General features: G+C 40.9%; 3 protein-coding genes and 1 pseudogene across 4 annotated transcripts; 2 read left to right on the forward strand and 2 right to left on the reverse strand.

Moving 5' to 3' along the window:
- Positions 1–163,629: 163,629 nt before the first annotated feature.
- On the reverse strand, positions 163,630–196,186 carry LOC124594415 (cilia- and flagella-associated protein 20-like). The gene is made up of 3 exons (XM_047132786.1): positions 196,106–196,186; positions 179,805–179,996; positions 163,630–163,920 (listed from the first exon to the last, which is right to left on the reverse strand). Exons 1-3 carry the CDS (start codon positions 196,184–196,186, stop codon positions 163,630–163,632), a joined length of 564 nt encoding a protein of 187 aa, XP_046988742.1.
- A 22,046-nt stretch (positions 196,187–218,232) lies between these two features.
- LOC124596373 (activator of basal transcription 1-like) lies at positions 218,233–233,180 on the forward strand. The gene is made up of 4 exons (XM_047135485.1): positions 218,233–218,513; positions 218,590–218,767; positions 219,474–219,854; positions 232,551–233,180. The coding sequence occupies exons 1-3, from the start codon at positions 218,300–218,302 to the stop codon at positions 219,829–219,831; spliced, it is 750 nt and encodes a 249-aa protein (XP_046991441.1). The 5' UTR covers positions 218,233–218,299; the 3' UTR covers positions 219,832–219,854; positions 232,551–233,180.
- Positions 230,465–230,582, reverse strand: LOC124597194 (annotated as a pseudogene).
- A 4,426-nt stretch (positions 233,181–237,606) lies between the features above and the next one.
- Positions 237,607–474,603, forward strand: LOC124595168. 2 transcript variants are annotated; one of them, XM_047133780.1, is made up of 17 exons: positions 237,607–237,749; positions 238,086–238,216; positions 283,279–283,479; positions 314,354–314,491; positions 335,168–335,388; positions 371,960–372,238; positions 380,181–380,427; positions 392,694–392,840; positions 392,923–393,879; positions 402,274–402,410; positions 427,668–427,841; positions 429,844–429,968; positions 430,084–430,283; positions 432,843–433,167; positions 447,186–447,445; positions 452,720–455,595; positions 471,708–474,603. In XM_047133780.1, exons 2-17 carry the CDS (start codon positions 238,096–238,098, stop codon positions 473,196–473,198), a joined length of 7,899 nt encoding a protein of 2,632 aa, XP_046989736.1. In that variant the 5' UTR covers positions 237,607–237,749; positions 238,086–238,095; the 3' UTR covers positions 473,199–474,603. The 2 variants fall into 2 exon arrangements, with proteins under 2 accessions (XP_046989736.1, XP_046989737.1); XM_047133781.1 differs by lacking the exon at positions 237,607–237,749 and adding an exon at positions 237,786–237,989.
- Positions 474,604–576,716: the final 102,113 nt, after the last annotated feature.

Consider the following 576,716-nt stretch of genomic DNA (forward strand, 5'->3'; position numbering starts at 1 on the left):
GTGTTTGTACAATACTATTTCTTGCATGCAATACAACACACTTGTGTTTAAAACTTACGCCAGTGCGTATATCTGCAAACCGTCAACATTTTCTTCGTTTTTTCACATACAGAACAGCCCGCAAACTTTTCTCTTCAGCTATTTTTTTTTTACAGGGGAAAGTGGACTCACACCCCCCCCCCCCCCTCTCCATGGAAAAAGCATTAAATTAACTTTTGTTTAGGCTCTCGCGCCTCATCGGCTATGGTGTCAGGTAGGAAGTTGTGAGAGGATTCAGGAACCATCTCGCTTTTACCTGTAATTATTCAGAGTACTCAAAGAACACCTTTACGACTTGCTAAACTGGACTTCAATACTTCACCACTGTAGTAGCCAACACTTATGAAAATGTATCGTGATAATTCATCGTAATCTTTAACTTAATTAGGTATACCTTCCGTACATAGGTGCCCCTCCCTCGCGTAGAGAGAGAGAGAGAGAGAGAGAGAGAGAGAGAGAGAGAGAGAGAGAGAGAGAGAGAGAGAGAGAGGGGGGGGGGGGGGAGTGGAGGAGAGGGAGTGGTCTGGTTTCTGGTTTCCAAGACTATAACGAATATGCCAGCCATAAAAAGTGAAGCTTTAAGAGTTACTCTTCTGTTCTGCGTAGCTTCATTAATTGGCATGCTCACTGAATTTCATGAATGCATTTTATACATAACGAATAGCTGTGGACTGATATGCTACACATCAATCGTGGTTTACGTCTGTAATCGTGCAATGGGCAGCTTGCGACACACCGCAGTTAGTGGCCACTCAAAAGCGGTGACAGACAGCGCAGAACGAGCGCTATCGATCTTCCGGCTATAGGTCACGCGTTACATATGTACTTATGCTGCGATGTTTCGCGTAGCCAGGACAGCCTCTACTGTAGATACCGAAAACATTACTTTGTCGGAGCGCTGCTAGTCAGAATAGAAACGAGGTAAATGTATTGCAGCGACAGCACAAAACCAGTAAAAAGACGAGACTGGCTACATCATAAATTCTTCAGTATATACGTTACTGCGTTTCTTTTAAGATTTTCTTTGTTGTTGACAGTTAAGTCTCTACAAACTGAAGAGACGCACAGGTCTGCCAAGCAGCTGATAGACGTTGCTACACTGACATGTAATGAACTATCACTAACTGCCTAGTTAATTTAGGAAAACCGCCAAAAAATTTGTGAAAGCTGAAAGTGTCAAACTTTAAACTGAATCGGGAATCGAATCTGGACCTCAAACTGTAGAGTTTGGAAAGTACGAGAGTAGTAGTATCAGAATTAAAACTTGGGGCAGGTAATGATTACAACTGTATAATTAAGTTGTTACGCGGATGCTCGCGAAAGACATGAGTCTGGGTTCGCGTCCTGGCCGAATATTTCGTTCAATCCGTCATCAGTTTCACAATTGCGAACACTCCTCTACGGAGTCAATGGTCCATACTGGCACCTAATGTTTGACAAGGAATTAACAAGTGTCCCCAAAATGCCAAGTAACGATTTGCAAAGGTATTTTCCTTGCTATTTTAGTTGACGGGGTTCAAATGGTTCAAATGGCTCTGAGCACTATGGGACTTAACATCTATGGTCATCAGTCCCCTAGAACTTAGGTTAGTTAGGTTTAAGTAGTTCTAAGGACATCACACAACACCCAGTCATCACGAGGCAGAGAAAATCCCTGGCCCCGCCGGGAATCGAACCCGGGAACCCGGGCGCGGGAAGCGAGAACGCTACCACACGACCACGAGCTGCGGATAGTTGACGGGGGATCTTTTCGTTGTCAAGGTATTAAGCAAGCCTTTTTTAAAAAATTTACAATCACTCAGACGAAGAAATGTCTAATAAATTGTTTTGAATAATTTCTATAGTCCGCTGAATGTTACCGTTGTTCGTCGATACTTTTTAATTTCACTTTGCCTTGTAAAATAACTTATAAGGTGTTTCATAAACTACCAGCTGAAGTACAAATTAGTTTTAACACTCCGCATACTGTTCCCTGCTGAAATGATCTGAAGCGACTTAGCATGCACACAAGCTCTTGGGTTCCTAAAATCAGAATGTGTTAGGATTCTGTTTTTCAATCTATCATTTTCTCCTTACATCTAACAACTCCACTGACCTTAGATCTCATGAATTTATTCTTCGTAAGAAATAAGAATTCCTCAACGTGTGTATACGGATGGTGCTATGTGTTTTCCGCCTAAATTTGATTAATGTGGTCCGAAATAACAGATGAAGATTTCAACATTACTGGAACCATGTTAACGTAATTTCTGATTTATAGAATACTATTTCGGCGAAAACAGATCGCGGAATTAATATTTTCTGACAAGATTCTCTTCCATCTGACGATTGCATCCTTTACAAATACGGAACATTCTTCTTACCTCATCCTGTTTCAACACTGAACCGGTCGAAGGTCCTAAGAAAGGTATTTTCAATAAACTATAGTGAAATTTTTATACACTTAATATTCTTAATATCAGCAAATTATTCAATTTGGCAAGCAGTTTAAAATAAACCGAAGTCATGTTTCAAGGCAATTAATTATGAGAGTGATTTCAGATCTTAGGTTAATGTGCTATGCTTGCCAAACATGGATCACAAGACATGTAGCCTACAATCAGGTGCGCAACACCGAGTACTTATTAAAGACCATGGGACTTACGTTCACTGTTCTAAGAAATTAATCACCGTCTTTCATAGAGAACATGAGAACGTTAAAACTCGTCACGTGAAGCTAGCTACTGCCGAACAGCGTGTGTCCGCATTGCGAGCAGATATTGCTTGCTGGCTGAGGCGCATTTCGAAACAGGAAATCCCAGTCATCACATAATTTTTATGGCCTTCCATCGACGTCAATGCGAAGGTCGATTGGTAATGGGCAATTTTCGGTTGTGACGCAACATTCTAAAAACACAATAGTCTTCTTTGGTTTAGTAATTCAAGCGTTGCAGAACAACATTTGTATATAAGTATTAGAGTTTACAGAATCACTATTGATAACATTTCTTCAACATTTTTAAATTTACAAAAACATCAAGGACAACAAAGTTAGAGATGCACAACTGATATATTTCAAAAGAATTACTGGCAGTTTACAATTGGTTTTGGGAGATGTTCGGCAAATTTAATATAGGAAAATTACTAATGTTAACTTCGAAGACCCCACTCACTGACAGTTGTCGAGCACAGCAAATCTTGCCAATATGTTATAAAAATGTGAGGACATAGCTCCTCCACTTGAGTCTTACGCGAATGCCGTCAAATGACAGCCATCTCACTGCTTAAGGTGACATGTTAATTCGCACCAGTAGTGTTGAAAAGCAGCAGAAATCGCTAGAAGTTATTAACGCTTCAGAACCCGGCTGAGTATCTGTCAAGCTCTGCACAGAATTTGCCAGTGATTTAGCTCCATTCTTTACCATAGTTTTGCGTAGGTCCCTTGAGCAGAAATAAGTTCCCCTGGTCGGAAAAGCGCACAGGTAACATACATATCATACAACTACAAAAAAGCACTGATCCACAGAACTTACATCCTGCATCACATTTATTAAGTAGCAGAACCCAACAAAATATTTTAAGTTTGAACATTATGATCTACCAAGAACAAAACACACTTCTCGGTGGAAATCGGCGAAATACACCTAGTTTTCTTCACACGCAGTACATTCAGCACCGCGGATGGAAGAAACCATGTTGAGTTAGTATTTCTACGCTGTTTAAAATCTCTTGGTTCATTATTACATCTTGAAGCCTTCAGTTCATGAAATGTGAAGTGCGATGTGCTTTGAATCCAAAAATTGATGAATCACAACTAGGATCAGTCATGTCCTACAAATATCCGTAAATAATAATGTTTAGAAAAATGAAGTAAAACGACCACAATAGTCCAGTCGTAACGCAAATGGCAGGATACGACACTTTCATAAGATACTAGGAAACTGCGATCTGACTACGAGATAAACTTCATACAAAGCACTTAAGGCGCATAGTGCGAATGGGCGCAAGTTTGCTTGGCTAGCGAGAGGGTTACAAAAAATACTAATATATCTTAACTGAGAGACAGTCGAAGCAACAACATTACATTTCGCGGGAGCCTGCTGAGGAACTTTGAGAACCTTCTTCCAGGGCAGCAACTGCGAATGGTCTTCAAGGCACCTACGTACCTATGCCGTAGGCATGTTGCAGATAAAATTTTAAGCAAATGAATGAGTCCTTAATATGTGGTATGATAAAGTACCTTCTGCAATGCACTTCAGCGTTTGGCTTGGTCTATACAGAAATCATTTTTTTCTCTTTTAGTACTGATATGATTCCGGTCGCAAACGAAAAAAAACAACGAACTTCAATTTTGTTTTCCAGTATAATAGCCAGTGTGATATTCAGTATGGGGTATATGTCCACTCATTGCAGTCATCTTCCAGCTTAAGCTGAGTGGCAGGAGAGCAACTGCAGAAATTTTCTACTGCTTGTCATCCGCAGCAGTAATCTCTTCTTAACGCCAGAATGAACCACGTTAAACTGCTACTGTCAGTCGGGGTAAATTCGTACCACTTTAACATTTTTTGAAAATACTGGGCACAAATTACACATCGGAACAGGCATTGTAACATTTTGCCTCTATAGTTACTGAGTGTCTGGAAAAGTGAAAATGTATAGTATGGCCTATTAGAATAAAATTTCAATTTTAATGCTGGTAAAAAGTTGCACTGTCATTCGAGACAACTTTAGACCAGTCTTGAAAAACAAGGAATTTTCCTATACCTAATGTTCTGGGTAAATTTACATCGTGCGAGAAGTAAAAACAGTGTTAATTCAGTAGTGCAGGTTTATTTTGAAATATCAAGATATTAGTAAGAACTTGGCATTGCTCGACTTCAATCTTTGTCGCCAGAAGCTCTCTCTTCACAGCCAACGCAATTAAGGGATAATCGCAAGCCCAAGAGATTGTGGGGAGTTAGAAAGACAACTTAAATACTAATTACAAATCACAGAGATAGTAAAACTTACTTTTAGTACAAAATAACCCAAGTGGGCCGAGCAGTAGTCATTTGAAACAAACGTGGTAAGTGGTACAAAGATACACCGAGTGGTAAAAAGTTACCATGATTGACTAACAAAGAGATGAACTTGCAATTACACGCACTTTCGTTTGTTAGGTCGTTGCGCTGCACACAAAAATGAGCAGGCCTAAGCTTCATGCTGAGCAGCAGATAAGCCGAAACAAGTACGCATCGGCTCGTTCGGGATTATCTCAAGACGATTTTTTACTTCTCGCCCTTGTCTAGGCAATGCCGCATCACACAAATCAAACGGAGTAAATCAACACGTGTGAATCGAATATTCGCTATATTTACTGTTGTATGTACATAAAATAGGAGGGTCAGCTGAAATTTAATATATCAATTTTTTACGCGAAAACTCTAAAGTTTTCAAAATAAAACTAACGCTACTAACATTCTACATCTTCACCCTTCATGTCTAAACATTGATTTCTCAATACAGTCTCCTCGGCGACGAACAGATTTCTCCCAACCAGAAACCATTTTGTTGATACCGTGACTGTAGAATGTCTGACTTTGTTGACGGAGCGACAAGCCCACCACTGCTTGCACCGCTTCATACCTCTCAAAGGGAAGTCCTCGGAGGTGTTATTTAAGTTTTGGAAACAGATGAAATTCGAATGGAGACAAGTCGGGGCTGTATGAAAGATGATCGATGACATTGAACCCAAGGCTTCGGATTTTTGGAGACGTCGCAGGGCTCGCGTTTAGTCTGGCACCGTCATGCTGAAGGAGACGGTGCTAAATGTGTGGAAGAACACTCTGAATGCCGAACAATAATACAGCACGCTGTTTCTCACGCGTCACATAGCTACGTTACACACTGCCATGTCAAATGCTACCATTCGGAGCCCTCTAGCGGCGGAGACATAAGCGTCAGTGTGGAATGTTGATACTTAAGGTAGAGTAAAACTATGTGCCGGACCGAGACTAACTCAGAACCGTTGCCTTTCGAGGGCAAGTGCTCTCCCGACTGACGTGCCCGTCATCACAGTTTCACTTCCACCACTACTCCGTCTGCTGTGAGGACGGGTCGTGAGTCATGTTTGGGTATGTCATTCAGTAGGGCACTTGCCCGCGAAAGGCAGAGGTTCCGACTGGAGAGTCTCAGCCCGTCACACAGTTTTTGTCTTCCAGGTAATCTCATATCAACACACACAGTGCTGCAGAGTGAAAATTTCTATGTGGAATGTTACTAACACTTTTTTATTTAAAAAGCTTTAACAGTTTTCACATAAAAAATTCGGAGGCATTACTTTTCACCACGCCCTCGTATGTGCATTACCATCTGCTAAAAAATAAACAAGTAATTCCTTTTGAATAACACAGCGCTGAAACTGGACTGATTTCCATATTTGACTCCACTTACGCCCACCGAGTGTTCAAAATTTCACGGCGAAATATACTGCACCACGAACACCTAAGCATGGTCTTTCTATTTTTTCATGATACAAACACCATTCTAGAAGAGTGATATCTGAATCTATAATAGCATGAACAATTTAGAACAAAATCGTTCATCTGAGCGTATGTCTAATTTTCAGTGGCTGTAAAGTTGTAGGTGCTCGAAGCAGTTCCACACGGTTACTTCAGTAAAGGTAAGCAACGAAACGGATGAATTGTATTCGTTGATTTCATCTAAATTAATAACCTTTAGTTATGTTGCTACTTCCACTGGTGACGACGTAAAGACGCATAACTGACATGCAATGTCTGACGAAAAGTCCACATACGCTAGTTGAAAACTTCAACAATGTCTGCCTATGAATGTGCACGACCATACAGATTTGCTGGTTGCAAGTTTTATGTATTACTGCAAAGGACGCGTTTATTACTGTGCTTGGGGCAGGTCTTTAAGGGTATTTTGCCCATGAAGCGACACATAAGAAGGCCAACATTTCCCCTGATGCAGCGTTGCCTATAGCGATCACGTCTTGATAACCAACGATTTCCGGTGTTACCCTAGTTACTTTTTGTGTGAAAACTGACGCGTTACGTTTACGTAGGAGTGGCAATGCAGACTAGATTGTGATCACCGATACACGGAATGGAATACAGTAATTCAACGAATCCACAGTGGCTTCATTTGTCACATACTGGAAGTATTGCTACTAATAAGTAGTCGGAATAATGTTTACTCTCTAGGTCGGAAGAGGAGTTGGCGCAAATGACCAAAGCACTAAAGGAGGCTGCTAGCAAATTTGGGCTAAACATAAACGAAGCCAAGACAGTACCTCGTTATGAAGCGTGGTCATTGTCAGACTGCTGATCATCTACAATCACTGCAGGTTGGGACCATTCCTACATGAGAGTGCAAGGATTCAAATACCTAGGGGCACGTTTCACTGAGAACTCGTCATGTGAAGCAGAGATTAATGCCAGAATACAAGCAAGAAACCGATCTTACCACAGCCTAGCACAACTGCTTCGGTCCAAATATCTCTCCAGACAGTTCAAGATTTGACTGTACAAAACCCTGATCCAGCCTGTTGCTCTATATGGCTGAGAGACATGGAATATCCGGAAACAGGACTTCCATAAACTCCTTGTTTTTGAGAGAAAAGTGCTTCGGAAGATCTTCGGTCCGGTTCTGGATGCAGATACAGGGGAATGGAGGATCAGATACAACCATGAGCTTGAAATATACCAGTAGCCCAACATAGCAGGAACTGTCAAAGCCAAACGAATGCAGTGGGCCGGCCATGTGGCCCGGATGGAGGATCACAGATGGCCTCGGAAGCTCCTGGATTTCACACCTACAGGTAAGAGACCGCCAGGGAGACCCAAGAAGCGTTGGAGGGATGGACTCCATGAAGATTTAAACCAAGTGTCAATAGATGTGAACGGATGGCGGATAGCAGCAATGGACAGAATTCAGTGGAGGACGAAACTTGTAGATGTGTCCGTTCCACTGGGCCTGATCACGTAGTAGTAGTAGTAGTAGTATAATGTTTATTAGAGGTAGTACATATTGCAGTGTGAAAGCCTCGCCATAGCCTGGTGAAACAGTAGCGCCTGTTGCGTGATCACGATTTTCCCTTTTGTGTTTGTAGGAATGTGTACTGACACACTTGATTAAGAACATTTGAAGTTGGTGGATGTTTTTAATTCATAAATGTATTAATAAAACATTTGTGTGCTATGATTCATTTTTAGCTGTACCCCGGAGCACTGGACACATTTCCGTAAATTTCCTGGCGTATTTCCCACTCCTCGTCTCCTGATACTCCCCCCGCTACCCATCAGACAATACAGCAGCGGAATCTGGCACAGCGCAAGCAGCGCCACTGTCATAATTACTGGCACAAAAAGGAGCCGACGGACAGTCGCTTTGGCTGCTCGCCGAAACATCTTACAACTAGTACTGCCTAGTAGCTTTCAGTACACTTGTTCATGCCGTACATTATACATGTGTCCAATTATATACACGTTCCTCAAAGTAACACGTTTCAAACTAAGCAACGAAATAACTGTTTCATGCTAAAGGCGACATTTTGCAGATATTTACGAAGTCATCTGATCTTGCCCGGCCTGTGTGGCCGAGCGGTTCTAGGCGCTTCAGTCTGGAACCGAGCGACCGCTACGATCGCAGGTTCGATTCCTGCCTCGGGCATGGATGTGTGTGATGTCTTTAGGTTAGTTAGGTTTAAGTAGTTCTAAGTTCTAGGAGACTGCTGACAGATGTTAAGTCCCATAGTGCTCAGAGCCATTTGAACCATTTTTTCATATAATCTCGTAATGACGTGTCGTGATGAAACGATTCTCTTGTGCCCTGAAAGTGCTGAATTTACATAACGTAGTGTTGCTGAAGCAGTAATTTAAACCCGAGTACGGCTTCGTTACGTATTTCCTAGTTATAGCGCACTTCCTAAACGTACTGTGGAAGACGCCACAGTTGTCTGCCGATTTTAAGTGCTTCGAAGATGTTACCTCTTGCTCTGAACAATAAACTCTTGAAGAGGAAATAAACCAAAAACTACATACACGTACCGCTTGATTTGTCGGTATCGCAGTACTTCAATGGCCGATTCAGGGGTCCAACTTTACGTTTGTGACGACTTTATCAGAGTTTTACTTTACAGTTTACAACGAATGCACACTAAAGAGCAGTCATCCTTAGATTGGTATAAACATCGTGGCATTTTCCTAGGTATGGGCACACGATGGTTGTGAAGCACACTTCCATCTTTCCAGTTTTGAAACTCTTCATTCCGCGAACGGTCGGGGCCTACAGACAAATGTGCGATCTCAAACACGGTCCCACGAGCCTTTCTCACATGTGTTTAGCATTTCCGTAAGTTAAAGTTTCGTTACGCGTAATAAGAAGGAAGTTCAGCTGTAATCGACCATTGACTAGAACACGTTCAGTTACTTAACCTGGTGAAAAGGTATGTAATCAACTATGACGTACATAAATATTGAGAAATGCTCTCATGTTTACATTACATCTCCGAAGTCAATTAGAAACTTCTCAGTGCATTACATATTGGGCGGGGGTGTAGTTTATTTATTTATTCGTGTTATGAAAAAAACTACAGCTTATTTTTTTGAAGCAACCGTGCCCAACATGGATATTCATTCCTAACAAAAATGAAATAACAAAGGCAACACGAACATCCCAAATGATTAGATATATGAAATACATATTAGGTTTATTCCATTTTATACATTCAAGTATTTATTCATGTATTTATTATCGCGGGTACTGTCTAACGCTGGTACAGCAATCTACAGAACTTCAGACACATGCTCGACATAGTCTGCGCATGTTATCCATTGAACTATAATTACTACAATGCTGAACTGCGTTAATGACAACGCAAAGCATACTTAGTATCTAGAGGAGAGATACGAAATTCTCTTGTGATGCTAAGTGAAACTATTCCATCATACGTTGACTACGGCATACGACTCAAATATCAATGATGGCTCAAGCTTGTGTTTTCAACACGCTGCAGAATTGTGATTCATCTCGCCAATAAATACGCCACGTTAATGGACACGGTCTGCCAACGCAATAACTGATCTCAATAAATGGAAACAAGCATTCACTCCAACTTCACAAAAAATTCAAAGAACATTACAAATTCTCAGTGCAAGTACAATAGTCGAGCACAGCTAACTACTTTGCCTTTCATGTCACAAACGATGCGATAAAAGGCGTTGTCTATATACGTTGCAGCAACGTACCGAGAACGAAATGATTCGATAACGCAGAGAAAAGCACAACGTTCATTAATTTTGAAACTGCGCAAGTTTGTCTTCTTACGTTACTTCGTCATAAAAATTATCACAGAAACGTACTGTAAAACGTAAATCTTTTATCAACAGAATTTTGATGGTATTTCGTCGAAACGCATGTAGCGAGAGATGAAGAAACATACATGTGCACCTTGACTTTTCTGACTGGAAATTTACGATGTACTTTTGACAATGCTAACATAAGGTACACCACTTTAAATATTCGCAGAATTGTCTTAAATGTAGGTATGTCCCCTTAAACTACTATTTAAACATCAAAATTATCCCGATAGGTTTTATCTTTTTTAAGAAATACATATGCGAATCTAGGCGATGATGAGAGGTTTAGATTAGGGAATACGACGCTGAAAGTATTACATCGGTTTTGCTATTTGGGCAACAAAATAAGTTATGAAGGCTGGTGTACGGAACGTGTAAAATGCAGACTGGCGATAGCGAGAACAAAATTTCTGAAAAAGAACAGTTTATTAACATGTAATATCAATGTAAGTGTCAGGAAGTCCTTTCTTGACTGTCGCCTTGCATTGAAGTGAAACCTGGACGATAAGCAGTTCAGCCAAGAAACCAGAAACTTTTGAAATGTGGTGCTACAGATGATTGCTAAAGGTTAGAGGGGTATACTGAATAGCAAATGTGGTACTGAATCTCACTGGAGAAAAAATAATTTCGGCGTAACTTGACTAAAAAAAGGGACAGGTTGATAAGACACAGCCTGACGCACCAAGGAATATATATATATATATATATATATATATATATATATATATATATATATATATATATATATATATATATAGAGAGAGAGAGAGAGAGACAGACAGACAGAGAGAGAGAGAGAGAGAGAGAGAGAGAGAGAGGGGGGGGGGTTAAAATTGTAGAGGGAAACCTAGGCATGAATACAATAAGGTGGTCAAATTCCCGTAGGTTGCCATAGTAGCGCCGAGATAAAGATACTTAGGACAGAATGGCATGGAGAGCTGCATCATACCAATTCGAACTGAAGACCCCAACAACATGCAACGATGAATGAAGCTATAGTCAAAGAGTGAAGAGTATACTTCCTATTCTGTGCTATAATTCCGCACGTGGAATTTCACTGTCTCCCACGTAACTTCCATATCCAACGTTCATACAATAGTGAAAATGGAATTTCCGTCAGAATTGATTATTTAGATATTCTTTATTTGCCTTTTGACGGAACGGTACGCTGTGTATAGGGGTATTCTGTTTGTCTTGGAAGAGAAGAAAATGCCGAGATAATGTCTAATTGCAGTAAAACGTTGCCTTCCAATAGTTGAGAAACATACTAAATTTGAGGCCGAGCTCTGTCGGGACAACGTAGTTTCACCGGAATAGTCGAGTAAACAAGGATTACATAATGAAACGGTAGTCGACAGATTTCGGCCATACATTTAGCCCATTTGCGGGCTAATCTGCGATACGCTTAACTGGAATTGTCTTCAGTCGTCATATATTCTCGAATTTCGTTTAAAACTGTACCTTGCGTTGCGAGTATTTACCACGCAGCAAAACTCTTGCGCTTTTATCTACCATTTCCGTAAAAGCTATTGACACGTAAAACCGCTTATGAAATATTTGGGAGCAACCTTTAACGAACGACTCATAGCAAATTTAACTACATCACATAATTAAAAAAGTATGCATTACCTTGTCTCGTATATTCTGTATACTGATATAACAACTGCTGCAGTCCATGGCCTTTGATAAAAATATTTGCAGAGTATTATTCTTATAACATTATGCGTCCGTCGGTCTTTAAGAAACTGATGAAACACACAGGAACAATAGGAGTAGATACAGAATGGAGGAACTATACAAAGTAAGCCACGGTCCATTCACGTAAAACTAGTAGATGGATCCAAATGCACAGTAGCACGTGTGTAGTCACTGCTATATCCAGTACTGTTTGATCATATTATCCCCAAACATGTTTAGTATAAAGTGCGTAACGAGAGAACTGAAGTCCATGTGATCTGAAATGGTTGGAGAACGTCCACTGAATAAAACGGGTTGGAAATGTAAGCGGTCACAATTTATTTTATTCGTACTGCACGTTTCGTTTCGAAGTCTAAGGTACTCTCACCTTTGCTAGTTAACTCTTCAATTTAGTTTGAGAATAAATGCATGTTAAGGCTCTGCAAAAACTTATTTGTACAAAATTTCTTATGAAGTGTTACTGTAGCCACAGTGATGGTTCCCCCTTGCATTTAGCAACTTCAGTGCATCTCGCCGAAACGCCGTTTCATCTTTCAGAGGTGTACTAACCCACTAACGTGATGTAGACCGTATGTATGCCTCGAAACGCGTCGTGTTATATGCATAGTCACGATATACTAAAACCGCAGTGTTTTCTACGTTACACAACCAAGGTGACATTACGAACGGGCCGGGCGCTCTTCGAGTTTCTCCACACTTATTAGATCTGAAGGTCACTTCCTAGAAGTAAATTTCCTACAGCGGTACGATGCATTTCTCAAAATCGCTAGAAAAATGACATTTTGATGATAGGTTTTTTAATTTACTGTTAATGCTCTTGTTTCCATGCGATTGGTAATTAAAAGCAAATTTTTTTAAGATTAGGTTAGTGTTGTTTAACGTCCCGTCGACAAAGAGGTCATTAGAGACGGAGAGCAAGCTCGGGTTAGGGAAGGATGGGGAATGAAATCGGCCGTGCTCTTTCAAAGGAATCATCCCGGCATTTGCCTGAAACGATTTAGGGAAATCACGGAAAACCTAAATCAGGATGGCTGGAGACGGGATTGGACTGTCGTCCTCCCGAATGAGAGTCCAGTGTGCTAACCACTGCGCCACCTTGCTCGTTTTTTTTTTTTTTTTTTTTGACGTATCAAGTTGAAGTTTATGTCTCATATTGAGGTGTATTGTACCTTGGTGGTGTTAAACGTTGAAGCTTCTAAGTCAACGCAACGAAAAGATACGGCCGTTTATGTCACATGTTTCGTTACTCACAAACTCACTAACTCATATGACCTACAGGGTCCTTCCCGTTGGCCTTGAATCATAAAATTTGGCAAGAAGGAATGTTAAGTGAAAGCACAACCAAAGGGAAAAATCGAAAACTGCAAATTTGTAATTATATCACAAGAACCATTTTTTGTCATTTCTTATCTGACTAGTCTGCGAATATCTGCTTCACATATAATTTGAAACGCCATATCTACACGCAGCCATCGCTCCTGAATAACTGATGATGCATAAATTCCGAAAAGTGTCATATGAGTAATGAAGTCATTCCCTGCCTGATGTATGATTTGCCATTGCGACCAAGGGAGCCTGAATGGAAAACTACTGAATGGTCGCCTGCCTCCTGCATGACTGTCACGTTTATATTATTGAAATGAAACCATTCTCGAAAATCTTGGAATCCCTGGGACCGATACCTTCCCAGAATAAATGTCGATAACAGGCGTAAATGATCGAGATTCTCGGTTCCCGTAATGTATGAACTGTCCATATACGTTATTAAGTTTGTACGGAATGCTTATTGTGCGAGTCCTCCTCGCAACGGACCAATTTTTTTATTTAAAAAACTGATTCCAAATTTGTTAATTAACAAATTTTATAATAAATTACGCAGTCAGCTGCAAGAACCGTGTTAAAAAGCTTGAAATGTCACACTTAGCACTACACACAAATCTTCAAAGCCAGTTCTGTTTTCCTGAGCAGTGCATCGCACTGCTTTAGGGACTTGATATCCGAGCACTGACCATAAAATCCGGAAAGTATGCGGAATCCAAGTAGACCAAATGGTTCAAATGGCTCTGAGCACTATGGGACTCAACATCTGAGGTCATCAGTCCCCTAGAACTTACAACTACTTACACCTAACTAACCTAAGGACGTCACACACATCCATGCCCGAGGCAGGATTCGAACCTGCGACCGTAGCAGTCGCACGGTTCCGGACTGAGGCGCCTAGAACCGCTCGGCCACCGCGACCGAGCAAGTAGGCCCTATTAAGGTTTATGATCGCGCGCTTTGGAACAACAGATGAAGGCCTACTTTACATCATCACCTAATGAAGTAACAGTTTGCTCATATTACTAAACGCAAGTAATACCAACAAGCACGGAACGTTACAGCAGTCTTGTTTAACTTGCAGTGGCAATCTCACTGATATGAGACTGGAGAGCAACCGCTTCGAGACGACCAACTGGATCCGTGACGCAACACGCACGGGTAAGACTCCTGTAACCTAAGCTGAACTGTCCGCCATGTTTTCCCAAAGTACAGGATATTCGTGGTCGCTTACCTATGAGTCGCCAGTGGAGATTTCTGATTAAATGTATTTAATTCGTCGTAATTGTCGGTGGCTGATAATTTGTGAACTGCACTAACCACTACAAAAATGGTTTCTGCATGTTTAGATTTCCAAGTAACCCCAACAACGAAAAAGGTGCCATATACTGCTGCATGAGGCAACTGGGAACCAGGACCTGACGCTCAACTTTGTACTGTAGGTATATGTTAATGAAAGTAGTTATGAACATGAAACCAACTGCATACAATTGCGTTTTTTCCCCCAGTCGGAAACAATACTGAAGTAGTTCGCTCGAAAATTTTTCTATTCCCGAGATATTTTCGCAACTGGCAAAGGCGAGAGGAATTTGGTTGGTTTTGGGGTTTGATGGGGGCTAAACATCGAGGTCATCAGCCCTCAGTTAAAAATAGACATACTTGTAAAAGGCCTATACAGTAAAAGCGTAACCTCTGCAGCCAGAGGGAGAGAGGAATTTATTGTGATGTATTTATACGTCGTTATCATGACCACACATACACAAAATGAATAATACTTGACCACCTCATTTCTTATGCAGGTACTGTTAGATGAATGATACATGTTTAATAGCGGAGTGATCGTTGTGAGGGAATCTCAACACGTAACATAACCTTCCATGAAGTACGCAAAATGAATTTTGGTAAAATAGATGAGTCAGTAATAAAAATTCGTTTCACTTTAACATGGAACTATACTTTTTCCACTTTTGTATACAAAATAATCATAATGCGGGGACCTATTTATGATGAAAAATAAACACTTTTGCAAGAGCCATATACGGGCAAAACTGGTAAATAGGCACAAGTTTTTACTGCATAACACTCATATTTGAAGACAATGGAACCAAGTTCTTACCTTATTATATTTACTAATTACATACTACCTCGCAAGTTCCGCGCCTACATTTCTATAGCTGTGTAATACATTTCAGTTTTTCTGTTACATAAAAAAAGGCATGCGAAATCTCTCTACACAGATTAATTAACGTTCGAAACCACTTTATACATGCAGTGTCAAATATTTTTTAATTGCAAAAACTAGCGTGAATAGGTTAAGCATCCAAACTTCTGCCGAATCCTCACATTTGGAGGAAGCATGGCGGACGATTCAGTCTATTATATAGGAGATCTGCGCACGGGCAGAAGGAGCACCCGCAGCATATCGGCAGTCCTGATAGCTGGTGAGTGTGAAGAAGCAAAGAGCGCGTCGTAATACGTACGCATGTAGGCCCCGTCTTCCGGACAGCGTGCGCTCATGACGACTGCGTGGGCTTCCTGCGACTGCAGCTACGGTGGGTTCGCGAGGGCACAAGGGCGCGACTCGTCCTGCACTGAGGACTGCGCGCCGGCTGCCTGGGCAGAAGAGGTCTTCTAATTAGCGCCCCGGGAGGCGCTCCGCCGAGGAGAGGCACAGCCCGGTCTGGGTACCGCACCGAAAGAGAGCGCCCTGCCCTCCACTTGCAAATAAACCCACTGCGGGTTATGGAGCACCGACACAGGATATTACCAACTGTTCTGCGAGTTTTGCGCTATCCTCGTCACTTGACCGTTTTAAGCGTTCCGTACCTCAAACCGTAAAAACTGAATCCTACGATCACTTTGTTGTCCGCCTGTCCGACTTTATGAATCCCTTTTTTTTTTTCAGGAACTGGTAGAAAATAAGTTGAAATTTAAGTCTACGATCCCTTTGGGTTTAAAACATAAACGCTACATCAAAGATATGGAAAGATACGGCCATTGATACTCGCAAACTCACTTATCGAAAGCTACAGGGTGCTTCCCGTTGACTTAGAATCATGAAACTCGCCAAGAGGCAAGGTTTCACACTACAAGTGAAGGGAACAAAAATCCGAAAACTTACTTTTTGTCGTGTTATCAGACTGACCGTGTGTTAAGACCACACTTTCTCAAGACCCGTTGATGTATAAAGTTTAAATTTATGTCACACACTCAATTCTGAAGTTCCCCTGGCGTTGTAAAAAAACTTTAGTTACTATGTCAGTGCAATCAAGAGATACAGGTATGTCACATACTTTGATATCTTGCCAAAAAATCGTTGAAACTATGTGCTTACATGTTATTGTTGTGGTCTTCAGTCCTGAGACTGGTTTGATGCAGCTCTCCATGCTACTCTATCCTGTGCAAGCTTCTTCATCTCCCAGTACCTACTGCAACCTACACCCTTTCTGAATCTGCTTAGTGTATTCATCTCTGTCTCCCTCTACGATTTTTACCCTCCACGCTGCCCTCCAATACTAAACCGGTGATCTCTTGATGCCTCAGAATATGCCCTACCAACCGATCCCTACTTCTAGTCAAGTTGTGCCACAAACTCCTCTCCTCCCCAATTCTATTCAATACATCCTCATTAGTTATGTGATCTACCCATCTAATCTTCAGCATTCTTCTGTAGCACCACATTTCGAAAGTTTCTATTCTCTTCTTGTCCAAACTATTTATTGTCCATGTTTCACTTCCATACATGGCTACACTCCATACAAATACTTTCAGAAATGACTTCCTGACAAATCTATAGTCGATGTTAACAAATTTCTGTTCTTCAGAAACGCTTTCCTTGCCATTGCCAGTCTACATTTTATATCCTCTCTACTTCGACCATCACCAGTTATTTTGCTCCCCAAATAGCAAAACTCCTTTACTACTTCAAGTGTCTCATTCCCTAATCTAAATCCCTCAGCATCACCCGACTTAATTCGACTACATTCCATTACCCTCGTTTTGCTTTTGTTGATGATCATCTTATACCCTCTTTTCAAGACACTGTACATTCCATTCAACTGCTCTTCGAAGTCCTTTCCCGTCTCTGACAGAATTACAATGTCATCGGCGAACCTCAACGTTTTTATTTCTTCTCCATGGATTTTAATACCTACTCCGAATTTTTCCTTTTGTTTCCTCTACTGCTTGCTTAATACACAGATTGAACAACATCGGGGAGAGGCTACAACCCTGTCTCACTCCCTTCCCAACCACTGCTTCCCTTTCATGCCCCTCGACTCTTAACTGCCATCTAGTTTCTGTACAAATTGTAAATAGCCTTTCGCTCCCTGTATTTTACCCCTGTCACCTATAGGATGGTGCAGACAATTAATCCTAGTCAGCTAGTAGACGTTTTCAAGTTAGTCCGCTCGACAATGAGTCGCTTAATTTGTTTCGCGCACCGCACTTTCTCGCAGTTAACCGTTTTTAATAACGGACGTTTTCTCAATACTTCTTGATTACATTAAGTCGCTATGTACTGCACCTACGTAGAGCGCGCTTTGTCTCAATCGTGAACGAGGCAAAGCGGCTTGCGTACATTGCTCAGTATGTCAACGAGTTGCAACGTTCCTTTCAACCGTGCTTCGGAGCTTCCGATGCGTGGTGCAAACATCACACTCGCACCCGTGGTCAAATCCACGGACACACTGACATGCGGTGCGCGAAACAAATTAAGTGACGTACTGCCGAGCGGACTAACTTGAAAACGTCTACTAGCGGACTCGGATTCATTGTCTGCAACTCCAATACTTTCACCGCTAGCAGTTCAATACAACACCTCAACCTGGTTATTTGCAATTGCCGCTAATAATTAAAAAAACAAAACAGGAACACAGTTCAACGTCAATACGGAAGTGGTCACTCAAAAATACAACGTTTAAATTTCCACGGAAACAAAATTTACTGCTGCCAATTAAAGCTAGCTAAGTCCGTCCCTGTTATTCAACACCAACTCCATCTAACTTACCTCTCCAAGCCCTACTCTGAGGCTATCTTCTACCGAACAAATTCACACATATTAACCTTCAACAGTAGCAGCCAAAACACTAAAGTGGCTAAGAATATTTCAACACCTGGCAAGTGAAACCAATTTCAAACGAATACTTTGTACGCTTTCCAACCGGGAAAACCAACTTTGCTGATCACTGAGGATCATTAACTGCATACTTCCAAAATAAGCACTCAGAACAAATTTAACCCACTGAGGGCCCACGATTTGCCACTTCAACGCCCCGAGGGGTCCTGGCCCGTCTCCCCACTTTTGAGAGCTCCACACCTCTCCACGAAGTTATTTAATATAGAGGCTTTTCAACAAATCACAATCAGGAACAGAATGTAGACACTCTCATTGCCCATTAACTGCTCCTACTTACAGTGCTTCTGTTAAGGTGCTGCCTCTTGACAGTATTTAGAACTTTTGGTCCAAGGATTGTTGGAAACAACGCCAGTCATGGAGAAATTACTCTACTTGTAAGCCAGACACGTAGGACCCAGACCACAACTCATTTAAGATAATTTAGAGAAAACCGGATACCACCCCATGTGAACACTAGACAGCAGGACTAGCACACAGAAGTCCGTTTATGACATGGTTACAATGGCTCTAGCGGCAATTTAATTTTTATGACCGTGAATGCATAGTCACTTTTTAACTACATAAAAGTAATCTTAGGAAACGTAGATTCCAGACAGATTTACTGTCAAACGCCTTAAGAAGCCAGTCCACCCACGAAGGACGTAACTCGCAAAACCCTCGTTCGACTGATATTATAATTCGACTCATCAGTCTGGGACGGTAACAGAAATGATTGACAAAGCCAACAGAGGACATACGAAGGAGATAGCTCATTTCGTCACAGGGTAGTTTAGCAAGTGCGTCACAGAGAATCTTGTAACTCGGGTGGCAGAGGTTGCTAGAAAGACACAGGGTCGTTTAGCAACTACGTCACAGAGAATCTTGTAACTCGGGTGGCAGAGGTTGCTAGAAAGACACAGGGTATCACAGAATGGTTTCTTGTTGAAATTCTCAGAGCGTACGTTCCTGGAACAATCTGCCATCATATTGCTACCTTCTAGGTATATCTCTTGATAACACCGTGAAGGTAAGATTAGAGAGATGCGAGCACTCACGCAGGCTTACCAACGAGCGTTCCACCATTCGCGACTTTCAACAGTCTAGGGGCGTTGAGGGGGGGGGGGGGAGGGGGGTTGAAGGGCCCTTGATTGGTGCAGTAGGTACCTTCCGCGATATACCGTAAGTCGGATTGCGGAGTATGGATGTTGTGTTGTCCGTCGAAATGGCGTACACTGCAGTGACGTCATATGAACGTTCAATTGCTATAAGACGCAAAACATTAAAGATTTGTATAGTTGTCTTCTGAAATCAACACAACCAGTCGATGAGTGCTAATCACAAATTATGGCTCCTATTATCCGAGCATGTGCACAGGATACTTTCCTCTTACCATGGTCTCTGTGACAATGGACATCTCTCAGCGTGACCACAGTAGGTACCTCGAACTGAACGCTACATAATTAAGACCTACCGTTTTGACGTAATTGGAAAGACTGTGTCGCCCCAAACATGACACCATCAGTTTGCCCTCTAGGCCTCCACTGCGAAGAAAGCACAAATTCCTCCGGCGCTCTTGGGCACAGACAAAGTGGGCATTCTATTCTCTTCAGCACTGACGGCACCATTTTGATTGACGTCTGGTAATTGTCGTCCAAGTGTGTGGATACGACCAGACACCAATGCAGCACCACAGGTTTAGCAGGCAGCCGAGTCAAGCCCTGTTTTGGGCCGGTGTTGTGTGAGGATGTATGATACCCGTCACGACTATCTACATCTATTTCACGGCTGTTCTGTATCTAGACAAAATCCTCCAACCTACTACCCAGTACTAAAGATTCCGGCGATGGCTTCGACTCTGAAGACCAAAAATCACGAACATACGGCACTCACCTGAATAACACCTTTCTCCGAGAGGTAATATTTACGATGGTGCAGCACGGTACTGAGTACAGCAGCGGATTTTGATTTTACACACGTCCAAAGATGTGCACCTTCTAATAGACTTTTTGTGTTGCTTACTGATTTATTTTTACTTCAGAGCAAAATTTTTACATTTCTAAATGTTTATTCTTTTGTTCCCCACTCCCCTTGCACCTAAGCCGATACATTTTCAAAGGTAAGTAGGTGGTGCAAAACTGTGCAATTCTGCAGCAACTAATAACTGGAAACTATTTGCATTCGTAACTGAGGTATTTCGGAGTCGTTAGCAGACAAAGTGTACAGTGTGCAGAGTCCTGGAGGTAGCTGAACTGGCAAAAATTTACAATGCGTTCAATATGTCATTTATCTTGTTAATTATCTAAATTTATTTATTTACTGAAGCAGTGCAGGTAACACTGGTCACAACATCGCATTAACAAGTGCCATTAGTGTTGTCTTTCAGTCACTAGCCATTATCAGTTAATAATGGTTTCAATATAATATAAATCGCAGCTGTAAGGCAACTACCAACGTCCAAAATGTGCTGTTCCCAAAGTGTGGTCCATTTCTGATAAGGTAACATTTTTGGCTTTTCTTCCTACTCTTCATTTCCTTTTATAAGCTGTTTTCTGTGTTATAGTTCCCATCACTTCCTCGATTCTCTAGGGTCGCGTTTTTCCTTTGTATTTATTTTGAGTAGTACATTTGGAACACGTGAGGCAATACTAACCTTACGACTTATCTTAGAAGAAAGATTAAGAAAAGACAAACCTACGTTTATAGCATTTGTAGACTTAGAGAAAGCTTTTGACAATGTTGACTGGAATACTCTCTTTCACATTCTAAAGGTGGCAGGGGTAAAATACAGGGAGCGAAAGGCTATTTACAATTTGTACAGAAACCAGATGGCAGTTAGAAGAGTCGAGGGGCATGAAAGGGAAGCAGTGGTTGGGAAAGGAGTGAGACAGGGTTGTAGCCTCTCCCCGATGTTATTCAATCTGTATATTGAGCAAGCAGTAAAGGAAACAAAAGAAAAATTCGGAGTAGGTATTAAAATTCATGGAGAAGAACTAAAAACTTTGAGGTTTGCCGATGACATTGTAATTCTGTCAGAGGCAGCAAAGGACTTGGAAGAGCAGTTTAACGGAATGGACAGTGTCTTGCAAGGAGGATATAAGACGAACATCAACAAAAGCAAAACGAGGATAATGGAATGTAGTCGAATTAAGTCGGGTGATGCTGAGGGTATTAGATTAGGAAATGAGACACTTAAAGTAGTAAAGGAGTTTTGCTATTTAGGGAGTAAAATAACTGATGATGGTCGAAGTAGAATGAATGGCTCTGAGCACTATGGGACTTAACATCTATGGTCATCAGTCCCCTAGAACTTAGAACTACTTAAACCTAACTAACCTAAGGACAGCACACAACACCCAGCCATCACGAGGCAGAGAAAATCCCTGACCCCGCCGGGACTCGAACCCGGTAACCCGGGCGTGGGAAGCGAGAACGCTACCGCACCACGAGATGCGGGCAGGTCGAAGTAGAGAGGACATAAAATGTAGACTGGCAATGGCAAGGAAATCGTTTCAGAAGAAGAGAAATTTGTTAACATCGTGTATAGATTTAAGTGTCAGGAAGTCGTTTCTGAAAGTATTCGTATGGAGTGTAGCCATGTATGGAAGTGAAACATGAATGATAACTAGTATGGACAAGAAGAGAATAGAAGCTTTCAAAATGTGGTGCTACAGAAGAAAGCTGAAGATAAGGTGGGTAGATCACATAACTAATTAGGAGGTATTGAATAGGATTGGGGAGAAGAGAAGTTTGTGGCACAACTTGACTAGAAGAAGGGATCGGTTGGTAGGACATGTTTTGAGGCATCAAGGGATCACAAATTTAGCACTTGAGGGCAGCGTGGAGGGTAAAAATCGTAGAGGGAGACCAAGAGATGAATACACTAAGCAGATTCAGAAGGATGTAGGTTGCAGTAGGTACTGGGAGATGAAGAAGCTTGCACAGGTTAGAGTAGCATGGAGAGCTGCATCAAACCAGTCTCAGGACTGAAGACCACAACAACAACAACAACAGCACATTTGCAGGAACCGTTCACTGTATATTTTCAGTCCACTTTCTCTGAACTTCCTACTAACTTTCTTTTATACTACAATTCTTTAGTTCATTTCTGACAACATTTCTGCTTGTTAGTTTTACATTCTTCGATACTTCGTAGAGGACTTAACCTCTGTATTATGGGTATATCTTTCTTGCTTTTTCTTTACGACTATAACAGACTTCCATGTGAGTGTTGGCAGAGTAACTCCTTAACACTTGAGTCTTGTATGTTTCGGTGTTTTAATTTTCATAGATCTGCTGAATGATCCACAAATATTACTAAAATATTCCGTTTATTTTGTACATCATAATTGTACATTGTATCACTGCCACTATATTTGAAGAATTTGACTTTTTTTATAATTTTTGTTGTTGACTAGGAACAGCTATGCGCAGATCACGCACAGGACATCTCTGAATAGTGCCACCCATCCCGGTACCAGCCAACCGCTGTGGCATAAAGAAGCAATCCCTTTGCACGGGTACAGAAGACGCACCAATCTTTACTGCAGCCTGCATCTTATTAAGCCTCTTCCTTTGAATGCTTCCAACGTAACGTGTGCAGGGAATTGGATCAAGTTCCTCTTAATCATAACTTTCTCACGAATACAAATGACGAGAGATGTAAACATCGACGCGATGAAATCTCGTGTTGCATCCTTTTACCGATGTTGCTATAAATCGTGCAGAAACTCAAACATCTGTGGTTTACACATTTTTTGCAACACTTCATTTAGAAAACTATTACACGATCTCTTTACAATGAAAGCACTATTAGTTCGCTCTTTTTCACTGTGCGTCCTATGTATGAAATTTTATCAAACTAAAGATAGTGTGAACCTCTCTCAAACTATTGTTTCAGACGTAAGGTCAATCGCTAATACATTCCAATACACAAAACCAGAAGACGAAACAATCTGAATGTTCTTCAATATATGTATACGGCGAGGTGTCGAATGGAAACTGCTCTAAAGATACTGGGAACTTATCCCTGTTCATTACCTTCATCGTATTTCGGCATATGTAGCTCAGTAACAATTTTCTGTCTATGTAGTTAAATCTCAGCACTCCGCATTATTTCATGTGTATAAAAACTTATCAGCTGATTTTTTTATTTCTAGGGAATTCCGGTGCATACACAACAGGTTACCGCAAAACGAAATACAAACTTTCGCAACTAATAATTCCGTCGATGCGACAGTCGAAATTTTGATGAATTAGAAATACCTGGTACAACTTTGGCGGAAAGTTTCGATTTCCGCCTCCTAAGCAGTGGAAACATTGGGATGTGAGATGAAACAGCAGCGTTAAACTGTTCAGTCTTGGTCTTAGTTCAGTACAGAAGTCTCGTCGTCGTCGCACCAGGTCCAGTGACAGACTGAGCCCAACTAGCGTGAGACTACAGCAGCGTCGCTGTCACACGCCCAACAGTGTTTCTCGATCTGCAGATACGCCGTGGCGGATGTCCGCGTGTGCAGCTGACTGCTCAATGCAGCTTATTTACGAACATTACAGAACAGCTAAGTGTCAATAGCTTGAGTCAATGCAGAGTATTCAGGAAGATCAGCAATCTAATCGTAGCAAATGAGACGTCAGATGTTCCAAACACGGCTAATCATGCCACAGCACGTAGTCAAAACGCACAGATATCCCTACATGTGAACAATGTGTCAAGAGATAATGTCGCATCTTCACATGGACAAGGTATACATTGAAGTTTCCTTAAAGTAGGACCAAGCACTAGAGCAACGGTTGAGGTTTGATCTCAGGTTCAATTACCAAACCACAGAATGCTTCTAAAGACCATACTCTAATGTTATATCTTCGAAGTGGATAGTGTCGGTGAGTATAATGATTATTAGGCAATATATCTGAACTTACTGGGTACATCGTTTGAAAAAATAAGATTAATATCAATCTAATAGGGTGCAGAGTCGCGTTTGGTATCCAGAACACATCGATTTCTTCTGTGGATGGGTGGATCTAAAAGCTGTATGATAGTGAACAGAAATTTATATCAGTCCTCACAAACATTTTTAAAGCTATTTGTGGCTAACAGGCCCTTCACTGGGAGTGTATTGGCAATATATACAATAGCTCGATAAAATTGAAATACAACTGTGGATAGAACCCAATATATGTATTTATCATGTTCCTACAATTTGACTTGTGAGTGGCGGCGTTGTCTTGGAAAACGTAGTATTCTACAGCAGTGTTACTCAAAGTGGGGTTAGTCGATGTCTTGGGTCCGCGGGACCAGCCACGGGGTGCGTGAAGCCTAAACATTGAAATGTATTGTGATAAAATGGAACTCACAGCTGTTATGCAAGAAGCATTTTTCAGTTACTAAAAAGAAAGCAATTAGAAATTATACATATACTGTTACGTAGGGCAACTTCAAGTCAGATAAATTCCTTCTTTGTTAGGGCTGTCCTTCAAAAGGAGTTGTACAGTATCTACACAACGCCTCGGAAGTATACTCAGAGAAGCTTCAGCAGTGAGGAAAATGCCTGGGGATTTGAAATGTGTTCCGGATGAAGTTGCAAAACTTGTTAATTTCATTAAATCACGTTCTCTAAATTCCCGTTTTTTTAACAGTTTTATGAGAAGAGAGTGACAGTGTACTCAACTTTTCTTAGATACTGAAGTGTGCTGTTTGTCAAGACGGAAAGTTCTATGCCGTTTCTTCGAGCTGTGTGATGAAGTGCACTTGTTTCTTTTAGACAAGTAACATTCTTTTTCAAGTGGGGAATTGTGTGATTTTGACTGGTTGTGTAAACTGACCTATTTTGTGGATATTTTCTTCTTTCTAAAGAAACTGAACTCAGGCCTGCGTGGAAGAAATGTTACTATCTTCCAGGTTGAGATTAAAGTTGAAGATATAATTAAGAAACTGCAGCCGTGCGGGATTAGCCGAGCGGTCTATGGCGCTGCAGTCATGGACTGTGTGGTTGGTTCCGGCGGAGGTTCGAGTCCTCCCTCGGGCATGGGGTTTAGGTTAAGTAGTGTGTAAGCTTAGAGACTGATGACCTCAGCAGTTAGGTCCCATAAGATTTCACACACATTTGAACATTTTTGAAGAAACTGCAGCTATGGGCAGTATGAGTACAAAACAATTACTATTCATTTCTACTGCTCAACGACTTCACTGAGTCTTCAGGTGGAAAAAAAAGGAAAGAAAAAACCTGTGCTGAAGTTCAGAACACACTTTTAAGACACTTGAAAGCATATTTCGAGAATAGTTCCCTGTCCTACAACCTGGTAATTGTTGGACCTAAAAGCCTTTCACTGATGTTGAAATCCATGACATACATGGTATGAATCTCTCAGTCACAGGAGGACAGTTATTGGAACTGTACTGCGATACTTCATGGAAACACGTTTTCAAAGAAAACTGTGTAGCTTTTCGTTGCGTTTGCACTATGAGCATGAAGAGTTGTCTAAAAAGGCAGTACAATATTTGATGCCTTTTTCAACACTTAAGTGAGCAGACATTTTCTGCTCTTTGCAGTATCAAAAGCTTGAAGTGAAATCGTCTTAATATAGAAGAATTGTGGGTGACAAAACTTATTCCAGATTTCAATGGAATTATGTGAAAAAGTCCTCACATCAGAGACCCCACATCTGAGAACAGTGTTAATCAAGTGGATTTCCTTAAAAAAATCATTGATTTTCAGTTGCTGTACTTACTGTACTATATTACTGTACTGTTAATGTATTCTCATTTGAAATTTCACTAGGCAACAATCATGTACCTTTAGAATAAATTACTTACTACATTGTTTTTCTCGGTCTTTTTCTAGTCAGTAATAATTTTAATTAGCACATTTTTAATAACATGTGAAATTTTACTTTCCAAACAAACAGTGGGAGCGCATTATGGATAAGTTTGAGAACCACTGCTCTACAGTGTGCGTCATATACCATGAACCACATGAAACCTAACTTACTCTCAACATTCCTCTTAAATTATTTTTCTTCTTAATTCCCTAAACACTTTACTGCTCAATGGTTTAGTCAGCACATCGGTAAGTTGATTTGAAATTTCAACGTGTTTTAATTTAATAGTCTTTCCAATACGTCGTTGAATGAACTTACGTGGAATTTCTGTGTTTGACTATGTGTGTCAGTGTGCAGTTCTGCCGGTAGATTGAAACCTGGTAATACAGTTTCTTGTCCTAAGCGTCGTGTACCCACAATAACGCCGATTGGACAGATGGCGACACGGTATTCTACTTCAACTGTTGACGTTGCCGCAATACGCGGTTTTCGATCGAGCTAGACAGTGGGCCCTCCTCATATGATAAGAACTTCTGTGGTGGAGAGTCTTGTTGAGAAACAGTCTCCGTAACCAGAGTCAGCACAGGTAAGCAATGTTGGGCCTTCATCAACTATTATACCGCACTTCGTAGTTCATTTTAAGCACTGAAAAATACGGTTTGTCATTTTCTACTGACTAACCATTGGTTTATTGTACAAGTAATTTTAGCAGAACTAATACCATGACAAGATACAGTTGCAAGGTACAGTAGCTTTTCGACACGGCTCAGTTCTTTACGAACGCTCAATACTGGCAAGGTTTTCTTCATCTGTCACCATTCAGCGCCCCACAGGTGCAGCTAATGGATTTGAATAATTGAACTTGAAATGTCTTCAGATTATCTTTATGCATATTGTTTGATTCACAAATAATTCCTTGCGAATTTATTTTAATTTCCATTGTAGGGTATGGCAATTTATTTCGAAAAATCCTGTCAAGCGTTGTTTCAAACTTTTTATTCAGCTTGCTCGAAACTTCAATAATGCTGTCTGACCTTCCAATAATTAGTCCATCGTTGCCAACCAAGCCTATGATAATGCTTTTGTCTTCATTGTAATAGATACGATGATCAGAGTATTTACAAATCACAATGTCATCAGGTAGTTACGAGTTTTTCCATTCCAATTCATGTAGATCTCATCCTGGAGACCACTGCATACATACGCTGTCTCTACGTCAAAAGTTATTTTCATTTTATCTATAGCTAAGACTGCTTCTTGACTAATTCATTCAGACTGTGCTGCGGGGCTAGAGGTTTCTGACTGGTCTAGTCCTTCCTCTTCTTGAAAAGCTCTTGCAACTATATAACAAGAAGTCAATCAGTCCAGATAGCAACTATTATTGATTCATTCTGGTAACCAGTTTTAGTCAAAAGTGACTATCCTCAGATCAATAGCTCCTTGACGGCACATGGAGCCGATTCACGGAACTGCTGTACGTAGCAAAAAGCACCAGTTGACAACTGTGGTATATGCAAAGCTCCTTGAACCAGCTCCATGCGTCAACAAGAAGCTATTGGTCTGACGATCAGTTACCAGCATTAACAAATAAATAGTAGTTCCGATCTGGACCTGACTTAATATTGTTAACAACGATCGTTGCTGTTTCATTACGACTTCAAAAATTATTACTCTTGTAACCAGGCAGGTTTTATGGCTCTGAACACTATGGGACTAAACTGCTGAGTTCATCAGTCCCCTAGAACTTAGAACTACTAAAACCTAACTAACCTAAGGACATCACACACATCCATGCCCGAGGCAGAATTTGAACCTGCGACCGTAACGGTCGCGCGGTTCCACACTGTAGCGGCTAGAACCGCTCGGCCACATCGGCCAGCGCAGGTTTTATAACGTCAGTCTTGCTTTTTAACAACATCCAGCCACTGGTCTATGCTGTATTACCTTTTACGCTCACTGACATTTTTTCTGCAGTGCTCTAAACTTACAATTTTTGGATTGAGTGAAGGTATTTCGGAATTGAGTGATGAATTCATGTTTTATTATCTCTGAACTTAGTTGAGCATCTGATCGAGCATAACATGAATTTTGTATCTGTGGATTACAACGCTTATTTTATGACCATCAGAGATACGTTTCCATACAATCGAAGGTGTAAATAATATTGGTTGCTGTGCTCATAATTAAGCACTCATTCACCAGTCGCGGGTATAGTCTTGTTTTGTAGAAATAAATTATCTGAAGATTAATTCGCCGTGTCCCGCAGAAAGCCGGTGGAGTAACTATCCGCAATTTCTACAAATTTAATTACAGCTTCGGTAGCTGCTCATAAATTTCGGGAATATATTACGACGATGTATAATAAACTCTTTAAGGTTAGTGAATCGGATCGGATCCGGTATATCTTCCTACGACGACGCCTTAATTCACTCGTTATTTTAAAATAATTGACACCCGTAAGAAACGACTACGTTAGTGTACAACAACATTAGCGAAATCCATTTCCAGCAAATACTAAGGCTTTAGATGAGCAGTTCGAAAGTTAGCGCCTGATGGAGAATGGCGGCTTATAATCCTGAGCACAAAGACTTGTAACGCGGTTAGTACATTGATAGTCGAACCGGCAGCATAAAGGTTTCGATATGTTTTTAACAACCAAACACACTGCCCCGAAAGTCCTAGATGCAGCAGTACTACTAGGTTTTCATTGAAAATTAGGCATCAAATCCCTTGGTTCTTCATAATTTAAAGTGCTGTTCTCAATTTAGTAAAGTTAAAAGCTGAATTCGAAGAGTTAAAACGGGCACGCATTTCTAAGAAGAAACTTTAAACCACCTTTGTAGGCCAGTTCTTTCAGCCGCCTTAAATGGCGTCTCCCTGTGTCACGCTTGCTGCAAGGCAAAAAATAAGGAAAAGGCGACAACAGGTGGAGAGCATAAGTAGGGCTTCTGCGTTTAAAAGCAAACGTCATCATAGTATAAGAACCACCCCGTTATCGTTTTTCAAATAGATGAGACAAACGTGAAAACGGAAGAAAAACATGAAACCTAAAGCGTATAGCAGCACAAGGAGAAACTAACTAAAATTAGCATTGATGAGACGAAGTAGCATTAGCTTTGTTGAAGGAACTATTTAGATATATGCGTCAGGCAGTTAACATATTCAGGGCCATTGGGGTTTTGAAACTTGCTCCTGCCATATACGATTGCAGAGTGTGTGTGCGTGCGCGCGTGCGCGCATCCGCCTCGTTTGTCTGCAATTAGGATTTTAACGTATATGTATTTGCCTTTAAAACGCCAACAACAGAAGGGATAGCAAATGACTAATTTTTACTTCTTGTGGCTATATATTGATGGGGAAAAAGTCATGGGATACGGATATTCACACACACTGACGGCGGTAGTATCGCATACGCATGGTATAAAAGGGCAGTGCATTGGCGGAGCTGTCATTCGTACTCGTGTGACTCATGAAAAACCGAGCGAGGTGGCACAGTGTTTAGCTCACTGGGCCCGCATTTGGAAGGAGGATCAAACCCGCGTTTGGTCATCTTGAATTAGTTTTTCCGTGATTTCCCTAAATCCCTTCAGGCAAATGTCGGGATGGTTACTTTGAAAGGGCACGGCCGAGTTCCTTCATCGTCCTTCCCTATGTCCAATGGGATCGTTGACCTCGCCGTCTATTCCCCTCCCACAAATGAACCAACCAACCAACCACACGAAAAGGCGTCCGACGTGATTATTGCCGCACGACGGGAATTAACGGACTTTGAACCTGAAATAGTGTTTGGAGCTGGACGCATTTCACATTCCACTTCGGAAATCGTTGGGGAACTCAATATTCCGTAAGAGTGTGCCGAAAATGCCAAATTTCAGGCATTACCTCTCACCACGAACAACGCAGTGGCCGAAGGCCTTCACTTAACGACCGAGAGAAGCGGCGTTTGCACTGAGTTGTCAGCGTTAACAGACAAGCAACACTGCGTGAATTATCCGTAGAAATCAATGTGGGGCGTACGACGAACGTATCCATTAGGACCATGCAGAGAAATCTGGCGTTAATCTGGCAGCAGACGACCAACTGGAGTGCCTTTGCCAACAGCAAACCTCTCGTGGACTCTTGACGATATCGGTTGGATCCAAGACGACAGGAAAAGTTTGGTCTGGTCAGAAGAGGGCCTATTTCAATTATTGGCAAGAGCTGACAGTAGGGTTCGAGTGTGGCACAGACCCATCGAAACCATAAACACAAATTGTCAACAAGGCACTGTGTAAGCTTGTGGTGGCTCCATAATGCCGTAGGCGGTGTTTATAGGGAACGGACTGGGTTCTCTGGTCCAACAGAACTGATTATTGAACGGAAATGGTTACGGGACGTGCGACACGATTGGACAAGGGACACTGTCGAGAAGTCAGTTCGTTCACAAAATCCTGCATCGGCACGACTACAGAGGCAGTATGTCTCGATATTTCTGCAGGGGATTTCCAACGAATTGTTGAGCCCATGCCACGTCGAGTTGCTGCACTACGCCGGAATAAAAAGGAGGTCCGACACTTTATTATGAAGTATCCAATGACTTGTCACATCAGTGTACAGCACAGTAGGAAAAACAGACGATAAAATTTGGGGGTGTACAGGGCGAGAAATTTAGTACACAAATCTGTGTACTGTGTGAACCTGGGGTCATTGTTTTGTGAACCCAATAACCGCCCCATATCATCACAAGGGCTGCTGGGCCTGTATTAATGATGCGCAATGTGGCAATGTTTGTGCTCCTCTGAGCCTCCACACACGAACGCCTCGACACACGAACATCTCCACTGCGGTGCTGTACGCAGAAGTGGACTCGTTTGGAAGGACGACGCGGTGCCACCGCTGTGTCCAGTGTTGTTGGTCGCATGTTGCCGGTGCCCGTCTCCACGTCCCCGTCAAAGGAAGCCGCAAGAATGGTCGCAATGCTGAGAGTCCTTGGTGCTTAAAACTCTGTCCCACAATCCGAGTCGAGACTTTCCTCGCTTCAGACAAGCCTATTTGCTGAATCAGTGTACGCGACGTCGCTTTAAGATCCTCTACAGCTGAGCGAAAAATGTGTCCCCTCAGGCGCTAGTCGAAAGGGGCGGTTAATATACTGAATGGCGTTGAATGCAAAACGTCAACTCCACATTCAGTCATGGGATCTCGACCATCGCGAGTCCTCCCGCTTCTATGCTAAGAGATTTGGTATCTTCCTTTCACGAAGCCATAACCGACTCTTCTCACAAATACGACGAACTTTCGAATGCAGTTTCTGAACGAAAAGGACGGTGCCTAATCTTTAATATATAAAGGACGCACACGACGTTACTCCAAACAACTTTGTGCGATTGTGCTGAAATGGTTCTTTGCATGCCAATTTGACATTTGTTGCACGCCGCCTTCATGGAATTTCGGTTCTAATGGCCACCCGTGTGTCTACGGGTGCGTTTGTGGAAAATAACCGTCAGATTGTAGCGATTCTTAGGTGTGAGTGACGACATAGGTGACTAGCTGCTACGACAACGGAGGAAGTAGCAGGTGTTAGAAACTGTCAGAGGAAGACAAAGACTATACGAAGTGGTGTCCTGAAGTTCCCAGAATTCGAATTTTGCCACCAAATGGTTACGAGTGCATGAAAAATCCACACATCCTTGTTTAATTAGTGTAACAAGCGACTGCGATACTGTTTCTTTGGTAGTTAGTGACCGTATTTCCGCTGAGGTTACGGTTTTGTGATGGCTGACCTTAAACAGCGTTATTTCAGTGTAAAGTATGGTTCTAAACCTGCGAATACCGAATGTTGAAGCAAGATGTTCAGGTAAAGCTTTAGGTCACACACAGACTTACAACTGGAATAGGCGTTTCAAAAACGGGCAAATACAGACTGATATTTCCAGTTGGCCGCCAACTGGCATCACAACAGAAAATGTTCAGACAGTGAGCGATCTGATTTTCCAAGATTGTAGACACACCATCCAAGACCTCTGCAACACCTTGAGAATAAGTTATGGTACGTGTGAACATACTGTCACGAGAATTGAAAAATGGTTCAAATGGTTCTGAGCACTATGGGACTTAACAGCTGAGGTCATCAGTCCCCTAGAACTTAGAACTACTTAAACCTAACTAACCTAAGGACATCACACACACATCCATGCCCCAGGCAGCATTCGAACCTGCGACCTGCGACCCTCCTCCGGCCTCAGATGACTACTTTGAAGGTGATGTTACAGCATAACACTTAGGTAAGACGTAGTAGCTTTCAAGTAACATGTTCCTGGAGCTATTGGACACCACCTCGTAGTTACAGTAAAGGAGATCGTGATAACACCGTGCGCAACCGATGCTCGCAAAGGTAGTCTCAGAGTTCTACGTTAAATTAACGAATTTGGCCAGAAGTAGTAATTTAATTAAATCTCCGCGGAACAGAAATTGTACTGACGTAAACTGCAGGATACCAAACTTTACAGAAAACAGCGACTGTCCTAACATCTTTATGACACAATTTGCCGCAAGGTGAGTAACTTTGGGTGGAGCACCCGCCCCACTGCCATGCCGAGAAAACGGGCCTAGACAGCGACTACGCTCACAGTGCTGCCAGTGTGGGCGAAAGCAGCGCTAATCGAATTATCGGCGGGGGTTTAAGTTGGCAGCACGTGCTCTGACACGCGGGGTGCCGGCCGTCAGTCAACGCCACCTGTGCTGCGGTGCGTTATCAGCAGCTGCCGTCCTGACTCACACTGGTTTCAATGGACTGGGCTGGGCGCCCTTGTTACTGCAAGCCGCAAGCGCGCAACACGACGCATTTGCGTCACCAGCTGCTTGTCGGTAAACATTGATCTAGCAACTGGCTTCCCTGTAAGCCAGGCACGAATTGAGCGGTTGTGAATGGAGTGGCCGTATCAGCCAATACAATATTCTTCTATACAATTGTGATAACGTTTCTTTAGAGTGATTCAGACAAAAATATACGAGACGTAAAGTAAGTCAACTTTTTTTGGATCTCCAGTCTGACTAGTCTGATATGACCCGTCACGAATTCCTCTCCTGTGTCAATCACTTCAGGGTAGCACTTGCAACATGACAAAAGTTAGTAAACATGCGTAACCTCAATCTTTAAAAGTAACTGACTTACACCCACAGGTAGTACGGGGTTACCACTATCTTCAAATGATTTCACTGATGTACTGTAGCTATAAAGGTTTTAAAAAACCTTTCTGATTCACAATATCAGATACTCGCCATATTCAATGCTATTTGAATTGTTCTCTCTCGTCACGGCTACACAAAGACCCCCCACAAAGCTACAGACAATCACGAATAACAGTATACCATCTGACGATTCACTAGGTGACTTTAATTCGGCATAGGTAAAATAAAGAATCTACCATCATAAAAGGCTACTTGGCTGCAGCCGTTTCCGAAAACCTTTGCTCATCATCATAGGTGTATATCTCCATGAAGGATAAAATTTTGTAATGTAGCTATACTTTTAGATAACTTTGCGGAAATCTCCACGTTCTCAATTGAACGCAAAATAATGTAATGTCTCCAATTTATACTTCCAACACGCGCTTCGGAGCAATATACCTCCGTCTGAGCACTGTTGTGTTTCAGTGGTGGAAAGATTAGTCAGCCAGAGTGACTAAGGCTGATGGGGGTAGATCGTGGAAGACCTGGAGATATTCACCCGAATCAGTTCGGGAGTAGCGACAAGGTCATCTTAAAATGATTCTTTCGAAATGATAGTAGCAATGTATGTGAATGTGGCAAAATCCAAACTACGTGTTTTATACTATGTTATAAATTATCTACATACATACATACACATTTCGGAAGCTAATGTCCTTTCGATGCAACCACTCTTCTGTCTTTGGCTGTTCGTTTCAGTTCCATGTAATTATCTCACCCTATCTTCTTTTCGATGCCTTCCACATGCTGCTTCCTCGGCAGTCCTCTTCTTATCCAGCACTTCTCCTTAAAGAATATTAATAATGAAGATTGTGTGTCTGATCATATTCCCAATGAATTTTATTTTTCTGATCCATTTCATTTAATAATCACTTTTCGTTTACTTCCTTTAATAATGCCCGATTGATTTTTCTAGCCATTCAGCTCGTTCATGTCTTGTTCCGCCATATTGACATTTTACCAGCTTCAAGTTAATTCCTTTCCAATTTACCCATAGTCCAACTATCACTTCCATACAAAAGATTTTCTTACATTGTATTCATATGCTATTTGGTTAAAATGGTTTTTTTTAGTGATAGAAGTATATTTTGCCAATGCAATCATGAAATGCAATCGTCTATTGTTCTCTGTGATTATACTACCGAGCTAACAAAACTGTTTATCTGATCGAGACAATTTTTATATTGGTATTAGTTTCTCCCATGTTTGTCCGTATAACAATTACTTTCGTTTTCTATTTGTTCACGTTTCAATCCCATAGTTTAAGAGTGCCCGATGGGACTTACAGTATTCTATTTACGAGGTGTGGCTAGAAAAAAACCGGACTAGTACTGGTGAAACAATAAAACGAATGCAATAAGGCTGAAAGTCGCGTGGCCTGTCACGTGACTCTCGCTCCGCCTACTGCTCGAGTTTCATCTGCCTCCTGCACTCAGTCTGCCCGTGGCGTCTGTTTTAAGTAGTTGACGTTTTGTCTGTGCGTCGGAAAATGTTGAGTGTACAGAAAGAACAGCGTGTTAACATCAAATTTTGTTTCAAACTAGGAAAATCTGCAAGTGAAACGTTTGTAATGTTACAACAAGTGTACGGCGATGATTGTTTATCGCGAACACAAGTGTTTGAGTGGTTTAAACGATTTAAAGATGGCCGCGAAGACGCCAGTGATGACACTCGCACTGGCAGACCATTGTCAGCAAACACTGATGCAAACATTGAAAAAATCGGTAAACTTGTTCGACAAGATCGCCGTTTAACAATCAGAGCAGTGTCTGAGTTAACAGGAGTTGACAAGGAAAGTGTTAGGCAGATTCTTCATGAAAGTTTCAAATGAACAAAGTGTGTTCAAAAATGGTTCCAAAGTGTCTCACAATTGAACAGAAGGAACGCCGAAGAATGATTTGTTCTGACATCCTGGAAAACATTGAAAGTGATCCCACCTTCTTACAAAATGTTATTACTTGCGATGAATCGTGGTTTTTTACTTACGATCCCGAAACTAAACGCCAATCGATGCATCGGAAAACTCCTGGTTCACCACGACAAAAAAAGCACGAATGTCAAAATTGAAATTCAAGGCAATGATGATTGTTTTTTTGACATCAAAGGGATTGTCCACATTGATTGGGTACCAGAGGGACAAACAGTGAATCAGCATTACTACATTAGCGTCCTGGCTACCCTACGTGAGCGAGTACGGAGAAAACGGAACGATTTGTGGAGAAAAAAGTCATGGATCCTTCACCAAGACAATGCCCCAGCTCACAGTGCGTTGTCAGTGAAGACGTTTTTGGCAAAACAACATTCCCATCTTAGATCATCCACCCTACTCACCTGATTTGGCCCCCTGTGACTTTTTTCTTTTCCCTAAAGTCAAGTCAGCTTTGAAAGGAACTAGATTTGAGACTGTTGAAGCAGTAAAAGAAAAAGCGACGGAAGTAATCTATGGACTTACCGAAAATGATCTGCAGCATTGCTATGAACAGTGGAAAATTCGTATGGAGCGGTGTAGAGACCGAGGAGGAGAGTACATTGAAGGAGATAACATGAAAGTGTAAATAATTGTAAATAAATGGTTTTCCAGCATCAGTCCGGTTTTTTTGTAGCCGCACCTCGTATTTATTTATTTCTCCGAGTCTGCAACTAACGTGGTATCACGAGCAAATTTGATACTGTGTATGCTCACACGAGTGGTTTTTATTCCCTTTATCTTCTTTTTCCTCACTGAACACATTAATGAAATATGGAGAAGAGGGACATAGTAGTTGAATACACTAATCCTGGCCTCTTTCTCTACATTTTAATGTTTATTTTTATGCCTTCTGACCTAACGGCAGAAGATAAACACGCCGGGATAAGACCACGAGACATATTGCTGACACTCGCCTACTTCGATAGAGCGACAAGTCAAATAATCTGATGGTGTGTGTACCGAAGGTCTTACAGTACGCACACCACACAGATGAACATAAATAGCCCGCAAACCACCGTATGATGCATCGCGGAGGGTATCTTGTACCGCTATTAGCGATTCCCTTTCCTGCTCCAGTCGCAAATAGAGCGAGGAAAAAAACGACTGCCCTTATGAGCCCTAATTTCTCTTATCTCCGTGGTTCCTACACGAAACGTACGGAGGCGGTAGTAAAACCGTTCTGCAGTCAGCTTCAAATGCCGGTTCTCTAAATTTTCTGCCAGTTCTCTAAATTTTCTCAACAGTGTTATGCGAAAAGAAAGTCGTCTTCTCTCTAGGTGTTCCCATTGAGAGCGTCAACCACCTCCGTAATAATTGCGTGACGATCGAATCTACCGGTAATAAACCTAGCAACACGCTTCCGAATTGATTCGATTTCTTCCTTTAATCCGACCCAGTAGGGATCGTTAACACCACCATTACTGAAGAACGGGTCGGTTTTTTTTTTTTTTTGGTGGTTTTAGGGCGCACAACTTCAACGGTCCTTAGCGCCCAGACTACGTTAGCAATGAACCGCGAGGCACAAGTTTAAAACAGCAACTAAAAGGGAAAGCACGATAAAAGATTGACAGGCATAGGATTAAAAAAACAGCATAATCAAATGTCCTTAGACAGGTTTGTCAACTTGATAAAACGAAGAACGCGAGCAGCTGCTTCTGGGTCATCCGCTAAAATGGCATCGAGAGTACATGGCAGGCCAAGATCAAGACGCAGTGTAGTAAAATCCGGACAGGACGTTAAAATGTGGCGGACCGTCAGCAATTGCCCACATGGGCAGAACGGCGCCGGCGCAGCCGTCAGCAGATGGCGATGGCTGAACCGGCAGTGTCCAATTCGTAACCGGGCCAAAACTACCTCCTCCCGCCGAGAAGGGCGTGAGGAGGACGTCCAAGCCGCGGGAAGAGGTTTCAAGGCCCGAAGCTTGTTGTCCGTAGGTGCAGCCCAATCGGCATGCCACAGCGATAAAATGCGCCGACAAATGACCCTGCTACAATCTGATGAAGGGACACAACAAGAAGCTGGCCGAGGCTGGAGGACCGCAGCCTTGGCCGCGGCATCTGCAGCTTCGTTCCCAGGGATACCGACATGGCCAGGAACCCACATAAAGCTGACCTGAGAACCGTCGTCCACCAGCTGCTGAAGAGAGCGTTGGATCCGGTGCACGAAAGGGTGAACCGGATACGGACCACTGAGGCTCTGGATGGCGCTCAGGGAATCGGAGCAGATGACATAAGCAGAATGTCGGTGGCGGCAGATATAAAGAACAGCCTGGTAGAGGGCAAAGAGCTCAGCTGTGAAGACCGAACAATGGCCATGGAGCCGGTATTTGAAACTTTGTGCCCCGACAATAAAAGAACAACCGACCCCGTCACTGGTCTTAGAGCCATCTGTATAAATGAAGGTCATTTTAATGAACTTCGAACGAAGTTCGACAAAACGGGTGTGGTATACCGAACCGGGGGTAACCTCATTTGGGAGCGAGCTGAGGTCAAGGTGAACGCGAACCTGAGCCTGGAGCCAAGGTGGCGTGTGGCTCTCGCCCACTCTAAAGGTTGCTGGGAGTGAAAAATCAAGGTGTTGAAGGAGGGCAGAGACATACAACCCGTATTGACGATCGAGAGAGTCGTCAAAAAAGGAACGATAAGACGGGTGGTCGGGCATTGACAGTAGCCGACAGGCATACCGACAAAGCAGTATATCGCGCCGGTAGGTCAGTGGCAATTCAACGGCTTCAGCATGAAGACTCTCGACGGGACTAGTATAAAACGCTCCGATCGCAAGACGTAAACCCCGATGTTGTATGGAGTTGAGGCGGCGTAAGATGGACGGCCGTGCAGAGGAGTATACGAAGCTCCCATAATCGAGCTTTGAGCGGACGATCGACCGATATAGGCGAAGTAGGACGGTTCGATCCGCTCCCCACGACATACCACTGAGAACACGGAGGACATTTAGAGAACGGGTAAAACGGGCAGCCAAATATGACATGTGGAGACCACTAAGTTTCCTGTCAAATGTAAGACCTAAAAATTTTGTTGTCTCGACGAATGGGAGAGCAACGGGACCGACTCGTAAGGACGGTGGGAGAAACTCTTTGTAGCGCCAGAAGTTAATACAGACCGTCTTCTCGGCAGAAAAACGGAAGCCACTGGCGACACTCCAGGAGTAAAGATGGTCAAGAGAACGCTGAAGACAGCGCTCCAGTAAACACGTACGCTGCGCGCTGCAATAGATGGTAAAATCGTCCACGAAAAGGTAGCCTGATACATCAGCTGGGAGACAATCCATTATTGGATTGATCGCTATGGCGAAGAGAGCGACGCTCAAAACTGAGCCCTGTGGCACCCCATTCTCCTGGCGAAAGGTGTCTGACAGGACAGAACCCACACGTACCCTGAACTGTCGATCCATTAAAAAGGAACGAATAAAAAGAGGGAGGCGACCGCGAAGGCCCCATGTATGCATGGTGCGGAGAATGCCCGCCCTCCAACAGGTGTCGTAAGCCTTCTCCAAATCAAAGAACACAGACGCGGTAGGGCGCTTCCGCAAGAAGTTATTCATAATGAAGGTCGACAAGGTAACCAGATGGTCAACAGCAGAGCGGCGCCTACGAAATCCACATTGTACATTGGTAAGTAGGCGTCGAGATTCGAGCAGCCAAACCAAACGAGACTTAAACATTCGCTCCATCACCTTACAGACACAGCTAGTAAGCGAGATGGGTCGATAACTGGAAGGCAAGTGCTTGTCCTTCCCCGGCTTAGGAATCGGTACAACAATAGACTCGCGCCAGCATGCGGGAACGTGTCCCTCAATCCAGATGCGATTGTAAGTACGAAGAAGGAAACCTTTACCAGCAGGAGAAAGATTCTTCGGCATCTGAATATGAATAGAATCAGGCCCTGGAGCGGAGGACCGTGACCCGGCAAGTGCATTTTCGAGTTCCCGCATGGTGAAAGGGGCATTATAACTTTCACGATTCAAGGAGCAGAAGTTAGGTGGCCTAGCCGCCTCTGCCTGTTTTCGGGGGAGGAAGGCAGGGTGGTAATGAGCGGAGCTCGAAACCTCTGCGAAAAAGCGGCCGAAGGCATTGGAGACATCCTCAGGGGCCACAAGGACGTCATTCGCGACCGTCAAGGCAGAAACTGGTGAGTGGACCTTAGTGCCAGATAGCCGGCGCAGGCTACCCCAGACAACAGAAGAAGGAGTAAAGCTGTTGAAGGTGCTTGTGAAAGCAGCCCAGCTGACTTTCTTGCTTTCTTTAATAATACGACGGCACTGCGCACGTAATCGTTTATAAGTGATACAATTCGCCACTGTAGGGTGGCGTTTAAACGTGCGTAAATCACGTCGACGAGCACGTAAAGCGTCTCTAAATGCTGCGGTCCACCAGGGGACCGGTACGCGACGTGGAGAAGAAGTAGTGTGAGGGATGGAATATTCAGCAGCAGTGAGAATGACTTCCGTGAGGTGTGCGACCTGACTATCGCAGCTTGTGAAGGTTTGATCCGGAAAGGTCGCCCTGGAAGAGAAGAGCCCCCAGTCTGCTTTGGAGATGTTCCAACTAGTTGAGCACGGAGAGGGGGTATGATGCAGGAGATGGATGACACACGGAAAGTGGTCGCTCGAATACCTATCAGAAAGGGCATACCACTCAAACCGGCGTGCAAGTTGGGTAGTACATATAGAGAGGTCTAAATGGGAATAGGTGTGAGATGTGTCCGAAACAAAAGTAGGGGCGCCAGTATTGAGGCAGACAAGATTGAGCTGGTTGAAAAGGTCTGCTAACAGGGAGCCCCTCGGGCAACATGCTGGAGAGCCCCAAAGGGGATGGTGGGCATTGAAGTCTCCAGTTAACAAAAATGGTGCAGGTAGCTGAGCAATAATTTGCATCATGTCTGCCCTGGTAACGGCAGACGACGATGGAGTGTAAACGGTACAAATGGAAAATGTAAAAGTGGGGAGAGTAATTCGGACGGCAACTGCCTGCAGGCTGGTGTGCAATGTGATGGGATCGTAGTAAATATCATCCCGGACCAGCAACATAACCCCTCCATGAGCCGGAATACCTACCACAGGGGGTAGGTCAAAACGCACAGAGGTGTAGTGTGCCAAGGCAATGTGATCGCATGGGCGTAGCTTCGTTTCCTGGAGGGCTACGACGAGCGGACGGTGCAAGCGGAGCAGCAACTTCAAGTCCTCTCGGTTGGAGCGAATGCTGTGAATATTCCAGTGAATAAGTGCCATCGTGAGAAGAAAAGGAAGATGAAAGAAGGGGTCACCTCGAAGGCCGCTGAGGGCCTGGCTTCGAGCGAGCACTGCCGCCGCCATCAGTAGGCGGACAGTCATCGTCCATTGGTTCTATAGGTTCATCGGCCATCTCGTTAAGATGGCCGGGAGGAGGAGCTTCCTTCGCCGGTGGACGGCCAGATGTTCGGCTACCAGCGGTGCGGCCAGGCGAAACGGATGACGGCCTGGGGCGGCAACCGCTGGGTGGCGCAGGAGAAGAAATGCGCCGTGGCGGAGAAGGAGAACTGTGCTTCCTATGAGCCTTCTTGGAAGGTCGTTTAGTGGAAGTACTGGTCGACGGCTGGGAGTTCGAGGTACGTAGGAAGTCTGCACGAGACGGTTCCTTCTTGAAGGCCCGTGCATCTGACTTCTGGGTCTTCGCCTTGGCAGAAGCTGATGAAGGTGCTTGTGTCTGAGGGGTGACGGGAGGAAGAGGAGACGTCGACCGTGCGATCTTAGCACTGGCCGAACGGACGACCGTGGTGCTGAAGGTCAGATCGCATGTCTGCGTCGCCACCTCCCTGGTAGTCCGAGGAGAGGCGAGGACAGTACTGTATTTTCCCGCTGGGAGCAGCGTGGGCTTCCTGCTAGCAAATAGCTTGCGAGCAGCCGAGGTGGATACTTTCTCTTTGACCAGAATTTCTTGGATACAGCGTTCTTCCTTGTAGATGGGACAGTCGCGGGAGGACGCTGCATGGTCACGCTGACAGTTCACACAACGAGGCGACGGAGGTGGACAGTCACCCTCATGGGCATCCCTGCCACAAGTGACACATTTAGCCGCATTGGAACAACACTGGCGAGTGTGATTAAAGCGCTGACACTGGTAGCAGCGCGTAGGTGTCGGGACATAGGGGCGAACAGAAATAACCTCGTAGCCCGCTTTGATACACGACGGCAGCTGAACACTATCAAAGGTCAATAAAAGTGTCCGGGTCGGTACAAGGTCATTGTTGACCTTTTTCATGACCCTATGGACAGCCGTCACGCCCTGCTCAGCGAGGAAAGACTGAATCTCCTCGTCAGTCAATCCGTCGAGTGATCGAGTATATACCACACCATGAGACGAATTCAAAGTGCGGTGAGCCTCCACCCGGACAGGGAACGTGTACAGGAGTGTGGCCCCGAAGCAGTTTTTGTGCCTGAAAGGCGCTCTCAGTTTCTAGTAACAAGGTACCATTACGCAACCTGGTACACGACTTGACAGATCCAGCTATGGCATCTACGCCCTTCTGGATAACGAAAGGGTTGACAGAGGAAAAATCCTTGCCGTCCTCAGATCGAGAAACTACGAGGAACTGTGGGGCAGGCGGTAGTACTTTTGTCACTGGTGGCTGGTCAAGTTTCCGTTCATGTGCAGAAGTCGAGAGAGAAGAAGAAGAGAAATCCATTGCGGAGGAATCCCCCATGATTGCCAGTGTCTCCAATGGTGCGCTCCTTCCTTGTGGGGACCCTCTCAGAGGGCACTCCCGCCTTAGGTGAATGTTTACACCTCAGGTCACACCTCCCGAGAAACAGACGGAGGGACCAATCGGCATGGTCAGAAGGTATCAGCTCAGGCAATCACCCCTTCCTGGGCCTGGCCTTTACCAGGGGGTTACTCCAGTGCACAGCCGGTTTAATGACCTCCAAGTTGAGTAACTGGGTGCAAATCAAACCTATTTAAATGGGGTTACAGTGATAGCGATAGGTGTGAATGCGGAGCAATACAGGACTTTGACCACCTACTGATCTGCCCAGATATGTCTATAACATGCACTAAAGATGATATTTTGAAAGTCAATGGCAAAGCAATCTACGTTGCTAATTACTGGGAAGGGAAGATATAATTGGTGCATCCGGACACGGAAGAAGAAAAAAAAAAAAAAAAAAAGAAAAAAAATAGACCAGGGGGTACTTGCATGCCTTACTTGTCTACCCAGGGCGGGGAATTACGCGTTACCCCGTCACCGGTTATGCGTGCGAACGCGTGGGTCGGCCTTCAGGCGCGCACAGGGAGGAAGGAAGAAGAGGAAAAAAGAGAGAAAGGGAGAGAGAGGACAGACTGTCTCAAACGCCGAGGCGGAGCCCAGAGAAGGCAAGGAGAAGAAGGCAAGGAGAAGAAGGCAAGGAGAAGAAGGCAAGGAGAAGAAGGCAAGGAGAAGAAGGCAAGGAGAAGAAGGCAAGGAGAAGAAGGCAAGGAGAAGAAGGCAAGGAGAAGAAGGCAAGGAGAAGAAGGCAAGGGAAAGAGTAAGGAAGACAGTGAGATGGAGAAGAACAAAGTAAGGAACCAACCAAAGGAAGGAAGAAACGAGAAGTGAAAAACCAAAATGACCGCAAATATAGGTCGTGGAACCGTCCGTCTCCGGACGCAGGCGCTAACTACCCCCTTGAGGGGGAGGGACTCCTTTTAGTCGCCTCTTCCGACAGGCAGGAATACCTCGGGCCTATTCTAATCCCCGGACCCGCAGGGGGAACTCCTGGCCGTTACCAGGGGGTACGGACGTGTCCTACATGTGTCCCCGGGGCGGGGAATTACGCGTTACCCCGTCACCGGCTACGCATGGAAATGCGTGGGTCGGCCTTCGGACACGCACAGGGAGGAAAAAAGAGAAATGGAAAGGAAAGAAGAGGGGTATCAAATGCCGCAGCGGAGAAAAGGGCAAAGAGAAGAGGTAAGGAAAAGAGAAGGACAGAGGAAGGACTAAGACTTGCAAGCGGAGAAAGCAAAGAATTTGTTACAGTTTCGAGCATCAGTCTCCGGACGTAGGCACAAACCATACTCCCAGAGGGGGAGAAAGGGAAGGAAAGAGCCAGAGGTGAGGGGGGGGGGGCGAAGATGGGGGATGGGGAAGGATGCGGAAAGGAAAGGTATGCAGCCCGGAAAGGAAGGAGGGCCACATTAGCTCGGGGTCCCGTGCTTGCTACGCACGTATCCACAAAAGAGTTGTGGACCCCCTGGGGGGAGAACAGGTCGCGTTACTGTTCTATACGCGATTTCCTTTATGTACGGGCCACGTATTCCACAAATTCGCCCAGTAAACCGAGGTTGAGGCAAGTCCTAATTCATGTCTCATGATAGGAGGACCTTGCATTTCTCTTTCACATTGGTATCTTCAATTACATTACTGTCATTCTTCAAGTCCTTATACAGTTTCATATTCTTTCCAACGAGCACGTATCTTTTTGTCTACCAGTCATATTACCTCTATTTTGAACAACTACTATTACACAGGGTTGACATTAATAAACCCTACAAACTGCAGGGCCGGATTCCAGACTGGAAACTGAAGAAAAAAGGTCCTATGAACATGTGTCCGGAAATGCATCGTTGCCACAGTAGATGCGCTGTCAAATGAAAGTTCCTCTGACCAATTACCGTTTGGTCCTTGTGTGTTGCAAGCTTTGTGATTGACGCAGCGTAGAAGTAGCCTCACAGGCACCAACCACATCACACTACATTTCAAGCCCTTTTTCGGCGCTTGTCCTTCAGACAGACGAACATGCAGGGAGGCGGTGGGCTGCGTACACCAGATTTGACCGGGTTCTGCCGCTGGACCCTTTCCATCTGCTTGGTCGTATACAAACACCTTCTCGCCTTGTTCCCGAAATGAATACCAGACCCTTCCGTTGCTTACAGTTCGCTTTGTCAATCACACTACCTGCAAAAGAAACACACAGCTCAAGGTCGGAGGAATTTTCATTCGTCAGCGCCACCTACCACAGCAACGATGCATTTCTGGACACATGTTCATAGGACCTTTCATCTCACACTTCAAGTCAGGAATCTCACACTTCAAGTCAGGAATCTCACACTTCAAGTCAGGAATCTCACACTTCAAGTCAGGAATCTCACACTTCAAGTCAGGAATCTCACACTTCAAGTCAGGAATCTCACACTTCAAGTCAGGAATCTCACACTTCAAGTCAGGAATCTCACACTTCAAGTCAGGAATCTCACACTTCAAGTCAGGAATCTCACACTTCAAGTCAGGAATCTCACACATCCTGACATGAAATAAATAACCATCAGATAGTCATCTAAATTACTATAAACACTAATGGTTTGTAGACCATAGGACATTGTGGCAAATCAGTGGCATTCCTGCTCGCTGCTACTGCTGCCGCCGCCGCCGCCAGACTACACAGGTTGTCGATGTACCCGCATGTAAAAACTACCTAACCTCTGATAATTCATGTGAATCGACCCAATGACCGAGATATAATTCTGGCAAGCACGGTTATTTGTGTACCCCTGATTATATGGTCGTAAGTCAAGTTTAAGGTTAAACCTAAATATTCGCATTCCAAGTCTATCCGTTGTGGTATGTTGCAGCAGTTTCTGCTTCCTTCCACCGAAGGGTACCAGTTAGCTACTAGTACAGATGGCGACATGAACTGAGGAAACTTAACCGCGATGGTACGCGTAGCTTTTAGCGACAGTATACCCCTGTAGGCGCACACTGTCGTCGCAAACTGAGAAATGGCTATGTGGCGCAAAGATGTCAGACCACAGAGAACAGTCAGGTGAACATCGTACAATGAACTGTGTGGATGGTAACACACAAACACTCGGAAACATAGTAAAACGTCACAGCTTTCGATAGCATATGGAATGGGATGATTTTCGAATAACTTTACATTCACGATGAAACGACATTTGATCTCGTCCAGATGACAGGACAAATTTGGAGCATAGAAATTCCCTTCGAAATCGCATAACTATTTCTCTACTCACCAAACGTTAACCTGTTGTGTGCAGCCTCTGTTTTATAAAAATAGTTCCTTTTCTTCCTGGAGGATATATCTCAGGACATGCTCTAGAACTGGCTCATAAAGTAGCTCGAGACTGACAATGTTCACTCTACCCACCAACAGGTTGATGCAACACCACACTTTCATATCCAAGTTCGTGAATTTAAACACTACACTGGGAAACCAAAGGTAAGTTCGTGGTGGGGGTGGGGGACAATAAGAAATTAGCTTGTTTATGCGATGGGGTGGGGGGGGCGGGGGGTTGGACAAGCGTGATGTAAGGTTGGAGCGAAACAGCTCTGCTCAAGAACCGCAGATACTACCGTAGTTCGAGCAACAGCACAGTGTCTACTGCCAGTACGAAACATATCTAAGTTTTCTTCATTATGGGCATCGCCTAAGAATATCACGCAGTGTACAAGACAAATTCTCAGCCAGGTATTTAACAGACACATTACAGGTCAACGACTAAGCAAATTGCTGACACCAGTTGCTACAGTCGCTTAAGCTCTGCCTCGACTTGTTAATGACTAAAGCAAATTTACTGCACAATATGTAATATGGTAAAGCGTCCGATAAGAAAACAATAGCTAATCAAGTATCTTATTTCCTGAAAGTGTGTCGCGGAAATTTCTCCAATGGGATTGATTCACACTGGGATGTAACTCATATAGCAAGACTACGGAAGCAATGACATCAGTTTAAAAATAGAATCGAGATATTCATGGAAATGTGACTCAGTAATTCCGCTCTTATCTTTATGACTCACCGGAAGCAAGGAGACGACTGAATCCGCTCTTCCAGACGTGTGTTTACGAGCATTGTCGGGGCATTCTGAATAATACTTTTACTGGTACATTACTTTGAGCCTTAAAATTCTCGACATAAGGTAAAGTTTATGATATGAGGGCAGACACCCATCAACATCCAGACACGCCGCCCCCACACCAACGGTGTGAGGAAGTGGATAATTGCCAGATAAAAAGCAATGCACGGACGAAACTTATTAATGAATATTTTTAAATACAACTGAGCCGGAACAAACTGCAAGCTCAGTCGCAGAGCGGCCATTCTCTCCTTCGAGCTGAAGGTTTCAATGAACCGACTTTACCAGTTCATACACACAACGGAAAAACAGTCAATAACAGTCCAATGTCGGTGTTGACGGGCTCAAGCGCGGCGTAAAGCTTTGTCGTGCAGTCATCAAGGGTACTGGGGAAAGTGGGCCTTCAGCTTCGAGGGCCCATATCAATGAAGCTTCGTTGAATGGTTCGCATGCTGACGCTTGATGTCTCAGCACTGAAATCTGCATCAATTTGCGGAAAGGTTGCACTTCCATCACGATGAACGATTCTCTTCATTCGTCGTTGGTCCCGTTCCTCCAGGATCTTTTTCCGGCCGCAGCGATGTCTGAGGTTTGATGTTCGGCCTTACGGGAAAATCCCCACTTCATCGCTACCTCGGAGATGTTGTGCCCCATCGCTAGTGCGCCGACTATTACACCACGTTCAAACTCACTTGAATCCACTTGTTGTCTTATACAGACGTTGCCGACGGCAGCGCCGTATTCTGCCTGTTTAGATATCTCTGTACTTGAATATGCATGCCCATACCAGTTTCTTTGGCGCCTCAATGTAGAAGCTTCAGAAGAACATTAAAGCAACGAAAGACTTCACGGTGTGGTTGTACTACACTGCTCTGCAAAATTCAAGTACGTGCTAGATGAAGTAACTTAACATTAACCACTCTGTGTAAATGAAAGTGCGGTAGCGTGTTGCCAGAGGTCTCCCAGTCGTGCACAGAAAGCTAGACGTGACAGAACGAGGTCAGCGTGAGTATAGCGTCAAATGGGTCTGGCCACCAACACCAGGCAGTTGAAAGAACGGGGCGTACTGACCTCCAAATCCCTTAACACGATACACTCACCGGTCAACGTCATTTCGTCACTTTACTCCTTCCCTATGTGCGTCTTTTCAGAGGTGCATTCGGACCTGACTTCATTGTTATGGATGAGTGCGCGACAGCATCGTACAGTGGAAGCGGAGGAGCTGTATAAACGAGAGGATCTTCGCCGAATGGACTGGCCTTCCCGTTCCCACGACTTAAATCTAGCACGAATCGGATGCGAGAGGAGACGGCGGTGGCTACTGGAGCGTGTCCACATGCACCAACAACCATCCCTAAGTTGTCAACCGCGCTGATGGAGCAATGCAACGCCCTACCATATGAATTCCTTACCAACCTTGAGGTCTATATAAGACAAGTGTCTGGCCAATTGTTAGATCGGTTACGGCTTCTACAATGACAGTTTATCAAGATTCAAGTGGGTCTGAACGTGGTGTAATAGTCAGCGCACGAGCGATGGGACACAACATGCATGATTGTTGTCCGTGGTGATCACACACACTATTAAGAATCAGAGCCCGCCTTTTTTTTACTTTCCAGGGGACCATTATGAATCGCGGTGACCTCAATGCAATTGTCTCAATAGAAGTGTCATTTCTGTTCGTCTCATTGAGCATTTCTTTCAGTTACCTTCTGTATTATACTGTAAAATTTCTTTCTTCATCTGGTCCGAGTTTAATACAGCTATGTTACTTGGCAATGACACTATGTGGATGTTACTTTCGTCAGTAGCTCCTGCAAACCAGTGAATTTGAAATAGTGGTAACACTCTAGAAGCAACAGGCGGTCATTCGGAACCGCTGTCCTCTTACACTGAACTCTGGCACACTGTTCTGAGAAGTCGCAGCAGGAATGACGCGACCACGGCAAACAGCCAACCAAGAACCACTATGATGGTCTCTCGGCCTGAAAAAGGTTGTTAATCGCGCAGCAAGTATTCAGCCGTTTATTCGATCCATCTTGACAACGATGGAAAAGTGACATAAACACAAACATGCGGACGAGTTCTTGCATAAAATCTACTGTACGTCAGTGATTAATACTGGTAGCTGCTTAATAAACTTACACCATCATTTGAACTATTAACTTTCTTCTATGCTCTTACATTCTCGATCCCGTACAAATGTATGCACTCACGCGTCGACAATGAGTAATTTAGCACTGCAGAATTATGCAGCTTGTCACCTACTGGAACTTACAGTTTCGATAAGTTGTCAGTACCGGAATTGGAAGGCCCCTGACTAGGCGAAGTGATAAGGGCGGAAACATAAGAAGTAATCATCATCGTTCTGTGCCTTCTGCGTGCAGTAAAAATCTTACCGAGTTCGTCTGGGTTGTATAAAGATGGTGAGCAGCAGCACGGGGCACTGCCAATCGACTGCGAGGTCAAACTCGCCTCTATAAGTCGAGGAAAACGTGACCGGCCGCTGAAGTTCAGCTCCAGACCACAGAAGAACGAGGCTCCCGTTGTTGGAATGTGTCCTTTGAGACTGCTGCGCAGCTCGCACAATATCCCAGCCGATTTGTCGTCTATCACAATCTTCTTGTGGTAACTAAACGTGATAGTTACAATGTAAGTGTTTCCACAAATCTTTGCATTAGTAACAAATAAGACCAGGAGACTACAGTTTGACATGGTGCACGTGGGTTACTAGGACGAAGTTAAACTGACAGTAGAAGTTTCTTACGAAGTTAGAATTTTCACTGTGACGAGGGACGCGTACTAGCTACAGCAACGCATGAACGTTCAAAATAATATGGAGATGAATGCTAACCCAGTTTGTACGATATCAATACGATTCTGACGGGCTTCAGGTGCAACCACAGTGACGTCCGAACACACATACAGGTATTTTCCCGACTTGATAGACCACAAGTGTGTCGTATCAAACGGTTCGTCTCAACTTGCTACCTCAAATTGGCCTACAAAAACTGCGTAAGCTACAGCGTATGCGTGTCGAGCGAGTTTTTCAACATTCTCACGCTCTCTTTGCACAAACCATTAGTATAAGACCTTTTTGTAGGAAATTTAATATAGTTTCATTTTGTACTGCGACACGTTTCGCTGGAGGGTGCGGTATTCGAGTTACTCAAGAAAACCGTACAAAAGTGATATTAAATGTGTTTATCTCGGAAACCATTCGGAATAAGGCATATGTCCATATGAAGTTTTTTATTCAAAATCACTATCACCCCTCAAAGCACGTACCTTTCCTCCAGACTCACCCTGTATGTTGCCTGTGGAGAAGATTGACGTATATTCACCATTTATTTTAGACAATTTTCACAATATCATATTCGGTGTTCATTTTTTATATTTTTTACGACACGGTCACAGGAGACTTTCAGTCATCGCCCCACCACCCCTACCTCCTCTGATTATGAGACCTACCACTCCTCTCGTTATAAAAGCTGAAGGAATAGTGCCTTTAAAAATTGCATTGTGAAATGCTCATGTGATTGTGTCACAAAAGAAATGAACAAACAACATAAATCAGTTAATCTCAATTCGTCATTTTTCCAAATAATAATCTGTTTCGGTCATACATTGCCTATCTTCAGATTCTAGACATCATAGGCGACATTTGGTGTATAAAGCAATCCCAGTACACGTTGCCGTGCTAAATCCAGTGTACATGATACTTTGTTGTAAAGCCATTGTATAGCTCTCTCATGAAACAGCACTGAGAATATTATGCAACAGTTGTCAGACGTGTGATACTTGCCGCAACATGTTTAGGGTTATCCCATTTTCAAATGCTTGAACCTTCTATGCCGTTAGGCACCGTCAAAAGGAAAAAGCCAGCAGCAAACAACCACTACGAAACACGTAACTTTTCCTTTATCATCCCATGTTGCCGCATCAAACTCTCGCTTGTGTTTGACAATGAATGTTTGTGTTGTCTTTTTACTTCTGACAATGCCTAGTGGCATAGAAGCTTTTGTGCACTTTAAAATGGGGTAACGCAGTCCCGAAACGGTGTGGTAAATAAATCACGTTTGACAACTGGTGCGTAACATTCTCAGTACTGGTACATAATCCTATTCTCAGATTTAGTACAACACACGACGTAAACGCTTTGTTCTCCAAATGCTGCCCGTGAAGTTTAAAACGCGAAGATGGTCATTGTACAACAAATCCGACTATGATTGCGTCTAATATTAAATGTTAACAATACGTTCTTATAACGGCTGACTTGTTAAATACTGTCCCCGGCCCCTCCCCACATGAGTTCCACAATACTCACAAAAAGAGACGCTTTATTACTGACAAGTGTCAACTGTCTACTTGACAATCCCACCCATAGATAATTGGGCCTATGTAAGGTGAATGTGGAAACCACGGCGCCGGCGGACCACTACCAATCCTCTGACGCATTCGTATACACCTGCAGTATGAAATGTGCATGAAAAGCGGTAGGTAAGTACATCCCCGACGAACTGGTAGTGGTACGCCATACAAGTTATCTAGCAGTGTGTTGCCTGTAACAACAGTTCACGATCTTCCACGAAGTAACAGAAGAAGAAACGGAAGCGAGACAAAAATTGAAAGACTGCTTTATCTCAATTCCAAACCATTTCCACACCCATTTTGATATAGACTTTTCTGTTTGTTGCATTATGAATTCTATCTTTAAGCATCGCTTGCTGTTTTTGATACATGCTGTACACAGAACCAGCAAGTAGCATGTTACTTCCTCACCACCACCACCACCACCACCACCACCACCACCCGCCTTCCAGCGTTCAGTCTGGAGCATAGTCCCCCTTTAAAAAATTCCTCCATGATCCCCTATTCAGTGCTAACATTGGTGCCTCTTCTGATGTTAGGCCTATTACTTCAAAATCATTCTTAACCGAATCCAGGTACCTTCTCCTTGGTCTACCCCGACTCCTCCTACCCTCTACTGCTGAAACCATGAGTCTCTTGGGTAACCTTGCTTCTCCCATGCGTGCAACATGACCCCACCATCTACGCCTGTTCGCCCTGACTGCTACATCTATAGAGTTCATTCCCAGTTTTTCTTTGATTTCCTCATGGTGGACACCCTCCTGCCATTGTTCCCATCTACTAGTACCTGCAATCATACTAGCTACTTTCATATCCGTAACCTCAACCTTATTGATAAGGTAACCTGAATCCACCCAGCTTTCGCTCCCATACAACAGCTTTCGCTCCCATACAACAAAGTTGGTCTTGGTACTGACTTCCTTCTTGCAGAAGAGAGTATATCGTAGCTGAGCGCTCACTGCATTAGCTTTGCTACACCTCGCCTCCAGTTCTTTCACTATATTGCCATCCTATGAGAATATGCATCCTAAGTACTTGAAACCGTCCACCTGTTCTAACTTAGTTCCTCCTATTGGCACTCAATCCGTTTATATCTCTTTCCCACTGACATTACTTTCGTTTTGGAGATGCTAATCTTCATACCATACTCCTTACATTTCTGATCTAGCTCTGAAATGTTACTTTGCAAACTTTCAATCAAATCCACCATCACAACCAAGTCATCCGCATATGCGAGACTGCTTATTGTGTGTTCACATATTATTTATACCCTTATTTATTTTTTCTATCTTCTTCTTGACTGCGATCACTTAGATTACACTATTACCGATACAGCGATACCTTCTTGCTCTCAACACCCAGTAACATGCACCTTTCCACTCAGTGGTGTACTATCTCCTGTCTCCTATCTGTTTCCGATTCCGAAGATAATTTCAGAGCAGAGTTACACACAATAAAATTGATTGCTTCCACCAATGGCTACAGTCCTGCCCTAACCGAACAAATCTTGCACACAGGAAACAACAATTGAAAATTATACCTCTCCTCTATGCTGCTGCTCCTTCCACTGTAAGCACGAAGTGGTGTACAATACCATACACAGGCCAAATATCATAGTGCAACAGAAACACTGAAATCCAGCAACTATAAAACTACCTACTATGTGAAGAACACCACAGCCAGATGTGTTTTCAGTAGTGAAGGTAAGACCCAATTAACAGCCAAAGCAGGGTATACAAGATTGCTTCTCTTGATTGTGATAATTCATACATGAGTCAATCCGGCATACATACAGTAACTTGACTGGCTGAACACGAACGCAGATGGAGGCTGCAGAAGTCTGACCCCAAATATGCTGAACATGTACGGAGTGATGGCCACAGGTATCAACCTGTACCATGTCCATCATCAAAGTAAATGAAGGCTAAAAATACTCAACTCGTTCGAAGCCCTGAAAAATCGACGAACATCTAATCCTCACTGCCTCTTTCAATGTATTCCTTTATTTCTATTTTGCGGTTACTGCCTATGTACAGCATATATTCTGTTGTTGCAATTGTCAGTTCTATCTTCTATTTCTGCATCACCTTGCATACGTAACACCTCTTCATGCTATTCTTTAGCCGTCTCATTGAGTACCAAATTATCAAAATAAAGTAAATTGACTTAAATTGTTATATAGCCATTGTTTCTCGAGTTCGTTAATATTTTCCTGGTTTGCCACCTTAAAATTTCTTTATTGTTCAACTTCTTACCTTTTTAATTGCAATACCGCCGCACTGTCAATGAAAACATTTACTGCGTGTTCGTGTCTCAAACAGTCTAGATGAGTAACATCTTTTTCCAATGTTGTTTAAAAATATTGTAACTTCTTTAACGACGCTAGTCAGTTAAAATGTGATGATTGTCATGTAAGCCGACAACTGGATGACCAAATATATGAATGCTGTAGAGTATAGAACATACACAATTATTATATTGCTCTACCAATAAGCGAAGGAAGAACCAGTTAAAATCCTCATTCTCAGTTATTTTTTTCCAGTACCCTATTTCCTTCTCAAGTTGTCTTTTCCTTGCTTCTGTTCATTTGGTTCTGGTTTCTTATTTACAATGCCCTGAAAACCTAAATTTGCTACTCCATTCCTGAAAAGCTTTGTTATTTACGATTCTTTGATATTTCTAATTCTTGTTTCTTAATCCATGCTACTGCTAACTTTTTCAAAAAATAGAAAATATATTTGTTTAGCCTCTTCTCGTTCATTAGGTAGCGCTGTCCAAGAGATTATTAACCTTCAGTTTGCCATTACTTCAGATATCTTCTGTATTTTGGAAACTCATAACTTATTTTTAAACTATCTGTAGTCTGTATTGCATTCATTATTTTTTTAATGCTTCTTTCATATATGTCTGTTATATCCGACTTTTAGTTCATCGTTAACCATTCACAGTGGCCTTACCACTGTGGTGTAGTGTTTTAGATTTGCATTCTATAGAGTTTCAGATAATCTGTGATAAAGAGCCAGACGACAGATCCAAAGATCTGATTCCTTCCTTGGTCAGCCCTATAATTTTTTATCTGTCGCTTTTCCCTTCTCTCATCTCTCGCAATTTTTGTTGACACATTGCGGGCGGATGCCTAGTTTAGTCTTGTTTTTCCGCTATCGGTTATGGGCGGATCTCTAAGTACGTCTTCTTTCCTATACGCTGTCTGCAGATACCATTGCTGTGACATTTTAACTAGTTCGTCTGTTTAGGTTTTTACACCAGTAGTTAATGTATCAAACCTTATTGCCTTCAAGCAGTTTTTGATTACTAAGCACTTTGTATTTTGATATTTCAAATATTACTATTTATGTCTTCAAGTTCCTCCTGCCTTTGGAGATGGTCATATTAAAAAAACGAATGAAAATGAACGAATTTAACTTCGTTAGAGGTTTCTGACAACGATTATTCAGGTGTTCCTACTGAGACTGAAGACTGTGCAAATTAATGTTTTTATGGTCCTGAGGATGAAACCAGTGACAGTGACATTATTATACCGGTTGGTTGGTTGGTTGGTTGGTTGTTTGAGGTTAAAGGGACCAAACAGCAAGGTCATCAGTCCCTTGTTTCAAATAGACTCCATTCTGCTAACGGGACATCTCAGTATAGTCAGAAAAATAAAACGGATAAAGGGGAAACGTAAAAGGGCAGTCACGTTGTCATTAGTAAAAACAAATGAGGGAAGTTGGCAAGAGAACGAACCCAACACTATGCTGAAACAGCATAGGCAAGACCACCTGTGACTTAAAAGGTACAACTGCTATAATGCAGAAAGTACGTATGGGAATAGAAAAACTAACCAAGCCTTAAAAAGAAGGGGTGAAAACAGAGTAAAAGGGAAAGAAAAGAGGATTCCGGTCAGGGAGGTGAATCGGGAATCTCTGAACACTGCCTACAGTGGGAGACACCCAAACACTCACCGCCCTGCCCCAACACCAGAGGGAGATTAAAAACTTTAAAACTGAGAATGAAAACCACTCTCCCGGAGGAAACCTAGAACCAGAGAGACCATCCGGGAATCGTCAGCCAACATCAAAGGTAAAGTGTGGGGGAGTCTGTACTTAGCACGCAGAGCCAAAAGAAGGGGGCATTCAACCAAAATGTGGGCCACTGACTGGAAGGCTCCACAACCACATAGCGGGGGTGGCTCATCACGCAAAAGGAAACCATGGGTCAGCCTGGTATGGCCAATGCGGAGAAGACACAGTGTGGTCGAGTCCTTGCGGGAGAGGCTAAAGGAAGAACGCCATGGGCCTGTATTCACCTTAATGGCACGAAGTTTATTAGACAGTGGAGTAGCCTCCCAAGAATTGGCCCATGACTGTGCAAAGTGGGATTTGATGTGAAGCCGTAAATCCGCTGCAGGAGGGGTTACAGAAAACGGGGGTAAGTGACTGCTCCCCCAGCCAAACGATCAGTGAGCTCATTACCCGGGATACCCACATGGCCCGGGACCCATAGGAAGTCAATGGAACAAGCAGCACGGTGAAGATCAGCGAGATGGTCATGGATGGCAGAGACCAAGGGATGGCGCGAAAAACACCGGTCAATAGCAAGAAGGCCACTCATCGAGTCCGTACATAACAAAACGCGGTTGTGTTGGGATTGTTTAATAAAGGTAAGGGCCCGGGAAATTGCCATCAATTCCGCAGTAAACACCCCACATGAGGGTGGCAGTAGATGATTTTCCGTTCCAACAAAGGACGTGAAGGCATACCCAACATGATCAGCAGATTTAGAACCATCAGTGTAAAAAACAACAGCATCCCGAAACTCCCATAAAATTTGGCGGAAAAAGGAACGGAACACCACCGGGGGGATGGAATCTTTCGGACCGCGGCGGAGATCCATCCGAATTCGAGGCCGAGGAACTAACCAAGGAGGGGTGGAGGGGAGGGAGCGAGGAAGACAGGACAAAGAAGGAAGCCGAAAATCACGGGTAAGAGACGCAAGGCGCAGCCCAACCGGTAAACCCGCCCGAGGGCGGGAGTCAGGCGGGCGACGCCCATGGTCTGGGAATAGGATAGAATAGGAAGGATGAGTGGGAGAAGAACGGATAGTAAGGGCATAAGACACCAGAAGCTGGGACCGCCGAACAGAAAGGGGGGGGGGATCCCAGCTTCAACCAGGAGACTATCAACAGGGCTAGTAGCGAAGGCACCGGTGGCCAAACGGATACCACGATGGTGGACTGGATCCAGCACGTGCAGCGTGGAAGGAGCAGCTGAACCATAAACTTGACAACCATAGTCCAAACGTGACAGAACTAGAGCACGATAAAGACGGAGGAGGAGGGAACGGTCCGCACCCCAGGAGGAGTGGGCAAGGAAGCGAAGGACATTGAGTTTACGGAAACATCCTACCTTCAGGAGTCTGATATGGGGCAGCCAAGTGAGCTTGTTGTCGAAAAGAAGACCTAGGAAACGAAACTGTGGAACCACAGGCAATCTTTGTGCAGCGAGATAGAGCTCTGGATCAGGGTGGACCGTAGTACGGCGACAGAAGTGGACCACCCGCGATTTTAAAGGAGAGAATTGAAACCCGTGGGAGAGGGTCCATGCAGAGGCACGCCGTATAGCCACCTGGAGCTGCCGTTCTGCAGATGGCATCGAGGAGGAACTAACCCAAATGCAGAAATCATCCACATACAGGGCAGGGGCGACCAAGGGACCGACAGAGGCCACAAGTCCATCGATAGCAATGAGGAAAAGAAGGACACTCAAGACAGAACCCTGTGGGATGCCCGTCTCCTGGGTCCGTGGAGAACTAAAAGCAGTACCAACTCGAACTCTGAATGACCGATGGATCAGGAACTGGCGGATAAAAATCGGGTGTGGGCCCCGAAGACCCCACTGATGAAGGGTTAGTAAGATGTGATGACGCCAGGCCGTGTCATAGGCCTTGCGAAGGTCAAAAAACACTGCAACCAAATGGCGGCGCTGGGAAAAAGCCTGCCGAACTGCGGATTCCAAGCGAAGCAAATGATCGATTGGAGATCGTCCCTCTCGAAAGCCACACTGGTAAGGGGACAATAGATCCCGAGATTCGAGGACCCAAGTGCGCCGACGGGCTACCAGCCGTTCAAGTAACTTACAACCAACATTGGTCAAACTAATTGGCCGATAGCTGTCAACAGATAGGGGGTTCTGACCAGGCTTCAGGACAGGAACCACAATGCTATCCCTCCACTGAGAAGGGAAGTCACCCTGGAGCCAGATACGGTTAAACACCCGAAGAAGATGGTGCCGTTGTGGAGCACTGAGATGTTGAAGCAGCTGGTTATGAATGGAATCTGGGCCAGGAGCCGTATCATGAGAAGCAGATAGAGCAGAAAGAAATTCCCATTCAGTGAAAGGTTCGTTGTAAGATTCTGACTCACAAGTGGTGAAACATAAGGTGACAGCTTCAGCCTGCTGTTTTTGATGAAGGAAAGCAGCTGGATAGGAGGCCGACGCTGATGCCACTGCAAAATGGGTCGCAAGATGTTCTGCGAGAACTAATGGGTCCGTACAAATGCCATCTGGGAGGTGAAGGTCTGGGAGGGTGGACTGCCGATGGCAACCTTGGAGAGAGCGAAGTGTAGCCCATACCCGTGACAGAGGGACAGTGGAACCAAGGGAAGAAACGAATCGTTCCCAACATATCCGCTTGCTCTGTTTGATTAAATAACGGGCTTTAGCGCGAAGGCGCTTAAAGGTAGAAAGGCTGGCTACAAATGGGTGCCTCTTAAAGTGTTGCAAAGCTCGACGGCGATCACGGATGGCAATGGCAATGGCCGTACTCCACCACGGGACTTGCCGACGACGAAATTGTCCAGATGAGCGCGGGACAGCAAGGTTAGCAGCGCGAACAATCGCGTCAGACACGTCACGTAGGACGTCATCAATACAACCCGACAAAGAGGGAGAAAACTCGACCTGTGCAGTATATAGAGGCCAATCGGCGCGGTGGAAAGACCAACGAGGTAACCTCTCCATCGGGGAGCGGGAAGGGAGCGTGATAATCAACGGGAAATGGTCACTATCACAAAGGTCGTCGTGTGGCGACCAGTGTAATGAAGGGAGGAGAGAGGGAGAAGAAAGAGAAAGATCAATGGCAGAAAAGGTACCATGACCAGCACTGAAATGAGTAGGGGAGCCATCATTAAGAAAGCACAGGTCGTGGTCTGCAATAAATTGGTCGATAAGAAGACCTCGTCTAGATGGAAAGGCACTGCCCCACAAAGGATGATGAGCATTAAAATCCCCAAGGAGGAGGAAGGGAGGAGGAAGTTGCTGAAGAAGGGTGGTTAAGGCAGCAGGTGTAAGAGTCCTGTCAGGAGGGAGATAAAGATTGCATACTGTGACTGCAGAGTCTAAGTGGACCCTAACAGCAACTGCTTCCAATGTAGTTTGGAGAGGAATCCACGTGCTAGCAATGTCTGTACGGACCAACGTACAAACGCCACCAGAAGCCCGCAAGGGTCCGACCCGATTTCGACAGAAAACACGGAACCCACGGAGGGTCGGTGAGTGAGCATCAGTAAAATGAGATTCCTGGAGAACCACACAAGCTGCTGAGTAGGACGAAAGAAGGGATTTCAATTCCGGAAGGTGACGATAGTAGCCATTACAATTCCATTGGAGAACCACAGAACGATGGTTTAAATGAGGGCTGAACACGCTAAATCCAGTCATACCGCCGGGTCCCCACCTGTCACCGACAAGGAGGGGGCGACATCCATAAACGACAGGTCAGAATCCGGTTGTGAAGCCGGGGAAGGGACCTCCGGTGACACCAGAGGCTCTTTGTCCCGGGACTTATGTTTCTTCTTCTTTTCAGGCTGAGATCGAGGAGGGCTGTGTGGCATAATGGAGCCAGCTGCAGCAAGATCAGGAACAGAAAGAGACCGGGCGACCTGGGGGCCGATAGACCGCGGCTCTCGCGGTCGCCGCGCTGCAGCAGACCTTTGACCTGGAAGGTGCCGGGAAGGGGCATCCCGGGAGAGGCGCCCTTGACCGGCAGACGCCGAAGGAGTGGGACACTTCTCCGGCTGGGGAGGGGGAGCGGCGCCCAGAGGAGAAGGTGTGGGAGCCGCAGGGGAGGGGGGAAGGAGAGGGGTCCGGGACGGGGGTAAGGAATGGGGAGGAAGGGATGAAGATGTAACCAAGGCGTAACTAGATGTCATGGACACAGGGTGCAATCGTGCATATTTCTTACGGGCCTCTGTGTAGCTTAAACGATCAAGAGACTTATACTCCTGTATCTTTTTTTCTTTCTTATAGACTGGGCAATCTGCTGAACGTGGAGAATGACTACCATGACAATTTACACATACAGGAGGGGGAACACAGGGACTCCCCTCATGGAGTGGACGTCCACAGTCACCACAGAGAGGGTCCTGGGTACAGCGAGAAGACATGTGGCCAGAACGCAAGCACTTAAAACACCGCATAGGAGGTGGGATGTACGGCTTCACATCACAGCAATAGACCATAATCTTAACTTTCTCAGGAAGGGTATCCCCTTCAAAGGCCAGGATAAAGGCACCAGTATCAATACGATTATCTTTAGGACCCTTCTGAACACGCCGAACAAAGTGAACACCCCGCCGTCCGAGATTGTCCCGAAGTTCATCAGTTTGAAGGATGAGGTCTCTGTGAAAAATCACACCTTGTACCATATTTAGAGACTGGTGAGGGGTAATGGACACGGGAATTGTGCCAAGATGGGTACAGGCACGAAGGGCCGCAGATTGGGCAGCCGAAGCAGTTTTTATCAGTAATGAACCCGACCGCATCTTGCTCAGGGAGTCCACTTCGCCGAACTTGTCTTCAATGTGTTCCACAAAGAATAAAGGTTTGACACCGGTGAAAGTATCTCCATCAGTCCTGGTGCAAACTAGATAACGGGGGAAAGGTTTTGCCCCTAGACGACGGGCCTGACCCTCCTCCCAGGGGGTAGACACGGAAGGGAAGGCCGAAGGGGCAAGAGAAGCAGCACTTGAGGAATCAGTACCACGCAGAGAGACGGCCGCAGAAGAGCGGCCAGAGGTTTGGACCCTTATGCGTTTCATCTGCATAGCGTCCGCCCTGATACCACCCACTCCGATCAGGGGCTCTCCTCACGGGCGCCACCCAGCCACAGCAAGGGCCGTCTGGCACGGCGGCCATTGCCGGGAGTTCCGATGCTCCAGGATGACGAGCAACCACTCCAAGGCATGCATGAGGAGGTCACAGCTCAGGTATCAGAAGTGTGATCCCTGTGTGTTCAGGGGGCTCGACCAAAAGGGTACATAGCGACCCCACCACACGGGCTGGCTACCGTGCTGGCTATGCACCCTAGCATCAGACAACGACGTAGAAGAAAAGGTGGAATATACTAGGAGGGCACACGTCGGAGACACTAGGTAAGGTGCTCTTCCCCAAATGGCTCACACTACAGAAAGAGAAATTTTGGAATGGAGGTCAAACCCCAGAGGGGGACCAAGGAATGCCAAAAGGAGGAGATGATTACGCAACAAAGCCAGAGTGTAAAACCAACAGAACCAGGAGGATAGCGGGGGCCAACATAAGCAAGGATACCAATAGAGGGACAGGAGAGGGCGAGGGGAAAGGGGAAAGGAGGGGAAGGGAAAGGAAATGCAGCCCGGGAGAGAAAGAAGGCTGCAATGGCTCGGGGCCCCGTGCTCGCCACGCACGTATCCACGAAAGAGTTGTGGACCCCCTGGGGGGTTATTATACCGGAAAAGAAATTTAAGGTGGTTGTATTTTCAACTGATTCCCATAATAACAATGAAGGGGAGGCTATTCTTGTGAATGATTCGTTTTATCATAATGTTCACCCTTTCGACACTGCGTCTGAGTCTGAATCGGACACCTCTATGCCAGTGAATAAGGGAGACTCGGGCTCAGTCTCTCGAATGCGTTAATGTTTTAAAAAGCAGAGCTGAACTGTGACTCGAAATGTCACTCTATAACGGGTCCGGCACGTCAGTCTAAAAGGCAACGGCATAGCAACTGTAATAAGGGTCATACCTAGTAACGCACGTTTATAAAGCAACCTTCGGATTGAATAAAGCTTTACCTTACACTGAGGTGACAAAAGTCATGGAATAGAGGTACTCAAGGTACCCTCCGCCACACACAGTAAGGTGGCTTGCGGAGTATGGATGTAGATATGGATGTAGATCAATGACTTCTAACATCGTGTCGCATTCCCTTTTGCCCAACGCACTGAAACAACTCGACATGGCATGGACCAACAACTGTTTGGAATTCCCTCTGCAGAAATATTGAGCCATGCTGCATCTATTGCCACCCATAAATGCGAAAGTGTTGCCGGTGCAGGATTTCGTGCACGAACTGACCTCTCGATTATGTCCCATACCGGGCGATGTGTGTGGCCAAATCATTCGCTCGAATTGTCCAGACTGTTCTTCAAAGCAATCGTGAATAACTGTCGCCCGGTGACGTGACGCATTGTCATCCATAAAACTTCCATCACTGCTTGGGAACATTAAGTCCATGAATCGCTGCAAATGATCGTTAAGTACTGGATCATAACCATTTCCAATCAATGATCGGTTTAGTTGGACCGGAAGACCCATGCCATTCCATGTAAACACGGCCCACAACGTTCTGGAGCCACCACCGGTTTGCGCAGTGTCTTCTTGACGACTTAGATCCATGGCTTCGTGGGGTCTGCGCTACGAGCGAAACCTACCATCAGCTCTTACCAACTAAAATCGCGGCTCATCTGACCAGGCCACCGTTTTCCAGTCGCCTGACGTCTAACCAATATGGTCACGAGCCCGAGAGACGCGCTGCAGGTGATGTCATGCTGTTAGCAAACACACTCGCGTCGGTCGTCTGCTGCCATAACCTAACGCTGAACTTTACCGTACCGTTTTAACGGAGACGTTCGTCGTGTGCCCCACATTGATTTCTGTGGTTATTTCACGCAGTGGTGCTCGTCTGTTAGCACTGACAACTCTATGCAAACGCCACTGCTCTCGGTCGTTAAGTGAAGGCCGTCGGCCACTGCGTTGTGCCTAGTGAGAGCTAATGTCTGAAAATTTGGTGTTCTCGACGCACTTTTGACACTGTGGATCTCGGGACATTTAATTCCCTAACGATTTCTGAAATTACATGTCTCATGGTCAAACTCTAACTTTCTGCGTTCAAAAGGCTTAGACTAATACCTGTCATGCGGCCATTAGCATGTCGGAAGCCTTTTCACATGAATCACCTGACTACAAATGACAGCTTTGCCAATGCATTTCTTTTTATGCTGAGTGTACAGTATGCGCATCTCTCTATTCCATGACTTGTCACCTCAGTGTAGGTTCTCCTATAACGGACTGGACAAGTCGGTTCAAGAAGGCAACGGCATAGCAGCACGAGTTCAATCCAACCTTCATGTTGTATACAGCTTCGATTTATTGCCAGAGAAGCATTTAATGTTGTAAATTCATTTCTAGTTACACCAGATCTTATCTATCCAGTTACTGAACTTCCTCTTGTAGTTGTACCAATACGTCCACGAAGAGGGTTGTCTGGGGATTTTTAAACGTTGCTTTGTTAGATCTCATTGGAGTTTTTTGCGCACCTCTTGCTCTACAAGTTTCTGACAGTCGATACAGGATAATGTAATCTGTCACTTCTGTCAACGTTTCGAGCTTTGTCGTCGATGATTGGTTGGTTGGTTGTTTGAGGTTTAAGGGACCAAACAGCAAGCTCATCAGTCCCTTGTTTCAAATGTGGTCCATTCCGCTAATGTGACATCTCAGGAAAGTCAGGACAATAAAAGGGAAAAGGCTAAAAACGTAAAGGGGCAGTCATGTTGTCAATGGTAAAAACAAAACGCGGGAAGTCAGCAAGAGAACGAACCAAACGCTATGCTGAAGCAGCATAGGCAAGACCACCTGTGACTTAAAAGGTACAACCGCTAGAATGTAGAAGTACGTATGGGAAAAGGAGACTAACCAATCCTAAAAAAAGGGTAAAAACAGAGTAAAAGGGGAAGAAAAGAGGATTTCGGTCAGGGAGGTGAATCGGAAATCTCCGAACACTGCTTACAGTGGGAGACACCCAAACACTCACCGCCCTGCCCCAATACCAGAGAGAGATTAAAAACTTTAAAACTGAAAATAAAAACCACTTTCCCGGAGGAAACCGAGAACCAGAGAGACCATCCGGGAATCGTCAGCCAACGTCAAAGGTAAAGTGTGGGGGAGTCTGTACTTAGCATGCAGAGCCAAAAGAAGGGGGCATTCAACCAAAATGTGGGCTACTGACTGTAAGGCTCCACAACCACAAAGTGGGGGTGGCTCATCACGCAAAAGAAAACCATGGGTCAGCCTGGTATGGCCAATGCAGGAACGACACAGTGTGGTCGAGTCCTTTCGGGAGAGGCGAAAGGAAGAACGCCACAGGCCTGGTGTCATCTTAATCGCACGAAGTTTATTAGACAGGGGAATAGCCTCCCAAGAATTGGCTCATGACTGTGCGAAGTGGGATTTGATGTGAAGCCGTAAATCCGCTGCAGGAGGGGTTACAGAAAATGGGGGTAAGTGACTGCTCCCCCAGCCAAACGATCAGTGAGCTCATTACCCGGGATACCCACATGGCCAGGGACCCGAAGGAAGTCAATGGAACAAGCAGCACGGTGAATATCAGCGAGATGGTCATGGGTGGCAGAGACCAAGGGATGGCGCGAAAAATAGCGGTCAATAGCAAGAAGGCCACTCATCGAGTCCGTACATAACAAAACGCGGTTGTGTTGGGACTGTTTAATAAAGGTAAGGGCCTGGGAAATTGCCATCAATTCCGCAGTAAACACCCCACATGTAGGTGGCAGCAGATGATTTTCCGTTCCGACAGAGGACGTGAAGGCATACCCCACATGATCAGCAAATTTAGAGCCATCAGTGTAAAAAACAACAGCATCCCGAAACTCCCATAAAATTTGGCGGAAAAAGGAACGGAACACCACTGGGGGGATGGAATCTTTTGGACCTCACCAGAGATCCATCCGAATTCGAGGCCGAGGAACTAACCAAGGGGGGGGGGGGGGGTGGAGGGGAGGGAGCGAGGACGGCAGGACAAAGAAGGAAGCTGAAAATCACGGCAAAGAGACGCAAGGCGGAGCCCAACCGGTAAACCCGCCCGAGGGCGGGAGTCGGGTGGGCGACGTCCATGGTCTGGGAACAGGATAGAATAGGAAGGATGAGTGGGAGAGGAACGGATAGCGAGTGCATAAGACACCAGAAACTGGGACCGCCGAACAGAAGGGGGGGGGGGGGGGGGGAGATCCCAGCTTCAACCAGGAGACTATCAACAGGGCTAGTAGGGAAGGCACCGGTGGCCAAACAGATACCACGATGGTGGACTGGATCCAGCACGTGCAGTGTGGAAGGAGCAGCTGAACCATAAACTTGACAACCATAGTCCAAGCGAGACAGAACTAGAGCACGATAAAGACGGAGAAGGAGGGAACGGTCTGCACCCCAAGAGGAGTGGGCAAGGAAGCGAAGGACATTGAGTTTACGAAAACATAGTACCTTCAGAAGTCTTATATGGGGCAGCCAAGTGAGCTTCTTGTCAAAAAGAAGAGCCAGGAAACGAAACTGTGGGACCACAGGCAATTGTTGGGCATCGAGATAGAGCTCTGGATCAGGGTGGATCGTAGTACGGCGACAGAAGTGGACCACCCGCGATTTTAGAGAGAATTTAAACCCATGTGAGAGGGTCCATGCAGAGGCACGCCGTATAGCTCCCTGGAGCTGCCGCTCTGCAGATGCCATCGAAGAGGAACTAACCCAAATGCAGAAATCATCCACATACAGTGCAGGGGCGACCAAAGGACCGACAGAGGCCACAAGTCCATCGATAGCAATGAGGAAAAGAAGGACACTCAAGACAGAACCCTGTGGGATGCCCGTCTCCTGGGTCCGTGGAGAACTAAAAACAGTACCAACTCGAACTCTGAATGACCGATGGAACAGGAACTGGCGGATAAAAATCGGGAGTGGGCCCCGAAGACCCCACCGATGAAGGGTAAGTAAGATGTGATGGCGCCAGGCCGTGTCATAGGCCTTGCGAAGGTCAAAAAACACTGCAACCAAATGGCGGCGCTGGTAAAAGGCCTGCCGAACTGCGGATTCCAAGCGAAGTAAATGATCGATTGGAGACCGTCCCTCTTGAAAGCCACACTGGTAAGGGGACAATAGATCCCAAGATTCGAGGAACCAATTGAGCCGATGGGCTACCATCCGTTCAAGTAACTTACAAACAACATTGGTCAAACTAATTGGCCGATAGCTGTCAACAGATAGGGGGTTCTTACCAGGCTTCAGGACAGGAACCGTGATGCTATCCCTCCACTGAGAAGCGAAGTCACATTGGAGCCAGATACGGTTAAACGCCCGAAGAAGATGTTGCTGTTGTGGAGCACTGAGACGTTGAAGCAGTTGGTTATGAATGGAATCTGGGCCAGGGGCCGTATCATGAGAAGAAGATAGAGCAGAAAGAAATTCCCATTCAGTAAAAGGTTCGTTGTAAGATTCTGACTCACAAGGGGTAAAACATAAGGTGGAAGCTTCAGCCCGCTGTTTCTGGTGAAGGAAAGCAGCTAGATAGGAGGCTGATGCTTATGCCACTGCAAAATGGGTCGCAAGATGTTCTGCAAGAACTAATGGGTCCGTACAAAGGCCATCTGGGAGGTGAAGGCCTGGGAGGGTGGGCTGCCGATGGCAACCTTGGAGAGAGTGAAGTTTAGCCCATACCCATGACAGAGGGACAGTAGAACCAAGGGAAGAAACGAATCGTTCCGAACATATCCGCTTGCTCTGTTTGATTAAATAACGGGCTTTAGCGCAGAGGCGTTTAAAGGTAGTAAGGCTGGCTACGGATTGGTGCCTCTTAAAGTGTTGCAAAGCTCGACGGTGATCACGGATGGCAATGGCAATGGCCGTACTCCACCATGGGACTTGCCGGCGACGAAATGGTCCAGATGAGCGCGGGACAGCAAGATTAGCAGCGCGAACAATCGCGTCAGACACGTCACGTAGGACGTCATCAATACAACCCGACAAAGAGGGAGAAAACACGACCTGTGCAGTGTACAGAGGCCAATCGGCGCGTTGGAAAGACCAACGAGGTAACCTGTCCATCAGGGAGTGGGAAGGGAGCGAGATAATCAACGGGAAATGGTCGCTATCACAAAGGTCGTCGTGTGGCGACCAGTGTAATGAAGGGAGGAGAGAGGGAGAAGAAAGAGAAAGATCAATGGCAGAAAAGGTACCATGACCGGCACTGAAATGAGTAGGGGAGCCATCACTAAGAAGGCACAAGTCGTGGTCTGCAATAAACTGATCTATAAGAAGACCTCGTCTAGATGGAAAGGCACTGCCCCATAAGGGATGATCAGCATTAAAATCCCCAAGGAGGAGGAAGGGAGGAGGAAGTTGCTGAAGAAGGGCAGTTAAGGCAGCAGGTGTAAGAGTCCTGTCAGGAGGGAGATAAAGATTGCAAACTGTGACCGCAGAGTCTAGGTGGACCCTAACAGCAGCGGCTTCCAATGTAGTCTGAAGAGGAATCCACGAGCTAGCAATGTCTCTACGGACCAACGTACAAACGCCACCAGAAGCCCGCAGGGGTCCGACCCGATTTCGACAGAAAACACGGAACCCACGGAGGGTCGGTGAGTGAGAATCAGTAAAATGAGATTCCTGGAGAACCACACAAGCTGTAGAGTAAGACGAAAGAAGGGATTTCAATTCCGGAAGGTGAATTCCATTCGAGAGCGATGATTTAAATAGGGGCTGAACACGCTAAAGCCAGTCATACCGCCGGGTCCCCACCCGTCACCGACAAGTACCCGCCACCGACAAGGAGGGGGCGACATCCATGAACGACAGGTCAGAATCCGGTCGTGAAGTCGGGGAAGGGACCTCTGGTGACACCAGAGGCTCTTTGTCCCGGGACTTATGTTTCTTCTTTTCAGGCTGACATCGAGGAGGGCTGTGTGGCATAAAGGAGCCAGCTGCAGCAAGATCAGGAACAGAAAGAGACCGGGCGACCTGGGGGCCGACAGACCGCGGCTCTCGCGGTCGTTGCGCGGCACCAGACCTTTGGCCTGGAAGGTGCCGGGAAGGGGCTTCCCGGGAGAGGCGCCCTTGACCGGCAGACGCCGAAGGAGTGGGACACTTCTCCAGCTGGGTACGGGGAGCAGCGCCCAGAGGAGAAGGTGTGGGAGCCACAGGGGACGGGGGGAGGAGAGGGGTCCGGGATGCGGGTAAGGAAGGGGGAGGAAAGGGTGAAGATGTAACCAAGGCGTAACTAGATGTCATGGACACAGGGTGAAGACATCTATATTTCTTACGGGCCTCTGTAGGTTAAACGATCAAGGGACTTATACTCCTGTATCTTCTTTTCCTTCTTATATACTGGGCAATCTGGTGAACGTGGAGAATGACTACCATGACAATTTACACACACAGGAGGGGGAACACAGGGACTCCCCTCATGGAGTGGACGTCCACAGTCACCACAGAGAGGGGCCTGTGAACAGTGGGAACACGTGTCCAAAACACAAGCACTTAAAACACCTCATAGGAGGTGGGATGTACGGCTTCACATCACATCATTAACCATAATCTTAACTTTCTCAGGGAGGGTATCCCCTTCAAAGGCCAGGATAAAGGCACCAGTATCAATGCGATTGTCCTTAGGACCCTTCTGAACACGCCGAACAAAGTGAACACCCCGCCGTCGGAGATTGTCCCGAAGTTCATCAGTTTGAAGGATGAGGTCCCTTTGAAAAATCACACCTTGTACCATATTTAGAGACTGGTGGAGGGTAATGGACACAGGAATTGTGCCAAGATGGGCACAGGCACGAAGGGCCGCAGATTGGGCAGCTGAAGCAGTTTTGATCAGCAACGAATCCGACCGCATCTTGCTCAGGGAGTCCACTTCGCCAAACTTGTCTTCAATGTGTTCCACAAAGAATAAAGGTTTGGTATTGGTGAAAGTATCTCCGTCAGTCCTGGTGCAAACTAGATAATGGGGGGAAGGTTTCGCCCCTAGCCGACGGGCCTGACCCTCTTCCCAGGGGGTAGCCATGGAAGGGAAGGCCGAAGGGACAAGAGAAGCAGCACTTTAAGAATCAGTTCCATGCAGAGAGACAGCCGCAGAAGAACGGCCAGAGTTCTGGACCCGTATGCGTTTCATTTGCTTAGTGTCTGCCCTGATACCACCCACTCCGATCAGGGGCTCTCCTCACGGGTGCCACCCGCCACAGCAAGGGCCGTCTGGCACGGCGACCATTGCCGGGAGTTCCGATGCTCCAGGATGACGAGCAACCACTCCAAGGCATGCATGAGGTGGTGACAGCTCAGGTATCAGAAGTGTGATCCCTGTGTGTTCAGGGGGCTCAACCAAAAGGGTACATAGCGACCCCACCACACGGGCTGGCTACCGTGCTGGCTATGCACCCTAGCATCAGACAACGACGTGAAAGAAAAGGTGGAATGTACTAGGAGGGCGCACGTCGGAGACACTAGGTAAGGTGCTCTTCCCCAAATGGCTCACACTACGGAAGAGAAATTTTGGAATGGAGGTCAAACCCCAGAGGGGGACCAAGGAATGCCAAAAGGAGGAGATGATTATGCAACAAAGCCGAATTGTACAACCAACAGAACCAGGAGGATAGCGGGGGCCAACATAAGCAAGGACACCAAGAGAGGGAGAGGAGAGGGCGACGGGAAAGGAGCAAGGAGGGGAAAGGGGGGGAAGGGGAAGGAAATGCAGCCCTGGAGAGAAAGAAGGCTGCAATAGCTCGGGGCCCGTGCTCGCCACGCACGTATCCACAAAAGAGTTGTGGACCGCCTGGGGGGCTTTGTCGTCGAGCAGCAGGGACCGCGTTCGCACACCATATGCCGTGCACCCGAGGGAGTGATGCGTACCAGTGCTGGCTGCCAATGACCGTGTCTCAGCCAGGCTACTCAGAGGGGCCAAGAGGAAGCACCCAGCACAGCAGTCCAACGTGAAAGTGCATTCCGCCAGCTGCGCTGTTACGTCAGTCCGTTAACGGATGACTGCGCCATTCTACGGCGCTTTCGTCGTTCACCGTGCCACGGCGCCGTCTCCTAAAGGCAGTCCACTGGCAAGGTGATTACAACCATTTCTTTTCACTAGGTGTCATGAGAGTAGTACTTGGCCTACCCACGCCTGCAGTGGGAGGTGACTACGCTGAAATAGTTCTACAATGTGCGACAGTAAATGTGTAGTCCACTTTAAGCGTTAGAGTGTTTGAAGTACATCATCATTTGCGATGGTTACAAACGATTGGTAAACTGCGTAAATCATGTAATGCGCGACTTTATGGGCGTTGTGTGTTACCACCTGCCACCGAAGCAAGAAACTGGTCCATTTTGAGGAGAACTAATTCACTACTGTCGACAAGCACGAACATTCTAGAACACAGTAGTTTAGTACTTAATGACGTGATTTATGCCTTGCGAATATTTGTGCAATAGCACTCACTGTAATGTAAGAAACTGCGACAAATCGTTCTCTAACCTATTCTTGGAAGCGTTAGAGTGTTTGAAGTACATCATCATTTGCGATGGTTACAAACGATTGGTAAACTGCGTAAATCATGTAATGCGCGACTTTATGGGCGTTGTGTGTTACCACCTGCCACCGAAGCAAGAAACTGGTCCATTTTGAGGAGAACTAATTCACTACTGTCGACAAGCACGAACATTCTAGAACACAGTAGTTTAGTACTTAATGACGTGATTTATGCCTTGCGAATATTTGTGCAATAGCACTCACTGTAATGTAAGAAACTGCGACAAATCGTTCTCTAACCTATTCTTGGAAACCAACTCACTCACTCACTCTCTCTCTCTCTCTCTCTCTCTCTCTCTCTCTCTCTCTCTCTCTCTCTCTCTCTCTCACACACACACACACACACACACACTCACCGAACTGAGCAAATTCGTCAAAACTACACTGTTATGGTGCAGTGACTCCCTACATAATACAGCTCCGTTTTCCACTTCGAGATAGAACCACAACGCTGTCCAAAAAATCTAGTACATAACCACCACCGTGTACAACCACTAATTAAATTTTCCAATTGCTAGGGATTGGAAATTCGAAAAATGTCGGGGAAATGATGTAATTACAGCAATTACACCTAGGTGGCAGAAGTCGTAAGACAGCCTTTATGTACATAGACAGATGGCAGCAGTATCGCAAAGATGCAAAAGGGCAGAGCATAGACAAAGCTGTCATTTGTAATCAGGTGATTCACGTGAAAAGGTTTCCGACGTGATTGTGGCCGCACGACGGGAATTAACAGACTTTGGAGCTAGACGCTTGCGACATTCCATTTCAGAAATCTTTAGGGAATACAATACTCCGAACTCCAGTGTCAAGAGTGTGCCGTGAATACCAAATTTCAGACATTATCTCTCACCACCTACAACCCAGTGGCCGACGGCCTTTGCTTGACAACACAGCAGCAGCATTTCCGTAGAGTTCTCAGTGTTAACAGACAAGCAACATTGCGTGAAATAAAGAAGGAAATCAATGTGGCGCGTACGATGAGCGTATTCTTTAGGCGTTAATAAGGCTATGGCAACAGACGACCGATGTGACCATATTGGTTTGACCCAAGACGACTGGCAAACCGTGGCCTGGTTAAATGAGTCAGTTTCTAAGAGCTGATGGTAGGGTTCGCGTGTTGTGCAGACCTCACGAAGCCATGGATACAAGTTGTCAACAGGGCACTATGCAAGCTGGTGGTGGCTCCATTATGATGTGGGCTGTGTTTACATGGAATGGACTGGGTCCTCTGGCCCAACTGAACCGATCACTGACTGGAAATGGTCATGTTCGATTACATGGAGACCATGGCAGCCATTCGTGGACTTTATGATCCCAAACAATGGTGGAATTTTTATGCATGACAAAGCGCCATGTCACCAGGCCACAGATGTTCACAATTCTGGACAATTCGAGCGAAAGATTTGGCCGCTCAGATCGCCGACATGAATCCGCTCAAAGATTTATAGTACATAATCGAGAGATCGGTTCGTGCACAAAATCCTGCACAGGCAACACTTCCGCATTTATGGCTGGCTATATAGGCAGCATGGCTCAATATTTCTGCAAGGGCTTCCAAAGTCTTGAGTCCATGCCACGTCGATCTGCTGCATTATGCTGTGAAAAAATAGGTTTGACACGATATTAGCAGGAACTCCAAGACTTGTCGCCTCTGTGTTCTGCTGTAGCTGTAATTATGACTCATTACTGTATGTCTGAAAAGATGTACTGTCTGGATATTTGGGAACATCTTAAAAAGATATTTACAATATAGAGGAGATGCTGGGTCACAGATAGGCACAACAAAAAAATTTTCACACTTAAAGCTTTGTTACATTTCATCCTGGATTTTCCATTGCTTGATTTTAGACAAAATAGTTAATATGACAAAACTGTATGACAGGCCCCGACACGAATCCACACCTTTGTAGCTTTGAACTGGTCCTCGAAGCCTCTTCACGTTGTTCGGCTGTAGGCTGTTGCTCTCTTAACGCAAAGGACCGGTTTTTAGGCTCGGTCTGTAACTGTTAACTCGCAAAAAATGCACAATCCAGCGCACACTCAACTGCAGCGTTAAACGTTTTGTTGTAAAGTGACACACACACACACACACACACACACACACACACACACACACACACACACACACACACACACACAGAGAGAGAGAGAGAGAGAGAGAGAGAGAGAGAGAGAGAGAGAGAGAGAGAACGTTCACAAACGAACGTCTGTTTTTGGATTTAATTCACTTAAATCCACAGAGAAAGCGTAATTCCCATTTTAAAAAGAAGTTCGTTTGCGTTATACTTTTGGTAATGACCATTTACCCGTAGAAAAGGAACCTCCGAGCGTCCGTGCTGTAAGAACAACGACCAAGAAACATAACGCATGGAAGGCGTATCAGTGAGTGCAAATGCGTAAGCACAAAAGAAACTGTGACATCTGACAGCATTTCAAAATGGCTGCATCGGCTGAAAGATGCTAGTCTGTCGTTTCTAAGAATTGCCGCCATTTGTAGGGCTGTGAGTAGCACGTACGTGACGAATAACATCCTCAACAGACCGGCACACTACCAGGCGGTAGGAACGTATCTTCCCCCATCCAGCAAATACAAACGCCCATTCGTTGCTATTCACTACCCAGAGGCATGCTATGCCGCAGAAGGGCAAGGTTTTGCCGATTATTCAAACCTCTCCGGATCTTATGGAACGTAATCCGCCATTTCGGTGCATCTCCAGAAAATCAGAATTATGACCAAAGGAAGGGTCTAATTCCACAGCGTACTGAAGGTAGAATTCAATAGGAATTATATCAATACTGGGTGTCTTGGTCTTTCAAGGGGTGAAACTGGTCGAAAGTATTGAATTTTTTTTGCTACCAGATAGTTCAGTAGCATGTCAGAAATATTGTCTCCAATCTTCAGCGTTTAATGACGTAAAAGCCAAACTCTTTCAACCAATACGCAGTGCCATGCCCCCTTTACTACAGCACTCTGGCCTTATTTGCGACATTTTATTATTTCTGTCATCAAGTAAGACATCTATACGTGTACAGAAGGCTGTGCATCTGTGCATACAGTTACGATGCGATCAATTACGATTTATTAAAGAAATGCACACTTGGTGCACAAAACCCGCACGGAAGCTTTAACAGCCACGACCAAAGGCAACATTCTGCTCATCTACCATCGTTGAAATTTCTTCATATGAGAGGGGGGGAGGGGGGGGAAGGGACCAAAATGCGTGGTCATCGGTCCCTTTTTCCCGGTAAAATAATTACACAAGGGAAAGAAGAAAAGTACAGCAAAATAACAGGACAAAGGCAGAACCAGAAGAATGACAGAAGGGCAACCAACACTACCATGGACAAAACAGGAAAATAAAACCAGAGAGAGAAGCAAGAAGCAGGTAGGGCTAGAAACAAGAGAGCATGCGCGAAAACTTATATAGAATGATAAAATCCACTGTCACGCATAAAACTTAAAACTACATTAGCTAAAATTAATGACAACGAGTCCGGTAACTGAAGATTCCGTCGCTGGGCAGCCAAAGGAGGACAAATCAAGATATGGGTCACTGTCAGCCGGGCGCCGCACCGACACAGGTGGGTCATCACGGAGCAGGAGGTAGCTATGTGTCAGAGCCGGCAGAGAACTACAGAGTCCCTGCGAGAGGCCCGCATGGAGGACTGCCACACATTCGTAGTCTCCTTAATGGCACGCAGTTTGTTGTGCGTGCTGAGGTTATGCCATTTCGTCTCCCAAAGCCGCAAAACCTTGTGGCGTAGTGCTGAATGCAGGTCAGTTGCAGAGAAGCCTATTTCCATAAGCGGTTTCCGTGTAGCCTGTTTGGCCAGCCTGCCGCCAAGTTCGTTGTCTGGGATTCCGACGTGACCTGGGATCCAGACAAACACCACTGAACGACCGGACCGTTCCAGGGCATAGATGGACTCCTGGATTGTCGCTACCAAAGGATGACGAGGGTAGCACTGGTCGATAGTTTGTAGGCTGCTCAAGGAGCAAGCACACAGAAGAAACGGCTCCCCAGGGAATGAACGTATGTACTCAAGAGCACGAGATATAGCCACCAGTTCAGCAATGAGAACACTGCAGCCATCAGGCAAGGAATGCTGTTCAATATGTCCTCCACGGACCTACGCGAAGCCAACGTGATCATCAACCATTGAACCGTCGGTGTAAACCACTTCGTGGCCTCGGCACATGTCAAGAATCGAGAGGAAGTGGCAGCGGAGAGCCGCCAGGTTAATGGAGTCCTTAGGGCCATGTGAAAGGTCCAGGCAAAGCCGCGGCCTAGGCGTACACCAAGGAGATGTACGTGAATGGACCTCAAGTATAGGTGGTAAAGGCAAGGACTACAGTTCGGAAAGAAGGGAACGGACACAAACTGCAATTGGAAGCCCTGACCTGGGCCGCCGATGCGGGAGATGAACTGCCGTGGGTGGGAAAAGGAGGCGGTGATTCGGATGCAGAGGAGAACTCCGAACGTGTGCAACGTAACTGGCCAGAAGTAGTGCACGCCTGACCTGCATTGGAGGGACTCCAGCCTCCGCCAGGACGCTGGACACCGGACTCATCCTAAAGGCTACCGTCGGTAGTTGTTCGTCACATTGGTGCACTGGGTCGAGTAAACGCAACGTTGAGAGCGCTGCCAAACCATAAACCAGACTCCCATAGTCAAAGCGAGATTGAACAAGGGCTCTGTAGATCTGCAGCAGCGTAGAGCTATCTGCAACCCAGTTGGTGTAGCTCAGACAGCAAAGGCCACTGAGGTGCTGCCAGCACTTCCACTTACGCTGATGAAGGTGGGGAAGCCAAGTCAATTGGGCGTCGAAAACCAGTCCTAAGGATCTATATGTCTCCACTTCAGTGAGTGGATCGTCATTACAGTTATGGTTCCAAATGACAGTACGACGCCGACATAAGTGCATAACACCCGACTTTGTGGCTGAAAACTGGAAACCGTGGGCTACAGCCCATGACTGAGCCTTGTGGATGGCTCCCTGTAGGCGCCGCTCAGCAACACCAGTACTGGTGGAGCAGTACGAAATGCAGAAGTCGTCTGCACACAGATAAGGTGAGACGGACGGCCCTATAGCTGCTGCTAGGCCATTAATGGCCACTAAAAATGGAGACACACTCAATATAGAGCCCTGTGGGACCCCATTCACCTGGATATGGGGGGAGGGGGGGGGGGAGACTATGGGAGGTACCGAGTTTAACACGGAAAGTACGGACCGACAGGAAATTTTGGATAAAAATCAGGAGCGGGCCTCGGAGACCCCACACATATAATGTGACAAGGATATGATGTCGCCAGGTGGTGTCATACGCTTTTCGTAAATCGTAAAAGGAACCCAGGTGTTGGCGTCTGGAAAACACTGTTCAGATGGCAGATTCGAGGGACACAAGATTATCAGTGGTAGAGCGACCCTGGCGAAAGCCACCCTGACATGGAGCCAGTACGCTGCCAACACAAAATACGTTCCAGCAGCTTACAAAGAATGTTGGTGAGGCTGATGGACCGATAGGCTATCCACATCAAGCGGGTTTTTACAGGATTTGAGCACTTGAATGATGGTGCTCTCCCGCCACTGCGATGGAAAGGCGCCATCGCAACACATCCAGTTGAAGATGACGAGGAGATTTCACTTTTAGTCAGATGAGAGATGTTTAATCATCTGACTGGATCCGATATGGCCCAGGGGCAATGTGCAAGGGCACTGAGGAGCTCCCACTATGTAAATGGGTCGTTACAAGATTTGCTGTGGTGTGTTGTGAACGAGAGGAGTTTCCCTTCCAGCCGCCGTTTGAGAGTGCGAAAGGCTGGGGTATAATTCTCCGACGTAGAGGCTCGAGCACAGTGCTCAGCAATCGCGTTGCGTCGGTAGATAACACGCCATTTACGTTAACACCAGGAACACGTGTTGGGGTCTGGTACCCGAAAACACGTTTGATCTTTGCCCAGACTTGGGAATGTGACATACGGCACACAATGGCCGAGACGTATCTCTTCAAACACTCCTCCTAACGTGGTTTGATGTGAAAGTTCCACAGTCTGCCTTGTTTAAAGCCCATATGGGCGGGCGTCCTTAGGCCTGACGTTGGGGGAGTGACAGGAAGATGGACAAGTGGTCACTACCACATAGGTCGTCATGTGCTCTACAGTGGATAGATGGGAGAAGTCCTGGGCTGCAAATTGATAAATCAATGACCGAGTAACTACCATGAGCCACACTGAAATGTGTGGCGGCCCCAGTATTTACAAGGCAGAGGTGGAACTGAGACATTAAAGTTTCGACATCTTTGCCTCAGCCAGTAAGCACGGTGCCACCCCACAAGCAGCCATGAGCGTTAAAATCTCCCAAAAGTAGGAAAGGTTTAGGGAGTTGATCAATCAGTGTAGTTAATACATTCAGGGGTACTGCACCTTCTGGAGGAAGATACACATTACTGACGGTTATTTCCTGCGTCGTCATTCTGACAGCCACAACTTGAAGAGGGGTTTGAAGGGGCACAGTTTTACTACAGACTGAGTTTAGGACATGAATGCAAACTCCACCTGACAATTATATTCACTACGGTTGCTTTAGTATCCCATATAGCCGTGGAGGTCACGGGTGCACATTGCTGGGAACCAGGTTTCCTGGAGGGCATTGTAAAGCTTAACAGTTGCCGTAGTTCAGCCAGGCGGTGGAGAAAACCGCCGCAATTCCACTGGAGAATGATGTCACTGTGAGTCTGGGAAGGCATGGAGCATTCAATGAGGCAGTTTACACCTCAGGGTCACCTGCTGGCACCGACTTTTTGCCTGAGCAGTGTATATCCATTATGTCTGCTGAGGACCTAGATCACGTCGAACCCTCAGACACCAGAATCTCCACCTCATCCACAGACGCAGAGCCTGTAGGCAGTGGTGGTGTGGGTGCCACCGCAATTCCCTTGATCTTAGGACCATCTTTTTGGATTTTTCTCGCTTTTCCTTGGGTTTCCCTGGCTAGGAGGACTTCACTGATCCAGTCTCCGGGACTCAGGATGAGCGTGAAGCCCTACGACCAGCTGCTTTTGAGCTCTTCAGCCACTGGTGGGTGTCATATTCCCACTAGCAGAAACCTGGGAAGCGAGCGACCCAAAGGACCCCTTCCTAGCGAGAGGAGCCGAAGAAGACTTGTATTTCTCCGGCTCAGAAGTGTGCACTGATCTCACCAATGGTTGGGGGGATGTTGCTCCCAAAGTAGTTGGTGCATGAGCAACAGGGAGAGAAGTGCCCCCCACCATCAAGGGGGCAGGTGCAGTCTTCTGGTTCTGAGAGGCGACAGGAATGCGAGGAACTGACGGGGCAGCAACTGATCTCGTAGCGGCAGCGTAAGGGGACGTAGGTGTTCAAATTTCCTCTGAGCCACAGTGTAGGTCAGTCGGTCCAGGGTCTTACATTCCATCATTTCTCTTTCTGTAAAATCCTGCAGTCTGGCGAGCAAGGTGAATGATGCTCTCTGCAATTGAAACAGTTGGGAGGTGGGGCACATTGAGTATTGGGATGTGATGAATGTCTACAATCTTGATATATGACGCTGGAAGTACAGCGGGAAGACATATGGCCAAACTTACAGCATTTAAAGCACCGCATCAGGTGAGGTAGATATGGCTTGACATCACAGCGGTAGATGATCACCTTGACCGTTTCGGGCAACGTCACCCTCCAAGGCAAGGATGAAGGCACCGGTCGCAACCTGAATATCCCTCAGATCATGATGAACACGCCGGACTAAATCAACATCTCGCCGCTCTAAATTGAGGCACAGCTCGTCGTCAGACTGCAAAAGAAGGTCCCTGTGGAATATAATACACTGGACTACATTTAAGCTCTTATGGGGTGTGATTGTAACAGAAACATCCCCCAACTTGTCAGAAGCGAGTAATGCCCATGACTGGGCAGAGGATGCTATTTTTATCAAGAGTGACCCAGAGCGCATTTTGGACAAGCCCTCCACCTCCCCAAACTTGTCCTCCAAACACTCCACAAAAAACTGAGGCTTCATGGACATAAGATTCCCCATCAACTCTCGTACATATGAAGAACTGGGCGAATGAGCTTCATTGCCATCCTTAGCCTGGCGTTCCTCCCATGGTGTGGCCAGGGAGGGGAACAATTTGGGGTCATATTTCTTAGCATTGATTTAGACTTTTCCCACTTAGAGACGGCTGGCAGCGGACCACCAGCAGGAGACGACGTACTATGCTTCATGGCATGTCATCCGCCCTGATGAAACCCTCCCCATGGGCGCCACCCAGCCTCAGCAAGGACCACCTGGCAGGATGGCCATTGCTGGAGTCCCAATGCTTCAGGGAGATGGGCATCTACTGCATGGCATACGTGAGGCGTTAACGGCGCAAGCATCAGCAGAGCGATCCCTGTGTTGTCAGGGGCTACAAGCAACAGGGTACAATGCGGCCCCACCACAACAGACCGGCTACCGTGCTGGATATGAGGAGCTACGAAGTCCATGGTTACTGTCGGCGCAGAAAGTGACACTGCATAGTGGATGGTGGAAAACGCACCCAGGAAGGTATCCTCCCCCAAGAGATGGAGAATGAGCGGGACTGCAATGCGTTGACGAGAAAGTGGGCAAAAGATCTCAATGCACGATGGACACGATGCACCACGTAAGGCGCCCTTTGTCAATTGGCTCGCTCTTCGGGAAAATTTATAAAGATGGAGGTCAAACCCGACAGGGGATCATCACAAAGGTCGAAACGTGAGAGACTTCTTTTAGTCGTCTCTTATGACAGGCAGGAATACCTCGGGTCTATTCTAATCCCCGGACCCGCAGGGGATCTTCATATGCTATTCAATGAGGTTAATACTGGAAGAATAACGACCCTACTGAGACTAGGATTTGATGCAGGCTGCTTCACTGAAAACCTACTGAAGAATGATGATGATATTGCTAGTTACGAAATCTCATAAGGATATTGCCAAAGGGTCACGCCAGAAGGTCGAGGCTAGAAGGAAAGAGCTACATGAAGACTAAAAAATGAAACGTGTGGTTATGGCGAACAGTAAGACACTTTTTTTGATCTGAATATTAAATCTTTCTCCATTTCTCGCAACTTACTGTTTTCAACACACAAGAAACGATTTCTGCAGAGCCACTGCAAATAAAATGGTGAAATTTGCTACAGACTTCGTACATACCATAACAACTGACTTTTTCAAAGTACATTACTGTCAAATTTATTCAAAATTATCTTAAATAAAAGCTGCTATGTATCACACAAATTTGATAAACGTTACGAGAGCAAGAAGACATAATAATAAACTGATACTCAGATTTGTTTATGTAATTACTAAAAATAACCTATCACATTCCGAAAGTGATACGTAAAGTAACCTTTAAAAAAATGTGCTCCCCAAATTATAGAACGTGTCCTCAAGACATCCAGCAACGACCAGATCAAATTATTTGACAAAATTTGAAAAAATCCACGTTATAACCATTAAAGGCACCGGGTGTGCAAACTGGCTGAATTACCTCTCCAACATTAAAAGTTGCATTAGCTCATATGTACCAGCGTATCTGCTCGTTAGTAGTAGTCTTAACTGAGTTTAAATGGCTCACTGACCAAGCTATCCAGCCACGATTCGCGAACAGTCTTTACAGCTACGATTCTGCCAGTACCGCTCTCTCCATTCTTCCAGGAGTGCCAGTCCAACGAGGTACACAGGCAAGCTTCTGTGAAGGTTGGGAAGTATGAGAATTGTCGGGGGAGTTTGCTGATTCTGAGACGAAGACTATGGAGGTAAAAGTCTAAAGTTAGAGTTGTTACTCTAAAACCGAAAACAAGAATGGCCTAAATCACATTTGTCAGGCGACGAGTTGTCCTACCTTCTCGAGGAACACTAATCACAGTCCTAACGACTTCATCCTGCTCGGCGGAAAAAATCACCCAACATCATTGGTATTGAATCACTAATAGCCCACGTCGCAGTTAGCCACACTGAACATTTCCCACTGGAGACTGAAAACAGGTTACGAATCGTACTTCTTCCTATACGTACGTTGCAAGATCTACGCCAGCGCAGCAGATTTATTTGACAAATGGCACCCAACGTTCCTTTTGTTGTCTCGACGTTTGCGCCCCCTGCACCTTTAAGATTAGGCAACTTTACTATTGTCTTTGTAGGACATCTTCAATTTGAATTTATTGGCCTTTAGCTTACCCCATACAGCCAAGCTCATGCTTACGTAACTCACACTCACACTCTCTCTCTCTCTCTCTCTCTCTCTCTCTCTCTCTCTAGACGGACAGTATCTGAGTCCAAACACTTGTTTCCAAGAGGACCGAAAGTAGTGGAGAACGCACTTCCTGCAACCTCTGCATTTTCTTTGATCGTGTTTCGTGCCTCCTGCCTCGCTGTCCTCGAAATGTGCCTTATTACTTCTGAACAAATCACTCTGTTTTCCACTCTGTGTGCTTTCGTAATCATGGCGGACACGAGTCTTCGCTTGGTTCCTATGCATCCTCATCAGTTTCAGCTACGACTTCTCGCTCCTGTTTCTTAACCGCATATTTACAACTCAGCTATTTTCTTCCGGGAACTATCCACTTCCTCTGAATTTCAAACGACAGTGATTGTACAGTGGAAATTACTGTAATTTTAGCTCGTGATCTGTAAGTTCTCTAAAATCTTTCATTCGTAATCAGAAATAAGAATAGAGCTCTTCTGATTGCTTCCAAATTTTGTAGAGACCGATAAGGACCAATTGTGTTCGTAAATATACGCAAATTACTTTTGTAAGTAATATTTTTCTTGACCACCGTATGAGTGTAAGCATCTGTCTTAGGGTGACGCTCTTGAAAAACTAAAGCAAAACTTTTCACAAATATCTGAATAAATTTGAGCAAAAGTGAAAACTTAATTCATTGATAAATGTGGATGCATAAGGGACAGAGTTAGTGCATCGTCTCCCTTATGTCGTTACAGGCGCAGAATTTCCACTTTGACAAGAGAATAATAAAGAGCCCGCAGTGTACTCGAGGAATCAGCACGCCATCATAAAATATAAAATACGATGTCTGGGACTGATCCCACTCCAATACAAATACTTCCAACTCTGTCAGCATCTGAGACTGACTATATAGTCACCGATTTCGTGCCACAAAAACAAAAATTTTAGGGGTCGTTTGGTACGGTGCTATGAAATAACGAGGATGCACATGAAAATGTATAATTGTTAATCACAGGCAGTCAACTGTTAACCTTGTCAAGGCAGTCATGACTGTAACTGCTGCGGAACTTGTTTAAAAGTTTGTTATTTACTTTTACTCCTTTCTTATACTTATTATGCGAGTCGTTGTCGTCGTCGTCGTCCCGTTCGATCATTTGGTGATGTGTCTCCTATGAGCCTGTGTACAACACAGGATCCCAGCAGGTTCTTCCATTTCAGCCGGTCTTGAGCTCCCTGTTGCCAAGTCAATCCGGATGTTTTAAGTCTCTGTCCTATCTGGTCGGTGTCTTTCCCTTAGACTTTTTGATAAATTGGACTCCAATCTAGTACGTGTTCTGATCACCAGCCACCCTTTCTTCCAGCGAAATGGCCAGTACGCGAGTATTCATAATGAATTAATGTTTAGTACAAACATGCAAATTGCCATTGTTAAATGAAAAATTATATAACCAACAGTATATTTTTAATATTTTGTTGGTATTTACTCTTAAAATCGACAGACGAAAGAGTATCTTATTTTCAAATTGATGTTTCACGTTTTTGTACTTAATTTTAATTTATTGTGATTGTTCATAACGTTCAATTAAAAAATCAAGATATTTTATTAAACCAATATGCCTGAATATCTATTTTAATCTTATAATAAACATTATTCAAATAAAGAAAGTCTGAAAATCGATCATAATAACCTCATGATTAGAAGACCAGAGTACTACGCACTCAGCTACGGACAGTCCTGTTAGAAAAGGCTCTAAATGTTTTGCACTTCATACGTCAATCTGGGATAAACTCCTCGTTTGTGATTAAAGACACGTTTGGCAGTTTAGGTTACGTATACTATTTGGTGGTGTTTCCTTTCCTCAGATTTTTCCGACGACTGTTTCGCCATAAGGTGCCCTGAAAGGGGCAGTCTTAATGATCTTCACGTTCAGCGATTCTGTCGCCTCGTATATACACTACTTCAATAGTAAATGGGCTACAGCACTGGGTAAATTACCAGAAGAGTTTCATTCTGTTCTGATTCGTCCACCACGCCTGTGGACGTGGCAGTTTCGAATACGGCGCCGGCCCCTCGCCCCTGCTGACGTCCTCACAGCTGTGGCAGGATGGTGCTGTGAGGGCCTACTTATTTTATTCAATCCTCAGATTACATTGGAAAGAGCAGAACCATTAAGTATAGCTCATTATTACCTTGGTTCTATCGAAGCACTAGTTAAATGAAAAGCGATAAATACTATCACTAAAAAAAACGTGCTCTTTCGGCAAAACAATGCATCGCCCAACATTGCAGAAGTCAACGGCAAAAGTGGACGAATTCCGCTTCCTCTTTGTATTCTTTCCTTATCTACGTTTCTCCTGATTTAGCTCCATGTGACTTCCTACTTCCCGATTTGAAACTGGGCTTAGCTGGAAGAGCGTAGCATCAAATACGAAAGTGATCGTAGGCAATACGTATTTTGCAGTTTGATAAAACCGTCTTTCCGAGGGAATGACAGGCATTCGAAACCGGCTGGACTAAATTTATATCTACGGGTGAAAACTGAACAGTTGAATAAGGCGAGTGCTGTTTTAAAAAATGTTTTTGCAATATATTTAAACGGCCCCAATATCACTATCAAAGTCTGTCAAATATTGGTATATACTTAAGAGAGTGAAGCAGATGACATTTTCCATAACAACTGTTCCATTTTTCAAGATTCGCAATCGTCAGAAAGATGTTGAACCGTGAGTGATGGTTACAGTATCTCCTAGAGTGCTCAGACAATGTTTAATAGTTACAGTTCCTGCCAGGCTTAACTAAAATTTAGAAATAAGATACTGTAGGGGTATTTATTCGAAAAGTAAGCGGACGTATTAAATGCACACTGAACTGGATATATATACGGAATCGCAGGACGGTATACATGAAATATTTCTACCGACTACTGTATCAACTACAGCATGTGAGATTACAAAAGTTCATTATAATGTTTTTAATATCTTACGTAAAATGCCTCCTGGGCAGAACAAGTAGCCTCACTTGTTGATCACACAACAAACAAATCCTCCACGAAATAAGCCGTGGCAGTTGCTAGTCTTCAAAATCAGTACTACTGTAGGGGAGAAAATATTTGAGCAAATGACAATATTGTCACAATAATCGACTAATGTCTATCTATGAAACATTTTTACTGTAAGTATCTAAATGCCTAAATTAAAACTGCTGTGAAAGCTGATCGTGCTCACTAACTTTCACAGTGCCACAGGGAAGGCGTACAAGGTTGTCGCGAACGCTCTGATGTTTTTCCTTCACTGCATCCACACAGAAAAAGTCAAGTATACGGAATATTTGTCTTAAAAATAGATTTTGTCGTACTTTTTAGCCACTATCAGAAATGCGCCAACTTATCACAAATGTGTCAACGTTATGTTCAAGATTATGTAAAAAGCCGAACAACTGACTTGTGGGTAGATTGCAGTCGTGAATTAGCAAATAGTAGTGCAAAAAATGGTACGATTAAAAACAATACAACCATAAGGAAATAAAGGATTATTGGGGTTTAACGCCATGTCGACGACAAAATCATTAGAGACTGAACGTAGTACTGAACTGGAGAACGAAACCAAGTGTGTCCTTTGAAAAGAAACCATCCAGTCGTTTTTTGCTATTTACGAAAAGCACAGAAACCTTACAGAAGTCTAGCCAAACAGGAATTTGAACCGTCATCCCCGTTGACTACGAGTGCAATGTCTTACCAATGCGTTATGTGACTTGATAATGCAGGGCCCAATAGACTATTGTAGGATACGAAAAGGACAGAACCTCTAAACAAACTGACAAATTTATAGAAACACGCATTGAGAACACAGAAAAATGTCAATGTATACGTATATACGCCCTTTATTTGGTTTTGGATGTAACACCATAAAGATGGTCTCCATCACTTTCCACGCAAGCTTCCATGAACTGATAGAGCATGTGCAATGGGATCTTCTCCACAACTCTTCAAGTATCCCCACAAGTAGAAATTAGGTAGTCAGGAAACGCAAGTGAAAAGTTCTTCGCCCGACTTTTTCCTGTTCGTTTAGTTTCTGTACGACCTGTAGTTTGTGTGAGTGGAAGTGCAGGTTATTACGGATGATGCGGCTCGGGGAACGACCTGCCACCGTTAGCGCAAAGGCATGTCTGGCAGCAGAACACTGAGGACTTTCACATTGCTCCTCTGCGCCCTCCTTCGCTCTGGACTTCTCTCCTTTGCACAAGATGCAACAGTCAAAATAAAGGATGTCATTCTGCACTGACAGAAGTCTTCAGACACGTAAGTAAATTCGGTAACGCTTTTACATATAGAGAAGTCGTGATGCTAGAAACTTGTAGGGAAATGCTTGAAAACTCTCAGAGGATTGATGCTAGGTGCAGGAAAGGGCAACTGACCCTCAAGGTACACAAATGTAGCGTATTGCTAATACAGAGACAAAGCCCCGTTACTATAACTACACAACTGCAGAACAATCACTGAAAACAGTTGCTTGTATAAAATATCTAGGAGTACGCATACGGAGTGATTTGAACCGGAACGCTCGCATAAAATCAACTGGGCGTAAGGCAGATGCCAGGAATATTCAATGGAACAATCCTCGGAAATTTAAACCATTAACAAAGGAAGTACCTTACAGAAAACTCGTTCGACCAATAATATTGCTCGTCGATATGGGATCCGTATCAGGTAGGATTGATAAGCTAAAGAGACGATCGAATCAAAGAAGAGCAGTACGTTTCGTTGCGAATTCATTTAATACGCATGAAAGCGTCACATGATCAGCGAACTCCAGTGGCAGACGCTAAAAGATAAAGAGTTCTACATCACGGCATGGTTTATTGTTGAGCATACGCTCCAAGTAGATTCAACAAATCATTGCTTCCTCCTACGTATATCTCACCGAGAGACTATGAATACAGTATAAAAGCAGATAGATTCGAGCCCACACGGAGGCTTACGGGCAAGTATTCGCGACTGGAACAGGGAAGGGGGAGAAGTGACTGGTACACAAAGTACCCCCCCCCCCCCACACACACACACACACACACACACACACTGCGCAAAGTGGCTTGAAGGGTATAGATAGAGATGCAGATACTCTGCAAAACACTGAAATGCATAGCAGTGGATGCTTAGCACCGTACCCTACGTGAAGTGCAATAAGAGTGACTGCTTAAATTCTTCTCTGCGAACTTTAATCAGTATAATATTGTCTTCGCAGTCCTGTTTTCCCTACATTGTCGTGTCGGGGGAGAGGGTAGACGGTTGCAGCAGCAGTACTCTCGCGCCCCTCCTCAGATACATCCGTGAGGAGATACAAGAGCGCTGAAGCGTAGCAGCTGTTACGAGAAATACGGAAAACGAAGATTCCAACTATGCAAAAGCAACTTCTCTCAGTGGGCGCTAGTAACACACGTTGCAAAATTCGTCTCCGGCGCATTTCGAGTTCCCAAAGAGACTTATAGCGCCATTCCTAGCTGACAGAAGACATCAGTCGACTTTTAACTACAGCTGGCTTGTGCCAGAGGATTCTGGCGCACCGCCTCAAGGCGCTTCCAGTAAGTATAGGCTGAAGAAAAGAAGTAAATGAGCTAGCACTGAACTCCTCAGGGTGCACGCTTCGGGCGAGGGCAGCGCGGTGAAAAATAGCGGCCGGGCATCGATCGAGGAAGCAAGCTAGCAGGTCGGCCGGCACGGCGTGCCACGGCGACAAGACACGAAAAGCAAAGCGCGGCACAGCTGGCCGCTCCTGCAAGCCGCCTCTTCCTAGTCCAGTTTCCCAGCGTGGGTGGGATGCTGTCACCGTGCGCAAGTGAAGGAGCGGCAACGTGCGGCCCAATAACAGCCAAACCAAAATACTTGCACAACCCCAGTGGATAACCCCATTTCAATCGGAGACCGTGTCACGATCTTAAGGCGCAGGTGGCTGAATTCCGGTGCTTATACATACCGCTTCCTTCCGAACTTCACAGAGCAGCTCTAAATCCACCAGTTGGAACCAAACGCTAGTATTTTCTTATGAAGAATACAAAGAATGAGCCCCAGCTGAGACAGAGTAAGAAGAACACCAAATCACAACCCATTGCGATATCTAATGTGTAACAGCTTGACATCGGAAGTCCACAGCTTATGGGCATCTGTGCATAGAAAGTCACTGGTCATGTGGTGACCTTCTGATGGTAGATCACAGTGTCCACAAGTTGTAGCAGCGATGGCCAAAAGAGAGTGAACTACATGTCCAGTATAGGACCATTACGACATGCCTCTAGGAGGAAAGAAACAGCTGGTCTTCGCGTCTTCGATACGAAATTAGAAACAGAGTTAAACTATAGTAGCGAAACAGATCCCAAAAATGGTTTTCAGTTTTGAAGTAGATTATGAAACAAAGGTGGGATGGGTACCTCGTGTGTAGGGCCGTTGATGGTGTCGATCTGCGGTGACAAATGTGGAAAAGAAATGTTACCGAACTGGCGACTTTCCTTCAGATCCACAGGGATTGTGAAGCTAGTACGAAATAGTGACAATGTAGATAATTACCTTTATCAACAAGTAACTAGTTAAGAACTGGAACACGTTGCTGACAACCTGGTTCTCAATACAGTTAAAGATATTTATTTTGACGAACACTTTATTACCACGAGAAAATATGCTTTATTGGATTTTTCATAGTATTTCTTTCTATCCCGTTCTCTCCCACGCTTTTTTTTAACACTAGTTGGTAAACATCTTAAAAGCAAGCAGTAACTGAAAATACGTAATTTTAAGTATCTTTAGTGATAAAGAGTGCAGAGTACCAAGTACAGTCGCAACGGTCGTCCATCTTCAAGGAACGGGAAGGTAATGGCTACGAACCATTCAAAAAGGAACAAGCTATACACAAACGTCCCGCCGTTTTAGAGCAGAAGTAGTGTCTATGCATACCTTTCAATACGTGCATACGGAAAAAAAGGGGATACACCCCCAAAACGCCTCATAAATAAAATTGATAATTTTATCTAGATATTATTTTATAAGGCCAATAACTTATAACTAGGACTGGCTCCAAATACAAGCGTTATTATTCAGTATTAGTGTCATATTCGGGCACTTTTACCTTAATTGAAATCAATACTCGAACAAGCAAGCTAACAGAATATACGTTAGTTTTAATGGATAAACAGACAATTTTAGTTTTAATACGTAGCTGAAGACGAGCTTTAAAGGTAAATGTTGATAATTCCGCCACCACTCACGCGTCAACATTCACAGCAAAACCATGCGGTAATTCTAGAACAGATACAATGCCACTTGCCGATATTAAAAAGGTAACAAACGCTAACGCAGGCACCAATGTTGGGCATGAAACATAGCGAAAGGTTATGAAAGCTGCCCGCTCTGGAATGTAACCCATATTTTTGCCACCCAAGTTCAAAAAGCTCTTATTTTTAAAACAATTCGGAAGGAACTGCGGTCATCTTCACTGTCCAGGTGCCATCGAACTTCAGCTTCTCAGAGGCTTTTCTAAATCATTTAGGCAAATGCTGGGATTGATCATCTGATGAACATCAGCGATTTCTTTTCCCATTGTTCGAATTAGCACTAACGAGGAGACTATCAGACGCGTTAAATCATGGATTTTGATGAATCTTAGATATGTTGTAGAGGGACTTCTGATTAGGTGCCTAGCGGCTTTTTATGCGACGGCCCATGATTTCCGAGAAAACTGATGTTGAATTTATCCAAGAGTATCTCCCGTGCCTGTAACGTTAGTCACGCTTCGGCCAATCGAGCAGCGAAGCTGCTAAGGTTCCATGCACGTGTTCTATATCTTATTTTTTTCCAATTTCATCATAAATAACACCATTAACTAGAATATGCCAAGCAAAATTATTTAAAAAAATAGTCATTTTTGCCATAGTAGTTTCGTTAATAAATCAATTATTACAGCATACTGTCTTGAAATTTGTGTTCCATTTGTGGTTCCAGCTACGAGAGGAGTCCAGATACAAACTACTCGTCCCTAATTTTGACCGCGTTTATGCAATTAACATCGATCAAACCGGCTGCGAGTACCAATCAGCGTAGGATAGATCACTTGCGGAACAAGGAGCGAAAACCGCCCCTGGACACAAATTGGTTCAAATGGCTCTGAGCACTATGGGACTTAACATCTGTGGTCATCAGTCCCCTAGAACTTAGAACTACTTAAACCTAACTAACCTAAAGACATCACACATATCCATGCCCGAGGCAGGATTCGAACCTGCGACAGTAGCAGTCGAGCGGTTCCGGACTGAGCGCCTAGAGCCGCTCGGCCACCAAGGCCGGCCCCTGGACACAAAAACGATTTGAACACAATTAGTCATTCCTTCAGAGCACAGTGTACTATAACTGCCACAGTAAAGATACTCCATTACCTTTTCTTATGAATGCAAGAACCATCCGGGAAAATTGGTCGGATTAAAGAGAGACAGGGGGAGGGGGAGAGAGAGGGAGAGAGAGGGGGAGGGAGAGGGAGAGGGAGAGGGGGAGAGAGAGAGAGAGAGGGGGGGGGGGGGGGGGGCTTTACGACTTTACTCCAATCACAAAGTGTAATCGTCACCTGCACGAAATAAGTTCACAGAAGGGCTGTACGAACATTTTTTTTTTAATCTGCCATTCTTCCGTATGTGGTACAATAAAAATTTCTTTGCTTTATTGATTCGTTGGAGGGCAGGCCAATTAGATACTTTACGATCATATCTCTGTAGATGCCAGAAAGGCATGCACCTGGGCTGTACAAATTATTCCTCCCAAATGTACCCTAGTTTGCCAACCCTGTGTTAACTTGTACGGGCAAGTTAAAGTCTTGCCAAAGGCATACAAAGTGCTCCCTACTTGCTGCTAAAGACTGACAATGAAATCGCGTAGTGGTAAGACTCCATAAAAATATATTCTTTAATTCTGCATCAATTTAGTGCTCATATTTTCAAAGAAATGATCAAATACGCGCGGTTAGCATCGAAGCTGATCGAAGAAAGAACAATCTTTTTTAATCTAAACGGACTGTTTTCCGGTATCGCTTCTGAAAAATCTGTGAGCTTGTTAGACAAGCTTTTATTAAATGTGCTTGGTGATCCACTTATTTGTGTTTCGGTTGCTGCTTCTACAAATACCATCCCGAATTCTGTTCTATCACAGAAAGCGATAAAAGCGATAGCGACTAAGATGATTCTGTAACAAACGGAATACACACTTGAACGTTTGTAGTAATGGTTGATTTATTAATGACGTTAATATTATTCAATAATTTTGCCTTAGATAGTTTAATATTCTGAGCTATGAAACTGAAAAAGTCACGGCACAGTTTGAACCCGTACTGTCAGCTTGACAGACGGCAACTTTAGGGCTCAGCTGACCCACACACGAATAATGTTACAGGTAGAGGTGGTATTATACCCACTAATCTTCAACGTTTATTTTCTCGAGAGCTACGGTCCGCCGCATGAAAAGCCACTCGTCAGGCACACAGGACAAGTCCCTCTACAACATACCTCAAGACTCCGCAAAATAGGTGAATAACAGGTCTGATGATCCCCTTGGCCGACTGCTGACTTCGACGTCGATGGGCCGCACTTTGGACGGAGAAGCTTTGCAAGGTCTAACTCATTGAAACAACTTGACAGCTGAAGCTTCTAAGTCAAGTCGCAGTTGACCAGGCCAAGGCTCGAATTGTCGTCGGCGTAAAATCGTAAAAATACTCGTCGTATTCGACAATTCATATTTCGTTAGGGCATGTTTCTATGATTAAGAAAGTGTTACAGCCCGTTTGGCTTCAGTCTTTGATCACAATCTATCACATTCTGCCACAACTCAATTGAAGCAGCTGCACTCAACAAACGGAAAGCACGTCAGGTGATATCACAGTCGAATATACAAACGCGGCAAGACAAAAAAATTGCGCTGGTAACACAAACACACAGGCCCTTTGCCTGTCGCGGACAAGTGCTCCACGGACTGAGTTACCCATGCACGACTCATCATGACCCGTCCTCACAGCTGTACTTCTGCCAGGACCTATCTCCTACCTTCCAAATTTCACAGAAGTTCTCCTGCGAAAGTTGCAATATTACCGCTCCTGCAAGAAAGGACATTGTGGAGACATAGGGTGGAAGCACCGCTTTCCAGGTTCTATGACTAAGCCTGGGGGATGTTTCCAGAATGAAATTTTCACTTTGTAGCGGAGTGTGCGATGACATGAAACTTTCTGGCAGATTAAAACTGTGCGCTGGGCCGATAGACTAACTCGGGACTTTTGCCTTTAGCAAGCAAGTCCTCTAGCGACTACAGTCTCAAGTTTCGCAAGAGAATTTTTGTGAAGTTTCGATGGTGAGAGACAGTCTGTAGAGCACCTGCCCACGATAGGCAAAGGTCCCCGAGTTTGAGTCTCGATCCTGCACACAGTTTTAATCCGCTAGGAAGTTTAATATCAGCTCGATCTCCGCTATGGTGAAGATTTCATTCTGGAAACCGGCTGGCATGTTTGCATGGAGTTGTTAGTTGTTTACAAGAAACGGTGAAATATTTATCATGTTAAGTATTCTCACTCGTAGTATATGTTTCTGTATGATGAAAGAACTATTACAATTTCTATCTCCACTTAATTTTCTCCCAAAATAAAAATTTTGATAACTTCTGTAATAACGAAGTAATGAATACAACAACCAAACTGACTTTCCATAAAACATCTAACGCAACCACATGTTAAATTCATTTAAATTTACCAACACTGAATCCTTCCTGTTTGATGATCTGAGTTCTACCACCACCTCAACTAATTTCTGTTAAGAAGATCAATTTATGAGGTCCCAGCCAGAGACGTGATTCCATTTCTTTTGCATAATATTTCAGCATCTGATGTGGTTGTTTTATTTAGATGCTGCAAGTAATTGCCTTAGATGTGTCCATTAGCTGGGCTCCATCGTGCAGATAAAAATCCTTTAATCACGATGGAAACATAATTTGGTAAAGAGCAGTACACAACCAAGGAAACTAAAAACATACATACGAATTTTCTTTCGAAATTTTCAAATCAGACCAAAGTATAGTGTGCAGTAGAGTGAATTCAGGTGCACAAGAAATGTGGCAACTAGTGAGAATAAATTTCCCCAAAAGTGTTTTCTTTTAGTAAGCAGAAAAAAGCTCTATGGAATTCATGCAGCCAATTCAAGATCAGTCTTATTTACTCACTTGAAATGAAGCTTCGTATCTGTGACTGGTAACAAATTAATGATACCTTTTTAAGAGTAATACATATGATTGCCAATGCAGAAAAACATAGATTGCTACTTACCATAAGGAAGACATGTTAAGTTGCAGATGGGCACATTTAAAGGCTGGAGTTGGTCAAGTATGTGTGAGGTGTGCTTCCTTGTTAGTATGAATGGTGTGTGTTTCTCCATTTCTCTTTTGCTGATGAAAGCTGTGGCCACAAGCTTTGTGAAAGTGTCTTAAATGTGCATGCCTGCAAGTTAACATGTCTTCTTTATGGTAAGTAGCAATCCATCTTTTCCTACTTTCTTGATATTCCTACATGAGGATACTATTATTTGGAACATATGTCTACCTTATTTCTCAGCTCAGAATATCAAACAAATCACCTATGCAACAGATCTTCATAACTTCATGGTCACAAAGCAGGATAGCTGTGCATCACCAACGTCATGGACATGTGAAGCGTGTATTTAAATGCAAAGAAATTCTGCTGTTTGCAATATCATGTTCACTACTGACAATGTTGAACAGTTACACCATATATCCATGACCTTTAAGAGCATTGTACATTACACGCATAGAAGAGGAAAAGAAAAATAATGTAATTACGTTCAAATGTGTGTGAAATCTTATGGGACTTATCTGCTAAGGTCATCAGTCCCCTTAGCTTACACACTACTTAAACTAAATTGTCCTAAGGACAAACACACACACTCATGCCCGAGGGAGGACTTGAACCTCCGCCGGGACCATGTAATTAGGTATCATTTTTAATCACTTAATGAGTATATGATGATGAACACGCATGTACGCTTATTGATAAAGCATGTGAAACATTTCCAACAGCAGTGCTCCTCTTGAATCTAATACTATTACAACCACATTAAAATACAGCATTTCAAATTCATAATTTAGATTATAAACTAAAACCGAAATTTTGAATTCTTGTCAACTTCTTCCAAACTTATTACACTCCGTACTCTATTCTACTACTAATGTGGAAGTTATCTGATTACAGGTGATGGCACTTTGTAACTTCCTGGCAGATTAAAACTGTGTGCCCGACCGAGACTCGAACTCGGGACCTTTGCCTTTCGCGGGCAAGTGCTCTACCAACTGAGCTACCGAAGCACGACTCACGCCCGGTACTCACAGCCTTACTTCTGCCAGTATCTTGTCTCCTACCTTCCAAACTCTCCAGCGAGAGCTTCTGTAAAAGTTTGGAAGGTAGGAGACGAGATACTGGCAGAAGTAAGGCTGTGAGTACCGGGCGTGAGTCGTGCTTCGGTAGCTCAGTTGGTAGAGCACTCGCCCGCGAAAGGCAAAGGTCCCGAGTTCGAGTCTCGGTCGGGCACACAGTTTTAATCTGCCAGGAAGTTTCATATCAGCACACACTCCGCTGCAGAGTGAAAATCTCATTCTGGATGGCACTTTGTGTTTCAGTTTTTGGTGAAAGTTCAATAAACCATATAACTACACAACAAAAATGCAATGAACTACGCAAAATGAAAACTTTTCCCAAACAGGCTCACTTTTTGAGTCAGCCAATGGCAACTTGGCTACAAACTTAGAAACTAGTACAACCAATTTTGTTGAGAAAGCCTGAAGATCAAGTAGTACAGGATGAGCACAAAGTCTCGCCCTGATTGTAACAATTTATTACGAAATAGTTTAAATGGCTCTGAGCACTATGTGACAACTTCTGAGGTCATCAGTCGCCTAGTACTTAGAACTAATGAAACCTAACTAATCTAAGGACATCACACACATCCACGCTCGAGGCAGGATTCGAACCTGCGACCGCAGCAGTCGCTCGGCTCCAGACTGTAGCGCCTAGAACCGCACGGCCACTCCAGCTGGCCAATTTATTACAGAATAATCGTTTGACATAGTTACATTTAATGCCAGCACATAGGTTAGTGTTACTAGTTTTTGTAAGACCATTTACGTTAGTAAACCTCAAAATGAGCTCCCTTGGTAGCTCGGAGAATATCAAGGCGGTATTTGAGTTCCCGCCAGGTGTTTTGTAACATGTTCTGTCACAATACCCACAGCAGCTTGTATCCTTCAGTTCGTCAACATCAGCAACTGGTGTGTCGAAGACTCTGCCCCTGATATATTCCTAGAAAAAAAGTCAAGGGGCATAATGTATGGAGAGGGGAGTAATGTCTGGATCGGTGGACTGGAAGGAATGGTCCAATACCCTGGCCACCCTGCTCTCCACATATTACGCCCATTAATTTTTTTTCTGGGGCTATATCAAGAACCGAGTCTTAGTCACACCACTTGATGTCGATGAACTGACGGTTAGGATACAAGCTGCTGTGGGTACTGTGACAGAACACATGTTACGAAACACCTGGTGGGAACTTCAATACTGCCTCAACATTCTCTGAGCTACCAAGGGAGCACATGTTGAGGTTTACTAATGTAAGTGGTCTTAAAAAATAACTAGTAACACTAACCTATGCAGTGGCACAAAATGTAACTTAATATGTCAAACAGTTATTCTGTTATAAATGTTTACAATCAGGGTAGGATCTTGTGCTCACCCTGTATATTAAGTGGAAAACAAAAGTTTATGAAAGTTACCTCACTACTACTTATTATACCAATCAGCAACTTTACTGAACTTAGTAGTTCCATAAATTTTTCTGTCTGTTCATCTATAGTTGGCTCAATAGTAAAAAAAACTTACTCCACAATTGGGTCCAGAGGACCACATGTCATCTGACATTCAGTCCCATCTTGATGTGCTATGGAGGGGCATGGGGGCCTACACACCACTCTCCTGGTTTTAGTTTTCCTGACATTGGAGCTGCTGCTTTCAAATCAAGTCACGCCTCAGTAGGTCTCACAATACAATTGACCTGCCAGCCCTTCCATTGTGAAAATCCTTGGCAGCACCAGGACCTGAACGGGAGTTTCAGAACTATTCCTCATTTCCCCCAAATCCAGTATTTTCGCTATTTTTGTCATATCCTGTGTCCCATATTTCAAATTTATCCGGTACTTTTCTAACTTTTGCAATGATAGTTAAAAAAATTTATTTCACCTGACATGCCACAACTTTCCCTTAAGTTCACTGGTCTTGTGTTTAACAAATACAGTTTTCTCATGTTAACGTAACTGATTCAGATCGATTTAAGTTTTACTGACACATTGTGTTAATATAATGGCAACTTTTGAGGCAGCCAATTTTCTTATTTGTAAAACTGAGCAAAAAATGAATGTTAGATATTTTGGTAGTGACACAAATAAAGCTTTTAATAAGGTAACTTTTTCAGTACGGTACCAGAAAACTCAACAAAGATAATGTCATGCAATACGTTTTATTGAAAACATTTAGTGAAGGATTTCAAATTCAAAGCTCAATTCCCAATGCCAATACAGTCCCAGAAGCCTCTTTGTCTAAGTTCAGTTAAAATTTAAGTATATTTAAGAAATAATTGACTCAGTTGAAATAGGCAGTGTAAATGAAAAGATAGACTGTACAATGGATTTTGTTATGCAAAGTATATTTTGAAGCAAAAGCATATCCACTGTAGGCAATGCAAACATTTTCTGTTCCTTGAGAGCCAATGATGTTCAGGTAGCCAATTTGCTGAAAGTGGTTGGGTTTGCATTAAACATTCCTGGTTGAAATGCTAAGGCTGAAAGAATTTATTCCCTAATGAACCATAAATGGACAGAGGCGCGCGACAGATGTACCACCGAGCTATAAAATCAGAACTGCAAGTAGCAGTGTATCTCAATTTTAATTTTAGAGAATTATTTACACATGTAAAAGTAAATCTCTGCAAAGGAAGATAAGCCTGTATATACATAAGGTAAAATAAAACATACTTGCAAATTTTAAATGTATTACTACCAGTACTTTGTGGAAAAACAGTGCTTGAAATTTTTATTTTCTAGGCTTCCTACTCGATCCCTTATTTTCTCAGTGAGAAACTTAAGTCCACCAGATGGTAGACATATCAATCCCTCAGCTATGGGGGCGGGTTCAATTAGATAACACTGTCACATATTTATTGTTAGTATGAAAATGCACAACAGCAAAGTGATTTAGACAACATGCATGGAGTTCAACCACCATTATTGTGGATAAAATTATTTTAACATTGTTCACCGGATCATTTAGTTTCACGAAAACATGTTGCCCGTTTTAGTTCACTGGCATAACTGACCGACACATCAGGAGTGGCATAGATTTATACTGACAACCATCATTCCTCCCCTTTGTCACCACCACAGATTTTTTTTTTTACGGAAGATCTTTATTGGAGTGTAATTAGCCACATGACAAAAAATGAGAAGTTGTCAGAATTAATAAATAATTCACTTACAAGCCACTGAAGTGGCAACAATGTGCTGACAAAGGTCTGTGGGACTCTCAATATTTGAGCGAACACATGTAATTGTAAAACTGCCATAATGAAAGGAAAAAAAGGAAATACAAACATTAGATGGCAGCCTATGTCAGTGTACTAAAATATATTTTTTGAGATGTATGTAGAAAGGTAGTTAAGTACTGGTATGTGCTTCTTCATGCACTATTATGCAAAACATGTCATCTACAAATCAACAGTTGCCTTTGTTTATTTTTATCAATTAAAACTAAACGCAAAATTATATGACTGATGACAGTAAATTCTTTACTTCTGTTGACAATATATGGGACGGTATTGCACTGAAAGCATGTTTCTTTTGAAGTCAAATGCCTTGGCAACTCCTGTATGACAACCTCAAGTGATCCTGTCAGTTGTCAAGTAAACAGTATCCTTTATTACTGTGCAAGTGGGCTTCACTTCACCATATGACAGCCCACTATCTCCAAACAATATACATTCCATACTACAAGAAAATAACATGAAATGTCTAAGAAAAGAACACCACGGAATGATAAAATATAAACACTGAAAAAAATTGGCATGATTTAAGTAAGGCAAAGAACAGTCTCATTTCAGTACTAGCAAAGGGCAGGCTGACCAATTTTGCTAACTCAGGAAACCACAATTATAGCTAATGACATGCTGGATCCACCAACAAGGTAAACTTACAAAAATGTTTTTGGTACATTGTACAATAGTTGCCTCCACCATAACAAGGTGTTCTGAACATTTGTTGCAGTGATAGTAGTTATCACAGTGCTGAAAGATGAGCAATCTAAAAATGATGTTTTCTCAAACACATCTGACAGCCCAAAACTCTACATAATGAACCTAAAATATGGAGCTTGTGTTCAATACTTGACATACCGAAGGTTTGTCTTACACCACAGCTCTTCCACCTCAATGTAAATTGGCACTGTGCATTAATTCCTCCCCAAGGAAACAATCATTCTGCATAGACTTAACTGGAAATAATCAACTCTCTGTAGCACCACAGTAAAATTAGTATAATTTTGTATCTATGAACACACTGCTGTTATCTTTTATACACTATCACCATATGATAGTGCCAACAGCTTTTGTATCTCAATCACTAATCTGCTTACACATAACCTGACATACTTAAAATGTGTTACCAGACACTACGTTTTTATGTGTTTAAGTCAACTGCACCAATTTTCTGAATCTTTCTGAAAATCTGTCAGGTAATTAACTTAGAAAAACAAATCAGGAATATCATATAAAGGGTGTCTATGACATTTAATTTGAAGAAATTACTTGCATGGTTAAGGGAAACTAAGCCACAAAAAAACTTCAAGTTCCTCAGCAGACCCCTATATTTTGACTTATATACCATTTTACCTTATACATGAATAATGTAAATTCCAACAAAAGACATCAGTTTAACATAATACCTTTATGGCATTCATGTAACACTGCTTTGTTCCATGCTAATGAGTCATGTAAACCACATTACCTCAAGGTTCAGCACAACATAAAAGAAGGAGTCTTACACAATCTACCAGCTTCCCAAGTTGCTACACTTTCTCCCACACTAAATTCTACACTCAACATAGGATAAAATACAGAGAAATATAACAAAGTGCTGCATGGTGATGCTATGGCATAATACAATAGTTGCAGGGTACCACAATCTTAACACGAATCTGGGACTACGAGAGGAAAAAACTAATGTTGTGCATCATCTGTTATTTTTATGGTTGAAATAAACTGAAAACAGTTGGACAAATAGACTATAAGCTTTCAAGTAGCAATACTCTTACAGATACATGAAAAGTAAAGACAGTCAGTGACATATGTTGTTTCAGTGTAATTAATCTATGCCTTGTAAATGGGTCCTACATACAGGAAATGTCTAAACTATTCATCCACTGTTTTGTCTGTTACTCTTGCATTACTTCAAAGTGCCAAGTACCAAGATAAATAAAGAGTGTGCAGAACCTACAAACATTTTCAGTTAACTTCCGATTACAAAAATGAAATAAGCAAAATAATTTGTGAAATTAAGATACAAGAAATACACGAAGCCTTTGGGCTTAACGCCTAAAAAGGAACAAAATGATAAAGGTTCTCAAACTGAACATGCACACTGAGAATCTGAAGTTCTAGTGAGCACTTATATTTACGAGCTGCACTTGCATGGAAAATGAACTAAATAATGACATTCCAGATTACTTCACAGCCGAACATGCAAACTATGTTCTAAAAAAGCTTGTGCTGTGAGGATCTAGACTGGTTAACAAACAGAACAAAATCATGGTTTCAACCTATACCTGGAATCTGTCCACAGTGCCACAAAACGGGCTTCATTGGTTCAGTTGGCTGCGCCATCGAAGACGGGTGGAAATGATATCACAGGACTCTTACTGAGGACTAAATTTAACTGTCAGATTCCACAAACAGCGCCACAATCTCAATGCTGTGCGTCAAAATATTCTGACAAGTTTAGAAACAGTAGTTTTCACGTATCATGCAGCCTGAAAAGAAAACTAATTCATGGATGTTGCGACAAACAGTGGTAAAATAGACAAGATTTAAAGTCTGCGGAACGATAACTGCGACGAAAGTCAGTAAAACACCAAAGAACGTTTAAATGTGTGCATTACGATGGATCAGGTGGCAAATCTTGCTGTAATTCGTGTGTGATCTTGCAAAAATAACATAGGAGACAGAACATACAACTGATAACATGTCTTTTGCTACAAAAAATTGCAACTTTCTATCGGCGATGTGTAGTACACTGTCAACTAAAGATTATACATACCAGGAAAATTATATACTGTATTCGTAGCGCCATTTACAATTACTTGTACGCAAGAGTACGAAACGAGATGTATATAATAAATCTGAATTTTACCTGTAGCGACGCCGCTCATGTTTGAATGACTCATACACCAACTCCTTGTATCACAGTCTACACTACCGTCTAAGAATTGACGTGTCTGAAGGAACACAACAACGCCAAAGATATCATCACTCGCAGTTTATTTATTACCACGAAGTTTTGCAAACAAACTCAGAGATAGTGAAAATGCAATTGTTACTGACTGAAATTTACATTTTCTAACTTTAAACGGCATAATACTTTCCAGCTGAATAAGTATCAAAAGCTGTTCTCTTATAAACCTAATACAACGCAGTGCAGAGGAAAAAAAAAAATTACAAAATGAATACCGAAACAACTGTCGACGCGAGATTTGAAATTTTTTCAATAACTCTACTGGCTATAGTACACGAGCTAACGGATTATTGTTAATAATCTAGGCTGGAATACACAGCTACATCTATTTCAGTAAATGCCTTCGTTTAGGCTCGTTTCTCGACTTGCGTTCACACATACAGAACTAGGTTTAACGAAAACCTGGAGCTAAACATGCAATCTGGCTTTATGACGCTGTACAAAAATTAGTTCATTCAAAAATTGAAACAAAGACGCTGAATAAGACAGACCCGGGGAGTCAAATTTCGTTGAGACACATTTTGAAGTAGGTAATACGCTATTTGATGCAATGCGATGTATTTTTGACAATGGAAATGTCTATACATGTGGAAAATTGTTCAATAAGTAAGAAGATCTAAATAAATTGCTTCAGAAAAAGCCTTCAGAACTATAAAAACTCATTAATCTTGATGAGATGGATTCGTTTATGTTACGTGGTAAGTGAGTCATTGAGAGCAGTGAGACATTAGATTTAATTCTAAATCTTTGGTTTCGACTGATGACACCTATTGTGACTGACGTAACCACTATCATTTACTCTCTGGATTTCTGTGTTTCAGTTGGTTTCAACCTAAGTATTGTTTTTGTTATTCCATTGTAAGTATATTAGTGCTGAGGGATAAGAAAAGTAAATTTTTGGTGTGTATATTTAAGGTATTTTTGCTGTCTAAACCATCAAATATTTTCAGAAATTTTGAGCGATCACTTGAAAGGACTGTCTTCCCAAAAGACAGAAACTGCCTTTGCTAACGTAATCAGCAATCAGGTGTCCCCTTCTTCGTTTTTTCTCTGGAGCACTCACTGTTTTTGTAGCTCAGTCCCAATTTTCTTCAACAGCAGTTCCAGACGCCTATTTGTCGTGGATTTAACAATTATGAACCGATTTTCCCCAAATTACACATTTATTTCACCTGTATTAGTACATTTTATCATTGTTTTTACTTATTTGAAACTGTTTGACAAAAGAGATTCAACTTTACCATGGAGTACCCATAAGACACAAAACTGGTTTCTACCACCTTGTGTCATGTGCTCCAGAGAAATTATTACAGACTGAATTGTGTGGTACCAGTACTTAGTCTTATGCTATTTGCATCTCTGAACTCGCATTCGGGAGGACGACGGTTCAATCCCGCGTCCGGCCATCCTGATTTAGGTTTTCCGTGATTTCCCTAAATCACTCCAGGCAAATGCTGGGATGGTTCCTCTGAAAGGGCACGGCCGACTTCCTTCCCCATCCTTCCCTAATCCGATGAGACCGATGACCACGCTGTCTGGTCTCCTTCCCCAAAACCAACCAACCAACCATCTCTGAAGTTTGGTTTTATTTTTCTTCACCAGTAACCATATCTCCAAGAAAAAATCAGTTCAAAGAAATGCAAGTGCATTATCAGTGACTTGGTCCCATAGGAACCACTTACCACCATTATTAGTGACACTGGTGATCATGTCAGGTTTAGCTTAATCTTGGCTGGCCAACTTTTGCCTTTATGTGTTCTATTACCAAAACAGTAATATTTCGGAGGAAACAATTAATTGAATGCAGAAACAGTCCATTGTCTTGAAACTCACAATACAACAGATTCGCAATACAACCGATTCAATTACCATGGCAATTCTGAACAAAATACTTGAAAAATATTTGGTAGAAAAATAAGTATGTGGGCAAGTGCGATGATCTAATAAGGAAGCAATAGATGGAGTGTCTATAATATAACAAAACAAAAACTAAAGACTATCACAGCTGCATCAAGGCAGAATACAGCACTCCTAATGGCTGTACACCACACTAAATAACTTCTGCGTTGCACTTGCTATGCACAAGATAAAGAACATGACATTGCCCTTGTGTGCCACAAAGCCCCAGGCTGTGGTCAAAGCAGACATCACTAAATCAGCTCCCTCCGCGAAAGCGGAGCATCAATGTCAAAGAATGATGTAGGAAAGTGTGCTCAGCATCAAGAGCAATTTGTCTGTGCTGGTGGCTAAGGTTGTGCTTGCAGGCGATGAACTGGTTGTAGGTGCTGAAGGTAATGGCTCTCCCTGATTGGCTGTGGAACGTGGTACCTTGTGGAGCATGTATGCTCACTTCACCTAATTCCTGGGATCATAAACCCTTTGCCATTCCATAAAATATCCAAGCTGTATGGACCTCACATGCAATGTAGAGGTGGCTGTAACAATGACTTACTCTTTCCACTCACAGCATGAAGTACATATGCTTTTCCAACTCATGGGTATGTAAAAACAAGGCATGCCATGTTGAGAAGCTTGCAACAGAAGAACGTTTGTGATTAGTTTGTGAAGCTGATGCAAGAATTCCAGTTCCTCCTGACTGATACTGAGCATATTTCTATCAACTAATTTGATGGGGAGGGGAAATGTTTCTCCAAGTACCATCTCAGTAGCCAAGAAATCAATGTCTAATTTGTACATTGTACTAAGAACCAACAGAACTAATGGCAAGGCAGTTGTCCAAGATATGTCATTACACATTATATCTGCTTTCAATAAATGGTGCCAGAACTTCAGCATCTCATTCCTCGACAGGTGGTAGCTCACGGTCTTGTGATGCTTATAGCCACAGAACTTACAAATAGATTGAACAGTTCAGCCTTGAATTGTCATTTCTGATCAGTGGTGATACGTGGGGTCAACTGAACTTTGCTAGCCACGTAGAGGCGAGTGTGGAGGCAAAGTCTAGATCATAATATCATCTAGTGGAGTTGCATCTGGCCAGCTTGCATATCGATCGAACATCGTGAACAGATACCCGTTTCGTTTGAGTGCGTCAATGATCCTACAGTGTATAAATATACACGTATGAAACGTGCTACCGTGTCTGGGAAGCTACAGAAGGGACATAGTATTCCTTCTCTGACACTGAAGAAAAGCTTGTGTCCATTGCCGACAGTCTTTCTCAAATCCTAGCCACATATACCATTTAGATGAGAGATGGAAAGTAGGCCATACTCCTGGGTGACATAAATTGTGAGTATTATCAAACGTTTGCTTGCAGAATGTCATAGAAGGAATGGATGCGGTATTCCCTTGGAGATGTCACGGAATGTCAACCATCTGTGTGTGGAGTGATGAATACGAATTTTCTATGAAAACAGGAGGGTCATCATCAGTTTGTTGCATCTGCGTCAATGCTGTAAAATCTATATGGCTTGTCACGCTGCTGACTCAGAAGGCACTCTGCTGTGATGTTGTCCATGCCAGATATGTGTCGGTATCTGTTCAGAACTGTACCACGGCCACGAGCTTGTTGAATTACCATGGGGGGCAATTTGTGCTGTTGCGTCTGATTGCGTAATAAACTGACACTTCCATGATGATCGGCTGCCAGCTACTTCTAGGAGTGCCTGTTGTGGGCATTTAGCATAGCTCCATGGTGAGGTACATTTCCTTGCTTGCTCTCATGACGAGATGACTTGGTACTGCTGGCAGACCGACTCCTAGAACGTCTGTGATAGTGTCTGCAGTCGTCCTCTGGACTGTTCTGTGACAACAACCTGCTGAGCAACGTGCGTAGTAGCTCGACCTTGATCGCGAGGGCATCGTAATCAGCTCGCACTACAGACGTTTCTGGTGCCGTGGCACTGTTGCACTGCGCTGTGGTTACAGTAACCTGTGCTGGAATGGTGGCTTCTTCTATGCTTTCAGTCAGTTCTGCTACTGTGTCCAACGGCACGTACATCTTTCTGGGTTGCTATAATCGCATTAACTTTGAGTGGTAACCCACTGCGCAACAGCGTGTGCACTAGATTGTCTACAACCGTGTTGGTATTCACCTTACTGCAGATATGCCGCAAATATTGTGAGGGTTTCCGATCTCCTGTGTCCTCTTGTATGAGCACCTAGAGTATCCGGTCCTCTTGGGAGGCGGCAACTCGCCGTGTCAGCTCGCACTTCAGCTTAGCATAGGATTCTTCCTGTGGTGGCGCCTTGATAACGTTCTGCACTTCAGTTGCACAGCGATGGTCTAATTGGCTCACAACGAGCGCAAATTTCGTCGTGTCTGCAGTGACATCCGGAACACCACTTGTCGGTTTTACGCTCAACTTAGCCTGCGGACTTTTGCCTTTATGTGTTCTATTAACATAACAGGTAATGCTCTGGAGGAAACAAATTATTGGATGCAGATATTATTTACTGTCTTGAAGCTCATGATACAACCGATTCCATTACCACAGCAATTCTGAACAAAAAGCTTGGAACCGAGCGAGGTGGTGCAGTGGTTAGCACACTGGACTCGCATTCGGGAGGACGACGGTTCAGTCCCGTCTCCAGCCATCCTGATTTAGGTTTTCCGTGATTTCCCTAAATCGTTTCAGGCAAATGCCGAGATGGTTCCTTTGAAAGGGCACAGCCGATTTCCTTCCCAATCCTTCCCTAACCCGAGCTTGCGCTCCGTCTCTAATGACCTCGTTGTCGACGGGACGTTAAACACAAACCACCACCACCAAAAAGCTTGAAATTCTTTGACAGAACAGTAAGTATGTAAGTGTAAATGTTTCGTAAGTAATCTGTAAATGGAGTGTGTATAATATAACAAAAGGAAACCAAAGAACAGCACAGCTGAACCGAAACACAACAAAGTGCTCATACCGGATGAACACCACACTAATTAACTTCCACACTGCACTTGATATGCACAAGACACAAAACATAATATTGCCTGAGTGTACTACAAAACCGCAGGCCGTAGTGATAGCAGACATCGCCGAAGTGGTCGTTAAAATCAACATTTTTAAATCACCAAAATTATTTTTTCAAACTGAAAATAAACCTCCATTGTTCTTCAAAACACCCTTCAGAATCCCTATTCTGAATTATGATTGTATGTTGTTCATAGCCAGACTTTTATCATTTCATGAAGCAGTGAAAAAAGTTGAAGGATAGTCATTCAATTTGACGTGACAGACTGAGTCAGTAATTTGGAAACTACCTTGGACTCCAAAATTAAACACCAGCTCTTTTCCTCAAATGTTGAAACAATTCTGGAAAGCTTGAAATAGAGAAAGATTTGTGTCCAGCTGAGGGAAAAGAGTTTCGTAGTGCTGTGCTATTTTTCTATGAAACTGCTCTATCCTGCTTAAAAAAGCAAACCAAACAAATTTTACAGAACTTGTGTTACCTAAAGTCAAATACTTTAGGGGATGACACTGAAGTAACTTCTAGTGTTATGCTATGTGTTCAGTTTGCAAAACGAAATGTATGATGAGTATGTCTGTGTCAAACAGCTTGAAACCTCTGAGAAACTGGTTCTGGTAACAACATATTGCTAACTCAAAGGTGGGTTTAAAAGATTTCTCATTTCAGCCAGTATCATATGCCATTCTCTAATTTACTCATGATAGTGGAGTTTCTCTTTTGCCTTCCTGGCACTAATGCTGGTACTGAAAAGGTATTTTACCACATGAATAATATATGAACCAATGGCAAAACACAACTTGCTATAGAAACTATGAAAGCAATGTTAATGAAAAGAGTGAGCTATAGTGAAGCTTACATCGATTTTTTTCATATACTGTTGAATAATTAAAAGATGCTGAAGAAAATCCACAACACTGATAAGAAAAGTTGGTCTGTTTGCACCCCTTCATCCTGGATGGTATTAATCAAGTATAAATTAATGCACTTTTTATAACAAATTTAAGTGCTATTTTACATTTATTACATTTAATTAAGACCTTTCTATTTTTCATTTTTTTGCTATATCGGAATTTTTATTGTATCCTGAATTTGAGTCTAGAAAACATGATCACCTTAGCTTTGTTAAAATGCCGGTGTATCCTGTGGTTATTTTGAGCAATTTTCAAAAAGTGTCTGCAAATGTGAGCAGAAAGACACGAATGATGAAGAGACATGCCTCACTATTCCTAATGCTTGTTCTTAGTTTCTGGCGATGTTTGTTTGCTTTACAAAATAGTGAAATTTGTGTTTTTGATTATTCAGTGCAAAGGAGGAAAAAAACTAATAGGAAAATAGCAAGATGTTCGGAATCTTCAATGAAGGAAGCCGTCATGCTGGAGATCGAAAATAAAATGACCATCTACAATGCATGTAAACAGGTTGGCTTATCTTTTCAAACTGTCACCTGATATGTTAAGAAATATGATGAGGACAACGTTTCAAAAATGTGCCTTAGTGTTCACTGAATAGCATTCTCCCAACAGAACTGGAACTTAACCTGGGTATATATTTAATTGTGTGCTATAAAATGTTTTAGGGATTTAATCTGGAAAACAGCTATCGATTAATCTATGAATTAGGTATTAAAAGTAACACTGTTGTGCCCAAAAGTTAGACTGAAAAAAAGAAAACATCCATTGACTCAATGAAAGGTTTTCGACAGAGATTTTCATAACTGTCACTTTGAACACACTTGAGCTACAGATTTTAATAAATTCAATGTGTCAGACATCTTAAAATAAAATAATGCTTTTAGAGATGAACAGAGCAAGTATGCAATTAATCACATCAACAAATACAAATACAACAGTCATTACAGCCAGAAAGATATGCTAGACAGGGGTTACACTGGACACAAACACTCAATTAGAAGTGTTTATGATGACTACGACAATAATTTTTGCAAAGAAAATGCACTAAAGCCAGTTTCCTTCGGCAAGTATAGGAAAATCTTCAGAAAACTGAATATATATTTCAAGCATCCATTACTTGAAAATTAAAGACTGTAAATTAAAAAATGATACCAAGTAACTCTATGAGTTACAAGTTTAGCAAGAAGTGCACCATACAAGAGCACAAGCTGGATTTACAAAAATAAAACTATAGATTTATCCAAAGCTAAAGAAGATACATGTTCACATTCAACCTTCAACAAGCGCTGCCTGTTCCTAAACTGAGTGCTGGCCCAGCATTTAAGTCCAGGAAATTGTGGTGCTAAAATTTTAGTGCACATGACTGCAAGTGTGGGTTAGGTTACTTCTACATGTGGCTGAACCAACTGCTGACTGGATCAGAGGAGATCGCAACTGAAGATGCAGAAATACAGTAAATCGCTATGTGCTTCAGCAACAATGTCCATTATATTTTTCCTCCCTCTCAGTGTAAAAGGATGTGATAATAATTTCAGAATGTGTTCTGGAATGCAAATTTATGAAACATTAAATAGAGTAAATATGTTTATTATAATTAATTAAGGTTCATATCTGGTATCAGTAAGTTCTTAGAAGAGACAAATAGATACATTCTTAAATATTCAGTATATGTTTTATACTGGTATTAAGATATTATCATAAGTATATTGTTATGTCATGGTATACTGTTTACAACTGACATTACTTAATACTTATTCCTAAAGAGTTATGTGATGTTATACAAACAATCATCTGACATTTAATAATAATATTTTCACATGTGTCTCTCTTTGTGTGAGGTAAATTTGTATCCTGTTGATCTTTACTGAACAATGAAGAAATGGATCTATGTCATTAGAAATAACTTTTCGTGTTGAGAAGATTATTTCTGTAAGTCTATTTGAATAAGACTGTTTGTGTTATACAGTGCAATAGAGTACTGTTTTCCCAGGGATTACTTAAAAAATATAAATGTACCTTTATATTGGAAAAACATACTTATTATGTGGGTGACCATGTTTTGCCCCCAGCCCTACAATTGTTAGGGTTATAATTCATCCTTTAGTGCAAGAATAGAGTAAATTGCTTAGGTAAACTTATGCTCTTAATAGAAAAAAATATGATACTTTTAGCTACACCAAAAGATAAAAATTTTGGACTTTAATTTAAATTATAAGAATGAAATAAAATAATTTATTCATGTTATAATGATAAAATATGTACTTTCACTTATTCTAATATTTAAAGCATTCACTAGCTTATGTAAGTAAACTGATGTAACATTATATGCAACTAATATTGTTCTTCTTGTGCCTTCTGGTATTAAATCTTCTCATTAGTTTTCCAGTTGCGCTGTGGTAGTTGCATCTCCTATTTACTAAGAATTGGTATTCCTTTGAGAGTTATGGCCATGTTACGAACATTCCCTGGTTGTAGGACATCTGATGGTATGTCGTTTTTACTGAGATAACAATTTGGGACAAATTTAAATGAGTGTGGGTTACTGACAATATTAACTGGTGCTAGCTCTGATGTCAGGCAATGTCTGTAGCAGTTAGTGAGTATGGTCTCTTTACTATTACACGCTTAGTTCTGTTGATGAGTAATGCCATGTATTTTGCATGCAAGTCCATTACTCCCAGTCCACCCTAATTTAAGCTGAGGGTGCAAATCTGTAGAGAAGCATCAAAGATCTCACCCCTCCATATAAATCAGTACAGCGCTTATGTGTAGCCCCCCCCCCCCCCCTCCGATTGTTTTGGGCATCAGGAGGACCTGAACTAAGTTCCATGCTTTTGTGATTATTTGTGTTACACAGCTTGACTTTTTCTGTCATACCTAAGTTTCTATCTGCATAGATTTTTATTATCACTCTTATTTTATAAACCATTTGCAAATTGAGAGCCTCCTCTCCTTGTGGGTTATTTGCCATAATGATGCCTAACACTTGGTGTTGATTTTTTGCAGTAAACCAATTTCTCTGTATACTAGACTTATTATTTGTAATTGGCAACATCAGAGTCTTTTTGCAGTTAACTATAGCACCTGTAGCTTTTTTGTACCATTGGAGGAGGTTACATAAGATGTCAATGTCTTCTGAACTTTCCATGAAAACACCCAAGACATCAGTTTAATCCTGCATGTGAGCCTTACGTTTACATTTGAAATTCCTTGACACTCAAAACATATGGTAATGAGGAGAGGATCTAAAGCTATAACATACGAGGTCGGTTCAGAAAGTAACCTCCGATTGGTCACAGTGCGGGTTGTGGGGGGAGTAGCGACGCCATCTGTGCGTTCACGCACTCAACAGGTCAGTCGGCATCAAGCCGTGGTCGAGTGAACGTCGTACCTGCGCTAGTTTAGTTTTTGTGGCAGTTTGAAATGTGTGCTGCAATAGAAAACCCCGCCAAATATGAAGTGCGTGCTGTCATAAGGGTTTTTACAGCCAAAGGATATTCTGCAGCAGCTATTCATCGTGCGCTTTGTGCCGTGTACGGACTAAGAGTTATGAGTGAAGGAGTTGTCCCTGAATGGGTACGTTTATTTAAAAGTGGACGAGAAAACATTCATGATGGAGAGAGGAGTGGTAGACCATCATTGGTGACTGACGAACTCGTTCAGACAGTTGATGCAAAAGTTCGTGAAAATCGACGTTTCTCAATGTCGGAGTTGTCTACTGGTTTTCCACAGATTTCTAAGACTCTCTTGTACGAGATAGTGACAGCAAGATTGGGTTACCGTAAGTTCTGTGCACGATGGGTGCCCAAAATTCTTACCGACCACCACAAAACTCAAAGAATGGCCTCTGCATTAGACTTTCTGTCACGTTATGAGGACGAAGGAGAACCATTGTTAAACAGAATCGTGACCGGTGACGAAACCTGGATTAAGTACGTGAACCCTGAGACAAAAGAACAATCAAAGATGTGGGCACATTCAAATTCGCCTACCAAACCAAGAAAAGCCTCGCAAGATTTTTCTGCCAGAAAACTGATGGCAACGGTGTTTTGGGATGCCAAAGGAGTGTTGTTGGTTGAATTCATGGAACGTGGTACGACCATTAATCAAGACGTGTACTGTGAAACAATAAAAAAGTTACGACGGGCTATACAGAACAAACGCCGTGGTATGCTGACTTCCGGTATCGTTTTTTTGCACGATAACGCCCGTCCTCACTCTGCTCGCAGAACAACGGCCCTTCTTGAGTCCTTCAAGTGGGACGTTATCAACCATCCACCTTACAGCCCAGACCTGGCGCCAAGTGATTATCACCTCTTCACGCATTTGAAGAAATGGCTCGGGTCACAGCGGTTTGATGACGACGAAGAGCTCAAAGATGCGGTCACAGGCTGGCTCCAGGCACAAGCGGGTGATTTTTATGCAGAAGGAATTTCAAAGCTTGTGAAGAGATACGATAAGTGCCTCAATCGCTATGGAGACTACGTAGAAAAATAGTGCAAAGATGTAGTTGTAAGATGTATATATTAAAATATTTTTATTTAACTTGGTGTATTTTTTTAAATCAACCGGAGGTTACTTTCTGAACGGCCCTCGTATAATGCCGAAGGTAATGGACAACCTTGTCTGATTGATCTTTCGATAGGAGTTTTCTTACTTTATCTATCATTAACAATGACTTGCGGCATAGCGTTGCCCAAAATATTCTGAATTACATTCATTAAATTGGTGCCAGAGCCCATTTTAACCATCAGTTTTTCCAGATATTTATGACTAACCTTATGGAAAGCATTTATAAAGTCTGTTAATAAAATCACTGCTTTCTTTGATATATCAGTTTTTGTGTACAAAATAAATCTCTATATGCTGCTAAGACATCAGAATGGCACAGATTTGATGTGGAATAATCACTTTTTCCATTGTTTGGTTTAATCTCACAGAAAAGCACCGAGTGGTTAGATTAGAGTCAATATGAGTAATGTGATTGGATTTAGATTCTGTAGATTTGGTGTTTTTTAGTCTTTTATATCAATGTGATGCATGTTCTTATAAATTCTTACAGATTTCATTAGCACTCTCTAGCTATAGAAGCAGTATGGTTCAGTATTGCTGCGTTGGTTATCCAACGACTTATTGAGTCCATACAACATCAAGTAGCTGCACTACACTGGGCAAAGGAAAGTCTGACACAATATTTGGCGCTATCCCATGAATTTTGTCACCTCAGTGCACTGTAAACGAAAACAAGGAATATTCAATTTGAATATTTTATTTGTAAAGAATAAAATAATTAAAAAATTATTTGTGGAAATTAACCTGGTAAGAATTGTTTAGAAAGATGACAGATCCGGAACGAGATTTTCACTCTGCAGCGGAGTGTGCGCTGATATGAAACTTCCTGGCAGATTAAAACTGTGTGCCGAACCAAGACTCGAACTCGGGACCTTTGCCTTTTGTGGGCAAGTGCTCTACCAACTGAGCTACCCAGGTACGACTCACGCCCCGTCCTCACAGCTTTGCTTCTGCCAGTACCTCGTCTCCTACCTTCCAAACTTTACAGAAGCTGTCCTGCGAACCTTGCAGAACTAGCACTCCTGAAAGAAAGGATATTGCGGAGACATGGCTTAGCCACAGCCTGGGGGATGTTTCCAGAATGGGATTTTCACTCTGCAGTGGAGTGTGCGCTGATATGAAACTTTCTGGCAGATTAAAACTGCTTGCCAGACCGAGACTCGAACTCGGGACCTTTGCCTTTCCTGGGCAAGTGCTATACCATCTGAGCTACCCAAGCACGACTCACGCCCCATCCTCACAGCTTTACTTCTGTCAGTACCTTGTCTCCTACCTTCCAAACTTCTTTCAGGAGTGCTAGTTCTGCAAGGTTCACAGGAGAGCTTCTGTAAAGTACTTTTTATTACAATTTACTTGACTTAAATTTCGATCTTAGGTGAGATGTGACAGTTATATCTTTTTCTTTCTTAGCTCACATAAGTTTTCTTGAATAGACAGTGATGCATTATTGAACAGGAAGCAATACTTCTAATGACAAGAAAAGAATTTACGTAGTGTTTAGACTGAATCATAATAATGTTAATTTAGTTTCTATATCCATGAGTAAAAGGGAGAATCTCTGTTGCAATCGGTTCAGCTGCCATTGTGGCCATCTCATTGAGATAATTACTATTTATGTTTATCATATAGAACTACTTATTTTATCTAGACAATGTCTGTTTTGTCAGTGTGAGCTCTCTTGTAGTCACACTATTTACTCGAAGTCCAAGAATGGCTGACGGACTCTGGTTGGAGAAAATTATAAAACATATAAGAAAAGATGAAAATGTGCAAAGTATATTTTAAAAAGTTTAAAAATTGTAGAAAAATCACCAAAAATGTTAAAAAACTGTAAATAGAGAAAAATATAGTTTTACAGTACTTATCTCTTTTGTGACTATGTGAGTGCATGTTTAAACAGAATAGTTTGATGTTTGACCTATCGCTAGGTGTTCAAGTCATACTAGTTTTAAGTGTGAGTTCCACCTTTTTCATTTTAGTGCAGCTCTTCGTGATGAACATTTTAGAACCACTCACTTCATAGCATTGTTAAATTATTTCAACTATATATATATATATATATATATATATATATATATATATATATATATTAGGTCTCCTGTTTGGATGGAATTTCGGTGGTAATGTTAATAGTAATAGTGCAAGGGAAACTGCACTTCTGGAATAGCTGTAATCAGTACTGAAATGTAATATGGAGATTTTCACCCAGTATTGTTAGTGAAGTAGGAATATTCAGTCAGTCCTGTAATGTAAAGCAAATATTTTTTTTTCAAGCACTACTGTTATTTGTAAGACCAAGAGCTCTGAATGTGTGTAAAACAGTAACAAGAACTGCAAATTTAAAAGCAGTATTACTATGTGTATTGTAAAAACAAGATTTGTGAATGTAAAGCAGTATTACTACATTTACATCTGAGTAAAAAAAAAGTTGTTCGTTACCATACATCTTTTTTGTTATTTCAAAAATCCATACCATCACAAATGCGTGTAAAGGCTGTACAAGACACACAATGTATTGGTTTGAAGCATGGGGGAGATGCTGTTTAAGATGGAGGAAAAAAATATGTGCAATAATTGCATGGGATTTTTCCAATCGTGCTGCATGTATAGGTTTTTGGGAACAAGGAGTGCGTGATCATGTCTGCTTCCAAAGACATACAGCAAACTTGTCTGTAATTGTATCACTTGTGTTTGAACAAACAGACGTAGGATTGGGGCATAGTATCTAAGTGTAAGGTAGGCAGAGAGAAAGAAAATACAGAATGTGAGGTAAAAAATTCATTTACATTCATTAATCCAACTTAAAAGTAATTTTACTTTTTCGTAACCAGACACAACATTACTTTCAAACATCTTTTTCTTGAGCTGATGGATAGCAGCGCACCTGTAGAATTCCAGGTCTTGAATAGACGCAAACTTGAAGATACAATGCATCTATGTGATCGTCTTCTCTCCCTGACAAAAATGATAGTAGCAGGATGATCGAATATTCGAAGTGACTTCGTCATATCTTTATGAGGTATACCAGGATCGTTCCAGTGGAGTCCATGGAAGAAATGTATTAGCCACTTTGCACTCTTCTGTGTTTTAGCATAATGCACATCCTTGAGAGGCGTTGGTGATGCAACCTTGCTATGAATGTCTGTATTATACCACCATCTTCTGTGTGTGCTATGAATGGAACATCTTTAAATGTGAATTGTCTGCACTTGTCATTGTAGAAACCTTGAACGTCAGCAACGATGTTCATATTCTAAGCTGCCATTGTAAAATGCTCTGAGCATGGCACAGCAGTTGGTCATTTATACAGCACGCTGCACAACGCCAGGAAGTGGGCAGTAGTTAATCACACAGTCATGTATAACTAGAGCACACGGCACAGAGTGTTCTGGGAAATTTGATGATGATTCAAGATCGTTTCAAACATCTATTGATTGTGATTTAATCATCTCATTCTGCTTAGAACAGTCTGTTACGATGACTAGTGCCAGCTCCTTGAATTTCTGTTGACTGAATAGGCATCCTTCCTCTTTAACACCTTCATAGTAAGAAGCGTAGAATCTTGCATGTATATCAAATACTAGACTGGATTCATTCTGGTCACACTGTAGCAGAACATCTTTAAATGTGAATTGTCTGCATTTGTCATTGTAGAAACCTTGAACGTCAGCAATGATGTTCATATTCTAAGCTGCCATTGTAAAATGCTCTGAGCATGGCACAGCAGTTGGTCATTTATACAGCACGCTGCACAACGCCAGGAAGTGGGCAGTAGCAGAAAACTGTCTTGTGAACAGAATTCAGAATTCAAATATACTCTCGAATTAGTTAAATTACAGTTGTCAAACACGGTGGAATCATTTGCTAAATTCCCCCTTCTGTTCGTCTGAAATGCAAGTATAGTAAATCTTGGTATCTCTAGCTGCATGGAGGTTTTAATGTCCCATGGTTGTCTGCTTGCTGTTGGTACCAATCAGTACTCAAAAACCTCCCACAAGTGGAAAGTTAATGGCAGAATTGTACCAGTATTCCGAATTTTAACAGTTTCAACTACTCCTCGTCTGGCACAGGGGTGTGTGGCATTTTCCATACAATTTTATTGATGATCTGAATCTCATCTTGAGCTTCTCTAATGTTCGAGTTGCTACTCATTGCTCTCCATACCAGAGTAAGTTCCTGTTTAGCACTGCATTCATAAGAACTCGCTGCATGTCCTCAAAGTATCCCATAAGCATTTTTAGAGGTACTTATGCAGTAAATCGGCGGTGCTCTTCCTCAGCTTTGCCCATAGTCTCGTCTATGAACCATCCTGCATTTCCTAAATCATTCAGATCCGAGGGTGGTGATGAGATACATGTTTTAAGTGTTAATGCTACATCTATATTAAGTGTATGATCAATCTCTGCCCCATTCAGTTCATATTGTATTTCCTGGAACAGGAATACCAAAGCATTATGTGTAAGCTTTGATTCCAACTGTGTGACTACCATCATTTTTCTTAAATGATCCATCCAAATATATGAATCTCTTGCATGAAAGAGTTAAAGCGTCTTGGTGCTGGGTGACAATTCCAATTTCATCATTCCTGTTATTTGTCGCTGAAGTGTAAGATTTATGCGAAAAGTATTCCTGGAATATGACTTGCTCATCATATTCCACTGTGTGAGATGTATTGAGCGACGACGTCATTGCGAGGTTTCAGGCCTACTGATTTAATAAATGCGTAGTTCACACATACTATCACCTTGCAGTTCTGTTGCAAAGTGTTGTGCTGTGCACTGTGTGAAATAGTTTTATACCTAATGCCCATCCTGTCTTAGACGTAATCGTAAAATGATTTCCTTATCACAAAAGCCAGCAAGCTGGTTATACTGGTCCACAATATGCAGTCCCAGGTAGTCCAGTGTCTGAACTGTCAGTGGAAGATATACGATTTAGTAGGAGTCTCATCAATTTCATACCCAGTTCCAACCGATGGGAAGAATCCATAAAGTGAATGAATAAATCTATCGTTGAGATATGAGATTTTTGTAATGTTGCACTCAACATGGATTGCACTGACAGGGAGAATATCCACTGTCTGATCAGATTTGTAAAATCTTCAAAACCTGTCCCTTTGTGGGTACCTTCTTGGAACTGACTCCAGACAGTGGAATAACTAGCATGGTAGATTTACGTGACATGTTTCACACTCCATCTGTCTGGAGCTCCATCAAGCATAAACCACATGTTTCCACTTAACCATCGGTTATATCACCACAACAATCTCATGTCTGCTATACATCGATAAGGGGTGCTACCCTACTTGACATGCACGCATCTGGAGAGACCTTGTACACTTAGATTTGTGTCATAATACTGGTTCAGAACAGCCTCCACTGAGCAGTAGTTCTGGACACAGCTTGCTCTGTTCCTTCACAAGATGTGGAAAGTAGCAGGTACAGTTCCCTCCTTCTTCTGGTCAGTTGCAGATTAAATCGGCGACTGTGTTGCAGGGAGGGCTGGCCAAGGACAATGTGGGCAGATCTTTCAATCTCTGATGTGTCCTATGAATGCGAGAATGCTCTGTGAGTCCCATCCACATAGGGCATTATGGTTAGCTGTAATCGTAAATTCCGCACAATGATCGATGTGCCAGATAACCTAACTGCATCGCTATAGGACGATTTCTGGTATACTTTGGTGTTTATGACCAAATGGAGGTACTGCACAGTCATCTATCTGTATTTGCAGTCTAGTATAAGACATTCACAAAGTAATGGAACGGTGGGTTAATGATGATACAGAAACTGGGAAGCATTCTACTGGGTCATTGGATGGCATCGAAATTACGGAACAAGTTGTAAAATTGCAATAATTGATCGCAGTATCAACTGTGGTGTTTATTACTGTACATCATCCCATATCGACAGTGTATTTCCCATCCTATTCGTTCAGTGGTACACTGTTGATCACCACATAACAAAATGACTGACTGACACTACTTGTTTCAGATGCAGAGAGCCTTGGTGCTACAATGGACATACGTAACTTGTCACTGTGGAACATGAGATTAAACGTAGAGGCCGTCACCTTTCGACTGCTATTTGGAGACATTCCTCAGTGCTGCATACATGTCCTTTTTCCAAATGCTGCAATGCCCGCCCCATATTTTTTCACTAATAAGATAGCAGTACATCTTTTTATTTCTAATACCCCACACCATTGCGAACAGCACCTTCTGGGGATGATCAACCCTGAAACAGTGATTGTGAACATAGCTGTAATATAAGGAAACGATGCTCTTTGAAATGGAACATCGAGAGACCTGTTGTCTTGTCATTGTGGAAGATGAGATTAACAGTATAGCTCATCACCTTCGAACAGCTGTTTGGAAACACTCCACAACGTCGCAAACTCTTCCAGTTTCCATATCTTGCGATGTCTTCCACATTTTCTCAAATAAGAAACATAACCCCTGTGTTTTATTTCTAGCATCCTGTGTGTTGTAGGAGCAGCATAGTTTGCACCATCCGATGGTCAGCTTTCTGTAAGAGCCAATGGATCACAATCTGTAAATGTTGGATTAGCACCTGACATATACCATGAAGTCATGGTAGAAAAACAAAATGTATGGTGGTGTACAAAGCTGTAGTCATACACTTCTTGGATGTGTTACAGCAGAAAAACAATGTATCAAACTGATTATGAAAGTACAACACAGGAACACTCTCTTGTTACTCATAGATTGTGTGATATGGTCTTCCTCCAGTAAAGGTGACAAAACTCTACACAGGTCTGTAGGCGACTTCGATCACTGGCTACCAGTAATGGACCAGTACATGTATGTGTAGATAGCTGATGTCAACATGCAGACTGTATTTATTTTTTTGATGTATTAGAAGCGAAAGATACAGTAAAATGTCAAAGGAGGTTCTGTTACAAGGAGTGGTATGACTGGTTAAAGTTTGGATCCAGATGTTTCATAGTTTCTTTTTACCTACTCTGAATGTTACAAAATAATGACGAGGAGTGCTCTCGGACGTAATAAATGATGGTACAGATGCTCATCTGTATCGGTATTTCATGCATATGAAATGAGTGCAATGCTACTGTGCATAACAATTTGTAATATGAACACATGTAACACTCTTAAACTACACCGATTTTGCTCATAAGACTAATAAAAATCGACTGTATCTATTCTCGTGCAATCATGACTGTTTTTATTATTGTCATCACAATTGTGTGTGTAAAAATGTGGATTACCACAAGTCCAGTGATATTTCATACTTCATAATCTCTAATTATAAAGTAACCACCACTTGAATTACAGCTCGTTGTGGAATCTGGAAATAATAGAGTTTTTCCCTACATGTGATTAGATTGTATGAAACAGGCCGTTCTGTGACGATCAAATTCATTACGAAACAACAACACAGAATATGCTGCTAATGCGAATGATGGTCTGCTGTGTGACAGAAAGCTTACACACTGGTCAGTAGAGCCGAGTCGTGGAGCAGAAACGTCGTATGTCTGCACACAGACGGTATTTGTTTTCTATGTATGAGGAGAATCTTAAAGGGCTCTCTACTGGATAGCGTTAGGAGGTTCTGTTACAAGATATGCTCTCACGATTTGTTTTTTCGTTTCTTAAACATCAGAGAGATATACCACTGCACTGGTAACACAGGACCTGCCATAGTGTACAAAGCAACAACATCCTTTTGAATTATAGCTTCTTGTTGCCGAATGTAAAAAGATTGTGTTTTTTTCTGATACGTGAGCAGATAGCACGAAACGTTGTATTCTGTGATGTTATTCCAGTTGTCTGAAATTTTTGTAATACCCACATCCATTTATTTATAGACACTGACTTGATTGCAGGGGATACTCTCAAACGATGTAATTTTGGCCATCAAACTGAAAAAAATCGCTCAACATAGACGTTTCGTTAGACTGTACGGTTTTACGGTTTTTTTCCTTCGGAATTTACATTCTCGCTTTTTCTTCACACCAGTAAAAGTTTCGAAATAACGACGACATGCTGCAGTGATCGGTAGTTTTTGCAGCAAAATAGTGGAAGTTCTTTCGATTATATGGAGGGTAGACATGTATAGGAGACATGAGATAAGTTAATACAGCTGGCAGATGTATCACTATCGAACTTCGGCCTCTGCGGTTTGATCATCTGTTATCAGCTGCAGTGCTGTAGTTTTCTTTTTCACTTTATTGGATGTCACAAAGTAATGGGTGGCGGGAGGGTGGGGGAGAGTGTGATGTGAATTGTATCCTGCAGTCGAACGTAAAAGAATGACTGCACAGATGCCGTTCTATATTGATAATTCAAACAATGTAACGCCCTCTTGTATGATAATTTATAATTTGAATATGATGAATGCTCTCAAACTATACCGCTTTTGCTCATAAAATTAAAAGAAAACGGACTGCACCTATTTTCGTGGAAAAAGGATTGTTTTTTTATTGACGTCGCTATTATGTTTTTTTTAATAGATGCTCGCTTATGAGGGGCATGGTGACGTTAAATACACTTGTTACAGTGAAATTTCCTCCCTCTTATAACGGCGTGCGAGTGCGAGCGGTGCTACTTGATGTGTGGGGGCAGTTGCAGCAGCACTTTTAGACAAACAACAAGCAGTCAGGAAGCCATCATTTATCTCACTTTGTTCTGCGGCCTGCCAGCGTCGCAGCCTATTGTATATGTCTAGCTTTTGCACTGACTGCCTGGACTGCCTGCTCAGCTGTAGAGGTAAGGCCTCAGGCTATGACTGGCCGAAGCCTCTGCTCCCAGATATGACAGGGGTCGCAGGCAGCAGAAGCAGAGGCAACTGCCTTTTTCCCAAGCAGGGAACGTTAGAAATAGCGACCTGGAGAATTTTCTGGAATATCATTGTTGTTCTGGGGGGAGGGCGGGCGGGAGTAGTCTTTCTGAGAAATGCGTTCAACAGATAACAGGAAGTGTTCTGTTCTTTTTGTCTATCTGTAACTGATTTCTGCAGACCGGAGACAGTATCCGACTGTCACCGGATGGATCTCATCGTGTACCATCCGCAACATGATACAACAGTCCTGCATCCCTATATTACAGTGAGGAGAGGGAAGGATGAGGGGTGATGGGGGGGGGGGGGGGGGGGGGGCGGAGGTAAGACTGGTTCTAAGTTGGTTAGTTCATGGTTTGAGATAGATCCCAGTAAATTTTACAAATCTGAGCAGAACAGTGGATAGTCTCCCTGCCAGTCAATCCTTGTTCAGTGCAACATTGCAACAAACTCATATCTCAACAATAGATTGATTCATTCAATTTACGTATCTTTTCCATCGGTTGGAAGAGGATATGATTGCTGAGATACCTACTAACTCTATGTGCCTTCCAATGACAGTTCAGATATCGAGGAGAAACACATGCTACTGCCATGTCTCTCTCCTGGTGTAATCGTCTAGGATCGGTTTTTGCAGTAGATGTGTTATTACAATGATTTTCTTGATCCTTAGTACATGTGTGGATTATGACCCATTGTTTACGAGTGCTGGTATTTCCATGACAATTTCGATATGTAATTAGAACTGTGGAGCATTTTCCATCACTTGCTTTAGTGTGTATTGTCCTTCCTGAATTTCGAACACCAGTGCTGCAGGGTGTTTGCAGAGCAATGCAGTGGGAAGCATCTACAGCGAACTTCGACGTCAAACAGCAACAGTCGCAGTCCTCAACTGTAGATTGACAGATAATACACTTATCAAACTCCTCTCTGTCCAACATCAACATCTTGTCAGTTGAACATATTTCCTACCAAAAGTATAGTACCTTCCACTCTAGCCTTTTTCTTGCCAGCTTTTAGGTGAAGGGATCATCGTAGGTAGTGTCTGAGAAGCTGTGCCATTAGTTTTGAGTGGTGTTGTGAACTTTTTCCCCGTAGGATAACACTAGTTGTATGACATCGTCAATTTTTGAGCTTCATTGCGATTTTAGGCGCTCTTTGTGTAGCGCTATGCACACAGTTGTGTAATTAGGCCCAATCTTTTGAGTAATAACGTTATTAGGAGCGATATTTACTTCAGTTTCCCACCCAAAATAAATAAAATACGCTAACCTAACCTTCCTCTCCTGCATCTGGACAGTTTCCTGTGTAAGGGGATGCAGTTAGACTTTCTGCCCAGAAGGACCAGGGTTCGAGTCCCAGAAAGGGCATCACCGTTTTGAATTTCACGTAAGTTCCGAGGTTGGGGGTGGGGCGGGACATCAGCAAAGCCTTGGGACAAAGAGATTCCCATCATTTTTGAAATTCCCTCTATTTTTTTAATTTCCCACCAAAATTCGAAATTCCCAACAAAATTCGAAATTCACACCAAAATTCGAAATTCGCGTCAATAGGGCCGGTGGAGGTGGGGGAAGAGGGAGGGAGGGAGTGGGGACCCACATGCCAGCTGGGGAAAACCCATGACTTCATCCAAGGGTATGAGTAGGGGTGGGGTAGGAGTATTTAACTGATAAATTTAATTAATTTGCATATAAATTTGTTAGCAAAAGTGCACAAGTACTGTAAGCATCCCACTACTTACGTATCCTGGGTTTTCTTAGCTGTCTCACTGTTTATGGGAAATTGCGCCGATTCTTTGGCGAGACTACGGTTTCGGCACTGATATGTAGTCAAGATGGATATGAAATGTTATAGAACTATACTATAATAATACTTTCAGTCTGTTACAGTCGCTTCCTCGTTCAGCCCTTTCCTAACTACAGAAAGGAACCAATCTGACACCTTGGCACATGGATTCACTCGTCAATTGCCAATAAATAAATATGGGAGCAGTACATCCGCTCTCATCCGTCTCCAGTTGCCCTCTTGTTGCACAATGGATTCGCTGCAGAAGTTTTGAGTAGCAGTGTGGGAAAAGAAACTCAGAATGGCTTGCTAATTCTGCATCCAGTTTTATATGACAGAGCGTATATATTCTAGTGCCTGACTCCACTCGTCAGCTTTGAGCAATGACGACATACCTCAGGCAGAGACGCTACACATAGGTAATCTATGAATGCAACGGATCCTACTCGTAAACAAACGAAGGTAGCGTACGATAAAATAACAATCACATTCACACAGTTATTTACTTAGTTACGAATTAAATCGAAACGAACTGCAGATAGGAAAATAATTAAGAATAGGAATTAAAAACAAATTTTCATGTCAGGTAAGAAGTATTCACACAATTTATGCGACTAAAGACAAGCACAGAGAACCTTTAAATTGCGTTACAGTAAAGCACATTATGAAGTCATACTGTCGTAAAACAGCGTTAATATTATATCAAGTATCGAAACCAGCGCGAGAAGCGCAGAAAAACGGAAAAATTAAACTAATTACAACAAATACGAAACAGTAGCATAAAATGTGGAGAAAATGACACACTAAATTCTAAAAGAAAAGCCAGTACATGACAAACGAATATCTGCAAAAAATGAAGAATTTTGTAATAGATAACTAGAATTAACCTGTGTAGGTAAATTCCAGTTACAGATTCCAATCGCTCGATGATTCATATGTAAATTATTCTTGGAACTGTATGCACTGAAACGTAATACCATTTCTACATTTATAATTGCCTTCTAAAACTACTGCAGTGTATAACACTGTATAGGTCAATTCTAGTTACCCATTCCAACTTTTCGATGGTTCATAGTTTTGGACATTTATGAGGTAAGTCTGTGGACTATGCTTTTGTAGAGTTTCTTGTTTTCTTATTGATCTCAGAACTACTACGAAAAGCTAATAAATATTGTACGCACAGCTTCCAAATTTATCTCTTTTTCATAGTAATGAAGATAGTAATACCATATGTAGAAAACCTTTAATACTTCAGTTCACACTCTTGTTGTTAGAAGGATCTAAATAACGACCCGTGGAATGGTTGGCATCAGTAACTAGAATTAACCTATATAGGTCACCTTCAGTTACCGATTCCAGTATTTGTTAGACTCTCCCTTTTTTGTCAGTTTTCGTTACTTGTATAGTCGTCCCATTAGATTTAACAATTAGTACTAAAAGTTAATATTAGATCAGTTTCTTTCAAAGACTGCCTCTACGTAAAGCCTGTGCCTTAGGTACAACGTCATTGCTCATAGCCGACGAGTGGAATCGGACACTAGAATTGACCTGACAGAGCTACTGTAGTATGACTGGAAGGACGCATTGATGGTGTGTATACCTATACATCCTATTAACCATATCAGTCAACAAAAGAAAATGTCATTTTCTGCATTATAAGAGATGGGTAAAATTTCTAGGTTGAAAAGAAATTTACTTTCTGTGGTTGGGACCTTCTCAAAGTTTGTGGGTGCAACACAGCGCTACATATTATCACAGTTCTATGAATTCTGCATTCCAGTCGACATGCTGCACAGAAATGTGCCGAACTGGAAAAACGAAGATTACCCTGGCACAGTCCTAAGCTCTAAAAGTTGATTCATCTGGACAGTTCGAGGATAATTTTGGGAGGTTTCCCACATTCATCTGATCGTATATTGGATCTGGGATACACCTCTCCTAGCCAACCCAACAATAAAGGAGCTTGCAAAACACATTTCGTTCAATTTCAGTTTCACCAGTCGACACTATAAAATAGAAAACATGACTAATGCAATAAACCTATAGTGTGAAAAAATGGGAAGTCGATTCCAAGTTCCTCCACTTTGAGGGGCATCAATATGACATTTTTGTTGACATCTAGCAGAATTTTTTAGTTCTTTTTTTATTTTCGACTTTTAGTTTCCAGTATTGACTTAACAATATGCGACCATGAACAGATGATCTCTGGGATCATTTTATAGTTTTATTTCGTAACTCATTGAATACACTGAATTTAATCATAGAAGGGTGTAGTTTCAGATCGTTGAATCAAAAAGGTGGGATCCACAGGATATATGTTGCATGTTGTTGTGGTCTTCAGTCCAGAGATCGGTTTGATTCAGCTCTCAAGGTTACTCTACTCTGTGCAAGCTTCTTCATCTACCCTTACCTACTGCAACCTACATCCTTCTGAAACTGTTTAGTGTATTCATCTCTGGATCTCCCACTACGATTTTTACCCTCTACGCTGCCCTCCAATTCTAAATTGGTGCTCCCTTGATGCCTCAGAATATGTCCTACCAACCGATTCCTTCTTCTAGTCAAGTTGTGCCACAAATTTCTCTTCTCCCCAATTCTATTCAATACCTCCTCATCTGTTATGTGATCTACCTATCTAATCTTTAGCATTCTTCTGTAGCACCACATCTCGAAAGCTTCTATTCTCTTCTTGCCTAAACTATTTATTGTCGACATTCCACTTTGATACATGGCCACACTCCATATAAATACTTTCAGAAATGACTTCCTGACACTTAAATCTATACTCGATGTTAACAAATTTCTCATCTTTGGAAACGCTTTCCTTGCATTGCCAGTCTACATTTTATATCCTCTCTACTTTGACCATCATCAGTTATTTTGCTGCCCAAATAGCAAAACTCATTTACTAATTTAAGCGTCTCACTTCCTAATCTAATACCGTCAGCATCACCCGATTTAATTCGACTACATTCCATTATCCCCATCTTATATCTTCCTTTCAAGACACTGTCCATTTAGCTCAGCTGCTCTTCCAGGTCCTTTGCTGTCTCTGACAGAATTACAATGTCATTGGCGAACCTTAAAGTTTTTATTTCTTCTCTATGGATTTTAATTCCTACTCCAGACTTTCCTTTTGTCTCCTTTACTACTTGCTCAATATACAGATTGAATAACATCCCGGATAGGCTACAACCCTGTCTCATTGCCTTCCCAACCACTGCTTCCCTTTCGTGTCCCTCGACTCTTACAACTGCCATCTGGTTTCTGTACAAATTGTAAATAGCCTTTCACTCCCTGTATTTTACCCCTGCCACCTTCAGAATTTGAAAGAGAGTATTCCAGTCAACATTGTCAAAAGCTTTCTCTAAGTCTACAAATGCTAGAAATGTAGGTTTGCCTTTCCTTAATCTATTTTCTAAGGTAAGTCGTAGGGTCATTATTGCCACACATGTTCCCACATTTCTACGGAATCCAAACTGATGTTCCCTGAGGTCGGCTTCTACCAGTTTTTCCATTCATCTGTAAAGAATTCGTTTTAATGTTTTGCAGCCGTTGCTTATGAAATTGATAGTTCGGTAATTTTCACATCTGTCAACACCTGTTTTCTTTGGGATTGGAATTATTATATTCTTCTTGAAGTCTGAGGGTATTTCGCCTGTCTCATACATCTTGCTCACCAGATGGTAGAGTTTTGTCAGGGCAGGCTCTCCCAAGGCTATCAGTAGTTCTAATGGAATGTTGTCTACTCCTGGGGCCTTGTTTCGACTTAGGTCTTTCAGTGCCCTGTCAAACTCTTCACGTAATCATATCTGCCATTTCATCTTCATCTACATCCTCTTCCATTTCCATAATATTGTCCTCCAGTGCATCGCCCATGTATAGACCCTCTATATATTCCTTCCACCTTTCTGCTTTCCCTTCTTTGCTTAGAACTGGGTTTCCATCTGAGCTCTTGACATTCATGCAAGTGGTTCTCTTTTCTCCAAAGGTCTCTTTAATTTTCCTGTAGGCAGTATCTATCTGACCCCTAGTGATATGTGAGTCTACATCCTGACATTTGTCCTCTAGCCACCCTTGCTTAGCCATTTTGCACTTCCTGTCGATCTCATTTTTCAGACATTTGTATTCCTTTTTGCCTGCTTCATTTGCTGCATTTTTGTATTTTTTCCTTTCATCAATTTAATTCAGTATCTCTTCTGTTACCCAAGGATTTCTATTAGCCCTCGTCTTTTTACCTACTTGATCCTCTGCTGCCTTCACTATTTCATCTCTCAAAGCTACCAATTCTTCTTCTACTGTATTTCTTTCAATTCTTTCCCCCATTCTTGTCAATCGTTCCCTAATGCTCTCCCTGAAGCTCTCTATGACCTCTGGTTCTTTCAGTTTATCCATGTCCCATCTCCTTAAATTCTTACCTTTTTGCAATTTCTTCAGTTTTAATCTACAGTTCATAACCAATAGATTGTGGTCAGAGTCCACATCTGCCCCTGGAAATGTCTTACAATTTAAAACTTGGTTCCTAAATCTCTGTCTTACCATTATATAATGTATCTGAAACCTGTCAGTATCTCCAGGCTTCTTCCATGTATACAACGTTCTTTTATGATTCTTGAACCAAGTGTTAGCTATGATTAAGTTATGCTCTGTGCAAAATTCTACCAGGTGGCTTCCTCTATCGTTCCTTACCACCAATCCATATTCACCTACTACGTTTCTTTCTCTTCCTTTTCCTACTATCGAATTCCAGTCACCCAGCACTATTAAATTTTCGTCTCTCTTCAGTATCTGAATAATTTCTTTTATCTCATCATACATTTCATCAATTTCTTCATCATCTGTGGAGCTAGTCGGCATATAAACTTGTACTACTGTGGCAGGCATGGGCTTTGTATCTATCTTGGCCAAATAATGCGTTCACTATGCTGTTTGTAGTAGCTTACCCACATTCCTATTTTTTTATTCATTATTAAACCTACTCCTCCATTACCCCTATTTGATTTTGTATTTATAGCCCTGTATTCACCTGACCAGAAGTCTTGTTCCTCCTGCCACCGAACTTTGCTAATTCCCACTATATCTGACTTTAACCTATCTACTTCCATTTTTAAATTTTCTAACCTACCTGCCCGATTAAGCGATCTGGCATTCCACGCTCCAACCCATAGAACGCCAGTTTTCTCTCTCCTGATAACAAGGTCCTCCTGAGTAGCCCACGCCCGGAGATCCGAGTGGGGGACTATTTTACCTCCAGAATATTTTACCCAATAGGACACCATCATCATTTAACCATACAATAAAGCTGCATGCCCTCGGGAAAAGTTACGGCTGTAGTTTCCCCTTGCATTCAGCCATTCGCAGTACCAGCACAGCAAGGCCATTTAGGTTAGTGTTACAAGGCCAGATCAGTCAATCATCCAGACTGTTGTCCCTGCAACTACTGAAAACGCAGATGCCGCTCTTCAGGAATCACAAGTTTGTCTGGCCTCTCAACAGATACCCCTCCGTTGTGGTTGCACCAACGTTACGGCTATCTGTATCGCTGAGGCACACACAAGACTCCCCACCAAAGGCAAGGTCCATGGTTCATGGGGGAGGATATGTTGCATACACTGTTGAAATACACTTACCACTTTGCACCAAAGCAATCTACCTTAAAGTACAGCGTAGTTAACTGTCAATTTTCGAGAAACAACAAGTTTTATGTACTGAGTGCCAAAAATTTAATTCTTAGGGGAGCTCACATTGTCAAACAAACCCAGTCACTTATATCCAAACTGTCAAATTTTGAAATTATCCCCTCATGGAAAAATTTCTGTAGATGTCCATGTCTCTATTTACTTTGATCGTTCATAAAATCCTGATTCCTTAATGATTTGGATAATACTTTTTATGTATTTGCAAAATGAAAACTAAGGACTCATCTGCAGATCAACAGCTGCAATTTCTTTCAGAAATTGGTGTAACCATACTAAGCAATGTGTGTTGGCTCCATTGAAGAAAGGGCTATACATTGCTTTACTTTCCTACATTTGCTGCTTGTCCACAGCAATGTTTTGGTCTTCTTAAACATAATGCCTCTGTAAGTGTTGATTTAAGATTGCTAAACTATTTGTTTCAGCAATGCAAAGTATGTCGTGTTAGTGAGCCTTCAACTCTCACTGTAACATTAACATCATACAATAAATCTGGTCTTGTACCTTGTGTTAAATTCAGCAAACTTACAACTATTACGCAGCATCTACATCTACACTTCGCAAACCACAGTGAAATACATGAGTGTAAGTAGTGGGGTTTGGTCAATTCACCATTCCTAAAGGCCACATCCTAATTATTCTGACATATTTTCAATCTGAAACAATTGTTCTCCACTGTCAAAACATGTGTTATACAATCTTATAGTGTAAGTGTCCAAAGGTATATAATATCACAAGCTACTTCACAACAACATCTCAGCTCTTTAGTCAAAAGCTTCTCGGTTCGACCTCCAGTATGTGCAAATGTTTTAATTTTTAGCTGGCCGGAGTGGTCGAGCGGTTCTAGGCGCTACAGTCTGGAACCGCGCGACTGCGACGGTCGCAGGTTCGAATCCTACTTCGGCCATGGATGTGTGTGATGTCCTTAGGTTAGTTAGGTTTAAGTAGTTCTAAGTTCTAGGGGACTGATGACCACAGCAGTTAAGTCCCATAGTGCTCAGAGCCATTTTTAATTTTTATCTAATTCAATCGAACTTTCACATCAATGTTTAATGTTAGAAACTTTGCACAGCTTCGCAGCTGCCCAGGTCGTACACCCCTAGCTCCCATCCGCTCTGCCCTCCAAACTCTAGGTTCAACTGTAAATATCGTAACATAACAGCTTCATTGTCACAATTTACTCAGTGTAAGAAGTTTAAATTGCACATAATTCTAAAAATAGTGTAATTATGTCAATTTCATGCAACTGTGGTAAGCTTCAGTCCTTTGAGGTCTCAGACGTGCGTGCACGCATGTGTGTGTGTGTATGTGTGTGTGTGTGTGTGTGTGTGTGTGTGTGTGTGTATTGCATTAAGCTCTAGGGCTTTCAGGTCATTGGGAAGGTATATAAATCCTACATTATGCCCATATTGCCAGTTCATTTCAAAATGCTGCTGTTTAACAGTACATGCCTGCTAACAGCATGTGGTTCTACACTCCTGGAAATGGAAAAAAGAACACATTGACACCGGTGTGTCAGACCCACCATACTTGCTCCGGACACTGCGAGAGGGCTGTACAAGCAATGATCACACGCACGGCACAGCGGACACACCAGGAACCGCGGTGTTGGCCGTCGAATGGCGCTAGCTGCGCAGCATTTGTGCACCGCCGCCGTCAGTGTCAGCCAGTTTGCCGTGGCATACGGAGCTCCATCGCAGTCTTTAACACTGGCAGCATGCCGCGACAGCGTGGACGTGAACCGTATGTGCAGTTGACGGACTTTGAGCGAGGGCGTATAGTGGGCATGCGGGAGGCCGGGTGGACGTACCGCCGAATTGCTCAACACGTGGGGCGTGAGGTCTCCACAGTACATCGATGTTGTCGCCAGTGGTCGGCGGAAGGTGCACGTGCCCGTCGACCTGGGACCGGACCGCAGCGACGCACGGATGCACGCCAAGACCGTAGGATCCTACACAGTGCCGTAGGGGACCGCACCGCCACTTCCCAGCAAATTAGGGACACTGTTGCTCCTGGGGTATCGGCGAGGACCATTCGCAACCGTCTCCATGAAGCTGGGCTACGGTCCCGCACACCGTTAGGCCGTCTTCCGCTCACGCCCCAACATCGTGCAGCCCGCCTCCAGTGGTGTCGTGACAGGCGTGAATGGAGGGACGAATGGAGACGTGTCGTCTTCAGCGATGAGAGTCGCTTCTGCCTTGGTGCCAATGATGGTCGTATGCGTGTTTGGCGCCGTGCAGGTGAGCGCCACAATCAGGACTGCATACGACCAAGGCACACAGGGCCAACACCCGGCATCATGGTGTGGGGAGCGATCTCCTACACTGGCCGTACACCACTGGTGATCGTCGAGGGGACACTGAATAGTGCATGGTACATCCAAACCGTCATCGAACCCATCGTTCTACCATTCCTAGACCGGCAAGGGAACTTGCTGTTCCAACAGGACAATGCACGTCCGCATGTATCCCGTGCCACCCAACGTGCTCTAGAAGGTGTAAGTCAACTACCCTGGCCAGCAATATCTCCGGATCTGTCCCCCATTGAGCATGTTTGGGAATGGATGAAGCGTCGTCTCACGCGGTCTGCACGTCCAGCACGAACGCTGGTCCAACTGAGGCGCCAGGTGGAAATGGCATGGCAAGCCGTTCCACAGGACTACATCCAGCATCTCTACGATCGTCTCCATGGGAGAATAGCAGCCTGCATTGCTGCAAAAGGTGGATATACACTGTACTAGTGCCGACATTGTGCATGCTCTGTTGCCTGTGTCTATGTGCCTGTGGTTCTGTCAGTGTGATCATGTGATGTATCTGACCCCAGGAATGTGTCAATAAAGTTTCCCCTTCCTGGGACAATGAATTCACGGTGTTCTTATTTCAATTTCCAGGAGTGTAAATGTGTAAATGTCGGTTTAGTGTCACATAATGACTGTGAGGTAACAAGGGAAATTGGAAATGTTCATCATAATGAGGAAGTGCAACTTGTGCGATGGAAGGCAGCAAAGTACGCAAGAAAATGTTGTACATTTGATGACAACAGAGTACTATCCATCTCATCTTCCTCCAGACATCAACACTTATAGCAAGAAAGTCAGCGTAATCGACATATATGGAGCTCCTACACTGAAGTTATAATTGCCAGAAGATCCTTCAAAGTTTGTGTATTTTCGCCATTCAAATGTAAATAATCTGTATTGATTATATAGTGTATTATGCATTGCAGCAGACAGACTAACCAGGTGGGAACCATATGTAAAATACTATTCGATTATGTTGTGAACTATGTACTTGAATACAACATTCAGAATGATTTAGAATGGTGTATAAATGTATGTATACAGCACCAACGTATGCTACAACAGCTCCTATAAACATTAAATTAGTAGAACTTGGATTTACAGATGGAATACGCAATATGTCGTTTCTCCTACTGGTTTGAATGCTATACAGCCAGAGCTTATAGTGTGCAAAAATCAGCTATTTAGAAAATATTCTGGGGAAGCTATGTTGAATGAATAATATGACAATGTGATAACACTGCATATTTTATTTCTGTATGAAAAAATGTTAATAAAACAAAGATTATTTACAATATGTCTTTTTATTGAGGCAGTGATAGCATTATAATAAAAAATATAACCTGCAGCAGCATAAAATTTGTAGCTATGATGAATAGTCATACTATTCCACACATGCATGCACATACACAAACACACAATAAATGCGTTCAGTCATTCAGTGAAAAGTCTGAGTATGGTGTGGTTCCAGTACCATTCTCAAAAATGACCAGGATTTCATCATAATACAACAATCCGATCCTCAGTCGTGATAAAGTGTGCATCACATGTTTTTATGACTGAAATGCGCTTGGTGTTCTATATGCAGTGAAGTGTCATCATCAGCATTGTCATACAGAGATTTCAAGTAATCATCGACCATTAGATTTTTTGTGACTATGACTCACACCCTCAGCGTGTTTAAGGGTTGAGTCAGCTAGGCAGGCAGCAACAGCCGACTGAGACACGAGCAGCAACAGTGAAGTAACCGATGTTGTGACATTTTACGAGTCCCTAACCAGGAGCGAATTGTGTAGTTTCATATGTGTGTTACAGTAGTTTAGTTTCTTGAGTTTCTTCATATTACTTTAATATTTAATAGACCCACTTCTCGCGTCTTCGTTTGCGTCGGTAAATAAATCGATTTTGTGACACATCACAAGTTCCTTATCAGGAGCAAATTATTTAGCCTCACCTGAGTATTTTGGTACAGTGGTGGAAATATTACGTTCATCACCATGAATTACTTCATCTTTTTGTCGTTTACAGCAGTCTGCTTCAGGTTATACCTGTCCCATAGTTGCTAAACTTTGTTGACATATTCTTGCCTTAATAATCAGACGTCACACATATTTTCCAACAGTACACAACACTTTGTTGTTGTCGTTTGGTTTTACAATGAAACCAGTGTTGATACTGCCATTTTGAGTTGAGAGTTTGCAATGAGAAGATGGGCACGCCATTTGAAGAAAAGAAAGCTGCTATACTTGCTTATTCGTCTGTTGGTCTCAGCACCAGAGAAATAGCCTCTAAGACAGGAATTAATCAGTCTACGATTTCGAGGTTACTGAAAAAATACAGGGAAAAAAGGAATGTTGATCGTGAGAAAGGAAGAGGTCGGAAAAGGGCATCTGCTGCCAAACAAGACAGGGTATTGGAAAGGCTTTCGTTCGACGATCGTCGCCTGTCATCAACTGAACTAAAGCGAGACTGGGAAGAAATGTGCGACATCTCAGTAACCATTAGAAGTATAAGAAATAGACTACTGGATGTTGGACTCTCAGCTCGTCGGTCCTAGAAGGAAGCCTTTATTGACCAAGATAATGCGACAACAGCGACTACAATGAGCAAAGGCAAATGCGACATGGACAGCAGAGTGTGGAGCAAAGTAATCTTTTCAGACGCATCCAAATTTAATCTCCATGACTCAGATGGAGAAGTGTTCATGCATGGAAGAAAAGGTGAAGAATTTTTGCCATCATGCATAACACATACAGTCAAACACCCACAAGGACAGATTGTCTGGGGGTGCATTTCCAGTCACGGAGTAGATCGTCTGGACTTCGTCAATGGCACTATCAATGCAGATACTCACATAAGCATCCTTGAAAGGAAGCTTATGCCAACCATTAGAAATCAGTTTGGAGATGTTTCCAATTGCATTTTTCAGGATGACTCAGCTCCTTTCCATAGAGCTTTGAAGGTGAGTCCAATGACTAGTACAGGGTTATTACAAAAGATTGAAGCGATTTCACAGCACTACAATAACTTTATTATTTGAGATATTTTCACAATGCTTTGCACACACATACAAAAACTCAAAAAGTTTTTTTAAGCATTCACAAATGTTCGATATGTGCCCCTTTAGTGATTCGGCAGACATCAAGCCGATAATCAAGTTCCTCCCACACTCGGCGCAGCATGTCCCCATCAATGAGTTCGAAAGCATCGTTGATGCGAGCTCGCAGTTCTGGTACGTTTCTTGGTAGAGCAGGTTTAAACACTGAATCTTTCACATAACCCCACAGAAAGAAATCGCATGGGGTTAAGTCGGGAGAGCGTGGAGGCCGTGACATGAATTGCTGATCATGATCTCCACCACGACCGATCCATCGGTTTTCCAATCTCCTGTTTAAGAAATGCCGAACATCATGATGGAAGTGCGGTGGAGCACCATCCTGTTGAAAGATGAAGTCGGCGCTGTCGGTCTCCAGTTGTGGCATGATCCAATTTTCCAGCATGTCCAGATACACGTGTCCTGTAACGTTTTTTTCGCAGAAGAAAAAGGGGCCGTAAACTTTAAACCGTGAGATCGCACAAAACACGTTAACTTTTGGTGAATTGCGAATTTGCTGCACGAATGCGTGGCTATTCTCTACCGCCCAGATTCGCACACTGTGTCTGTTCATTTCACCATTAAGAAAAAATGTTGCTTCATCACTGAAAACAAGTTTCGCACTGAACGCATCCTCTTCCATGAGCTGTTGCAACCGCGCCGAAAATTCAAAGCGATTGACTTTGTCATCGGGTGTCAGGGCTTGTAGCAGTTATAAACGGTAAGGCTTCTACTTTAGCCTTTTCCGTAAGATTTTCCAAACCGTCGGCTGTGGTACGTTTAGCTCCCTGCTTGCTTTATTCGTCGACTTCCGCGGGCTACGCGTGAAATTTGCCCGCACGCGTTCAACCGTTTCTTCGCTCACTGCAGGCCCGACCCGTTGATTTCCCCTTACAGAATCATCCAGAAACTTTAAACTGCGCATACCATCGCCGAATGGAGTTATCAGTTGGTGGATCTTTGTTGAAATTCGTCCTGAAGTGTCGTTGCACTGTTATGACTGACTGATGTGAGTGCATTTCAAGCACGACATACGCTTTCTCGGCTCCTGTCGCCATTTTGTCTCACTGCGCTCTCGAGCGCTCTGGCGGCAGAAACCTGAAGTGCGGCTTCAGCTGAACAAAACTTTATGAGTTTTTCTACGTATCTGTAGTGTGTTGTGACCATATGTCAATGAATGGAGCTACAGTGAATTTATGAAATCGCTTCAATCATTTGTAATAGCCCTGTATTTGTACCAAACATGAAGCAGATTACTTTCTTGGTTACATATCACGTACTTTTACTTTTCAGATAAAATATTTCCTTCGAAAAAATGGAGTTCGAGTATTAGAGTGGCCTGGAAACAGCCCTGATATCAATCCTACTGAGAACTGTTGGAAGGTTATGGGAAATACTAACACCAAAAAGAAGCCACGGAATAAACGGGAGCTGTTAGAGAGCCTTGTGCATGTCTGGTTTCATGAACTGAGTGAGGAGTACATTAAAAAGTTAATTCTTTACATCTACATCTACATCTACATTGATACTCTGCAAGCCACCCAACGGTGTGTGGCGGAGGGCCAAGTGGTGATTAATGGATGTGGTGGAGTAACAAAGTATTAAATGCAACAGTGTGTTCATAAGAGGCAATACAAACACTAAAATCCGTCAGTGTTATCTTACAACATTGATATGCAGTGTTTCTTTCAACATTAGTACTCATATTTCACAATAGCTGAAATATCCACTTACATTCATTTTTCAAGAAAGTGTTAAATTATAAAAAACAAACATTTTTATAGGAACAAAAATTAAGAATAAAACAAATTGACAAAAATTGTTGTGTATATTCATTTCTGATGGAAATCGAGAGAAATCACGCAAACTTAGCTCAGTTATTCAGTGATTGTAACAAAAATTGTTAATTGTAAGAGGTGATGCAATAAATATTTCCACCACTGTAGTTCAGTTTATGAATCTCTGAGTGTTAATCTAATTTATTAGACACAGTTCTTGCATTTAATCCGTGTCTGCAGCAGAGTTTCATGGCGCACGTCGATAGTCGTTTGTCCATTTGTTTTGAAAGGTAGTGATCGCTTGTTGGTGTTAATCAGCAAGTCAAGCAGCAACAGCCGGCCGAAACACAAGCAGCAACAGGAAGTAACCAATTTTGTTATATTTTATCAGTTCCTAGCCAGGAGCGAATTGTATAGTTCCATGTATGTGCTTTGGTAGTTTAGTTTCTTGAATTCCTGCGTGTTAATTTAATATTTAAAACACGCCATTAAAACAAAGGCATTTTTCGTTGTAGAGGAATCTTCTCAAGAAATTTCAATCACTAACTTTCTCCTCCGAATGCGAAAGTACTTTGTTTTAGCATTGATAGGGACTGTGACTGCTGTGTTTGGATGCGGGCTGAGTTGGCATCCCTTCGCTTCCAGCTTCAGGCAGTGTTGGCCTCGGTCACACAGCTTGAGGCTGTTGCCAATGGGCATCACTGTGGGTGTCCGGATAGGGGTTTGTCGGGGACGGCCATCTCGTCCCATGCATCCCCCGATCGGACTACGGCTGTGGCTGCCCGGGATACTGCCCACATAGAGGCTGTCCCCTCACCTGTGGTAGAGTGGGAGGTCGTCTTGAGGTGTGGCAGGGGGCGAAAGACGTTCCGCAGGGCTGAACGGAAGGCCTCCCCAGTTTGTCTGACGAACCCGTTTTAGGGTCTGTCTCCGGCTGATACTGATCTTCAGCTGTACATGGCTGCTTGTCCTGTTCCTGAGATTGCCCCTCAGTCTGCAAGATCCGGGCGGTCGCAGAGGATGGGCTAACTGGTAATTGGGAGCTCCAACGTCAGGCATGTAATGGGGCCCCTTAGGGATATGGCATCAAGAGAAGGGAAGAAAACCAATTTGCCCTCCATGTGCATAGCAGGGGGAGTCATTCCAGATGTGGAAATGGTCCTTCCGGATGCCATGAAGGGTACAGGGTGCACCCATCTGCAGGTGGTCGCTCATGTTGGCACCAATGATGTGTGTCGCTATGGATCGGAGGAAATCCTCTCTGGCTTCCGGCGGCTATCTGATTTGGTGAAGACTGCTAGTCTCGCAAGTGGGATGAAAGCAGAGCTCACCATCTGCAGCATCGTCGACAGGACTGACTGTGGTCCTTTGGTACAGAGCCGAGTGGAGGGTCTGAATCAGAGGCTGAGACGGTTCTGCGACCGTGTGGGCTGCAGTCCTGGACTTGCGCCATAGGGTGATGGGGTTTTGGGTTCCGCTGGATAGGTCAGGAGTCCACTACACACAGCAGGCGGCTATACGGGTAGCAGGGGTTGTGTGGCGTGCTGAGAGTATTCGTGCGGAACGATTTGAAGTGGAATGATCATATAAAATTAATTGTTGGTAAGGCGGGTACAAGGTTGGGATTGATTGAAAATGTAATCGATCAACAAAGGAGGTGGCTTACAAAACAGTCGTTCGACCTATACTTGAGTATTGCTCATCAGTGTGGGATCCGTACCAGGTCGGGTTGGTGGAGGAGATAGAGAAGATCCAAAGAAGAGCTGCGCGTTTTGTCACAGGGTTATTTGGTAAGCGTGACAGCGTTATGGAGATGTTTAGAAAACTCAAGTGGCAGACTCTGCAAGAGAGGCGCTCTGCATCGCGGTGTAGCTTGCTCGCCAGGTTTCGAGAGGGTGCGCTTCTGGATGAGGTATCGAATATATTGCTTCCCCCTACTTATACCTCCCGAGAGATCACGAATGTAAAATTAGAGAGATTCGAGCGCGCACAGAGGCTTTCCCGCAGTCGTTCTTCCCGCGAACCATACGCGACTGGAACAGGAAAGGGAGGTAATGACAGCAGCACGTAAAGTGCCCTCCCCCACACAGTGTTGACTGGCTTGCGGAGTATAAATGTAGATGTAATTGTATACCTACATAGGGAGAAATGATCATCATAATAAATTAAGAGAAATAAGAGCTCGAAGGGAAAGGTATAGGTGCTCGTTTCTTCTTTGCGCTTTTCGAGACTGGAATAATAGGGAATTATTGTGAAGGTGGTTCGATGAGCTCTTTCCCTGGCAATTAAGTGTGATTTACAGAGCATTCTTGTAGATGTACATGTAGATCTTGTGTCTGTTTGGTATGTACACATTTTGGAACGAAGAACAGCAAACTCTTCAATCTGCATGCTGTTCATCTCGTCTCTCATAAAATCTTATTGTTTGCTGGTGTTATGCCATAAGGATTATCAGCCTCTTATCCAGATGTGTCGAATTCGTTAGGATTGCACCTTATCACTTCATATGGACCACTTCCCATCCAATAAATGAAGCTGTCAGTATCCATATAAAGTAAATTAGGTTGTTTAAAATGAGGTTTGGCAAACATATAATGAAACCCTTACATGAAAGCTAACAGGTCTAATATACACATACTGACATAAATAGGGTTCTTGACCTGGCAGAAATCAAAGTCTTTATTGAAAATAGTAGCCCATTTAAAATTTCATTTGTTAGTTAATTGTCTTCCCCATGACACCCATCCCATTTACTGAACAAATAAATGTTGTGATTCTTCTAAGACTTCCCATCGTATTCTCAAAAACAGAATTATTCATAAGTTTCTCTCCTTTTGGTATTTAAATCGATATATTTCTTCAGTCAAGCAGACTAACCAAATTTAATAGTACAATGGACTTTTTCTAGCTGCATCTCTATCTTTAAGCACTGCTGAGGGCTTCCATAATGTATGACTTTTCCATCCAACTTTGCCATCAACTTGGAGCGGGAACCTTTCCACATAACTCTATGCTCTGGACTGGTAGATCATTGTGTGCATTATGTAAGCTAGTAGGATATGTCATGTCTCCCACCAGGACATATCCTACCTTACAATCATCACAGCTGAGATGTCTTTTTTTTAATTTGCAGATTTCTTTATCAGATACCCACTAAAACCCACCAATGGGTAGAAACCGTTGTATGCCATAGCCATATTAACAACTAGGTAAACATGTAATTTGGATCGACGGATGTGTTTTCACGACTAATTCATGCATTATTTGCCTTTGCATGACTATTCACACATTGAAATAACCCACCGCAAATCCTGTGTCTGAAAAACAATAGCATATCCACGTTTGTTAGTAACTAACATGATAACAGTTTTTTTAACATCGCATCCCACGAAAGCCATGGTGCCGTTTAGTAGAATACCGAATCCAACTTGTATGTTTCCATGCACGCGTTTCAGAATTGTTCAAAGGTGTCTGCAAGTAAACATAAATTTGTATCCATGTAAAGAGTTGCATGCTCCTCTAAATTAGAAATATTAAACTCATTCCAAATATGGAGTGCAGTTCATATTCCTCATTCTTTATGCTGTTTCCAACAAGTTCACTGTAGAATGTGGTTTTGTCAGGCAACATGGTTTCACATAGGCTTTCCTCTGAATCTAAATATTCCTAGGGGAAAACGCCTTGCCTCGTTAGCAGCTGAAATTTAGCATAATTGGAGTGTGCTGCCTGAGTGAGATGAAAATCTTCGTTGCACATCGTTTCAGCAAGTTTCTGCATTTGTGCTTGCATTAACCTTAGTGAGTCGAGGAAATGCAACATAATATTCTCTGTCATTCTCTTTGAAAACCAGATATTCTTTTCAGTACTCTCATATAATACGCTAATCTTATAATGAGGTAAGCTAAATTCATTCAAAGATTCAATGAACAAGTGGGCATCATACCCGCAAATAGTGGGAAACAACAATTAAGTGCCAGGGAAGCTTATAATACAAACAGTATGAATTATGTGCAGCATCACGAAATTTATTGGTGATATGACAACGATCCATGCAAGGTGTTTCAACTGCTCTGCCTAAAGGTTCCCTGCAGATATAACATTTAATTGCATTCACGTGCAATGTTGTAATTTCAGACGTTTTAGTTACAGGACCAGTGCTATTACAGAGCCCATCAAATCTCTTTGCAAGATCTTCAAGCTCAGAGCGCAGCAATCTCACTGGGTCTTCACCAGTATATGAACCAAAATTGTTAAGAGATGAATCGTATGAGCACACAACTTGATATGCGACTGCAAACTGTACATGTTGCTCTATAATAGTAATATGAGATTTACCCTCACAATACGCAACAATTCTGAGTATATACTCAAAGCCAGCATAACTGACAAGTGGCACTCTCTCATTGTGCAGGAAATTCTTGAATTTTAGGAATTTACTATACTCTGTAGGCATTTCTCTATGTACAGGAGCTTTAGAAGAGCACTCACGTTGATGCTCTGTTAATTTTCCGCTTGTGTAAAATGAGTTCAGGTGTCTGCGACAAATATGTCGTGCACCGCGATGTTTACTTGATTGGGACGAAATAAGGCGAGATATATTCTTTAATGAACAGTAAAGCTGTTTTTCGCCATCAGCTATCAGTAATAAATCTGGGTGTTCCTTTCTTAGACCAGAGCATTTGGAGAAGTGAACAGGAAATAGAATTTTATGTGCAGTCTTGTTATCACTATAGTGCGTTTAAAACTACTTGCGACTTTTGACATTTCGCTCTCCAGAGGAGACAGGAAGCTGTTGTACAGGTAACACCAATGACGAGCCGGCTTTCCCTATCACGCAACCAGCAGTTGGGGTGGTAAAGTGCCTCTTTTGCCACGCCGTGGATAAACAGTACAACGTGGTGTCGTGCATTGGAGGCACCTACGTTAATTAGCTCTAGTTGTAATTTGTTATTTTCTGGCGTTGAAGTGGTCTACAGTCGTCAGGTATTGTGAACGAGTGTTTCGTGTTGGTGCTGCATTAATAATAACAGTGCAGCACAGTACAGATTCGCAAAAAAAAAAAGTGGTCGTCCTCAAAAGAGCACGTTCTCTGGCTGTGAAGATAACCAGGACGACGAACTGGCTAACGCTAAAGAGCATGATCAGGCTTCCTCCATACCATGCTCACTTAGATCCGACTGAGAATACATGGGCCTAGGTGAAAAGTAATGTTGAAAGAAACGACGAGAAATTTACGCTCATAGAGGTTGAAATACTGACAAAAGAAATCAGTGCAAATGTTACATCACAGGACTGGTCTCAGGTAGTCAGTCATACCAAGAATGTAGATGAGGAGACATGGATTCATGAAGGACTGACTCGAATTTTGACTAATACACTACTGGCCATTAAAATTGCTACACCACGAAGATGACGTGCTGCAGACGCGAAATTTAACCGACAGGAAGAAGATGCTTTGATATGCAAATGATTAGCTTTTCAGAGTATTCACACAAGGTTGGCGCCGGTGGCGACACCTACAACGTGCTGACATGAGGAAAGTTTCCAACTCATTTCTCATACACAAATAACAGTTGACCAGCATTGCCTGGTGAAACGTTGTTGTGATGCCTCGTGTAAGGAGGAGAAATGCGTACCATCACGTTTCCGACTTTGATAAAGGTCGGATTGTAGGTAATCCCGATTGCGGTTTACCGTATCGCGACATTGCTGCTCGCGTTGGTCGAGATCCAATGACTGTTAGCAGGATATGGAATCGGTGGGTTCAGGAGAGTAATCCGGAACGCCGTGCTGGATCCCAACGGCCTCATATCACTAGCAGTCGAGATGACAGGCATCTTATCTGCATGGCTGTAACGGATTGTGCAGCCACATCTCGATCCCTGAGTCAACAGACGGGGACGTTTGTAAGACAACAACCATCTGCGCGAACAGTTCGACGACGTTTGCAGCAGCATGGACTATCAGCTCGGAGTCCATGGCTGCGGTTACCCTTGACGCTGCATCACAGACAGGAGCGCCTGCGATGGTGTACTCGACGACGAACCTGGGTGCACGAATGGCTAAACGTCATTTTTTCGGATGAATCCGCTTTCTGTTTACAGCATCATAATGGTCGCAACGGTGTTTGGCGACATCGCGGTGAACGCACATTGGACGTGTGTATTCGTCATCGCCATACTGGCATATCACCCGGAGTGATGGTATGCGGTGCCACTGGTTACACGTCTCGGTCGCCTCTTGTTCGCGTTGACGGCACTTTGAACAGTGGACGTTACATTTCAGATGTGTTACGACCCGTGGCTCTACCCTTCACTCGATCCTTGCGAAACCCTACACTTCAGCAGGATAATGCACGACCGCATGTTGCAGGTCCTGTACAGGCCTTTCTGGATACAGAAAATGTTCGACTGCTGCCCTGGCCAGCACATTCTCCAGATCTCTCACCAATTGAAAACGTCTGGTCTACATCTACATCTACATCTACATGGATACTCCGCAAGCCACCCAACGGTGTGTGGCGGAGGGCACTTTACGTGCCACTGTCATTACCTCCCTTTCCTGTTCCAGTCGCGTATGGTTCGCGGGAAGAACGACTGTCTGAAAGCCTCCGTGCGCGCTCTAATCTCTCTAATTTTACATTCGTGATCTCCTCGGGAGGTATAAGTAGGGGGAAGCAATATATTCGATACCTCATCCAGAAACGCACCCTCTCGAAACCTGGCGAGCAAGCTACACCGCGATGCAGAGCGCCTCTCTTGCAGAGTCTGCCACTTGAGTTTATTAAACATCTCCGTAACGCTATCACGGTTACCAATTAACCCTGTGACGAAACGCGCCGCTCTTCTTTGGATCTTCTCTATCTCCTCCGTCAAACCGATCTTGTACGGATCCCACACTGATGAGCAATACTCAAGTATAGGTCGAACGAGTGTTTTGTAAGCCACCTCCTTTGTTGATGGACTACATTTTCTAAGCACTCTCCCAATGAATCTCAACCTGGTACCCGCCTTACCAACAATTAATTTTATATGATCATTCCACTTCAAATCGTTCCGCACGCATACTACCAGATATTTTACAGAAGTAACTGCTACCAGTGTTTGTTCCGCTATCATATAATCATGCAATAAAGGATCCTTCTTTCTATGTATTCGAAATACATTACATTTGTCTATGTTAAGGGTCAGTTGCCACTCCCTGCACCAAGTGCCTATCCGCTGCAGATATTCCTGCATTTCGCTACAATTTTCTAATGCTGCAACTTCTCTGTATACTACAGCATCATCCGCGAAAAGCCGCATGGAACTTCCGACACTATCTACTAGGTCATTTATATACATTGTGAAAAGCAATGGTCCCATAACACTCCCCTGTGGCACGCCAGAGGTTACTTCAACGTCTGTAGACGTCTCTCCATTGATAACAACATGCTGTGTTCTGTTTGCTAAAAACTCTTCAATCCAGCCACACAGCTGGTCTGATATTCCGTAGGCTCTTACTTTGTTTACAGGCGACAGTGCGGAACTGTATCGAACGCCTTCCGGAAGTCAAGAAAAATAGCATCTACCTGGGGGCCTGTATCTAATATTTTCTGGGTCTCATGAACAAATAAAGCGAGTTGGGTCTCACACGATCGCTGTTTCCGGAATCCATGTTGATTCCTACATAGTAGATTCTGGGTTTCCAAAAACGACATGATACTCGAGCAAAAAACATGTTCTAAAATTCTACAACAGATCGACGTCAGAGATATAGGTCTATAGTTTTGCGCATCTGCTCGACGACCCTTCTTGAAGACTGGGACTATCTGTGCTCTTTTCCAATCATTTGGAACCCTCCGTTCCTCTAGAGACTTGCGGTACAAGGCTGTTAGAAGGGGGGCAAGTTCTTTCGCGTACTCTGTGTAGAATCGAATTGGTATCCCGTCAGGTCGAGTGGACTTTCCTCTATTGAGTGATTCCAGTTGCTTTTCTATTCCTTGGACACTTATTTCGATGTCAGCCATTTTTTCGTTTGTGCGAGGATTTAGAGAAGGAACTGCAGTGCGGTCTTCCTCTGTGAAACAGCTTTGGAAAAAGGTGTTTAGTATTTCAGCTTTACGCGTGTCATCCTCTGTTTCAATGCCATCATCATCCCGGAGTGTCTGGATATGCTGTTTTGAGCCACTTACTGATTTAACATAAGACCAGAACTTCCTAGGATTTTCTGTCAAGTCGGTACATAGAATTTTACTTTCGAATTCACTGAACGCATCACGCATAGCCCTCCTTACGCTAACTTTGACATCGTTTAGCTTCTGTTTGTCTGAGAGGTTTTGGCTGCGTTTAAACTTGGAGTGGAGCTCTCTTTGCTTTCACAGTAGTTTCCTAACTTTGTTGTTGTACCACAGTGGGTTTTTCCCGTCCCTCACAGTTTTACTCGGCGCGTACCTGTCTAAAACGCATTTTACGATTGCCTTGAACTTTTTCCATAAACACTCAACATTGTCAGTGTCGGAACAGAAATTTTCGTTTTGGTCTGTTAGGTAGTCTGAAATCTGCCTTCTATTACTCTTGCTAAACAGATAAACCTTCCTCCCTTTTTTTATATTCCTATTAACTTCCATACTGAGGGATGCTGCAGCGGCCTTATGATCACTGATTCCCTGTTCTGTACACACAGAGTCGAAAAGTTCGGGTCTGTTTGTTATCAGTAGGTCCAAGATGTTATCTCCACGAGTCGGTTCTCTGTTTAATTGCTCGAGGTAATTTTCGGATAGTGCACTCAGTATAATGTCACTCGATGCTCTGTCCCTACCACCCGTCCTAAACATCTGAGTGTCCCAGTCTATATCTGGTAAATTGAAATCTCCACCTAAGACTATAACATGCTGAGAAAATTTATGTGAAATGTATTCCAAATTTTCTCTCAGTTGTTCTGCCACTAATGCTGCTGAGTCGGGAGGTCGGTAAAAGGAGCCAATTATTAACCTAGTTCGGTTGTTGAGTGTAACCTCCACCCATAATAATTCACAGGAACTATCCACTTCTACTTCACTACAGGATAAACTACTACTAACAGCGACGAACGCTCCACCACCGGTTGCATGCAATCTATCCTTTCTAAACACCGTCTGTTCCTTTGTAAAAATTTCGGCAGAATTTATCTCTGGCTTAAGCCAGCTTTCTGTACCTATAACAATTTCAGCTTCGGTGCTTTCTATCAGCGCTTGAAGTTCTGGTACTTTACCAACGCAGCTTCGACAGTTGACAATTACAATACCGATTGCTGCTTGGTCCCCGCATGTGCTGACTTTGCCCCGCACCCATTGAGGCTGTTGCCCTTTCTGTACTTTCCCAAGGCCATCTAACCTAAAAAACCGCCCAGCCCACGCCACACAACCCTGCTACCCGTGTAGCCGCTTGTTGCGTGTAGTGGACTCCTGACCTATCCAGCGGAACCCGAAACCCCACCACCCTACGGCGCAAGTCGAGGAATCTGCAGCCCACACGGTCGCAGAACCGTCTCAGCCTCTGATTCAGACCCTCCACTCGGCTCTGTACCAAAGGTCCGCAGTCAGTCCTGTCGACGATGCTGCAGATGGTGAGCTCTGCTTTCATCCCGCTAGCGAGACTGGCAGTCTTCACCAAATTAGATAGCCGCCAGAAGCCAGAGAGGATTTCCTCCGATCCATAGTGACACACATCATTGGTGCCGACATGAGCGACCACCTGCAGATGGGTGCACTCTGTACCCTTCATGGCATCCGGAAGGACCCTTTCCACATCTGGAAGGACTCCCCCCGGTATGCACACGGAGTGCACATTGGTTTTCTTCCCCTCTCTTGCTGCCATTTCCCTAAGGGGCCTCATTACGCGCCTGACGTTGGAGCTCCCAATTACCAGTAAGCCCACCCTCTGCGACTGCCCGGATCTTGGAGACTGAGGGGCAACCTCTGGAACAGGACAAGCAGCCATGTCAGGCCGAAGATCAGTATCAACCTGAGACAGAGCCTGAAACCGGTTCGTCAGACAAACTCCGGAATGTCTTTCGCCCCCTGCCACACCTTGAGACGACCTCCCACTCTACCACAGGTGAGGGATCAGCCTCAATGCGGGCAGTATCCTGGGCAACCACAGACGTAGTCCGATCAGGGGATGCGTGGGACGAGCTGGCCGTCCCCGACAAACCCCCATCCGGACCCCCACAGTGATGCCCATTGGCAACAGCCTCAAGCTGTGTGACGGAAGCCAACACTGCCTGAAGCTGGGAGCGAAGGGATGCCAACTCAGCCTGCATCCGAACACAGTAGTTGCAGTCCCTATCCATGCTAAAAACTGTTTTGCAAAGAACGTCTGAACTAATCTACAGAGAGCGCAAACAAATTGACAAAATTTAAACGGTTATTAAAATACAAGATTGCCTAGTAAATGCAGTAATGCTGCTACTTGCGCACTGCTGACACTGCTCGGTGGCGGAAGGAGACTACGCGAATTTACACAATTCAGGTACTAAAACGCGATGCTACACTCTCAAATACTATAATACGCCCGAAATTTATGAATTAAACAATGCAAGTACCAAAAACACGCAAAGAAATTAAGAATTAAACTATGTAACAAATGAATGAGCTAGAAGTATACGACTTGCTGCTGCAGCTGCTTATCCAACGGCGGCAGGGAGCACACTGACTGTGACCAACCGACACTGGCCGTTCAAAACAAAAACAGAAGACAAACGACTACGCGAATTTACACTATTCAGGTACTAAAACGCGATGCTACAACTCTCAAATACTATAATACGCCCGAAATTTATGAATTAAACAATGCAAGTACCAAAAACACGCAAAGAAATTAAGAATTAAACTATGTAACAAATGAGTGAGCTAGGAGTATACGACTTGCTGCTGCAGCTGCTTATCCAATGGCGGCAGGGAGCACACTGACTGTGACCAACCGACACTGGCCGTTCAAAACAAAAACAGAAGACAAACGACTACGCGAATTTACACTATTCAGGTACTAAAACGCGATGCTACAACTCTCAAATACTATAATACGCCCTAAATTTATGAATTAAACAATACAAGTACCAAAAACACGCAAAGAAATTAAGAATTAAACTATGTAACAAATGAGTGAGCTAGAAGTATACGACTTGCTGCTGCAGCTGCTTATCCAACGGCGGCCTAAACACAGCAGAATTTACAAATATACATCTCACTAACATTCTAACGCATTTGAAAAGGATGACGAAATCGTAAAATAGCATATTACTGAACTAGGAACTGAAGGCGAGACATATCATTAGTCATGAGGAAGCCCATCCTCGGTACAAAAAGAAATGTGTAATTTCTTCACTTATACTGTTTCAAAACCCACAGCAATTCCCATTTCACAGGCTATGTATGGTCCTTAAAAACTACATTATTTCATTTTAAAACGATCTGTAGTTGCTTGAATAATGCGGTAGATATTGAGGCTTTGCATATTAATCTTAAGGAAAAATACTCATCTCTTTGCGTGCTATCATTTGCCAAATCTTGTTTCTATATCTCAGACCGTTTATGAGACACGAGGGATTTATGAATATTTCATTCTGACTTTTTCACTGGCGTGTGTGTTCGTGTGCATACTTTCCAGTTTCTCGATATTGCAGATACACAGCGATATCCTTAGACGTTTAAAGAATAATTCAATATGTTATCTAAATATCATATGTAGCAACATATGACCTAACACACACCAAACGCAAATTCGTAGCGACCCCTGTTTTTCACTGCAAACTTTAAGAATTTCTTGAGTAATGTAGCTAATACCGGAACGCCAGGGTAGCTGAGAGTGCTAACGCGCTGCTTCCTGGACTCGGGTAGGCGCGCCGGCCCCGGATCGAATCCGCCGGCGGACTAGCGGAGAGGGCCAGTGTGCCAGCCAGCCTGGATGTGGTTTTTAGGCAGTTTTCCACATCCTACTAGGTGAATATCGGGCTGGTTCCCACGTTCTGCCTCAGTTACACAACTCGTAGACATCTGAAACACACTCGACGACACAGACAGTTAGGATACACACATTCTGTCATGAGGGTGGGGGGGGGGGGGGGGGGTGGCGGCAGGAAGGGCATCCGGCCACCCCTTGAAATTAACATGCCACATCATCTGGTTAACCATATCAGCAGACCCCGCAGGTCTGCATTAATGCTTGGAAAGAGAGCATGTAGCTAATACCGAAATATCACAATAACTATGATTTTTAACGAAATGATACATAATTCATCATGAAGCTATAAGATGTATGAGACTCAGAGTTTATTACCGTATAGTTTCTTTAAAACTTTAAAATCGTCTGAGAAGTATTGCAGGTCGGCCAGCTTGTGTGGCTGACAGGATACGCACCGAGCAGGCCTGGCATTACCCTCACGCCGTACTGAACCGTCAAAAAGTCGCAGCTAATTTGAGACGCACTACAGTCTGTATGCAACCAGGCTGTATACATGAATAGATACATGCGGATTCTGTTTCCTGAACTTTTATGAGGTACTCTATACCTTCACGTTTATAATGTGTCGAAACATCACACTACTATTAACTACCAGGACGTTCTGGATTATACCTCAAATTATTCTCGCAGGTCAATGGACACCATGCAAAGCAAAACTGATCTTTATTTTGAATATCAATAACAGTGTTTTCTAACGCTATATGTTTCGGGAGTTTAATCTGTGAAGACCCTTCATTACATTCGTCGTAGGTGTACATGAGTACGTCTAAATACAACACTTTTCTTAGCGCCTTACCGGATTCCCTTTTTGTAAACGGTGAGAAATGTATATCTCGTACCAATCAGTGAGCAAAGTGCTTTAAATAACGGCTAGCTCTACACTCAAATTAGATTTTTTAAACCGTAAGTACCCGTACTCAGATAACTGTATACTTCATTTCTTTCACAGACCTGCTTTTCGAAAGCTTACCTCCTCCTAGCACAGCTGAAGTTTTCTTTTTTTTTTTTTAACTTCAGTAGTAAGTATATTATAAAGGCCGTCAGAGGCAGTGAGTAACGGTGAGTAACGGTACCTTTTGCCGTCTTGAAGCGATGCAGTGAAGATGAGTCCCAGGACTCTTAATAGCTCTAAACGTCCTCATGCTGGTAAGTATTATTCATTTATTCACAATCTTGCTTCATAGACTCATCAAACTGTGAAGTGTAATCTACAGTAACGGAATATAAATCGCAACACCAAAAAATAATTAATATAGGGTAATGAACTTTCGGGAATAGATTTGTCTAGTTAACATTACGAGATAATAGTTTAATGTAAGTGTGAGATAAGCCATTGCAAATGTGAAATGCTGGTACGTTAATAACCGCTGTAGCCGCCAGAATGTTCATTACAAGCTTTCAAATGTGCATCCATTGTGTCGTGGAGGTGCTGGATGTCAGTTTGTGAGATGGAGTTCCATTCCTCTTGCACTTGGTCTGTCAATACAGGAATGGTTAATATAGTTTGCGGATGATGCTTGAAATGGCTCTGAGCACTATGGGACTTAACATCTATGGTCATCAGTCCCCTAGAACTTAGAACTACTTAAACCTAACTAACCTAAGGACAGCACACAACACCCAGCCATCACGAGGCAGAGAAAATCCCTGACCCCGCCGGGAATCGAACCCGGGAACCCGGGCGTGGGAAGCGCGAATGCTACCGCACGACCACGAGATGCGGGCGATGATGCTTGAGTGTTACCTGATGATGTCCCGTATGTGCTCGACTGGAGACGGATCTGGTGATCGATAGGCCAAGGGAACATTTAGACACCCTGTAGAACATGCTGGGTTACAGTAGCGGTATGTAAGTGTGCGTTATCTTGTTGGAAAACATCCCCCAGAATGCTGTTCACCAATAGCAGCACAACATCACGAATCACCGAACTATCAAATTTGCAGTCGGTGTGCGTGTGGTAACTACGAGACCGCTCCTGCTGTCATACGAAATCGCACCGCACACCGTAACTCCAGGTGTAGGTCCAGTGTGTCCAGCACACAGACAGGTTCGTTGCAGGGCCTCAAGTGACCTCTTCTAATCAACACTCGGCCATCACTGGCACCGAGGCAGAACCAACTTTCATCAGAAAACACAACAGACCTCCATGTTGACCTCCACTGAGCTTTCGCTTGACTCCACTGAAGTTGCAAATGCTGGTGGTTTGAGGTACAGTGGAATGCATCTGGCTCGGAGCTATCCTTGAAGTAACAAATTTTAAACAGACCGTTGTGTCACTGTGGTGCCAACTGCTGCTGAAATTGCGGCTGTAGATGCATTACGATGCGCCATAATCGTGTGCCGAATGCGATGTTTTTCCCTCGTGTTAGTGCCATGTGGCCATCTGAAGCCTGGTCTTCTACAAGTTGTAAATTCTCGTAACTTTCGCTGGCAGCAGTCACGTACAGTGGCAATATTCCTGCCAAGTTTTTATGTAATATTACAGAAGGAAAATCCAGCTTCTCTTTCCTATTAAACGATCTCATTTAAACTCAGTGAGGTGGTGATAATTGCGTATTTAGCGCTCAAACTCATTCCTCATTTACATCAAATCACTATGTTCCCTCTCAAAGACAACTAAAGCTCAAGACCGTTGCTGTGTATATTTAAAGCAAACCTGATTTGCATCCTCATAGTGGCGCTACTAGCGCCACTCTTGTGCGACTGGCGCGAAATTTATATAGAATTTATCTTTCAGAAACACGCCTACCAACTTTCGTTTATTTTCGCAGCTCCTTCTTGGAGTTGCGATTTTTTTCCATCAGTGTATATTACAGGTGATGACACATATAAACTCGACTGGGTATATTCCGTTCTCGATGAAGTACTTGAAATAACTAACAATGATCGTTTCTACATGTAAATTCACCAACAGCAGCAACAGCGTATGTTAACGACCTGTTTCAGTCTTTATTCCGTAAGTAGTACATTTACTCTACATGTGTGTTAAAATAGTATTTAACTGCATATTCTGATACATACAGAGTCATGTGCAAGCCTTCTATGGACCTGAGATAATTCTCAAAAGTCTTAGTTGTCAGGTGCTTCATTTATGAGTAAGTGCTACTCTTGTACTGTCATATTGTTTTTGTATAATATATATATAACTTACATCTGTCCTCCTCCAACTGGTGGTAAGTACCACATTATTCTACAGGAGTAACTTTTTTCCCGTTACTTACTTCATTAATCGTTTCCAGATTTGTAGTGTCGCGGAATAGCAAAGAGTTGAAAACGTGGAATATTGTCAAAGTTTCATTTCCTATGCCGAGAGCCAGAGGCAGTAGGTTAGCCAAGAGGTAAGAGGATTGCACATGTATCGGAATGTGTCATCACGCAGGGGCAGCGGCCGGGTTACACACAACAGGCGAGAGAGAATTGCTTAGCACGCAGGTTTGTGTTAGACGGAGACTTTCGTAGAGTGTAAGACAGAGGTATAGCGTCAGCTGTACTGCATTTCATAACTTCCCATAAGTCTGCCGTAACAACATGTAACTCTGTCACAAGAACACCTAAGGGGCGAGTACGACAGATAAATCAGCAGTATAAGTGGAACGAATGCGTTCATTACAAACGAGCATGACGTCAGGACGTCGCTCGTGCTTCCTTTAAATACGCCAGCTTTGATAGCAACAAGGCACTCACAGTCAGACTTGCAGTTACATGTGTACTGGGTCGCTGCGTAGCGTTCAGCTCGGTGATCGACATGTTACGCCCTGTGCATCCGCCATCACAACCGGGTGAGCCGACGACGCTGGGGGACTGCAGCCCGTTCCGCCCGTCCACCGCGGACGGGCCACCAGGAGGAGCAGGGAAGAAGACGGGATAGGATAAAGTACACTCCGCACTAGGAGAACAGCTCTCGTGCCGACAGCGCCAGGACTCCAAACCGGAGCCTACTATGCAGCGGTCTGCCGTCCACCGCCGAGCCAGCTGGCCAGCCGGTCGCCGCCAGCCATGCGCGGCCGAAGTAATAAGGGCATTCCATCGCTACGTCACAGCACGCGGCTCTGCGCTAGCAAGACTGGTGCGGCCCGGAGCTGGTGTCATCGCTCCGAGTCAGCGAGGACTCGGGGAAGGTCGTTGATATCATCAAGCTCAGCCACCCTGTGTTACGCGGGCCACATTGTACTCGGCAGGAATACAGGTGTCATGAATTAATAATGTTTCTTTGCCGTTTCTGAGGCGTCCACAGTCATTTCTTAGCATCCTGACAACTGGAGAGGTCTCCGCTCGGCTTCCAGTCCACCGTAGGCGACCGGGGCCACCGGGGCGCCCACAGATTCAACAAGACTGGAAAAATATATGCAGCCACATCAAAGGGACGCTGATACTGATGTGTAATGGCTACATGGGCATAAATCTGATGAAGTTATTGGTTCCCTGTTCAGTGTAAATCACGATTCAGAGCAGATGAATACACACGATGATTTCCTGCGTGTTTTGGAAAGAGAGATCCCAAACCTTCAGTGGGTACAAAAAATGGTTCAAATGGCTCTGAGCACTGTGGGACTTAACATCTGAGGTCATCAGTCCCCTAGAACTAAGAACTACTCAAACCTAACTAACCTAAGGACATCACACACATCCATACCCGAAGCAGGATTTGAACCTGCGTTCGTAGCGGTCACGCGGTTCCAGACTGTAGCGCCTAGAACCGCTCGGCCACGCCGGCCGGCTCAGTGGGTACAGAGAGAGTACGAACACCCCACCTGTACAACCATTCTCCTGCTTCTTTGAGCCAGTTAATGCAATTCCAGGCCTCTCTAATGCAGCCGCAATTCCAAAGTAAGTAATCATTTATACACTTTTAAATATAATACTTATGAATACTGTTTTGCTTTTGTTTGTTCTAGGGCTCGCACAGCCCTCACCTGTTCTGCAACAGATACAGTCTTACCAGAAGCACGTCTAACACACTCCCAGCAACACGATGTTTCAAGATGGATTACACTGCCTCCGCAACCCAGATGTTCGAACTGGTCTGCACCTCAATCGCCTTTAAGCAGTTCTATAGTTCTATTGACAGAACATGCAACAAAAATATCCATTCTAATAAAGAATCATCTGCCACAGAATTACAACATTCAGCGACCAGATGTACACACAGACATAGAATGACGCAAGCCTGAGTTGAGAATACTGCTGGCTATCACCACCCTCCCCTGTTTGTAAATGGATGTAAACCTGTTTAGAAACAAACGGTTTCTAAGATTTTAATGAACCCTCAATCCCTCTCCATTAAATGTAAAGCTATATACCTCGTGGCACTAGTGAAATAGCTGCCATATTTTATGGAGTAGAATTAATTTGATATTTCAAAACATTTTGTTCACTGATTCGTATGAGAAATAGGAACTTCTTATACAGTATTTCATTATGAGGATATTTACTAATATTAACAATTTCTGTAGTATATGCTGAATTTATATATGCATACAGGACAGCATTTGTCAGAAAATATTTAGATTTTAAATGGTGATATTATAAGGATAAAATCAGTCTCCATGTAATCTTACTATTATTAATAATAATGCAAATATCATCCACACTGCACAGTAAAGACTTGGAGACTCATTGTTGCATGAACTTTCTAATCTTCACCAAACATTTATGCTTCTTTCCTGTCTGAGTGTGTTGAAAGTATTGAAAATTTACTTGTGTTTCTAATTCTATTGTTATTAATTTTTGTGTACATACACCTGTTATAGATAAAACATGTGAGCTGGAATGCTCAACTGACAAACACTGAGACTGACATTGTTTGCTAGATCCAACTGACTCCCTCTGCATACCACATCATGTAATGCAACACGTTACTACAAAAGAATATCTTCCATATCTCTATACCCTAATGATGATGTTATTGGTACCACTCCCACTGTCAATGTGAATTCATGTTTTTGGAGTGTATCATAAAATGTAGTCCTTTCCCCTCTCTGCAGGTTGCTGTGTCACTCTCACTAACAGAATGGGAGACCTCTGAAGAAGCTGGCAACTGTGTCTGATGATTCATTTGAACTCTTAAATTCTACAACAGAGTGGAATTACAGACCTTGACTGTGGTTGGGCAATGGGGAAACTGAAAATTTCTGCCAGATTTGGATTCGATCTCGGGCCTCCTGCTTACTTGGCAGCTGTGCTGACCACAGTCGTAATCGAAACTGCACAAACTACCTTAGCATGCTTCCCGTCAAACCCAAATTCTCAACTTAGCCACACACTACTGATGTAATGCCCCTTCCTTATTATCCTCTCATTACTCACGGTATTTTGCCAATTCCCATAAGACTTCGAGCCCGGTGTGCATCTGTACTGAAATCATTGGCTGCCTCGCCTTAATTTATATATGTATGTATATATTTCTGAGGTCTATCAGTTTTATAAGTAAGTCGATGGACTACTTAGTATTTCTATTTTGTGATGACATAGATAATTCCTGTCAAATCTCTTTGACAGAACATCTGAACTTGTAGGCCCTTACAATCATGTCCCATTCAGATTCATTCAACTCTTTTCATTGAATCTGTGAGTCAAGAAACGTATCAATGAAGTTGACACAGTGTTGTAATACTTATATACACTCAGTTTGTCACACAAAGTATCCCAGCAATGGAGTATAGAGACTTAAAAAACACTGATTATTTAAGCATAAAACCTGATAGAATAATTATATGAGGATATATATAAGTATATTTATATAAATATACGAATATTTGAGCTTTGGTGCTGACAAAGGATACTGCACAAAAAATGGGCTGAATGAAGAACAAATTTGTCCATTATTGAGCAACTCAGTATCTCCATACGCCATTCTTCTTGCGTCAACCAAAAAATTCTACAGTTCTTTGACCATATTGTGAGAAGAGGCGGAGAAAACCTATAGAAAACAGTCATGGAAGGGAAGATCAGGGCAAGAGAACAAGGGGAAGAGCAGAGTGCAGGTGGACTGATCAAATCAAGAAAATCTCTGATTTTTCTCTTCAGCAGAAGCTTGTAACTGTCCAGGATGGAGACACTTGGTTCATGGGGTTATGATGCTCGGCAACGAGCACAAAGACTTATGATGGTGATAAAAATTACGCTTTAAAAGGCATGTAACGTGGGAATGACCTGTTTCAACTTTACCATGTCTTGCAAGAAGAGGACCTGGCAGTTCCAGTTCAACAGATAGTATGGGAGATAGTTGTTCTGCCAATAATTTTATATCTTCCTCTTCTGCTTCTTCCATACAGGGCTGAATAAAAGAATCCTGTTTTGAAGCTAAAGCTATTTAATATGATCAGTAAATCCGGCATACTGATGTATATATTTAAGGAGAGTGCAAAAAAGTCATGACGGTGTCCTCCCTTAATCGTTAACATTTTTTTGCTTCTGCCCAATGCAAATAAACGTGAAGACTCAGATGTTCTCCATAATATGTGTCATCAAATAAAAGAAACCTAATCCTTCCATGATAGAACTTTGCTTGAATGCCTCTCAGCTCAGAAAGAAGCAGTTTCTGAAATCAACAAATCGTTGAAAGATTCATGACTTTCAACAAGGTGTCATAACTGTTCATACATGGTATAAATGACAGTTATTTGCAGTGCATTCAGTTTCAAATAAAATTTTGTATGCTGAGATCACCACAAATATATTATCTGGATAACACATATTTGTTTCAACACACTGTATCTCAAGTCACTCAATGAAATAAAGAAAAGAACTCAAGAAAACTCACGTGGTGACGGAATTATATGAGATTTGTAAAACATATGAATTTCACTAATAGTCATTCGTGTCAAATTACTCCCGCGCAGAATGCAAGATGAGACGAAAATGGTTGAAAATCAATAAAAAAGGATTGACAAGAAGAACAAAGGAGAAGAAGAAAAAGAAGGAAGATGGGATGTACACAAGAGAGGAGAAAAAACGTGATAAGACAGATGGAAGAGGTAAGATTGGAGTTCAATGTCGCATCAATGATGCGGTCCTTAGAGAACAGTTCACAAGCTCGGATTGTGGTAGCGTAGAGAAGCAAATCGACTGGTTTCTTTTCAAAGGAATCAATCCAGCGTTTTCCGTAAGTGGTTAGTGAAACAACGGAGAAACATAACACGGAATGGTCGAATGGGAATTTGAACAACTGCCCTCCTGAATCTTGAGTCCAATGTCTTACCACTGTCTTCGCAGTCAGTGACGAGGAGGAGGGAAGGAGAGGAAATAATATGTGTCACATGCTGGATCTTTATTTCCCTCAGTGACCGAACAGACACTGATAACTACCAGAGGTAACAGACACTGCTAACGACCAATGTGGAACTAGTACTGCCACTTACATGTGAGCATACTTACGCCACTGTGGAGTTCACCTAGTCAACAAATGGTATGGGCACTGCAGGAGGAGGGCACATATCTGTCTGTGTGATGCACGAGTTGTCAGAAGATGAGCATTAGAATAGGCATCTGCAAGGCACTCGCTTCCTCCCGGAGTCTGGGATACAGACTTCTTGACGAGCACAGAGCTCTCAGCCATATCGGGAAATGATTGTCTAGGCTTCTAAGGCTTTTAGTAAACTTCAGACCTAGCGTTGAAGAGAATGAGAGACTGTGACTTCAGCAAGCGTGCTACCCAGTGTTCGTTTGGCTACGACTCTGTACACAGCATATTCATGACATTATACAGTGTCCATCGTGCAGCGGCGATTTGGTTGTCTGTTTTGCTGCCACAGCGGTTGTGAACCTTTAAGAAAATTGAGCTGATCTTTTGTCTGTTGCTGTTTAATACATATCTTATCTATTTGAGAAAAAGGACGACTCAACAACTTATTATGTGGAAGCTACTGCCAATTGCCCTAGACATTTTTCTCCACTCTTTCCAGTACAACATGAACGTGACTCTGTTGTACCTGACTGATATGTATCCCAGATCACATGAGCAGAAAACCTCTCCACTGCTGGATATCTTAATCGCAACTGTCAAAGTGTCCACATCAGATATGAATGAGTAATCTGGAAAAAAAAGGAATTGTGGGTACAGCACTGAATAAACACCAATAACACACGCCAGCAACTCACAGTCCAAAGCACGGTCGGTTTCCTAATACTAGCTCGGCGAGAATCGAAAGAACTCATATGGAATACTATATAATACTGGCCCACGGCTGCGCACTTAGATCTGAGCTGCTGTTGGCTTCACTCATGTCACCCTGTGATAGTACCTCTGGTGGCGCCTGAAAGACAACTGCAGTGGCTCTAATTCACTATCGACTGTGTCTGCTCATGGGTACTTTAAATTCCTGCCCCCTGAATTCGACACACAGGGCCGAAAATGTCATGGCTGATATTGCCACCAATGTTGGGCAGGTGGAGAGGCAGTATTCTCCATTAGAGGATCTAGGACGACAGGCTTGGGCCTGAATCTGTCATGGAGCCCAGTCACTGGTGGGGGAGGAGGGGAGGTAGTAGAGGTGGCACACCACCCACACCACTTGGGTGACAGAAGTTTGGGATGGAGAGAGCTGTTCTGTCTTTGTAGGCTCTCAAACTGTGATCCCTCTACCCACCTGGTGACTAACAACGGTGTGGGGCTGCAGTTCATACTGAGGTGCAGGAGGCATTAGGAGAGGGCTAGAGACCACTATGACTGCTATCCTGGTGTCTGGTCTGTGGGTCAGAGGTACAGGATACGGCGGGGGCAATGATTGTGAGTGCACTCCTGGCTGGAGCTCGTTGCAGTGAGACAACTTCAGCAGATGTGCCTAGCCTTGATGTCAAACAGCTGCACCCACTAAGGCCTATGACGATCTCCTCATTCCACCTCAAACACCAGCCAAACATGTATGCTCAGACACAGGCACCTCACCTGTAGGGAGACCTTTATGCAGGCTGATCATGAGACACTGGACACAGGAGGTCTGACGGGGTGTCATACTGGCCCCATGCAGGATTTCACCCACATTTACCCCACTGACACAGGTGGACCTACGTGGGCTATCCTCAAAGTACTTTACGTTTTAGAATTAAAAATAAATAAAGTATGGGAAATTTTTTTAATTATATTCAGATGAAAGCCACACTTAAATACTACTTTTCTACATAGTTGCCATTTAAATTAAGGCACTTATCGTAGCGATGGACGAGCTTGGAAATTTCTTTGTCGTAAAATTCGGCCGCCTGCGTCTTCAACCACGTGGTTACCTCTTTTGGGACAGAAAAGGTGTGATTTTTGTGGATTTCCTGGAAAGAGGCACTACAATAAACTCTCAAAGGTATTGCCAAACTCTGCACAACCTCAGAAGAGCAATACAAAACAAGCGCAGGGGAAAGTTGGGCTCAAAGATCTTGCTGATTCGCGACAACGCCCGGGCCCACACGGCAAATGCCACTCGTGAAGTTCTCGAATCTTTTAAGTGGGAGTTGTTTCCTCACCCGCCGTACAGTCCCGACCTGGCACGAGCGACTTCCACTTACTCCCAGCAATGATGGAGAGGTTGGCTATGCAGCGTTTTGATGACGGCGCACAGCTTCAAGAAGAGGTAACCACGTGGTTGAAGGCGCAGGCGACCAAATTTTACGACGAAGGAATTTCCAAGCTCGTCCATCGCTACGATAAGTGCCTTCATTTAAATGGCAACTGTGTAGAAAAGTAGTATTTAAGTGTGGCTTTCATCTGTATATAACTAAAAAAAAATTCCAATACTTTATTTATTTTTAATTCCAAAACGAAATGTACTTTGTGGATAGCCCTCGTATATATCGTAAACAAGCAGTGTAGGTAACATCTACAAGGTTTTCAATATCTAAGATTTGATGGTGTGGTCCACCGACCAGGCTCCTTGTTGGCGGTGGGGGAAAGTGGGTTGTGTTCAGATGGTCGGAGCCGTTATGGCAACATAGGGTCTCGAACTGGGTCGACATAACTTGGGTCTCGTTTTTCAACACCAGGGTGCAGGGTGACTCCTCAATGGCGAAAGTCCTCTCAAGATCATGGATGATAGTAGGGATGGTGGTGGGCAGAATGCACACCACATACAGAGAAAATTGGTGAAGACATCCACCATGAGAAGTCACTCTGGCCCATGAAATGGCCTGACAAAATTGATGTGTCACCATTCACATGGATCATCTGGGTGGGGTCAAGCGGGATAAGCGTTGTGCCATGGACACCTGATTGAGAGAGTGCAGGTAAAGCAGGAGCAGTACGCGTATTCAGTGTAAACATCGATGTCGGGCCAGTAAATGTGCTGTTGGACTAACAACTTATTGTAGGTCGTCCCCAGTGCAATGTATGAAGTAGCTGGAGGATACGGGAACAAAGTGGGGGCAGGATGACGACCCAGCATTCAGAGCCCTTTTTGGCAAATGCCAATACGCCTTTTGTGGCACTGAACCGATAGTTCAGTGCAGAATAATTTCGAAAAACCTGGTCGGCTTGTCTGGGAACATAGTTGGGCTACCCTTTTTGGACCGCCATCAGTGTACTGTACGAGGAAAGTCGTCCATGGTTTGTTGTAACTGCTGGTCCAGAGCAAAGCAAATTGTCTCCAGGTAATCAAATTCTGCATCAGGGCTGAGATGGAGGTGGGTAGGGCATTGGCATTATCGTGTTGGTTGATGACTTGAAAACGGATTTTGTAATGGTACCCACTTAAAAACAATGGTATAAGGCAGGATGCGGCGCAGGGCCCATTGCAGCAGAGTTGGACCAAGCCAGTGATATTTGTCCTCGTTGATTGAAGACACTGCAGAACCAGTGTTTGACTAGTATTCCACGGGCAGGTCGCACAGCGTCAAGCCCAGTGTAAGCATTGGCGGCGGTAGGGAAACAGGTTTTTTGCTGATGCGACGAAAAGGACTGCCGTGTTATTTTCACGCTGAAAAGTCGTGGCAGAACCACAGTCTGGTTCTGGGAGACGTTTTGAAAACTTCAAAGAACACGGGGTAACCTTGAACATTGAGAAATCGTGTTTTGGGACCATCACTATGACATTCTTGGGACACGTAATTACAACGGGTGGAATTGCACCCCACCCAGGCAAGATTGAGGGCGTAGAGAAGTTTCCTCGGCCAACAACCAAGAGACATCTCCGTGGTTTTTTGGCATAATAATTTTTTGCAGAGGTTCAATGAGTAACCTACGTCTCATAGAACTCATCGAGAAAAAACCCAAAAGCTGCGAATACGGATCAACGTTGGAAAGTGGTAATGAAATGCAGAAAGACTCGCAGTGGATCGGTGCTTGGTATAAAGACTGACAATTTGCGATAAACACAAATAAATGTTAACGTAAAATGCATAAATTGTTGAAAACGCCAAACATTGCTTGACTACACAAGTCGCAATCAGTCACAGCTGCCAAAAGGCTGCAAGTATCAATCGAGAGCAATTTAAGGTATAGGACAGTCACATGTCAGAATGAGATTTATCAGAAACGGTCCTAAGAGAAATCCAGTCCACCAAGGTAGGAAGTAGCTTACATAATTCACATTCAGGAACTCGCTCATGTTGACATGCATTTCCGTTATGAGTGCTGCAGACGAGATGTTCAGTTCGAAAGGCAGTTTTCGAAATTGATAGCACCTTCAAAACGCGAGAAATGCGGTATATATTCGAGAAGCGGGGTGGAGTTCGATTTGCCAAAAACTACTTAGGTCGTTAAGTCTTGGCCAGTGCCAAGCTGGGGCAATGCGGTAGCTACTTAAAAGGCGGACTGTGGTTATAACGCCCTTCGCTGCTTTCTCATACTGTCGCCGCTTCCTTTCAGGGAGGTTCCCAACTCGCCACATTCACGCGGCCGCTGGCCATCCTGCCCTGGTCGAGTGCAGCAGCCACTTACAGCGAGCGGAACGCAGCGCCGAGAAAGGAAATCCATCCCCTCACCGATGAAATTCCTCAGACATGCAGGTACTGTGAGCTCGATCACCGATTCGTGCCTCATATTTCATGACAGAAATAACACGACAACATGTGAATAATGACATATTGAACATTTTAATTACGAAAAGAAAAAAAATGAGTGGGAAAGGAACTGAAAGACCTTCCAACAAGAGTAGATGGCCTGCAAAGGCCCTTCACCTGTCACATAACAGGTACTGTCGCGAGAGGTTAAGCATAGTATCATCACTTTGAGCTGGGGAGCAAGCGTCAGAGCTAAGGATGGAAGTTCGTGGAGTCACTTTCACCGAAAAATTCCAAAGACTTGCACTCCAGCTCCAGGAAAGCGCTGCTCATTGACTTTCTGGAACACGGTGTCACAATTAACGCACTGCGGCACGTGGGCATTCTGCAAAAACTGAAGCTTGCCATCAACTCCAAACGCCCAGGAATGCTGACCAACGGCATCGTTGTGTTACAGGATAATGCCCAAGCACACGTCACCAAGGTTCTTTCGACAGCGCTACAGAATTTTCGCTGGGAAGCTCTTGAATATTCTTCATACAGTCCCGACATAACCCCACGCGATTTTCACATTTCTAGAACCGTGAAGAGAAAAGACGTGGCCGTCAACTTGCTTCGGAAGAAGAGGTGCATGTCTGGTGTATAGGTACACAAGGAAAAGCCCCCACAAGCTACGACAACAATTTAAAACCAATTATAATAATCACTAGCGCGAACACTGTAAGCGTCGGAAAAGATGTATTTTGCTACGCCCGAAGGCGAATGACAAATGATGGAAACTCCAATTTTTTTTTTTTTTTTGTCAATTATTTAGAGCACTCTGTCTTTAGTTCTCGTGGGGAGAAGACATATTCTTGTGAGAAGTGTGTAGCAGACCTTGTGTTACGTGAAAAATAATTTTTATGAATGTATGAAGTGTGAGAGTTCTTTTTAGTGCAAGACCACGAAAGTTTTCTTTTCTTCCGCACACTATGCTAAAGTCATGTCACTGTAGCTGCCTGCATCTGAAGAGGAAGTCCGATAAAAATCGGTATTGTATTCACGGTCAAAAATGAGTAGTAGTCATGGCGGAAGAAGAAGCATACAACCAAATTCCGTAAATCTCAACGGCGTAAAGCAAGCAAAATCGACGTAAATTTACGCCACCCTGACTTACACTTTACGAGATCGGTAAATTAAAAGTGAAAGAGAATTCATTCGCTGCAAAATTCATGAAATTCAAACATGACAAAATTGTAATTAATTCGATTAATAATTTTTTTGTACACTCCTGGAAATGGAAAAAAGAACATATTGACACCGGTGTGTCAGACCCACCATACTTGCTCCGGACACTGCGAGAGGGCTGTACAAGCAATGATCACACGCACGGCACAGCGGACACACCAGGAACCGCGGTGTTGGCCGTCGAATGGCGCTAGCTGCGCAGCATTTGTGCACCGCCGCCGTCAGTGTCAGCCAGTTTGCCGTGGCATACGGAGCTCCATCGCAGTCTTTAACACTGGTAGCATGCCGCGACAGCGTGGACGTGAACCGTATGTGCAGTTGACGGACTTTGAGCGAGGGCGTATAGTGGGCATGCGGGAGGCCGGGTGGACGTACCGCCGAATTGCTCAACACGTGGGGCGTGAGGTCTCCACAGTACATCGATGTTGTCGCCAGTGGTCGGCGGAAGGTGCACGTGCCTGTCAACCCGGGACCGGACCGCAGCAACGCACGGATGCACGCCAAGACCGTAGGATCCTACGCAGTGCCGTAGGGGACCGCACCGCCACTTCCCAGCAAATTAGGGACACTGTTGCTCCTGGGGTATCGGCGAGGACCATTCGCAACCGTCTCCATGAAGCTGGGCTACGGTCCCGCACACCGTTAGGCCGTCTTCCGCTCACGCCCCAACATCGTGCAGCCCGCCTCCAGTGGTGTCGCGACAGGCGTGAATGGAGGGACGAATGGAGACGTGTCGTCTTCAGCGATGAGAGTCGCTTCTGCCTTGGTGCCAATGATGGTCGTATGCGTGTTTGTCGCCGTGCAGGTGAGCGCCACAATCAGGACTGCATACGACCGAGGACACCCGGCATCATGGTGTGGGGAGCGATCTCCTACACTGGCCGTACACCACTGGTGATCGTCGAGGGGACATTGAATAGTGCACGGTACATCCAAACCGTCATCGAACCCATCGTTCTACCATTCCTAGACCGGCAAGGGAACTTGCTGTTCCAACAGGACAATGCACGTCCGCATGTATCCCGTGCCACCCAACGTGCTCTAGAAGGTGTAAGTCAAGTACCCAGCCAGCAATATCTCCGGATCTGTCCCCCATTGAGCATGTTTGGGAATGGATGAAGCGTCGTCTCACGCGGTCTGCACGTCCAGCACGAACGCTGGTCCAACTGAGGCGCCAGGTGGAAATGGCATGGCAAGCCGTTCCACAGGACTACATCCAGCATCTCTACGATCGTCTCCATGGGAGAATAGCAGCCTGCATTGCTGCGAAAGGTGACTATACACTGTACTAGTGCCGACATTGTGCATGCTCTGTTGCCTGTGTCTATGTGCCTGTGGTTCTGTCAGTGTGATCATGTGATGTATCTGACCCCAGGAATGTGTCAATAAAGTTTCCCCTTCCTGGGACAATGAATTCACGGTGTTCTTATTTCAATTTCCAGGAGTGTATATGTACATTTGCACACTGGGTAGAATCGCGAGTCTGTAAGGAACTGCAAACATTTTTCCATGAACGCATGGACCGTCATGTCTCGCAGTGGGATAAACCTATTAAATGATATAGCAATTACTTCTGAAATAATAAATGGTTTACTTACTTTTTCCATCTGGCTCGTGTTTATTTGACTGGCCCTTGTAAGTAGTTGAAACCGACTGGAGCAACATTTATGTGAGATGAAGCACGAAAACTTGATAAAATAATTTCGTTTACAAGATGATCCCTTTACTCCTCTTAGGCAACAAGGTCTACTACGTGTTAACTTTAAATAATATTTCATTAAAGTAGTTTGTTAAACTGGCACCTAGACATTGGAATCTTTCTGTACTGTACTTTGATGCCGCTTTCCTATTCTCACAGTTTCACTGCTACCCCACTTCCAAGCACGTGTTTACTATGCTAGATATTAGATTTGTTTTGGGAACGGAACTGTGTCTACTCGTGAGGGTTTGGTCACTGCTAGAACCAGATGTTGCTCTACCCACGATCTCTATTAAAAGTCATATGAATCATTTTCATGCAATAGAAACTCAGGCCAAGTATCATAACCTAGGCCTATGTGCATTTGTCATGCTGAACACTATTCTGTGTCACTTCTCACTAATCGACCCACCCACCACTCACCCACCTATCCAAGCAACTACCAACACACACACAGTCCTCTCTTTCTAGATCTTCTTAATGAAAGAACTACACACACTGATAGTTGAAATATGAGCGTCGTTTCCCATGTTTAATGTCTGCTTTCTGTCAAATATTGTCTAAATCTCCCAGTTGATGTGTAATTTGTAACTACTTATATTGTTCTTTAATACCATACTGTGAACGAATTTTGTGCTGAATCATTTATCTTGTATAGTTCACTATACTAATTTACAGCTCAATTAAGAGACAAACGTTTGAAATAACATATTTTGCGCTCACTCTTTGGTCACTATATAGCACCACTGTAGGTATCAACATGGCTCCACATGTACTGATAGTGTGAAACCTCACATCGTTAGTTCACAAGATCCAGAGGGCTGTAGAGACTGGAGTTTAGATTGATGCCACGGTTCTTTATTTCTAGCAAGCCTTTGATACAGTTTTGCTTCACAAGTGAAATACGTACGTTTTTAAAGAATATCGGAAGTGGTATGTGGCTCGGAAAACGTCCGAGTAAACAAAACTAATTAGTTGTTATGTTGTTCATAATGGAGAGATACTATTAGAAGAGAGATAGTTTTAGACGTAGCCTAACGTAGTGTGGAAGCATCACTGCTATTTTCCATCCATTTAAATAACCTAAAAATATTTTTTTATCTCGCTAAGGCTTATCACAACCCCACAGCTGTGAATCCTGAGCAACGTCATCGGAAAATGGTAATGAAATACAGAAAGACTCGCAGATGATCAGTGCTTGATGTAAAGACCGACAATTTTCGATGAACACAAATAAATGTAATGTAAAGCGTGAAAATTGTTGAAAACACCAGACATTGCTTGACTACATAAGCCGCAATCAGCCACAGCTGCCAATAGGCCACAAATATCAATCAAGAGCGTTTTGAGGTATAGGGCAGTCACACGTCAGACTTAGATTTTTCAGGGAGGATCCTAAGGGAAATACAATCTACCTAGGTATGAGGTAGCTTACGTAATTCTCGCTAGACCAAAACTCGAACACTGTTCGTGATTGAGAGACCCTTACCAAACTGCATTAACGGAATTTAGAGAACGTTCAGAAAAAGAACAGTGTAAGTCGTCACAAGCTTGTTTAGTCAAGATGAGAACATAAACTCCAGTAGGGACACTCTAAGAAAAGTGTCTTGTATCGCAAAGGGTTCCAAACAACTATTTGATATGATAACAACACCAAGATACCAACACCATCACCAAGCGGAAACTGGAAATAGGATGGCGGATTTCTGTTGAATTACCGCTGACGACGAAGCCGTCAGAGACAGAGAACAAGCTCGTATCGAGAAGGATGTGGAGGAATTTGACAGTATCCTTTCAAAGGAATCATCCCAGAATTTTCCTTAAGCCATTTAGGGAAGTCAAGCAAATCTAAATCGAGATGGTTCGACGAGGATTTGAATGAATGCCTCCCAAATATGAGACCGGTGTCTTATCGCTGCGCCATCTTGCTGGGTGCGGAGACTAGAGACACAACCGAAATTCTTACGCTTCACCAAAGCGCAGAAATAATTGGGAAGATCAAGGTCACTGGCTGAAAGCTTCATTCGCAATATTTCGAGAGCCCAAATTCCTACAAGAGTTGCAAAATATATTACTTCCTACAGTTACCATGGCGTTTTATGGTGACGACGGAAAAATTAGAGAAATTCTGGCTTATTAGGAGAGTACTGAAAAGTGATCTCTGACTGAAATAAACATGAGACTGGATATCTTGGTATGGTACGTGTAACGTGCCAGGCTGAATCCTTGTATTAGTGCCACTTAAAGTTCACGTCACAACCGGATGTAGTGAAACATTTCCTCACCCAGTAGATAAGTGCACCGTGTTCCTGACCTACCTTGCTTTGCTTATTCAATATTATCTTCTCGGTAGCTGTGTCCGTCTAATCTAAATAACACTGCAGCTAAGAAGCCAGGATCCCAGATTATGTTTTCCAAAATCAAAAGTCAAGACCGTATTCATTGTTGAACGCTTTTGACAACCACAGTGCGATTTATTTGTTATCACTCACACACACAATATTCATGCGGCCAGGCCTCTTACACTTAATAACCGTCACATTAGGTAGGTCAAAAACTTCCAGTCTTTAACAATGTTCACAATACGCGTTAAATGCTCAAAGCCGATTACAATTACACTTTTTTGGTACCGACCGGAAAAGTTAGGCTTCTGTTTCAAGTATTATCACATCACATTCCGGCACCGACTTGCCGCACTTTTGCTCCATGAGAATCTGACCGAGAACTAACTGAGAACTGCACCAGATCGGATCTTATATAGACGAGTGCCTGAATATTTGACTATTTCTGTTATTACATTATAGTTTATAATCTCCCAGGGTTAAAATGATCCTTTCTAATTGGTTTTGAAGTTAACTATTGGGTTTTATTACTTAAATAACATGAGTGAGCTGTATCAATTTAAATACGCAGAACTAACTGCATCCGCAGTGGGTATTCCCGACTTATAAGCCCTCTTGAACAATCATTTTTACTTATTCAAATTTACTTAATTCTTAATTAATGCACTTACAAAGTTGAGACTGGAGTCATTTTACGTAGAAAAATATGTGTAGCGAAAGTATCAAAACAGTTCTCGGAATTATTCAGTAGTTTGGTCACAATTGGCACTGAAAGTCATACAGGCTACAGATTTCAAGTCGTAATATCTATTTAACTAATAGACTTTAGGTTAATTTAAACACTTTGCTGACATCAGTAAAATTTAGGCTTTCTTTTGGATGCAGTCTTATAGTTGAATGGGTTCTATTAGCTCACTCGAATTTTACTTAATATGTATTGCGCAATGTACGTCATTGTTCATAACTTTTAATAGGATGCATTTCCAATAAAACTAATTAGCTCATTACTTTCAGAATAGACATTATAATGTACTGAAATAATAGATTTTACTAGGGGAATTTTATTTAAACTATTTCTGAATTCTGTTCTATGAGGCTGAAGGCCACAGAATCTGTAGTCGGAATCTGAGTAGTGAAAATGAAAAAAAATAAAAGTTAATTGCTTAATTAAGTTACTGAAGAAGTGTAAAACCAAAACAGGATAGCAGTGGGAAACCCTGCTTCGTTACATACGTGCCTACTGTGCCACATTGAGTGAGGTGCAAGCATAGTTGAGATGTAAGAAATGTGAACCAGTAGACGCCTTTGTTGCAAGTGCATCATTTATATTTTATTAAGTATTAATTGACTCGGGGAAAGAACTTGTAATCTTTAGGCAGCTCGTCATTTGCATAGAGCCTATCGGAAAAGTAGATTCTCCGAAGTCGGCAGTTGGCGTGCACTTGAACGCGCACTGTCTCGACGTAGGCGGTGCCGTAGGCCCGCCTCGTGATGTCGGCCAGATTGAAGCGGACCTCGTTCCAGTTGGGGTTGAGGCTCATGGGCATTGTGGCCGAAAATGGCTGCACACGGGTTGCCGACTGGTAGTTGCTCACACGGAATCGCCGCCGCATATTACTGTCATCAAGCACCTGCCAACAAATCGTCAGTGACCATCTGGATGCAATGACTGTCAGTCGAAATAAGTGTTTTATAAACACAGAGAGAGTTACTGTAACGTGGATACAAGAAGGTAAGTGAGCAATGTACTTCCTGAAAATGAAGTCACAGAATAAATGGAGACGTCATCAGTTTGTTCTCTGCCAGTCTTGCCCTCTTTGTTCCACACCATATGCTTTGGAAGCTCTCTTCTCGTATCTGGCAACGTAAGAGGACGATGTACATGGGGGCCCACATTTGCTCCTGATGCTCTCGCGATAATAATAACAATAACAAAGCAATCACTCATATAAATACATCGGCTACACCATTGCAATTTCATAACCACTTCTACAACCCTTTAGATCACATAACATCAAAAGATACAAAGAAAGTACATTGGAAAAAGAAAACACTACATGGCAAGTACTCGTATCATCTAACACAGCCACACATCGATCAAGACACATGCAACACATGGCTAAGAAAAGGCAATATATACAGTGAGACGGAAGTATTCATGATTGCAATACAGGATCAAACAATAAACACCAGATATTACAGCAAGCATATTATTAAAGATCCCAATGCCACAACAGATAAATGCAGACTTTGCAAACAACAAATAGAAAAAGTAGATCACATCACAAGCGGATGTATAATACTAGCAAATACAGAATACACCAGAAGACATGACAATGTAGCAAAAATAACACATCAACAACTTGCCATACAACATAAACTAATAAAACAACACGTTCTCACATACAAGTATGCACCAAAAATGTACTGGAGAACGATGAATACAAATTATAATGGAACAGAACCATTATAACAGATAAAACAACACCACATAAGAAACCTGACATCATACTCACCAATAAAAAGAAGAAATTAATACAACTAATCGAAATATCCACACCCAATACAACAAATGTGTTGTTGTTGTGGTCTTCAGTCCTGAGACTGGTTTGATGCAGCTCTCCATGCTACTCTATCCTGTGCAAGCTTCTTCATCTCCCAGTACCTACTGCAACCGACATCCTTCTGAATCTGCTTAGTGTATTCATCTCTTGGTCTCCCTCTACGATTTTTACCCTCCACGCTGCCCTCCAATACTAAATTGGTGATCCCTTGATGCCTCAGAACATGTCCTACCAACCGATCCCTTCTTCCAGTCAAGTTATGCCACAAACTTCTCTGCTCCCCAATCCTATTCAATACTTCCTCATTAGTTATGTGATCTGCCCATCTAATCTTCAGCATTCTTCTGCAGCATCACATTTCGAAAGCTTCTATTCTCTTCTTGACCAAACTATTTACCGTCCATGTTTCACTTCCATACATGGCTACACTCCATACAAATACTTTCAGAAAGGACTTCCTGACACTTAAATCTATACTCGATGTTAACAAATTTCTCTTCTTCAGAAACGCTTTCCTTGCCATTGCCAGTCTACATTTTATATCCTCTCTACTTCGACCATCATCAGTTATTTTGCTCCCCAAATAGCAAAACTTCTTTACTAATTTAAGTGTCTCATTTCCCAATCTAATTCTCTCAGCATCACCCGACTTAATCCGACTACATTTCATTATCCTCGTTTTGCTTTTGATACAACAAATATACAGAAGAAAACAAAAGAAAAAATTGAAAAATACATCCAACTGACTGAGGCAGTCAAGGACATGTGACATCAGGATAAAGTTGACATTATACCAATTGTACTGTCAACTACAGGATTCATAGCACACAATATCCACCAGTACATCAACGCAATACAGCTACATCAAAACGTATATATACAACTACAGATATCTGTAATTATTGATACGTGTTCAATTACCCGAAAGTTCCTAAATGCAATGTAACATATACTGTACAGTTAAAAGGAAGTCACGCTTAATCAACGTCTGCGTCACTTTCCATTTTTAACCAGACATAACGTCTGAGAAAGGAAAGAAATAACAATAATGATTAGCAATCCACGGTGACGTTTCTTTTTGTATAACAGCACATCTATCTCTTTCCGTGAATATCATGAATCCGATAAAACATCAAATCCCCGACATCGCTGCGGCCGGAAGAGAGCCTGCAAGAATGGGACCAACTACGACTGAAGACAATCGTTCAATGTGAGAGAAGTGCAACCCTTTCGCAAATTGGTGCAGATTTCAATTTTGTGTCGTGTCAGTGAGCAAACCATTCAACGAAACATCATCAATAAGGGCTTTTGGAGCTGAAGGCCCACTCCTGTACCCTTGATGACTGCACGACACAAAGCTTTACGCCTCGCCTGGGCCCGTCAATACCAACTTTGGACTGTTGTTGACTAGAAACATGTAGCCTAGTCGGACGAGTCTCGTTTCAAATTGTATCGAGCAGATGGACGTGTACGTGAATGGAGACAATCTCATGAATACATGGACCTAGCGTGTCAGCAGGGGACTGATCAAGCCGGTGGAGGCTCTGTAATGCTGTGAGGTGTGTACAGTTGGAGTGATATGAAACCCGTGATACATCTATATACGACTCTGACAGATGACACGTACATAAGCATCCTGCCTGATCACCTGCATCCATTCATGTCCATTGTGCATTCAGACGGACTTGGACAATTCCAGCAGGACAATGCGAGACCACACAAGTCCAGAATTGCTACAGAGTGGCTCCATGGAACACTCTTCTAAATTTAAACACTTCCGCAGGCCATCAAACTCTCCAGACATGATCATTATTGAGTGTATTTGGGATGCCTTGCAACGTGCTGTTCAGAAGAGATTTCTATCTCCTCGTACTCTTACGGATTTATGGACAGCCGTGCAGGATTCATGGCATCAATTTCCTCTAGCACTACTTCAGACATTGGTCGAATCTATGCCACGTCGTGTTGCGGCACTTCTGCGTGCTCACGGGGGCTCTGCACAATATTAGGCAGGTGTACCAGTTTCTTTGGCTCTTCGGCGTAAAACTAAACGCGAAAAAATCCCAAGTAATTTTAGTGTCTCATTATTGGTTAATTAGTCCTGAAATTCTCAAACTTTATCAGCTGTTTTTCTCAACGACGCCGCTACAAAATATCAGAGATCGTTGAAGAATCTGTATTATCTTTGCATGAGCATTTCAACTGTGCAGAATAACTGTTGCCATATGCAGGAAACCCTTCGTTTCTCTCTGTTCACTTGAAAGATACTCGAAACATATTCCTACTTGATGTGAAATGGAAACTGTATCGTAAGTTCCCTCTCCACTACAATAATGTAATACAACACGGTGCAGTATAGTACTGAAAACTGGAGACCAGTGGTTTCAAAATTTTATTCGTTCTCGTCTCTCTTAAAGTATCAAATGCTTCTGGGGCGCCGTATGTCAGAATATCTTAACTGGACACTAGCTTTGTAGGTGTACGTTTCAAGTACAGTACATACATTAATATGTCGAACATAACAACATCGTATGTACTTCTACAACAGATCGCGTGCATAAGCCCACGAATTTTTACGAGGGTGAGTCAAATGAAAACCTTAAATTTGTAATAACAAACCGAAAATTAGCGCCGTTATCCTGTAAGTTGGTAAGCGTGGTGTATAGGTGGCAGCATAGTGCAGATGCACACACACCGTCGCAGTTTCAGTATAAAGATGGCCGCCAACTTCGGGCTTGCACCATGGAAGAACAGCGTTCTGTTTTTCGGTTTTTGCATAGTGAAGGTGTGAAACCTATTGAAATTCATCGACGAATGAAGGTTCAGTACGGCGATACATGTTTGTCACAACAGCAAGTCTACGAATGGAGTAGGAAGTTCGCAAAGGTGTGACTTCAGTGGAAGATGCTCCTCATCCAGGTCAGGCACAACGACTTGTGACTCCACAGAACATTGCAGCAGTTGGAGCCATAGTGAAGGAAAACCGCTGAGTGACACTGAATGACGTTGCAGCATGTTTACAGATTACTCATGGATCAGCACACCACATAGTGCATGATGTGCTGCAGTTTCACAAAGTGTCTACAAGATGGGTGCCACGGTAACTGACTCCTGAAATGAGAGAACGACGTGTTGATGCTTGCGAAGAACTTCTTCGGCGCTTTGAACGAGAAGGTGATTGCTTCTTTGCAAGAATCGTTACTGGGGACGAAACCTGGGTTCACTTCCACCAACCGGAAACGAAGAGAGCGAACGAGGAATGGCGCCATTCCTCATCACAAAAGCCAAAGAAGTTTTGAACAGAACCATCAGCAGGGAAGGTTATGCTGACTCTCTTTTGGGACGAAAAAGGCGTCATTTTGGAGCATTACATGCCTAGAGCGACCACTGTGACCAGTGCATCACACACAGATCTCCTAAAAAATCATTTGCGGCCTGCAATCAAATCAAAGCGACGTGGATTGCCATCAGCAGGTGTCCTTTTGCAACATGACAATGCAAGGTCCCACACTGCCCGTACAACAGTTGCAACAATCACAGACCTGCATTTTGAGTGTCTTCCTCATCCACCATACTCACCAGACCTTGCCCCAAGTGATGTCCATATGATTGGACCACTCAAAGACGCAGTGGGAGGAAAGAAGTTCCGTTCTGATGAAGAGGTTCACCATGCGGTGCATGAGTGGTGGTGCAGACTACCAAAAGAATTTTTTTCTAAAGGAATTTATGCACTTTGTAAGCGCTGGAGGACTTGCATTGAGCGTGGGGGAGATTATGTTGAAAAGTGATACAGCTTAGTACCGCTTCTGCACAATAAACAATATTTAAAAAATATTTAAGACTTTCATTTGACTCACCCTCATATTCATTGTGCCTGTATAGATTACTGTTGCAGAACATGCCTAATAGTGGTATCCTTTACAGGATCGCTTTTGTGCACTGGGGCACTGTGGAGGCCTGAGTGGGGACCACTGCTGCTGATTGTTAGAACTACAGCAGAAAACTCAGTAAAGTGCTTGCCAGGGGTGTGCCGGATTAGGGAGAAATATACCTTTCTCTCTGTTCCTTCTTCCCCATTGCTGCCAAAGGTAAATGGTATTGGCCATCTGAAATAAATATTGGACAGCTGTAAGAAGATAACATGTGGTGTTATACACAAAGCAACATTGTGTCGATTGCAGTTTTATCTATTTTTAACAAGAGCATCAGGAACAAAAGTGAGTCCCCGTGAGCAGCATTCTCCTGCCGTGCCAGAAGCGACAGACTTTTCTAACGAGGAAAGACAAATACTAAAGAATACAATCTGTGGTGGTGAAATGTCTTTTTATACTCCTAGTAAAAACATAAAGAATTAAAAAAGTATATGATAACAGAGACTATAAGATATTTCTATTAAGTGGAGAAGAAAATCTCTTGTGCCAAAGCTCCTCACAGCAAGCAGGAGAGGAATCTAATTTTCTTAATCTGTTGTCACATTAAGGAGATTACTGCATATAATGGGAATCGGATGGAAGAGGTGTTCTTGCAATTTTGATAGGGCCGCAGAATATAGTCGCCTGACGACTGAAATACTTGAGCAGCATCAGAATTTTTATTTCTCTGAACTAACATATTGTTCATTTAGATAAATCTTGCCAGGGAAATAATATTACATTTAGTATACACTGGCAGAACAAAAGTATTGTGGATGTCACTACAAGTAGCAGTTCATACAACAGACACAATTGTTCATGCAAGTCCCAGCTACAGAGAACACAGAGACAAAGAATTTGACGGTTGTCACTGAAGTATCACTACACTGAAGAGGTGTAATGGTTTAATGTACACAGCCTGATAAAAAAAAATGAAGCACCAAGTAGACAAGGAGAAAACGAAATGAAACTTCACTGATTCACAGGGTATGTGATGTTATTTCATTGATTACAAATTAGAGTCAAATTCATAATGAACTTGGCATTAAGAGCGCACTTATCAGTAAGACGTTACCTCCCCTTCTGGCCTGGACGCATGCACTCTTTCCGTTGGGAAGGGTGTCATAACATTATGCAGACAGTTCATAGAGACACAAGCCATGTGTGGACAATGATTATCCTGTTGAAAACTGGCACCACGGTATTGTCACACGAGAGGTAACAAATGAGAATGCAAGATCTATGTGGCATACCGTTGTGTTGTCAGAATTCCCTCAATCACTAACAGTTATGTTCTTCTCCATGATGGCAGGAGAAATACCGTCGTGCTTCTCGAAACCAGTGTAAGAATATGACCTCTCCCTTGGTCACTGCCATGGTCGCCAAAGATGGTCACCTGGAGTGGTGCAGAACTGTGATTAATTGCTGAGCACAATGCAAGGCCATTCATCAGCAGCCCATGCTTCCCACTCACAACGCACCTCAACAGTTTTTGTGTTGTCAGTCTACTCATGGGATGGTAATTCCCTATTCTGGCTGCTACTATTAGTCTCCAAACAGTGGTGTGGCATGACACAAAATGTTTTAGGTAATCTGTTACCTGTTCTACAATAGAAGGCACTCTTATGGGAATCGTCACCTTAGTGTGCACGAGTAATGAGTGCATGAGCAAATATCTGTCAGGTACATTATGTATGTAGATTATGGACAGTTGGGAATGTAGGTCTCACGTGAACAGTGCAAGCGATAAGTCCCTGCAGTCGCACTATTCATGTGTGTCCTCTGTGGCTCAGATGGATAGAGCGTCTGTCATGTAAGCAGGAGATCCCAGGTTCGAGTCCCAGTCAGGGCACACATTTTCAGCTGTCCCCATCGAGGTATATCAACAACACTTGTCGGCAGCTGAGGGTTTCAATTAATTATCATTTATTCTAGAGAAGCTGCACAGTCATCAATGGTATCTGTTCTTTCGAGAGCAGTTACTATCTTCATATATACACTCCTGGAAATGGAAAAAAGAACACAATGACACCGGTGTGTCAGACCCACCATACTTGCTCCGGACACTGCGAGAGGGCTGTACAAGCAATGATCACACGCACGGCACAGCGGACACACCAGGAACCGCGGTGTTGGCCGTCGAATGGCGCTAGCTGCGCAGCATTTGTGCACCGTCGCCGTCAGTGTCAGCCAGTTTGCCGTGGCATACGGAGCTCCATCGCAGTCTTTAACACTGGTAGCATGCCGCGACAGCGTGGGCGTGAACCGTATGTGCAGTTCACGGACTTTGAGCGAGGGTGTATAGTGGGCATGCGGGAGGCCGGGTGGACGTACCGCCAAATTGCTCAACACGTGGGGCGTGAGGTCTCCACAGTACGTCGATGTTGTCGCCAGTGGTCGGCGGAAGGTGCACGAGCCCGTCGACCTGGGACCGGACCGCAGCGACGCACGGATGCACGCCAAGACCGTAGGATCCTACGCAGTGCCGTAGGGGACCACACCGCCACTTCTCAGCAAATTAGGGACACTGTTGCTCCTGGGGTATCGGCGAGGACCATTCGCAACCGTCTCCATGAAGCTGGGCTACGGTCCCGCACACCGTTAGGCCGTCTTCCGCTCACGCCCCAACATCGTGCAGCCCGCCTCCAGTGGTGTCGCGACAGGCGTGAATGGAGGGACGAATGGAGACGTGTCGTCTTCAGCGATGAGAGTCGCTTCTGCCTTGGTGCCAATGATGGTCGTATGCGTGTTTGCCGCCGTGCAGGTGAGCGCCACAATCAGGACTGCATACGACCGAGGCACACAGGGCCAACACCGGGCATCATGGTGTGGGGAGCGATCTCCTACACTGGCCGTACACCACTGGTGATCGTCGAGCGGACACTGAATAGTGCACGGTACATCCAAACCGTCATCGAACCCATCGTTCTACCATTTATAGACCGGCAAGGGAACTTGCTGTTCCAACAGGACAATGCACGTCCGCATGTATCCCGTGCCACCCAACGTGCTCTAGAAGGTGTAAGTCAACTACCCGGGCCAGCAAGATCTCCGGATCTGTCCCCCATTGAGCATGTTTGGGACTGGATGAAGCGTCGTCTCACGCGGTCTGCACGTCCAGCACGAACGCTGGTCCAACTGAGGCGCCAGGTGGAAATGGCATGGCAAGCCGTTCCACAGGACTACATCCAGCATCTCTACGATCGTCTCCATGGGAGAATAGCAGCCTGCATTGCTGCGAAAGGTGGATATACACTGTACTAGTGCCGACATTGTGCATGCTCTGTTGCCTGTGTCTATGTGCCTGTGGTTGTGTCAGTGTGATCATGTGATGTATCTGACCCCAGGAATGTGTCAATAAAGTTTCCCCTTCCTGGGACAATGAATTCACGGTGTTCTTATTTCAATTTCCAGGAGTGTAGTTAAAGGCTATCCAGCCATTAACCTTCGTCTGTGCGAATGCACACAGGTTGCTCAAACTCTTACGTGAATTGTCAACTTAGTGTGCGCAAGTAATGAGTGGATGGGCAAATATCTAATAGGTACATTATGTATGTAGATTGTGGGCAGTTGGGAATGCCTGTCTAATGGGAAGCGTGCAAGGGATAAGTCCCTGCAGTCGCACTATTTTTCTGTGTCCTCAGTGGCTCAAATAGACAGAGCGTCTTCCATGTAAGCAGGAGATCCTGGGTTCGAGTCCCAGTTGGGGCACACATTTTCAGCTGTCCCTATCGAGGTATATCAACAACACCTGTCAGCAGCTGACGGTTTCAGTTAATTATCATTCATTTTTGTTTGTTTTCCTTACAATTTCTATGTCAAAAATCAGTACCTATGACAATTTCTCTCTGTGAAACACATCTTCTCCTCTTGTTACGATTCTGTCTTTCTCTATTTGTCAGTCGCCAAACTCTTTTCCTCATCATTTCTGGTATTATACTACATCCATAAACTCCTGTTTATCTTTTACCACTCTGTTCTCTCATGTCTATCTCTGCCTAGGCCCAATGTGTCTATCTACCTGCTTGTAAATTATCTGTGTTATTTTACTCTTCATGCACAAATACATACAGTGTTGCTTTTTTCTGGTGTAGTTATATGACCAACATTACAACCTATGGAAATATTTCGCTCGATATGAAATTACAGCATTGGTTGCTCAAAACAATAATTTGAAGGTCACGACACTGATTAATTGAGGCTATGGATCAGTCCATCAAGAGTGTTCACACACAGCATATAGACGTCTGTTGACGGAAATGGGGCAGTGTGACCTACTGATTAAATGCAGCAGTGTGACCTACACTAAGTAACACCATACTTAGTGCCATTATTATAACTATTCTCATATTACTATTATTATTATTGTTATTATTATCTGTTCATTAAGGTGTATACAGTGTTCACTATTTAGAGCAATCATTAATATTTTTAGTGGTTGTTTATGTATGAAAAAAATGTTGGTCTTATTGCTGATTCATGCATTGGAATCGATATGGGGAAATGTATTTTTAAGGAAGGAAAGGCTGGAGCGAAATCCCTTTGTATGTAGGAGGTTAGTGAGCGCATAAAAATAAAGGACGTAGCAGTGTGTACTGAGCTTTCCAAGACAGAAAAGACCAATCTGTCAGTTACTATACTTTAGACTACCAGCACCTTGAGTGGAAACGAGCCTAATTATCTTCAGTTTTACTGTCACTATACCTCAGATTGACGCAAAAGCAGAATACTGCTCTCTGAAATATTTGTTCAGTGCTTTATCGTGTTCGCATATAGAAAGAAGAATTATATTAGAGCAATCTATATCCTGGACTATTTGTGAAATACTAGTCAACGTTATCATCACCATAGTTCAAGGCATCGTTGCCTCCAGGGAATGGACAGTTTCATTAGATTTGTCAAAGTGCATGACTCAATATCTTCTTTGCTGTGATATAATACTTATTGTCAATTAGTTCTCTGTGTTTTAAGACAGTTACAACCTTAGCACATAACTTGTGGTAGTATTCATTTTGTAATCCCAACTGGTGCTTGAGTGTGAATAATGTTGAAACTAACTGTAAAAGCACTGTTTGATTTTCTTAATTATAATAAGACCTAAAAATATGAGTAAAGTTACTAGTTTAAGAAAGATTGAATGTATCTTATTCCATTCTGTTTTGAAGCCACTCTTCAATAAGTAATTGATACAGAGGTTGAATATGGTGTAATGCATTTCTGCCTCAAGAGTGTTCCAAACAAGTGTTGCCAGGTATCATTACATTGAAAGGACCTCCAACTTACAGAAGGGGGTTTGCTCATTGCTTGAATAGATAACACAAGAGACATATTCCTTCAAAGCTAGATAGTTTAGTTAGCATACGTTATTGTGAGGGATTGGTTTGATAGTCTATTAATATGCCATTTTAGAGACTACATAGATGCTGTTAATGCTGATAAATTTATCGAAGTTGTCCACCACCGAGATAAATGCTAGAAGGTTCCATTTTATCTAATGAATTCCTGTAGTTTAAAATTGTTAACACTTATTTCAAAATTATACATCCTATGTGGACTGGAGACCATAATTTAGCCTGCTTATAGATAACTACAAATGCTAAACAAATCCTTGCTCAAACGATGCCATGGAATATACATTCTCCTGTGTAAAATAATGTTGTGTTTTGGAGATGAAACCAATGGTCCAAGTGCTTAAAATCCTTTAGTTACACAATCACTGTAATAAAGCCCATAAAATAGTCTCACTAACTTCTTGTTATAGTAATACAGTAAAGGGATGATATACATTGTGACTCTATTTACACAGTACGCAACGTTATTTTCACAACCACATACAAACTCTAGGGACTGATACATTTGAGGATTCTTGGTGAGAGTATCCTTAAAAAAATTTTTTAACCTTTCAGTTTATTAATTGTGTTAGGTTGTTGCTGTGCAAGAAAGACCTCTCTTTTTATTTTCCTTCTATCTTAATTGCAGATGTCTGATGATAGCAGTAGCCAAAAAGTTGTAATAAATAAAGAATTTTTAATAAGCGATCTCTGTGGTTTTATTCAGAAAATATTCACAATGATCATGAACTCATAGAGGAAATTCATTTTGTATATGAATAAGTCAATATTTGCTTATAAGTGACAAAATCAAGGCCCAGAGTAGTAAAATTGATGAACAGAGCATTGAAACTGGATATCAAAGTAGCAAAATAGTAAAACTGATGCCCAGTGCAATAAGACAGACATTAATTTCAGAAAAGTGGACTCATAGCCAAAAATATATGAGTGCTGAATAAAGAAATTAAAAGTATTAAAGTAGAAATGGAGAATCTGAACTCAAATGTTGCAAATACGTAGGTTCAGATAAATGACACCAACTGGAGAAAATCCAGAAAAGTGTTGAGCTTGTGATTCAAATAAAGATAAAAGGTGCTTGCCTTAAAGCAGAAATATTAGGGGAAAAAGGAACTGAAGTTTCAAATTTGAGGAAGATTGTTTCAAGTAATGAAGGCATACTGCATAAACATGTAGATGTTTGTGAAGAAAGGTGGCCCATGTAGACTTTATAAAGAACAGCAAAAGAATACTACCTGGCAATCTGACTGATGAAGAAATGATTAACACTGTAATAACAGCACTTGCAGGAGATTTGAAACATTGGTGTTTGATTTTACATACAGACCAGACGACTTTCAATAATTTTTTAAAGAGTAGTGGTCTGAACAAACACAGGATTGTTTGCTGCCGGAGTTTATTATGACCAGGATGCATAATAACTGGGGAAGAAACACTATGAGAGAGTTTTGTTAAAACAGGGGCCGAAAATTGTTGCACCTTAGAAATAGGCTTCAGAGTCCGTAACTGTCTGGAATCTTTGGTAAAAACTCCCAAAAGATACAAGAGCTACATAAGTAGTAACCACAAAAGGTTTTCTGCATTTCCTGAACGTGGGAAGGACAAAGATAATTGGTGTGAAAATCGTAATTTTCGTCAGAATAATAATGTGGAGATGTTAGAGACAATTTTGAGAGACATAGGAGAAGATTTGGGCCATTTCATGACAATAAGCGTTACATGGAAAGCAATTTCGTATGTAGAGTGGGCTGAACAAATACAGAAAGACTTTCCTGGCTCAGCAATAAGAAACAAGGATATTACAGAAAAAGAAGTTAGTGTAGCAAAAATCAGAAAAAAGCGAAATGAGAGGCTTTGTGTTGGATATGCATAATAATAAGCTGGTACTGGCAAGTGACCATGAGTATGCTACCGCAATGAATGCATATGTATGAGTGGAGCAGACCAGTCAGCTGTGTCTGAGAAAAAAGTAGCTATGATACCTTGGCAGAGGGTTGACGTCATTGGAGTAAGCAATGAACTAGCTTCACAGAAACCAGATGTAATGTCAGTCATGAATGAACATATGCAAGTAGTCAAAGAAATGACATGCTGTAACAGCAGTTCATCTGATGTCAGAATAAATGATACCAGTAAAAATGAATAATTGTGAGGAATGCATAATCGATTAGAAGCAATCTAGAGAGATTTCAAGCTCTGCTAATAAAAGGGCATGCAGAGGGAAGTGATGAAGGGATTAATGAGATTTGAAAAGAAAAGGAAGGTTGTTCATAACATAATGATACACAATATGAAGGAAGATGGGGGAAGAGCAAAAGAGAGCATTGTACAAAGAACTCAAGCTGTTAATGATGGAAATGTTGAGCTTATTGAGACAGAGGGTGCTGAGAAAAGTATGTGGACAGCTAATGAAAATAAATTGTTGTTAAGGAATATCGCAAAAAATATGTGAATTCATGGTGTTGTTGTCAGCTTTCCTTGTTAATGAAGTAAATTTAAAAGAACAAGGGTGGGAGGAAAGACATCATACAAAGTAAAAAATCGTCATCATCAGAGCCAACTATGACAAAAATGGTCGTGAAGGGGTCGATATTATAAGAAGTAATAGTATAAAGTCAGCTGTGTTGCTGTCAGTTCAAAAACCGCAGTAATAACTGATCCAGAGAGTACAAAGCCACTGGATAAGGTCTTATATACGTCACTAAATAAATGCAGCAGAAGATATTGTGAAATAAAACCAAAAAAATCTTCAGAGAAAACATATTGATGATGAATAATTCCTGGAATGACTTAAAGATCAAACAAGATTTATGGTGGATGGCTCTAGAAAATATCAAAACATATATACTATAAAAGATGCTCACACAACAGAAATGTGGAATTGTAAAAGTCATGTGTTATGGGATACAAGTTCGTGGTTTTCTCAGTCTTTTTTTTAATATATAAAAAGTAAACCAAAACTCGTTACAATGTCAGCATTCGCTGAGTTGCTACTCATCATAGCGTAGAGATACTTAGTCGAAAACAGGCACAACGAAAAGAGTGCCAAATAAAGCTTTTGGCCAAACAGACCTTCATCAGAACAGACAAGAAGCACACCCCCCCACCCCACCCCCCACACACACGCCTACACGGTTTGCACACACCTGATCAGAGTATCTAGCTGCCAAAGCCAGATAGTCTGCAGCTGTGTCTGTCTGATTACATTTGTGTGAGTGTGTATATGTGTGTCTATCGTCTATTCTGACGATGGCTTTGTTTGATAGTCTTTTTTTTGTTCCTATCTGCGACTCAGGATCTCTGCTTTATGATGAGTAGCAATGATGAGTATCTTTTTCTTAATATTGACATCAGTTTTTAGTGATTCTGAAATTTAGAGCTGAATTTGTTACAAGTTTTAATTGGCTCGTTAAACAGAAAGTAGCCATTGATTGTAAAGCAGAACTATTAATACTGTCACGGTACCAAGGGGTTTAAAATTAGCATTTGAAGAACTAGAGTGTGACAATTAACCACACTACAAATATTTAAAAATTGAAATTAATTTTAGCAGTGCTGGCATGGATAGCACTTCTGAAAGTTATCATCTGCAAAATCTGATTACTTTTAATCAAGAGGATGACTAATTAAAGGCAATAATAAACGAACACATGATCTTATAGAAGTACAAAAATCTAAATTGTGTGACATATTGAGTAAGAACAGGGAAGAGGTCGAAAAGAACTTCATATACGCTATGGAAGTAATACTGTATGAAGCTTTTTTTGACAACCATATCCAGTTCCATCAACTAAGAAAGAAGCAGTTCAACAAGATATCAATAAAATGTCAGAATGAGGTGTGATTGAAAGGGTGATAGTCCGTACAAATACCTATTTATCATTGAAAATGAATAAAAAAAGGTATGCAAGAGGGTGGTGACATACACAAACCTATGTGCTTCCAGAGAGTGGCATGCAACTACAATATGAAGTATCTGGGAATGGGATGTGTGCATCATAAATTACAATGAAACATTAAGTTATAATGTATGACATGACAGATGCCATGTCATATAACATGATGCTATGTGTCATTATGCAACATGACATCACATATCATGTTACTTTACCTGACAAAATACATTATATAACGTGATGTGTACTAATACTAACAAGTTAACAAGCGGGAATATGTCAAGATATTTTGATTTAAATGTCTTTGAAGCTGCAAGATAAGCCGAAAATCTAGTTCCCTTCTTTTACATCCTCAACTCTGCCCAGAACATATTCGCCTTTTTTGTATTATAGAAGCATTTTTCATCCTGGTAATAATACTGTTGATGCTACTGCTTGGACAAAACTCAATTTAATTAATTATTCACTTATTTTCATGTTTTTTTATTTGTTAAAAGAGGCATTAATGAGAGTTAGCAGATCTCCAGTCCTGCTGAAACTGCATATCAGGAATCTGATGAAACTGACATGTTCATTCCTAACTTTAGTGTTCATAGAGGGGGGTTTTGTAGAGTTGTTGGTCATTAAAAATATGAGAATTATTACCTCTATAAATGGGGTATGAGCCTAATAGCTTAGGTCCCTTGCCATTTTATGATATTACATTAAGGTATGTGATACACATTAGTTTTTGATACTAAAGGAGGTAAGTTAATCTTATCTTTTGTAATATTTAATGATGGTAATATTATTAATATCTTTATCTTATCAACATAAATCTTCATATAAACATGCCATTATTTTTGGTTATTCAATTAATAAATTAAAAATTTTGTTGCTTACTTGTATTTTTCTTTTAAGGTAGTTAATATTTTTATTTGAAAAGTAAAATTTTTCCATTTTTATATTTTTAATAAAAATAAATCAATTAAATGTTTCATTAAAAGTTTTATTTAATTAATTAATAGTTATAATTGATAACAATCAATTAATTAATAGATGGTTTCCAATTATAAATATATCAAAAACTGCATACATATTTTTTAGAGAAATGAAACAATTATATAATAAAATACTTTTAGTAATGTAATTAAATATTTTATATAACATATGAGTTGTAATAAATATAATTCTTTTATTTACCTGAATAACAATTAAAATAATTAATTATATTAATTATAATACTATAATTATAAATTATTTAAATACATATATTAACATATGTATTACTTAATATGATATATGTAGTTGCACGTAAGTATATGCAACTAAATATTTTTCTTTCTTTATTAATAACTGTAAATAACAATTAAATAATGCAACCATAATATAATATATTTATTGAGACACTAGCTCCATATATCCTTTTTACACACAATATAGAATTTGTTGTGCTTATATAGATGCTGTATCCTGTTTCTTCTTTTTTATTTTTCTTTAATAATTTTGTTATTTTGTTAACTAATTAATTTAGGTTAGTTTTTAAAAGTTTATCTATGTTTCAAAATGTTTTATTGTTGCTTCTTTATTCAAGTCTTCATAACGTAAATATTTTTTGCTTTAGTTATTTGTCTCAGTTACCAACTTGAAGTGCTAAACATGAATTGAACTAACTTAGAGATCTTTTCTTCACATCAAATTAATTTATTTTAACTGATGAACTAGAGGAAGAGTACTTGTAATGTTAGACCATGCATCCTCTAAATCATTGCCAACCTGAAATTACACTCAAGACCACAGACTGTCATGTTGCTTACCATTATTTCAATAGAAAAATACTTCTTAAGGTTTTTAAGAACAAGTACAAGGAAAGGTAAACCAATAGCCAAGGACTCTGATTTATCTTCAGGGCATGTTATGTATGTTGTCGCCACATTCCTCCCTTCAATGTGTAACACCAAAGATTTTGTGTCTTCATCTAACACTCTCCGTATGTGTCCATTCCTAACCTGAAACACAAAACGTCATCATTAAGATAAGAGTCGTTAGTAGAAGACATTTACACTTCCTTTAGTGGGTCAATCCATGCGAGATAATATTAACAGAACAACAGAAATACACACATTACCATCACACTTATATAACAAAACAGAAATATTCATTTCTTTTGCCAGTATTCCTTTTCAGTAGTGATGAAGTGTTGTGTTAAAACTGGCAAAGCACTGGTGAGGGGAAGATGAGCAGGTTGCTGAATGCATATATAATTCATTAAATACATGTGCTCAGGTGATAAAGTGGCAGTGTATGATTTAAAATGCATAATGACCCTGTAAAACCTTGAAAGGCACATTTTGTAATATGACATGTACTCTAGTTGTTGTATTCCAAAATGTTCCTTTCAATTAATATTTTTGAATGATGACACTGGCATATTTTTGCCTCTTTGTCGCTTGAGGAGTTTCATATAGAATGTGGCTTAATAAATGAACCTAAAATAAATATCGAGGTGGTTTTCTTAATGTTCATATTAATCAGTTGTTGATATATAATGAGATCAAATATTAACTTTTAACTTCCTTCCAGTTGTTTGAGTAAGGTAATGCATATATGCCCTCAGACACGTTTTCTGTGTGACAAATGATGAGCATTCAGCATAAAAAGGAACTCGGGAAAAAATTTTATAAAGCCACAGCATTTACAAGAATGTGGAAGTATCATATTTTTATTCCTATTAGTATAGCCATGGGTAAGGCAAAAGATTTTCTGGTGTTAGACCTTTTGATGTTCATACAATTCAAGTGAACCCAGATATAGATGACATTCTTTGAAATAGATTACGGGACCTGTTACTTGTCATTATGACAACACATGATAAATGGCTTCTGTGTTATCAAAAGATTGGAAAGGAAAATAACCTCTTATTTATGCATCCTCATGCCACAGAAGACCAGTGAGACTGACTCTTTATATTTTATAAATTAAATCCCACAACAGCCACTGGAAGGACATGTACACCATCAAAATGAAGATATGCAAGCTTCACAGTTTACATTTGAAAAGAGTATGTTGATACATCAATATTCTGTCATTATTGCTCAGCAAAATTAGGTTATGTCATTTAAAAGAAAACTGAAATATATGATCTTAGACTCTAATAAGATTGTTATTGAATCACCATAACGTTTCACTTGTTGAAGCATAGTAAAAAGTTTGTCATTGTAAGGCAATCAATTAACACATATCAGTATCCTCACTGTTCATAATACTGATAATATTTATCTATTTTTAATATAGGAGTATAATAAGTAGATTACTCAAGAGTCTTTTTTGACCAGGCGTTCTTATGATCAGTGTTAAAAGATTTTCATTATTAACATGAAAAAGCCAAATCTAAATTTAAATTTACAATTCTAATAAAGTACTAAACTGATTGCCATTAAATAAAAACAATAATGATTTCACAGTGTTACTTTGTATTTGACATTTCAGGTTTGAATTACAACTTAGCAGTAAGTCTATGCACTAAGAATGTAATATGTTCCCATTGGAAGAAAATCTTGAAATTTGGCAAACAAATTAACACACAGAATACAACTAACAAATGTTTTTTACTCAAACAAAAAATTCAGTTTAGGAGTAGCCAAAACTCAAAAAACCGATTTAGAAAAATTCATCATTGTTATGAATATTGTGATAGAGCACATACCTTAATGCTTAAAAAAAAACAGAATACAATTTTACAAATTTTAGGTCTGTAAGTCAAATAGTTTTTGAGATATGGTGATTTTTAAGGTTTCAAAATGTAATGAAATAAACTTAATTTTGGAAGTTTTAGAAATTAGTAATTCGTAAGTAAAGATTCAAAATAATTTTAACTTAGGATTTTACATGCCAACAAGTACTGCTACAAATGTACAAAAAAATCATCAAAATCTGAGATCTCAAGGAGTTGATTATACATTAATTTTGCATTGTCAATGGTAGCCTTAGATTTATCCTTGTTCACTGCCTGTTAACGATCTACAATGTATAATGGCCAAAAATTTAAATAACAAAACGTTATGTAACTAAATACACAAACCTCTGCTCATACCTTTTGGATGTAGTAAGATCATTTGTAATCATTCACTCATATGAAATTAAAGCAGTATTTTAATTTTCACTGGCAGTTTACATTACTTTATCTTATCTTAAAATGAATCTCATTTATTGAAGGTTTTGTATGAGAACTCATTTTTAGTGAAGATGATATACATTAATCTCATATAGACTGACCAATGCATCTTCTGTGCAAAGCTAAATACAAGATAATATATTGTGAAATAGCAAAATTTTCCAAAACAGAGTTAAATGTACTAAAATCTGTCTAATTTTCTGGTAACATTTACGAGACATTTGCTTGATTTCTAACAGGAGCACCTTCCTAACACTAGAATGTGACCTCTGATGTACAAACACAGAGCAGTACCTGAAACTCATGCACTGTGCAGGACTGTTACTCTTGCTATGTGGTGACACATTTTATCATTCCATCTGAAAACAAGATGTTTATGCTGATATCTCTGCAATTATAATAGCTATGGAAAGAGAGTATACATCATTTAGTGAGGACTTTCTCATAGTTTATCTGGGCGAAATGAGATATTTGGGATGAACAGCCTATCTAAAGACACGCTCTCTCTCTCTCTCTCTCTCTCTCTCTCTCTATTGGTCTCTTTCTCTCCCTCTCTCTCTATTCATTCTTGACAGAGCTAGCCAACGTCAGAGCTTCGTGACTTGGGAACTTAAGAAGTTTTCTCAGTTATAAACCAGAAATCATATGTGTTACAGCAATGTAAATTGCCTTACAGGAAAGTAAGGGCACAGGGCGTGTTGCCAGACTGCATAGTCTAATGAAGACTAAACGCCATTATGTATCGGAATTGACATTCTGAAATTCCTTAAAACTTTTTAATCCTAAAATACAAGCAATTTCATATGATGTACATTGCAGTGATATGAAAAAGTATTAAAAACGATATTATCTTTGCAGTGTACACAAATCCCTACCATTAAAGCAGTGAACAAGAATTTAGGTAAAAAGTAGGTAGGTCATTAACTGGGATTTAGTTAGGTAACTCCTCCAGTAGATTTAAGTATCATTTTCCAGTATTTGGTAGTAGTAGTAGAAATAGTAGTAGCGAGTTGGCTGTTCTTCGGACACCCTCCATTTCACTTCTCAGAACTTATTTGCGCTATTTTGTATTAATTAATCAATATGTCCTCATGGAAGAATAATAACAATGCATTTTAATAAGAGGTTCACTGTGGTTAGTGTGTCGACCCCCCAGTAGCTGAGTGGTCACCGAGACAGAATGTCAATCCTAAGGGCCCGGGTTCGATTGCCGGCAGGGTCAGAGATTTTCTTCGCTCAGGGACTGGGTGTTGTGTTGTCCTAATTATCATCATAACATCCCCATTGACGCGCAAGTCACCTAAGTGGATTCAAATCGAAAGACTTGCAACCGGCGAACGGTCTATGTGACGGGAGACCCTGGTCACACGACATTTTCATTTACATTTGTGGTTAGTGTACATAAAGCAACAAATTGTATGTGAGTTTTCTAGCTGCTAAGCATTTCTGTCTGCTCTTGGTCAAGGCTGGCCGAAAGTTCGTTAACAGATTGTGGCCCACCACAAAGACAGTGGCAACAGATGACTTTTCAGAGAATTGGCAATGCAGGAGGAAAATTTGTACAATAGCCTCGCCTCACACCTGCCAGACTGGCACTGCAACCTCAGGATGACAGAGTGGTACCAGATTTTTTTTCCTTACTACGTCACTCACACCAGAAAGGTTCGTTTTCCCCTGAAAACGGTGGGTGAAAATCATTTGGATTAGCTCGCAGGATGAAGACATCAGAAGCAATTATTGAGGTGCCTCGTTTCGTGGGCCAAGCTCTCATTGGCTGACTTTCTGTTGCGTAGACAATGGAGGGAGTGTATGTACTGGTGTAAGACGATTCAACTGGTGCTGAAAAGGCACAAGGTCACTCTGATTTGCTGAAAGCCTTTTTTGTGTGTTCCTGCTAGAGCTTCAAGACCGAACAGGACCCTGACACAGTAGAAAGTAAGACAGGTGCAGTATGCAGACTAGGAAAATTCTGAAGTCAGATGTTAGAAGAAGGGAGCAAGACGCCAATTGAGAGAGTTTGATTCAGACAGGGACAAGACCCGTGCTGATAGTTTACACATGGGTGCAGATAGTGAGTGTAGCGACCATCACTAACAAGACAGATAAATAGTAGGTGTTTGCTGCAGCACCATTTCTTGAAGACGGCTATGCCTTTTGGTAAGAATTTTTGCAGCTTTGCAGTTAGGGAAAGCTGAGTGTCAGTTCATTTTCTGTGGAGAGCTTATTTCTACCAGTTTTGCGTTGAGCAGATAATTATAGCTTATGAATTTCGTTGCTTCACTATCATTGTCAACTTCTGAAATCTATTTAATGTCAGATAACGTTAGCCAAAATTTCTGTCAATGAGAAATAAGGGGATTCATTTCCATACCTATCATACCTTAGCCAATGATAATTTGTGGTGTTTGTTATGTGCAGAATTTATTCTCACTCATGGTATTTTCTGATTTTGGGGTAATGAAGACTTTTGTTACCTGGTAGCTATTGTTTGATTTCAGTTGTGTAAAACTTTTGATCCATTATTTTGACTGGGCATAATATTTTGCTCATTGATTAGTGCATTAGCGCTATTGGTGTGAGTGCACAGTTACTTACTGAGAGGAGCCATCTTTAGTGTCATTCTTGTGATAGGTATCAGTACGTTTCAGAAGGGTATTTTTATGTTCTAAAGGTAAATTTGGGGGCAGGAAGTTGTAACAGTTATGCATGGGCTACCAGTACAACAATGCACTCTGCACAACAAAGAGCCATTGATAAGATTGTGCCTTGTAGTTATATAAAAGAAAAGGTATAGATCTTGAGCTGCTAGTTCACTTATATTTTCTCTGTGTGCTAAGGGTTTGAGTAGCTAGGAGTGGTCACCTCTTTCATTTTGGAGACGTTTATTTTGAATTCGGTACTTTGAATATTCTGATCCGAATTCAGAACGCTATTTTGTCGTCTCTTGGCTAGGATTCGGTACTTTGGATAGTCCAATCCGCTGTCATAACCAAGTTTTATATTGAGCTAATTAATTTTGGCAGGTCAATAAATGAATACTCTGGCTTACTATAGCCTAGTTATTGTCGAGTACAATTATTGCCTTTTTAAAATTGTATTGGTACAGGTAAGTATCAAAATGAATACGATTATGAACCGCAAGATTCAAGTTACATCTAAGGCTTGTATGAACATACAAATTTTTGTAAATTTGGTCTGTGGTTTCTGCACTTTCTGTGGAGACATTCTGCACTGTATACGATGTTGACAATATTTTGGAGGGGTATTTTATTGATGATTTATATTTGTTAGTTTTGTTTTAAAAGTTTAGTGCTGTGAGTGATTTATGAGAGGCTCATGTACGAATATGAAGTAATATATGTTTACTAGGAGTCAGGCATAATTAAAGGGCGAAAGGCATAAGAAAATTGTTGTTTTCAGTATGGAGCAGAATAGCGAGAATAACATGGATGTAACCAATGCAGAAACAAAATTTTGTCCTTACAAAATAAGCAGTCGTGGAAGTAATTCGAGTAGGTTAGTGTCACAAAGAATGGAGCAGGATGATGTACTTCTATTAGACAGGAGTGTAGATGACGATACTTTAGCTTATAGGCACATAGACACAGTAGCTGATGTACAGAATTTTCCTAGAGAAGTTAGAGAGTCACCAGAATGGGATAGTGATACTAGGTCTAAACTGGACACAGTTTTGAAATTATTAATTTTAGTGGAAGAGACACAAGAGAAAGATGAGGCATATAATAAGAGAGACAAAGTAGAGGCGAAAGGAAAAAGTGAAGATGAGAAATGAGAGGCAGAAGGAGGAAGCGAGGAAGTAAAAGCAGAGGAAGGGGTTCAAAAGACCAATATATGAAACTATGAACAAAATTACAGATGAATTAGCAAATGACATAATGTAGCTTCGGTATCGATACAGTTATCTATCGAAGCAAAGAAAGATGCCAGGGTAGCGAGAATGGACGCCACAGGCGCACGAAAAGAGGCTTTAGCAGCCGAGGAACATATAAAGATCGTGAGAAGTACCATAGCTCAAACCAAGGAAGTGGTCGCGACTCTTCAAGAGCAAAGGAAGAAATCTGTCAAGGAGATAGAGGGCAAAGTATCGAAAATTCTAGAAAATCAGATGTGAATGAGCGCGCAGAGCTAAGAGGTTGTAAAAGATGCTATATCGATCAGGAACATGTAAAAGATAGTGAAAAGCAGTATGAGAGAATCTCGCAGTCGGAAAATGTTCGATCGTCAAGTTCACGTCAAGATACTGGTCAAGAAGCATTAGATTTCGTGAGATCAGATACACTATCAGCAACTGAAGCTCTTGGTCATTGACCAGCTTAAGCATTTCCAACCAGGCAGATTGCACTGCCAGTGCAGAGCGGTTATGTAGAGTCCACACTAGAACACAATTGCATACCTTTACACAGATGGGCGACTCATATTCAAGAAGAAGTATGTAGTGAGAGAAGCACCTGTCTGAGGTTACGACAGTTGAAAAACGATGGGAAGATAGACGAAATTTGAAATACCAAGAAGAGAATAGATGATTAACGTGAGTGGGTTCAATAACAAGCACTTTTTGTCCATTCCAAAATCAGAATTATAGAGACTCTGGGAGTACATTACACCCCAATCATTTATTGCACAATTTGACTGGACGCTATCACCGGATTGGCTACTACAGTATAAATTAGAATTTATCTGTGGGGACATGCATGGGTTAGTTGCGCAAAAGATGCTTGGAACAGCTTGCACACGCAGATCATACAAAAAATTTCGGGAAGTGTTCCATGCGAGCTACTGGTCGCAGGAAACTCAAGATCACATAAAACAGGAGTTAATTATGTGCTGGGATCAACAAACGTCTGGTTTTAGAAGCCCCGCGAATTTGTTCAAGTCCCTCATGAGGAAGAATCAGTTCTTAGACGAGCTACGAAGAGCAACCGAGATCATTCGATTTCAGTATATGAAATTGCCATTCCATTACTATCAAATTTTAGCATGATGTTGCAGAGACAACACAGAGGCATTTAAGAGCTCGCTTTGTGAACCTGACAATGCAAATGAGGGGTATAACACATGTATAATGTGTATGTGAGACAGTCTGTTTTGCACACTGTACGAGTTGTATTATTCATACTCCATGTGTGTGAGTGCGTATTGTTTATGCTGGTAAGAGTGCACATTATGCATGCAAATTAGATTGTATATTTATTGTCTGAAAACTAGGTTAAGTTCCATTGTTGCTGGCCAAACCAAAAAAGATCGTATTTAGTTTAATGTTATGTGCCACAGGTCAACTGTAAATAGTCCATGTCAACTGTAGTAAATGTGCATCAATTGTAAACTGCATTCTAAAAAAAAACATATAAATTCCACTTGTAAACTGTGCTGCGATTATTCAAAGCTGTTGGAAGAGGTGTAGTCTGAAAATATCTGTAAGTGTGTCCACCTGTGAGACATATTTTGTACATATTCCTTTCTTTCTGTACACTGTTAAACAATTTTGTAAATATTGTACTACAGTTTTATTGTGGCTTCTTTCTATGTACACGAACTAGTCCAACTCGTGGGACATATCTGAAATGTAAAATGTATGAAATGGACCAAAATGTGGGACATATATTTTTGTAAAACATACCACATCATTGTTGTAACTATGTTAAAGAAAAAACAGAGGCATCAGAATGCACTCATCGAAGAGATGCACTTACAATTGATTAACAGTGTCCAGTTTATTACTGAATAAAGTAGGCAGACACATCCATGCTGCATGCACTTTTCCAGTAAGAAAATATATATTTGCACAGTTCCCAGTGCAGCCAAGTCCGGAGGCAGCCGGAAACGGTCCAATCTGGGCTGGGATGGCACACCACAAAACAGCAGAGGAAGCTCTGCCTGGTCTGCAGCTGGAGACTTTGCGATGGCTGGCTGCACTGACACGCGGCATTCACATTTAAGAATATGTCACTGTAGAGGACTTGGCACGTGGGTGATCATGACAGTGAAAGGTAACACTCCCTGGTGCAGTATTTGTTTAAATAAATATGCAAGTGTTTTTATCCATTCCTACCATAATCTTAGGCCATGTTAGCTCCACACTTAGGTGTCACAAATGAACTAGGGGAAATTGTTTACACTGTGACGTTAGAGCAGTGGGGAAAATTATTTAGAAGATGCATTTGTTCACATTCTGTCCTAAACAAAGGCTGATTGGAATGGAGTAAAATTTTGTATACATACTTACGAAATCTGGCAACCATGCAGGCTGGGACAGTGTCCATCAAGTCTGCCGCCTTGGACCTGACATGAAAGGGCTGCCAATGAGACCTGACAATTGTGCAGGCAGGGTCAGTACCCTCCAAGTTGGCCACAGAGCTGTCATGTTGGGTTTTGAACTATAGGGTAACTCTCCATCTTGAACTCCTTCAATTTTCCAACTTTCACTTTGGACAACTCTTCTACTGCCAATGAGCGGAGGAAAATCCTGGCTATCTTGAATTCCCTCCTTTTTTTTAGTTTCACACTATTTCATAATAGGGCAACTGGCATATATCAGGGGGGAGGATGAGGGAGAGGGAGAAAATCTGAAAACAACAAATGATGTCATAGGGGAGGAGAATTCTGGCATAATTTTTAACATTTTTTAAAATAATATACAGCCTACAGTTGCAGGTTAACTTTATCGTTTACCTAGGTTTCAACGTTAGTAATAATGTCTTCTTCAGAACCTGCAAAAAGTTAATACTATATTGTGCTAGTAAATTATATTAGATATGGTCATCCTACAGGATGCAACGTGTAGTACTTACATAAAATATTATTTAAATGTTTGCCTAAAACAAGCCATGTCCTAAGTCAACTTTATCAAACTTGATGCATAACCATAAGGTTTTGTCACTTCTATTAAACAAGCTGTAGCAAATTCACTTTAAGCCTGTTGTATGGGCCTCGTCATGTGACTAGAGACTGTGGACCACGAGGGCTTCACGGTCTGCCTCACAGAGGGCGGCGCGCATGCGCGACACGTATGGACTCAGACTCTTATTACGCATGTGTCAGATAACATTTTTGCTATGAATTAATTTTATACTTTACTATTGTAAGTTAACTACAGTATCCAGTATGACTACGTTTTACATTCTACTACATAGACTTATAAACTGACAACAAATCTCGTATGAACTTCTGTAGGAAAGGTTCTATTATTACAGAATTTGTAATGGTCACATCCATTATGAACTATTGTAGACCTAATATAGGCTGGAAGCCTTCGAAGTATGCCCTATTTTTAGATACAGTTGATCGTTCAGTAAATTGCCTCTCTCTGTAATTAGGTGTGCATACATTTGTAGTTTCTCAAGCGTGTCGATACATTTGTGGTTTCTCAAGCGTGTCGAGTCTATAGCCCTTAACTTCATGATGTAGTAGCTATATGTCACGTAAATGTTTAGGTGTATGAGCCATTTGCACCAGATGTTCCGCAAAGGCTGACCCCTGTTTTCCTATGCCCTTTATTGGAAGATGTTCTTTAAACCTTGCTGCTATAGCTCTGCCTATTTGACCTGTGTAATAACATGGGCAATTATCACACATAATCTTATATATGCCTGATTTCGCTGACTCTTTACAGTCTTTCTCAAGGGTATGAACCAAATTTAGCTTTAAACTATTACTCTTCGAGAAGGAAGTTTTAAAACCTGAATTTTTCAACAGGCGCCCTATCTTGTAGGAGACATTATCTATATAAGGAACCGATAACCATTTCTTGGGCTGATCTTGGGTTTGAGTATTTGTGTTTACTAAAGTCGTTGTCCTTTTTCGCTTTTTCTTATGATATAATTGCGTCACTATCTTTGGATCATAGCCATTATTCTGTGCAATACTCTCGAGAATTGGTAATTCTTTTTCGAGGTTGACATCTGACAACGGGATAGAAATCGCCTGATGGATACTAGAATAGAAAAACGCCATTTTAAGCACTTGGGGGTGTGTTGAATCGGCTGGGATGCTGTTGTCTTAGTAAGTTCACGAAAGATATGTGCAATGTTAAAAAAGTAACGAAAAACTAAGAAATAATGAAGCCCTAATAACTAAGGACGATAAGGGGAACACGATTATCGTTTCTACAAAAAAAGAATATATTCAGAAAATGGAAATGTTCTTCTAAGAGAATGACATCGTACCACTAGAGGTAGACCCAACGCCCGCCGTACAGAGGGATATTAGAGCGAGTCTTAGCAATACTAAGAAGTTGATCAGAGAATTTAGAAAAAAAAGGTATTGATAAAAATGAACCCCAAGCCCCCGACGTTAAGGAGTCAATTTAAGCAACACAAAATTTCCCATCCGATCCGCCCTATTGTGGATAGCACCAATAGTGCTTATCATAAATTAGCGAGACACTTACATTATAAAATTAAAGAATATTTCGTGTTTCAAAATAATTTTTCGATTAAAAATTCAGTGGACCCAGCCAACAGACTTAAAACTATAACATGCTACGAAAACACCAAATTGGTGTCATTTGACATCATTAGCTTGTACACAAACGTACCAGTGGATCAGACCTTGAACATTATACAACAAAACTTAAGGTACAACAAAAAATTATCCACCATAGAAATTGATGAGCTAATGTTACTTCTTAGAACGACTCTTAAATACAATTATTTTTCATTAAATAAAAAATTATATTCACACCCATGTGGCCTAGCTATGGGGAGTCCACTTGCATGTCTCATGTCTGAAATTTTTATAAATTCTCTGGAATTGGTGTTTTTCCGAAATTACCCAGAATTAGTGAACATCGTCTTTTATGTGAGATACGTGGATGACATTCTTCTACTGGTTAATAACTCTCCAGAAGGAATAAAGCAAATTTTCGCAGCGTTTAACAGTCTACATGAAAAAATAAAATTCACACAAGAATGGGAATCAGTTGATAGATCACTAAATTATCTTGATTTAACGATGACTATAAAAGATGCTAAACATCTTCTGGAAGGCAACTTATTTAGACATCAGCATCCCGGCCGATTCAACACACCCCCAAGTGCATAAAATGGCGTTTTCTATTCTAGTATCCATCGGGCAATTTCCATCCTGTTGTCAGATGTCAACCTCGAAAAAGAATTACAAATTCTCGAGAGTATTGCACAGAATGGCTATGATCCAAAGATAGTGAGGCAATTATATCATAAGTAAATGCGAAAAAGGACAACGAATTTAGTAAATGCAAATATTCAAACCCAAGATCAGACCAAGAAATGGTTATCGGTTCCTTATATAGGTAATGTCTCCTACAAGATAAGGCGCCTGTTGAAAAATTCAGGTTTTAAAACTTCCTTCTTGGAGAGTAATAGCTTAAAGCGAAATTTGGTTCATACCCTTGAGAAAGACAGTAATAAGGAACTACAAATTTATACATACCTAATTACAGATAGAGGCAATTTACTGAACGATCAACAGTATCTAAAAAATAGGGCATATCTCGAAGGCTTCCAGCCTATATTAGGTCTACAATAGTTCATAATGGATGTGACCATTACAAATTCTGTAATAATAGAACCTTTCCTACAGACATTCATACGAGATTTGTTGTCAGTTTATAAGTCTATGTCATAGAATGTAAAACGTAGTCATGCTGGATACTGTAGTTAACTTACAATAGTAAAGTATAAAATTAATTCATAGCAAAAATGTTATCTGACGCATGCGTAATAAGAGTCTGAGTCCATACATCTCGCGCATGCACGCTGCCCTCTGTGAGGCAGACCGTGAAGCCCTCACGGTCCACAGTCTCTAGTCACACGCCGAGGCCTATACAACTGGCTTAAAGTGAATTTGCTACAGCTTGTTTAATAGAAGTGACAAAACCTTATGGTTATGCATCAAGTTTGATAAAATTGACTTAGGACATGGCTTGTTTTAGGCAAACATTTAAATAATATTTTATGTAAGTACTACACGTTGTATCCTGTAGGATGACCATATCTAATATAATTTACTAGCACATTATAATATTAACTTTTTGCAGGTTCTGAAGAAGATGTTATTTCTAAAGTTGAAACCTAGGTAAACGATAAAGTTAACTTGCAACTGTAGGCTGTATATTCTTATATAGAATTCTGGCAACAACGTATTCTGGGCCAAAAATGACACATCACTTCTGCTAACCTTCACAGATATTATACACAAAAAAGCAGCTAGATACACAAAGTGGAATAGTTGTACAACTGCAAATTGTAAGTCAAGAACAAATTTCACTAATGCCGTCACTTGTATTTCACTAACTTAATATTTTAATGCATCAGCCTGTTTGATTGAAAACTCAGCTGCAGTCGTCATTAACTGCTTAAAATGTTGGCATAGAGGGATCGAGGGTGCGTATGATACTGAAGTTCTATTTGTGTTGATGAGTACCCCTTTTTTCCATTCTGTGACGAGTTTTACCAATATCGGTCAGCTAAAAGATTGTGGACAAGAAGTTTGCTACAAACCTGTTTTTGTGCTCCAACAGAAGGCATGGTTCCTTTGCAGCCACACAGGAAACGACATGCAGGAATGTTTCCAGCAGTGCCAGGAGGGAATTCAACTATGAATCAAAACGTGTGCTACTTTAAAGGCGACTATCAGCAATTAGATACAATTGGTAAATACATGGACATCAGTATCATTTTTTTTTTGTAGACCTCGAAGTTGACTTTTTAGGAGCAGTACAAGAACCGATCTGTAGTAAACTGCTTGTCTTCTGCTACTGAATTCATTGATTTTGACGAAACTTCTCAAGTGTAATAGTTAAGTTCAAGGTCAAAAAACCATTGACTAAAAACACCACATAACAAATAGTTCTTATCAATGTGAGAGCTTTCGCCCCTTTCGAATCGTGGTAGAACATAGGTCTAACCTTTTGGTCCAAGTGTTGGCAATGTCCCCACTGTATCATGAAGTAGACGTTAAATAGTGACTCATACCTTTAGTGTATTTTGGTGTAGTAGTGTTGCTTAATTAAGATAGTTAATTTATCAAATACATTAAAGGAAAGGAAAATGGTAGGGTAACTCTTTTCTTTAGCTCATTTTCAGTAATATTTTAGGCTGTTTTCCATTTCGATAGAACTACAAACAAATAAGGTTTCAGATTCTCCTACTATGTAAGTGCATAAAAATTATTCCAGAGGCTTATGTGTGTCAAGGTTGCTTCATTAACTGATCGAATCCTTTCACACTCATTCGTTACTTGTGGTACATTATTTGTTGAGGTCAACAAAAAATACAAATGCAGTTGTTCAGTTTTAGTTCAGTGCTGTTTTGTTGATGCTGTTTGTCAAGACACTCAACATTGTGTTTATCAGTGCCCTACAATTGCCACATGCGATGAATAGGGTTAAAATATGTAAATTACAGACATGTTAAAAAGTTACATAATATCACATTCACCCTGTCACACTTTTCTCACAGTCGATGTGGCAAATGCTCAGTTCCTTTAAAATAGTGAGCACTGGAAGAGCAAATTTTTCGCGAAGTTCCATTGAAAAAAAAACATTAACTTGCAAAATTTATTGGCTACAGTTGTCTGTACTTAATGAAAGCATCTTACAAGCAGTAGTTGGAGAGCCTGGCTTAAAGGGTTGTAAATGTAGAGACAGCATGTTTTAGCCACCACCACTCTCTGACATGTCTAGTTCTTACTAAGTAACGCATCATGGGATTCTAATCATTATGATGTGATAGCTTACACTAAATTGTTGGTCTCAAACTAGAGTGGTCCTTGTGAACAAAAGTAACATGCTCTTACGTATTATCTAATAATCAAAATAAGTATTATTTTAACATCTGTTTTAAAATTCGAGGCATGTACTTGCCGAGGAAATACCCCATTGACTACTTAATCCAGAATATTGTAGTAATTGTTAGGCTCCATAGTGCAATATCTGAAATTCATCACAAATGCTGCATAGAAGAATGTAGCTGAATGATTATCTATGGTTTTACTTTCTAACTGTAGGTGACTGTTTCGCTTAGGTTATGACAAGGCATAATGTTATGATTGCCCTTAAAACGAACTAATATTACTGTTAGACCTTTTTTGCTTCATATAATCAAGTAGGCTACCCAGTCATGCTTGTATTACACACATACTGTCCTGTGGCTGACACTTGTTTCAGTTTTCTTTATTTATTAATTTCCTCCTAGAGCATTTCCAACAACTATCATATATTTGGCTTGTTCTTCGCAATCAGTTACTGAAACTGAAATGCAAGATAAAAAACGAGTTTCTGAGTATCAGATGTAGCTAATTCATAGAAATATTTATCACTATGATTCGTTTTTATGTAATGCACTCGAATACATTTGGATTCAAGTTTGGACTTTTACCCCCATGTTCATCAAAGTTAGGATGGGGACTTCAGTTTGGAAACACATTTGTTAAGAAAAAGTTGTCTTATTTTCTTCAGCTATTATTCTACTGACAACTCTGCCCCTAACTTAATGTTTGTTCCATATCTGTCATTGTTACCATGTTTTACACTAACTGATGACGCACATTTCTCAATTTTATGTTTGGAATTTCTATTTCTGTGGCGAATTAATAAATTAAGTAATGAAGCTCTCGACTTATGCTGCTAAATTGGAGAGACGAGCTGGATCCAGGCGGAACCTGCCCATTGTATTGTTCATTGTTCTGTGCTTTCGTTTCTTAATGGTTTAAGCTGGAATTTCCACAACGAAAATGAATCAGGCATTTGCCTGAACACTTTGTCAAAACTGCCTAAAAACTGCAGCAAGGCGGTCAATGTGTCAGACCATCAGTCACTAACCCTCAATGTTACAAGGTGACTTTTCAGCAACACATACCGTGAGGTGTGGTCTCTGGGACCCCTATGTTTAAGCTGAGGTTTAATTCGTAAATAATTAGAAAATTTTAATGTTAAGTTGCATAAATTTGTTTTTGCAATGATTGTTTAAATACGCTATGCTGATTTTATTGCACTAAATAGAGCCTACATTATTTATCATACAAAATGACATATTTTCTGCAGTTTTTCAATAGCAACACAAACGAACTGCTAGAGAACTGAATTTTACATTCTGAAAAATTATAGTACCTCTTTAACAACCAAAATTTTCGCATAAACCTAAATTCCAGGGTTTAAACTCTCACATAAAAATTGCTGTTGAGAAGTGCAAAAAGAATGTCTACAAAATTGGCATTCAGTATTGGGATCTACGTTTTTTTTCACCACCAGTCAAAGAACATTTCATTTTAACTAACTTGTTTAAAATTACACTGGAGACACAGAAAGGTTCCCACCACCACTGTCCTGAAGTTCTTCCTCTGAATGATCCTCTCTTTCATTATCAGAATTGCTGGCTAATGTAAAATCGTCGTCTTTTTCGTCTATTTTTCAATCCATGTCCCTGACATCTTCCTCCATGCACCGACTAAACGTTTTATAAAATTTAGGATCGTTAAAACTGACACATTCCTGCGAACACATTTTTCACTATACTGAAGAAAACAGATACGTGTTATAGTTGATGAGGCTACGTCTAGCAGACCCCCAACACGTCAGCAACACGTGTCAACAACAAGCAAAGAAGGCGATAATGCAACCGACAATAAAACATTCTAGGGTTGGCGATTTAGGGAGGGTAGGAGGGGTACAGAAGCATTTCACCAGAATTAACATTGGAGAGAAAGACTGAAAATTCTCGTCCGATGTAAGAAACCCCACATCGTGAGGCAAGGGTTAATAAGATGGGCATGTTCTGCCTGGATGCAGCTCCTCTCCCCATTTGGCAGCGTAAGCCGAGAACTTCCTCGCTTAATTTATTCATTTAATTTTTCACTAATGAAGATAAAAACGGAATCTGGTTTTGCCGATAATAGTAACGCTAAATAAACTACTGAAATTTGCAAGAGATTGCCATGAAGCAGTACCTGGGTGCCCCATATGAGTAGAGGCTTCGCGCCCACGCAGCAGAATATACTCAGGAGTTTACTCTTTGAATTTCTGAACATTACCGGTACTGCAGACAACACAACGAAAGCAAAAACATACAACACCACGAAGAAAAACCGAGTCACTACGACTGAAAACAAATCTGAGAAAATAATAACAGCATAACGAAGCCCGATAGAAAAGAGTCACAGAATACCTATAAAAACGGCCGAATATCACAGATTAACACATATAGTCGCGACACTCCTGTGTACTTTTTTAAACAGCGCAACGGTAGGATGCCAGGTATTCTGTAACCTAAAGTCTTGAATAGGACATCCGAGGAAAGCGAATAGTATCGTTTCTATTGATTTGAACCACAGTTTGTATGCAGCTCAATAAATTGTAGCAATAACAGAAAGAAGACACCAAATTTGTCGTTCTATAAGGACCATAAGGAGTATCAAACAGCATATTACAGGACTATTTAGTTGCGATTTTCTTTTAACTTACAAACATTTACTGAAGAATATCGTTTCTTTTTAAGAACAAGAAATAGATACTAAACAGCAGAAGACATGCTGAACTGCAAAAAAAAAAAAAAAAAAAAAAAAAAAAAAAAAAAAACTGGTTATGAATGAGTCAAATACGAACCTGGTGTGGATTCCTGTGTCCACATTACTGTGTCAACTGAAGGATGGGATGCAACCCGTTGGTTTTGACCAATGACGTCATAGTTTACTCATAGATATTAATGTCTTTATTTTCGAGTCGTAGATAATCATAGACCGCATATAACATAGACCGTGTATGTCCCAGGCGTGTTAAAGCTTGAAACCAACATCGAAGTCACGTGACTTGGGGCAGACAGACGAGCTCCTGTCTTCACGCGCTGTGTGAAGCGAAGCTGACAGTTACAGTTTTTTCCGGTTGATAGCTGAAATCAAACATTGATTTTGACGATTTAACTAACTGTAGTACTACTGTTACGCATGTAGTATTGTGGTTAACGTAGTTTCTCCGAAATTCCTAATAATGAAACAATGGTTATCGTTTTTACATGTGATTGAGTTGAAACGTATTGACAATTCTTTTTAACAATCGACAGAAATATTGTTGTTCAGTAAATACGCTTCTTTGGCACTGCGAATAAAATTCTTGCAGTTCACCACTTCTACAGGAGTGGAAGGCAATATAATAATTCCGCACGCAGCATTAGTTTTCTAACGATTCCACAAAAATATATGTGAAATGTTATATGCTTTTGTAAAAAAGGAAATTCGTTTATGTGCATAATGTCAGGTATTTACACAAAATAAGCGCTTATAATTTCTGACATTTTCTGAATCCAGTACAGATACCATACTGAAACGATATCAAGATAGGAAGCGTAATAAACACATCAAAAGAAGTTTTGCATCACCTCGGTTCCGAGAGTTCCGGAACCTGTACAGAAAATTGGAATAGAGATAATCATTTCTGCACTTTTTATTGGTCATGAAAACCACACATTGCATGTTGTACCACCATACAGTGAGACCTTCAGAGATAGTGGACCAGATTGCTGTACACACCGGAACCTCTAATACCCAGTAACACGTCCTCTTGCATTGATACATACCTGCATTCGTGGCTATTGTCCCACTCCTCAACGGCGATTCGACGTAGATCCCCCAGAGTGGTTGGTAGGTCACTTTATCCATGATCAGCCCTTTTCAATATATCCCAGGCATGTTCGATAGGGTCCATATCTGGACATCACTTTGGCCACTCTACTCGAGCGATGTCGTTATCCTGGAGGAAGTTATTCACAAGATGTGCACGATGGGGGCGCGATTTGTCTTCCATGAAGACGAATGCCTCCCCAATATGCTGCCAATATGGTTGCACTGTCGGTCAGAGGATGGCATTCATGTATCTTACAGTCGTTACAGAGCCTGCTATGAGCACCAGTGGCGTAAGTGGGCCCCACATAATGCCACCCCAAAACAGTGGGGAAACTACACCTTGCTGCACTCGCTGGACACTGTGTCTAAGGCGTTCAGCCACATCGGATTGCCTCCAAATACGTCTCCAACGTGCTGCACGAAAAGCATTATTCAACCTGGTGGCATTGCTGTCAGGATTCCTCCGAGCCATAATCGGTAGGTAGCAGTCATCCACTGCAGTAGTTGTCCTTGGGCGGCCTGAGCGAGGCATGTCATCGATAGTTCCTGTCTCTCTGTATCTCCTCCATGTCCGAACAACATTGCTTTGGTTCACTCCGAGACGCCTGGATACTTCCCTTGTTGAGAGCCCTTCGTGGCACAAAGTAATAATGCAGACGCCATCGAACAGCGGCATTCACCGTCGAGTCATGGTTGAACTACAGACAACACGTACCGTGTAACTCCTTCCTGGTGGAATGACTGGAACTGATCGTCTGTCGGCCCCCTCCGTCTAAAAGGCGCTGCATGGTTGTTTACATCTTTTTGTGGGTTTTGTGACATCTCTGAACAGTCAAATGGACTATGTCTGTGATACAGGATCCACAGTCAACGTCTTTCTTCAGGAGTTCTGGGAACCGGGGTGATGTAAAACCTTTTTTTGATGTGTGTACATACGTTTATATGTGCCGGCGTCTATAATTTTGACACTCTGTAACATCGTTGGATGACGTTCCTGGACATGGTTTCCTATGTAAAACTTGATTTACTAAGTCTCCTCTACATCCCCTAGGAGTGTGTAACATGAATCGTGAAACACCCTGTATATCCTTCACTGGTAGTGCTCCCACCTCATGTCTGTAAATGATAATTGTATGCTGGCGTCGAACTAGTCGCGTGTCACATTAATGCGACTGGACTATGTAGCAATAGCATTCTACATATGACACTCATCAATAATTTCTCAACAGGCGACGCTAATAGACTGATCCCAAAAAGCACGAAATTCTTCAAAAATGTATAAGCAATATGAAACGTGATAGACGTCAATATGGTGTTAAGAACGTAATGTTCGCTAGCAAACGGCTGCTCTTCTAACTCATAGAATATTCACACACTCTGACCGATAGACCTGTAGTCGTAACCCTCACTTCTGTGAAAGTTGTTACTGTGTGACAATAGAAGAAACAGTAGATCCTGAAGTTAATGATGTGTGCCACGGTAGCTCCGCTCTCAGCGAGGCGGAATGGTAACTAGAGGTCCCAGGTTTAATTCGCAGTTGGATCTGAGATATTTCTTCGCTGGGAATTAGGTATTATATTGTCCTCACGTTCTGCTCTTTTTGTACTCAATTTACGAAGTAGTTATTGTAGTTTTGTGTCCCAAGCATCGGTAAAGTGTCAAGAGACACGAATGATCGTAAAATAAATGTAAACAGAGCACAAAATTCATGAATGAAGTGGCATAAGCTACAATGCCTTAATGAAGAAATACTGCAACACACCCCTTTCAGAGGAAGAGAATGTGAGCAGAGTATTTTATCCACGATAAGCATATATTTCTGCTGCTGATTTTTGAAATGATGGGCACTTTCTTCGACACACAACCATTTTGCACGAAGTCAGAAGTTTTTCTCATTCTTGCACTTCATTCGACTTCCTATTCACGACTGTTCGTTTAATATAAATAATTACTTTTTCTTCAAAAGACGACTGTGTTGAAAAATTCTGTCGCTTGTAGCTCTGATGCAGCACCAATTGCGGAATTAGCTTCTTCTAAGTCGGGAAACAGTTCTGTTGTTTTTGTCGTTTAATTATGAGATCTCTGTGGTAGTTTTGTCTCCATTTACAGTTATGGTACTTTAAATAATTTGGGTATTACTGATGAATGGGAAACAACCCGTCGCCTTTGACCAATGACGTCAGAAGTTACCACAGATTATGTATCGCACAACTTTAAAAGCACAGACGAATGTTGAGAAAGAAAAAAATGCAGGACAGAGCAGACAGATGGTAGGCATACATCATGTACATTCATATTTCGAACATTATGTTAAGTATATCGCCGCTTTGAGTCCTAGTATAGTATTCTTCAGTTGACCTACATAGCTCAACTGAAAAATGGGATACTTGTGCAAAAAAGAAAGGGAAAAAAGGGACAGAAGTGGATTACTGAAGAACGGGATACAACTTGTCATCCAGAATGAGATTTTCACTCTGCAGCGGAGTGTGCGCTGATATGAAACTTCCTGGCAGATTAAAACTGTGTACCCGACCGAGACTCGAACTCGGGACCCTTGCCTTTCGCGGGCAAGTGCTCCACCAGCTGAGCTACCGAAGCACGACTCACGCCCGGTACTCACAGCTTTACTTCTGCCAGTACCTCGTCTCCTACCTTCCAAACTTTACAGAAGCTCTCCCGCGAAAGGCAAGGGTCCCGAGTTCGAGTCTCGGTCGGGCACACAGTTTTAATCTGCCAGGAAGTTTCATATCAGCGCACACTCCGCTGCAGAGTGAAAATCTCATTCTGGAAACATCCCCCAGGCTGTGGCTAAGCCATGTCTCCGCAATATCCTTTCTTTCAGGAGTGCTAGTTCTGCAAGGTTCGCAGGAGAGCTTCTGTAAAGTTTGGAAGGTAGGAGACGAGGTACTGGCAGAAGTAAAGCTGTGAGTACCGGGCGTGAGTCGTGCTTCGGTAGTTCAGCTGGTGGAGCACTTGCCCGCGAAAGGCAAGGGTCCCGAGTTCAAGTCTCGGTCGGGCACACAGTTTTAATCTGCCAGGAAGTTTCACAACTTGTCATCTTTGACCAATGACGTCAGAATTCGCAGATATGATTTTTCACACAGATTTAACAGCAAAGCCGAGTGTTCACAAACAAAGGAATGCAGGCGAAAGAAAATAGATGGTAGGTATATATCACATACATTAATATTTCAGACATAACGTTAAGGATAGCTCTTAGGGGGAGGAGGAAGAGGAGATTAGTGTTTAACGTTCCGTCGACGACGAGTTCATTAGAGACGAAGCACAAGCTCGGATTAGGGAAGGATGAGGAAGGAAGTCGGCCGTGCCCTTTCAAAGGAACCACCCCGGCATTTGCCTGAAAAGAGTAAGGGAAATTACGAAAAACTTAAATCAGGATGGCTGGAGACGGGTATCAACCATTGTCCTCCACAGCGCGAGTCCAGTGTGCTAACCACTGCGCCACCTCGCTCGGTAAATAGTTCTTGTTTGAGTCCTAGTATTTCTGCAAAAAATAAAGAAAACAAGGTATGGAAGTAACGTTAGCATGGAATACCCCAGTTTAAATACATATGAGTTGTATCCCAAACCGCAGTAGATCTGTATAGGTTAACTTAGGTTGACCTATACAGGTCAACTGAAGTACGATATGCAAATTTTACAGGTGTTGCTTCTTCTGCCTCCGCTATGTGGATAGTATTACTGGCGAAGGCGAAAAGACCTACATAATATTTGCATTCCGTACTTCAGTTGACCTATGTAGGTCATAGAGTAGGATACTAGTGCTAACGAAAACGAAGAAATAGACATATGTAACATTGGCATCCTGTACCTCAGTTGAACTACGCGAAGGCGAAACAAAAAGACAGTCATAAAATGTGTAACCCATACTTCAGTTGAACTACATAGGTAAAGTGAAGTATGGGTTACAAATTTTGTTTCGCTTCGATACTAATAGTATCGACTGCAAATTATTATAGTCTTGCTAGCGACGACAAAAAATCCGACAACAGTAAAATTTGCATACCATTCTTCAGTTGAGCTATGTAGGTTCACTGGAGAATAGGATACTACTACTACCGAATGGGAAAATAAAGACGTTTATAACACGTGTGTCCTGTACTTCAGTTGACTTATATAGGTCAACTAAAGAATAGAATACTAGTACTAGCGAAAGCGAAAAATAGCATCATACATAACATTTGTATCCTGTTCTTCACTTGACCTGTATAGGTGAATGGTACAAATGTTACATTGTCACTTATTTCGGTAGCTGGTACCAATATCCCATAGTTCACTTGAACTACATACAGGATACAAATTTTACGTATGTCGGTCTTTTCGCCAACAGTAGTGCTAGTATATACTCGAAACAATCGTAGTGATACTAGTGGTAGGAAAGGGAAAAAGAGCAACAACTGTAAAATTTGAATTTCGTACTGCTGCTGACGAACCCATACTTAAAGCAAAATAATATAATATGACAAAGAAATACATCAAAATAGACAAATTCAGTACAACTTAAAAATTAGAAACTTAACTTACCATACGCAAACTCCTCCACAAAAAACTAAAACTCGCCTTAAAAGACGTCAACAAAAATCACACACCCACCTACATAAGAAACACAACATTACAGTAAAACACACATACACACATATATACAAATATATAAATCCAGAAGTTCACAGTAACGAAATAAAGTAAAACAATAAAAAATATCCACAGAAGAAAATTACCTAACATAAGAAAATGAAGAATGACGGATCAACCCCAAAAAATCCAAATCAGTATTTCAACCATGCCGATCAAACCCATCCCACCACAACTTCAAATTAACTAACAAATTTTGGAGGATACATTTGCCCAACACGTTTAAGGAAACACTTAAATGGGCAATATGTATTGGGTGCATTAAGCCTCCATGAATATTCATCTAAATCGCTCTGTAGTATCGAAATGCGTCGTTTCTCCCAATCTAAAACATATTTTATAATTGACTAATAACCTTCTGTACTACTGGTACAAGCCCCAGTTGATGAAGATCTGAATTCAATATTATGACTGACGGCAAGATGCTGAAAACACCTATTCTCCAAATCATTATACAAAGAAAAACCATCGGAAATAACTACAAAACCCTCCGCAACATATCTTCAATTAATTTCACCAACACTTTCTTTGTTCGATTACGAACTACTTTAAAAACTACATCATCACATTCTGGGCCTGAAATTACAGCCCCCCAAACTGCTGGTTTCCCACTGTTGTACTTGGTTTTGCCAAAATAAGACTCATCGATTTCGACTATAACACTCTCTCCCCAAAAGGCCCCCTATACTTTATATATTCCCTACAAACTTCCCTACAAAACGAATACCAGTCTAAAACGGTACGCTCACTCACACGTCATTCATGCGCACATAACCACGCAGGATGCCTCAAACACCAACAGTTTGTAATTTTTATTTTATCGCTCAAGGCTAGCTTAGATTTCTCAAACCATGTTCCTCGTCTAATTGAGCGCCATAGTCGATCCTTGCTACACCTCCATATGAATAAATCGTGAGTACAACGAGCGCACACACTTACGTGGCGCATATGTTCGTCGCACTCACGACATCGAACGTAATCAGCAAGAAGATCAAACTTTTGCAAAAATCGAATGGTTGCCATCACGTCTAAGTCCAAAGCCTGCTTTAAATCTTCCATATTCATGGGAATAGATAAATTCGTACCTACAAACGAAAATCAAAAACTGAAAATTCTTCTAAATGAAAAACTATTCTTCCAATTTATCTCAAACTTGCTAAGAATGAAATCAAGTACCGAATGAATTGGAAAGAACCAATTATTTAAATCAATGTAAAAGAAAAAAATCTTACACACTGTCTAACGCTGTCTTTTAAAATTACATTTATTTCAATTTACAATGACGGCGCTTATGCACGGCAGACAACCGATTTATTATCTATGGCTCGAAAGTAAAGACGTTAATATCTGTGAGTAACCTATGACGTCATTGGTGACGCTACGGCACAGAAGATAACCGATTTATTATCTACCATAGACCACAATAACATGGACTGCGCGTGACGTCATTACACTGAATCCAACATCTAAGTGGCGTGACTCGGGGCGCGACTCCACTGTCTGTTATTACGCACTGTGTGGGGTGGAGTTGAAACAGTTTTTCTCGTTTGTAGCTGAAATGATGCATTGATTTTAACAAGAAAACAATTTGCCTTATATTTAGTATACATGTAGTAGTGGAGTTAATCTGATTTATCCGAAATTACTAACATTATTTTCGATGGTTATCGTTTTTACGTGTGGTCAGGTGAAACTTACTGACAGTTCTGCTTACGAGCAACAAAATTACTGTTCTTCATTGAGTATATACTCGGAGAAGTCTAGTTTTGATCCTACACTCTTCACAAACGGATGAAAATCTCAGTTGTGAAAGGGAACTATTTCAAAATACTTGCTAAGGGATTTCCATGAGTTAAAAATTAGGATGGCTGTTGGTACTTGGATGCAAAACTTGATGAATGACTAAGATTCTAAGACACAATATTGTTAATATCCAACTCACAACACAAGTATGATCAACGTTTTGTAATATACACACATCAAAAAAGTCTTGCATGACCCATGTACCCAGAACTCCTGAAGATAGACGTTGACTGTGGATACCGTATCACAGACACAGTCACTTTGACTGTTCTGAGATGTCACTAAACCCGCCCAAAGATGTGAACAACCATGATTGAGCAGCGCGTTTTAGATGGAGGGGGCCCGACAGCCGATCAGTTCCAGTCATTCTACCAGGAAGGAGGTACACGACTTGTGTTGTCTGTAGTTCAACCATGCGTGTTCACAGGCGCAGAAATATGATAAAGGAGATACACTGGGCCGAAATACTTACAGCAGCGCAAACACCACATATGGGTTATATCAGCCCATATTGAATTGTGATAGATTAGACATAAATGTACAGGGGAGTATACCAATGCATAATCGTATGGGGGCAACTTCTTCTACTGTAATTACCACTATTGACGAGAGTCTAATCAAACACCGTCAGTTTCAAGTTTACAACGCAGAAAGAAATCAGTGCACCCTGTGATCTTTATAAGGGGGTTTTGGAATATTTTACAGAGTGTATGGTACGATCGACAAAAGATTCAGTTTATACACTCCTGGAAATGGAAAAAAGAACGCATTGACACCGGTGTGTCAGACCCACCATACTTGCTCCGGACAGTGCGAGAGGGCTGTACAAGCCATGATCACACGCACGGCACAGCGGACACACCAGGAACCGCGGTGTTGGCCGTCGAATGGCGCTAGCTGCGCAGCATTTGTGCACCGCCGCCGTCAGTGTCAGCCAGTTTGCCGTGGCATACGGAGCTCCATCGCAGTCTTTAACACTGGTAGCATGCCGCGACAGCGTGGACGTGAACCGTATGTGCAGTTGACGGACTTTGAGCGAGGGCGTATAGTGGGCATGCGGGAGGCCGGGTGGACGTACCGCCGAATTGCTCAACACGTAGGGCGTGAGGTCTCCACAGTACATCAATGTTGTCGCCAGTGGTCGGCGGAAGGTGCACGTGCCCGTCGACCTGGGACCGGACCGCAGCGACGCACGGATGCACGCCAAGACCGTAGGATCCTACGCAGTGCCGTAAGGGACCGCATCGCCACTTCCCAGCAAATTAGGGACACTGTTGCTCCTGGGGTATCGGCGAGGACCATTCGCAACCGTCTCCATGAAGCTGGGCTACGGTCCCGCACACCGTTAGGCCGTCTTCCGCTCACGCCCCAACATCGTGCAGCCCGCCTCCAGTGGTGTCGCGACAGGCGTGAATGAAGGGACGAATGGAGACGTGTCGTCTTCAGCGATGAGAGTCGCTTCTGCCTTGGTGCCAATGATGGTCGTATGCGTGTTTGACGCCGTGCAGGTGAGTGCCACAATCAGGACTGCATACGACCGAGGCACACAGGGCCAACACCCGGCATCATGGTGTGGGGAGCGATCTCCTACACTGGCCGTACACCACTGGTGATCGTCGAGGGGACACTGAATAGTGCACGGTACATCCAAACCGTCATCGAACCCATCGTTCTACCATTCCTAGACCGGCAAGGGAACTTGCTGTTCCAACAGGACAATGCACGTCCGCATGTATCCCGTGCCACCCAACGTGCTCTAGAAGGTGTAAGTCAACTACCCTGGCCAGCAAGATCTCCGGATCTGTCCCCCATTGAGCATGTTTGGGACTGGATGAAGCGTCGTCTCACGCGGTCTGCACGTCCAGCACGAACGCTGGTCCAATTGAGGCGCCAGGTGGAAATGGCATGGCAAGCCGTTCCACAGGACTACATCCAGCATCTCTACGATCGTCTCCATGGGAGAATAGCAGCCTGCATTGCTGCGAAAGGTGGATATACACTGTACTAGTGCCGACATTGTGCATGCTCTGTTGCCTGTGTCTATGTGCCTGTGGTTCTGTCAGTGTGATCATGTGATGTATCTGACCCCAGGAATGTGTCAATAAAGTTTCTCCTTCCTGGGACAATGAATTCACGGTGTTCTTATTTCAATTTCCAGGAGTGTAATATCGCATACCAGGGGTGACGTTGCCCTGTGGGAGAAAGAAATTATCGATAACTGTCAGAGCATTGCACAATTTGAAAAGGCATTCTTAGACCGATATTGGTCAAAGGCAATACAGGAACGCCTTAGGACGGAAATCTATAGCCCACAGGTGTATAATTCAAAGCAAGGTACCCCGTGGAAATATTTTGAAAAGTACATTAATGAAACGAGGTATTGGGATGAGGCCATATCTGCGCGGGGTATGATTCGTATTTTAAAACTTCGCTTACCAAGTCACATTCGTGATAAATTAATCAATGTCGCAGAAGACAATCTGGAAAGACATTTATCGGCGTTAGATGAGATAGATCTATCACAAGAGGAATGCCAGTCAAATCGCGACCGAGAAAACGGGAACTTTTTGGCGAGAAAACATGAAAACTGGAATTCTAAGCCCAACTTCGGGAAAAACAACAGTAAAGGAAAACAGCATAACGAACATAACAGGAGGAATGGAAGTGGTCAGATGCCGTATAGCAAAAAACGTCGCTATGAAGAACGATACCACCCAGGATATAACAACAACATTAACAGGAATCAGAATCAAGGACGTAGGACGAATGAAAGGCAATGGCCTAATCAAAATAACAGTCCGAATAATCATAACTATCTGGTGCAGTGGACGCACAGTTCAATGCAGCCACCAGCTACAGCAAACAGTAATTATTACCACAGTGACAACCGGAATCCGATGCCAAACACAAATTTGATACCACAGCCTTGGCCGGACAGTAATAGCGGTGTGAGGATAGTTGAAATGACGGGCGAAGGAAGCAATAATATTTCGCGAAAGTCAAACGAGACCCGACCGCAATAAGCTCCCCATTGTTGGTCGACGGACGGAGCGGGGGTACATCTCAGGACAGTTTCCAAAACAATATCAGCATGCTGATATACCAAGAAGGCAACACCAGGCAACAGGACTTATTAACGGAAACAATTAAATGCGATAAGGAGATCGAGATAGTGCAAACCATATTAAAAGCACGAATAAATAACATCCTGATAGAAGTATACACAGGATAGAAGTACACTGATGCTAAGAGCAAATTTGAGCATCTACATCCTGTGGCTATGACCTCCTCTTACACCACCGGTATGAGAACAGTTGTCGCCTCATCAGTTCCTCGCATTCCTGTCGCCTCTCAGAACCAGAAGACTACACCTTGACAGTAGGGGGTACTTCCCTCCCTGTTGCTCCCGCACCACCTACTTAGGGAGAAACCCCCCCCCCCGTCCCCAACCATGGGGGATATCAGTCCCCACTTCTGAGGCAGAGAAGCGTAAGTTTTCTTCAGCTCCTCTCGCTAAGAAGAGGTCCCTTGGATCAGTCCCTTCCCAGGTTTCTGCTAGTAAGGAAGATGCTGAGATACCAAGAAGGCAACACCATGCAACAGGACTTATTAACGGAAACGAATAAATGCGATACAACTACAACTAACGTGCTGGGCAGTGATCGCACAGCATCTTAAATAATCCAGTGGAAGGATTCCTGTGAAGTATCATGTGATGTGTTGGCGCCTGGAGTCTGGCAGCCCACCAGCTGTGGCTGCAGGTGAAGGTGGTGGTAGTGGCCAGGTGACCTGCACGGCTACTGTACCTCTCCCCATTAAAAGAAAAAGCGATAGTGAAGCCATTGTGGCACAGATGGGCCAGATGGATGTCGGAAGGCATTGGTGGCCGATGGGAGATCATGGTGCTAGCCAATGGTGCTATTGACACGGAAAGTGGCCAACTGGCTTGGCTGGAGGGAAGGAGGAGGTGTGCAGGAGTACAGACACATGAGCCCTGGACAAGTGGCATGCGCAACATGTTGAAAACGTTAAAATGGGCATCAGCTTCCAAGGAGTCCAAAGAATGGAGAAGAGATTCACTGCACCGATGGACTGGAGGGAATAAATCATTGGAAGTGGCAGTGGCAATGACTCATAAGAAAGAACTGGATTGTAACATGTGAAGAAAATGCACCAAAGGAAGAGAAAAACTTGTGCATGCATAAGCCACAGAAGGAAACACATGCATCGATTAGGCACAAAAAGGAGAATGGAAAACAGATGACCTGCTTGAAAGATGACCTCGGATTGACTAGAAGGCAGAGCTGTTCCAAACGCATAGATCTTTGTGTAGAGGTATCAACCAGAATGTGTGGAAGGCTAGGGCATGGGTATGGCGAGTGCCTGCTTGGATGCAGCGCCAGACACCCAGTTGCCCGGTACGCTGGAGTGGAGAGTGCAGTGGGGAGGCTGACGAACGCCTCATTGCCAGTGTGTGGTGCAGTCCTTGGCATTGAGCCACCCTTGAGAGGAAGGCCAGCAATGGCTGCAGGCTTCCTGCAAACAGCATTATACACAGCTGGCGGAGGGCAACCACTGGGCAGAATAACATGGCAGATGAGGTGAGGATTCGACCTGGAAAAGAAGAGACATGAAGGGACGTCATCAGGAAAAGGCAAGCAGGCTGTCGAGCTGGTGAGACCAGACATTGCGGCCTTCCAACACTGGAGGACAGGAAGGCAAGGGAAATCAAACTGATTTCCCATGGACTGCAGGAAAATGAGTAAGGCAGGTCAGCTGCAGAGGGGCTGGCTTTGGAGTGTCTGGCTGTGGAGGGGCTGTTGGTGCCAGAACTGGCGGTGCTGGAGTTGGTGCTGCTGGAGTTAGTGGTTGTGGAGCTGGTGGAGGTGGAGCTGGTGCTGCTGGAAGGGTTTGGAGGAGACATCCAAGCTCGGGGAATTGGCAGAGCTTGAGGAGGCAGGAGGGTTAGTGAGGTCAGTGGAGCGGACGGACACATCAGAAGTGCAGAAGGCATCAGAGCTTGAAGATGCGTTGGAGCAGGAGAGCTTGTTGGAGACCAAGGAAGTAGTGTTGTAAGATGTAGTGCCAAAGGTAGAGGAGCCAGAGGCAGCCAGGAGAGAAACATCAGGAAGTGCAGAAATGTGCTGGAAGGGGTCCAGCCCTGCAAGGAAGGCGGGCCATGAATCCAAAACATTGTTGGACAATGGAGGGAATGGAGGCAGTGTTATCAAGTACTGGGTAGAAGCAGATCAGCATGGGCAAGTCGCCATCAAATAAGCTCAAAAGTGCATAAGAAGTGCCTTGCATCAGCAGAAGCTATGTCTCCTGACTATTGCACATGGAGGTGTCATCACCAAACATTTCAACTGAATCAAGTGAGCAATGTCCTGGTGCCAACGACACAACAGGTGTCCCTGTAACTGGAAAAACTGCAGGAATGATAGTTCCGGTAGCGGGATGCGATTAGCGTGTGGCCAAAGAATCCTTACTGCCATCTTTTATGTCTTGGTCCTTACGTGCACTACAATACATAATACAATCATTCTGCTGGTTACAATGAAAGAAACGCTTTTATTGGTGAACACATAAATGAACAGTCACAATTCTGATGTGAAATAGAAAATAATAGCCACTTCTGAGGGAATGATCAAGCTGTGGGGCTGCGGCGCTGTCTTTTTACAAGAGCCTAAAAACTATTTTTGTGGTTAGCCAGAAAGCGATGGAGAACTTGCTGACCACAATTTCCAGTCTGCAAGTCCACATTCTTCTTGTACTACAGAAAGAAATATTTCTACTCTCTATGTATGCAACAGAATCAGGAACTAAGATTATAAATGAAACTGACTGATATATTTGATAAGCTTTCACATGCACAACATAGTAATATTCCTGATAATAATAATAATAATAGTAATAATAATAATAATAATAATCCTATCATAAACAGCATGAGCAGCAGTTCACAGGCGACTCTATGGTAAGTTCCCATTAAGTTGTCTTTCGCTATGACTTTTGATAATCCAAGTTAATTGCTCGCCACAAAAGTGGAAAATAATCTCACGACTTGCCACGCAGTTCTCTTAATATTATGGGTGGCACACAAACATTTACTTCAGCGAAATCTAAGCGGTCCAGAACGGTGCACAGTCCTCGCGAGTGCATTTCCTGTTTGTGCCGAAAACATTTGTTTAGCAGTAGCATAGTTGTGACGTCATCCGAGGCAGCGAATAAGTAGGTGTTTGAGTGACACGGACAGAGTGATAGCTCGATGCGAAGTGAAGCGTCACTGCCTCTCAGGCAGTATTTATACAGAGTAGTACACATAAAACCGACCCCTGCACTCAAAGGAATATGAATGAAGAAAATCAATGTACATCATCGCATTCTTAGATTTTATTGTACAATTTAATTATTAACTATGTAAGTAACACTTTAAGTAACAGATTTCCTTTGTTAATTTAATAAGTATACAGGGTGATTCAAAAAGAATACAACAACTTTAGGAATTTAAAACTCTGCAACGACAAAAGGCAGAATTAAGGGAGCTATAAAGTTTCATTTAGTTGTACATTTGTTCGCTTGAGGCGCTGTTGACTAGGCGTCAGCGTCAGTTGATGCTAAGATGGCGACCGCTCAACAGAAAGCTTTTTGTGTTATTGAGTACGGCAGAAGTGAATCGACGACAGTTGTTTAGCGTGCATTTCGAATGAAGTATGGTGTTAAACCTCCTGATAGGTGGTGTATTAAACGTTGGTGTAAACAGTTTACAGAGAATGGGTGTTTGTGCAAAGGGAAAAGTTCTGGACGGCCGAGAACGAGTGATGAAAATGTAGCACGCATCCAGCAAGCATTTGTTCACAGCCCAGGAAAATCGACTCGCAGAGCTAGCAGAGAGCTGCAAATTCCACAATCAACTGTATGGAGAGTCCTACAAAAAAGGTTAGTTATGAAACCTGAACGTCAATACCCGAGGCGATGGATCGGCCGCCAGGCAGCCCGTGACAGAGCACTTCATCACTGGCCTCCAAGAAGCCCTGATCTTACCCCCTGCGATTTTTTCTTATGGGGGTATGTTAAGGATATGGTGTTTCGGCCACCTCTCCCAGCCACCATTGATGATTTGAAACGAGAAATAACAGCAGCTATCCAAACTGTTATGCCTGATATGCTACAGAGAGTGTGGAACGAGTTGGAGTATCGGGTTGATATTGCTCGTGTGTCTGGAGGGGGCCATATTGAACATCTCTGAACTTGTTTTTGAGTGAAAAAAAACCTTTTTAAATACTCTTTGTAATGATGTATAACAGAAGGTTATATTATGTTTCTTTCATTAAATACACATTTTTAAAGTTGTGGTATTCTTTTTGAATCACCCTGTATTTTAGAAATGAATTTAAAGTCTATGTTCAAAACGTTCTCCGCCAACATCCAAGCAAAGTTGTGCTGGTCGAAGCATGTTAAGGAAAACACTTTTCAGTAATCTTTGAGGAATGTTTGAAATTTTTTTCACATATGTTGTTTTTTAATGTGTCAAGTGTTCTTGGATTGTTGTGGTAGACTCTAGCCTGCTAAGGACAAAGCTGACATATGAGAAGTTGCTCCATCTTCCTGGAAATATGCACAACATTTTTCGTTTGGAGTTAAAAGAGCCAAAACTTCATTGTAGAGTTGCAAGTAAACATGTGTATTGACTGTTGCGTTGAAGAACAATGGCCTGATAATTCTGTTACCAGATACAGTACACCATACACCAATTTTTAAATCGTATAACTGCTTTTGCAGTATGCCATGGGGATTTTCTGTAGCCCAGTGTCTTGTGTTTAATGAATTAACGCAACCCCATACATGAAACCAAGGTTCGTCCTTAGAAAAAAGGAGGAATGGATCAAGATGTCCCCAAGCGACATTTTTCAGCAACCAATTACAGTAATGTGTACACTTACCCTTCTCCACTTCTTTCATTTGCTGATCAACACTCACAAGGTAAGGTTGCATTTTTAAGCCATGAAGGATGCGTTGACATGACCTGCAAATATTCCACATTGTTGTGATAATCGTCATGTTGACTTGTAGCGACTTCTTTCAATGTGTGCTGTCACGTTTGCCACAACTTCTGGTGTACGTATAGTTGGTCTCTCATTTCGCTTTGAATTAACAACATTGCCTGTTGAACGCCACTTCCTCACTAGATCCTTAATTCTTGATTTTGCAGGAATATTACATTCAGAAAACTTTTAATGAAAAGTGTCACGAACAACTTTAATGGATTCAGACTGCACATATTCTTCAACAATGAACACACGTTCTTCAAAGGAGTAAGGCATGACAATGAAGTATACGCTTTATAATGACTACTTTCCATATGAACTACTCACACGCTACTGCTGCTGGAAGGTGGCAAAGAAACTGACAAGCTAGTAATGCTACTCACACGTATTCGCATTTCAGTTCGGGCCGTTTTATGTGCGCCACTCTGTACATGGGCGCAGCGGACGGCCGAATGGAACATCTGCCTTCATCTGCTATATGGTCAGGTAGTAGCCTCTAAATAGCTGCTTTCTCGGAGATGTATTGTTTAATACCTCAGTCATGAGTCAGTTTACAATCTTCGTAATTTTTGTGTGAACAGAGTTAAGTTAGCGTCAATTACGGAAAAAGTTTTCGTCGACTGCATTCAAACTTTGCCGTCTACAATTTTTAGAATGGAAGTGACAGTAGAACATAACCTCTGAACTACAGCACTAAGAGACCTTGTATTGATTGTTACTTACATCAAAGTCTTGAAACTTGTTGTGGCTTTATTATTTAATGGGTTTCCTCAGGTGCTGTAATCAAAACTTCCTATCATTATCATAAATGATACTTAATCTGTTACAAATAAGACATTATTGTTCCAAATTTAGTTTTCAGTAAAGACTTAAAAACTATTAGAGGTAGCTTAATGGGGTCACATAGTTCAGGTTTTCGTATCCAACTGACACTTCATAACAAATTTCATCTTTCTAAGTCTGTTATTTAGCTCCTTTAATTTTTCATAAAAACTTGGATTTCGACCAAAATGTTGTTCCGATCATGTTGAAACGTGTAACACTTGATTTTGACGTATATTTGTACATTCTGACCAATTTTTGGCTTTCTAGCTTTATTATTTAGCGCCGTTTGTTTTTTATTTAAAATTATGTATTTAGGAAAACATATTTATCTGATCACTCTGAGATTTAACAATTTAAACGTTAGTGTACGGAATCATATGCTGATAAAGTTTGGAGAAGCAACTTTAATTTATAATTTCATCCTTAGATTTTAATTAATAGAGGTGGAGCCCCTCCACGCCCACACCGGCATGATGGCCAACACAAAAGGTCTACTGCCATCTCTGCATAAGGGTTAGTATTCACTAAAGTGAGGTGTCGCAGGATGTGGGTACTGCGATGTTTGCGTACGTCTGGTTAGGATTAACCATTAATACGCGCTCATCTGGAGATAGATTGGTCGAAATCTGACGAAGGGTAGCGGTTTGAAGGGCAGAGGAAAAAAAGTGCCAAAGCAAGAGCCAAGGGAAAAAAAACCTCTGCGAAAGTTAGGTCGGGCGGCAAGAGCAGTAGCGGTTGTCTTGCTGCCTGCGATAGGTTGTGCAAGGATAGGCTTTGTTAGTAGTGGGTATCATGCATGTCGATACCCTGACGTTGTGCGTTTGTGCTGCTCGGCGGCTGGCGCTGGGTGCTGGTACAGAGTCCTCGTTCAGCGTCCTGCAATCTGCAACAGTTAGGTTTGTTATCGGTCTTGTGTCCGATAGGTCATATACCGGAGGCACAGTGTGAGGGAGTGTTGGCAGATTGTTCGTGCGTCTGTGGGCGAGCTCGTCAGTGTCCCTGCTGTGGCCTGTTGGTCGGCTCTAATAGCAGCTGGTAGTTGCCAGTCAGTGTTGCTGATATGCAGGGGCTTACCGGCGTTTGTCGCTGTTTGCGTATGTTAGTTTACCATAGGTGGTTATGCCCTAGCTAGCAGTGTCTTTGGCCGCTTTTGTTTCCACCTGTGGTTGTGATCGTAGTTTCCCAGAGTGAGGATGAAAGGATTGTTCGAGTGACTCGAGTTCCTATATAGTCGTGTGGCGTGTTTCTTGAATACTTCCTTGAGGGTATCAAGGCGGTATTCATGGTGAAGATCCACGGTGCGTGTGTAGCATGGAGCATTGCTGATGATTCGTAGCACCTTGTTCTGTATGATCTGCAGGCGGCGCAGTCGTGTGGGAGCTGCATATCCCCAGACGGGAACTGCGTACGTCATCAGAGGCCTAATCAGTGTCATGTATAAGGACCTCGACACCCTCCTATTCAGTGTGCTTTCCCTGTTGAGCATTGGGTAGAGCTGTTTGAGCCTCGCGTGCGCTCGTTTGGCAACGTATTCGATGTGGTCCCCCCATGTAAGTTTCCGGTCCAGCCAGACACCAAGGTATCTGACTTTCTCTCGGAAACGTATTGGGCGTGTATGTTGTGTTATCGGTCTACAGTGTTGGTGTTTGCCCAGTAGTTTCGGTCTGCGTGTGAACAGAACTGCTTCGCACTTGTCGACGTTTACTTTAATACGCCATCGCTCCAGCCAAGGCTCAGCTGTTCTGAGTGCTGTCTGTATTCGTGAGTTGATGTTCGACGGTTTCCAGTCTTGCGCGAGGATGGCTGTGTCATCCGCGTAGACGGCTAACGTCGTGTTTCGTGTCGCTGGGAAGTCATTAAGGTACAGGTTAAATAAGATGGGCCCTGGGATGCTTCCTTGGGGTACTCCAGCTTGGATACCGTGTTGTGTTGATTGTTTATCCTGCACGTTAGTGTTGAAACATCTGTTCGTGAGATATGAGTGTATGAGACGTACGAGTCCATCCGGGAAACCAGCTTCGCTTAGTTTGCGTATGAGTCCGTTGTGCCAGAGACGATCGAAAGCCTTTTCGATGTCTAGGAACACGGCCCCTGTGGCTTTGTTTATGTTGTAGCCGTGTGTTATATGTTCGACTACGTGGAGGAGTTGTTGTGTTGTCGAGTGGTGATTCCTAAAGCCGAATTGCTCCGGTCTTAGGGTGTCGTTGGCGATGCAATGCCTAGTGATACTTCATCCTTAGATTATCGTGCAATACTTTTTATACTACACACAGGCACGTTATGATGACGTGCCGCTAGTTGCAGCGAACTGGAGTAAGTCACAGCACACTCGCTTGCCTCTGTATCTTTCAAATGATACAGCGCTTGTTTCCCCACCAAGTCTCTATCTGTCGTCCAACTTTGTGTCCCTGATCAGTGTCCAATCAGTGCCCCAGGCGATGGTGCGGCCAGTATCCAGAGTTGGTGTCTATCTCGATCATGTGTAAACTGGTCTTTATCTTGGTTGCAGTGCTTAGCTGCACTGGGGTAACAACTGACTGGGTGTCTTGGTGGCACTGAGAGCTGCTGAAGAATACTATCGACAGATTAGATGCAGGAAACATTCGCTGCTGATTCCAGAGCGTGAGGGAGTGATGTTGTGTAGTGGTTGCGCAGCATCTTAAATAACAGAGTGCAAGGATTCCCGGGAGGTGTTATGTGACATGTGGACACATGACATGTGTATAAATTTTAGTGCATAGATTGGATGCACACGCTCCTAATGGGCAACGCTGGTGTCTCTTGTGTGGCCTGCTGGAGTCTGGCATGTACACAGAGCAATGTACTGCTGATGCGATCTGGCATGTACACGGAGTGATATGTTGCTGCTGTCATCTGGTGTGTACACAGAGAAATGCGTTTCTGTTGTCGTCTGAATCAAAGCAAACCGGTTGGTTGCTGTTGGGGTCCGGTAATGTTATGAGGCAAGCATTGTGTGTGGCCACACGTGTCTGGCTTTGGCGGACGATGGCTGGCCAGTCATGGCTGTGTGTCCAGATGTTTATAGCAGCCATGTGACTGGCCTGGCTACTGCTAATAACATTATCATAATCCCTCTGGCTCTAACTCAACTTCTCCGCCATATGGCTGCTCATGACTAATACTTTACACACCTCAAAACAGCCTACAACTGATAAATGTACCACAACCCCTGCTCACAGTATTGTGTACTGCACTTACTGAACAGGTGTAAACTAACATATGGTCTCACAATCCTCAGAAGATCATCTGATTTTGCTTGCCATAATTCACATATGTCAATTTGATAAAGGAAGGGATTTGGAAATATAATGCTAGATTTGGAACAAGCCAGTCACTTGGCTTGCGAGTTTTACAGAAATGCTGGGTGATCTTGCACTTACTTTTTATTTATTTTACCTTATAATGTGGGGGAAACGTTCCCTTTATGTCTCACTATGGTGCTACCTTAAGCCCGGTCCACACGCAACGATCTATCTGCGCAGACATCGGCGCAGATGTCTGTACATGCAAAAGATCGCTGCAAATGTGGTGTGTTCACATGACACAAACCCCAATCTACTACTCGCCCGCCATCTGTCGGTGTAGAACAGAAATATCAGTGGCAAGCGACAACGCTCCCCGTAAACGTCAAAAATTTTATTCAGTTATTTTGAAATATAGAAATGGAGGAAGTTCTGTTGTGGTCTGTGTTCGCAACTTGTGTTGCAAAAAACATTCAGACCAACCGCAGGAAACAGAGAAAGCGGTCAAAATGGTAGAGACAGTGGCTGCTAAAGCGAAAGCAGTTTTCTCTCGTACATTTACTGCGCGAGTTGCAGGGCGAACCTAACGACTGGCGAAATTATTTGCGGATGGATGTCGAAACTTATAATTATCTCTTAAAGCTTGTAACCCCTCATATTATGAGAAAAAATACTTGTATGAGAAGGGCAATTTCTCCTCATGAACGGCTGGCAGTAACATTAAGATTCCTAGCAACAGGAAGGAGCTACAAGGGTTTGGAATTTTCAACTGGTAATATCGAAACAAGCTTTGAGTGAAATAATACCCAACACACGTGAAGCTATTTACGCTGTCCGGAAGGATGAGTTCATGAAGGCAAGTCAAGTAAATTAAGTTTGTCAAGTTACAGACAATATTTTTGGTGCTGTAGACGTGTTTGAAACACAGTAGGCCTATATTATTAGAAATTATATAACTACATGGCCAATGAGCTATGGTTTACTTTGTTTCTGAGTAGGTATTTTCATTTCGCTACTGTGTCGAAGCAACCTGTTACAAACTTTTGTCCCAGGATACAAAACTCCTACACTAGATCTTCTAGATTTCTGAACTTTGGATAACTCTTTTCGGTAAACTGTTCGCAACGAATTTTTTTTACTGTTTCTCTGTTTGCCGAGGCGTCAACTGCCCGCTATTTTTCAATTAGAGCATTGTATGCTGCTTTTTTTTGTCTCAGTCACTATATTCTTTAGTTTTAATCCTCCACAAACATGTGTGGTTTCTATATATTTCAATGAATTCACTTACAAATTCTCGAGAACACTGGCGAGTATCAGCCATTTTAATGCCCTGTGCGCACAAATACAAACACTAGAATGAGCAAACAGCTGTTTGGCGCCAGATTTGTGGCGATCTCCTGTCCACACGCTCCTACTTGTCTGCGCAGATGTGGTTTGAACCCACAGATTTGAGAGGTTTCGCTCAAACCTCCAACTCCAACTTCCAGGTTTGCACACACCTCAGGTTGGTGCAAATCTTCTGTCTACACGCACCGATCTGTCTGCGCAGATGTGATGTGCACAGACATTTGCGGAGACAGATCGTTGCGTGTGGACGGGCCTTTAGAGAATCAAAATACGAAAAATAGTGTAGAAAGGTTCCCTACGTCTTACATACGGTACACGCCGTCAGCAGCACCCCTACAGCATTAAGAAATATTCCTGAAATATGGAGCGATTGATGTCTCCGATTGGCTTGAAGTTCTTGTGTCTGTTGAGCGCTATTTCGGCATCCGTTCGCTCTCAGTATCGACCACAATCTATGTTGTAAGACTTTGATTATTCCATCTCAGCTCTATCTTATCGGTACAATAACTTTGGATAGCACGTGGTACAGTTGTTGTGTGTAGTGTTTATGTATCGTACTTGCTACGAAAGAAGTTGTCATAAGAATAATGTCTTTCTCAGGCAGCGTAAGTGATGGATCGGTTGTCGACGATGAAAGTTTAAGTACAGACAAACACCGAGTGCAAAGGGAAACCAGCAAGGCGAAACGTGGAATAATATATTTATCTACAATTCCACCGTATATGAACGTCACCAAAGTGAGAGAGATTTTTGGGCAGTTTGGCGAGTTAGGAAGAGTTTATTTACAACCACCAGATATAGGTAATACACAGCACAATATACATACCTTTCTGTAGTATTCGAACTCTAGATTAGGGTTTGTCCTTTTCCTTTTCAGGTAGGGAAGTCGGCAACAAAAAGAGAAAGCCAGCCAAACATTTCACAGAAGGCTGGGTTGAATTCAAAAGAAAAAAAGTGGCCAAATTCGTTGCGCAGACCTTAAACAACACGCAGATAGGCGGAAGAAAGAAAAGCAAATTTTATGACCATATTTGGTGCATAAAATATCTGCCAAGGTAATTTATGTTTTGTCTTGTTATCTACCTAGTGATTTTTATGGCTTAAATCGAAGTACAGCGCACTAAATGTCTGTAAGTGTAAAAACCTTACATACAAATATATTGTACTTGCAAACTTCTTAGAACACCCTACTACTATCTTGATGTGCGAAGGATTGGAGCTCGAATAAAAATAAACCCGACCAGAAAGTGTCGTTGCACATTTTGCCATGTTTTGTATAAACAAACTGCGTGTATCACAGAACGTACTTACTGCTTCACATTGCAAAAATACACTCGCAATGACGTGCTGTACTAATTTTGCAAACATGCAAACAAAATGACTTCGTAGAAAATAGCAGTCACTTGTTGTAAAACAGATATTGTTGTTCGCCTAGACTGCTGTAGTATTATTTTTAGAAAGTAACCATTTTATCTTGTGATGTAACAGGCCAATTTTGTTGATAAGTTGGGAGGTTACTGTTTTAATGATTCATGCAGAACTGAAACAAGTCTTTAACCACTCAATCCCATGTGACAGATTTCATAGAAGTTGCATTTTGCCACCATTGTGGTTTCAAATTTGTATTCAAGACCTGATGTACATCAGAGAACTGTTTTCCATCACAGCTGTATGGAAAACAGTGCAAGTACTAAATGTATTGCCGCCAATAAAATATACATGTTGCATCTATATTTAGATAATATTCTTTTTTTTTTGCAGGTTCAAATGGGTTCATCTCAGTGAAAGATTAGCTTATGAAAGAGCTGTCCGTAAACAACGTTTGAGAGCAGAAATATCCCAGGCAAAACGAGAAGCTAATTACTTCTCTCAGAATATTGACAGGAGTGAAAAACTTCGCAGACACAAAGGTGTTACTGGTTTAAAAGTGATGAATGATACACTCGGCAAACAAGACATTGATTATCATCAGCGGAAAACTGACAGTGAAATTCAAGTGAATAAATGCAAAACATCTTCTAATGATGGCATTCCTGGTGGCAAGAATAACAATAATTATGTAGGAGATTTGCAAACTAGAACTGACTTCCTCAAGAATCTGTTCAATAGTGGATCATAAAAAGTGTCTCCCATTTTTTTAAAGTAAGTGGTTACTCTTAAAGTGTAGGGACTTGAATTTTTTTGTAATTTATTGAGCAATATGTTTGCCTGAACTAAGTTGACACATCATGCAATTAGGGGTGACCACAAAGACATTTTCCATATATGGTTGTTCCCATCAGCCACTGTGCCAAGTATCAACTTAGTTTGTGTGTGCAGTTCCTTGGCTTCTGTTCATGATTTTTATTTTCACAAGTGGATCATTAGGTAGTCAACTTCACACAGCTAATAACAGATGTACTATCATTTACTTCTTCAGTAATTATGTCAATTTAGTGTCCTGAGAAGGAACAGTTGGTCATTCGCTAATAACTTATGTGTTTAAATCATCTCCGTAAGTATAGGGAAGGTTGTTAGTTGCAGTTATTTTTATTTTCCCTTAAAGTTGATTTTTTTCTATGGCAAGTCAGATAGTTTATGAAAGTAATGCTTACACAGTGAGAAATGTGGTAACATCCTGTTAGAATCTAATGAGGATACTGATTTTGTGTTGGCAGTTATGAAGTTGGCATTCACCCACAACAAAACAATGTTAACTGTAAAACACTTCTTTAAGCATCTTCTAGATCACTCCACCCAACCCTTGATTTTTGATGTCAACAGATTTGTTGAGTGTGTCAGGAGCCATTTAAATGATGTAGGTTATTATAAAAAGTTTTCATCGGTTTTATTAGTCTTTTGTAAGGCTTGCATGCAAAATATCTATGTCATCAATTTCTAAAGAGATTGGCCATTTAAGTTTGCTTCCTGAAGGATACGGTTTCAAATATATTGTCATTAATAGACTGGGGATCCTTAACAATGGTAATTACATGAACCAATTATGTCCATGACACATGAACTAGCCAGCTCCTTGGCTTCAGCAGCTCTACACACTGTACAGAATGAGAGAAATAATGAATTACTATGATATGGGGCAGTCATGTGTAGAAAACAAATAAAGTTCTGAGTAGAGGTTGCCACTCACTCTGTAGCTGAATGATCAATTGACACATAAACAACATTGAAAATAACTCTCAGCTTTCTTTGTGTGGTGCAGGAGTATGTTTGAATGGGGGGAGTGGGGGTTGAAGACAGAGAACTGAGGAAAGAGAACTGTGTCTTTAGAGTCGAATTTGTTGTACTAAGCAAGGTGTTCTGCCTATGGGTAGTGAGCTATGCTCGTAGGCCATGTTATGGCCAATGCCATTCCTCGAGGTAGACAACTGATTGATTGCCATGTCCACGTAAAAGGATGTGCAAAGATTAGAGCAGAATTGGTATATGTCATGATTGCTCTCATGGCTAGTGGTGCTTCTTACGGGGTAGGATATGCCTGTGATGGGACTAGAATATGATGTGTTCGATGATTTTGTTGGACAGTTCTTGCCACACATGCCCCTAATTCTCCACCCACACCTATAAACTAGCTTTGAAAGAGCATCTCTTTGGCACCATGTATCACCAAAACTCTCCAGAGGTTCCTATCATAGTGCTGGAAAATTGGAAGCATCCTCCCTGAATCACTCAGAGTTGTATTTTGCTTCTCGCATAATATACAAACTTCCCCCTGTGGTCCGGGCGTTAGAATATACCCGAGGTATTCCTACCTGTCGTAAGAGGCGACTAAAAGGAGACTCATGCGTTATGGCCTTTATGTGATGGTCACTTGTAGGGTTTGACTTCCATTCTTCAAAATTTTCCTGAAGAGTGAGCCAATTGGGGAAAGGTGCCTTACATAGTGCATCGTGTCCATCGTGCATTGAGATCTTTAGCCCACTTTCTCATCATCGCATTGCAGTCCTGCCCATTCTCCATCTCTTAGCTGAGGACCACCTTCCTGGGTGCGTTTTCCACCATGCACTATGTAGTGTTGCTTTCTGCGTCGACAACGACCATGGACTTCTTTGCACTTGATATCTAGCACGGTAGCCAGTCCATTGTGGTGGGGCCCATGTACCCTGTTGATTGCAGCCCCCTGACCACACAGGGATCACTCTGTTGATGCCTGTGCCGTTTACTCCCCACGTATGCCAAGGGGTAGATGCCCATCCCCCTGGGGCATAAGGACTCCTGGGGATGGCCATTCTGCCAGGTGGCCTTTGCTGCGGCTGGGTGGCGCCTGTGGGGAGGGCCCGTGGTCGGAGTGGGTGGCATCAGGGCAGATGCCATGCGATGAAGTGTAGTCCATCATCTCTTGCTGGTGGTGAAACACCAGCAGTCTCTAAGCGATCATGAGCTCAATTCAGTGCACAGAAGTACGACCCCAAATCGTTCCCCTCCATGGCTGCACCATGGGAGGAACTTCAGGGTAAAGATGGCAATGGATCTTATCCAGCCCGGTACCTTGTATGTTCGAGAGCTGATGGGGAATCTTTCATGATGATGAAGCCTCAGTTTTTTGTTGAGCATTTAGTGGACAAGTTTGAGGAGGTGGAGGGCTTGTCCAAAATGAGAACTGGGTCAGTCTTGATCAAAACAGCATCCTCTGTCCAGTCACAAGAGTTACTCGCTTGTGACAAACTGGGGGATGTTTCTGTAACCATCATGCCCCATAAGAGCTTAAATTTGGTCCAGGCTATCATATTTCACAGGGACCTTCTGCTGCAGTTTGACAATGAGCTGCGCACCAATTTAGAGCAGTGAGGTGTACATTTCATTCGGCGTGTCCACCAGTGTCTGTGGGATAATCAGGTTGCGACCGGTGCCTTCATCTTGGCCTTTGAGGGTGATACATTGCCTGAGAAGGTCAAGGTGATGGTCTACCGCTGTGATGTAAAGCCCTATATCCCTCCCCTGATGCGGTGCTTTAAGTGCTGGAAGTTCCGCCATATGTCTCTCCACTGTATTTCCAGCGTCACATACCAAGGTTGTGGAAGCCCATCACATCCCAATGCTCTGCGTGCCCCACCTCCCATCTGTGTCAACTGCGGAGAGCACCATTTGCCTTGCTTGTCAGACTGCAGGATTCTCCAGGAAGAAAGGAAAATATTGGAGTAAAAGACTCTGGACCGATTGACCTACACTGAGGCTAAGAGAAAATTTGAACATCTGCATCCTGTGCATATGACATCGTCTTACGCTGCCGCTACAACAATTCTGTCACCATCAGCTCCATCAACCCGAGTCACCTTTCAGAGCTGGAAGACTACACCTGCCCCTTGATGGTGGGGAGCACTTCCCTCCCTTTTGCTCCTGCACCACCTACTTCAAGAGCAACATGCCCCCCCCCCCTCCCCCCCCCTCCCCCACCATCAGGGACGTCTGTCCCTACTTCTAAGCCGGAGAAGCGTAAGTCTTATTCGGCTTCTCTCACTAGGAACGGGTCCCTTGGGTCACTCCCTTCCCAGGTTTCTGCTAGTGGGAAAGATGACACCTGCCAATGGCCGAATGGCCCAAAAGCAGCTGGTTGTAGGGCTTCACACACATCCTCAGTACTGGAGACTGAGCCAGTGAAGTCCTACCAGCCAGGGAAACCCAAGGAGCAGTGAGAGAAATTCAAAAAGAAAACCCCTAAGACCAAGGAAATTGCATTGGCACCCACACCACCACTACCTACAAGCTCTGTGTCTGAGGATGGGGTGGAGATTTTGGCACCTGCTGATTACCTAGATCTCACCAAACCCTCAGACACAATTGATATGGACTGCTCAAGCAATCAGACAGTGGCAGTAGGTGACTCTGAGGCATTAACTGCCCAATTGAATGTTCCATGCCTTCCTAGTCTCACACGTCATCCTCTAGTGGAATGGTGGCGGTTTTTTCCACCACCTGGCTGAGCTACAGCAACTGTTAAGCTTTACACCTGCTTTCTGCATTGCCCTCCAGGAAACCTGGTTCCCGGCAATGCGGACCCCTGCCCTCTGCGGCTATAAGGGATATTTTAGGAACAGTAGCGACTATAATAGTGTGTCAGGTGTAGTTTGCGTTCATGTCCTAAACTTAGTCTGTAGTGAACATGTGCTCCTTCAAACCCCTTTTGAAGCTGTGGCTGTCAGAATAAGGGCAACGCAGGAAATAACTGTCTGCAGTGTATATCTTCCTCCAGATGGTGCAGTACCCCTGAATGTATTAGCTGCACTGATTGATCAACTCCCAAAACCTTTCCTGCTTACGGGAGAATTAATGCCCGTAACCCCTTGTGGGGTGGTACCATGCTTACTGGCTGTGGCAGAGATGTCGAAACTTTACTGTCTCAGTTCAACCTCTGCCTCTTAAATACTGGGGCTGCCACACATTTCAGTGTGGCTCATGGTAGTTACTGGGCCATTGATTTATCAGTTTGCAGCCCAGGACTTCTCCCATTTATCCACTGGAGAGAACATGATGACCTATGTGGTAGTGACCACTTCACCATCTTCCTGTCACTGCCCCAGCGTCAGGTCCAAGGACATCTGCCCAGATGGGCTTTAAACAAGGTGGACTGGGAAACTTACACCTCTGCTGTCACCGTTGAATCTCCCCTATACGGTAACATTGTTGTGATGGTTGAGCAGATGACTACAACAATTGTTTCCGTGACAGAAAATGCGATCCCTTGCTCTTTAGGGTGCCCAAGGCGTCATGCAGTCCCTTGGTGGTCGCCGGAAGTTGCTGAAGCAATTAAGGGGCATCGGCGAGCTCTACAGCGGCATAAGCGGCACCCTTCCCTGGAGCACCTCATAGCCTTTAAACGGCTCTGTGCCTGTGGTCGGTACATTATCAAACGACGGATGCAGGCTGAGTGTTGGGGGAGATACGTCTCAACCATTGATTGGGTGCCATACGTCACATTCCCAAGTCTGGGCAAAGATCAAACGTGTTTTTGGGTACTAGACCCCAACAGATGTTCTCGGTGTTAACATAAATGGCGTGTTATCTACCGACGCAACGCGATTGCTGAGCACTATGCTCGAGCCTCTGCGTTGGAGAATTATACCCCAGCCTTTCGCACTCTCAAACGGCGGCTGGAAGGAAAAATCCTCTCGTTCATTACATGCCACAGCGAATCCTGTAATGCCCCATTTACATAGTGGGAGCTCCTCAGTGCCCTTGCACATTGCCCCGACACTGCTCCTGGGCCGTATTGGATCCACAGTCAGATGATTAAACACCTCTTATGTGACTGCAAGCAACATCTTCTCATTATCTTCAACTGGATCTGATGCGATAGTGTCTTTCCATCGCAATGACAGGAGAGCACCATCATTCCGGTGCTCAAACCCGGTAAAAACCCACTTGATGTGGATAACTATCAGCCCATCAGCCTCACCAACGTTCTCTGTAAGCTGCTGGAACATATAGTATGTCAGCAGTTGGGTTGGGTCCTGGAGTCACGTGGCCTGTTGCCATCATGTCAGGGCGGCTTCCGCCAGGGTCACCCTACTACTGATAATCTTGTGTCCCTCGAGTGTGCCATCCGAACAGCCCTTTCCAGTCGGCAACACCTGGTTGCCATCTTTTTTGACTTACGTAAAGCATACGACACGACCTGGCGAAATCATATCCTCGCCACATTGTATGAGTGGGGTCTCCGGGGCCAGCTCCTGAGTTTTATCCAAGAGTTCCTGTCACTCTGTGCTTTCCATTTCCAAGTTGGTGCCTCCAATAGTTCCATCCATATCCAGGAGAACGGAGTCCTGCAGAGTTCTGTATTAAGTGTCACTCTATTTTTAGTGGACATTAACGGTCTAGCAGCAGCTGTCGAACCCTCCGTCTCACCTTCTCTGTATGCAGATGACTTCTGCATTTCATACTTCTGCTCCAGTACTGTTGTTGCTGCGCGGTGCCTACAGGGAGCCATCCACAAGGCACAGTCATGGGCTCTAGCCCACGGCTTCCAGTTTTCAGCTGCAAAGTTGCGTTCATGCACTTCTGTTGGCGTCGTACTGTTCATCCAGAACCAGCACATTACCTTAATGATGATCCACTCGCTGTAGTGGAGACATATCGATTCCTAGGGCTGGTTTTCGATGCTCGATTGACTTGGCTCCCTCATCTTCGTCAGCTTAAGCAGAAGTGCTGTCAGCACCTCAATGCCCTCCATTGCCTGAGCAACACCATTTGGGGTGCAGATCGCTCTACACTGCTGCAGAGCCCTTGTCCAATCCCGAATTGACTATGGGAGTGTGGTTTATGGTTCGGCAGCGCCTTCAGCAGTGCATTTACTCGACCTTGTGCACCACTGTGGGGTTCGATTAGCAACAGGAGCTTTTAGGGCGAGTCCAGTGACCAGCGTACTGGTGGAGGCTGGTGTCCCTCCATTGCAGATCAGACATGCACAACTGCTCGCCAGTTACACAGCACACATTCCTCTGAGCATCTGAATTACTGTCTCCTTTTCCCGCCCACAGCAGTCAATCTCCCACCTCAGTGGCCCAGGTCGGGGCTAACGATTGTGGTTTGTGTGTGGTCCCTTCTCTCTGAACTGGAGTCCTTCCCTTCACTACCTTTACTTGTGGTCCGTTCACGTACGCCTCCATAGTGTACGCCTTGCCCGCAGCTTCTTCTGGACCTTCCACATGGTCTTAAGGACTCCATTAATCCTGCGGCTTTCTGCTGTCACTTCCTCTCAATTCTTGACGTATTCTGGGGCTCTGAAGAGGCTTACAGCGACGGCTTGATGGCTGATGGTCGCATTGGCTTTCCCTACGTGCACGGCACCCATACTGAACAGCATTCCTTACCTGACGGCTGCAGTGTATTCACTGCAGAGCTGGTGGCCATTTCTTGTGCACTTCAGTATCTTCATTTATGCCCTGGGGAGTCTTTTCTTTTATGTACTGACTCCTTGAGCAGCCTGAAAACTTTTGACCAGTGCTACCCTCATCATCCTTTGGTAACATCCATCCATGAGTCCATCTATGCCCTGGAATGGTCCAGTTGTTCAGTGGTGGTCATCTGGACCCCTGGTCATGTCGGAATTCCAGGAAATGAACTTGCTGACAGGATGGCCGAACAGGCTACACAGAAAGCAAGGTTTTTCAGCTTTGGGAGACAGAATGGCGAAATCTCAGTACGCACAACAAACTGCGAACCATTTAGGGGACCGCGAATTTGTAAGTCCTCGATGAGGGCCTCTCGCAGGAACTCCGTGGTTCTCTGCCGGCTCCGTATTGGCCATGCTTGACTGACCCATGGCTACCTCCTGCACCATGAAGACCCACCTCAGTGTCGGTGCGGCGCCCGGTTGACATGGCCCATATTCTTCGCTATGTCCTTCTTTGGCTGCCCTGCAACTTCATCTTCGGTTGCCGGACTCAGGATACTGCAGAGACACAGCCTGGGGGTTGTTTCTAGAATGAAATTTTCACTCTGCAGTGGAGTGTGCACTGATATGAAACTTCCTGGCAGATTAAAACTGTGTGCTGTATTGAGGCTCGAACTCAGGACCTTTGCCTTTCACGGGCAAGTGCTCTACCAACTGAGCTACCAAAGCCTTGACATGACCACATTTGCAACGTTTGAAGTTATTGCAACTTGTTACACTGTCTATTTCATATAACAGGTCTGACAGTACATAAGTTTCTGTTTTATTCATATAATTGCACAGTCTTGATGACATGTTTGGGTGAGCTGGCCTGAAGTTACATTGTCCAAAACATTGATGTATTGTAAACCATGAATCTGTTAAAGAGTAAAACCATGCGAGGCATGTAATAGACTATTCAGCTTCCTCTAACCCACCAAAATTCATTATATAAATCACAGTACTGTGAATATCTGTCTCTCTCTCTCTCTCTCTCTCTCTCTCTCTCTCTCTCTCTCTCTCTCCCTCAAAACATGAAAAAACACGTGTGTCCGTCCCTGTCCTTCCGTCCCTGTCCTTCCCTCCCTGTCCTTGCAAAGCTCATGATCTAATGCTTAGCATCACTGCCTCTAGATAGCAGGGTCCCATGTTTAATTCGTAGCCAGGTTCGAGATTGCTTCATTGAGAGACTGGGTGTTTATGCTATCCTGATCTTTTCATCTCATCATCGTGATCAAGGTGCAAGTCACCAAAGTTGCATTAAGTAGAAAGACTTTCACCCAGTGGCCAAACTACCCCAGATGGGTTCTCCCAGCCAATAATAACACACAATCTTTCATTTCTGTCTGTCTATGTGTGTGTGTGTGTGTGTGTGTGTGTGTGTGTGTGTGTGTGTGTGTGTGTGTGTGTGTGTGTGTGTGTCTTGGCATTGAGAAACATCTAAAATAACTAGAATTAAACAGGGCCCAGGACCCAGTGGGAGCCCTATCAGATTCTATACAAAATTTGCAGCTTAATTAGCTCCCATTTCAACCATAATATGGCATACATCCCGTGATGAAAAACCTGTGCCCAATGGTTGGAAAAAAAGCTCCAGTCCAACCCATGTACAAGAAGGCTAACAAAAGTGATCTAAGAGACTATAGTTCAGTTGGCATGTACATTTTGTAGAATCCTAGAACACATTATCAATTTGAACATAATGAGGTACCTCTATAGAACGACCACCTGTTTGTTAACCAGCATGTATTCAAAAAACACCAATCATGTGAAACTCTACTTTCGCTTTTCTCATGTAACACCTTGAAAGTTGTGGACCAAGGCAGTTGTGTAGGTGCAGGTTTTCTTGGCTTCCGAAAAGCATTTGACACAGTATAAGACATGCACTTACTGCTGAAAGTGCAATCATGTGGGATATCAATCTAACTTTGTGAGTGGATTGAGGCTTTACTGGTAGGGAGGGCCCAGCATGTAATCTCAGACGGAGAGTCACCGAGAGAAATAGAAGTAATTTTAGGCATGCTTGTTGTTCATGTTATATGTTAATAATGTGGCCGGCAATATTAATAGCAACATCTGACTTTCTGTATTTTAATTGTGTCAAATATATATATCTTAATGTTAACTTGTGTTCCACCCAAGTCAGATGATTTTTGACATTTGTAATATTTGAAAATGGCCTAAGGCTGAATTCTAGATCATGTTATAAAGCATATCATACAGTCAGATGGCATTTATATCTTTCTGTGAGTTTTATATAACTGTGGCTTCACATGAAGGAAAAATTGCCAAATAGATCAACCAGCAATGCTGAATGAATGTGTACAAAGAAGGGCTGTCCAAATGGTCACAGGTTCATTTGACTCGTGGGAAATCATAAGGGAAATTTTGAAAAATCTGTATTGGCAGACACTTGTAGATAAATTACTCCATGAAAGTTCACTTACAAAAGTTCAAGAACTTGGGTGAAGAATCTAGAGATAGTCTTCAGCCCCCTGCCATGAAGAGAAAGTTAATCTAATTCCAGCATGCACAGGGGCATTCAAGCAGTCATTATTCTCACACTCCAAATATGATTGGAATTGAAAGAAACTGTAATACATGATGCTGCATTTTGCAGTGGTATGCTGGGTATTATGTAGATAAGAAGAATGTGTGCAACATTCAAAGAGGCAAGAGAGAGTAGAGCTAAACATGTGATATTATCGATGGACATAAGATTAAAAAAAATTGTAAGAAGTTAGCAGATCTAGTTGCTCAGTTGTTGTGGATGTAAGTGTAGACAACTTGGTAAGAAAGAGTGTGGCCTTAAAGTTCGGGTTGGGTGTTGTATTGTACTAGACTGTACCATAGTGTATTATATTGTAGGTTTTGATTGCGTACAGGTGATTTGAACTTCCAGCCTGTTGCTCTCTTTGTACATATTAATTTTTTAAAATTAATACCTGTTTTGAGCACATAATCTGTGAGGGATTAGAAACCTTTGCTTTCAGGAAGTATGACAGTGAAGTCAGTATTGTGGCATTAATTCATTTGATTGTCTTGATTAATGTCCATTGTCCACTTCTGGAAAATGTTGCCTGAATATAAGTTAAAAAGAATAACAAATAAAATACATCAAACAGAAATTCCAGATTGGAATACCAACAGCGTGGGAAAATATAGCTTGCTGCTAACTGTAAAGATCATACATTCAGTTGCTGACTGGCACAATTAAGACACTTACATGTAAGCTTTCAGGCACAGGCTTCGTCAGAAAAAGAAAGGGGAAAACACACCATTCAGAGAAGCAAGCACATCTCACGCATACACAACCACCAACTCTGGCAGCTCAGACCAGAGCCTGTTGTGATCCAAGCAGCTGGAGTTTGCTGTCATGTGTACCTGAGGTGTGCTTCTTTGTGTGAATGACTGGTATGTATTTCTCTTTCTTTTTCGGATGAAGGCTGTGGCCAAAAGCTTGCATGCAAGAGTCTTTAAATTGTGCCTGTCTGCGAGTTAATGTGTCATCTGTACAGTAAGTAGCAATCTATCTTTTCCTACATTGTAAATAAAATACATGTTGATTCCTAGCAGTATGTTTATCATTTATAGAACTTCCTATTTGGTTTAATGATTTTCATTTCAATATTAGTTCTTGATTACACATTGAAGTTTTATTTCCAAGTTTAAACTAAACGCTGTCCGAACAGGCCTTGGAAGGCCCAACGGTACCGCCCGGCCGTCGTGTCATCCTCAGCTCACAGGCATCACTGGATGTGGATATGGGGGACATGTGGTCAGCACACTGCTCTCCCAGCTGTATGTCAGTTTAAGAGACCGGAGCCACTACTTCTCAGTCAAGATGCTCCTCAGTTTGCCTCACAAGGGCTGAGTGCACCTCGCTTGTCAACAGTGCTCGGTAGACCAGATGGTCACCCATCCAAATGCTAGCCCAGCCCAACAGCACTTAACTTCAGTGATCTGACAGGAACCGGTGTTACCACTGCAGTAAGGCCATTGGCATTGCCAAGTTTAGTGAGTATTAGTTAACTTACAAGGGAAACTCCCCCATCGCACACCCCTAAGATTTAGTGATAAGATGGCCCAATGGATAGCCAGTCAAAAACTGAACACAGATCAAGCACGAAAACAGAAAGGTGTACTGAACTTTGAAAATAGAAACAGAATGGTTCAAGAACAAGAAGTATAATAAAGTGGTCATGGTGTTGGGCTGCAAAGCGAGTGGACCATGTTCAAAATTATCTCATTTCACCTTTTTTTCCCACAACTTTATAAACTGTCCATCTGGTCGTTGAAATGTTTGTTCTTTCTGTATTCGTGGCAGTTCTCATGCTATACGTTGGTTATAGAATATGAGCCATGTGGTAAGAATACGTTACTGTCACAAATAAATGTGATTAATAATGAGAGCATTCAAGGTATCACATAGACAACTCACAGAAATGAAAACAAATAAACAGGTGTGAACTAAGTTACAACACAGGAACTCAAGAGTCAATGCTTCCAAAATGAAACACAACTTCAAAAATGTACTGTCACTATTGCTGTGTATGACCCATCAGACATCTGGTACAGGATTAAGTTGTTTTGTTGCCTTGTCATCAAACGTTTTCAGTTTAGATTTGAAATCTGTTAATAGAGCAATAGTACAGAATCAACTGTCACTATAGGTTCCTACTTTACGCATCTCTGCTGCGAACGAGCGTTACACCATGATACACACACACAAATTTGAATAAAGTGACCGAGCGAGGTGGCGCAGTGGTTAGACACTGGACTCGCATTCGGGAGGACGACGGTTCAATCCCGCCTCCGGCCATCCTGATTTAGGTTTTCCGTGATTTCCCTAAATCGCTCCAGGCAAATGCCGGGATGGTTCCTTTGAAAGGGCACGGCTGACTTCCTTCCCCATCCTTCCCTAATCCGATGAGACCGATGACCTCGCTGTTTGGTCTCCTTCCCCAAACCACCTGAACCTGAATAAAGTGAACAGCGGGAGGGGGGGGGGGGAGGAAGGAAGAGAGAGTATTGGCACAAAGAAGGTTTGAACATGGCATGTCCGCCAGGCAGTCCAACACCCTAACCACTTAACACGACGCCACTTTTCTTCCTGGCTGCTCCATATTACACTTCTTGTTCTTAGGCCGTTCGCTGTTTCTATTTTGCTTTTTCTTCACAGTCCGGTACACCATCTTCCTGTTTTTATGCTTGAGCTGTGTTCAGTTTGTGATGGGCTGTCCTTAGAGCCCTCTTACCACTATATCTGAAGGGGGTGTGCTGGGGAGTTTCCCTTGTTAGAAAAATATTGTTTGGCATTATTATTGATTTTTCATAGCCATTGGACCAAGCAAAAACATTTATCTGCTGATAAAGACATTTATGGTTCAAACCTTGAATGAAAAATCCACCTCATGTGATAACCAAATTGGTATTTTTTTATATTCATGGGTAGCATGAAAATGGTACATCTGCATAGCGGGAGAAGCGGCACCTTGGCAATTTAGTTTCTAGATCACTCGGCCTGAGTAAGATACTTATTTGTTTTGATCCATGCCAATAGTTAGGCCAGTTGCAAGATTTGATCATCTGAGTACTGAATGTACTGAGTACAAAATACCAGAAGGAAAAAGAAAATCGATTTGTGGTGGAACTAGATGTTTGCCCTGCAGAAGTAGTGTCTATGAAGCTATTGATAACATACTTTGTACCCTGTGGTTATGGGGAATTCTCCCATTTCAGTTGTTGTCCAATATGTTGTGAAGTATTTTGGAAACAACTGCGTTTTCCTTCGCAGATCCTAAGAATAGAAGACTCAAATGTTGATGGCACTTTCATTTGGGGAAATTCTAATGTCTGGAACCACCTGGGTTACCAGATGTTACTTTCTAATAGATAGTGATCATATATACTTACATTAGTCACTTTTTGTTGTCATCGCATGAAAATCTAAGTTATGTATTTGTTCACAGATTACAAGAAACAAATTAAGATCTAAGAAGTGGATCCCATTTATATTTTATTGGCACACTCCTTTATCAAGAAGTATGAGGCAGTATTTCCCACTGTTCCAAAGTCTAGTAATTAATTTGTAATTACAAATTACATTGATAAAATGTGCAATAATTGACAAATTTACTTTATAAAATCTCTCCGTATTCTATGTGCATCATATTTCAGTAGAAATTTAGATATTTAAAAGTATACATCATCTTCATAGATGGAAGAAGACTACTGAAAGTGAAGTGTGCCTTTTATATAATTATTTTATGGCTTACTGCTGAGTTTCTGCTGAAAATGTTCCGCAATTAGAACAGTGAGAGAATTTCATACAAGTCAGGTGCTGTGAATAACTTGCTGTCAAGTGGAGCAGGACTTTTTTATTGCATTGATTAATGATGAGAAGTATACTTGCATGGGGTAATTTGTATTTTGCTGTACAGAAGTGTTCATTTCTCTTTGCGTTAGTTCAGTGGGTAAACACTGACTACATATACTACAACATTTGCTTTGTAAATGAAATACTGAAGAATGACTGTCATTGCAAATAATGTAATGAAGGATAAGAATACTAATAAATAAATAATAGTGTTAAATATTAATCATTATGTAGTATCATATACTACAGGATCTGATTTTGTGTAAATAGATTTAAAAATGCAACTCGATAAAATTATTCCTGCAATAAGGTCAGTGTGTTTGACAAGAAAGGCCCATAGTTGGTGCATGTATTTTTGGCAGATTGTTAGTAACTCTCATTACCATACTAAGAAAGATTTTAGTGGAATTCTTCATGGTTGATATACTGCAAGATATTAACTAATATAACCATTCGTATAATAATTCTACAGTATTGGCATCATATAGTTAGCAACATTCCGCTCAAATGTAAAATCTAGCAGGCATAAAGGCCACACTGCTCTTAGCAACATCATGCTAAAGTTAGTTTTTTTTTCAGAGGTAATCCACTAGTTGTCAGTTGCTATATTAAAAGAAATATCTCTGTTAGTCCTTTATCATAAATCAGTGACAGAATGTTTTAGTGAGAGAAAACTGCAGTGAATGAATTTTTTGTGAAGTGTTTTGTTGTTTTGCCAATACAGACTTATAAATTTAAAATGCCATCCTTGGAGATAGGCTTCTTTCAAATATTTCATGAATTTCTTCCTGTTTTTTAGTTGGTGACTTTGTGGTAATGTAAGACCTCTTCTTAAATGTAGTATAAAAATTATTCCAAAGAAGTTGGAATTTGAAAAATTATTGCACAGTAGCAGAGTGAAAAAATAGATGATTAAGTCTTCATACCAATTGTTCTTTTACCTGATATTTCCCTAAAACTAATGCATATCTGTCCTCAGTAACCATTCATGGCTTGATCTTCTTATATAAAAGTTATCTGCTTCCTTTCAAGGTTGTCTGCTGGTGATGTATTCCCATTGATGGCATGTAGTTTCTCGTATTCCCACACTCTCCTTTGCTATCGTATCTTTTTCATAGCCAACTAACGTTTTTGTACAGTCTGCATTTGTTTTAAATGAAGGATTTCTCTGTAAAATTGCCATCCTTGTGGTTTCTCATTTCCAAACAATTTCAGTAGTGTCCACAACCATACTTTTTATGCTTGCTTACTTTTTATCCATCAAATCTACTATTTTGTATATCTTACTCCTAATGATGTCAGAGGTATTAGCTGCTTAGACATTTCATGTACAGGAATTTCTGACAGATGGAAAAACCTCTAATGTATTGCAGTTATTCATGAAATGTCAGCTCAGTCTTAACTTCGTAGTAGCCATCAATTGTGTCAGCCTGTGGTAGTGATAGTACAGTACCATCCTATAGCTTAGGAAACAACAGAATGGGAGAATAAAACTAAAAAGGCTTCTTTTTAAGAAAATTAAATTTTTTTCCTAGGCAGGATCGACAAATCGATGTTAGATATTATTCTCATCAAAGCTGTTGAGTGATACCTCTCAGTACTCACACATTTATGAGACTGGAAATTCCTGGATAAATACTAATGCAAAAAAAGGCAGGCGGTCACTCACCAACTGGTGAATGATGGATTGCACAATCTTGAAGCTTAGAAAGTCACGCTAGATCTTGAACTTTCACTTTTTGTGTAAGACCGAGCAAGGTGGTGTAGTGATTAAGACAATGGATTTATATTCTGGATGAGTGATGTTCAGATCCCCACACGTATATCCAGATATAAAATTTCTGAGCTTTCCCTAAATCACTATGGCACATGCCAGGTTGGTTCCCTTGGAAATAGTTGTGGCTGATGTCTATCTCCAGCCTTGTGAACATTGAGAGGATGTTATCTGCTAATCATCCTTCCTCCTCGTAGGTGTTGTTTTAATTTTCTTTGTTATTCTTTGCCAGTACCTACATATCTCATTGCTATTTCACTGTTGGCCTTAATCACACGGCCGCCTGTATTAGAGGCCGGAGTGGTCAAGCTGACAACGTCGTAGCCTGTGACATCAGTAGGCCGGCTAGCGTGACCAACTAGTCCGAGACTGAAGTTTAGATTTCGTCGAATGCAGGCGACGTGTCAGATATAAATATGCAATCACGTATTACGCCGACTTCATGTCGGAATTACGCATTTTATTCTCGTTTCCTTGTAACGATGAACTTTTCAATAACTCACATGTGCTTCATAGCAGTATATTATGACATTTCTTACCCGAGATTTGGAGATACAAGTTCAAGAAACAATTTTGTGAGGTGCCTTCTAACATTATTTGCAGACTTGCAATTATTTCAGTCTGTTATTTGAAATGTATTATCATGTACCTTCCTATATAAATGACAAACTAATATAAAAGTTTCTGACAGCTGCAACATATCTTTCACACCTTTGTATATGACGGTGGCATAATAATAATAATTTTTAACGAACGTTTTTTTTTTTTTATTGTTCATTAGTATGTTAGATTTTTTTTTAATCACAGGTCATACACAATATATTTAAATACTTTCACACATCTTTCTGAGTCAGAATGAACTGGTGACCTTGCTGTAGGATTTGCATAAGAAGCATGACTGAAATTTATCAGTGCATAAAAGTTTATTTCGTAGTGGCCACCTCCTCCTTGCCAGTACTAATCAGAGCATTTAAGGACTGAGGTTGTGGGTAAGAAAGAAGTTTCATAATTTTGTGTCAAAAGTTATGTAATGTTTTTAATTTTCTATTAACTCCCTCCTTCTTGGAACATATTAAATGATCATTTTGGAGTTTGGTATAATTATTTAACAAAATGTTACACATAATGGAAACCAGCTTTTTGTAGATATCAGTAAGTGGCCTGCCACAGAGACATGAATCTGTTACAAATATTTGCAGATAAACATGTGATTCAACTCCTTGGCCAACCAGATTGAGTAGTAACTGCTTTAAATTTTGACAAGTGAAGAATTTTGTTTCATACTCTTCAGATATTAAAAGCTGCATAATTGTATATACAAAAGTGCCAATTTCCACAACAATATCTGATGGTACAGTCAATCCACTTCGGATATTTTTCTGTGGTGTGTGTGCCTAAAACAAAATCAGTGCATGTTGTACAACTGAGCAATTGTGTTGTTTTGTGTGCTGCATAACGACAAACATACAGAAGCACAGATTGGTATACATCAACATTTTCATTGCCTACGTTGTTCAAAACACTTACAAACGGATTCACGTCAACATCCGTTCAAATACCTGGGTTACAGAAACATTGTAGTTTCCACCCGATAATTGACAATACCTACTAAACCGTGAATCCAAATTATCAATTTGTAGTTTTCCCGTCAGAAGATACTGCACCCCTACACCACTGAAAGAATATTAAACAACTTCTGAAATAACAGAAGTCCAGTATAGCATAATTACACTGAAATGTCAGATAAAACAGACACCGCGAAAGAACGTAAACAACTGCTTCTGTTCGCTACCTTATAGGCACAGCATGCGGTAGGCCTTAACGTAACGTTGCCACATTTCAGTCCTCCGGCCTCTAATACAGGCAGCCGTGCCTTAATCCTTTCATGTAGCGTACCTTTCCTGTATCAGTCTATTGTTTTGAACTGTCCAGTGACATTTCTGTGTGGTAACAACATAAATAATACTGGTATTGCTTTAGTCAACAGAGTCCTGCTGTGGAACACAATCTGTGTTTGTTTGCATATAGCTTCCAAAAATACTGTTCTACAAGATGTAAACATCCCCCCCCCCCCTTCTACAAGATGTAAACATGCCCCCCCCCCCCCCCCCACTCACTTCCAATTACTACTCCTAAATAAATGGTAGAGTGGGGTAGAAAAGCTTTACACAGTAACGAACCACATAAGCGAGAGTTTTATGAATATTAGTTCCGTTATGTTCACTGTTGCAAATAGTCCGCACCTTGTACCCCATAATGCCAAGAATGATTCACGTGTTATATATTTTAAATAATGGTCTTGACTAGATCGTTGAGCCAATGTTATCGACATAAGAATGTACGACAGATAACATTTAAAATTGAAATTAAAATGAGTGGCGGGTTTTTATTCTCGTGTTACGTAAATGAAATGTGTAACATTTGTGGGGTGTCAAAAGTGTATGTTACAGTATCATAGAATCTCATTGGAAGTTGAAGTAAGGGTGTAATTGTGGTTTCGGAAAGGTCTACAGACAATGTGCCTCCTAATAAATAATCACGCAGAGTTTTACCAGTTTAAAGACGAAAGGAAGTAAAATGCTTGCAAACATATTTCGTAACGGCGAAACGGAGTTGTTGAAACTTGGATGGGTATTTTTGTGTTTATAAATGGGCCTCGCAGACCATGGACCCTTTCGTTACAAAGTCCGACTGTCACTCAGGAACGGACATGCACATAAATGTGACAATTCCCATTAAGTTCAATGAAAATAATTTTATGTTTTGAAAACGGTAATGGCTATTTTATTTCAAAGAATGTAATTAGGAAGCAATGGTTACCATAGATAAAAAGCCAGTGTTAGGTATCTTTGATGCGACTGTAACGTGGTATCTGTGGAGTTTTAGAATGTCGTCCAGAGAGATGTTATTTCGTATTTCTGTAGGTTGTAGTGTACTTTAGGGTTATGGTTTTGTTTTGTTTTCAAATGTTCAGTTGTACGATAAGAAGATACATGAAACTCGCCATCAGGAGATAAGGTGTGTACGAATGTCTGATTTTTGCGCAGTTACGGTGTCCGTGTGTATTCTGGTTGCTGTGCTATCATACAAGATGGCCGATTATTTGGGCGCGTTTATTTTGGACCGTGCTGGGCCCCGTAAACTGAGATGATTTCCTAGGCTTGTCATGTTAGTGAAGTAACTGTTAAAGTTTTTATGGTTGATGGCTGTGCGCGCGATGTGTGTGTTATTTCCGGCAGAGTGTATCATCTGATCATGGCATGTATTACGGAGCATATAAACAAAACAATGTCAGGTGTATGCACGTGATGTTATACTGCAAACTTTACCATAACCTTTTGATATGGTTTGCAGGTAACGTGCAATGTCGAGCACCTTTGTTGCTGACACAGCTGATGATCGTAAATCGGACAACACCCTTATCATCATCGTTAATAATGACGGGACAATTTCAGTAGATCCTGATACACTACAGAATATAATCGGTAAGTCAATAATATTGACGTGGTGCGAACGTAAATAGTTACAGTAACGGAAATATGGCTTATTGCTGTTGTTGTTTATGTGTATTTATAACGATATAATAGTCAGCGGTTTGGAACGAAAGGGTTGATATAACAAAAATATTTTCTTAGTTCTGTCGTAAACATACACTGCTACATATCGAAATGACACGAAACAGTTTATGAAGTTTTTGTTTTGGTGACTGTCAGTGGTGCCGGTTATTCAATTGTTTTAAGTTTGTATTTCCTGTTGGAACATTTCCATCATCACGTCTGTGGATATGAATGCAAGACCTTCTTATGTGAATTGTGATTTTGTGTACACACACACACACACACACACACACACACACACACACACACACACACTTTGTTGTCACTGTTTACATTTTCAGTTTATCACTTTGTATTGGGCTATGAAAGAAGTTTTTACCTTATAAAAAAGGATTAAAAATTTTGATTGAATTGCTAATAAATGGTGAACTAGAATGAAATTTTCACTCCACAGCGGAACGTGCACCAGGAAGTTTCGAATGATGATCTGTTTATTTTATCCATCAGACATGGCGAAAATCTTTCACTGTTCAAACAGTGGCTTTGTTTTTGAAATAACTTTCTATGACCAGTCAAGGGTTTCATTGTGGCTGATAGCAAAAAGTGTAATAAAACAATTCCACCTGTCACTTTGAAAAATATGAAATGTTGCCGCATTTGTTCAGTTTTACTAGGTCTTTGTGTTTTATACATTTCTCCCTCTCTTTTTCTGTGTTTTGTGACATAATCGATTCATGGTTCTTTCATCTGGTCATTTTTGTTTGAATATTCATCTTGTATTTTTAACATGTTACACCCATCAGTGCTTGTAATATTTGCTTGTCAACTTTTATTTAGAATTTTTGTGGCTAGCACAAAATACTGTGTGGAAGTGTAAAGCTGACAGAGTAAATGTGCTCCATATATGTCTCATTTCTGATTCTGCAGTATCAAGTTCTTTCCATGTTTGGTGTAGCATGCCCCCTATCATTAAGTGCTGTTGATGCAAGCTTGCTGTTCTGGTAGGTTTATTGCAACAGGAGACTTAAGCACTGAATCTTTCGCCATATTATGAATTTCTGATCAACAGCTCCACAAGATCAGTCCATTGCTTAATTTCTTGTGAAGAATTCATGAACATCATGATGGAAGTGGGGTGGAACACCATTCTGTTGGTAGATGAAATTCACACTGCCAGTCTCCAGTTGTGACGTGAGGCAGTTTTCCAGCATGTCCAAAGACGTGTACTGTAATTGCCTTTTGGCAGAAGGATAAAGGTATTGTAAACTTTAAATCATGAGACTCCACAGAACACATTAACTCTTGGTGAATCTCGATTGTGTTTCCAGAACTTGGAAGGTAGGAGGCGAGGTACTGGTGGAAGTAAAGCTGTGAGGACAGGGCATGAGTCGTGCTTGGGTAGCTCCGTTGGTAGAGCACTCGCCCCCAAAAGGCAAAGGTCCCGAGTTCGAGTCTCGGTCCGGCACACAGTTTTAATCTGCCAGGAAGTTTCTCGATTGTGTTTTACAATAGTGTTGGGATTCTCTGTCCCGGATCATTCCATGCTAACTCATGTTACAAAGTGATGTTTGTATTATAAGTTTCGGACAATTAACAGAAGGAAACGTTTCTATTAAATATTTTTTATACCTCAAAACATACTTTATACAGAATGCTCTATAAACCTATATCACAATAATTGTTACATTACTATAATTAGAAAACCAAATCTTATGATTATTCTTGCTAATTTGCGATACATTTCCAAGAAATGGCTTTTGCATATACAAAAGTCTGCTCTGTTTTATGTGAACATTTCTTGTAAGTTTTACACACAATACCAGATCTTAAAAGTATTTTAACAAAGTTGCAAACATTTAATCTGCAATAAAATAAATATTAAAACATAATGAACAGTTAACTCGTGTTACAACATATGGTAACTCATGTTACATTGTCACAGATCACAGTCAAACGTGAAATAACCACGGGAATTTAGAACACTTGGAGGGTTCACTTTTCTGACACGCTTGTCTTAAGTGTAGTATATCTCATATCTCATTTCAGGCCACTTCCCATCTTTCATCATAGCATCAACTTCAAACTCACCATTTTCAATTTTAGTAACATTACCAGAAAAATATGAATTGTCATATTTTACCACCACCCAATCATCTGCTTGTATATCCAGTGATTTTTCTGTTCTGTTAGCATTTTCCTCTGCAGCTGATGGAGTGGTGTGTCCCTACAACTTTATTATTATAGAGTGATGAACTTTAGAAATGTTCAAGAAAGGCTTGCAGTTCTTGATTAATGCTGAGAGATGTAGTTTTTTTGCTTCTTTGGCTAAAGCCTTTTTCACCCATAAGAACTGCTGTCACATTAGAAGAAGAATTCAACAATGCTTTTACAAAATCTGTTGCGTTGTTTACAACACGTTTCCTGCTTTTCACAGGAGTCCAAAATTTGCATTTTACAGCCCCACCAATTCAATCCACTGGCCCCTTTCAATGAGGAGTTGCAAAGTACTTCCATGTAATTCTTTGGCACGACTCTTACTTACAACTTTTATAGACTCTGCAATACATATGCTTTTAAACTGGGAAGCAGGACCATTTGACCAGATTGTAACTTCTCTAATATTTTTGGTAGTTCTTAAAGAAGTGTAGCAACACAGGGAATGACAGTGTTTTTTGTGTGATCCAGATTATCAGATACCAACACATAGGTGAGAAGTACCTGATTGCCGGGGTGAGAAGTACCTAAATGCCAAATCATAGCAATATAAATACTAATTTGATTTGGCTGCCAAAGTGCACTTTGAATTTAATCTTGACTTACACATGTAAAATTTTTAGAAAAATCAATTTGCATCATTGCAGTTAGCATTGCAGAAGGCAGTGATTCCTTATCACTCTGATAGTTCTTTGATTGTTCTCTCTTAAAGTAGCAGTGCTCTAAAACTTTAGGTACCATGGTAAGAATATGGTCAATAACATTCTGTAACGTACCTTCTTCCTCTACTTTCAAAATCCTGTCGCCACTCTCCTGCCACACATACCATTTCACGCCGTACTCTTGTACACCAATACATAAACCAAGAAGTTTAACTGCCAATAAATCTTTACATTTCATGCACTTTCCCAACCAACAATGGGCTGTAGGCTCTGCACACAGAAAAAATTCTGGTTAGTTACTGGTGTACTTAAGTATTTGAGGTACTATGCTATGCAGAGAGATAATAGCACAGATGAAATTCTTGTGATATCTGCAGAGACAAACATTGTGTGGAAGTTTATTGGCAAGCATGACATATTTGGGTCTTAATTCTGTGAATTTACTTTTACCAATCACTTTGCCATTTTCTTCACAAAACATTGCATGGGCTTCTTTCAAAGATGATGTCGAGTGTCGTACTTGCAATTTACTCTTACGTTTCTCATCTTGTACAGCCATATCGTCTTTGTGTCCAAGGGCCTGTCTGCTAATGTCATCCCTTTCATAGAATTTGCTCACTGCACTTATTATTTGTTTACAGATTCTTTCTACTTCTAAAGGTTCAACGAATGTGTGATACAACCTTCTAATAACACATTTTTGGTTTCTGGATGATGCTGGAAGTACACGTTTCAATTTTGATATGGCTTTTCTCAGTGAAGACCTATTTTTATATGGTGTAGAGGCAGAACTACTTGGTGTAACTGAAGATGCTTCCTTTAGCCGCTTCCTGTGCTTGGCAACTCTTTCTCTAACATTACGTTTCTTGTCTGCAGCAATACTTTCTTCTTCTCTTTTACCCAAACATTTTTCCTGTTGCTGCTTCTTTTTCCTGAATTTTTTCATAGTTTTCTTGTGTTTGATTTTATACTCTTCATATCTGCTTTCATCTTTCAATTTCTGCCTTTTTCTTCTCAACTTTTCAGCTGCACTTAAAGGCATTCTGAAAAAATTGCAAATGGTTGTAAAGTAGAAATAGCTATTCCCTATGGGATTTTATGTGGCATATGGAGGTAAATACGCATTAAATACATTGAAATATATTGTTAGTTGTGTTATTGTAATTCAGAACCAAACTGAATGGTCAAAATTATAGCTAATACTACAAAAATTATGGTAACTCACATTGCATAAATAAAGGTAACTCAAATTATTTGAATTAAATATCCTATACCAGGAGAAGGCTTCCAGGAGGAAATTTATTTGAGACACCAATTTATCATGTACACTTATGTGAAGGACAGCATGGCATATAAGTTTCTATACTTAAATGTATTTTGTGAAAATCTGTAAAAAATGGCGTTTGATAACTCATGTTACACATTTTGGGTTAGGTTATATAAATGTTTTTGTATTTATCATGCTTAAAGGGTTTGCTTCTAAAAACTATACTAAATAGAAAGAGAAGAAGTTATGCTCTTTAAAGTTGTATATGAACCATAAAGAATTATTATAAATTTCATGATTTTTTTTTCCTTGCCTTGAAATTGATCAAATCTTCTGCATGAACAAACTCAACAATATTGTCTTCAAAACAGTGGCTCCCACAAGTAAACAATAGGTTTTGGAGGGAAAAATCAATCTTGTCAACAAAATTCAATGCCCAACCTACATATGTAACGGGGGAAAATATTCCCACAGAAAAATTAATTTTTTGATGATTCCTCTTTTACATGGAACGACCCTCGCCCAGATATGCAAATTGTGTTGTTCACAAAAATGTTTCTTCATCCCTGAAGATGAGTTTTTAAGAAAACCCATCCTCTTCCATAAGCTGTTGCAACTGTACTGAAACTTTAAACTGTTTTTGTCGTAAAGAGTCAGGGCTTGTAGCAGTTACGAGCAGTAAGGCTTTAGTTTCAGATTGTCCCTTAGGATTGTCCAAATAGTTGGTTGTGGTATGTTCAGCCCTCTGCTTGCTCTGTGGGCCAAGTGCAAAACACACCTGCATGTGGTCAGCCATTTCCTTCGCTCACATCAGTCCAGCATGTTGATTCCCAGCACAAAGCCATTCTGAAGATTTGAAATATGCACACCACTGGTGAATCATGTTTGAAGTTGGTGAATCTTTGTTGAACTTCTTTCTGAAGTGTCGTTGCACTGTTAAAACAGACTGATGTTACTGCATTTGAAGCACAACATATGCTTTCTCGGCCCCAGCGTCCATCTTGTTTAATTACTCATTGCTGCACTCGTGTGGCAGAAATCTGAAGTACAGCAGCAACAATACAAAACTTTTCGAGTTTTATGAGTGTTCAGTTTTTTGACAATATGTCAATTAATGTAGCTACATTGGTTTTATGAAATAACTTCAGTTATTTGTAATAACCTTGTACATGGTTTTGTAGGTTGTCCGCTAAGTTTTTCCCACCAAATCAGTGTCCAAGACATATTAATTTTATCTGTGCCCATTCAGTGATATACATCTATAAAAAATAAGATTTCAATTCTTTTGCAGTTTGATTCCTTTTCTGTGTGGTAGTACATTCTACATGTAGAAATACTAGGACTTTAATTTCCATTATTTTCCATTTGCTTGCATCCAGGGGTTTGCAGCAGGCTGCATATATCAGTAACAGAAGAACAGATTGCTGCAGAAAATGTAAATTTAGCTTTTAGTTATTTGTGTGTATTTTCCCATGCAAATGAAGTGTTCACCATTAAAAAAAAATTGATCTCACATGTGTAACACAGAGTACGTTACTTCTTCTGCAATTGAACTGAAAACCTGATAACATCATTGACTGTGCATACCAGTTGTTCCACCATCGTAACTTCCCATGTCCACTTTAGACACACGTCCCCAACACACACACACGGAGATTAGACTGTGGATGGTCCCTTGTTGTGTTGTACTGTTGTGCTCTACAGAATTGCTTTTTGAATTCCATGTTCTGAGATCTGTCCTCGTACTGGTTTGGTGATATATGAGCTAGGCTTAGGCTTGTAGCAGAGAATTTTGGTGAGAGCGGATTGGGTTGAACCTATTTATACAGGATTTGGGTTTGATACATGAACATGTGCTAATGGAGCTTGAACACTGATAATATATGTAATTGCTTCCATTTTAATTTTTTTTTATTACAATAATGTAAAGAGTAAAAGCAACCACTCTGCTTATGGTTAAGTGGTTGAAAAGCATACAAACATGACTGAAAACTTAGGACTGTGTCCTTTGGAGCTAACAAATGAATAACAACTGAACTTGAGACATATATATTCACACTCACAGGGTCACATTTTGAGGAATATAGGTTGTGGTGAGAAACTCTGGAATAGCTTGAATTCTAGACCTGATTAAAGGACAGCAATTTAGTTCTCAGGCAATGACTTTGATGAGAATAACTAATAACTTTTATGGCACATGTTTCGTATATAGCATTTCAACAAGTGAGTAATGTCATCATTTTGATGGTGTCATTAGTCAGCGGATAAGGAGTATTAGTAGATTCAGTATTTTCGTGTTCGGGCTGATGTTTGGGTAGTGATAACTTCTTGAGAACAAAGAAATGAAGGTAACAGAAGACGTATGGAACAGCTTTGATTGTATTATTATATTAAACAGAAATTTAGTGATGATAGAATATGTACTTTCACGCATTTCAGTATTTGATTAAGGAAATCCATATACAAATATTATTCTCTGTAGAAATTCATTACTGCAGTACCACGTATTTAAAACAAACATTCATAATGCTAAGTTTGCATCATTATTGGTTGCAACACTTGTGATGTACGTGTGTGGCTGGTAGTGATGAGCTCATAGCAATAACTGCATTCATTTTTTGGGTGTCATTATGGACTTGAGTGTACTGTGTTGTTACTTTTCTGTTTTTTATTGTTGGTCATCCTTTAGTAATTTTTTGTGTTGGTGTTTCAAGCTCTATTGTAAGCTCAACTCCTTGTTCTGAAAAAGCCTACCTTTGCTAGTAATATATGTTAGGAAGAACATCATAAATTTGGGATTTGAACTAGTTGCTTTCACCGTTGCCGTCTCATTGATAATGGTACTTACTTGTTTGATAGTGGTATTACTTGTTGATGATGTGGGAATACCTAATATTTTTATGTGGTGTCACATCACTTCTCAGAGGTTTTGGTATTGAAACACCATTGCAGATTATAACAACAAGGTATCCAAACATGCCTCAAGCTCTAACTTCATTCTCTGCCGCTATCCTGCATGCCATGCTTTCAGAAAAAGTGTGGTGAATAATGAGACACCCCAAAGCATTGACCATAAAGGCACTGTCCTTCATGTTAGTTCTGTATGTGTATACCAAGGTGTAACAAAATTATTTTTATGCAGATCATTGAGCTACATGAATGTCACTGTTTCAGAACAGTCTGGTAAGCAATGCAGTTTATTGTAGCAAAATTCTTCCTCCCTCCCCCTTTCCCGCCCTCCCTCTTTCGCTCCCGCCCTCCCTCTTTCGCTCCCGCCCTCCCTCTTTCGCTCCCGCCCTCCCTCTTTCGCTCCCGCCCTCCCTCTTTCGCTCCCGCCCTCCCTCTTTCGCTCCCGCCCTCCCTCTTTCGCTCCCGCCCTCCCTCTTTCGCTCCCGCCCTCCCTCTTTCGCTCCCGCCCTCCCTCTTTCGCTCCCGCCCTCCCTCTTTCGCTCCCGCCCTCCCTCTTTCGCTCCCGCCCTCCCTCTTTCGCTCCCGCCCTCCCTCTTTCGCTCCCGCCCTCCCTCTTTCGCTCCCGCCCTCCCTCTTTCGCTCCCGCCCTCCCTCTTTCGCTCCCGCCCTCCCTCTTTCGCTCCCGCCCTCCCTCTTTCGCTCCCGCCCTCCCTCTTTCGCTCCCGCCCTCCCTCTTTCGCTCCCGCCCTCCCTCTTTCGCTCCCGCCCTCCCTCTTTCGCTCCCGCCCTCCCTCTTTCGCTCCCGCCCTCCCTCTTTCGCTCCCGCCCTCCCTCTTTCGCTCCCGCCCTCCCTCTTTCGCTCCCGCCCTCCCTCTTTCGCTCCCGCCCTCCCTCTTTCGCTCCCGCCCTCCCTCTTTCGCTCCCGCCCTCCCTCTTTCGCTCCCGCCCTCCCTCTTTCGCTCCCGCCCTCCCTCTTTCGCTCCCGCCCTCCCTCTTTCGCTCCCGCCCTCCCTCTTTCGCTCCCGCCCTCCCTCTTTCGCTCCCGCCCTCCCTCTTTCGCTCCCGCCCTCCCTCTTTCGCTCCCGCCCTCCCTCTTTCGCTCCCGCCCTCCCTCTTTCGCTCCCGCCCTCCCTCTTTCGCTCCCGCCCTCCCTCTTTCGCTCCCGCCCTCCCTCTTTCGCTCGCTCGCTCCCTCTTTCGCTCGCTCGCTCCCTCTTTCGCTCGCTCGCTCCCTCTTTCGCTCGCTCGCTCCCTCCCTCCCTCTCTCTCTCTTTCGCTCCCTCCCTCCCTCTCTCTCTCTTTCGCTCGCTCGCTCCCTCCCTCCCTCTCTCTCTCTTTCGCTCGCTCGCTCCCTCCCTCCCTCTCTCTCTCTTTCGCTCGCTCGCTCCCTCCCTCCCTCCCTCTCTCTTTCGCTCGCTCGCTCCCTCCCTCCCTCCCTCTCTCTTTCGCTCGCTCGCTCCCTCCCTCCCTCTCTCTTTCGCTCCCTCCCTCCCTCTCTCTTTCGCTCCCTCCCTCCCTCTCTCTTTCGCTCGCTCCCTCCCTCCCTCCCACCCTCTCTCTTTCGCTCGCTCCCTCCCTCCCTCCCACCCTCTCTCTTTCGCTCGCTCCCTCCCTCCCTCCCACCCTCTCTCTTTCGCTCGCTCCCTCCCTCCCTCCCACCCTCTCTCTTTCGCTCGCTCCCTCCCTCCCTCCCACCCTCTCTCTTTCGCTCGCTCCCTCCCTCCCCCCCACCCTCTCTCTTTCGCTCCCTCCCTCCCTCCCTCGCTCCCTCCCTCCCTCCCTCTCTCTCTCTTTCGCTCGCTCGCTCCCTCCCACCCTCCCTCTCTCGCTCCCGCCCTTCCTCCCTCCCCCTTTTGTTCCCTCCCTCCCCCTTTCGCTCCCTCGATCTTTCGCTCGCTCCCTCCCTCGATCTTTCTTTGTTAATGTGCAAATTTTTTGCAACTTCCTTATTGCCAAAATTTTTCGCAGTTTATGGGTCTTGGCTCCTTGTGTGTTTATTGATGTGTCAACTCAGTAATGTTAGACATAAAATTCAAAATAGTGTGCAGTTATTGGTCATTTAGAAAGTACCTTATGGGCTCAGAAAGAAACAGTTACTGCATATGAACTGCATGCTTACATTTTGAAGACCAAAAAAACGTGAAAGAGTTCTTTCACAAAAATAAGTCCCACACTGAATTGAGAGGAGGAAAAAATTTCCAAAAACTTACTCGTACTTAACATTTAAGACAGAGATATGTACCGTAAACATTTATTTTAACATTTGACATAACACAATGGCAACAGATGTTGTCATATTTACTCTCATCACTATTAGTACCAATATTCACTTCATCACTCTCACTCCTATCATTTTCTTCATTCTCTTCCCACAGTACGTCAACCTCACTGCCATCCAACAAATTCAATATGCAGCATTTCTTGAACACTTTGATGATGGACTTTGATGATATTGAGGACCATGAAGCAAGAATCCACTCACAAAAGGGTGACGTGGCTTCTTAATCTTACCAGACGGTGTAAGGACATGATCTTCTTCCAAGAGGCAATGTGAATACATTTATTGGTGATTGTCCTTGAACGGTTTGTTTATGGCCAAATCTAGTATCTGTAGCTTTGAAGTCATTTCTCCAGGCATTATGACAAGATCTGTATTTTGTGCAGCAAGTTTATATTTTACATCAGCAGTTTGATGTTCCCTAAAAGCATCGAAAACCATCATGACACTCTTAGCAAGCAGTAGCACAGATCTGTGATTCCAAAAAGTCAGCCCTTCTCTTGGCAGCGATTTGCTACACTTATAGGAAAATTTTTTTTGGGCATGTCTTTTTTTCTTCAGAATGACGTAGAGGGTAACTGTAACTTAGTCATTGGCTGTAGCAACTTACGCCACAGTTTCTTTTAATGAGATATTTTGTGCCCATTTCATGTCTTCTGCCGTATTGCTTGGCGTGTCAGAAAATAATAGTTTTCTGCTAGTATTGTCAATCTGATGGAAAGGGCATGAGTGTCACCTTTGAAACAGGACTATTAATTGCTGGAAGTTGACCAGCTTCTCCTCAAAGTCTGCTGGCGTTCTCTGGGCTTGTGTAGCACTTCCTCGTAGAATGGGGACTCTCCTGTGCTTAAACGACAATACCAACCATTACTCACAAGACTTTGCAATATTCAAGGGCTTCAGTTGGATAATTTCTCATGAGATAGGCATCCCATTGTTCCTCTTTCCCGCACATAGGAAAGAACCTTAGGTTCAAGTCCTCCCCTGAGCAGTTCTGATTGAAACTGCCCTCTTCCATTTTTCTTGTGAAGAACCAAAAGTCACACAATAGATGTTCACTGTGTACTTTCTTCCAACCTCTGTTTCTTGTGGTTTTGGCATCATAACTACACTGAATTCCTTACCTTGACGATGCTTTTTGCTCTAAGCGGTTGTTCATATTGTCGTAAATCAGGTTTTCGTACCAGTGTCTAACTGAAACTGAATTATAAGGTAACGGAACAATACTGGTGGATGTACACAATGTTAACGCCAATAAGACATCAGTAAAAGTTTGTTTGTTTGTTTCATAATACGAGGTGCATTCAAGTTCTAAGGCCTCCAGTTTTTTTTCTAATTAACTACTCACACGAAATCGATGAAACTGGTGTTACTTCTCGACGTAATCGCCCTGCAGACGTACACGTTTTTCACAATGATGACGCCATGATTCCATGGCAGCGGCGAAGGCTTCTTTAGGAGTCTCTTTTGACCACTGGAAAATCGCTGAGGCAATAGCAGCACGGCTGGTGAATGTGCGGCCACGGAGAGTGTCTTTCATTGTTGGAAAAAGCCAAAAGTCACTAGGAGCCAGGTCAGGTGAGTGGGGAGCATGAGGAATCACTTCAAAGTTGTTATCACGAAGAAACTGTTCCGTAACGTTACCTCGATGTGCGAGTGCATTGTCTTGGTGAAACAGCACATGCGCAGCCCTTCCCGGACGTTTTTGTTGCAGTGCAGGAAGGAATTTGTTCTTCAAAACATTTTTGTAGGATGCACCTGTTACCGTAGTGCCCTTTGGAACGCAATGGGTAAGGATTATGCCCTCGCTGTCCCAGAACATGGACACCATCATTTTTTCAGTACTGGTGGTTACCCGAAATTTTTTTGGTGGCGGTGAATCTGTGTGCTTCCATTGAGCTGACTGGCGCTTTGTTTCTGGATTGAAAAATGGCAGCCACGTCTCATCCATTGTCACAACCGACGAAAAGAAAGTCCCATTCATGCTGTCGTTGCGCGTCAACATTGCTTGGCAACATGCCACACGGGCAACCATGTGGTCGTCCGTCAGCATTCGTGGCACCCACCTGGATGACACTTTTCGCATTTTCAGGTCGTCATGCAGGATTGTGTGCACAGAACCCACAGAAATGCCAACTCTGGAGACGATCTGTTCAACAGTCATTCGGCGATCCCCCAAAACAATTCTCTCCACTTTCTCGATCATGTCGTCAGACCGGCTTGTGCGAGCCCGAGGTTGTTTCGGTTTGTTGTCACACGATGTTCTGCCTTCATTAAACTGTCACACCCACGAATGCACTTTCGACACATCCATAAGTCCATCACCACATGTCTCCTTCAGCTGTCGATGAATTTCAATTGGTTTCACACCACGCAAATTTAGAAAACGAATGATTGCACGCTGTTCAAGTAAGGAAAACGTCGCCATTTTAAGTATTTAAAACAGTTCTCATTCTCGCCGCTGGCGGTAAAATTCCATCTGCCGTACGGTGCTGCCATCTCTGGGACGTATTGACAATGAACGCGGCCTCATTTTAAAAGAATGCGCATGTTTCTATCTCTTTCCAGTCCGGAGAAAAAAAATCTGAGGCCTTAGAACTTGAATGCACCTCGTAGAATGCCTTGTCACCAGTTTTGGCTACATACACTAGTTGTGTTGTTGCAAGTGAGCTGAACTTCAGTACAGCAATTGTTTGTAAAAAGACAAGGAAGCAGATATAAGCTGCAAGCTAACTTTTCGGAGGTGGAATTTGGATAAAAAGTGCGACTTATTTTTGGGTCAATACAGTATTTAAATATATGTCAAAAGAGATAACATTTACATGAATGTTTGGCTTCAGTGCTGCTGGATGTTAAGTATGTATAATGCTGATTCATATAAAGCTTAATTTTTGTCCCAATGGGATGTTATTTCTGTGATCCTAGAACTTATTGATTGCAACACCTGAAGATCAGTAAATATGGTGAAAACCAGAAACTTTCTTATAAATGTTAGTAACCTTCACAGTGTTAGAATAGAAAGATATCCTGTTGCTTTCTTTCCCCCATCCTGTGTCTAGTTCATGATATAATCGTACAAACTGTTAACCAGATGTCCATACGATCGTGTTCTGCATGGAAGATGGCATTCTGGTCAACAGACAACCATGCCAACAATGACGTAAGGGCGATTATTAAACAAGGTAGTGTTTGCTGGGTAGCCCCACATCCACAATCGCTGTGTACACAGTCACAGACTGTGCAGTATGCACAGAGAAGATGCTTACCAGACACTCTGGGGTGGAGGGCCAGGGAAAGAAAGAAAACAGGACAGTCGCGAACTAATGTGGGCTGATGGCTTAGTTTTAATTGTTCTGTTGTTTCTCGGCCGTGGCGACAGTGTGTAAAGACTGAAACTGTGTCCAGAAGACCAGGGCAGGGGCGACCACGTGTGACTTCACAAGAGATGACTGTAAGGACACGATAGTATCGCCTTAGTACTACACGGCAACTGGCACGTGAACTCGCAGCACCCACTGAACATGTTGTATTTAGGCAAACTGTGGGCAGAAGGCTTTGACAGAGTGGCTTTGTCAGAGACCTGCTGTGTGTCTACCTCCGACATGTCTTCACAGAAGAGAACATCTAGAGCAGGGCCGGCCAAACGCTGCACAGTGTGCAGACGTGCGGAAGTGCTGCACATGTGCGACAGCGACATCTGTTATTAGACAGGTGTCCTAAATGAACGGCGGCGGCTTCACTTCCCTGTTTATTTGGTACAAGCAAGAGCGCAACATACCCAGTCTCGTTTACCCCTGGTAACCGTAACCTTAACAGAGAAGTACTGAGAAATGACAGGTACTGTGAAGAAGCAAAGGACGGGAGATCTATGTTCTCAGTCGTTTAAAAATGACTGGCAACTGCAATTCGTTTTTTGTAGCCGTTGGCGAAAACTCACAGTGTTTGCTATGCCGCCGAATAATAGGCGGCCAGCGTAAGTTTTCAATTGAAAGACACTACAGTACATATCACAAAGACGAGTGTAGTGTACTCAAGAGTGAAGAACAGCAAGCAAAATTAAATGTCCTTAAGAAAATGGATGAGACACATCAACTCGATTATCATTTCTCATGACCAGTGGTAAACGTGTTTGGATTTATTCCTTTCATAATTAAAAATTATTGTTTACTAATTGTGCATTAGTGCCTCATTCTGCTCCATGTTACATTATTATCAGGAAAGTTAGTCATTAAACCGATTGTTCCACTGTATACTTACATTTACGGGTTTTTTTTTTTTTTTTTTAATGTGTGAAGGGCTACGCTCAGCTGAAGTCGATAAAACGTAACATTCATCTAATTGTCGGTTATTATGCAGATTTCAGACGGAGTTGATGAAAGATGTAGCAATAATGGTATTGAAATAACAGGTGATCATCGAGAGGTCTGCGGTTATCATTCTGTTCAGACGTCAGTGAGACAGAAATTATGTGGGTGTAACTGAGGGCACCGAGAATTAGTTATAGGAAACCTTGCATTAGTTTAATGTTATTTGAAATCATGAATAAGGTTCGTTGGAAGTCGCTAAGTGCTCTCTTTCTTAAATACTAGATCAAAAACATTACTTGTATTTACGTGCCGTCAGTCAAGCTGCCTTAATAAAAACCCACGGTTGTTAGCTGTATTACTTGTCTCAATGGGTTAAACTGTTAACATAAAATTAGACGTCTCAATGAGTAGTCTGTGACAGTATTTTAAATGTTTAATACGCGAAATACCTTCCCATGGTTGGCTTGCAAGCTGTGGAAAGAGCACTAAAATGCCCCGGTACAGAGTATCCCAGCAAGTGGATAAAGCGACATCTGTGCGTAGAAACCTGCACTACATGAACGCTGACGGCTGCGGCGTGCACACTGTGACCCGGAAGTTGTACATGTGCAGGAGCACCGCACACGTGCAGAATTTCTGGCCGGCCCTGATCTAGAGGGAGGGTCACCTGGACAGTCGAACAGTGGGCCAATGTTTTTTTCACAGATGAATCCCGGTTTAGTCTGGAGAGTGATTCTCGATGGATTCACATCTATAGGGAATGTGGAACACGATTTCAGGACCCAAACATTATGGAAAGAGACCAATATCGAGGAAGATTCCCAATGGTGTGGGCAGGGATTATGTTTACCACTCGAACTTCTCTTCATGACATTGTGCGCTTGAATCGGCAAGGTTTAACTGCTCTCAGGTAGAGCATGTCTGGGATGCACCAGAGTGGCAGCTTGCATCACATCAGCGTCCACCAACTGCTCTCCAAGACTGCAAGCAGCTCTCCAGGAAGAAAAGACATTATTGCCTCAACAGGAGACTGTTGATACCATCCACAGCATAGCCCATCATTGTCAGGCCTCCATTGCTGCCAGAGGTGGTCACAGCTCATACTGAGCACATAACCGATTGTTAAAATGTGTGTGCAAACCCATTAAGTTGGAAAAAATGAAGAATAATTTTGTCTACCATTACGCATGTTGCAGTTGTTTACATTCTGTATTCGTTACATTGTTCCTATATTACCATCTCCTGTTTATACTGTTTTGTACCGAAATATAAACAACCTTTCAAAATTTCTGTTTGTTGCTTTAATTTTGGACACCAGTGTACATCAGAGAAGAAGCAGTCATTGACGTACAAGTTTGTTTGGATGCAACACATATTTAGTGTTCATCACTTCATTGGACATACTGTGGCACTTGTGCATGTCTTTGATTCACGAACTAGCTTCTCCTAGCATGTTACGAGGGACTACAGTTTGACATGGACCTTCATCTCAGAGTGTGTGTGTGTGTATATATATATATATATATATATATATATATATATAGGTTGTTTTTCATATGGTTAGCAGAGATTGAAATCAACAAGTGCCACTATGGCTGTGTAGCCCTCTGGACTGTCCATCACAAACACTGAACCATTAACCTCCTTGTTTAAATCAGTATGGTTACTAATTGAGTGTTAGTACTTTTGGACTTCTCTCTAAAATACAGAGTGAAATATTAGGCAATGGAATGTATAGGCAAGGGGAACTCTGCAGGTAAAACTTGTGATCTGAAATGAACTTACCTAAGGCCCCTAGTGAAATTCCACAAGATTGGTGAAGGTATTATCGTGGGTATGAGAAGTGTTTCAGAAGATAGCATGTGCAAACTGCCAAAGAAGTGGTGCAGTGTAATGATGGGGGGACAAATGTAGCAATTGCTGTAGATGGGACTTTGCATAAGAGTGGACATACTTCTCTTTATGGTGTTGTGGCAGCTACTTCTGTTGACACTGGAAAGGTGCTAGATGTAGAAATGATTAATAAATTCTGCTATGTTTGTGAGAACAAGAGTGAATAGATGCAAAAAAAAAAAAAAAAAAAAAAACCTGTGTTATATATTCTGAGGGATAGAGTGTAAAAATAGCAGCTGAAGGCACAGTGCGAATATTTCAAAGGTCCCTTGAAACAAAAGCAATAGTATGTAAACAGTACTGGGAGCTGGAGATAGGAAAGGGTTCATGAAGGTGATGGAGAGTGAGCCATATGGAGAAAACATTCTATCAGAGAAACTGCCATGCGTAAGATCTGCAAGGCTCTGTAAACTGAAAGAAGGGGCATGTTTGGAAAAAATTGTCTGATGGGAAAGGTATTGGTGGGGCAGATGGACTTGTCACAGCATGATTGACTGCTTGCAGAATTAATATGGCCAAGCTATTAAAAATAACATACCAGATTTGTCAGGAATGAATGTAGAATCATGGGGCTACTTACTTCATCTCACCGCAGCATGTGAAAATAGATGCATGGACTTTGTCCTAAAGAGAGAATTCAAGGTGCAAATATAATGAGATAGTTCCAAATTATAAACCCCATGGATTACTCCCTGCTGTAGCTACTGTTATAAAGCTAGAGTATAGGGACTCTGCGCATCCTGACCTTTGAAAAAGTGCTTCCGTGTAAGAAAGCAGAATGTGGCTGTAGCGTTCAACAATATCATGTGGACGAGAATTCCAAAGATCGTTTTTGTTCATGCTAACACATTTCAGTTAGAAATATCTGATGCTGTTTTATTATTCAATGATGTAAATGTTGGCAGGGCTAAAGTGCTACAAAAGTTGAACATTAAACCAGGATTCAAACCTGTGAATATTTTGAAAGAGTTGGATGAAATTCATTTGAAGAAAGCAGGTATAGAGGAGGAAGAAATGGCTAAGAGGCAAGAAGAATTTAGAGAAACTTGAAAGCCATGAAAAAAGACAGCAGTAATCTAAGCTGTGGGAACGGACTGCGGTGAATAGTCCCCTAAAGACTTTGTCATTTTTCTCAGTTACATGATTTCTTTCACCTTGATACACATTGTAAGCAAACTAATAAAACTTGGCACATAATTGTTTCTCTGTGCAACAACATAATCCAAATAAACAATAAAAACATGTTTTCCTGTACATAATATTGAAAATAAAATAAAATTTTTAATTTGTGTTTTGGAGTACAAATTTGCTCTTTCTTAAATTCCTACGAAGTGAAAATTTTTTTCTGCTAACAATCCTTCTTCATATTATTCATTAATATACACACAAAAATATTTGAAAATCACAAGCAGCTACCCTTCTAGATTTTCTTTGAAGTGTACCAGAAATTACACTATTTAACATGGGCGAGATAGGTAGATCTTTCTCACCTTAAAGGAAGTGATTCACCTCCTCCCCCCCTCCACATGAAAGAAGCATTACATTAACGTCATGGAGGTGCTTTCAAAATTTCCATCATTCCATTCGTTAGTATAAGGACGTCAGAGAGAGAGAGAGAGAGAGAGAGAGAGAGAGAGAGAGAGAGAGAGAGAGACTCGACTGTATTGGTCATCATACTTGCAGTGACACTGTTTCAAGTTCAGAGAGATGGATTTTATTTAGAGCTGATTATTGACTAGCTGGTCTGCGAGGAATTTTTGAAAGAATTTTTGACTTTAAAAAGTTGTGGTGTAACACTGACATATTGATGATTTATCAACTTCAGTAGTTGTGAAGTCTAGTCTGCTTTTCTTTTCTTTGGCGGTGGCAGCTTTGTTAGAAACACAGATTCAGTTGCTTTTTAGAAAAAAAATAGAGGAGCTGCAGACTGTTCAGTGTAAAAGTCCCCTTCCTGCAACCTACTTGTCCATGTGGCAAAATACGAGGGTTGGAACTTAAATAGTGGCAACTATTTATTCACAACCTATACAAAAGAGTTACGTGTTTGCACCTGTTACTGTCCTTCAAAGTAGTCACCAGCGTTGTGTAGAACCCATTGCCAGTGATGTGGAAGGCGTAGTATACCATTAGCAGAGCTTCTTGTGTTGATATTGCGAATGGAGCGGTCTACTGCCTGCGAAATGCAACTCGCCCTTTTTTCACATGATATCTTGCGAACCATGGATGAAGGGTATCAGACGGATGCCATATTCCTTGACTTCCAGAAAGTGTTTGACTCGGTGCCCCTAACTCGGTGACCCTAACTAAGGTACGAGCACATGGGATTGGTTCCCCAATACGTGAATGGCTCGAAGACTTCTTAAGTAATAGAACCCAGTATGTTGTCCTCGATGGTCAGTGTTCATCGGAGGTGAGGGAGGGTATCATCTGGAGTGCCCCGGGGAAGTGTGGTAGGTCTCCTGTTGTTTTCTATCTACATAAATGATCTTTTGGATAAGGTGGGTAGCAATGTGCGGCTGTTTGCAGATGACACTGTGGTGTACGGGAAGGTGTCGTCGTTGAGTGACTGTAGGAGGATACAAGATGACTTGGACAGGATTTGTGATTGGTGTAAAGAATGGCAGCTAACTCTAAATATAGATAAATGTAAATTAATGCAGATGAATAGGAAAAAGAATCCCGTAATGTTTGAATACTCAATTAGTAGTGTAGCACTTGACACAGTCACGTCGATTAAATATTTGGGCGTAACATTGCAGAGCGATATGAAGTGGGACAAGCATGTAATGGCAGTTGTGGAGAAGGCGGATAGTCGTCTTTGGTTCATTGGTAGAATTTTGGGAAGATGTGGTTCAGCCGTAAAGGAGACCGCTTATAAAACACTAATACGACCTATTCTTGAGTGCTGCTCGTGCGTTTGGGATCCCTATCAGGTTGGATTGAGGGAGGACATAGAATCAATTCAGAGGTGGGCTGCTAGATTTGGTACTGGTAGGTTTGATCATCATGCGAGTGTTACGGAAATGCTTCAGGAACTCGGGTCGGAGTCTCTAGAGGAAAGGAGGTGTTCTTTTCATGAACTGAGGAAATTTAGAGAACCAGAATTTGAAGCTGACTGCAATACAATTTTACTGCTGCCAACTTATATTTCGCGGAAAGACCACAAAGATAAGATAAGAGAGATTAGGGCTCGTACAGAGGCATATAGGTAGTCATTTTTCCCTCGTTCTGTTTGGGAGTGGAACAGAGAAAGATGATGCTAGTTGTGGTACGAGGTACCCTCCGCCACACACCGTATCGTGGATTGCGGAGTATGTATGTAGATGTAGAATCTCTGGAACAGTTCTGAAGCAGATGCCACAAAGTGATTCCTTCATCTTCGGACTCAAATCAAAGTCACAAGGACTTCAGTTCGGGGAGTATGGTGGATGGTACAGAGGCGCCACAGCTTGCACTGTATGCGCCCACGCATTGTCATGCGAAATGATGGGGGGGTTGCGCAGAAAGTGTCGCCGAGTCTGTGGCAAAGCTGGTCGCAGGTGATGCTCCAAATATGATCAGTAATACTGTGTGTCGACAGTCTGCCGTGGAGGAACGTAATGCGTTAGAATAACACCATCACAGTCATACACGAGAATCACCATAACTTTCACCATACTGGGGCTCTGACGCACTTTCGTCTTTCGTGGCGACCCCTAATGATGCAATTCGTTGGCGTTTCAGTTTTGGCTTGTGCGATGTGGCCCATTTCTCATCCAGTGCTAGGAATTGGGCCTAAGAAATCAGCATAGTCTATAACTTGCCATAAAAAGATGCCTTGTTTTGATAATACAGCAGACTGGTATTTTGATAAAAGTAAATTCAATTAATAAAATTAATGATATATTTCAATATTCATTTTTTTTCTATCGAGGGTTCATTGAAAGGGCTGAAGTTGAGAATACTGCCAAAATTATACAGAATAGTCAGTTATGTTGGACAGTTTTTTTAAAAAATACAAGCAGTTTGTGAATGTAAAATGTTCTTCTCAGCTATTAAATTGAGATGAAAATAAACTTGGTTTTGATTTTTGTGGGGAAGTGTGATGGAAGGAAAAATCATACTACTTTGAGGTTTATTACCTCTGAAGATTTACTTTTCTATTGTCCAATGCCATTGAGTATACATGCTACTTCCTGTGTCCGATTTGTCATATCAAACTCAAATATTAGCAAGGGCTTTAATTTAGGCATCGAGGTTGTATCATTATTGCAGTAGCAAGTGAGAAACATTATTGTTACAGGTGTATAGTATGTTCTATAAATCCTTTTTCCAATGACTCACTGAGATTCGGCACATGTGACTTCAGTGGGATAAGTTTGTAAGTGTTCTGCGTGGTGCCCATTTTGGTTGTTAATTGTCTTTGTTATTTGTGGTGTTGATGGTAACTGTTAAATGTAACATTTGCACGGTTATTTGTTTGTTCATCCTTAGATCATTTACAAAATACATGATCTTAATTGGAAAACTTCCATCATTCAATTGAACCAGCAAACACCTCCCATCCCCAAGTCTTCGAAGAATTTGAACTCCTGTGTTTCAAATGACAGATTATTTTACAAATGAGTTACTGTATTAAATATTTGTTGTTAAGCATGTAAGCTAGGTATAACTTACAAAAATTTGAAATTATGTGTAAAGTTTGTTGGAAGTCACAAAGTGCCCTCCTCCTCAAATACTGGACGAATGTAGTCTGTGTAATTTTTGCGTTATGAGTTACGTAGCCTCAAGACGTATACGTAAATTGCTATTGTAATACTTGTCTTACTATGTTAAATTTTTAAGCATAATATTCTTGTTCTTCCTGAAACATTTCTGCTTATTGCAGGCTGTTCACGAAGCCTCTTCCTATCTTCTCTATTCTCCCACAGTTTGTTGTTCAGCATTTCCTCTGATTTTAGTCCTCTTCGATTCACATTATCTTAATGATGGCACGTTAAAGTTTTAAATTTGGCCACTAGTTACATGAAGTGCTGAAAAACAAATTTTTGTTGGTCCTTGAAAATGTTGGAAAGGCGTCCTGCATTTGGGATTGTTCACCATGAATCACTTTAGCCTTCTAGAAATGTAGAATATTTGTGTTGTCCCTTGTTGTGTATAAAAGAGCAGAATATGAGCCAGCAAGATGTTGAGTTAAGGGATAATGTCAGGCTTTTACCATTTTCTAACCTGTGTTACCTAAATAATCCTTGACTTTGTAATATCAATTATTTAAGAGGTATGGTTTAATTGATTATTTCAATATTTGGGTTTTAGTTGTCTCTTTAGTCTCCCTGGACAGTTTATTGTACAGTTTTGTTCTCTAGTAGAAAATCCTGTTTTTTATGTGAGTTTATTCTGGTACATGTTCCATGCCCATGAATATATCTAGATGTAGACTGATGTTGATGACATTTTCTTTGCTCTTGTGTGTGTGTGTGTGTGTGTGTGTGTGTGTGTGTGTGTGTGTGTGTGTGTGTGGGCGCGCGCGCGCGCATACTGGGAACTCATAGACAGTTGACTGGTAATAACACAGTTGTATGAGGCTGGGAGATTGTAGCAAAGTCCACTGGTGAGTAGCAAGGTGCCGTACAGTCACAACGAATACTGCGAAGCGATGCACTTGGAGCGGCAGGTGAAAGCATATTGTTGAATGTGGCTCAGGACGAGTGCGGCACCATGGTGAGCAGCGACAGGCAGGGTCCATAGTGGAGACTTTAAGTGCTGTCGTTTGCTCAGAGCTCAAAATATAACTGGCTCTCCCTCAGTGGAGCACCTCCCTAAATATATGCATGTTGAAGGATACAAATGTGCAGTATCACATGAGCATGTGACCTCACCGATGCAAACTAGTGCCTGCGACTGCAGTGCTGTTTGCTGCAACTTGTATGCCCCATAGTGGCTGCTGGCAGCTTGACGGTACATGTTATCTTGCCTCTAGCATTTATAAACAAACTCATAGGTGAGGCAGGGACAGTACCTGGCCAGCAAAACATGTGCAAAAGTGTGGTGGCTGAAATATGCAGGGGGCAGCCACGGATGTGCCCAAAGAGATAGTTTTGTGATTGCTGCAATGACCAGCATTTGAGCATGACACACTTTGTGTCCTGATAAGACATTTCTGTTGACAAGTAAACATATCATAGATACAATGTAGTGTTATACAGGGTAGGCAGCATAAAACCAAACCCACAACATTACTGCAAAATTGGTAGTTGATGTTGAAATGAAATTTTGTGAATGACACGTAATTTAAGTGTTGCTTTTATTAACATTGTTTTTACAAAAGATGTCCAAAATTCAGTGCACTTCACTGCACTGCACTGCACTGCACTTCAGTGCTTGATTGATCATATTGAGAGTCGTGCAGTGCTAAATGTGGTTATCAGTTACATTGATGTCTCATTGAATGTTCGTCTTTACTTCATCAATATAGTGGGGTCAGATGCATAAACTCTCTTTCAAATAGCCCCAAAGGAAAAAAATCTTAAGTAGAAAACTCAGGGCATTGTGGAGACCTCAGTCCTCTGCTGATAACTTGTGCACTTTGTAGAATATTTTATGCGAAACACATTACTTTGTCTTTTGGAAGAAGCTGTATTGTTCTTCATTATCAGTTAACTGCATATAAAATTCTTTGAACGTTGTGGTGTGAACTTCTATATTAACAGTGTGGCCAAAAAATATTGATCTTGCTATAAAATGGAAATGGCACACCAAAACACTAATTTATCATGAAATGACTGCTTGAATATCTTGTCTGTATTCCTTGTCATGCTGTACCTGGTGTTCTGCAATTAGCGTAGCCGGTTAGATGAAATCATGCCTCATCTGACATGAAATATAACTTGGGGGTCCATCTATCCATCAATGATACTTAAGGGAAACCAATTGCAATAATTGGTTTTGGTTTGTCTGTTTCCATCAGCTGGGACCCAGTTGTAATGTAGTATTGTTTCAGGTTTAATTAATAAATAATTTTATGATAAGGTATGTATTTAACATCAGATTTCTCGGATAACTTGCATATTGACGTTTTTATACTGGCAGTAATTATTTCGGTATCAGCAACGGCCTATGAACCCCTAATTCAAAGTTGCCTATTTCTTTTGCAGATGAAACCAAACTTGTTTTACACCATTTTTGTATTAAATTGTTTATGCTGCTTCCTGCTGAGTACTGATATTTGGATGTTTTTCTGCAAAAAGTTGACATGCTTCTTCAAATGACTGAGAATGAATGTAGGCCTCAACCGTACCTATCCTCTCCTGGATTGAATTAGGCTTTTTATACAAGGATAACTGCACTCACAATAGTTCTGCACTGACACATAATTATTGATGAATGGCAGTAACAATCATTAGGAACATATACATCTGCTAGTCACATGGATGTCTAGTGTTGGAGTAGTGGTTTTATTATGGGCTCAAGTCTTTTATGTTGCTCATTCTGTAGATCACACACGAGTGAAATTTTTAAGCCTGTTTGTTAAATTTCTGAACATGATTAGAGTATAATCCAGGGTTGCCACAGATTCTGGAAATTTGAAAAAAAAAGCACTGGAAAAACATCATTTTTTGTCTCAGTAGATGAAGTGGTTTGTTTACTGAGGTGAGGTATAATGCATCATCGCCGGCTGGGTGCAGCTGATTACATTTGCCACTTCCCTACTCCCTCATTACTATTGCTTCTCCCCTTCCTATCAGTCCCCGCAGCTTGCAGTCAGTGCTGACACCACTTCGTGCCACTAGCCTTGCAGCTGCCAATGAGAGGCAGGGAGGCATGAAAAGTGGTTTATTTGGATTTGTTTCTCAGAGACTGTGGTTACAGCTGATGGAGACAGCGGTCATGTGTACATGAGTTGTCTGTGAGTGATTGTGTGAATGTGTGTGTGCTCCTGTTTTCTGATAAAAGCTGTGGCTGAAAATTTAGATGTAAGGCTGTGATTGTCTTTTCTATGTGCCTGTCTGCAGTCCAGCAGTCATCTTTCCTGTGAGTTGCTATCTATCCTCATTATTATTGATTCTCAGAATATTTGAACAAGTTATCTGTTGCATGGATCGATTGTCGTGGTCTCATTTCATCAACATGTTGTCTGTGGCTCGTGAATAGCTGGCGACGCAAGGGGATTTCCTTTGACAGGCCAAACCCACATGTCGTTTCTGCAGGTATCTGTAATGGATTGGATCTGCTGGTCTGAAGCCATTAGATTCCCAATAATGTGCAGGCCCTGACTATTGGATCTAGTCTCATTGATCTGCCTGCAGGCTGGGTCTGTCTGAATGTGGCGTAATGCAGTGAATTTTCATGGTTTATCCGTGGACTCAGGACTGTGGTGCTCCTCAGCAGGCCAGAGGCCATGGGCAATGGATTTCAGGAATTGTGACTGTTTCACTGCAAGTGCGTTGTACAGTGTGGTGTTTTATAGACTTTGCACTTGTTCTAGTACATTTTGGCGTACAAAAGTAGTAGTTAATTTGTTAAAAAGTATGGACGATAAGAAGAAGAAAATTGTCAAATGCTGGTGGTTTGTACCCTTTGTACTCATATATTTCTCGAAAGAAGAATCACAAAATATCTGTAAAATAATAGATTTATCATAGTGGGTAATAACCAACAATAATGAACATAGTAGAACCAACATTTTATTGGCAGTCACCTAGAGTGTTGGTTTACACAATTCTTCCCCATCTTGCACACTTCTTGCAAGAGGTTATGTCTGAAATCAGTGAAGGTATTTTAAATCTGTCCTGCAGCTCCAAGGAAATGCATTTTTTTTTTTTTAACTGGGTGTTACAAAAAGGTACGGCCAAACTTTCAGGAAACATTCCTAACACACAAAGAAAGAAAATATGTTATGTGGACACGTGTCCGGAAACGCTTACTTTCCGTGTTGGAGCTCATTTTATTACTTCTCTTCAAATCACATTAATCATGGAATGGAAACACACAGCAACAGAACGTACCAGCGTGACTTCAAACACTTTGTTACAGGAAATGAATTCGCAGAAGTGTACCCATGGAGGCCAATCAGCTGCTGATAGTGCCTGCACACGCTGTACATGGTACGGAAACAACTGGTTCTCCTGTAGCACTCTCCATACAGTGACGTGGTCAATGTTACCTTGTACAGCAGCAACATCGCTGACGCTGACATTAGGGTTATCGTCAACTGCACGAAGAATTGCCTCGTCCATTGCAGGTGTTCTCGTCGTTCTAGGTCTTCCCCAGTCGCGAGTCATAGGCTGGAATGTTCCGTGCTCCCTAAGACGCCGATCAATTGCTTCGAACGTCTTCCTGTCGGGACACCTTCGTTCTGGAAATCTGTCTCGATACAAACGTACCACGCCACGGCTATTGCCCCGTGCTAATCCATACATCAAATGGGCATCTACCAACTCCGCATTTGTAAACATTGCACTGACTGCAAAATCATGTTCGTGATGAACACTAACTTGTTGATGCTACGTACTGATGTGCTTGGTGCTTGTGTTGACATGTGACTCATTGCTCTACAGTAGTCCACAGTGCCGCGTCCATCCGTGGTATTAATTAAGAACTTCAGGAATGTGTTTCCCAGGACATGGACGGAAGGACAAAGAATACAGTTCGTGGTCTCCTTTATTCAAGGTGACGCGGCACTGTGGGCTACTGTAGAGCAATGAGTCGCATGTCAACACAAGCACCGAAGTCAACATTACCTTCCTCCAATTGGGCCAACTGGCGATGAATCGAGGAAGTATAGTACATACTGACGAAACTAAAATGAGCTCTAACATGGAAATTAAGCGTTTCCGGACACATGTCCACATAACATCTTTTCTTTATTTGTGTGTGAGGAATGTTTCCTGAAAGTTTTGCCGTACCTTTTTGTAATACCCTGTATAAAATAACATCAGTGCTCTTAATGAAACACACACACCCATTGGTTTACTTTCTCCATCTAAAAACAGTTCATTACTAAAAAAAAGCTGTTGGTGTGAGCAAAAATCTTAAGTACTAACATCAGGAAACACCATATGCTTGCAAGGTTTTAAGATATTTCCTTGTTTGCACTATTGTTTCTTTTACCATAGCTGCAAAGACAGATTGTCAACTTACACCCTAACTTGCCCTTGAGATCTCAAAATTCGTCAGGGAAAAATGCTATAACTTGTCTGAAAATCTGGGAAACATTAGGGAATTTCCTTTCAGGAAACTTGTGGGAACCCTGATAATCTAACAAATGATTTATAGAGTCCAAGAATTCTGCGGTTGTAACAATTGCTGGTCATGTTTATAATAGATTAGATTCTGAAACAGTTTACAGAATAATGGCTGATACAGGAAAATTGAAAGTATGATTGGCTTACCAGCTTATGGAATTGTGTTAATTATCCTTTCCTCAGGAGCAAGGGAAAGGTAGTAAATTTCAGAGGACTAATATTGAAAACCCAGAAATCAAAAGATTAATGACGTTTCGACTATATTTTCAAATAAAACTATCTCACACAGTTGGCTTTAAAGGATAACAGTTTCCTGGAAGGAAAATGTAATCATGCAAAAACAATGTCAGGTGCTGATAAACACTGAGAGACAACACGGAATGTATGAATTGGAGGGGTAGAAGGATGTCTGTAAGGGAGGTAGAGGAAACAACAAAACATCGGGTGCATGGCAAATATACAAGTATGTTTTAAATTTTTAGATCATTCCATTGCCTGCTCACTAACTTGACATAGATTGTTCGTTGGGCCAAGTAATTTGTTTGCAGTGAGCATTCAAAGAAACAGTTTTGTGAAAATATGGAAATTTTGTGTGAGAGAGAGAGATCTCTTCTCCCCCCCCCCCCTCCCTCCCCCCCCAAATAGAAGCACCCTAACTTAACAGCGCCACTTTAAATCACTTCATTGAACTTTAGTAATTAATCATCATGAAAAAGCTACTTACATTTGCTTTACAGAATTTCGTCATGATCTTATGAAATTCTAGCAAAATTGGATGTTATAAAAGTGACCAGTGCTGTGTGCAACATGATTGAAGAGTGTGAGATGTGACATGTATGATAGAGGCAACTGTAAACACATCAAAGGCTGTAGCATATTCAGTTTTGTGTGAAAAAGGTCTCCTCCCAATGTTATTACTCACAAGCTCAAAGCAGGCTCTTGTCAGTTTGTGCACGGCAATCTTCAATTAAAAGAAAAAATCGACTGTTGAAATGCAAAACATAGCCTGGTAAAAGGAGGTGAAATTCTGATATGTTCATACAAACTGGAAATTAAGCAGTGATTAGCTGTTTGTGTGTTTCAGTACGAAACAAAGCCAACAAAAATGGGTTATTTGTGCAGCACTGCCAAGAGAATTATTACTTTAATTTTTTGGTTGCACTGGAAATGTAGCAACTGTTACTGTAGAGGACCAGAGAACAATTAATGCTGAATGATTTGAAATCATGGAAAACAACTGAAAATTATGCTTCATTCATCATGACAATCCCACCTATAACACAACCTACAAATACAGACAGTTGATTTGTTTGCCAGAGGAAAACATGAAATTATTGTCTCATTGCCATTATTCACCTGATGTGTTGCCTAATGACTCATTTTTTGTCACTGTTGCACAAAAATATGTTACCAATTATTTTCATCTAAAAGCATGATTAATCCTTCAAAAACTATGTTTCGAAGTACTGACATCAGAGTGGAAAACAGTTTCCCAGAATTGGTTGAAATGTTAGCAAAAGTGTGTAAATTTTAAAGGTGAATATATCAAGAAACAGAAAAACTGTACCAGATAAAAAAAATCTTTTTCTTTCGATTTTATAGAAGCTTAAAAGGTGGTCTTATATGCTTCATTTTAAAGTCGTGTTTGTTATTGCCAGAACTCTGCATAGCACTAGCCCTTGCAGTTTATTAAAGTTAGGAATTCAGAAATTGTCATTTCAAAAAACACTTAAGCATGCTGATGTAAAATCATACCTAAAGTAGTGTTTGTCAGGCACTCATTTAATGTGGTGTGTGTGTGTGTGTGTGTGTGTGTGTGTGTGTGTGTAAGTAAAATCACGTTCTAAAAATAACTTTATCTTTCAGCATAGTTGCATGTCATCATGACTGTCTTTTGCATACCACACTGGGGATGCAATTTGCTTTGCCAGCTTCTTGATTCACTTTGGCAGAAGCATGTAATTGTGCTCACCACACACACACACACACACACACACACACACACACACTCACACTCACTAGAGAGAGAGAGGGGGGGGGGAGGGAAAGGGGGGGGGGGGTCCTGCACTGTTATCAATCAGTCACTGAGATGGCAAAAGTATTACAACAGGTGAAGCTTTGGGTGTGGTTGCTCCTCCATTCATTTTTGCAGGAATCTGACTCCTTGCATTCTTTTGAAGGGTCAAATGGTGTAAGAGTAAAGGCACCTTGTTCTATTTTTAATCATGAGAAATTTTTGATTTGAGTGATGTATCTTGTATTCTTCATTGAATGGGAGATAGGATTTTTTTTAAAAGAAGTGTAACTTTTCTGTTTTGAGACTGTTTGCTGTAACTCACATTTCTTTTGTTCATTAACTGTTAATTGACTAGCAGTAGTCAGATTTTAGTTTATTCTTGGCAGTGCACAGATGTATAGTCATTGACATGTCCTAAGTCCTGGTGGCTTTTTTTAATTATTTATTATTATTTTTTTTTTTATTAAATTGTTCACAACTGTTACCTTGAACTCTGATTAATTCATGTACTGTGTCTTTGATTATTAAATGTCCTCTACTTGTCAGAATTTGTTGGAGAGAAACAGGCAATACTTGCTTAGCCTAATATATTTTCTTTAAGCAAAAGGCATGAAATGCCTTGATGGACAGGGGAACATTAGCTGTTTTCAGTCTACGTTGTGACCTGACTCCTTGAATGAGGGCAACTATAAATTCTCACACCATTAAAAGCAGTTCTGTGTGAGATGACAGAAGAGTGACAGACTTATTTGTATTGTCAAGTTCCATCTGTGCCAGTTGCAAGACTATTGAGGGAAATACAGCTATTCAAAAGACACATTCATGAAAATGGATGGAAATCTATGTCTAACACAAAAAGATTAAGTTTTGTCATAGTATACACAAATATGTTAGAGTATTACATTGGAGTAGGACTAAATAGCAGCTACAAACTCAAGTACAGCATAAATGGAGTGAATAAAAAGGAAACTTATCAACTAAACCTTGTATTTTTCGATCTTAGATTTGTGTGTTCCGTTGGAAGGCTCGGGAAAGGAATGTTGAGAATAATGAATGACTTAACTGTTCTGTGCCTGTGTGTGTTTTGTTTGGAAAGCTGATATTATTCGTTGTTGTGATGATGATGATGATGATGATGATGATGATTTCTTTGGCTTTTAAGTAATGTTTACTTGCATAGATGAAAATAGCGTGTGGGTTAATATATCTTGGTATGCTCTGGCAAGAATATTTTGTGTGTGGGACATGCCATAACTTCCAACAAAGTGTAACTAGCAAGTGGTGTATTGATTTAAGTGTTGCAATTGCAGTAGCAATTACATGCTTAGTTCAGTATGGTAAGAGATAAAGTCGAGCAATTTCATAGTAATGTGATAACCTAAATACCAATTGGCAAGGTCTAAAGTAGCAAGCCACTATGTGATATGCCAGATGCTGTTGTAATCTACTGTAGTTAGTGTATTTTGTGGCTGTTGTATTACATTTAAACAACAGGAGGTAATTGAAGTTAAGTGCTTGCTTGTTCTCAAACGCAAGCTGCCAGTTCTTATTTATTGCTTATACCCCACCAGAATAGACAGAATCATTCAATTCATCTGCAGAGATGCTTACAAACGAGAACAGGGCCATCTATACAGCTTGGGTGGACTGCAGTGAGATTGAGATGTGGTCTGTGTCTGGGGACGCCAATGGTGCAGATCTATAAAAAATTTAACACCAATGGTCAGAGGAATATGGAAGATGTATTTTATGGATGATGGCATACTAAATGAACCTAGAGCATCCCCATATGCACGTACCATCATGTTAGGGGGCTGATGGTGTTAACAAGAAATGTTTGTGGATGTAAGGAACAGTCTCCACAGTGAAAACTTGAATGTGTAGGGAGGACTTCTTTGTTGACCAGTTATATGCTGGTACAGTGACATTCTTTTTATTTCATGGGTGATGGTAGTTGTCTCCATCCAAGCTCAGTGTTCAGAGGTATTATAAAACTTCAAAGTATAACAATTTTATGGGTACGGCTTGTTAGATTTTGCTTTGATAGAACACGCCTACAATTAACTTGCAAGATGTATTGTGGCTAAGCCAGCATCTTCCTTGACTTTTACATATTTGGAGATAATAGCTCTTCCTGAGGGGGGGACTCCTGGCCATTAGTGTCATACAATCATTTCATTTCAGTGCAAATATTGTCATATCATTTATCTAGATAGGAATTACAGTGTACCGAAATTGGTGTATACCAGCACATTGTACTGTATCTGAATGTAAAATTTTCTGTGCATATTTTAATTAATTTATGTGATCAGTGTATGAAAAACAGTATACAGTAAAAACTTCTTTTTGGGAAAGAAATTTTATGTTATAAAGTTATACATAGGCAGTTTTTCAATGATAAGCATGCTTCTTGTGAATGGGAAAAAATGTAGGAATTTCAATCTTCATAACTTCACTTACTTTCTAAATATATGCAGAAAGTTCAGTGCAGTATATATCTCCACCTAAGTGTGAAAATTTGACCTGAAGACTGTACGTCTATTTTACGATCAGTGTACAGAGGTGTGCAAATTTTTAGATGCAAGCAGAACCTTGGCATAAAGGACACTTTTTTGTCATATACTCAGCTATTTAACACGTAAATGGTACACTAATATTTTCTGTGGATTCCTTCCATCTCTGTTAACACTTCAGTTCTCCTTGGCATGCTTTCCATTACAATAGGTCAAAGATTTTAAATTTCTTCCTCAGGAGCCACATTTCTCTTGTGTTTTGGAGTCACACCTTTCATTGTAATGGTGAGTTTCATTAATCTTAGATTCACAAATGCCCACTGCTTCTTCATTGGATTCACATCTCGGGCTATTCACAGTTCATGACAAAGTTCTTACACCATTTTCTGTGAAGAATTGCACCATTGACTTTATGATATCATGCTCAATTGTGTGTGAAAACAAATGTCACATGGGTACCAATCCTTCAACTGAGACAGAAGATTTTTTTCCAGAACCTTTTAATATTGCTATTGGTACATTGAATATGGATCTATTCTTAAATGTTAGTCAATATAGGAGCTACGTCTGCAGGTTTTCAGCTTTGTAAATGTATGCAAACAATGGTGTTATGTCTGTCATCTGTGTAAAGTTATTCTGTGATTCTTTTTCTATCATGAAAATATTGGAGTTGGCAGCATCTGTCACTCGTATTGGCGGGAAAGGAGTGTTACTTGCTTTTTGACATGCTGTTTCATTTATTGCCATGTGCAGAGCCTCAGGAGGTTGCGTGCAGAGCAAAGGGCCTGAATGAATGGTCTGTGTTGTTGGCTTCATGCTTCATGTTAGTCTTCTAGATGGTCTTATGCAATGATGAGAGAAAAGTTTTCGTTGAGCATTGGTGATTCTGATATTTCTGAACAAATTTCTTGTTTTAAAAGTAGTGATGGTAAGCTGGCATCGCAGTTTTTATGTAAGTGTTCATTTTGTCTGATGTACACCAGAAAGTTAATTGTTACGGTTTATGCTATAGAAAAAGAAGGCATTTAAGATGATGGAAGAGTCAGTGGGCCCTAATGATGAACCAGCTGACATTGGTGCTGCATCAGAGAGCCCTCCGTCTCAGCCTATTAGTCTGCCTCTTTTGACCGGGCAATGAGCAGATGAGGACACTACTGCTCCACAGCTTCCAGTTCTTGAAAAATCAAGCAAAATTCAAATCAGAGAGATCACCACAGTTCTGTATTTAATTCTCACATACTTTTTGTTATAAAGGACTGCTGAAGATAGTGACAAAAATGACAAACAGCTGTACCACGACAACTCTTGATAAGCTAAATGCAACAGGAAATCTGAAATTGCTCTCGTTTGGCATAATTGAAGTAGTGCGGAACTTCGTGAACAGTGTAACTTTTTGGTTTGGTTTTGCATATGTGCGTTACTAGAAAACAGAAATTGACTGACTGTTGGGCTACAGTTTCTGTGCTGCAAACCACATTTGCAGGAAAATGTTCCCGAAGAGATCATTTTTTGCCAATTCTGCAAATGTTACATCTCATAGACAGTGGGACTTTTATTTCAAAAAATCAAGGTGGTCATGAACCTATTCGTAAGGTAAGACACATCTTTTTATCTTTGATTTAGTTGTGACTAAAAGTGGAAGAGCACAAAAACCAGGAGAAAATCTCACCCTAGATGAAGGAATTTGCCCTTCTCATGAAACACTTAGTTTCAAGGTCTACATGAAAAATAAGAGTAACAGATATGACATAAAGTGGAGATGCTGAGCCGCAGAAAGCCACAGCAAAAACACAGTCAGAAAGTTAGCTTTTGGCCAACGAAGCCTTTGTCAAAAGTAGAGAAAACACACACACACACACACACACACACACACACACACACACACACACACACGAATGATGTTTTCTTTTGACAAAGGCCTTGTTGGCTGAAAGCTAACTTTCTGACAGTCTTTTTGTTGTGCCGTTCTGTGAGTCAACATGTCTGCTATATGGTGATAGCAAGTATCCTTTTCATTATATTGTCACATTTCATCTTGGATTTTCCATTGTTAGATATGACGTAACATTTTTTTATTATTATTTGAAAGGAAAAGTGGATATTTTTTGAAATGTGAAACACATCCTGGTAGTCAGCCAAATGTTAATAACAGCATTTTGCATATAGTAAACAAACTGTGAAAGTTTTTAAAGTGAAGGCCACACTCCGTGTATGGATAATTTTTGTACTAGCCGTGATCTGTTCCATCATTTATGGAAAAACAAAACCAAGGAAGTGAGTTCAGTGACGAAAAATAGAATAGGGCTAGCTAAAGATCTAACAGCACAGAGACTGAAAAAAGTGAGCACACTTTTACAGACGAGACCATTTGATGTTTGTGGAAGTGAAAGACTCTAGAGATGTTACTTATTTTGATAACAAAACACAAAATGAGAGCATCTTATCAGACTGTCAGAACAAAGTAGGTAGAAAGCATAGAGAAAATAAAGCCTCATTGTATTTTGGATTGAAATGAAAACAAGGCTGGTGTGGACCACAGCGCCCAGCTGACAGGCTACTACCCTTTTGAGAAGAAACAAAATGGTGAGAGAATTATTTTCATTGCTTGTAAATTAATATGTTCTATATAAAAAGTTGATGCCTACTAATAAACATATTGTTCAGTTCGTTACTGAATTGGTAGAGTCTTTGGTTAACATAGAAAGACACATTATCAGACAGTTTTATTTTTAGTGGTAACAAATTCTAATCTTATCTTCATTTAGTAAATTAAAGACAAAAAAATGGTTGTGAAAACAACGCATCTTCATTTCAATATATTAAAAAAAAATGTTGTCATGCAAGTGTTTTTCTTTGTAGCATTTAGTAGAAATAAGGTAAGTCTCTGAAATGCAATTAACTGATCTAAATTCTTTGCAGTAGAGCCTGCTACAAAAAATTCAGAGAAACTGTGAAAATGCGCATTATCAGCAAATTGAACGACAGCCTAGCCACCCAGTTCTCAATGTGTTAAGACAGTAAGGACTAACTGTGCTAAGTACAGAAATGGTGCCCTGCACTATAACAGAATTTGGGTGCTTCGTGATTTGAGTTACATGTAACAAAGGAAACTCCATCAGTTGCTTTCTTCACATACTAGCTCTTTGGTAACACATGAAAAAATTGGATTTATTTGAGTTGCGTGTCCTGAAGGGCGTGTATATTTTTTTAGAAAAATACTAATGCTGAGAATCTTCCCCGTTACATCCAAAATGAATTTTTCATGTAATAAGCATTACTAAATCTCTTCTTAGTCACTGCAGGTATTAACTTGTCTTTCTTTCTTGGCTTTTTTTTTTTTTGCAAACAGTGGAGATACACCCTCTTCCAGGTGATTCTTTGACTCTTATGTGGTGACCCTCCTGTCGCTTTGGCAATTCAGATGAATTTGTGTTGAATTATTTTACTCAGTTTACTCTCATCTACAACTACCTTGTCAAACAGAATGCTAGTCATGCCTGTTAAATAATGTCTGACTTAACAGCAAAGTGATGTTTGGGAAGTTTGTAGCTGTCTAGCTGCTTGAATACTACTTTTCTTGTGGTAAGGCTGGAACCACACGTTATCTTTTCGAGCTGGAAAAGATGTGACAGTAATTTTAGCAAGTGTTAAAGCAACACAGATCAGGAAAAACTGCAATGTAGACAGTCAGATGACCATAAGCAACTTCTCAGAACAGGAATGGACATCATTTCTTCCGATAGCAAATCAGTTCGCACACTATGTTTGTTATTCATCAAACTCAGACAGAAGAAGAAATGGTGAATTCACCCTTCACCGTGTGAAAAGTCGACTAAAGGAAATTTTGTTCACCAATATTAGGAAGTGAAGGAATATCCGGCCATATTTTTGAATATTATCAAACGTCAGTTAATTCATTGAGAGAACCGTTATCTACAGTGTAAATTGTAAAACATACGTGGTGGTCAGGGATTGGTCTTTCCGATTCTTCTAGTAGCTGTGGCATATAACAACTACTGTTTGGTACAATGATGTGGGGGGAGCTATGGACATGAAGGAGATTCAGATTTATTCAAAGCAACTGAGCTAGTGAGAAACAAATTACGCACATACATTAAATTTGCCTCAGCTAAATCCTATTGCAAACTGTCCTAAACGAACACTTCCTCCATTCATATTTGTGGCTGATAAGGCATTTCCTCTATGAGAAAATGTCTTAAGACTTTTTCCAGAAAAAAACTTAATGGCTCAAACAAGTTTTCAGCGACAAATTACCAAGATCTAAGTTTTATTGAACATGCATTTGATATTTTAGCAAGAAAACAGTGAATTATGCATTTGCCAATAAACATGGGTATTGAGTTTGTTGATGTGATAGTTAGAACATGTTGTGTATGTAACAGTTATGTGATGATGTTGGCAATTAGTACTTTTAGGTCACTGGCATATCTGTGAAAAGTGTGGAAGTAGAAGCAATAGAAGTGGAAAACTTGTCAGACCTCACTTCTCAGACTTGCTGTTGATTGTGGATCAGTGCCTTGAGAAAACTGAGACAAGTAGTAAATCTTCAGCGGATGTTCTAACTGGAATATGAACAACAATTTGCTTATATGTGTACGTGATGTAATAAAAAATTATAAAATGTTTAATTTTTAGGTGTCAACTTTATTTCTTTCTTCTCACTCCATTTTTCTCCCACTGTCCCCCAAAAAGTGCTATGGAAATTGCTAGACATTTTACTGTCTTCATATTTCTTTTTTTATGGTCTGGGCACCATATGTCTTAAATGCAGATATTTTCATATACCCAGAATTAACAGCTAACTGTCCGCATGTCCATGTTGCACATAAACACTGAAATATTCTGGTCATGGGTGCGCAATAGACTGAATACTGTGTGAAAAAAACAGCTAGTGTGGCTGCACGGGCAACTGGAATTCCTGCAAATAAATGGGCTGAGTTGGATCTGCTGCACATGACCTTAAAAGATGCTCCTTGCCTCTGCAGCAGTGGCATGAATTCCAGTTTAGTGTGGCCAGTCTTTTAGATGCTGCCATTATACTTCTGCCTCATTTCTTCCAACTCGAACCTGCTGGAAAAAAGCACAAATAGCTGTACCCTAAGACCTTTACAACCACATATTTCATAGGTGAACAGACACTTTTTTCTGCATGAAACCCCAAAAATTTAAAAGGAAGCAAAAGTATCCTTAAAATATTATCTGTATAAAATTCTAATAAAAATATATTTAGTTTATTGTTTAAAAATACACCAATTTGTTTAATTGTCTAGATCAGCTTGTTGATGAAAGAAATTTGCGTAAAAAAATAAATAACGGAATTACTCAGCCGGTGCTATCAGTCCTTTTTCATAGACAGAAATAACAAATTTATCAAGATAATGTAATTAAAGTATGTTACAAACAATGTAGAGAGGCATATGAATATATTTGTTTGGGGAAGGAGTGAACCAATTCGTGATATTTTTTTATGTGAATTTAATAATTTTCACACCTCTGCTTTATCTAATCAGGTAGTGGGTTTCACATGTAAATTAACTAGTGCCGCTGTGTTTGCTTCTACTTACTCTGTGAACGATGATACATATTTCTTTCTAACACTCAGCATAAAGCACACATCATAAACTGCACTATTGGGTTCCCATCTTAAAGACCTAGAAAAGTCACTTTCATTAAGCACAAGTCTAGCATGGAACAATGGCCTGTTTTAGCATGTCTAGGTAACTCAGTGGATCAGTTGGCATGGTACAGAGATTCCTTACAATGAAGTATAATAATGAAAACAGTCAATTTTTGACAATATAATGTAACTGGACAGATAAAAAAATCTACTCACCAAGGAAAGACCTTCTCATCCCTTCCAGTAAGCCTCCCCTGACCCACTGTTCCTTCCATGCATTATTCTTTCTCTAGCCTGCTTCTGAAACGCTTTCATTCCACCATGGAGTTTGTTTATCCCTCACTTTTACTGATATCGTTCCACATGCTTCTTCCGCTCCTTGACTAGAGCCCATTTGAACCACCACAATTTTTTATCTCATCCTCCCTCTCATCTCTAGCAACTGTCCTAATCTTTTTCATGTATTCTCTTGGATTTCTCTGTCTTTACTACTTGAATTTTGCCTGTCTTTTTCTACTGTTTACATACTTTCTGAATTTCTTCCATGTCCCTATCAACAGTTTAATCGCCACTGAGATTAATGCTTCATATAACTTTCATTTCTGTCAGGCATCTCTGATTCCTTCAATTTTTAGGATTTCTTCGGTTATTATTATTTCAAACACATACCTGACTTATACTATTATAGTTGGTGGTGATTTCAGTCTACCCTCACATGTTGGCAAAAATAAATGTTTTAATCCAGAAGTAAGCATAAAACATCTGAAATTGTGCTAAACGCACTCTCTGAAAATTATTTTGAGCAATCAGTTCATAAGCCCATTCAAATGTAAACGCTTGTGAAAACACATTTGACCTCTGGGCAACGAGTAATCATGATATGATAACAAGTATCAAAATGGATAAAGGGTCAGTGAACACAGGGATGCTGTAGAGAAACTGAATACCATAACTCCCTAATCCACCAAAAATAAACGAAAAATATACCTATTCAAAAAGCAGATAAAAATTTGCTTGACACCTTCCTGAGAGACAGTCTCCACTCCTTCCAAATTAACAGTGTAAGTCTAGATGAAATGTGGCTGGAATTCACAGAAATAGTATCGACAGCAATTGAGATATTTATACCACATAAATTAACAAAAGACGGAGCTGATCTCCCATGGTGCACAAAGCAGGTCAGAACACTGTTGCAGAAAAAAAGCATGCTGAATTTACACAAATGCAAAATCCCCAAGATTGGCCTTCTTTTACAGAAGCTCAAAATTTAGCACAGGCTTCAATACAAGGTGCTTATAATAGTTTCCACAACAAAACTGTGTCTAGAAACCTGGCAGAAAATTCAGAGAGATTGTGCTCTTAAAGCATGATAGTGGCAAGCCACAATTAATGCCTTTTCTGCGTGATACGAATGGAAATACTATTATTGAGAGTTTTGCTGAAATAGAGGTGCTAAACGCAGCCTTCCGGAATTTCTTCACCAAAGAAGATGAAGTAAATATTCCAGAATTTAAATCAAGAACAGCTGCCAAAGTGAGTAACTTAGAAGCACACATCCTTGGAGGTGAAGCAACTTAAGTCACTTAATAAAAAAGCAAGTCTTCCACTCCAGACTGTATACCAATGAGATTTCTTTTAGAGTATGCTGATGCAATAGCTCCATATTTAACAATCATATACAACAGTTCGCTCGATGAAAGATCCATACCCCAGAGACTGGAAAGTTGCACAGATCATGCCAATATTCAAGAAGGTAATAGGAGTAGTCCACTAAATTACAGGCCCATATCATTACCATTGATATGCAGCAATCTTCTGGAATATGTATTGTGTTTGAACGTTATGAATTACCTCTAAGAGAATGGTGTATTGACACACGGTCAATAAGGATTTAGAAAACAACATTCTTCTGAAACACAACTAGTTGTTTACTCACACAAAGTATTGAGTGCTATCAACATGGGATTTCAAACTGATTCCATATTTCTAGATTTGTTTAAGATTTCTGCCACTGTATCACACAAGCAGCTTGTAATCAAATTGCCTGCTGTCTCAGTTGTACAATTGGATTCGTGTTTTCCTGTCAGAGACGTCACAGTTCGTAGTAACCTACAGAAACTCGTCCAGTAAAACAGAAGTTATTTCTGGCCTTCCCAAAAGATGATGATATTGGGCCTCAGCTGTTCCTTATCTGTATAAATGATTTAGGAGACAACATGAACAGCTGTCTCAGGTTGTTTTCAGAGGATGCTGTTGTTTATCATCTATTAACGTCATCAGCAGATCAAAGCCAATTGCAAAATGGTGTAGAGAAGTTATATGTATGGTGCATAAATTGGCAATTGACCCTAAATTATGAGAAGTGTAGGGTCAGCCACATGAGTGCTTAAAAGACTCCGTTAAACTTTGGTACACAATAAATCAAATCTAAAAACATGCACTAGTTTAAAATATTTGATCCAACAAAATATCGGCCGGCTGCTGTGGCTGAGCGGTTCTATGCGCTTCAGTCCGGAACCGCACTGCTGCTACAGTCGCAGGTTCGAATCCTGCCTCGGGCATGGATGTGTGTTATGTCCTTAGGTTAGTTAGGTTTAAGTAGTTCTAAGTCTAGGGGACTGACACCCTCAGATGTTAAGTCCCATAGTGCTTAGAGCCATTTGAACAAAATTTCACTGCACCACATACCTATCTCTGTGCCTATTGAGGGTGTAACAGTCAAAAACCGGATCATGTAACAACTAACAAATATTGTAGAGCATTACTTTAGTGTTGTGTGTGTCTTGCTCATAATGTATAAAATATGCTATCAATAACTGATGGAAAAGTCAATCAGTGCACTTAAAATTATATTTTGACGAAACTGAATTGAAGCTGTAATTATTATTGTACCACTATGGGTTTTATCGGAACATATTATAATAGAGACAAATGGAAATGACGAAGCAGAGCACCAAGAAAAATGATAGCAACCACTAAGATGAAGTCTTGAGAAATTTTGCAAAATAAGAGAGAATTTTAAGGATGACAAGATGATGTTATACTGCTTATTAGTGACAGAAGGTAGCGGAAATAAAATACTTGAAACAGCATTAATAAAGAAGGGAAACCTGTGTAGGAGGAAATTCTAGTTTTGAAAATATGGGAAGAATTCTTCCAAAATGTACATGAAGGACAAGATGAAGTAAATATACATAATGAAATAAGAGTTGAAGAAATAACACTACTATAGTAGAAATAGAGATGATCTGCAGGTGTAGGATTGGTGGTGATTGGAAAAAGGCAGTTGTTATAAATCTTTTTGGGAAGTGTAACAAGGTGCTCAGAGAGAACTACAGAGGAATGACATTACATTGCAATTGCATGAAGATTTATGCAAAGATAATTTTGGAGAAAATTAGGAATGACATACTGCCACAAATAAGAGAACAACAACAAGGATTTTGTCCTGGAAGATCAACTATAGGTGCTATGTTTACAGCTAGATAGGTAATAGAGAAGAAATGGGAATGTGGCCAAGACATTTTAGTTGCATTCATAAAAAAAAGGAACTGTTATAAGGCATGCAGCTGGTATGGGAAACGTGTATGAGGGATTTTCAGTAAGTAAGGCAACACATTTGTTTTCTCAGCCAAGTTTGGTTGAAAAAATGCAGAATTCGTTCTCGGACATCATGGCATATTTCCGCTTCAGCTTCTATAGTTTCATGAAGTTGCAATAGGTGATGGCACTGTTGTTGTTGTGGTCTTCAGTCCTGAGACTGGTTTGATGCAGCTCTCCATGCTAATCTATCCTGTGCAAGCTCCTTCATCTCCCAGTACCTACTGCAACCTACATCCTTCTGAATCTATATGTAGCCTTCAAAACGGTATCTGTAATTGAGGTGCATTTCAAGCAGAGATCTGTCACTGAATTTCTTTTGGCAGAAAACCAGAGGATTGTTGATATTTAAAGGTGCTTGCAGAATGTCTGTGGAGACCTGGCAATGAAAGAAAGCACAGTGAATCATTGGCTGAGGCATTTGTTGTCATTGAAACAATATCATGCAAACCTGTCTGATCTCCCACAGCCAACTGGCCACACACAGCTATGCTACCTTCAGGAAACTGAAGAAATGACTTCAGTGTGTTTGTTGCCACAAAAATACAAGTGAACTTCTCCTTCTCCATGACAACGCAAGACTGTGCACAAGTCTGCGCATCGGAGAGGAACTCTTAAAACTTTATTGGACTGTTCTTCCTCATCCATCCTACAGCTCGGATCTCTCAACTTCAGATTTCCACCTGTTTTGATCCGAAGGAGGATTCACTCCACAGGAAGCAATACGTGAATGGTGGGGAGGTTATTGATCCATGATATTGGCTCTTACATTGACCAGTAGAGTGGTACCATGCGGATGTACAAGCCATTCCAGTGAGGTGACCTAAATGGAGATTAATTTGAAGAAAAAAAAAGGGGGTTTTGTAGCCAAAAGAGTGGTGAATAATGTGATGATGTATTGGAATCCTGGCTCAAACCAACATACTTTCAATAAAAAATTAGTTTCATTACTTATCAAATATGCCTCGTATAACAAATGCCTGGAGTGTGTTGTAATAGATGCTAAAAAATCAGAATGATTTAGAACAGATTGAAGGATTTGGCAATTGGCAAGAACTGTGGTCTCATCAATGCTCTTCGCTATAGTTATGGACATCACATGGAAAGTTTGTCAGGGATCAGCAGCAGATGATGTGAAAACCATAGCATGTGCAGTCAGTCTGATAATTTCGGAAGACAATTAGCAGAAGTTGGAAGAACGAAATAACTGGTGGAGGGTAATTGAAGAAGCAAGGATAGAAATAAGCTTAACAAAAAGTGAAGTAGTGAAGATCAGCATGAAAAGTGAAGGGTGAAAGTTGTTTTCAAAAAATTATTAAGTAGATGTTTCCCAAATGTCTAGTGGGTAAACTAACCAAGAAAGGAATCCTCAAGAATGAAATTTTGAACATGATAGAAAATTGCTCAAAATTTTGTCATTGTGTATTAGATGTAGTTGAAGTTGAAAAATAGCTGCCAAAGCAAAGTTCATGATGTACAAGTCATATTATCTACCAGTCTTGACTTATTGATGAGAGGGTTTGTCTTGGACAAAGAAAGATCTGAGCAGAATACAAGTGACAGAGGTGCGCTTTATATTGGGGATCCTGGGTAAGGTGAGAAGGAGCAGGATAAGGAATGAAACAATACAACACACATATAAATATGGAGAGAAATAGACTGATATGGTTTGGCCACATAAAAAAGAATGGGACAAAGAAGACTATCAGCAATAGCTCTAGAATGTACAAAATCCACAAAAAGACCAATTTGAAGATCAGGAACAAGGTGGAGAGAGCACATGGAGGATGATGTGAACTGAAGAGGACTACAATGGGAGGAAATACTGAAAAATAGGCTGTGGGATAAAAGAGAAGATTAGAAGAGGCTGTGTGATTGGTCTGCAGAAACAGAATTATTTCAGGAGGAGGAGGAAGAAGAAGAAAGCAAAGTGTTGAGAAGCCTACATTGTCACCATCTGTATTTTTCTAGGTACAAAAATTGTCACTTTCGTTTGTTATAAGCATTGATCTTTCAATGTTGTGAATTTCACCTCCATATTGAGTTCAGTCCTTTTATATTGTTCTTAAAACATTGCATCTTCATGATACTTAATACAGCATGTTGTAGATGTGGTAAATAGTGTCATAATTTGTGCATTTGTTATAACAGCATTGAGTTAATTGGCTTTCGCATAACAACTACCTTTGAAGACTAAATCTGTTGTATAAATTTTTTACAATTGACTATCAATAAAATTCCATATTTCAATGTGTACCCGGCAATATGAAAAATTTTATTGAGGAGGAAAACCTCAGCAATCCTGACATAAATTTCTTACAGACAGATTTGAAATGAGGATCAAGAAATAGTAATTTAAAAGCTCATTTCATTCGTCGTTGCTTCTTTACCATATTTGTAGTAAAGATGTGCACATATTCTTAATAGAATGTCTACAGTCATGAAGTTTCTCACCAGTTTTAAATTTTCTCTGTAACACACAACATTGTGTGCAGTTTTTGTTAATGTTTTGTGCAATAAATAGTTTCCTGATGACTGTAGGCTGTGGCAGAGCTAGTTCCTTCCGAGTCTAAAACAAAGGCCTGTTGTGTAGAGCATAGTGTGTGATAAAAATTGCTTTCATGATGCGTCCAAAACTTGAAACGCATTTTGAAGATCTACCCTCTCCCATGGAAAATGGGGCAGTGTGATAAGTAGTGTACTTGATATAAATAAATGGTAATTTAATCGTTGAAGCACAAACTAATGTGACATAAAAAAAAGTAATCCGTTGTCTCCCGAGAAACTATTAGTCTTTGCACACCTTTAGAAAACTATTTTCTACATGTTTGGCATACCCCTTTACAGCACTGAATGGTGTAAAAAATTGACTCTGATAACTAAGTATGAGAGGAGTGAGGTGCAATTATGATCTCATTGGTAGTCTTAATTTGTGTAGTCTTTGGTTGTTTGAAATCCAGCAATGATTATTTCTGCTTAGTTCCATCCTATCCTCATTGCAACTGAGCAAGTTCCCCTTCTACGAGGACATTTATAACATAATGACATGAACTTATTTTTATAAGACCATCAGGCTTAAATTATTCTTGTTTCAAAGTAGAGTTCATTTATTTTGTGACTCCTAAATTACGTGACTAATTTTCTACACTTTTAAAATAAACTTCTGTCTTGCATCTGGTACTGGTGTTTTGGGAGTGTGCTACTACTGTTTATTCTTTATGGTTTATTTTGAAACCCTCACACAGTCTTTAATGTTGAAATTGATGTAAGCTGTTGCAATTGATTCCAGTTTTGAATGAAAATATGTAATGTGAGCTATTAGAAATATACTTAAAAGATATACAGTAAATGGAAAGATGAGAAATGTGGTGGCATTGTACTATCATTCTCTGTGTATGTTATAGGGAAAACAGTTTTGTTCATTGTTTTGAATTGTCTGTGTTAACTTCACTACTGATTCTGCTATTTTGTGAATGAAGAACTGGTTAAAAAGAGAAATAGGCTGTTTCTATGTGAGAGTATTTGATGTTTTGTATGTTCCACCAGTAAAACTTTAAAATAAACTGAAATGTTAACTGTTGGTGTTTCTTGTTTTACTTTGGGTATGTTTCTGTAAACTGTATAGAATAATAATGACTTTAACTATTCCATGAATAGGACAAAACAGAATCACATGTTTAATTTCTTGCTGTATTGGAGATGTCTTAGTGAAATATTCTTGGGCTGTCTTTCTCTTGTAATGACATGTTTAAGTTGAGTGCCCCACTGTGCAGTTTCGGGCACTTGCTTTGACATGAATAATTCACAATCAGCTGATTTCTTACAAAGAACTGCATCCACCGAACTGATATGGCATCTGTTTATTAGGACTGTAAATTACTTGCTGTGCTGCCCAAGTAAATTCTTTCCACTGTCAGGTGTAAAATTTTTAAGCTTGGATTGCAAACCACATCATCAAAAGTATTTAGTACCGTCCGCTCCCAGTAGCTGAATGGTCAGCTTGACAGAATGTCAATCATAAGGGCCCGGGTTCGATTCCTGGCTGGGATGGAGATTTTCTCCGCTCAGGGACTGGGTGTTGTGTTGTCCTAATCATCATTTCATCCCCATTGATGCGTAAGTCACTGAAGTGGCATCAAATTGAAAGACTTGCACCAGGCGAACTGTCTACCCAACGGGAGGCCCTAGTCATACGACATCTCAAACTGAATGTTTCTTTTATCTGTTGTCATGAAATATGTGACTTACTTCTTAACAAAAGTTCTGCTCATCTGCTCCGTTTTAGTTGCTTTTGTTGTGTAAAAAGTGACAGCTATTCTTTCTAGTAGTTAATTGTTCACTTACTATTGCATTAAAACTAGATGGCATATAAATTTTGATTCTATTTTAGTTTAAAGGATATGAACAGAAGATCTAGATATTTTATACAAACTCGAGAAATTCAATTCCTTTTTTGTGCAGTTTGTCATACATTTTGGTTGTTAAAAGTGCAATGACATTCTGCTTCAATGATATATCGAAGTATTGACTATGTTGCCATTTTTTATGACATTTTTCTCCAATTGTATCAGTAACATTGCGTGAAAGACTGCAGTGATTTTTTTAAAAAATTGCATTATAATTCTTTTTGACAAAATAGGTATTTTTAACTAATGAATTAGGATAAATGTCTATTTTTGACTTCTGTATAGGGAGATGACACTAAATGAGTAGTATTAGATGTAAGTAAGGTGCTTCATAGTTTGTACTCCAATGTGTGGTGACGTTGTTTCTTGTCACTTGCTACATACGAATTTAAGTAAATACTCTATATGATATTTGTGTTGTGGACAATCTTGAAAATAAAAATTTGAGGCTCAAGTAATTTAATATAAATTATAACTAGACCAGATGAACCCACAGGGGGTGAGTGCATTGTTGCAGTTGTCAAGAAGTAAACACGCACAGAGAACATTGACTCTTCGATAAGTGGGTAAGTGTTCATATTGGATCAGTCATGTTAACAGAAATCATTGCAGTTTTTAATATATTGGAATTATTGTGTAGGTAATAAGAAGATCTGCTTTTACAAATTGTGATTATCTATACAACTGTAATAAATTCTAACAACACTAATTTAGAGAGAAGCTTATTAAGCTTGAGTCAACTGGTAACCTGCTTGTTTTACCAAATTTAACAAGACACCTTCTAACACTGCAAAGGAATTTTTATCTTCTAATTGCTGACACTTTCAATTTATACCTCAGGTAAAGTGATGTCTCCAATGAGCATTTGTTGTTGGCCTACTGAAGTTTAAAAACGACATTGTGGTGAAAGGAATTGAAATTTTGAAATTGTGCAGTAAGCATAGCAAAATTGGCAAGCCTCTGTATTCTGCATGTAGATATTCCTAGATCACAGTGCTGCGTTCTCAGTAGAAATCCAATTATGGGTTCTGATTAGTAAAGAATTATGTTTTTATTGTTACAGCAAATCCAGAAGATGCACCAGTCAGTGTCATTCGTGTTGGGACTTCATCTCAAGGTGATGAAAACAGTCAGGACTCAAATGGTACCTGTGATAGCCAAGGAGATGGCAATCCCCATGTCAGCCTTACTGTCGAGGGATTCTATTCTCCAGCAGAGCCTCCACCTGAGCATCCTGCTGAACCTCAGCCTCCCAATGCTGATCGTAAGTTGTTTGTTTTAATTCTAGTTAAGGTAGGTAATTTTATTAGCAGTGTTGATGTACACTACAAAATTACAACCAACCGATGTGTTCTTTGCAAAGCCTACCTTGATTATACAGTACTCTTGAACGAACTGTGACAAATCCAAACGGCAGGGGACTAGTGTACTAGGAAATGCATTGATATTAAGAAATAGTGCATTGATAATGGCTAGTCACTAGGTGAATTGTATATTTGCCTAATAAAACCTGAAAGAAAAGGATGACTGATTGCTGTACTCTATCATTTGAAAGCCATATCACAACCATTGATTGCACCCTCATTTCTAATGAAAGGTAACATGGTGAAAATTACACAAATTTGACCTTGTTGCTGGTATTTCACTGTTCTGATATACTGGAGTTGGAACTTGTTCCATTTCCTGCCAAAATCTGGCGAATAGCTATTCCTGGGTGTCTGGGCAAACAATCTGGCATGAATCAGATGTGCTTGTTCAGTCTGTATTTTTTGTTCTTGTCAGATTTTTGAACAGTCCAGCAGGATCACTTGATTTTACTGTACGATGATGCAGTGATCCTTACCTCGTGAGCATCAGCATTATCCTTTAGCTGGAGAGGATATAATATTCCAAATTGTTGCCTCAGTATGGGAAGTGTGGTGCTGCCAAAATATTTTATTAAACACTTGTGTTCACTTTTATCATTAATATCGGGACTAGCAGTGTGCATTCAGACCTGGGACAAAGTTCCAGACCATCACACCACATCCATCAAGTTTTGACTATTGCAAGAAAAATTATGGCTTCTCTGGTATTTATCAGGTCCACATATTCTTCTCCAAGTGCCACATCACATATTGTGGCTTGTAACTCAATAAAATCTCCTCCCCCTGCTTCACCAATTAATGATGACATTGTTTGTATGACCATGAAGTAGAATTGTAATTCCTATTGATGAAATGTCATCACTGTTAAACACTGCAAATTCGTAACATGAGTCTTTGTCAGTAATTGATGAGAGCATCTATTAGTTTCTATAGTACCAAACAGTGGAAAATCCAGGATGGAATAATGACAGTATTACGAAAAGAATAGATTGTTACCATATAGAACAGATGTTGAGTTGCAACCAGGCACAACAAAAAGACAGCTACACAGTTGGCCAAAATGCCTTATTCTAAAGTAGCATGCATGTACGCACGCGCGCGCACACACACACACACACACGCGCACACACACACACACACACACACACACACACACACACACACACACACACACACACACACACAAACAATCACTGTCTCTGGCGGCCAGAAACAGTTGTCAATATGTGTGTGAGTTGAGCTGCTATGAATTTGTGTGTTTTTTCTACTTTACAAGAAGACATTTTGGCCAAAAGTTCAAATGTATAGCTGTCTCTTTGTTGTGCCTGGCAGCAATTCAATGTCATCTCTACATGGTGAGTAGCAATTGCTCTAGTATGCTTCCTATTGAGTACTTTGTTATACCTGCTAGAGCCATGATTAGATATTGTGCTTTACTGGCATTTCCACTTCACAGTATTGTTACCAATTCTTCCTTGGCATGTGTCACTACTTTCAAAGCTCCGTAATGAAATTCCCTTATGTGTAACATAACGCCTTACTCAAACTTCAATTCTCTTTGTTGACGTATTGTGGCAGAAATTACTTTCTTGGTGTAGACTCATTATGGCTGCAGTTATGTATCTGTTGATACCTAGCTTGACAATGCATGGGCAACTTTGGTGACCCATGGGTCTGATTCACATACTTGCGTAAGTTCTGGGCCACCTCACCATTTGATGCAGCAGCAACTGCATTCTCAATGCATGAAGTCAAAAACTCGAGTGTCAGTGACATTAATGTTTGAGATAAAACTCACCACAACGAATGGCACTCCTTTCGTGACATGTTGTGCCAACAAATTTTGCCTCCCAGCACGTTTTGGAGAGTGCATTGATTTTACATCCACCGCACCCCTCCTGCGCCCCCCCCCCTCCCACCCCACCCCAGATGTTTACATTTTTTCTGTATCGTGAACATTGTGTATTTATGACGTTTTACAGTAGCTGTCTTAGCACTTTTATGAAGAAAATAAGTTATTTGCTTTTAGTTCCCAATTTCTGTATTAATATTCGTTCATTTACGTTTTTGAATGTCTCAATGATGAAGAACCTTGGAAATTTGAGGTAGACTGTTCCTTTTCGATTATTTGTGTTTTTCATACTTTGTGCAACTGTTAATAGCATCAAATAGTCCTCTATTACAGTGATCTTTAACTTTTTATTACTCAGGGTACATGCAGATAGGCCTAGACTCATCACAGCACATGAAAATGTTTGTCTCCACAAAATATGTGAATCTAATATATTTACAAACAGCTACATCGTCATGTAATTTGCTGCTGCTGCTGCTATAACCCTCTGCGTAACACTTGGCACTGCGCCATTCCACCAGATCGGCAGCGTGCTACGTTCAGAATGTTCTGCCAGTGGCATCTGCATGGGTTTGCCATCAGAGGGCACCTGCCGTGGGCCCCGCGACTTGGGTACACGACCCAGGATCCTGCCATGATATCTGCTGGAGTTCTCCTCTTTATAAGCACTGTGCAGCTTGCACTTGCTCCCATGTTGTGTTCTTTCTTACTGTCGGCAGTTCCTTGTATCATTACCTGGATTGTTTCTGTCTTTGCGCGTAGGTTCTCAACTGTTGTTTGCTTGTACGTGGAATAAGAATAAACTTCAGTTCGTTGTGGCTGTACCATTGTTTGTGTCTTTATATTATGACACAGTTGGTGATGAGTTTGGTGTTCACTTCCTCGTCTTCAGTTTATTGGTTGTTCCTTCAGTTTTTCTGGCCATGGAGGCAGTGCTCAAATCTCTCCTTGTGCAGCAGCAGGCTCATAGTGTTGCTATCTTGAACTTGTTGGCCACATTAACTGCACATGCTTCCACGCTGTCGGTGTACCCACCACTCTTGCCCCCTTACGATGATACAACCGAAGATTTGAGAGGCTTATGAAAAGCAGCTTCGGCAACGCTTCCTCGCCTTTGGCATCAGTGATGCAAATGTGTGTATAGATTTGTTCCTTTCTCAGATTTCTCCTACCAATTACTGTGCCAGTTAGCCCCACTCCCGGAACCTGCATCACACTCATTCGACGAAGTGTGTAGGTTGCATCATTGCCGCATATGTAGAATTCTATTCTCATTGTAAACAGCTCCGCCAGTCCTGTCGGGCCTGGGCAGCTGAACTCCACAGCCTCAGTCGCAAATTACAGTTAACGATGCTCATCATGATTCCTATGCTGATCCTATGCTCTGTGGCGCCATCATTCCGTTGGCTCCTGATGTAGAAGTGTGTCAACAAGCACTACAATCTGAGACTCTATCTTTGGCTGACACATTAAATATTGCTCGATCTTTCAAGGTATCTCATGGTGTGGGTGATCAAATTGACACTTGGTGTGTCTTCACCGTGGTGGTTTGTGGTCATGGTTGTTGGGCGTCAGTCAGGGCAGCTTGGCGCCATACAACCGTGTCCTCGGCACCATGCTGGACAGAGAAGCTCCAAACAACAACAACAACAACAGCAGCAGAACAACAACAGCAGCAGCAGCAGCAATCCCATCTTGCCTGTACTGTTCTCGTGCAACGTGATGGCTGTGTGCCCTAAGTGCTGGGCAACCTGCAACATCTGTAGGGAAAAAAGGACATACAGCATCTGTGAGTCTTTCTCAGTGCCCTCTTGTAGTCGTACGCATTTATGTTACCTATGTGTCTCCAGTGCTTATGAATCATAACAGACTGTTCATTGAAGTGAAAATGAGGAACCATTGAAGTGAAAATGAGGAACAAATTGCTCAGACTGGAGGTGGACTTGGATCTCTGGCATTGTTCAAATGGCTCTGAGCACTATGGGACTCAACTGCTGAGGTCATTAGTCCCCTAGAACTGAGAACTAGTTAAACCAAACTAACCTAAGGACATCACAAACATCCATGCCCGAGGCAGGATTTGAACCTGCGACCGTAGCGGTCTTGTGGTTCCAGACTGCAGCGCCTTTAACCACACGGCCACTTCGGCCGGCCTCCGGCATTGTCTCTGGTTATTTGATGTTTGGTGAGTTACAACAACAGCATATTCCAATTTTGTGTCAGTTTATGGCTCCCACTGTGTATAAAGTTGTGGTTCGTCCCTTGAATTTTTGGTAGTGGATGATGCAGATACAACAAATTTGTTCCATTTTGATGTTTTCAATGCTTTTGGTTTTTCTATTTCGGGTGGGGTGCACCGCTTTTCCGACCAGGTCCTTTACCAGCAATTAGATTCTCTGTGTTCCGAGTTCTCACCTCTTCTCTCGGATGGGTTGGGGTGTGTCACTGATGCTAACTTTATGACCCACATTACTCTGAAACCTACAATGCAGCTTTGTTTCTTTCTGTGTACACTCAATTACAATGGCTTTGCACAATGAAGTGAAAACAGAATTGTACAGGCTGACGTCATCGGGGGTCATACAGCCTATTGCATTGACTGAGTGGTCTATCCCCCTCGTGATTGGAGAGGCCACTTGTTCAGCTTCGCCTCTGCAGTGGCTTTAAAGTTTCAGTTAATTATTTATTGACACTTACTCTTTTTCCCGTCCAGATGATTTATGGGTTAATCTTACTGGGGGCCAGTATTTCACCAACAGTGATTTATCTCAAGCCTATTACAGGTTCCATTTCATGGGGACTCTAAATGACTCCTTGTAATGAATATGTCCTTCAGCTTAGAGCACGTTCAGTGTGGCTAACACCCAGCAATTTTTCAGCGTTCTTTGGAACAATTGATGATGTCTGTTCCAGGATGCATTGACTATCTTGATGACATCATAGTGATGGCTGCATCCGTGGATGAGCATTTTCGTAACTTTCACATGTTATTCACAGTCTTATACAAACTGTAGGGTTGGAATGCAGCTTGACCAATTCATACTTCCATCAGCCATCCATTGTGTATTTGGTGGACAAGGTTTCTCGGGATGGTGTTACGCCTTATGTCACCATGTCGCCGCCGTTACAGCTGTGCCTCATCATACAAATGTAACGTAACCCCAAGCCTTTCTAGGTAAAATTGCTTACTATAATAAATTTATTCCGAGTGTGGCTGCATTGGTCCATCCACTCCATGAGTTGCTCCAAGAGTGTGTTCCTTTCAGTGGATGTGAGCATGCATTCATGCTCTTGAAATCAAAATTACAATCTGCTCCTTTGTTTGGCTGTTTCCATTGTAGCCCCTGCCTAGTTTTGGCTACGGACTCATGACCTTTCACAGACATTGATATGAGGATGGTTCCAAATGTCGAATAACATGTGCGTCAGAAACACTCAACAGCAGCGCTACTCTGAAGTTGGAAAGGAAGTGCTTCCTATTGTTTATGCTCTCAAAAAGTTTCTGTGTTTGTGTACGGGTTTGATTTCCTCATCATCATTGACCACAAGCCCTTGGCTTCAATGTGTGACAAAGCAGCACATTGTCTCCCACTTTGGGCCTTGATTCAGTGTCACTAAAGCTCTGAAATACATTTTCAACCTTCTGCTCAACATTCTAATGCCTCTGTGCTGTCCCTTGCTTCTGATGGGGCTGGATCCTACTTTTGATCAGGATGAAGTCCTTTGTTTTTGCTAAGATGTTGAGGCACAACATATAGCCACTGTCACTGCCTATCCAGTTTTACCTGAAGTTCTTTACTTCATTCAGTGTGATTGGCCGGACAGGCCTCTGGGCAGAGCTTCTGATTCTTTGCGTAACTATTTTGCCCTCCATCATCGCCTTTTGGTATTTGATGGTGCTGTTCTCTTAGCTATGGATGGGCTGTTGCTTAGGTTTGTGGTCCCAGTTGTTGGATGGTGGGGTATGCTTCAGCTCCAACATCACACACATTGAGAGGGGGTCTCGTGTGCTAAATTATTTCCCCATTGGCAAGTGTTTTGGTCCGCCATCGACGGTGACATTGTAGTTCTTATCACGGTCTGCTTTTAATTTCCTACCCAACAGATAACTTTGAAGGTGACCACTGTCTGGGGCAGTTCCGCAGCACCTTTGGGAACATGTCCATGTTCATGTCGTGGTAGCCTTCCTGCATTCTTACTGGTTGTCAGTTGTTGATGGTTTCTTTAGGTTTCTATATTGTCTGCTGTCCTTAGACATCTGCTGCGGGTACGATTCAGGGCCTCTCCAAAAGTTTTTCTATTGAAGGATTACCTTATATGCTTGTGATGGATAAAGCTCAACATTTTGTTTCTCGGACCTTTCACAATTTCTACACCCATCAAGGCATTCATCACATGACCACTCCTCCATTTCATTCTCTCTAATGGCAAACAGAACATCTCATCCACACATTTATCATTCAAACGAAGAATTGTATCATAAACTCCCCCATGGATGATGCATTGACACACCTCTGTAGTTCCTACAGGTTTACGGTAGTGGGGGATCAGAGTCTGACCGAAATAATCCACAATCGCCTGCCATGCATCCTCCTGCATCTGCTTGAGCCTCCACAACTGCTCCTGTCAGCGCGGCCCTCGTTGCGGTTTTGGTTCTGGCTCCATGGTCTGGGATTGGGGCTTTGGCTGCTAATTGAAGTAGAGTCTGCCCACTGTCCACAACTGCGAGGCTACTGCTTCTGTATGGTGCGCATCAATGGTGGATTGGTGATGTGCCCCTGCTACTCGCTGCGCCTCTTGTTGTGGGTGTACCGTCGCTTCCCTTCTCAGCATCTGTCCCAGCCTCGTGGAACATCTCTGTTGCGAGGGTAGTTTTGCCCTCCTTGTGGATGTCACTCTCTTTGGGGTCTAGGCCCACAGCTCCTGCTGCTGGGTCATTACGCGATACTTAACTGTCCGCCACTGGCTGGACCAGTGCCTTTGTGTCCTTACACACTGGGAACCCTACTGCCCTGACTTGAGTGGCTGGCACCATCGCAATTGTCACAGTTCCACCATGTTGAGGAACTGAATGTCTAGATGTAATCAGTGCCTATGACACTGGTCCTCTCTATGGGACTTCTCAGTGGGTCAGTTGCTGTGTGCATCCTTGGTCCTGCAAGTTCCTCCTCTAATCATTGGTTCCGTCCTAGTACCTCCTTCCACCACCACCCTCATTGCTTGTAGTGTCGGCCGCAGCGGCCATGGATGTATCAACAGTCAACCTGATCCACACATAGGTGGAACGTCCTTTTACCAAGATGGGGGGGAAGGTACAATAATAGTTGGATAAGTGCCGCGGCTCCAGGCCACATGTGCACTACACTTCGAATGTTCCACCAACATCTCTTCAGGCTGGCCATTAGAGGCCGCCTGCAGTGGGCCAAATGACTTGTGCGCCCGCTGTGTTGTGTTTTTTTCTTATTGTCAGCAACTGTTCACATCAGTACCTGATTTGTTTCTGTTGTGATGTCTGTATTCCCAACTCTTACTTGTTTGTGTGTGGCTGAAGGATAAACTGAGATTCATTGCAGTCATACTGTTGTTAATGTCCTACACAATTTTTATTATTATTATTATTATTATTATTATAAAATAGGAATAAACTTATGAATTTATTAACTACTTACCAACTTAAATTAACTGTTGAAAATAGAGATTTCTAATAAGAGTTTTAAAGTAAATAACTACTCGTACCTTCAGTGTGATACTTGAGTCTGCTTAAAGACATGCAGATGGCTCATTTGTGATGTTGATTTGTCATGGAATCATTGACCAATCAAGCCTCACCGCTTCAGTGATTGATATTGATGTTTTAATTTCAGTTCACACAAATATGTAGTTGAAAACTGCAATAAAACATTAACTTCCATCTCTGAGATTCACTACTTATTGACAACCAAAATATATCCGAAAGCATTTTGAAAAATTTTGATTTAGTGTCTGTGCACTTTCATGCTTTCCAATTCCTTTGGTGAACCCGTAAATTATTTGGAAAATGTTTCAAATCCACTAATGGGTCATGAACGCAGCCAAAATCTTCAACAGGCTTTCCAAAATTTTTCGGTTGTCTATATCGTTAAATTTAACTTATGAATAACACTTGAATGTTACCCATGCTACCCACAATATTTTCATTTCTACCTTACATTTTTCTAGGTACCCATTCATCTGCAAATAAATTTGCATACTTGTGCCTCTCAGTAGTAAAAAATGCAAGTACCAATTTTTTAAGTTCGGACATTCGCCGTAACACTTTACCTTGAGGTAATCATCATATTTCTGTACGTACCAGAATTGTAGTGTGCTATGATCCCCTGTATTTTGGGACCACAATTAGATGAATTTAACAGCTTTTACTACTTCATCTGTCAATTTTCAGAGGAGATGCCAAAGACTTAACAACAATGGCTTCGCGGTGAATGAGACAATAGTTGTTTTGTAAGTTAGGGTTTACTTCACGTACTTTATCCACGAACCATTTCATTCAACCTGTCGTAGAAGCAGCTTCACCTGTGCAAACACTGATACAGTCCTCCCACGTTGATTGATACGGACCAAATTATTCATCAGTCACGTGAAATATTTCTTCACCTGATGTACGAGCGAGTAGTCTTTGTGAGAAAAGAAATTATTTGCAGTTACATCTCCATCAACATAACTTATGTAGGAAAGAAATTGTACGTGACTTCAGATATCTGTGGACTCGTCAATCTGAAATGAGAACTTATGACTGATCTTTACCTTCTCATTCAAAATTTCTTAGATCAAGGTTTACATCCCCCAGGAAGTCCGGGAAAAACCCGAGAATTTTTTCTCCCGGGAGAAATATGGGAAAAGCCCAGGACTGTTTTAGATTTCTGATAATTTTTCATTATTTTAGTTTTCAATTAAGTTTTTGTAATTTTGATTATTAAGAACTGATACTCTAACAAAAAATTTTACTTTAGCCTGCTAATGCGGAATGATCCTGCAACAATAAAACATAAACCAGAGAATAACATCAAACTGACAGCAGTGTCAAACACTATCCAATACTTCTTAACAACAAAGTGCTTTAGGTGTGCCTTTCCTCTGGGCCTCGTTTCAATGAGCGTGACACCACAACTGTTTACATCTCTAACAGGTTGCGGGAAAATATTGTGAATAGTGGTTTCAGAAGCATTAATTTCAAAGTAAATTTCCTTTTACACAATATGGATTACGGTAAGTGTGAATAGGTGCGATGACATGGAGCTTAGACTCTTACTCGAAACTTCACTGTGCAGTAGTCCAGTGACACACAATGTGGATAAACTTGTTGTTATACTACCTAACAGTAGCCGCATTCAAACAACAATGGTGAAACACTGACCTTAAAGTGGAACCCAAAGTTACATCAATTCATGTCCATTGACAACCTCTGTGAGCGACAACACAACTAAAAGAAAATCTCTGGGTGACAAATGTCACCCATGCAACTGTTCGAGGGTTAACACTGAGGATCAGCCTGTTTGAATAATTTGGCTTCCAGAAGACCAATCATTTGTGCCATTATTTAACATTTTACTGGCCCAACTGTTTTTATATATCTTTAAAAGGTAACACATGCTAAAAAAGACCAAGTTTAAAGGTTAGTTTTCATATTTGTTTTAATTATTTCACAGGTTGCAAAACGTGCAATAATGAAGGCAAAAGGTATAAAAAAAGTGCGAAGTGAGTTCTTGAGCAATTTCACATGTAACTATGGGAAAAGGTGAAGTGCTCAACGGAATGTTTATTCAGCAAGGTAACCCATGAAAGGCCCAGTGCACAGCAGTGAAATTTATAATCATGCTTGTGAGAACTATTCAGTTGCTGCAGTTTAGGCTGGTGCTCTTGGAATCCTGCCAAACCACAGCTTCGGAATAAACAGAACAAAATTGTTGATGTCAATATTATATGTGACAGCTTAGCTTTTCTTTTGGTTATACTGTATGTATATTAATTTAAACCATTAACTTTTTCAATTTGTGTGTTCACACTCCGTAACAATGATGTTGATATTGGCTGACTACCTCACATTTCCTCCTGAATATCTGCTGTCGCTGGCTGGTGACATCAGGGGACATGAGCTGTGGATTGTTGATAAAAGTGTGTCACAATCTCGATTTCAGTGGTTTGGAAGCTACTGTGGTGTAATAGGTGGAATTAGTGTTAATATTATCGTAATATGAAAATATGCAGTGCACATGTTGCCGCGCGTCAAAGACCTTTCCAAAATGGGTTGTTTTTTGTTGGGTTGCATTTCTTATAGTACCGGAAATTTCTATGCTTGTGTATAAAGCCTTCATGATTCAAAGGTTTAATAAGTTATACAGGTCCTAGGGAAAGTATATTTTTAACTGGGAAAAATCCAGGAATTATTTATTTATTTCCCCTCCCCCCGTCTCTCGTCCGTTTATACACCCTATAAAAATAATTGGACGTGGTACTAACTTAGGCAGCTGATTGTGTCAGCAGACAGGGGGGATGTTTTAAAATTTCAGTAACAGCTTCTGAACCAAGGACTATTTTTACCATTTCTTTATGATTGTTTAATGTTTCTGCTTTTGTGTTTGGTTTTTAGGCCTTCAAAATCAATTTGGGTACTTTTGTTTAATGTTTCTGCTTTTGTGTTTGGTTTTTAGGCCTTCAAAATCAATTTGGGTACTTTATGGCTGTCTCCTGTTCTTTTTCCATGTACTGACATATTCATGAGCTTCTCTCAGCTTTTATCTTGTTCCAGCAACCTACAAAAATAGTTTACGCATTACATAATAGATAGTTTTCACAAATGTCGTTTCAGTTTACTGGGAACCATAGCAGCATTACTGAGTTTTTCACCATGTACAACATACTGGGGGATTGGGCATGTTTTGTCACCACACCAAAAACGCTCAAAAAGCTTTCTTCTCATGTCCCATCGCAACCACAACCTTAGAACTCATAACATATTTGGAAGGAACATCTAAATATTTGTGACAACGAAGATATAAACGTCACAGCTGTGCTATTAGGTTGATGGTGGTGATTAAAAAATAATGGTACCCCTGGTGACATGCTCAGTAAGCAAAAAAGGTAGGAAATAATGCAAACCATTCCTTTTTCTTTGTTTTATTTCTACTTGTGTTATCAAAATATAGCCAACCAATAGATGGCCTAATTTTGGAATAGGTATAATGTTAACATTTTAGGCAGATACCTTGTTGGTAAAACAGTTTGTAATTTTGATTAGTCAGAATATGTTTAATTTTTTTTTTTCCTCAAGGAGCCTCATAAACATATGGTAACTTAGGATGAGCAAAGTATAACGACAGTATTGAGTAAATAAATTACATCCAATTTCTTGGGAAATGTAACAGTTATCAGTACATATTACATAATTAGAGACTAAAATCAAAGGAAGTAAATTGCAGTTAATTTCTTTAAAAGTGTAGAAGTTTGTGGTATGTCTAAAATTGAAATCCTTTAATTTCTTATGTTTGTGTCATACCCTTCACTTTGTGGCGAAATGCATGCTGCGGAACATTGTCGTATTACTCCTGCTTGTAGCTTTGTTCCAATTTCTAATTTTGCTGTAGTAACAAAACACACACTGTAATATTGTGTTCAGTTTTGAAAATAAACTTTTTGAAATTGAATTCGGTAATGACTGGCTTAAAAAGAGTGTTTGAAAAGTAAAGTCTCTGCAAGGAGGAAGAGTAGGGGAAAATGAAATATTTTTAGTGTGTTTTTTGCTCCATTAATTTTGAGGCAAGAGGTTTTCAGGTAATTTTTAACCACACACTTTAAACAAAACAAGTGTAACTTTCAAGTTAAATGTGGACCTTATCAGTTACATTTAGAACTTTCAATGAGAGAGAACTTTCAAGTTTGGTACACGCACCAACAATACAGATGTTAAGTACCAAGGATAATTATAAATTGATTTGGACAGTGAAATCAGTGATTTCCAATTACTCTGTGGATTTGTCAACTGATATTTAGAACGTTTTTAAGATATGTTCCCTGATAGTGTTCCTGAACATTTTTCACTTTTCTGTAAGAACATGAGGAACCAAATACGATGTAGTGACACCATTTTTCCGGGAACATATTTTAGGAGAAGGATGTTCATCATATTACGCATTGAATTTCAATGAAATTATCAGTTTTAAAGGTAAAAAAGAATTACAAATAACCATTACAGTTTGGTCAGAGGTTGTGTGTTGCATAATGCATCACCTAAGAACAGATGTTAAACGTTATTTCAAGAATTATGTGAAGCACTTTCTGAACCCAACTTGGTATTTAACTAACTGCCTTACATCAGGATCAGATGGAACTAATGTCAGTTAAAAAAAAAAGTGTTTAGACTTTGTTAGTGATGTACAAGAGATCCGAGGCTGACAGCTTATAAACAACAGAACTTGCAACATTCGTACAATGCTTAATGCCTATGTGAAGGATTTGGAGCGTTTAGGTCAAGAAGCATCAGATTTCTGGTCAATACTTACAATTACTTAAATGGTTGGCCCGTTAGATATGAAGAATTTGATGGAATTCAGTCTACATTTAATTTACCGCACCATAAGATTTTGAGGCATACACCCACAAGATGACTTACTTCAAGAACGTCAAAAAACAGGATTTTATAACAGTTGGAGCGTATTCAGTATTACTTTCTTAAGCATATACCTATAAAAAAAGAATTTTGCTACTGTTCAGTCCAAATCTTACAATGCTATTGTCTATCCTTAACTCAAATGAAAACAAATTACATTTCATAATTTCATCTACAGAACTGTTTAGTAAGTTCACACAACATTTTTGAAGCCAAATGCCTTTGATTGACAAGTTGCATGTAGAAATAGAAAACATATCTCAGACGGTTTTGGCTCGTGTTTTGAATGTTTCTGATTTGAGAAAAATAGTATTTCTAAAGTTCTTCAGCAACAACCAGTTGTTCAAAAGGAAGCAGATTATAGTATAATAATAATAATAATAATAATAATAATAATACTGCTTCCTCTTGAACAACTGGTTGTTAGTGCGCAGGTAACCGAGTAGCTTAGTAACAAGTTGTGGTTTCTAAAGAATGCTCAAAAACATTACATCTCAACTTGCAAAAAAAAAAAAGGATTGAAAAGATTTTTGCTTATGAAGTGTATCGCTGAAATGTTATAAGAGTTTTACATACCAAGGAAAGAACCAAGATCAGAAGCTGCGTTGGCGTGTTAAAGGTTGCAAAAATGTTGTTCGATGTGTCTGCAAGATTTCTGTTAGATGAGTGGAAAATTCTATAGTTTGAAAAAGATGACCCCAACTTTAGATAACAAAGGTGTTGACAATTACTGGTAGCTGCACATCTCTAAAAGTGTCACCATACACAGAGTTAAAATGTCCAAATGTTTCAAAACTACTTCTCTTACATTGTCCCATGGAAATGCGGACATGGAAAAAAGATATCCTTTTTGAGGCACACATTAGGAGAAGACAGGTCAGCGATGACCGACAGATTTTTAAACGTGTTGTGGCTGTGTGCAATGCTTTGGGATAATATCCCCATTTTCTGTCTGTGCCCATTGACTTGCTGCACATTATGTATGGATAGCAAGCATGTGCAAAGTGTACTGCTCACAGGGAAGAATGTGAAAGGGAAAGAAAATTTGATTGGGAAGTAAAGCAAAAAGAGGTACAAAACCAAAGCCATCTTACAAAGAAGATGAATAACATGACACATCAGTTGACTATGAGACATGTGCGCTGAAAGAAAAGAAAAGAACTTAACATAATACTTCCAACATAGCAGGCTATGGATGATATGTGAAACTTCCCCTAACGTTTCATCTCCGACTGCAGGAGACATCCTTAGAGGTGAAGCCTACGTTCTGTGGGGAAAAAGAACACCAGCTATCTAATGAGGTTGCAGAAGTATTTCTCTCTCAAACTTCAACTAAACTGAAGAAAGTACTCAGAAATTATTTAAAGACAGCAAAATTGGTCTAGAGTATGCTTTTGAGGTCACAAAAGTAGAGGGAACAATGAAAGAAACGGGGGTGGAAACCATTCAGAAAAACCTTCATAAGGAAGATTACTTCATTTTATGCTTAAGGCTGCTAAGAAACAATAATTGAAAAATATTTTATTGATGTTTTTCTAATGTAGAATGTCATTAGTTGTAAAAATGTGATGTAGATTTTGTTTGTGAATTAAGATTATCAGTACCAGATTACCAATGTACCTGTATATGTTAATAAATTTGTGTGAAGGAAAAAAATGGCTGTGCCCTGTCCATGATCATAATAGAGAAATTTATTATGGTATTAACTGGCATTTTAGTGGATTATCAAAAGTGAAAACCATTACAGGTTTGCCACAAGTTCTGGAAACCAGTGAATTTTAAACACAACAGGAAAATCAGGGAAATTTGAAAAAAAAAGGGAAAAACCCCTTTTTGGTCTCAGTAGATGAAATGGTTTGTTTACTGAGGGGAGGTGTCATGCAGGATCGCTGGATGGGTGCAGCTGAGTATGTGTGCTGCTTCCCTACTCCCTCATTATTACTGCTTCTCTCCTTCCTACCACTCCCCTTGGCTTGCAGTCAGAGCTGACACCACTTCTCGCTGCTAGCCGTGCACCTGCTGATGACGGGCAGGGAGGCATGAGGAGTGTTTGTTTGGATCTGATTCTCAGAGACTGTAGACGCAGTCGACAGAGACAGCGGTCATGTGTACACGAGTTGTCTCTGAGTGATTGTGTGAACGTGTGCGCGCTCTCGTTTTCTGACAAAAGCTTTGGCTGAAAATTTATTTGTGAGAGTGTGATTGTATTTTCTGCATGCCAGTCTGCTGCTCAGCAATCATCTTTCCTGAGAGTTGCTACCTATCCTCATTATTATTGCTTCTCAGAGTATTTGAACAAGTTATCTGTTGCATGGATCATTCTACGTGAGCTCATTTCATCAACATGTTGTCTTTGGCTCATGAATAGCTGCCACATTAGTGGATTTGCATGATGGCTCAGACCAACAGGCAGTTTCTGTGGATATCTGTAATGGATCAGGCCTGCTGGTCTGAAGCCATTCAGTTCCCACGTGCAGGCACTGCCCATCGGATCTAGTCTTATCAATTTGCTTGCAGGCCGGGTCTGTGTGTGCCATAATGCAGTGGATTTTCATGGTTTAGCCATGGAGCCAGGGTGCTCCTCAGCAGGCCAGAGGCCATGGGCGATGGATTTCAGGAATTGCGACTGTTTCACCGCAAGTGCATTGTACAGTGTGGTGTTTTATAGACATTGTACTTGTTCTAGTACATTTTGGCGTACAAAAGTAGTAGTTTATATGTTAAAAAGTATGGATGATAAGAAGAAGAAAATTGTCAGTTGCTGGCAGTTTGTAACCTTTATACTCATATATTTCTCGAAAGAAGAATCACAAAATATCTGTAAAAAAATTAGATATACCATAGTGGGTAATAACTGACAATAATGAACATAATAGAACCAACATTTTATTGGCAGTCACTTACAGTGTTGGTTTACACAATTCTTCCCCATCTTATATACTTCTATCAAGAGGCCTACTTTTTCTGATGTTATTTGTGAAATCAGTGAAGGTAAAAAATATGACCTGCTCCAAGGAAATGCATTTATTTTTTTTATTTTTTATTTTTATTTTTTTTTGAAATAAAATGACATTAGTGGTCTTAATGAAACACACACATCCTTTGGTTTGCTTTCTCCATCTAAGAACAGTTCATTACAAAAGCTGTTGATGTTAGTACTTAAGATTTTTGCTCACACCATCTGCTTGCAAGTTTTTTTTTTTTAGGTATTTCCTTATTTGCACTATTGTATCTTTTAACATAGCTGCAAAGACACATTGTTAACTTATGTCCTAACTTACCCTTCAGATCTCCAAATTTGTCAGGGAAAAATGCTAAAACTTGTCTGGAAATCTGTGAAATATTGTGGAATTTCACTTGGAGAAACTTGGAGCAACCCTGAATTATTTGATTTTTGACATATGTTTATTGAAATATTTTGTCATCTTTTAATCATGTTTTAAAAAGATTTTATCACTTTTTAGTAACATGTGTCCATTTATTTATCTTTCTTACCTTTTTCATGTCCCACCATTGCTCTTCAACAGTGAACATTGGCCAGGTACTATGAACAGTATAGTAGCCGCATTATCACAGCCAAGATAGGTTCAAAACCATTACCCATAACAATAGTACAAGCTTATATGCGTTCCAGCTGTACATATAATGAAGAGATTGAAAAGTATGGTGAGGTAAAGTATTCAGATAGTTGAGGGAGAGAAAGTAAACATCATGTGACACTGGAATACAATGGTGGGAATAAGAAGAGAAGGAAAATAGAACATTTTGAACTGGAGGAAAGGAAATGAAGCAGAAGCACAATTTAATAATTGCAACATTTTATTTAAGTACCACGGAAGAGACCAAAAGACACTGAAAGGTTTCAGATAATTAAAATACACTCCTGGAAATTGAAATAAGAACACCGTGAATTCATTGTCCCAGGAAGGGGAAACTTTATTGACACATTCCTGGGGTCAGATACATCACATGATCACACTGACAGAACCACAGGCACATAGACACAGGCAACAGAGCATGCACAATGTCGGCACTAGTACAGTGTATATCCACCTTTCGCAGCAATGCACGCTGCTATTCTCCCATGGAGACGATCGTAGAGATGCTGGATGTAGTCCTGTGGAACGGCTTGCCATGCCATTTCCACCTGGCGCCTCAGTTGGACCAGCGTTCGTGCTGGACGTGCAGACCGCGTGAGACGACGCTTCATCCAATCCCAAACATGCTCAATGGGGGACAGATCCGGAGATCTTGCTGGCCAGGGTAGTTGACTTACACCTTCTAGAGCACGTTGGGTGGCACAGGATACATGCGGACGTGCATTGTCCTGTTGGAACAGCAAGTTCCCTTGCCGGTCTAGGAATGGTAGAACGATGGGTTCGATGACGGTTTGGATGTACCGTGCACTATTCAGTGTCCCCTCGACGATCACCAGTGGTGTACGGCCAGTGTAGGAGATCGCTCCCCACACCATGATGCCGGGTGTTGGCCCTGTGTGCCTCGGTCGTATGCAGTCCTGATTGTGGCGCTCACCTGCACGGCGCCAAACACGCATACGACCATCATTGGCACCAAGGCAGAAGCGACTCTCATCGCTGAAGACGACACGTCTCCATTCGTCCCTCCATTCACGCCTGTCGCGACACCACTGGAGGCAGGCTGCACGATGTTGGGGCGTGAGCGGAAGACGGCCTAATGGTGTGCGGGACCGTAGCCCAGCTTCATGGAGACGGTTGCGAATGGTCCTCGCCGATACCCCACGAGCAACAGTGTCCCTAATTTGCTGGGAAGTGGCGGTGCGGTCCCCTACGGCACTGCGTAGGATCCTACGGTCTTGGCGTGCATCCGTGCGTCGCTGCGGTCCGGTCCCAGGTCGACGGGCACGTGCACCTTCCGCCGACCACTGGCGACAACATCGATGTACTGTGGAGACCTCACGCCCCACGTGTTGAGCAATTCGGCGGTACGTCCACCCGGCCTCCCGCATGCCCACTATACGCCCTCGCTCAAAGTCCGTCAACTGCACATACGGTTCACGTCCACGCTGTCGTGGCATGCTACCAGTGTTAAAGACTGCGATGGAGCTCCGTATGCCACGGCAAACTGGCTGACACTGACGGCGGCGGTGCACAAATGCTGCGCAGCTAGCGCCATTCGACAGCCAACACCGCGGTTCCTGGTGTGTCCGCTGTGCCGTGCGTGTGATCATTGCTTGTACAGCCCTCTCGCAGTGTCCGGAGCCAGTATGGTGGGTCTGACACACCGGTGTCAATGTGTTCTTTTTTCCATTTCCAGGAGTGTAGTTACATACTGTTAAAAAAAGACATTTCGAAGCCAGATTTAAACTACAAAACATTTCCAGGGCACATGTGAACTGTGACACAATTTATTGGTTGTGAACAGTGGATTAAAATTGAAGACATTGCAGAAACGTAGGAAATTATGGAGGCAAATAGATAAATTGAAAGAACCAGAGCTTATTGTTAGTTTCAGATGGAACACATCACAACATTAAACTATAACAATGGAAAGTATTACAATAGAAGACATATGGGTAGATTTTGGGAGATGAAAAAGCAAAGGCAGCGGAGGATGAAATAGGCAAATAGACAGCTACCAACAGAAATCCATGGATAACACAAAACAATTAATTTAGTTGACAGAAAGGGAATTATAAAAGTGCAGCACATGAAGCAGGTGAAGGGGAATAATGACATCTAAGAATTAAGAATTGAGATTGACAAGAAAATGCTAAACGGTGAAGCTTGAACCACTAGAGGACAAAATGGTTTGGGAACCAGACTACAGTTGCAAGAGTTCAAGGGCCTGAGGGGGAAGCAGTGGTTGGAATAGGAGTGGGACAAAACTGTAGCCTATCCTCAATGGTATTGAATCTGTACATTGAGTAAGGTTGTGAGTGAAACCAAGGAGAAATTTAGAAAAGGAAAAGAAGTTCAGAGAGAAGAAACACACAGATGTTGACGACATTGTAATTGAATCATAAGCAGCAAAAGGCTTGGAAGATGAGTTGAATGCGATGATGGATAGTGTCTCAAAAGAGGATATCATATGAATATTAACAGAAGTAAAACATGAGCAGTGAAATGCAGTCAAATTAAGTATTAGTGGTGTGCAGCTTGACACAGTGAAATTGTTAAATATTTAGGTGTCACATTGCAAAGCTGTGTGAAATGGAACAAACATGCAAGTTTGGCTGTAGAGAAGGTGAATATTGAATTTTGGTTTATTGGGAGAATTCATCTAAAGTGAAACTCATCTATAAAGGAAACTGTGTACTGAATGCTGGGAGACCCATTCTTGAGTCTGCTCACTTATTTGGTATTGGCACCAGGTTGCGTTAAGGAAGATAAAAAAACACTGCAGAGGCATCCTGCTGTTAGTAGGTTCCATTAACATATTGGTATGGAAATTCTCTGTGAACTCATATGGGAGTCTCTTTAGGGAAAAAGAGCTTCTTTTTCTGAACACTTTATCAAAAGTTTATAGAAGCAGAGAAAACTGGTATTTGCGATTGACTGCAAACTGACGCCAATACCTCCAACATACATATTGCATAATGTCCACTTAGACAAGATAAAAGTAATCAGGGCTTGTATGGGAGCATATAAACAGTCGTACTTCCTTTGCTTCATTTGAGAATGCAACAAGTCACCCCCTCTCTCTGTCTGTGCCCCCCTCTGTCTGTCCCCCTTCTCTCTGTCTGCCCCCCCTCTCTCTGTCTGTCCCCCCCCCCCTCTCTCTCTCTCTCTCTCTCTCTCTCTCTGTCTGCTCCCACCCCCTCTCTCTGTCTGCTCCCACCCCCTCTATGTGTCTGCTCCCACCCCCTCTCTGTGTCTGCTCCCACCCCCTCTCTGTCTGCCCCCACCCCCTCTCTCTCTCTCTCTCTCTCTCTCTCTCTCTGTCTGCCCCCCCCCCCTCTCTCTCTCTCTCTGTCTGCCCCCCCCCTCTCTCTCTCTCTCTGTCTGCCCCCACCCCCCCCTCTCTCTCTCTCTCTGTCTGCCCCCCCTCTCTCTCTCTCTCTCTGTCTGCCCCCACCCTCTCTCTCTCTCTCTCTCTCTCTCTCTCTGTCTGCCCCCACCCCCCCCCTCTCTCTCTCCGCCCGCCCCCACCCCCTCTCTCTCTCTCTCTGTCTGCCCCCACCCCCTCTCTCTCTCTCTGTCTGCCCCCACCCCCTCTCTCTCTGTCTGCCCCCACCCCCTCTCTCTCTGTCTGCCCCCACCCCCTCTCTCTCTGTCTGCCCCCACCCCCTCTCTCTCTCTCTGCCCCCACCCCCTCTCTCTCTCTCTGTCTGCCCCCACCCCCTCTCTCTCTCTCTCTGTCTGCCCCCACCCCCTCTCTCTCTCTCTCTCTGTCTGCCCCCACCCCCTCTCTCTCTCTCTGTCTGTCCCCACCCTCTCTCTCTCTCTCTCTCTCTGTCTGCCCCCATCCCCTCTCTCTCTGTCTGCCCCCACCCCCTCTCTCTCTGTCTGCCCCCCCTCTCTCTCTGCCTGCCCCCCCCTGTCCTCCCCCTCCCCCCAACCCTTCCCTGAGTAATGGGTTTAGTTTCTAACATTGGCTAACAATGCTACATTAATTGAAGCACACTAGCAAAAAGAAGAAAAGATCACGTGCTGTCTGCTTTTAGAAAATATGTTTTCCATAATTGATTTCAGACTAATTTCGGTTGGGCTTAAAACACATTTTGAATTAGATTGGTTTCAAAATTTCAATAGAAAAACTGTATTTGTAAAAGAAGTGTTGAATATACCCAATTTTCACCTTCCTAGAAAAATTGGCACCTTATTTACAAATTGCTGTCTCTGACAGCAAAGACTTGGAAGAGCAGTTGAACGGAATGGACAGTGTCTTGAAAAGAGGATATAAGATGAACATCAACAAAAGCAAAACATGGATAATGGAATGTAGTCGAATTAAGTCGGGTGATGCTGAGGGAATTAGGTTAGAAAATGAGACACTTAAAGTAGTAAAGGAGTTCTGCTATTTGGGGAGCAAAAAACTGATGATGGTCGAAGTAGAGAGGATATAAAATGTAGACTGGTAATGGCAAGGAAAGCGTTTCTGAAGAAGAGAAATTTGTTAACGTCGAGTATAGATTTGAGTGTCAGGAAGTCGTTTCTGAAAGTATATGTATGGAGAGTAGCCATGTATGGAAGTGAAACATGGACGATAACAAGTTTGGACAAGAAGAGAATAGAAGCTTTCGAAATGTGGTGCTACAGAAGAATGCTAAAGATTAGATGGGTAGATCACATAACTAATGAGGAGGTACTGAATAGGATTGGGAAGAAGAGGAGTTTGTGGTACAACTTGACTAGAAGAAGGGATCGGTTGGTAGGACATGTTCTGAGGCATCAAGGGATCACCAATTTAGTATTGGAGGGCAGCGTGGAGGGTAAAAATTGTAGAGGTAGACCAAGAGATGAATACACTAAGCAGATTCAGAGGGATGTAGGCTGCAGTACGTACTGGGAGATGAAGAAGCTTGCACAGGATAGAGTAGCATGGAGAGCTGCATCAGGCCAGTCTCAGGACTGAAGACGACAACAACAACAACAACAACAACAACATTAAAAAATTTGTGGACTACTGGAAAATACTGAGTGGAATTTTGTAACCCGCATCCTTGTGCTATTTACGAATTGCATATTAAGTTTCGTGTTAAGCGTGCATTTACTCTACAATATGTAAGAACCTGAAGTTTACATTTTATTTATGCTGCAATTTTCGCACCAACTTTGATTCAAATTATCTGGCATTGTTAACCTGCTTTAGATAATCAGATACACCTTTTTTGGTTAAAAATATGGTCTTTCTAATGAGCAAAGTTTGGAAAGTTTTATAGAAGTAATTTTTTTGCAAAATCAGATAAAAAATACAGCATTTAACCTTTTTACTATATCTTCGAATTTATGCTTAATTTAGTCAGTGTTGGAAAGTGGTACATAATTGAAACTTTTTTATTTGAGAACTTTGTGTTATTGGGTTACTACAGTCCAAGTTCAATGTATGCCATACCCTTAGTCCTTGAGATACAAGAAGCTAAGCTTTGAAATTTTTTCAGGCAATATTGCCTCAAGTTTCTGGCTGAGTATGGCTTTTAAAATTATTTTAACTATTATTCTTTATGGAATGCATAATATTGCTAGCGTTGCTTCAACGAATGTTAAACTTCACCAGTGTTCATGCGGGACATGTGCGAATGTTCATAACGTTTCAATGAAATCCGTGAAGCTCGAGTAGGGAAGTGTTGGTGAGTTGACTTGGAATGACACAAATGTGGTACTCACTGTCAGTAGTTATTATCTGCCCATCTGCATATGTTTTGCTACAAGCTGTGTGTTTCGAATTCTTAATCTTCTCCACAGATTGTCCTAAACAATGTTACACCTGAGAAACAAGTGTAAAAACAGTTAAAATATTTGTGCATACTTCATATTAGTTTAGATGAAGTCCAACCCTCTGTTCTACAGATTGTCACAGTTTTCCTCAGAAAGAAAGCTATCTACATTTATATCTATGCTCAGCAGACCACTGTGAAGTGTGTGGCAGATGGCAATTCCCATTGTACCACTTATTAAGGTTTCTGTCTGATCCATTCACGAATGGGGTTTGGGCGGAATGATTACTTAAATCCCTCTGTGAGTGCTGTAACTAATCTGAATTTGTTTTTGGGATCCTGTCAGGAGTGATATGTAGGGAGTTCAAATGTATTCCTAGATTCCTCACATAATACTGGCTCCTGGAACTTTTTAAGTAGGTTCATGGTGATTTTATGCTTGTGTCTCTCCTTTGCCATGGGTTAGACAAACCTGTTCATGCTGCCTGTCTTTTTCACTTTCAGTAATTACTAGTAATCCTGTTTGGTATGGGTACCACACACTGGAACAAATTTTCGGATGAGTCACATGAGTGTTTAGTAAGCAATTTACTTTGTAAACTGATCCTATTTTCCAGTATCCTACCAGTTTGTTGACATCTGCTACCTTCTTTTACCTACCACTGAGTTTATGTGATCATTCCATTTCATATAGCTACAAATCATTACACCCAGGTATTTGTATGAGCTGACTGACGGCAGTAGTGACTCATATTTTATTGTTGTCTTGTGACCCCTGGAGTGTTGGTCAGTTTTAGCAATTTCAACTGTTTGTCAGTTGTCCTGTCCCTTAATCCCAACAATACCAATGCATTTTCCGTAATTCCTACTATCAAGGAGAGGTACTTTATGCCCACCACAAAACTTTTAAAATAGTCCTGAAATACAAGTAGGCTCCAGAACATGAGAATATCTCTTGGGACAATCTTAGTAATACCAACACATTTTCCATAATGTGTACATAGACACATGATGGCCACTACAAAAAATTAGAAAAAAATAAAAAATTTCATTAATTGTCACTGAGATATATTCAAAATATACTTTTTAAACATATGTAGATGTGTAAGGAGGATCCTGAATCTGAAAATATGAATGACATTTGTTGCAAAAAATCACATTCACATCTAAGACTTAAACTTTTTGGTAACATTTTACTGAAAAATTCAAAATAATTATGAAATGTGGTATAAGAAATAATTAAAAACAATAAATATTGTTTTCATAATTTTAAAATGTAAAGTACATGTTCTAAAAACCCTACCATAACAAAGGTCAAAAATTAATTATGGTTGTAGTGTTGCTCACGCTGCTAAATACTGCATTTGCAGGCAACAACAAAGTTATTTTATGTGGCAGGTGTCATTAGAGCACAGTTAATAAAGTCATTTAATGAAATAATGGATAAACTAGGCACTCATCTTTTCGTGTTTCCCATGCTGGTCTCCTCGTAAAATCATGGCTCTATCGTCGAAAATCTAGGTGGTGGTGATTCCAAGCTTGGATGCAAAGAGGCCTAGGTTTTATTCTGCGATATTCAGAAGTTTTATAGATGTGTTTCACAAACCATTCTTGAAGATTAAACCTTTGAAAGTTAGCACAATTGTGATGTAAAAAAATAATCAGCACTCCAAATTTAAGTTACACTTCTTTTTTATTACTTTTGTTGCAGTATCACGTAACACACAAGACATCACATTATAACACATACTTGAAAATATCTTCCTCACTGTTAAATTTCACATTTTATGAACTGACTACAATTTGTGTCTTTTCAACAAGACGACCAAGACTTGACTCTTTAAAGGTCTGACTCTAATAATCGCTTACGCACCCAAAAATCAGAGTTACAAGTATGTCATAGATCATAGTGACAAAAGAAGGAATTCACATAAGAATAATATCATTGCAATATAAACATTTCGATGTATCAAAATACCTCTACATTAATGAAATCAAATCTGAATGTTGTCTCAGAAATGTGTTAACTATCCTACAGAAACACAGTAGAATATTGCTGGTATCGAAAGGTTGAGGTGAGGTGCCGTAATGGTTATGTAATTCAAGTACCATTACAATGTCTAGATGACAATATTTCCAAAAGTGGGCATGAAGTACCCCCTCCCCCAATGCTGTTGAGGGTTAATATCTGTATTGGCTGTCTTTGCAGTGCTGCAAGAATAAAACAATGGCAGGATTTCTGGCACTGCCTGTGGAAATGAACATTTGAAAACAAAGAGTTCAGCCATTTTTGCTTTGCTACCATCAGTTTCAGTTCCTTTGTCATCCATGATTGACACTTAATTTTTTGCCAATGGCAGCTGTTAAATATGACCAGAATTTTTTTTTATAGTATTTATGGAAGGTTGTTCCAGTAAGGTAGTCATTTAAAGCTTCATACATTGTGTTTTCTACAGCCAGACATGTTTCATTTAGTATTTCTCTAGCTGTAGCCTTATGCTTTGTTTTACACCTATTATGCAGCAGTTACTGTTTCTTTAGAAGTTTCTTTTCAGATTCTGTATATCACGGGGAGGATACCTGCCATCATATACTATTCTACTGCATTGTTAGGTCAGCTATTGTGATAAACTTCAGCCACAGTCCACCACATACTGCTGCCCAGAACTAAGTGTTCAGCCTTCTTCATTGGAATGTGGCACCACTGCCTCTTCATCTAGTTTGCTGAACAAATAACAATATTAGGAAAGGAATAGTTTGCTATTCACCATAAAGATGACCCATTGAGTTACAGACAGACACAACAAAAATATTGTGCACAGTAGAGCAAGTACCATTTGGAGGGCGATGAAAAAGTGCAGGAAGGGAGAGAGAGAATGGACACTGAGAAGAATAATTCTCTAACATGTAACAGTCTTTTTGTTGTACCTGCCTGCAACCCAATAGTCATCTTTACGGTGAGTGGCACTCAATCCTTTTCCTAATATTGTTAATATTACTACCTGGAGTTTCCATGTATAGATTTTGCTGAACATGTAAATCATTCTACTTGTTTTAGTTGCCCTTTGTACTTACGTAATCTGTATGCTACACCCTCCTGTATGGTCAGTGATACCAGCTTCAATGTGGACCTTTGCAAGGAAATCACGGTTATTTGTTTCCATTAGATCCAATATATTTTCATCATGAGTGGACTTCCAAACAAACTGTGTAGGTAGATTTCATAGGACACATTTAGTATTGTTTTCAAGGATGATTCATGCCCACTACTTACAAAATTGTAACGCATGCTAACTCGCTGAGATTTCCTCTGAAGTTTGGGGTGAGTCTGATGGTCATAAGTTCATACCATGCATCATAAGAGTCTTAAACAATATCGCCTGCAGCTACAATTTCTATCTTGTCTACTGGGACAAACCATCACCAATCCCTGTTTGCCTATTCTTTCAATAAACACTTCATATTTCCACCAAAAATCTCACTTCTTCCAATTTTTAATTTCGACTAACTTTCTGTATTTAGTATATTATTGTCTCCACAGCTTTTTAGGAAGGATCCAAACTGCCACTTTGATGTCAGTGCTTCAGCAGTTGATTGTTGGAATTTTAGTAATCCAGTCTGTGGATGACATTGGATTTTACTCTAATACATTCGGTTCTGCTACAGCTATTATTATTTGATCTGGATGGACAATTGCCCAATCACATATCAGTTGTGTGCACCTTACACATCAGTCAACTACCCGGGTAGCTGCATCTGTTGTGTAGTACACTCCTGACCAATTTAGGTGGACACTACAGTTTCTTACCTTTGGTGCAAGTGTGGGAAATTGCACCCTAACTTATCACAGAGCCTTTAAAGCTTTTGGTTTGAGCTTTTCGCCTGATACAGAACCAGGAGGTCAATGTCAGTTCTGTGGAAAATACTGCAGATTGGGAGCTTCATTAAACTTCAATGAGCAAAGCTGGCCCTCTCAAGTGTGCCTGCCTGTTGGAACTTCGAGCGTGCTGGAATACACTCAGAGTGCACAAGGTGATACTTTCCACCCCTTGCTACCATTTTCCTAAGAGGTACTGTTATTTGCCCTGTGTTCTAACTGCTGGCACTGATAGAACCAACTCATCTCATATGCATTTACCTTCCTTTGACATATGAGTCAGATGGCCTCTTGACTGGTGCTATGTCTCTTGTCACTGATTAAGTTCCAGTTGTTGTGGAAGACATCAGTTTGAACTTTTTGGTTGAGGGGGGGGGGGGATGTAATACCCAAAGTTCTGTCTAGTCCCCATCTTCCCTGTACAGGGATCCTAGGCCTGCCAGCAACATCATTCACAAATTTTATTGAATGGTTCATCATGCAGGTATCAGTTAGGTCAGGCTTTTCAGCTCAGTGGACCCACCAGCCAGCAGCAGGGTGCCCACTGGCACAAGTGGGTAGGCATGGGCAAACAGCTGACAGGTGAGCAGACAGACAGCTGGGCTGCAGCCTACATGACTGCGCTGCATAGGCTGAATATAATGCACAGGGGGTGACCAAGAGGCTGGCACCTATCCAGAACATGTTAAATTGGGCTGCCTGGCAGGCGCAACTAGTGTAGGCTACCTGCCGATGAGCGAACCAAGGGGTGCCACAAATGCTCGTGCTTGATGAGGTAATGTGCGAACAGCATGAGTTAGGTCATCAGTTGGTCCATGGGTTACAGGAAGGCAGTGGCATACCACCACCCAAATGTCCTCACAAGTGTTACAGATTAGATGACCTACAAATTTCTCATTTCTAGGGTTTTGCCAGTATGCTGTCATCTCTTGCATTCTTGATATTTTTTGTTTTTGGCTTTGACATATTCATTAGGATGTGGGCACTGAGAAGTGTGTAAGTCATAGTCAGACATCCCAAAAAAGTGACATTCTTTCTGTAAACTTTCAAAGCATTCTTCAGTCTGTTATATGCTTGCCTGCAATGAATGCCATCCCATTGGTGGAGGAATCTTTTGTGGCCATCTGATTTCTGGTTTTTCTTTATGGAACTTGTACTTACTAGTGCACAGCAAATTCTTTTGTCTGAAGTTTTATCATAATGTATTTGTATTTATTTAATGTTATGAATGTATAAATTTTATAAAGGTGTATGGCGTTGACCGGAAAATACTGTCTTCTGTAATTGTGTTTGTCACCCACAAGCTCTCACAATCTGAAATTCTGAGCTTGTGCTTACTTTTTGTTTTACATATTCTTCATTTGCGAGAGCACTGATTTTGCATTAGTCCTTCTAATTGCTTTATGTGTCTCCATTTCGTTTTCCACCATCACTTGTCACTTGTATAATGTCTTAACTTCCTAGGCATAATACACACATCAGAAAAAGTTTTGCATCACCCTGGTTTCCAGAACTCCTGAAGATAGATGTTGACTGTGGATATTGTATCACAGACACAGTCCCTTTGACTGTTCAGAGATGTCACTAAACCTGCCCAAAGATGTAAACAACCATGCATGAGCACCACCTATTAGATGGAGGGCGTCCGATAGCTGATAAGTTCCAGTCATTCCACCAGGAAGGAGGGACACGGCTCGTGTTATCTGTAGTTCAACCATGCCTAGACAGTCAAGACCGTGGTTCGATCGCAACCGCATTATTACTTTGTGCCAGGAAGGGCTCTCACCGAGGGAAGTGTCCAGGCATCTCGGAGTGAACCAAAGCGATGTTGTTCGGACATGGAGGAGATACAGAGAGACAGGAACTGTCGATGACATGCCTCGCTCAGGCCACCCAAGGGCTACTAATGCAGTGGATGACTGCTACCTACAGATTATGCCTTGGAGGAACCCTGACACCAATGCCACCTTGTTGAATAATGTTTTTCGTGCAGCCACAATATGTTGTGTTTAGACTCAAACTGTGCGCAATAGGCTGCATGGTGCACAACTTTACTCCCGACGTCCATGGTGAGGTCCATCTTTGCAACCATGACACCATGCAGCGCGTTACAGATGGGCCCAACAACATGCCAAATGGACTGCTCAGGATTGACATCACATCCTCTTCACTGATGAGTGTCACTTATGCCTTCAACCAGACAATCATCGGAGACGTGTTTGGAGGCAACCTGGTCAGGCTGAACGCCTTAGACACACTGTCCAGCGAGTGCAGTAAGGTGGAGGTACCCTGCTGTTTTGGGGTGGCATTATGTGGAGCCGCTGGTGGTCATGGAGGGCGCCGTAACAGCTGTACGATACGTGAATGCCATCCTCCGGCCGATATTGCAACCATATTGGTGAGGCATTCGTCTTCATGGACGAACAATTTGCGCCACCATCATGCACATCTTTTGAATGATTTCCTTCAGGATAACAAAATTGTTCGACTAGAGTGGTCAGCATGTTCTCCAGACATGAACCCTATTGAATATGCCTGGGATGGATTGATAAGGGCTGTTTATGGACAACGTGACCCACTAACCACTCTGAGGGATCTACGCCGAATCGCCTTTGAGGAGTGCAACAATCTGGACCAACAGTGCCTTGATGAACTTGTGCATAGTTGGCCACAACAAATACAGGCATGCGCCGATGCAAGAAGGATGTGCTACTGGGTATTAGAGGTACGGCGGGTATGCACAGCAATCTGGACCACCACCACTGAAGGTTTCACTTTATGGTGGTACAACATGCAATGTGTGGTTTTTGTGAGCAATAAAAAGGGCGGAAATGATGTTTATGTTGATCTCTATTCCAATTTTCTGTACACGTTCCCGAACTCTCGGGACCGAGGTAATGCAAAACTTTTTTGATGTGTTTCTGGACATTTTTTGATTACACACATTTCTCCCTCATTGTTTTTTTTATTGTTTTTCTATATGGTAGAAATCTCTTTTGTAAACCTTCAAACTTTTGGTGCCTGTTGGAATTGGTAGTTAGTGTGCTGATCGTAGAATTTCATTAATTACTCTGTGACTTATTTTATTGCCACAAATTTGAGGTTAGAGGCTGCATTAGCTTAGGGGTCACATTTCTTTGCAAGTTAAGAAGTAACCATGCAGTGTTTTTATTTCACTGAGTGTCTCAAGGAAAGTTTATATTTTGTGTGTCAGAGTAAAATAGAGGTTGAAGTCTGTTAACAGGGTCTTTATTCATCATTGAAATGTACAGTTTAGGAATTTACTCTTTAAAAATAATGTCATTTAAATACAATCCAGCGTGCATGCGGCACATATTTAAACAATGAACAAAATTTTGTATGACAGCTCGACATTTAGACACTGGAATGGCTTCCAGTTCACTATGGATATTTTCTTTCAGTTGCTCTAGAGAAGTCGGATTATTGACATACAATTTGGATTTGATATCTCTCCATAAAAAGAAAATCCATGGGGCTCAAATCCGGACAGCTTGTTGGCCAATTTATGCCACCCTCCTGGAGATATAATTGCCAAGGAAAATTTCATGAAGTCTCACTATAGATGACTTGGATGTGTGCTGAAACGTATGTTCTTTGGTTATAGCAAGGAAAGTTTTGCAGTTCAAGCACTAGAAAGTAATTTAACATCATCATATAATGCTCCGATTTAACTGTAACTGCATGACTGTTCTCGTCGTCAAAAAAGTACAGACCAATTATTCCTCGAGCCTACATCGCAGCCTATACAAAAACTTTTGGCGAATGAAGAGGTTTCTCATTCATCTGTTTAGGATTCGTTTCACTCCAGTAGTGGCAATTTTGCTTACTGACATGACCGTTCGGGTGAAAGTGAGCCTTGTCCCAAAGACATGATGTTAAATGAAGGGCAATCAGTCACATCATTAGCAAACTGCAGCCTATGTCCGGCATCATGAGGCTTTAATTCTTGCACCAATTGGATTCTGTAAGGTTGCACTTTAACATCTTTTTGCAGAAATGCTGCTGTGATGATGTATTCAAATTTACGGAAGATGCCCACTTAGAAATGGAGAGGTTGAGATTGGCATGAACAGATCAGCTTACACTCTCCACAGATGTTTTGATACATTACCGTATAAGGGGAACACATGGAGCATCATGTACATTTTGCTATCCATAAATAGGTCTTATGATTTATTTGCATGTTTTTGGGAGTTAACTTTTAGCGTTAGTCTAACATATTTGGAATTGAATATGTTTAAATATCAGTTTGCAGCTTCCAGTGCTCACAAATCGCTTGATGTTCCGTTTTCGTGTAGATGTCTTACTAGCCTGGGAACAAAATTAGTCTACGGGAGAATGCATTGTCAGTCTCGGATGAGAATCTACTATCATTGTTAACCTTTATCTAACTTTTTTCACTAATGTAAAAGTTGCGTATTGTTGTCAGAATTAAAAAATTATAGTTGTATTTGTTTGTGTGAATCGTGTACCAATTTTATGAGAGTTTTATTTTATTTTATTTTATTTTACCTCCCATGTTCAGGTAAAAATTACTGCTTTAGTCCTCTGCCAAGAATTTGCAGATATCGACTTTATTTGTTACTGCTACCAAGATATTACTTTCACATAAATACCTCAGAAAGCTATATCTGGAACAACTTCCAACTACAAGGGTTGTTAGTTTGATTTGAGGTATTATAGGTTTTTTATTCTATGGAGCAAGAAATTTTTCTTCCTATCTGTGTAAGATGCATCTCATGTACTTGTACAACATTTTAATCTTTACAATTTGTGTTTAAAGTTGTTTTAATTCCTTCCCTCAGTTTGAACTGTTTCCTGATTTCTAGCATTCACGTGCCTTATCTTGAAATAAATGCAATACATCATCTCATATGTTGAATCACTGCCCTAAAAATGCTCTCTTTTCCTGTGTAAAAATTGAAAGGAAAGAAGTAACCAGTTTCTGTCGTAGAAAATGTTACTTAATAGCTACTTCTTACTCAATATTTTTCCTATAATTCTAATCTTTTGCCTTACAGCACCATTGGCAGCAGCTGGTGAAACACCATTGGATCCATTCTTGGAAATGGATCCTGAGCAGCTCCAACGGTTAGAAACTGCTTTGCAATCTGAACAGGCAAAACAGATCCTAGGAGAAAATGTGACAGCTATGTTAGGTGAGTCCTTGTGAAATGAAAGTTTTTGCTTCAGAAAACTTTTAGAGGCTTTATTCTCTAAATATTTCATTGCTGATTATGTCTTCCATGTTGTAGTGAGAGTCAGAGCTTTCAGGTTCACTATGAAAAGTGGTCACAAATTGTGTGGCGACTGTAAGGTTAGGTTAGGTCAGGTCAATTTAGGTCAAACAGGTAAAAAGATTTCAGTCTTGTAGAAATCCTTGGATAATACAGCAGATAATGAATTTAATTAGTGAGGAAGTATTAGAATGCTGCAAATGAAGCAAATGAAAGGGAATTGAGAAGTATTAAAAAAGATTGATAAAGTACAAAATGGCTAAGCAGGAATGGCTAGAAGACAAATGCAAGGCCTTAGATGCATGCATAACTAAGGGAAAGAGGTGCCACTTAGAGTAAAATTAGAGAAACCTTTGGATAAAAGAAAGCTTGTGCATTAATATCGAGAGCTCAGATGGCAAGCTAGTACTAAGCAAACAAAAGAAAACTGAGAGGAATATATGGAGGGACCCTGTGTGTGCTGGCGATATTATTGGCCACTGTTGATATTGTCAATGCTTGACCTAATTTGTTTGCTTGACTTCTTGTGATTCCAGAGGGTTCAATCATTCACCACCACTTTAAAGACCATACATTTAAAATGGAAGTCCTTTTAAGGAAGTAGGCAAGTTGGTGAATAATCCACGAATAAGTGAAATGACTGGATAAATTCTATAGAATTAATGACATCAGTGAGACCTGAGGATTATAGATTAAACCAGATAAAAGTTAATTGAATAATATTTCATGTGTGAATGGTGGCCTCGCATAAATTTTTGATTCAAATGAGAAACACAATTAAACAATAATTAATGTATGTAGTGTGAGCAGGGCATTGAGTCAGTAAAAAGTGGGAGCAAACTTCATTTAACTGCACTTTAATTCATGAAAACCAACAGCAAACACTGACTCTGAAAGTACAGTTTCCCACTGTCCCTCATAATGTAAAAGTTTGTTATCCTGACCAACCACTCTGAAAATATGTAACAAGTCCATCGCACACAAACATAAATACCTTTAGCTGCATATAACTACAGTTCACAGCTGCTTCATGCACCGAAAACAGTTGAAATGTGTAAAGTTGTGAATCATAGATAATACAGTCAAATAAGCCAAGCCAAACGAAAAGTTAAAGTATGTAACTCAGGCTGCTGCTCGTCTACACAGTCCTCTAGAATGACTCACTAGCAACGACCAACCAATGCAAAATGATCACCGATCAGCAGAAAGATCTTGCCTGTGCTGTCACATGCTACTGAATCCACAGTAGGTACTTAAGTAATTAACTGTGGAGGGTTAAAGTCTTTGTATGTTTATGTAAAAACTTTTTTAAAACTTTTCTGTAATTATTTTTGTACATGCATGATTTGAAACGCAGCTTGTCGTGTTTACTGATGCTGTCAGCTTTCATTTTGCACTTTGCATGATCAGATCACTCCAGTGATTCAGTTATTATAATGTAATCTGTTGTAATTAAAGCAAATGTAATTTCTTAACATTTATCATGGAATCATGCTCGAAGTTGGAATGAGCTTGTCCCATTACAGGGATTTTTTTTTCTGTGTACTTGGGTTAGCCACTTAGTGGTTTTAGGTTCTGTAATGTAGGTTTGTGACAAATGCATCTTCATTTCATGCATCTTAGCCACCACTGAGTCATCTCTGCCCATCAAGCAAGTGCACATGCTCGAGTCTCAGGAAGAATCCCACTCTCAGCCTATCTGCATTACTTGCCCGGTCGGCTAGCTGCCATGAGATGTCAAAGCCTTCATCACTGCCTTTCACTCGCCATCCATATTTCTTGTTGTGTGCCGGGACTATACAAGGGAAATGAACTTGAAGGCAGTATTATAGGAAGGAAAGAAGTAAATGAAAATTGGGGTGGAAGATGATACTTAGTAAAGAATTTGATGGTACACTGGTAGGTCTAAGTCAAAACAAGGTATCTAGAGACGAAGACTTCCAACTATGAGAAGTATTACCATAATATAATATTACATCTGATGGCTAAGATATGCAAGGCAGACAAAATACATTTAGACTTCGGGAAGAATGTAATACTTTAGTGCCAAAGACGGTAGGTGCTGACAGATGTGAATATTACAAAACAATGAGTTTAATAATTGATGGTTGCAAAATACTGTCACACATTATTTACAAAGAATGGAAAAGCTGGTAGAAGCCAACCTCAGGCAAGATTAGTTTGAGTTCCAGTGGAATTTAGGAACAAGAGAGGCATTAATGACCCTTTGACACATCTTAGAAGATAAGAAAGGGAAATCTAGGGTTATAGCATTTGTAGATTTAGAGAAAGCTTTTGAAAATGTTGACTGGAATACATTCATAAGTTTGCCAGGCATGAAAAGGAAGCAGTGGTTGAGATAAAGTTGTAACCTATGCCTGATGTTCTTGAATCTGTATATTGAGTAAGACTATGAAGGAAACCAAGGAGAAATTTGGAAAAGGATTGAAAGTTCGGGGAAAGGAGATACAAATGGCTGTAAATTGTAATTCTATCAGTGACAGCAAGGGACTCGGAAGAGCAGTTGAATGGTCTGGATATTGTCTTTAAAAGAGAATATAAGATGAATGTCAACAGGGATAATAGGATATAATTGAATTAACTCAGGGAATACTGAGGGAATTCATTTAAAAAATGAGACACTGAAAGTCATCAATGAATTTTTCTGTTTGCCATAAAAATAATTGATGATGGCTAAAGTAGATAGGATATAAAATACAGAGAGACAATAGCAAGAAAAGCAGTTTTGAAAAGAGGTATTTTTTAACATTGAATATAAATTTAAATTTTGGGATGTCTTTTTTTTTTTTAAACATGTTTTTCAGGAAGTTAAAAGAATGGAAGCTTTTGAAATGCGGCGCTGCTGAAGGATGCTGACATTTAGACAGGTAGATCGAGTAGCCAGTGAGGAGGTCCTTAATCAAACTGGGGGAGAAAGGAGTTTAGGGACAGTGTAACTAAAAGACTTATAGGACACATCGTGAGACATCAAGGTATGATCAGCTTAGTAATGGAAGTGTGGGGATAAAAATCGTAAAGGTAGCTCGGGACAAAATACAATAATCTGGTTCAAATGGATGTACGTTGCAGTTATTACACAGAGATTAAGAGCCTTGCAAAGGATAGCCTAGCATGGAGAGTTGAGTCAAACCAATCTTTTGACTGAAGATGGAAAATCAAAACAACAACAACATAAACATGATAAGAGTTTTGTTCTTGTGATGCTTTATTTAATGTATGTGAACAGTTTTCCTTCATTCAGCACATTCTTTTTTATCTGGACTTTTTATGCTAGTATAAAGGGTTTGTAATACTCGCTACTGTGCATTGTATTTCTTAACACAAATTTGTGGATAATCTTTAAATGTGAATATGGTGTTTTAGGGCTAACAATTAATTAACAAATATTGATTGAAATACACAGATAATTGTAACCAATCATTTTTATTGATGACCTGTGTTTAGTTTTCTGTTGCTGCAAGGTATCCCACAATGTGTGGGAGTGTGTTTGTACAAATCATCTGTTTTGTTAATTTAAAGAAATCATCCTGGTGGTGAAGGTATAGTTCTGTGACACATGTAATGGAATGATCAATGAAACTAATGGTTATTTGTTTGTGTACTATATATGCATCGAGAGAAATTGCTGCAACTTACATGCATGTCAGCTGGTGATGATGCTGTAGCCTGAACTACTAACATTGGCCACTTAAGACTCATAGCAGTGAGATGGAAGAGGTTTGCCACTTGGACTATTCTTCTTGTTGTGCATGATAACAGAGCATGATCCTCTCCTGTGCCCCTCGCTCCTCTGGCAGTTGACATCTTGTGGTGCGGTATTTCAGTTTTGTGGATAATTTTGCAGCTAATTAAATAAAGCATTTCGCCTTAAAGTTGTGTTGAAGAGAATATTGTAAAATTGCTTACTTTTGGCCTGCTGCAAGGGGTCCCATTTGTGAACAAATTTCCTATGGTTGACCACACTAGTGTTGGTATGCTTTTCTCTAAAACTATTTGTTCAAATCAAACTAAATTTGAAACATGCACAAGTTGTCATGTCGCATTTTTATCATAGTATATATTTGAAAAAAGGTATATGATCTAAATAACTGGCATTTAAAATATTAAATTATTTATCAAATCTTTTATTTGATTGTCATAATTCGAGTACATTTTAGTTAAAGACATGTACCATGTTTAAGTGATGTAGATGTTTTGGTTTCAGAGAAAATTGCACCTAAAGCTAAAAACTTTGTAACTCCAGGAAAATGCATTTAAAGTTTTTGATCATCTTTTCAACCTACAATCAAAGTTAACAAGGTCTGTAGCTGTCGTCATTATGGGTTTCTGTACCCTGGCTTACCTTTGAGGCCCTCGTTTGAATTGTGGCCTCTTTTGTCATATATAGGGCACTTTCCTCAGCCTCCTGCACCCTCAGCTGGTCAATTGATAAAAGTGCGTTCTTCATGTCCAGTCCATGTTCTATGTCCATACCATTGAAAACTTCCAGCCTGCTGGCTTACCCATCATTGAAATACAACACTGCATCCATGCCACCAGTTCTCCCATGGATGCATTTAGCAAGTAAGTTTTTGTTGGCTAACACTCTATAGATAGGTTTTATAGCATCTGCTAGTGACATTAGTAGGGAATGGTTATTTTTATATACATCAGCAGTTACACTAGTGCTCTGATTCTTACATCATGATGTAGGGTGCTTTGAACAGAGAGAATGATGGGAGTTCTCTGCTATCTTTAATCTTATTTCTATTGTTAAACTTCCTTATTATGCCAGTATTTTTGATCTGCACTGATGAAATGTAACTATGAACACAGGGAGATTAATTTTTAAGTGAAACTAAAACTGAGTGCTGAACTGGTGTTTAGCTGTTACCTACACTCACTTAGCACCAAGTTGACCAACTTGCAAAGCAGTGATCAAAGAATAAATAAGAAAGAAAAGACAAAGTCAGCTGCAGCCCTGATAAGCACAGCTCTATTAACAGAAGCAGAAGGGGTTGTATTGTTTAGAAAATGATCTTTCTTTCCTATTCATATGCACCATACATGCAAAAACCAAACGTATTCTGTTTTGGAAGGACTGGCGTGTCACACACAATAAAAAAGAATTCATCATTTTGGTGATTTTCACTTCCTGTTCCCCTTAAAGGGGATAGGTAATGGATCTGCTAAACTGTCCCAGTAACTATTGATGAATTTGTTAGATAAGTTTACAGGCAGACACAGGGTCTGTGTAATGACAGAATTGGCTGCTTGGGATGCCAAGCTGAGACAAAATTTGTGTTTTGGGGTATCATAATTAGCAGCAAAAATTGAAACAGGTGTAAAGGTACACTAATAGAAGCAAAACAATCCAGTAAACATTTATCTGCAAGTGAACCATTCATGAGATAATTGTGAAATTATGTTTAAGACCTGCCACTGACTTCAGTATCAAACATTATTCTAGTTAGTGTAAAAGTATTTGAAATGTAAACTTTCAGGTGAAGCCCCCGTTTCATTGGGCTCAAATCATACCAAAGACTTGTATTAACAAGAAATACTACATTTGCATGTTGCATACTACAATTTACTATCTGCTGTTTTATCTGTTAAAGGTGTTCCCCATGTCAAGCCTCACACATGGGGGGGGGGGGGGGGGGGGGCGGCAATATTGTGTTCATTATTGCATTGAGTTGCATATTCTTTCAGATATCTTCAGATTATCTTGTACATCTTGACAAGTTGTACAGTCTACTTTTAGGACAATCACTGATAGAAAAATCCAGAGGACTTAGGTTGGATGGCCTTGGAGGCCAGTATAAAATCTGTGCTTGATCTATCCATCTTGGACCATATTGTCACATTAGATATCGTCTTCCATAAACAGCAGAATGTGCGTGCACCATCATGCATGTTCCATTTTCCCGTTGTTGCACGAGGATAGATAATCCTTGGGTGAAAATCTTTCCCCTTTAGATGAGGGTTTAATAGAAATTTAACATTTTGAATACTTTTGTATCAACTAGTCTAATATTTTGTTCTGGGATCAGTGGTAGCTCGTAACCACAGATTCACATTGATCTTGCAAACAGCTCCTTTGTGAACCCATGTTTACTGGAACTTTTTTTTGCTTCTGTTATTGTGTACTTTCACAAGTGTCAGAATTTGCTAATAATTGTGATTCACCCTGTACGTAGGATAATACACTCATTCTGTTGTTTATAGATAAATAAATAAATAATAAATCTTGTGCGTTCCATAGAGTGATGCGAATATTTTCATTTGACGCCATTTCAGTGGCGGATCAGTTAGTTTAAATTGGTGTTGTCACCAGTAATCAAACCCGAATCCACCACATGAGAAGCATAAAAACTACCATTCAGATACAGATTGGGATCATTATCTTTATGACATAAGTAAAGTGCTTCTGATTGAATTTATTAACCTTGGGGCATTTTGGGTAATATGAGGGGTGTTCAATATGTAATACAACAGTTTTTTTCTGAAAGCAGGTTGGTTTTAGTCACAATTCCAGTGTCCGAATATTTCACCACTTCTTTGCCACAAAACTATTTTTCAGGTTCCACTCCTCTGATCAACATCAGAGCCAATGTTGTGCTGCATAGTAATGGGGTAACAGACTTTCAACAACCAACTGGTTGTTTTCCTTCCATCATTTTTTTCAGTCGAATGAAACTAGTCAAATTTTTTCCCTCACTCACTGGGTTTAAGTGGTTCCACTCAATTTGAGACAGCCGATTAAAGCAAGTCCCCATCGGCTGTGGCTGTTATATGAATCCTTTCACTCACTAGGTTTGTGTGATTTCATTCAATTCAAGACAACCGACTGACACAAGTCTCTGTCGATTGCAGCTGTTATACGAATGTTTTAACTCGCATACCTCGTTTGATTGGTTTCATTACGTACAAGACAGCCAACTGAGACACGCATCTGTCGGTTACATCATTTATATGAAAGTTTTCACTCAGTCTCTGGGTTTGAGAGATTTCAATCCCATACTACTTTGCCATTTTCTGTGGGTGCAATGCTCGTCGGGGGTGCCATTTTCTGTGGGTGCAATGCTCGTCGGGGGTGGGCGCCCAGTGCCACCACCATGGCCTCCTCTTGCTGCTGCCAGGGCCAGGGGTCCAGCCGGTGCGAGAAGGTAGTGTGGCCAGCATGAGCATAGCACTACCAGGATCTGCACTAACAAGAACAGGCGATCTCCTCAAGCCGACTGCTACCCTGGCGCTGGCAGCAACATTACACTGACATGGAGCATGCGGGATGCTCAGATACAACTAACTAAAAAGACTGGTTGGTTTCACTTAAAAAAAAGGAAGAAGAATGAATGAATAACTCGGCCAGTATGCAGAACACTAAAGGTTTCTGTTGACTGGATTCACTCAAAAGAAATGAATGTGTAATAATCCAACCAATAAGTAAAGCGACGATTTGCTTCTTTCCATTCAGTTGCTCCCATAGACTGGTTTGAATCTATAGAACGAATGAATAATTCAACCGATATGTAAAGCTACAACGGAATGAGTCTATTGTTTCTCGACAACTGACTGAATCAGTTGTTTTCAGTCGATTGTTGTCAACACTAGCGCTGCATCAATAACCTCCCCATCATCCACATACTACTTCCTGCAGAGTGCATACTTCCCGCAGAGTGCATCCTTCACTGGGTCGAACAGATTGAAGTCGGAAGGTGTGAGAACTGGGTTGTAGAGTGGATGAGGAAGAACAGACCAATGAAATATCGTTAGCTCCCCTTGAGTGCGCAGAGTTGGGTGAGGCCTTGGGTTGTCATGGCAAAGGAGAAGTTCGTTATAATTTTTGTGGTGACACACACTTGAGCCATTGCGTCAATTTCCTGAAGGTAACAAAATACACTTCAGAGTTGACTGTCACACCTTGAGAGAGGACATCAAACAGAAGAACCCATTCAGAGTCCCAGAAGACCGTCACTATGACTACCAGGTTAGGGTGCAGCTTTGAACTTTTTCTTCATAGGTAAGGTGGCATGGTGCTACTCCATGGATTGCCATTTTGTTTCTGGTTCCAAGTGATGAACCCCAGTTTCATCACTTATACAATCTTTCACAAAAAATTGTCATAAAGTGCAAGCAATTCCACACAAATGGTCCTTAGGTCTTCTGTGAGGTGGCGAGAAACCCAATGAGCACACATGTTTGAGTACCCAAATTGGTGGACGAGTGTGTCAGCACTACCGACAGAGACATCCAGTTGGGCAGTGAGGTGTTTGCTTGTGGACCATCAATCATCTCGAATGAGATTTTCTGCATGTTCCAACATTGTAGGGGTCACAGCTGTGAGCAGTTGGCTGGTTTGCAAGCAACTGGACAGTTTGCATTGCGTAGCAATGATGATACCTCGCCCAGTGACTCAAAGTGCTTTTGTTCACTGCCAGGTCTCCATAGACATTCTGCAAGTGTCTATGAATGTCATTGATGCTATGGTTTCCCGTTAAAGGAAACTCTGAGACAGCTCTGTGTTTGGAATGCATCTCTGTTACAGATGCCATTTTGTACCTACACATAGCGCCACCACCTGTCGGAACTTCATGAGACTATAGGGGCTGAAACGGGGAATATTCCATGATCTCCCACAACAAATTCTTCCAACAAGCAGAAATATATTTTGGGGGGGGGGGGGGGGGGATATTGTGACACATACTATTGAAAAAGAAAAACACCAGAAAGGAAAGAAAATAAAAGAAAAAAAAAACCTGCAAAACATCCAGAATAGATTCTGTTTCTCCGAATAGGAATACTGTGAGCTTAGGTGATGAACTACCTACAGCTACAACTGTCCCTTTCAAGATTTGAACTATTACTGGCATCTGTAAGAGCATTCTTGTTTCTATATAAAAACGGGTTGTATGAAAAATCGTATATTGTTAATGTAGTACTGTACTCTTAGAATCAGCAAATACACCAACATTCATCAAAGTAAAAGCAGTGTGATCTTTAAATAATGATGAATGTAGTAATATCAAATATCTGTCTTGGGACTATCTAGCCCTTCATACTATACAGCCTTCACACAAATGCAGCTTCATTAAGGCATTACAAACAAGAATCTGTCTCACTCTTTAGTCACTCTTAGTGTCACGTGCAAACTTCTTTTGCTATATGAAAAGTGCGGATTTCCTTCTTATACAATATGTATAATTTCACACTTCGTGTAACTAAGTTAAACATTATAATATATTCTTACGGTGGCCTTTCCTAGAGTCCAAGGAAAGGCAAGTAATGTCTGAAGGAGTAAGAGGGTGGTGGGCACCAAATGATATGTTGCTTGTTCGTAAAAATATTCTCGAACTTGTCCTTGGTGGCCGGTGTCAGTACGCAGTCAGAAATTGACAAAATAAAACATCATGGTTATGTTTACAGAAATGCTTTCCTCAGGGATTATCACCACTTGAGCAGTAGTTGTATGAATGATGAGTTTGTCTTTGTCTGATGTACAGTGTTTGAATAAATTAACTTGTGAAGACAAAATATCAATATCCATAAAATATGTCATTCAAACACTTGTGACTGAAGTGCCATTGCCACAGACAGGTAACAATTTTATGTGGTGTGAGGTAGTTCAGAGTTATTTCTGATAAAATATTACTTAGTCAGTATGTGTATTCAAATATGGTTAAAGAAACAAGGATAACAATCATGGTTTTATTTTATCATCATTATTTTTATGTAGCATTCATTCATTACTAATAACACAAAAACAGTCATGAAGTTTGTGTTGCGAATATTTAGTTTGTTGCTTGTGAGCAATCACACCCATCCCCCCAAAAATAATTTTTTTAAAAAAAGTTGATTGTTAATGTTAGGTACATGTTGTACAGTCAGATCCATCCCCTATTAACCACATCAATAGCAGATAATTGTTGAAAATTAAAAAGAGGAAAAAGATAATCAACTTGAAAAAATTGTAGAATTATAAGGGGACAGAGTGGCAGGTCAGTAGCATAGCCTTAGGAGGTGAAAGTCCAATACTGCTGATAATGACATTTAGAAGCAGAAATAGCTAATCCTAGCATTCCTCAGGGAGGGAAGAGCTAGAAGTTTTTGAAGGATGGGAAGGAGGAGCAGACAACTTAGATGCCAGGTTGAGAGGGGCTCGCCAATTGTGAGAATGTTGCGAGAAAAAGTTAATCACTTGCTATATATCGACAGAAATAATCAGTTTTTGAAAATATAATTGCTTAGATAAAAAAATCTACTCACAAAGTGGTGGCAGCAGCTACACATGTAAAAGTTATGGAAATTTGCAAGTTTTCAGAACCAGTGGGTACCACTTCTGGCAGAAGCTTTGAAGAGAAAGGAAGAGGGACAAAGAAAGAGGACTGGCGAGGTTGAGGAAATTGAGAGAATTAAAGAAAAGTCGCCAAGAATGCTGTGTCGGGGGAGACTTACCAGATGGGACTAGAAGAAAAGATTGATTGTTCGGGACTGCACCAAATGAAATTTGAAAACTTTATAGCTTAAAGATGGAAGATAAGGGTAATAAGCAAGACAGAGATTACTGAAAAAACATTGTGCACAAGTTAATAAGAGTGGAAAGCTAAGTCTGTTTTGCTTAGTAAACATTTGAGGAAGAGTGTGGGGGATTAACGGTCAGAAAATAAAAGCTAAAACTAAAAGTGAGTGAAGGAAGGAATAGCCACTGAGAAGAAATGCCGAGGCTGGAGAAATTAACGTATATTAAGGTCAAACGAGTTCTGAGAAAACTGATATCTGGCTCTTGTTGTGATATAAGCATTGAGGTCACGACTGCCATGTTGTAGAGCATATCTTTTCTTTTATGACCTGTTAATCCCTCCACCCTCATCCTCACCTGTTTACCAACTATATTGGACTTATGTGTTGACTATCATTAACTCGTGCACAATGTTCTTTCTGTAATTTCTGTCTTGCTTATTACCCTATCTTCCACCTTTAAGCTCTCAGATTTTCAAATCTCATTTGGTGCTATTCCCAACAATCAGGATATCAGCAACAGGATATTGTGTGTTTGCTGTATACAGCATCTTCCTATGCCCATTCATCCTAACTAATAACTTGGTCGTAGTCATGCCAATGTCAATGTGAAAGACTGAACAGTGTTACATAACAGCAGCAACATGACGTGTTGTTTTACCAGGTGGCTCTCCATTTGGTAGTGGGTAGCGTAGGGCAACTTTTACAGGCGGAACGGTCACGGGAGCTGGAGTCATAGTGTAGGGAAATGGGTGCAGAAGGAGCAAAGGATCTGACAGCTATTCTGGGTGTGGTGTGCAATCTGTCAGGCAGAATGGGCGTCATTTGAGGGCATGGTTTTAGAGTGTCACAAACTTATTAAATAGCTGCATAGTACGAGGGTCATTCAATAATTAGAGAGACAATAGTTTTTCTACTGTTCAACAAAATCCCCTTGAACATTTGTGCACTTTAACGCCCTTGTTGTCCTGCAACCTCTTCCCACATAATGCCTCGTTCAGTGCACCAAATAAATGGAAATCACTACTTTATAAATGAGGACTGTAAGAGAGATGAGGCAGTACTTCCCAGGCTATTTTGTTGATGGTTTCACAGGTTAGTTGAGCAATATGATGACGTGCGTAGCCTTGCAGGAGAATCACACCTGTCCACGACATCTCTCTCATGGCTAGCTTCACCTTGTTTAAAAGCAAATCCGAGTAGTATTGGTGGTTCATTGTTGTACACTGCTCTTCAAGATAATCTCAAAAAACTGGACCTTCAGCATCCCAAAACACCATTAACATGACTTTTCCTGCTGACGCTTGGGGTTTGAATTTTTTTCTGGACAGGTGAGTTGCTGTGCTTCCACTCCATGCTTTGTCTTTTTGATTCTGGCTCATAATAGTTAACCCAAGTTTCATCACAAGTTAAAATTTTGTTGAGGAAGGGCTCACCTTCTCTTTAATAATGTTCCTTTAGCTCAGTGCACACTCTCAACCTTGTTTCCTTGTGTAGCCACGTCAACTCCTTTGGGGCCCATCTTGCACATGTTTTGTGGTACTTCAACTTGTTACAGATGGCTATGGGTCTGAGCACTATGGGACTTAACTTCTGAGGTCATCAGTTCCCTAGAACTTAGAACTACTTAAACCTAACTAACCTAAGGACATCACACACATCCATGCCCGAGGCAGGATTCGAACCTGCGACCGTAGCGATCGCGTGATTCCAGACTGTAGCGCCTAGAACCGCTCGGCCACCCCGGCCGGCATGTTACAGATCATGTTATGAATTGCACCAGTACTAACTTGAACCTTATCAGCTATCATTTCTACAGTCACATGGCAGTCTGCATGAATAATGTCATCAGTCCTACTTTCAAGTGAGAGAGTCGAAACTACAACTGGTCGGCCAGAACGGTGCTAGTCAGTCACGGTGTCATGACCATTTTTGAACTGCTCTACCTACTTCTAAAAATTTGCGCAATTCATACAACCTTCACCGCAAATTTTAGACATTCTACAGTACATATACTGTCACTGGTTTCTCACCTTCAGCAAGTGAAAAACGAATAACTCAACTAATGTGGACATTTCATGTGAATTCACCATCTTGAAATGTATTTTTGAGGTTATATATATATATATATATATATAATCTGCTTGTGTCTGTATGTGTGGATGGATATGTGTGTGTGTGCGAGTGTATACCTGTCCTTTTTTCCCCCTAAGGTAAGTCTTTCCGCTCCTGGGATTGGAATGACTCTTTACCCTCTCCCTTAAAACCCACTTCCTTTCGTCTTTCCCTCTCCTTCCCTCTTTCCTGATGAGGCAACAGTTTGTTGCGAAAGCTTGAATTTTGTGTGTATGTTTGTGTGTCTATCGACCTGCCAGCGCTTTCGTTCGGTAAGTCACCTCATCTTTGTTTTTATATATAATTTTTCCCACGTGGAATGTTTCCCTCTATTATATTGATATATATAGGGAAACATTCCACATGGGAAAAAATATATATATAAAAAAAAACAAAGATGATGTGACTTACCGAACGAAAGTGCTGGCAGGTCGATAGGAACACAAACATACACACAAAATTCTAGCTTTCGCAACCAACGGTTGCCTCATCAGGAAAGAGGGAAGGAGAGGGAAAGACGAAAGGATGTGGGTTTTAAGGGAGAGGGTAAGGAGTCATTCCAATCCCGGGAGCGGAAAGACTTATATGTGTGGATGGATATGTGCGTGTGTGTGAGTGTATACCTGTCCTTTTTTCCCCCTAAGGTAAGTCTTTCCGCTCCCGGGATTGGAATGACTCCTTACCCTCTCCCTTAAAACCCACATCCTTTCGTCTTTCCCTCTCCTTCCCTCTATCCTGATGAGGCAACCGTTGGTTGCGAAAGCTAGAATTTTGTGTGTATGTTTGTGTTCCTATCGACCTGCCAGCGCTTTCGTTTGGTAAGTCACATCATCTTCACAACAGTGTTGATACATCAGTTGATCAGGGCTCATCCCAGTGATGCCAACTTAAAGCCATAAAAGTACCAAACTTCCCCTACTAACAGTTTTTTCCCTAGACCAATTTGTCTCTTTAATTATTGAATGACCCTCGTACATTCATGACAAATATAATGCCGAGTGACAGGAGATGTACTAAGTTGTTTCTTGAGGGATCAGCAGTGCCAGTATTGGTTGTAATGGCCTGGGAAATCTGCTTTTGAACTAGGTTGGTGGGATAATTAGATCCAATGGAGGTTGAGGTGAGAACGGTGGTGTATTGTCGTAAAGAATCTGCACCTGAACAGATGAGTTTGCCTTGAATGCCGGGGTTGTATGGGAGGGAATGTTTGGTGTAGAAAGGGTAGCAACTATCAGAATGTAAGTACTGTTGTCTGTTTGTATGTTAAATGGGAAAATAAGTGTGTAGCTGACCTTGAGTGAGGATGAGGTCAACATCAAGGCATGTGGTGTGGGATTAGGAAGGCGACCAAGTGAAATTTAATTGGGATAACGTATTTTGAGATTCCAATAATTTTAACAGGTCGCAGTCTCACCATTAGACCATATGGCAAAGATGTCATTAAGTATTTAAACCAAGCTGGGGCCCAAAGACTTACAGATCCCAGGAAAGCATCCTCCAATTGACCCATGAGAAAGTTAATAGGAAGGAGCTAACCAAGCTGCTATGGTCAGGCCCCAGATCTGTTTGTATGTCAGCCCCTCAAAAGTATAGTAAGTGATGTTAACTACAAAGTTGATAAAGGTGAGGAGCAAGAACATCACAGTTTTGGAATCAGGTGTGCACTGGTTGATGTAATGTTAAGCAGCAGACAGACCATGTGTACGGGAAATTTTGATATGTAGAGAGGTGGCATCAAAGGTGATGAGGAAAGTGTGTGATGGGAGTGGAATGAGCATGGATTTCAGACAACCTAGGAAATGGTTGGCATCCTTAATATGAGAGGGCAGTGAAGCCAACAACTCTGGGTAGCCAGGGGTCTTAGGAAGGTAGTAGTAGGTGGGGGTGTGGGGTTTGGGTGGAGCACGAAGTTCTATGGATTGACTTGTTAGTCCTTGTAAGGGGGTCCTAGATATTAAGGTGGGACTTTAAGTCTGTTCGACAGGTATCGGATCTTGATGGCAGATGCCATACGTAGAAATGCCAGAAAGCTGGCGTAGACCATCACTTCAATACTCTCATCAGTCAAGTATCGCAATGGTTCATCCCGTGTCTGCTAGGATTACAGTGATTGATCACCAGGATGATAGTGATAGAGCCATCACTTTTAAAGGCAGAAAAGCCTGCTGTTTGCAGAGGACAGACTAGGGTCATGTTATAGGGCCCTGAGAAAGAGTTGTGAAGAATTGCTGGATATTTTTGTCTCTGCTGCACCTGGCAAAACGTATACTATGAAACGTTGGATGTTCGGAATTCCTGGAAGGTTTGTTAGGGGCGATTTTGAGGTAGTGGTGGTCGATAAAGTTGGGATCGTGGTCCTAACTGTTCAAGTAAGGGTTCAGTGTCAGGTTTGTCATTGGAAAGTTTGAGGTTGGATTGCAAAGCGTTACTTACAGTTGTCATTACATGGGAAGGGAAGTAAGTCTTTAACCAAAGCAGCCTCTAGTTGCAATTTGAAGTTGGCTTGGTTGATGATACCATCCAAGGAAAGGTGAGGAACACGTAACTGCAGGACTTTGTTGATGGAGATAAGTGTCATTATTCCAGTTCCCTAACACAAAAGGTTTTTTTGCTCCAATTACTTCCTCTCTCTGTTTGCCCTGTTTTTAAGGTTTTGTCTGTTTTCACATCTGTTTTACAAACTTTCCAAGTCGCGATTTGTTGTAATTTTCTCTTATCAAAATTTCTTTCTACCATATAGTAATGACTTTACAATTTTTGTTGGAATTTTCTGAAATGTTATACATTCTTCAATTTTTTGATTTTTTTACTGTGCTTGTTTTTGTTTTTCTCTCAGTTTTCCTCCTCTGCTCGTTTTGCACCACTCCCACCATCTCCAGTACTAATACCCTCCTATTTTGCCATGATGAATCCCATCACATATAATACTCAGTTGTTTCTAAAACATTCTTTTACACTATCTAATGTAAGGTTGCATATATTGTGTCTTGAAACCTGCTTGCCCCTGGGAGCTACCCCCCCCCCCCCCCCCCCCCCCCCAAGGCCTAACTTTGAAAGTCTCCATTTCTGGGTGTAAATCCCACTCTTATAGGTTCAAATACAGCAATCTGTTACGTTTACCTGGCAAATCTGTGGCCTGTAAACCACATGTGCCAATTTCCACTCCACCAGACTTCTCTCCTCCTACAAAAACCCATGGTTATCTGCCTCTCATGTTTACTTAGATGGTATCATCCACCAAGCCAACTTCAAACTGCGACAACAGGCCATACGTCACCTCCAAAAGCTGTCCTACCTTCTCCTAGACTACCACAATGGTGGTGTTGCCATTCTTGTCCCACTCCAGCTCCCTAAACAGCTGCAGCATCAACCACTGTTCCTCTCTTACAAACAGAGCTTGGCTAACCTCCTTCACATTACCCAGCTTTCACCATAGCTTTCCAGAACAATGGAAACTCATGATCACAGGAATCAGTTACAACAGTATACTGTTCCCAACCTCTCATCTAATTACCTCTCCCCAACCTGAATTATCTGTATTATCCAAGAGTCTCACTTTTCTAAACTTCCATTTAATAATGATGCTTTGGTTAAGGACCTACTTTCCTTGCCACGTAATGTCACCTGGAAGTATCATTTGCAACCCAATCTCAAAACCTTTCCAACTACAAACCTGACACTGAACCCCGCCTGGAATAGTTCTGGCCATGATGCCAACTTGATACACCAACACTACCTTCAAATCGCCCCTAAAAAGCCTTCAAAGAATTCCTAACATCCAGCAATGGTTCAGAACTGTTTCTCAGGTTTCTACAATATTACGCTAACCTGTCCTTTATAGAACTCCAGGCTTTTCATTTCTTAAAGTGACGATGCCATCATCATCCTTCCAGGAAACAAGGAATCCACCACTGCGGTGATTGATCGATGGGATTATACAGGGTGATTCAAAAAGAATACCACAACTTTAGGAATTTAAAACTCTGCAACGACAAAAGGCAGAGCTAAGCACTATCTGTCGGCGAATTAAGGGAGCTATAAAGTTTCATTTAGTCGTACATTTGTTCGCTTGAGGCGCTGTTGACTAGGCGTCAGCGTCAGTTGATGCTAAGATGGCGACCGCTCAACAGAAAGCTTTTTGTGTTATTGAGTATGGCAGAAGTGAATCGATGACAGTTGTTCAGCGTGCATTTCGAACGAAGTATGGTGTTAAACCTCCTGATAGGTGGTGTATTAAACGTTGGTATAAACAGTTTACAGAGAATGGGTGTTTGTGCAAAGGGAAAAGTTCTGGACGGCCGAGAACGAGTGATGAAAATGTAGCACGCATCCAGCAAGCATTTGTTCGCAGTCCAGGAAAATCGACTCGCAGAGCTAGCAGAGAGCAGCAAATTCCACAATCAACAGTATGGAGAGTCCTACAAAAAAGGTTAGTTATGAAACCTGAACGTCAATACCCGAGGCGATGGATCGGCCGCCAGGCAGCCCGTGACAGAGCACTTCATCACTGGCCTCCAAGAAGCCCTGATCCCCCTGCGATTTTTTCTTATGGGGGTATGTTAAGGATATGGTGTTTCGGCCACCTCTCCCAGCCACCATTGATGATTTGAAACGAGAAATAACAGCAGCTATCCAAACTGTTACGCCTGATATGCTACAGAGAGTGTGGAACGAGTTGGAGTATCGGGTTGATATTGCTCGTGTGTCTGGAGGGGGCCATATTGAACATCTCTGAACTTGTTTTTGAGTGAGAAAAAACCTTTTTAAATACTCTTTGTAATGATGTATAACAGAAGGTTATATTATGTTTCTTTCATTAAATACACATTTTTAAAGTTGTGGTATTCTTTTTGAATCACCCTGTATTACCGAGGGTCTATACTTCTACGTACAGTATCTGCTATAAGTATCCCATCCCGTGGTTCAAACTGAACTACAGTCCCTCCTTAAAATATCAGACCCCTCACAAGGACTAACACCTCAATCCATAGAACTTCTTACCTCACCAAATCCGCACTGCCCACCTTTTACCTTCTTACTAAGAACCACAAACCCAATCATCCTGGCCATCCCAAAGTGGTTGGCTTCAATCCCCTCCTATATTAAGGACACGTATCATTTCCTAGATTGTCTGCAGTCTGTGCCTATCCCACACCCACCACATACTTTGCTTGTCACCTTTGATGCTACTTATCTCTGTATCAGCATTCTCCACATACATGGTCTGTTTGCTGCCTAACATTACATCAACCAGTGCGCACCTGATTCCAAATGTATGAAGTCCTTGCTGCTCACCTTTATCAACTTAATACTTACCAACTCTCACGTTACGTTTGACAGGCAGACATACAAGCAGATCAGGGGCATCGTTGTAGCACCCAGAATGGCTCCTTTCTGTGCCAACCTTCTCATGGGTCATTTGGATGGTGCTTGCTTGGGAGCCTTAAACCTTCAGTCCCCAGTTTGGTTTAAATACTGTGATGCCATCATTGCCGTAAAGTCTAATTTTACAAGGTCCTGTTCCAAATCCCATTTCACATTCCTTGATGTTGACCTCATTCTCATTGAAGGTCAGCTACACTCTTTTGTTCCCATTAAACATACAAATACACAACAATACTTGCATTTTGACAGTTGACATCCTTTCGATGCCAAATGTTCCCTCCCATACAACCTTGGCATTCAAGGTAAACTGATATGTTCAGATGCAGACTCTTTACAGCAATACACACCCATTCTGACCTCACCCTTCACTAGATATATTTATCCCACCTGCCTAGTTCGAAAGCAGACTTCCTGGGCCATCACATCCAATCTTGGCACTGCTTATCCCTCCAAAAACAACTTTGCAAACTTCTTATCCCTTGATCCTATCCTGGTCATGAATGCATTGAGCAGCTACTTCAGCAAGTGTGTTTGACACTCTAAAATCATGCCCTGAAATTAGGCCCATTCTGTCTGATGGTTTGCCCACCACACCTAGAGTAGCTGTTACACCCTGTGCCCCTTCTGCACCCATTTCCCTACCCTATGGGTCCTACCCCTGTGACCATCCCCACTGTAAGACTTGCCCTACAAACCTTCCTACCACCACCTACACCACCCTGTAACTGGCCTGACAGTTCCTATCAGAGAGCCACCTGTAAAACATGTCATGTATCAACTGATACGTAAACACTGCTTGGCCTTCTATATTGGTGTAACTACCATCAAGTTATCAGTTAGGATGAATGAACATGGGCAACACACACACTAACACCAGTTTCTCTGAATGCTGCAGTTGGGAACTGCCATTACAACATGTGCTTGGTTCTTGCCATCCACCTGGCCTGAATTTATGTTAGATTAATTTTTTTTGGTCTCAGCATTTCTTTTCACCAACTATTCCTTTTCTTTACTCCCTTTTAGTTCTCTGTATCTTTTATTTCCTGACCTGCTAACTCCCGCTACTACATCTGTTTACCAAGTATATTGCACTTAGCTTTCCACTGATACCAACTCATGCACAACAGTTTTTCAGTAATCTCTGTCGTGCTTGTTACCTTATCTTACATCTTTGTTCCCTCAGGTTTTCAAATCTCATTCTTTGCAATCTCCAACAGTCGGTCTTTCCTTCTCGTACTGTCCTGTAGGTCTCCCCTGACCCGGGATTCTGGGTGACTTTTCCTTAACTCGTTCCATTTCTTAATAATTGCCAGTCCTTTTCCCTCTTCCCTCCTCCTTTATCTTCAACTCTTCTGACAAAAGTTGTATCCACTGGTTCCAAAAGCTTGCACATTTCCCTAACTGCCTTGTGTGTAGCTACTACTGTTATTTGGTGATTAAATTGTTTTATCTGTCCCTTTATATTATATTCCATTCACTATGTAGATTGAAATCATTGCTAAACTTTTTAATAATATACAGTAACACCAGAAAGCACACAAGCCAGGCCTAACACAGGTAGGGGAATTTGAATGGGGTACACAGTGGGCTGTAGGAGTGGGGGGGGGGGAGGAGGTAAAACAAAGGGGGAGTTCATGGACAAACAAGACTGAGAGTAGTTGTGTGGAATGAAGTGGCAGGGATGGGCAAATCTGTGTGATAGGGGCAGAGACTGAGACAAGGAAGTTCTCAAGACCAAAGGGCCTTAAGGACAATTCTCGTCTACATCAATCAAAAAAGATAGTGTTTAGGAAGGATAAAAATTACATGGGTTGTAAACCAACCATTGGAGTCAGGCATGTTCTGTCATTGAGTGATCAAATTTGCTCTTGGCCACAGTTTGACAAGGGCTATTCAAACAAATGTACAGCTTTCTGGTGGTTGTACCCACGTAAAAGGCTGTGGAAAAATTAAGGCAGTGTAGGCATATGGTGATTATACTGCCTACATGGTTGGCCTTGCCTTTGACCATGTTAAATGTGTCTTGACAGGACTGGGGTAGGGTGTGGTTGGATGCACAGGCAGGCCTATGTGGCATGTGGAAAATCATCTTTCACTTTTCTTTAAATTTTTGTGAATTTTTAATGCTGAGACAATTTACTGGGTATCGGTTAATACTGTTACATTGCTTATCTCCTATGCTGAAACAGTTTTTCCCATCTCCTGTATGAGCACTGATAAATAATTTGCACGTAATTTATCATACCGTTATCTTAAGAATTGTGTGTGAATTTTGTTACAGCGAGCCACAGTAGTGAAGCATGGCTTGCAGTATCAATTAGAACATTTCTATGTGAATTTTTCCATTATTCCTGAAAATAAATTAAAATAATGGGATTAAGAGCCAAGCACCATTGTGTACCATATTTTATATCTCGGGACACTACTGTGTGCTGCCACATTTTTAATGCTAGAGTAATGTTTCTGCTTAGTAAGATTTCTTTTTTTTTTCTTCTCAAAATTCTTAGTTGCAGCCATTCATTTCTTATTGGTTTAACAAACTTGAATATTTATGTAATTTTGCCTGTATGTTGTTTCCAGATATGTTATCAGTGGATGAAGACGCATCAAAGCTGAAGGAAACAATACGTATGGATCATTGTTACACTAGTTTGTCTCCATCCTCTGCTCCATCTACAACACCATCTGAGAGCACTACTACTACTGCATCTGAAGTTCAACCTGCTGTTAACCACATAAATTCAGAGTCGCAGAAAACTACCTCTTTTGGTAGGGGAGCAGCACGTGGGACAAGAGGCAGGGTGAGGAGGATGTATATATTATTTATTGCAACAATAAAAAATATCATGTGCTTTCACACTGCATCCAGTTATAGGATAAAACAAAATGGGCTTGAATTTACACAGCACCACTGACAAGGCGAAGGGGGGGGGGGGGGGGGGTGTTAGGGAGATACAACAGCTGAGGCAGCGTAAGGTTTACCAGTTGATATATCATATTGGTCCAGTCCATAACAAGTCTACACAATCTAAATATTTTTTGAATTCGGTAAATTGGTAATTGCATTTCATTCACACCCCCATCTAAGTGCAAGTACTGTTGCTCCAGGCTAGAGGGTGATACTGAAAGACAGTACAGTAGTTACGGCAGTGGACATGTTTGGAAGGAATGGTATTCAAATCCCTATTCACGTAGCCAAATTAGGGCTTCTTTGGTTTCCGTTAATTACTTAAGGTGAATGTCTCTGTGGTTTTTTTTTTTTTTTTTTTAGTCAGCTTGTGCTACATTGACTTGTATACAAAATTATGATTGTGCAAGACATTGGAAAGTGGAAAGATTTTTATCAAGAAATCCTTTTAGTTGCCTTTAGACACTGTGTGGAACAACAGTGAAGCACATTGTTGTTTTTTCTAATCTCGGTAACACTAGAACGGTAGAAGGGGTCAAAATGACCTCTGTCATACGTTTTACGTTCATTGTCATATCCAATTTACTTACTTTGTTAATGAAATTATGACTTTTTCTAATTTTTTCTCCTCTTTCTGAAGATGTTTTAGTATTTACAAAATATTTTAATTTTCTTCGCCATTTCATTCAGTATACCTAGAACGGTGGAAGGGGTCAATTTGACCCCGCTGTAATTTCCCTTCTGAACATAAGTAAATTATCCAACAATACAGTGGCTACAGTGAGCAGTAATGCAGGGCAGCTGCCCCTCATTGTTGCAACTTGACACATGTACATTCCAGTCGGCCTCAGCTTATGTTGTCACTCGGGCAGTTTTTGTCCGTGAAACATGTTTTTGAGTGTGTATCGTAAACATGGGCTTTCTGATGAAGAAGTGTTACATCTCTTAGAGAATTACGAAGTTGAATCGGAAATTGTCTTCACTGATGAAGATGATGATTATGTACCTGACACAAGTGAAGATGAAGATATGGTGAACAAGGGACAATTAGTGGGAGAGCATTCAGATGCTGATATGCGTCAATCATCACCTCTTTCACCACTGCAGGTACAGTTGGAAGCTTCTACAAAGGTGATTGCAAGGGATGGAACCATGTGGGGGATTGGAAATTATTCATCTTCTGGAAGGCGGTCAGCTGTGAATGTTGTAAAGGAGAGAGGAGATCGCTCTGCTTATGCTTGCCAATGAATAGACAGCTCTGTCATCAGGGCCTTCAGTCTTATTTTTGATGAAACAATGCAACAGTCTTATTTTTGATGAAACAATGCAACATCTCATGAAGAAGTACACAGAATCAGATGCACGAAAATTACTAAAAAACAATGAGTGGACTGTGTCACTTGAGGAACGGGAGAAACTGATAGCCATCGTGTATGTTCGGGGTGTATTGTGCACAAGAGGTATGCCTGTTGATGATATCTGGTCGCACTCTTGGGGGCCTGCTTTTATCAAGGACATTATGCTGAGGGACACATTTCTGGAGCTTCTCAGATTTATGCATTTTGATTAAAAATCAATCCGTGCTGAACGCCTGGCAGCCAACAAATTCACTCTTGTATCTGAGATTTGGGGAAAGTTCATTGAAAACAGTATTTGTGCTTACTGCCCTGGAGAAAATATAATCATTGGCAAGCAGCTGGTACCAAGTAAAGCAAGATGCAGGTTTACTCAATTCATGTCCAACATACCAGACAAATATAATCTCAAATTCTGGTTGGCTGTGGATGTAACAACAAAATATATATGTAATGTTTTCCCGTACCTCGGCAAAGAGGACACTCACGGAGAGAAACAACCACTTGGGGAGTACTTCGTTCTGCATCTTATGGAGCCACTTGTAAATCAATGAAGAAATGTGACCACAGACAACTTCTTTATGTCTCTTCAACTTGCTAAAAAATCTGAAAGAAAAGAAAACTTCATTAGGTGGTACAATGAACAAGATCCACTGTGAAATCCCCGATAAAGTAAGGAAGCTGAATGCTGAAATACAATCCACCACAATACTGCACAATAGTGGCAACATAGGCTGCACCTTGACTGTATACCAAGGAAAGAAGAATAAAAATGTCACTCTTATGACGACACTGCATGCTGAAGCAAGGAAGGGAAGAAAAAACCTGAAACCGTAATGTTCTACAATGTAACAAAGTACGGGGTGGACGTGGTTGATCAAATGTAAATGTACTATGAAGGTTGCATGTAGGAGATGGACAGTGCATGTCTTCTACAACATACGGGACATGGCGGCAATAAATGCATGGGTCATCTATAACATAGTAATGGACAAGAAAAAGCAAAGGAAGACGTTCTTATTTCAACTGGCAAATGAATTCAAGGGAACGAAAGAGCGAGAACATCAGGCAAAGGAAGAGGATATGGGGCTGAAATCGCGTAGAAAGCGCCAGATCAGCCTCTGCAAAGGCAACAAGACCAGCAAAAACTTTGTAAAGTGCCACAAAACCATGTGCAGAAAATGTGCGCGCAAAACAGAAATCACCTGAGGTAAGTGCATTTAGCAAGCTGCAAATGACTTTGAAAAGTAATACAGAGCTGTTTGTAAAACACATTTGAGAGCAAAATGAACCAAATTTACTAAATGTGTCCAGAATTTGTATGAATATTTAATAAATAAAAATCTATAGTTAAGAAACTTGTAGCAGTAGCAACAAAAAATTTGTATGATACTTTGTTGTTCAAAGAAATTAGTAATTATTATTTTTAATTGTAAATAATTGTTGTGATTACTAGAAATAAATTATGGATTAACAAACACTTTAAAAGTACTTGTGTTAGTAAAATATGAAAATATTTTATGTGGGGTCAAAATGACCCCTTTCTGCCATTGTAGGATTGTTGAAACTCTGCCGTTCTAGTGTTGATAAGCTGACTTCGTTTACTGAACTACAGAAACTGCTTTACCTCTTTATTGAGTGGTGTCCAATCTGCTGTTCAGTGTTACAGGGACATTTGCTTTTTGTGGAAACATAGGCATCAATTACTGTTGTGACATTCTAGAAGACATTTCCTCTCCTTGCTTCCACATATTGAAACAAGATTTTGGCTTTCTGCAGGGTAATGATGAACCTCGTATTGTTTGTCATTTATGTGCCATCATGTGGGAAGTGTTTCCAGGATGTCAGATTTTTTTATGGGTTTACCAACATATACTCTGGACCTGAGGTCATGTGTGGCTCCCTTCCAAATAAGAGAAGAAATCACTGCAACTTGCAGCACATAATAAAAGAGACTGTCTGAATTAGGCATTTGTGACAGATTAGTGAACAGCTTTAACTCTAACGTTCCAACATGTTTCCTCGAAACCAGTCAATGTGGTATCAGTAGCTGAGCATTTTGCTATAGAGTGGTCTCATGCTCCACCCAGAAATGTCGTGTACTGGATCGGACACAAAAATAGCAAAGACTGTTGTGAACAAATTGTATACTTACTAAATATGTGAAACTTGAGTTTGTCCTGGTGTGTAAAATGTTTAAAAAACTGAATAGGAATGCAGCCATGCAACGTCCTTGACGACTGCCGATATTTCAACGGGTAAAACATCCCATCCAAATAAGTCCAAGAGCCCTTTGTTGGCTAAGGCTGTGTGAGTGCATGTTTTGTCATGCAACAAGCACACTCCTCTCATCAACTTTCTCTTACTTTTGTTTTGAATTCTCTTTTTAAATTCTTTTAGGGTCTCTCAGTATCATTGTGCTTTGATGGTGGCCCCACAAGGCAGAAATTCCACCAATAAAATGCCATCCCTAAACACTGAAGCTATGATGTTTGCCCGAAATCATGGTTCTGAATTTTTTAGCAGATAAGGAATTGGTGTGGCGCCATTGTGATGACTTTTCATTTTGTCTCAGGCTTGTACTGGGTCACCCTCATTTCATCTACAGTCAGTAGTGGTCAGAAAATCCTCGCCATCCAATTCAAGTCACTCAAGAAAGTATGTGGTGCTATGGACTCTATTTTTCATGTTATGCCCCGTCAGCTGTTTTGGGACCAATCTTGCTCACAGTTTTCGGTATCTCAGTGTTTCTTAAGTGTCTCGTGTAAGAGAGTTTTGGAGAATTGTGGGAACATCACAGAAATATCATCCACTGTCAATCCGTGGTCTTCATGAAGAGTTTCCTTTATTATTATTATTATTATTATTGTTATTCCCCCCCCCCCCCCTCCCCCCCCCCCCCCCCCCCCCAACACATCAGCCAAAATGGACAGTCTTCCATTTCTCTGTTTGTCACAAACCTTTGTTCTGCCTCCACTAAGCTCCCTACACCATTTAAATACAATCTTTCTGTTTATAACAAGCTCACCGTAAACCGTTCAGATTCTCAAAAAAATTTGGCAGGTCCTGCTGCTTCTGCAAATATGAAGCAAATCACAGCATGTGGCTCGCACTTGGTGGTATTTCTTACCGATTACGGTCAAAGTGTACTTACATTCTGAACATGCCTTTTATATGAAAACAGTTTAAAAATTGAGATAAATTTACAAAATGGTATTTTGAAAAGCTGGTTTCATTTCTATTTCTTTTGGTTCTAGTTCTTTAATGTATCTGTTTTCAGTGTTAACATTCTTATTTCATTTTCCATGAGCATACAGTGTATTTTCGTATTGGCAGTGGTGTTTAACGTAGATAACTTACTTTGTGTGATTTGAAACTGTAGGTTCTGTTACAGAAACTAGGCTCGCATGTTGCACGTCTGCCTGTAATTAGATGTCACAGTTAACTTACAATATTGTTCTTACTAACTCAACATAAATATTCTCTCCTTCATCTCCATCTCATTTACTGGTGCAAATAACTGGTGCCTTCAATATTATTTAAATCTGTATCAGAACAGAAAATGAACGAGATTGTAATGAATATTACAAACTACCATTTATGCAGAATATTTGTCTCCAAAGGTAATCTGAGCATATTAAAATGTATGCAAACCACTGTGTACAACTTCTTCATGAAACTCCACACCATAAGTGTTGGAATAAAGCACGATTTTCAGGCTGCAGTTAGTTTCTGTGCACTTTTTGTAACAGTAAGCTGACAAAATTATTATGTGTAGTTTTATGTATTTCAGCCTTGAACAGTTTTGACACTGTTTTTGTTATGCTTACATGACTCATGTAATTACGTAATTGTGAAAGGTGTTTTGAAATTGTACCTTGTCTGCTCAAATACTTTCTTGACACTATTCTTGATATTTAATATCATATTAATATAAATTTTTCCAGTGATGATTTGTCCTTGTATTGAATGAATTTAAGTCAATGGCAACATGCTCCATTCCTAATGTTGGTTGTGGTAATGTCATCAGTTTCATTGCAGAAAGCAGTAAATCTTGTATGACTGTGGAGAATTATGAGATTTTTCTGTTTACTTTCCTCCATCTTTACAGCACAGCATCTTTACAATAAATACTATATTTGGTTGAAGCACACTAATCATGTTGATAAATGTGTTTACAGGTGTTGCCAGGATTGTTTCATGCTAATTTAGATCAAAAGTTAATATCATCCAGTAGGTTCAAGTTTAGTGTTACACAACAGAGCAGTTTCTTAAACTAAGTTCAGTATCTGAACTAAGGTCAGAATTGATCTCCAGTCACTAGTGTTTATACAGTCACCTGTAAGTGGATCACTACTGTTCATGACATTGTCACATATAATTGAAAAATTGTAAACGCTATTTTAGTAAAACATGGTGTTCCAATTTGCTGTCGAATCTTCTGGCTTCTTTCCATTAACATTTGCACTGTTTTAAGTGTAGTTAAAACTTGAGTTGTGTTATTTTGAAACTTCCATTATTTTGTAACGGGAAGTAAATAATGAAATAATGTGGTAGCAAAACATAAGGTTATTCTGACAACTAAAGAACTGTTGATGTCCTGTTTTACCACAGTAACTAATATATAATAAGTAAAATATTGACAACTCGAAGGAAGAAGGTACAAAAAACTATAGAGCACACCAAACTGAAAAGAATTCGATTGGTTTAAAAACAGTTGTTTTATTATTATTATTATTATTATTATTATCATGCCTTCGTTTTGTGAAGAGATCTTGGCTTTAATTTTCTGTAGAGCGCTAATCACTTTTTTAGTCTAGTAAGCAAATGATGGGTACACAAACATTTGCTGTTTCTTTTGTATATCTACTTTAAGCATCACTAAAGGCAAGTATTGCAAATTATTTCATAAAGTGAAACCGAGCAAGTTGGAATGGTTGTGAGACAATGGACTTTGTTCAGGAAGATGACTGTTGAAATTCGTGCTTGGGCATCCAGATTTGGATTTTCCACAATTGCTTATGGCAAATGCTGGAATGAAGGGCACAGCTGATTCCCCCCCCCCCTTTCCCCCCCAATCTCTCTCTCTCTCTCTCTCTCTCTCTCTCTCTCTCTCTCTCTCTCTCTCTCTATCCCTCCCTCCCTCCCTCCCCCCCTCCTCCTCCCTTTTCCCCACCAACCCTCAGCTTCGCATCCCTCAGAAATAATAAAATAATGTATAAATAAATAAAAACCTGTTCCCTTCTCCAAGTCAAGTTTCTATAACGACATTGTCAGTGAAAGACACTAAACCCTAATTTTCCTTTCATCAAGTGAACACTATCTCACTTTCTTCTGGCACACGTTACTGTTTTTCTTCTGGCACTGACAGATGACAAGGAATACCAGAGATAAAGCATACCAGCAGACTGTTGTCATTCATACAAACTGAAGCAGTTCAGACTTATTGGTACAGGATGGAATAACTGCCTTTCAAATCTGGTACACTTTTGTAGAGAAGCACTGCCATAGCAATATTGTACCTTGTTATCTGAGCAGCAGCTGCTTAATGGTTGGAAGTATGCAAATCAGTTTTAGGTGTTCCAGAAAAAAAAAATATTTCAACTACTTCCCATACATCAACAGTGAATAATTTTGAATGAGGGCAGCTGCTTACTGGCATATAAGCAAACTGTGTAATTTATTCATTGTTATAGCTAATGTGTAAGTCATCTTTATGCGTAGTGGGGTTACATATTATACTTGGTAAATTTCCTCGCCTCTTATTCCAGCTGCAGGTGATATATTAGAAGGAACATTGGTGTCACCTCTTTAGCTAAAATGTCTAATTTTATCATCATGATTCTTGTGCAATGTGAGCTTTGGATTTTTGGGATTAAAGTTCTTTGGCATACTCTATCTTTCTTGTAGTTTCCCCAATGGCACATCTTTGAACAGTTCTGCGACATTTGCACACTGGCTAAAGAACTCATGAAGAAATGTACTTTTCTTAGAATCATCTCCATTTCCTCTGTTCAGTCAGATTGATAAAAGTCACAGACTGTCGAATGATGCTCAAAAACTGATTGAGTGAGGCTTTTGTCAGGAACTCCATAGTCTGTCATTTGCTTGCCCTGTGTCTAGATTTATGTGGTTGTTCCATGTTAATTGAGCTGGAGAGATACTTCGAAAATACTTGACAGTTGTGATTGATTCAACTGACTGATCACTGACAGGTTTGTCATACCACAGACAGTAGTGGTCCTACTTCTCTCTAGAGGAACAGTTTATACTGCTTTCACTTCTGATAGCGCCACGACTGAATTCTGTTTACTAGCAAATCCAATTGCATTTTGGTTTGGATGTTAGGTGCATATTTATTTTGTATACTAGCCATATGGAAGGTTTTCTGGAAGTTAAGAAACACAGCATCAATCTGAACTCTCCTATCTGCTGCTGTCTGGATTTGTAAATGAATAGAGCAATTTCAGTTTTACATAAATGGTATTTCTGTAAACCGAGCGGGTTCTTAAAGAACAGTTGCTTTGTCTCCAGGAAAGTTGTCATACATGAACACAACAAATATTCTGCAATTCTACCGTATATTGATGTCTGTCAGAGGGTCTACAGTTCTGCATATCTGTTCTGCAACCTTTCCTATAGATGAAGACAGTCTGTGCCATTTTACAGGCATGTGGTACATTTCGTTGTTATGTACACCTGTGATAAACTGTTGATCGAAGCGAGAGTGGTCAGAAGTTGTAACTGTTTTGTGATCTTTGATGAAGCAGTTTCAGAAGCCTTTTTTGTATTTGAGTCCTAGTCTATTATCTATTTGGTGCCTTCATAATCAGCAACCATCAGGAGAGATATCTCTGTTAAATAGACTTATTTTATGTAGAATTGACTTCTTGACAGGTAAGATGTTAGTTTCAAATTATTTAAGAAAATTAGCTCTCCTTACACTTGTTTTGATTTTCTCAAGCTTTTGCTTGTCGCTTGAGATTAGGGCCTAGGACAGTTTGAGGTGCTGGTTTCTTTAACTTCAGTGGAACTTACCAATACTGTTAGTGAATAAACATCAGTTCAATCCTCGACCTTCCACAAGACAAATATACATAGCACATGGGCCACAACATGTCTGGATTCATTCGAGAGATCTTCAACATTCTCTTCAGAGTTGAATAATTTACTGGTAGTTTCAAATAATTTTCTTATTGCTCATGCTAAGCAAAAATTTCTTTCAAACTTCGAACACTAAAGCAAAATCAACAGTACAACAGCATTATTATGATTATTATTATTATTATTATTATTATGGATCCTACCATACAAATTTACTGAATCAAAAAATTTGCACCTATTTCTTGCCAGGAAATCCAATATGTTTCCTTCAAGAGTGAGTTTTTTACCAGTTTCAGTTTTGCTGTTACTTATTTGTTTCTCATGTGTACAGTTGTCAAAAGTTGGAAGTGTTCTTTGATCTTTGGTGAAGCAGTTTCTAAAGGCTTTTTTTTTTTTTGTTAACACCAGTTTTTTTACCTATTATTCAAGACAGTGTTAGGAAACTCCAAAGATTATTTGTTCTTTATGAGGCTCTGATCAGCTGTGATTAAACTACTGAAAATTGAAATAACTCTTTAAAATTAGTTAAACTCAGTATATCTCATAATTTTGCATTAGCCAGTAGTGCTCTGAGGTTGTGTGGCCTGTATCAGTGTCAGAATAACCTAGTGATTGACAACCAGTTGTTTACAAAAGAGCTACCATAGCAGCAGCCAACCAGAGAATAAACTTAACTGTGCCTTCTGTTTGGTTTTCCACTGTAATATCTCTAATATGCAGAAGAATGCCAATAGAGAAGGTGAGCAGAAAAGTGATCAGGCTGTTGCAGTCATCCAAAGTAAACTCAGTACTCCTCATTAACAGAAAGTGCATGAAGAAATTCAGTACTGAATTGCACACTTGTTGATGTCATGGACATATTGGGTATGCAGGGTAATGGTGAAGTGAGATGACCAGCCCTTTTTGTGTCTAACTCTCAATCATTTAGTTATCCTGATCCAGGTTGTATGTATTTTGCACCTTGAACTCATGCTATGTACCATAATTTATTTATTGATCTTCGAGTATTCAACGGTTTTGTTTAGATCCAAATCAGATAAAACTGATCCCTTAATCAGAGACTGGACAAGGCATAGCATTTTGCGTAGTTTGTAAATTGCCACTAAATCTGGCAGTGAGGAGTTCCTGTTCCCTTCATTAATTTGAAGCATACAGTTGTTTCAAATTTGCCAGGAAAAATCATACTAGCAAACAAAATGATGAAGCCACAGTAAAAATATTAAAATGGCATGCATGAAAGCTGTGATAATTTCATATCTTTTATAGGTACATGTAACTCTGGTAAAATACACAACAAGAAGGAAGATCAACATTAAATATTGGGCAGATGGCCCAGTGGATCAGCCACACTGGTAAAATCAGAGATTTTCTTGTACATTGTGAGGAGAATTGCACATGTGACAACGTGACGTACAACTATTCAGTATTGTTGCAGGATAGAGAGAGGTACCTTGCCACTCACTTAGACTATAGAGTTATGCATGAATGATAAACAAGACATTGCGTAGTATTGAAATTCCAGGATAGACATAGGGTGAGGTGACAGACATCAGTGGTGCATTCCTACATGTTACGTCTAGTTATATTTCAGGTAGTGGGAGGTCTGCAGAGAGGTCCACTGTAATCCACTAGCAACTACAGTTAGATGGGTTGGATCACAATGTTTGCTATTTACAGCACAGATCAGATATTTTCTTCCCAGAGTAATGTGCTAAAAGATTTGGAAGTTCATAATTTGTGATGTCGCCAGTGTGGTTTGCCTCTTCATACCTAGGCGTATGCTGCAACAGTTCTCTTTCCTGGTAACTAGCATTATAATTCTGTAAATGGGAATCTTGTTTTTGATCCCATTTATCTTTTGAAAAAATTATTTGTGTGAAATGACATAATTGTCACATCTTCGTATTTATTGTTTCCATCATCTGTAATGAACAACGCAGTGCTGAAATAGCATCTACCACAGGGCTTAACAACTGGCCGGCTTTGAGCGCGAGTACTCGCGTCTGCTTAGGCACGTGCTCGCGAGCACGTGCAAGGTCGTGGAGTAGGGAGGGAGGGGAAATGCGCGCACACATTTGAATAGGGCAGCAGCGTGCTTATTGAATTCGCGCCGACTGTGTAACGTTTAAAGTACTACGATCAGCTCTAACAGTCACTTCACTGGTTAAGAATCATGTCAAGTCGCCGTTGTGTAACCCCAACCATGCTTTCACAGTTCAACCCCCATTGGGAGGAATTGTATCTGTTTACAGAAAAAGATTGTGTTGCAAAATGTTTAGTATGTCACAAAACGCTGAATTCTTTTAGGAAATTTAATTTGCAACGACATTATATGTCATACCACACGAAAGACTATGGAAGTGGAAAATGTGATGGACCAGATCGTGCACAGGAAGTTATTAAACTTAAAAGGAAGCTATCCAAAGAAGATCTGGACGACGAAGAAAAATCAACTGAGGCAGCTCTCAGAGTGAGTTACAAAATTGCTTTGCTTTTAGCAAAATCCCTGCGCCCCTTCACTGATGGCGATTTAATAAAAGAATGTTTGGTAGTTGCAGCGGAACATTTGTGTCCATCTCAAGTTGAACAGTTTCGGATTGTGCCATTATCTAACATGACCATTACGCGTCGCATAGAGGACATGGCAGACGACGTCCAGAGCCAGCTTGCAAATATCTGTAAAGATTTTATGGCGTATTCTCTAGCTCTGGACGAATTTGTTGATACCACTGGAACAGCGCAGCTTGCCATATTTATTACAGGTGTTAATAGAGATCTTCAGGTGAGGGAGGAGCTCCTCGATGTAGTAGCCGTGAAGAACACTACAACCGGAGGTGATATTTTAAGTAGTGTTGAAGAAAGTGTTGGAAATATTTGTCGTGGAATTCTTTAGTTTCAGTGTCTACAGACGATGCACCAGCTATGACAGGGAAAAAATCAGGTTTCGTTGCGCTGTTGAAGGAGAAAATGCAAAAACTGACCGTGCCGGATGAAATAAGGGGCGTTCACTGTGTGATCCACCAGGAATACTTATGTGCAAAGAGTATCACTCTAAAAATGTGACGAGAGTTGTTGTTCGTACAACCAATTATAAAAGGAAGCATGGGCTACAACACAGGCAATTTAAAAGCTTTCTTGAGGATGTAGAAAGCCAGTATGGTAGTCTGCCTTATTACAGCGAGGTCTGCTGGCTTAGTCGTGGCGAATTATTAAATCGATTTTTTTGCCTATTAGATGAGATAAATATGTTCATGGAAATAAATAACATGTGTGTTCCTGAATTGAAAAAGCCTTCATGGAAATGTGATCTCGCGTTCTTAGCAGATTTATCTAGCCATCTGAATGCTTTGAACATTTCACTACAAGGTAAAGATCTGCTAATTACTCATTTCATAGATCGAATACGAGCTTTTAAAATGAAATTGACACTTTGGGTGAGTCAGCTGGAAACAGGAAATCTAGCTCATTTTCCTAAATTATCATCCATGCAAGATGTTCACAAAGACTGTGAACGTTATTCACATAGTTTAGTTGCCCTTAAGGAAGAATTTGATCAACTCTTTCAAGATCTGACAGCACTAGACAGTGATTTTGATCTTTTCTCTTCTCCATATTCAGCGAATATTGAAGAGATTCGTCCTGAGCTGCAACTACAAATTATTGACCTGCAGTGTGACAGAGAATACAGAGACTAATTTCAGAACAAGAAAACATTTTGGAATTCTACAGACACTTCCCTCAGGATAGATTTCCTCATTTGCACAAACTGGCGGCTACAATAATATCAATGTTCGGTTCCACGTATGTTTGTGAACAACTGTTCTCTGCAATGAAATGTAACAAGACGCACCTGAGAAACGACTTGTCTGATCGAAATTTAAACTGCAAGCTGCACCTATAATGCACAAGAACAATTACTCCGAACATAGACGCAATTGTAAAGGGCAAAAAGTACAAGATAACCGAGAATCCCACACTTCAGTGACACCTTTTATTGTGTAACAGATCACAAATTAATACAAATGTAGAGGCATACACTAAGCTAATAAAATTATGTGGCACATGTACATTCTCCTTTATTTGTTTTATTTGTCACAGTAATAATTCGTGAGTGATATCCCTGCAGGTGGCCGCGAATTTACATTGACTGGCGACAGCTGTTGTGTGCCCCATGTGACTCTCCCCACTCTCCGCTCTGGTCCGGTAGTGGGGGTAACGTGCTTGCGCTGCTCCATGCTCGCGCCTTGCTGCTCACAGCTTGCTCCGCGAGCACGTATGTTGTGAAGCCCTGATCTACCATATATCAATGCTAAGTGTTGAGGCTGTACCCCAAAACATAAGTAACAGACTGCAGAATGAAACAGTACCATAGAAGGAAAGTTGCTACTCACCATACAGTGGAGATGCTGAGTCGTGTGTGTGTGTGTGTGTGTGTGTGTGTGTGTATACTGCTGACAAAGGCCTTAATGGTCGAAAGCTATGATTGTGTGAATCTTTTTATTGTGCCTATCACGACTCAGCATCTCCACTGTATGGTGAGTAGCAACTTTCCTTCTCTCATATTGTTACATTCCATCCTGGATTTCCCATTGTTAGACTGCAGAAATATTGTTATTAGCTGATATGGCATATGGTACAGGATTAAAACCCAAAATTAATGGGAGTGAGATTTATTGTGAAACTTTTAAACACCTCTCAAAAGGATAAGCTGAGGTAGATGAAAGTGGTGTATTTGACGCAGTAGACAAAAAACCCAACTCATATGAGTGTGTCTGGGCAAGACTCAGTATCAGGAGTGAGCATAAACTTACAATCGGATCCTTCTATCGACCGCCAGACTGACCAGATCTAACTGAAAATTATGTCATGCTGTTATCAACAATCAGTTGGAAAAATCACAGTTTTGTAAGTTGTGGACATGACAAGATGTCATACAAAACATTACTAAAATCCTTCTATGAGAACTATCCAGAGTAAATTTTTTGGTAGCGCTCTCATGATAGAAATATATTCGCTGTAACAGCAGTAAATAGAACTTACCTCTTTGAGATGTCCGCAGCTCGTGGTCTTGCGGTAGCATTCTCGCTTCCCGCGCACGGGGTGCCGGGTTCGATTTCCGGCGGGGCCAGGGATATTCTCTGCCTCGTGATGACTGGGTGTTGTGTGTCTTTCATCATTATTTCATCCCCATTGACATGCAAGCCGCCGAAGTGGCGTCAACTCGAAAGACTTGCACCAGGCGAACGGTCTACCCGACAGGAGGCCCTAGCCACACGGCATTTCCATTTATATACTTCTTTGAGATGTCAATGTTGAAACTGTTAGCAGTGACCGTGAGTCAGTTGTCGCAACAATGGTTACCAAAGTACAAAGGGCAATTAGAACAAGTAAAAGGATTTCTATTTTCAGCAAACTAGGTAAAGGGGCAGTAGTGTCTTATCTCAATGAGAAAGTTGAAATATTGAGCCCTGGAGAGAAGCATGTGAACAAACTGTGGCTCAGGTTTAGAATAATAATTAACCATGCACTTAATATGTATAGATATGTATCTAATAGAACAGTTCGTGATGGGAGGGACCCTTCACGGTGTAGAGTTGCTGTAAAGAAACTTCTAAAGAAATAGAATACTTCATAATAAGTGTAAAATAAAGTGCAGGGCTACAAATAGGAAGATGCTGAATAAAATGCATTTGGCTGTTGAGGACAATGAGTAAAGCCTTACGTGACAACTGTAGTAGAAAATTTGGGAAGGGTCTCCCATAAAACTGTATGAAATTCTGATCGTGAGTAAAGGTTGTTAGTGGCACCAAAGTCAAGTGTCCAGACACATGTAGATCAGACAGGAACTGAAACAGAGAATAGCAAAGCAAAAGCAGAAATGAACACCATTTCAAAATATTTCTTTAGCAAGAAAAACCCAGTCGTATGCACCACTGCAGAGATCAGTGATGTAGATATTAGTCTAAGTGGAGCTCAGAAACAGCAGATATGTCAAATTTAAAAAAGAGCCCCAGGTCACGGTTGAATTCCTATAATATTGAATTGGCAGCTGAGTTAGCCCCTCTTTTAACCATAATCTGCCATAGACCCCTCTAATGAAACGTACCCAGTAGTTGGAAGAAAGCACTGATCACACTTGTTCAGAAGAGGAATAGCAGAATTGATCCATAAACCTACTGTCCAATAGCCTTGACATCCACGTGTAGTATATTAGACCATAGCCCAAGGAAGCAGCTTGATGTCTTGGATGGAGAGTCATCAAATTAACTGCAAGTGTGTCCCAGAAGCTATGTTGGAACCTTGCTGTCCATTTTATGTTAATGACTATGCAGACACTATTAATTGTAACCTCTTATCTGCTAGCAGATGATGGAGTTATCTATAATTAAATATTCTGAGAAAAGCTGCATAAATATTCAGCCAAATCTTGGAATAGATTTCAAAGTGGTGCTAAGATTAGAAACTTGTTTAAATGTTTTGAAACATAAAAGTTTGCAGTTCACCAGAAGGAAAAACACAGTATCATATGATTACTGTGCCAATAAGTCAATAGGAATCACTCAACACATATATAGGTGTCATTCTTTGTAAGGATATGAAATGAAATGATCACTTGGGCTCAGTCATAGATAAAGCATGTGGCAGACTTCAGTTCATTTGTAGAATACTGAGGAAACACACTCAATCTACAAAGGAGGTTGCTTGCAAATCACTTGTGCAGCCCATCTTAGGAAATTTCCCAAGTGTGAGAGACTTTTACCAAATAGAACTAACATGGGATGTTGACTGTATACAGAGAAATGGAGCACAGGGTTTTTTGACCTGTGGGAGTGTCTCATGGAAATGCTAAAGAAACTGAGTTGACAAACGTTTGAAGATAGACACGAACTATCAAGAAAGATTTACTCACAAAATTTAAAGTACCAGCTTCAAATTATCAATGTATTAGCATGTTATAATCCCATATGTGTTGCTCCTTTAGGGATTGTGAGGACAAGATTAAATTAATTGCAATGTTCACAGTGCCATTTAAACAGTCATTTTTCCTGTGCTCCATACATGCATGGAACAAACAGAAGCTCTAATAATTAGTACAGTAGAAACTCACTAATCCAGTACCTTCAGGACCTTGACAGTGCCGGATTACTGAGTGTCTTCTAAAAATAGCAGTGTACGGAGTGTGACACACAATGTGAACAATGGGTGACCGACCATCTAGTATTTATCGTACATTTTGTGCTTCAGTGATACAGTATTATACTGTAGTCCAATACTGTGTATGTTCTATACAACAACACATGTAGCATTTCTATATTTTATTAACTTGACCAAGACATAAAGCCTCGTTTTTTCCCCCAAAGCTTCTATATATAGTACACAAATTAAAAATTTATGTAGTGTTGTATGATTTGTTACTGTGAGCATATCTTTGTATCAATAGCAGCAGCTGCTTCATTCCAGGTAGATGGCAATGTTGAGTTTGTTGTTGCTGTATCATACTTTCCACTGTTAGTTGCTCTGATATTTCTTCGACTACAAGTTGATTGTCAGTTTCTATAGGTCCAAAACTTCATCTCATGGAAAATTTCGTATTTAATTTTGAGCAACATCTAACTATTTAACAACAGCATCATTTTCAATAGGGTTTGACCAGAGTTTTGTCAGCACTTCCAAAGAGTAGCCGGCCAAAGTTTATTCCATACCAAAGCGGGTCTAAAAATAGTATCTTCAATATTAATTTTGTTTGAAAATCCACCACTGAGCAATCTGAATTGATAAGCTCTTGAAGACAAGAAGCTCTGTAAAACCATTCGAAATTTTTGGTGGCGGCTGCCCAGTACGAAGTGGTTCTTTTGCACTGGCTGCAGAGTGTACGTGATCCCACTTTGAATTCTACGATGACCCTTGATGATCCATTCATGATGTACCTGGTGTCGGTAGTTAAGACAGCCATCAGCAGATGGTAGGTGGCGAGCAGCATGAATTTCATCCATTGAACGCCATCATCTTGAGTACATCTTCGGCTAGTGCATAGACTGTGCTGGAGCATCTATGACAGGTTCGCTGCAGTATTGTAATAATGGAATTGAGTGCTATTGCTGTGAATACAATTGATCCCAATGATAGACTCATGACAAGAGGTGTAGTATTCATAGGGACCTAGCGTGAGACTATGGTACAAAGTTCGGTTTGTAATGATTGAATGTGTCTTCCTTATTCTGCTACGTTCATTTAACAGGCTGTTAACTGCTATGTCAGTCCCTCGCTTCTTGCTCGTATGAAATAGATAGGTTTCTTGCAACATGGCTTTGGAGCTAATGAATATACCTGTCTTGCTTCCTTCTATTTTCCGTCCTCTTTTCTGATGATTGCCTATTTCCTATTTGGCAGACATCTTGTCAACCTAACCCACTAGCGACGTAATGGCTCGCTTCTTGCTTGCGCCTCTGTCTCTGGCATGACTTGAATTTGACTGAGGCAATGTGAATGAATTTAACACACGTTTTTCCCAATTTCTTCAACTGACCCGTGATTTTCTTAAAAAAACTTTTGCCGCACTTTTCATCTTTACCTGCCAAATTAGAAGTAGATAAACAACATCAAAGTTTCATCAGCATTGCAGATTTGTTTGGCAGTTAAGTTACAGTGTTTAACCAAACCACAAGAAGTGTCTCTGTGTTCTTCAGCTGCATCTTGATCTGCCAATTGTAAGTCATCACCTACATCTAGTTTCTGAATTCCATGACTAGTTTTGAACCAGTGTAGCCAACCATAAGAAAATACACATTTGATTTCTGGTAACACCAAATCATTATGGAACTGTTTATCTTTTTCCATAATTATAGCCCCAGGTAGAGGTTTTCCTTCGGACTTTTTGGCACAAAATCACTTTTACAAAATTTAATCAGACTGAAAGTTTTTTTGTTATTTAGTGTCCTTTACTGTAAATATCTGTGAGGCAAACTTTTGAAGTGATCTTTATTCTTTCTAATATCATAGATTGTTGAAGAATCAATTGTATATTCTTCCATGATCTTATTTCTAGTATAAAGTTTCTCAACCCCATTAATGATACGTGTAACGTGTTTATATTTCACTCACACTTTTTTGTGAGAGGTGCTTCCTTGCACTCATGCGCGCGCGCACACACACACACACACACACACACACACACACACACACAGCCATTTTCCCATTCATCATGGTTGTTTCCACCATCCTACTCAGCATGGTCTTACTCCAACTGTATATCATGTCTCCGTGCCATGTTCTTAAGCAGCTCTAACCACGGATTAGAAGTTCTATTGCTAAAAGCCCACTCAATATCCAGGCAGATGCCAAGAGCAATTGCCTGATGGGGAGAAAACGTTCCCACAACAGTATGCAGCACTACTTTAATTGCAGTATAGAACAGCATCAATTGTGATTACACTTTACAACAACAGTATATTATCGATGAAGAAACAATACCCCGTAACTGACAAATTGCCGATTTTTCGTTTTTCAGTCAGATGATGATGTTGACCGTACGCGCACCTGCTCCTAATGCCATAATGCTGAATTTTTAATTATTTACCATGAAAAATTATCTAAAACAATACCGCTTCTGTGACACAGCAAATAAATGGATGGCAGTACCGTGGAACTGTAGAGAATTAAATACCATGTATCTACAATATATGGATACTGTAAACAATACCCCGTAAATACAAAAGCGCATGCAGCCACAACACATTGTTACTGCCTTATTATGTATTTAAGAGTGCTCGAAAGTGGTTCCATGCTTGTAGCTTCATTTGTGATAATGGATAGCGATATAGATGACGATCTTTTTCCTAAAGAAGAAGTTGCTTCTCAGCTGAAATCAGCAGATGAAAGCGGAGAATCGTTCCTGAGAGTGACTGACAGCAGTAAGAAAATTGTTTTATTATTCACCTTTGAATGTTAGAAGCACCGCAAATCTGTTATTGTGATATAAATCAGAACGCTCCCACTTCACTTGGTCTGTGCTTTATTCGTTTATGCCAAAGATTAGACTGTCCACTTTCTTGTAGGATCTCCCGTTAATGCAGAACAAACAACAGGCGAGAAAATTTGTAGCGCTGAAGTTACATTTACTGAAGAAGTATTAATTTCATATATGGGGTTCTCAGTTACCGTTGCTGCAACATCTAATGACACAGGTAAATTTTCTTGTGATTATTGTTAATAGTATTACTGATGATGCCGTCATTCTCATAAATTCATGAATTTGAGCTTCATCTTTGTCTGCTTAAATTAATTTATAAATATTTTTTCCATCTGGAAACTTCAGTGGGTCTACCCCACAATGCTCAAGATGAGACCACAGTTACAGTTTCCACTAGAGACGACAGTACTTCACACTCATTGCTATGCGATGTAAGCAGTACAGGAAAAGGAAGTCTAAACCACATCCTGAAGATTGAAAGAAAAATGCCAACAGAATTCTGAGAATGTGTGAACAGGCATATATTGGGTACAAAAAAAAGTCAAATTGGTAAAATTGCTCATGATACTCCAATAGAGGCACAAAAATTAGGTCCAACATGTACTTCAAAGATGTGCCAGAAATCCATTCAAAGGAAGTGTCATCAGTTTTCTGCTGATGATAGGCAGGCAGTATTTAACACATTTTGGGAAACAATGTCATGGGATCAGAGGAAGGTTTATGTTATCAACTTTGTGGACGTAATTCCTACCAAACATCCAGGGAAGAACATTGGCAAATACAGGAGAAAAGGGGCGCTCATTTATCATTTGAAAAATAAGCTGGAGAAACATAAAGTATGCAAAAAAGATGTTTCTCAGTACTCTTGGGATTAAAGGATGGACTGTCCGATATTGGCTGGATAATTCCACACAAGGGATGAGTCCTGAGACAGATTCATCACGACCTCAAATCAAACAGACGAAGAAGAAAGGTGAGAGAACTTTCATGAAAGAATTCATGTACTCTCTTCCAAAACTTCCATCGCATTACTGCAGGAAATCATCCTCAAAGTTGTACCTTGAGTCTATTCAGCATTCCAAACAACAGCTGTATCTCCATGGAAAAATGTCATGCAGAGAAGGTTTCATCATTAAGTCGGGCTACCTTTAATTTGATTTTAGAAGATGGTAATATTAGCCTATTTTCCCCCCCAGAAAGACCAGTGCGACTTGTGTTGTAGTTACAGGCTTGGTAACTTGTGTGAATATATGTGGAAGGAACACGCAGAACAGAAAGAGCAGGCAAGGGTGCAAAAAGATGCTGACAAGAAAGAAGCTCTGCTCAGTGTACACCATGGACTTACAGGCTGTGAAAGTAGCTCCATTTTTAAGTGCAAGTGCAGTTTATAATAAAACAAAGTTGGCTGTTCATAACTTTACAATGTATAATTTAGAAAGTTGTGATGCGCAGTATGTTACTGGTTCGATGAAACACAAGGTGATTCCGTTGCATGTTTTGCCTCATGCATCGTGGACACCCTATCCAGAACGATTAAGGAAAATCCCGTTCAAGTCATTCTGTATTGTAGCGGCTGCACATATCAAAGCAGAAATGTGATATTATCAAATGCTCTTTTACGATTAGCAATTGATACTGGAGTATTGATTACACACAATTTTTTTGGAGAAAGGCCATACCCAGATGGAATGTGACTTAGTTCACAGTTCCATTGAGTGCAAACTTAAAGGACGGGAAGTTACACTTCCTAGCCAATACACTATGATATCTAAAGAAGCGTGAAAAAAGCCACAGCCATATGAAGTCCATTACCTAGATTATTCCTTTTTCATCAACTACCCAGAGAAAGTTTGTGGCTGTATGACTCAGTTAGGCCTGGAAGAGCTGTAAAAAATTGAGCCTACAGTTACCGATCTGAGGGCACTACAGTACCGCCCAATGGTATTATTTACTACAAGTGCTCTTTCAACGAGGTGTGGCAAGAATTACGGAGGTGTCCGAGGAAAATTCTTGGAGGTGTTTGCTTCCCGAAACTATACAAGGAAAGACTGAAAATGAAGAAATTCAAATGGGCTGATTTACAACAACTTAAATCTGTTCTTCCTAAAGATTGTCATAGTTATTATGGCAACATTCATTATGAATGAAAATTATTGTGAAGGTAACTGTGTGATGAGTATCACTGCAGTGTAATACTCTGTTGCTGCTTTGAGTGACGTTTAGGATTTTTCTTGAAGATTTGTGCAGACATTATCGGAACTATGCAAACGGTATAATTCTTTAAAATACTCCTACGAAATCTTTCAATAAAAAATGATTAATGCTCCAAAACGTGTTCTTACTAGCTTTCTCAGCACCAAATACCGACGTAAATGTGTCAAGCCGTGGCAGGAGACTGACAAACAAATACCGCGTAAGTAACAGATCATAGCATAAATACTGTGCCATAATTAAACTTTCTAAAGTGTATTTTTTTCACATTTTTATTTGATCCAATATTTCCTTGTAGTGCCATGATGCAAATTTAGCGCTGCTGTGAAATGTATTAGGCATTTTAGACAGTTTTTAGTCTTTCGTGTAAAATTCTTATTTTGCTACTTACGCGGAATTGTTTCTTCACTCACGATATATGAAGCGATGCTGCATTAATGAATGTGCCAGATTCTCGGATGCAAGATTAACAGGTTTTTACTGTACAATGGAAAGTACTGTCTGCTATGTACTTCACAGTTGCTGCAGATTATGAATGTTGATGTTGATTCAGGTGTAGATGTAAGCACATCCAGCAACTTATTTGTGTAGGTTCTCAGAAAATTTCATCTCTATTTTACTGTGAACATTAAATATTTGCATAGAATGTACTGCAGAGCCTGTTGTATATCTTATGCTGAAAATGGTTGCAAAAGCAGATACGTATATCTTCAATAAATTCAGAATGTTGTAATCTTCCTGACAGGTGAGATATAGCGTGTCATAAAGAAAATAAACTCTTACATGAAGTTTTTCAGAAATTGCGTTTATTTTAATATCTGTAGTTTCATTCCAAATAAAAACTCACTGTACTTGTTAAAAGTAGGCAGTGGGACTGTTTCCATTGAAGATGGAATCTTCCCAGCTCTACTGCAACAAGCAAGAGAGGGATAATTAGATTGCTTTGTAGGTTATGTAAGGTCATCTCAGCAGCAGGAATTGTTCCTAATGCTTGGAGGTGAGTGAGGTTTGTTTTCATTCTGAAGCCAATGATCATACCAAGGCTAAAGGTATGAGAATTATCAGTCTGCCCTCTTTCTTATATAGATATTGAAAAACTTGTTAATGTGAATGTTAGAAAAAAGAGATAACGTGTAAATCAACACACACATCCACCAAGCAAATCATGTGAAGCAGCACTTCACCAACTTGTTATGATGGTGAATAACCCTGTACACTTCAGAAAATTGCTCTTGGCATCTCCCTGGATACTGAGTGGGCTTTTAGCAATATGACCTTCTAGCCCATGGTTAGAACTGCTTAAGAGTATGGCATGCAGACAATATACAGGTGGAGTAAGACCATGCTGAGTAGGGTGGTGAAAACAACCATGCTCAATGGGAAAATGGCTATCAAAAGTACTGGTGTGTGTGTGTGTGTGTGTGTGTGTGTGTGTGTGTGTGTGTGTGTGTGTGTAAGGAAGGGTTTTGCCTTCACTACTGTGGAACATGCTGGTGAATGAACTCATTGAAGAGTTAAAAACTAGAGGCTACGTTTGTGAAGGACATGCAGCAGATTTGGTCATAGTAATCCTTGTCAAATTTGCTATTACTGTTTGATCAATTGCACAATGTGCACTGAAAGTTGTGTAAAACTGTTGCAGAAAATAGGATCAAGGGTCAGTTCTGAGAAAACTGTTGTAGTACAATTTATGAGCAAGCATATCCATTAGATACTAGAATCTTAAGCTTCTCTCAGCACGTCCATCTTTGACACGGATAACAGTGGTGATGCGTAGTGGCATGGAAGCAGCAAGACCTCGATAAGTTGCTGGAGGGAGTTGCCACCAATTCTGCATGCTCATGTCGCCTAATTCCCGTAGATGGGGATGACTAGCCCTCATGCCACATTCAATCACTTCCTAGGTGTGTCTGATCGGGTTCGGAAGTGGCAAGTTGGGGGGCCAGCACATCATTTGGAACTCAACACTGTGTTCCGTGAACCACTCCATAACACTTTCGGTCTTGTGATTTGTTGAAAAATGCCACTGCTATCAGGAAATGTGATCATCATGAAGGGGTGTACATGGCTTGCAGTCAGTGTATGATACTCCTAGGCCATAATGGTGCCTTGCAAGACTCCAGTGGACCCATGGATGTCCCTGTGAATGTTCCCAAGAGCATAATTGAGCTACTGCCAGCTTGTCTCTGTCCTGCAGTACAGGTGTCAAGGAGCTGTTGCCCTGGAAGAAAATGTATTTGTGCCCACCCATTGGCATGATGAAGAAAGTATTGGGATTCATCAGACCCAGCAACACTCTGCCACTGTACCAATGTCCAGTGCCAGTGGTCATGTTTCCAGTTCAGTCGTAGTTGCTGATGTCATGGTATTAACATTGGGACATGCATGGGTTGTCGGCTGCAGAGGCCCATCATTATGAATGTTTGGTGCACTTTGTTTTCAGACACATTTGTCGCCTGCCCAGCATTAAAGTCTGTTTGTCCCACCACAGTTTTCTGCCTGCCCTGTTTCACCAGTCAGCCCAGGCTACGATGTCCAGCATATGTAATGAGGGGTGACTGCCCAACCCCATGATGTCTGCGTGTGGTTTCACCATGTGTTGGAGAAAATCACCACAGCATTCCTCAAACATCTGACAGGTCATGCAATTTGTGAAATGCTTGTGCTGAGCCTCCAAGTCATCACAGTCTGCCCATGGTCAAACTCAGATAGTTTGTGCGTTTTCCCCATTCTACGCGTACTACACTGTGCTCACTGGTACCAGATGCGCCGTGTGTGTGTGTGTGTGTGTCTGACTAGCAGTCATTCCCTACCAGATGACCCTGCTATCACCTGAACAGATTTACATCGGTAGTACGTCAGTGGTCATAATGTTCTGGCTAGTCAATGTATATTCCAGGACAAAAGTTACATATACGTTATTGTAATAAGACCTATGATAATTTGTTGGTCTATGTTAAAGTGGAATAAATGGGACTATGGTATGGTGGAATATAAAGTGCAATAGAAGGTGGCTGTTAAGGAGCTCGGCTCGGTGCAGAGATTGGCCTGGTTAACCATAACAGGCGGCATTAGCAGCACACCCGCTGACTGTGCTAGACATTTCTCCAGTCCACCTTTGGGCTGCGGTGGAGGCAGCGTGCAACAGGTTTAAAACTCCTTTAAATATCCAGAATCTCGCACCAGTATAGTGAATGGTAATTATAGGAATAGTTGGGGAAATGTTGACTGACCGTACAATAACTTCAATAAACCTTTCAGTGATATAGTTTGAAGAAGAAACCGAGGGAATAATGAACCGTTTCGGAGACAATCTAGTTTACTAATGGGTCGAAAACATATGAAGGTGCTTGAGCGGGGATGTACCGATCCCAGGCTAGACTAGAGAGAACAACCTGTCGTGAGCTGGGTATCGTATTCCAGGTGCAAATATCTGCTGTCAGAATGTGCACAGGGAAGAACTTCAGTAGGCACTACAAGAATGGTATCTTCTATATTTATGCAGACAGCCAAGCAGCTCTGAAATTTCAATTATCCTCTGCAATGAGATCAGAGATAATAGTAAAATGTCGTGATGTCTTTGTGAGACTAGGGGAATGCAACGGGGTAAACCTGCTGTGGGTCCTTGGAATCAGTGACAGTCAACAAGCTGAAGGCTGGCCAGGATGTGTGTGACATCTCCATTTAGTGGACCGGAACCTGTCCAAACCATCACTAAGGTGATGGTAAAACCAAAACTACAAAGCTGGATCAGGAGGCAGCATGTGGGATGTTAAACAAAAGCATGGAAAGCTAATGATGCTGAAATTGACTTGAACATGAAAGAGCTCAATCTCATGGCAGGACTAATGACTGGCCAAGGGATACTTACAAAGACACGTACACACAAAGGTATGGAGAAAGATGCCCCCAAGTGTAGACCATGTGTGAGGGGAATGAAACAGCTACAAACCTAACGTCCAATCCAAAATGTTGGAGTTTGAAAGACGTAGAATATATACCTTTGAGGGTAGTTGTTGGCATTACGAGGACCACAGGGAGCTAAACCACACTATGAACTCAGTTTTGGTATGGGCAGTAATGGGCTAAGACCACTGTGCAGATTATATCATGCTTGTTAGTGTTGATTTAATGTGATGAAACTGGGAAGTTCTACGTCTCTCTCTTCAGAAATGTGGTATCTTTTACGACGTTCAGCACATCAGGTAGAAAGTAATTTTATTTTCAGTTTTACTTAATGCAAGCAAATTATTAAGAGAAATTACATGTAATCCAACTATTTCACGAGTTGCATTTTCACCTAGTTCTCTTTGGAGACTGTTCCCCAAAATGCAAACTTTAAAATAACTACATTTTAAAACTGTTGAAACTATTTGAGATTTCGATATCATTTTCAGTACTGACAGTGATGCTGTCAATTGAAATACCATTGGTGGGGTTAGTAACTTCTATTCTATGAAGATTAAAATTTCTACTGCAAAAGTAATATCATTGCTTCTTGTGTTTTGTCTTAGTTGAATAACTCTGAAAATCATTTCTGCCGTCGGCTATTGGTGTTGTGGGTTTTCACCTGAAGCATAGCTGCTTGAGAAAGGAGGAAACAGTTTTTTTTTTTTTTTTTTTTTTTTTCACAGTGTTTAAAATATGTAATCACTGTTCATATTATTACTACTTCAGAATTTACTTTTGGAAATAAGTGTTATTACTTTGTACAGGAATCGCCTTAATAAGTTTACAGACAAGCACTATACGTCACTGTTGAGATGTCGTAACTATTGTTTTAAAATTTAAATCAAACAATGGAAAATCCAGGGTGGAATGTAACAATGTCGTGCCCACTGTCCTTCCCACCCCTCCCACAGTGGTATTCCGCCGTCCATCGAACCTACACAACATACTTGTCCCTCCTTATATAACTCCTGCTCCCAATCCCTTAACTCATGGCTCATACCCCTGTTATAGACCTAGATGCAAGACCTGTCCCATACATCCTCCCACCGCCACCTACTCCAGTCCATTCACTAACATCACCTATCCCATCAAAGGCAGGGCTACCTGTGAAGCCAGTCAAGTGGTCTACAAGCTAAGCTGCAACTGCTGTGCTGCATTCTATGTACGCATGACAACCAACAAGCTGTCTGTCCGCATGAATGGCCACCGACAAACTGTGGCCAAGAAACATGTGGACCACCCTGTTGCTGAACATGCTGCCGAACATGGCATCCTTCATTTCAGTGACTGCTTCACAGCCTGTGCCATATGGATCCTTCCCACCAACATCAGCTTTTCTGAATTGCGCGGGTGGGAACTTTCCCTGATACAACCTATGTTCCCTTAACCCTCCTGGCCCCAACCTTCTTTAGTCACTGACCTCACCCATCCAGCCCCTTCCCTGTCCACATTCTAGCACTACACACCCGTAATTCCACCACCACACCCAGTCTTTTTATTTCTCTCCTACTTCCCCTCCGTCTGTCCCTACCCCCACTATACTATCCCTCACCTCCTTACCCTCACCCAGTCGCCACTCCCATCACACTCTGTTACTGCTGCTTGCAGCATGGTTTCAGTTGCCTGAGACTACAGTTGTGTGTGTGTGTGTGTGTGTGTGTGTGTGTGTGTGTGTGTGTGTTGTTGTTGTTGTTGTTGTTGTTGATGATGAAGGCCGATGGCTGAAAGCTTTAGTTATGAAAGTCTTTTTGTTGTGCCTATCTGCGACTCAGGATCTCTGCTATATTGTTTTAAAATTTGTTATTTGCTGTTGGTAAAGCAATGGAAGCTCAGAAATTAGCCAAGTAGTTTGTTTAGATTGAGGATTTAAAAGAACAATGTTGTAAAAAATGGAAGTTTTAATGTGGTGTGTGTTTCTTTTCATATCATTTTTGTGAAAGCCTCTCTTGACACCAATGCCTTGAATTGCTTCATTCAACTTGTGTTAATCGATCACCTTCACAGAAGATTGTTTATAGTTGATTTGTAGAATTTTGTCATGGTTTTGCTTCCGTCAGTGTTGAATTTTTGTTGAGATCAGCCAAAATTAGCTGTTTTTTAAAAACCATTGACGCCGTGTATAACATGATTGAAGTGGATCAGCATGTGATGAGCTGTGAGATAGAGGCATCCTTAAGTGTGTTGAAGACAGCAGCACATTCAGTTTTACCTAAAGGAAAAATATGTTCCCAATTGAATCTCCATCAGTGTAAAAAATAAATAAATAAGTTTTCAGAATTGGTTCTGACACATGCAAAAGTGTGTAAGTTTTAAAAGTGAATATTTTCAGAATCAATAAAATTATTTGCATCAGAAATGTTTGTTTTATTATTATTATTATTATTATTATTGTTGTTGTAAATGTAGAAACTTGAAAGGTGGCTCTTGTAAGAATGTCTGGGTCGAATTCTACAGTGTTCGTGTAGTTGCACGTAATTTGTAAAAAATTTTCAGGCAACAAAAATAGTTTGTTACTTAGTGGTTAATGTGGTGTAGTACATCAACACAATTGAATTAAGACTACTCGCATGATTAAGGAACTATTTGTGACATTTAACACACATTTGATTTTTGACTTTGAACTCCGTTGTTACATTGTGAGAAGTTTTATCAAAATCCCGTCTACTCTGTGGGTGCTGGAAGACAAAACTGCAAGGAGAAAATGCTACATACTCTTAATATTGAAAATATAGTTTCTGTAAAAAGAGGATTAATTCAGTTGTTTAGTTTTGTCAACACTGCAAATTATGCTTGTTGCAAGATATCACTTTGGTTGATTCAAAACTGTGTAAATATTTTCTACTTAATTGAAAATAAAAAAAAAAAAACAAAAACCTGGATTACTGACCATTGTATGCTTGTGAAAAAGTCACTTTGCTGATATCTATTGATTATTTCTTGAAAGGGTATATGCAGTGTTTGTGCCTTCATGTAAGGATTATTATTTATTTAACTTAGCAAGATTAGGGTCATAAGGCCCTCTCTTACATATAACCAGGCTTTACTATATATTTTACATTGTATATATTACAAGCAGCATGTTATACTAAATTCAAAAAATAAAAATTACTGTAGTACAGATAATAAAAAAATATATACATAGTTTATATGGTAAGTACAATAATAATTAGAGCTCACATTAAGGTAGGTTTTTAATTGAGTGTGCTAGCAGTAATGGGCATGTAGAAAGGGACGAATGAGGAAGGGAAAGATGAATGCCATAACACACAGTTAAAGAGTGTAAGGGAGGAGAAGATGATGTGGTTTGCATATTAGAGAGAAAATTTGGCATTGGCTTTTGTTCTTGACAGAGTGGAAATTGGCCATATATGTCAATTTTGGTGAAGCACTACAAGGATGACAGGAGGAATTTTTTCAATTTTTTCTTAACAGTAGCAGAACTTCTAATTGGTGCAAAGAGTGCAGGTCACCTTGATCCATAGGGGAACAGCAGTGCCAATGTTTTTGTCTTATGAGTCATCACAGCTAGGACACTAGATAAGTGAGACCTTGTGTGTCCATTATGATTGCATGAAAGAATTTTAATCTCTGAGGCAAGGTACTGAGCTGCTTGCACCTTGAGTTGCCAATGCCACTGAAGTAGACATAGCATGTGGTAGTCACTTAACGTATCTGGGTGTATGAAGCACGGACATGAATCATATCGACGAATGTTGCAGAAGTCATCCCCACAAGTGTACACTATTAGCTCTAACTGTCTTGTGTTTTCACTAATTCTGGATGGCGATTCTTCTGCAAAACCTGGAATTCTGGAGATTTGCATTTAACCTGGAAATGTCAGGGAATTCTGTTTCTCTAACACGGCATTGAAATTGAATTTTATAAATCACAAAGTTTAAAGTACTTAATATTTCATAGTGTTAATTATATGAATATTATTCTCTATAAATTATCGGTATTTAAAACTGTGATTTAACTACTGCTTATGGCTTGTATATAGCTCAGCTGAGAGGAAAGAAGACTCATTATTGTGGTACCTGCAACCCCCCTAACTGCTGACCATTAATTTATCAGGAGCTTCTTGACACTGTCTTCTCTCTCACACCTGAAACTCCCAGGGATTTTTTTAAAGTGTGAGTAACCCTCCTTTAATTGTACCAGTTGAATTACACCACAGTAACGGAGGTTCAGTAGAATAATTGCTTGCAGGAGTGTGTGTTTCACATACTGTGGAAATAAATTCTGAAACTTTTTGAGGGCATGGAGGCAAGTGGAAGTCTTCAGCATGTGGTGACAGTATTCTCTGCCCAATTTAAATGCTCATACAAAATTACACCCAAGTTCTTGACTGATTTTGGTTACAGTATTGGGATTCCATAAATTGATTGCAGATTTCTGTTTACTAATTTATGAAGGAATACTAAGATTGCTTGCGACTTTCTTGCGTGTAGTTTAAGCCCCAGGTTTTTTTTGTCCATGTTACCACTGAAGAAAGATCATTGTTTATCTGGGCAATCACAGTATGTACATCTTCAGGTTTGGCACTTAGATAGATTTGGAGTTGGTTGGCATAGAAATGATGTTTACAGGAAGACAGAACCAATGGAACATCATTGTCATGCCAGGAAAACAAAAGTGGGCCCATGACTGAACCTTGTGGCATTCCTGAAAGAACATGTTTTCAGGACTATTTTTCATTCCTACAGACAGCACTTTGCTGTCTGTTTTTCAAGTAGATATCAGACTAGTTCAGGGTACTATCAGAGAAATTAAGTGGTCACATTTTTCTGAGCAGTATGTCAAAGTTGACAGTATTAAAAGCTTTGCTGAAATCTAGTAAAATCGATATTGTGGCCTCATGGTTGTGCATGGCATATTTCAGCTCATCAGTTACCTACATTGGTGTAGTGTTTGTGCTAAGGTGTTTATGAAAGCTGGGCTGATAATTTGTCAGTCAAGGTGAATTCACAGTAGTGTTGAGTAATTTGGTCATGAACAACATAGGCTTCGGAATTTCCTGTACAAACTCCTGGGACTTGTAGAGGGAAGTGAGTACATAATATTTTGAATAGAAACCTATATCTGGAAACATAGGGTTTTTGTTCTATGACTGTTTCACTTCAGGTGCTTAACTCATCCGCTTCTGCTAGAGGAATCTTCGGGCAACAATTTAAAAGAAAACATAATGAAACATCTATTTGTCACATAATCATATATTGTTTTGTATTAACACCTAAACATTGCGTGTTTACGATATTCCAAAACAAAAAAGAACCCAGCATACTGTACATATAAAATGGTACTGATGTTTACAACAGCAGTTCAGTTTGGTGACCACCAGCTTTGTTACAGACATGGCGCCTACAAAGCATATTCTGATGAACACACTCCATCCCCTCCTGGTGTCTCTTTAATTTCTAGTGTCGCAGCGAACTCATGACAGCAGATCTTCCTTTGTCTCTACAAGAGTCTCGTAAATTAAGCTTTGTGTATGACCTCACAAGAAGTAGTCCATGTGAGTTAAATCTGGTGATCATGGCAGCCTCACCAATGAACCGCCAAGGCCTATCCATCTTCCACAATATTGTCTGTTGAGATTTCTCTGAACAGCACATGAGAAATGAAGTGGAGCACCATCGTGATGAAACTATATTTCTTGATGGACAATCTGCGGCACAGCTTCCAAAAACATGTCCAATATGTTTTGTAGGAAGATAAAGTATGCAGGACCAGTTAACTTGAGTGGAAAGAGAAATGGCCCAAGCACATGTCTGTCCGGAATACCTGCCGAAACATTAGTACCAAACCCGTGCTGAAATCCCTGCACATGCACAGCACAAGGGTGGATGTGGCTGTTTTGCAAATTCAGAACTGTTCCTAGTGAACTTATATCTGTCTGTGAACAGAACTTGACATGGAAACAGGGATGTGTCGATCCAGCAGTGTAGGACTCACATGCAGTAGGCAACACATTGTGGAAAATCAGCTGGATCCATACTGTGTGCCCTTTATGAGTGGTATGGTTATAATTGTTGTGCATGCAGAACATCCCAGACGATACTGCGACCAACACCCATTGAACGTGCTCATTGTTGGGTTCTCTTCAACACAATACAGTACATTTCCAAATACAAACTTGCGGTGGTGCCATGGAGCACCTGTCCTGCGCCTCCTCATAGTGAAGGTAACTGTCTCTGAGCCACTGCAGAACTTGGGCAAAAAGTTTGTGTTATGGTGTGCTACGTCACAGAAAATGTCTGTGATACAGGTGACTAGCAACTATTCTGGTACCTCAAGCTTTGCCATACACAAGGAATGTGTCGGTGTATTCCGAAAACATGTACTAAGCTATGTTTACTGTATCAGGGATGTGTAGGCATTGAATAGATCTTGCCACAAGGCAGACGTTAAATGACATCAGGTGACCTGCTGACATAGTACATGTCATCCCCTCTACCCTTTTGCATACCAGGAGAAATCTCTTAAGACTTTGCTCTTTCTCTCAGCAAACGTGGACGCTTTACACATTTGAATTGAAACCATCATAGAACAGAAACGAGATGTATCCGGACGTCGCTTCGTATTCAGAATATTGTGAACTGACTCCCCTCTACAAGCCCTAGAAGTTTGTAATGGGGATTTCTAAATATCCTTTATATTCCGGGGCTTTGGAAGCAGCAGGTAATATGCTGATTGGTCAGTAATCACAAGGTGATTGGAGGTTTTCGTTCTTCGGAATAGGTCGGACTTTGCTTATTTTCCATGAAGTGGAATATAACCAATTCACGACAGAAAAATTAAATATGTCTGCAAAGGCAGGTATTAAGCTATCGGCTTGGTCCTTTAGCATGGTTATGCTAATACCCTCATTGCCTGTCACTTGAGAAGAAAGTCTCATTATTGGTTTTCTTGTTGTACTTATTATTAGATGATGTAGGTGGAAATGTCATGGTTAGTTATGCAGTTAGGAGATTCTTGTGGATGATGTTTCCTTGCCACATGGGGGTTGATTGGTGCAGAGAAAAATTCCTTCAGTTAATTTGACACTACCCGCAGAATAGGTAGTGGAATGTCGTCATTGTCATCCTGCAGTCAGGCCCATGGGACTGTGCACTGCAACCAGATTTCTTCTCTGCTAGCTTATGTCAGCCTCTCTTTGTAACCAGTCAACTTCCATACCAACTTGTCTCAGGTCTTTCATGATTCTGTCACTCCATCTTGGCCTTGGTTCGCCAATTGGTCTCTCTTCATGTGACTTGAAATCCTCTAACTTGGAAGGCCATCATAAACCATTTATTTGGGTGACTTTTTCCTTACCCGACTCAGTGCATTCGTGACATTTCCTCAGTTTTGTAATTATGCCAGATGTGCAGTTGTAACAGAAGTAGACCTTCTGGTTCAAAGATTTTCCTCAAAATCTTTCATTTGAATATGTGTAGATAATTTTGTTTCTTCATTGGCTTAGATGAGGATCTTTTATTATGTAATTGGAGTTTTAATTTGTGTTGAAAGACTACCTGATTTCAGAAGTTAGTTAAGACAGTAGTAACTGCAGTTTCTGACTTTCATCTTCACCTTCACCTTTACCTTGATCTTATATTGTGTAGGACCGATTTGGAGGTGGTGGTTCACAGTATACTTTCTTATTCTTATTACACATTGGCTTCTTTGATTATGTTGTGAAAGAGTTTTCTCTTGGCTCTTCTGAAGATTGATTGAGTTGTTTTGTGTAATTCTTCAAGCTAGGCTTTGCCCTGAATGAAATCTTTTCTTAGCCACATCTCGTGTGCTTCTATCCTTCATACTAATGTATGCATACAGCCTCCAAAACCAGTCGTATTCTCAAATTCTTTTCTGTGATCATCATTCCTTGAGTTTTAGCTGTGTTGTTGTTATCATATGTTTGGTGTACCATCCGTTACTACTACCACCTTTGCATTGAATGCATATTCGATGTGTGATGTGCTTGTTTCTGTTAGTATGTCCATATTCAGAATATCAATTTACTTTATTTCTTAGCTGCAGTCAGTCATATTTTTGGGTTAACTGACAGAAACTTAGTAAATTTAGCCATCATAGCTTTGCTCTTACAGAATCCTGCACCTTGATCATGTCCTTGGCCACATTTACCATAGAAAATAATTACTTTTCAGTATGGATGGTGCCTAAGTCCTCTCATGCCACTTTGTGTAATGCATCCAGGTCCAGTTTGTACCTATTCTCTCTTTCACCTGGCCACCTTCAATCTCCTACGTGTTCATTAACATGGTATTAATTTTGGTCCTTCCTGAGTATTTTGTTTCAGCAGCCCAATGTTTTTTTAACAAACTCCACACAGGGGGCCAGGGCAATATCCCAATTTGAATACGAAGCGAGGACACAAGAAACCCTTTTACTTTACAGTTGATAAAAGATTACAGTAATTATGAACTGTACCTGTACTTCTGGGATTAAAAAGGGTGCAAGGCAGGGCTGTAATATTCCTCCCCACTGTAAGACAGGGATGTAATATTTCTCCCCACTGTTCAGTCTATACATCAGAGAACCAATGACGAAAATCAAAGAAAGGTTCAAGACTGGTTTTAAAATTCTGGATGAAAGGATGTCAGTGCTAAGAATTGTTGACATTTTTATCGTCGGTGAAAGTGAAGAAGTACAAGATTGTGCAATAGAATGAACAGTCTAATCAACTCAGAATAGGGATGGAATTTAAACCAAAGAAAGTCCAAAGTAATGAGGAGTAGTAGAAATGAGAATAATGAGAAGCTTAATATCAGAACTGGGGACCACAAAGTAGGCAAAGTTAAAGAATTGTACTACTTTTGAAACAAAGTAATGTGTGACAGACAAAGCAGGGAGGGCATAAAAAGCAGATTAGTGTAGGCAAAGAGGGTATTCCTGCCAGATACAAGTCTTGCTAGTATCAAAGAAAGACCTTCAATTTTAGGAAGAAATTTATGAGAATGTATATTGGGGCCGCAGCGTTTCTTGGTAGTGTGTGTGAGTGTATTATGACTGGGGGAGGGGGAACTAGAAAAGAAGAGATTTGAAGTGTTTGGGGTGTGATGCTATAGAGGGATGTTGACAAGATAAGAAATGAAGAGGCTCACTACTGATTCAGTGAAGAAAGAAACTTAGGGAAAATGCTGTCAAGAAGAGAAGGGACATGATGATAGGACATGTGATTAGATATCAGGGAATAAATTTCGTGTTACTAGAGATTAAAAAGTGTTTAGAAAGACAGAATTTGGAATACATCCCAATCCTAGAGGAAGAGGTTAGCACAAGATAGGAATTCTTAGGGGACTGATAACTCCAAAAACGCCACGATGCTGTGGAGAAAGTGGAAGGTTTGCATTTCTGGAAGGAGGGTTGGTTTCTATGTGGAAAGTTGTCCTTTGTTCATAGTGAGACTGACTGTAACTAAATTGGGTGTCGAATTTTATACTGCAATACACCCGAAATGTTTTCTTGAAGAAACACATGCCATTTCCTCTAAATGTGTTTAATAACACACATTTGGTCTTTTTTGGGAACTAAGTTCTTGTTGAAGGAATTTTTTAACTATGAGGACCTCCTTATTTGCCAAAAATTACCAAAATGGGTGTTTAACACAAATTTTAGATCCCGTCTCCAGCCATCCCAATTTAGGTTTTCCATGATTTCCCTAAATCGTTTCAGGCAAATGCCGGGATGGTTCCTTTGAAAGGGCATGGCCGATTTCCTTCCCAATCCTTCCCTAATCCGAGCTTGCGCTCCGTCTCTAATGACCACGTTGTTGACAGGACATTAAACATTAACCTAACCTAATCTAATCTAAAAAATTTTAGGTTGTCGTCTTATGGAGTATTAAATCATTCTTGTTAAAAATCTAAACTTGTCTCCTATATCTTTGAGAGATTAGTGGATGTATATTTAATGCTAACCATAACATGGTTTTACAGTTTTATGTATTGATGTAATACGACATGTTACCGAAGCATTTATAGAGTGAGATCCAGGCCATTATTTGATCTATAGCTGATTATTATATTAGGTCACAAAACAGTAAATACCAGAAGTCTTTAGCATCATGAGACCCAAAGCGGAAATTTTATGTTTTACTTAAATTCTTCTTCCCATAGTAGAAAGGGGTGTTTCGGCATGATTTCGTATTCAGTATTCTCTGCAAAGTTTTCGACAAGAAACAGTTTTATCGATATGACATTGAAAGTAGTATATGAAGAGAAAACAGGGCCATTGGGTAACCTGTTGCTGCTTATAAACTCATTCATTTATAAGATACATGGTTGTTCCTTTGTCATTTTGATGATGAATGTTGTACTCATTCTTATATTTTGGCTTATTTATTTGATACTTTTTTTGTAGGTTGTTGCAAAGCTACATAGATAAATTTAAACTTATATACTGTTACATCTTCAGTATGCAGCATTCAGTGTAATAGCCACTGTTAACAACATGGTGTAAAGTTTGGAGGGGATTAATCAGTTTTCATTTTCTTTAAAGAATTACCATACCATAGCTATAGTTTACTTATGAAGTTTGTGACATATTCCGAATAATATAAATGACAAAGAAAGTGCTGTATAAAAATTCCCTATTTGTTTTTTCCAAAACAATTTTGAGCAGTCCAAATTTTTAACGCACCATTGGAACACTGTAACGTGTAATATTAATATTATTATTATAATAGTTGATAGGTAACTTTGGGTAATACATTTTTCAATTCTGCACTTTTAAGTTGCTAAAGCTCTAAAACAGTTTTGAAACCAGCAATTCACACTGTTTTGCTTGGCCTGTGCCCACATGTAATGAAGTAAATTTTCGTGTCAAAAAGTAGAAATGAACCAAAGTTTTTGCAACCAGTTCCTTTACAGTAGTTCCATTTTAAATTGCCACATTTCATGTACTGAAATTGAGTAGTGAGCATATGCAAAGGTGGAATGGTTGGAATGGAAGATATGCAATGACAAGAGGAAGTATGTGATTGGAAACACTACTAGCCAGAATCATTATTCTCTCAATTAAGCAAACTTAAGGAGGCATGTCAATTTTCATGTTAGCCTATATGTGACAACATACTTCTTTGCGATTGTAACATTCATTCTGAAAGAATGACTGAGGAAATACAATGAATATTACCTAAATAAGTGTGAGTGGTAATATTTGAGTGCACTTTTGTAAAGAGAAGGGAGAAGTGCACACAGTGGGGCATGTAGTAAATGGTAGGGAACATTGACAGAAAGTAAACTGGCTTTGCTGCAAAGTATTTTGTCTCTGTGCAGAATCCCTGCTGCATCAACTTTGTAAGTGCGTTCTATACTACTGGATGTCCAAAATATCTATTGTAGCCTAAAACTGTTTGTGGATCTTTTGGCTCAGTCAAAACATCTCAAGTATTCTAGATAGTCCTAGTCTATTTGACCTGTTTAGGCCCACACACAGGCAGGCCTACTTAAAACAATGTGTGAGACTGGTGCTTACGATTGAGTCTTTATACATTATGCAGCTGTAATTTGTTGTGTGTGTTTTTTTTTACCTTCCATGTAGCAAAATGACATTCCGTAACACCAAATAATCATTGTTTAACTACTGCCAGATTTTACAGTTTTGTTCTGCTTGTGTGAGATTGCATTTCATTTTCCATAGATAAAAATGTAGTATTAAAACAGATTCCAATCTCTCATTACTGTTTGTTGTTACTTGATGAGAAAAAATAGTTGTGTCTTATTTTCCGTTTCTTGTAAGGGTTTTGTTTGTTAATTGAAATTTGTAGCATATATTTACAATAAAACACATTATTTTTGGTGTTACAGGATAAATTAGCGCTTGCATTTCATAATTTAAAAATACTTCCCAATGTCTCTTTTCAGGGAAGGGGTCCTGGACGGCCACGGAAGGATGTGAGTTCTGCGCGATCATCTTTGTCTTACCGTGGTGCTAGCTCAGGACGAGGATCAGGTCGTGGTCCAGTTACAGGGACAGACACGTCAAATAACTTGGTGATGGTACAGCAAATCAGACACATAACTGCACCACCACCAAATTCACCATCTGCCTCACTTGTTCCTCTCATCAAGCCTTTAATCCTTCCAAATGATAAGAATTCCTCTGTACACATTGGACAAGGGCTAACTTTTCCACACAAAAAGGTAAGCTACAACAAGTTTTTGATTATTCAATTTAGATTAGCCTCTGTGCATTGTTCCCTAATTCCCAAACATATTAAGACTAGACTGGCATGAAGAAAATCATGCGTGTTATGTATAGAGCATTTTAGTTATGGCTTTTTAATTTTACACCCCATGTTTAAAACCCAGTTATTGTATTTTATTTTTATTGTTTTCCTTTATCTACCCACGTTCGTAGAATTTTACTATGTGAATGTTTCTTAGGGGATACAAGAGCATTATACTAACTGTAAAATTACAAGAAGTGTCACACATACAGTAACAGGTATGTGTATGATATATTGAAAGATTACAAACTTTTTAAATTCTCATGTTCTGATATTTCATTCTCATATCAACTCTTATATTCTTATGTTTCATTGATATGTTTATTCTTTAGGAAGATTTGGTGCATTCCATTGGATGATACCAATCATAGAAACATTCGAAACACAGATATTCCAAACACCACGAGCATCACACGAAGGCAGGTTTGCCATAGTAACATGCCTTCATATGAATCACACTCACGAAAGAAAAGTCCTAACATTGGTGAAGATTTCGCATGTTGGCAGTAGTTTTGCAGCAAAGTACGCATAATGAATCATTTTCCAAAACCTGGCACTCGCCCACAATATCTCCTAATTTTCTCATTAATTACTTTTTTTTAATTCATTCATCTGACATACTATTATAGTCCAGTCCACAAACAGTGGTGGTTCATGCATGTCAGTGCAGCTTGCATTGTTAACAGTTTCAAGCAACAGTTGTGTTACACTCATGTGCGTGCTTTCCACATGAAGAAAATGTGTATCTTGCAACTTGTTTATGTAGACTTCATCACTTACAGTATCCATCAGCACTGACAACTCACAACAGATGGAATACAAATTCACCAAACAACTCGCTACAGTCACTTACAATGCCCGCATCAACTACAGCATTCACAACAGAGTGCTCAAAACACTACTGATCACTCATTGGGGGTCAGATACGTGTGATTTAGGTGCACAGAAAAAGCTTAAAATCGCCCACCATCATTTGTGACTCCAATTATAGTTTACAAATAAGGACAATGTTATATCAATATACTGTGGAAAACATTCATCAGACATAGGTATATAAATGAAAAACAATAGCATAAGTAATAATCAAGTTTTGAACATGGGGCACAAAATAAAGAAGATCCAACACTAATCTCTGCACCATAATTTCGTCTGAAGATATTGCCCATTAAAAGGCACATGAAGTACCGGGAAAATACCTCTAAAGCTTTGACCCTTCTTCCACTGAGCGAAGTTTCTGGGAACTTGGATTATCCCAATTGCTGTGTTCTTCTCGTGAGCTGTACAAAATGTGTACGTTTTGAGTACAAATAACTCGAAAGGTGACATATTTCAACTTCGAAGTAGTCATTGTTTTCATGCTCCACTGTCAGCCCGGAGAATGTGTGCTCTGATTTTCACTACAAGAAGATCTTCATTTTTGCACACAATTAATGTAGCAGTGGTAAACGAATGAGTGCTAAAGCCAGAATATGAGAGAACAAATCTTTAGACATTGACTTTCTGCATAGGTTAATCATTGATTTTTTCTCTTCGTCGCTTTCAGGAAATTACGGTTTGTGAACATGTCCCCCCCCCCCCCCCCCACACACACACACATTGAGATTTAACAGGCCCCGCCGTCCCACCCATGTGGTACGTTGCTCGCCCCCCCCCCCCCCCCACCCAACAGCCACACGGCTCCCCCCCCCCCCCCACACAGCCACACTGCCCCCCCCCACACACACACACAGCCACACTGCCCCCCCCCCACACAGCCACACTGCCCCCCCCCACACACACAGCTGCACTGCCCCCCCCACACACACAGCCACACTGCTCCCCCCCCCACACACACAGCCACACTGCTCCCCCCCCACACACACACACAGCCACACTGCTCCCCCCCCCCCCACACACACAGCCACACTGCTCCCCCCCCCACACACACACAGCCACACTGCTCCCCCCCCACACACACACAGCCACACTGCTCCCCCCCCCACACACACACAGCCACACTCCTCCCCCCCCCCCCACACACACAGCCACACTCCTCCCGCCCCACACACACACACAGCCACACTGCTCTCCCCAGTCGCCGTGCTTGCGCCCCCCCCCTCAAGCCGCCGTGCTTGCGCCCCCCCCCCAGCCGCCGTGCTCGCGCCCCCCCCCCAGCCGCCGTGCTCGCGCCCCCCCCCCCAGCCGCCGTGCTCGCGCCCCCCCCCCCAGCCGCCGTGCTCGCGCCCCCCCCCCAGCCGCCGTGCTCGCGCCCCCACCCCAGCCGCCGTGCTCGCGCCCCCCCCACCCCAGCCGCCGTGCTCGCGCCCCCCCACCCCCCAGCAGCCGTGCTCGCGCCCCCCCACCGCCCCAGCCGCCGTGCTCGCGCCCCCCCACCGCCCCAGCCGCCGTGCTCGCGCCCCCCCACCCCCCCCCCCAGCCGCCGTGCTCGCGCCCCCCCACCCCCCCCAGCCGCCGTGCTCGCGCCCCCCCACCCCCCCCAGCCGCCGTGCTCGCGCCCCCCCACCCCCCCCAGCCGCCGTGCTCCCGGTCTCCCCCCCCCTGCCAGCCGCCGTGCTCCCGGTCTCCTCCCCCCTGCCAGCCGCCGTGCTCCCGGTCTCCTCCCCCCTGCCAGCCACCGTGCTCGCGCTCCCCCCCCTGCCGCCGTGCTCGCGCCTTCCCCCTCCGCCGCGCTCGCGCCTCCCCCCTCCGCCGCGCTCGCGCCCCCCCCCCCCCGCCAGACGCCGTACTCGCGTTCCCCCCCCCCCCCGCCAGCCGCCGTGCTCGCGCTCCCCCCCCCCCCAGCCGCCGTGCTCGCGCTCACACCCCACACCCCCCAGCCGCCATGCTCTGCTCCCCCCCAGCCACACTACTCCCCCCCCCCCCCAGCCACACTACTCCCCCCCCAGCCACACTACCCCCCCAGCCACACTACCCCCCCCAGCCACACTACTCCCCCAGCCACACTACTCCCCCCAGGCGCCATGCTCGCTCCCCCCCCCAACCACACTACTCCCCCCCCCCCCCAGCTTCACTGCTCCCCCCCCCAGCTTCACTGCTCCCCGCCCCAGCTGCAGTGCTCCCCGCCCCAGCTGCAGTGCTCCCCGCCCCAGCTGCAGTGCTCCCCGCCCCAGCTGCACTGCTCCCCGCCCCAGCTGCACTGCTCCCCGCCCCATCTGCACTGCTCCCCGCCCCATCTGCACTGCTCCCCGCCCCCCCAGCTGCACTGCTCCCCGCCCCCCCAGCTGCACTGCTCCCCCCCCAGCTGCACTGCTCCCCTCCCCCCAGCTGCACTGCTCCCCTCCCCCCAGCTGCACTGCTCCCCTCCCCCCAGCTGCACTGCGCCCCCCCCCCCAGCTGCACTGCGCCCCCCCCCCCCAGCTGCACTGCTCCCCACCCAGCTGCACTGCTCCCCACCCAGCTGCACTGCTCCCCCCCCAGCTGCACTGCTCCCCCCCAGCTGCACTGCTCCCCACCCCCAGCTGCACTGCTCACCCCCCCCCCCCCCAGTTGCACTGCTCCCCCCCCCCCCCCAGTTGCACTGCTCCCCCCCCCCAGCTGCACTGCTCCCCCCCAGCTGCACTGCTGCCCCCCCTGCTGCACTGCTGCCCCCCCAGCTGCACTGCTCCCCCCCCCAGCTACACTGCCCCCCCCCCCCAGCTACACTGCCCCCCCCCCCAGCTACACTGCTCTCCCCCCCCCAGCTACACTGCTCCCCCCCAGCTACACTGCTCCCCCCCCAGCTACACTGCTCCCCCCCCAGCTACACTGCTCCCCCCAGCTACACTGTCCCCCCCCCCAGCTACACTGCCACCCCCAGCTACACTGCCCCCCCCAGCTACACTACACTGCCCCCCCAGCTACACTGCTCCCCCCCCAGCTACACTGCTCCCCCCCCAGCTACACTGCTGCCCCCCCCCAGCTACACTGCTCCCCCCCCAGCTACACTGCTCCCCCCCAGCCACACTGCTCCCCCCCCCCCCCCAGCTACACTCCTCCCCCCCAGCCACACTGCTCCCCCCAGCCACACAGCCCTTCCCCTCAGTCACTCTGAGCCCGCCCATCAACTGCCGCCCTCCCCTCCCCCCGCCCCACAGTTCACACTGACGCCTTCCCCTCTCCCCGCCCCACGGTTCACACTGCCGCCCTCCCCTCTCCCACGCCCCACGGTTCACACTGCCGCCCTCCCCTTCCCCCACCCTACAGTTCACTCTGCCACCCTCCCCTGCCCCCAATCCCACAGTTCATGCTGACCCCTCCCTCCCACAGCGCATAGTACTCCCCCCCCTCAGTCCCACTGCCCCCTCCCCGCTACACAGTGCCCTCTTGCCCTACTGCCTGCCTTCCCTCCATGGTCACACTGCAACCCTCATCCTGCCGCCACTGCCTTGGTCCCCTGCCATCCACCTGCGACCTGTCTTACTGCTTATACAAACTTTGGTCCCACTGACATCCCTACCTCCACCCTCCTACCCAGCTACACCTGCCCCTCCCGTCAGTTACCCTTGGCTGCTATTCCCAGCTACACTAGCCCCCATACTCAGTCATCCCCCATACCCACTGTCCAACCTCCCCCCCCCTCAACAGCTGCTTCCCCACCTCCTGCCCAACTCCCTCAACCGGATGCAGCTACTCCCCCCCCTTCCTGCTTAACTCCGCACACCACCCACCTGCTTCCTCCCTCTTGCTCAACTGCCAACCCCACCCAGCAGCTTTTCCCCCCACCTGCCCAACTCCCCCACCCCACCCAGATGCTTTTCCCCCTCCTGCTCAAATCCCCCATCCTACCCAGCTGCTTTCTCAACTCCCCCGGCACTCTCCCTCCCCCACCGGCACTCTCCCTCCCCCGCCGGCAGACCCTCCTGACCAATTGTTCTTATCACCCACCTAGCACGTGAGGACCTCAACACCTGCCTGCCAGGAGTTCCCCCAGCTCACCCACATTCCATCAACACTCCCTTGCCCTGAATTTGATTCCCAACCACCCTCCCACGAAGACCCATACCCCAACTTTCCCCATCCTGACTTTCACACAGCCTGACTTCCTCTCCCTGGCTTGCCACTGCCCTGTTTTACTGCCACGCTGGCTTGCCATTGCCCAGTTGTGCTACCAGCCCGGCCTGTCTTGCTGCCCCGGACTCTCCCTGTGCCCCGGACTGTCCCAGGCTTACCCCCACTCCATCTCAATCCGCACCGCCCCGTATTACCCCACTGCCCCGTCTTACCCAAGCTAACTGCCTTCCCCCCCTGCCTGTGCCCAGCCAACTGCCCCCACCGCAGCTTACCAATCTCCCCCTCTCCCAGCTAACCTATCTGTCCCCCCGCCTCAGCTTACTGCTTCCCCGCCTCAGCTTACCGCTTCCCCGCCTCAGCTTACCGCTTCCCCGCCTCAGCTTACCGCTTCCCCGCCTCAGCTTACCGCTTCCCCGCCTCAGCTTACCGCTTCCCCGCCTCAGCTTACCGCTTCCCCGCCTCAGCTTACCGCTTCCCCGCCTCAGCTTACCGCTTCCCCGCCTCAGCTTACCGCTTCCCCGCCTCAGCTTACCGCTTCCCCGCCTCAGCTTACCACCCCTCCCCCCCTGCCCCAACTTCCTCCACTCGGGTTTTCCTCCTTCCCAGGGTTTCCCACTACCCGGCTTTCCTCTCTGCCGACCCAGCTGACTCCCACCCAATTCGGCTTTTCCCCCCGGCCCGGCTCAGCTCCCCTCGGCCCGGCTCAGCTCCCCTCGGCCCGGCTCAGCTCCCCCTTCTACACAGCTCCTACCCTCCCCCCTGCGACGACCAAGCCCATCCCCCGTCCCAGCTCGCTTCTTAACCCTGCTGCTACCCTGCCCCAATGTTCCCACTCTCCTGACCTGACTCACCCACGCAACCCCGCCATGACTCACCCACGCAACCCCGCCATGACTCACCCACCATGACTTACCCCCCAACCACTCCTTCACACTCCATCTTTCTTCCCTCCCCCTCTTTATGACACCCCCTTCTTAATTACATCCTCTTGTTTCTTTCCTCACCTCTAGCCTCCCTGCCCTCCCTTCGTTCCCTCCTCCTCTTCATTCCCTCCTCTTTCTACCCAGACTTTCTTGCCTCATCTCACCTCTCTTGCACCCCTGCTCTCACCCTCGTGCCACGGCCCTGCTCTCTCCTCCTTTCTTCTGCCCTGCTCTCTCCTCCTTTCTTCTGCCCTGCTCTCTCCTCCTTTCTTCTGCCCTGCTCTCTCCTCCTTTCTTCTGCCCTGCTCTCTCCTCCTTTCTTCTGCCCTGCTCTCTCCTCCTTTCTTCTGCCCTGCTCTCTCCTCCTTTCTTCTGCCCTGCTCTCTCCTCCTTTCTTCTGCCCTGCTCCCAACCCCCTTCCCACTGCCATGCTCCCACCCCCCTGTCCTCCTTTTGCCCCCACCACTCCCAGTCTTCATTTTCCTTCCTCATCCCTATTTTCTTCTGTCCCTTTTGCTAAATTTTTCTTGTCTTTCTTTCCTTTGTCCTCCCTCTGTCTTCACTTCCCTTCTCCTCTCTTTTCTGCACTTCTCCTCTCTTTCTGCACTTCTCCTCTCTTTTCTGCACTTCTCCTCTCTTTTCTGCACTTCTCCTCTCTTTCTGCACTTCTCCTCTCTTTTCTGCACTCCTCCTCTCTTTTCTGCACTCCTTCACCCCACCCCCACCCTCACCCCCACCCCCTGCCTCCCTCTGTCCGTCTTTCCTCCTACTTCTTACTGCCCTCTTCCATTCATCTCTCCTCCTCCTCCTTTTTCCCCCTCCTTCCTCTTATTTCTTTCCCCTCCTTCCTCTTATTTCTTTCCCCTCCTTCCTCTTATTTCTTTCCCCTCCTTCCTCTTATTTCTTTCCCCTCCTTCCTCTTATTTCTTTCCCCTCCTTTCTCTTATTTCTTTCCCCTCCTTCCTCTTATTTCTTTCCCCTCCTTTCTCTTATTTCTTTCCCCTCCTTTCTCTTATTTCTTTCCCCTCCTTTCTCTTATTTCTTTCCCCTCCTTTCTCTTATTTCTTTCCCCTCCTTTCTCTTCATTCTTTCTCCTCCTGTCTCTTCATTCTATCTCCGCCTTCCTCTTCGCTCTTGGCCCTCCTTCCTCTTTGCTCTTGGCCCTCCTTCCTCTTCGCTCTTGGCCCTCCTTCCTCTTCGCTCTTGGCCCTCCTTCCTCTTCGCTCTTGGCCCTCCTTCCTCTTCGCTCTTGGCCCTCCTTCCTCTTCGCTCTTGGCCCTCCTTCCTCTTCGCTCTTGGCCCTCCCTCCTCTTCGCTCTTGGGCCTCCCTCCTCTTCGCTCTTGGCCCTCCCTCCTCTTCGCTCTTGGCCCTCCCTCCTCTTCGCTCTTGGCCCTCCCTCCTCTTCGCTCTTGGCCCTCCCTCCTCTTCGCTCTTGGCCCTCCCTCCTCTTCGCTCTTGGCCCTCCCTCCTCTTCGCTCTTGGCCCTCCCTCCTCTTCGCTCTTGGCCCTCCCTCCTCTTCGCTCTTGGGCCTCCCTCCTCTTCGCTCTTGGCCCTCCTTTCCCTCCTTGCTCTTCCTTCCTTTTCCCCCTTCCCCGTCGTGCCTTTCCCCCCTTCCCAGTCATGCCTTTCCCCCCTTCCCCGTCGTGCGTTCTCCATCTTCCCCTCTTGCTGTCGCCCCACCTCTGTTTCCCCTACCCACACTTGTTTTTACTCAAATATTTCATGTAAGGAACAACCCTGTTTTCATGTAAGGAACAACCCTGTCTTCTGTGCAGCACATTTTCAGGAAAATCGTAAGTACAGTTGAGTAGCAAACTTGTGGTATATTCGCTTTTCTCTTATATAAGGTCTTATGAGGAAAATTTAGAAAATGTTGTTTGGTCTGTGTGATATGTTCACTCATGAAGAATTTATTATTGTGAACAAATGGTTTAATTTGCAGGCAACAGCTCAACCATCTGGAGGTTCCCAGCTTGTTTCTCTTGCTTCCAAAGCTGGAGGACATTTAACAAGTGGAGGCCAGCAGAGAGTTATAGTTACGAACAACACAGCTGTACCTCTGCATGAGCTAAGTTTACCTACGGTTGTGCACACATCTGATAGAACCATAGTGCAAAATTCTGGTGTTAGTGATTCAGTTGTTACAAGCAACAATATGGTTGTAGTCAACAGGAGTCCACCTACACAAGGTAAAGTTTTACAGAACATCGATGTAGAATTAATACTGTAAAGTGTAAAGTAAAATTTCTTTCCAGTTATCCGTGAAATTCATGGCTGGTAGCAACAGTAGTTTACTGTGATTCATATTGTGCATGCCAGTGACTACTTGTAATTTCAGTTGTTATTAACATCCCTTGTAATATGTAAATTATGTTTGGACATATTGTGTTGGAATTATGCCATAGAATATTTGCACACTTCATATCCTGAGTTGACTCTGATTTCTACCAAGGCATCATAAAACTGCTGTTGCACAGCAGATCCAGTTTCTGGGTGTACATATAAATTTTTAAGATTTCTGTCAGGGTTTATCATTAAAATATTGTTGCAGAGCAGATCCATTTCCCAGGTGTGCATATACATTTTTAAAATTATTGCTTGGTGCAGTCAGCAGAGAACCAGGTCCAGGTCATACATATTCTTACTGGAAACATGAGGGAAACACACAGTCCTAAATAACCAAGTTTTATTATATAGAACAAGTATATTAGTAAACAGGGAGTAACCACCCAACTGGAATAAATTTGACAACTGACTGCTTAGAGGCCTGAGTATGCACATACAAAGATACTTTCCTGGCAGATACCAGTGGTATTAAGCAGCATGCACTTGTTGTGCCAGGCGACAGCAGCCCTGGTGTCCGCCCCATTGTGCAGCACATCATTCGAATGCGGCACACGCTATGCTTGCCTTAGTGGCCCAACTTTATGATCACGGTGGGTGTGGTAACTAGCAATGCTGCAACAGCCAACACGTCTGGGGTGTTCATGAGGGCAGCAAGAGATGCGAGGAGTTCCCCGTCCACTGGGACTGATGCATACAGTCGAAAGTGATTGGGAGGAGTGCACTCCGATTGTCGTAGGCTCGCAGCGGGCAGGAAGCCACCTTGATGTCAGGGTCCGTGATGAAGGGCCCCAGCTCTGGGAACAACAGCAGCAAATTGGTGAGGAGAAATGTTGGAAACCCTGCTGATGGTGTTGCAGGCTCAGCACAGGAGGAGGGGCTGGCACTGGCTGCAGGAAGCAGCAATGGAGAACAGGAAACTGGCAGTGGTAGATGAATATGCAGCAGCTGGCCCTAGGCCTGTAGAGGCAGCTCAGTGCTCATCCTGAGATGCAACTGGTTCCAGTGGCATGCCACAAGCTGATCGTTACTGCCCACTGTGAAGACACAAAAGCCGCACTGGCTATGGAAAATGTCTGTGATTCAGGAGGGGGGGGGGGGGGGGGGGAATGTCTGAAACCTCTGGCCCAATTGGACACACCAGAGGCTAACTTTGATAAAACCCGTGATGCTAGGGGACACAGTATCAGCAGCATCCATGGTTGGCAGCCTTGCATGAGCTTGGTGGGATTCTTGGCCCCAATCTGGCTTCATTCTGTACAACCTTCAGAAAAATATGAGCTGCCCCAGTGGGAAAATCTGCCACGTACTTGCGCATGTGTCTCAAACATCCCGATGAGATGTTCCATCTCGTTCCAAATGTGAATGGAAAGGAGGAGCCGTGACATGACTAATGCCATTGTGGTTATAAATGTCCTTGGAAGATTGAGCCATGAACTGAGGACTATTGTGCAAAACCAAGCAAGTTTTCGGTGGAGGATATCTTTGACAGGGCCTTGAAATTCGCATCTGCTGTTGCAGCCAGACAACAAATGAGATAAGGAAAATGAAAAAAATGGTCAGTTGCCAACAACCAAAAGTTCTTTAGAAGTACAAGCATAATCAATATGGACACACTCCCAAGGCTATGTAGGAGCCGGCCATGGTGAAAAAACCGTGCACGGTGCTGACTGGTTGTCCCGGAACATATGGCAGGCCACAACAAAGTGTTCCACATCACAGATTCATGCGAGAGGACACCCAGTGACCGTTATGTAATAAACAGAGGATCTCACGCCACAGAGCCGCTGGAATCACAACACAGAAAGAAAATTTGTCTCTTGACAAGAGAACAATGCCATCCAAGAGGGAGAAATGATGGTGCAATGCGTAATTATTCTGAAGGGGGTCCAACACCTGGCCTGTTGACGTTTTGGACACCTCTGTTGTACCATGCACACGACCTGCCAGAGCATCAGATATACTGCCATAGCAGAGGCAATACGGAAAAACCATCTAGCATGTGTGCCTCCAGTTGAAAACAAAGCAGCTCCACTTGTTCGAACAAGGGGTCTGGGCCCTGGTATAGAGTATAGCAAGGGCTTTGTTTTCCACCTGAGAATAATGTCGTTCAGTTGAGTCAAGTGTTTTTGGTGCAAAGGCAGTAGGCTGTTCAGAACCATTGGAATGTTGATGGGCCATGACCCCTCCCCTCAGAGACATTATTCCAAGCCTCATTCCAGGCCTCTGTCGACTTGCGGTGCGGGAAACTTCAAATTACTGTTCAGTATTCGAAACTACTTCCAGTATAGAGTGCTCAAACTGAAGGACACAGTGGTGCACTTCCTTATCAGGGGCCGAACGAATGATAGCATCTTGGACCGTGATGTCCCCATATGATTCCTGAGCTGCTGTGACAAAGCGACATTTTCGACTAAAATCATGAAGCTCAGCCACCCAGCTTTGATACAATTGCTGCAGCTGTTTGCAACATTTGTAGAATTAGACACGTGCATGACCACTTGTGTAGTACACTTTTGGTGATAGGACGACAGCAAACGACACACATCGTCAATAGGAAAGCAATACTGGTTCCTGCAGAGGAGCTAACCTTGTGTGTGTCATCAAAGGTGTGGGCAACTGCCAGATTCAACATAGCCAACAAAGTTCCAAAATGGTAGTAGAGCATAACAGCAGTAAATCGTCGGGATCCGTAACACACAAAAATCCTACTCTTACTCATTGGCACTTATGTTCTTTCTGTGCAATGAGCTACCTTAATTTAAGTATTAACTGTGTTTTTCTTACTTGTCACTTCTTCTTCCGTGTGTTTTTGCTTTTAGGAAGCTTTAATTGTCGAGTGCTAGTAATAGTGTTCCATAGATTTCGTGTTTGTTTTGAATACAATCAGAGAGAGTCCCTTTAGTCAGCCATAGTGCCAGTAGTGCTAGTGTTTGTTTTCAATGCAGTCCAGCGACAGGTAGTGCTATTTTCATTGTTTTCTACAAGAAGTGGCTAGCAACCACAGTTTAGTCAACAATCAGCCGCCTTCAGTCAATTAGCAGTCTAGTTAAAAGTTGATTAACTCTCTACAGTAAATTGATTTCTTAGGATGGATAGGATGTGTGACTGCTGTGTACGGATGCAGGAGGAGCTGGCTACTGTTCGCGAACAGCTGAACGTGTTGATGGCCGCGGTCAGCCGTCTTCAGGCTGCTGCCTCGGAGTGTAGCGGCAGTGGGGAGTCTGGTGCGTCGCATGGTACACCCCAGGTGTTACATGCTTCACTCACTGTCCCTGCTGTTGAGACATTTTCGCGGGTACCGGGCACGGTTGGGCCACCCTCTCCCCAAGGGGAGTGGCGGGTTCAGCGGCGTTCGCGGCGCACGAGGCGGAGGGTAAACGTGGAGGCCGGCCGTGTGGCGTCGCCCGCTCTGCCTGTGAGTGGACATGTGGCCGCTCCTTCAGCAAGGTCCGAGCAGGCACATGGGGGGAGGGGTTTATTAGTTATTGGGAGCTCCAACGTTAGGCGGGTGATGGAACCCCTTAAGGAAATAGCGGAAAGGTCGGGGAAGAAGGCCAGTGTTCACTCTGTCTGCTTGCTGGGGGGTCTCACCTGAGATGTGGAGGCGGCCCTGCCAGCAGCGATAGAGAGCACTGGGTGCACCCGACTGCAAATTGTTGCTCATGTCGGCACCAATGACTCCTGCCGTCTGGGCTCAGAAGTCATCCTCAGTTCGTACAGGCGGTTGGCAGAATTGGTGAAGGCGGAAAGCCTCGCTCGCGGGGTGGAATCAGAGCTAACTATTTGTAGCATCGTTCCCAGAACCGATCACGGTCCTCTGGTTTGGAGCCAAGTGGAAGGCTTAAACCAGAGGCTCAGACGATTCTGCGGAGATCTGGGGTCCAAATTTCTCGACCTCCGCTATCGGGTGGAGAAATGTAGGGTCCCCCTGAATAGGTCAGGCGTGCACTACACGCTGGAAGCGGCTACAAGGGTAGCAGAGTACGTGTGGAGTGCACATGTGGGTTTTTTTAGGTTAGAGAATTCCCTCCCTAGGCCTGACAAGATGCCTCCTGAGAAGCGGCAAGGTAGGAGTAGGCAAAATGAAACAGGGAATAACAATATTAATGTGCTAATAGTTAACTGCAGGAGCGTCTATAGAAAGGTCCCAGAACTGCTCTCATTAAAAAATGGTCACAATGCCCATATAGTACTAGGGACAGAAAGTTGGCTGAAACCAGATGTAAACAGTAATGAAATCCTAAACTCAGATTGGAATGTATACCACAGAGACAGGCTGGACAGTGAAGTGGGAGGCGTGTTTATAGCGATAAGAAGTGCAATAGTATCAAAGGAAATTGACGGAGATCCGAAATGTGAAATAATTTGGGTGCAGGTCACGGTTAAAGCAGGCTCAGACATGGTAATTGGACACAGTAATTGGATGTCTCTATAGGCCCCCTGGCTCAGCAGTTGTTGTGGCTGACCACCTGAAGGATAATTTGGAAAATATTTCGAGTAGATTTCCCCACCATGTTATAGTTCTGGGTGGAGATTTTAATTTGCCAGATATAGACTGGGAGTCTCAAACGTTCACAACGGGTGGCAGGGACAAAGAATCCAGTGAAATTTTTTGAAGTGCTTTATCTGAAAACTACCTTGAGCAGTTAAATAGAAAACCGACTCGTGGCGATAACATATTAGACCTTCTGATGACACAGACCCAGACTATTTGAAACAGTTAACGCAGAACAGGGAATCAGCGATCATAAGGCGATTACTGCATCGATGATTTCAGCCGTAAATAGAAATATTAAAAAAGGTAGGAAGATTCTTCTGTTTAGCAAAAGTGACAAAAAGCAGATTACAGAGTACCTGACGGCTCAACACAAAAGTTTTGTCTCAAGTACAGATAGTGTTGAGGATCAGTGGACAAAGTTCAAAACCATCGTACAATACGCGTTAGATGAGTATGTGCCAAGCAAGATCGTAAGAGATGGAAAAGAGCCACCGTGGTACAACAACCGAGTTAGAAAACTGCTGCGGAAGCAAAGGGAACTTCACAGCAAACATAAACATAGTCAAAGCCTTGCAGACAAACAAAAATTACGGTATGCGAAATGTAGTGTGAGGAGGGCTATGCGAGAGGCGTTCAATGAATTCGAAAGTAAAGTTCTATGTACTGACTTGGCAGAAAATACTAAGAAATTTTGGTCTTATGTCAAAGCGGTAGGTGGATCAAAACAAAATGTCCAGACGCTCTGTGGCCAAAATGGTACTGAAACAGGGGATGACAGACTAAAGGCCAAAATACTAAATGTCTTTTTCCAAAGCTGTTTCACAGAGGAAGACTGCACTGTTGTTCCTTCTCTAGATTGTCGCACAGATGACAAAATGGTAGATATCGAAATACACAACAGAGGGATTGAGAAACAATTAAAATCGCTCAAAAGAGGAAAGGCTGCTGGACCTAATGGGATACCAGTTCGATTTTACACGGAGTATGCGAAGGAACTTGCCCCCTTTCTTGCAGCGGTGTACCGTAGGTCTCTAGAAGAGCGTAGCGTTCCAAAGGATTGGGAAAGGGCACAGGTCATCCCCGTTTTCAAGAAGAGACGTTGAACAGATGTGCAGAACTGTAGACCTATATCTCTAACGTCGATCAGTTGTAGAATTTTGGAACACGTATTATGTTCTCGTATAATGACTTTTCTGGAGACTAGAAATCTACTCTGTAGGAATCAGCATGGGTTTCGAAAAAGACGGTCGTGTGAAAGCCAGCTCGCGCTGTTCGTCCACGAGACTCAGAGAGTCATAGACACGGGTTCGCAGGTAGATGCCGTGTTTCTTGACTTCCGCAAGGCGTTCGATACAGTTCCCCACAGTTGTTCAATGAACAAAGTAAGAGCATATGGACTATCTGACCAATTGTGTGATTGGATTGAAGAGTTCCTTGATAACAGAACGCAGCATGTCATTCTCAATGGAGAGAAGTCTTCCGAAGTAAGAGTGATTTCAGGTGTGCCGCAGGGGAGTGTCATAGGACCGTTGCTATTCACAATATACATAAATGACCTTGTTAATGACATTGGAAGTTCACTGGGGCTTTTTGCAGATGATGCTGTGGTGTATCGAGAGGTTGTAACAATGGAAAATTGTTCTGAAATGCAGGAGGATCTGCAGCGAATTGACGCATGGTGCAGGGAATGGCAATTCAGTCTCAATGTAGACAAGTGTAATGTGCTGCGAATACATAGAAAGATAGATCCCTTATCATTTAGCTACAAAATAGCAGGTCAGCAACTGGAAGCAGTAAATGCCATAAATTATCTGGGAGTACGCATTAGGAGTGATTTAAAATGGAATAATCATATAAAGTTGATCGTCGGTAAAGCAGATGCCAGACTGAGATTCATTGGAAGAATCCTAAGGAAATGCAATCCGAAAACAAAGGAAGTAGGTTACAGTACACTTGTTCGCCCACTGCTTGAATACTGCTCAGCAGTGTGGGATCCGTACCAGATAGGGTTGATAGAAGAGATAGAGAAGATCCAACGGAGAGCAGCACGCTTCGTTACAGGATCATTTAGTAATCGCGAAAGCGTTACGAAGATGATAGATAAACTCCAGTGGAAGGCTCTGCAGGAGAGACTCTCAGTAGCTCAGTACGGGCTTTTGTTGAAGTTTCGAGAACATACCTTCACCGAAGAGTCAAGCAGTATATTGCTCCCTCCTACGTATATCTCGCGAAGAGACCATGAGGATAAAATCAGAGAGACTAGGGCCCACACAGAAGCATACCAACAATCCTTCTTTCCACGAACAATACGAGACTGGAATAGAAGGGAGAACCGATAGAGGTACTCAGGGTACCCTCCGCCACACACCGTCAGGTGGCTTGCGGAGTATGGATGTAGATGTAGATGTAGAAGGAAACATGGTCTTAAATAACTAAGTTCTATTGGGACAGATAAGTGACAACAAGAATGTGGGTACACAGAGAGTAATCACACGACTGGAATTTGTGCCAACTGAGAACTTGGAGGCTCGAGTATGCAAGATACAGTTCCCAATGAGTGCCACTGGAACAATACTTTTTACAAGTTTTGGGCCAGTGGTGACTGCTGTCGACGATCGGGCCGCCCTTGCCGATTGCCTTGCTCATTGTGTGGCATGTCTTTCAAATGCTGACATGCCCAACACTTTCCATAGTGGCTAAACTTAAAACTGCAGTAGCTGTACCAACCAGCAGGTAACTACAGTACCATGTGTCCAGATCAGTACCTGGGGCATGAAAAGAGTGCAGGTGTTGCAGAATGCTGGGCGCCATTCAGAGTACATTTCCACACTGAGTCGAGGAGTAATCAAGAAATGTAAACAGCACAGTGTGACAGGACTCAGTACGTCATTTGCAAGCCTTTCAGTATTCAGCCATGGCATGTAACATCCATGCTTGGCTGCTCTACAGTGTCCTATCTGACAGAAGTTGCGAAGGCAAAGGAAATGCATTGTAATTTAGACACCACAGTGGGGCTTGTCCACTGATACCTCTGGATGATGAGGACAGATAGTGGCATCAGCATCTATGATGGTGTTGCGTCCCACTTAAATATCTCCATTCAGAAGACAGTCTCAATGTATGGTCATCCCTTCTGCGTCTCCGATTCCGACGGACTACAGTCTTACTAGTTACAGGATAATTTGGTTGATAAATTGTGGTGTACTGGTTGCTGCGTGAGTGAAGACTTGGCCTCCTGGACCATGTTCAAATGGCTGAAGTGGAACGTAGGCTCTGCAAGCTGGCACTGCAGTTTTTTCACATCCATGACTGATAGAAGATGTAGACAAGCATGGGCCTTTCCCAAGTGAATGAAGGACCGTACCAAGTGACCGCAAAGCGGTGCCTTCAACCTTTTGGGCAGAGTACCTGAATACTTGAGTATCGCCTCCATGGCTGTACGTGGTACTGTCTCACTAACTGAATGCTCTGTTTGCTGATGTGGGTTGTCAGCTTCCACCTTCACGACAAACTGTCCTTGATATGCTGTTGGCACTCGCTTAAGCACATGTCCATCTTCAAGATTTGTGTATGTGTGACTGACTTGATGAAGTTTGAGTAAAGTAATTATATTAAGTCCATGTCTTGTTTACTACAGGCTGATACTTCTAGATTAATATAGTTAAAATTCTTCATTTCGGTTGCCATGGTATCAGTAGCTGCTGATAAATAGTTTATTACGACTATGACTGTGTATGCAACTATCAAAATGTGGTTTCCATACAACACGTTTCGTTTTACTCAATTAAGACATCATCAGTGGTTGATTGCAATGACTCTTTCTTACTTACAATGTGGATGTCATGATGTCTGTATGTAAGTTTCTCAAGAAATTTCCTCCTTGACTGGTACGCTAAAAATATAATAAAAGCAATTTGGAGATGGTGCACTGTGAGTAATGAGACAACATAAAATGGCTGTCGATAAAATTAGGCAAACATTAGGCTGAAAAGTGTGAGGAACTTTATTGTTTCCCCACTCCCTGCCTCTCACCTTGCAGGCATTTTTCTGAGTTCTGTACTGTGTAGGCTTTGGTCACCTACTAGTGATGGAGTTGTAATGCACAGATATTCCTTGCAATTGTGCTTCTTGCACAAATCCCACTGGGAAACTATGCTGCTACTCCATTTAGCTTTTCATTTTGGTCAACCAGTTATTAGATCATAAGAAAGAGATTAAACTTTGGCCACTTCCACATAATCACTGCAACATCAGTATGTATACACCCCAGAAAATGTGGGAAAAACCCAGGAGTTTTTGCATGTGGGAGAAAACTGAGAAAAACTTGGTATTTTTTTTAGAATTCTGGGAACTTTTCATTGTGTTAGTTTCAGTTAACTTTATGTAATTTTGACTGGTAAGAACTGATATTGTAACAAAGAATTTTATTCTATCCCACTACTGCAGAATATTACTGCAGCAATAAAACATAAATGAGAGTGGAAAAAATAAATAAAGAAATAAAATAAAACGTAACAATATTATGAAAAGGATACTTGCTACTCACCATATAACAGAGATGCAGAGTCGCACTAGGCACAACAAAAAGACTGTCACAAAATAAACTTTCAGCCAACAAGGCCTTTGTCAAAAATAGAGGACACACACACACACACACACACACACACACACACACACACACACACAAATGCGCAAATGCAATTCACATGCAAATGACCACAGTCTCTATCAGCTGAGGCCAGACTATGAGCAGCAGCAGCAGTAGCAGCAGTGCCTGTTGGGAGAGGCAACTGGATGGGAGTGATGAGGAGGCTGGGGCTAGGAAGGGAAGGGATAGCATGGTTGGGGTGGGGTAGGTGATGTGTTGCTGAGGAGTCTGCAGGGATGAGGTGGAGAGGGGATAGGGCGGCTAGTTGCAGTCAGGAGGTTCGACGGTGGGTAGGGCGTGAGGTGGGGTGGGGGGGGGGGGGTAATGGAAAAGGAGAGAAGTAAAAAGACTGGCCGTGTTGGTGGAATAGAGGGCTTGTGTAGTGCTGGAATGGGAACAGGAAGGGGCTAGATGGGTGAGGAAAATGACTAATGAAGTTTGAGGGCAGGAGGGTTACAAGAACATAGGATATATTGCAGGGAAAGTTTCAATCTGCGCAATTCAGAAAAGCTGGTGGTGGTGGGAAGGATCCATACGGCATAGGCTGTGAAGCAGTCATTGAAATGAAGAATGCCGCGTAGTCGGTATGCTCACCAACAGAGAGGTCCTGTTCTTTCTTGGCCATAGTTCATCAGCGGCCATTCATACGGACAGACAGCTTGTTGGTTGTCATGCGTTCGTAGACTGCAGCACAGAGGTTGCAGCTTAGCTTGTAGATCACATGACTGGTTTCACAGGTAGTCCTGCCTTTGATGGGATAGGTGATGGGGACCAGACCGGTGTAGGTGGTGGTACGCGGCTGTATGGGACAGGTCTTGCATCTAGTTTTATTACAGGGATACGAGCGTTGAGGTAAGGGATTGGCAGCAGGGGTTGCGTACAGATGGACGAGTATATTGTGTACGTTTTTGTGCTGTCTCATTTCTCACAGTTCACCGTCTCCAAATTCCTTTTATTATATTTTTACAGTACCAGTGCCAAAGAGGACAAGGCAATGTGCAATTTACAACAACAAAACACAGTGCCCACGCAAGTGTCTGCCAACTGCAAAATGTCTCAAAGGCCTTAGGACAAAGACTATGCAATACTTCATAACTACAAACTGCTTCTGAAGAGCGTGATGCCACAACTACGTACATTAGGTTCGTTAAAGCAGTTGCCAGCCAGCTCAGGCATATGCAGAGTTGAGTCATGTATGAGCAGTATCTTCTTCCATTTCTGGCTGTTAGCTGTAGCAGTAGTAGCAACAAGCAGCCAGGTATTAACTGGAAAAATTTATCTGGCACACCCAAGCCTGCACATTCATGCATGTGCAGAGCAGTGCAGTCAGATTTGTAGTGGATAGGGGGTAGTCTCCGTGTGATCTGTGTTTACATTTGGTGATTTTGCTATTTCCTCTTCATTTACAGTCCCCAAATCAAATGAAAACAAAAGTGATGTCTGTCTCAAGGAGCTATCAAGTGAATTAAAATACATTCGTGTAGTTACAGAAGCTAAAATATGTTATTAGTTTCAGTTTTCTGATTTTATTTCGACATCTTTAGCGGTCAAGCATTGATTGGCTTATGGAGCAATTAAGTAATTTCTGTCAGTTTGCTAAAGAATTTTGGCTTTTATTTTAATCTTTTCCACAGAAGAAGTCAGTTTATTTGAAACAAAAGTTTCATTCCACACTATTGGCTTGTTTCAACTGTGTGCTAAATTTTAAGTGCACGGTTTCACCTTTCAGTACGTATGGCATTATGCCATAATAAAGAACTAAACTTGAGATAATACAGTACTGGTACTCAAAGAGAATTTGCACCCCAAAAACAACTCTGAAAAGCTTAATATCGAGTTGGGCACACCTCATTTTTAATATGAACATACAAATGTGTGCTTTAAGCCTTATTGTGCATTTTAGTATGGTTTGCAAAATTCTGATGCTCTCGGAGTATCCTCCGATGTCCTGTTTCTTTTATGATGTAATCTAACATCTCTTAATGTTGTATGTCATCGTGGCTGTGTATGCACAGTAACTCCTGTTTTCTGGTGTTCTCTAGCAAGTACTGAAAAGAATCTCTTTCTAACAGGTCACGGGAAAATATTGTGAATGGTGGTTTGAAAAGTGTTATGTTCAAAGTAAATTTCCTTCTAAACAAGATGAATTATGTTATGTGTGAAAATGTGTGATGAGTTTCTTAAATCACAAAGCATTTGACTCTCATTTAAAATTTAACATTTTGAGGACCAGCCCCTTAGAAGCATTTTAAGCCCAGAAGACCAGACATTTATGTCATTATTTAAAATTCTACTGGCACATTTGTATGATGTGTCACAAACTATAACACATGCAAAATAAAAAATAAAAAAAATAATAATAATAATAATACTATTATTTAAGTGAAAGCTTAGCTTTTCTTGTAGCTACATTATGTGTATCAATTTAAACCATTAACTTTCCCTATTTGTGGTTTCATGCTACTTAACAATGATATTGTTGACTACATCACGTGTCATATGCTCTGAATATCTGCTGCTATCGGTTGACGAGATCATGAGCTATGATTGGCTTACAAAAGCACATCACAACCTCAGTTTAAGTGCTTTGGAAACTAACATACTGTGTTTGTGGAGTTCAAATTCATACTTCTGTAATATGAAAATATGCAGCGTATCGTAATACAAGAATGTCCAGCAAAATCTTTCTGAAACGCATCCTTCTTGTTTTTAAGTGCTTAGAAGGTCTATGACACTCTACAAATTCTTAACCATTCAAAGGATTTTAGCATTCCGGGGGAAAGTATACTGTCACTCAATACGGAAAAAGTATATTTTCAACCGGGAAATCTGGGAAAAATCCACACATTTTTTTCCTTGTCCTCCTATACTCTTTGAACATACATCCATTTGAATTTTCCTGTACATTCAATTTTACCAGGTTATTACACTTTCCTTTGTAAATTCGGCATTAACTTTTTCAGTGACATCAACAGCTTTGACTGCAAACACTGGTCAAGCAAAAGTTCTTGTGGCTAAGATGCCAAGTATACCACCACAACTTCTGGGAGCACAGCCAACCTCTAGAAGTTCAGAATCACACAAAATTCCCCTGAAAAATAGTTCAGAAGGTTTGAATACTTCCTTTATTTTCTGAATTAATGTTATAATTGATAAACATAAATTAATTTTATTTCATTTTTCCTGTTTTAGATGATGATGAAGAGTTTGCTAATTTTCCACGTGATGATGAGACTGAAGAATCGGAGGATGACGACGATCCAGACACTGATGATGATTACAGAGCCCGCTTGACTATTCGACAACGTGGCTCCAGCAGAGGTGGGAGAGGAAATCGGGGAAGAGGCATACGATCCAGGGGCTCATTGGGTAGAGGGTGGGATCGGAGCCGTGGTGTGAGAGGAGGAGCAAGACGACGTGGAGGCAGTCGTGGTGGACGGGGAGCAGCAAAGTCAGAGGATGTGGAACAAGTGCATAAGTTAGATTCAGAAATGGCAGCTGCTTTAGCTGCAATGGACAAGGCTCAGGACAGTTCTGAAAGTGCGCCAGCGGCATCCCGAGGTGAACATATTTTTGGAAGTAATAGTGTTGTGAGAACCAATCTCAACAATTCGAGTGCTGATGCTGTGTTGGAGAGTTCCCTGAACAGGAAACCCATTAGGTCATATGGAAGAAGTCAGGGGAAAAGAAAATCCGATGTGGACAGTGATGCAGTTTCCTCAAAGTCTGTTGAACCACCTGCAGAGAAGCAGAAAGAAGAGGAGAGTAAGCCAGTGCTGGAACAGGTACTACCAGACACAAAGAGTGCCACAAAAAATGCTGTTATGAAACAGACTTCTGTGGCTGATTCACCTGTGTCTCCTGTCTCACCTGTTCCACCTGGCAAAATATCCGTTATAACTGACCATAAACAAGACATACGAAAAAATTATCCTAAACGAGAGAATAGGAAACCCCCAGCACATTTGGCCGAGGCGTTAGGTCCAGCACTTTTCTCTACGCCAGACATAATTAGGAGAGTAAATGCAGGAAGTGACCATAAGTCACTTCCTCCTACAGATTTAAAGAAAGAAGAAACAAGATCTGCTCCAAAAAAATCTGTGGACCATTCCATACAAGAAGTCGTGTCATCTCCACCAGAGGAGAAAGGTAATAGTTTTCAAGATATTTTGTTGTTTGTTATTTTGGCATCAGCTAATTTTTTTAATTTAAATTCTCTCTCTCTCTCTCTCCCTCTCTCTCTCTCTCTCTCTCTCTCTCTCTCTCTCTCTCTCCCCCCCCCCCTCTCTCCCCCTCTCCCCTCCCCCCCTCTCTCCCCCCTCTCCCCTCCCTCCCCCCCCTCCCTCCCTCCCTCCCCCCCCCCCCTCTCTCTCTCTCTCTCTCTCTCTCTCTCTCTCTCTCTCTCTCTCACTCACCTAGGAGTGTGTGTGTGTGAGAGAGAGAGAGAGAGAGAGAGAGAGAGAAGTAAACTGAAAGTGCAGCAGCTTATGGTTGAGATAGAGGAGAAAAAGCACAAACAAGGGAAGAAGAGATAGATGTGAGAGTGTAATTTGTCATGAAATTTGTAGCTCTACAATTTCATTTGGACATTGTCTTTTGCTAGAGTATTAGATAAAATTATATGTTGTTTAGCAGTTTATATTTGTAGGACATTCACTTACATATTCACATGTTATGAATACAAACGGGAGATAATTATCTATGTTTGGGCTAATGATTTATACCTTTTTGGCATTGCCTCAGTAATAATTATCGGTAGCATTACCCAAAAAATTATGTTATTAGTGTTGCTCTTTTTTCCGCATGGTATTAGTAATTCTTGTAATACCCTTGCTTCCCGCTCATAAATTTATTTCATTTGCTTTATTCTGTGATTCTCACAGTTAATCCTTTCCTGCATTTGGGTACATATAGATTGAGTATGAAAGTTGAAAAACGTACACTTGTTGCTCTGCTCTTCTTTAACTCCAACTCTTGCACTCCCCCCCTTCCCATCTCCTGCAATCGCCGCTCCTGTGCTCCCCCTTTCAAAGGAAGAAATTTTTGATACTTGGTTCTGTGTATTTGATATTTCTGGTTACACATTGGGTGTGGTGTCCATGCTATAGTACACTTACTTTTTTACTGTCATTATCTTAACAATATTAGTACCTTTCCTATATAGTTTTTCCTTTGCGCAGTGCATGTTGCTCAATGTGAAGATTTCATAATATTGTAGTATAGTTCTGATCATCGCCACAGTTATATTGCAGTTGTAACATGAGGATTGTAGGTTGTGTAAAAAATTCTGTAGCAATCATATTTACATGCAGCAGGAAATTCACCAACTTGTGTATTATATGCAGTGATGTCATAATGCACAAGATAATTGTTTGCCTAGGCTGTGACTACAGCAGTTACAGCAATGTCACCTATATTCTAACCCCTGTTCAGAGAGAGAACAACATTGCAATCGAGAGAGAGGTACTATATGTTGTCCTGATTCATTTGTTCATTTATGTGGGCACTTTATTAACCTAAATATTTTACTGATAAAGCCAATGAACTATGGTCTGTTAAAGAGTTTGGACAATTTCTTGTTCGCTCATGAATAGTAGCCACGACATTCATGATATTCATATTATCAGGTACCCACATTAGTTGATGTTGCGTCACTGATTGAATTACCACTGTTAGTACATAACAATTATAAGAGACCAATAACATATTTTTAAAAACAACTACTACTTATAAATGTTCAATATGTATAGCCATATTTACAAATTAATGAGCTAAGTTAAAGTCAAATGATTGTTCCACATCATTACGATTTATCACGCAAAATGATCCATGCAACATGAAACTAACTACAATGAAACCCTGCTTTTACTGTTTTCAGAGGACTTCCAAAAGATGGCGTAAAATGCAGGAAAATGTAAAATGTGGGAAATAACGTTTTAAGCTGTAAAAGCTACATACAGGATACCGCCTGGCACTTCATGTATGCTATAAATACATAATAGGCGTCAAAAGACTTGTGAGGGACTTGTATTTTGTCAAATAAAAACCGCTGATGTAACAGGAACTGATAACTGTCTGGGAAGCAGGAACGTTTGACTCAATTTCTTATGTCATAATCGGTGTTTTTGAAAGCCTGCAGCTATAATTCATTATTTAAATAATGAAATGCAGCACTAGTTACCTGTTTTTCATGCCTAGCACTATGTGTTTTGAGAATTTTTTTTCATTGCCAAGTGTAAATATGTGAGTAAGTATATTGTGTGGTCTTTGAATACGTGTGATTCTACGTCTCTTGCACTGTAGTTGTCTTTTTGAAGTTATCAGATACAGTGCTTTATCAGTTATGTAGAAAACCACACACACATGCAAACTATCACTCACATTGTTTGTTTGTGTAACATCACAAAAGATATGTACATAAATACTGCACTTGACAAGGAGAATAAATTCTCAAAACACATTTTGCTCAGCGTGAATAAAATACGTAACTGGTGCTGTGTTTACACTAAAAACATTTGAGCAACTCAAAGTGAATGATGGTGTCAACTAGCGCTCCAAGTGGCCATATGCCGAAACATGCTAAATATGGTTTGACAAAGGTGTCATGATGATCACAACAATCATGAACCTGCGTTTGCGCAGTAGAGACAGTTTGGAAATGGTTGTGATTGGTCATGATACCTTAATTCGAATGAACCTAGTTACTCCCATCAGCTGCCAAGCCAAGTAGAGCTTGGCAGCGGTGGGAGATATGGCACGAATTATTCCAACTTTTACATGTTTACCAAGTCAAATCTGCTGAGTGGAGTACCCTGGTGTCAAGAAACTTAACCGTGTAATATTTGTAAACACTACTGGACGGCCAACATCATTTTTTCTCCACAAACGTTTTTTCGTAATGCGTAAATTGCGGGAAAATTATAAATATGGTGACGCAAAATCGTGTACAAATTAACATTGTGGACTTTTGGAAATTGATAGGACCGATAAAAAATGTCGTAAACGGTGGGAAAATGTTAATTCCAGGAACGTAAAATTGGAGTTATACTGTAATTAACTAATTAATTAAGTAAACTGATGTTCTAGGAGCTGGACAACTGTGCAGTTGAAGTCCAGATGTACTATTTTGAATGCCTCTTTGTGGTGTACTTTACCTTTTTGTTTAACTTTTTAAGTTTCTTGGAATTTGTCATCAATATTCAGTGCCAGAAAAATTTGGCTGGCAGTACACGCGAAACTGTCAGATTGGGCTCTGTTTTAGAAGTAAAAACATCTTGTGTTGTATCTTATAGTGCATCCTTTCAAAGCCTTTATTTACATCTTCCCATTTGTAAAATCACTGCTGTAGTTTTATCATTGTCTAATCATTACTACGCTAGTGTATACAGAGACACGCAGAAATTAAAAACATCAAAAACTTTAACAGAAGTGGAGGTTGGCCGTAATTAGATAAATTGTGAGCCTTATTGTTAAATAAAGGAAACAGCACTGACTCTTTGCATCAAAAGCTCTGTACACAAATTGGAACGACTCTGCGGTTCTTTGTCAGAGGTTGGAGGGTGTCATGGCCAGACCATTGTATGTTCACATGTAAACTCATGTTACCAGTATCGGGAGGCAAAACACTTGGCATTGAAACATGCCGTATACAGTGGTCTAATGCCCATAAAATAGAAATCATGAAGGATGGGAAAACTTTGTTCAGTTATGTTACTTAGCTGCCAGTAGTTTACAGTGGAGCTGATGTAGAGACAAGGTAATTAATTTCGTTCTTCCTGCTCACTGCTCAGTACTAACGCCAGGGTGTAAATGCCACAGTAAATCTGGGAAAAACTCAGGTATTTTTCATTGTTTTAATTTTCAGATAAATTGTGGCGGTTTAGACTGGTAAGAATTGATAATCTAACAAAGAATTCTGTAAGAATTGATAATCTAACAAAGAATTCTACTGTAGCCAGCTACTGCAGTCTAATACTCCAGCAGTAAAGCATAAACAGAAAAGTAGTATAGAAGATTTTCCTATGGCAGTAACACCGAAACAATCTTTATGAATATGCACCATTTACAGCAACAAAACATAATTCACACACAATCATACGTCGACAGCTACATGTCTCAAAGGCTTTAGGATAAAGACTATATAATACTGTGTAACAATGAACTGCTTTCGATGAGCATGACATGTATCAAAGGCTTTAGGACAAAGACTATATAATACTCTGTAACAACAAACAGCTTTCAATGAGCATGACATCATAACTGTTTACATTTGTAACTAGTTGCTGTAAAATATTGTGAATAGTGGTTTGAGAAGAGTTACTTTCAAAGTAAATTTTCTTTTGCAGGGGATGAACTATGTTAAATGTGAAAATGTGTGATGAATTTTCTCAAATCGCAGAGCATTTGACCCTTACTTAAAACGTAACACTTTTAGGACCAGCCACTTAGAAAAATTTTGGGCCCAGAAGACCAGCCATTTATGCCATTATTTAAAACTGCATGGGTACATTTGTGTTTGATATATCTTTCAAAAGGGTAATGTACACTAAAAAATACCAAGCTTTAAGGTTAGTTTTTCGTATTTATTTTAGTTCTTTCACAGTATAAGTTACGCAGTAACTGTGGAAAAAAAGTATAGTTATCATTAAAACAAGTGTGAAGTGAGTACTTGAGCAATTTCACACATAACTGACTTTCCAATGGAAAAGTCGAATTCCTCAACGGAACACGCATTCAGCCAAGTAACCACAAAATGTTTGGTGTACAGCAGCGAAATTTATAATCACACTTATCAGTGCACTTATCAACTACTGCAATTTAAGCTGAGCCATTAGGACCCTCCCTAACCACACCCTTTGGGGGGGGGGGGGGGGGGGGGAATTACGACCAATATTATATGTGTAAGCTTAGCTTTTCTTGTAACTATGCTATACATATATTAACTTAAACCATTAACTTTTGCCATTTGTGTATTTGAGCTACTTAACAGTGATGTTGCTGTTAGCTAACTACATAATGTGTCCAGTGCTTTAAGTATCTGCTGTCATTCGCTGGTGAGATCACACGACATGAGCTATGATTGGCTGACAATAGCTCATCACACAGCACAATCTCAATTTCGGTGTTTTGGGAGCTACCGTGTTGTATTTGAGGTAATTTGTATTACGAAAGTTCGTAATATGAAAATATCAGTGTACCTGTCACCACACATCAAAGACATTGCCAAAACACATTGTTTTTTTGCTGCGTTTTGTTCCCTAAAGTATCAGGGAAGCTGTACTGTGGCGTATAAAACTTTACCTTCACAGGATTGATAAGATTTACAGCTCCAAAGGAAAGTGCATTATTACTTAACACACAAAAATTTACCTTTACATGGGACATAGTGTACTTTCACCCAGGAGAAAGTGTGTTTTTAACCAGGGAAAATGAGGGACTTTTTTGTCTGTGTATACGTTCTGAAAGATTCGTTGCCCCAAATTAAGAATGTGAAGCACTGAAAATCCCCATGAAATTGTGGCATGTGAATGAGATTTGCTGAAGGGTAATGTTTCCTCTGCAGTGTTGTATACGAAGCTGTATGGGCCATTATTCTTCTGTGAGAATACTGCACCTGTTACCTCGATATACTGCAGTTGTGGTTGTTTCCACAACTGTCAGCTGATTCCGAGAATTTCGTCTTCCGACAAGACGGGGCACTGCTCATTGGAGCGCTGGTGTTCGTTGCTACCTAAATGGTGAACTTCCGCATTGCTGGATTGGTTGCAATAGTGAAGATCATGTAGTTGTGTTCCCTGTTGTGCCCGGCCTTCCGACCCCTCTCTCCAGATTGCCAGACCTAACATCCTGTGACTGTTTCCTTTTAAGTACATTAAGGACTGTGTTGATATATTACTGCCAAGAACAGTGGAACAGCTCTGAGAATGCATCAGTGCTGCTATGATGACCATTGACACGATTTTGCTACACGAGATATGGAATAAACTTGACTTTGACTATGGAACAAACTTGACTTTGACGTGTATTGTGTGATCAGAGGGGCACTCATAGAACATTTGTAGGCTACAAAATGCGAACTTAGCGAGTTTCCAGTTCTATTCATGCATCAATAATATTTGTACTTAAAATACTTTGGAAAACCCAGAGCTTTGAAAATGAATTAAGTTATTTGTAGTAGTCTTGCGGTGTGAATTGTTTGGAAGGCAGTTCTGTAATGTTCAGGATATTACCAATGAATGTCAGTTATGAGTTAGGCAAGTCAGTGTTTTACATCATATACCAAAGATGGGAAACAAGATATATTAACCATTTGGTAGAAGCCTGAATGGAATGACTTGTAACAAATTGCTTCAAGTCGGGCACTAATCTATAAATGACATGCTTCATTATTACAAAATGAGGTCAGGTGGACACTTCCAAAGCATGGCAAGCAGCAAGAGAGAATCAGAATTATCTCAATGTTTAATTTTGCGCAGTTGTATGTGTGAATCTCTTGATCATGTGCTCACTTCGTGTTCTGAGTTGGACATGAAGATATTTGTTTCATCTTGGAGACAGTTAAGCAAATCTGAAGCCTTGATTACCACACAAATATCAGCTTAGAAAAATCATACTGCAGATTGCACTACTCCTGCTTTAATAATTTCAACATTCACAACAATTTAAAACTGCCAAGTCCAGATGGTGTTCTTTCCGCTGAGCCATCTGAACATGCTTTTCAAACTGAGACAAACCTGCAACTGTAGTGGCCACCACGAAAATAGGCACCTCAAGGTCATCCCACTGTCGTGTAGCATTGTCAGTTAGACATTTTCAGTTGTTAGTAAAAACTCTGAAAAATATGAGACATCTTTTTCTTTTTGTATTTAGCATATAATATGTTGAAGTACTTTCCAAAAGAAAATTTCGCCAGCTATTACAAACATAATAAAAACTAACATTACAAGAAATTGTGAAGAAAAATATTTTTGTACTTCAAGCTGTGGAACAACAGTACCACTGAAATATTTGGACTGAAAACAATGCAGGAAAATTCTGAAAGTTTATAGATGCATGTGATACACATTTTATCATGAAACATAAAAGTATTCTGAGATAAAAAGTAAAGTAGCATAAGAGATGTGAAACTGTTCCACCTCTGTAACTAAAACTGTTGTCTCTGTTGAATTTGCATTCTGTTGGATCTTGTAGAAACTTACAGCTAGAAAGTTGTCAAGAAAACTATGAAATTAATTTTGGTAACATCTGAGACATTATTGTATTGTCATATATGAACATATTTTGTTTATGAGACTCCATGCATTACAGCACGCAAGTACTTGTATGCTGCCACCAGGATTTTAGTTCTGATGGCCACCCTTGATACAACCTGGAATATTCCCTATCTCCCGGAAAAAAATTTTATTTGTAGCTCCTACTGGTGCTTCGTCCTGTATCCATCACCCAGATTAGCGATATGCTATGCAAAAGTAACTTATGGTACTTTCAGGGCGATATTTCTGTTTATATCGAGCAAAATTTGTCTTATGTGTACTCTGTATTTTTCTAGCCCTCAGATACTCTTCTCTGTTCTACGCACCAACTTTTTGTCAAAATTGTCGAATTCTGTAATTTACCTTTTCAGTTCGATCCCTTTCTTGAAGAATCAAAACATGTGCTCGCTTCTAGAGTGTCCACCAATGTCACTATACTGTCAATATGGAATATAATCGGTATGGAAATATCACAAGATTTCTTGTCATTTTATGAACTCGTGCAAAATTTATAATATTCCTGGCTTCGTCACTGCTATCGAGATCAGTAGAAAAATCTTTAGGACATTCTATATGACAACCTTAGTTGTTTTTTAATGTCTCGTTGCCCTTTACGCACACTGACTGGTGTAGGCCCTTGCTCCTGTGTTTCATTCACTACCAAACACACTTCAGTTCAGAGTTCCACAGAAGATTGAAACCACAGAAGAACAGAAGATATTGTACGGAAACACCGAGCATTCAGCAGGCACTGACCTAATGCACTGCTAGCGCATCTAGTCACTCTAGTAACTGTAGCTACTTCATATGAGTATACTTTTATATTGTATTATTGGGCAGGAGTACTTAGGGCCATTTCTTATCACAGATGTTCATTGCAGCAAATACTGTGACATTCCTTCTTCAATTATTTAAATAGTTTCCATGAAGCCATGTATGTATTTACTTTACGAGACCCAAGTGATGTGATTCACAGATTGAGAAACGTGGCTTGCTGTAGGCAATGGCTCCAGTAAGCTACATTTGCCATTTCTGTAAAAGTTCCTACATGAAGAGACAGTTATGAGCACAGTGTCCACTTTTTTTGCGTGTACGTGTGTACATTTGCACTTTTGTGTGTGTGTGGGGGGGGGGGGGGGGGGGGGGGCGCACATGCGCGTGTGCATGGGTGCACACATACATGAGAGAGAGAGAGAGAGAGAGAGAGAGAGAGAGAGAGAGAGAGAGAGAGCTTGCCCCCCTTCTTTCTAATTGAAAGTATATTTTGAATCATTCTTATTTTTGTAATAAGGTGAACCAGCAAGTATCAGCATCACTGAAGGAGAGGTAAAGAATGAAGCAAGTAGTCAGCCAACCACCACAGTGGAAGAGCAATTGCCTGACGATGTAGTTGCTGGTCAGAACAAAAAAACTGAGGTTGATTCACAGGTGAGGCATTTGATGATTACATTTACTGTACTTCTTCTTTGTTTTTAGTTGCTTTGAGTTGTTGCTGCTGCAGTATTAGATACAAGATGCAATGTACTTGCACACCCTTATTTATGTTGTCCAGTTCCCACAGATGTCACTATTGCATGCTGGAGATAACTATGTTGTTATATCCATGTCAGACAACTGAAGGGCGTCACCTGATGTTCCAGAGGCTTAGACTTTGATCCAGATTTTATGAGTGTGGCATAGGTGCCTATATCATGGAGCAGGCTCTGTTGGTAAAGCTTGTTACTAAAACAAATGATGTACAGATGTATTGCCCCTAAATATTGTGTGTCTGTAGAGTGATAGTGGTGCATTTTTCAATTAAATATTACCATTATCAATACAGTTAGCTGTTGTAAACTAGAGAGCTGGATACTGGCTTTTATGTGAAACTCCGTTACACAGGGCTACCGGCTGTCAACAGACCAGTCATTCTCACTAGCTTCAGTCTCTCAAGTCAATTTGCTTTCACGTGCAGACAGCTATATAGTTTCTATTGTAATAGCTATTTTTCTAGTGTGAAATTTCATTTCTTGAAAAAGTTACTGTTCAGCACATGTTGACTTACTGATGCAACTAAGAGGATAAAACTAATATTTGTAATGCAGAGATATGTTCAAAACGTTTCCTCTCTGAGAGTTACATATGGGGTTCAGAAAACAAGCTGTTATGTCTGCCTCTAAATAACACATAGGAATTGAAAGCTGATCATTCATAGAAAATATCTAATTTGAAGATAAAACTTATAATTATGTAACAGATTCTAGAAATGTAAGAGTTATAATTTAGGCAGCATTTAACACTACAACCACTGATATATGGCTATATCTAGAAATGCGGCTGAATCACTTACAACCCAGGTATCTTTCTGTTCTATTATCCGGCTGTCATTGGGTTTATGTGGCTGCTAATGGGTCTATTCTTTGAAGTGCTGGTTATTTTATTATAAAATCAATAAAAATAAAATAACTTTTTTTTCAAATTATAAACTATTATTAAGAAAACTTGCACACATTTGCTGGGTGCATTTATTTGCTAGCATAACATAATGAGCAGAAATAATAGTCTTTTGATGCGCATTTACTGCAGATCATTTCTTACACATATAACACCTTACAAATTATTTGTTTCCAGTGCAATCAGATTTTACAGGGCCACATATTCCGCATTTCATGTCTCTCAGGAATATCTTCGGGAGTGTCGTAGGTACTAATCTTGCTTGTTGCTGTGTACTTCCCAGCAAGCTCCTCCCTCAGCTGCAGCATGAAGCCTCTGCGTTTCATTTTTTTTCTCATTTAGAACATTGTACAGTACCTAGGCATTTATCCCAGGTAAATCCAGCAAGTTGGAAAATGTGTGAGCAGGCCAATGTCTGGATTGTACTTCGGCTGAGTATTTGCTAGCCATTTGTCCGTGCACATCAACCCCATGTTTAGTAACTTTATCTGGCCCTTTCTTTTTTTCCAGACTCGGTTTTCACATACAGGTGTGTAGTGCTGAGAATCAGGACATTCTTTTTGCTCTTCCTGTGATAAACAATCAGTGATGTATTCAGTATCATTCTTCTTCAACAACGCTATGCTATATAACTCCACTTTTGCTTTCATGGCAGAGACTGATATATATGTGCAAGATCGATTTGTGGTACCCACAGTACTTGTTTTCAAGGTTTGAGTGACAGCCAGTGAGGTGAAAAAATTGTCACATGTTACATTTCTTGCCTTAGACAAGTATGGCTGCAATTGAAAAGTAGGTGTGTGCAGCACATACAGGGTGTTTCAAAAATGACCGGTATATTTGAAACGGCAATAAAAACTAAACGAGCAGCGATAGAAATACACCGTTTGTTGCAATATGCTTGGGACAACAGTACATTTTCAGGCGGACAAACTTTCGAAATTACAGTAGTTACAATTTTCAACAACAGATGGCACTGCAAGTGATGTGAAAGATATAGAAGACAACGCAGTCTGTGGGTGCGCCATTCTGTACGTCGTCTTTCTGCTGTAAGCATGTGCTGTTCACAACGTGCAAGTGTGCTGTAGACAACATGGTTTATTCCTTAGAACAGAGGATTTTTCTGGTGTTGGAATTCCACCGCCTAGAACACAGTGTTGTTGCAACAAGACGAAGTTTTCAACGGAGGTTTAACGTAACCAAAGGACCAAAAAGCGATACAATAAAGGATCTGTTTGAAAAATTTCAACGGACTGGGAACGTGACGGATGAATGTGCTGGAAAGGTAGGGCGACCGCGTACGGCAACCACAGAGGGCAACGCGCAGCTAGTGCAGCAGGTGAGCCAACAGTGGCCTCGGGTTTCTGTTCGCCGTGTTGCAGCTGCGGTCCAAATGATGCCAACGTCCACGTATCGTCTCATGCGCCAGAGTTAACACCTCTATCCATACAAAATTCAAATGCGGCAACCCCTCAGCGCCGTTACCATTGCTGCACGAGAGACATTCGCTAACGATATAGTGCACAGGATTGATGACGGCGATATGCATGTGGGCAGCATTTGGTTTACTGACGAAGCTTATTTTTACCTGGACGGCTTCGTCAATAAACAGAACTGGCGCATATGGGGAACCGTAAAGCCCCATGTTGCAGTCCCATCATCCCTGCATCCTCAAAAAGTACTGGTCTGGGCCGCCATTTCTTCCAAAGGAATCATTGGCCCATTTTTCAGATCCGAAACGATTACTGCATCACGCTATCTGGACATTCTTCGTGAATTTGTGGCAGTACAAACTGCCTTAGACGACACTGCGAACACCTCGTGGTTTATGCAAGATGGTGCCCGGCCACATCGCACGGCCGACGTCTTTAATTTCCTGAATGAATATTTCGATGATCGTGTGATTGCTTTGGGCTATCCAAAACATACAGGAGGCGGTGTGGATTGGCCTACCTATTCGCCAGACATGAACCCCTGTGACTTCTTTCTGTGGGGACACTTGAAAGACCAGGTGTACCGCCAGAATCCAGAAACAATTGAACAGCTGAAGCAGTACATCTCATCTGCATGTGAAGCCATTCCGCCAGACACGTTGTCAAAGGTTTCGGGTAATTTCATTCAGAGACTACGCCATATTATTGCTACGCATGGTGGATACGTGGAAAATATCGTACTATAGAGTTTCCCAGACCGCAGCGCCATCTGTTGTTGAAAATTGTAACTACTGTAATTTCGAAAGTTTGTCTGCCTGAAAATGTACTGTTGTCCCAAGCATATTGCAACAAACGGTGTACTTCTATCGCTGCTCGTTTAGTTTTTATTGCCGTTTCAAATATACCGGTCGTTTTTGAAACACCCTGTAGATAAATAATTCCAAAATAAATATATAACCGCAAAACTTAATCAGTGTTAAGTAAATCATCATGTGGTGTAACATAATCATCTGAAGAAGTGTATGAAACTACAGGTTCCTAAGATGAAAACTCCTATGGCTCACCCTGAGATTCATGAACCGAAATCTCATTTATGACATTTGCAATGTCCTCTTTTGTTCTTAGACGTTGGGCTATAACAAATGTTATATGCAAGCACTGTTTATACATTACAGTCTCTTGAGACCTCTGCATAGTATACGTCAGTATAAGATATAATGAAAATGAATGCTCCATAATTAGCTTTAATAAGGTAATATATTTTTAATATTTTACACAGCAGGCCTGTTATTGCCTATTGTCACTATCAAGTGACCTGCAAAAATAACATAGGTAAGGTTATCCAAATGTGAATCATGGCTGTTCTATCTTTACGTTTGCATTGGTACTTAAGTCTAGTTGGAAGTTATGACCATGTTGTTGTTGTTGTTGTTGTTGTTGTTGTTGTTGTCTTCAGTCCTGAGACTGGTTTGATGCAGCTCTCTATGCTACTATATCCTGTGCAAGCTGTTTCATCTCCCAGTACGTACTGCAGCCTACATCCTTCTGAATCTGCTTAGTGTATTCATCTCTTGGTCTCCCTCTTCGATTTTTACCCTCCACACTGCCCTCCAATGCTAAATTGGTGATCCCGTGATGCCTCAGAACATGTCCTACCAACCAATCCCTTCTTCTAGTCAAGTTGTGCCACAAACTCCTCTTCTCCCCAATTCAATTCAATACCTCCTCATTAGTTATGTGATCTACCCATCTAATCTTCAGCATTCTTATGTAGCACCACATTTCCAAAGCTTCCATTCTCTTCTTGTCCAAACTATTTATCATCCATGTTTCACTTCCATACATGGCTACACTCCATACAAATACTTTCAGAAACAACTTCCTGGCACTTAAAACTATACTCGATGTTAACAAATTTCTCTTCTTCAGAAACGCTTTCCTTGCCATTGCCAGTCTACATTTCATATCCTCTCTACTTCGACCATCATCAGTTATTTTGCTCCCCAAATAGCAAAACTCCTTTACTACTTTAAGTGTCTCATTTCCTAATCTAATTCCCTCAGCATCACCCGACTTAATTTGACTACATTCCATTATCCTCGTTTTGCTTTTGTTGATGTTCATCTTATATCCTCCTATCCGTTCAACTGCTCTTCCAAGTCCTTTTCTGTCTCTGACAGAATTACAATGTCATCGGCGAACCTCAAAGCTTTTATTTCTTCTCCATTGTTTTTAATACCTACTCCGAATGTTTCTTTTGTTTCCTTTACTGCTTGCTCAATATACAGATTGGATAACACTGGGGATAGGCTACAACCCGGTCTCACTCCTTTCCCAACCACTGCTTCCCTTTCATGCCCCTCGACTTTTATAACTGCCATCTGGTTTCTGCACAAATTGTAAATAGCCTTTCGCTCCCTGTATTTTACCCCTGCCACCTTTAGAATTTGAAAGAGAGTATTCCAGTCAACATTGTCAAAAGCTTTCTCTAAGTCTACAAATGCTAGAAACGTAGGTTTACCTTTCCTTAATCTTTCTTCTAAGATAAGTCATAAGGTCAGTATTGCCTCACGTGTTCCAACATTTCTACGGAATCCAAACTGATCTTCCCCGAGGTCGGCTTCTATCAGTTTTTCCATTCGTCTGTAAATAATTTGTGTTAGTATTTTGCAGCTGTGACTTATTAAACTGATAGTTCGGTAATTTTCACATTTGTCAACACCTGCTTTCTTTGGGATTGGAATTATTATATTCTTCTTGAAGTCTGAGGGTATTTCGCCTGTCTCGTACATCTTGCTCACCGGATGGTAGAGTTTTGTCAGGACTGGCTCTCCCAAGGCTATCAGTAGTTCTAATGGAATGTTATCTGCTCCCGGGGCCTTGTTTTGACTCTGGTCTTTCAGTGCTCTGTCAAACTCTTCACGCAGTATCGTATCTCCCATTTCATCTTCATCTACATCCTCTTCCATTTCCATAATATTGTCCTCAAGTACATCGCCCTTGTATAGACCCTCTATATACTCCTTCCACCTTTCTGCTTTTCCCTCTTTGCTTAGAACCGGGTTTCCATCTGAGCTCTTGATATTCATACAAGTGGTTCTCTTTTCTCCAAAGGTCTCTTTAATTTTCCTGTAGGCAGTATCTATCTTACCCCTAGTGAGATAAGCCTCTAAATCCTTACATTTGTCCTCTAGCCATGCCTGCTTAGCCATTTTGCACTTCCTGTCGATCTCATTTTTGAGACGTTTGTATTCCTTTTCGCCTGTTTCATTTACTGCATTTTTATATTTTCTTCTTTCATCAATTAAATTCAATATTTCTTCTGTTACCCAAAGATTTCTACTACCATTCGTCTTTTTACCTACTTGATTCTTTGCTGCCTTCACTACTTCATCCCTCAAAGCTACCCATTCTTCTTCTACTGCATTTTTTTCCGCCATTCCTGTCAATTGTTCCCTTATGCTCTCCCTGAGTCCACATCTGCCCCTGGAAATGTCTTACAATTTAAAACCTGGTTCCTAAATCTCTGTCTTACTATTATATAATCTATCTGAAACCTGTCAGTATCTCCGGGCTTCTTCCATGTTTACAGCCTTCTTTTATGATTCTTGAACCAAGTGTTAGCTATGATGAAGTTATGCTCTGTGCAAAATTCTACCAGGCGGCTTCCTCTTTCATTTCTTCCCCCCAATCCATATTCACCTACTATGTTTTTTTCTCTTTCTTTTCCTTCTGTCGAATTCCAGTCACCCATGACTATTAAATTTTCGTCTCCCTTCACTATCTGAATAATTTATTTTATCTCATCATACATTTCTTCAATTTCTTCGTCATCTGCGGAGCTAGTTGGCATATAAACTTGTACTACTGTGTTAGGCATGGGCTTCGTATCTATCTTGGCCATAATAAGGCGTTCACTATGCTGTTTGTAGTAGCTTACCCACACTCCTATTTTTTTTTAATCTTTATTAAACCTATTCCTGCATTACCCCTATTTGATTTTGTATTTATAACCCTGTATTCACCTGACCAAAAGTCTGGTGCCTCTTGCCACCGAACTTTGCTAATTCTGACGATATCTAACTTTAACCTATCCATTTCCCTTTTTAAATTTTCTAACTTACCTGCCTGATTAAGGGATCTGACATTCCATGCTCCAATCCGTAGAATGCCAGTTTTCTTTCTCCTGAAAACGACTTCCCCTTGAGTAGTCCCCACCAGGAGATCCGAATGGGGGACTATATTACCTCCGGAATTTTTTACCGAAGAGGATGCCATCATCATTTAACCATACAGTAAAGCTGCATGCCCTCGGGAAAAATGACCATATTGCATTAATAATAAATTTTTTCTATTGTTTCTTGGTAGATATAATACACTTTGTTGTTATGAAACATAGAATATACATTTTTGTCAGACGTTTTGACAGTTTGTACTCGACAGTTCTTTACGATGATGCAGTATGTTTACAAAGTGTATACAACTTATCAGATATGATGTTACATTTCATTGTTCTAACTTTCCTTTAAATTTTAACCTCGGTTTGTGTAAGTTTTGTTAACATTGTGACTGTTTAATTTCATATTTTATTAAGTCAATGAAATTTTCAAGATAGTATGTATGTTTAAAATCTGTGCCTTCATTAAGAATTTTGTATGGCTATTTCCTTGTATGAATACAAATTTCTAGTTCCTCAAGAATGTTCATAGTAAGTCCTTCGGTGTTGTGTATAATATTTCTAATGCAGTTTCAATTTTCTCATCTGGTTTGGCCAATATTTTATAACACCAGGCTTAAAGAAAACATTAGAAATAGTGATAGTAAGCAGTCATGCTTCTATTTACATTTGAAAACTCAACTCAATAAAGCTGAGAAAATTGAAACTGTGTTAGAAATATTACATAAAATACCGAAAGGATTCCCTACGAACATTCTTGAAGAACTGGAAATTTCTATCCATACACTTGAAATTCTTAATGAACACACAGATTTTAAACATAAATACTACCTTGAAAATTTTATTGACGTATTAGAATACAAAATGAAATGACAGTTAACCAAACTTACAGAACAGAGAAATGTAACGTCATCTCTGATAAGCTGTAAATACTGTGTAAACATATATCATTATAGTAAAGAACTGTCATATCATTATAGTAAAGAACTGTCAAACTTGACCTGTCATATCTGACAAAAACATATTCTGTGTTTTGTAACAACAAAAGTATTATATTTACGAAGAAATGACAGAAAAAATTTACTATAGCTGCAGTATGGTCGTCACTTCCAACTAGACATGAGTACCAATGCAAATATAAATATAAAACAGCCACAATTTACATATAGATAATTTCACCAATGTTGTTTTCTCAGGTCACTTGATAGTGACAGTAAGCCAAAACAGGCCTGTCATGTAAAATATTAAAAAATATTATGTTATTACAGCTAATTTTGGAGCATTTATATTCATTTTATCTTATAATATTTATATAAAATCCATTACTGACACCATATTGCTTGAAACAAAGCACTGGCTGTACAATACTTACCTACTTATTCAGGCATGTTTCAACCTGGTGCCCTTCCCTCAACTTCTGCTGGAGAACTGCAACATCATCAGGCAGGGACAGAAAAGTGAGATTTTGGACAAAACATGAAGCGACACAAGGTATGAAATTACTACGAGGTGCGGCTAGAAAAAAACCGGACTGATGCTGGAAAAAACATTTATTTACAATTTCATGTTATCTCCTTCAATGTACTCTCCTCCTCGGTCTCTACACCGCTCCATACGAATTTTCCACTGTTCATAGCAATGCTGCAGATCATTTTCGGTAAGTCCATACATTACTTCCGTCGCTTTTTCTTTTACTGCTTCAACAGTCTCAAATCTAGTTCCTTTCAAAGCTGACTTGACTTTAGGGAAAAGAAAAAAGTCACAGGGGGCCAAATCAGGTGAGTAGGGTGGACGATCTAAGATGGGAATGTTGTGTTTTGCCAAAAACGTCTTCACTGACAACGCACTGTGAGCTGGGGCATTGTCTTGGTGAAGGATCCATGACTCTTTTCTCCACAAATTGTTCCGTTTTCTCTGTACTCGCTCACGTAGGGTAGCCAGGACGCTAATGTAGTAATGCTGCTTCACTGTTTGTCCCTCTGGTACCCAATCAATGTGCAGAATCCCTTTGATGTCAAAAAAACAATCATCATTGCCTTGAATTTCGATTTTGACATTCGTGCTTTTTTTTGTCGTGGAGAACCAGGAGTTTTCCAATGCATCGATTGGCATTTAGTTTCGGGATCGTAAGTAAAAAACCACGATTCATTGCAAGTAATAACATTTTGTAAGAAGGTGGGATCACTTTCAATGTTTTCCAGGATGTCAGAACAAATCATTCTTCGGCGTTCCTTCTGTTCAATTGTGAGACACTTTGGAACCATTTTTGAACACACTTTGTTCATGTTGAAACTTTCATGAAGAATCTGCCTAACACTTTCCTTGTCAACTCCTGTTAACTCAGACACTGCTCTGATTGTTAAACGGCGATCTTGTCGAACAAGTTTTCCGATTTTTTCAATGTTTGCATCAGTTTTTGCTGACAATGGTCTGCCAGTGCGAGTGTCATCACTGGTGTCTTCACGGCCATCTTTAAATCGTTTAAACCACTCAAACACTTGTGTTCGCGATAAACAATCATCGCCGTACACTTGTTGTAACATTACAAACGTTTCACTTGCAGATTTTCCTAGTTTGAAACAAAATTTGATGTTAACACGCTGTTCTTTCTGTACACTCAACATTTTCCGACGCACAGACAAAACGTCAACTACTTAAAACAGACACCACGGGCAGACTGAGTGCAGGAGGCAGATGAAACTCGAGCAGTAGGCGGAGCGAGACTCACATGACAGGCTACGCGACTTTCAGCCTTATTGCATTCGTTTTATTGTTTCACCAGTACTAGTCCGGTTTTTTTCTAGCCACACCTCGTATAACGGCTGCAGCAGTGAGGTCAGAACTGACCCATCTGTGGTTCTAGGCGAATCTAGATTTTTCTCTTTTGATGTTTCTCCACAAAAAGTAAAAGTGTGATGATTAATTACTTTATTCAGTATGAAGTCATAGAAACTCAGCAGCGTTGGCAATAATACAAAATAGTGACCAATGAAAGAATTAAGAAATGGATTAGAGGTGACCCACTTCCAGTTCTAGTGTTAAAAAACAGATAAGAGACTGGATTTTAGCCAGGGAAAGAGGTATATTTTCCTGAATTGGCACATATAGATGGAGCAGAGGGTCCAGTGGGGTAGGGATGGTGTAGGGAAACACGAAATAATGCAGAAGAGAAAGCTTAGTTAGTTGTAAGGGGAATTGGGTAACGGAGCATTAGTTTAGGGAGTGAAAAGGACAGAAGAAATTGTGCTGACGGCAGTAGTATAGTTTTTGACATTATGATATTTGATCATGCATGTAAGTTATCACCACATGCAGGAAAGAAAAATGAAAGTTGTAAAATTCTGAAATGAGCTATGTGTGAGGAGGGGCAGGTGGATTTGGAGGTGAAATGTAGCAGTTAGTTGCTGGAAAGTGTCGTAACAGTGATCCGGTGGATGGGTGGTACATAGAACTGTGTGTAAGACAGTCATAATGACTACAACCAGTGTTGTAGCTTCTCCCAGAAGACAGTCGCAGTCCATTGGTCAGAATTGGCATAGTGTGTGCTTAACAGAGAGAGATGGAAAATATAGGAAAACATACAGACGTACAACACAGGAGAAACAAAGTATATGTGGATTATGGGACACTAGGCTGACGTAGGATAGACAATACAACTTTCAGGATGGAAGGAAGACACTAGGCAGTATAATTTTGTAGGAAAGTTGCAGTAGAATGTAAATACTTTTGAATTATAGGAGGTCATTCATTGAAAAGCAGGTGTATACACTCACTGACGGACACTTTACATGAAGAAAGAAAACTTGCAAGCTTCCATAGTTGTCCATTTTTCTAGCTAGAGCACAAATACACAGAGAAAACACAATCAATCACCACGCGAAGGGCATGTGCGCATGACCCTCCACACACACGCGCGCGCGCGCACACACACACACACACACACACACACACACACACACACACACACAATTTGCTGAGACTGAATGATGGTTGAATTATTCGAACATTACATGCAGATGGAACTTCTATATTTTACATCTAAGGCCCTACATGGTGCTGGCTGGACACAGAAGGCTGGAGTAGTTTGTGGTGGCAGTCAGTCATGTCAGGTGGGCTGGGTAGAGGGGCAGGAGGCAGGGAGAGGGGTTGTAGAGGGGTGAGAGGCAGAGAGAGGGGTTGTGGTGATTGGCTAGCAGCTCAGTGGGAGGAAGCCAGTTTGCCGGCCTGGATTGAAGGAGGGAGGTGTGGCAGCAGAAGCACAGACTAGACGAAACATGATGCATTGGTGTCAGAGCCAGTGAGGAGCGGCACACACTGAAGTTGACATCAGGCCATGAATTTGAGAGGGGCTGTGACAGTACGGAAGAAGGGGAAACTGTTGGGTAGAGGGTGTGGGAGCAGTGAGTTTTTTGAGATTGAGGCTAGAATGATTATGGGAGCGAAGCATGTGTTGCAAGGATAATTCCCACTTGTGTAGCTCAGAGGTGGTGGAAGGAAGGAATCCTAGTACACGCCTGCTACACCCACACTCCCAATCCCCTGCCACAGGGATTGTAACCCTGTAGAATTCCAACGAGCAAGACCTGCCCAATCCACACATCCAGCACTTCCAACTCCAGTCGTGTCACAGGTTTCTCCTGCCCCATCAATGACCAGGCGACCTGTGAAAGCAGCCATGTCATATTACTAATACCGTTGCAAATATTGCACAGTTTTTTACTAGGGTGTGCTGAAAACGTAATGCCTCTCAATTTTTTTGTATGGAAACCCTTATAGCTTTTTATGTAAAACAAACTAAGTTAAAATTCAACATCTTTATTCTTTGTGTCTACATATTTATTTCTCAACATAGTCGTCATAACGACAAACACATTTCTTCCAGTAAAAATCCAATTTATCGATATCATCACTGTAGAAATTTTGAGTCTGTTGATGGGGCCACAAACTCACCCCTGCTTGCTCCATGTCATCACTATCAAAGTGAAATCCACAGAGATGTCATTCAAGTTTTAGAAACAGATGAAAACTGGATGGGGCTAAGTTGGGACTGAATGGAGGATAGTGGATGACACTGAACCAAAAACGTCAGGTTGTTGCAGATTTCACAGTGCTCATTTGTGCTCTGACAGTGTCAACTGAAGGGGAGAGTGCTCCATGAGTGGACTAACTCTGTGAATTTGAAACTTTATTACAGACACTATTTCTAATACTGATAGTTATGTTACACATCACCACGTTACACGTTACAGTTCAGAGCCCTCCAGTGGCAGAGGGCTGCAAATGTGTGGAGATGAAGAATAAAGATCTAGACTTTCAGTAACGTCTAATTTATTTAAAAAGCCTTAAGAAATATTGCTTTTCAGCATACCCTCTTCTGCAGGCATGACTACCAACCATCCGCCCCACAGGATGAATAGCCACTGCCAAACTATTGCCAAGAACAAAGCTGATCACCTAGTGGCACAACACACAGCAGAGCATAGTGTGCTCAATTTCAGTTGCTACTTCACAGCCCAGGCCAACTGGATACTTCCTTGCCGGCCGCGGTGGTCTCGCGGTTCTAGGCGCTCAGTCCGGAACCGTGCGACTGCTATGGTCACAGGTTCGAATCCTGCCTTGGGCATGGATGTGTGTGATGTCCTTAGGTTAGTTAGGTTTAAGTAGTTCTAAGTTCTAGGGGACTGATGACCACAGATGTTAAGTCCCATAGTGCTCAGAGCCATTTGATACTTCCTTCCTCCAACAGTTTCTCTAAATCACGCAGATGGAAGTTTTCCTTGCAACATGTTCTTTGCTTCTTTAATTATCCTGGCGTCAGTTGCCAGTAACCTACTGTCCCCCACACCCGCTACCCAACAGTTTCCCATTCCTCTCTGCTGTCACCTCCTCCCAAATTCATGTCCCAATGGCACCTTGAGTGTGTGAAGCTCTCCACCATCTCCAACAACTGTGCATCACATGTCTAACCTGTGTTCCTGCAACCTCTTGCTCCCCTCATTCCTAGACAGCAAACCATTTAGCTGTTGGTGAGGGGCTAGCCCATTATCCCCAATACCTCTTCCTGCCTTCTGCCTCTCTCTCTCTCCTTCTTCTTGACTTCACCTGGCACAACTCTCACCATAACCTCACCTGTCGATGACTCAAGGCTTCCGCCCTTCAGTGAGTGATCTTTAATGCTAGAGTATTTACATTCTATCAGAACTATCGTACAAAACGAAATTATAAAGAACATTCTAAATTCTTAGGTGTTTAATAAGAATAACTGATAAGAACCTGAACTAGAAGTCACATACAGCATGTACCAAACACCACAGGCAAAATTTCGTAGGTAGGTTGGGGGTACGTTCTTGAGTATTTTGGTTTATAAGGGTCCTACAGTCTCCAATGGCTCTTTACAGACCAATAATGTAATTATGATTTATTTGGCTTTGTGTACCAAAATTATTTCTTTGAAAATACCATACCAACATTTAAAATACCTGTAGAATGCAATCATCAAAATGTAATAACATGAAAGGATCTGGTTAACCATTGGTGCCTATGTATTGATGCAAAACTACTGTGATATGGTTGCGTTGCTTCGGGAAGAGATGGGCCTAGCGTCGACATGCCTCTTTCCATTTGCCTTTAGTGGAACCATAGGCGTGATGGATATCAGCTGATTCTTCATCAGTAAAAAGATATTCCCAGGTTCTGAAGGATGCACACTAAATATGACATGAGCAAGAAAGATCAGTCTCTTTGAAATGTGGCTTCACCATGGACAGCAAGAGTACTCATGCCTTAGTATTGTGAAGAACACGCAAACAGTGAGAAATGTTAACAAAATTTAAAAGAAGGAAAACTGCATACGTAATACATATATTACAGAACATCAAATTCAATAATAGAAGAGAAAAGGGCAAAAAAGAATGTCTTGGTTAGATAACATAAAAGTTGACTGGATTACCAAGTGCAGAACAACTATTACATATTGCGATTCATAGAATAAAGATGCATTATGTGGTCGCTGACATCCATTAATGGATATGGAGGAGGAGAAAACCTATCCATACTGCTGTGTATCACTGTTAATGTAAAACTAATGCTGCCAGTGAATCAAACCCTGGACAGGACCAAACAGTACTTAATACAAGTTCAAGGACAAACAGTAAAGTAGGCCTTACTGTTTTCAACAGAAAGTGCCGTTGCATACTGTCAACATTTGCACTGTTCTTCACATAATTTCAATGCAACACTAATACAAGGGGTAAGAAAGGAAAAGAAATTGAATTACTGTGTAAGAGCCACCAGAGACCACTGGTCCTGTATACCAAAGTGAGCTCTATGCAGCATTATTATGAAGGACAAGAGTAATGACCATGCATAAAATTATTGTATTATATTCATACATACATATTATAAAAAATTATGTGTATATGTTCCACATCTCCTCCTAAACCACTGGATCAATTTCAACCAAACTTGTATTTGTTACTGTCAGGCAACAGTCGCATTAGTCGTAAGAACCACCTACCTGTCATAGTTCACGAGATAAGACATTATAAACAGTGAATTGGGCATTATGCATTATGTTTAAATTGGGTACTTCTTTGCAGCACGTTTTGCAGACAATGTCCACATACGCCACTGTATGTACCTGCACAAATATATCTTTGTACAATGTACAGTTCAAAACAGGTGACATAAACACTGAGATGTTTGAAAAAACACCACATCATCCATGAAGTTTTGATACATTTATTTTTTACTAATGATACACTCCTATGATTGAGTTAGCTTAAGAAAAGTCTTCAACTCCAGGCAGCACTTTTGACAGCTTACAACTGGGAAGTGCAAATGGATATAGGTGAAAACAGTAGAATTATGAAGAGGCGTGCCATAAGAGGTGTTCATCAAGTCATGTTGTTGACACATGAAGCAGCATACAAAAACTGTTTCACAATGTCATAGGTGTTTTCACTAATACATTGAAATGATTTTCTGCTACAAACACAGTTCATTTCTTGTTTTCATTCCTAATAGAAAATTGGCAAAATGAATGCCTGGACAGTGCTGAGTTTGTCAGTAGGCACTCACAACCAAGTGGTTCTAAAACTATTGCTCAGTCGATTACAGTGAGATAGATTATTGTGCTTGGTGGAACACTGCCATATGTTACTCACCAATCCATTATTGTACAGTTTAGTAATATGCAGATATTTAAATAATTAGAACACTGGAATAGCACTTGTCCATTTTTTGTATGTCAGTTAGCCTAGAATGTAAGCATGTTGTTGTCATCGTTGTCGTCGTCGTCGTCGTCATTGTCTTCAGTCCAGAGACTGGTTTGATACAGCTCTCAGTACTACTCTATCCTGTGCAAGCTCCTTCATCTCCGAGTAACTACTGCAACCTACATCCTCCTGAATCTGCTTAGTGTATTCATCTCTTGGCCTACCTCTACGTTTTTTACCATCCACAATTCCCTCCAATACTAAATTAGTGATCACTTGGTGCCTCAGAACATGTAATACCAACCGGTCCCTTCTTTTAGTCAGGTTGTGCCACAATTCCCTCTTCTCTCCAATTCTATTCAGTATCTCCTCATTAGTTATGTGAACTTCATCTAATATTCAGCATCCTTCTGTAGCATCACCTTTCGAAACCTTCTATTCTTTTCTTGTCTATACTATTTATCGTCCATGTTTCACTTTCATACATGGCTACACTCCATACAAATACTTTCAGAGAAGACTTCCTGACACTTAAATCCGCACTCAGTGTTAACAAATTTCTCTTCTTCAGAAACACTTTCCTCATTGTAGTCAGTCTACATTTTATATCCTCTCTACTTTGACCATCAGTTATTTTGGTCCCCAAATAGCAAAACTCCTTTAGTACTTCAAATGTCTCATTTCATAATCTAACTCCCTCAGAGGCACCTGACTTCATTCGACTACATTCCATTATCTTCGTTTTGCTTTTATTGATGTTCATCTTATATCCTCCTTTCAAGACACTGTCCATTCCGTTCAGCTGCTCTTCCAGGTCATTTGCTGTCTCTGACAGAATTACAATGTCATTGGCGAACCTCAAAGTTTTTATTGCTTCTCCTTGGACTTTAAATCCTACTCCAAATTTTTCTTTTGTTTCCTTTACTGCTTGCTCAATACACAGATTGAACAACATCTGCGATAGGCTACAACACTGTCTCACTGCCTTCCCAACCACTGCTTCCCTTTCATGCCCCTCGACTTTTATAACTGCCATCTGGTTTCTGTACAAACTGTAAATAGCCTTTCACTGCATGTGTTTTACCCCTGCCGCCTTCAGAATTTTAAAGAGAGCATTACAGTCAACATTGTCAGAAGCTTTCTCTAAATCTACAAATGTTGGAAATTTAGGTTTGCCTTTTCTTAATCTATTTTCTAAGATAAGTCGTAGGGTCAGTATTGCCTCATGTGTTCCAGCATTTCTACGGAATCCAAACTGATCTTCTCCAAGTTCGGCTTCTACCAGTTTTTCCATTCGTCTGTAAAGAATGTGTGTTAAAATTTTGCAGCCATGACTTATTATATTAAACTGATAGTTAATCTGGTGTATGCTGGCGAGATGGGGGGGGGGGGGGGGGGGGGGGGGGAGTGCTTTCTGCCGGCAGTACTGTCCTTTGACAGAGTCGGTAATTTTCACACCTGTCGACACCTGCTATCTTTGAGATTAGAATTATTATAGTCTTCTTGAAGTCTGAGGATATTTCACCTGTCTCCTACATCTTGCTCGCCAGATGGTAGAGTTTTGTCATGGCTGACTCTCCCAAGGCTATCAGTAGCTCCAATGGACCGTTGTCTATTCCCGGGGCCTTGTTTCGACTTATAGATCCTCTTTATACTCCTTCCATCTGTCTGCTTTCCCGTCTTTGCTTAGGACTTGTTTTCCATCTGAACTTTTGATATTCATATGAGTGGTTCTCTTTGCTCCAAAGGTCTCTCTAAATTTTCTGTAGGCAGTATCTTAACCCTAGTGATATATGCCTCTACCTCCTTACATTTGTCCTCTAGCATGCGTGCTAGCATTTATTTTGCACTTCCTGTTGATCTCATTTTTGAGACGTTTGTATTCCTTTTCGCCTGCTTCATTTACTGCATTTTTATATTTTCTCCTTTCATTTATTAAATTCAATGTTTATTCCGTTAACCCAAGAATTTCTACTAGCCCTCGTCTTTTTACCTACTTGATCCTCTGCAGCCTTCACTATTTCATTTCTCAGAGCTACCCATTCTTCTTGTACTGTATTCCTTTCCTTTATTCTTGTGAATCGTTCCATAATACTGCCTTTGGAAACCTCAACAGCCTCTGGTTCTTTCAGTTTATCCAGGTGCCATCTCTCTAATTTCCTATCTTTTTGCAGTTTCTTCAGTTTTAATCTACAGTTCGTAACCAATAAATTGTGGTCAGAGTCCACATCTGCCACTGGAAATGTCTTACAATTTAAAACCTGGTTCCTAAATCTTTGTCTTACCATTATATAATATGTCTGAAATCTTCCAGTGTCTCCAGGCCTCTTCCCCATATATAACCTTCTTTCATGATTCTTAAACCAAGTTTTAGCTGTGATAATGTTGTGTGCTGCACAACATTCTACCAGACAGCTTCCTCTCTCATTCCATACCCCTGTCCATATTCACCTACTACTTTTCCTTCTCTTCCTTTCCCTGCTATTGAATTCCAGTCCCCCATGACTATTAAATTTTTGTCTCCCTTAACTATCTGAATAATTTCTTTTATCGCATTATACATTTCTTCTAACTCTTCATCATCTGCGGAGCTAGTTGGCATATAAACTTGTACTACTGTGGTAGGCATGGGCTTTCGTGTCTGTCTTGGCTACAATAATGCGTTCACTATGCTGTTTATAGTAGCTTATCCGCACTCCTAGTTCTTTATTCGTTATTAAACCTACTCCTGCTTTACCCCTATTTGATTTTCTATTTATAGCCCTGTATTCACCTGACCAGAAGTCTTGTTCTTCATGCCACCGAACTTCACTAATTCCCACAATATCTGACTTTAATGTATGCATTTCTCTCTTAAATTTTCTAACGTACCTACCCGATTAAGGGATCTGACATTCCACACTCCGATTCGTAGAACGCCAGTCTTGTTTCTCTTGATAACTACATCCTCCTGAGTGGAGTCCCCGTCCGGAGATCTGAATGAGGGACTATTTTACTTCTGGAATAATTTACCCAAGAGGACGGCATCATCACTTAGGTGCGGCTATCTGTATCGCTGAGGCGCGCAAGCCTCCCCACCAACGGCAAGGTCCATGGTTCATGGGGGGAATGTAAGCATACAACTTACAACTGTAGCCTTAGAAATTTTGTATGATTTTCATCCAGTCTTAATTACATTAGCAGTAATGATATTGCAAATCTTCACTGAGTGGTCTGCTCTGGAGCTAGCCGCATTTGCTTCATAGGTGATCTGGCAAGTCAGACAGTATGCCTAGGTTCATCCACAAAGTCATTGAAATATGCAACATTGTAAATTGGCAGAGGAAATATAGTGATACCGGTAGATCATCTTTACCACAATTCTCCCCATCCCTCCCTTTTTCTCACTGTTATGGAAGGTGTGTACTTAAATTGAGTCCTTAATTTGTCCTTGTTGAATAACAGTGAGTTGGGAAAGACTCCTTAAACTACACCCTGCACTGCCATGGACTCATCTAAATGTTTAATAATAAAAAAAAATTAAAAAAAAAAACACTGCCAGAGTAGTTTCTGCAACTGTCTTATCATTCCAACTCATTACCATCTTGCTACGCATAGAGATACAGATTGTTTGGATTGGTAATTAAGTTCTGACCTCACTTTAGTTGTATAGCTGTGTGGTTCATTTGACAGTTCTCTTAAATGGTCTTGCAGTTCCTCCCATAACCACTGGATTTAAGAAATGAGTCTTTAAGGACAATTGTTAACTCACTGGAGATCATTATGTTGATTTTCGTAAACCAGTTATGAAGTTTCCCATGCCACCTTCTACAGGTCTACCATTGTATGTGAGTGAATGGTACACATAATAAAAGTGGGATTGAGACTTCTTGTAACCAACAGTAGAAAATATTCCCTAAAAGACACAATGTCATGGAATATGGGCAACGGCATGAAGTAGGGGATTGCCTGTAGGAGTGAGGTACCGTTGGGGACTGTGTATGCCCCGGGACCGCTACAGTAGATGTGAAGGTCCTACAGGAACCCTGAAATTGACTGCTAAGGGGGCTCTGGTGTAGCTACGATAGGCCCAGCAAGCCAGGAGTGGATTATGATGTCTGCTTTCAAAAATAGAATGGGCCTCGGAAAGGACAGATTTAATCGACGACAAACTGTCTATAAACAAGGACTAAGATGTGGAACATTAAATATACAAACATTGACTGGAAAGGTTGAGGATATGGTAGACATGATGGAAAGAAGGAAGTTAGACCTATTGGGTTTAGCTGAAAGGAGAAGTAAGGAGAGAACTTAGTAAAGGCTACCGACCTTACTGGAGTGGAAATGAGGGGGGAAGGAGAAATGGGAGTCGGAAGAGTAGTAAGAGATGGATTATAAGAGGAAGTGAAGAGAATAAGTGATATGGTAATGAAGACCAAAATATCACTCAGAGAAGCAAGAGTTTGAAGAGGAAATGCAGAAGCAGATGGGAAGGAAGAATATGATAGATAGTAATGGGAGATTTAAACACACACGCTGGAAGAGAAAGACAAGGCTGCAAAAGTGTGCTTGGACCAGAGGGTTGGGGCTGCCGAAATGAGGGAGGTGAAAGACTATTGGAGTTCTATCAAAGGAATGGCTTGCTGGTTGCGAACTCTTGGTTCAGGAAAAGAGAGAACCACAAGATTACCTGGTACAGTCAAGACTTAAAAAGAGAAAGTCGTTAGTTGACTATTTCCTGTACAACAGTGATACGAAAAGGAACATAATTGACATTAAGGTAATACCATCAGAGGCCTTGGATAGCGACTACCGTTTGCTGGTAATGAACCTGAAAGGGACTAAGGATAATAAAGGGACAAGAAACCAGGAAAGGTGTATAAGGGAATGGAAGTTGAAGGAGGAAGAAAGCAGGCTACAGTATCTGCAAGTAGTAAAGGAAAGCATTCCAAAGGATGAACCAAAAATGGTAGTAGAGGAATGGGTTAGATTCAAGGGAACATTAGCAAGTGCGGCAGAAGCAATATGTGGAAGGACAAGCAACAAAAAGAGGGAGAATGAAACACCCTGGTGGAATGATGAAACAAAGGATATAGTACAGAAGAAGAATAGAGCCTTTAGGGTGTGGTCCCAGAAGAAAACAGTAGAGGCAAGAGAAGAGTACCAGGCAAGCAAGTAAGAAGCAAAAAGAGTGGTGTTGGTGGAAAGAAGAAAGTGGATAGAACAGTGGACCAGAATGACGGAGGAGGATAGTGAAGGTTCAAAAAAGGTGTTATATGGAGTGATTAAAAGTAAGAGGAAGAACAGTACAACAGATTATGCTTGAATGGTAAAACAAAAGTGGACAAGATGTAGAGAATAAGGAGGAACTTGAGAATATGTGGAAGGAGTGTTTTGACGAACTCCTAAACCCAAATGGAGACCTGTGGGAGTAGGAACAACAAATAGAAAAGGACCTTACATGGGGAGAAGTGGAAGAGGCATTGGGCAAGCTGAAGGGAAGGAAATCACCAGGTCTGGATGAGCTAAGCATAAAGATGCTGAGAGCAGCAGGAGATGTGGGGATACAGTGGCTACATCGAGTAATGAAAATTTTGTGGAGACAGAAGACTGGAAGAAGGGAATAATTATCCCGATCTTTAAGAAGGGAAATAGAAAAGAGTGCAAGAACTAACGGGGGATAACATTGATGAGTCATTGTGCAAAGATTTTTGAGAAAATTTTGGAAGCACAAATTAGGGCAAAATTAGAAGGAAGAATGAGAGAAAATGGAAATGTCGTGTGGCTAGGGCCTCCCGTCGGGTAGACCGTTCGCCTAGTGCAGGTCTTTCGATTTGACGCCACTTCGGCGACCTGCGCGTCGATGGGGATGAAATGATGATGATTAGGACAACACAACACCCAGTCCCTGAGCGGAGAAAATTTCCGACCCAGCCGGGAATCGAACCCGGGCCCTAAGGATTGACAGTCTGTCACGCTGACCACTCAGCTACCAGGGCAGACAGAATGAGAGAAGAGCAACATGGCTTCAGAACAGGAAGGTCCACAGTGGATCTAATTTTTGCTGTAAGACAACTGTAGGAACAGTACTATGAATATGGAATAGATCTACTAATGACCTTCCCAGACATTGAAAAAGTAAAGTGTGGAAAGCCCTGGAGATCAGAGGAGTAGCAAAACAGATTATTTGGAGGATAAGGGAAATGTACCATGCAAGTGTGAGCTGTGTGAAAGTGGGAGGAGAGAGATCAGCTTGGATTGAACAGAACAATGGCTTGAGGCAGGGAAGTATACTTTCACCATTACTCGTCATTGTAGTGATTGATGATATAATGATTATAGTGGCACAAGTAACTGGTGAAAGGAATATGAAAGCTATGGTGTTTGCAGATGATCTGATGATTTGGGGGATTAAGGAGGACGAAGTACAAGAGCAGTTGGACGTATGGGAATGAACAGTACAAGAATATGGAATGAAATTTAGTATAAGTAAGGGTGAGATGATTATCACAACAAGAAAGAAGGAGAGAGGAACAACGGGAATAGCAATTGGTGGGGAACAATTGAAGAGAGTGGAGAGTTGCAAGTACCTAGGAAGCCTGATACAGGAAGATAGAAAAAAACGACAGAGAAATAAACAAGTGGGGAAGAAAAGCAGAAGCATTTTGGAAGAGGTCAGAAGCCTGTTATGGAGCAAGGATGTACCCCAAATCAGTAAAAAGGTTATATACCAGTCATATTATGTCCCAATCCTGACATTTGCATCAGAAACCTGGGTTATGAAAGGAAGAGAGAAAAGCAAAGTACAAGCTAGTGAGATGAAATTCTTGAGAAACAGTATTGGAGTGACAAAGTTAGACAGAAATGATAAGATCAGAGAGTTAATGAAGGTGGAACTGTTGCAGGAGATAGAGAAATCAATGCTGAGATGGTATGGACACATTAAGAGTACGGAGGAGAAGAGGGTACCCAGGAGGACACACGAGATGAAACTGGAAGGAAAGAGACCAAGAAGAAGACCGAGAGACAGATGGCTGAAAGGAGTAGAAGAGTGCATCCAGAAGAAAGGAGAAGACTGGACCAAGGTGAAGACAGAGAGATGGTGGCAAGACAGAAGATGATGGAGAGGCTTATGTTCCATACAGACCCGGCCAGAGGCTGGAAACTGTCAAGGAAGATGATGATGATGATGATGATAGTTGACAGGCAGACATCTTCAAGTAATGTGTCCATATCGTTCAATGATATTGCAAATGCTGTTGTCTAGAGGCGGTATATTGTAGCATATGCAGTGATTACGCAAAAAATTCATGTTCAAAGCATTTATTTGTCCAATTATGGGGTGTGATCAGTAAATAAAGAGAATTTCGTAGTTTTGTATTGTATTAGGCCAATTCATGCAATTTTTTTCTGTTATGTTGGAAAACTTGAGAAATCTCTGTACCAGTATCAGTCTTGCTGCTGAGTCTGCTATGAGCGAAACAAGGGTTTATGAGGAGTATAAGCAGTTTGAAGAAGACCTTGAAGAGGTAGACCCCCCTGGATGCATCTGCTTCTTATCAACTAATGAAATCATGGAAAAATTGAAAAAAAGTATTATGAATGATTATCATATCACAGTTGTAGAAGGATCTGTCAGTGTTGGTGAATCAGTTTCCTCAACTCATGAAAATGTTTCAGGTTCGAAACATATGATAGCAAAATTAATTGTGAAGCAGTTGATTTTCAAACAAAAACTGCAGTGAATGCAAGTTACTCAGGGGTTGCTAATTGAAGTCAACAACTATACAGAACTACAGACACATGTCATAACAGATGATCAATCATGGGTTTATGGATATTATGTTGAAATTAAGACTCAATTGGTCCAGTGAAAGCATTCTGAATCAGCAGTAAGATTAAAATAAACTCAAATATGAAGGACATTCTCACTTTGTTCTTCAATTTTGACATCCTACTACACCTATTATAGCATAGACTATTTTGAAGGGATGGACATCAATTTAGAAAAAAAAAGTAAATTCATAAAAAAAGATACCTGTAATGTTTTGAGCAAATCACCCATTTTACATTTCTATACATGTATAACATTGTATCCTCTTAGATTCTTTTAGCTAGCATCCCTTTGCTCTTAACATGAGCATAGTTGAGAGTAGGTTGCAAAAAAATTTTCATCTGTTTCTTATCGTTATTGGGTGATACAGCCTAAAGCAGCGGTTATCACACTGTTTTTATTAAGAGCCAATACTGACATTTTGAGGCTTGAGACAGCACCTTAAGTCTCATACGAACCATTATATTAATTGGTAAAACTCATAAATTAGTATGTTAAAAGTCCCCCAATAGACTAGCTATATTAAGGATCGTTAAAGTTGGTCACTGGTCCACAAGGAGTTATCGGGAAAAGTTGGCATATTTCAGAATACTTCGTACTGACTGTTCTCTGTTTCACATTTCTACCATTGTCAGTGAACCCATACAGTGTTATATTATGACATTCAATGGCTGAGGAAGTGTTGTCGTGTATGTATGTGAGTGGGTGTTAATAGCAGTAATTGTATTGATGTTTGAATGTATAGTGCAATATGAGACATGATCATAAATGTTTTGAATGTTATTTTTCTTCTACTTACTGTGTTGTATTACAACAGCATAAATTTAATATTTCTTGCTACAAAAATGTACCATATTTGAAGACGGCCATCTTTATAATGTGCATTCACAAATCCATGTTATTTCCCAAATGAAATTTTCACTCTGCAGCGGAGTGTGCGCTGATATGAAATGTCCTGGCAAATTAAAACTAAACTGTTTGTCGGACTGAGACTCATTAGACTTGGGACCTTAGCCTTTCACGGAGAAGTGCTCTACCGATGAGCTGCCGAAGTGCAGTGCTCTACTGATGAGCTACCCAAGTGCAACTCACGACCCATCCTCACAACTCTACTTCCGCCCAAATCATGAGTCATGCTTTGCCCGCAAAATGCAAAGGTCCCTAGTTTGAATCTCTGTCTGGCATGCAGTTTTACTCTGCTAGAAAGTTTCATGTTACATTTGAAATTTATACCACAGCTACTGATTGGTACGAGTTGTGCATTCCTGGAAGTTGTCAGTACTGGAAGACAAACAAACAAACATTTCCCCCTCTCATCCTCTAATCCCACAGTGGGTGAACTACTTGCCCCACTCCCCCTGAGCTAATCTCACAGACTATTTCATCAACGTTACTTAAAATTAAGCACATGAAACCCTTTAATTCGTGCATCGTGAGTAGACATAAAATTCTTATGAAAAGTAAAAAATTGTACAGCAGGTTGTTTTACTACCTGTGGGCCATGAGAGTAATCAGTTCCTGGCTGTTGTGCAGAAGAGTATCAGAGACCATGATCATAAAAACTTGAAGCTTTCTGAATTTCTCATGGGGATTGCTCACTGTGTCATTCTGGTCAAACTTCAACAACACAAGGGAGGCCAAGTAATGAACTGGAACATCACATACAGGCCAAGAAGACAAAAAGGGATCTGTATAACATGTTCCTCCACTGGATATAAGGCTGGATCAAGTAGATCATCTATCATCATACATGTGAGTGGGACAGAGTGCAAAATGCCAGGGCGTAAGGATTTTCGTGGGTGGAGTGTAATAAATGTGCAGTTGCATTATGCTTACAGGAACACAAGAACTACTTTCATATAAATTGATTGTCAGTTGTCTAGTTAAAAACCTGTTGGAACTGGATATCCTATTGTACAAATAAAAAACGTGTATAGTAATTTTCAATAAACATTCAGTATTTACAGTATTAATTTCCTATTTATTTGCTTTAATAATCCTTCCTTGCCACACACAAGTAGTTAATCACATACAACAAATACATTATGAGTGACTTTGTAACAAACAGAAGCAGGACAGTAGTCACATTTACTGTACCTAGTAAGTCATGAATGCATTGTGTAGCTGATCACCTACAAAGGGTTAATAGTGCTTACTAATTTTAAGGAAAAAATTTTCAGTTTTTTTCTCGGTGTATAGGCACTTTAATTTAAACATGGCAATATTTATAGCTTAAACAAAAAAAAAAAGGACGTGGCTTGATGCATATTATTGTAAAATTTGGCTGAGAACCACGGGCCATACAAACACATGATTCAGGCCATAACTGGTTCGTTGGTGACAGTGTGACAACCCCTGTTGTAAAGGAAATATACAACTGTTTGCATAGATGTAGAGATGTCCCACTATTATTTTGATAGCCATTGCAGCTGTTTTTGCACGTCCATTCATTGGCCGGATTGCGTTGTTATGTTATTCTCTATGGCATCAGTGTGATGTAATTTAATAATTTTATATAAGATACAGGAGATACAACTATTGTGAAGTTTCTTGTTGTGAAGAAACAGTGCTGACTAATCGTTTATTATTGTAGATTGTTATTTTGGATTTCAGGTATCACATCATCACACAAATTCAGAAGTTGTTGTACCAGTCAAGGATATCTTGGTGTCCACTGCAGACACTGAACTTCAAAAGGAACAAAATCAGCACCCTGTTTCTGAAAAGCCTGAAAATAAGGTGGAGAGAACTGCGTCGACTAGACCAATCAGGAAACGTAATATCCATGTAAGTTTGTCTTAGTTATTCCTAATGATAAACTAGAAGCAGCATTATTTTTGTGGAAGAGCTCAATTTGTTTGCGACTACATTTTATATTATTTAAGTTTTGCTATATTTTGCAGTTTTATCATCACCTAATGTGTATTTTAGGATCCATTTTCAATTGAGTACGAACAACCTGTACCAGTTTTTTAAATACACTACAAATATAAGTCATACAGTTTCAGTTTTAGAGCTATGTTTGTCTGCCAGCATTAAAGATGTGTAGAATCAAATTTCATGTTCTTGATTGGCATATTCTGCAGTCCTCTTATTGTCTTTCTCACACTCTTGGCTGCAAGTAGCCAATTTTATTTTAGGAATTTCCTATTGATTTCTTATTTGCTGAAATCATGCTCTTTCCTAAATGCAAGTTCCATCTTTGTTACTAACTTAACGAGTTTAACATTATACACTCCTGGAAATGGAAAAAAGAACACATTGACACCGGTGTGTCAGACCCACCATACTTGCTCCGGACACTGCGAGAGGGCTGTACAAGCAATGATCACACGCACGGCACAGCGGACACACCAGGAACCGCGGTGTTGGCCGTCGAATGGCGCTAGCTGCGCAGCATTTGTGCACCGCCGCCGTCAGTGTCAGCCAGTTTGCCGTGGCATACGGAGCTCCATCGCAGTCTTTAACACTGGTAGCATGCCGCTACAACGTGGACGTGAACCGTATGTGCAGTTGACGGACTTTGAGCGAGGGCGTATAGTGGGCATGCGGGAGGCCGGGTGGACGTACCGCCGAATTGCTCAACACGTGGGGCGTGAGGTCTCCACAGTACATCGATGTTGTCGCCAGTGGTCGGCGGAAGGTGCACGTGCCCGTCGACCTGGGACCGGACCGCAGCGACGCACGGATGCACGCCAAGACCGTAGGATCCTACGCAGTGCCGTAGGGGACCGCACCGCCACTTCCCAGCAAATTAGGGACACTGTTGCTCCTGGGGTATCGGAGAGGACCATTCGCAACCGTCTCCATGAAGCTGGGCTACGGTCCTGCACACCGTTAGGCCGTCTTCCGCTCACGCCCCAACATCGTGCAGCCCGCCTCCAGTGGTGTCGCGACAGGCGTGAATGGAGGGACGAATGGAGACATGTCGTCTTCAGTGATGAGAGTCGCTTCTGCCTTGGTGCCAATGATGGTCGTATGCATGTTTGGCGCCGTGCAGGTGAGCGCCACAATCAGGACTGCATATGACCGAGGCACACAGGGCCAACACCCGGCATCATGGTGTGGGGAGCGATCTCCTACACTGGCCATACACCACTGGTGATCGTCGAGGGGACACTGAATAGTGCACGGTACATCCAAATCGTCATCGAACCCATCGTTCTACCATTCCTAGACCGGCAAGGGAACTTGCTGTTCCAACAGGACAATGCACGTCCGCATGTATCTCGTGCCACCCAACGTGCTCTAGAAGGTGTAAGTCAACTACCCTGGCCAGCAAGATCTCCGGATCTGTCCCCCATTGAGCATGTTTGGGACTGGATGAAGCGTCTTCTCACGCGGTCTGCACGTCCAGCACGAACGCTGGTCCAACTGAGGCGCCAGGTGGAAATGGCATGGCAAGCCGTTCCACAGGACTACATCCAGCATCTCTACGATCGTCTCCATGGGAGAATAGCAGCCTGCATTGCTACGAAAGGTGGGTATACGCTGTACTAGTGCCGACATTGTGCATGCTCTGTTGCCTGTGTCTATGTGCCTGTGGTTCTGTCAGTGTGATCATGTGATGTATTTGACCCCAGGAATGTGTCAATAAAGTTTCCCCTTCCTGGGACAATGAATTCACGGTGTTCTTATTTCAATTTCCAGGAGTGTATATATGGCCCCAGTTACTGTTTAATCAACATTTAAAATTATTTTTTGTAATTGCAATGATGGACGTCACACACAATAAAAATCACAACTGTTTTATTTTTATACATTTTTTTACTTCACATATTTACTACAGATGTATGCTGACCTAATAATGGACAGAGATCTGGTGGAGACCCTGAAACATTCTGCACAAGCACAAGTAAAGGATAAAAGAAAGTTGGATGATTCTCGCGCCAGCCAAGGGAGGAGCAAGGGGAGGTGTGTAAAATCCTATTCTCCTTTCTTCTGTCTTTGGTCTTGTTAAGACTTTGTAAAACCCACATGTTAGTTAAAATAAGTTTGCTATTGATTTGTTGATGCCGTATTTGTGCAGAAGACGACGTTCATCTGTAGTGAAATCTGAAGTAGATGAGTTATTGTCCTCTTCTGATGAAGAAAGCTGGAATTCAGAAGATGACCCAGATCGTCTGTGGTGTATATGCAAAAAACCACACAACAATAGATTTATGATTTGTTGTGACATCTGTGAAGACTGGTTTCATGGAAAATGTGTTGGAATAACGAAGGCAATGGGTGAGTCTGGAATTGATATTTTCATCATAGAATTGTAGTTTGATGATTTGTTGTGATGGCTGTGAAAACCGTATAACAGAGACAGTATGTATATCTTACTATGATACACATGGAGTGTCATAATGTGTACAGATGCAATAGTTTGTAGTCACGTGTGACCTTGTGAACACTTAAAGACGTAGGTGGTTGTGGCATATTTCTGTGATTTTGTTTGTTTTCCTCTTTATAGTAGTATCAAATAAAATATATGACTGGCAAACAACATATTTTAGAAACATTGTATTCAGTCATAAAATGTTGGTTAAAATAGGAGAATTTCAGTGATTATGAAAAAATTAATTTCGACAGCAAATAAAGGTAGGAACATTGAATTCTAAGAATCGGCTATAATTCATAGTTTATGTCATAAGATAGAAACCGTCTGCATCATAAATTACAAAGAAATAAAATCAAAAGATAAACTCTGAGCGAATAGCAGAAAGCATCTAGTTACTAGCAAGTTTCTTATATACAAATTACCCAAATAGAGTATTCTGCTCCAATTTTAGGATGTTTGTTAATAATGTAATCATATTGCGAATCTGTAAATATTCCAGCTATATCTTTTTGAAAATCAACTATGATCCTCAAAAATATTACCATAAATCTCAGGGTATTTTTCTTTGTCAACCTAACATTTATAACACAATTAGTTACCTCCATGATAACTCTTAATTTATTTTCCATTACTTCATAGGTGTGTTGAGAAGCCTCCCTTAGGCTCTGCCTGACAGCTGCCAAAATAAATGTCAGAAATATTCTACAGAGCACCGTCATTGTAACTCATTGAAATAATTACCACTGAGTTCTGTGAGAATGAATTACTGTAATGTGTTCTTGTTAGTAAATGGGCAGCAAGATATTGGTGATTATCATCACCATCTCACTGCAGTTTCCTGTTGCCTTACTACTACTATCATATAAGTGCTCAAATATGCCAGCTTCTTTCACATTGCTAACCTTACCCAATCATCTACTGCTATATTTTCATTCCCTTTTTTCTGTTGTTGTTACATTTTATGTTCTTCTCCAACTTTTAACTTTTATTTCAAATCTTATCAGTTGCTTGCACCACAATACTAGCACCCTCAATCAGGGATAACAACATCAACATTATTTTTCTTTTCTCTGCAAGACAGAATTTTTTAAATATATATGACAGTATTTTTTTCATCCAAAAAATGGACAGGTGTCCAAATGTTTTTGAAAGCAAATCCATTCAAAAGTGGCACAAGCTGCACATTTACTGAATGTATCATGAAAGATAGTGTTACACATTTGACTTCTTATTCTTCAGGCTTCCATAGGTTTAGCAGTGGTGGTATGAATAGTTTTCACACAGCCACTAAAACTTGTTTGTACGTTCACTGAGAATGTAATTGATATTTTGGACTTAATTTGTGCAGTGACAAGAAAGGGATCGGTGAGCACATGTTTGTCACTTAACTGAATATTGTTAAGTTCTTTCCTGATGTCTCAGTATTTTGTATTGATATTAAATACTATGTCATACCCTCAACTCCGTGTTTTCATTTACTTCTTGTCCTTTTTTTTCCACAATCTGTGACTATACTGTTCATGTTGTTCTTGCCATAGCTTTTTTATTTTTTATATATTTATTTTTTCCCTCCATGCATTCCTTTCTGTTTCTTTCCTTCCAGTGAAGCCCCCTCACTCTTCGACTTCTGCCAGTTTTCTGCTGTGTGTGATGGGGAACTATGGACAGTAGTAAAAGATCAAAAGTTCAAAATTCAAAGTAGTTTTATGATCTCTTTAAGTAGCTGTCTGTATCATCCATCCTTTGCCATTCATCTGCAAGTGAACTACTGCCAAGCTTACGTCCATCTTACTGTAGTTCAGTCATTGTTTCTTCCTTTTCCTCCCTAGCTCCATTTGAAGAAATCTTAAATTCTATAATTCTGCAGCTACATTACCAAAAAATGGGATGTCCAGGGTTGAATGACAACAGTATTATGAAAAGGATAGGTTTCTGCTCCCTGTATTCAGGAGACATTGAGTTGCCGACAGGCATGACAGAAAGACAGCTACCCATTTTGGCTTTTGGGCAAAAGGCCTTCTTTTGAAGTAGAGCGCGCGCGCCTACACACACACACACACACACACACACACACACACACACACACTCTGACGGCTGTCTCTGGCCGTTGTGGCTGCAATGGCAAGTATATCAACATATTTTTGTTACTTATGTATTTGCTGTGTTCATCACCTTTAGTACCTGGTAACCTTCACAGTGCAAGGATGGGGTTTTGTTTGTTTGTTGTTGTTGTTGTTAGGCATGCTTTATTTATGGATTTTTCCATACATTTCAAATAGTTTAATTTTGAAAAATATTTACTTACGTTGTCCTGCAGTAGGGACTGGGACTGTCTGCTTTTGTATGTTTTGTGGCTGTCATACAAACAAGTTACTTCATGGCAATGTTACAGGATGATTGTATTGCTGTAAGTCAGAAATACCATAGCTGATAAGTAATGGCATCTGCTTTCTCCATGGCAGGTCAACAAATGGAAAATAAAGGCTTGGAATGGTCATGTCCTAATTGTTCTAAAAAAAATGAGTCAGCTGAAAAAAGTAAAGACAAAGATCCAAAGAGAAAATCTGGGAAAGATAAAGATACAAGGAGAGCAACACAAACTGAGAACCAAACAGAAACAAAAGATGACAGCCCCCTGTTGTCTCCTGCCACTTGTTCTGAACAAGGGAAAGATGTCAAAGAATTTCAGAATGAAGAGAAGATAACTGGACAGAATAACCTGCCTCCTTTGTCAAATGAAGATACAAAGCAAAATGTGGAGAATGAATCAAACCAGAGCTATCAGAGGTAGCTTTTATATTAATAGTATTTTAGTTCTTAAAACAAGTCTCTCATTTTTAATACTATTTTTGATCAGGGAATGAACATTAGAATTGCATCTATAAAACATAGCAGTAACGGATGCACTGTATTTGTGTTCCTACAGTGCAGGTTTTCATGACTGGATGTCTTAGTTGCGGGTGAGCCTTCTGGGTTGTATGTCTGTGGTCCAAGAATGGTTTTGGTTCCTGATGTTTCATCCAGAGCTGCGTTGAACGTCTTCGGAAGTGCTCCTGGCGTCACTGATTCTTGTCAGAGTGTGACATAAATACTGTGTACAATGGGTGTGGTTGAGTTTAGACATAATCAGCAGGTATAATCCTTGTCAGAGGTGAAAGTTAAGTATGGACTGTCACCTGTCAGGGATAAAAACTTGTCTTAGTTCTGCAGAGCCACTGTCACTAAGTTTCATGGCCGCTTCTTTTCTGTTATAACTATACCCATGCTTATGTATTTTGATTGCTTCTCTATATAGTACTGGATAATAATTTATTGTTACAATCGGATTGGGAAGATTTTATAGAAACATAACATCAGACCAGGTTCTAGACCAACTAAGAAAATACGTCAGGCACTCCAATCTGTAAAGAATAAACTCCCTCCTCTGACAGGACATGGGATATATAAGATTCCTTGGAGGTCTACATTGGAACTAACAAGAGAAGCATGAATACAAGATTGAAAGAACATTAAAGTCTTCGGCGACTGGAAAAACGAAAAAATCAGCAGCAGCAAGATAAGATATCATGAATTGAAAGTTTTCTGTAACCAGAATTTTATCTAGAATGACAAAATTATAATCCACGTCTATATACAGAATCAAGCAGAATATGATAACCTTAACAGAAAACAAGAAGCCATAAATAATATATCAAAAGTGGCTCTGCAGAATCAATAGATAAGGTTTTATCCTTTGCAGGTGACAATAGAAAGTTATATTTTTTTCCTCTGATAATGATTATCTCTGCTGATCATATGTAAAATCAACCACATGCCCCAGGAGCACAGCTGAAGATGTCCAGTGCAGCTCTGGCCAAAACATCAGGAACCAAAATGTTTCTTGGAGCACAGCTTTACAGCCCAGAAGACTCACTAGCAACTATTTACATGCCATTTTACATTGAGCATTGAAATTTTTTAGTGTATATGGTACTATTGAAACCTGTAGTGGTGACACACTGAAGTTACTGCATTTACAAATTAAATAAAATGTTGAAATGCTTTCTTGAACATGATTTCAAAGGTTCCACATGTATCATCATCATCATCATCATCATCATCATCTCCTCCTCCTCCTCCTCCTCCTCCTCCTCCTCTTCTTCTCCCCCTACACCTTGATTGCCTCGTGTGGGAGAGAGGATTACATAACATTGATGATTTTTTATTTGTGTAATGCGAAATCAGTGCTCGTTACAAAATGTTGTAAAATTTGTCATTTTCCTCGTCTAGGTATAAAAAGGTTCTAAGTTGTATCTTGACTTTTTTTCTCAAGTCTGAGGTACACGCATAATGTTAAAAGTACTGTTTAAAGTAGCAGCACATTAGATATGACATCAGGTGGTAACAGTTTTATCTGTCAACACTATACTTTCCAACAGGTTTGTACGACAAAACGTAGAAAAGACGTTGTCTTCTAGAGGCAGATCTTTAATGTGATGCATTGGTTTAACTTTTATGTTTTCATAGTATGCGAGTATAAATATGGAAAAAACCAAATGTGACACTTCAACTTCGTTCACGTGTAAATCGATGCGGCGCCTGTGCGGTTTGTGTGACATCCAGTCAGACCTCCGGATGTACTACAGATTGTTCTATCGCCACAGATTTCATTTATTTCTTCTTTTTCCTGTCCTTATATTCTGTATCTTCATGGATTCAGCATGTTAATTTTTGGATGTGACCATAGAGGGTGGTCAGGTGCCCTGTCTGTCACCATCCTCCCCACCTCGATGAAATTTGTGGATCCTTTCAGTCTGCATCTAACGTCATTCTTTGCATAAGTACTGGCTCAATATTCAACTATTCGGATGTGGGGGAAACGGCTTAAAAAACCACATCCAGGCTAGTCTGCACACCAACTCTCGTTGTTTATCCATCATGTGGATTCAGTCCAGGGTCGTGGCGCCGCCCTGAATCCTCAAAGCAGTGTTCTGATGTATGCAAATGTCTGTTTGGGTAATTGACTTGATTTCACAGAATAGTAAAAATGATATTGAATAAATACTGAAACAAACACTCAGTGGTCTAACGTACCACCAGATTCACATTTGCGTGATATCACGTATCTGGTGTTGTGATTGGCTGATACAAGAAAACAATGCAGGTGTGAAGTTCATTTACATGTTTGTAAAGTTAAAGTGGTGCATTTAATGGTGTTCATTTTTATAATTGTGTACTACAAAAATATGCAGTTTGATTAATGCTCTTTTAAAGATATCATGAAAAAGTGTCATTTTTTGGTACAATTTGGTGGCAAAAGCATGTGGAAATCTGTTGTCAGCAGATAAAACTGTCAACTCCATTTGAAAATGGAGTTGTTGTTATGGTAAAAGGAATTTTTAATTATGAAACTTGGAAAAACCCAAACCCGAATATCATACTTAAGGTAGAGACGAAGGAAACATTGAAATATAATAATTTCCTATTGTAGATTTTTGACATTATTTTTTCCGAGTAGTGTAAGTCTCTTAGTACTTGCTTCTTTGTTAAAAATTTATCTTTCAACTGGTTTAATGCTTGTAACTATATTAACCTTATTTTAGCCTTATGTGTAGTTACAGTAGAGTTTTAGTTTAATTATATTAAACCACTGTCTACAAGCATTTTGTAATATTATGTATTAATGGCCACAATTAAATGAACCGCTTAATTCATGAACAAAAATGAGGTTAGGCAACCAGTCTTCTCCAGCTGATTGATTTGTGTTGCATAGAAGCTTGTGAAGCAAATAATGCTACATGCAAAACTATTAACATCATCCACAAGGTGTGGTGCGTTTCTTGTATGAGTCTTTTCATGTCAAATGAGCACATCTCCTAACCTGACCACCTCTGATTTTAATCAGATTTGATGTGTTCATTGTACACGACAAGAGAATGAATAACGGCAAATTACAGAATTGTAGCACAAGTACAGCAAAAATAATGACTTCCCGAAGTTCTGAAAATGTGCCTAAAATTTGACAGACTCTGCTGACACAAATGGCTGTAACTTCTGTTCTAATAGAGCTAAGACAGTGAAACAGGTAATAAAAATTTCAGATGATACCCAACATGGCCATATTTAAACTATTTATACAAATTTGGTCAATGCCCATGTCGTTTGACCTTGAATATCTCAAAACATGTCACTTTCGGAATTTTTGAAAAAATTATTTTTGCTTCTTCACGTTACACTGCACACCTACTAACAAGTCAGGTTGGGATGACATTTCGATTAGGAGAGACAAATTGATATTCACGGCCACAACAATACAGATTGTATGCAGACTGCAACAAAATAATGTTAAATACTGAAAAACTTGTTAACTGTTAGAAAGGTGATATGATAGCAACTCACATTAAGTAAGTAATGTGAACAGGCCAATAGCAAGCATTTGTACTACGCCACGTCACAGAGTATGACCCCCAGACCTTCACTTCCAGTAATGCGAAACATTGTACAATCGCCTTAGCCAAAGTACATGTTGGAAGGCATGGCAAACAGATGCAAATTCAAACAAACGAGCACAATGACAAATGCATCATCGGCATCTACCATATTGTATAGCAAGAGACTGAGCGAAGTGGCGCAGCAGTTAGCACAGTGGACTCGCATTCTGGAGGATGACAGTTCCAGCCCACGTCTGGCTGTCTTGAATTAGGTTTTCCATGATTTCCCTAAATCGCTCCAGACAAATGCTGTGAGATGGTTCCTTTGAAGGGTCACGGCGGATTTCCTTTCCCATCCTTGGACCAGTCTGAGCTTCTGCTGCATCTCTAATAGCCTCGATGTCAACAGGATGTTGAACTCTAATCTTCCTTTATTGTACAACAGGGTGCAATGCTGTTAGTGCATCTTTTGGTGGAATGATGTACGTTTGGCCTGTTGCTGTTCTCACATCAGCCTTTGTAGGAATGTCTTTCTTGCCCACAGTAAAGCTGTCGTTTTCTCGGGGTGTACAAAAGAAGGTGAAGGACTTTGAGAATGTAGAAAGCTAAATTGTAACCCCACTGGTATCGTCATTAACACTAAAAACACCCCAAACAACCAGTGACTTTAGTACATAAATGCAACAAACTCTGTGATATCATTAAGGTATCAGTCTTGTTAAGTCCGTGTTAGCTATGTCTGGTGAATTGGAGGAAACTTTCATTTGAATTTTGTTATGCCCAGTGGCAATAATACCATGTAACTGGTGGGTACAAGCAAATGTGCAAATCTGATCAAAGTGCTCTTGGAGGAGAGATGATTCTTCATCATACTCATTGTTAGACTGTTGGTTGTATAATGAAAGTGGTACAGTGCAACGTTCTTGAAAAACCATTCAAATAACTATCTGTGTGTCATTATCTGAGGCTTATTTATGCACTGCAGACTGGCACGGACAGCAAGTCACTTGATGCACCAGAGATACCATCACATGGTCCTTTGCTATGTGATATGACAAACAAATGCCACTCTGCACAGAAATTGAGGGCACTCTGATGAAAAGATACGTTTTCAAAATTCTTGTGGTTTTTTTATACTAGTCTGCAGCACCATTTGTGAAGTAATATGTGTACTCAGGTGTCCTATGGAACTGAGACACCATTCATTTAACCAAATGATGAAAAAGATAGCCGGCCGGTGTGGCCATGCGGTTCTAGGCGCTTCAGTCTGGAACCGCGTGACCCGTACGGTCACAGGTTCGAATCCTGCCTCGGGCATGGATGTGTGTGATGTCGTTAGGTTAGTTAGGTTTAAGTAGTTCCAAGTTCTAGGGGACTGATGACCACAGATGTTAAGTCCCATAGTGCTCAGAGCCATTTGAACCCTTTTTTTGAAAAAGATAAACACTGACAGTGTCATGGTAAAGCATTCTGATATGACGACAAATGAAAGGTGATCCAGTTGCATCGGCTTCTGGATATTTATAATAAAGAGTAAATGGATGAATGGTAGCCTTTGCGTTGGTCTAGTGAAACCCTTGGACCTTATCCTGCAGGACAAATTCATCATTTTCTACAAAATCACATATAACGATGTATTCATTGTCATGAAGGGTCAAACTGTTAGAGGCCTATGAAGTAGTGTAGCTGGAGATTTTTCATTTTGTTGATGAGGTTTTCTAAGAAGTCTTCCACAGAAAATAGACATGTCTGGAGAGTTGCTCTATTTGTAGGTATATCCAGTTTGTATGTTACCTCACCAATTCTATTTTTGTCAAACAGCTGTCCAAGGTATGTCAAGAAAGAATGTGAACTGGGCAGTTTTTGCTTATTGACATATAACCTTTCAGCTTTGAGAAATTACGAATTATTGAAGGTAGACAGTGTTTGTACATGCTAAGTTGGTAGTCAGCATCATGTGCCAGCTCCTTCATTCTGCAACCTTCCAACATAAGTTTCACACTTTGGTAAATACTGCAAACATACACACTATGTGGGTACTGGTTGCACGAGCCTGAATGCAGTTTTTAGGTTATAATTGGCAAAATTTGAATAAGCATATTTTCAGTTCTGGATGTGTACCTCTGAATGCTTGATACAGCTCGTTCTGGTTTCTCAACACCAGTCGTTTTCGTTTATAAACCCTGTAACCATTTTCCTTAACAGAAACAAAATCCTTCTTCCCAGACAAAAAACAGCTAATGTCTTGTCTGTTGTAAAATTCTGTGATACAGTTCACAATGTGTTCACTTAAATATTTCCAAGTCTCAGATTAGGAATTGCTAAGATGCCACATTTTTTTACTAAATGTTTTGCTTTTCTCGCTAAGTAGTTTGAGGCTCCAAATTAATTTTCAGTCCTTCAAATGCTTCAGCTTTTTCCGAAGAAGTGTCAGTATCTGGATCTTCTCACTCCTTTTGGTGCTACTACTGAATTACTCTTTCAATTGCATTATAATTTCAGATTCCATATTTGTTCCACCCCACATATTTGTATTACCCTGTGCATTTTGTCTCACACTGGGTACATATTTAATTAGGATTAGCTCTGACACTTTTTAAAAAATTTTCTGTGCGTATGTTTTCTCTCTGTCTCTTCTTCTCTGTCTCTACTCACCAAGAGTTACCAGACTATCATTTAATGCAACTAAAGCTATATTTGGGGCTACAGATTTGTCTGAATCATATGAGTTACACAGGCTTGTAATTTTGTCTGTCTGAATTTACTTTGTTCAGTCACATGCCCTTGTTATTGTGTTAATTTTTTCCTTCCGTGTTACATTTTTTGTGGTGTGTCATTATGCCACTGATCGTATGAACCATCCACATTTACACTTGACGTAACTTTTCTTGTATCTGTTGGGTTCATTTTTCCTGAAGAGATTACATAAATATGTGATCCTTTCTAACTCTTACCTTCAACCAGTAGATTTGTATATAATCACAAAACACGACACTTTTGCTGTAACTTCCTCTGTACATGCAGCATCTATGTTGCCATCCAAGCTTCAAAAGGAAACACTTCACTTTCATGATTTCCCATCTTCTGACTTATTGTCAGGTAACAAAACTTAATAACATGTAAGTGACCTTGCAGCGTGCTACACAAGAATACTTGCTATTGGTCTACCCACCTTCTGAGTTTAATGTAATTGGTTAAAACAAGAATGCATGCTATTGGCCTCTTTCCAGATTGTCAGTGTACCTGTGGTTGGTCAAAATACGAATGGTTGCTAGTGGCATGTTCGTGTTGCTTCCTTATTGTGTGTTGCTATCACATTGCCATTTTAATGGTTAACATGTTTTTCGCCACTTCGTATCATATTGTTGCAATCTGCATACTATTTGTATTGCTTTACTGCGTCACATTGCTGTGCATATTAATTTACTGTATTTACCCAAATATAAGACTACCTCCCCCCCCCCCCCCCCCCCCACCCCCCCCCCCACCCCCCACCCAAGAGACTTTTAAAGAAAAATTTATTTTTAACATATTTTGAGTAATCGAAATTACAAACCGCTTTATTGACATAATATAAATGCCTAAAAAGTTAAAACAACACCTATTCTAAATACATTGTCTACATATTGATAATGCAAGGAGAAATAAAATAAAATAAATGAAAAGAAATTGTTTACATTAATTTGACCATTCTTTTCTACATTTTTCACTCACCCTGTCGTCTTTGATATCACTATTTTTAATCTTCATTGTTGCAAATATTTTGCTATTTTTTTCCGAAAATGTTGCAATAGGTTGTGGTTACCGTGGGATCTAAGAACACTGTTGTTTCTATCCAAATATATATCAGATTTTGCTTATGTGGTGATGAGACAATGTCTCTTGCTTCCAAACTAATTGTCTGCCGGCTGCTTTCTCATTGGCTGCGTAGGACCACACACCCCCTTTCGTTCTTGACATGTCACAGTGACTGTCAACAACATGTCAGCATGAAATACCTTAGTGCGCCACTGACCCTTATCTAGATTTGTACAGTCTCCTGCAGAAATCAAGACTGTTGTCCAATTTTAAAGTCATTTCACTTCTAACTACAAATGCATTCAAGCAAACTACAGTTTAAACATGTTAGATGTTCCTAAAAAGCCAAAGCACGCAGTATAGATTCCCCTGGTTGGCAACATGATTTAATTTGCTGTCTGCTCATACTCCCCTCCCTGCACTCATCTAGTTTTTAGCCAAGCTAGTATCACTGTTCCTCTTCCAAGCCTTTTGTAGTTCTGTGCTCGAGCAAATGCAAAAGATGGACTGCAACATTACCTACAGTGCAAGTCATGTGTAAGAACAGCAACTAATATGTAAATAAAAGGTCACAGTCATGATTCATTCCAGTTTTCGAACTTTCGCACATCTCATGATCGAATGACGTCTGTACCTACACTATCTCCACGATCAGTCTTGCCACTATAATTTATTTTGTTTGTTAGACATTTCATTCTAGATTAATTTTCCTTCTTCTTTCACCTTAATGTCACCATCATGTTCTAAAACTGATTAAAAGCTGGTAATGTTTTTACCCAGTATACTAATACATAAACAGTGGCAGAATTTCTCACATGTGCACCGGTTTGGTAAATCATTACGGTCTCTCAGTATGAGAACTTTTGTTGCAAACTTGTTCAGGTACAACAAGAATTTGTAAAATGATTTAATTTAGTGCTATTACCTCTTGTGTTCAAGAAAATTGTAAAATTTTAAGCAAAGCAGTAGATTCTTGTAGCAGCTAGCTCGTAGTTTCTCGCATAGCCCTTGCACTAGTGTCATGCGAATCAAATGTCACGTGATTGTTTGAGTAATGTCAATTCTATATAAAGCACGCATATCTGAAAATCTTGAGCCCATTAGAACATGAATATCACATGCTGACCCCTGCCTTTCCGAATTTTTCAAAATAAATCTGTGCATGATGTCAATAGCCCAAGCTTCATCTGTAAATGTAAGGTGACCCCTATATGCTCTATTAAACAACGTAAAAATGCCGCCATCAGCAGCAATAGTTCAATCTGCAAATATAAGATGACTCTGATTTTTTGAGTGACGAATTTGGGAAAAAACCTCATTTTCTAATCGGGTAGTTGTAATTGAAGTGCCATTCTAGCTTGGTTTTTTAGTATGTTATATTGTGTGTGTGTACGTATATATATTATTAATTATCTAATTATTATTAATATGAATATAATAGAGGGAAACATTCCACATGGGAATAATATATCTAAAAACAAAGATGATGTGACTTACCAAACGAAAGTGCTGGCAGGTCGATAGACACACAAACATACACACAAAATTCAAGCTTTCGCAACCAATGGTTGCTTCGTCAGGAAAGAGGGAAGGAGAGGGAAAGACGAAAGGATGTGGGTTTTAAGGGAGAGGGTAAGGAGTCATTCCAATCCCGGGAGCGGAAAGACTTACCTTAGGGGGAAAAAAGGACAGGTATACACTCGCGCACACACACACACACACACACACACACACACACACACACACACACATATACACATATCCATCCGCACATACACAGACACAAGCAGACATTTGTAAAGGCAAAGGGTTTGGGCAGAGATGTCAGTCGAGGTGGAAGTACAGAGGCAAAGATGTTGTTGACAGACAGGTGAGGTATGAGTGGCGGCAAATTGAAATTAGAAATTAGCGGAGATTGAGGCCTGGCGGATAACGAGAAGAGAGGAAATGCTGAAGGGCAAGTTCCCATCTCCGGAGTTCTGACAGTTTGGTGTTAGTGGGAAGTATCCAGATAACCCGGACGGTGTAACACTGTGCCAAGATGTGCTGGCCGTGCACCAAGGCATGTTTAGCCGCAGGGTGATCCTCATTACCAACAACCACTGTCTGCCTGTGTCCATTCATGCGAATGGACAGTTTGTTGCTGGTCATTCCCACATAGAAAGCTTCACAGTGTAGGCAGGTCAGTTGGTAAATCTTGTGGGTGCTTTCCCCCGTGGCTCTGCCTTTGTTCGTGTACACCTTCCGGGTTACAGGACTGGAGTAGGTGGTGGTGGGAGGGTGCATGGGACAGGTTTTACACCAGGGGCGGTTACAAGGGTAGGAGCCAGAGGGTATGGAAGGTGGTTTGGGGATTTCGTAGGGATGAACTAACAGGTTACGAAGGTTAGGTGGACGGCGGAAAGACACTCTTGGTGGAGTGGGGAGGATTTCATGAAGGATGGATCTCATTTCAGGGCAGGATTTGTGGAAGTTGTATCCCTGCTGGAGAGCCACATTCAGAGTCTGATCCAGTCCCGGAAAGTATCCTGTCACAAGTGGGGCACTTTTGGGGTTCTTCTGTGGGAGGTTCTGGGTTTGAGGAGATGAGGAAGTGGCTCTGGTTACTTGCTTTTGTACCAGGTCGGGAGGGTAGTTGCGGGATGCGAAAGCTGTTTTCAGGTTGTTGGTGTAATGGTTCAGGGATTCCGGACTTGTCCAGATTTGTTTGCCACGAAGACCTAGGCTGTAGGGAAGGGACCGTTTGATGTGGAATGGGTGGCAGCTGTCATAATGGAGGTACTGTTGCTTGTTGGTGGGTTTGATGTGGACGGACGTGTGAAGCTGGCCATTGGACAGGTGGAGGTCAACGTCAAGGAAAGTGGCATGGGATTTGAAGTAGGACCCGGTGATCTGATGGAACCAAAGGAGTTGAGGTCGGATAGGAAATTCTGGAGTTCTTCTTCACTGTGAGCCCAGATCATGAAAATGTCATCAATAAATCTGTACCAAACTTTGGGTTGGCAGGCCTGGGTAACCAAGAAGGCTTCCTCTAAGCGACCCATGAATAGGTTGGCGTACGAGGGGGCCATCCTGGTACCCATGGCTGTTCCCTTTAATTGTTGGTATGTCTGGCCTTCGAAAGTGGAGAAGTTGTGGGTCAGGATGAAGCTGGCTAAGGTAATGAGAAAAGAGGTTTTAGGTAGGGTGGCAGGTGATCAGCGTGGAAGGAAGTGCTCCATTGCAGCGAGGCCCTGGACGTGCGGAATATTTGTATATAAGGAAGTGGCATCAATGGTTACAAGGATGGTTTCCAACCTCAACTCCTTTGGTTCCATCAGATTCACCTGGTCCTACTCCAAATCCCATGCCACTTTCCTTGACGTTGACCTCGACCTGTCCAATGGCCAACTTCACTCGTCCGTCCACATCAAACCCACCAACAAGCAACAGTACCTCCATTATGACAGCTGCCACCCATTCCACATCAAACGGTCCCTTCCCTACAGCCTAGGTCTTCGTGGCAAACGAATCTGCTCCAGTCCGGAATCCCTGAACCATTACACCAACAACTTGAAAACAGCTTTCGCATCCCGCAACTACCCTCCCGACCTGGTACAGAAGCAAATAACCAGAGCCACTTCCTCATCTCCTCAAACCCAGAACCTCCCACAGAAGAACCCCAAAAGTGCCCCACTTGTGACAGGATACTTTCCGGGACTGGATCAGACTCTGAATGTGGCTCTCCAGCAGGGATACAACTTCCTCAAATCCTACCCTGAAATGAGATCCATCCTTCATGAAATCCTCCCCACTCCACCAAGAGTGTCTTTCCGCCGTCCACCTAACCTTCGTAACCTGTTAGTTTATCCCTATGAAATCCCCAAACCACCTTCCCTACCCTCTGGCTCCTACCCTTGTAACCGCCCCCAGTGTAATACCTGTCCCATGCACCCTCCCACCACCACCTACTCCAGTCCTGTAACCCGGAAGGTGTACATGATCAAAGGCAGAGCCACGTGTGAAAGCCCCCACGTGATTTACCAACTGACCTGCCTACACTGTGAAGCTTTCTATGTGGGAATGACCAGCAACAAACTGTCCATTCGCATGAATGGACACAGGCAGACAGTGTTTTTTGGTAATGAGGATCACCCTGTGGCTAAACACGCCTTGGTGCACAGCCAGCACATCTTGGCACAGTGTTACACCGTCCGGGTTATCTGGATACTTCCCACTAACACCAAACTGTCAGAACTCCGGAGATGGGAACTTGCCCTTCAGCATCTCCTCTCTTCTCGTTATCCGCCAGGCCTCAATCTCCGCTAATTTCTAATTTCAATTTGCCGCCGCTCATACCTCACCTGTCTGTCAACAACATCTTTACCTCTGTACTTTCACCTCGACTGACATCTCTGCCCAAACTCTTTGCCTTTACAAATGTCTGCTTGTGTCTGTGTATGTGCGGATGGATATGTGTGTGTGTGCGAGTGTATACCTGCCCTTTTTTCCCCCTAAGGTAAGTCTTTCCGCTCCCGGGATTGGAATGACTCCTTACCCTCTCCCTTAAAACCCACATCCTTTCGTCTTTCCCTCTCCTTCCCTCTTTCCTGACGAAGCAACCGTTGGTTGCGAAAGCTTGAATTTTGTGTGTATGTTTGTGTTTGTTTGTGTGTCTATCGACCAGCCAGCACTTTCGTTTGGTAAGCCACATCATCTTTGTTTTTAGATATATTATTATTATTATTATTATTGGTGTTTTGCCCTTAAAGAGCGCATTTGGACAGTTCCTTTTGCTGCCTTCCTTGCTGCCCAAACTTCCCTCATTCGCTCGCTGTGTTTCTGTTTCCGGTCCTCTGTCCATGCTTCTTGTCGGCTTTGTGTCTTCGGCTTCATCTTGATTGCCTTTTTGGTTGCCCATATTTCTTTCATCTTCTGGCTGTGATCTTGCTTGCGTTCTTCGGTCCATTTTATGCCTGTTCGTTTGTCAATTTGTATCTCATGTAGTTTACTTTTGTTAATGATGTTTCTGAATTTTATTCTGTCGTTTATTGTGTCTGCTGTTATGTTGAGTTGGTTCAGGTCGTTTTCTACCTCTGCCACCCATTTGTTGTTTCTAGTGGTTACCCAGTCAAAGATCTGTTTGGTCAGCCTGTGTGATGGCGTTCTGTATAGGTGTCCATAGAATTGTAGTCTGCGTTTTCTAATCTTTTCTGTTATTGTCTCCTTATGTTTGTACAGTTCCTCTGTAGGTTTCTTGATCCATATTCCATTGTTGTTAGTTGCGCCAAATATTTTCCCTAGACATGTCTGCTTGTGTCTGTGTATGTGCGGTTGGATATGGGTGTGTGTGCGAGTGTATACCTGTCCTTTTTCCCCCTAAGGTAAGTCTTTCCACTCCCGGGATTGGAATGACTCCTTACCCTCTCCCTTAAAACCCACATCCTTTCGTCTTTCCCTCTTTCCTGATGAAGCAACCGTTGGTTGCGAAAGCTTGAATTTTGTGTGTTTGTTTGTGTGTCTATCGACCTGCCAGCGTTTTTTTTTGAGGTCAAAGGACAAGGGCACTGACCTTAATTGTGTACATTGTTTAAATATGGCCATGTTGTGTATCATTTGAAAGCTTGTCCCCATCCCTTTCCGGAATGACTTGTTCCACTGTGCTATCTCTGTCAGAAACAGAAGTTACAGCTACGTTTGTTGAATTTTAAGCACATTTTCAGAAATTCGGGCAGCTACTTATGTTCTACTTGTGCCGTAATTTGTCATCTCACATCATGTACAATAAAAATATCAAATTTGATAAAAATTGGGGATGGTTGGGTTGAAAATGATATCTTATCTAAATTTCATTCACTGCAATGTATGAGCTAAAATCAAACACAAGCAAAGTTTACACAATGCGTATTTACCTCTGCAAAATCTTTAAAATTTCACGCAGTGTTTTACTTAATTTGATGCAGCACTGTAACTGTGGCATATAAAAAACGCAATTCAGTCCTTTATCAAGGGAAGATATCAGACTGTAAGATGTGCAAGTAAATTTTTTTATCCAATAGTTTTCTTAAAAAGTGGTGATAAGTATTGCATATCACCCGGAATGCCGTCTCTCAGCAAAGGCACCAGCATTTGTGAGCAGTACAGCCGTAACAAAAGCAGCCTCAACATGGGATGCAAAGAGCTCATGTGTAGCCGCAAAAGGGTTAAACTGTAGCCCTCATATTCAGTGACACAGTTTCATGATTATATTACCCTCTCCTTGTTTTGCTACCACCACCTCTCCCTCATTTGTTCCTATGAACTTCTCAAACAGTGGTTTGGGGGGGGGGGGGGGGGGGGGATGTCAGTACTTGAAACTGCAAAAATAGGTACTACATTGAAATGTAGTAAAATGTTCCACACACCAACAGCTGAAGGGGAGTAGTTTCCTGTCCTTATTTTTATTCATTGTTTTGTTCTTGTAATTGTCATTACTGTAATATCTTTATTCCTACATTGCTGCTTTCACTTAAATGTAGAAAAAAATGTAGTATGAAACTGATTCTATGGTATTTTTGTGGTTGATTTTCTATTGTCTTCCATTGATTGTAAGAAGAAACAAATTTGCATTGATTGCAGTGACGCAGATGTTGGGTCAGTGACATCCTGTATTGTATGTAAGAAAGAAGCTCGGCAGTCCAGTATCTACTGCAGTCATGCTTGCATTTTGAAACATGCAGAAGAGTCGCAGCAGAATGTTGCTACAGCTGCTTCTGTCACAAAGTCAAACCAGTCAGGTGGAATAAACAAGCATGCAGTGGACCAGTTGTCTCACCACATACCAAAACCACAAACTAGAGTAATAGTATATGAAAGAAGAACTGGAAAACTCCTGAGTGGTAAGTGATGTACTTTAAACAAAATAATATGTAGAGGTTAAACTCATTTTGAATTGCTGTGTGACTGAAATAAGTTAGTGTGAATCACATTTACAGTTTTTTGAAAATAAAAATCACTGTATTCACTAATATCATGGAACATATTCATTAAAACAGAAATATTTATTGTCATTGTGTAATTAACATTTCCTTCCTAAGCAGCAACTGAGGTAAAAAGATGGCAGGAATGGCATGTACAACTAGAAGTAGTAAAATTACAAATTGCCAGGATAAAAGTTTAACATGTTCTGCATAAACACATCTTCCCCCTTCCCCCTGCCTATGAATCATGTCTCATGGATCCTTTGCAAAGAGATCTCCAGAATGTGGAAGATAGTGTTCAAGAGCAGTACAAAGATTTACATGTTTGAAATTTTAGTTCTAATATAATATAACAACCTATTACATTAATTTTAAGAGCCATTTGAAGGTACTGTTTAATTGTGCTATAGTAGTTACCCAACAAATAGCCCCTTAATGCACTCTACAAGAAACTTAATACAGTCCTTTACATTAGGTTCTGTAGCTGATGTAACCTTGTTGAAGATTAAAGAAGTAGAGGAAACATGATGTGTGGTGCAAATACTGGTTAATAAAACTTAAAACCAGTTCTCACTTTGTTACCCTTTCTATTGCTTATACGTGCACATGAAATGTGTAATCTTTTTTAGGGTCAATGGAGATACACACCTGGCCCCCCTGTTGCTCATATTGCCATTGGTTAAAAAGCTGGTGAGAATAATGAAATTACGACACTACCACATGAAAGACTGAAAGCACTATTGTGATCTCTCGCAATATATAGGGCTGTGAAATCTCAAGTACGCATGTATGGATATCTGTAATATGAAAGTGTTTCTCTTCGTGCCCCAGATTAATAAAGTAGTTCCATTTTTTTCCTTTCTCAAGTATGATCTGTCAGGTTGTTTTTTTTTTTTTTTTTTTTTTTTTTTTTTTTTTTTTTTTTTTTTTTTTTTTTTTTTTTTTTTTTTTTAATGATGATTTATCTGACAATCAGTTGCTATGTATTCTGTTAAGTGTAATGTGTGCAGCAGCTCTCTTCGCCTGACTATGAAAGGCTTTTGATTTAATGCTGACTTTCATATACACGTAATTTGCAGTTGAAATGCTTCAAATCACTCAACATAGTGCCACTATAAAGATAGCCTCGTGACTGACATCTGCTTGTAGAAACGTGTGTATGATTTGTACACACTCTCAAGCATGTTTCCATTGGTATGCGTGCATAATAGAAAATCGATCAAGCTTCAGGTTGTTCAAGCTGTCCAAATGTTTGTGCAGAATTATCCTACACAAGTGGTCAAGCCTACAGTTTAATTATTAAGAGTCATGGCATATGAGTAATACATACAATAAATTCTAATTGATGGAGTAGTAGGTATGTTGAAACATTCCTCTGCAGTGCTGTATTGAACAACATACTACCAGACCTTTTAAATCATCAAGCCAAACCTTGAGCTTCATTAGATGTAGGGATATATGAAAACACTGTTCAGACTGTCCATGGTACTAGTTCGCCAATCATTAACTTATCATGTTGAGTTTTTGAAAATTATCCTCGTTTCATATCTTTCAAACACTTGATATGCCATTCCAAAGATATCTGAAAAGCTTTGGATGCAGTGCCACAAGGTTGACAGATAACATAAATACAATAATAAGCAGCATCTTCACAAGTATATCATTTGTTCAGATAATTTTTGTCTATTTGACAAGCTTATGCAATACTGGTTTGGGTGTGCCCCAACGAAGAGGGAAAGGGAGTGTCACTAACGCTCTTCCTATGCACGAGTGGTTTAGCAAAAAGGATCAGCAGCAGTCTGACTGTTCACTTCACTGATACCTCTCAGGAATGCTTTGTACTAACAAAACTGTAATCAAAATGACCCTAAGAAAAAATTCTACAGTTAAATTCTGCACAGTGGGATGCCAAGGGACCCTAAGATGCTCTATTATATGAGGGGTTCAGAAGCAAAAGGGTACAAGTGACAGTTCCCAGAAAAATGGGAACAGTGTATCTAGAGCATGGTAAAACATGTAATATTGTTGTGGCAAAGGGATAAAAGTGAAAGACCACTGTGTGCTGCTCTGTGGTAAACAAAAAGAAAACTAAACAGTGGAAACTCCAGGTAGGAATATCAACAGTGTAGGAAAAGACAGATTGCTACTTACGTTCTAGAAGACATGTCAAGTTGCAGACAGGCACAATTAATAAACACTTACATAAACCTTTTGGCCACAGACTTCATCAGTTAAAAAAAAGTGCGTGTGCGTGTTCACACACACACACACACACACACACACACACACACACACACACACAGCTGGCACATGGTCGCCAATTCCAGCATCTCAGGTCTGAATGCATCTCAGGTCTGAATGCAGCTATCACTTGGGATGCAAGCAGCAATCTGGAGGGGGCAGGGAAGGGGAAGGGGTACAAGTGTATGGATGGGGGGAGAGAGAAATGTGTTATGGGGTAGTGTGCAGGGAGGAGGTGAGGTCATGGGGCAGGGAGGTGGGGGAAAAAAAGCAGCAAAAAAGAAGAGGAGCGGGGAAAGATGTGCGGATACATTGACAAAGGGGTGGAAATAAACAGGGTGGGAAATAAGAAAGGGGAGAAGACAATAGGACAGAGTAGGTAGTAACCATTGGATGGAGGGTGTGGGGACAGTATGTTACTGTAGGTTTAGGCCGGGCAGGAGCACAGATCATTGTGGCGAAGGGTAGGGATCAGGAGTAAAATAGGGATAGACTAGGATGCTATGGAGGCTGAGTGGGCTACAGACACCACTTTAGGAGGTGTGGCAAGTATCTTGGCTAGGTTATCCAACCTCCATCTGCGCAGTTCAAAAAAGCTGCCGGCCGTGGTGGTCTTGCGGTTCTAGGCGCGCAGTCCGGAACCGCGCGACTGCTACGGTCGCAGGTTTGAATCCTGCCTCGTGCATGGATGTGTGTGATGTCCTTAGGTTAGTTAGGTTTAAGTAGTTCTAAGTTCTAGGGGACTGATGACCACAGATGTTAAGTCCCATAGTGCTCAGAGCCATTTGAACCATTTGAATCAAAAAAGCTACTGGTGGTGGGAAGGATCCAAATGGCTAGGGTAGTGAAGCAGTCGTTGAAATCAAGTGTGTTATGTTCAGCTGCATGTTGTGCCACAGGGTGGTCTACGTTGCTCTTGGCCACAGTTGGACGGTGGCTGTTCATCCTTGTGGGCAGCTGGTTGGTAGTCATACCAATATAAAAATCTGTGCAATGATTGCAGCAGAGCTGGAAATAAGATGACTGCTTTTGCAAGTGGCCCGACTTCTGATGGGATACAGTAAACCTGTGATGGGACAGGAATAGGAAGTGCTGGGTAGGTGGATTGAGCAGGTTTTGCACTTGGGTCTTCCACAGGCATATGATCATTGTGGCGAAGGGTAGGGATCAGGAGTAAAATAGGGATGGACTAGGATGCTATGGAGGCTGAGTGGGCTACAGACACCACTTTAGGAGGTGTGGCAAGTATCTTGGCTAGGATGTCTCTCATTTCAGGGCATGATGATAGGTAATCAAAGCCCTGGCCAAGCATGTGGTTCAGCTGTTCCACTCCACGATGGTACTGGGTAATGAAGGGAACACTCCTTTGTGGCTGGTTCTGAGGGATGGTGGGAGGATTGGGAATGTCAGGGGAAATGGCACAGGAGATCTGTTGTGGACTAGGTCTGTGAGATAGTGCCTGTCTTTGAAGGCCTTGGTGAAACCCTCAGCATACTGAGCAAGGGAGTTTTTGTCACTGCAGATATGCTGTCCCCAGGTGGCCAGGGCTACATGGGAGGGATTTTTTGGTGTGAAAGGGATGACAGCTGTCAAAATGCGGGTGCTGTTGGTGGTTGGTAGGTTTAGTGTGGACAGAGGTGCAGCTGGAGCCGTCAAAGAGGAGGATGTCATCATCTAGTCTGGTGGTGTGCTAGGTTGAGGAAGACCATGTGAAGTGGATGAGAGAGAAAGTTAAGACCTAGTCCTTAAACAGAAGAGGAAAGAGAGTTGCAAGATGTCACAAAGCAGTTGGCACCAAAGAGAGAAATGTTCATTTGTACCTAACAAAACCCAACAGAAAAGGCAAAACTCTCCGAATGTCATCTTTTCACCTCTGTACAACCAAACTCGAATGCTTAAACTTCCTAAATATGAAAATCTTCAGGAAATACATTCCATTTATCCCGCCTATACAACTTTAATTCTACCACAAGAAGGACAACCAAGAACAGCAACTAGGGATGACCCACTTCAAGAGCTTAAACCAGATATTGAGAAAAACTTTCTGGAGTCAGATTATGAATAGACTGTTTCTTATTTAGTAGCGCTACTTTAAATTGTGTATCAATAAAATGCATTAGGTTATAATGATTAGTGTTCTATATTATCTCAATAACCTTTTTATATTGCACTAGAAGAGGGGGAATGATCCAGGTGGTGTGAAATTATTTTCAGTAGTGGGATGACACATTAAAAATCATTCTTTCTTATTTTGTTTCGTTTTGGCAAGCTACAAAAGGTGTGGTGTTCATGAAACATTATGTAAATGTTTTGTTATAACTCAAAATAGCAATTTTATAATAATTGATGTAATAACAAATCATAACAAAACATAAATCAAATTTTTAACTCTCATTATTCTGGAATCAAAGGGATACAAGTGCATCAGACTTTTACAAATTATGATATAACTGATTGTTTATATTAACCTTTTATTCCAGTATGCAGATGGATAATGGTACAGACTATTTTTATGTATTTAAAAAATCCATATTGCAATATCAAAATATTCAGAAACTGTGTAACTTTTAACTTCAGTTTTCTCAAAACTACAAAAAGGGTACTTATAACCATTTGCTTCGGAGCCCCTCATTCATAAATGTATCAACATGTCTATTCCCCACTTGCAATATATCTAGAAATATTAAGTTCATTATTTGATACTGTAATTGTTCTTACCTCTCTCTCTCTCTCTCTCTCTCTCTCTCTCTCTCTCTCTCTCTCTCTCACGCACACACGCACCTACCTTATTAGAGCTCCAAAGATTGAGATTGAGCAACTGTTAATTTAATAATAATTTGTGAATCAGTTCATTTTACAATCTGATGTGTTCAGATTTTGTTGCAACTGAAATATTTCTGTAATTTTTTATTACTTAATATAAGGAATCACACATATTTTAAAAAATTTCAGGTAAAAATGCCCCAACTTTGGGAAATCTAAAGAACTGGTTGAAGGAGAATCCTACATTTGAAGTAGTGAAACCTAGTGAAGTAACATCAAGCCGAGTAGCTGGGAAGTTGATGTTTCAACATACAAGGAACACAACTGTCCAGACACCACAGGCAAACTTGGAAGAAACTCAGCAGAAGATTTCTCCATCACAGCCAAAGCCATCACCTCAGCAGAAAAGTATTTTATCATACTATCAGCCTGCAAATCAAGCTGTTAACACAGAGGCATCTCAACAGAAACAAGGTGTCCAGAATAAACACTCAGTGGTACAGTCAAAACCAGCACCACACCCACAGAAAGTAATAATTAAGTCACATAATATTACAGACCAGCCTAAAGGACAGCATGTACTATTTGCTTCAGTGAAGGCACCAAAGATCCAGAAACAAACTATTCTCATACCTCCTGAGCAAACAAATAAACTGAGCGTTAAAACAGTGTCCAAGCCAGCTGTTAGTAGTGCTAAATCGGAACCTAAGTCACCAGTTTCCCCCCCACCCTCAAACAAAGGACACATCCAGAATGTAAAGCCATTGCCTATCAATGCTTTACCAAAGGTTTCAGTTACACCAACAGTGAAGGAGTCAGATAAAACACCAATAAAGAAGGTGGAGAGTAAACGATTTTCCTCAGATTCAACTAAGAAAGAGGAAGATAAAGAAAAAGATAAGGAAAAGGAGAAAGAGAGAGAAAAGGAAAAGGATAAAGAAAAAAATCCTGGCCCAGAACCAATTAGGCTTAATGTGCGCAAAACGCTTAAAGAACTGTTGCAGTCCCGCATCCAGGAATGTTCTGATCTTCATGTAACTGAAGAAGAGATACAGGACATTGCCCTGAATATAGAGGAAGAAATGCATTCATATTTCAGGGATACTGGTATTAAGTACAAATCCAAATATAGAAGTTTAGTATTTAATATTAAAGATCCCAAAAACTTAACACTTTTTCGAAAAATAGCTGAAAAATCAGTTACACCTCATCAGCTAGTGAGACTTTCACCTGAGGAACTAGCAAATCAGGAATTAGCACAATGGCGAGAAAGGGAGGCAAAACACCAAATAGAAATGATAAAAAAGAATGAATTAGATTTGTTATCCCTAACAAAAACCTATGTAATGAAAACTCATAAAGGAGAACAAGTTATAGAGGCAGATGAGGCCATAAAAGCAGAAGTGCCTGAATTGGTTGACCCATCGACAGTGCCTGATGTTTCCTCTCTTTCAGGAAGCGTAATTCCATCAACAGTTGGAGAGAAGAAACCAGAGGTGAAAGAACAGGAAAAGACCAAAGATAAAATTAAAGATTCTAAAGATAAAGACAGAATTAAAAAGGAAGATAAAGACAAAAATATTGAAAATGAAAAATCAAAACATGAAAAGAAGTCAAGTAAAGACAAAAGTGAAAAACATAGAAAGGATGAGAGAGAATCCTCAAAACGGGATCACCATCACCATCATCATCATGGCTGTAGTCGAAGTGATAGAGACAAACGACACGAAAGTAGGGATCATAAAGAAAAACACAAACGATCTGAAAAAAGTAAACATGATTTGGAGAAGAATAGGGACCATTACAATACTGATGTGAAGAAAGAAAAGAAAGTTGATGAGAATGATAAAGAGGAAAAATCGTACAAAAAGAGCGATTCGGGTGAAAGTGATGAAATAATCAAGCATAAACATTCTGACCATGATAATAAGACTGGAAAAGGATTCACAGAAACTGAGGAGTATAAACCAAGTGTACAATTTGTTAAGGTGGAATCACAAGATATCGATGAAATTATTGACCAGGAGTCTTCGCAAGCAGATCAAGAAAGAATACCTGATGTGGTCTGTATTCCTTCACTCGACTTTGGTGTTACCATCTGGCAAGGGTTTGTCAATATGCCAGATGTTTCAAGATTTTATGCCACTGTGCAACTTTCATCGGGTGATGTGACTACTTCTGAACTTCCCTCTGCAATTGAAATTGTTGGTAGAATTATGCCTGATACAGTCTGGGATTATATATCAAAAATGAAAAAAACTGGAACAAAAGAAATAATAGTCCTTCGATTTACAGCAGCCAATGATGCTGAAAGAATACCGTATATGACACTGTATTCCTATCTAAATGCAAGAAACAGAATGGGAGTTGTTGGTAGTGTGTCAAGAACAATCAAGGACTTCTATATAATGCCACTCTCAGGCCACACACCTTTACCCCAGATTCTGTTGCCAATTGATGGTACTGGATTTGAAGATATCAGGCCTCATTTGTTGCTTGGAATTTTGGTGAGAACCAAGAGAAAGAGGCTGGCACCAGAGAACGAGTATGTTGCTAAAGCACCTAGACATGGTGGTGTAGTGAGGACAGTTGAGAGGAGCTATACTCCACCATTACCTGGCGCAGGACCTGATGCAGTAGGTAGTTTGACTCCCCCTCATCCTCCACCAAGTGTGTCTGACAGTTATACACCGCCAATTTCACCAACTCAGTCACTGTATGCCGGATCACAGCAACAGCTCAGTTTACAGTCCAGATGGTCTGATGACAGAGATTCTGACAAAGATTCTACAGATGATCAAGTCCGAGGTTTCAAGAAATCGGGCCAGCCTTACACTGCAGATGACGATGATGCGCCATATAGTCCTGGTGAAAGTGATGACTATCAAGAAGATTCAGGGGAAGATAACATGCAGTCACCACTGAACACAAAATCAGAACTAGAGCGAAAAATGGAGGAACTGAACAGGAAGATTGAAGAACAGAAACAACAAATTCAGACCATCAGTAGTGCTATTGTCAGCTCTGATTCTGTAGCTGCTGCTTGTGGCCCTAAACAGTATCAGGTATTGTACCTTTTTAAAATTATGTTTTTGGTTTAAGTAGTACTGTAATCAGATATTCATATAGGATATTGTTGCATGCTAACTGTTGAATTTAGATGAAAATTTTCAGATAAGAAATACTGAGAGGCACCACTCACTAGCAAATGAATGATATGGCACAAAGCTACTCAGAAAATTATGTTTTATTCAAAGCTTTCACATTGCGGTTGGCTGGAGAAATGCTGCTTTGTGAGCAGGCTATATATATATATATATATATATATATATATATACACACACACTCCTGGAAATGGAAAAAAGAACACATTGACACCGGTGTGTCAGACCCACCATACTTGCTCCGGACACTGCGAGAAGGCTGTACAAGCAATGATCACACGCACGGCACAGCGGACACACCAGGAACCGCGGTGTTGGCCGTCGAATGGCGCTAGCTGCGCAGCATTTGTGCACCGCTGCCGTCAGTGTCAGCCAGTTTGCCGTGGCATACGGAGCTCCATCGCAGTCTTTAACACTGGTAGCATGCCGCGACAGCGTGGACGTGAACCGTATGTGCAGTTGACGGACTTTGAGCGAGGGCGTATAGTGGGCATGCGGGAGGCCGGGTGGACGTACCGCCGAATTGCTCAACACGTGGGGCGTGAGGTCTCCACAGTACATCAATGTTGTCGCCAGTGGTCGGCGGAAGGTGCACGTGCCCGTCGACCTGTGACCGGACTGCAGTGACGCACGGATGCACGCCAAGACCGTAGGATCCTACGCAGTGCCGTAGGGGACCGCACCGCCACTTCCCAGCAAATTAGGGACACCGTTGCTCCTGGGGTATCGGCAAGGACCATTCGCAACCGTCTCCATGAAGCTGGGCTACGGTCCCGCACACCGTTAGGCCGTCTTCCGCTCACGCGCCAACATCGTGCAGCCTGCCTCCAGTGGTGTCGCGACAGGCGTGAATGGAGGGACGAATGGAGACGTGTTGTCTTCAGCGATGAGAGTCGCTTCTGCCTTGGTGCCAATGATGGTCGTATGCGTGTTTGGCGCCGTGCAGGTGAGCGCCACAATCAGGACTGCATACGACCGAGGCACACAGGGCCAACACCCGGCATCATGGTGTGGGGAGCGATCTCCTACACTGGCCGTACACCACTGGTGATCGTCGAGGGGACACTGAATAGTGCACGGTACATCCAAACCGTCATCGAACCCATCGTTCTACCATTCCTAGACCGGCAAGGGAACTTGCTGTTCCAACAGGACAATGCACGTCCGCATGTATCCCGTGCCACCCAACGTGCTCTAGAAGGTGTAAGTCAACTACCCTGGCCAGCAAGATCTCCGGATCTGTCCCCCATTGAGCATGTTTGGGACTGGGTGAAGCGTCGTCTCACGCGGTCTGCACGTCCAGCACGAACGCTGGTCCAACTGAGGCGCCAGGTGGAAATGGCATGGCAAGCCGTTCCACAGGACTACATCCAGAATCTCTACGATCGTCTCCATGGGAGAATAGCAGCCTGCATTGCTGCGAAAGGTGGATATACACTGTACTAGTGCCGACATTGTGCATGCTCTGTTGCCTGTGTCTATGTGCCTGTGGTTCTGTCAGTGTGATCATGTGATGTATCTGACCCCAGGAATGTGTCAATAAAGTTTCCCCTTCATGGGACAATGAATTCACGGTGTTCTTATTTCAATTTCCAGGAATATATATATATATATGAAATGCTGCTTTGTGAGCAGGCTATATATATATATATATAACGAAAGAGCTGGCAGGTCGATAGACACACAAACATACACACAAAATTCAAGCTTTCGCAACAAACTGTTGCCTCATCAGGAAAGAGGGAAGGAGAGGGGAAGACGAAAGGAAGTGGGTTTTAAGGGAGAGGGTAAGGAGTCATTCCAATCCCGGGAGTGGAAAGACTTACCTTTGGGGGAAAAAAGGACAGGTATACACTCGCACACACGCACATATCCATCCATACATACAGACACAAGCAGACATATTTAAAGACAAAGAGTTTGGGGAGAGATGTCAGTCGAGGTGGAAGTACAGAGGCAAAGAAGTTGTTGAAAGACAGGTGAGGTATGAGTGGCGGCAACTTGAAATTAGCGGAGATTGAGGCCTGTCGGATAACGAGAAGAGAGGATATACTGAAGGGCAAGTTCCCATCTCCGGAGTTCGGATAGGTTGGTGTTGGTGGGAAGTATCCAGATATCCCGGACGGTGTAACACTGTGCCAAGATGTGCTGGCTGTGCACCAAGGCATGTTTAGCCACAGGGTGATCCTCATTACCAACAAACACTGTCTGCCTGTGTCCATTCATGCGAATGGACAGTTTGTTGCTGGTCATTCCCACATAGAATGCATCACAGTGTAGGCAGGTCAGGTGGGTGCTTTCACACGTGACTCTGCCTTTGATGGTGTACACCTTCCGGGTTACAGGACTGGAGTAGGTGGTGGTGGGAGGGTGCATGGGACAGGTTTTGCACTGGGGGCGGTTACAAGGATAGGAGCCAGAGGGTAGGGAAGGAGGTTTGGGGATTTTCTTTTCAGGGCAGGATTTGAGGAAGTCGTATCCCTGCTGGAGAGCCACATTCAGAGTCTGGTCCAGTCCCGGAAAGTATCCTGTCACAAGTGGGGCACTTTTGTGGTTCTTCTGTGGGGGATTCTGGGTTTGAGGGGATGAGGAAGTGGCTCTGGTTATTTGCTTCTGTACCAGGTCGGGAGGGTAGTTGCGGGATGTGAAAGCTATTGTCAGGTTGTTGGTGTAATGGTTCAGGGATTCCGGACTGGAGCAGATTTGTTTGCCACGAAGACCTAGGCTGTAGGGAAGGGACCGTTTGATGTGGAATGGGTGGCAGCTGTCATAATGGAGGTACTGTTGCTTGTTGGTAGGTTTGATGTGGAAATCCTTTCCTTTCACGCCGATCACCTGCCACCCTACCTAAAACCTCTTTCCTCATTACCTTAGCCAGCTTCATCCTGACCCACAACTTCTTCACTTTTGAAGGCCAGACATACCAACAATTAAAGGGAACAGCCATGGGTACCAGGATGGCCCCCTCGTACGCCGACCTATTCATGGGTCGCTTAGAGGAAGCCTTCTTGGTTACCCAGGTCTGCCAACCCAAAGTTTGGTACAGATTTATTGATGACATCTTCATGATCTGGACTCACAGTGAAGAAGAACTCCAGAATTTCCTATCCAACCTCAACTCCTTTGCTTCCATCAGATTCACCTGGTCCTACTCCAAATCCCATGCCACTTTCCTTGACGTTGACCTCGACCTGTCCAATGGCCAACTTCACACGTCCGTCCACATCAAACCCACCAACAAGCAACAGTACCTCCATTATGACAGCTGCCACCCATTCCACATCAAACGGTCCCTTCCCTACAGCCTAGGTCTTCGTGGCAAACGAATCTGCTCCAGTCCGGAATCCCTGAACCATTACACCAACAACTTGAAAACAGCTTTCGCATCCCGCAACTACCCTCCCGACCTGGTACAGAAGCAAATAACCAGAGCCACTTCCTCATCTCCTCAAACCCAGAACCTCCCACAGAAGAACCCCAAAAGTGCCCCACTTGTGACAGGATACTTTCCGGGACTGGATCAGACTCTGAATGTGGCTCTCCAGCAGGGATACAACTTCCTCAAATCCTACCCTGAAATGAGATCCATCCTTCATGAAATCCTCCCCACTCCACCAAGAGTGTCTTTCCGCCGTCCACCTAACCTTCGTAACCTGTTAGTTTATCCCTATGAAATCCCCAAACCACCTTCCCTACCCTCTGGCTCCTACCCTTGTAATCGCCCCCGGTGTAAAACCTGTCCCATGCACCCTCCCACCACCACCTACTCCAGTCCTGTAACCCGGAAGGTGTACACTATCAAAGGCAGAGCCACGTGTGAAAGCACCCACGTGATTTACCAACTGACCTGCCTACACTGTGATGCATTCTATGTGGGAATGACCAGCAACAAACTGTCCATTCGCATGAATGGACACAGGCAGACAGTGTTTGTTGGTAATGAGGATCACCCTTTGGCTAAACGTGTCTTGGTGCACAGCCAGCACATCTTGGCACAGTGTTACACCGTCCGGGTTATCTGGATACTTCCCACCAACACCAACCTATCCGAACTCTGGAGATAGGAATTTGCCCTTCAATATATCCTCTCTTCTCGTTATCCGCCAGGCCTCAATCTCCGCTAATTTCAAGTTGCCGCCACTCATACCTCACCTGTCTTTCAACAACTTTCTTGCCTCTACACTTCCGCCTCGACTGACATCTCTGCCCAAACTCTTTGTCTTTAAATATGTCTGCTTGTGTCTGTATGTGTGGATGGATATGTGTGTGTGTGAGAGTGTATACCTGTCCTTTTTTCCCCCTAAGGTAAGTCTTTCCGCTCCCGGGATTGGAATGACTCCTTACCCTCTCCCTTAAAACCCACATTCTTTCGTCTTTCCCTCTCCTTCCCTCTTTCCTGATGAGGCAACAGTTTGTTGCGAAAGCTTGAATTTTGTGTGTTTGTTTGTGTGTCTGTCGACCTGCCAGCACTTATATATATATATAAAATTTTCTTTTTGGGGGTGGGGGGGGGAGTGTTATGTAGGAAAGGGGAAACTGTTTGACATGAAAGGTTCTAAAGTATTGTTAGGATAAGGACAGGAGGAAGCAGATAGTTCTCATAGCAGTGGCATCCACATTTTGTCACTGTCACTGAGAGCCAAATGTCTCCTCATTTCCTAATTCTTTCATACCTGCAGGACGTATTTGGGAGGTCCGCCAGTCACTTCTATTGGAATTTCATCTCAGTTGTCATTCATAAAAGGAATAGGAGACAACACTGGGGAAGCGTATTGCTATTTTAAAGTAGGATTACTACAGCACTTGAATGACAAATAATACACATTTGGTGTAACTTGGATAAAGGATACTACCAAAAATCCAAGTCTTCTTGCTTTATAAACAGTCCCTGATGAACAGTTCATCACCAGTCATAATAGAGAATGGCAATTATAGTTATCTTGTAAGAGATAACGAAAATGGTAGTAGAAAACAGTCGTAAGTAGGGACCGGAAGAATTCATATTTTGCAATATATGTGCAAAACTTGCTTCAAAATGTGAAAATGTGAATTTACCTAATAGATTCTATTCCACAGTGAATTTTGTCCAGATGAACTATTTTACAAGAGTTAGTTTGAAATAGCTTCGTTTTCTGCATATGAATATTGAAAATGTAAACAATTTTCAGTTACTAGTATTGCACATCAGGAGGCAAAGCCCTGTTTGGAAAGATAATATGTGTAAGAATGTGTTTGCAAAATAAAAAGTATGTGAACACAACAAAGTATAAGTGCTCTGGTCCCATGTCAAATGTGGGTGGCTGAGTGATCTGCTAAATATGGCGGTGTGTAATGCAACATAGCTTTCATTCATCTGTGGGACCTAATATCTTATAACAAAAAAAAATGTAAGTTTGTTCGTTAGCTAAAGTCCAAGAGTCGGTATAATGTGGACAATTTTAACATGACCATTTTAGGTGATTGTTGTTTTGGGCTACAGTTAGATTGAATACTACCAAAGGTTGGACCTGAACTGCCTCATTAACAGTAGTCTGCCAAACTCAACAAGCAATTGTGTGATAGTCATTTCTGAATGCTTTCTTTCTTTTCTTATTTTGAAATGAATGAAGTGATTAATCCTTGTCCATCAAAGTTTTTGATAACGACCCTCACAACACCAGAAGGGATCAGTGACCCTGTGACTGTGTGTCAGTTCTGTTTTCGCATAACATGGGTGTAGGCTGCAGCCCTGTTATAGGGAGGCAGGGCTCGGTTACCAACACTACTAGTCTCCTTTCTGGCAGGTAAAATTCTTGTTTGTAATACACTCATGGCCATCTGGTGTATACAGTGTCCACACTGTGCACTATAGTGATTGGAAAACAAAACCTGTTGCATATTTCGAACTTAAGAAATTCTCCCCCTCACATTCAAATATACTTATTTTATTTTTGGTTCTATTTCTGCGTTGTTAGTTCTATCTGTAGCATTGTCAAATATGAGTCGCATGGCTGTGAATGCCATGAAAGTCAAAATTAATACTCTGCAGATTTTGTAATCATCGAATTGGGTGGGAAAAGAAAAATAATGTCAAGAAACACCTTAAATCTGACACATTCAGTTCACTGGTGGGAAAATACAACTGCTTCCCAACAGAACAGTCATTTGTTGAAAGCTTAAATACAGCCAAGAGCACCACTTAAAAAGTTACAAATAGTGCAGTTCATGACATAAGTTCATGGCTTGTAGAAAATAAACTAACACTAAATCACAGTAAGACTCAAGTTCTTACAATTTCTAACACACAATTCAACAAAACCCAACGTTTTAATTTCACAGAATGGGGATATGATCAGTGAAACTAAACAGTTCAAATTTCTGGGTGTTCAGACATATAGTAAACTTTTGTGGAAAGCCCACATTCAGCTGCCATTTTTACTATTTGAACGGTATCTGAAGCAAGTGATCGTTTGACACAAAATTTAGTCTACTTTGCTTATTTTCATTCACTTATGTCATATGGTATTATATTTTGGGGTAACTCTCCCCTTTCTAAAAGGATATTTTTGGCTCAGAAACAAAAGGTTCTGGCAATAAGTGGTGTAAGATCATGAACCTTTTGTCGACCCCTGTTCACTAGTCAGGGTATTTCAACATGGATCTCTCAATACATATATATTCTTTACTGGCATTTCTTGTTAACAGTATCAGCTTATTCGCAAGAATAAGCAGCTTTCACTCGGTTAATACTCGGCAGAAATCAAACCTGCAATTGGTTCGGACTTCTTAACTTTTGTGCAGAAAGGTGTGCAGTACACTGCTGCATACATTTTCAGTAAGCTACCACAAGAATTCAAAAATCTTAGCAGTAATCCATGTGCTTTCAAATCTAAACATAAGTGTTTCCTCATGGGTCACTCCTTCTATTCTGTCGAGGAGTTCCTTGAAAAATTAAGCTGATTCTTGTTGTGTTGTTGAGTGCATTTACTTAAACTTGTGGCTTGACTTTATTTGGTTTCATAAACATTTGACTTTTATCTGTTACTACTTTTACGTTGTAATTTCATGTACTGACATGTTCCATGACCTTGGAGATTTACTCCTCAGTTTGGTCCTACAGAACTTGATGTGTAAATAAATGAAAGAAGAAAACGAAGCCCATTTTGGAGGAGGGGGAATTGGGGAACCTGTTGAAAAGCAAACGTTCCAGTAAAAAAGTTCTTCAGTCCATACTTTTTTGACTGTCGCTTTTAAACCACTAAGTTGGTTTTCATTTATGTATTACAACCACCTTTTAAATATGTGTGTCTAATCATTTATAAACAGAACAATAGATGCAAATTTTGCCAAAAACACATGTGAATTTCACCAAAAATAAAAGCTACACTTTCCAGTTGGTAGTTATATTCATCGGATAAGAGTGTTTGTGAAAATTTTAATAATTTTTTTCATAAATTTGCTGTTGAACTTGAAGGCACTAACCTCTAAAATTTCCTCAGATTCCTATATTTACTTTGAAATAAAAACTCACTTGAAAAATAGGGGGCAGAGTAATTCAGAATTGAACGTTGCACCTCAAACACACTGTTGCTATTCCCGCTCAGTAAAGTTAACATCTACGTAATCTGTGTGTTTATGAATCATTAGTTACAAATCGGTGGTGTGGAATAAAATTTAATGTATGATCAGTACGAATACTGTATATACACAAATATAAGCCACACTTTTTTTTCCGGTTCTTGGAATTCAAAGAACTGTCTGTGGCCTAGAATTGAGTGCAAAGCAAATATGAAACTATGAAAAATAGCACTAGGAGCTGCCACAACTAACTTTTGCCATCGAATATCAGTAGTGCTAAACAGGGGTGCTGTGAAAGTGCAAACGTGAATACTACTGGTGTCAAAACTTCTGCACTAGTAAAAATACAAAAAAAGAAAGTAAAAGTTGAGTCTCTGGAGTGGCTTAGATTCGGGTAAATATGATATTTTTGCCCTCGAACCCAGTTTGACAAAGTACAAATTTTTGTTTAAGCTGATGCATGTAAGCAAACAGTATTTCTTTATCTCAAGATGCTGCATGATGATTTGGTTGTCCTCTGTTTGTGTACCATTCTAGAGAATTTATTTCTTAGATTGCTGAAAGAAATGTTTCATTATTTTTATACATGCATAGGTGATTTTTCCTTGTGACTTTTTTACTGAAGGGGGGAGGATCTGTGCCTGGACACAGGTAATCCTGAAGCAGTTCACTTGAGATTTACCAGCTGATTGAATGTGGCCTTGCTCACTTCTTAACACTGCTAGTAATGGATCCACGGTTGGTTTATTCAGGGGAGGAGACTAAACTGCGAGGTTATCGGTCCCATCGGATTAGGGAAGGATGGAAAAGGAAGGCGGCCGTACGCTTTCAAAGGATAAATGTTTATTGGGATCAGGAGTATCATCCTTCTGTTATCCTTCTTTGTTATTATTCAGATTGTCATTGCCCATGTTTTCCACAATGACTTTTCTCAGGATAATTATTGTCGACGACTTTTCTTCACATTTCTGTATTGGTGGTATATCGATTAATATTTTGAAAACGAGTTTGTTTAATGTTTGAATAAACTTCTTTCTCTTCATTTTTATTCTTCTTTCGCCTTCTTCCTCCTTCTCCTTCCCATTCGGAAATTAATGTAACTGTTGACTCCATCGTATGATTGCCCTGTGTGTCATCCTTCTTTGGGTTTAGATAAAAATTATTGGTACAGGAGATGACTTTCTTGTCTCATCTCTTGCTAGTGGAAGAACCGTTACTTTCGGTAGTTTTGAACATCATTGATAATTTTATAAAAATTGAATTACTTGCAGATATCACTGCTTCTGATTTTCTCTTACAAAGTCACTCTGTTGGTAAACTGTGAAAATCTCATTTCAGATCTTTCTATCATGCTCTTATCTCGTTGCTTTAGTATCCATGTCTGACTTCTTTTGAACAATGCAGTTTTAGAGATGATAATGATGATGATCTTCTTCTTCTTCAACTTCCAGTCCCTGGTGTGGTCTTTTTAAAATATAATCCTCTCCATTTCTTTAAAGTCAGTACCGCCATTAGACTTGTTTATTTGCAGTGTTACATTGTCTAAGGGTCGATATTTCTGGTAAAGCCATTGCTTTGTTTCATCACTGAAATGAAGCAGCAGGCTTTACCAGAAACATCGACCCTTTGACAATGTATCTAATAGTGTATTTTCAATACAAGAGTATGCCATCTTAGGCACTGTATAACACTTAAAACACTTGATAATGACACTTTGAAGCCGAAATCATGATTGTGTAAGTGTAACTGTAACACTTGCAAATTAACAACAGCCTAATGGCGGTACTGACTTTCACCATGCTATTCTCTACGCTATTTATCTCGTATCTTCTCCTCATCACACATTCTTTTGCTCCAATGATCCACATGTCTCTTGGTCTTCCTTTAGGTCCTTTGCATCATGTTGACATTTCATGGGCATGTCTGCCAACTCCCATTCTTTTACATGCCCATACCATTATTTCTTGTAATACACCCTTACTATTGTAATTGTCTCTTTCCTATGATCTCTTGCATGAGTTAATATTTCTCTCTCCATCTCATTTCTTTCTCTATCCATTCTTGTAAGTCTTATTCTGCTTCTCTGAAATTTCATCTTGCAAGTGTGTATCTTGCTCGCATGCCTCTTCTTCATTGCCCACATTTCTAATGCATACATGAGTATTGGGGCATAATATGCTCAGTGTAACACCTGTTTGCATTTTGGCAATTCATCCTTGCTTCAGACCTGGCTCCTTGCATTCTGCAGGAAACCATCAGCTTGCATTCCACTTTATTAATCTCCTTATCATTCCTTCTGCTGCCTTCTGTTATGTTCCCCAGGTACTTGAAACTTTGCACTTCCTTCAGTACTTGCCCTCTTAATACTTGCATCCATTGCTACTCTCCTCTTATTCCTCATTGTCACCATTATTTACACTTCTTTGCATTAAATTTCAATTCATAATGTCTCATACCGTTTCCTCCAATATATCTAGCCTTTCTTTTACAGGAAAACCCGAAATTAGCAAACCCACTTTTATGGATATCCTGCTTTCAACAAATACTTCAGTAGGTTCCAACAAAACTTCCATAAGACAAATGTTGTTCTTCATCACTTTTAATGAATCACACTTTAAGAAAAATTCCACTTTTAAGGAATAAGCATGAAACATTCTAAAATTCAATTCTTACATAACTCCTAACATGTCCAAGTGAATTTCAGATTCCTTTCAGTTTCTTGCACAGATTTTTTGTTGTGTGATGGCAGTATATGGCAATCAGTTCTTTTGCTCAATGCCAGCAGAAGAATTGAACAGATCAGAAACAGATTTCTATTTTGCCTATCAGGTCAAATGATCTGTCGGCACAAACTCTAAGTTATGAAGCACAAGGCATGAAGTGTTATCTTTGTTATTGTTAAATTTATCGGTTTTACTTTGGTGGATTTATGGCTTGTAAATGTAGAAAACTCGAGATTTAGCAAAAGCTGACCATAATCTTTGATCTCGGAAGACAATTGCATCATAAAACTCTGATATAAAGAATAATTTGGCACCGTCTTCATTGTGCAGTATTCTCAAGCACCAGGGAAGCAGTTTACAGGATGTATACATTCCGAGAAATTTAGAATTCTGTGATTTTTTCATTGTTTTAGTTTTCAATTTAATTTTTGTAATTTTGGCTGTTGGAAGAACTGATACTCTAACAAAAAATTTTTACTCAGCACATTACTGCAGAATAATACTGCAGCAATAAAACAAACAAGAGAATAACATCAAAAGAAAACTTCAGCTGCAAAGAAAAGGCACATTACAAGAACAAATCCCAGTGCACACACAAGCATCAGCTGATAGGCTTTGGGATGGAGACTGTTCAATACTTTGTAACAACTGACTGCTCTTGATGAGCATGACGTTACAATTGTTTACATTTCTAATAGGTCATGGGAAAGTATTGCAAGTGGTCGTTTGAAAAGCATTACTTTCAAAGCAAATATCCTTTTACATGAGATGAATTCCGTCACGTGTGAGAATGTGTGACAAATTTCTTAAAACACGGAACGTTTGACTCTCATTCAAAACTTAATACTGAGGACCAACCATTTAGAAAAATTTTGGGCCCAGATGACCAGCCATTTATGCCATCATTTAAAAATTGCCTTGAAGAGTGCTGTTGAAAATTTTAGTATGCTGAACAACTGGTTAGATTGTTGTAAAAAATATGGTAATCTCTCATTTCAGAGTGTAAGTGGGGAGATTGAAGCTGTGGACTTAGAAAGTGCAAACCATTGGAAGAACTTTACAGTGCCATAATTAATTATAAGCCCAGACACATTTTTAGTGCAAATGAAATTGGCCTCTTTTACAATTTACTGCCTGAGAAAATGTATTCTGTAAAGAAAGAAATGAGGTATAGATATTAAAAAAGTAAAGGAAGAATCACTGCACTAGTGTTTGTAAATAGTGATGAAAGTGAGAAGTTGCCTTCACTGATAATAGGGAAATTTAAACTTGCAGGTTTTTTTAAAACATAAAACACTACCTTATACTTAAGAGTAGAAAGCAATGTGTGAATGACATTTGGAATCTTTACAAGACTTCTTAGTGTTTAGATGTGACGATGAGCGCAGCAGGTAGAAAAATAGTGCTTATTGTTGATTGATGCCCTGTATACCCCAGGGAAGTGTGATATTCCAGGGCTGCAAGTCACCTGCCGCCTTTGAACCTGGGCGTAATACACTATGTTAAAGGCAGATGCAAAGTAACAGTATCCAGAAATGAATTGCATTCCTGGAGAGGAAGGAAGTTATGATTCAACATTCTGGAGGCTATGCATATGTTTGTTGTGGCCTGAAATTATATAATACAACAAACTGTGTTAAATCGTTTTGCATATGCTGTTTGTTGTACATCAGTTGCTGTTGAAGACAATTGTACCAGAAGAAGAAGAATGGCGTGGATTCACAGATATCCTTGAAGATGTGACATTCCAGTTCATTGTTTCTTGTGATGAAGACTTTCTGACTTCCACACTCAAGTTGAATTTAAGTAGAAGTGTGAAATGCTAGTGCAGGAACACACTGAGGTAGGAGGTGGTGGTGGTGATCCTGATGATGGTAATAGTAAGTAGAAGAAGCAGGAGGAGGCCATTTCACCAAGTTTTGTAGCTGCTGTGCTCTGAATTGACACCATCAGGAACTACATTTCCTTTTTTAATGTCACAGAGTCAGTTTTCGCAAAAGTCAACCATCTGGAGTGACAACTTCTGTCACTAAAACATGCTGGAAGGATGAAATAAAAAACTCTTCTTGATTTTTAAGAAAACGAAAAGTGTGTTCTGCAAAAAATGTAATGTGTGTGTGTGTGTGTGTGTGTGTGTGTGTGTGTGTGTGTTTAAATTTGTAGCAAATTATTGATGAGTTTGGAATTAAAAGAGATCTTACATCACCTAAATGTATTTGTATTATGATTCTGGGACTCTCCTTACTAGGCAAAACCCCTGTGTAAGAAAAAAGTATTTAGGTCTGCAGAGATTTGCTAAAAATGGGTACTACTATACCTCTCCTCCTCAGTTTCCTGACACCATTAAGTCATCTTTAATACCACTGAAATCATACCGTCATCTCTGATTTGTGCTGCCATTTCATAAATTGTCTCATCTATAACAGTGATCAGACATACAGATTGTAATGCACTTCTTTGCTCTAGCCCACTTTTCTGTTCAAACCAGTCTGCCTTGTCTCCTCCTCATTTTACACAATTCTCACTTTCGTTATACATCGCCTGTATTCTTCTAATAGTCAGTCTTCCAATTCCCCTTTTCTGAAGGGTTTCCCAGATCGTTCTGCTTTTCACACTATCATACGACTTCTCAGTGCACAGGAATGCCATTACTAAATTTATACCACTTTTGCAGTGTCTCTTTGAAGCTGCATTACACTAAAAATTAGATCAACTGTCGTCCTTCCTGGTCTAAACCCATATTGTTCCTTTCTCAGTCCTCCTGCCTACTACCCTCCACAAATGCTTTTCCAAAATCTTCTTGAATACCTTGGCAGCATGACATATCGCCTCATTTCCTTCTTTATTTATCCTTAACCACTCCAGTATCTTATTTCACTCACTGTCCTCTTCCATCATTTTTGTCTACTCTTCCACCTGTTTCTTCTTCTGCTGCTCTTCTGCTACCTCTCACGTAGCCATCTTCTTCTTAGCATATTCTTTTTTTTGCTATGTCTGTTTCTTTTCTGAAACAATGGACAGAACTCTTTGTTTTTCTTTGAAATTTTCTCCCTCCTGTACGAGTCCATGAGGCTGTTTCTTTTCACCTCTTTGCATCACTAGCTCTTGAGCACACTTTCTGCTGTTATGTTTTGAACTTCCCCTTCCACCTCTAATGACAATGAACTTTTGTACATTGATCTTTACTGTTTTCTGAAATTCATCTTTGTATTTATCGTCTTTCAACTCCCACACTCTTGTCTAGATGATAATGATATGGATTCCAAGAATTTAAAAAAATTTTGTTGTGTGTTTCCCAATGAGCCTATTAACACATCCATTCACTCTGTTCTATTTCTAGAGCTAAACCTATTAGATACATTATAACCCAAATATCTAAATGAATTTATCTTTCACGTTCTGTCCGCATTGAGCACTGGTTAACCCATCTGTAAAAATTTGCATGTAGGGCCATTGGTTTTTGTTTCATTGGTTTATGTTTTCATGTTTAGTTAAAATACTTTTCAATTTGTATTTTGAATCTGTTATTAGTGCCCAAACACCCGTGAGAAGTATTGACATAAAATCATTATTTTTCCCAAATGTGTGGTTCCACTCTGCTACTCCTTTACAGTCTTGTTCATTCTATGTACAGGTCAAATAAACTCACTTTTAATTCACTTTTGGAGTGTTGATTACTATTTAATCACCTGTCTTTCTTATTCCCCAATCTCTCTCTTCTAAATTCTCGAAATTACTGACAACTTATGATTACCAAACCAGCAAATTTGTGCCAGATAATGCAACCAATTTCGTTCGTGCCATTCGTAATCTTATTCTTGTTAAATTATAGTTTTGTATGTGCTGTGGAATACACACATGCCGACATGCACATAGTTAGATGTGAAAAAGGGTTTCTGAATCAGTAAAATTAATCAAGATTTTACGTATTAGGCGACTCCTTGTATACACTCTTGGACAAAAATCAGAACATCTTCCATCTTTTTAGAGTTTCTTAATTCGTTCAAAATTTATTGTTAAATGTTAATGTTCAGTACATGAAATGGTTACATTTACAGATCAATGGCACTGGCACATCTGAGGTAGCAGGTGTGAGCCCATGCTGAAACAGCCGTATTGGCACACAATGTTGTCTCCACAAGCAGCAATATAGACATTGACTCCAGCATGCTCTCAATAATGCAGGTTCAAAATCATACATTACTGGTAGTTGTCACATAAATTTGCAGATGTAATTTATGGTTTAGGATGGTGCGTGGGCGAGGCATCGTTTTAATAGAAAGAGGTGTATTGTTATGGACAGAAACTTAGTATAGACTGCATTGTCAAAATTATTAACGAAGATTTGTTTGCGTGTCATAATTTGAGGAGATGATGCTGGATTGTGTGGGGAGTCATCAATTATAACATATCAACTTGACCGCGAAATGTAAACTTTTGAAGGATACATTGTGGAAAGAAGTAGTGGAATAACAATTCCACCTCCCAGTGCCCTAGAGAAGATATTGTTGCTTCATTGTAATGCCTGCATTGAGAGTTACAGTTGCCATTGTAAACTGTTTTTGTGAGCTTAAGTTGTTGCTGTCAGGTCTTAAGTTCCATACGTCATACGTGAATGTTAATTTCCAATAATTTGTCCCTTATCTCATAATAGTGAGTTTAGGATTTTTTGCAGTCTGTGTAATTTCAACCTTGGGGGGTAGCTGAACTCCTCATTTGCGCAGCTGTCTGTAGAGCTACAATAGATACTAACACATTTTTGCATACCATATAGCTCCTTGCTGCTGCAGTGACTATTTTGTTTATACTCAAACGAACAGTTAAACCAAAAGGCACTTGATTTCTTGAATCAAAACTCCCATTAAGATTCTCGTAAATTTTGTTTTAGTAGGCTTTCTTGTCAGCAGTAAGTAGAACCTGTCTGTATTTTGTATTTTATCTATCCGTGTAATAATAATCGTGTTTCAGTTACATAACATTTGACACAAATAATACGAAATTTCATACTAGTTAATCACAGATAAGCATCATTAATTAGATTTAGGACTTATTCCTTTCATTTTTATGTTGTGAGTTCTCTGCTCTCAGTATTTTGTCGTGAGTCTGTTTAATAGAAATTGATCTTTTTCTTTTTTTCTTTTGATGGTAGTATGCTACTATACCACATTGTATGTGTTACCAATTAAGACTCTTTATTTGTGAAGTGTGTGCCCTTTTTAAGTTTTTGTGTGCTTTTTTTGCTTTTAGGGGAAAACATCAGATTTATTTCATGTCTTGTATGAGATATGTTTGAAAAGTAAGGGCCACTTGCTTGTATTGAGATGTTGGCAACTCATAAAAAGTTGTATGAATGCAGCAGCATCTGTTGATTGATTATGAAGCCACAGATATCATTGTTTTGGTTCGGTAATTAGGCTGTGGGTGGAAGCAAACAATAGCTTCAAAAATCCTTGCTAAATTAAGACCCTTACTTATGAAATATACTGTTTTGGTTCGGTAATTAGGCTGTGGGTGGAAGCAAACAATAGCTTCAAAAATCCTTGCTAAATTAAGACCCTTACTTATGAAATATACCTCATACAAAACTGTAACTTGTCAACTGAAAGAGTTCTCAAGTTTCATTAACTTATGCAGGCAAAAGTAATACAGTCAGAGTTCTTTGGCGCATTTAGTAATTTGTGTAATTGCCAAGTAAAATGCATTTCTATTCATAGTTAACCATTTTTGTTACAGGTAATGAAAAATTATACTGTGATTGGTGATGAAAAAGTGAGCAGCATTACATCTGGTGATGATGAGAATGAAGCATACAGTCCTTCGAGGTCTTTCACACCCCCACCTTCAATCCCATTTATTGGACCTTCAGAAACACAATCTATGCTTCCTTCTCTTCCTTCAAATATATCGATACCTTCGAACCTGCATGAGATATTAGCCAGTATAAAGAAACGTGAAACAGATCTACCAACAGCATCAGGATCAAGGGGAATTGACTTAAAGACAGATCCTATTGTGCAGAATTATGCAAATACTGGTCAAGATGTTGAAATTCCAGGACTAAATGATGATATGAGTAACTCACCTCACTCATATAGTGCAAATAAACAGTTTCAAAGTCCAACGGAGCCGCCATTAGGCCAATCGGCAACATCTGTAGTACCTGCCCTGTTATCACTCTCTACTCCTGTTGTGCACCCTCATAGTATAGCTGCACAAACAATAGAAACAAGATCTCATAGGGATCCTCGTCAACGAAGTTCCGTTCCTTGTGATACATCTATTAAGTCATCTGGAAGTACATTGAGTAAACTGTCTGATGATGATCTCATAAAGAAAGCGGCTGAAATGATGGAAATGGAGCACAAAGATTCGCTTGACACAGACAAACATAATGTGTATCCCCAAAGTATGCCACCCAGTGCAGATAGTTTACACAGCACATCGAGTTCAGTTGGCAAGATACCAGCGCACCAGCCATTACCTCCAGGCGTAGAGGATGAAGACTATGGATCATATGGGACACCTTTTGTTCCATCAGTTCCTTCAGCAAGTGGTTCAGCGACACACAATATACCAATGCCACCACCAGTTCCACCCAGTACAAGTTATCAAGCACCTCTTCCTGCTCCTGTGCCGTATACAGCTACTCGTCGCTATACGCAACCTCCACTAGCGTATAATTTACCAAGAAGCAAAGAGGCTAGTTTCACTTCTTCTTTTTCAGCTAGTTATTCAGATGTGAAGACTGAAATTAAAGTTGCAGAACCAGGCTCATCAAGGAAGAAACGCAAGTTTCATGATGATGTGGTTAGAAGTGATGCAAAGAGAAGTAGGGGGGGATCTCCAATAGTAAGTTCTCGTGATACATGGGATAATAAAGCACCAGTTCCTTTGAGAGGAAGATTTAATATGAGAGGTAGGGGATTTGTTCGTGGTAATAGAGGATTCATGAGGAAGGGAAGGGGCATGGGTCCTAGCAGAGGAAGGTGGGGTGGTCCTCCACCAAGTGAAAAACATTTCAGCAGGCGGTCCCCCCGATACGATGCTAGCATTCGATCAGAATGGGATATGCATATTAAAGACTTTGAACAAAAACATCGTGAGCGTACAAGAGATAAGCATAGAGAGCGAGAGAGGATGCATGATAGGACTACAGTAACGCAGAGGTCATCTCGCAGCAGTAGTAGAAGGAACAGAGACAATGAAAATAGTGATTCTTCGTGAGTAGTGTGGTTGTTGATACAGAAGAAAAGACATTGTTGCTGTAACATAACATGTTCTGTGTTAACTCCTCCAAAATAACTTATTTTGTAGAAGACTTTTGACTTTTGTAACATAGTTAATTACCTATACATATTTTATTTGGTAAAACCGGGGAGGAAAGTGAAGACAGATCTTATCTTTGTACTGAAATTTATTTGTAGTCACTCTTTTTCCTGCCCCACTCTTTCTCCTGCCTGTTGCTGCTGCCACCCTACAGTGCACCCTCCAATTCTCCTGTTCGTCTAAAATCCCACCCCCTCATCCACCCACCTTTACAGACACTTTTTGTTTTATGCGCACATCTTTTAGCCATGTATTCGGATGTGTACAGAACACAGAACTTGTTTGTTTCAGCCTTGAAATAAAGATTTGCATTTCATTATGTACATTTCTAAATGTGTGAAGTGTTATGAATTAATGTGGCAGAATTTAGGAGAGAGAGACTAAAAAGGAAAGTAGCAAACTGAGTGAAAGCAAATTTACTCAAGTGTCCCCTGTTTTGTATAAGGACTAGGTGCTGTGAAATTGCTTGAGTGAATATTTTCATAACATTGAACAGTTCTGTGGAAGCACACTTCAGAATTTCCATAGCCTTTCTTGTTGCTTGCTAAGTGACATTTCGAAGTTCTGTAGGTGTGCAGTGTACAGTAGAGTGTCTAAAGGTACCTTTACACAAGTTGAAGTAATTGCTTTGTACAAATATTTTTATATGGTTTGAATGTGTAAATAAGTGTCTTTAACATGTTATAGTTCTGTAAAGAACATTTCACTGTATAATTATTGTAAAGCCTATTTTGAAACCAGTGATCATTTTTCACAACATTCATAAACCAATGTTTTACACATTTCCTGTTTTAAAGGAAATAGTTTATTTCACCTCATTTTTCATTGTAAGGTCCAAATTGAACATAGTGTCTCATTGAAACATGTAATTAATGCATTTTTGCATGTGACTTTTAAAACAAATTAATGTTGTCTGTGTACAGTATGTTTTGTATGGACTAAACAGTGTATGTAATGTGTGAGCAATTTGTTAATTGTGAATTGTAGAATGTATGGTAAAAAGTGCTGTTAGTGTGTTCAGGTGAAGTTCCTTGCCTGAATGAATTGTTTTATTTGTATATGGCAGAAAATTTAATTCAATTTTATTTGTATAAAATATTTACAAAAGTGTGAGAGTTATTTATGAACTGCATATATTAGTACATGTGTATGTCTGTACATAACTGAACTTGTACAGAAGCCTCACTTAAAAGATCTCTTTCAAACTTATGTGGTTGTTCTGACTTCATTTCAGTAGTACTGAACATGAAAAGTATCACCTGTGTAATACTTGTGTTGTTGTGTAAAATATTTTTATGTCCAACATTTGTTTTCTTAGTCATCTATTCCATTTACTGTTGAAAAGGCCATTCCTATTCACAGCATTCTCCCTTTTCCTCGTAATGTTTATCTGTAAAAAATAAATTAATCCTTTATTAACTTTGCATCATAAGTAGGTGAAATGTCAGTGTACATGAATTTACGAAGCATTGCCATCTAGTCAGTTCCTAATGTGTAGATTAAACAGTGATTCACTTGCCCAAGTATTAGTGTATGGTATTCTTTCTGCCAAATGATATCCAAATTGTCAGGATTTAGAAAACTCATAATTTAGAATAGTCCTAGGTGTTTAGCAATCACGAATGTCATCGATAATATTTGGAAAACTGGTAATGAAAATAGTCCAACTACTACTCATTCTGAAATACCATATGGTAGTGGACAGTGAGTAATGGGAACAACAGAATTGCAAAGATAAGTAGAATTTCTCTGGAGCTCAAATGTCCTGGACATTAAATAAAAATGTTTATTGCTTTAATAAGAGATGCAATATATCTTAAATTGCTGATGATTTGTGGGAAGCTTACAAGGACAATTACATATCACTAACAAAGAAATTTAGATCATAATAAATAAAAGGGAGTAGAGTTAGTTGTTTTGTCCTCTTTTAATTTTGTTTGTATTGTTATTATTAATAATATTCCATGTGGCTCAGTGGCCTCATTCAAGTCTTTAAATTGGATGCCACGTCAGTAATTTGCTTCTCTCTATCTTATACCATTAATCCTACCATTCCTAGTGAAGCCTTCTTACATAACATATTAATGTTACCCTACTCCTTCCACTTCTTTGATAATTTAAAATGTTGTTGATGGAGGTTGTTCCTTGGTTAAAAGACACTGTTAAATTTTGCTTAACCCTTCTTTTATATCTCAAGACTTTGTGTAAAAGATTATCAGATCCATCCTTGTTCTTTTTCACTGATGACAGTAATGATGACTGCCATGCCTTACTTTCTACTTTACCTCCATGTACTCAGCAGTCTTACCTTGTCAGTTAAGTTCTTTTAAATGCCATTTGGCATTTGATACTGAACAACTGAAGTTTTTATATGCTTGTTGTGTGTTATGAAGATGGTTGGTGTCAGATTTTTTTCCGAGCTCCACTTTTCTTACTGTTGAAGTAGTACTAAGACTTGAGGCAATACGTATCAGAAAAAGGATTGTTTACTATTTTAAATAATATGCAACATTGCCTTTGTACAGAATTCCTTTTGCTGGGAATATGAGTAATTGTTTCCTACATCGTACAGTGCTATGTACACAAATATTCAGCACTGTGTAAATGCAACTCTGGGGTACTTTGCATGCCTGTTTGGAGTTTTTTAGCATCTGACCCTTAATAGCTTCCTTGTCTCATGGTTATCAATTTTTACATTAAAATAACCTTCTGTAAATCAAGATAGTTTAAAACAGTGTGTGAATAACACTAGTTTTTTGTGAACTAGTCCTCCTTTCTTCATTTACAGCATTTAGAAAAAAGGTCCAGGAAAGAATTTCTGGTTAGGTTTCCCACAAGTGATGAACATAAAAGTATATAATATTAGCATAAATCTTTGAGCTATACAATGATCCATTGAACACATCTGTGTGTCTGTTTTCTGAAATATTCTATTTAATCCTCTACTTTTTCTGCAGCAAATCATTCAGTATATCACTTCCAGTTTGAATGGTGGCTGCAGCTATTGTCCTTTGTTATTCAGATTGCTTCCCGGTAACTCTTCTAGTGCAGGATTTTGAAATCTTTGTGCTGTTTATTCATGGAAAGCCTCGCCCATTTCCAGGAAAAAGGAAACTCCAACAGACTACAATTTCTGGAGAGATTGTGTGTATGGAACCAAAGGCTTTGTTCTCATCTACAAATTCACCCATCACTGAGGCAGTAAATTTTTTAGGAACACTGTCATGCATTAAACCCAGTACTCAGCTGACAAGTGGTACAGTGTCCAAACACCGTGCAAAGAGTGGACATGTCCGAATACTTACATAAATATAGCAGAATGTGCATTCGATCCTTAAATGTTATAATATCCACCTCAACATGTCCAATAAGAAGAAAATTACACTATGAATTGAATGTCGTCAGTAAACATCACAAGGCCCTTAAGGTAATGAGTTGTTCACTAAGTGCAAACCTTCAGCAGAATGTGTCGTACAGGAAAATTCGTAGGTGGCAGCTGCTGCATATATTGTAGATAGTAATGGTGCAACCTTTGTTCAACTCCCTTCATTCACCTGCACTTCGACCCTCACTGGCGCCTCGGCGCTCCTGCCCTCGGCGCACCTCCCCTCAGAGTTCCTCCCCTCATTAATGTCTTGTAGCTCCTCTCCTCGCTGCGGCGTCCCTCCCCTCGCAGCGGCAGCTCGGCACACCTCCCCTCACTGGCACCTCGGCGCTCCTCCTCACACCTCTCCCCGAAACTCCTCCCCTCACATGTTCCTCACTGCCCCTTTCCCTGCCACCACCCCTGCTGTTGCCGTCACCCCCGCCCCTTTTGCTCCCCCCTTGCCCTTTGGCCCTCTCAGAAATGCTGTGATTGCTATAATGCTCCATTGAATTCTTTAACGTGCTCCTCTCTTGATGTTTGTTTTCTCCTCTTTTTATTGAAAAAATCTTTTCCTCAAATCACACTATTTCCCTTGCATACTGACACCCACTTTCAGTTCCTTTCTCCCATCAACAGCAAATCTATTTTTGGCCTTCATATTGATCTATTCCATCTTATCTCCCAGGTGCCTACAAACTTGGAGTGCTATGAGTAAATTTTTTGATTACCTCCTCTTCTCCAGATGTTAGCCCCCCCCCCCCTCTCTCTCTCTCTCTCTCTCTCTCTCTCTCTCTCTCTCTCTCTCTCTCTCACACACACACACACACACACACACACACACACACAACCAAAACAACACTGCCACTCTTGAATTCAAGCAATTGCTTTTTTCACCCCTTGTGTACAGTGATGCCTCTACAGCAGCCATGCATTTACATTACATGAATCAAGAAAGTGAAACACAGTTCTTAGGGCATATCTTTCTGCCCTTATATGTGTGCTATACAACTCAACCAGCATATTGTGCAAATTTACCGCTTCCACTAATTCATCGCACTCCTTTACAAGAGCAGGGCAAGGAACATGTAAATGCTTTTTCTATACCACAAACTGTCGTCATAATTGATGAACTGGCTGAGCTCACCTGTATGAAAAAATCTAATGAACTGATTCTATATGAAATCATTTTATTGCTGCAATGTTCTGATTTGTATCTGTTTTATACCATAATTTCCTCGCCTGTTAGGGATTGTAGTCCCTGTAGCAAATGTATCTATTTGCTGTAGGCATCCTAGTAATCTATCAGATGAAAGCAAGCTAACAGAATACTTTGAACTTCTGATTCTTTGACAAATGTTCCGGTAGTTTCATAACCTAATTATCACTTGTCCCCTAGACCATAATTGGAATCTGGTTTCTTTACCAACATAAATTATAAAATTGTACAATACTCTAGAATATCTAGGTACACCAAACATTTTTATGCCCCATTTGTGAGATTTATTTCTTATGTGTTGTGTATGTATTTGAGTATGTATTGAATTATTTTGACAGGAAAATATAACGGGGATTCAAATGAAACCCGGTCACTAGTGTAAAGTAACAGTAACGGTTTTATTTCCTCAAAAATGTAGTTATACACCGTATACATACTCAAAAATAGTCGCCAAAACTGCTGGCACATTTATCCCATTGCGACACTAGCTGATCAATTTCATCCGTGAAGAAGCTAGTAGGTCGGATCCAGGCCTGGACCCAATCATACACTTCGTTGTCTGTTGCGAATCAGTGTCTACGAATAGCTTGTTTTAGAAGTGCAAACCCATGAAAGTTACATGGTGAAAGGTCAGGAGTGTATGGTGGATGTTCCAGCATTTCCCACCAAAACCTCTGCAGTGTTGTCTTCAATACGTTGGCCGTATATGGGCAGGCATTATCATGCAGGAGGATAACGCCATTGGACAACATGCCTTGGCGTTTCGTCTTGATAGCTCCTTTAAGGCTCTGTAAAGTGGCTTGATAATGCTGGGCATTGATGGTGGTACCGCCTTCCAGGAACTCGGCAAGCAGTGGGCACTTGTGGTAAAAAAGGACATTATGACCTACCAGAACTGGTGTGCACAGCCTTTGATTTCTTTGGAGATGGTGAAATCGCATGTTTCCACTGCTTGCTCTGATGCTTGCTTTCCGGTTCAAAATGGTGACACCATGTTTTGTCACCTGTGACAATAAGCGACAGAAAGCCATATTCCTCCTCATGATAACGTTACAGATGACTCAAAGACCGCCATTTGAGTATTGTGCTGTTCGGCAGTCAGTGTGGAACCCACTGCACACAGATTTTTCAATCGTTCAAGTGTTGATGCATTATGGTGTGGGTAGTGCCCACACTAATACCCAGTAGCCGATGGATCTTGTCCACGGTGATTCTGCGGTTGTCCAAGACTAAAGCATTAACTTTCGCAACCATTTCCGGTGTGATGATACGATGAGCCTGTCCAGGATGAGCATCATCTTCCAGTTACTCACACTCCTCAAGGAATCATTTGCATCATTCCACAACACTTGAACGACTCAGACTGTACTCACCATACACAGTCTTTCATCTGTCGATAAATTTCACGGCCTCCAACTCCCTCCGCAGCCAAAAATCGAATCACGTGTTGTTCCTGCTTACTCGCCTGCATCGGTAGTGCACAATAACTTGTGTGACCACCTTCTCTTCAGCATTACAAGACACTGGTGCTGTGCAACATCAAACAGAGCGCGCGCGTCAATCTCTACCAATAGATGGCAGCACCATACCCACAGTTAAGTGGTGCCACTTTACGTGTAAGGCAATGGTAGAAGCACTTACCAGGTTTCATTTGAATGAACCTCGTATGTTCTGAGCTCATTATTATCAGCTACAATAGGAAAACGAGCACCCATTGCCCAAAACATTATGTAACTTGGCATCTTAACTGTGCCAGTGTATTAAGTGCTTAGTTTCATTTTGGTTAGTATTAATACTAGCACAGGTTATTTTTCTGATTACAGATTTGTTTGTTCGTAAAAATTTCTTGTCATTGCATCATCACAAAACTGATTGAAACGTGGTGGAGGAGAAAGCTGTTGCATATGACAAAACTGAGCCCACTTGTTCCCATCACCACCACTCCTAACTGGTAATCTGTAATGGTGTTCTGTATCTGATCACCAAGAGGAACGTCATCTACATCAACTTCGTCTGGCTTTTAATCTCAACAGTCAGGCTTTGGGGAATGTCTGTTGTCTGGAACTAACTTCTAACTCAGTTACTACTGCCTCTCCTTCATCTGCATCTGAAAAAATATCCTATTAGAAACATCTCCTTCAAGAAGTGAGCCGAATTCCTGAAGAGCTCCAGCATCTGTTAGTCCTTTGTTTATCTGGAATTTGTAACACACAAATAAAACTACACTGTACATACTCGATCCTCCTTTTTTGTTTGTGCCCACTTAGGACTATGGGGTACGGGATCTTCTGTTTCCTCTTACTCAGAGAGCTTTCCATTTTCTTGCTGTGAGCAAACTTCCTCTCCTCTGTCCACTTCAGTCTGCTGCTTCACGTGCTCTCTCTCTCTCTCTCTCTCTCTCTCTCTCTCTCTCTCTCTCTTTTTTTGGTAAGACACACTGGGTATACCCCTTATAGAATGATATGCCAGAATTTGGACTGGTCTTGTATGGTTTGTAGTGGAATTTCAAGTTGCTCCAGCTCTGATTTCAGTGTGGTCATTTATTTGTTTTTGGAGGCTTTCCGTTTCCCTGTCATGCTGAAGATCCTGTTTGTGAGTCTGCAAATGTTCATGTTGGTTAAATGTCCATAGAAGGCCAGTTGCCTTTTCCTCATAGATGTCATCATATCTTCTTGGGGATGGTAAAGCACTGTTGTGTCTTAGGTGTGATCCTCTTCTCTTATTGGCCTTAGTATACTCCTTAGGATTTACCATTCCTCAGGCTCGAGTTTCCTGTTCATTAAGAGACATTCACATTGCAAATATATTATGGAGGACCCACTTACTGAGTGGTGATGTTTGAGTTTAAGGTACTTGGAGATGCAAACACTTGCGAGAGTGGTAGATCATCTCCATCTTCATACTTCTGATATTTATTCCAAATTCACACTCTCATTTGCTGAAATCCACTTGGAACATTGCAAGTGGTGGTGCCTTCTAATGGAATTTCAGATGGGGCTCCGTATATGTTGGTCATTAACTCAGTTTTTATTACACACACACACACACACACCTCAAATTGGTCATAGCTGCTATGCTGTAGAGACTCTGTAGTTGGTGAGTAGCCTCCTGTTTGTTGTTGGCTGACAAGAAAGGTCATTTGAAGAGGCTAGGCAGGCTACATTGAGGTTATTTTTCTTGTATCATATCTTCATAAGAGTTCCTAATGGTAGTGTGTAGATTCCCTGATGATCTTGCAATCCATGAGAGGCCATCACCATGTCTAACTTTTATTTGAGTGGTGAAACACTCAGAGAGCTCTCCTCTAAATTGGTGGTGTCCCTCGGAGTGGTTTGGTCTAGTCTGGTGGTCTTACATATAATGGTGACACAATTTCAATGGCACAGAAGGCTCATCCTGGGTTTAAACTAATAATAAGATATATAAATTAAGGCTTTAACAACTAGAAAATAACTGTTTTAATTAAGAAATAAAATCTTACTTATCCTCAGGATCAATAAATGATCAACTTTGGCCAGAGGCGACCTTAACCTCAACAGCATAAACAGAAGAAAGTAGCTGTACCAACCACTCTACTCGAAATATTGGCAGCAGAGTTATGAGAGCCTCACAGAAGTACCTAATAACAAATGGTACTGTTGTCATAGTAGAATGTGTTGTATGTAAATATAGTGATGCTGTGTGGAATCCATTGACTTCCCGAGTTGCACATCTGTACCATTTGTGGCTTATGTGTAAAGGACTTTACAAACAGCAAATCAGTTGTTAAGAACACATGTTGTCAAGTGTTTCTACTGAGCACTGTTGGATTTAATTGCATTCAGAAAGTTGTGGAATACCCCAACTTGATTCGTTGTCTTCGTGGCAACAATTTATATCTAACCAATGCGAAAAAGGATAAGAAATGTAAGCTGGTAGTTTTTAATTGAAAAAGTGTCATCAACCAGAGGTTTGCCAATAATTTCTATTTTGCAAGGATGAAAGCTTTCTCTGGATACTTTATTGATTGAATGAAAATGTGGTCTACAAGTCCAGCTGAAGTGAAAATATATTTTTATCAGAAGCAGCTACAGCCATTTTTCTGAAAGATATAATAGCCATTTGACTGTACAACAGGTTTTATTTCACAATCTAGATTTTGGCCTTCGGCCCTTATCAAGTTTTACAAGTATTATAAATCATTAGACTTGAGTAGAACCCAAGTCGTCATCAAAACATGTAGCTTCGGTCACACAATCCAATTTTACTGGCAATTATCAAGACACTTGATATAGTTGTGGAATAAAATAGATAACCAAATCACAGGTTTTAAACTTCACTATGCTGTGCCTAAGCAGCCAGTACATACACATAAGTTATATGACTGTGGCTCCACACAAAAGTAAAATCGTTACAGTCGGTTTATTGTGGGCAGTATAGAGTGATGGCACATAATTGAATGACCCCATGAGAGCAAAGTTGAAAACTGAAAATTTTGCAAAACGTATTACAGCTATTCAAGTGCACAGTTTTAAAAGAGGTTGGTGATAGAACGTGGGCTTACCACATTATGATAAACCGGTCAGATTGGAACAACAGTATCAATATTTTTATTTAAGCTAATTTGTTACCTTCAGTGGACAGTTCAAATGACTGACGTTATCCTTTGGTAGATGTCTTATATATTTGTGCCTTCCAGGTCCCTCTGTGATTATAAAAGCATGACACAGATAGTGAGGTGGGGAGGGAGAGTGCATTGTTGGGGTACCCTGCTACAGTCCAAGGCCCCCCCCCCCCCCCCCCCCTGCAAACCTCTCCCCATTTGGAACACAGCTGGGGATGTGTGTATTTGTATACAGTTCTTAAATTGACATGTCTTGAAAGGATCTTCAGATAGTCCGACTCCCAAGTGATCCTTCACAGGGCCCACCGACCCCAAGACAGAACTGAACTGTACTGAATGCTAACTTGAGGGAAAAGAGTAAAGTGGGCATTGCTTTTGTCAACACCAGTTGCTGTGAGTGGATGGGACAAGTTTGTTTCCTAACAGATACTCATTGCATGCAGATACAACGATAAGTAGGAGTAACTGCTGTGTAGAACATGCACTAATGCAACACTTCCAGACTGTGATACACCTGCAGACATTATTCTGTATTCACTCTGAACTGTTTCCAACTAGCTTAATTAATAAAGATATATAAAAACAAAAACCTCTGATCTTAAGCTAGTGGTTTTAAATGACATAGCTACATTGTACAAAAGACTGATTCATATATTTAGTTCTTACATTGACAAATATACAAACATACTGACTATGTGACGGTACGCAATATATCATAGCTATCGTATAATTAGTTACTGCTCTGCTTCCAAGCATTCAGAGTGTGTCATCAGTTTTTGTTTGTGTATGAGGTACTGCATCTAGTGTGGAATACAAATTGTTTGAACTCATTGATATGATTACATGTTACGGTGATATGGGGGTAATGGGAGAAACATTTGATGTACCTGCAAGTGCAAGATTCCTAATAAGAGACAACCACATCTCACTACTTTTAATGCACTTTTATGAACACCTTTAAGAAACAGAGAGGCTCGATTCAAAGCAAAGTTGGTGGTGAAAGTTAGGAAGTGAGAACACTAGATTTAATATGTATATTTTACCAGAATGCTAAGACCACCTAATTTTGCACCTTTTATAGACTTCATGCAGCTGTTTCTTCGTGTAATGTAAATGATACTTTTTTCCATGTGTACATATTATCCAAGGCTGTCTTCCACTTAATGTCTGACAACTTTGTGAAACCATATGTGGTTTTTAGGTGGGGAAGCTTGTGTGCCCTCTGTGATACAGGTAGCCATGCCTTACTTGCTGACACAAAAGCAGGTTATCTGTGGAGAGGCTAAACCTAGCCATGGTGAGGACCAGAAATCAAGGGGAAATGACATCTGTCATTCTTTTTCCAATGCTATGAAGTTCTGCTATAAGGCTTAATGATGATAGGAGGCAAAATAGCTCCCCTTGGGATATCTGGGCAAGGACAAATCTTGAGGATGTCATCAGAAAAACAAAATGCAATTCTAGTGGTCAGAGTGTGCAATGTTAAATCTTTTATTTGTGTGAGTAGTTTAGAGAAATGGATAGATTGAAGTCAGATATAGTGGAAATTAGTGAAGTTCTTTGGAAGGATGAACAGGACTTCAGGTCATGTGAGTACAGGGTTATAAATGCAGAATCAAATAGGGATAATGCAGGAGTAGGTCTAATAAGTAAGAGAATAAGATTGTGGGTAAGCTGCTATCAACTGCTTAGTGAACTCGTTATCGTAACCAAGATAGACAAAAAGCAAAGACCCACTACAATAGCACAAGTTTATTTGCCAACTTTCTCCACAGATGACAAAGAGATTGAAAGAGTAGTTAAGGTAGCAGGAAGGAAATTGAAAATTTAATTTTGATTGGTTTTTTTTTTCTTTTTTTTGGAGGGGGGGGGGGTGGAAAGCCTGGAATTTGATAGGAGGAAAAGGACGAGAAGGAAAAATAGTAGGAGAATATGGACTGGGAAGAAAGAAATGGAAGAGGAATCCACGTGGTAGAATTTTTGTACAGAGCATAATTTAATCATTGCTAACACTCAGTTGAAGAATCATGAAAGAAGATTGTATATGTGGAAAACACAGGAGACATTGGGAGGTTTGAGATGGATTATGTAATGGGAAAACAGAGATTTTGGAACCAGATTTTATGGTGTAACACCTTTTTGAGGCAGATATGGACTTGAACCATAATTTTTTGCTTATGAAGTGTAGATCAAAACTGAAGAAGTTGCAAAATGGTTGGAAATTAAGGAGATAAGGCCTGAGTAAGTTGAACAAACCAGAGGTTGTTGAGAGTTTTACAGGGAGCATTAAGCAAGATTGACTGCAATGGGGGAAAGAAATACAGTAGAAGAAAAACAGGTAGCTTTGAGAGATGAAACAGTGAAGGCAGCTGAAAATCAAATAGGTGAAAAGGCAAAGCCTAATAGAAATCCCAAATCACACAGGAGATATTGATTTTAATGGATGAAAGAGGAAAATATGATCAAGCAGGCAAAAGAGAATACAAATGTATACAAAGGCTAAGCAGAAATGGCTAGAGGACAAATGCAAGTCTGTAGAAGCACATGTAACTAGGGGACTACTACATTGCCATAAAGAAAGTAAAAGACCTTTGGAGAAAAGAACAGCAGCTGTATGAATATCAAGAACTCTAAGAAAACCAGTATGAAGGGAAAGGTGGAAAGAATATATTGAGTGGATATACAAGGGAAATGAAGTTGAAGACAGTATTACAGAAAGGAGAATGGAATCAGATGAAGACAAGATCCTGCAAGAAGAACTTGACAGAGCACCGAAAGACCTTAGCTGAAACCAGGCTCCTGGAGTAGATGAGCTGACATTCCTGAAGGACTAACGATATTTTCGGAATAGCCAGCCATGACAAAACTACTCCACCTGGTGTGCAAAATGTATGAGACATGCGAAATATCCTCAGACTTCATGTAGAATGTAGCTAATAATAATTCCAAAGAAAGCAGGTTCTGATAGAATTAGATGTACTTTTTGTTCCAATAGATCCGTAGTAAAGACAGGGTTGCTACAAGTTCTGACAATCAGGGAATTTAAAATTTGCCTGGCAAATTAGGAAAAAATGCTGAAAAATCACGTTTTTGGCTGAATGGATGAAATGGTTTGTTCACAGACACCACGCATCATCACTAACTGAGTGCAGCCAAGTATCTGCTGTGTGTTGTGCACTCCATCCTTCCTCTCACTTATCCCCTCCCCACCACTCCCCTCAGCTTGTAGTCAGTATCACCACTGCTGAGTGCCAATGACCACTAGCCAAGCAGCTACCAATAAGAGTGGCAGTGGTATCATTTATGGATTAGCTCCGCACTTTTTTTAGGCCATACAACTGCTGCCGATATATTAGACAGTTTTAAGAAAGAAACTTCTGACCTGGATCTTAACAACATGCTTCAGATATCAATGGATGGCCCAGATTTCAAGAGGGAATTCTTGAAGGACTTGCATCTTGATCTGAAGAGTATTCATGGGGACAGTGTGTCAATCTTTATTAATAAGGGATCTTGTGGTCTTCATACAGACCACCAGAGTTTCAAGAATGCAGCCTTACAGACTAATAGGGTTTGTACCTTTTCTGAGATTGATTTATAATGTGTTGAAGAATGTACCTGTGAGAGGAGCTTTCTATAAAAGATTTAATAAGCCCTAAAATCTGCCCTTCCCTAAAAAGTTTTGCTCTATGCGCTGACTGGACATGGAAGACGTGGCTGCTTAGTATGTAAAAAGCTACCCCTTGACAAAGACTTGTGCACACAAAATAAAGGAGAACAAGAAAGAAAAGATACTTATAGCTGGCAAATGACATTTAAGTACCTGGAAGATTATCTGCTGCCTGCTAAAATATCATTTTTTTGTTTTTGTTTTTAGGCAATTCACCCTCCTTTTTAGGGAATTCCAATGTATGGTGGGTTCCTGTACGATGTTCTGTCTTCCACTCTTGCTGACGTAATGTCCATAGTAGTTAAGCCTGAAGTACTATCTTCTGCAAAGTCATTATATGTGATAAAACTTTGTGATGAAGCTAGTCTTAAACCTGCCGAAGATGGGTCATGCTGTACAGTCTGAGCTGAGAAAGGTAGAAGTGCCTGTGAAAGATATGAGTACAGGGGCTTTGTAACCATGCTCAAAACACCTTCTAGAGTAACCTTTGAATTACAGGGTTTGTAGGTGCCTAAGCATTTGTAATTCATTTGTAAGAAATTGCAGCTCAAGGATTAGCAAGAGTAGAATCTCAAATGCCTTGCAAAAATTCTCTTTCCAGAGTTGGATTAGTGCTAAGAACTGTGATAAAGTTGAAAAAGAATTCTCCAAACTTCTTGGTAAGCAAGAATTTTTAAATCTCTGTGCAAGTTACGAGAGAAGTGAGATGAGAATTGATCACTTTTGGAGAGACTAATTGGATGATGATACCACCTGTTAGCATTTATATAGATTTTTTTCAAAAGGTTCTCATTTTGGGGCATGGTCAAGCCTTCATAGCACAAGGTTTTTCCATTAATAAGGAGTGTGTGATAATCAATCAAGTCACTGGTAGACAGACATCAAGTATATGTCAGCCAGAAGTCAGCTGGTGGTGTATTCAAGGCTGATGTTTACAAGAGAATGATTCTGGACTATAACAGTGTTCGAGATCAGAATGGTGAGGCTTAAAGCAGAAGCAGTGTGAAGAAGGTGGAGAGGCCAAGAAAGCTAGCATCGTCCAACAAGTTAATGAACTGAAAGGCAAAAAGTCACAGATACTGGCTGAGAGTGCCACTGAACTGAATTGAATTGATGGATTGCTTCTCTCACAAAGGAGTTTTGACTGGTTTTCATTGATGGATTTAAATTGTTTGTTTGACAAAACACTGAGTGTGTTTCTTATTTTTGAAACTTTGATGTTATTTTATACTACATATTCAATTAATGTATCTTGTCCAATCTCACAACTTTTCTCCCCTGGAAAGTTCATAAATCCTGTATGGGAGAAGGAGCAAAATCTTACTGTTAATTCAAGTTTCAAGGTAACTCAATAAATACAGAAATCCTTTAACTAAAAATGGCTTTTATTTGCACAACTGACCTGTTTACTTACATTTCAGGTCATAAATCTTTGAAGGTCGCGATAACTTGCTGTTCATTCAGAATTAGAGATAAAAACATTCAGAAATACAGAAGCCCTGATATATTTTGTTATACAGAACACTTTTTTTTTGGTGGGTCAACTTATCTTTTTACTTACCATTCAGATCTGAATTTTGTCAGCAAAAAAATGCTAAAACTATTTCTGTAAATCAAGACTTTCATTTTGGCAAAATTATGGCAACACTGGAGGAGATTCACCAGGATGTAGAACTTGTCAGAAAACCAGAACACACAATAAATATTTACAAAGAAAAACAAATGTTCCTGCTACAGATCTCGAGTAAAATAGTCCTCATGGATGAGGAACAAGTGAAAAAAATATTAAAACAAAAGACAAAGATGACAGAGTTACCTGGACCTGTTCTTGCTGCTCTGTTAGGTAAGGTGTTTTGTTGATCCAGTTGATTAGCCACCTTGTTGTCCAGAAGAGTGGATTTATGCAAAGTTGTCCAAAATTTGAAGCTCTTCACTGGACCCAAGAAACTCCTCTTTGACAAGCTCTGTCAGTTGCTTACACAGTACATCGGTCTTCATATCCATGCGATGGTGCCATGGTTGGTGTTTAACCAGAATAATGGGGATCTCTATGGACTGAAGTAAGCAACATTAAACCTTTGTGAAGATTATTCTTATTTCTAGTATTGATTCCATGAACTGAGTTGTTGGTTTGAAAAATAGGTATATTTATTAAGTGATATATTGGAAAGGCCTTGGAGTTCACACCACAAATAATTGTTATTACATGTTCTTGGAATTGGAAAACTTTAGCTAGGCTTGATGATTTACCTGAAAAAGTAATCCCATATGACATTATGGAATGAAAGTAAGTGAAAGATGCTTTCTGTTTTTGCTATCACCTATGTATGACAGCATTCGGATTGCAAATAAAGATTTGTTTAGGTGCTTCAACAGTTCTGTGGTACGCTCCTCCCAGTTGAATTTCAGTGTGGTTTCAGTTGCCTGAGACTGCAGACGTATGTGAAAGTTGCGTTTACGTGTGTGTGTGTGTGTGTGTGTGTGTGTGTATTGTTGACAAAGGTCATTGGCCGAAAGCTTTAAGAGCGAAAATCCTTTTGTTGTGTCTATCTGCGACTCAGCATCTCTGCTCTATGGTGGGTAGAAACTTTCCTTCTCATAATGTTGTTAACTTTTTCTATGCGCTTGTTATATTGTAGGTATATACTGGTGGGAAACATGTTACAAGTTGTAAACTGCATATATTTTTTAAAAGTTTAATGACAAACAATTGGCAAAGAACTACTTATTAATGTCCATGAAATTTCGTTAATTAATCTTTCTAAGACGGCACTTGACCTGCTATTTATTGCAATGTTTGTATCATCTACAGACAAAACAAATTTGAAATCTGGTAAAGTTGTGGATGAGAGGGCATTGATATACACAAGAAAAAGTGAAGGATCCTAATATGGAACCTTGTGGGTGTGACGGTTCGTCGCGTAAATATCGACAATTTTATCGGTTGTAAACGGTAGTTAAGTACTTTATGAATATAATTAGTATAAAAGATACAGTTAAAGTTCTTGAAACAACTGATAGGCAGCGATAATTTAAAAATATCATCTTTATTTAAAACATCTCTATGAAAATAAAAAAGGGTCGAATAGACGCGACTGTATGGCCGACGAGGAAGGACGTACTTTGCAGTACACACACTGTTTTATTTCGCGATACGGAAGAGAGCTATTGAGCGGCTACACATATTTTGTGTAAGTTATTCGGTATTCTACTAAAATAAACTAATTATTGTTATCACAAAATGAATTTCTTTGTAATAGTTGTCACTGTCAAATACTCCCAGTGGCTAATTATTTTTAATAAGCATTTTTTCAGTGATTTGCGCTGCGGGAAGCTCATCTTCTGATGCAGCCTCTGGTCGGCCATTACGCGCCGAACAATTAATTTATTTTTCAGTGCTAACAGTAACTATAAATGAGAGAGATTTCGTTGTAAGAACCTTTCTAAATTGTAACAGATAAGTAATTTACGTTAAAGTTCATTTTTTAAATTATACAGATTCCATTAGTTCACTAAGAAAAATCTTGTCCACTCCACGGCAACAATCGAAATTCTCTCGAGCCTGGCTTTGCAATCAATAAATAGAAATTAACAAAATTACATTCAATTCAGTTAACGGCAACTATATTTTAGTCACCACGTTGAAAATCTAAAGTTGGTACATGAATAACAGTGGTCCTTCAAGAACCCGCCTCATATTTACTTTTGCATGTAAGTAAGTAAAAGTGATAAGAAAAGATAATATTCCTGAGAGAAAGAATCATGATCTAACAAAAGAAAAATTCATGCTGATAAATTGTATATATATATTATGTACCAATATTAATTACACAGAAATTGACTGTGGTATGCTCCTCCCAGTTGATTTTCAGTGTGGTTTCAGTTGCCTGAGACTGCAGTTGTATGTATAAGTTGCGTTTACGTGTGTGTGTGTGTGTGTGTGTGTGTGTGTGTGTGTGTGTGTGTGTGTGTGTGTGTGTCAGCGCGCGCGCGCTCGTATGTGAGCCTATTGTTGACAAAGGCCATTGGCCGAAAGCTTTAAGAGCGAAAATCTTTTTGTTGTGTCTATCTGCGACCCAGCATCTCCGCTATATGGTGGGTAGCAACTTTCCTTTTCATAATATTGTCAACTTTTTCTATACGCTTGTTATATTTTAGGCATATACTGGTGGGAAACATGTTGCAAATTGTAAACTGCATATATTTTTTTAAAAAGTTTGATGACAATCAATTGGCAAAGAACTACATATTAATGTCCATGATATTTCGTTAATTGATCTTCCTAAGATAGCACTTGACCTGCTATTTATTGCAATGTTTGTGTCATCTACAGACAAAACAAATTTGATCCTAATATGGAATCTTGTGGGGCACCACGTGAAATTATTTCCCAGTTGGATGATGCCTGATAACTTAATATATGTCTCTTTCCTATTGAAATCTTTTGTTTCCAGTCTAGGATATAGGATTTGCAGCATTTTGTAGCATTGCTTGTTGCATTACAATATTATAATTTACTTAAAAGGATTTGTGATTTACTCAATTAAGTGCCACTGACAGATCACAAAATTACCAAAAGCTTGTAATTTATTGTCTAACGAATATAGTACATTCTTGCTGTATGTGTAGATGACCTCAATACCGGAGCCCTTTATGAATCCGAATAGTGACTTCAACAATATGTCGTTTGTTTTCAGGTGGTTAACAAGTCAAATGTATATTACCTTTTGTAAAAATTTTTTGAGAATACTGGCATAAGTGAAACTGGACAGAAATATGATGACTTCTACCATTTAGGAAATGGTCCTTATAAATGACTGGTTACACAGATAACTTAATATGTTATTTTAGTATCCCCACCAGTGGACATTGCAATAGAGGCAGATGCCATGGAGGTCATGTGTCGCATATTATGGGCAGACCTGGTGATGGAAGTGTTTACTTGCACAGGGCAGTAAGTTGAGCGAGTTAGAGCTGACACAGATCTCGCCTTGCACTTCATGCCAAGTGTTGTCTTGTCCTTAGCCATTAGCTGCTTGTGCCAGTCAGGTCCTTGTTTATTGCCATGCATGTCTTTACATGGGTTTGGACATTCTGCATCCCATAGATTGACTTACACACAGTGTCCGTTTTCTCCCATGGTGTTTTGTTCCCTGCATGTTACTGAGCCATCATAAGCCTGTGAAGTATCTGTGCTAACAGTGTAGAGAGTCAGCATTGTCACGCCAGTGAGGGCGATACTAAAGAGGCAACAAAGGACGTTCTTATGCATCTGATGCTCTTATTTCTTTTACCCTTTTTTGTAGTGTTACCTTTGGGCCACAACGGACCTGGCTTTTCTGCAATGCAGGTGTGCCCAGAGAAGAACCAGCAGCAGCAAGAGAAATAAACTGAAATGCGGGCTTGCTTCATGCCATTGTCTCACCATTCGGTGGCCAGGCTAGCGCTGGACAGTTTTCTTCTCCACCCATGACACAGTTTGCTGGTTTCAATGTGTCTATGGAAAGGAGGGTAGCTACATGCACTGGTTCTTGCTGCACTGTCAGGTAAGGTGTATTGTCAGTCCAGTTGATGGGCCACCTTGTTGTTGTCCAGCGGAGGTTTATATGAAGTTGTCCAAAATTTGAAGCCCTCCACTGAGCCCAAGAAACTCCCCTTTGACAGGGTCTGTTAGTTACTTCTGCAGTACTTTGGTTATCAAACCCATCGAATGGTGGCATGGTTGCTGTTTAACCAACACCCCAAGTTCCCAGAGCAGTCATATGTGGCTCATTGACTTTGTATGTCCTGTCTTTAGCCAACGTTGTCCAGACTGTGAAATTGCGTGAGCTTATGCCGTGGCAAGGGATGTCCTTTCAGATAATTGGCTGCTGCCTCAATCAGATCTGCATGGTAAAGAGACACTGGTGCCACACAGGATACCACAGGCTTCCTCGTCTCTCGCCAAGTCAGCATGTGTTGCCACAGATGAAGATTCCAGCGAAGTGGCATTGCAGCGCTGCCAGTCTTCATCTGCACTGAAATTGGCAGTTTTGCGTTGCTTGCAGCATTGTAATTTTCGGATTCTCAGTATTGTTCTTCTTCCGCTTGTTGGACAAACAGGTGGTCCTGCCTTGATTGTAATTTGTTGCATTTTTGCTGCAACTGGCTGCATATATAGGTCATATGGAGGGGGGGGGGGGTATGCCATCAGATAGGTTATTTGGCAATTGTTTGTGACCACTAGTGGGCTGTGAGGCAGTTGTTGGTTTCCCTGGACTCTGGGGCTGTCTCTGCCACCCCACATGTGTTACCCTGGCATGTTTTGCTGACGCAGGTTGTGGATGGGCGGCTGGTCGAATTTCAAGCAGACATGGGAGCATCAGTCAGCCTTATTAATTTAGATACACACAGACTCTTGAGGTGCCCAGAGCTGCAACGCCCATTCTGACAGGTTGCTCCTTATAGTAAACAGTGCATTGTGGGGACAATTGTCGATTTTCACATGTTACAAGAATGTGAACTGACAACTTATGTTGTTAGTGGTAAATTCACCATTAGTGCAAAATATCTTTTGGCTTGACAATTTTTCTATTTTTGACTTCTATATCATTGATAAAGTGCATTTAGTTCCTCAATCCGATCCTTTTCACAATTTGGACTTCCTGCTGTGGTCATACAGCCCATTGTTTGACAATGCCCTTAGGGAGGGCTGGAAATTTCGAGGTACATTTTTCTCTTAATCCATTAGCAGCAATGAAATTTCATCACACCCCCCTCCAACCCCTTTCCCTTTGCCATGCATGACAAGGTAAAGACTGAGTTGCAGCATTGGCTGGATCAAAGATTCATTTCTCCTATTTATTTGAGTCAGTGGGTTACCCCTTTGCCAGCCGGAGTGGCCGAGCAGGTCTAGGTGCTTCAGTCTGGAACTGCGTGACCACTACGGTTGCAGGTTCGAATCCTGCCTCGGGCATGGATGTGTGTGATGTCCTTAGGTTAGTTAGGTTTAAGTAGTTCTAAGTTCTAGGGGACTGATGACCTCAGCTGTTAAGTCCATAGTGCTCAGAGCCATTTTGTTACCCCTTTGCTGGTGATTCAGATGCCTCATGGTGCCATGCGCCTTTGCAGTGATTTTAAACTGACAATCAGTGCGCAATGTGTTGCAGATTTGTATCCCATTCTGTGGCAGGCAGAATTGTTGGGGACGTTGTTGGATGGTCGTATTTTTCACACATTGACTTGTGTGATGCTTACCTGCAGTCCTCATTGGATACAGTTTCTCGGACTTTCCTGGTCCTCAACATTCCCTTTGGGCTGCACCAGTTTAATTGCTTGCTTTTTGAATCTCTGCACCTGGAATTCACCAACGGTATTTGGAGTAGTTCATTCTGAAAATCTCCCATTCTGTCAATTACCTTGGTGACATCTGAGGCCTTAATCGGGAGGTACATTTACAAAATCTTCAGTCAGATTTCCAGTGCCTCCTTGAGAATGATCTTCAAAACAAGATGGCAAAGCACAGTTTTTTTCCCCAAAGGTGCTTTATTTGGATTGTGTGCTTAGTAAATATAGTCTCATCCCTACAGACAACCACATCAAAGCCATTGTCAACTTGCCAGCGCAAAAGAATCTGAAAGAGCTCCAGTCATTTCTGGGTACAATTTCTTATGGTCAGTTTGTACCCCAGTCTGCACACATCTGCCAGCCCCTTAACTGGCTTCACGAGAAGGGTCTGTGGGTTGTCAAAGAGCTTTCCAGTCTCTCATGCAGTGTTCATGCTTGGCTAACAGTCCTCATTCTTGCCATGCAGGAGCAACGCTGTCGCTGTCAATTGGTCATCCTCCTGGCATGGCATCATGTCATACTCCAGTTGTTGTGCATTGCATTTATTGCTCTGATGTGACTTGTATGAAGACATTTGCACAACGTCACTTCTACTGGCCAGTAATCGATCACGACATCAAACATCTGATGGGGGCTTGTAGGACCTTCGCACAGAAGCAATCTTCACTAACACTGGTTCTGTCCTTGGCCAGTCTTGGAGCACCTGTGGGACATGGTGCATAGAGATTTTGCTGGTCTATTTCTGGACAGCCTGTGGTTGTTGGCTGTCAATATGTTGACCAATTTCTCGTACACAACCAAGCTGTCATAAACTGCCACTCTCCATATGTTGGTTATTTTTGCCATTGAGGGATCCCATTGGATTCTTGTGTGTGTTAATGGTAGTCAGTTCATGTTGCAAGAGTTTTAAACCTCGCTTCTAACTCGGAGGTGGAGTGCTTCATATGTACATTCACATTTTGAGACACTACAATTTAACATTGGAGGACTGTGTGATGGATAAAAATTATAGAGGAGACCAAAAAATGTATACAGTAAAAAGATTCAAATGAATGTACATTGTGGTGCCAGTAGTTATTTGGAAATGAAGAGATTTGCACAGGATAGAGTAGTGTATCAGGATAGAGTAGTGTATCAAATCAGCCTTTGGACTGAAGACCACAAAAATAACTCAAAGGATTTCTGTTAATACATGAACTCACATGACTAGTAATCATCTTCCAGGACCTGATCTCTGCTTACAAACTTAGCTGGAGCTGCTTTCAATCAGGTTATGAATAACATACTGAAAGAATTCCTGTATGTAGTACCGCTTGCTGTGCAGATAAGAGATGCTGCATGACTACCATGTTCGCTTACTCAATGACAATCTCTCTCTCTCTCTCTCTTTGTGACTTACCAAGAGTGTGCTGAATGTTACCTCGGTTGCCAGTTAGCTGATTTGGTTCTCAAAAGCAGTTATGTTTTTCATGACATGATACAGATTCCTGGTTGGCTAATGAAGCATACTTTGTGTAAAGGTATTGTCAATAAGCTTCAAAACATTACAGATATCTCATGAGCATTACTCATAAACACTGTGTTAAAAATTGTCACATTCTAACCACAATCAAGTGCAATTCTGAAATAAGGTCATCAATGAAGTTCAGTATGTTGCAATGAAAGCACATTCATTACAACCAGAAGAGAACTGAACTGGACAGTATGTGCTGCTATTTATTGAAACATAAGAAGTTGTGAGAACATTCCAGAAATGATCTATATTATTAATCTGCTATCCCAGAACCCAGTACTAGTTGCCAACTACAGCTGCAAAGCTGTGCATTCACCAGGGGGATTACTTGCAAGAACAGTATCTTCATCAGACAAAAATTAGCTAATTTGTTAATTGACAAACTGTTCCTTTCTTTCCAAATTCTTTCAGCAAATGTATTTTTATGATGATTAGTCCATGTGAAAGATTTATGGCAAAATCTGTTGCTTTTTTTCCAACCATTGTTTCCGATCTTTTCAGAATATCTCCATTTCATAAGCTTTAGATGAACTGGATGTAAGAAAGAAAAATAATCTGTAACATTTTGTAGGCTAGTAAAATGTTTGTGTAACTCTTGAATTAAAATATCAACAGAAACATTGAAAACTTAGGTTGAAAAGACTTGAGTGTACCCACAATTCTATGATTTATAGAAAGCTTGGCAAAAGATTTATTCACTTCATGGGTACATTATGAAGCTAACCTTTGATCAATGCTGCAAACTTTCAGTTCTTCTACTACAGCCTTAAAATTTTTCTCAACCCTCCAGTGGTCACGCCTAAAAAAGTTCCACGATAGGCCGCATGGATGACAATAGTCATCCACTGTGTTTCTCTATTTTAACAATTATATAATGTATTTTTATTTCTATTAATATGTATTATTGCCATAATATGAGTTCCAAAAAACGACATCTAATTAAAATCGTTTATTGCTAATTATGTATCTTAGTTTGTATAGAAAGGAGTAAGAAAATCCCACAAGATAGATGAGGAACTGAAGAAAGACTTCCAACCCTGTACAATATTCTGCAGAGACAAAGAAGGAAGTTTTATAGGAGTAGAAGAACAGGTTGTAGACTGATGGGCCGAATATTTCATTAAGCTGCTGAATGTCACTACAGAAAGAAAAGTTGTGGAAGAAAATGAAACAGAGGGTGATTAACCATGTCAGAATGTTAGTCAGGATGAAAGACTTGCACCTATACCAATAATAGAGGAAGTTGGGAAGTCAATTAAAAGCCTAAGGAATAACAAGGCTCCAGGTAATGACAACATTTCAGCAGACACAATCGAGGGTGGAGGTGAACATCTAACAAGATTGGTACATCAGCTGATAGTGGAAATATGGGTAAAGGAAGAGATGGCAGACCAGTGGAACATGGCCATTATATGCCCGATTCATAAGAAGAAGGACAAAGAAAACTGTGAAAATTGTCACAGTATTGCTTTAGTCAGCGTGGTGTACAAAGTATTAGCCAAAGTCATTGCTATAAGACTTGCTCCAATTACAGAAGAAATACTCAGAGATTACCAGAGCGGTTTTTGATGGGGCGGGTCAACAACTGACCAGATCTTCATTATACAGCAAATAATGGAAAAGCGTTATGAATATAATGTGGATGTACACCAGCTTTTTGTAGACTTTAAACATGCCTATGATAGTGTTAAAAGGAAAAAGCTATATGACCCCTTAATGGAGATGGAATTCCCAAGTAAACTTATCAGACTGGTACAAATGACCCTCACCAGCACAAAATGCCAGGTAAAAGTAGAAGGAAAACTTTCTTAAGTATATGAGGTCAACCAAGGGTTAAGACAGGGTGATGTATTATCCATGTTACTCTTCAACATAGTTTTGGAGAGAGTGATGCTAAGGGTGGATATTGGTAACTGAGGTGGCACTTTGTTTAACCATATGTACCAAAATCTAGCTTATTCCAATGAAGTGTGTATGCTGTTTAGAAGTTTGAAAGAAATGGAAGAAGGATTTGGGAGACAAGAAAAGGAGGCAGAACAGTTGGGAATTAGAGTAAACAACACAAAAACACAGTATCTCTTTGCTTCCAGGAAAAATGTTGTTGTTAAAGAGAAATAAGTTAAGTTGAACAGAGGCAATTATGAGAGATGTGAGCAGTTCCAATACCTGGGAGTGCTGGTTATGGAGGATAGCAGAATAAGAGAAGAAATAAAATCTGGGATTGCTGCAGGAAACAGAGCTTACTGGGCCCTGATCAAGATCCTTCAGTCATGCAGCCTGAGCGGAAAATCAAAGGTGACTGTCTATCGAACAATCATAAGACTGGTGGTAATGTATGGCTCAGAAACATGGACAATGACTGTAGCAGAAGAAGAGCTCTTGAGAAGATTGGAGAGGAAAATATTAAGAAAGATTTTTGAAGCTGTGTATGACGTGAGACAATGGAAGATAATGAGACACAAGGAACTGGAAGAACTGTATAGAAATCCTGACTTGGTGACTTAAATTAAGTGTAACAGATTGAGATGGCTGGGCCATGTAGATCGAATGTCGGAGGATCGAGCTGTCAACAAGGTTTACAGAGGAAATCCAGATGGCAAAATGAGCAATGGGAGACCCCGGAAACAATGGCTGGAGGATGTTTAAAATGATTAGAGAAAGATTTGAGTCAGGAGATGAGGAAACGAGCGGAAAATCGTCAGGATTTGGCTGTGGTCAACAGAGATGCCAAGGCCCTACATGGGCTGTAGCGCCAAGGATTAAGTAAGTACGAAAGTTTGTGTTGGAATTGTAATACATTTATATCGGATATCGAGTATGTTCGAGAAATATCGATTGTGGTGACAGATGTTTGTGTATATATATGTGTGTGTGTTGAGGCGCATTAGTCAGTCTTCGTGCGCCTATTTTAATAAAGTCAACATGTGTATATTTTAAATAAAGTGTTTTAAAAGTAAAAGTGAGAACTTGATTTGAAACATGGTAGCAGAGCGTGGTTCTTGAAAAGAAAAGTAGAAGTTAAATATTATATTGTGGCCGTCGCGTGTTATTCAGAAAGTTCGACATGGCTGATATAACTATTCCTGTATTTGATGGCGAAGACTATGGGAACTGGAAGCAGCGGATAATCATGTACCTAAAAATGAAGAAATGCTATACAGTGACTACGAGGGCAAAAGTGAGTTCAGACAACGAAACGTGGGATGAAGAGGACTTGAAGGCTATCAACTATATTTATGGTGCAATCACAAATAAGCAACTAGAATTCGTGAGTGACAGAGAAAGTGCTTTCGAGATCATGAAGAAATTTGATGAATTATATTCGAAAGAGTCTACAGCCCTTCAAATATTATGCAGAAACAAGTTGGACAAATTGAGGTTAAGTGATTACAGTGATACGGGGACATTTTTCAGTGCATTTGAAAAAACTGTAAATGAGCTGAAATCTGCAGGCGCCAAAGTAACGGAAAAGGAGAAGTTAAATTATATGCTGCGAACGTTACCAGAGTCAATGAGCTATATTGGGGACTTAGTGGACGTCTTGAAGGAAGAGGACCAGACAGTTGAATACGTTAAAAGTAAGATTCAATTATTGAATGCAAAAACTGGAAATGAAGAGGTAAAATCAAATGCATTTCACACAGAAAGAAAATTGAATTCAAGAAATCAGGAGCAAGTATGTTATCGATGCAGCAAAGCAGGTCACTTCAAACGTGATTGTACCCAGGGAAGAACAAGTAACAGAGGCACATGGCATCGTGGAGTACTTTTTCAAAGCAGCGACAGAGGTAATGGAAATATGCAGCGTGGAGGCTATAGCAATGTACAGCGTGGATATTACGGCAACATGCAGCGTGGAGGTTATGGCAGCAGGCAACGTGGTCGAGGAGAGCAGCATGGTTTTAGCAGCGGTCGGCATCACAGCAAGCAAGGTTACCATCAGAGTGATCATGGTATGAGTAGTTTTATAACAGAGGTTAATTCTATGATAGGTCAAAATAGAACAGTAGAGTCAAGTAATAACAATCAAATTCAAATCAATTGGTTATTAGACAGTGGCTGTACTGATCATGTTATTAATAATGAGGAATATTTTTCTAAGAGTATAACTTTAAAACAACCTATAAATGTAAAAATTGCTGATGGAAAAATTTTGCAAGCTACTAAAGTTGGTAATGTAATTAGTAATTTTCCTGTCTATGATCAAATGGTTCCAATTAATATGCGAAATGTTTTCTTTGTAAAAGACATAGACAAAAACTTGATCAGTTATGCTAAAATTACAGATAATCACAAAATTGTATCGGTAGGGAATAATGCAAAAATTTTTGATAAAGCTAATGGATTGATTGCGATTGCATGGAAAGAGGGTCGGTTGTATAAAATGAGTAGTACTATTAATAAAGGAGAAGTTAATGTTAATGTTATGAGTAAAGACAATAATATGACAGCAAAGGAAAAATGGCACCGCATTTTGGGACATGTTAATTTCAATTATCTAAATACTTTATGTAAACATCAATTGTTAGATGGGGTTCCTTCAGAACTAGAATCAGAATTTATGAAATGTAAAATCTGTATCGAAAACAAAATGCATAATGTTCCTTTTAAAAATAATAGAACCAAAGCAAAAGAAATCTTAGAAATTGTTCACACAGATCTAAATGGGCCTCACTCAACTACTGGAATGCATGGGGAAAGATATTTTCTTTCTTTCATTGATGATTACAGTAAGGCAGCTCGTGTTTACACCATAAAATCTAAAGATCAAGTATACAAATGTTTTGTAGAGTATATTAATGAAGTTGAGAATCTCACTGGGAAAACTGTTAAAAAGATAAGATGTGACAATGGGAAGGAATATTTAAATGAAAATGTCTATGAATTTGTGAGACAAAAAGGAATTGTATTGAATGCTTGTCCACCTTATGTGCATGAGCTTAATGGTACTGCTGAAAGGTATAACAGATCCATCATGGACATGTCACGGTGTCTGCTAGCCGAAGCGCGAGTAGACAAGAGATTTTGGCCTGAAGTGGTTTGTGCAGCAGCATACCTCAAAAACAGAACTTTAGCTAACACCATTGAAAAGAAAACTCCTTATGAGATATTACTGGGAAAAAAACCTAATGTTAATCATTTGAAGTTGTATGGGAGTAGAGTTTTTGTAAGAGTACCTGAGCAACTGAGAAAGTCAAAATGGGATAGGAAAGCCGATTTGGGGGTTTTAATGGGTTATTGTGAAGTAGGCTACAGAGTGCTAATAAATAATAAGATAGTTGTTGCTAGACATGTGGACATTGTTGAAAGTGGTGTTAAATGTATTGGGTTTAAAGATTATGATTCAGTAAGTGAATATTCTAGTGATTCTGAACACGAAAGTATAGAAAATGAAACTGAACTAATAGAAAAACAGAAGGAAATTGAGAAAAATGAAAAGCTTTCTGATAATCATGAATCAGAGAAAGTACTTGAGTTGAGGAGATCATCTAGAGAAAGAAAACCAAAAATATTAAATGATTATGTTTACAGCAATTTTATTTATGTAAACTTTTGCAGTGCAAATAGTCCGGAAAGCTTTGAGGAGGCGATTAACAGTGCCGAATCAAATTATTGGGAAAAAGCGATGAATAAGGAAATTGATTGTTTGAACAAAAACAAAACATGGGAATTAGTAGATAAACCAGTTGATAAAGAAGCCATTGATGTAAAGTGGGTTTTCACAAAGAAATCAGAGGGTGTTTACAAAGCAAGATTAGTTGTCAGGGGGTTTCAACAAAAAGAAATCGTTGAGGATATTTATTCTCCAGTAACCAATATGCAAACATTAAAGATTTTGTTGTCATACTGTTGTCAAGAAGGTTTGGTTATAGAACAAATGGACGTAGAGACTGCGTTTCTAAATTGTAAAGTTTTATCTGAAGTTTATGTAAAGCAGCCAAGAGGATATGATGATGGTACGGGTAGAGTCTGTAAATTGTATAAAGCATTGTATGGTTTGCGAGAAAGCTCACGAGCTTGGTACAATTGTCTTGACGAGTTTTTAAGAAGTTTAGGTTTTAAAAGGAGTAAATATGATTATTGTCTTTATGTATTGAGAGATGGAGATGTCTTGATTTATTTGATTATTTTTGTCGACGATTTGCTCATTTGCTGTGTGAGAAAAGAAAAAATTGTTAAGATTAAGAACTTATTGTCAAAGCGATTTAATATGAAAGATTTAGGTGAGGTAAAAAGATATCTTGGCATCGATATTAATTATGATTATGAAACAAGAGTTATGAGTTTGAGTCAAGAAAAATACATTGATTCGTTAGCTGCGAAATATAAAATTGAAGATTCGATCTTGTACAAAACTCCAATGGAAGTAAATTTAAAGTTAGAACCAGCGTATGAAGATTGTAATGACGTTAGATATAGAAACTTGATAGGTGCACTCTTGTACATAAGTTCGGGTACTAGACCAGATATTAGCTATAGTGTGAATTACTTGAGCAGATTCCAAAGTTGTTACAGTAGTACTCATTTTAAATATGCTTTGAGAATTTTGAAATATTTATATTTAACTAAAGATTTGAAATTAAACTATTGTAGGAATGAAGGTGCTGAGATATTAGATTGTTTTGTGGATTCAGATTGGGCAGGTGATAGTGTGGATAGAAAGTCAACTTCTGGTTATGTAATTAGATTATTTAGTAATGTTGTATTTTGGAAGTCAAGAAAACAAGCGAGTGTCACAAAGGCTTCAACTTTTGCAGAATATGTAGCATTGTCTGAAGCTGTTAGCGAGGTGAAACTTGTACATGATATTTTAGACATTTTTAATGTTAAATTTGAAAAACCTATTGTCATATATGAAGATAATTCAGGAGCATTAAATATAGCGAAGTTTGGTAATTTCACAAAGAATTCAAAATATATAGAAGTACATTACCATTTTGTGCATGAGTATTATTTACAGGGACTCATTGATATTGTTAAAGTAGATTCGAATGAAAATGTTGCAGATATATTCACAAAGTCGTTATGTAAAGAAAAATTCATTAAAATTAGGAATATGTTAAACATCGCGATATAAATGTAAGGAGGCGTGTTGGAATTGTAATACATTTATATCGGATATCGAGTATGTTCGAGAAATATCGATTGTGGTGACAGATGTTTGTGTATATATATGTGTGTGTGTTGAGGCGCATTAGTCAGTCTTCGTGCGCCTATTTTAATAAAGTCAACATGTGTATATTTTAAATAAAGTGTTTTAAAAGTAAAAGTGAGAACTTGATTTGAAACAGTTTGTATAGAAATAAGTACAAATACAAAAAATGAAATACACAAACTTCGTAAACTTTTACCAAGTACTTTACAAATGTAATTTTGACCATATATCAGTTCCATTTGAGAAAGTTAATAAACGAAAATAAAATCATTCAAAACAGTCGTACACACGTCCGAACAATGATCTGGACATACCCAATTTAGACACTTTGAGCACGATCTTCTCGTAGTTTTATTTTTCGCTCGACGACAGATCTGGCATCTTTCCCTTATACCTGCAGCCTGGTGTTCGTTTTGACTGAATTTTGGTACTACTGTCTTGAGTAAGAGAGATCCTCTTTTCCTAATCTCAACTGGCATCTGAGGATTTTCGACGCGTCGTTGTATTTGGAGTGAAATCAGCTCCCAGCAAAATGATTATATAAGATCGTCTCGTTTCACTGATTTATAGCCATTATTCACAGAGTATATGCACTGTGCTTTTATCCCAGACAAGATCAGAAGATCGAAGAAAATAACGGCAGGCCATCTCCTTGTGTTCCTCGCCCCCAAATCCACTACATCAACACCAACTTTTGTCTTATTGTAAAAAGTGACTATTTCGGGTTTTCTTTTGTCCTCGGTAAATACATCAATTCAACCATCCTGGTGCATTGAAGATACCAGAAGCGTGGATTTGTTTTTTATTTGGGTGTACGAAACAAGAGTCTTATTTTTTGAAAACCAAAAACAGAAGTATTCAGTTGCTTCTTTTTATTTCGTAGGAACTCTTTTGGCAGCTCCCTTTTTTTTTCAGGGTCCCAACATAAGTAATATTTTTTCAAGCAATGCTTCGACCAGAGGAATACTGGAAAACCAATTATCACCAGTAATATTCCTATTAGAGCAATAAATTGGTTTGGCAAGGCGAAGGACAACATCTTTTCCAGCATTGCTGACTAAAATAAGGCCCCGATTCCTGTTTTCCACAGTAAACTTCTAAATTCATCACATACATCATTCTACAATGTACAGTTCCGAATACCTTTATTTCATATTTGGCAGGTTTGCTTGGAATAAACTGCTTGAAGGAACACTTCCCCCTAAAAGGAAGCAGTTGTTCATCAACCGTGAGGTATTCTTGTTCATCAACCGTGAGGTATTCTTTATAAATTGTTCCGTAATGTCACGAATGGCGCTAGCTTGTCTATTTTCTTCTGTCTGCTCTCGTGCTGTAGGCATCAAAGCGGAGGCAGCGCATCAGAAAACGAAATCTATGCTCGCTCACTGATAAATAGCAAGCTTCTATTCCACATCCTTTGGAGTTATCCCACATTTTTTTAGTACTTGTTCTGCTACAATGGCGAGAACCAATAAGAAGAATAATTCCAGTCAGGACACTAATTTCAATTTCATTTGAGAGACGAGCATCCCTGTCTCTGGAGAAATTATTCTTCATTTTTTGAATATACAGATTTGTATATTTTGTAATGATACTGATTACTCCATCACCAACAAATAGAAGCAATGCATCTATTTCTGTTTTAGGAGCTTTAGCTATGTCTTTTGGTCCTGGTAATTGGCTTATTATATTGTGTGATGGAATTTTCACATTTTCTGGGGCAGTTTTTTGCTCCATTTAGTGCTTCCATCAATACCTAAAAATTCCTCTAAATTAAAATCCTCACCACTCTCTTCAAAGTCAGTTGCCTCCCGTTCTGTCTCAGAGCTATGATTCATATGATGCTACATAATCGCTATCACAGTCACTGATGTCACTCTCGCAGTCCTCCAGCCACTTCAACCAAATGTTAAGGTCTGAACTTCTTTCTGCCATAATGGAAACTTTATGTTTTACTGAAATAAAACAAGAAAATAGCTAAAAAAGAGATAGAAGTTCGATTAAAATATTTAATACGATGTAATGTGCCCTAAAAAGTGTTAAGTAAGTGAAATACTGAATGAATACATCAGTCAAAAATACTTACATGAAAGGTAGTGTGGAAAGAAAGTGCCACTGCTCTTAGCGAAGGACAAATTTCAACTGACACATGCTGCTACAATGTGTCTCAACCCCTCCCCTACAGACTCCTGGCGGCTGGTTCTCATTGTTGCCAAAACAAATTAACGGTGGCAATTCAAAGAAGAGTGGATGACTATTGTCGTCCACGCAACCACTCGAGAGTTAAGGGGATTGGATTCTTTCTTGCAGTTTGAAGAAGCTGAGAGGCATTCTCCATATTATCGTTAGGAGACTGCAATTTGGAAACTAGATAGATATTTTCCAAAACATGACTTTGAAATACTTCATTGAGAAGTGTATTAATAGTTTTGCCACATTCCCACATGCTGCAAGTAATACACTCATTTAAATGTTTAGTGCAAGTTTCACATATCTTTATTTTCTTGCTCGTCAATCATTAATTTGTCCATGTCCAGATCCGAATAACCAGCACGCTACACAAAACACTGCATTTAATGGAGGTGACTAACGTGTCTCTAGGTAAAGGACTGCGAGGCTTGCATGGCCTCCTATTTATAATATTCAGTTTAGCCTCTTTGTTCAGTTTACCTCAGAGTAATCGTTTAACAACGCTAAAATGTGTATTTTTTTATTATCTTGAAGCTGAGAATATAAATATGTTGGCAGTGAACCAGTGTCTATTGCTGGTTGTCCGTTTTCGAATTGTGCATCATCAGAATTTACTCTTGTTTCAGTTTCACAATTAATGTCATGTCCTCCATGAACATGGAAACTGTCAGAATATTCCGCTGTTTTGCTTTTGTAACTATAATGACTTCCTCTTTCAACTTTTAAATTGTCAAACATTTCTCTGATTTCACTTTAGGCACTACTTTTGGTACATAGCTGTTTTGCATGTAGCTGATTTCTTGAAGATTGTATCTAATTCTCAACTTCTTCGTCTCAGGAGGCTTTTAATTTCTTGCTTTGGACACCACTTAAATATGACACATTTCTAGATATTTTGGTTTTAAGTTAATACAAGCGTTTAACAGTAGCCATGTAAGAAAAACCAGTAATATGTTCCACACTAATACAAGCATAGCATAGGAAGAGGAAACAAACTGTATTTCACAGTAATTAATGTTCACAACTACCACTTATGTCCAAGTCACTTTCTTTTAGCAGTTTATCTGATATTTAATACTGTGTGCATCACAAACATACAAAAAAGTAAGGGATTGTTAGCCACAGGACCCATTGTTGTAACAACAATTGAAGGAGATGCACAGTGAAGCTAGCTGGCTTACTGGCCACCTAAACACAGTGTTTCCAGATGTTTTCTAAATTTCCGCATAGCAGACAAAAAAAATCCCCCAAAATAATACTCTTTTGGCAGTTCTTCCCCTATTATCTAATATAATAGTTAAATGGAATAGGTATGTTTACCATCAGTATTGGCAGCATGAAGAGGCAGAATTCTGTGTCCATGACCATAACATTATCGTACACATCAAAAAAATATGCTACATAGACTAAAATTAAAAAAAAACGGATAGTCTGACCCAAAAATATAAAGCATGGTCTATGGGCACCACATTCACTTTCTTCATGTTTTTTTTTTTCAGTGTTCTATTGGTTTACCATTAGATACTGCAGAAACTTTAAAAATAGATAAAAGAGCTATTTTGTGGCTTAGTGTGTGACGAAAGTACAATTACGGCAGCATAATTTAATTTTTTTAGACAGTTTTAGTCTCTTCACTCATTTCAAATTAAGAAGAAAAAAAGAAGCAAAGCATTTATTGAGAGAGACTACAGGGCAGTTGTTTGCTGCAGTTAGCAGCAGTAGGTCAGACCCGAAACTCTACCGGTATTTTGCGCAACCACAGTTGAAAATACTCCCTACCTAAAACTGCCCCGATATGATGTCCGCACAATACTTGCTAAGTAAGGTGAACGCGCAGTATTACATTGATATTTGTAAACATTTTTAACATTGTGAACGGATTGTTGTCGATCAGTGAACATGTCAGTGGAATTACACTCTGTTAACTGTTAAGCCCTGTAACACAGCAGACAACGATGGCTACCCCACACAGTACTGTCAGCCAGATAATGTTGGCTCCAGCCAAAAACGAATGACTATCCCCCAAAGCCGTCCGACTTTTACCGACTTCTGCCGATTCAGGTCTAGGGAGTGGTCTGCCATCTAAAAGTTAACAGCTGCACGTAGCTGTTCTGAAAAATATAGGCAGCGTAAAACATCAAATAAAAGGTTCAAAATTGCCATCTAATGACAAGTTTTGGATTTTATGATATCAGTGAATCTACTTTAACTGTCAATGAAACTGTAAATCTCACTGTTTGCCTGTCAGATCATAAACTACGCCACACGCTTCCGCGAAAGCAGAAGTCCTGCACGGAAGCAAAAAATCGCTGAAATGCTTTTCGTAAATGTAACTGAAATCCTCATACGTACGGACATGATTAATACTGATTCTAACTTCAGCAATTATGTACACTTATCGCAAGGAAAGGAAACAGTACTAAAAAAATTGTACTGCAACAAGGTAACACAGCAGACAACGATGGCTACCCCACACAGTACTGTCAGCCAGATAATGTTGGCTGCAGCCAAAAACGAATGACTATCCCCCAAAGCCGTCCGACTTTTACCGACTTCTGCCGATTCAGGTCTAGGGAGTGGTCTGCCATCTAAAAGTTAACAGCTGCACGTAGCTGTTCTGAAAAATATAGGCGGCGTAAAACATCAAATAAAAGGTTCAAAATTGCCATCTAATGACAAGTTTTGGATTTTATGATATCAGTGAATCTACTTTAACTGTCAATGAAACTGTAAATCTCACTGTTTGCCTGTCAGATCCTTGCCTAATTGAGTGAAGCTTGGAGTGAGTTACAAAAAAATGCAGCGCCAACAAGAATTTGACAACAACTTAGGTAATTTGTTTGACAGTGCACACATGGATGCGCGGGTCGCCCTGATCACTTAGCTAGAGTGGACAAAAAACTGGCTAACAAAGAAGAAAGGGCGTGCTCAGAAAGTCAACTCCTTCGACACCATCTTATGAACCATTACAAAAGACACATCTTCTGATTGTAATGAAAATGACATGCATTTACAAGAAGATTTTCCAACTCTGTCCGAGTACATACGTCTCGGAACCTGTAAAACAGCTATGCGGAAAAATTTATTTATTTTAAAATTAGAAACAGTAGATAGGTGCTAGTTAAGAAAGATGAAAGGTTCAGTGTTTATGCTTGAAGCTACATGGAGCCACTTGGATATAATACTGGTGAACTTCCTACAAGTAAGTTCTCGATTCACATAATTCGTACAGAATAGCGGAAAGAGCGTGCTGAAGCCATACAAACTAATTTTCGAAACAAGTTACCAGATGTTGTAACTGTTTACTGGGATGGCAAACCGTTACTTGCTTTACACGAACGGAAATGAATGAAGAATGCCTTACAACAGTTACTTCATATCCGAATAAAGAAAACTAATTGCTTTGCCAAGGGTGGAAACGTCTTCAGGACGCCAACAGGCACAAGCTGTTTGTAACGCGATTGTAGACTGACATCTCGAACATAAAGTGCAAATGCTTTGTTGTGATACTACAGCTTCAAATATGGGTCGTATCCCGTGTGCTTCTTGAACAAAAATTTAACAGAGATATGGTTATTTTTGCCTGCAGCCATCATGTATGTGAATTGGTGTTAAAAAGCATGTTCGACGTAAAACCCAGTCAAGTGACAACAAATCCTGATATTCCACTCTTCAAAAAGCTCGGAGATCACTGGAAAAATAACGATCAAGATAAAATGTAGTCTATAGTCCTATAAAGAAATGCTCGCTTGGCACCTTACTATGTTCTAAACTGACAATCTGCTGGAGTTTTACCGAACTGAACTGACTAAAGAATTAGAGATGATTATCGAGAGTTGACAGAAATGTCTCATGTTTTTAAGCGGTGATACACAGAAAATTTAAGATTCGATCTCCAGGTGCTAGACACCAAGCTCGATGGAAGTCGAGGGCTATTTATCCCGTAAAAATATCATTAGGTTCTGTTCACTACTAAATTACGAGCAAAGACAAATCAGCAGCGCTGTTTAACGTTTGCCTATTCATCGTGGCATCCTGCGTCAAGCCATGGATATAATGTGTTTTAACAATGAAAGCACCCTACCTAGGCTTGTGCTTTTTGAAGTCGATAGTAGACTTAATTAATAGACATCTCAAAAGCGGCTTTACAGAAGAAAGATCAATATTTATGGAATTTGACTATTAAAGTTTCTGTCTTGTCACTGTTTAACGTTGATGTGGATCAATAAATAAAGTAAAAAAGGTTAGAAATTTAACGAAAGAGATTTTATCAGCTCATGGTAAACATTACATCCCATCGAAGAAAGAACTTAGTTCCATTCCATTATAAGTTGACTTAGTAAATATAGAAGTGGTCTTTTTGGTTTTCTGTTTAGATCACTATTCTGTTAAGTGACTTTCTCGTTTACATGCAACCCTGCCCCCCGCCCACACATAAAAATCACAAGTTTCAACTTTTGAAAAACCTTACAACGAGAATCATTTTTTTACAGAAACCTGGTCTGAATTTCAGGTTTTTAAAACATAATTTCTGTAATCAAAACAAAAAAACCACAAGATTTAACATAAACAGTAGACGCTACCGTCTCTCCCCATAGTAGAGCTGTGAAAGTAACGAGAAAATGTGTATTCGTTACTACAGACAACAATACTCGTTACGAACGTATCGTTACTCGTTACTTTTGTTACCCACAGAACCGTATAAGTCGTATGGAGTCCAGTCGCATTCATACGATAATATTTTGGTACTTTGGTGTATTTTTCGTACTTGAATCAGTTTGAAGCAGGTTTAACAACTGAATAAAAGCAAAAACCAGTAAATCTTGAATTATTTAATGTGACAACTAAAGACAATTTGTTGCAAATGCGCTAGCAAAAAAATAACTATGCAATAATCAACATAATATGTAGCCTATACAACAGACAGGAAATGTACAGAGAAATGTCTTACAGAAACCTTTGGTTCAAATTTAAAAATAAATTTTTTTCCATGGATTTCGGCTTCAGGGAACTCCGCCTATCAGACAATATTTGGCCTGACTTTGGCAGTGCTCTTTCTGACGGTACTGAAGTAGTCATGACAGATACGTATTTTTGTGCTAAGCATGACAGCTCAGGATAGAGAAGTGTTCGCGCCTGCCATGATTTTAAAGGACACTCATGCCTACTTAATAACTTTTTCCCATATATTGCTTCATTGAAATTATGCCCTGATATCGTAGGGCTTGACGTTGCCTTAGCATCAAATTCTTTCCAAATTGAGTCCTCTTTGTCAAAAGGAATGACCGGTACAGACTCGGGCAACTCTGCTTCAAGTGGTGTTCTTGAATGAATATTTGTTTCCAATTCAGTTTTTAATGAGCTTCTGGCGGACTCGTTAGCACATCCATCTTTAAAAGCAAGCCTCTTAAGTCTTGAATCTAATAGGACCTCTTTCGGGAGGACTGGATGACTAGGACAATTTCTAAACCAGTTATTAAATTCTCTCTTCAACTTAAACAGAAATTTCCTTGCTGTTTCTGTACTTGAATTAATATGCAAACTTTCAAATATTCCGACTATACTATCGGTGGCTGCTAGCACCTTTGAAATAGACACTTGCGTTTATTGAAATAGACACTTGCGTCTGCGAGGACATTTCTTCTGTAAATTGTTTAAAAGGCTTTAAAATTTTGATAACTTCTGGCAGAGCTAACAATTCAGCTTGAAGGAGACTTTCAACAGGATTGTGTAGAAGTCCAAGCGCCACTTCAGTGGGTTCTTGTAGAATGGAAATCCTTTCCAGCATATCCAGTGTGCTGTTCCACCTAGTTGAAACGTCCATTTTCAGTTTTAAAGGCTTTTGTTCAGGCCTGAGTTGCTCTTGTATTGATGTTAATTTTTTTGTAGACACTGGACTTATATGGAAGTGTGGTACGATTGCTTTTGTTTTTTGTATAGTGGTTTCAATGCTCTTAAGATCAGAACGCACTATTAAATTAAGTGTGAGCGTGACACAAGGCAGATGTTCATAGCCCGCCAACCGAATTGCTGATTTCATGTTAGACTGAGAAGTCCAACCATCGGTCGTGATGGATATATGAGACGCAGTTCCCAGTTCGTCTTTTAGTTTATTTTTCACTCTTTCATACTGAGCATCCAGTAATGTTGTGCTTAGTATGTACCTTGATGGTAATTTATAGCTGGGCTGCAAGTATTCAATTAAAGCTTTGAAGCCAGCATCATCAGTCACAGAAAAAGGTTAAAAATCTTTAATCAGCATATTGAAAACTAACTCAGTAATTTTTTCCTCTTACAACACTTAAGGGTTTTTCGATAAAGGTGGCAATGATTGTTGTTGTCGAGGTTGAGGTTTTAATGAAGCGACTTCAGATGTTGATGTAGACGGTACTGGCATTTCAGAAGAAAATGCTCGACCTTCTTGGGATCTGGTGAGCTCTAGTGGATTTGGTGAAATTGTAATTACAGTCTCGTATGAATCCATTATACCACTGCAGTTATTTGATATAGGCACACTTCCTTACTTCTATGTTGGCAGCTCCGATTCGGTGGTGTGTCAACACTCCCCCAACCACGGCTTAACTCGCGGCTATCCGTACTACAGCCACATCATCGAACTTATGAGTAACGATTTGGTACTTCGTGTCCGCCAAAGTAAACGTTACTCAGTACCGAATACATGATCTTGGTACTATGATCTATTTTTTATTCTTGGATACGTTTGAAGTGTGTTTAGTAATGAAATTAAATAAATAGAAAGTTTTAAATTATTTAATGTGGAAGCTAAAAACAATTTTTTTTCCAAATGCAAGATACAATGTATGTATTTTAAATAACTGATCAGCAAAATGAAAATAATGTCAATGGTTCAATCAACTAAATAAACTAAAAAACATACTGAGCTTTATTTCCAAGTAGGGCCCCAATTACAACTAGACCAAAAAACAAATACTAACCATTAAACTGAAACATTTGCTGGTAAAAATTAAAAAAAAAAGTGTGTTTGCGTTAAAGGCAGATCATCGAGGATTAATCTGCAAACACGAACCAAGAAGTGAGATCGAAAATGTTTTATAACAGTAACCATCTAAATCAGAGAGCCACGCACGTCAAATTCGTCAAGAAGGTCTATACAAATTACTCACCTCACAATAAACATTAACCCAGAATATTCCAATTCCAAAATCAATATTAATGAAACTAAATTTGCATGACAACAATGCTTGTACAATAGTAATTACATTCTCTAAATAGCAACAACTGCGCCGACGGGCGCGCGTCCTTAAATCTTCCGAAAACAGCTGCGCAGAACCGAGCGATACGAGCCGAACGCGGAGTAGGGCAACGAGTAACGAAATATATTTATGAGTAACGATTCGATACTTCGAGTCAGCCAAAGTATTCGTTGCTCAGTACCGAATACATACGGTTTGCTACAGCTTTACCCCATAGCAGTCTCACTTTGCTTCCTATTTCTGCCCGATATATCGGCGCAAATCTGTAGTCTTTGTGACTACGAGATCACGTTTTCAACTGCTGCCAGTCGCAACAATCAGTCAGTTGCATTGTAGCTGTTCGGCGAACGTGTCTCCATATTAATTAATAAAACATTTAGTGACGAATGACAGTGAAGATATTTTATCACATCGCGTTGGTCGCCCATTTTGAACCTTTGATATTGGCTTGTTCCATTGCGTTCAAAATAAATTCCCAGGGAGGCGTCGGCCGAAACTAAGCCCCGTATAAAACTTTCATCGTTGGTGTTGCGTGTGGTTTGGTGCGCTGGTCAGCACATCTGCTCCTATCGTCCAGAGGCGATTTAGGGAGCGAATTAGATTATTCTACCAAAACGAAAATAAGCCCACAACCGCCAGCGATCCAGTTTCCAAGAACACACAGTTACTTCTTATATTAATGGCATACAAAACAATAGCAAAGGCCACAGAACACAAATCACAAACTAAAAACATACCATTAACCAGTGCCCAACCATCCATATTTCAGTGCACAATTAAGTACTCATAGATTTCACTCAATTAGCAGTACCAGAACGGTATGATATCGTACAGCATGATTTTGTCATAACTGCATTTATTCCAAAAATAAAATGATAATCGCTTATTTGTAGCTTTTTAGACATAATGAAACACCAGTTTTTGTCAGGCAAAGTACCTAGAAACAGCAGAATTCAGAAATGTAACAGAAAATTATGGTTCAGCTTCCCATGCAGGACGAAATCTTGGCATGGTATATAGTTTAGGTAATAGATATTTATTTGGTCTCTTTCAGTTAATATACCGTAAAAATCAGAAAATCAACGAACATAACAACAAACAAAACAACCAAAAAACGGCTACCACTTATATCTAAACCTGCAACTTTCAGCAGCTATGAATTCAAGAAAGTGCCACAAATGGACGCATTGTGGTACAGTGAAGACTCTGCATTGTTTGACAAAATGATAACCACTTGTCAAACGTTGGTTAAATCATTTCACGCTCACAAAGCTGTAAATCATAATCATAAATCTCTGTTTAGTTCCTTAAGCGAAAAACAAAAATTCGTATCAGTCTCTGGATGCGCTGGTAGCTTTTCGAAAATCGATGCATGCTACACTTGTATCTATATCTTGCAGCCATGTACATCTGCATATGCATCTGTACTCTGCAAATCACCGTTAGGTGCATGGCAGGCGTATGTCCCATTGTACCAGTTATTATGGTTTCTTCCTGTTCCATTCACGTACAGAGCACGGGAGAAATGATTGTTTCAAAAGCTCTGTGCATGCAGTAACTATACTAATCTTATCCCCCCATGAACCATGGACCTTGCCGTTGGAGGGGAGGCTTGCGTGCCTCAGCGATACAGATAGCCGTACCGTAGGTGCAACCACAACGGAGGGGTATCTGTTGAGAGGCCAGACAAACGTATGGCTCCTGAAGAGGGGCAGCAGCCTTTTCAGTAGTTGCAGGGGCAACAGTCTGGATGATTGACTGATCTGGCCTTGTAACATTAACCAAAATGGCCTTGCTGTGCTGGTACTGCGAACGGCTGAAAGCAAGGGGAAACTACGGCCGTAATTTTTCCTGAGGGCATGCAACTTTACTGTATGGTTAAATGATGATGGCGTCCTCTTGGGTAAAATATTCCGGAGGTAAAATAGTCCCCCATTCGGATCTCCGGGTGGGGACTACTCAAGAAGGTGTCGTTGTCAGGAGAAAGAAAACTGGCGTTATACGAATCGGAGTGTGGAATGTCAGATCCCTTAATCGGGCAGGTAGGTTAGAAAATTTAAAAAGGGAAATGGATAGGTTAAAGTTAGATATAGTGGGAATTAGTGAAGTTCGGTGGCAGGAGGAACAAGAATTCCGGTCAGGTGACTACAGGGTTATAAACACAAAATCAAATAGGGGCAATGCAGGAGTAGGTTTAATAATGAATAGGAAAATAGGAATGCGGGTAAGCTACTACAAACAACATAGTGAACGCATTATTGTGGCCAAGATAGATACGAAGCCCACTCCTACTACAGTAGTACAAGTTTATATGCTAACTAGCTCTGCAGATGACGAAGAAATTGAAGAAATGTATGGTGAAATAAAAGAAATTATTCAGATAGTGAAGGGTGACGAAAATTTAATAGTCATGGGTGACTGGAATTCGGTAGTAGGAAAAGGGAGAGAAGGAAACATAGTAGGTGAATAGGGATTGGGGATAAGAAATGAAAGAGGAAGGCGCCTGGTAGAATTTTGCACAGAGCATAACTTAATCATAGCTAACACTTGGTTTAAGAATCATAAAAGAAGGTTGTATACATGCAAGAAGCCTGGAGATAACGACAGGTTTCAGATAGATTATATAATGGTAAGACAGAGATTTAGGAACCAGGTTTTAAATTGTAAGACATTTCCAGGGGCAGATGTGGACTCTGACCACAATCTATTGGTTATGACCTGTAGATTACAACTGAAGAAACTGCAAAAAGGTGGGAATTTATGGAGGTGGGACCTGGATAAACTGACTAAACCAGAGGTTGTACAGAGTTTCAGGGAGAGCATAAGGGAACAATTGACAGGAAAGGGGGAAAGAAATACAATAGAAGACGAATGGGTAGCTTTGAGAGATGAAATACTGAAGGTAGCGGAGGATCAAGTAGGTTAAAAAGACGAGGGTAACAGAAGAGGCACTGAATTTAATTGATGAAAGGAGAAAATAAAAAAATGCTGTAAATGAAGCAGGTAAAAAGGAATACAGTCTCAAAAATGAGATCGACAGGCAGTGCAAAATGGCTAAGCAAGGATGGCTAGAGGACAAATGTAAGGATGTAGAGGCTTGTCTCACTAGGGGTAAGATAGATACTGCCTACAGGAAAATTAGAGAGACCTTTGGACATAAGAGAACCACTTGTATGAACATCAAGAGCTCAGATGGAAACCCAGTTCTAAGCAATAAGGGAAAGCAGAAAGGTGAAAGGAGTATATAGAGGGTCTATACAAAGGCGATGTACTTGAGGACAATATTCTGGAAATGGGAGAGAATGTAGATGAAGATGAAATGGAAGATACAATACTGCGTGAAGAGTTTGACAGAGCACTGAAAGACCTGAGGCGAAACAAGGCCCCGGGGGTAGACAACATTCCATTAGAACTACTGACGGTCTTGGGAGAGCCAGTCCTGACAAAACTCTACCATCTGGTGAGCAAGATGTATGAGACAGGCGAAATACCCACAGACTTCAAGAAGAATATAATAATTCCAATCCCAAAGAAAGCAGATGTTGACATGTGAAAATTACCGAACTATCAGTCTAATAAGTCACAGCTGCAAAATACTAATGCGAATTCTTTACAGACGAATGGAAAAACTGATAGAAGCCGACCTCAGGGAAGATCAGTTTGGATGCCGTAGAAATGTTGGAACATGTGAGGCAATACTGACCTTATGACTTATCTTAGAAGAAAGATTGAGGAAAGGCAAACCTACTTTTCTAGCATTTGTAGACTTAGAGAAAGCTTTTGACAATCTTGACTGGAATACTCTCTTTCAAATTCTGAAGGTGGCAGGGCTAAAATACAGGGAGCGAAAGGCTATTTGCAATTTGTACAGAAACTTGATGGCAGTTATAAGAGTCGAGGGACATGAAAGGGAAGCAGTGGTTGGGAAGGGAGTGAGACAGGGTTGTAGTCTCTCCCCGATGTTATTCAATCTGTATATTGAGCAAGCAGTGAAGGAAACACAAGAAAAATTCGGAGTAGGTATTAAAATCCATGGAGAAGAAATAAAAACTTTGAGGTTCGCTGATGACATTGTAATTCTGTCAGAGACAGTAAAGGACTTGGAAGAGCAGTTGAACGGAATGGATAGTGTCTTGAAAGGAGGATTTAAGATGTACATCAACAAAAGCAAAACGAGGATAATGGAATGTAGTCGAATTAAGTCGGGTGATGCTGAGGGAATTAGATTAGGAAATGAGACACTTAAAGTAGTAAAGGAGTTTTGCTATTTCGGGAGCAAAATAACTGATGATGTTCGAAGTAGAGAGGATATAAAATGTAGACTGGCAATGGCAAGGAAAGCGTTTCTGAAGAAGAGAAATTTCTTAACATCGAGTATAGATTTAAGTGTCAGGAAATCATTTCTGAAAGTATTTGTATGGAGTGTAGCCATGTATGGAAGTGAAACATGGACGATAAATAGTTTAGACAAGAAGAGAATAGAAGCTTTTGAAATGTGGTGCTACAGAAGAATGCTTAAGATTAGATGGGTAGATCACATAACTAATGAGGAGGTATTGAATAGAATTGGGGAGAAGAGGAGTTTGTGGCACAACTTGACAAGAAGTAGGGACCGGTTGGTAGGACTTGTTCTGAGGCATCAAGGGATCACCAATTTAGTATTGGAGGGCAGCATGGAGGGTAAAAATCATAGAGGGAGACCAAGATATGAATACACTAAGCAGATTCAGAAGGATGTAGGTTGCGGTAGGTACTGGGAGATGAAGTTTGCACAGGATAGAGTAGCATAGACAGCTGCATCAAACCAGTCTCAGGACTGAAGACCACAACAACAAACAAACATCCTCACAATCTACATGTGAGCGATATTAAGAGGGTTGTAGTATATTCCTAGACTTATCATTTAAAGCTGGTTCTTGAAATTTTGTTATAGATTTTCTAGGGATAGTTCACATCTATCTTCAAGAATCTTCCAGTTCAGTTCCTTCATTATCTCTCTGGCGCTCGCCCGGGGATTAAACAAACCCGAGACCATTCTAACAGCAGGACAAAATTCGTTTCAGGGTGTTTAGTTAGTGCAGGTTGCCTACATTCGGGGGCAAGTACACATTCGTAGGCAAACCTACTGTTCTCTTTTGATTGCAGGTACTTAACCTATTGTTCTGCTAAGAGTATTAAGACCCCTTGGGGGAGGGCAATGCTTTTGATTGACAGGTTATCAGCCCCTGGGGATAATCTTTCCTATTGATTGGCAGGTCCTTAACCTGTTGTTTTCCCTCTACTCCCCCTCCTCCTCTTCTGCTCCACCTCCTCCTCCCCCATTCCTCAGGAAACTCCCCTCGCTGATACAAGCACACTTCTGATATCAATTTCATTCACTAATTTATTAAATCTATCAATTAATTAAACCTCCTGTCTGGCAAACCACCCAGCCCTCCCCCTACTCTTCCACTCGCGGAAACTGGTGGGAAAAAGACTCAGTTGATCCGTCATTTGGAGGGAAATCGATTGCCAGTTATAGAATATTCTTTAAACAGTTTAGACAAAGTGAGGGAAAGTGTTTATTTAAACAATTTATGGGATTCAAGGTGGTGTATACAATATAGTTTATTCTTTTAGTTAAAGAATTTGTTGGAAAATTGATTGCAGTGTATGGAATATTGTGTAAGGAATTTAGACAATGTGTGGAATATTTTTTATTTAAACAACTCACTTGGTATAAGGTGGTGTTTGGAATATAGCTTATTTATTTAGTCAAAGAATTTTTCGGGTAATTTACTGCAGTGTATGGAACACTCTTAATTTAAACAATTTACAGGATAAAAGACAGTCTATGGAATACTGTTTATTTAAAGAATTTGTCAGGAAATCGATCGCAATATGGAATATTTAAACAATTGCGACGCTTTTTTGTTCTGATCACACTTGGAAACGCTGAGCATATTTAATTTATATTTGCTGCCGGAGTCAGAGACGTTAAGGCTCTTATTATTTATTTTCCTCAATTTTTGAAGCACACTGGTGTCTAAGCACAGAAGGGAAGATCAGAACAATTACCTATATAAAAGTTGATGACATGCTTCAAAACCCACTGTCACTTTCTACAGATGGGCAAATTACTAGAATCTCAGTGGCGAACTATTTTGTACAGATCGAGAAACATACAGCTGTAATGTTTCACTGACAGTTAAACCATGCGAAAGTGGTCTATAGATCATGAATCACATGAAATACAGCGTAGTAGCTACCGTTTGGGATGTCTCGTACGTGACTCAAACGTCAGGGCACTGGAACAAAGGCCTAAACCACCTAATGTCTTAATTACAGATCACGTTACAAAATACCACTGACCACGGACCACATATCATCATCCTTTGATGTTGTGGCCCCCAAACAAAGCATCATTATATTGATCGGGTATTTCCAGACTTGCTTCCTGTCCCTGTCTTTCTCAAGAGGCTACTCTGTGTTTGTCTGTGTGAACCCATGTCCCTGAATGTGCAGATGGCAGTTTGCATTTCTCCTCAGAATACAGTGTTCCTATTGGCTAATGCTGGAGACAAAGGGAGAGCTGATGCAGTTTCAATATAAAAAATAGAGGGAAATAAACCATTTGCACTACAGTTTCAAATTAATTGTTTCATAATTTACAGGTGTGAAATAGGTCGCTTAAAACGCTCACCTCCTCCTTACGATGATTCTTCATCGTAATAAAACGTATCTTCAACATTTGAGTATCACACACAAAAATTATGCAAATCAAGTAATGAAGTTTCCACCACAAAAAGATTGTAGTGCTAATTACACCCGAGGTCATGTAAGCATCAATGTTTGAGTACACAAACACCCTCTTCCACCACGTTTCACTAAACATGTCTGATGAACAAAAATCCTACCGATCACACAAACCAGCGATCGCGAGGCGCACGCTATTCGCCATCTACAGTGTAGCTCCCGTCCTAACCAGCTGAGAGTGAGATCACACCCCAACGCAAGCGTGCATGCAGTACAACTATCGGAAACAATAAACTGATCAATTGGGAATTTGATTGGTTTTAAAAGTACTGTAGAATTCCTAAATTGGTTCTCTCCACTAGATTCGGAAGGAGGGAGGAACGTGTGTGATACAATAGAGACAACAGGAAATACTACTGCAAGACAGAGCCCAGTGCAATGTATTGAGAAGCACTAAACACGACACACTTAAACCACGATCCAGTCCATAGCAACAAGTTGTCATGGCTAGATGTCAGAGATCGCCATCAATCGGGAATCTGATATAGCGATTGCGTCTTTTCAAGCACAATAGAATTCCTGAATTAATTCTCTCCACTACATTCGGAAGGAGGGAGGAAGATTCTAGTGCGTAATAGGATAGAGACAACAGCAAATACCACTGGAAGACAGAGTTCACTGCAATGTATTGACAAGCACTAGACATGACACACTTAAGCCACAATTCAGTCTGCAGTAGTATAAGTTGTCATGGCTAGATGTCAGATTTGCTATCAATCGGAAATCTGACGTCGCGGTTAGCTTTTTCTCGCCACACCACTTGGAAGGAGGAAAGCCTACTGTATGATAGGTTAGAGACAACAGCAAATATCACTGCAAGACAGAGTCCACTGCTATGTACTGAGATGCATTGAACACGACACACTTAAACCACGATCCAGTCCATAGCAATAGTTGTCATGATTGTTGGTGATAGCTGAAAACACTCACACACCCTACGTGCCCCTATCCCGAGGTCCACACGCAGCATGCTTGTCCCATGTACACTGCCAGCACTGCTTAATGAGATCGGTGAAAATTACCACTGCGGCTGCATCCACAGTTGTGGATGCGTGTGTATGCCAGAGTGCACCCACTGGCCGTGGAGGGCATCCGAGGATGACTGGAGCGGTAGGAATTTGGATGTTTATCAATACCTCCAGCGGAAACGTCCATAATTTTGAATCTTCTCTCATGCAACACAGACATGTAAGCTTCTGTCGTGCTCACCCAGCACACTGGGCACTTCACCAACCCTCGCTGTCGTAGGAAAGATCCGACAGGTCGGCGCATTCTTTGCACTCATCACAGGCTGAGCTAATCCATTACTTCGTGTTACCGACTCCTCATAACCACGCTTGCAGCCAGTCGCGGTGCACTGCGAAACAAGCAGGTGCAACTTCGACCTACGCAGTATTTCTAAACAATTCCGCCCCGACAAAGACCACCCAGTTTTTAAAAAACTCGCTTTAGCCAATCCGAGGTAACGATGTTGTTCACCATACACCTCAAATTTCGCAACGTGAAATGTAGATTCCTCCGTTTATATGAGTTATTTTCAAAGATAGAAGATATCGGACAATACATACGTTTCATGTCACTGAAGTATCGTTACTTGTTGTCAGTATACTGTGTAGGAGTATGGTGTAGGCTATATTCCCTCTAACTATTCTTTCGTCAAGTAGAAAAATATCTTTTCTTATCTGTCACGTTCTACATCACAGGACTAGAACATTAAATTCATTTTTGGCGCATAATTGAGTGCTAAGATCTACCACTGTCGTAGGAAGCCTCCTGACTTTCGGACTCTCTCTTAAGGTAATAGCGCAGACAAGCTGTAAATGTAAGGTTTATACTACATATCATTTTATAAATTCGGTAATACATCTGATTTTATTACGATGGTCGTCTCTCCCTGTGTAGGCGAGAGATTCGAATTGCGTTCAAAGATATCGTCGCAACGAAAAAAACGCCAGGTTTAGAATCATAACGGTAGCCCATATGTCACTGATATCAAATTGATAGGCTAATTAATTAAATTGATCGTGAGAGTCACCTTGCATGGCGAGTAATTTTTTTAGTAGTCGGATTACCCTCAACAGGTAGCTGAAATGCGAATCCCTGGAGGGAGAGGAAAATGGCGATCTTTTCGAGGAACATAATTGAGAACCGACATTTGAAGCTGGCAACAGGTGGACTCTACCGCCAGCATTACATTTATAAACATTTGTAAACGAAGTTAAGCATTTTAGCTTTTGCTTTCCTACCCTCATTTTGATTCCTGCCTGATTCGCTAGAGACTGGATACTAACTTTGGTGCCGCTAACAGCCTTTACATAGGACCAGATTTTCTTTGGGTTTCGTGGAAGATCATTTGACAATATTCTGGTACAGCAATCACTGAAGGTATCACGCATTGCCCTCTTGACAGCCAAACGTGTTTCATTCAGCATCACTCTAGCTATAGCACTACACTTCGTATTACACCAATTACACGTTAATCTCTGCTTCTTTAGAAGTTTCTTTACAGTGAATGTATACCATGTAAGTTCCCTCCCACTATGAACTGTTCTCCTGGGTATATATCTATCCAGTCCATGATCAACTACTCTTTTAAACAAGAGCCTTAGTTCCTCTGCATGATCCAGTCTTGAGCGAAAAGTTTCGAGTTCCTGATTGAGATAGGACGCTCCTGCTTCTCTATCTAGTTTGCTGTATGTATAACTGTTTCTGCTTGGTTTAGTTGTCCTTTGCACTTTGGTAATCATTGTTGCCACAACCACGTCATGGTCACTGATACCATATTCGATGTGGACATCCTCAAAGAGGTCAGGTCTATTTGTGGCCATTATATCCAATATATTTCTATCATGATTTGGTTTCCTAACTATCTGTTCCAGGTAAGTTTAAGAGAAGACATTTAGTAAGTTTCACAGGAAGGTAACAATGAACACTAGTGACAGAAAAAGGAAAAGTGTAATGGCTGAGAGAGAGAAAAAGAGAGAGAGAGAGAGAGAGAGAGAGAGAGAGAGAGAGAGAGAGGAGAGAGAGAGAGACCATATCTATAAAACTAAATGTCTTATTTGAGCCAAAATATCAGAGATGGCTTTAGTAGAATGGTGATTTAGAAAAAAATACATCCCCAATTCCCCACTGCCAAAATTTTTTCCCCAAAAAATTTCCCCCAAATTTTTGCTTCCCCACTCATTTCCCAAAAACAATATTTTTCCTGAAAATTGCGAAAAAGTTCCAAATCTAGAGACTCTCACCCAAAGCATGTTTAGAGAAATGGTTGCCACCCACAAGAAAAACGGGATGTGGTGCATAAGTCACAGCTGGTCTTATGAGTGCCAGCAGCTGTCTTTGGCAGGGAGTCAGCGACTATTTCTGGCAAGTTTAATGGTTCTAGACTGTGTGTTTAACTGCACCCAAACGCTTGATAGCACACGATCCCTTTTTTATATTTAACTTTGCACATTTATTGCCAATAGCATAACTACACATGCAGATTTTGGATGTGGAATTTCCTGGGAATGAAGACTAAACATAATGCGCACTGCTACCCACCTGTGGTGGGAATTTATATTCATAATTTAACATATTACAATGTTTATTTGTTTATCAAAGAATCTGCAATAGATAATCAAGATATTAATGCAATTTCAAATAATGAACAAAAATCTATTTCTTTTGGTAAAAAGGTTCAAGATGGATTAACATTAAGAGTTTTAGATAAGTTTTAATTTATGGGCTCAAGTATTGATAAATTATCTTCTAACCTAACAAAAGAAACAATTTATAAACTCAGAAACATATTTTAAAGGTGAACAATTAGATTTAAAGAATTAAAAAGGAGTTTATTCTTATAAATATATAAATTCTGAAGAAAAAATAAGAAGAAACAAAATTATCTAATAAAGAATATTTCTATTCTAGACTTAATAACTCAAACATTCCTGATGAAGATTATAATCATACAAAATTAGTTAGGAAAAAATTTAATATTAAAAATTTAGATGAACATACAAAATTATATAATAATGTTTTAATTCTAGCAGATGTTTGAGATACATCTAATAATTCATATAAACTCAATCTGTCTTGATATTCTACAACAACTGCCATTCTACTTAAAAATAACAGAAGTGAAATTACATTTATTCAACTATTCTGCTATGATTTTAGTTCCTGAAAAATGGAAATCGAGGTGGAATTTGTGAAAGTATTAAAAGATATGCTAAATCAAATAATAATTATATGAACATTTTCACCCAGAAAAGCTGTCAAATTATATTGCATATTTAGACACAAATAGTTTATTTGCAACATCTCAGTTTTTACCATTTACCGATTTCAGTTCATTAGAACCAAAATATTTGAATTCAAAAAAAATACTTCAAATATCAGATGAATATATATATGATTATATTTTATAAGTCGACTTAGAAAATCAAAAAATTACATGATTTACACAAAGATCTACCATTACCACCATATGGAGGAAATTAATTATTAAACAACATTAAACAATAAAGAGGAACATGTTTCATATTATAGAAATCTTAAGAAACATTTGAATCATGGTTTAAAATTTAAAAAAATCCATAGAAACTTATTATCTGAAAGACAAAATTGGTTGAAAAATATATTTGTTTTAACACAGATATGAGAAAAAATGTATGCTAATGTATTTGAAATACATTTCTATAAGTTGACGAATAATTCATCCTTGTAAAAAACATGGGAAATAGAAGAAATAGAAAAATATTAGAATAATAATAAATCCAGAGAAATATTTGAAATATATTTCAAAACCAAATTATGAACATACTACTGTACATTGAGAAAATCTAAATGCAGTTCATATGAAAAAACAATAGAAAAAATTCAATAATTCAGTCAATATTGGAATGAGTATTCTAGATGTTGCAAATATAAAAATGTATGATATTCAATATAATGTAATGAAACGAAAATATGGTGAAAATATTGATTTATGTTATATGGATACAAAATCTTTTACTTATGATATAATATTTGAAGAGTTTTATAAAGATTTGATATCGATGGTATATGCTATACTATGGCAAACATAATATATTTCAAGCTTGAATTAATTCATTATCATTTGGTCATTATAAATTAAAACCAAACAAAATAGTAGACAATAGTTGTTTTCCACATGAATGAAGCAGTTGTGTTAATGATTATCCATAACATTAAATAACTGAATACAAAGTTAAACCAGAGGGAACGACAATATACAGAAGTCCTCTACTCCAGCAACAAAATCGCTTACAAGTCCAAATCAATGCTCATGGGCACCATAATAAAACCTGAAATCAGGTTAATGAAGTAGAGGAACCGACTTAGAGTACTGTGGCAGGGAGGAGCTGGTACAGAAGAAACCAGAGTAATTATAAAACCATAATGGGTATCAAAAAAGACAAAGAAATGCAAGCAGCAGAAACAACAACGTGGCTATACATCAGTAACTTAAAGAGAACCACCACATCTGCTACAGTAGTGAAATACCTTAACAAGAACGGAATACTGGGACAACTAGAATGTGAAGAACTGCACACACTGGGCGACAAAAAAGCTTTCAAAGTAGGCATTCCGTTTGAAAAGCTACAAATCACACAAGAACCAGAATTCTGGCCAGAAAACATAAAAGTACGTCGATTTCGTTTCCCAAGACGATCAATGGCAGAGGGAGCAGAGCTCAACTAAACTAAGAAGAAAACCAGAAGAGCAAGAAATAAAAGCAGTCTTGTGGAATACAGAGGGAATAAAAAGTGCTCTTAACCTAACACCAACAGACATTCTGCAAAATTCGGATCTTGCAATTCTAACATAAACCTTCCTGATAGACAGCTGGCAACATAAAGATTTCTATAATTATCACCTAATGGAAAAAAAGGGAGAAAGAGGACGACCCATGGGAGGAATATCTATCCTCATGAAACCCTGGATGACGTCCACCAAAAAAATCATAAAACAAGAAAATAGTATGCTAAAAGAAGCGGCAAACATAAATTTAATTCCAGCCTATTTTAAACCGCACACAAATGCTGTAGAAATAATTGACGAAACAGTCACACTCATCAAACAACGCGACAGCAAACCCACCATTATTGCAGGCGATCTGAACTGCAGAATAGACACAGAAAACTATAAAACAAAACCAGTCGTTGTAACCCTAGAAGAAGATGGTTTCACTCTACTTAATGATGGACAGATACCTACATACATATGCCACAATGGGAAGACCACCATTGATATCGCATTAACAAGAGGAGACATAGAAGGAAGTATTCAACCTATATGGCTTGACTCCATTACTCCTATACGAAAGCACATGCCAATGAAGATAAAAATAAATATCGTCACGTCACCACCAGCAAGAAAGACCCACCAAATCACACAAAGAAAAATGGATATAGAAAAATAAACAAACGAGCAAGAACAATTAACAGAAATAGAAACTTTCATAGAGGAAGGAGACCTTGAAAAAGCAACAGACCAAATAGAAGACGTCCTAAAAAATTCAGTGATACAAACAACCCCCAAAACAAGGAAGGCCAAAAGATGGTTCGATGCTGAATGCTACAGCAAAAGGAACACTGTTCTAAGAAACCTCCACAGACTAAGAAACCAGCATGACGAGGAAACATACAAACTGTACGCAGAAGAGAGGAGAATCTACAAAAAACTAATAGAAGAGAAGAAAACAGAGTACATAGAAAGTGAGGCAAAAAGAGAAGTGGATGAAGCAGAGAAAGACCCATACATAGCGGCAAGACCAAGACAAATGGATCATACACCAAATATAGACCTGAAGGAATGGGAAGACCACTTCAGTAAGATACTGAACAAACGAGGACTCAAAACACCCCCAAAGAAAGAGAAATAACATCAAACTAAGGAAAAAGACAATACATGGGAACCCCTAAATGAAGAAGATGTGAAATAAGTAATAAAAGCACTGAAGAACAAGAAAGCAGCAGAACCTGATAATATATATAATGAACATATAAAAGATGCAAAAGAGGCCCTCCAACACATATGGACCAAACTGTTTAACAAATGCCTGGAACTTAGAAGAATTCCAACACAATGGAGACACTCCACAATAAAAGTTCTCTACAAAGGTAGAGGAGACCCAATGGGCCCAAACAAGTACAGAGGCATAGCCCTGGAAAATACTCAATTCAAGATGTTTTCAAAGATAATAACTCAAAAAATCCAAGCCTCTGTGGGCAGTCATCTCCCAGAACGACAAATGGGTTTCAGATCTGGAAGATCAACACTTACGGCAGTCAGGCTTCTTCTAAACAACATTGATGATGTGCTACAAAAGAAACAAATGCTCTACACAGTGTTCATAGACCTTACCAAAGCCTTTGACCTATTGGAAAGAGAGCTCATGGTCCGAAAACTGGAAAACTGGAAAACACAATGGGAGAAGATAGCGTATGGGCAAGAATAATCAAATCAATCCTCGAATACAACTTAGTTACAATATCAGACAACCTCTCTTTTTCGAACCCCATTCTGCAATCGAACGGAGTCTTACCGGGTGACCCAATGAGCCCTTCGCTGTACATTCTTGCCACTGAAGAAGTACTCCGAATTGGAGAAAATGAAGAATATGTGTATGTATATGCATACACTGACGACATAGCCGTAGGTTCAACAGATATACAGAAGCTGCAGAGAATCATTGAGAAAATAGACAGATGGTGCAGTGAGCACAAACTACACATAAACATAACAAAGACAGAAATGGTAATTTTCAGAAAAGGAGGCAAAACACCCAAGAGTGTGGAAATCAGTATCAGAGGACAACAAATAAAAATCTCATCAGACTTTAAATACCTAGGAGTGACATTGCAACCAACAGCCAAATGCTTCACAAAACATACAACAGAACGTGCAGCCCAAGCAATAATAGCAATACAGGACATCAAAAACATCCGCCTATTCAGTCTAGAAACAGCCATGAAACTATTCAACACAAAAATCTTGCCAATCCTGGCCTATGGGATGGAGGTTATATGGGACCACCTGACAGAAAAAAATCTAGAAACACTAGAAAAGGTAAAATCCACCTATCTCAAAGCAGCACTAGGTCTCTCAAAGACAACAAGATCTAGACTAGTGTACCTGCTAGCGAGAGAGATATTCCTAATTGAAGACATCAGACTTTGATATATGATGCCACCCACCAGGGCTTCCAGGAAGCAACTGAAGATCATGGAGGACAAACGAGAAAAAATATGGCCGGAGTTTTATGGCACCGAAGCAATGACGAACCGCTCATGGACAGCACCAAACTTCGAACAGTGATATGTCGTAACTAGACTTTCTATTCACGGCTTTCACCATCTAATCTGCAAAAACAAAACTTATCACGACCCAACCGCAACATGTTTATGTGAACTGTGTAAAGAAGCCTGTGAACGATATCACATAGAACTGTGCAGTAAAAGAGTGAAATCGATAAATGAATATGCAAAAATGTAAAATGTAAATGTAAAATGTTAAGCAAAGTAACTGTATATGGCTATTTGGCTGCAATTTTATTAAATAAATAAATAACATTAAATAAAAGATTATGAATTCTTAAGTGACTCAAACAGTCACATAGAAGATTGACTAAAACAGATAATGAAATAAAAAATTAATTAGTTGTTTTATATTTTTTCATGATAATTAATTTTTGATGCATTTTAATATATATTTTAGAAGCAAATTTCCACAATGGAATTCAATGCTTTGATAATTTATTTCTCTATTCTCCATAATCGAAGATTTTTATCTTCTTTTGTTTGCACAATGGACAAATCATTTTACTTTCGCTTTCCATTTGCAAAGAAAAAAAGTCATAATTTACAAAATAAACTCTATATAAATTTTATTATAAATACATAGAGTATATATATATATATATATATATCAATAAAAATTTTTCGTAATTATTGATGAAAGTAATAACCCAGAGTTAAAGCCAAAGATGTGGAGACATTTTGGAATATCAAGACACAAAAAGGCTATTAGAAAAAATATTCACAAAGATGTTAATATGATAACAGTAAATTTTTAAAAATCGGGTTACTCAGTATGTTTTACCATTAAGTCGAAAACGTAGCAAATATCAAATAAGATTAATATAAAGCAACTCTATGTACTTCAAATAAATCATTTAGAAAATGTAAATTAAATTAAGGATGATTATATTAAAAATCAGATGAAATATATGATAGGAATATGGAATCTTTATGCGAAAAAAGTGAACAAAGAAATAGTTTATTACCACATGTCGTTTCTCAAGCAAATGATGAACATTTAAGACCTAGTTTTAATATGTTCAGATTATATAATTATAATTATGATTACTATGTTATTCAAACACAATTTGAAACCATCCAAAAACAAATAAATATTATTAGAAATACATATCCAAATTGTGAAAATTGTTAAGAATTAATTATGTAACAACTGTAATAAATTTATTCCAAAGAATTAAAAAAAGGTTGAACACTGATTTTTTTCGAAATTATTTCCATATTTCTTAAAGTCTTTCACAAGTGCAATTGTATAAGGATGTAATTAATCTTAGTAATGTTTCTCAGAAAAATAAAACTAGATTTCAATTACTTTTTGTATGATCAACTTTTAAATAACATACGTATCGATTTTTCTATACCTGTAATACACTTAATTAATCTAAAACAGCTAATACCATTAATTTATACTAAAAATTTTTAACAAATCTTTCGTTAAACCATTTTTGCTAATTTTTATTTGAATATCTGAATATACTCTATCTTGTTTAATGAAACTATAAGCATAAGAAGTATGATATTTAATTCCAAACATGTTAATTTCAATAACTAACTCTATTTATTCATAAAATATTCATTTTCATTTCACAAATTTCATTACTTTTATTTATGCAACTGTTTGTGAGTTATCAAAAACTAAAACCACTTAACATATACTGTATTACCTTTATTATTTCAACTTTATCAACCAGATAAACATTCGGAAAATCAATTTTCATTAGATCTTGTTCATAAAAATTTCGTGTTATTTTTTACTATATTGTCTTTCAATTTATATTTTATTTGATGAGAGTGCATAATTTCTCTTAACCAATTTGCTGTATATCCTTTTTCTAAAATTCCTTTTCCTTTTTTTAATTCTTACTTTATCACCAATTCTACATCTAACACTTCGGTTACATGAACAGTTTTCAGTACATTTTTTTCATTTTCTTTTTTTACATCTTTTGCTTTCATTTATCTTATTGAATGTTTCGTGTTATTATTTTCATCAAAAAGATTTTTAACTAAATCACCCCATTTGCAAATCTTGAAATCTTGGAATACAACTTTTTCCCCGTTTTTCATTTATTGCCCATAAATCTTTCAGCGACAGATTCTTCTAATCCAGTAGTAGTTGAATGATGATTAGTACTGAATCTTTTCATTTATGTTTAAATTCTTTATTATAAAATTATTTACAATTAATTGTTTGTAAATCTTTTGGTGTTTTCGACTGAATTATTATTCAAAAGAAATAAATATATTTTTGGCTGTTTATCTTTAACTGGAATAGCCCTAGAAAATATTGGAAAAAAGGTTGATAAAAGTTAATACAGACTTAGATGCTTTATTTATTTTCGACATTCCTTTTAAATTTTCAGAATCAACAACAATTAAATCAGCTTGCCATAAATCATCTATCTAAAAGAGATTTTATTTTATGTTAATAAATTTTTCCCTTTGGCTGTGTAATCTACTAATAATTTTGTAAGCGTAGGCTCTGCGGCCATTGTCTTCTTCAATAAAATTCTTCAGGGTATCAGATCGCATCGTCATAATTTAAAATGCGCCAACGTTTCGGCCAGCGTTGCAGCTAGCCTTCATCAGGGCCTTACGTTAACTGCTAAATGAACACACTTGGTTCCTTAAATAGCTGCACGAGAAAACCGTGTCATTACTTGATTGGCTGTAAAAGGAGGAGGAGGAGGGATGAAAGGTATGCTTTATTGGTGTTTCCTTTATTATCTGTCATTGGCTGAAATAGCTGTTTTCTATTGGTCTTTATATTAATCCACCCCATTGGAGGAGACGGACGAATAGCAAACAGGTGATGGCTGTGACGTCACACTGTTTCCATGCTGTCCAGAAGCCGGCTGCGGCGTGCCATTGCTTTGTGTGCTCGCGACCACTACTGCAGCTCTCCGCGTGTCTGCATGGGCCGCCACGGCTCTGCCGCCGCTCCGTAGCCCTGCTATTGCAGGCAGCCAAGACCTCGGAAGCTTGTACCCGTCCTCTCTATTCATGTTGGCGGGTCTTTTGGCTATTTCTATCGCCTCTCTAATCTTTCTTTTGAAAGTGAGAGGCTGTTTCGCCAGGACGTGGGCTTCTTGAAAAAATATTGGTTTCCCGCACTCGTCTCGGTGTTCCGCCACTGCTGACTTAGTGTGTTGTTTCAGGTGGATATATCTTTCATGTTCTGAGAGCCTTGTGCTAATCGGACGTCCCGTCTCACCTATGTAGACTAATCCACACGCACAACCAATTTCATGCACGCCAGCTGTGTGTAGTTTGTCAACTGCATCCTTGGTAGAACCGAGCATGTCTGATATTTTCTTTCTGCTTCGGAAAATTGGTTTGATGTCGGCTTTTCGTAGAATTTTGCCAATACGTTCGGTGACCCCTTGTACATATGGTAACACAGCAATGCTCTGTGCCTCCTTCTCCTCTTCCCTATTAGTCTTCTCCCTTGTCGACATGGTGCTGTCTATCATCTGCTTCCCCTAGCCATTAGTTCCGAAGATGGACCTGAGGCGTTCAAGTTCTGTCTTCAGATGTTCTTCGTCGCTTATCCTGTACGCTCTCTTCGTTAGCGTGTGCAGGGCGGACTTCTTCTGCGTTGGGTGATGGTGGGAGGAGGCGTGAAGGTACCTGTCCGTATTGGTTGGTTTCCTGTACACTTTGTGGCCAAGTTTACCATCAGGTTTTCGATAAACTTCCACGTCGAGAAAAGGCAGCACCCCATTCTTCTCTGTTTCCATTGTAAACTGAATTTTCCTATGCTGTTGGTTGAGGTGCTTGTGGAAGTTCTGTAACTCCTCTTCTCCGTGGGGCCAGATGACGAAAGTATCATCGACATAGCGAAGCCAACAATTTGGACGCAATGGTGCGGACTGGAGGGCTGTTTCCTCAAATGCCTCCATGAAAATTTCTGCTGCGATAGGCGATAGGGGTGAGCCCATAGCTACACCGTCAGTTTGTTCATAAAATTGACCTCTCCACTTGAAATAGGTGGTCGTCAGACAGTGGCGCACAAGCCACGCGTTCTTCTAGGATGTTCACAGTATCTGACACTGGGACATTCGTGAATAGGGATTTGACGTAGAAACTAACCATCAGATCTTGGTCCGTAACACGCATTTCCTTTAGGAGAGACACGAAGTGAGTGGAATCCATAACGTAGGACTCGGTTTGATGCACTAGGTGTCGGAGCCTAGGTGCCAGTTCTTTCGCTAGGTAGTAGGTCGGCGAATTTATACTGTTTACTATGGGCCTTAAGGGGAAGACGGTTTTGTGTACCTTCGGTACACCATATATCCTTGGTGCCTGTGTCACTTGCGGGATGAATCTTCTGGCCTTGTCGAAGTTGATTCTAGAGTGCTTGAGCAGTGCCTGCGTCGTTTTGATTACCTTGGCCGTCGGATCTCCCTGAAGTTTCTTGTAGATAGGTTCTACGAGAACATCTTCCATTCGTTTGTTGTAATCAGTTGTGTCCAAGACTACAGTGGCGTTGCCCTTATCTGCCTGTACCACTACTAAGTGGGGGTTGTCCCTGAGTTCCTTGATGGCATGGTATTCCTCAGCTGTGATGTTTTGCTTCGGTGGCTTTGCTTTATTCAGAACTCTGACCGTTTCCTGCCGGATCTTCTCCGCCTCGGCCTGTGGCAGATGACGTACCGAAGCCTCTACGGATTCTATGATATCTTCTTTTGGAACTCGCTTAGGTGCGACTGCGAAAACAGCCCTCCAGTCCGCACCATTACGTCCAAATTGTTGGCTTCGCTATGTCGATGATACTTTCGTCATCTGGCCCCATGGAGAAGAGGAGTTACAGAACTTCCACAAGCACCTTAACCAACAGCATAGGAAAATTCAGTTTACAATGGAAACAGAGAAGAATGGGGTGCTGCCTTTTCTCGACGTGGAAGTTTATCGAAAACCTGATGGTAAACTTGGCCACAAAGTGTACAGGAAACCAACCAATACGGACAGGTACCTTTACGCCTCCTCCCACCATCACCCCACGCAGAAGAAGTCCGCCCTGCACACGCTAACGAAGAGAGCGTACAGGATAAGCGACGAAGAACATCTGAAGACAGAACTTGAACGCCTCAGGTCCATCTTCGGAACTAATGGCTAGGGGAAGCAGATGATAGACAGCACCATGTCAACAAGGGAGAAGACTAATAGGGAAGAGGAGAAGGAGGCACAGAGCATTGCTGTGTTACCATATGTACAAGGGGTCACCGAACGTATTGGCAAAATTCTACGAAAAGCCGACATCAAACCAATTTTCCGAAGCAGAAAGAAAATATCAGACATGCTCGGTTCTACCAAGGATGCAGTTGACAAACTACACACAGCTGGCGTGCATGAAATTGGTTGTGCGTGTGGATTAGTCTACATAGGTGAGACGGGACGTCCAATTAGCACAAGGCTCTCAGAACATGAAAGATATATCCACCTGAAACAACACACTAAGTCAGCAGTGGCGGAACACCGAGACGAGTGCGGGAAACCAATATTTTTTCAAGAAGCCCACGTCCTGGCGAAACAGCCTCTCACTTTCAAAAGAAAGATTAGAGAGGCGATAGAAATAGCCAAAAGACCCGCCAACATGAATAGAGAGGACGGGTACAAGCTTCCGAGGTCTTGGCTGCCTGCAATAGCAGGGCTACGGAGCGGCGGCAGAGCCGTGGCGGCCCATGCAGACACGCGGAGAGCCGCAGTAGTGGTCGCGAGCACACAAAGCAATGGCACGCCGCAGCCGGCTTCTGGACAGCGTGGAAACAGTGTGATGTCACAGCCATCACCTGTTTGCTATTCGTCCGTATCCTCCAATGGGGTGGATTAATATAAAGACCAATAGAAAACAGCTATTTCAGCCAATGACAGATAATAAAGGAAACACCAATAAAGCATACCTTTCATCCCTCCTCCTCCTCCTTTTACAGCCAATCAAGTAACGACACGGTTTTCCCGTGCAGCTATTTAAGGAACCAAGTGTGTTCATTTAGCAGTTAACATAAGGCCCTGATGAAGGCTAGCTGCAACGCTGGCCGAAACGTTGGCGCATTTTAAATTATGACAATGCGGTCTGATACCCTGAAGAATTTTATTGAAGGAGTACTAATAATTTCTTCAGAAATATTTGATCCATTATCTATAATGTTTCGTAAAAAATTACTTTTTACCATTTTACTAATTGAACGATTACCTTCATTTCTTTGACTTCCAGTTTTAGTTGTTATTCTATGAGGACTATGTGTTTCAATAAACTTTTTATGGGAGATGTCATTAAGATTATCCATTTATGTAGAAAATTATATTCTTAATGAATTGGAATTATTTTCCCTGAATGTTTTACTCTTTCAGTTAGAAAATTTGACCTATTTACTACTTTTAATGATTATTTGGAATTGGTGATTTGTTAAGTTTGTGAAATACACTCATCGAAAGATCAAAATCAATAATTCTTAAATCTCTGTCAACATTTTTACCAACACCATTTTTTTTTTATAATAAAACCACACTTATTGAAATAGTACATTTATTGTTCACCTTCAGTCATAAAGTGAATTCAATTATTTGTTTCTCAGATACTTCATCTTTAAGATTACTTAAGTCATCTAATTAGGAGTTAAATCTGTTTTCAAGGCATAATCTGAAACAGTTTTTACAGTTTCCTTTTTTGTAAATGAATTTGATATATTTTTTATTGAGCTGATCAATCGTGTCAATAAAATCCGTTTTACTGACAAAATTAGCGAACTGTATTAAAATACTTGTATATTCCTTTTTTAAATATTGTTTGTTCACTAATGGTTTACATGAATTGGATCATTTATATTCACATTTCATCTACCTTTGAAATTGTTATGACTTTTAGTTACCTTACAAATGGCATTTAATTCTTTCTCAAATTTTTTGATTACATATTACATTTTGAGTCTACTGATGATTGAACATTTTGGAATTATTTAATTTTTCAATGGCTCTAAAGATGGCTTTAGTTTTTCATTTTTTTGGATCTATTGCTGATAAGAAACTTTGAAACTTTTGATTTTTTCTAAACTGCCATAGAGTTTAGCATATGATTTATTTCCACAATATTCCGTTTATTAAAATTAAAGTACAATTAAACTTATAATTCATACATAATAGTTTTAACACAAATGGACATTTTCTTTTCTGTGCATCAGTTGAAAATGGTTCATTACAATTTAATGGTTCATTATTTAATTTTGCTTGAATTGAATTAGGTTTTATTTCACCATGTGAAAGTACAGTATAATCGATACTAAACATATTCAATTTATATAGATTAAAAATTCATAAAGAACTTTTTTATAATCCCCAGTAATTTTATCAACATTTAATCCCAATCCCAATTTACGTTTTCTATACATTACTCCTCTAACTGCAGTTGGAGCTAACGTTTCACCAACTGGAGCATCTGAAGCATATATTCCTTCTTTTCGCCTAAGTGAGGTATGTATTGGCTTTTTACTAATTCTTTATTATCTCTACATAAATATCTTGTTATTTATATGTTTCATCTAGTAAATTTATTGCTTTATCTTCATGTGCAAACTTTCATTTACTTAGACCTAGGGTCACACCAATTATCACCAAGTAACAGCATTTCATATGATAAATTGTTAATTTTCTTATTAATTAATCCTTTTCCACATTTTCCACCTTTCCAAAATGTGTGAGGTAGATCTTTTAGAATTCGATTAAACAAGGTATATATTTTGGACTGTTGATAATGAAATCACTAAATTTATTTGTTATCACTTTCCTTGTTCCAACTTTTGCATTGCGATAATTTTTATTACTAACCATCTCCTCACCATGAGTTACAATTAATGTATAAATTACTCCACAAGCGTATTCGTCTCCATTCGAAATTATGTATGGTAAATTGTTCAAAAAACTTATAAAATAATTTATACCATATGGATTACTAATAATAAAATCACTAAATCTATCTGTAAACATTTGTGTTATTCCGAATTTTTCATTATGATAATTTTTATTTCAGCTAATTCTTGCCATGAATTAGCACTGATCTATCAATTAATAGATGTACGTAACCCTCACAAACAAATTTGTTTGATTTTTGTGAATGTTTTTTGATTTTAATTTTCATTTATTTTTTGATCAACACCGAAATCAAAATGTGAATCAAGTTTAATTGATAACCTTTGGGAAAATAAATATCAACAACTTCTTTTATAAAAAATTTATATATGTATTGCTGTTACTTCATTATATTTTGTTTGGATTATTATGAGAATATAATGCTCTGAATACATCAATATATCTGCATAACTTGGTAAATCAGAAGTTCTAAACAATGTATTCAAATCATCTACAGTTATTTGTTTTGGAGGTAAAAGATTCATCAATCACTCTGTACCTTCATACATTCTATCACCAATAATTAATTTACCTCCATCAAATGTAGCTGGTAATTTACCAATAAATTTAAATTTACCATCAGGACTTAATCCAATAACTCCATCTCCTCTTTTATTAATGTATTCTTCAAACTTTCAGTTATATTTATTTTTTAACATTTGATAATTGTTTTTGGATGTTTTAATTTTTTCTATCTTTGCTTTCTTCTACATGTTTTGTCAATAAATTTCGTATTTCTGATTCACTTAATGTACAACACTTTTGCACTATCACATTGGCTAATTGTTAGAATAACAATAAATTCTTCTAAATAATGTGTATTTTAAGGTACCATTTATTTCGGGCTTCTCTATTTTCCTCTGTCACTTTTTACCAATTATCACCTATACTTAGATTATTTGTTGAACTTGTTCAATTACATCAATAACTGGTTCATCATCTTCTTTATATTTTCCAAATTCAGTTCCTTGTTGTTTTTTCCATTATTTAAACTGTTCTTTTAAGTGTTCTTTTACTTTTCAATTTCATCTACCTTTTTCAACAATCTCTGGTTGTACTTTGGAAACATTTATCAATGATGAAAAAATAGTCATTTGTGTTTTATGTTGACGTTTTTATGTTCAATGTTTGTGTTCAACATATATGTTCAACATTTCCATGTTCAACATTTACATTCAACATTTCTATATTCAACATTTATAAAATTCTCGTTTTTTTCTATTTTTACCATTATTAATTTTTCTTGTCATATCTATTGATATAAAACCAAATTCATCGTCATTCCATAATTTACTACACCTTTCCTTTAAACTGTCAAATTTAAAAAAAATTACTCACAAATGCTTGATAGATTGTGTCATCTTGTCTGTAAAATAATAAAAAATTTAGAATACCTCAAACTAATTGTTTCAATGTTTTGAATGTATTTGACATAAAGAAAAACAATCTATTCCTTTATGTCTTCATCTAGTAAAATATTCTCTAACCATGTCTTGATTTTCAAGAGTGAAATGGTCAAAAATTACATTTGAATTGTTTTCACATTCATGTAACAGAATATTATCATCTTTATTTTCAATAAAAGTAGCAGTTTTTTCATTAATTTTATCTTTAATTTTTCCACGTCTTTGTAAATATTCTTGATATTTTTGTTTATCTAGGACTTTTGAATAGAAATACAATGATTAATTCTGTTCTAGTTTAACCATCCATGTGAAAAAATATAATAATCAATCAATAGTGTATTTTCCACAACCAATTGGCCATATTATTGAACATCGAATAGAATTTGTTAAAAGTTTACCATGTTTTTTTCTTTTATGGAATTCTTATTTTTGGTTCCCAATCTGTCATTTAATTACATAATTTTTATTAATATAAATATTTAGATCATTTCAGTTGAGTGATAGTTCACCTGTTATAAAAATTATTTACTCGTTCGATAAAAGGAAATTTATGAAAACATTTCTCTGCTTGGTTCTTATTAAACTTTTTAACTTCAAATAATACATCAAAAAATAATAAATTTTAACTAACTAAGAAATGATACAGATACCTGTTAATCAATATAGTTTGAAAACTTTGGAAACATTTATTCAATCAAAAAATCCAAGGTACACATTAAGGAAGATAGAACTTTACATAGAGTTGTTTATGATAGAAATATTAATCTAATTGTTGTAACACCCCAATTACAGAAACTCTAATAAACACCCATTTGTTGTAAAAGAAGTAGGAAAATTATCATCCTGACAGTGATGACAGCTACTGTAACATTATGTGATTGCCTTATCATTTTAAATCATTCACTAATCGAGCAGTCGCTCGGCAACAGCTACAGTTAGCAAATAATGTTGCGAGAATGTCAAAGGTGAACGACCTGTGACGTAACTTGTTTATTGTCGAAGCGCCGTCAGAGGTGCTGTGAGTTATTGACTTTGAAAACCGCGGCGCGAAAAAACGGACAGAAGAACACTTTTTTACACATTTTTTTTGATGTACGAGATATTCTCGATGAACAGTTACTCATTCTTCTCTTGTCTCCTGTAACGTGTGTCGGACGCGCATGTCTTGCCGCCGTATTGTTATTGTTAAAAATAATATTGTTCTAGTGTAAAGTAAATGTGTAATACTAAAAGTGCCTAGCAGTAGATTTATTGTGCGACGTGTATGTGAAAACGTCAAAGGAATTGTTTTCATTACGAGAAGTGCCAGTCAAAACGGCATCCATGTTAAATCCTTCATTGCAGTGTAAGTTCGTCTATTAATTGCCATAAATTCAGAGTTAAATGCAACTGGTGTATGGACTATTTATTTAATATAGAATCTATGTCTCACTCCTTCATGAAGTTATTTAATTTTCTTTATGTTTCTTCCAAATAGAGTTCACAGTCACGAATTCTTTCGTCGAGTTCGGGCGGAAGTTGCATGCGGCGAAATATTTTCTCCGCGCCATATTCTACTGGTAAATGCATGATAAACTACGGTCCCTTAGGAAATTCATGTTGAGCTATCCAAAAAATAATTATATTTTGAATAGGCATTTACTCTCTTCCGCAATGCAACTTCCGACTGATCAGACGATCCAACAAGAAACAGCCGCACACGGTCGGCGTTCGCAAATATGTTTCCACCGCTGATTATAGCTATATGTTACAGCACAAAAGTAAACATATTGTTATAATTAGCAGCTACGAACGGGGACATTTATAACTGTATGTTTATGTATACATATTAAGTAAACATATCGTTCTAATTGGCGCCCGAACAGGGACCCGAATTAAAAAAAAAAACTTAAAGGAATAAAAATTTATGTAAGATAGGCATTGTGGAAATATTCATAAATAATTGTAACTAATCTTGTGCTTTTTATTTGTTATATGACATCAAACGCCATCCAATAAAATTTCCATTGAGCGAAAGAAACGAGATATTCAGAGAAAATTACGGAAGAGAGATTTTTTTTTGGAACAGAATTTGTGCGAAAGTCTAGTTGCAACGCCCAAGGCAGTCATCAACAACGTAAGTTAAAATTTCGTTAGCCACAGCCAAGCTTCCTTAATTTCATCCGACATTAATCAATTTGTGACGATCTTTAGTAGTTGCAGTAAAAATTTGCTTTGAATTCAGTAGATTGCATTTAGTAGAGTAGAAATTTCTTCAAGTATTATTTAAATTACATTGTTGTGTATTGCAATTGTTTTTAAATGTCCGCTGCCTGTTCACGGAGCTGACCAGCCTTAGTTTTCATTTATTTTGACCAGTGTGCAGCCATACTTTCTTTACGGTCCAGAATACTCTCTTGTTCTCGTGACGTGCAACTCCCGACATTCCGATCTTGGACGTAGCAGTGACAACTGACTCGCAACCGATAAATTACATCTCTGTCGACAGCTGACGGCCGTAGCTCAAACGAACTTCATTGACTTACTGTTTATAAATAAGTGAGCTATGGCAGACGATAAAATGTCATCACTAGATTCAAATGAACAGAATGAAACGAGTGAAGTGTCGCGTCGCTTACGGTCCCGCACAATAATTAGTAGGGCTGAGACACCAATCGAAACAATTGTAGAAAGTGAAGTGGGAAATCTTACGGACTTTGATGCCTCACACCATAATGTTACTGGTACTGAACTAGACAATGCCAGCATAGTTTCTGCCACTAGTAGTCGTAGCCATATACCGGTTACAAGGGAGGCAGGTGAAAGCAATTCAGGGGTAATGACAGACGATGTATTCAAACAGCTACTGAGTCAAATAAGTCAAATGATGCAGGACGGAAATCGCCAAATGTTAGCCTCGCTTGAAGATAAACTGTCTACAGTAAGCGAAGAAATAAAAACTGTTAGAGAAAACATAGCCAAAGAAGTAGCAAAGCAAGTTAAGGATGCTGTTTCTCAAACGCGAAGTGGAATAATTATCGAACTGAATGACACTTTAGCTACCATGCAAAGCGAGACAGCTGACATCCGAAACGCAACCAAGAATCTTGATTCCACCGTAACCACGGTTAATCACAGATTAGACAGAGTAGCTACGCAGGTAGAAAAATTAACCGAGGGAATGTCAAACTTGACTCCGGAAACGGAAACGAAAGTAAAGGATAGGCTAGATAGTCATGAGAGAGAATTTAGAGAAAAGTATAAGAACTGGATTGCTGGAAAGGACAAATTTGTCGAAGATAAAATTAACAAAGACCTAGTAGAGACTGTGAAAGCAACCACTCTTGGTATCTTATCAGCTCCTGGAAGCTCCGGAGATACCGTAATGTCTGAACTCGGTAGCATTAGGCGTACCCTTCAGCAAGAATTACCAAATTGGAAGCAAGAGGTAACGGAACAGCTAAATAACCTGAAGGCACAAGTGAGTAGTAGTTCCCGAATACAGAGACCGAGTTTTCCTAACTCTTTAGCCTCAGAGGAAGAAGATGAATTATTTCGTCAATTCCGAATACCTGTTGTATCTAATGAAAACACTTCACCACAACATATTCCAGTTAGTCACCGAAACCAAGTATCTGACTCGGTAGTAAAAATGATGAAAGCATGATAAAGCATCGAGTTTTTCAAACCTTTAACCCGGAAAAACGAAATATCCACCCAATTGTTTTTCTTCGTGGATTCTCCGGCATTTTTCCAAATTCGTGGACTGATAGACAGCGTATCCAATTTGTTACCGGATATATAGGTGGCGAATCGGCAATATGGGGAACAGAAATGGTTGATAAGTGTCGAACATATAAGGAGTTTGAGCACTGTTTCCTCAGCAAATTTTGGAGCGAAGGTGTTCAGAAGCGCCTTCGTAAAGAAGTCTATAATGCAGAACAATTTGACCCCAAGAATAGTAGCCTGAGAAAGTACTTCGAAAAATATCTTGGCAAAATTAGGTATTGGGATAACCCTATCAATAGTAAAGATGTAATTATGATTCTCAAGTCTAAATTACCCATTTCGATTCGTGAAAAGCTGATAGCCATACCAGATGATGATCCAGATACCTTTCTGTCGATATTAGATTCCCTAGACGTGATCTATGAGGACATGAGAGCTAACAAACCGCGGAATACTCCGCACATTTCTTGGCCACAACATTACGACAGTAACGGCTATGAAAAGCCAGGGAACGATTCAAAAAATAGTAACGATTGGCAAAACGGAAATAAAGGCAGTGGGTATCCGCACAAAAGGAATAGACATAATCAACACAACCGATTCAATCCCGTGTATAACACGACTGGTAACAAGTACGGCAATCAATCGTACAAGCAGAAGTTTGGAAACGGTTTCAGTCAAAAAGGTTGGCAACAGCAGAGCGGATCGCAATGGAATGCACCGTACTCGCGCAGCCAACACTCAGATTACGAGCAGCAACAAACAGCTGATAACGCCCACTCATACCAATACAACTCCGCGCCTAGTAAAAATCAAGCGCAGGGAATGTACAGAAACACACAGTTTAACGGCAAACCACAGTGTGAAGGTGGATTTCACAGTAACAATTCCGGAAATCATAATAGTAATAAAAATCATCAAGACCCCGTGAAGGCATTACAATCCCCCTGTATTTTTCGCAAACGCGGAAGACAGTAACACATATTGGACACCAGAACAAACGCAGCAACATTTTGACACGAGGTTTGTGCATAACAGTAATTTTGTTCCTCAGTGTTCTCACAATGTCAGATTGGTCGAACTTTCTAATGATGAAGGCCAATCAAAACCACACAAGCAGGAAAACTAAGTTCAGCATCTGAAAGCTCCCTAAGTGATGCTGTGAGACAGAATTGGGGCTACCACTTCGACGGAGAGACTAACCATGACGTACTTGTACTGAGATACAATGACGGGATTGACATGAGACAAGAATTATTACAAGAGAAAGAGACGACTGACGGTGATGAACCGATAGATGACCAAGTGCAAGCTATGACAAAACTTCCTATAGCCGGAATTTTGACGACTGTAATCCTAGATACAGGTGCAAATATTAATGCTATGTCCTTATGTTTCTATAAGCAAATTAGTACATTAATTAAAATTCCAACATTACCCGTCCAAGGATGTTCAAGGTCAATTCAATTCCTAAGTGTAACAACACAAGTGCTAGTTTAGACGCCAGAATAAGACAAGCTCTAACAATGTTGACCACCCAAGCCAATTTATGCAAGAAGGCGTATGACAAACATATTAATAAGGTGTTAACTTATAAAGTAGGCGAAAAGGTCTTGCTAAAAACACACTTTAAACCATCGTTGCTCTTACACAAAAATCGAAAATGGCAAAGTCTTTTTGAGGGACCTTACGAGATCCTTCGTATACCGCATACAGGTTGTTATCTGATTTCTGATCCCGCAAATGGAAAAATAAAAGGGTTATACCATCACTCTGATCTTAAAAAATATCATGCTACAGAATAAGTCAAAAGGAAGGCTTTATAATGACAAGAGAAGGTTAGCCGCTAGTGACTAAGTGATAACTGATTTGACTTCGTTAAAAAAAAATGCTTAGAATATATTACACAACAGTGAGTCTATCTTACTATGCAGCAGACAATTTAAAATATGTTATCTTGAGCCATAATTTAAGTACAGACAAGCTGATAAATAAAAAAAAAATTCTTGTTTAACAAAGAAAGTGATCAACTCCAAGAACTCTAGTTTTAAGGTTTAGTTTTAAGGAGATAATATTTAAGAGAGAAAAATGAAATATAAAGCGAAGGATGTGCCTAACAAGCCGGCTTCTGCGATATGAAATGCTAAAGAAGTGAAAATAAAACATAGTATGTAAGAATTTTTTTTTAAGTTCAAGGAGCAGTGATCCAGAAACGAAATTTATTTTCGTCAAGGACAAGGGTCGCTTGACAATTATTGGTTCCTGATCCCATTAAAAAAGGAAAACAAGTAACTAGTTTCTAAGTCAGCTATGTCTAGATTAAGTTCCAATGTACATAGAAATCTGGAACAGGTTCATCTCTGCATTAAAATAACGTAATGTTTACGAAGCATGTGAGTTACTTGTAAGTACCAACATGACCACGAAAGCGCTATCCTTCAGCTAGATAAACAAAGTAGCATTAATTGTAATTGCAATACGCAGGACAGATACATTCAAAGCCATAAGTGAAATAAATACCAAGTATAAGAGCGTAAGTGGCAAGGACAAAGCAATGATGACTTAAGGTCATATATAGAGGTCAATGCAGTGTAGCGCAAGCAGGCGTCAAGGCGAGAATAAAATGACATCGAAACAGCCGGCAAAACAACGCAACTAGTTCTTAATTGGAGCGCGTACGCAGACGTACAGCGCAAAGGGAAATTAATTTCTAAGTCATAAGGAACAAGGAGTTGTTTGCTAGATGTCTACTTCTATGTATTATTATACCTATGTCTTTCTTCTGAATTTGTTTAAATACCCTAACCCGCCTAAACCCGTCCTGTAGACTTGACGTCACAGATTGAGAAATGCGGTTGACGTGGAAGGCTGGTTTGGCATACGATTTTCAAAAGGAAACGCGTGAACGAAATCGGGAAAAGCTAGTTTTGAAATGTCTTTATTTTTCCTTTTAAAGTCAATCCGAGACGGAAACCGAGATCGCGATAAGGAATTTGAATATTTTCTTGAATGGTGTTCTGTTCTCATGTGAGAGGGCGATCAAATGTGACTGATTGATCCTCACATCTAGTAAAAAGAGAATTTTTGTTGAAATGACAGTGATAACTTTAATGAATCTAATAAATAGAAAGAACGGTTGAAATGAATTAAAATAATTATAATTGCCAACAGATCGGAGAAACTAATGTATTGTGACTGTGAACTAAAAGCATAATTAGTCTTAGAGAAAGATGATGAACAATGTAAAGCGAAATGTTAAAGATAGTTACCAACAAAGTAACAGAAATTGAAATGGACATGATAATCGAAGCTCTCAATTAGCAAGCTTCAAAGTGAGACAAACTATTTGATTATAAACTGTAAAAAAATTGTGTACATAGTAGTGTATAAGTGAAGGCTTAAAATGTTGTGGAAGTCTGCCGCAGACATGATGAAGGTAAAAAGTGTTAAACGTGCAGATAGGCCGACGGACAATGATAGTCCGGTTGTGTAACCAAAGGCGGTGATGTGATTACGTGCAGTGCATCGGAAACCAAGTGTGTCAGCTGCTTTGCAAAGTGCGAGCGCTAGCCTACCTTAAAATCTTCAAAATCGGCTGGAAAATGTGGAGACAGGGATGGTTTCAATGGAGTCTCTGTCCCTGGTAATCCTCGTCCCTCCGCACCAGCTCAGCAAACCACAACACCATCGACGCAACGTGTTCACTGAACCGTGCGCGGAAAAGCTGAAGTACCGCGTGGAGGCTGGTGAGCGCCTCGAGTTGCGATTCAGCTCTAACAATCAGCCTGTGTCAACGTCCATCGACGCAACAAACGCGTCAAATTTAAAGTGATGTACTTGCACAGCACTCCCGCTGCAGTTCGACGAAACGGACTTTCCATGAAAGCCGCTCCCAAAATAAAAGACTCTTATATGAGTTCACAATATATCACATACTATGTTAATGTTATATCCCGTGGATGAAATGCGAACAGCCAAACCACACGCGAATAGTGACAAAGTCAAATTCCTATGAATCCCAAGTCCTAAAATTAGATTTAAGCTTAGTTCTTAGACTAATGGGTATTTATATTTTTTGTTACATGTAACGTGTGTACGTAACGTGCGAGTGAGACTCGCCCGCCAGAGCTGATGAAAAGTTTTCTACTCGGAGACCGCAAAGTAGCGATCCAACTTCTCAAGGCATAAGCTTCACCTGGAGAAGAATCAAATTTTAACTTTCCTGTCAATACACAAACAATGAAAGCGTAAAAATTATAACAACTAGTGAGCAATGGAAAATGGACACGTGTGAGAAATTCCATGTGTGAGAATTATGTGTGTATAAAAAGATGAATCCTATGTGTTTTCTTTCAGGAGCAAAGAGCCTATGAGCTCTGGACAATAACTTGAGGCCACAAAGATGGTCGGTATGAACTCTGTAAAAAAAGGACTGTAATGAGTATAATGTGTAATGTCCATTGTAAACTTCGTAGATTTACTGTCTTAGTTTTTAAATTTTTTTGTGTATCTTTATCTTAAGAACTGATTTTGTCTATGAATGAGAGATCACCATATTTGTGTAATCCTAATAATCAAATGACAGGAATACTGTGTTTGATCAATGTAAATCTGTAAAGTACTCAATCCCATAATGTTAACGGCGACATGTGAATCTTGGTAATCTCCTTGATTTCCAAGATTCCCATGGAAGGCAATGTAACATTATGTGATTGCCTTATCATTTTAAATCATTCACTAATCGAGCAGTCGCCCAGCAACAGCTACAGTTAGCAAATAATGTTGCGAGAATGTCAAAGGTGAACGACCTGTGACGTAACTTGTTTATTGTCGAAGTGCCGTCAGAGGTGCTGTGAGTTATTGACTTTGAAAACCGCGGCGCGAAAAACGGACAGAAGAAGAACACTTTTTTACACATTTTTTTTGATGTACGAGATATTCTCGATGAACAGTTACTCATTCTTCTCTTGTCTCCTGTAACGTGTGTCGGACGCGCATGTCTTGCCGCCGTATTGTTGTTGTTAAAAATAATATTGTTCTAGTGTAAAGTAAATGTGTAATACTAAAAGTGCCTAGCAGTAGATTTATTGTGCGACGTGTATGTGAAAACGTCAAAGGAATTGTTTTCATTACGAGAAGTGCCAGTCAAAACGGCATCCATGTTAAATCCTTCATTGCAGTGTAAGTTCGTCTATTAATTGCCATAAATTCAGAGTTAAATGCAACTGGTGTATGGACTATTTATTTAATATAGAATCTATGTCTCACTCCTTCATGAAGTTATTTAATTTTCTTTATGTTTCTTCCAAATAGAGTTCACAGTCACGAATTCTTTCGTCGAGTTCGGGCGGAAGTTGCATGCGGCGAAATATTTTCTCCGCGCCATATTCTACTGGTAAATGCATGATAAACTACGGTCCCTTAGGAAATTCATGTTGAGCTATCCAAAAAATAATTATATTTTGAATAGGCATTTACTCTCTTCCGCAATGCAACTTCCGACTGATCAGACGATCCAACAAGAAACAGCCGCACACGGTCGGCGTTCGCAAATATGTTTCCACCGCTGATTATAGCTATATGTTACAGCACAAAAGTAAACATATTGTTATAATTAGCAGCTACGAACGGGGACATTTATAACTGTATGTTTATGTATACATATTACGTAAACATATCGTTATACTACTGATGACAAAATTTACACTTGTGATAATTTGATCAACAGGAATGTCATATGAATAGTAATATTTATCTTGAAATAGAGACTGAATGAAAGAATCTGTTAAGATACACAACAAAAAAATCAAAGAAGGAATTGCATCGTAATTAATAACGAAGATTAAAGTCCAGATGGTGAATGGCCAAAGATAACATTTACCATAGAAGAGAGTTGTAGCTGCATCGAAAAGGACTACAATGTAACTCGGCAATGGAAATGTTAGCTTCAGTTGCTATCTAGTCGATCTCTAGTACTTTTGCAATAGTAGCATGCATGTAAGCACTACTAGTGATGTAAACTGAAGTATTGTTTAGAAGTCATACTAAAGCAAAGTCATCTTTTCCATTAGCATGATAACAGGATATGGAGATTCGCGACGAAGTTAAATCGTGTGAGATGTGTGATGGGACATAGCCTTGATGAAACTGAATAAGCACAAACATTCAAGGACATTGAAAAAGAAAGATCGCCATTAGAAAAACAATTATTAGTCTCAAGCAGGTAACATACAAACGTCTACACGAGGAATGGTCAACTGCGCTGAGTTGTCAGGCGTCGTCATCAATGACAGGATTACTTATGCAAATGGAAGGAATTCCCTGAGTGAGAAATTGGTGTGTGTGCTCAGTGTAGGGTCAATTAATTACAAGGAACAATAAAATTGGATACAATCTTTAATTCTTCGTGTCACCTACATAATTGAATAGACGTTATCATGTGTAGTAGCAAAAATTAATTGACTGTTAGAATATTATGAACTGAAAAGTGAATTCATGATTATTTAACAGTGAACGATCATCGATTTGTCCCAAGATTACGACGCATTCCGAACATTGCATAAGTATATGTTATCTCTGGAATCATGTCGTGTAGTTATTCCACACGCAATGTAGCGATATCTTGAAGATGGAATAACAATTTATCAACTTAACATCCTCGCAATTCCATAACGTGGCCATGACTTGGCTGATGAATTGAAGATTCAAGACTTTATATTATCAATATTCAGCATCTGTTATCTAACAGGGCATAATAAAAAGAAAAAGTAAGAGTGGCTTACACATTCTGACGCGTTGCTCTATCGAATATTGACATTAATCATGAAAGACGGTATCTGAAATATGACCAAACCACGCGAGGAGTTTCTGTTTTCTTAGTAGTTACAAGGTGGCATTGTCATGAGCAAAGGATGCTGTTCCATGTCATACTGTAATCTTGATCTGCCAAATAACTTTTTAGAAGTTTATAATGCTTTTAGGGATTTGAAAAGAATAACACAGTTAAATACAGATGTAAACGTAAGTCCATTCAGTTTTATTAAAAATTATCCTACCTATGTAACAAATATGTATAGGAGAATGGATATTATTTCTACTCAAAAAACAAGAATGAAATTAGGTGCATTTGTTAGTGAAAATATACCTAATGATACACATGCATATATAATTATGTATGGTAAATAGAATTTAACTTATGACTCTGAATGTTATTGTGAATAGCAGAGTAATCATAGAGATAGGGCATAGAACTTTAACTCAATATTTTAATTACATTTGTACATCACCACCCATTAATTGGGATTTAATTATTACACTTGCAGTTAATATGAAAGGCAGTTTCGGATTGTGAGCTATTTTTATATTAAAATAAATAGCAATGGCCACAACATTGAAAGAAACTGTGGACTCTTTTGTTAAGTGACTCACTTAATTCGGTACTTTTACTACAGGTAATGCAAATTCTTTTGAAAGCAGCAACGGCGCACATTTTATGCTTGGAGAGCAAATATTTTGGTAAAATTTGTTACCGAACGTGAATTTAAATATGTTTCCTTTCGAGAATTAGTATTAATCTGATTATCAGACTTCGTAATACTGAAATGATTGCAGGTTCTATAATATTCTAGAAACAAAAAACTTTAACAGCATATTTTATAGAAATAAAAGTCAACTTACATGACTCCACACAGAAAACATTTTATGCTTAATGCTTAAATCAAAGATCCTGTACATGAAACGTGCAATATTTGAATTCAAGCACTGCATATTCCTGTTTCTAATAACAGTTCCAGTTGCAAATAATTAAGTAACAGTCTAAGAAAGATCTCCTATGACCATTTCACCACATCTGCAGAATTAATTGCATAACATGAATCATTCTAACCAAGAGAGATGAGCGTAATGGCAAAAAGAAATAAGGAAGACAGCAATGCACAAAGGAAAGAGATCAGTGGCCTTTTTTATCGACTGTTGATACTAATTACACATTATGGTCTTTGTATAATTATCGACGTATTATCCTGAAGTGTCTGGCGTAGCTACATTACTTTGCGTAAATTTCGTGTAAAAGTTGCTGATGTTATTACATAAATGAATAAAAAATTAGAAAAAGTTATAGAAGAGTTAACTTAATTTTTACATTACCTTTTGAAATGTTTTCAGGAAGATAGAGAAAATGAGAAACTGAAAAATTTAGATTCTCAAAAACCCAAATTTTGGAATTTTTATTATTTTCAGTTTCAAAAATTTCATCTTTTCAAATTTTTAAATTTTTAATTTCAGAAAATTTGAAAATCAGGTTTTTCTTTATGAATAAAAGCAAAACACAGTGAGCATGAATGGTAATATTGAAAATCTAGAAGGTGAACATAACAGTTACAGTAATGGCTGTGTATAGGTGTTCACTAAATTAACTTAACTGAAAAACAAACAAATCTTACAGGATTTAATAATCAGAAATTTTGATAACTAAATATAGTTAAATAGTTATTTTACATTTAGATGATAAATATAAAATTACTGATCCAGAGCATTAAACTAAGATCTTTTCAGAAGATCCAGATAAGTTACAGAAAATTATTGGAATAAATTTTATTTATTGAGGTAAAAAACAAAAGAAAGATAAATCATTTCATCTTATTCAATTTGAATAAATTTAAGAATTTCTGTATTTTTTAAATTTAATTTTTTAATGTTAAATTTTAATTGCTTAAACTTATTTTTTAATTAAAAAATTTTTATTCATGAATATAGATAAATTTTTGAGTGGGGGAAACGACAAACCTAAAACCTTTTAAATCAGAGGATTTTTAAAAATATGCTCTTTGCGCCAGAATCAGGATACATATACTACTTCTTCAATTGATGTGTATTTGTAATCACAAATATGATGTTTTTTTGTAATTTTGCTATAGCAAATTTTACCAATATTGACGTATTTTTGAAAGATCGTCAGTGTTTTGAAACAGCATTTATTCATTGGACATATAATAAATGAGGTACTGCTTTAATTTGCCTCCTATGATGGGTATCTGTCCTTTGTAAACACCGCACAACTCCTGAAACTAGTTGTCAGAGTTTCTAAAAATAAGCTCATTTTGTTGGAACACCACAAGAACACTGTTGAATATATACATTATTGGAATCAATGCTGGCAGGCTCCAGCTCCTTTTGCTTCTAGGTCTGTAAACTGTCTGATTTTTGGAGTCGATGAATGCATGTTACGAAAAATGGTACAACTTTTTCAGTAAGTTTTAGAGTTAATTCTCGGCAACAGTGTAATTTCTCCCTATCCATAACCCAGTACACATGAATATAGAACTTTTCATATTTATAAACGCCATAACTTTGAGGTAAACTTGCCCTGTAGTAAGGAAACAGTGTAACCTCCAGTTCCCTCTACTTGAGGTGAATGTTATTATTTTGGATGTTTTCTTCAGCTCATTTGTTGTGAACTGAATGATTACAAAATTCTGCAGTGCAGTGTGTGATGTAAAAATGACGTCTCATTTGCATGAAGTCTTGTGAGCTGTGGTCATACGTATAGAAACAGTACTTATAGATTCCATGTGCCATTTGCAGTGTTGGAGGGGGGGGGAACTAATAGGGTTCCAAAGAAGGGTCATGGAGGTCATGCCTCCCCACCCACCCCCCTCAAAGTATTTGATAGCAACATTTGTATTTTTACATATGAAATGTGTTAAAAATAGTGGGAACATTTGTTTTTTGAAAATAATTTTATTTATTCTTCTACCTAGGTGTTAACCCCTAAGAACATTTCCCATTAGACATTATTCACATGTTAATGCTGTTTTCACTGCTTCTGGAACTCCGTCTTTGGGACAGCTTTTAGCTGTCTCCACAATGTGTTTTTGATGTCATCTATGCTTATAAAACGACGACCCTTTAACGGATTTTTTTAATTGTTTCAAACAAAAAACAAATTCAAATGGGGCCATGTCTGGGAATAGGAAGCTGGAGGTTCATTATGGCATTGTCTTTGGTCGAAAATTCATGAACAGACAAAGGTAGTGTGACTAAGCTCATTGTGACGAAAAAAGCAATGTGGTTGTTAAAGCTGTGAACTTTAAGTAGTGCTCCTTATTGATCGTTCAGTCATGTGAAAAACTCATGGTGGATTACACCATCAACATCGAAGAAGTGGGCACAAATTTCATGTTTGTCCACACTCGTTGAGTTTCTTTCGCTTTTGTCGATCCAGAATACTTTTCCAGAGGCGCCATTGAGCCTGACATGTTGCTGCAGGTCTGCATCATCGTTATCATCTAGCGACTCCTGAGCAAGATGCATTCACCCCTCATATTGTTCGTAATTCAAGAATTTTGAAACATTGTTTGCTGCAACGAGTTTCATAACTATAAGGTTGAAAAAAAAAGCTATAGCATGAGCTACTTGAAATCCTTTTTGGCCCCGACCCTAACACAATTGTGTTCCATTTTGTAAAGTTATTTCCTTAGCTTGTTTTCACTTATCTGCCTCATACCAAATCGCTTTAGTTCTGCAGCTCTATCCCTGCTGACACTAGAGCAATTCGTATTCCAATGGCTGGCCAGATAGTGCTCACAAATGAAATTCATCAGGTCGGCGAGTGCTGTCACAACGACAAGGTAACATACTTTTTTATTCCTTATTATACTGTTTAAATAAACCTCAATATTAATGTTTTCTTATCAAAAGAGATGTAATAACCACAAATGTACACCATTCTACTAATTTATTTCCATATAATGCTGATTTGTGGAGCAAATAACAACTATCATTTGCAACAAAGTGACAGAATTTGAAGCACTCCTGAAAAGCAGTGAAGCTCACGAAATACGAGGTACAGAAGGCTGATCGAAACTTGAAATCGACAGTGTGAGATTTTTAGTGAAAATTTAAGTGTATGCCAAAAGGACTGGCGAATGTGAAATGGAAGTGGCGTATTTATCGCAATAGACAATCAACTGAAATCGACCGAGATAGAAATTGAAGCTCCATGTGAGATTTTTGGGTAACACTAAGTGTCAGGGATGGGCCACCAGATTTGTGTACCAGAAAACTTGAGAGAAAACCTCATTCCACATGTACATAAGTTCCCGTCATACTGTAATCATTGATGGAGATTTTAATCATCCAACATTTAACTGGGAAATTATAGTTTTGTTAATGGTGGGCCTGATAGAACATCCTGTGAAACATTATGAAGTTCCTTCTCTAAAAACTACCTAGAACAGACATTCCACTCATGAGGAAATTAAATGGTTCAAATGGCTCTGAGCATTATGGGACTTAACATCTGTGGTTGTCAGTCCCCTAGAACTTAGAAGTACTTGAACCTAACTAACCTAAGGACATCACACACATCCATGCCTGGGGCAGGATTCGAACCTGCGACCGTAACGGTCAGGCGGTTCCAGACTGAAGCGCCTAGAACCGCACGGCCACAACGGCCGCCTGAGGAAATTATATTGATCTAATGACAACAAATTGACCAAACTTCTTTGAAGATGTCCACATCGAAACTGGTATCAGTGACCATGATGCATCTGTGGCAACAACGATTAACAAAGTATGAGGCATGTTTTTTAAGTAAGGTCTGTTTGAACATACGTACACAATGAAAGGTTATTTCAGAAAAGTAAATTTATTTTCAGAAAGCACATACTTTACTCTATTTTTTGACATAGTTGCCAAATTTGTTGAAAGACGTATCATATCTCTCAAGCAATTTTCAAATACCCTCTTCATAAAAACTTGCTGCCTGCTCCGATAACCAAGAGTTCACTGCCGTTTTCACGTCGTCGCCATCTTTGTAACGATTGCCACTGAGGTGTTGTTTGAGGTGGAGGAACAGATGGTAATCGCTCGGCACAAGATCAGGACTGCAGGGTGAGTGGTCTAAAACTTCCCAGCCAAAACTGTCCAATAAATCGCGTGTCTGACTGCAGTTTGAGGTCTTGCATTGTCATGGAGAAATACAATTCCCTTTGTCAGCATGCCGCATCTTTTGTTCTGAATCGCTCTGCGTAGCTTTTTCAGAGATCGACAGTATGCTTCTGCATTGATAGTGGTTCCTCGTTGCATGAAGTCGACCAACAAAACACCATGCCTATCTCAAAACACCGACGCCATGATTTTGAACTGGGACAGAGTCTGTTTGGCCATCATCTTTACAGGCGAGTGTGTGTGTCTCCATTCCATGCTCTGTTGCTTCGATTCGGGTGTGATATGCGAAACCTATGTTTTGTATCCAGCTGTGATCTGACTCAAGAAGCCGTCCTCTTGTTCATGATAACGAATCAAGAAATTCATCGCACACTCAAATCTTTGGTTTTTGTGGTCCCCTGTTAAGAGTTTCGGGACCCAATGGGAGCACAGTTTCCAAAACTTTAGGTGTTGGAAACAGTGTTGTAAAGCACTGACCTCGACACGTCAGAAAATTCGTTTGAGAGATCTATTACTGTGAAGCGCCTGTAATCAAAGAAGGGCGACCGGAGCGGTCCTCATCAGGGACGTTGTCACGTCCATCTTTGAATTCTTGTACCCACTTACGCACTTTGCCTTCACTCATAACAGTATCATCATACACTTCGCAATCTATAGATGAATTTCTGCAGCAGACAGGTTCCTTACTGACAAAAACCGTATCACCGAGCGAACCTCACACGCAGCGGGCGAGTTGATAGTCTTAAACATTTTGAAAGCACAGAACAAAATCGGACAGGTTAGCTACAGTGCTGGAACTGAGCACAGTTGTTCCCAAGTAATGCCGGTATACGACGCAAGCGCTCGTTGCGGTGTGAGCGAGAACTACTAGTGTCTAAAACACAACGGGCCTTTCTTATAAAACACGCCTCATATGGAGGATAACTCAATCAAGGAGAAAGGGTTATACGTTCAGCAAACTAGGCAGAGAAGCAGTATCTCAGTAAGAACTTGAAACTTTCAACTCAGAACAGGAACATGTAGAACAACTATTGCTTGGGTTTAAATGAATAATTCGTCATCACTGGATAGATATGTACCCAGTAGAACAATTCATGATGGGAAAGAAGCCATTGTAATGAAATGTTTAAAGAAACAGAGATTATTGCACAATAACTGTAAAACAACCTTAGGGCTATAGACAGAGATTCTAAATGGAATGCATTTGGCTGTGAAGAGAGCAACGCGTGATGCCTTCAATGACTATTGTAGCATAATATTGTCAAGTGATACTTCACAAAACGGAGAGAAATTATGGTTGTATGCAAAGGCTGTTAATGGCACCAACGTTATTGTCCAGCACCTAGCAAATGAGACAGGAAATGAATCTGTGGGTAGCAAAGCAAAAACTGAAATGCTTAACTCCATTTTCAAGTGTTCTTTTACAAAGGGAGACCCAGGGAGACTGCCACAATTTAATCCTTGTACCACTGAAAAGATGAATGAAATGAGTATTAGTGACAGTGGTGTCGAGGAACAGCTGAAGTCGTTAAAACTGACTAAAGCTCCAGGGCTGATGGTATCCCTGTCAGATTCTATAATGAATTTGTGGCTGAGTTAGCCCCTCTTTTAACTATAATCAATCGTAGATCCCTCGAACAAAATACTGTCCTCAGTATCTTGTAAAAAGCACAGGCCACACTCTCCTACAAGATGGGTAGTAGAAGTGATCCACAAAACTACAGTCCATTATCCCTGACATCGATTTGTTGTAGAATCTTAGAACATATTCTGAGCTCAAACATAAGGTGGTACCTTTAACAGAATGGCCTCCCAAATGCCAACCAGTGTGGATTCCAAAAACATCGATTATGTGAAACCCAACTCACACTTTTCACACATGACATACTGAAACCTCTGGATCAGGGCCATCAGGTACATGCTTTATTTCTTGATTTCCGAAAAGCCATTGACACAGTAACATACCTACGCTTCTTGTCACAAGTACGATCATATGGAGTATCAACTGAAATTTATGATTGGATTAAGGACTTTTTGATAGGGAGGACGCAACATGTTATCTTGGATGGAGAGTCATCATCAGGTGTAGAAGTAACTTCATGTGTGGCACCAGGGAAGTGTGTTGGGACCATTGCTGTTCATGTTGTATATTAATAACCTTGCAGACAATATTAATAGAAACCTCAGACCTTCTGCAGATGACACAGTTATCTATAACTAAATACTGTTTGAAAGAAGCTGCATAAATGTTCATTCATATCTTGATAAGATTTCAAATTGGTGCAGAGACTGGCGACTTGCTCTAAATGTTTAGAAGCGTAACATTTTTCACTTCACAAAACGAAAAGCGCAGTATCCTATAACATGAATGAGCCACTTTTGAAATAGTCCAACTCATACAAATGCTTGGGCGTAACATTTTGTAGGGATATGAAATGGAATGATCACATAGGCTCAGTCATGGGTAAAGCAGGTGGTAGATTTAGGTTTATTGGTTGAATACTGAGGAAGTTCAATCAGTCTACAAAAGAGACTGCTTACAAATCACTCATGCGACCGGTTCTAGAATATTACTCAAGTGTGTAGGACCTGTCCCAGATAGGAATAACAGGGGACATTGAACGTATACAGAGAAGGATAGTATGAATGGTCACAGTTTCCTTTGATTCATTTCAGAGTGTCACAGAGATACTGAAGGAACTGAACTGGAAGACTCTTGAAGAGAGATGTAAACTGTCCCAAGAAAGTCTATTAACGAAGTTTCAAGAACCAACTTAAAATGATGGCTCTAGGAATATATTAAAACCCCCTTTGTATCGCTCCATACGTGAATGGAACAGGAAGGAATCATAACTGTTGCAATTGGACATACCCTTTGCCATTCACTTTACGGTGGTTTGCAGAGCATAGATATAGGTATCACTAGCGTGAGTGTTAGTATTTTGTTTAAATTTTTTTCATTCACCTGCACAATTGTGTGGGTATTAAATCTGAGCTAATAAATACTAATTAAAACATGCTTTCACTTTAAAAAGTATTTGTTGCTGTGAAAGTATTAATGTTTCAACGTTGTTATATATATGTATACATATGTATCGTTCATATTCTTTGAAGGTTGTCTGTCACATGTCTCATTAATTCTTTGGTTCATTTTTGGTGTAGCTGTAATGATCTCTGGCTGTTTTTGAAATGTGGAGTTGGTCTTTCGTATCATATTGTCGTACTGTGTGATGCTTAATAAATGATTCGTTTCTAAAACGACATTTGATGATTTGTCAACATGGTAGCAGATGTGCGCAGTTGATAAAGTTTGTATGAAGTGCGACAGTTGTGCTGATTTCGGAAAAGAATTGCTCAACGATACAGAAGAGCAAAGACAAGACAATGGCTGACGAAATACAAAAACTAGATAAACTCACCGGCGCAGAAAACTGGGGGAGCTGGAGAATTATTATGAGAACTATTTTAGAGTGTGACGAAATCTTTGATGTCGTAAGTGGTGAACTGATTAGGCCAGAAGGAAGCGGATAGAGTTACGAAACCGAACTTGCCAAATGAACAAAGGCTAATGCAAAGGCAAGGGAAAGACTAATTCTTGTCACATGACACCAAGCCTTTACTTCCTGTTGGGGAATGCAAGACTGCTAAAGAGGTTTGGGATAAGCTGCACAAGATCTATAATGTGCACTCAGCTGAAAACATTGATCTGCTTAGACATAAATTCCGTAACATTGTGTGGGAGGCATCTGGAGGTATACAAGATCATCTAGGCAAATTTGATGATGTCCAAAATCAGCTTTCGTTGTTGGACAAGCCGACTGACGATGGTTACCTTTGTGCACGATTTTTGAAAACTTTGCCAAAAGAGTTCGATTTCGTTTATATTACATGGCATGATCTACCTGCTGAAGAAAATACATGGAATAAAATACAAAAACGGTGTTAGAATTGTGAACTAAGAAGAACAGAGCGTGATGACGAAAGTGTTGCTACAGCTATGATGTCGAAAATGAAGATTAACAAACCGCAACAGAAGCGCAAACAAACCTCCTCTGAGGCAGATTCGTTAAAAACGCCTCATTATAAAAGGAATGAAGACATAAAATGCTTTTCGTGTGGTAAAGTAGGTCGCTTATCAAAACAGTGTAAGACAGGGTTGTTTGTTTTAAATGTAAGAAAAAAGGGTCAGCCATCAAATGGATGTAGTAGTGTAGTCAAAAGAGAAGATTGTGCTATTTTTTTAACTAATGTAACATCAGTGGATAATTCAAGAAGCTGCAGCTACGCAGATACTTCAAAACCGGTGGAAACAGTATCGATAGTGAGATGCAACATTTTTCGGTAGATAAGAATACAATGGACTCTGATGAGTGGTACATTGACAGTGGTTCAACACATCACATAACAAATCAGCGTGATTGGTACACTACGTATGAACAATTTGAAACTCTGAGGAAGATGGATAGTGCCAAGAATGGTGTACATATTGAAGCATTTGGTACAGGACGAATTGGTGTACAGATGTTCAATGGACAGACGTGGACAAAATGATATGATGTTTGGTTTTGCCCTGATTGATCCTATAACTTGTTTTATGCTAAGAAAGCTGTGCAGAAGGGAATAAAACAAATAATCGAAAATGATGGCAAATCATGGGTATTTTTCAAAAACAATATTGCAGTTGCCATTGCCACATCCTGCTGTGAAAATAAGCTTTATCATTTGGCTGTGAAGGTTGTTTGTCAAGAAAAGTCTTGCATTGTTACTGAAGCTGATGACACTTTACAGAGCTGGCATGAAAAAAATGGGTCATCAAAATAAACACTATGTGCACCAGTTTTTGAAGGAACATGGTGTAGAGACAACAAGTGATAACAGTTTTTGTGCAGGGTGTGTCTATGGTATACATCACCGAATGCCGTTTGGTGAAAGAGTGTGGAAACCCACTAAACCTGGAGAGTTAGTGCGTGCAGATGTTTGTGCTCTGATGGAAGAAAATGATCTGCAGGGTCATTGATACTTTCCTGTTTTTAAGGATGATTTTTCCAGTTTTAGACACAAAGATGAAATTAAAGAAACGTTGCCACTGTTCATTAAAATGATAAAGACTCAGGCTGATGTTACTGTGAAAGAATTATGTACAGATGGTGGCAAGGAGTTCCATAATAAAGATGTGCAAAAATTTGCTGGCTCAATTGGCCAGAAACATTCAGTCACAGCACCATATACGCCTCAACAGAATGGAATTGTTGAACAGGAAAATAGAATCCTGTGTGAGATGGCACGTTCTTGGCTTTGCTCTGCTGAACATCTGCCAAAAGCATTGTGGGGTGAAACTGCTCTGGCTGCAACATACACTTTGAATCGGACAGGTCCCACAAAAATTAAAGGTAAAACTCCAATCGAAATATTTTTGAAGAAAGAAGGTCATTTTGATAATTTGGTGATATTTGGAACTGAATGCTATGCTTGGATTCCTACACAGAAACGGAAGAAGTTTGATGCTAAATCTTCAAAAGGATATGTGGTTGGTTATGATGATTGTGGATACCATGTTTATTTTCTTTAAAAAAGGTGTGTGTGTTTTTGCAGAGATGTAAAGTTCAGTTGCAAGCCATTACAGAAAGCTCTTATCAGTACTAAAAAGTCTAAAAGGGTTGTTGAAATATCAGCTATAGATAAGAATGCAGATATTTTGGAGACTGAACATGATGCTGGTTTTGAAGAGGACTCCATGAACCAAGATGTTGCTAAAATTGATGAACGTCTTAACAGCCAGTCATATGACACTGAGGAAGAAGTTGGAAGTAGCTTGGAAGCAAGAAATGAGGAAAGAGGAAGCCACAATTTATGTGAACGGCGAAATTTTAAGAAACCATCTTGTTACTGTGAAGATTCAGTTCATCAACCAAGAATGATGTTTCTTTGTGAGACACCAAGAAGCTATAAAGAAGCATTGCAGTCAGAGAATTCTGAAGAATGGAAGAATGTAATGGAGGAAGATATGGATGCTCTAAAGAAAAATGGAACATGGGAATTAGTTTTCAAAATTAAACCAAACAACATGATTAGAAATTGATAGATCTTTGCTACAAAATTAAATGCAAATAATGATGTTGTTCAATATAAAGCTCGACTGGTAGCAAGAGGATATACTCAACGGTTTGAAGTAGATTATGTTGACATGTTTAGCCCTGTTGCAAGATCTGAGACAATGAAATGCCTTGCAATTCAACATGATTGTAGTATAAGGCAATTTGATGTAAGGACAGCATTTCGTAATGGCATTTTGAAGGAAGAAATCTACATGAGTCAACCAGAGGGATTTGATGATGGTACAGGACAGGTGTGTAAGTTATTGAAGAGTCTATATGGTTTAACTCAAGCCTGAAAATGCGGGTATGAATGTCTTGTTGGGTTCCTTACTGAATGTAAGCAGTTCGGAACCATGTATGTTTTATGGTGAAAACCTGGTATTATTGTTTTATGTTGATGACAGATTGACTATGGGCTCTACTGATGCCACAGCTAAGTTCATTGAACAGTTGGGTAAACGTTTTCAAATAAGTGTATTTTACTACTTGGGTTTACAAATCAAGAGGTTTGACAACAATATTCATATAAATCAATCTGCATATGTGAAGATGATTTTGGAGAAATACAATATGATGGGTGCAAAACCATTGTCTTTACCTACTGAACCAGGAAGGACACAAGGTGAGTCACCTCCTTTTAATAATACTGGACTGTATCGAGAAATGGTTGAAAGTTTGATGTATTTAACACAAGGCACAAGACCAGATTTATCATATGCTGTTAATGTTGCCTCAAGAGTGCTAGACTCACCAACTCAGGCGCACTTTGCATTACTCAAACCAATATTTAGATATCTTAAATCTACAAGTACAGATGGCATTAAGTTTACAAAGCCTATAGTGATGCTGACCATGGTGGGGACAGAGACACTAGACGATTAACAAGTGGCATCCTTCTCAGGTTACATGAGAGACCAGTTGTGTGGAAAAGTAAATTACAGCAGTGTGTTGCTTTTTCTTCAGTGGAGGCAGAATATGTGGCTGCAAGTGAAGCTTGTAAATCACTTGTATGGTTAGACAGACTCCTGAAAGAAATTGGAGCTGTTGATGAGTCATCAGTTACAAATTGATAACCAAAGTGCTATCAAATTTATTAATGGATCAAAGTTTTATGAACTATCAAAACACATAGAGACAAGGTATCTTTACATTTGTCAAATGGTTAGAGAGAGGCAGATTGAAGTGAATTACATACCAACTGGTGGACAGGCAGCAGACATTCTGACAAAAGGGATACCATTCACAAAGTTACAAATGATGAAGGAACTTGTTGGTGTAGTGTCTACTTCATCATATATATAAAACATTGTGGGAGAGTGTGAAAGTATTAATGTTTCAACACTGTTATATATATGAATACATACATATCATTCATATTCTTTGAAGATTGTCTGTCACATGTCTCATAAATTCTTTGGTTCATTTTTGGTGTAGTTGTGATGATCTCTGGCTATGTTTTTGAAATATGCAGTTGGTTTTTTTTGTATCATATTGTTGTACTGTGTGATGCTTAATAAATGATTCGTTTCTAAAACGGCATTTGATGATTAGTCAACAGTTGCAAGTCGGACATTATTAAGCTTATTTCTCAGATGCTCACAGGTAAAATTATTTAGTACAAAAGTGAAATACTTTTGAACAAAATGTCAGACATCCTTGACCTGTGTTAAGATGGCAACGTTAATGTTGATTGTCCATAACAATTGCCAATGACAGTTATAAAAAGAAGTCTTCAGAAGGAGGTAACAGTAAAGAAATTTTCCCCACAAGCAGTAATGAAGCTGAAACGTTTCTTGCTATGTCAGAATTAATGTCAGTGAAACTACGTCAAGGTGCATGTTCACAAAAATGTATAATACCAAAGAATTCCACAAAATCAATCCTCATCTTTCTAAATCGATCAACAGAGGTGGTTATGGAGAGTGAGGGATTTTGATGACAAGAGTTTTCTTTCTGTGGATGTGTATTGAGGTGAAGTACATGTTAATTTATTCTACAGATTTTTAATATATTAGTGTACATCACATATTCAGAATATAACGTTTTTTTTCAGGATCCATTGATATAGAACAGCACTATGCATTACTGGGATCAATATTTCTCTGAGGATTTCTTTGCTCCTGCAAAGGAACTGGCAAATATGCATTCAACAGAAAAAGAATGTTGAACCATTACTTACGAATCTGTCGAATTTCTTTAGTTTGAATTTAATAATGGACATAATCTGATAATCAGTACAGTCTGTTTGAAGGAATGATAGGATAGTTTCAGGAAATGGAAAGAAAGCATTTGGAATCTAATGGCAAGTCTGTATTCTGGAATTCACATAGAACAGAGGGTGGAGTGCTGGTTCAAAAAGAAAGGAAATACATATTTAGCTATCACAGATCATTATCCATTTCTTCCACATAGCTGCAGCAAATAGCTGGATGGAATACAGAATAGCCATGAAACGAAATATATTAAGAACTTGTAGAAATTTCGACTGGAAATGGAAACTCCCTTGAATAAATAGTGTGAGAATGAAACTGAGCCTGAGGTACATGAAAGATCCAAATATTGCTAATTATCCTGCTCCTTTTTCTTGACATGACAAGAGGTTTTATGATTACCATCATTTTCCACTCATTGATGATACACTTCTCCCTGAATGTGTAGATTAACTTCATGTAATAATGAAACTAAAATCTGCAGTGTATATTTATTTCTTTTGAAACACAAAAATTCTTTCAAGCAGTTTCACACACAGTGGTAATAAACACATGCCGTGTTAGATTTTTGGTAATAATCTTTTAATGACTCCTTTCTGATGATTTTAATTAACTGCTTAAATTTATATTCTTGTTCACACATGAATGAATGAAAGCATTTCACACAGAGAAGTAATATTGTCATAGTCTGTTTCATAATTACCAATGATTTCTCAATATCTATTATCCAATAACTTTAATTAATTATTTGAATTTGTATTTTGGTACACACATAAATGAATACTGAACTCTGTAATTATATGTGCAGGTGATAAATATGCAGTTGATCTATCAATTACAGACCTATGGACTTGAGAAGAGTACAGCATAATTTTATAAATAAACCCTAACCCCCACAAATATGTGGGTTCTTTTTGTCATAAACTTAACGAAAGAAGACGTTTTGCAAGAATTTTTCCTGGGCTAGTTGTAGTCTATAAATGAAATTAAAATGACAAAAATTCTGGGACTGAAAGGGATTCCCTATATCATCAGCAACTTCTCTGACTGTGATTCAGCAATTGTTCATAATCATTTTCTTCACTTTCTGCATGATTTCATAACATAATGAGTAGTGGGTACTGTGTGTTCTGCCTAGGAATTTGCTGACATCAGTATCAGCACTTTCTTATCTGTGGTGTCATATTACAGCTAAGACCATTGTGCATGTCATATTTCACTGACAGCAGCAGCAACACATCCTCATCTTCAAGGTCATACCGAGAATGAAGTGCCAAGACCAAGGAGAGGAGGGCTTGTCCTCCCCCATACATCACTACAATTTTCATAAAGCACCCCCACCTGCCCTGCTGTGAGCACCCCCACTCTGCAGCCAATGGAACATGGAGGGCAGCACTGTGTTCACGCTTTAATGGGAGCGAGAGTCAATGGTAGCTCATATGCAAGTTGTACTTCACTGCCATCAGCATCCAGCCGTGAGCACCCTCGCCCCCCACACCATCGCAAATTGCATGAAGCACACACCATCCTGCATGCTTGCTATATTTCACAGACGCTTTCATACCTCCAAGGCCGTACTGGGAAGACAGACAATGTGCATGTGTCATATTTTGCAGACACCAGCATCAGCACTTTCATATCATTCTCAGAATCCAAGGACTGTGCACAAGCATGTGCCCATGCACTTCCACATCTGTAATGTCATGATACAACTAATATGTATGAAATGCTGTTACCTATCATGGTTATTGTTTTCTGAATGACGTTATACTTAGCAGTTTTTCTTTTGTTACTAATACAGAAGCAGCAAGTTATAGGTCTTTTTTTGTTTTTTGTCTTGTTCTTGCAGAGAGCTCTCTTGCTGGATTTGCATCTCGGTAACGACGATTGATGAAGACATCGTCTGTAAGTATTTTGACAAGAAATTCAGCCATTCTCACATCATGCTGCTGCATTTACCTTTTTTCTTGTTCACACTATGATGTGGTGGAGCACTGACAATGACGTGATTGAAGCAACTTGCTTCTATAATGAGAGTATTATCAGCAATTATGTAGCAATAAATAAATATTCCTTAAGCAAGTGTGCACTGGTGCTCACAGCATTCAGGAGGAATAAATATGTCCTCCCCCCACTTGTAGATTAAATTTTTTTAAACACATGGTGTGCTGCCTCTGGCTCTGAGGTGCTTATCAGGCACACAGTGTGATATTCAGTATGCTGCCAAAATGTCTTAACCGCACAAGCACAGATGTAGGTAAGATATTAATAATGGCAGTGTAGGTTGTGAATACGTATCTACAGTGACTGATAAATAGTTCACCCACTTTTGAGAGCAACATCATACGATAAGACTGCCCAGACATACACCAACACTCCCTGTTGCGAGGCAGTATAAGTTTTAACACTGATGGCGATGAGCAGGGGAAAAGGAAGCAACTAAGCTTAACTAATAAAACGTGTTTCCTTGCAGATGTGGTGAAGTCGGTGCAGCGGCAGCTTTCTGATGTAAATATGATGCTGTTCTATCAGACTTATTGCTTGAACACCAGTGGATGTAAGCTTGGCAGTGTTGTTATGATATCGAATAGGGAGTTCTACCCAGTGGTAGTATTTGCAAACCCTCACTTTAGTGACATCAAAATAACAATATCCATGGATGAATGATGTCGACTACATGATGCACATTTTGGCACATTTTGGTGATATTGGATGAACATAAAATCTCGGTAGGGAACTTATCTGATGTAGTTAAACATTTAACGACAGAGAGTGCATATATCTACAGGAGCAGACCTTTAAGAATTTAATAAATGCCAACCATGCAACACAGCATGAGTTGAAATGTTGAGAAAGGTGTCTACCGATTCTATGAGACACCGTGGAGTAATCTATTTAAGTTAGCTTGCCGAACTCTTTGCCCATCAGAAGAAACCATAGCTCAACTCTACGATGCATGCTGTAAATCGATGTAGGTGGAAGTGTATGATTCAACATTACCAGATGTGGTTGCAGATCTACGATCTTTAGTTTGTTTAAATATTCATCGATATGTAAGAGTTTATAAAACCTTTGTATCCCAATGTAAGTGAAGAGTTACCATCATGACCGAGCGGATGAAACATTCTTACCACAAGACTGTTATAGTACGCGATTTGTACTGCAGTGATGAAGTTGGAAACTGGACACACAACCGGAATGGATCATTACTTTCACATAATATATATGATTTGGTTATCAGGCCTTCGGGCTGCAGAAAAATTAATCTTGTTCTAGCACTGTTAACACATTCCAAGGGAGTCCACTTCGATATTGTATTTTTTTTCGAAAGCCCTTTTTCAGCCCTAAAATAACAGATACTACAGGAGATTTTGCATGGCATTCGGGGAGTAATATTCCAGCCATTCATCGAAAGCAGTGATATTCCACCACCTGAAAAAGTAAAACCAAACAGCAGATTCAGATTGACGACATCGGAGTGGAAAATCGGGATGTGATCCGCAGATATTTCTGTTTTGATCGCTGCATGCAAGTCAGTATATTTGATTTCAGAGCCAGACATATTCAAGTATCTACAGCAGTTGGTCCAGGATAATAGTAACCTTATTATCGCTTTCAAACAGAACAATCTGAATTTAAAGCATATTTACCAAGCACGTGTAGGAACCGACATATCATTAAATATACTCATTACCACATGTGCAGATTGCTGGAATAACTCGCAGTATGGGTTTCTGGTTCCAGACAAAATTATGAAATTGAATGAGGGCCGATATAGATGGAACTTCAACAACATTCTTCATAAAAGACAGCGTATCAAACCGTAACTGTATCAGTGTACTGCAGACAATGGGCAGATTTACATATGTGTCACACACTCATTTAGAGGGTCCAAGGAAGATGCGTCTATACATTGTCAGAACAGTCGATGCAATGAACTCTAAGTTAACGGACCTGGAAAGTCTATTCGAGACAGCTGAAGTGCTGAAAGCTAGATTACAGCAGTGTGAACTGTACATCAATGACAAAATTGAAGAAGTCAACGCAAAACTAACAGATATGCGTGAACATACCAAGGTGATGGCGAATGCATTTGTGTCTCATCATCACCAGTAGTTCCAAAGTGTGTATAAGTTTTGCTATCTCAAAAACAGCTTAGTACACTGCAGCATATCGTTGACGAAATGCTAAAGCTACTGAGGTGTAGAAGTAACTAACAGTCTGAAAGGGTTGTGACACACTATGGATGGAGGCACAAAAGGAGAAAAGAAGAAGAAGAAGATCAGGGAGTATATGCCATTACTGACTTGATTAACTTTTATAGTAATGCTGGGTTTGACACAACATGTAGGATCGCCAGAACGAAATCACATATGTTGGGCAAGCATTCTGTACGTTTAACTGTGAATGCAGTACGAACTAGGGATAAGGAATTTGAAAGAACAATTCATTTGTTAGAGATAATATTCATAAAATAATTCGATCATAAAAAAGTATTCACCAAAAGAGACAAAAGCATTTGGTCAAGTATTACGCTTGATTTATGTACATGGGACCTCAAAAGGAGCAAGGAAAGCATCAGAGAGTGGCAAATACAGGAATATAACTAAACCAGGATTAGCAGCAGCACGTACTGCAGGTAAAGGGTTGAAGTTCAGCGTAAAAGACAGAACAATCTTCCTCTAGAGTGAACACGTTATGGTGATCCAATGAAATCATAGATCGATTGTGACTACTTATGCGTCAGCTGCGGCAGGGGATGTGGGTCACATAAACCAAATACACTACTGGCCATTAAAATTGCTACACCAAGAAGAAATGCAGATGATAAATGGGTACTCATTGGACAACTATATTATACTAGAACTGACATGTGATTACATTTTCACGCGATTTGGGTGCACAGATCCTGAAAAATCAGTACCCAGAACAACCACCTCTGGCCGTAATAACTGGGCATTGAGTCAAACAGAGCTTGGATGGCGTGTACATGTACAGCTGCCCATGCAGCTTCAACACGATACCACAGTTCATCAAGAGTAGTGACTGGCGTATTGTGACGAGCCAGTTGCTCGGCCACCATTGAGCAGACGTTTTCAATTACTGAGAGATCTGGAGAATGTGCTGGCCAGGGCAGCAGTCGAACATTTTCTGTATCCAGAAAGGCCCGTACAGAACCTGCAACATGCGGTCGTGCATTATCCTGCTGAAATGTAGGGTTTCGCAGGGATCGTATGAAGGGTAGAGCCACGGGTCGTAACACATCTGAAATGTAATGTCCACTGTTCAAAGCGCCGTCAATGCGAGCAAGAGGTGACTGAGACGTGTAACCAATGGCACCCCATACCGTCACGCCGGGTGATACGCCAGTATGGCGATGACGAATACACGATTCCAATGTGTGTTCACCGCGATGTCGCCAAACACGGATTCGATCATTATGATGCTGTAAACAGAACCTGAATTCATCCGAAAAAAAATGACGTTTTGCCATTTCGGCACCCATGTTGGTCGTTGAGTACACCATCGCAGGCGCTCCTGTCTGTGATGCAGCGTCAAGGGTAACCGCAGCCATGGTCTCCGCGCTGTTACAAACGTCGTCGAACTGTTCGTGCAGATGGCTGTTGTCTTGCAAACGTTCCCATCTGTTGACTCAGGGATCGAGACGTGGCTGCACGATCCGTTACGGCCATGCGGATAAGATGCCTGTCATCTCAACTGCTAGTGATACGAGGCCGTTGGGATCCAGCACGGCGTTCCGTACTACCCTCCTGAACCCACCGATTCCATATTCTGCTAACAGTCATTGGATCTCGACCAACGCGAGCAGCAATGTCGCGATACGATACACCGCAATCGCGATAGGCTACAATCCAACCTTTATCAAGGTCGGAAACGTGATGGCACGCATTTCTCCTCCTTACACGAGGCATCACAACAACGTTTAACCAGGCAACGCCGGTCAACTGCTGTTTGTGTATGAGAAATCGATTGGAAACGTTCCTCTTGTCAGCACGTTGTAGGTGTCGCCACCGGCGCCAACCTTGTGTGCATGCTCTGAAAAGCTAATCATTAGCATATCACATCATCTTCTTCCTGTCGGTTAAATTTCGCGTCTGTAGCACGTCATCTTCGTGGTGTAGGAATTTTAATGGCCAGTTGTGTAATATCAATGATATCTAAACTGCGAGAGAGACACATCGTCGAGTAATTGTGGAGACAGTTGTTCATGAGCTTCACAGGCTTGCTCACAGAACATTCCAACACAAACATGTGATAATACGAGGATTGGATGATTTATGGCAATCTGATCTCATAGATATGCGAAACTACTCATGATCGAATAACAGTTTACATTGTAATAGTCATAAATACGTATTTCAAATTCGTTTGGTTCTTCCTGTGAAGGTAAAGATTGGGAAGGAAGTTTCAGAAGTTTTTAAAAATTGCTGCAGATTGAAACGAAACGGTACCTCAAGAACCTTCAGAGCGACCATGGAGGTAAATTTTACTATAGGGGTTGCAAAGCGGTAATGGAACAATATTGGATGAATCACTGCTCAACATTGTCCCAGTTGAAAGTTAGTATTGTTGAAAGACTGAGCAGGACGACATAAACTGGACGTGGAAGCAATTTAATTTCAGGGACGTACAAATGGCTAAACTTCCTACTACAAATCATTGACGAGTATAATCGCAATATTCACCATACAATTAAGAAGAAGCCTACTGATGAAAAATGGACTACTAAATACAGTATAAAACCATGTAAAGACGGTGGATCGGCACAAGCAGAAGTTTGGTATGTACTTCGAAGAACAAAACCGCAATTGAGAAGTCTTACTTACCAAACTGGTCAAAAGGCTGGTTCAAATGGCTCTGAGCACTACGGGACTTAACAGCTGAGGTCATCAGTCCCCTAGAACTTAGAACTACTTAAACCTAACTAAGGACATCACACACATCCATGCCCGAGGCAGGATTCGAACCTGCGACGGCACGGACGCGCGGTTCCAGACAGAAGCTCCTAGAACCGCTCGGCCACCATGGCCGGCCCTAAATTGGTCAATGGAGATATAAACAGTTTCCAAGGTGCAGCAATAAATAGTTTCCAAGGTGCACCACACAAACAAAAGGACATACATCTTCAAAGACAGTGATGGTGAAGAAATTACGGGAAGTTTTTACACAAAGAAATTTCAGGAAAGCCCCGTTGGTAGGTCATAAGATATCAAGGGAACAAGGCATCAGTGAAACGGCTCGGCTTCTCATCAAAGTACAACATTTTGGTGAACGCTCGCAATACTGTGCAATAGGACACGTAAATCTCAAACCTTGCAGTAGCATGACATAAAGGTTAGGAAATGTACCAACAGAGGTTGGGGCGGTATTCTCGAGAATCTACCATCCAAACATCATGCCTCTGGCAACAGATTTTGTGGGCCTAGAACGAAACTGAAAACACGCCTAGTTCTACACCTACATATATACGCTAGCCACCAACCGGTGTGTGGCGGAGGGCACAATTCGCGCCAAAGTCATATTTCCCCCTTCTGTTCCACTTGCAGATCGCACGAGGAAAAAACAACTGTCTGAACGCCTTAGTACAAGCTCTGATTTCCCTTATCTTTGAATGATGATCATTGCGCGACTTGAAAGTTAGTGGTAATAACATAGGCTCTACATCCTCACTGAAGATCGGGTTTCGGAATTTAATGAGCAGCTCCTTCCGTTCAGCGCCCCGTCTATCTGCAAGTGTGTCCCACTTCAAACCTTCTATGAGATTTGTAAGGCTCTTGCGATGGCTAAATGTACCATTCACGAATCTTGCCACTCTTCTTTGGGCCTTCTCAATCTCTTGAATCAGACCCAACTGATAAGGATCCTATACAGACAAACAATACTCTTAGAGTGGACGAACTAACATATTGTAAGCTATTTCCTTTGTTGACAGACTACATCGCTTCACGATTCTACCAATAAACCGCAATCTAGAGTTTTCCTTACCCGTTACTTGTGTAATCTGATCATTCCATTTGAGATCATTTCGAATAGTCACACCCAGATACTTGACGGATGTTACTGCTTCCAAAGACTGGGCATTTATTTTGTACTCGTACGTTAATGGGGATTCTCTCCTTGTTATAGGCAGTAGGTTACTCTTACTAATATTGAGAGATAGCTGCCAGTCTTTATACCACGCATTTATTTTCTGCAAATCCTCATTGATTTGTTCACAACTTCTGTGTGACACTACTTTCCTGTAGACTACAGCATCATCGGCAAACAGTCTAATCCCGCTGTCAATACCATCAAACAGATCGTTTATGTAAATCGTAAAAAGCACAGGACCTATTACGCTGCCCTGGGGCACACCTGAAGTTATGCTTGTTTCTGTTGAAGTACCCCGTTCAGGACGACATACTGCTCCCTGTGTGTTAGAAAACTTTCTATCCAACCGCATATGTCATCGGATAGACCGTAAGGGCGCACTTTTTGGAGCAAGCGACAGTGCGAAACGACTTTCGAAAGTTGAGAAATATGGCATCAACCTGGGAGCCGGTATCTAGAGCCTGTTGTGTATTATGCACAAAGAGGGCCAGCTGTATCTCGCAGGACCGCTGTTTCCTAAAACTGTGCTGGTTTCTGCAGATGAGTTTCTCAGAGTCTAGAAAGGTCATTATGTCTGAACACAAAATATGTTCCATGATTCTACAACAAATCGATATCAGTGAAATTGGCCGGTAATTATGTGCATCCGATTTTCTACCCTTTTTATAGACTGCTATGACCTGGGCCTTCTTCAAGTCCCGTGGAACTTTCCGCTGTTCCAATGATCTCTGATAGATGGTGGATAAGAATGGTGCTATATTTGTAGCATAGTCAACATAAAATCTTATGGGGATACCGTCTGGGCCAGATGCCTTCCTGGCGTCTAAGGATCTTAACTGTTTTACAATTCCAGATACACTAAACACTGTGTCAGCCATACTGGCGTTTGTTCGATAATTGTAAGGGAGAATGGTGCTGCAGTCCTCTACTGTAAAGGAGTTTTTGAAAGCTAGGTTTAGAATTTCGGCCTCATGTTTATCATCATCAACTACATTACCCAAACTGTCAGCAAGAGAAGATATTGAATTATTTGTAGCGTTCATAGATTTTTACATTCGACCAAAATTTGTTGGGGTTATTTTTAGAATCTGCTGATAAAATATTGCTTTCAAATTCGTTAAAAGGATCTCTCATTGTCCTTCTGACAGCTGCTTTCATTTTGCATGATTTCTGTTTGTCTGCAGGGGAGTGACTACGTTTAAAACGACTGTGCAAAATTCTCTGCTTTCTCAGCAACTTCCTAATATGTTTGTTGTACCAAGATGGATCCTTTCCCTCCCCTATATTTTTGCTAGGCACATACTTCTCTAGCACATGGTGGACAATACCTTTAAATTCCGATCAATGATGCTCAAAATCTTTGTGTCCAGTGGTGACTGCTTGGAGCTTTTATTTACTTTCCCAAACAAGAAAACTCTACACTGGTTTTTTTTTTTTTTTTTTTTTTTTTTTTTGCAACTTCCACTGACATAGAAGTCACAACGACATTATGTTCGCTAATACCTTCTTCTAGATTAACTTCCTCAAAAAGATCAGGTCTGTTTGTCGCCAAGATATCTAATATGTTCCCATCTCAAGTTGGTTTTCTACCCAATTACTCAAGGTTGTATATTGAGAGCGCTCCTAGAATAACTTCACACGAATCTTTGCTTCTGCCCCTTGTGATAAACGTGTAATTTTCCCAGTCAATGGATGCCAGATTAAAGTCTCCACCTAAAACTAATAGATAATTTGGATATTTATTTCCTATGTACTCAAGACTTTCCTCAAACGTTCTGCGACATTTGTTGCGGATGCTGGTGGTCTATAAAAACATCCTAATACAATGGTCAATCCTTGTCTGATTGACAGCTTTATCCAGATTGTTTCACAGTCCGATCCAGTATAGATCTCAACTGCATTTAAACAGCTTTTAATTGCAATGAACACACCACCGCCCATAGCATCAGTCCTATCCATCCTAAACATTGTCCAATCCGAGTTCAAAATATCACTGCTTTTATGTCTGTTTTCAACTAGCTTTCGGTACCTAATACTATATTGGCGTTACTACTGTTTATTTCGGAGAGTAACTCGGGGATCTTGCTACAGACACTTCGACAATTTACTAACATGAGATTAAGCATATTTAAATCCTTTGGAATGACCTGTTCAGGTGAACTAACAATTTTTACATTTGGCCCAACCACACCAGTGACATCAACTGGTAATTTTTCAGGTGAATGGTTTGTTTCCCGTGGGGAGGAACCTAATCTAAAAAAAAACCATGTGCACGCCACAAGTACTGTGCTCCCCATGTAGCTGCTTCCTGTGTGTAGTGCACCCCTGATCTAGCGAGGGGCGTTCTACAACCTTCCACCCCATAGCGTAGGTCGAGGAATCTACAACCATTTTCGTCACAGAGTTGACGAAGCATCTGGTTTATATTCTCCACTCGACTCCAAACCAGAGGACCCCGGTCTACCCTGGGTACAATGCTGCAGACCGTCAGCTTGGCTTCCACTCCTCGAAAGATGGAGGCCGACTTCGTCAATTTAGCCAGCCGTCGAAAGGACCCAAGGACTTCCTCGAAACCCCGACGACAGGCATCGTTGGTGCCGACATGCGCAACAGTCTGCAGCTGGCTGCACCCCGCACGCTCAATAGCTGCTGGAAGAGCCTCTTTCACATCCCGGACAAGGCCACCCAGCAAGCACACCGAGTGAATGTTGGACTTCTTCCCCACACTAGCCGCTAGTTGCTGGTGTTGAGGGAATTAATATCCTAGATGACGCATGTCTATACTACAAATAAAAATCGTCACATTGCAGACCGAATATTAGCTGATAAAGCTAGACAGATACATCGAAGAAAGGATACTGGTATAGTCACAATGTTTTGCTCCATAAGGAAATGTGTGCCAAATTTAAATTGGGTGCTGCAATAGCCTTCAACCAAATATTGTAAACGGCACACCACACACTGAAGAAGAAGAAAAAACCTATGGATGTTTAACAAAAATTGCATCCAACCAGCAGCGACAGTGGTGAAAGGTGCCTTGAGACAGAAAGTGGGAAGGAAAAGATCTGTTAAAAAGCCCAGGACTCTGACAATAGCAAAGACATGTCACGAGATAACCACATTTCTCACCCCTGCATTTCCTGGGCTATCAGCTGTTAGTTCATTAGCCATTGGAGCAACTAGTAGAAGGGCAAAGAGCATTCTGGTGCACTTTTGATATCAAATCAGTATGCTAATTAATTAAATTGACCAGTTAAACTACCCATCCTACTCCCCTTAACCTATTGTTCTGCTAAGTGACCGAGCAAGGTGGTGCAGTGGTTAGCACACTGGACTCGCATTCGGGACGACGACGGTTCAATCCCGTCTCCGGCCATCCTGATTTAGGTTTTCCGTGATTTCCCTAAATCGTTTCAGGCAAATGCCAGGATGGTTCCTTTGAAAGGGCATGGCTGATTTCCTTCCCAATCCTTCCCTAACCCGAGCTTGCGCTCCATCTCTAATGACCTCATTGTCGATGGGACGTTAAACACTAACCACCACCACCACCACCATCTGCTAAGTGGTTTATGGCCCGTTGAGGGTTGATTTATGAACCATCTGGGAAAAGGGAAGCTGATAATGGGGCACTTTTGATATCAAATTAACTGACTAATTATTTAAACTGATCAATTAAGTGCCACCTCTTCCTCTGGGAAATCTCCAAAAATTTGGAGGGTTCCTCCTCTCCTCTCCTTTTCTCTCTCTCCTCTCTTCTTCTCTCTTTCCTCTCCACTACACTCTCCTCCCCTCCCTTCCCATCCCCTACCATCTCCCCTCCACTCCTGTCCCCTCTCATCCCCTCCCCTCCCCTCTCCTCTCCTCTCCTCTCCTCTCCTCTCCTCTCCTCTCCTCTCCACTCCTCTCCTCTCCTCTCCTCTCCTCACCTCTCCACTCCCTCCTCCCCTCTCCTCTACCCAACTCTACCCATACCACCACTTCCAACCCTGCACCACCAGCCCCATCCCACCCCTGATGCTAGAAATTCACTAATTGGTAGGAAATCTAAAGTTTCATGCTGCATTCGAATTTTGGCGATTAACTCAACTGCTAATTACGCTGTATAGCGGAGGACATAGCAATTATAATATAGTCTCTATTTATAGCAATTCTAACTCAATGTCATTGGTGCGATAGGATGTAGGGTACTCTCTTTATTTCATCATCTTCGAAATACTGACACAGTCCACAACATTACAATCTGTCATACGGATCAAGAATACTGGTACAGTCTAACTCTGCTTTTCCTATTGGCGACATAATCTTTTTTTGCCTCTGGCTGTGAAGAATGGGAATTGAGTAGGGGTAGATGCCATTGATCAAGCACTAACAGTAGCTCTATGAAAGTTTGTCAGTAACTGCTGCATGTAGAGAAGATAATTTCACTATTGGTCTAGACAATATCTCTGTATGAGACGGTGAATAATAATGAAAGGTCAATAAGCTATAATTGAAGTGCAGAAGAGTAGCCTGCTACCTACCTAACAGCTTAATATCTGCCATGTCCTGCATCACAGGACTAGAATTTTACACTCTTTTTTTTCTCATGATGGAGTGCTAAGAGCATACCCTACCTCTGTCACAGGACGCCTCCTCACTTTTGAAGTCTCTTAAAGTAACGAAATGCCTTGTCACCCATGAAGTCAGTAAAGGTAGCAGCACAGAGGAGTTTTAATCATTAGGTATACGCTGCATTTCAAATTATAAATTCGGTAATATAGCTGATTTTTTAATGATGATCGTCTCTCCCTGTGTAGGTGGGAGATTGCTAAAATTTCTTTGAAAGATCTCGCTGCAAAAGAAAAACGCCTGCTTATCGCGCCAACTCTCAAAACATATCCGTAGTATTCTCGCCCTCACACTCCCCCTTTGTGGCACGTCATTAATATTAAATTGATCGACTAATTAATTAAATTGGTCATGAAAGTCCCTTTGTGTGGTGACTAATTTTTTTTCCTGCAGCCAGATTACAGTCACCAGGTAACCGTTACAGACACTTCTGTGACATACCTGGAGGCTTCCCACAGGCTAGGTACTCACTTTGCCCTATACCAAAATGGATGGTAACCAATATCCAATGCTAGTTGTGTTCTGTCTCTCAGTTCCCTTGTCATGCTGGTGGAAGTAAGTTACTTAGAATTCTAGCATACTGCTCCCAAACTAATCCTGCTCAGATCTGTCAGTGTGTGAGGGCAGCAGGATGTTTCTCTTCTCCATCCCCGCAATGCCTCCGCCCCCATCTCCGCCCTCGCCAGCACGTCACACGTGAAGAGCTGCCACCCCCGCCACTGGGTCGCGAACCTCACCTGCACATCAGGGCTGTACCGCTCCCAGCCGACAACCCACTGCTTACTGGGCTGGACGGATGTTAATTATTCCACACTCCAAAACGTTGTCCTAACCTTTTCTGAAGGACTGGAGCTTAAATGTCGATGGGCTAAATACCATGATATTGTACAATATGCTTCCCCTCATCCCTCCTGCAAACCAAAATTTCCGAGATATGTTTTCGAAATGTCCTGGAAAAGCTGACCCAGTGAATAATAGTAAAATACCGTTCTACTAACGGCCACATCATAAACACGAATGAGTTTGCAGACCTAGGTTCTCCTCAGAACACAGCCTTATAGAAGTGTTCTTATTGGCCCAACCAAATTAGTGGGCGGGTTCTTCGAGAACTCAAAGGGGAATCCCCTGGATGGAATGCGATGTTGTCAAGGTTCAAATGGTCCAAATGGCCCATATTTGACAATTCTGTGTACTGACATATCCTGTCAGGTAGAAGTGGGCTTTGTCTGTGTACAAAATCTTCCGTGCCCAATCATTGTTCACTTTCTCATTGCAGTCACTTCATGAAAAGTATGTGAGAGGTTATAATATGTTTGCCCAAAATAGTTAGAAGAAACAGCATAGAGCTCAATTCGCCTTTCGTCAAAGTATCGCTTACCTGCCATACTGTCACAAATCTTGCAGTCTTTGACATACAGCATTTGAATTCACTTGATTTCGACGAGTAAGAGGTGTCCCCACCAAGTTAGAAACCCCTGCTAATTATCTAGAAATCTCATCATGTTCCAGCAGCACTGTTCTATTGCTTAGATGGCTGCTTAGTCCTCCAACCATCACTGACTAGGTAGAGAGCTACCACAACGATTAAAATAGCACACCAATTTACAAGAGGAAATTCACAACCACGCATGCATGGACTACACAAAGAAATTCAGGAGCATAACACCAACAATTCATCGATATCGAATGACTTTCTATAATTATCCCCTGTACATGACCTAATCTCCAGAATGAAATTTTCACTATGCAACAGAATTTGTACTGATTGTTTCGGTGTCTTAGGTGATGGTCATCCTGACCTCCAGATCCTTGGACACTGTGTCTTTTATTTTTAGCATAACTGCGTGTGGAAGAAGTGATAATCTACAGGTCTTAAACTAATAGAGCACAGACAGTAAGCACCATAAGTTGCCAATCACACCGGTGTAAGAATGGAATGATTTTTATACACCCAGACGAGTATGTAAGTACCATTATTCATCCAAATTTTTGTCGTGTTTACCTCCGATTTACATATTATCCATCAATTTTCGTAATTTCACCAGGTTTTTCATAATTTAAACGCATTTTACCCGATTACCTGAGTTCCAAACGACCACTCTCGATGATTTGTTGTCGCAACAAAAGTCTCATTGCGACCATCTCATGTTGCTATCAGCCAATGACATTGCAGCATGATTCTCAATTTATGTATCATTGCTAAACCACCCCAATCCTTTACTCTGAGAGTTATATATATATATGTGGACACCCTGTGAAACCTATTACACTGCCTACATCACATAACAAAATACTGTTCCTTAGTGTAGGAAACAGCCATCAACAGAAAGGAGCTGCAAAAACTATGTACCTTAGCCAAAACAGTTTATAAATTCGTAAGATTTTATTAAGATTACCCATATCTCCTCCCTATGTGGATGAGGCTCACAAAGTATTCTCGCAAAACTCTAGAGAGATGATCTCTCTTTGCATCTTGTAACTTTTCCTCTGTCTTTAACCAACCCTTCCTGTGACATTGTCTCCAATTTAATTTGGAACTGATCAGAAGTAGGAGGGCACTATATACACAACATTCAATGCCCCATGCAGGAATACAACGTGCTCAGTGCCACATAAACAATACACTTCGATATTGTGCTGTCGAAAAGAGTATAACACATATTCCAAACTGTCACAACTGACTGACGCTAATGATATAGACCTGTATTCTCATCTCAGTACTGTAACCGCCGTTCTGCGAAGACTGTTTTGTACCAATCTTACTCACATCACCCGTCCATTATACACAATGTCTCTAGACACATGAATGCTGAGGAGGTTCGCACTCCCTATTAGTGCATAGTAGATATAAGCCTGATACATTTGAGAGCACTGTGGTGATACAACCGACGGCCAAGGAGAAGAAGAAATGTATGGTTTATGCATGATGGAGCTCCAGACAGAGGGAGTTTGAAACATTTTACGTAAATCACTTGTACTGTCAATTCCGTAGTATTGTTGCTGTCTTGGTTCCATACCAAGAAGGTCCTGGAAAGAGAGAAATGATAATGATAAACACACACTCCTAAAGCTACACACTTTGGCGCTTAAACATGCTATAATGTTGAAGCAGTGTGTTTTCCGATATATCAGTCACGTGGAATGCAACGCTGTTAGCACTCCAATGCAGGAAATAATTTCTAACTCCTGACATACATGGTGAGAAACTTTAAGATGAGAAAACTGCTAACTTCTACACCACAGGAAAAGAAAAATATAGATTCTTTATAATACATTCACTATACAACTTTCTGAAGGTTATATGGCTCACTGTTCACATCTGATTGTGGTTCAAAAATTATGCTGTGCTGGCGTCAATGACATAAAAAGATTGTCAGCAACGAAATAATGCAAAACACAATGACATCTCATGAGGTAACAGACAAATGCATAGCAATGTTGTTTTACATGCGAAATTACACGCCATTCTGCACTAATTCTGCAAACAGAACACAGTCTCTTCTACACACAAAATCGGTCAACGAAATGTATACATACGGATTTCAGTACCTTATGGACATCTGTTACTGACTTGGAATCACTGCAGTGATGTAACTGAAGAGTCGATGTATGTCCAAGAAGTGCAAGGGAAATGGAATGCTTCGCACACATCTTTATTCGTCTAGAGGAGGGTACCGAAATAGGTTTTCCATTGGTTTAGTGGATATGAATCATGACACATGCGTTGGAAATCTTCAGTTGACTATGGTATGTGGAGGTTTATTGTTAACGAGTCACACACAGAATATGCAGTTGTATATGAGTCGAACACGGGCTATACTACACAATTGATACAGCCCAAAAGAACAGTGGAAAAAAGTGGTCAAATGTGTGATAAATGACCTACCACAACATCTCCTTCTCACTCCCTCTAGAATGCATCATCATTCTACCATTAAATCCTACCTCGTTGCTACCGATTACACCATCTACATTCTATCATCCTTTAACACAGATCTGTCTCAAATGGTTCTCTTTTATAG

This window comes from Schistocerca americana, chromosome 2, assembly GCF_021461395.2.
Source record: "Schistocerca americana isolate TAMUIC-IGC-003095 chromosome 2, iqSchAmer2.1, whole genome shotgun sequence".
Taxonomy (NCBI): domain Eukaryota; kingdom Metazoa; phylum Arthropoda; class Insecta; order Orthoptera; family Acrididae; genus Schistocerca; species Schistocerca americana.

Bases quoted from the DNA above. Each gene is read 5' to 3' on its own strand.
- LOC124595168 (XM_047133780.1), top strand. From the start codon at position 238,096: ATGTCGAGCACCTTTGTTGCTGACACAGCTGATGATCGTAAATCGGAC. The intron at 283,480-314,353 runs GTAAGTTGTTTG...TTTGCCTTACAG, and splicing joins TCAGCCTCCCAATGCTGATC to CACCATTGGCAGCAGCTGGT. The intron at 455,596-471,707 runs GTATTGTACCTT...TTTTTGTTACAG, and splicing joins GTGGCCCTAAACAGTATCAG to GTAATGAAAAATTATACTGT.
- LOC124594415 (XM_047132786.1), bottom strand. From the start codon at position 196,186: ATGTTCAGAAATTCAAAGAGTAAACTCCTGAGTATATTCTGCTGCGTG. The intron at 179,997-196,105 runs GTACTGCTTCAT...TTTGTGTTTCAG, and splicing joins TACTCATATGGGGCACCCAG to GTTAGGAATGGACACATACG. The intron at 163,921-179,804 runs GTAAGCAACATG...ATTTGTTGGCAG, and splicing joins ATTTTTCTATTGAAATAATG to GTGCTTGATGACAGTAATAT.
- LOC124596373 (XM_047135485.1), top strand. From the start codon at position 218,300: ATGTCTTTCTCAGGCAGCGTAAGTGATGGATCGGTTGTCGACGATGAA. The intron at 218,514-218,589 runs GTAATACACAGC...TTTCCTTTTCAG, and splicing joins TTTACAACCACCAGATATAG to GTAGGGAAGTCGGCAACAAA. The intron at 218,768-219,473 runs GTAATTTATGTT...TTTTTTTTGCAG, and splicing joins TGCATAAAATATCTGCCAAG to GTTCAAATGGGTTCATCTCA.